The sequence below is a fragment of the Schistocerca nitens genome, chromosome 9, assembly GCF_023898315.1.
Source record: "Schistocerca nitens isolate TAMUIC-IGC-003100 chromosome 9, iqSchNite1.1, whole genome shotgun sequence".
In the NCBI taxonomy this organism is placed as follows: Eukaryota; Metazoa; Arthropoda; class Insecta; order Orthoptera; family Acrididae; genus Schistocerca; species Schistocerca nitens.
The window spans coordinates 178,229,754-178,806,469 of NC_064622.1; the positions used below are offsets into that span (position 1 = coordinate 178,229,754).

The window sequence follows — 576,716 nt, forward strand, 5'->3', positions numbered from 1 at the left end:
GCAATGCAAAACGATGCGGCAGCCGCCGCTCCACCGCTCACGCAGCCACAACACGCAGTTGCACCACCTTTTCGTCCTTTTGATGCGGCACTGGAAAGCTGGACGGAGTGGTCACGCCAAAATTTGGATTCCATCTCGCCGCCTACAGAATTCAAGGTAATGAGCGGCAGCCTTATCACCTTTCGTCCGTCGGCGTCCACACATACCGTGTGATAGTCAAATTATTTCCCCGACGTGATGTGGCAACTCTGTCCTACGACGAAATTTTGTCTGCATCAGATGAATATTTCAAAGAATCAGTCAATGTAGTTGCCAAACGGTATACATTCTTTCGTACAAAACGTACGGCAGGTCAGACTAATCGGGAGTGGGTTGCAACCTTGCAAGGCCTTACTAGGGATTGTGCTTTTGAGTGTCAATGTGGACTCCCTTATTCAGATACTATGGTACGTGATGCAATTGCACAGAACATTTCTGATGTTCGTATAAGGGAACAGATTTTGAAACTAGTCAATCCCTCCCTTCAACAAGTGATGGACATATTGGATTGGCAGGACACACTTGACTTTGGTCAGGAATCATTTGAAACTTCGCCACCCGTGTGTCAGGTTAACCGGCCCGCCAGGCGAACTGCACGGAACAGTAAACAGTCCTTGCGCCCGGCCGCGCCAAAGCCGCCTGGCTCTCAGCCACGTGTACCGCGCCAGCAAGCAAGTGCAGTGAAATCATGCCCGCGGTGTGCTACTAGACATTTGCGTGAGAACTGCCCGTCACGCCAGGCTATTTACTTTTTCTGTCATAAAAAAGGACATGTTCAAAGTGTTTGCCAGAAAAAGCTCCGATCGGAAGCTCAAAACCATTCCCGGCCCTTTGCTTCGCGCCGAATTCGAACCAAGGATACTCAGGTTCGTGAAACTTCGCCCATGGAAATTCATATAGTTCACGCCACTCCTCCCAGTGCCACTCTCTCTAACAGTGACTGTGTTCGTCCCACAAATAGTGCGCGTCAACATCGACGGAAATCCCGTCATGTGATTTTGTACCAGTGTCAGTTCACGTTGCACGAGACAATCGCTCTTGTTGTCAGCAGGACAATAAACTTTTTGTAGACTTGGACATTAACGGCAAAGTGATACCATTCCAGCTCGATACCGGAGCTGCAGTTTCACTGATCAATCACGACACGTACAAACAGCTGGGCACACCTCCGTTGCGTGCCGCAAATGTTAAGTAGTTATTCAGGACAAGCGATCCCTGTGTTAGGACAGTGCAGCCTTCTTGCAACATACAAAGGACAAACAAAACTTGTGTCATTTTACGTCCTTCATGCTTCTGCTGCAGTGAACTTGTTTGGTTTCGATTTATTTCAGTTGTTTAACTTGTCTATAGTAAATCAGGTCCTCTCAGTGAACCAGACTGTGCCTTCAGCCAGTGTTTCTCGTCTATGTGAAGAATTTGCAGACATTTTTGCACTGGGCCTTGGTTGCGCTAAGAACTATAAAGCACATTTGAAAATGGAAGTAAACGTGCAACCCGAAATTTTTCAGAGCGCGCAATGTTCCCCACGCATTGCGTGATCAGGTCGCAAGAACATTAAACGATTTGGAATCACAAGGTGTAATTGAACGTATGCAGGCTTCTCTCTGGGCATCACCCTTAGTAATTTTGCCAAAACCTTCTGGAAAATTGGGACTTTGTGTGGACTTCAAGGCAACAGTGAATCCCCAACTAGTGACTGCAACTTTTCCTTTACCCCGCCCGGAAGATCTTTTTGACAAACTGTGCCCGGGTAAATATTTTTCGAAGTTGGACCTAGCAGATGCGTACTTGCAAATACCGGTGGACGAAGAATCCCAGCGCGTTTTGGTGGTTCACACGCATCTTGGTTTGTACCGATTCAAACGACTGCCATTCGGGTGTGCATCCGTCCCTGCATTGTTTCAGCAATATTTACAAACTGTTTGTGCGTCAGTCCCTACTGCAGCAAACTATTTGGACGATATAGTGACCTCCGGACAGACAGAAGAAGAACATTTAGCTAATCTCAGAACATTATTTCAGGTCTTGCGACAAAATGGGCGGAAGGACAAATGTGTGTTTTTTGCTCGTGACTTACCGTATCTGGGACATGTACTCAATGCCCAAGGCATACATCCCAGTCCAGAGCACCTCTGTGCCATACAAGACTTGCCTTCGCCGCAGAATTTGAAGCAGCTACAGAGTGTACTGGGAAAAATCAATTACTATCATAAATATGTGCCACATGCCTCTTCCATTTCAGCTCCGCTTCATCGCTTACGCCGTAAAGGTGTTCCGTTCGTCTGGGCGATGGAATGCGAACGTGCCTTTCGCCAGTTGAAATCGGCGTTGCTTTCCAATACTTGCCTTATGCCATTCGATCCCCAGAAACCCCTTTTGTTGATGGTAGATGCATCGGATTTCGGGATCGGTGCTGTGCTTGCGCACAAAGATGGTTCGCAGGATCGCCCTATTGCCTTTGCGTCCAAATTGCTCTAGTCTGCGCAAAGAAATTATTCACAGATCGAGAAAGAAGCATTGGCTCTCATATTTGGTGTTACAAAGTTTCATGATTTCTTGTATGGTCGTCACTTTACCATCATCACAGACCACAAACCTTTGACATCGCTTTTTCATCCGACCAAGCCTGTACTTCCACGTACAGTGCACAAATTCATTCGCTGGTCTATTTTCCTCTCGCAGTACTGCTATGATATCTTGTATCGGTCCACTGCTAAGCATGGAAACGCCGATGCGTTGTCCCGTTTGCCTGTTGCTGAGGATAGAGCATTTGATTCCTCCGGACTTGCTTGCATGTTCATTGATTCGGAAACCGATGACGTGGTCGAATTGTTTCTGATTGATTTTCGCCGTGTAGCTACAGCTACAGCTGCCAACCCTGTCCTTTCTACCGTTCTGTGTTTCGTTGCTACTCAATGGCCCTTGTCAAAGTCACGGATCGGGGATCCGTTGGTTCGCCGATATTTTGCTCACAAGGAAAGACTTTTTGTATGACGTGGTGTTTTGCTGTTGCATTCTGATAATGATCAGTCCAGGGTCGTGGTCCCACGTTTGTTACAGTCCTCTGTCTTACGGCTTCTCCACCAAGAACATTGGGGTATAGTGCGAACGAAACAACTTGCTCGACAGCACTGTACTTGGTTCGGAATCGATGCTGCGATTACGAATATGTGCTCTTCTTGCATGGCGTGTGCCGAACAACAATCCGCACCACCGCGGAAATTCTTTGCATGGCCAAAAGCCACTTCCCCCTGGCAACGCTTACACATCGATTTTGCTGGTCCATTCTGGAATGCTCGATGGTTGGTTGTGGTAGATTCATTCAGTAATTTTCCTTTTGTTGTCCGGTTGTCTTCCACGACGTCATCTGCCACCATCCAAGCGTTATCTGCTATCTTTTGCATTGAAGGTCTTCCACAGACTATTGTTTCCGACAATGGCCCACAATTCATGTCCGCAGAATTTCAGTCATTCTGCAAAGGCCAATGGTATTCAACATCTGACATCCACGCCGTTTTCGCCTCAGTCAAACGGTGCCGCTGAATGATTGGTCCGGACTTTCAAGTCACAGATGTTGAAGTTAAAAGAGTCGCATTCTCGGGAGGATGCGTTATTGCTCTTTTTGTCCTCGTATCGCTCTCAGCACCGAGATGGTCACTCGCCGGCTGAGTTGCTCCACGGTCGCCCTCATCGAACCTTGATGTCTTTGCTACATCCGCCTCATCAGGTTCCTGTGCAGCGGCAGACACCTGCTTTTGCTCCAGGCGACATTGTCTACTATCGCAACTATCGAGGTTCACGGCGTTGGCTCAAAGGGTGCATTCTTCGCTGCCTCGGCCGCGCTATGTATCTGGTTTTGGGGGCCTCTGGTGAGGTGCGTCGGCATCTCAATCAGCTGCGCCTCTGTCGTTGCACGGGTTCTGCCGCTCCCCGTCTGCTTTCAGCAACGGTGCCGTCCGGTCAGCGCCCTGGGGACCCATCTACTGGTTCGCATCAGCCCCAGGTGTTACCGACGATGCCTTCCATTTTGCCCCATGGCGACGCGCCGCCGCCTGTTCTCCCGCCGGCGCCGCCCGCAGTGGACGCGTCGCTACAACTGCCGGGCGCCTCCCTGGGTCACGCGCCGCCGATCGCTTCCCGTGACCAGTTGTCCTCCGCCAGGGAACTCTTGCCCGCTCCGGACCATATGTCGTCTTCGCCCGTCGGGTGCCCCGGCCTGATGGAGGTCGACCCTTCGGCCCCTCCTGTCTCTCTCCGGGCGCATACACCGCATGTTGGCGTGCACCCTGGAGCTGGTTTTCAGGCGTTTCCTAGCTCCCCTCGGTCCGAATGGCAGGGTGCGGGTGGCACAGCTTCGCCTGTTGTTAGGCTCCCCACCTCGTCGCATACGTCAACATGGGGTCCTCCCGACGGCGGGCGGAAGCCTTATGCCACAACCGTCCGCCGATTTGCGGGGGAGGAATGTGGTGTCACCGGCAGACACCACACTTGCTAGATGGTAGCCTTTAAATCGGCCGCGGTCCGTTAGTATACGTCGGACCCGAGCGTCGCCACTATCAGTGATTGCAGACCGAGTGCCACCAAACGGCAGGTCTAGAGACTTCCTAGCACTCGCCCCAGTTGTACAGCCGACTTTGCTAGCGATGGTTCACTGACAAATTACGCTCTCATTTGCCGAGACGATAGTTAGCATAGCCTTCAGCTACGTCATTTGCTACGACCTAGCAAGGTGCCATTACCAGTTACTATTGATACTGTAAAACATGTACCGTCAAGAGCGATGTTCACCCATTATGGATTAAAGTTAAGTATTCCAGAAGATACGTACGTTTTTTTGCTAGTCTCAATTCCTTGTCCTGCTCCAGACCTCACGCCTGCCTGCGTGAGCTTAAACGCGTGCCTTTCGGCTTCCTCCAAACTCCGTGGGTTGGCGGTCTTGCCAATCCACAACATATTCTACAACAGCTACGGTGGAACAATGTCAACATTGTTACAATGGAAATAATAATGCTGTTTTATTAAAAACTGACACTGCTGCAAAATCTTTAGTAAATTAGTGAATAACAGTTAAAGTATATAGAAGACTGTTGTATTGGATGAATTTTTCAATGTTTTGCAGTACTGCTTACGTCCATAGTATAGAAAATGGAATGTTTAAAAAACATTTTGACAAGTAATTACATTATTTAAATAATATGTAATATTTATCCACAATTAGTAGAATGCCATTGCACTAATGGCTGAAATATAATACAAATGAAGAGTACAATTTCTTTAAAAAATTTTACAGACAAAATACACTTTCCTGACTTACCATAATTTCTTGACAATGTAAAATGTTTGCATAAACATTTGATTTGTATAATAAAAATGGCCTATTTAGTTAGTGACAATATACTTAATAGGAAAGATTTATAATGTCTGTTATACTATATCAAATACTATTATACACAGCAGCAGCACGTATCTCAGCACACTCCTTTCTGATACCTAAGTGCCAATGAGTTAACTGGTGCAGGTGGCCTCACAACATGTACTGGTGGTCCTGAACCAATAGTTACTGGATCTGCAAAAACCCTTGATTTTGGAGGAAATGGACCTAAACGTTTACTGCCAGCGTTGGTAAGTGGTACAGTCACAGAAACTATGGACTTCTTTAATTTTGGTACTTGTGATTGCACTTTGTCCAACCTAACCATAGGACACTTCTGCTCTTTGTGAGAAGCACGCATACAATTTTTTTCAACTGGCCTGTTAAAAAATGATGCACATTCAGAACTAGTTTTACCAGCACTGACACTCCCCAACAGAGTTTTAAGAGATTTGTCACAGTCTCCAACACCTTTTGCAGATTTAGAATGGCTGGGCATCTTTTTACTCCTCGCAAAATTTACATCCACTTGTCCACTAGCAATATCCATGTCCATTCCACCACGAAGCCGAGACTCATTCCCCTGTCCTGCATTTTTTGTCTGTTCTGTCTCTTCCTTAGCACTATTTATTTTCTTTTCTCCCCCATATGCTTCACTATACAAGTTGCTTGGCGTGATGTAATCCACTTCCCCATAGTCTTTCTCACCTTCTTTGTCATTATTTTGGCGTGATGTAAAACCACAGCTATTACTTTCTGTAAATAGGACAGGTGATGTAATAATTGGTTTTTTATAACTGAAAAAGTCCTCTGCAGCTGGTGGTTGGGGTGGCTCTGATAGAAAGCATATTTCACATCTACTGTGACCTTCATGATCTTCTAGGACTGGCTTTGCTCTGTAGCGGCTGTTCACAACAAAGCGATGAACACCTGTATAAAAAGAAAATTATTTAGTGAACTGAAGAATTAAGTTCAATCATTATTTTAAAGAAAACATAACATTTTCTCTTACAAGGGGAGGCCGCCAATTGTGAAATTCAGATTCGATTCATACTGCGCATAATAAAAGCTCGTGGCCAGAGGTGTAATGTGGCAAAGCACTAACATGCACTTCTCAGCCGTTGTCGAGAAAATCTACAGTTAAAAGAAACTGTTGCGGTGAAATATTCTCTACGATTAATAATCTTGTACAGCGTCGTGGCGCAGCGGTAAGCAACTTTTTTTTTTTTTTTTTTTTAGTATTTGTTTTTTGTAATTCAAATGTGTATACACACACACACACACACACACACACACACAAAGATGATGTGACTTACCAAATGAAAGTGCTGGCAGGTCGATAGATACACAAACAAACACAAACACACACACAAAATTCAACCTTTTGCAACAAAATGTTGCCTCATCAGGAAAGAGGGGAAGGAGAGGGAAAGACGAAAGGATGTGGGTTTTAAGGGAGAGGGTCAGGAGTCATTCCAATCCCGGGAGCGGAAAGACTTACCTTAGGGGGAAAAAAGGACAGGTATACACTCGCGCACACACACACATATCCATCCACACATATACAGACACAAGCATTCCTACGTGGAATGTTTCCCTCTATTATAATCAAATTTTATATATATATATATATATATATATATATATATATATATATATATATATATATATATAAAGAAAGATGATGAGACTTACCAAACAAAAGCGCTGGCAGGTCGATAGACACACAAACAAACACAAATATACACACAAAATTCAAGCTTTCGCAACAAACTGTTGCCTCATCAGGAAAGAGGGGAAGGAGAGGGAAAGACGAAAGGATGTGGGTTTTAAGGGAGAGGATAAGGAGTCATTCCAATCCCTGGAGCGGAAAGACTTACCTTAGGGGGAAAAAAGGACGGGTATACACTCACACGCACACACACATCCATCCGCACATACACAGACACAAGCAGACCTTTGGATTACAAACCCGAGCGCTTACCGCTGTGCCACGACGCTGTCAAAAATAATTAATCGTAGAGAGTATTTCACGGCAACGGTTTCTTTTAACTGTCGATTTTCTTGACAACGGTTGAGAAGTGCATCTTGGTGCTTTGCCACATTACACCTCTGGCCATGAGCTTTTATTATGCGCAGTATGAATCGAATCTGAATTTCACAATTGGCGGCCTCCCCTTGCTAGTTCTTATACTCTCCTTAAGCAAACATGTTCTGTGCCAACATCAACAACATATTTTAAAGTATGTGATTAACACAGTCATCTTTTAAGAGATTTTGATTTCTGATTTAGAGAGGATCTCACTTGACAATCAAACTCAAAACTTTGATACAACAGACAAAACAGCTGCCTCAAGGACAAAGTAGCAGCAGCAGCATGGGAAAGCTATGTTACAGAGAAAAAAAAAAAAAAAAAAAATAATAATAATAATAATAATAATAATAATAATAATAAAAAGGTGAGTGCAAACAATAATAATAATAAACCCCATGGAGTCTTGGGAAAAGAATAGGCCTTCGGTATGTTCTGCCAGTCGTAAAAGGCGACAAAAAGAACAAACCACTAATAGGGCTAACCCCCCTTTTAGTCTGATTCATTGGTTCAGGACAGAACTAATGAAGCCTCGGACAAGCGCTGTCATGGTCGGGGACGACACTTGAACCCTATGCCCGTCCACAATGGTAACGACACTGCTAGCCACACGGAAAATGATTTAAATCCAAATAGAGGTGTTTTGCAGGATATGCTTCCTGCAACCACCCTAGAAGGAAAACAAAGACAGAGGATGAGATGGTCAGATGAAGTTAAACGGCACCTTATGTTCTGTTATTATGAAGCAACAAACTTAGAAACCAACACAACAGGATACAGATCACAAGTATACACAACATTTATTACCAGATACCCAGAATTAAAATTTTTAACAGAACGACGACTAGCTGATCAGATCCGTGTAATAATAAAAAATAACAGGATACCCCAGTCAGAATTATAAAACATCAAACAACAAGTACAACAAATACTGGAACAAAATAATGTGCAATCAGAAGAAGAAGAAAATACAGTAATGGACTCAAACATCCCAGAGCAAACAAACAAAAAACAACACACATCAATTAAACAATCAGAGGAAAACGAAATCTTAAGACAGCCACCAGAACAAGCACAAATAGAACACGAAGTGACACACATGTTAGATATAGAAAAAAAAAAAATTCAGCTGAGATATATAGAATACAAAGACACAAATACAGACATTAGACCATTCTTGCATAGACCACCAAATAACCCACAAGTCGAAACAACAATAACAACTGTCAACACAATCATCCACAACAAAATAAATGAAAATACAACTATAGAAGAGTAACAACTACTGATTTATATAGGAGCACTCACTACACTAAATATACACACTAGGCAGAGATCAGAACCAACACACACACAGAAGAAACCCACAAAACCAGCATGGCAACACAGGCTACAGATCAGAATAGAAAAACTGAGAAAAGACATCGGACAGCTAACACAATTTATAAGAAATGAAATATCAGACAAAAAACGAAAAAGGTTAGGTAAAATCTCACAACAAGAAGCGATAGAGCAATTAGATGAAAAGAAACAGAAATTACAAGCATTGGCCAAACGACTTAGAAGATACAAAAAAAGTGAAAATAGAAGGAAACAAAACCAAACATACAACACAAACCAAAAGAAATTTTACCAGACAATAGATAACACACACATTAAAACAGACAATCCACCAAAGATAACAGACATGGAACACTTCTGGAGCAACATATGGTCAAACCCGGTACACCATAACAGAAATGCACGGTGGATACAAGCAGAAACAGACACATACAAGATGATACCACCTATGCCTGAAGTGATAATTTTGCAACATGAAGTCACCCGAGCAATTAATTCTACGCACAATTGGAAAGCCCCTGGAAATGATAAAATAGCAAATTTCTGGCTAAAGAAGTTCACCTCAACACATTCACATCTAACTAAATTATTTAACAGTTACATTGCAGACCCATACACAGTCCCTGATACACTTACAGAAGGAATAACTTAACTGAAACCTAAAGATCAAGCAGACACAGAAAACCCAGCAAAATATCGCCCCATAACGTGCCTACCAACAATATACAAAATATTAACTTCAGTCATTACACAGAAATTAATGACACATGCAACACAGAACAAAATTATAAATGCAGAACAAAAAGGCTGCTGCAAAGGAGCACAAGGATGTAAAGAGCAACTGATAATAGATGCAGAAGTGAATAATCAAGCTAAAACTAAACAAAGGTCGCTACACTACGCATACATTGATTACCAAAAAGCTTTTGATAGTGTACCCCACTCATGGTTACTACAGATATTGGAAATATACAAAGTAGATCCTAAAGTGATACAGTTCCTAAACATAGTAACGAAAAATTGGAAAACCACACTTAATATCCAAACAACTTCAAATAATATCACATCACAGGCAATATGGATTAAGCGTGGAATATACCAAGGAGACTCATTAAGTCCTTTCTGGTTCTGCCTTGCTCTGAACCCACTATCCAACATGCTAAATAATACAAATTATGGATATAATATTACTGGAACATACCAACACAAAATCACACATTTGCTATACATGGACGATCTAAAACTACTGGCAGCAACAAATCAAAAACTCAGCCAATTACTAAAGATAACAGAAGTATTCGGCAATGATATAAATATGGCTTTTGGAACAGACAAATGTATGAAAAATAGCACAGTCAAGGGAAAACACACTAAACAAGAAGATTACTTATTGGATAACCACAGCGACTGCATAGAAACGATGGAAAAAACAGATGCCTATAAATATCTAGGATACCGACAAAAAATTGGAACAGATAAAACAAATATTATAGAAGAACTAAAAGAAAAATATAGACAAAGACTAACAAAAATACTGAAAACAGAATTGACAGCAAGAAACAAGACAAAAGCTATAAATACCTATGCTATACCAATATTGACCTACTCATTTGGAGTAGTGAAATGGAGTAACACAGATCTAGAAGCACTCAATACACTCACATGATCACAATGCCACAAATATAGAATACATCACATACATTCAGCAACAGAAAGATTCACATTAAGCAGAAAGGAAGGAGGAAGGGGATTTATCGACATAAAAACCTACATTATGGACAGGCAGACAATTTAAGAAAATTCTTTATAGAACGAGCAGAAACTAGCAAAATACACAAAACAATCACTCATATAAATACATCGGCTACACCATTGCAATTTCATAACCACTTCTACAACCCTTTGGATCACATAACATCAACAGATACAAAGAAAGTAAATTGGAAAAAGAAAGCACTACATGGCAAGCACCCGTATCATCTAACACAGCCACACATCGATCAAGACGCATACAACACATGGCTGAGAAAAGGCAATATATACAGTGAGATGGAAGGATTCATGATTGCAATACAGGATCAAACATTAAACACCAGATATTACAGCAAGCATATTATTAAAGATCCCAATACCACAACAGATAAATGCAAACTTTGCAAACAACAAATAGAAACAGTAGATCACATCACAAGCGGATGTACAATACTAGAAAATACAGAATACACCAGAAGACATGACAATGTAGCAAAAATAATACATCATCAACTTGCCATACAACATAAACTAATAAAACAACACGTTCCCACATACAAGTATGCACCACAAAATGTACTGGAGAATGATGAATACAAATTATACTGGAACAGAACCATTATAACAGATAAAACAACACCACATAACAAACCTGACATCATACTCACCAATAAAAAGAAGAAATTAACACAACTAATCGAAATATCCATACCCAATACAACAAATATACGGAAGAAAACAGAAGAAAAAATTGAAAAATACATCCAACTGGCTGAGGAAGTCAAGGACATGTGGCATCAGGATAAAGTTGACATTATACCAATTATACTATCAACTACAGAGTCATACCACACAATATCCACCAGTACATCAAAGCAATACAGCTACATCCAAATGTATATATACAATTACAGAAATCTGTAATTATTGATACGTTTCACTATCCGAAAGTTCCTAAATGCAATGTAACTTATACCGTACAGTTAAAAGGAAGTCACGCTTGATCAAGGTCTGCATCACTTTCCATTTTTAACCAGACATAACGTCTGAGAAAGGAAAGAAATAATAATACTTTGATAAATGAATAAAGTGCTGTTCAGGAAAATATGATTACAATCTGACAGTGATCAGAAAGACACACGTAAGAACTTTTAATAAAAGCTCTGTTTACCATACAATGAAAGCTATGTTTACTTTATCAGTGGGGTCCATATACAAGCCTGTAACATAATGTCAAGTAGCCAAGCACAATTTACGTAACAAAATTAAAAATATCATATACAAATGGTGTCACAACAATAGTTGTTTTTGCATTAGCTATACGAGTTCTCGTGCTCCAGGTTAATGAGTACAACTTAGATTCACATATGTAACTTAGCAAATTGCAAAATTTAAGAAGTAGCTTGTACTGAGCATCTGTATAATATACAAGCTGCAGCACTACACAGCTAATTTTAATCAGAATATATATAATTTTATTTAGTGAGCACAGGCATTGCCTTGCACGAGGAACAGAAACTGCTGAAAATTAAAACTGTAGAGCAGCCTTAAGTCACATGTAACTTTCCTTTATTTTGACATGTTCCACTTGATTAACACAAGTATTTTCAGATCTATGGAAATACTATATCTTATACCATGTTAAAATGAAATAAAATCACAGATTCAACTTACATTAAGCAGCCAAGAGCCACAAGTTAAAAACGTTGCGCTGGTATAGCATCGTCATATAATATACCATAAAATGGAGTAAGTTGGTTGTGTACAGTTAACACAAACTCTCTGGTCAGGTACATTTTATGACTAAACAGAAAAACATATCAATCTTGTTCAGCAAGTCTGAGCCCTATTGATGCATGTTTCGGTGGAAACTACCTCAAAAAGCCTAATGCAATACAAAAAATGATAACAACATTAAACGGTGGCAAATATCCGTCACTTTTATGGGTGTTATCATACAAGTCTAAAATTCATAACCAATATTAAAATTACCCTATATTGTAAATAAGTGTGGATTAAACAGACCACTCAGCATAACGACACGATTCCTCTTATGTTTACAATTCATTAGAGTACAATATATGGAAAGGAAGATATGCTGTGGCTTACCAAATGAGAAAGCGCTGGTAGATAGACACAATAAAAAACACACAAACACACACATAAATTTCAAGCTTTTGCAACCCACGGTTGCTTCATCAGGAAAGAGGGAAGGAGAGGGAAAGACGATAGGATGTGGGTTTTAAGGGAGAGGCTAAGTAGTCATTCCAATCCCGGGAATGGAAAGACTTACCTTAGGGGGAAAAAGGGACAGGTATACACTCGTACAAACACACATATCCATCCGCACATATACAGACACAGGCAGACATATGTAAAGGCCTTGCCCTTACATATGTCCACCTGTGTCTGCACATGTGCAGATGGACACACGTGCGTGTGCGAGCGTTTACCCATCCCTCCCTCTCCCCATGGCAAGTCCCCCCGCCCCTGGGACTGGAACGACTCCCCACCCCCTCCCCATGGCAAGTCCCCCCGCCCCTGGGACTGGAACGACTCCCCACCCCCTCCCCAAAAAATCCACATCCCTTCGCCCCCCCCCCCCCCATGAAGCAACCGTGGGCCGACGTGTGTGTGTGTGGGTGGGTGGGTGGGTGGGTGGGTGGGTGGGTGGGTGGGTGGGTGGGTGGGTGGGTGGGCGCGCGCACGCGCGCGCGTGCCGCCACCCAATTGTGTCCATCTGCCAGCGCCCGCCCGCCTGGCAAGCCACAGAATCTTTTTATTTTTTTATATATCCTTTCGCCTTTGCCTCTCCTTCCCTCTTTCCTGATGAAGCAACCGTGGGTTGCGAAAGCTTGAAATTTGTGTGTGTGTGTGTGTGTGTGTGTGTGTGTGTGTGTGTTTTATTGTGTCTATCTACCAGCGATTTCTCGTTTGGTAAGTCACAGCATCTTCGTTTTTTAATATATTTTTCCCATGTGGAATGTTTCTTTCTATATATGAACATAATACATTTCAAATTGCAAACAACTTTCATATTTAAACAAGATGCAAATAGTAAGAACATTCATGTTGGCACTGCTAATGTACATGTAGTGAAGAATCACCTCATTTTACTGTCTGTAGAGAGAGAGTATCTCCTGTTCCCAGTCAATCTACTTCATAAACATAACTCTCTCTCATGCTGGTATGACTAATTGCTGCATCTTGTGTCAGTGTCTATGCAGTAAGTGCAAAAATTTTCTTTTTTCTAGCTATGTTACTGCAAGCTGATGTTCAAATTGAGCATGAGCCTGGATTGCAGTTGGGAAAGTAGAGGCAATTCCAATGCTGCCCAGTAGGTGAAGGACCATCCTGTGTGCCCACCATGTTTTGTTGGCAGGTTATGCTTGTCCACAATAATGTGACAATTTTACAAGAGCTACCAGAAGTGGAGAAAATCAGCACTAGCTGATAGATATCTATCTCACAGCGCTGCCAACATTAATCTGCACCTAGATGCAAAGTATTACTGTACACAATGTTAAGGATAATGGCACCAGCAGTGCAGGAAGCAGCCAATGTTGCTTTCACTTCACCTCTCCTCCCTCAGCAGTCCTAATCACACCTCCTGCCATTCCCGACAGCCACGATGCAAAATGTCAACTTGACATGGATGAACAATATGCTACCTGCCCTACTGCATGCATTCTGTGCATGAGGAAGCTGCTAAGCCAACCCTGCTCACATGTGCTCTGCCAGTGCAGTACAATCACGTGCGTTCTGCCAGTGCAGTACAATCACGTATGCTATGGACCGGCTGTAGGACTGCCTGTGCATCAGCTGTTAGCCCATCCTTGCCCACCTGATGGTGGGCTGTCACTCAAGTTGAAATACCCTGACGTAGCTCATCGCCTTCATGTAGGATCCAATTCCTTTACTCTTATCATGGAGACATCTTTGCCAACACTAGTCAGTAATTTTAAAGCCGTCAAAAGCCCTCCTAGTTTCTTGACAGTGTATTAGGAAGTTTTTGGATAACATTCAAATTCTTCAAAAGACTGAAGTAATTCACTACAGCATTGTGCAGGACGATGGCAGCTTGTAGCCTGCAAACATAGATCTGTATGTGTTGACTTGCAGCAGACACTGTGTTCCAAGGTTCCATCTGCTTTCCTTCGTACCAAAACATCAAGAAAAGTTGATGTACCAGCTTTTTCCACTTCCACTGTGAAGTTTATATTCAGACGGGGTGAATTGAAATGCTGAAGAAATGTAGGTAGAGTATCAAGTCCATGTAGCCACATCACAAATGTATCATCCACATACCACAGAAAACGAGAGAGTCAGAGTGGCTGATGGTCGTGCTTTTTCTTTGAAGTCCTCCATAAAATAATTGGCCACCACAGGAGACAGATGGCTTCCCATAGTGATTCTGTCCACTTGTTCAAAATATTAGTCGTGAAATAACCAGTAAGTATGTTGAAGTAAGCATGTGTTTAAATAATGCCACCATGTCCTCCACAAACTTGTTGCTAATGAGCTATAAAGAGCCCTACAAGGAGAGAGGGAGAGAGGGGGGGGGGGGGGGGAGAGAGAGAGAGAGAGAGAGAGAGAGAGAGAGAGAGAGAGAGAGAGAGAGAGAGATCATCAAAACTTACTAAGAGATCCCACAATTGCTAAGAGTTTTCAGGCGACCTATGAAATCTTCAGAGTTTCAAATATGATGGTCACATTTGCCCATGAGAGGTCTCAATAGTCATGTCAGATATTTGGCAACAAAATAAGTAAGTTATCCTATGTTATTTACAATGGGACATAGAGGCACCCCATTCTTAAGGATCTTGGGTAGGCCAATATTCTAGGATGAACTGCAGCCTATTGACACAAACGGTCAGTGATTTGCACTGGAATCGAGCTCTTCCTAATGAGTTCCAAAGTCTCTCTCTGGATCCTACCCTTCAGATCACTTTTTAACTTACTGTACGCTGGATCATCGAGCAGTTTGTATAGCTTGCTAATATATTTTGTGCATGAGAGAAGCACAGTACCATTTCCTAATCCAATTCCCTCAGCATTGCCTGATTTAATTCAACTGCTTATGATTACATAGTTTTAACTTTTTTGATATTCATCTTAGAACCTCCATTCTGCTCAATGGTTCTACGAAGTTGTTTGCTATCTCTGACAGAATTACAATGCCACCACCACCAAACCTTAAAGTGTTTTTTTTTCCCCCACTCACTGAATTTTGATTATTTTTGCAAATTTGTACTTGGTTTTTTTTACAGCTTATTCAATGTACAGACTAAAATAAATGCTGTATTACTCAATTTAATGCCCTTCGTACGCTAGAGCTGCATTCTGGTTTCTGTTTAAGTTGTTTATTTCTTTGCAGTGCCTTTTTTATGAACATTCCTAAGAACTTCAGGATTTCAAAAAGAGTATTCCAGTCAACATCGGCATATGTTTTCTTTATGTTTATAAATGTAGGTTTGCCTTTTTCAAATTAGCTTTTAAGTCTTAGTATCAATATTGCCTTGCACATTCTACACTTCTCCCGAACCCAAACTGATCTTCCCCAAGGATGGCTTCTACAACTCCTTCCATTAGTATTTTGCAACCATGACTTATCAACGTGATGAAGGTGGTAAATACCACTTTTGTGTATTTTAGCAGTACTGGTATTGGAATTTCAACACAAGTGCGACACTTGTCTTTAAATAATTTACTTGTTTACTGTTAATAGGTATGTAATACTGAACTGTCACAACTCTGTGCACCAAAAAGCTAAATTCCGGATCTCGGTCCAGACAATCTGCTAAAATAATTCTCAAGACTGAGTGATGCAAATTATTTTAAAGAAGAAAAATCTCAGCCGACTATGAAACATCTTAGTTAACAATGAAAACTCCCGGATTGCATAATAAGTAAAATAAAGGAAAGGAAAGGTAACTACTCGCCTATAGCTGTCTGATGTGTGATTCTTAGAAACACGCAATAGCAACTCACTTTCATAGTTCAGAGAAACTTGTGCTGGAAAGGAGTATCCTAATAGCATGTGTAGTGAAGCAGTTGTTGAAATCATTCGTGTTGTGGTGCACACCATGTTTTGCTAACTGGACACTGAAGACTGTAGCTTGCCACAGTTGACAGTGGTCATTCATGTGAACAGACAGTTAGTTATTTGTCATGCACATAGAATGCTGCTCATTAATTAAACCTTACAACCATGATCCCATCCCAGAAGTCTAACAGAAGCTGCTGAACTGGACCTCCAGCAGCACCTCAAGGACTTAGGTCAACACCACAAACCCAACCCTACAGCTCATCCCCCTTCTGGCTGGGTACAATACCCCCACAGAATGAACCACTGCCTTTGTTGAGCAACACCTCCAAAACTATTGCCCGTTACCTGTCATCCAACATTCAAGACACTGCTCACTTCCTTCACTGCCTTTCCACAGTTCCTGTTCCTTTACCACCACACTCCTTGTTGGTCATCATGGATGCATTCTCATACATCACACACCCCTTGCCTGACTGACTGCACAAGTGGTCCCACAATCACAATTCAATTAGTCAGAGTGCAGTGCAGACAAGTCTGAGGGTACAACCTCCCATACCATGTCCAAACTGCCGAGTCTTTGTGCAGGCAGAAAGTGTTCTTAACTCATTTGCTACGTTAGCATTAAGGTGTGGCTTGTACATTGAAGAAACTATCATTGTGCTTGGTGTCAATCCTTATCAGATCAGGACAGTCTAGTGGTATTACCTCAGAAACTGTTTTCTGTTGTACTTGCTTAAGGTACCATGTAATAAAGTCCTACTTTTTTTGGGGGGGGGGGGGGGGGGTGGGGGTGGGGGGGGATACCTGGGCACATTTATTCATTGTAGCGTGCACATCCCACAATGGGACTGAACACTATTCTATATGTTTGAGTTGTGATGAAGATTCACTTAAGTGATATTGATAGGCCATAAACTTTTTAGACACAATAACAACAACGATCAGTATTGTTACTGCAGCATTGTTGTGGACACTACAGTCATTCCTGTAATTCAATCAGGTACACAATAATCGGGTTATCTTACTTCTAGGCAATTTATAATCTTGAACATCAGTTACAATGAAAGTGTTTTGTTGTTCTCATTAATATAAATTTGTGTAGAAGCTGAGACTATTTGCCAATATCAGTGACCTATCATGATGTAATCTGTGACACATTTTGCAACATTTTAGCACACACAATTATGCAGTTTCTGCACAGCTGCAATTCTTGCAGAGCTACATATTACACAACATTATTATGGTGCGTGGGTCACCAGTCTCAAAAGGAAGAGTCATGTTTGTTGATTTCACTAGCTCTAATCCTGACTGAGGAGACCTAAAAGCTGAATCTTTAATTCTGAATATTATTGTTTGTTTGGTACCATGTTTGAAGTGAAAGTGTTAGTATTTAAACTTAAACCCAAACTCTTGCTGATGTACTCAACATGTAGTTTCAGAGTCAGCCAACTGTCAGAACTATCATAATGAAAGAGATGCAAAGCTGCATTCGCTGATAAACCAAAACATTATGACCTCTGCCCACTGTGACCCTTGATGCTGCTTGGTGGCACTGCGGGCATGTGATGCAGTAACAAAAGTATATAAATGGGGCAGAAACGGACATGGGATCACCCTAGCAAAGATACGGGCTGCAAACAGGAAAATCCACCGAGATAAGTGACTTTGACAAAGGGCAGATTATTATTATGCAGAGACTGTGAATGAGTATTTCAAAACTGCATCTATGAAAAGAGGTAGAAGTACTGTGAAACTACCACTAGGCACTAAACTGCGGGGCGTCCAGGACTTTTCACAGAATGTGGGGTTTGGAGGCTTGTCTGCTCTGTAAAGTAGGACAGATGGTGATCTGTGGCCTCTATGCTGGTGCATGCGCAAATGTTTTGGAGCACACCATTCATCGTACATTGTTGATTATGGAGCTCCGCAGCAGACCACCTCTACATGTTCACTCAATGACACTGTCAATTACGATTGCAGTGGGCATGGGACCATCGGAATTCTACTGTCAATCAGTGGAAATATGTTGGCTCTTCAGGTGAATCACATTTTTTTTTTTTTTTTTAATACTAGGCCACTGTTCCTCTCCACAAATGCCGTCATCGAAGTAAATGGCGACTAAAAACGTGCAGCGCATCATGGACACAGGCTGGTGGGAGCAGTATTATCCTGTGGGAGACATTATCCTGTGCTTGCATGGGACTGGTGGTAGTATTCGAAGACACGCTGACAGCTGTGAACCACCTGGATCCCTTCATGCTTTATATGTCTTCCCTGATGGTGATGTCATCTTTCAGCAGTATAATTGTCTGTGTTTCAGAGCCAGAATCATGCTACACTGTTTTGAGAAGCATTATCGTGAACTCTTGTTGATGTCTCAGTGACCTAATTCGCCTGATGCGAATCCTATGAAATCTATTTGGGTCAGTATCGGATGCCATTGCTGCATACGCACATAAGCTGCCCATCATTTACATGAATTACATGACCTGTGCATAGACATCTAATTCCACACACCTCCACAAACCTACCAACAAACTATCGGATCCCTGATATGCACAATCAGTGATGTATTTCATTTCAACAATTGACACACAAGCTATTAAGCAGATAGTCATAATGTTTCGGCTCATTAGCGTACATTTATAGTAATGTGGGGAATAACAAAAAGAACTATCACCCATAAAACATGAAAAGTTACAAAATCAAATATTATAAACTATGGTGATTAATTGCTGTTGTATTGTAGTGAAAGTTGGATACATAAAAAAACGATGACGACAGTAAAATACAAGCAGAAGAGAAGAGATTCTTGAGGAGAGCGAAGAGTGACTTAAGAAAAGTTTTTAATTAAGAATTAAAAACAAAATATTGATAATTATGAACAAGCTGCATTGTGGTCTTCAATATGATGCCATTCTCTATACTAGTCTCTCCTGTGCAAATATCTTCATCTCTGCATAACTACTGCAACCTACATCCACTTAAATCTGCCTGATTCGCCTGCAAAAATTTTATCAGCCATCTCACACTTCTCTCCATAGCTAAATTAACTATTCTTGCTGCCTCAGAATGTGTCCTATCAGCCTTCTATCTATCCGTTCTTCTAGTCAAATTGTCCCACAAATCTCTTTTCTCTCCAATCTGATCCAATATCTCTTACTCTATCTACCCAGTTAATCTTAAGCGGCATTAATTTTCAGAAACTTCTTTTCTCTTCTTATCAGTATTGTTTATCCTTGGTGTTTCACTACCAAGTAAAGCTATATCCCAGACAAATACTTTCATAAATGGCTTCCTAACACTTCAGTTTCTATTAGAAGTCAAAATATTTCTCTTTTTCAGCAAAGTTTTTCTTGCTTATACCAGTCTAAATTTTATGTCCTCTTTACTTCAGCCATTCTTAATTTTCTGCTCTCAAATAGCAAAACTCATCAACTAACTTTAGTGTCTCACTGCCAGATTCCTTCACAGCACCTGATTTAATTTGCCTACACTCACCATTATTCTTATCTTATCTTTGTTGATGTTCATCTTATACTCTGTTTTTCAGACACTATCATTTTATTCAAATTGATCCTGTGTCTTACAATTTCAGAGACAATTACAATGTCACTGGCAAATTTCAAGATGTCAAAGCTTTTTTTCTTCTCCCTGAATTTTTATTTCTTTACCAGACTTCTCTTGGTTGCCTTTACTGTTTCCTCAGTGTACAGTAAATAGAGATAGAGATCTACTGCTGCATTTCACTTCCTTTTCAATTACTGCTTTACTTTCATGTCCTGTATTTTGTCACTGATAACTTTGCAATACCAAAGAGTGTATTCCAGTCATTATTCTCAACTGTTTCTTTCTAAATCTACAAATGCTGATGTGGATTTGTCTGTTTTCTAAGATAAGTATTGCTTTCCTTATCCCTATATTTCTGCAGAAACTAAAATGCCCTTCCCTCAGGTCATCGTCTATCAATCATTTCATCCTTTTGTAATTAATCAGTATCAGTACTTTGCAATCACGAATTTTTAAACTGATGGTTCAGTAGTTACACTTGTATTCTTTGTTACTGAGTTTATTACATGGTTCTTGAAGTATGACTTTTCACATGCTTCGTATATCCACATTCGATGTGGAACAGTTTTGTCAAAGTTCTCCCAAGGATTTCAATAATTTTAAATGTGGTCACAACACCAGGTGCCTTTTATTTTACTTAGCTGCAGTATTAACACACGTATTTGAAGGGTTAGAAATAGCTGTGCAGGTAAAAACAATCTTATTATGCTCTTCTTATAACAGTAGCACATCCCATCTTATCTTCTTCAACTTTCTCTTCCCTTTTCATAATAATGTCAAATTTTATTTCCTTTACATAGCCATTCTACATTTTATTTCCACTTTTCTGTCTTTCTCTCCTTAATCAGTACTGGTTTTCCACCAGAACTGTTTATGTTCAAACACCTCCTCCCCTTTTTTTCCAATTTTTTTTTTCTATAGGTGGCATTTACATTCCCAAAGTCAAGCAGCTTTACATTTGTCTCATTTTAAAATTTTTAACACACTTTGGTTGTTTCAGCTTGGCCTATTACTATGTCCTTAATTTTCTATTTGCCTGTCCATTGCCACCGTCCCCGAACATTTACATTTATATCTACATCTCCATCTACATCTACATGATTACTCTGCAATTCACAATTAATGGCTGACACAGGGTTCAGTGAACCACCACCAAGTTATTTCTCTACTGTTTCACTCTCAAATGATGCACAGGGAAAAAAAAAAAAAAAAAAAAAAAAAAAAAAAAAAAAAAAAAAAAAAAAAAAAAAAAACCAAGCTCTTCAATCTTTCCGTGAGACGTCTAATTTCTCTTATTTTATCATGATGATCATGTCTCCCTTTATATGTGGGCGTCTACAGAATATTTTCACAATCAGAAAAAGTTAGCGGTTAAAATTTCAAGAGAAGATCCTGCCACAACAAAAAATGCCTTTGTTCTAATGACTGCCACCCCAATTCATGTATGATGCCTTGGCACACACTCCCCTATTTCGCAATAATACAAAACGAGCTGGCCCTCTTTGAACTTTTTCGTTGACTTCCATCAGTTCCACATGATGCGGATCCCACACTGCACAGCAAAACTCCAGAAGAGGACAGACAAGCATGGTGTAAACAGTCTCTCTAGTAGACATGTTGCACTTTCTAAGTGTTCTGCCAATAAATCACAGTATTTGGTTTGCCTTCCCCAAAAGAGTATCTATGTGATCATTCCAGCTTAAGTTATTCAAAATAATTGCTAAGTATTCAGTATAATTCACAGCTTTTAGATTTATGTGGTTTACCTAGTAACCGAAACCTAGTGGATTTCTTTTAGTACCCACATGGATGACATCACACTTTTTATTATTTAGAGTCAACTGTCACTTTGCACACTATACGAATATCTTTTCTAAATCATCTGATGACTTTACCAGATGGTAAATGACAGCATCATCTGCAAACAATACAATAGGGCTGCTCAGATTACCTCCTAAATCATTTATGTAGATCAGGAACAGCAGAGGCCATAAAACACTTCCTTGGGGAACACCTGATATTACTTCTGCTTCACTCGACAACTTTACACAAATTATTAAAAACTGAGACCTTCCTGACAGGAACTCATAATCCGGTCACACATGCAATTTGATTCGTAGTAAATCATGAGGAACAGTGTTGGAAGCTTTCTGGATATTTAAAAATATGGAATCAATCTGACACCCCCTCTTGATAGCACTCATTACTTCATGAGAATAAAGAGCTAGTTGTGTTTCACAAGAATGATATTTTCTGTATCCGTGCTAACTATTTGTCAATAAATCATTTTCTTTGAGGTAATTCATAATGTTTGAACACATTATATATTTCAAAATCCTACTACAAACTGGCGTTATTGATATGGGTCTGTAATTCACTGGATTAAGCCTATTTCCTTTCTTGGGTATTGGCATGACTTGTGAAACTTTCCAGTCTTTAGGTATAGATCTTTTGACGAGAGAGCAGTTTATATGATTGCTAAGTATGGAGCTATTGTATCAGCATAGTCTGAAAGGAACCTGACTGGTATAAAATCTAAAACAGAGGCCTTGTTTTATTGAGTGATTTAAGCTGCTTCGTTACACTCAGGATATCTACTTCTAAGTTACTCATGTTGACAGTTGGTCTAGGTTCGCAGTCTCGAATATTTACTTTGTCTTCTTTGTAGGACTAGTTTTAGAAAACATTGTTTAGTAACTTTGCTATAGTGGCAATGTAGTCAGTGACATCACCATTGTTCCCTCACAGTGAAGCTACTGATGTACGAGGTCTGTTCAAAAGATTCTGGAACATTCGTAATTTCATGCCAGTGGTGTGTTGGAGCAAAATGCTGCTGGCATCCCTGCGCATCCTGTGCTTAATGAGTGACTACTGGAAATTTCATTGTTGTATGTCATTTAGTTACTGTACAGTGCTGTATTGAGTAGAACGTTGTTTCACACAGTTTGCAAATTTTGAGATGGCAGAATTAGAGGAGCAACGCATCTGCATTAAATTTTGCATGAAGCTCAAGAAAACCTTTACAGAGACAAACAAAATGATGCAGGAAGCCTAGGGTGGTAAGTGCTTAAGCCATACTCTGAGTTATGAATGGTTCACACAGTTTAAAAATGGCCGGACGGAAGTTAAAGATGACCCACATTCAGTATACCCTTCGACGTCTACCAATGGTGCTCATGTCAGGAACATCAACACAATTGTATGTGCCATTCGAAGACTGACTATCTGAGAGACTACCGAAGAATGTAACATTTCAGTTGGATCATGTCATGAAACCCTGACACAGCAACTTTGAGTGCATCGTGTTGCTGCAAAGTTCGTCCCACGGCTCATGAGTCAAGACCAGAAAGACTTTCACCTTGCAATCTGTGAAGAGCTGTTGGATCGCACAATTGAGAACAACATGTTCCTTAAGAGATTCATAACTGGTGATGAATGGGACATGGATCTATGGTTATGATGCTGAGACCAAGGATCAATCTTCACAGTGGGTCGGGAAAAGTTCTCCAAGACCAAAGAAGCTCGTCAGATTGCAACCTCCTCTAGGATGATTTACCACTTTGTAACATCCCCTCTGCAGAATGACAAACCCAAACTTATAACTTACGGGCCCCTTAAACTGTCTGGTACGGTAAGTGGTAGATTTACAGGGGTGCGTGGCAGGTCCTCTTTGTGCCTTACCTGTGCGGCAGCAGCGTAGTCAGCCTCCGCATTTTCTTAACCTGTAATCTTACCTTCCCTTACCTGCAGTTCAGCTGCTCGTACGTCATTCGGCACCCTGTGGATTGTGGGCTTAGCAAATATGTAGAACTAAGGTTTTGGAGAGGAATTTGGGTGCTACTAAATAATGCAACACAGATCTTATAAAAGCAATTACATTCTAGAGACATGTTGGCCTCAAAATCCTTTGATACGATTTATTACAAACAAATTGCAAAATCGTAGTTTACACATCAGAATCCTGCCACATATCGGTCAGACAGATATGCCCCTCTAAGTGGGTTCGAGACCACTGTTGGAAACCGATTGCATTTGGTTGCTGTCTCAATCAATTTAATCCCAATTGTGATCATATTAATATAATTAACTCAGCTGCCATGAGGGTCTTTTAATGCATCAGGCCAGGATCTTGTATTACTGGATGCCACGAAACTCAGTCTTTACTTACGCTTGATACCCCACATAAAAATAACCAGAATCATAACCATTGGCAGAAAAGAAAAACACAATTGCAATAGCAGGAGCGAGCACAGCAGCTGACTTACCGTGTTCAATGACTATCATGTAGTTGAATGCAATAAGCTTTGCTCAATTAACTATTTGCGTCTATGCCTCAGTAATTGTCACATATTAAGATAAACATTCATTCACGGTCTAAATAACTTCACCACCCATGCGAACATTACTTCGCCACTGTCCTATTCAGATTTAGCCAAAAAGCAAAGCTTAGTTTGTAATCCTGCGTGAGTGCAGCTGCTGACAATCTGTGCTGCTCCCCAGTCGAACAGCTAGTCCCCAACAGTGGCGTGCTGTGCACCCTTCTCCCCCACTAAACCACTTGTGACATCAGCCACCATCTTTTCCCTTAAAATAGACACATTTTAACTTATACTTCCCCTGTTGCTTTCTGCGCATATGCACTTTTGATTTACACTCTTCTGCAAATTCTACTCGCTGCTCTGCTCTAATTTAAAGTTTTTTTTTCAAATGAACTACTTTTTTACCCTTCAGCAGCCTCTGGTCAGACCAGGCCACCTTCTCCATCCCCAAGGGGTGTTCGCCTGTGGATACTGCGTCATATTTCTAAGCTACTCCTAGCTTTTCTGTGACCTTCTGCCTTCATGTTCTCACAATTCACTGTGCTGGCCTACCACGCCCGACTCGGCTCTTATCATAACCCTCCGGAATGCTAGCGCCACTCTGGCCATCCGCCTCTCTGCTATACCGCTGCAGTCTAAGCAGCACTCACTTAATTAAAAAGGCTACACCTTTAGTTTCATTGCCCATACAACAACCGGGTTTCTTTCTGAAGCCACCTCATATTCTTAGCTATCGAATGAAGTTCTTAAAATTATTGCTTATCTTAAGCGTGGTCATTCGTGCACAGCACCTTGCCACATTTCAAGGTCAGGTCAAATGTCAAAGAGATGTTGATAGTTTTTTTTTTACTTTGAAGGAATTTTTCTTAATGAATTTGTGCCACAGGGGCAAATTGTTAATCAGTGGTACTATCAGGATGTGTTGTGATGCCTGCAAGAAAATATGAGAAGAAAATGGCCTGAAATGTGGGGAGACAATTCATCACTCTCGAATCACAATAACTTGTCCCTGTTGTGCTTGAGTAATGCAAATAAAAAAAAAAGTAATTACTGTGCTGCCTCATCTTCCATACTTTCCAGACCTGGCCCATTGAAAGGACAAAGATTTGCAATGATAGATGAGATAAAAGACAATCCACAGATGGCACTTCGTACCATCCAGCAAGAGGCATACCAAGACAGCTTCCGGAAGTGGAATCTGCATTGGGAGCGATTTATCAGTTGTGGAGGAGAATATTTCTGTTCTGGCATAATAGTCAAGTGCAGGCATGATGGTCAGGAATGGTAGAGCAGAGAGGGCTGTGAAGAAGACGTCAACCAATAGTACACTGACCAACCCTTCTCTAGGACAACACCAACACAGAAGCGGCCTCTAGGTGAAAAGAACATAAGCACTGCGCCGCCTGGATGTGGCACAGTTGAAGACTAGCTGTTCTACGAGCTCTATAGCAGTGACTTAGGAACTGTATTGTTTCGCTTGTATTAGAAGTTGTGTAAACGGAAGAGATTTTCTTATTTTGTCTGTCGCCTATTGTCATTATCTTTCTGTAATAAAAATTCATCAATACGAATTGCTTGAATTGTTGTCTAGCAACCTGAGAAAGGTTTCCTAGGCACCCCATATTCTGCAAGTAGGGAGAACACAATAATCTCGAAGGAGATCATGCACAATAAGTAAATGGAATACACAGAATAATTTTATGGACAAAGTTCCGGAATTTTTTGAACAGACCATGTACTTTATATATGACCAGAATCTGTCTGGATTTTCTGCCAGATAATAAGACAGAGTTCTGTTGTGGAATATATTAAAAGCATCTCGCACTTGAGATCAGGCTAAATTTTGAGCTTCTGTAAAACTTCGCCAGTCTTGGGGATTTTGCATTCTCTTAAATTTGGCATGCTTTTTCCATTGCTTCTGCAACAGTTTTCTAATCTGTTTTGTGCACAACGGGGGATCAGTATCATCACTTATTAATTTATATGGTGCATATCTCTCAACTGCCACTGATATACTTTTTTGAATTCAAACCACATCTCGTTTACGCTTACACAGTTAAATAGGAAGGAGTGGAGATCACCTTTTAGGAAAGCATAAAGCAAATTTATATCTTCTTTTTTAAACAGATGTAGTTTGCATTTATATTTGTTGGATTTTAATGTTATAGTATTCGGTCTCTACAACAACCCTGTGGTCACTAGTCCACGTATTCATCATGATGCTCCCAATTTCTTAAGGACTATTTGTATAGTTTTGCAACTGTTTACACTTCAAGTGGGCTCTTGAAATAAATGTTCAAAACAATTTTCTGAGAAAGCATTCAGTACAATTTTGAGTGACTTTTGTGCCTACTACTGGCCTTTAACACACATTTTTCCCAACATGTCGAATGTAGATTGAAGTTTTCACCAACTATAATTGTAGTGGGGTACGTATTTGAAATAAGACTCAAGTTTTCTTTAACTGCTCAACAAATGTACCATCTGAGTCAGGGGTTTTGTGAAATAAAACATTACTTATTCCAGTTGTCAACTATAACTTCTACCAATGCTAACTCACAGGGATTACCTACTTCAATTTAAGTAAGAGGTAAACTACTTCCGACAGCAATAAACACTCCACTAACAACTGTATTTAATGTATCGTTTCTGAAAAGAGTTTTGGCTGAATTTATTTCCAGCTTTAACCAGCTTTCCGTGCTGATGACAATTTGAGCTTCAGTGTTTTCTATTAACACTTGGAATTCTGGTTCTTTCCCAACACAGCTACGACAATTTACAAATACACTCCTGGAAATTGAAATAAGAACACCGTGAATTCATTGTCCCCGGAAGGGGAAACTTTATTGACACATTCCTGGGGTCAGATACATCACATGATCACACTGACAGAACCACAGGCACATAGACACAGGGAACAGAGCATGCACAATGTCGGCACTAGTACAGTGTATATCCACCTTTCGCAGCAATGCAGGCTGCTATTCTCCCATGGAGACGATCGTAGAGATGCTGGATGTAGTCCTGTGGAACGGCTTGCCATGCCATTTCCACCTGGCGCCTCAGTTGGACCAGCGTTCGTGCTGGACGTGCAGACCGCATGAGACGACGCTTCATCCAGTCCCAAACATGCTCAATGGGGGACAGATCCGGAGATCTTGCTGGCCAGGGTAGTTGACTTACACCTTCTAGAGCACGTTGGGTGGCACGGGATACATGCGGACGTGCATTGTCCTGTTGGAACAGCAAGTTCCCTTGACGGTCTAGGAATGGTAGAACGATGGGTTCGATGACGGTTTGGATGTACCGTGCACTATTCAGTGTCCCCTCGACGATCACCAGTGGTGTACGGCCAGTGTAGGAGATCGCTCCCCACACCATGATGCCGGGTGTTGGCCCTGTGTGCCTCGGTCGTATGCAGTCCTGATTGTGGCGCTCACCTGCACGGCGCCAAACACGCATACGACCATCATTGGCACCAAGGCAGAAGCGACTCTCATCGCTGAAGACGACACGTCTTCATTCGTCCCTCCATTCACGCCTGTCGCGACACCACTGGAGGCGGGCTGCACGATGTTGGGGCGTGAGCGGAAGACGGCCTAACGGTGTGCGGGACCGTAGCCCAGCTTCATGGAGACGGTTGCGAATGGTCCTCGCCGATACCCCAGGAGCAACAGTGTCCCTAATTTGCTGGGAAGTGGCGGTGCGGTCCCCTACGGCACTGCGTAGGATCCTACGGTCTTGGCGTGCATCCGTGCGTCGCTGCGGTCCGGTCCCAGGTCGACGGGCACGTGCACCTTCCGCCGACCACTGGCGACAACATCGATGTACTGTGGAGACCTCACGCCCCACGTGTTGAGCAATTCGGCGGTACGTCCACCCGGCCTCCCGCATGCCCACTATACGCCCTCGCTCAAAGTCCGTCAACTGCACATACGGTTCACGTCCACGCTGTCGCGGCATGCTACCAGTGTTAAAGACTGCGATGGAGCTCCGTATGCCACGGCAAACTGGTTGACACTGACGGCGGCGGTGCACAAATGCTGCGCAGCTAGCGCCATTCGACGGCCAACACCGCGGTTCCTGGTGTGTCCGCTGTGCCGTGCGTGTGATCATTGCTTGTACAGCCCTCTCGCAGTGTCCGGAGCAAGTATGGTGGGTCTGACACACCGGTGTCAATGTGTTCTTTTTTCCATTTCCAGGAGTGTACAATACAAATTGTTTCTAGATCTACCTTCATGTGTGTGTCCTGTGCACTTTTAGACTGTAGTTTCCCCAAGACCCTCTAAACCAAAGAAGCACCCAACCCCTTCGCACAGCTCCTGCTATCTGTCTAGTCACATTCTGTATGTAGTGCACCCCTGACCTTTTAAGCAATAAACACAAAACTGTTCATTCCAGACTTATGAGAGTTTGCTCAACACTGTAGAAAGTCACACCTACCTTTCATAAGATCACCCAGGCAATGAAACAATATGCTGTCTTCTACACATTTGACAAATACATCAGCACATCCACCTTGATTGTCTTCAAATCTACACTCCAGAGGCACAGGAGTTTACCTTCTCTCATTATCACCACCTTATACTTTGTGCAGCATTCTTCTCCTCACTAAGAAATCTGCAGCTTATCAAGAGGTCATTTCAGAACCCCTTCAATGCTGCAACTGCTCAATTCTTATGCAGATGAACAGAATGAAGGTGTTGGTCATTTGATCCAGATATGCTGACAGAGCAGCTGGTGCACGACTGGCATGTGGACAGGATCAGGTCATGTCCTCTCAGCATTTCTCAGCCTGTACCACAGAAACATCCTTTGGACTGTATTTATATTGCTTTAGCCATGGAAGTAGCACTATTTGTCACTAAAGGAGCATTTTACAACATTATGCAAAACAACACTTCTCAGTTCAAAGAAGACTCATTTACCTCTTAATGCAAGTGCAGTACACACATCCATCTGATTACTATTCCATTTCATCCTGTAGAAAATTGAGCAGTATATTAGACACTAATAATCTTTTTAAGCCTCAGATACACAAATTCCACAATGTGCAACATTAGAAGAAGCCTGATTAGTGTGTTACTGGACACTGTCTGTTCCAGGTTGCAGCTCCGATGAGCTCAGATGTTTTAGATCACTGACATTACACACTCCTTGACTTGCTGCAGGCACATCCACGGGATCTGCCACTGCAGCAGCCTCTCTTTCGCAAGAGCAACCTAGTCTCACTGCATACCTTCTTCACGTGCAAGATGGACTGTAGGCACTGAACACTTGTCGGCAGCGACATGTTTGCCGTCATGGCTGTATTACTCAAGGTAAAAAATAGCTGCAGTCTTGCTACCCTAAGATGACCGTCTGGTACCGTAGCTCCTCTGCCTCCCCATTTTTCTCTATGCAACTGCCGCTGCCAGAAACTCAACAGCAGCAGTAGGAGCTTTGTCCTTAATCAGCCCAATCACAGCCATTGGAAGGGCTAAACAGATGATTCAATAGCGGTGGACCCTGATGAGAAAATTGAAGGTAGATTAAACTCTAATGTACTATTGAATTATGTGGTCAGTAGAGACAGGGCACTAACTCAGATTAGAGGAAGATGAGGAAGGAAATAACTCATATCCTTCTCAAAGGAACAATCCTGGTATTTGCTTTAAGTGATTTAGGGAAACCACTGAAAACTCAAAACTGACTGGCTGGATGGGGATTTGAACTGCAACACTCCCAAATGTGAGGCCAGTTCCTTACCACTGCAGTACACCACCTCGATTAGGGACTTTGATGGACATTGACACTCATTTCCACCTTGCCTCTAGTCCATCTCTAGAGCTGCCACCACTGAACTCACCTAGCACATGACTGTCATGAACATCAAGCAGTTGGCATTGCTGCAACATCTGACAAATGGTCTGATTGTAACCCAGTCCGTTAGTAGGAACACTCTTGCATAACTCCCTCAGAGTGCTCATGTTGTGGCATTGCCTTGGGGGTTTTTGACTTTACAACTGAGGGCTCTACTGTTTCTTCTAGCCATTAATAAAAAGTCTGCTGAGGAGTTGACTGTTGTAGTGTCGGTGGCATCCGTGGAGGGTGCCATGCACACCATCGAGAATTACCACTAGCCTATTAACACACGAACCTCACTTTTAGTTGACAATTAACTCTGTGTGTGTCAGGGGGACACCCATTCCCTTGTTTACTACTTAAATTAGAGGCAACTTAGTATAAGCATTGATAAGTAACAACAGTAACTGAATTAATTTACATTTGGCTGGGTCTTCGGGATTCAGGGTGTGGTTAATACTTAACAGACATGAATTACAATGATCTGAAGCTTTTTTTATTTTCTTCAACCAAGGAGGCAGAGAAGGAGAAAAGGAAGGAAATTAGGCCCTATTGCTGCCGAAGTCATTAGAGATGAAGCACGAGCTCAGGGTGGGGAAGGATGGGGGAAGATGACATGACTGTGCCCTTTCCAAGAAAAATGGAGGAAGATTGGGTTTAATGTCCTGTCAACATTGAGGTCATTAGAGACAAGCACAAGCTCAGGTAGTGTCAAGGATGCGGAAGGAAATCGGACATGCCCTTTCACAGGCACCATTCTCACATTTGCCTGGAGCAATTTAGGGAAATCATGGGAAACCTAAACCTGGATGGTCAGACGTGGTTTGAATTGTCATTCTCCTGAACACGAGTTCAGTGTGCTAACCACTGCACCACCTTGCTCAGTGCCCTTTAAAATGAACCATCCCACCATCTGCCATTAACTGATTTAGGAAAATCTTAATTTGGCTTTTGATGCTGCGGTTATCTGTTCCTCCCACAGAAACCAGTTCTTCTTCTGTAGTCCAGTCCACACATCTGCCCTGTTAGAACCCAATGTTTCTCTGCTAGAGAGCTGCAGTAGAACCAGTACATTACACGTATCTACAGGTTGCCTTGAAGGTTTTGGTTTTAGTTTGAGTGCTATATTAGAGGTTGGATAGTGTGCGATTGAAAAATCAATATTGTTACTTTCTTGATACAAAAAAACCATCAAGCCCGTGTTAATCTTAAGTTACAGTTTGCGCGCACACATGCGCGCACGCGCGCACGCACGCGAACGCAATAAGACTCACTCAACAGCCAGATTATGGTATTTAATCGAGCCTTTTACAAAAAAAGATTCTAAAATGGTTTGTCTGTGGTAGAATGCCTTCTCTAATATTGTCCTAATCAATTTCTTAAAACATTCAGTTCTTCATTACATGCCACGTGGATTTTAGTTGATACAGGAGTCACAATTTACATATAAAATCCAAAATTTCCCATGTTCATCTTTAGCACTCACTCATTCACGTTCACTTTCTGGCACTCCACAGTAAAGTGTAACTCATAATTCCACAAAATTATCACATATATCTCCCATTTCATCTTCATCTACATCCTCTTCCATTTCCATAATATTGTCCTCAAGAACATCGCCCTTGTATAGTCCCTCTATATACTCCTTCCACCTTTCTGTTTTCCCTTCTTTGCTTTGATAGAGCACTGAAAGACCTAAGTCGAAACACGGCCCCGGGAGAAGACAACATTCCATTAGAACTACTGACAGCCTTGAGAGAGCCAGTCCTGACAAAACGCTACCATCTGGTGAGCAAAATGTATGAGACAGGCGAAATACCCTCAGACTTCAAGAATATAATAATTCCAATCCCAAAGAAATCAGGCGTTGACAGATGTGAAAATTACCGAACTGTCAGTTTAATAAGTCACGGCTGCATTATACTAACGCAAATTCTGTACAGACGAATGGAAAAACTGGTAGAAGCCGACCTCGGGGAAGATCAGTTTGGATTCCGTAGAAATATGGGAACACGTCAGGCAATACTGACCCTACGACTTATCTTAGAAGCTAGATTAAGAAAAGGCAAACCTACGTTTCTAGCATTTGTAGACTTGGAGAAAGCTTTTGACAATGTTGACTGGAATACTCTCTTTCAAATTCTGAAGGTGACAGGGGTAAAATACAGGGAGCGAAAGGCTATTCACAATTTGTACAGAAACCAGATGGCAGTTATAAGAGTCGAGGGGCATGAAAGGGAAGCAGTGGTTGGGAAGGGAGTGAGACAGGGTTGTAGCCTCTCCCCGATGTTATTCAATCTGTATATTGAGCAAGCAGTAAAGGAAACAAAAGAAAAATTCTGAGTAGGTATTAAAATCCATGGAGAAGAAATAAAAACTTTAAGGTTCGCTGATGACATTGTAATTCTGTCAGAGACAGTAAAGGACTTGGAAGAGCAGTTGAACGGAATGGACAGTGTCTTGAAGGGAGTGTGCTACACAATAAGCAGCACTGCGAACAACACACTCTGTGACCTGCACCACAGCATCTGTGGGTGTGGGTGTCGGTTTTTTGAGTCTCTTCCTAAATTCTTACTGGTTGTTGGTTGTCGATGCTTCCTCAACATTTCTGTACGTTATCCATTGTCCTTCCACATCAATTGTGTTTACAATTCAGGCCCTCTCCAAAAAGAGAGAAATTTTTATTTAATTTAACGATTTTCTTACATGATTGTGGCAGATTAATGTCCACAGTTTGTCTCTCAGACCCTCCATGATTTCTGTGCACATCAAGACATTTGTTACACGACTGCTGCTCCACTCCCAATCTAATGGCAAGGCGGATCAGGTTGTCTGCAAGTTCAAGGTTCAAATGAAGAAGCAAGTTGTGGACTCTTCTACGGATGACGCCTTGATGCGCCTCTCAAGTCTCTAAAGGTTTACACCAGTGTTTTCATTGGTTAAGATGTAATGCCTTAAAGGACTGTCAGGAAATGAAAAAAAATATTTTGAGGGAAAATGTGGAAATACTGTATTACAATGCTGTGGAAAATAACAGTTCTTATTTTTAAAAAAAACACTAGTTCTTATTTTAAAAAAATGCATAATTACCACACTCACAATTATGATTGAAGGCCAATCGTGGATTTCGTGCATAAAAATCAGGGGTTTCTGCATGGCAGTCAAACCAATGCATCCGGCGATACTTGCCAAGATCTGTAATGCGTAGCTGGTCCCCATAATTGTGAACTTTTGTCCTTTTACAAACAATATCTGGATGCTCCTGCAAACATTATTTGAATGAAAAAATTAATTTTAATTCCTTGGACATATAGCTGTATCATTTACCTGTTATAGTCAAATGACTCACTAACTTCTATGGAAACTACTGAAATATAAAATATTTGCAAATCACTTACCTTTCTTAAGGGTGTTTCTAATCCATAACCAGCACTCAATTGTTCAGATTTATTCCTGCACTTGCATTTCTTTAGTTTAACATCTTGTTTAATTATATTCTCTTGAGAACTACTTCCATCCTCATCTGAAGTTTCTGCACTGTGTACAATACCACCTTTCTTTGTTTGGGTTGCAGTGTCTTTAAACAGCACATTTCTAATAGATTGTGATTGACGCCGCAGCCTACGTAGGAAAACTGATTGAGGAGAATAATTTATCATATCTCTAGCATTTAACAATGACTGAAGATCTTTATCTGCAACTGATTTGCCTTTTTGGACTCTTCTCCCATAGGATTTCTTGGGGTGGTTCATTCCAACATTCTTTGCCTCTAATTTACTGGAATGTGGTATTTTACATCGACAGCTTTTAGAACATTTATGAGTAAAAATATTTCTGATGTAACAGTTATGGTTTTCAGAATCACTCTCATCTGACAGAACTATCCCTGGACAGTAACACTCAGGACAAGGTTTAAACACTCTTTTCTTGGCACTACCTGACTGTTTCTTGTGTTTTTTGGGGCTTCGCCCATGTGCCTGACATAATTTCTTTTTCTTATATGATGAGACAATAAGCACAGGTCGCCTAATTTTCTTAGCTGATGGTGGTGTTGCATATTTGGTGACATGTGACTTGTTTGCTCCCTGCTTTCTTACATGAGTAAAATCTTCATCGGAACTTCCTTCAGTATGTTGCTCTCTGGACATACCAAGGACACAAGCAATATTTTTTGAGTTATTTCTAGCTTTCCATGCATCATATTTCCGCCTATTGGGAGATGCACTTGATAAATGTTTTACCCTCTCCAATGGTCTAGGTGTTCTGTAAGTTGATAAGAAATAATTTAAGAATAATAATAGGAAAACTAAGCATTACATATGAAAATAAATATGAGTGACTATACTTTTCTGGGAGTACTGGAAGAACTATTTTTTTAATATAGGCATAACATTACAATACACAAATTATTTATACTATTTCTCTTTAAAATGTATTATTCAGTTGTTCCTTGGTTTAGTTTCCACATTAAATTGTATGTTTCCTGATAAATGGTTGGGAATGCAAGCATCACCCCTCCCCCTTCCCTGCCCCTCCCCACATACCAAGCAAAGCAAGCAACCAGTTTCCAAAGAAACTTAAAAAACACTCTTATTCGCAAACAAAGAAATCTTATTTTCATTTTTAACAATAATTTCAATTGCTACTGAACCATAGGTTTAATGTCACTTGCACTGTTGCCATATACGAGGGCTATCCACAAAGTACATTATGTTTTGGAATTAAAAATAATAAAGTATTGGAATTTTTTTTTATTATATACAGATGAAAGCCACACTTAAATACTACTTTTCTACATAGTTGCCATTTAAATTAAGGCACTTATCGTAGCGATGGACGAGCTTGGAAATTCCTTTGTCGTAAAATTGTGCTGCATAGTATTCTACGATAACAGTACAGTCAGAATGGATGTTGCCATCTTCGAGGAAACTGGAAATACTGTTGTTAGCTGGTGACAACAGATAATATTGGTCCACATCCGTGAAAAATAGGTATGGCTCTTTATGATAGCAGCATACCTTTCCCAAACTCCTTACTTTTGGTGGGTCATAAGGCAGTGAGCCACGTGTACAGCCTTTTAAAGGTAAAGAAGTTTTCCCACTGACGACGATTCTCATGATGGAGCACCCAACTTTGATGTTTGTTTGTCTAAGCAATTTCATGTTTCCATCATCTAAATAGTTTCCAATGAGATGTTCCCGAGAAAAGGGGAATTACCTAGTCTGTGCTTTTAATACTGAAGTAGCTGTGTCCTGTGTCCTATATCCTGTATTAAGTCTGTGATATCCCCTTGTAGAGCAGCTTTGGATGACAGGGTGGCATTGAAAATATGCCCATCAGCTCTCTCGAAGACCCATTACTGATGGTGTTTGGTTGGGCATCAATGTGGGAGAGTTACAGCAAATGAGAATGATTGCAGATCGTACTGTTTCCACCATTTGATTGAGGAGAGGCAGCTGGGGGTACAAATCAAGAGAACGGTGGCTGTGTATGTTCCATGTACCACACCAAAATGAGATGGGGTGTCATTGTTTAGCAAACATAGGTCAAGGTCTTTGATTAATTGTTCAATTAGGACACCTCAGTTTAGTGTCGTATCACTCTTTCTCACAATGGGTTGTGGGCCTTGAAACCACTCACGAGGAGAAAAAGTAAAGGTAGCTGATGGATCAGGTTAGTTATCTCTGCTGTCGGCTCCCTGTCCAGAGGGAGATAGGCGTCACAGATAGTAAAATCCATAGTTGTATATACAGGGTGACAATTATTGAACTGTATGAAGTAAAATTGTCATAATTTCTGCGTTAGGATGTTCAAACTGCACGGTTGCCCATGTGGCATGATGGGAATTAGTATGCGCAGTACAGTTTTGTTTCACGACAAATCCCATTTTCATTTGGATGGGCTCATCATAAACAAAACTGGTGCATTTGAGGGACTAAGAATATGCATTTTGTGATTGAGAAGTCTCTCAAGGGGTGACTGTGTGGTGTGAAACGTCCAGTCACAGAATAATTGGTGCGATATTCCTTGATGGTACAGTGACTACTGAATGGTACATGAAGGTTTTGGAGGATGATTTCACCCCTATTATCCAAAGTGACCCTGATTTTGACAAGATGTGGTTCATGCAAGATGGAGCTCAACACCATCGAAACAGGAGAGTGTTTGATGTCCTGGAAGAGCTCTTTGGGGACCACATTCTGGCTCTGGGGTACCAAGAGGCCACTGGCATGGACCTCAATTGACCACCATGTTCTCTGGATCTGAACATATGCAATTCCTTTTTGTGGGGCTATATTAAAGACAAGGTGTACAGCAATAACCCTAAAATCATTGCTGAGCTGGAAACAGCCATTCAGGAGGTCATCGACAGCATCGACGTTCCAACACTTCAACACGTCACACAGAATTTCGCTATTTGCCTGCACCACATCATCGCCAATGATGGCAGGCACATTGAACATATCATAACCAAAATCTGAATATCTGTAGTGACATTTGCATGTTGAATGAAGTGTGTAGATGCCATGGTTTGTAACTATTGTATTCGTTGTTTTTTTTTTTCTTTTTTTTTTTCATATAGTTCAATAGTTGTCAGCCTGTATGTGAACAGATACAGCCTGCAGCACTATACTGAGCAGAACTTGACCAATAAAGGTGTCCACAAGCACCAATGTGAAGACACCACCTGAAGCTCATTCAGAGCCAACTGTATTTTTGAAGTAGGCACTGAGATTACATAAGGTAAAGCTATATGTTGTAAATAATCAAGCTTCCTTGAGGGCTATAGATATTGTTGGTTAAAAGTAAAGAAGGTGTCAGAGTTCTGATTGGTTGTGAAAATGACCATTACAGTTCCACTGGATGATGGTGTTAGGGGTACCTAGGTATGGCAGTAAGGGTACTAAAAGGTGGGGAATTTTTAGCCTCTGCCTGCACCACCTGTTAAGTAGGAACGGTGTCAACATGCATAATTTCAACATTTAAGTGTGAGTTGGCAGGCTGGTTGAGCACTGAGGGATTAAACAGCAATGTCATCACTGAATAAGCAGCTCATCTGAAGTTAGTGACATCTGCCATAAATTTGATCGTATTATGAAATTATGTAGGAGTGGTAAAACTGAGACACTGAAAGCAATATTGATGGCAGAGTTGAAAAATTATTTAAGGAGAAGTACAGGTAAATGTGTTGTCAGCTAGTCTCTAGATCACAGCTGATGAGCGGTCTCCCACAACTAGTGTCTGGCTATCTGGTCCCCCCTCCCACAAATCCAATTATGTGACAGAGTAAGCTATGTCTTCTAGTCAGGATTCATAATAGGGTAATTTCACAGAAAGTGAAGTTTTAATTGCCTGTAACAGTCCCTACACCTTTGTTTGGCAACAAATCAACACCGCTGGCATCATCAAATCTTTCCTGTATATCGTTCATTTCACCTATCTGGTTCCCCCCCCCCCCCCCCCCCCCTCCCTTCCACATTAAATCAAACAATGGAAAATCCAGGATGAAATGTCACAATATTATGAAAAGGATATTTGTTCACCATATAGCGCGTGTGCTGAGATGCAGATAGGCACAACAAAAAGACTATTGGAAAGTGAGCTTTTGACCAACAAGGACTGTCGAAAATAGACATCCACATTCCTCCCAAACCACAACACCTTCTCCCCCATTCACTTTACCTCGTCCTACTCAACCCAACAAGCCACCCTTCCTCAATGCTGACCTCCACCTTAAAGATGGCTACATCAGTACCTCTGTCCATATCAAATCTACCAACCTCTAGCAATACTTCCACTTCGAAAGTCGCCACTCATTCCATACTTAGAAGTCCCTTCCATACATCCTAGCCACCCGTGGCCATCACCTCTGTAGTGACAAGTAGTCCCTCTCTAAATGTACTAAATCCTCCCACAGTGGTATTCCACCACCCACCGAACCTACACAATATCCTTGTCCATCCCCACAAAAATCCCTTTCCCAACTCCTTGCCTCATGGCTCATATCCATGTAAAATGAAATGATCGTATGGCATTTATTGGCCGGGATATTCCCTTCGGGATTCGGCCGCCTGTAATAGACCCAGATGCAAGATCTGTTCCATACATCATCCCAACACCACCTACTGCAGTCCGTCACTAACATCACCTATCCCATCAAAGGCAGAGCTACCTGTGAAACCAGTATGTGATCTGCAAGCTACGCTGTAACCACTGTGCTGCATTCAGTGTGGGCATGATAACCAACAAGCCATCTGCCCACATGAATAGCCGCCGGCCCCATTGCTGAGCATGCCGTCCAACACAACATTCTTCATTTCAATAAGTGCTTCACAGCCTGTGCCATCTGGATCCTTCCCACCAACATTAGCTTTCCAGATTTGTGAGGTGGAAACTCTCCCTGCAATATATCCTATGTTCACGTAACACTCCTGGTCTCAAGCTTTATTAGTCATTGTCCTTACCCATCTAGTCCCTTTCCTGTTCCCATTCCAGAACTACACAGCCCTCTATTTCACCAACACACCCTCAGCCTTTTTCCTTTTCTCCTTTTCCGCTAACCTCCTCCCCCCCCCCCTTCCCCTCCCCTCCGTCAAATCTCCCATGTGCAACTAGTTGCCCTACCTTCTCTCCACCTCACCCCTGTACACTCCCACAAGCAGCAGTTTACCACCCCACCCCTTCCCTGTTATCCCACCCCCTCCCTGCCCCAGCCTCCTCCTTACCCCCATCACCCGGCTGCCTCTTCCATCATGTGCTGCTGCTTGCAGTCTGGCTTCAGCTGCCAGACATTGCAGTCATGTATGTGTGAATTCTGCTTTCACACACACGTGTGTGTGTGTGTGTGTGTGTGTGTGTGTGTGTGTGTGTGTGTGTGCGTGTGGTGTGCGCACGCGCGCGTGTGCGAGAGAGAGAGAGAGAGAGAGAGAGAGAGAAAACAGGGACATGGAGAAAGGGCTAAAAGAGACACCATACAGAAATGGAGGTCAAAAACCAAAATATTAAATGGCCTTTGCCATATTGGTTTGGCGGATAAAAAGTAAAATGCGGTCAACAGCCCGCGTTTCATTTGCTAAAATGGCCGGTAACTCAGACGGCAAACCCAAGCGGGAACGTAAACGGTTAAAAAAATGGACATTCCGTCAGGAAGTGGTGGACAGTTAAGACTTGGGCGCAATGTGTACAAAGTGGTGTGGTAGTGCCACTCATCAAGTGATGATGGCTAAAAAGGCAGTGCCCAATACGCAGCCCAGTTAAAATGACCTCCTCCCGCCAGGGCTGAGAGGAGGTCGTCCAAGCCACTGGGAGAGGCTTAATAAGCCAGAGCTTATTCCCTTGAACGAAGGACCATTGGTGATGTCAAAGGGACACCTCTTGACAGACAGAAACACAGAGATCATCAGAGGGAATATAAGAACTAGTGGGCTGAGGTACGAGGACTGCAGTCTTGGTAGCAGTGTCAGCAGCCTTGTTTCCTGGCAGACCAACATGATCAGGAACCCAGATAAACATCACAGTGGCTCCACCAAGACTGAGCAAGTGACAGATTGCCTGGAGCAGCTGCACTAAGAGATGGGCGGTGTACAGTGCACATAGACTTTGAAGGGTGCTGAGAGTGTCCAAGCAGAGGACACAACTGAAAAATCTGTGTTGCAGAATGCACTCCGTGGCTTGATACAGGGCGAAGAGATCGGCTGTAAATTCTGAGCAGTGTGCTGGAAGCTGATATCAAAAAACACAATGATGAAGGCACACCCAACCCCACGGTCAGTCCAAGAGCCATCAGTGTACACAAAGGTACTATTGCGAAGTTCCATGCGAATGTCGTGAAACTAAATGTGATAGAGCGAAGCTGGAGTAGTGTCCTTAGGAAGCAAATGAAGGTGAAGGTTAACATGGGTTGCTTCAGGACGCCAAGGTGGTGAACAATTCACACCCATTGGGAAAGTTGCAGGTAGTGTGAAGTTAAGCCGCCATAGCAAGTGCCAAAAGCGGACTCCAGGAGGTAACAGAGAAGAGGGAAGCACCCCATATTGGCAATCAAGGGAATCATCAATGAAGGAGGCATAGGATAGGTGGCCATGCATGGCAGACAAATGGCATGCATACCTGCTGAGGAGAAAGTCATGGCAGTAGGACAGTGGTAGTTCAGCAGCTTCAGCAACAGACTCTCAACTGGACTAGTGTAAAAGGCACCAGTGGCAAACGGATGCTAAGATGGTGGATAATGTTGAGACAGCATAAGAGGGATGCATAAACAAAGCACCCATAGTTGAGTTTCGAGTGGACAAGGGACCGGTACAAATGGAGGAGGGTGGTTCGATCAGCACCCCAGGACGTACCATTGACGACATGTAGGACACTGAGGAACCGCGTACAGCGGGGTGCCAAGTAAGACACGTGGGAGGACCAAGAGTGTTTCCTATCAAGCATGAGCCCCAGGAATTTTGTAGTTTCAATGAACGGTAGGGCAACAGGCCCAAGATGAATAGAAGGTGGGAGAAACCATTTGCACTGCGAGAAATTCATACAGACAGTTTTGTCAGTGGAAAAACGAAAGCCACTGTCGACGCTCCAAGAGTAAAGACAATCAAGACAACGCTAAAGATGCAGCTCAGTGAGACAGGTCCGTGGAGAACTGCAATAGGTGACAAAATCATCATCAAAAAGGGAGCTGGAAATGCCCAGCAGGAGACAGGCCATTATAGGGTTAATGGCGACAGCAAAGAGAATGACGCTCAGGATGGAACCCTGAGACACATCGTATTCCTGGATAAAGGTGTCCAACAAGGCAGCACCTACATGCACCTTGAAAACTCTGTCCTTTAACAATTCCTCAAGAAAACAGGGTAGGTGGCCACGGAAGCCACACGTGTAGAGAGCATGAAGGATACCAGTCCTCCAGCAGTTGTCGTAGGCCTTCTACAAATCGAAAAACATGACCACAATCTGGGATTTCCACAGAAAACCATTCATGACATGGGTGGACAAAGTAATGAGGTGGTCAACTGCTGAACGCCGTGCTCGGAATCCACACTGTGCATTCGTTAGTAAATTGCGTCACTCGAGCCACCATACCAGCCGGGAATGAATCATACATTTTATCACCTTGCAAATGCAGTTCGTGAGAGAGATGGGGCCGTAGCTAGAAGGAAGGTTTGTATCCTTACCAGGCTTAGTTATGGGTATGATGGTGATTTCACACCAAAGTCTGGGAAATGTGCCCTCTGCCCTGATGCAGTTGTACATGTTAATCAGAAAGTGCTTGCCTGCAAGAGAAAGGTGCTGGAACATCTGAATGTGGACTGCGTCTGGCCCTGGGGTGAAGGATCGGGATGAACTGAGAGCATGATCTGCTCCCTCATAGTAAAGGCAGCACTGTAGCACTCACAATTCTGAGAAGATAATATTATCACCTGAGCCTCCTCCACTTGTTTCTGATGGAGGAAGGTAGGGTGATAGTGGAAAGTTCTCGAAACTTCCACAAAATGGGAGCCCAAGGTGTTGGAAATAGCAATAGGGTCCACGATAAAATCATCTGCTACTCTCAGGCCGGAAATTGGCAAATGGATCTTGGTCCCAGAGAGCCATCAGAAGCTGGCCCACATGAAAGAGGAAGAGGTGGAACTGTTAAAAGAACTAGTGCATGAAATCCAGCTAGCTTTTTTGCTATCCCATGTGTTAAAACAATGACAGTGTTTGTTCAATACATACCGCAATATTCTGCAGGACTTGTGAACTGTGTGGTTAGGTTTTTACTGCTCGTGTAGATGTTCAATAGTTAACTAGTGTAGCAGTATGTGGATGTTCACCGGCAAACTATTAACGAGGCTTATCAAAAGTTAAACAATAGTGCACGGGCCATATTAAATGTGTATATGGAGGCTTGTGAACAGTTAAAGTAAACAACAGCGCAATGCAAATGTGCACCTGTCGGCTACATCTTTTAAAGTAGTCCGTGTTCGACTTTCATCCCCCATTTTTCAGCTAGTATAGCAATGCAGTACGTCTACACTGAGGACAACAAACAAAGAAATAGAGCAGGCGAACGTCACATATCAACAAGACGTTCTAGTGTGGTTGAAATGATGACACTTGTAGCATCGCATCGGGTTCGGAATGTACGGCTGGACTGTGATAATTTCATTGCCTGCTTTGATCTTGGACGGAAGCACCACTCTATCAAAGGTGTGAAAAAGAGTGCGGGTGGGCACTAAGGAGGAATCTACCTTTTTCATTACCCAGTGGACGGCAATGACACCCTGATCAGAGAGGTAATACTGGATTTCAGCCTTGGTTACACAGTCGAGCAGTTTGTGTAAATAACGCCATGGCAAGAATTCAGAGTTCTATGGGCCTCGACATGAACAGGGTAGCCATTGACAAGCAGTAGTTGTGCTTGAGAATCAGAAGTAGTCCTCCAAAAGCAGAGTGCCATTCTGTAAACGAGAGCAGGATTTCACAGGGCCAGCAATTGCATCAACACCTTTCTGAATAATAAATAGATTTACTGTGGCGAAGGAATGACCGTCTTCAGTGCGTGAGACCACGAGGAACTGTGGTGCAGCAGGAAGGGTCTTTGAATCATTGGTCTTATTACATTTACATTTCGTAGACACTGATTGTGAAGATGATTGACTCATTGCGAGAGAGTCCCCCATGATTGCCAGTGTCTCTGATAGCACACTTCTTCCAATTGGGGGCCCCTTTCACAAGGGGGCGCACCTGACTTAGGTGATTGTTCACATCTCCTAAACACCTGACAGAGGGACCAATCGGCAATATGGGAATATTGCAGCTCAGGCAATTGCCCCTCCCTGGGCTTGGCCTGTAACAGGGTACATGCGAACCCTACCTGTCGACCCGGGGCTGGGTTACGCAGTCACCTGTTACACGTCAGACGTGTAGGCTGGCCTTCAGGAGTGCAAAGGGAGGAAAAAGAAGAGAAAGAGGAACCTCAAATGCCAAAGCGGAGGAACGAGAGGGGAAGAGAAATAAAGAAAGGAAAAGGGAGCGAAAAACAATGGTGATAGTGTTATTACATCATAGACAGACAATGCATTCCCAATAACACCCCAGACATGTTCCCCAATGGAGAGGAAAAAGAATAGCAAAAGACTAGGAGAGACATGCAGCACAGAAGGGAAAAATGCTTCAAAGGCTGGGGCCCTTTGGCAGCCAAGCACGAACCCACCAAAGAGTCGCGAGCCCTCTCTCTCTCTCTCTCTCTCTCTGTGTGTGTGTGTCTGTGTGTGTGTGTGTGTGTGTGTGTGTGTGTGTCTACGGCACACTTTGTCCATTTTCGAAAACGGCTTTGTTGGCCGAAAGCTCACTTCCTGACAGGCTTTTTGTTCTTCCTATCTGCGACTCACCATCTCCACTATATCATGAGTAGCAATATCCTTTTCATAATATTGTTATTTTCATGTTAATACTTTGATGTACCGTACACACGTTATGTACCTAATCATGGAATGAGTCAATAGTGAAAGTGAGAAGGCAGATGGATTAACAATAAGAAAACAAAGTGAGGGAAATAATCAGTGGGTGGGGCCACACAAGTATCCCCTGGGTCTCTACATGCAACAGGGGCCATCCCTCCCATAGTCATCCTATCCTTTATCTGTTATAGTCAATGCAGTAAGGAGGGGAACAGCCTCCTCTAGTCAGTGAATTGTAACCCCTAAAAAAGAAGTCTTGGTATGGCAGAGAAAGAGGCTAACCACATGTAAAAGCAATTGAAAGGAAAGGATTACTGAGGCAGCCAAGCAAAGAGGTAGGGTTGAGAGCCACTAGATCCAACATGTGGCGGGAGATGTCCCTGCCCCTGCCCCTGCCCCTGCACCTGCCCCTGCCCCTGCCCCTGCCCCTGCCCCTGCCCTGAAAGTAGTTTAGGATGTTGTACCTGAGAACAAAAACCACAGAGAAAATGGAGAACCATCTCAACAGCATGTGTGCTGTCCACCATTATTAGAGACAAAGAATGTGGAAGACCATACTTACAAGGAGAGCAAGATGAAGGGAGTATTCCACCAGCATGTGAACTACTGTCTCTGTAACCACATTGTGGAGTTGGCTGGTTACATAAAGTGGAACTATTAATTAATCTGGTAGGACTGATGTGACGGCAACATAAGACAATAGAGTCCTTCCAGGAGGAACAGGAGGAGGACTGTTATGCAGCCGTAGTCTCTTTGACAGTGCAGAGTTTGTTAGAGAGGCAACAGTCTCTCAGGTTTTTTCTTGGAGTGAAGAGAGGTTGTATTTGCACCCAGAAATCTGGACCTAGGATTATTTAAGCCAATACTGGACTAGTAACAACTTCACTAGCCAAATGATTAGCCAGTTCATTCCCTTGGATACCCACATGACTTGGGACACAGAGGAAAACAACTGAGCAGGCAGTATAACAGGTCATGAATAGCAGATATCACACGGTGACCAGAGTAACAGCAATCATTAGCCTTGAGACTGCTCGTGGAGTCACTGGAAGGAGAAAGGTGGTTGAGAAAAGTCTGTTTTATTAAACACAGTGTTCTGTAAATGGATATCAGCTTCTCCATTAAAACACTACATAATCTCAACAACAAATGGCACTCCTGACTCAGGTGAAATGTAAACATAGATGCTGTCCTATTCACAATTGTAAAGCCATCAGTGTAAGTGACTGTAGCATCCTGATGCTCCTGAAAACAAAACAGAAAAAAAACAGCTGCCAGAAAGTCTTGGGGGAAACAAACTTTTAAAATTGTTGAGCTTTAAACGCTGGCTCCCCTTCACAAGGTCATGTACTGGCAAATGAGTAGTCTGAAGATGCAGCCAAATCAAACTTTGCAGCTGTGTCCAATCGGGATGATACGAGGTGCATTCAAGTTCTAAGGCCTCCGATTTTTTTTCTAATTAACTACTCACCCGAAATCGATGAAACTGGTGTTACTTTTCGACGTAATCGCCCTGCAGACGTACACATTTTTCACAACGCTGATGCCATGATTCCATGGCAGCGGCGAAGGCTTCTTTACGAGTCTGTTTTGACCACTGGAAAATCACTGAGGCAATAGCAGCACGGCTGGTGAATGTGTGGCCACGGATAGTGTCTTTCAATGTTGGAAAAAGCCGAAAGTCACTAGGAGCCAGGTCAGGTGAGTAGGGAGCATGAGGAATCACTTCAAAGTTGTAATCACGAAGAAACTATTGCGTAACATTAGCTCGAGGTGCGGGTGCGTTGTCTTGGTGAAACAGCACACGCGCAGCCCTTCCCGGATGTTTTTGTTGCAGTGCAGGAAGGAATTTGTTGTTCAAAACATTTTTGTAGGATGCACCTGTTACCGTAGTGCCCTTTGGAATGCAATGGGTAAGGATTACGCCCTCGCTGTCCCAGAACATGGACACCATCATTTTTTCAGCACTGGCGGTTAACCGAAATTTTGTTGGTGGCGGTGAATCTGTGTGCTTCCATTGAGCTGACTGGCGCTTTGTTTCTGGATTGAAAAATGGCATCCACGTTTCATCCATTGTCACAACCGATGAAAAGAAAGTCCCATTCATGCTGTCGTTGCGCGTCAACATTGCTTGGCAACATGCCACACAGGCAGCCATGTGGTCGTCCGTCAGCATTCGTGGCACCCACCTGGATGACACTTTTCGCATTTTCAGGTCGTCATGCAGGATTGTGTGCACAGAACCCACAGAAATGCCAGCTCTGGAGGCGATCTGTTCAACAGTCATTCAGCGATCCCCCAAAACAATTCACTCCATTTTCTCGATCATGTCGTCAGACCAGCTTGTGCGATACCGAGGTTGTTTCGGTTTGTTGTCACACGATGTTCTGCCTTCATTAAACTGTTGCACCCACGACAGCACTTTCGACACATCCATAACTCCATCACCACATGTCTCCTTCAACTATCGATGAATTTCAATTGGTTTCACACCACGCAAATTCAGAAAACGAATGATTGCATGCTGTTCAAGTAAGGAAAACGTCGCCAATTTAAGTATTTAAAACAGTTTTCATTCTCGCCGCTGGTGGTAAAATTCCATCTGTTGTACGGTGCTGCCATCTCTGGGACGTATTGACAATTAACGTGGCCTCATTTTAAAACAATGCACATGTTTCTATCTCCTTCCAGTCCGGAGAAAAAAAAAATCGGAGGCCTTAGAACTTGAATGCACCTCATACTACGTCCCAGTAAATATAGAGGGGAGCAGTGTGATCCCCATCCCAAGAGGAGTGTGTAAGGAAGCAGAGAGGATAAAACTTGTGCATGCAGCTACTCTTTAGCCATGTCAGCTTCTTATCAAAGAAGAGTCCCAAAAATCGGAACTGTGCAACAACGTTCAGAGTGCTTGTCAACAAGTACAGTTCTGGGTCCGGATGCACTGTGGTGTGATGATAGAAAAGTACGACTTGGGTTTTCAGAGGAGGGAACTGGAAACCACACGAAAATGTCCAAGCAGTGGCCCTTTGGATGGAGCCTTGGAGGTGGTGTTTTGGCCAAGGGTACAGATTGGGACGTATACAAAATGCACAAGTCTTCAATATACTATGCGTGGTTGATCATGTCACTAGCCTACTGACAGTGCTAGAGCCCTGTGGAATGCTGTTCTCTTGGACCAGTGGGGAGACGAGTGATGTACCACTCTAACCCAGAACACCTGGAGGGCAGGTGTACATCAAGTGCTGCCAGCCTGTGGTAGTTCCCCTCAGCCAGGCTGAACTGCGTAGCATGAGTAGGTTCATTTCAGCTTGGCCTATCAGGTCCCAATTTACCAATGCTAGCCTGCCAGGAAGCCAACATTTCGCATGTCGTGGCACAGGTTGAACTCATTGATTGACTTGATAGCCTATGGAGCCAATGTTACCCATCATTTTGAGATGGAGTTTAAGCTGGCTCACAGTGTGACTGTCTTGGACAATATTAAGAAGAAATCCAAATTACTGATCATCAAAAATTAGCCATTTTCTTTGGTTTTCTTATAATAAACTGTTATCACATGTTTGTTTGGCATTCTGTATCAGAAATAAATTGTGATGATCCAATGAATATTTCATTTTATCTATTGTCTCTATGTGAAGCACTTGCATGTAGCACAATATGTGACTGTCTGTGAAACACACACATCAAACAAAGTTTTGCATCACCTCAGTTCCGGAACCTGTACAGAAAATTGCAATAGAAAAGAACATAATCATCATTTCCGCCCTTTTGATTGCTCATGAAAACCATACACTGCATGTTGTACCACCATACAGCGAGACCTTCAGAGGTGGAGGTCCAGATTGCTGTACACACCGGTACCTCAAATACCCAATAGCACGTCCTCCTGCATTGATGCATGCCCGTGTTTGTCGTGGCATACTATCCACAAGTTCATCAAGGCACTGTTGGTCCACTTTATCCCACACCTCAACGGTGATTCGGCGTAGATCCCTCAGAGTGGTTGGTGGGTCACGTCGTCCATAAACAGCCCTTTTCAATCAATCCCTGGCGTATTAACATGATTCACGTTGTCCGTCGCACTTCACATAGTGTAGACCGCCCGATGTAAAACTGACTGGGCACGCCCCGTGCTGCCCGAGTTGTTGTTGTTCCGCCGGCAGAGTGCGCGGCTGAATTCTCGCGTGCCCTCTGGTGGACGGGACTGACTTGCGGCAACTACTGTCCGTGACGCGCCGTGCCGATGTGCGCCTCCCGCGATATTTCTGGTGGCTACTGCACCAGGCATATTCGATAGGGTGCATGCATGGAGAACATGCTGCTTACTCTAGCTAAGCATTATTATGAAGGAAGTCATTCACAAGATGTGTATGATGGGGGTGCAAACTGTCGTCCATGAAGACAAATGCCTCGCCAATATGCTGCCGATATGGTTGCACTATCAGTTTGAGGATGGCATTCCTGTATCATATAACCATTACGGCGCCTTCCATGACCACCAGTGGCATACGTCGGCCCCACATAATGCCACCCCAAAACAGGAGGGAACCTCCACCTTGCTGCACTCACTGGACAGTGTGTCTAAGGCATTCAGCCGGACTGGGTTGCAACTACTGTCCGTGACGCGCCGTGCCGATGTGCGCCTCCCGCGATATTTCTGGTGGCTACTGCACCAGGCATATTCGATAGGGTGCATGCATGGAGAACATGCTGCTTACTCTAGCTAAGCATTATTATGAAGGAAGTCATTCACAAGATGTGTATGATGGGGGTGCAAACTGTCGTCCATGAAGACAAATGCCTCGCCAATATGCTGCCGATATGGTTGCACTATCAGTTTGAGGATGGCATTCCTGTATCATATAACCATTACGGCGCCTTCCATGACCACCAGTGGCATACGTCGGCCCCACATAATGCCACCCCAAAACAGGAGGGAACCTCCACCTTGCTGCACTCACTGGACAGTGTGTCTAAGGCATTCAGCCGGACTGGGTTGCCTCCAAACAAGTCTCCAACGATTGTCTGGTTGAAGGCATATGTGACACTCACTGGTGAAGAGAATGTGATGCCAGTCCTGAGTGGTCCATTTGGCATGTTATTAGGCCCATCTGCACCACGCTGCATGGTGTCATGGTTGCAAAGCTGGACCTCGCCATGGTTGTTGGGAGTGAAGTTGCGCATCATACAGCCTGTTTCGCACAGGTTTGAGTCTTAACACGATGACCTGTGGCTGCACGAAAAGCATTAGTCATCATGGTGGCATTGCTGTCGGGGTTCCTCCGAGCCATTCTCACGTAGGTAGCAGTCATCCATTGCAGTAGTAGCCCTTGGGCGGCCTGAGCGAGGCAAGTCATCGACTGTTCCTGTCTCTCTGTATCTCCTCCATGTGCACTCCAAGACGCCTGGTCACTTCCCTTGTTGAGAGCCCTTCCTGGCACAAAGTAACAATGCGGACGCAATCAAACTGCGGTATTGACAGTCTAGGCATGGTTGAACTACAGACAACATGAGCATGAGGAGTGTACCTCCTTCCCGATGGAATGACTGGAACTGATCGGCTGTCGGACCCCCTCCGTCTAATCGGTACTGGTCATGTGTGGCTGTTTACATCTTTGGGAGGATTTAGTGACATCTCTGAACAGTCAAAGGGTCTGTGTCTGTGATACAATACCAATAGTCAATGTCTATCTTTAGGATTTCTGGGAACCAGGGTGATGCAAAACTTTTTTTTGATGCGTGTATAACTGTTAAAGTTATCCAAATTAACCGTTCGGAAAATACACTAATAACTGTCATGAGCATATTTTGCATGGTGTGAGAGATGGTGCAGTTTTGGGTGAAGGAAATAGGAAGCAGGACATCTCGAACTTATCAGCTGGAGCTGTGTAGCTTGGTCCAATATGATAGCAGAGTCCTCCATTGACGAGCCTACAAAGTTGATGGAAATGGTATGCTTCAAGTTATACAGAAACAGTACACCCACAGAGTTTTTATCCATGTCAGATAAAGAATCTTGTTGATAAAGTGACAACTATCGTTACAGTTGTGTATGTAATACCACTAAACAAACAGAACCAACATTCATAGTGTTCTTTCGGTTGGTATTGTTTCAGCTGGTCTGGTTTAATGTGGACACAATCTAACAGGAGCTACAGCAGTCACTGAATGGTAATGTATGAACACTGTTAACATGCTTGTAACTCAAAATACCGAAGGGCTAACAAGTCTTAACCCTTAACTACATTTGTGGGGTAATTTATTACCTGATGCATTACACTTTTGTTTACAATTCCATTCGTACTGAAACGTTACTGTTATGCCAGAGCCAAGGTAGCCCCCGAGGGCCAGCAACCCATATTACACCACAGAGGATGAGGTTGTCTATGTCTAAGGCATACCAAAAGCACCATGGTAAACACTGGCTATTTACATACAAGATAATGGAAACAGACATTCCGAGCACTACTTCCTGCATGGGGAGCTCGAGCCACGGCCTGCAGGAAGTATCACTGGGCCAAAACCTGATTGGCTGGAGACATCTATTTAGGGGCTAGAACCAGCCCCGAAGTTCAGCTCACTCCGAATGTTGACCTTGTGTACTTCGACTGCTGAAGATTACATCTTCGTCTCTCAATTGGACTCTATAGAGTGAGTGTGTGAGAGTGTGTGTGTGTGTGTGTGTGTGTGTGTGTGTGTGTGTGTGTGTGTGTGTGTTATCACGAACCTTTGTAAAAAATCAGAAGTTAACTTTTGTTTGCCTCACTTAGGAGGCTTTTCCCCCCATGAACCATGGACCTTGCCGTTGGTGGGGAGGCTTGCGTGCCTCAGCGATACAGATGGCCGTACCGTAGGTGCAACCACAACGGAGGGGTATCTGTTGAGAGGCCAGACAAACATGTGGTTCCTGAAGAGGGGCAGCAGCCTTTTCAGTAGTTGCAGGGGCAACAGTCTGGATGATTGACTGATCTGGCCTTGTAACATTAACCAAAACGGCCTTGCTGTGCTGGTACTGCAAACGGCTGAAAGCAAGGGGAAACTACAGCCGTAATTTTTCCCGAGGACATGCAGCTCTACTGTATGATTAAATGATGATGGCGTCCTCTTGGGTAAAATATTCCGGAGGTAAAATAGTCCCCCATTCGGATCTCCGGGCGGGGACTACTCAAGAGGACGTCGTTATCAGGAGAAAGAAAACTGGCGTTCTACGGATCGGAGCGTGGAATGTCAGATCACTTAATCGGGCAGGCAGGTTAGAAAATTTAAAAAGGGAAATGGATAGGTTAAAGTTAGATATAGTGGGAATTAGTGAAGTTCGGTGGCAGGAGGAACAAGACTTTTGGTCAGGTGATTACAGGGTTATAAATACAAAATCAAATAGGGGTAATGCAGGAGTGGGTTTAATAATGAATAAAAAAATAGGAGTGCGGGTTAGCTACTACAAACAGCATAGTGAACGCATTATTGTGGCCAAGATAGACACAAAGCCCATGCCTACTACAGTAGTACAAGTTTATATGCCAACTAGCTCTGCAGATGATGAAGAAATAGATGAAATGTATGACGAGATAAAAGAAATTATTCAGGTAGTGAAGGGAGACGAAAATTTAATAGTCATGGGTGACTGGAATTCGTCAGTAGGAAAAGGGAGAGAAGGAAACATAGTAGGTGAATATGGATTGGGGGGAAGGAATGAAAGAGGAAGCCGCCTTGTAGAATTTTGCTCAGAGCATAACTTAATCATAGCTAACACTTGGTTCAAGAATCATGAAAGGAGGCTGTATACATGGAAGAAGCCAGGAGATACTGACAGGTTTCAGATAGATTATATAATGGTAAGACAGAGATTTAGGAACCAGGTTTTAAATTGTAAGACATTTCCTGGGGCAGATGTGGATTCTGACCACAATCTATTGGTTATGAACTGCAGATTGAAACTGAAGAAACTGCAAAAAGGTGGGAATTTAAGGAGATGGGACCTGGATAAACTGAAAGAACCAGAGGTTGTACAGAGTTTCAGGGAGAGCATAAGGGAACAATTGACAGGAATGGGGGAAAGAAATACAGTAGAAGAAGAATGGGTAGCTCTGAGGGATGAAGTGGTGAAGGCAGCAGACGATCAAGTAGGTAAAAAGACGAGGGCTAATAGAAATCCTTGGGTAACAGAAGAAATATTGAATTTAATTGATGAAAGGAGAAAATATAAAAATGCAGTAAATGAAGCAGGCAAAAGGGAATACAAACGTCTCAAAAATGAGATCGACAGGAAGTGCAAAATGGCTAAGCAGGGATGGCTAGAGGACAAATGTAAGGATGTAGAGGCTTGTCTCACTAGGGGTAAGATAGATACTGCCTACAGGAAAATTAAAGAGACCTTTGGAGAGAAGAGAACCACTTGTATGAATATCAAGAGCTCAGATGGAAACCCAGTTCTAAGCAAAGAAGGGAAGGTAGAAAGGTGGAAGGAGTATATAGAGGGTTTATACAAGGGAGATGTACTTGAGGACTATATTATGGAAATGGAAGAGGATGTAGATGAAGACGAAATGGGAGATAAGATACTGCGTGAAGAGTTTGACAGAGCATTGAAAGACCTGAGTCGAAACAAGGCCCCGGGAGTAGACAACATTCCACTAGAACTACTGATGGCCTCGGGAGAGCCAGTCATGACAAAACTCTACCATCTGGTGAGCACGATGTATGAGACAGGCGAAATACCCTCAGATTTCAAGAAGAATATAATAATTCCAATCCCAAAGAAAGCAGGTGTTGACAGATGTGAAAATTACCGAACTATCAGTTTAATAAGTCACAGCTGCAAAATACTAACGCGAATTCTTTACAGACGAATGGAAAAACTGGTAGAAGCTGACCTCGGGGAAGATCAGTTTGGATTCCGTATGAATGTTGGAACACGTGAGGCAATACTGACCTTACGACTTATCTTGGAAGAAAGATTAAGAAAAGGCAAACCTACGTTTCTAGCATTTGTAGACTTAGAGAAAGCTTTTGACAATGTTGACTGGAATACTCTCTTTCAAATTCTGAAGGTGGCAGGGGTAAAATACAGGGAGCGAAAGGCTATTTACAATTTGTACAGAAACCAGATGGCAGTTATAAGAGTCGAGGGGCATGAAAGGGAAGCAGTGGTTGGGAAAGGAGTGAGACAGGGTTGTAGCCTCTCCCCGATGTTATTCAATCTGTATATTGAGCAAGCAGTAAAGGAAACGAAAGAAAAATTCGGAGTAGGTATTAAAATTCATGGAGAAGAAGTAAAAACTTTGAGGTTCGCCGATGACATTGTAATTCTGTCAGAGACAGCAAAGGACTTGGAAGAGCAGTTGAACGGAATGGACAGTGTCTTGAAAGGAGGATATAAGATGAACATCAACAAAAGCAAAACGAGGATAATGGAATGTAGTCAAATTAAGTCGGGTGATGCTGAGGGAATTAGATTAGGAAATGAGACACTTAAAGTAGTAAAGGAGTTTTGCTATTTAGGGAGTAAAATAACCGATGATGGTCGAAGTAGAGAGGATATAAAATGTAGACTGGCAATGGCAAGGAAAGCGTTTCTCAAGAAGAGAAATTTGTTAACATCGAGTATAGATTTAAGTGTCAGGAAGTCATTTCTGAAAGTATTTGTATGGAGTGTAGCCATGTATGGAAGTGAGACATGGACGATAACTAGTTTGGACAAGAAGAGAATAGAAGCTTTCGAAATGTGGTGCTACAGAAGAATGCTGAAGATAAGGTGGGTAGATCACGTAACTAATGAGGAGGTATTGAATAGGATTGGAGAGAAGAGAAGTTTGTGGCACAACTTGACTAGAAGAAGGGGTCGGTTGGTAGGACATGTTTTGAGGCATCAAGGGATCACAAATTTAGCATTGGAGGGCAGCGTGGAGGGTAAAAATCGTAGAGGGAGACCAAGAGATCAATACACTAAGCAGATTCAGAAGGATGTAGGTTGCAGTAGGTACTGGGAGATGAAGAAGCTTGCACAGGATAGAGTAGCATGGAGAGCTGCATCAAACCAGTCTCAGGACTGAAGACCACAACAACAGGAGGCTTTTACTGGCATTGTTATTGTTACCTTTCGTTTGTTGTTCAGTCATCAACCTTTTAACTTACATCAATAAAAGTTGTGTTTGTGAAAAATTGTGAATTGTCAGTCACAACAGTTACCACTCTGCTTCTATGCAATATTAATACCAGCTGAGCTTTTGCACTGCACAGGTGCATGCTAACAAGTGACTACATAGACACGTGCCAGATGACATTGAAATCTACGCCAAAAAGTTATAAACATTACTTTTCTTATATGTCATCACAAATTGCTTTAGACGAATGGAGTGAAGTTTGAATGATAAGTTTTGGAGTTATTACTAGTGAGTGAAGACTGCTGACTTATTGGATACATCAGATTATTTTCAAGATGCGGCCAAGATTAGTGACAAGGCGATGAAACAGAAATAACTGATCATGAATTTGACAGTAAAATAGAGTATGATGAAGAGCCAGAAGAAGAGAATGTTCATGGAGAAAACCAACAAACAGTAAGACTATCTGACTTTTTTTATGGAAAAAACAGTTATTTATAAAAATAGAAGATGGTGCATCATGAGATGTTATAAAACAACTTGACCAAAGCAAATATCAAAAACAGAAAAATCAATCGCATAAATTTTTCTTGGGACTTGCAGACTGCAATGGACACAGTTCTTTGCAAAAATTTTGCAAATGACAGCAGAGTCAACATATCTGTAGAAGTCCAAGTGGGACCAAGTCAGCCAAAGTTGTCACAGATGACACAATGACACATGTGTCAACATCTTAAAGATGCAAGAAGTACCATAAACATATTCTAAATGACAAAAATATGCGCGCAAAATACATTCCGCTGAGAAAAAAGGTTATGCCTTGATTGAGATGAGTGAAAATAAGTGCTTAGCTGATACATTCATTTATCTACTGTTTATTATTATTATTATTTTCCCCCCAGAACAGTGCAAGTAATATTTTAAACCTTAATTCGCTACACATTGTGCAGTTGTAGGCTTTTACAGGAGTCACATTCTTTCAAAAGATTCCTTGTGATAATAATCTTATCATTAAACAGACAGACAAATGGTCATAGAAAAAAATATTGAAAATGGATGTATTTATTTTTAGCTACTTTGACCTCCAACTGGTGTGTCTATAGTTTTCAGCTAAGAGAAACATATCAGCGACTGGCATATTTTTCTAAGTCTTTACACATGCTTTACATGAGCAAGTGAATGTGCCTTCCATTATCTGCTGTTATCAGTTTAATATTCGCTCTTCAACTGCAGTAGGCCTATTCAACTGTTACCCTAAAAAGAAAGGGAGATTGGTAGCTCCTTGGCAGTGTGTCAGCATATTCTACTGGCAGCTGTAGTATGTGACTGGTGAAATCTCACCACAGCCTTTTTTTATCACACTGCAACTGTTTCATGCTTTATTTACTTTATTGTATTTTCTTTTTATTTACTTTTTTCAGTATTCTCATCAGTGAGTAACTGATTATGGTTTGCGAATTTGATGTCTAAAAAGATCTTCCTTGGAAGGTAATATTTATCCGACCTCCCATAACAATAAAAATAATCATCCTTTAAGGGTGATATTCACTTGACCTCTCATAAAAATAAAAATCATCCTTGGAGAATGATATTCATATGTCCTCTCATAAAAATACAAATAATACACTAGTAAGTAGATTTGTACTTTGAAATTAATACTCTTGACCTCATAACTATGTAGGTCTTTTAGAGAAAAATGAAATAAAGTAAAATGAGGGGTAGGCAACTTATAACTTCCGTATTTTGTCCACATGCCATTGGCATCAAGAACAGCTTAAATGCTTCAAGGCATAGAACTGACATGTCTATGGAAAAAGTCCTCATACATGATATTTCTCTCCCATGAAGGATGGACCAAATCCCATAGGGCTTTCACAGTACCCGGAGGAGGGTTTGCCCAGTTGTCCCGCAGAGTCTTTTTAACATGAGATGGGATTGAGATCAGGTGAATTTGGAGGCCACAGAAGGCATTGAATAATATTCTCCCTCGTTCGAAACCAGCTCTGAATCCTTACGTTGATGTGTAGATGGATGATTATCATGTAGCTAAGCAAGACATCCTTCGTGATACCAAAGTCGAGCTCAAAGGATCTAGATCTACATCTACATCTATACTCCGCGAGCCACCTTACGGTGTGTGGCGGAGGGTACTTATTGTACCACTATCTGATCCCCCCTTCCCTGTTCCATTCACGAATTGTGCGTGGGAAGAACGACTGCTTGTAAGTCTCCGTATTTGCTCTAATTTCTCGGATCTTTTCGTTGTGATCATTACGCGAGATATATGTGGGCGGTAGTAATATGTTGCCCATCTCTTCCCGGAATGTGCTCTCTCGTAATTTCGATAATAAACCTCTCCGTATTGCGTAACGCCTTTCTTGAAGTGTCCGCCACTGGAGCTTGTTCAGCATCTCCGTAACGCTCTCGCGCTGACTAAATGTCCCCATGACGAATCGCGCTGCTTTTCGCTGGATCATGTCTATCTCTTCTATTAATCCAACCTGGTAAGGGTCCCATACTGATGAGCAATACTCAAGAATCGGACGAACAAGCGTTTTGTAAGCTACTTCTTTCGTCGATGAGTCACATTTTCTTAGAATTCTTCCTATGAATCTCAACCTGGCGCCTGCTTTTCCCACTATTTGTTTTATGTGATCATTCCACTTCAGATCGCTCCGGATAGTAACTCCTAAGTATTTTACGGTCGTTACCGCTTCCAATGATTTACCACCTATGGCATAATCGTACTGGAATGGATTTCTGCCCCTATGTATGCGCATTATATTAAATTTATCTACGTTTAGGGAAAGCTGCCAGCTGTCGCACCATTCATTAATCCTCTGCAGGTCTTCCTGGAGTACGTACGAGTCTTCTGATGTTGCTACTTTCTTGTAGCCAACCGTGTCATCTGCAAATAGCCTCACGGAGCTACCGATGTTGTCAACTAAGTCATTTATGTATCTTGTAAACAATAAAGGTCCTATCACGCTTCCTTGCGGTACTCCCGAAATTACCTCTACATCTGCAGATTTTGAACCGTTAAGAATGACATGTTGTGTTCTTTCTTCTAGGAAATCCTGAATCCAATCACAAACCTGGTCCGATATTCCGTAAGCTTGTATTTTTTTCACTAAACGTAAGTGCGGAACCGTATCAAATGCCTTCCTGAAGTCCAGGAATACGGCATCAATCTGCTCGCCAGTGTCTACGGCACTGTGAATTTCTTGGACAAATAGGGCGAGCTGAGTTTCACATGATCTCTATTTGCGGAATCCATGTTGGTTATGATGAAGGAGATTTGTATTATCTAAGAACGTCATAATACGAGAACATAAAACATGTTCCATTATTCTACAACAGATTGACGTAAGCGAAATAGGCCTATAATTATTCGCATCTGATTTATGACCCTTCTTGAAAATGGGAACGACCTGCGCTTTCTTCCAGTCGCTAGGTACTTTACGTTCTTCCAGAGATCTACGATAAATTGCTGATAGAAAGGGGGCAAGTTCTTTAGCATAATCACTGTAGAATCTTACGGGTATCTCGTCTGGTCCGGATGCTTTTCCGCTACTAAGTGATAGCAGTTGTTTTTCAATTCCGATATCGTTTATTTCAATATTTTCCATTTTGGCGTCCGTGCGACGGCTGAAGTCAGGGACCGTGTTACGATTTTCCGCAGTGAAACAGTTTCGGAACACTGAATTCAGTATTTCTGCCTTTCTTCGGTCGTCCTCTGTTTCGGTGCCATCGTGGTCAACGAGTGACTGAATAGGGGATTTAGATCCGCTTACCGATTTTACATATGACCAAAACTTTTTAGGGTTCTTGTTTAGATTGTTTGCCAATGTTTTATGTTCGAATTCGTTGAATGCTTCTCTCATTGCTCTCTTTACGCTCTTTTTCGCTTCGTTCAGCTTTTCCTTATCAGCTATGATTCGACTACTCTTAAACCTATGATGAAGCTTTCTTTGTTTCCGTAGTACCTTTCGTACATGATTGTTATACCACGGTGGATCTTTTCACAGGGTTGATTACATTTTCAAGGATTTGTTCATAGAACGCTGAACTGAACTCACCCTGGATATATTCCAGAGTTCCTGCACCCATGTAAGACATACAGCCTCAACATTTCACACTTATGCATCCGCCTCTGGCGCTGTGGCCATGAAGTGCATGTCATATCGTTGCCCATCTGTGCGGTAAACAGGAGTGGGACTTCTGCTCATGGATTCAATTGTGCACTTTTTGGAGAAAATAACTTTCCTCCAATCGACATCTTCTCAGGAACTCACAATTGCTAGTCTATCCATAGTGTGTTTGTCAGATAACAGTTCTTTGATAAGATCATGACTGGACTTGATTCCCTGGTCCTTTAATCTCCTGAGAGCAGTTCTTGACAAGCCCAGCAAATGTGAAACTCTCCTTAGTTTCCGGATGAATGACAAAGGCGCACTCTGGACCACCCTGCCAATTCTTCTTCTTGTCTCCGTGTAGAGATTCGTGGTCTTCCAGGCTATTGGATGTCTCACTACCTCACCATTATCTCCAAACTGTCTAATCCATCTCCTTGCTGTGGAAACATCAAGACCATAATGACATCCTGCCTCAGATGCACTAACACCATCTTCAAAGAGAGCAATTATTCGCTCACAAATATTCACATTAGCCATTTTGGTCGGACTGGTTGGATTAAAAGAGGGGGAAAGGGACCAAACTACGAGGTCATCAGTCCCTTGTTCCGAATAAAACAATGCCACAAGGGTGAGAATAAAACAAATGAGACTGACAACTCAAAACAGAATGAAAGGAAAAATCAGAAGAATGATGAAGGGCAACATACATGTAAATGGAAAAAAAGGGACAAGAAAACCACAGAAACGCAAGAAACAGGATGAAGAGATTAAAACAACAAAACAGATTACAATGGCTGGCTGACCGTGAGAATAAAAAGGAGAAGCCAGCCACTCTGCAACACATTAAAATCTCCACCTTAAAAGCACTAGGGTGGAGGACACAGAGGGACGAAGGACATGAATTGAACTTACATCAAATGATAAAACCCACCCTCATGAATAAAACGTAAAATTAAATCAGCCGATGAGGTTGGTTGGTTGGTTGGTTGGTTGGTTGGTTTGGGGGATCAAAGGGACCAGACTGCTACGGTCATCGGTCCCTTTTTCCAAAGACAAAGAACACCCACAGAGAAGAAAAACGAGGAACAGAATAGAACACAGACTATACACAACAAGAGAAACTGAGCCAAAGACAAGACAAAACGAACTAAAACCACACAGAGTGTGACGGTGGTTGGCCGACCATAGAAACAAAAAAAAGGAAAAGCCAACCACTTAGAAACACGTTAAAAAATCAGTTTAAAAGCATAGGCCAAAGGCCAGAGTCAACACAAAACAAGAACAGAAAATAGAAACACTCAGATTAAATGATAAAAGCCCCCTGCCCGAATAAAACGTAAAACTAAGTCAGCCATTGCGGAGTCGTCTGTTAAAAGGGCAGGGAGCGTATCAGGCAGCCGAAATGTCTGCCTGACCACAGCTAAAAGGGGGCAGGCCATCAAAATGTGGGCCACCGTCAAAGCCGCCCCACAGCGACATAGAGGAGGGTCTTCCCGGCGCAGTAAGTAACCGTGTGTCAGCCGGGAGTGGCCAATGCGAAGCCGGCAAAGAACTACTGAGTCCCTGCGAGTGGCTCGCAGGGATGACCGCCACACAGCCGTCGTCTCCTTCACAGCACGGAGTTTATTGCGCGTCGTCAGTTCGCGCCATTCATCGGCCCATAGCGCCAAAATTTTGCGGCGGAAGACTGCCCGCAAATCAGTCTCTGGGAGGCCAACATCAAGAGATGACGTCCTCGTGGCCTCTTTCGCCAGACGGTCAACATTCTCATTCCCAGGGATCCCAACATGGCCTGGGGTCCACACGGAGACCGCAGAGCGGCCGCAACGCGCAAGAGTATGCAGGGACTCATGGATAGCCATCACCAGACGGGAACGAGGAAAACACTGGTCGAGAGCTCGTAAACTGCTCAGGGAATCGCTACAGATAACGAAGGACTCACCTGAGCAGGAGCGGATATACTCTAGGGCTCGAAAGATGGCGACCAGCTCCGCAGTGTAAACGCTGCAGCCAGCCGGCAAGGAACATTGTTCGGAATGGTCCCCTAGAGTGAGCGCATAACCGACTCGACCAGCAACCATCGAGCCGTCGGTGTAAACAATGCCAGAGCCCTGATACGTGGCCAGGATGGAATGAAAGCAGCGGCGGAAGGCCTCTGGAGGGACTGAGTCCTTCGGGCACTGTGCCAAGTCGAGCCGAAGGCAAGGGCGACGAACACACCATGGGGGTGTATGCAAAGTAGCCCGGAAAGGAGGTGGAACAGTGAAAACCTGAAGCCCAGAGAGAAGCTCTTTGACGCGGACCGCTATTGTACAACCAGAGCGGGGCCGACGTTCTGGCAGACGGACGACCGATCGTGGGAACAGGAGACGATAGTTAGGATGCCCGGGCGAGCTTAGAACATGGGCAGCATAAGCGGCCAGCAAACGTTGGCGTCGGAACCGCAGTGGAGGTACACCTGCCTCCACTAGTACGCTGTTCACAGGGCTGGTGCGGAAAGCACCAGTGGCAAGGCGTATCCCGCTGTGGAGAATTGGGTCCAGCACCCGTAACGCAGATGGGGATGCTGAGCCATAAGCCAGGCTCCCATAATCCAGGCGGGACTGGATTAACGCCTGGTAGAGCCGCAACAGGGTAGAGCGGTCGGCGCCCCAGCGGGTGTGGCTCAAACATCGCAGAGCATTGAGATGCCGCCAACACGCCTGTTTGAGCTGCCGAATATGAGGCAGCCAAGTCAACCGGGCATCGAAAACCACCCCCAAAAACCTGTGGGTCTCCACCACAGCAAGCAGTTCGTCGGCAAGATAAAGCCGCGGCTCAGGATGGACTGTTCGGCGCCGGCAGAAATGCATTACGCGGGTCTTGGCTGCCGAAAACTGAAACCCATGCGCTACAGCCCAAGACTGCGCCTTGCGGATAGCGCCCTGTAGCTGACGTTCAACAGCTGCAATGCCAGTAGAGCTGTAGTAAAGACAAAAGTCGTCAGCATATAGGGAAGCGGAGACAGAATTTCCCACGGCCGCAGCAAGCCCGTTAATGGCTATTAAAAACAGACAGACACTTAAAACAGAACCCTGTGGCACACCGTTCTCCTGGACGTGGGAGGAACTATACGAGGCCGCGACGTGCACGCGGAAGGTACGACACGACAGAAAATTGCGGATAAAAATCGGCAGAGGACCCCGAAGACCCCATCCATGAAGCGTAGAAAGGATGTGATGACGCCATGTCGTATCGTACGCCTTCCGCATGTCGAAAAAGACAGCGACCATGTGCTGACGGCGGGCAAAGGCAGTACGGATGGCCGACTCCAGGCTCACCAGATTGTCGGTGGCGGAGCGGCCGTTACGGAACCCACCCTGAGACGGAGCCAGAAGACCCCGAGACTCCAGGACCCAATGCAAGCGCCGGCTCACCATCCGTTCAAGCAACTTGCAAAGAACGTTGGTGAGGCTAATGGGACGGTAGCTGTCCACCTCCAGAGGGTTCTTTCCAGGTTTCAAAACGGGGATGACAACGCCTTCCCGCCATTGCGACGGAAACTCCCCCTCGACCCAAAGACGGTTGTAAAGATCGAGAAGGCGCCGCTGGCAGTCCACTGAAAGGTGTTTCAGCATCTGACAGTGGATGCCATCTGGCCCAGGAGCGGTATCAGGGCAAGCAGCTAGGGCACTGCGAAATTCCCACTCACTAAATGGAGCATTGTAAGATTCTAGGTGGTTGGTGCGAAACGAAAGGCTCCGACGTTCCATCCGCTCTTTAATGGAGCGGAAGGCCTGGGGGTAATTCGCAGAAGCGGAACTCATAGCAAAATGCTCTGCTAAGCGATTTGCAATGACGTCGGAGTCAGTACAAACTGCTCCATTCAGTGAGAGCGCAGGGACGCTGGCAGGGGTCCGATGGCCGTAGACGCGTCGAATCTTGGCCCAGACCTGCGATGGAGTGACATGGAGGCCAATGGTGGATACATACCGCTCCCAGCACTCCTTCTTGCCTTGGCGGATAAGGAGGCGGGCCCGCGCACGCAGCCGTTTGAAGGCGATAAGGTGGTCGATGGAGGGATGTCGCTTGTGACGCTGGAGCGCCCGCCGGCGATCTTTAATCGCTTCAGCAATCGCAGGCGACCACCAAGGCACAGTCCGCCGCCGAGGGGATCCAGAGGAACGGGGAATGGCTGATTCGGCGGCAGTAACGATGCCGGTGGTGACCGATTGAACCACCGCATCAATGTCATCAGTAGAGAGAGGCTCAAAAGCGGCAGTGGAGGAGAACAAGTCCCAGTCAGCCTTATTCATAGCCCATCTGCTAGGGCGCCCAGAAGAGTGACGCTGTGGTAGTGACAAAAAGATCGGAAAGTGGTCACTACCACACAGGTCGTCATGCACACTCCATTGGACAGACGGTAAGAGGCTATGGCTACAGATGGAAAGGTCAATGGCGGAGTATGTGCCATGCGCCACACTGAAGTGTGTGAAGGCACCATCATTTAACAGCGAGAGATCGAGCTGCGACAAGAAATGTTCAACGATGGCGCCTCGACCTGTTGCCACTGACCCACCCCACAGAGGGTTATGGGCGTTGAAGTCGCCCAAGAGCAAGAAAGGTGGCGGCAATTGGGCGACCAGTGCAGCCAGGACATGCTGCGAGACATCACCATCCGGTGGAAGGTAAAGACTGCAGACGGTAACAGCCTGTGGCGTCCACACGCGTACAGCGACAGCCTCTAAAGGCGTCTGGAGAGGGACAGACTCGCTGTGCAGAGTGTGAAGGACATATATGCAGACGCCACCGGACACCCTTTCATAAGCTGCTCGGTTCTTATAATAACCCCGATAGCCACGGAGGGCGGGGGTTCGCATTGCTGGAAACCAAGTTTCCTGGAGAGCAATGCAGAAGAAAGGGTGAAGGCTGATAAGTTGGCGGAGCTCAGCTAGATGGTGGAAGAAACCGCTGCAGTTCCACTGGAGGATGGTGTTGTCCATGGCTGGGAAAGGCGTGACGGGACTGGGAAGGCAGATTACGCCGCTGGGTCACCTGCCGCATCCGATGGAGCACCCGTGCAAGTGCTATCCATTGCGTCTGAGGGATCGGTGAGATCGAGGTCCTCAGCAGACGCAAGGATCTCCACCTCATCCTCAGATGCAGAGCTTTTATGTAGCGGTGGAGCAGGTGCCACCGCAGGTGTCTTGGACTTACGGGTCTTCAAAATCGTTTTCTCTCGCTGTTCCTTTGGTTGCCGTTGGTGAGAGGGCTTATTGGAGTCAGTCTCTGGGACCGAAGTTGAACGCGAAGCCCGTCGACCAGCGACCTGTGGCTGCTTCAGCCACTGGCTGGTGTCTGCTGTGCCGCTGGTAGGAACCTGGGAAGGGAGTGACCCAAGGGATCCCTTCCGAGCGAGAGAAGCCGAAGAAGACTTACGCTTCTCCGGCTGAGAAGGGGGGACTGGTGTCCCCGATGGTTTAGTGGGTGCTGCTCCCGAGGTAGATGGTGTGGGAGCAACAGCAAGAGAAGGGGCCCCCATTGTCAAGGGGGCAGGTGAGGTCCTCTGATTCTGAGAGCTGACTGTAGATCTTGCAGCTGAAGGAGCTGGAGCAGGAGTGACAGTGGAGGCATAAGATGAAATCATGCGCACGGGATGTAGCCGTTCAAATTTCCGCTTAGCCTCGGTGTAAGTCAGTCGGTCCAGGGTCTTATATTCCATGATTTTGCGTTCCTTCTGTAAGACACTACAGTCCGGCGAGCAAGGGGAATGAGGCTCTCCACAGTTGACACAGACGGGAGGCGGAGCACATGGAGTATCGGGATGAGATGGGCGTCCACAATCTCGACATGTGAGGCTAGAAGTACAGCGAGAGGACATGTGACCGAACTTCCAGCACTTAAAGCACCGCATCGGGGGAGGGATATAGGGTCTGACGTCACACCGGTAGACCATCACCTTGACCTTCTCTGGTAAGATATCACCTTCGAAGGCCAAGATGAAGGCACCGGTAGCTACCTGATTGTCCCTCGGACCCCGATGAACACGCCGGACGAAATGTACACCTCGTCGCTCTAAGTTGGCGCGCAGCTCGTCATCGGACTGTAAAAGGAGATCCCTGTGGAAGATAATGCCCTGGACCATGTTCAGACTTATGGGGCGTGATAGTGACGGAGACATCCCCCAGCTTAGTACAAGCGAGCAAGGCCCGCGACTGGGCGGAGGATGCCGTTTTTATCAACACCGATCCGGACCGCATCTTTGACAAGCCCTCCACCTCCCCAAACTTGTCCTCTAAATGCTCGACAAAGAACTGAGGCTTCATGGATATAAAAGATTCCCCATCAGCTCTGGTACAGACAAGATATCTGGGCGAATACGTTTCACTTTCATTCAACGCCTTTCGTTCCTCCCATGGTGTGGCCAGGGATGGGAACGATTTGGGGTCAGAAACATTACCCTTAAAATGAGCCCTCGAACGCTTAAGAGACTGCTGACGGCTGGCCGCCAGCGAGAGATGATGTACCACGCTTCATTACGGGTCATCCGCCCTGATGCCACCCACTCCGACCAAGGGCCCTCCCCACGGGCGCCACCCAGCCGCAGCAATAGCCACCTGGCAGGACGGCCATTGCCGGGAGTCCTGATGCCCCAAGGAGATGGGCATCTACTCCTTGGCATACGTGGGGAGTTAACGGCGCAGGCATCAGTAGAGCGATCCCTGTGTTGTCAGGGGGCTACAACCAAGAGGGTACATGGCGGCCCCACCACAACGGACTGGCTACCGTGCTGGATCTTAGGTGCAAAACTGACCAAGGTCGTCGTCGCAGATAAAAGAAACACTGCAGAGTGCAGCGTGGTAATCGCCCAAGAGATCGAAAAGGGACACCATTGCAACGACGAGAAAGCCGGCTAAAGGTCTAATTGCACGACGGATACAGTGCACCATGTAAGGCGCCCTTCCCCAATTGGCTCGCTCTTCGGAATAATTTAGAAAGATGGAGGTCAAACCCGAGGGGGGACCATCACATAAGGCCGAAACATTTTAGACTCCTTTTAGTCGCCTCTTACGACAGGCAGGAATACCGCGGGCCTATTCTAACCCCCGAACCCGCAGGGGGGAGCCGATGAGGCATTGTAAGATAAAATTAGCAGCAATGAGTCTGGTAACCCAAGATTTCGTCACTGGGCAGTCAAAGTGGGACAGTGCACCAGAATATGGGCAACTGTCAACCAAACGCTGCACCAGCATTCAGGTGGGTCTTCATTGCGCAGGAGGTCACCATGGGTCACCCAAACGTGGCCAATGTGGAGTCGGCAGAGGGCAACTGATTCCCTGCGAGATGCCCGCATGGAAGACTTCCACACATTCATAGTCTCCTTAACACGTAGTTTGCTGTGTGTACTGTTACGCCATTCCGTCTCCCTAAGTTGAAAAACCCTATGGCGTAAGTCAGAACGCAGGTCAGGTTCATAGATGCCCATCTCCAGAAGCGGTTTCCGCGTAGCCCGTTTGGCCGGCCTGTTGGCAAGTTCGTTACCTGGGATGCCGACCTGTTCTGGGGTCCACACAAACACCACTGAACGACGGGACCGGTTTAGGGCATAGATGGCCTCCTGGATGGATGCTACCAAAGGATGGCGAGGGTAGCACTGGTCAATAGCTTGTAGGCTGTTCAAGGAGTCAGTACACAGAAAAAACGATTCCCCGGGGCAGGAACGGATATACTGAAGTGCATGAGAGATGGCCACCAGCTCTGCTGTAATACACTGCAGCCATTGGGCAAGGAATGGCATTCAAAATGGCCTCTGCAGATGTAGGCGAAGCCAGCATGGCCATCAGCCATCGAGCCATCAGTGTAAAACACTTCAGAGCCCTGGAACACATTAAGAATTTAGAGGAAGTGACAGCAGAGGGTGGCAGGAGTAACTGAGTCCTTAGGGTCTGCAGCCTAGGTGTACACAATGGAGGTGTATGTGGACGGACCTGGATGGGAGGTGGTAAAGGGAAGAACTCCAGTTCAGACAGAAGGGATCACATGCGAACCGCAATCGTTAGCCCTGACCCGGGCCGCCGATGCCGGAATGAACTGTCGCATGTGGAAAAAGGAGATGATAATTCAGATGCTCAGAACTACGAATGTGTGCAACGTAAATGGTGAGCAGTTCTGCACATTGGATCTGCAATAGAGGGACTCCAGCCTCAATCAGGACACTGGTAACCAGACTCCATCTAAAAGCTCTCATCGCTAGGCAAACGCTGCAGTGGTGAACTGGATCGAGTACATGCAATGCTGAGGGCGCCGCCGAACCATAAACCAGACTCCCATAGTCAAGGCAGGATTGAACAAGGGCATTGTAGAGCTGCAGCAGTTTAGAGCAATCTGCACCCCAGTTAGTGTTGCTCAGGCAGCAGAGGGCAGTGAGGTGCTGCCAGCACTTCCACTTAAACTGGCGAAGGTGCGGAAGCCAAGCCAATTGGGCGTCGAAAACCAGTCCTAAGAATTGATATGTCTCCACTACAGTGAGTGGATCATCATGACGGTAAAGTTCTGGTTCTGGATGAACAGTACGACGCCGACAGAAGTGCATGACACACGACTTAGTGGCTGAAAACTGGAAGCCACTCAGTAACACCAGTACTGGCGGAGCGGTACAAAATGCAGAAGTCGTTTGCATACAGAGACGTACAGCCCTACAGCTGTTGCTAGACCGTTAACGGCCACTAAAAACATTGATACACTCAATACAGAGCCCTGCGGGACCCTCTTCTCCTGAATATGGGTGGGAACTATGGGAGTCACCAACTTGGACACACAAAGTACGGAGGAAATAGGAAATTCTGAATAAAAATAGAGAACAGGCTTCCGAGACCCCACCTGTATAATGTGGCAAGGATTTGATATTGCCAGGTAGTATCATATGCTTTGCGTGGATCAAAAAAGATGGCAACAAGGTGTTGGCATCTGGAAAAGGCTGTTCGGAGGCAGACTCAAGGGACACAAAATTATCAGTGGTAGAGCGCCCCTGGTGGAATCCGCCCTGACATGGAGCCAGTAGGCCACGTGACTCCAGGACCCAACCCAACTGCCGACACACCACACGTTCCTGCAGCTTATAAAAAACGTTGATGAGGCTGATGGGCCGATAGCTATCCACATGAAGCAGGTTTTAACCCGGTTTGAGCATCAGAACAATGGTGCTCTCCCGCCACTGCGATGAAAATATGCCATTGCACCAGATCTGGTTGAAGATGACGAGGAGATGGCGCTTGTATCCAGATGAAAGATGTTTAATCATCTGACCGTGGATCCAATACGGTCCAGGAGCAATGTCGGGGCAATGTGCAAGTGCACCGAGGAGCTCCCACTCCATAAGCGGAGCATGTAGTGAACGAGAGAGGACTTTCCTTTCCATCCACCGTTTGAGGGTGCGAAAGGCTGGGGGTAGTTTTCCGATGCAGAGGCTCGAGCATAGTGCTCAGCAAAGTGCTAGACAATCGCGTTTGCGTTGGTACTTAGCACACCATTGAGGTAACACCAGGGACACCTGCTGGGGTCTGGTACCCAAAAAGATGTCTGATCTTCGTCCAGACTTGGGAAGGTGACGATGGCACCCAATGGTCGAATATACCTCACCCAACACTCCTCTTTTGTCATTTTATAAGCTGGTGTACAAGGGCACAGAGCCGCTTAAAGGCTATCAGATGCTCTAGGGAAGGGTGCTGCTTATGTTGCTGCAGAGCTCACTGACGCTCTGCAATTGCCTCAGCGACTTCCGGCGACCACCAAGGGACTGCCTTTTGCCGGGGGCACCCTAAAGAGTGAGGGACTGCATTTTCTGCTGCAGAAATGATTGTGGTAGTCACCTGCTCAACCAGCACATTGATGTTACCATGTGGGGGAGAGTCAATGGTGACAGCAAAGGTGAAAGTTTACCAGTCCACCTTGTTTAAAGCCCATCTGGGCAAGCATCCGCAGGCCTAACAACAGGGCACTGACAGGAAGATGGGGAAGTGATCACTACCACACAGGCCATTATGTGCTCTCCGGTGGATAGATGGGAGAAGTCCTGGGCTGCAAATTGATAAATCAATGGTCGAGTAAGTACCTCGAGCCACACTGAAATGTGTGGCAGACCCAGCATTTAAGAGGCAGAGGTCAAACTGAGACAGTAAAGTTTCGACATCTCTGCCTCGTCCGGTAAGCACTGTTTCACCCCACAAGGGGTTATGGGCATTAAAATCTCCCGAAAGTAGGAAAGTGCAATCAGTGCAGCTAACACATTCAGGGGTACTGCACCATCTGGAGGAAGATATACATTGCAGACAGTTATTTCCTGCATCGTACTTATTCTGACACCCACAGCTTCAAGAGGGGTTTGAAGGGGCACAGTTTCACTACAGACTGAGTTTAGGACATAAATGCAAACTCCGACAGACACTTGATTATAGCTGTGGAGGGCAGGGGCTGCATTGCCGGGAACCAGGTTTCCTGGAGGGCAATGCAGAAAGCAGGTGTAAAGCTTAACAGTTGCCGTAGCTCAGCCAGGCGGTGGAAAAAATGCCGCAATTCCACTGAAGGATGACATCATTGTGAGACTGGGAAGGCATGGAACATTCAATGAAGCAGTTTACGCCTCAGAGTCACCTGCTGCCACCAACTTATTGCCTGAGCAGTCTATATCCATTGTGTCCGAGGGTCCGGCAAGATCCAGGTCCTCAGCGGATGTCAGAATCACCACCCCATCTTCAGACGCAGAGCTTGTAGGTAGTGGTGGTGTGGATGCCACCACAAGTTCCTTGTTCTTGAGGGTCTTCTTTTTTTATTTTTCGTGCTGTTCCTTGGGTTTCCCTGGCTGGGAGGGCTTCACTGAATCAGTCTCTGGGACTCAGGATGGGTGTGAAGCCCTATGACCTGCTGCTTTTGGGCTCTTCAGCCACTGGCGGGTGTCATCTTTCCCACTAGCAGAAACCTGGGAAGGGAGTGACCCAAGGGACCCCTTCCTAGTGAGAGGAGCTGAAGAAGACTTATGCTTCTCTGGCTCAGAAATCCCTGATGGTTGGTGGAGTGTTGCTCCCGAAGTAGGTGGTGTGGGAGCAACAGGGAGGGAAGTATCCCCCCTCCCCCCCCCCCCCCCACCATCAAGGGGTCAGGTGTAGTCTCATGGTTCTGAGAGGCGACATGGGGCAACAACTATTCTCACAGTGGCACTGTATGAGGTGGTCTTAGCCACAGGATGTAGGTGCTCAAATTTCCTCTTAGCTTCAGTGTAGGTCATTCAGTCCAGGGTCTTATATTCCATGATTTTCCTCTCTTTCTGTAAAATCCTGCAGTTGACATAGATGGAAGACGGGGCGCATGGAGTATTGGGATGCGATGGACGTCCGCTATCTCGACAGTTGGGGCTGGAAGTACAGTGGGAAGACATATGGCTGAACTCCCAGCACTTAAAGCATCACATTGGGGGGAGGGATATATGGCTCGCCATCACAGTGGTAAACCATCACCTTGACCTTCTCGGGCAATGTGTCACCCTCGAAAGCAAAGATGAAGGTACCGGTGGCAACCTGATTATCCCTTGAACCCCGATGGATGCACCGGACAAAATGAACACCTCACCACTCTAAATTTGACACGCAGATGGTTGTCAGACTGCAATGGAAGGTCCCTGTGCAATATAATACCCTGGACCATATTTAAGCTCTTATGGGGTGTGATGGTAACAGAAACATCCCCAAATTTGCCACAAGTGAGTAATGCCTGTAACTGTGCAGAGGATGCTGTTTTTATCAAAACTGACCCAGAGCACATTTTGGACAAGCCTTCCACCTCCCCAAACTTGTTTTCTAAATGCTCTACAAAAAACTGAGGCTTCATTGACACAAAGGAGTCCCCATTAGCTCTCGTACATATGAGGTACCGGGGCGAATAAGGTACACTGCCATCCTTGGCCTGGCATTCCTCCCATGGTGTTGGAGGGCAATGATTTAGGGTCGTACTTCCTTGAATTGTAGTGAGACTTGGAACCATTAGTGACGCTGGTGTTTGATCACCAGCAAGTGATGACGTGGTACGCTTCATTGCGTGTCATCTGCCCTGATCCCACCCACTCCGACCAGGGGCCCTCCCCACGGGCGCCATCCAGCCGCAGCAAAGGCCAATTGGCAGGCCAATGCCCCATGGTGATGGGCATCTACTCCTTGCCATATATGGGGAGTTAATGGTGCAGGCATCGGCAGAGCGATCCCTGTGTGGTCAGGAGGCTACAACCAAGTGGTTAAATGGTGGCCCCAGACTGGCTACCACGCTGGATATGAGGTGTGAAGAAGTCCATTCTCACTGACGGCGCAGAAAACAACACTGCATAGTGGATGGAGAGAACCCAGGAAGGTGCCCTCACCTAAGAGATGGAAGATGATGAGTGGGATTGCAATGCCACGACGAGAAAGTGGTCTTAAGATCTCAATGCATGATTGACATAATGCACCATGCAAGGCGCCCTTCCCCAATTGGCTCGCCCTTAGGAAAAATCTGGAAGAATGGAGGTCAAACCCGACAGGAGACCATCACATTAAGGCCGGAACATGTGAGACTCCTTTTAGTCGCCTCTTACAACAGGCAGGAATACCTCGGGCCTATTCTAACCCCCAGACCCACAGGGGAGCAGCCATTTTGAAGCAGACCTATGACATGGCGCCGATAGGAAAGTGTAGTGACGCTTCTCTCTCGTTAAAAAGGCAAAAAATGAACAGTTCTTCGTGTAGAGAATGTAAAAAGCGTGTGATGAAGGGTATTCTGTGTATCAAATGCAACTTTTGGTTACACGAAAAGTGCGCGAAACTAAATCTCAAGTTCGTCAGCGATGATTTTCCGTGGACATGTCACGGTTTTTACATGACGAAACGGCCGATCTTGTAAGTGCAGTTGATACAAAAAACGAAATTATAAAGTTACTACGAAGTGACATTGAGGCATTAAAAACCGAACTTTCAACCATCAAGAAAGAAAACGATACATTAATACAAGAAAAGAAGTCCTGTGTGTGTAAAAGCCATCAAACGGAAAAGCAAGAAGATCGCGAAAATACAAATGACCGATCGTACTTTAAAAACAACATTTCAAGTGTTCCCGTTGATGTCTCGGTAAACTCAGTAAGCCAAAAACTGGAAGATAAATATAAATGGAAGGTGGTGACATACAGCAAAAGGAAAAACAAGGCGACAGATACGCAACAAAAGGAAAATGACTTTTTAATAATTGGCGATTCGCTGCTGAAGAATATCGCTGTCCCCAGTTGCAAGATCGACGTACGACCTGGTATTAGAACGCATCAACTCGGTAAACATTTTAAAAATATGGTAAATGCAAGACAAGATACTACAGAACCAGATTCTGAAACCAGACATAACTATAATGGGGTGTTTATACATGTTGGGACGAATTCGTTAAGGAGCAGCAGTGAGGAAGAAATGGCAAGCGAAACAAGAAACATGATTCGTTCTGCAAGAAATATGTATGCAGGATCTCATCTGATACTTAGCGGAATCATAAACAGAAGGTCGGTGAGTGAAAAATATATCACCAAAATAAACTGTGCTCTTAAAGAACAATGTGATCATCTTGGGGCAATTTTTGTAGACCCAAACAAATTCCTATGTGAAAACTCACTAGCGAAGGATGGCTTGCATTTAAATAGACTGGGGTCTGTAACGTTCAGCAGAATGTTTGCAGATGTCTGTAACATCATTAGATGCAAGGGAAACTAATATGGCCTGAAGGGGATGAAAAATCATACACTCCAGCTGGAAAAGAAAAATATAAGCACCATACAAAAAAAGACGATACTAAAGAATTTGCCCCAGAATACAGCTCACAACATGTAAACCAACAAAAGAAAAATTACATAAAAGTACTTCATCAAAATATTCAATACTTTGGTAACAAAAAATTAGAAGCAGAAGTACTCCTGAGTGAAGTAAGACCAGACATATTATGCATAAGTGAACATGGACTAACTGAAAGTAAAATACATAATGTGGCAATAAAGGACTACAAACTAGCTAGTTACTTCTGCAGATCTAAATATAAGGGTGGTGGCATTTGTATATATATTAAAACAGGTACTCTATCAAAGAATGTAAACAGTGAAGCTGCTACATTTCCCATAGCTAGAGAAAAAGACTTTTAAGTTACTGGTATAGTGGCAGAGGATTTTAGAGTGTTTTGTGTGTACAGGTCACCATGTGGCAATATTAGCATCTTTCTAAATAAAGTTGATAGCTTATTGAGAATGAATATGAAGAGAAATCTTATTATATGTGGAGACTTCAACATTGACATGGGAAAAAGACACAAAAATAAGACAGGATTTTGAAGAATTGTTAATACAGCATAACATGAAAGTGACAATAACTGCACCAACAAGAGTGACTTCACAAAGTGAGACAATTATTGACAACATAATTACTAATATGTGTAACTATGAGTCACATGTAGTTCAGACAGAAATATCTGATAATCATGGACAACTAATCAGCTTTTGCAGAAGTAATGACAAAGTATCAGAACCAAAACAAACAACCAAAGAAATTAGGACCATCAGTGAACAAAATATCAACATCTTTAGAACAATGTTAAGTAAGGAAACCTGGAATGAAACCCTACAGGCCCAGAGTGTAAATGAAAAATATGATGCGTTTATTTCAACAATTAAGTACCATTTTAATGTAGCATTTCCCAAAGTAAAGCGACAAGAAAGGCATCAAGATCAAGCACAGTGGATTACGAGTGAAATACTAGAACAGCGAAGGAAGCTTCAAGACGTGAGACGGATGGGCGAAGCTGAAAACTATAAAATGTTAAAAAAGAAGTATAGAAAAACAATAAGAGAAGTGAAAGCAAGAGGAATTGACACCACTATAGCGAACTCAAAAAACAAGGCAAAGGCAGCTTGGAATGCAATCAATGCTGAAAGAAAGGAAAAAGATGGATCAAACAAAGAAGAAGGTATTAGGTCAATTAAAGTAGACAACACAGTGGTCACAGATGGTATGGAAATAGCAAGCATACTGAATAATAACTATATCAGTGTAGTAGAAAACCTAAAATTGGAAAGAAATAGTCAAAAACAGAAGGGTATTAAGGTACCAAAAAGATCATGCAGTACTATGTTCTTAAGACCAGTCACGGAAGATGAATTGCAGAAACTGTACAGAAACTGAAGTCCAAGAAATCAGCTGGTGATGATGAAATATCAAATCATGTAATAAAGCTGGTATGTGAGGAGATAATAACACCACTGCTGAACATAGCAAACTGTTCTTTCAGAGATGCAATTTTTCCAGAAAATCTGAAGATAACTAAGGTAGTGCCAGTGTACAAGAAAGGGTGTAAGGATGATCCCAACAACTACAGACCAGTTTAACTGATATCAGGTTTCTCAAAAATCCTAGAAATGCTTATATATACCAGATTAGTTAACTATTTGGACAAACATAACATTCTCATGACCTCACAACATGGTTTCAGAAAGGGTAAATCTACAGAATCAGCAATTGTCAGTCTAACAGAATACATTTTACAGTCCTTAGATGAGAAAAAGGTTGTCTCTGCAATGTTTCTGGATCTTTCAAAGGCATTTGACACCATTGACCATGAAATGCTGATACAAAAATTAAGCAACTATGGCATTCGGGGGCAACCAGGTGAATGGATAAAATCATACTTGTGCAACCGCAAGCAGTATGTATCATTAGGAAACTCGTACCAATCAGAAACCAAATCCATCAAATATGGAGTGCCGCAGGGTTCAGTAATGGGGCCATTGTTACTTAATGTATTTGTTAATGATATAGGTGTTGAGGAGGAAGGAAAGAAAATATTGTATGCTGATGACATGACAATACTAAATAGTGACCAAAATATGGAACAGCTTGAGAGAAGAGCATACACATCTGCAAATGTCACAGCTCAATGGCTGTTGGAAAATGAACTGGTCATAAATCTAAAAAAAAGACTATGTATGCAGTGTTTAAAAACAAGGAAAAGGCTGTAGACATGGATTTAGAGGTTGGTGGAACAAGGCTGGAAGAAGTAGATTCTGCTAGATTCTTAGGTATTCTTGTGGATAGTGAACTGAAATGGACAAACATATTAATAATGTCTGTAAGAAACTGAGCTCTGTCATATTCTTAATGATGCAGCTATCACAGTATTCAGACAAGAACCTTCTGTGTACAGTGTATCATAGACTTTTCGAACCATACTTACAGTATGGAGTGACTGTGTGGGGAAACTCAAACAAACAAGAGACAAAACGAGTGTTCACATTACAAAAAAAAAAAAGCAATTAGGACCATTTTAAGAAGAAAGACCTCTGAAACATGCAGAAACTGTTTCAAGAATTTAGTATCTTAACTTTTTCATCATTGTATATACACAAAACAATAATGTACATCACAAAAGGTAGTGAGGACTGGATTACAAATGCTAGTGTACACACCCACAATACAAGAAAGAAGAATGAAGTACAGAGCATACCCCACCGACTGGCAATGCTAGAAAAAGGACCCCAGTACTCTGGTATCAGACTACTAAGAAGTCTGCCCAAAACCCTGCAAGATAGTGTACTTCACAATGACTTTGCAAAGAAACTTAAAGACTATCTCATTGAAAAAGAGTTTTACAATGTTGCAGAATACTTATGCCATTAAATTTGTATATATTGTTACTCATTATCAGTGATGTAAAAATGTAAGCTAAAGGTGTAGAAAAATAAGTGATAAAGAATTTTAATACTTTGACATGTCCTATATTACATGTACATTTACTGTACACAATGTAATCTTACAGGATCAAATAAAATTCAATTCAATTCAATATCCCAATCAGCTGATACACTTCTCTTAGCTGAAAACTATACACACACCAGGAGGTGGTCGAAGTAATTACAAATAAATACATCCATTTTCAATATTTTTACTATGAGCATCTGTCTGTTTCTTTAAAGATTATGTTATTATAAAATGGAATCTTTTGAAAGAATATGGAAACTATAAAAGCCTACAACAGCAAGATTTGCAGCGAATAAAAATTTAAAATATTATCTTCATGGATCTAAAAGACAATTGACTCCAGTTAGATTTGAAGGCTCGTCCTTTACCATCAGCCTATCCACTCATCCACTGAAACAGATGTGAAATGCTCTTCATAATAATTCTACCGATGTGAAGTTCTAATACTTCATATGTTTCCACGTACACAAATAATGATTTTCAAAGAAATGATACAATGAGGGCTGCAATAAATCTTGACATATACTGTATCCTAACTGTTATATTGCTTCTATTTGGTGATGTACACACCAAGCTGAAGCTCCACAGACCACTAGAGTTGTGAACACTGGCAGTTCTGAACTTTGCTATGTGTAATGTTTTGTCTTGGACTTTAAATTATGTGGGCTGGACAATCTTTTTGCCTCTCATTGTACCTAACCAACAAGGAAACCAGACAGTGATGGCTGAAATATGTTGCTTTCCTGAGTCCACAAAAAGTGTAAACGATAGTGATAACATACTAGACCTCTTAATGATGAATAATCCTGAGCAAATAGGGAGCATCTTGATGGATAAAGGAATTACTGACCACACGTGGTTTCAGCGATGTTGATTAGATTAGATTAATACTAGTTCCATGGATCATGAATACGATATTTTGTAATGATGTGGAACGAGTCGAATTTTCCAATGCATGACATACCATCCAAATCCACCACAAATAAACTATATCTATTTTAAAAAGCAGATAAAAATTGTCTTGACATCTTACTAAGAGGAAGTCTCCATTCCTTCCATACCAACTATGTAAGTAATGACCAGAAGTGGCTTAAATTCAAAGAAATAATGTTGGCAGTAATTGAGAGCTTTACATCACGTAAATTAGTAAGAGTCAAAATAAATCATCCACAGTACACAAAATGAACCAGGAACTGTTGCACAAGCAACCGGAGGGAGGGGGGGTGGGGGGGATTTTTCCGAATTTTGGACATGCCTGTGAGCACTGTGCATAAAGGTGTAAGAAACATCATGCACTTCTATCCATACAGAAATAGCCATGTTCTGGAGTTGCTTCATGCTGACCTGCCAGTAAGACAAATGTTTGCTCTAGAATTTCATGCTTGCAAGGAATTGGACTGTGCAATACATTCTGAATGTGACCCCTGAGGCACTTTGATCTGCTGTGGAACATGCTATTTCTTGATTTCAATTTGTTGCAGAAAATGGTGGATAGCATACTGAACATGTCTTGTACCAATCTCATTGATTTCATTGTTGCTTTTCATGCAGCTTTTGGCCTCAGGACAATTAAAAATCGACTTCATTGTTGTCTTTTTTTACAGTTTTTGGCCTCAGAACAATTAAAATCTGATATCACTGTTGCTTTTTATGCGGTTTTCAGCCTCAGGACAATTAAAAACCAGTTTCCCCATCTGTTGTGGTACAACTTTGCTGTTGTGGGCGGGCTTACCTAACTAACAGTGCCCCAACAGTTGAGTGCCAAACTTGTGTGGTCATGCACAATGCAAAGTACTGTTTTGTTTCATGTGCAACTCACACCACAGCCATCATATTGTGATTCTTCTGTCATTTGTAGCCAAATCCATTTACATTACAACACTTACAGCATCACCCTGTAGGAAAATTTTTATTAAATTCTTTTTTATCCACAATATTTCCCCTCCTTAAGTAATATTCTGTTCAAATACGACATCACTTGGAGCAGTGGTTCTTTTTTACAGCATTTTGAAACTGGAACGTCAATTATAATCACCCTGCATATATCAAATTCCTGGTTTTCATAAGCCCAGGCACTTTCACATTTCCCAGTAATCACTCCATGAAGTGTGAAAAAACAACGGTTCTCGCACAGAAACCCAGATACTGGGGCAATGTTATGATAGAGTCAATAGAGGTAAAGGAGGTGGAAAACTGCAAATTGTGACACTGGGTACCAATTCAGAAGACTGGGACCTCTATTGCTGCTGCTGAAAACAAAGTTGGCAGTAGCAGAATCCAACAAAAAGAAGAACTGAGAATGTAGACAGGGGAACAAACCCCAGACACAGCACCAGGTGCGCTGTTCCAAGAATGGAACCCCAATTCGCTGTCATGTGCACCGGACCAAAAACTGAACATCAGCTTTTGACCAGGAGCAGCAAACCAAAGATGAAATGTCTCAGGACACTTCTAGTTGGAACAGACCACAGACAGAACATCCAGAACCAACACTGGATGGGGGAAGGCAGTTGTTGTAGATACTGAGTATGTTCCACTCAACTAGCAGTCACAGGTAGCACCTGAAGATAGTGAATCATGTTCTTGAAATATTGTGGACGGATGGCACTGATATCCAACACCTCAAGATGTCTACAATATTCCTGTTAAGCAAGTCAAATAATCATTCTAGAAGTAATCTGTGAACAGGTGGAAAGTGTAACTGTTGGAGAATTCCAGGAGGCAGACTATGGAGAGATGATGGCAAGTATATTAGATCAGTGCATGAGATGCTAGAAGTGCCCCTCAAGACTCACTACCCCCAATGCACTCTGGCAGAAGATTTAGACAGAGATTCAGTCCTCGTGAGGCACAGTTAACCAATGGGGGACCTTGGAATCTGTCATGGATTGTGTGGATTTTAAGAAAATTCAGTGGGTGATGGAAAAGTTTCAATCGTTCAAATCACCAGGTCCAGATGGCATCTTTTTGGCTCTGCTGCAACAAGCAGAACAACGATTAATCGGACTCCAATTTCACTGCAGGAGTCATTCCTAATGAGTGGACAGTGAAAGTGGTTTTCATTCCAAAGCCAGGGAGAATTGATCATGCTGTGGCTAAGGATATAAGGCCAATCAGTCCATTTCTTTCAAAGACATTTCAATGAGTGGTCAACGTGCATGTTAGGGAAAGGAGGTTAAATGATTTTCCTCTACACAAAAACCAACACGAAACTCAATCAGGCAAATCATGCGAAACAGCACTTTACTGACTTCTTGGGAAGGTAGAAAAAACACTTAACTTTCAGGAAATCATGCTCAGCTCTTCAACATTTACATCTACATACATACTTTGCGAGTCACCATACGAGGTGTGTTCAAAAAGAAACCGAACTTTCGAAATAGTGTGCCAGTCAGCAGAGAGAGCGCACTGTGACTGCTGAGCACACCTAGTGGCAGGTTTAGACAACAAACTCCCATTTGCCTCATGTCACTTAGAAAATTAGCAAGCAAACCACAGCCGCTGAAGTAAGCATATGTACAGCCTGCTCATCGGATTAGTACAATGAAGGAGCTTGAAGAACAATGTGTGTGTGTGTGTGTGTGTGTGTGTGTGTGTGTGTGTGTGTGTGTGTGTGTTTAATTCTGCTACAAACTTGGCAAAAATTTCACAGAGACATTTCAAATGCTTAGCCAAGCATACGGGGAGGACTGTATGAGTCGCACATAGTGCTACAAGTGGTTTACACGTTTCCAACAGGGTAGAACGTTGGTCTGTGACAATTCCCAGTCTGGACAGCCTTCAACATCAACAGATGATGGCCATGTGCATGTGTCCGTGCTTCGATTCACGAAAATCGCCGTTCAACTGTCCGGGCAAATTTTGAGTGAAAAACGTGAGATGCACTGTACCAGTGCAAAATTCATACCACGTTTTTCGACTGAAGATAAAAAAACAGATTGTGTTGAAATGTATGAGGAGCTGCTTCCTGCGAATGACAGTGAAAACTTCCTTAAAAACATCATAACCAGCGATGAGACATGGGTACACGGCTATGATGCTGAAACGAAGATGCAGTCATCACAATGGATGAGCAAAGTGGTCACTTCATCCAAAAAAAGCAAGCATGATTCGGTCAAAGATCAAGGTGGTGGTGATTGTGTTTTTTGACTGCAAAAAATCCATCACAAATTTGTGAAACGTGGTCAGATGGTAATCCTAGTGCACATGAGGAATGCTGTGTGCAGGAAGAGGCCTGAAGTGTGGGAAAACCAGACTTGGATGTTGCATCATGGCAATGCGCCAGCATACGCGCCACATTCTCATTGTGCCAGATCCACTGTGTTCTCCGGACCTACCACCAGCAGCCTTTTTCCTGTTTCCCAAACTGAAAAAATATGTTGAAAAGACATTGTTTCCAAACCATAGATTATTATTACTGTCTTCTTTCCTTTCTTAGACGTTATGTCTGGTTAAAAATGGAAAGTAACGTGGACCTTGATCAAGCGTGACTTCCTTTTAACTGTACGGTATATGTTACATTGCATTCAGGAACTTTCGGGTAATTGAACATGTATCAATAATTACAGATTTCTGTAGTTGTATATATACGTTTGGATGTAGCTGTATTGCTTTGGTGTACTGGTGGATATTGTAAGGTATGACTCCTGTAGTTGATAGTAAATTGGTATAATGTCAACTTTATCCTGATGCCACATGTCCTTGACTTCCTCAGCCAGCTAGATGTATTTTTCAATTTTTTCTCCTGTTTTCTTCTGTATATTTGTTGTATTGGATATGGATATTTCGATTAGTTGTGTTAATTTCTTCTTTTTATTGGTGAGTATGATGTCAGGTTTGTTGTGGTGTTGTTTTACCTGTTATAATAGTTCTGTTCCAGTGTAATTTGTATTCTTCCTTCTCCAGTACATTTTGTGGTGCATACTTGTATGTGGGAACGTGTTGTTTCATTAGTTTATGTTGTATGGCAAGTTGTTGATTTATTATTTTTGCTACATTGTCATGTCTTCTAGTATTGTACATCCGCTTGTGATGTGATCTACTGTTTCTATTTGCTGTTTGCAAAGTCTGCATTTATCTGTTGAGGTATTGGGATCTTTAATAATATGCTTGCTGTAATATCTGGTGTTTATTGTTTGATCCTGTATTGCAATCATGAATCCTTCCGTCTCACTGTATATATTGCCTTTTCTTAGCCATGTGTTGTATGCGTCTTGATCAATGTGTGGCTGTGTTAGATGATACGGGTGCTTGCCATGTAGTGCTTTCTTTTTCCAATTTACTTTCTTTGTATCTGTTGATGTTATGTGATCTAAAGGGTTGTAGAAGTGGTTATGAAATTGCAATGGTGTAGCCGATGTATTTATATGAGTGATTGCTTTGTGTATTTTGCTTGTTTCTGCTCGTTCCATAAAGAATTTTCTTAAATTGTCTACCTGTTCATAATGTAGGTTTTTTATGTCAAAAAATACCCTTCCTCCTTCCTTTCTGCTTAATGTGAATCTTCCTGTTGCTGAATGTATGTGATATATTCTATATTTGTGGCATTGTGATCGTGAGTGTATCGAGTGCTTCTAGGTCTGTGTTACTCCATTCCACTACTCCAAATGAGTAGGTCAATATTGGTATAGCATAGGTATTTATAGCTTTTGTCTTGTTTCTTGCTGTCAATTCTGTTTTCAGTATTTTTGTTAGTCTTTGTCTATATTTTTCTTTTAGTTCTTCTATAATATTTGTTTTATCTGTTCCAATTTTTTGTCGGTATCCTAGATATTTATAGGCATCTGTTTTTTCCATCGCTTCTATGCAGTTGCTATTGTTTTTCCAATATGTAATCTTCTTGTTTAGTGTGTTTTCCCTTGACTATGCTATTTTTCTTACATTTGTCTGTTCCAAAAGCCATATTTATATCATTGCTGAATACTTCTGTTATCTTTAGTAATTGGTCGAGTTGTTGATTTGTTGCTGCCAGTAGTTTTAGATCATCCACGTATAGCAAATGTGTGATTTTGTGTTGGTATGTTCCAGTAATATTATATCCATAATTTGTATTATTTAGCATGTTGGATAGTGGGTTCAGAACACGGCAGAACCAGAAAGGACTTAATGAGTCTCCTTGGTATATTCCACGCTTAATCTATATTGGCTGTGATGTGATATTATTTGAATTTGTTTGGATATTAAGTGTGGTTTTCCAATTTTTCATTACTATGTTTAGGAACTGTATCAATTTAGGATCTACTTTGTATATTTCCAATATTTGTAGTGACCATGAGTGGGGTACACTATCAAAAGCTTTTTGGTAATCAATGTATGCCTAGTGTAGCGACCTTTGTTTAGTTTTAGCTTGATATGTCACATCTGCATCTATTATTAGTTGCTCTTTACATCCTCGTGCTCCTTTGCAGCAGCCTTTTTGTTCTTCGTTTATAATTTTATTCTGTGTTGTATGTGTCAATTTCTGTGTAATGACTGAAGTTAATATTTTGTATATTGTTGGTAGGCATGTTATGGGGCGATATTTTGCTGGGTTTGCTGTGTCTGCTTGATCTTTAGGTTTCAGATAAGTTATTCCTTCGATAAGTGTGGTCTAATGTCTGTATTTGTGTCTTTGTATTCTATATATCTCAGCTGAAATTTTTTTTTTCTGTATCTAACATATGTGTCACTTTGTGTTCTATTTGTGCTTGTTCTGGCGGCTGTCTTAAGATTTCGTTTTCCTCTGATTGTTTAATTGATGTGTGTTGTTCTTTGTTTGTTTGCTCTGAGATGTTTGAGTCCATTACGGTATTTTCTTCTTCTTCTGATTGCACATTATTTTGTTCCAGTATTTGTTGTACTTGTTTGATGCTTTCTAATTCTGACTGGGGTATCCTGTTATTTTTGATTATTACACGGATCTGATCAGCTAGTCGTCGTTCTGTTAAAAATTTTTAATTCTGGGTATCTGGTAATAAATGTTGTGTATACTTGTGATCTGTATCCAGTTGTGTTGGTTCCTAAGTTTGTTGCTTGGTAATAACAGAACATGAGGTGTCGGTTAACTTCATCTGACCATCTCATCCTCTGTCTTTGTTTTCCTTCTAGGGTGGTTCCAGGAAGCATATCCTGCAAAACACCTCTATTTGGATTTAAATAATTTTCCGTGTGGCTAGCAGTGTCGTTACCATTGTGGACGGGCATAGGGTTCAAGCGTCGTCCCCGACCATGACAGCGCTTGCCCGAGGCTTCATTAGTTCTGTCCTGAACCAACTAATCACACTGAAAGGGGGTTAGCCCTATTAATGGTTTGTTCTTTTCGTCGCCTTTTACGACTGGCAGAACATACCGGAGGCCTATTCTTTTCCCGGGCCTTATTATTATTATTATTATTATTATTATTATTCTTTACTTTCTCAGACGTTAAGTCTGGTTAAAAATGAAAAGTGACGCGGACCTCGATCAGGCGTCACTTCCTTTTAACTGTATGGTATGTGTTATATTGTATTTAGGAACTTTCGGGTAATTGAACATGTATCAATAATTACGGATTTCTGTAGTTGTATATATACGTTTGGATGTAGCTCTATTGCATTGATGTACTGGTGGATATTGTGTGGTATGACTCCTGTAGTTGATAGTATAATTGGTATGATGTCAACTTTATCCTGATGCCACATGTCTGACTTCCTCAGCCAGTTGGATGTATTTTTCAATTTTTTCTCCTGTTTTCTTTTGTATATTTGTTGTATTGGGTATGGATATTTCGATTAGTTGTGTTAATTTCTTCTTTTTATTGGTGAGTATGATGTCAGGTTTGTTATGTGCCGTTGTTTTATCTGTTATAATGGTTCTGTTCCAGTATAATTTGTATTCATCATTCTCCAGTACATTTTGTGGTGCATACTTGTATGTAGGAACGTGTTGTTTTATAAGTTTATGTTGTAAGGCAAGCTGTTGATGTATTATTTTTGCGACATTGTCATGTCTTCTGGGGTATTCTGTATTTGCTAGTATTGTACATCCGCTTGTGATGTGATCTACTGTTTCTATTTGTTGTTTACAAAGTCTGCATTTATCTGTTGTGGTATTGGGATCTTTAATAATATGCTTGCTGTAATACCTGGTGTTTATTGTTTGATCCTGTATTGCAATCATGAATCCTTCTGTCTCACTGTATATATTGCCTTTCCTTAGCCATGTGTTGGATGCGTCTTGATCGATGTGTGGCTGTGTTAGATGATACGGGTGCTTGCCATGAAGTGTTTTCTTTTTCCAATTTACTTTCTTCGTATCTGTTGATGTTATGTGATCTAAAGGGTTGTAGAAGTGGTTATGAAATTGCAGTGGTGTAGCCGATGTATTTATATGAGTAATTGCTTTGTGTATTTTGCTAGTTTCTGCGCGTTCTAGAAAGAATTTTCTTAAATTGTCTACCTGTCCATAATGTAGGTTTTTTATATCGATGAATCCCCTTCCTCCTTCCCTTCTGCTTAATGTGAATCTTTCTGTTGCTGAATGTATGTGATGTATTCTATATTTGTGGCATTGTGAACGTGTAAGTGTATTTAGTGCTTCTAGGTCTGTGTTACTCCATTTCACTACTCCAAATGAGTAGGTCAATATTGGTATAGCATAAGTATTTATAGCTTTTGTCTTGTTTCTTGCTGTCAAATCTGTTTTCGGTATTTTTGTTAGGCTTTGTCTATATTTTTCTTTTAGTTCTTCCCTAATATTTGTATTATCTATTCCTATTTTTTGTCTGTATCCTAGGTATTTATAGGCATCTGTCTTTTCCATCGCTTCTATGCAGTCGCTGTGGTTATCCAATATGTAATCTTCTTGTTTAGTGTGTTTTCCCTTGACTATGCTATTTTTCTTACATTTCTCTGTTCCAAAAGCCATATTTATATCATTGCTGAATACTTCTGTTATCTTTAATAATTGGTTGAGTTGTTGATTGGTTGCTACCAGTAGTTTTATATCATCCATGTATAGCAAATGTGTGATTTTGTGTGGGTATGTTCCAGTAATATTATATCCATAATTTGAATTATTTAGCATGTTTGATAGTGGGTTCAGAGCAAGACAGAACCAGAAAGGACTTAATGAGTCTCCTTGGTATATTCCACGCTTAATCTGTATTGGCTGTGATGTGATATTATCTGAATTTGTTTGGATATTAAGTGTGGTTTTCCAGTTTTTCATTACTATGTTTAGGAACTGTATCAATTTAGGATCTACTTTGTATATTTCCAATATTTGTAGTAACCATGAGTGGGGTACACTATCAAAAGCTTTTTGGTAATCAATGTATGCGTAGTGTAGAGACCTTTGTTTAGTTTTAGCTTGATATGTCACCTCTGCATCTATTATCAGTTGCTCTTTACATCCTCGCGCTCCTTTGCAGCAGCCTTTTTGTTCTTCATTTATAATTTTGTTCTGTGTTGTATGTGTCATTAATTTCTGTTTAATGACTGAAGTTAATATTTTGTAGATTGTTGGTAGGCACGTTATGGGGCGATATTTAGCTGGGTTTGCTGTGTCTGCTTGATCTTTAGGTTTCAGATAAGTTATTCCATGTGTATTATTATTATTATTATTATTATTATTTGAGGTGAGGGGCACTCGACATCAAGGTCATCAGTGCCCTGACGAAAAGTCAGCAAGTTAATCTCATGGGTGAGGACATAGGCTGTCCCCACATGCAGAGCCTTTTACAATGTATTGAAGTCTGCCTTCCTTTTCCACCAATTTAGGAATGAGGCCGGACAGTTCACAAAATTTCATCACTCTTGTAACACTGGAGTCGGTTGTAGTGTTTCGGAATATTTGTAAACATTCCAACACGCCACTGAAAAGCCATCGACAAGAGATGCTTGTGAATAAATTGAATAAAGACAAATGTAGTGGGAAAGGGAAACTGTGTGTTTTCCTTTCTTGTATGCAGTGAATGTGGAGCAGTGGAAGAGCTGGCGAGAAGGAGACCAGTAAAAATGGTATTACAACCCAGTTATATAGGCCAGGGACGCAACTTCCCACTAGCGCTGGTATAAGACCCAACACAAACCCTACAAAATATACATCAGCAGGAGAAGAGGGAAAAATATACGCCATGCGGTGATCCTGGAAAACACAAACAGAGAATGCACCAGCAAGTAAGTGCAGAAAATTGATTCGAGTCAGAATTATGACTCCAAAGAATAGAAGACAGAGAATTTGCCCTTGGCAACCAGCAAACAACAACAGTGCTTTATAATGCATGTAACAAGAAATCAAAAATAATTCAGAGCTTCTTTTGAACGAATTGTCTGAGAAAGATTAGTAAACACATAATGAATGGAAACTATAATTTACTGTTGGATATCTGAAACAGAAAAAAAGAAGACAGTGGCAGCAGAAAGTGCACCAGTATTACAAGCAGTGAGTGCACGGAATTAGTTCAAAACTTAACAAAATCCTTTCGATGGGATAACGCATATGGCAGATGTCGATTCAGTGGGAATTATCAACGCAGAGTGGCGAGAAGTTATGCGAGTACGGGGTGCTGTATTGTCCAGTCAGCAGCAACGCGCAGCATGAGAGCAGACGTCAGCTTCAACTTCAGTGCTGGCTTCGACTGTTCTACAACCAGCAGCAGTTCACAGTTCCCCAGAAGGGCGAGCCGTGAACATTTAAAAAAGTAGACATTTCTGTGAGTATAGGGTTCAATATTAATATTGTCAATTGGTAATAAATAGTGTATACCGATCATAGGACAGATGGCAATGCAAAACGAGGAGTTAAGATCGATACTAAAAGGTATAATTACAGAACAAGCAGAGAAGGATAAGGCGATACTAGAAGGTATAATTGGAGAACAAGCAGAGAAGGATAGGGAAGGACGGAGAGTGGAACAGTTGAGTCCATTAAGGAACAAGTTACTGAATCAGTCGATGACATACTCAATCATTAAATACAAGAGGTTGAAGCTAACTTAGAATCTAACTTTAACACACAAATTAATGATCAAAACATTAAAATAATGGAAATAAATTCTAGAGTTAATGAATTATGAGAATCAGTGCCAATAGAGGTGCAACAAGTAGCTAAACAAGTGTTAACAGATCATTTACAGGAAAGTGTACATCGATTAACAACCCAGTGGTGGACAGGCTATGTAGGTAATGTGAATTCCCAATTCCAAGCGATATGGGCTAGTATTTCAGACACAAATAAGCATATCACATCCAGAGGAAAATGCTGTAACAGGAACACCTGATGCTATAAAAAATTTACAATTATTTGCAGAAAAAGTAGTAAAAGACAAAACAGAAATAAATAATGACAAAATCACTTCTAGGGAAGGTACAATTAACAGTAAACAATAACTTGATAGAATATGGAAAGCAATAGACGATAATCTTTACCTAAAAATTTGGATGACTTAAAGAAAATATATTTCACATTAGGATCTTTAATGAGAGACATGGCAGAATGGGGAAATACTCATGCAGAAGAATTCGTGTCTTGGAAAGACTTTGAGGAAAGCTTTAAGGGGAAGTACTGGTCTTCAAGTACTAAGGAAAAATTAATCTTGAAGTTATTCGACCCTACTCCATACAATGATTCATGGGGCACATATAAGAAGTACATAGAATGGCATTTGACAAAATCAAAGAACTTAGATGATTCAATAGATGAATTGCACTTAGTAAAAGCACTCAGACGTTTACCATACCACACTCGAGAAGGAATTTTGTGTAGAGGGTGGAAAACCGTGAGTGAGTTATTAACGTTTATTGAAGGTTTACACACACTGAATAATGAAAGAAATGAAAATTATTCAGTGAATGACCGAAATACAGGAAGCAGGAATAACAAATCATTTCCTAATTCCTTACCACGGATGAAGGAATCCAATTATTGTAGAGTAAGCAGCAATGAAACTGTTCACAGCAGGGATCATGGTCTAAATCACAATAACCCTAGAGGGGGAAGAATTCAGACTGATAACGCAACTCTCAGGTGTTTACACCTCAAAAGCAACAAATAAATATACAACGAAATAATGACACAGGGGCAAATCAGCATACTGTTGAAGTAAGTTCCAACCTGTATCCAGTCTTAGTGACAGAAAACGAGAACAATCCTGGGTCAAGGGCCAGAATCCAGGATGTCACAGAACAATACTCGGCCCACATATAAGTAAAATGATCGCTTATAGTAAAATATCACCTATTAACGATTGGTTATCAGCGGAAGAAGAAAATCCAGAAAAAGTTCAAGGCAGACCAATTGTAATCGGAAGAGTAGGAAATAAAGGAGTGCAAATTTACATTGATTCAGGAAGCATAGTAACAATAATTTTAGAGGAATGGCTATTCAGTGGAAGAATAAAGGAATTTCCTAAAAAACCTGTTACGGGAGTACATGTTGTAGGTATTACAGGTACTAAGAGCAATGTAGTGAAATGGGAAACAAGGATTACATTTGAAATAGATCAACTGGTGTTTGAACAAACCATGTTAATTGTCTCTAAAACAAATATGCAAGTATTACTAGGAGTAGATTGGTTAATGAAATATGCAGTGGTAATAGACTTTCAGAGTGGTTCTTTTATGTGCAATCTAGACAACTATAATAAAGAGATCTTGTTTAAGACAAATCGATGTCAAGGACTAAATGGGACTAATAATTTACGGTTAATAACGAATATGAGTTCAATGGAGATGGATGTAAATAATCTACGACAAACTGCAAATAAAGCTGATTTGTACACAAAGGCTTACGAATCTGAACTGTTAACCCTTACTCAAAAGGAAGAGCTATATGGAATATTATGCACATATTCAGATGTATTTTGAGACAAACCAGGGAATATAGGAGATTGTGTGCGTAGTTTTAAGATCAAAAGCAAGGAACCTTTTCTTCTATAGACCTTACCCTGTAACTATCAACGTAAAAAAGGAAGAAACAGATAAAACGTTAGATAATAATGTTATAGAAAGAAGTACAAGCTATACAACAATCCAGTGTTAGTTGTCAGAATGGCAACAGGAGGTGTGCACCTAGTACTAAACGCGAGAACCTTGAATCGTCCCATATGCATAGCCGAACCACTTGCTGATTTTGCAAAAGCAAATTTTTTTTTTCCATGGATCTGACAGATGGGTACTGGCAGGTGAAATTAGCTAAAGAATCTAGACCTTATACTGCATTCCTATATGACACAAAGTCATACCAGTTGAAGTTTTGTCATTTGGGTTAAACATATCAGTATCAGTGTTTACAAGAGCATTAGATCAAACATTAGGGAGAAAGTCGTTACAAGATGTATTGATTTGTGTAGATGATATACCGATTGTCTCAGAAACCTGGGAGGAACATTGTGATTTACTTGCAAGAGCACTAGAGAAATTCTATACCAATGAAATAACTATTAAGCATGCTAAATCAAAATTTGGGCAAGAGGAACTGAAATTCTTTGGACATCTCATAGGAATAAGAGGAATTAAGCCAGATCTATAACACATTAGAGCGATTAAAGGCTGTCCACATCCACAGAATGTGAAACAGTTATGTTCCTTTGTAGGATTAGTGGGATTTTATAGACGGTATATACAAGAACAAGTCATGAATAATAAACATCTACAATTGCTATTAAAGCAAAAGGTGAAATGGATATGGGATGAAAATGCAGAAAAGGCATTCCAGGAAGTAAAGGATACCCTAGTCAGTGCTCCTATTTTAAACCATCCGAGTCTCCATGAACCAGTTGGCATCGCAACAGATGCATCAGAATATGGCATAGCAGCAGAAGTATTTCAAGGAAAATGGGACCCAGATGAGGGAGAACATAAAACCATTGCTTTCACTAGTCGCAGCCTAGGCATACATGAGCTGAATTATACAGCAACGGAGAAAGAATTACTTGCTGTGGTATGGAGCTTAAAGAAATTTGAAACACTGATTTGGGGTTAACATATAATTATTTATAAAGATCACCAAGCATTGACATTCTTAATGGAAAGTCGTTTATTACATAGGAGGCTCATGAGGTGGATATTGTTTTTACAACAGTTTCAGATACAAATAGTATCCATCAAGGAAACATTAAATTGCATACCAGATGCTTTATCACAATTGCCATTGGGAATGAGTAATTATCAGAGAACTACTGGACCAGGAATGAGTTTTAACATAAATTTTATGAAAATAAGCTATACGAAAGGCAAAGTACATGTGTTAGCTAATAAAATCAGGGATGAAAGACGAAGAAGAGTTAAATCTTAAAATGTTAAAGTATGAGAAAAATGAGTTACTGCCACAGAAGACAAACTTTGGACAGTGATCAAGTGTTGTTTTGGAGAGAGAATACAAATACATCATACTGGAAATTGTGTATACCTGAGTGTGCACAAAATGATTTAATTTGGTTTATACATAAAGGTTATGGGCATTTTGGAATAAGGACATGTATAAAACATATGATAAAGTTTTACCATTTTAAACACCTAGGTAATAAATGTAAATAAAGCGAAAGTTATTAGAACTAGCCGAAATGGTTGTTTAAAAGGTGAAAGGAACTGTTTGTGAACTAGAAATGGTGGATTTTATAGCGGCGGTAGTGTTGAAAGCGGTAAAAAAAATTTTTTTGGTTTTGGTTTGGAAGTGGGTTACGTACACTCCTGGAAATTGAAATAAGAACACCGTGAATTCATTGTCCCAGGAAGGGGAAACTTTATTGACACATTCCTGGGGTCAGATACATCACATGATCACACTGACAGAACCACAGGCACATAGACACAGGCAACAGAGCATGCACAATGTCGGCACTAGTACAGTGTATATCCACCTTTCGCAGCAATGCAGGCTGCTATTCTCCCATGGAGACGATCATAGAGATGCTGGATGTAGTCCTGTGGAACGGCTTGCCATGCCATTTCCACCTGGCGCCTCAGTTGGACCAGCGTTCGTGCTGGACATGCAGACCGCGTGAGACGACGCTTCATCCAGTCCTAAACATGCTCAATGGGGGACAGATCCGGAGATCTTGCTGGCCAGGGTAGTTGACTTACACCTTCTAGAGCACGTTGGGTGGCACGGGATACATGCGGACGTGCATTGTCCTGTTGGAACAGCAAGTTCCCTTGCCGGTCTAGGAATGGTAGAACGATGGGTTCGATGACGGTTTGGATGTACCGTGCACTATTCAGTGTCCCCTCGACGATCATCAGTGGTGTACGGCCAGTGTAGGAGATCGCTCCCCACACCATGATGCCGGGTGTTGGCCCTGTGTGCCTCGGTCGTATGCAGTCCTGATTGTGGCGCTCACCTGCACGGCGCCAAACACGCATACGACCATCATTGGCACCAAGGCAGAAGCGACTCTCATCGCTGAAGACGACACGTCTCCATTCGTCCCTCCAGTCACGCCTGTCGCGACACCACTGGAGGCGGGCTGCACGATGTTGGGGCGTGAGCGGAAGACGGCCTAACGGTGTGTGGGATTGTAGCCCAGCTTCATGGAGACAGTTGCGAATGGTCCTCGCCGATACCCCAGGAGCAACAGTGTCCCTAATTTGCTGGGAAGTGGCGGTGCGGTCCCCTACGGCACTGCGTAGGATCCTACAGTCTTGGCGTGCATCCGTGCGTCACTGCGGTCCGGTCCCAGGTCGACGGGCACGTGCACCTTCCGCCGACCACTGGCGACAACATCGATGTACTGTGGAGACCTCACGCCCCACGTGTTGAGCAATTCGGCGGTACGTCCACCCGGCCTCCCGCATGCCCACTATACGCCCTCGCTCAAAGTCCGTCAACTGCACATACGGTTCACGTCCACGCTGTCGCGGCATGCTACCAGTGTTAAAGACTGCGATGGAGCTCCGTATGCCACGGCAAACTGGCTGACACTGACGGCGGCGGTGCACAAATGCTGTGCAGCTAGCGTCATTCGACGGCCAACACCGCGGTTCCTGGTGTGTCCGCTGTGCCGTGCGTGTGATCATTGCTTGTACAGCCCTCTCGCAGTGTCCGGAGCAAGTATGGTGGGTCTGACACACCGGTGTCAATGTGTTCTTTTTTCCATTTCCAGGAGTGTATTATTAAGTATATATAGGCGGGATAAAATTGTATAGCAGATTACGGTAAAAAGGAGAAGGTGAATACAAAGTGAAACTACTGGCAAAAACAGAAAGAGAAAATAAGACGACAGAAAAGATTTCGAAATGCAACAGTGACAATAACAAACGTAATTGTTGGGTTCAAATTACTGATATCAATATAATAGAGGGAAACATTCCACGTGGGAAAAATATATCTAAAAACATAGATGATGTGACTTACTGAACGAAAGCGCTGGCAGGTCGATACACACACAAACAAACACAAACACACACACAAAATTCAAGCTTTCGCAACAAACTGTTGCCTCATCAGGAAAGAGGGAAGGAGAGGGAAAGATGAAAGGATGTGGGTTTTAAGGGAGAGGGTAAGGAGTCATCCTCAATCTCCACTAATTTCAAGTTGCCGCCACTCATACCTTTCATTCAACAACATCTTTGCCTCTGCACTTGCGCCTCGACTGACACCTCTGCCCAAACTCTTTGTCTTTAAATATGTCTGCTTGTGTCTGTATATGTGTGGATGGATATGTGTGTGTGTGCGCGAGTGTATACCCGTCCTTTTTTCCCCCTAAGGTAAGTCTTTCCGCTCCCAGGATTGGAATGACTCCTTACCCTCTCCCTTAAAACCCACATCCTTTCGTCTTTCCCTCTCCTTCCCTCTTTCCTGATGAGGCAACAGTTTGTTGCGAAAGCTTGAATTTTGTGTGTATGTTTGTGTGTCTGTCGACCTGCCAGCACTTTCATTTGGTAAGTCACATCATCTTTGTTTTTAGATATATTTTTCCTACGTGGAATGTTTCCCTCTAATATATATATATATATATATATCTGTGTGTGTGAGGAGGGGAGAGAAGACAGGCAACCAAGTACCAAACAGTATTTGATGTGACTATAATAATAGGATGACAAATAGAATAATAGGGTTCAGGCACATAAAATGGATTAATAGAAGATGGCAGTAGAAACAGTAATTTTTTAAATTGGTAATCTAGCTGGAGCTTGGGTTTTAAGAAAACAGACGGCAAAAGTAAGAATAGAGTGCAATTAACACTTTGCCGTCAGCACTTCGCGTACAAATTTATTCGCTTGGCACCGCCAGCGCTAAGTCGGATTACTATTTTTTCATCAATATCCCGTTCCTGCTCTCCCAGCACCAAGGAAAGGAAAGGGGTTTGATACTTCTAGTACTCGGAATGACCCAGTGGCAGGAGGCTCCTCAAATAATGCGCCTAAATAGTTCGATAGTCGTGTGCGGTACAATGGGTGCGGAACGCCTCATGAGTCGTCGTCAGGTGGACCCACAAGTCCAGAGCGTTTTCGGGAGTGGCTTGCAAATGTAATACAGCACTATGTCCTTCAGCCAGTTGACGGCGTTCGTTCTTGTAGTTGGAAAGTAAGTGGTATGTGGGTGTAGGAGTTTGTCCAGCATGACAGATTTTGGCTGTCATCGCAATAGGAGCACCAGCACGTGTACAAGATCCCAGCATCTACCTATCAAAGCACATGTCAGGTGGTGCGCATTCGAATCGACGACAGCACAGTGCAGACACAAAGGGTCTTGGCTTGTCACCGGATGCTTGTCACCTTTCCGTTGATGACAAGCTTCAGACACATTGACTTTTGCGCGCTTTAATTTTTCTGGAAATCATCTATTTTGCCATATCATTCCACAAACTCTAATTTCCTCTTCAAGTAAACTCTCTGCAAGTTTTACACTGTTATAATAACTACCCATGTAGAGGTGATGCCACTTTCCAAAAGAAGGTGTCAATAGTTCCATCACTGTTTTTGCTAAAGGTTGTTGAGTGCTGGAATATATCTTGAATGAAGAAATGTATCCTGTACTCTAATCACACAGCATCTGAATGAGTATGCCGTATTTCGTAATTTTTGACAGATTGTAAACTATAAAATTTAACATTCCACATCATGGTATCATTCCTTCATCAACTGCGATGTTTTGACTTAGATTAAACATTTCTTTAAACATTTTGGAAAAATAATCAATTTACGAATTGCACTTTGAAAAGGCGGTCGGCAATATCCAGTTTATTGTAATTGTCAGAAAAATGTAAAAATTATATTTGTCTGAATCGGTTGCGGGACTTCATTTTGCGAAATATCGGTGTGTCTATCAATGGATTTGCTGACCAGTAATCATTGATCCTCGCTTTTTTTTTACAATTCCCATAAGGATAGCAAGTCCAAACCATTTCCTAAGTTCAGGTCCCGTAATGTTGACAAATTTGGCATTTTTTTAATCCAGTTTCCTTCTATTGCAATTTCAACTGTAATACTTGTTGATTTTGTTGCCGATATATTCAAATAGATTGTTTCCATTATATAATTCTACGATATCCACGACGCTCTGTGTATCTTTGGGAAATGTGTGTGGACCCGGAGATCCTCCAAATTTATTATTGGTCCTCAGGAAACCATAGTCTGTCTTCTTTGTCTGATTCATCTGAATTAGTTGGCAACCGTAGTGCTTGCTGGATTCTTCTTGGACGTATTTCACTATCTTCCGACGATTCTGCTTCACTTTCATTTTTTTTATATCCAATGTCTTCTTCCCAATCAGCCAAGTTGTCCGGAACACCAGACAAGGCGTCTGCGCATTCATCGTAAGTAATTGTATCATCTCTTTTGTCTGCCATGATGGAAGTGCACAAGTACTTATAAAAACAAAAAACTTGTTGACATGTGTAACTTATTGTTACCTAAACAAAACACCAACAGAATGAAAAAGATACTAAAATGCTGTCACCGGCCACTGCGCGATACTATGTTTATGACACCACTGTGGTGTCGCCGGCCATTGACCACTATTTCGCACACGACACCACTGTGGTGTCGCCGGATGGCAAAGTGTTAAGAATACTTAGGCATGTAGTGTTGTCAACAGATGAGTTAAGATATGGAGAAGGTAGTAAGCAAAAGACTTAACACTTGAAATAGAGTGCAGACATGGAAATCAAAAGGGAACTTCAGAATAATATGGGATAAAGTAGAAGAAAAAGTAATGAAAGATATAAATGTATCTGAAATGTGGAGTGTACACTCTAATTAGGAATGACAAATAAAAGGCAGTTAGATGGACCTAAGAAAGGCTGGCCTATACTATGGAGGCGGGGGCACCAAGAAGGGGATTGACCTGTACCATAATAGAATAGGAATTAATATGGGGCACTACCACACTGAATAAAATAGATCTATTTTACTGTACTAAGACACAAAAGTGGTCTTTGGTGGAAGGGGCAATAAGTTTTGTTAAAAGGATAATCCATAGATTATTCTTAAAATTGGTAATGAATAATAAGAGGTTTTTCCAAATGGTTTATAGTAAAGAGGTGAAAAGAACTGAGTGCAGTGGTGGGGACAATTTACACCTCCACATTATTGCACACAAAGGCTTTGCAATACAAGTCCATACTCTTGGAAGGTGGGATATTAAAGAAGTTAAGTTCTCTAAAAAGAGAAGACTTAGATGTCAATACAATGGAAACTCAGAAAGTTTACAATAAGTAAAATAACAAAAGATGAGCAATATATACAAAGAAGGTTAATATTTCTTTACCTATTTAAAGACGAATAATATTATGATGTCTAAGTGTATCAGAATAAATGCCTCACAAGTATCCAGTAGATAGATTGTAAAATTGTCTTAAATCAAAAATGAAAATGGTTAAATGGTTATGAGGTCAAGAGGATCACAAATTAAAAGGAACTTAAGAACAAAATTAATGACAAGTAATATGTTTGTATTACTATGCACGTTCCTGATACTTCGGGTGATCTAGAAAAGCTAGCCCTATAGTATTAAAGAAAGTAATAAGATATGAGAAATAATATTACAAGTATCAAGAAAATGTATGAATCTGCCAAACAGGAACAAAGTAGTTAAGTAATTAAGTGGACATAGTCATGAGTGATAATTAATGATTATAAAAAGTTATGTTGGAGAGATTATGTAAAGGCAGCTTTAAGATTTAAGAGTTGGATGACAATAATAATAATAATAATAATAACAGAACTGTTAATAAAAATGTATATTTAACTAGAGACTTAAGCACGAGATCTCTTGTCTCAGTGGTGGGGTATGTAGTGTTTCGGGATATTTGTAAAAATCCCAACGGCGGTACAATCCGACCGTTACGGCCGCTCCCGCACGGTGTGTAAACAGAGTTCCGGCCGCCGGCCCCTGTTACCGTCCTGTGCGTCGTGCTATATACATCATGATCTCAGAGTGTCCCCAGCGTTGGGCCGTTTGTCGCAAATGTAATAAAAAAAGGACACATTGCTAAAGTTTGCCGCTCAGCCTCAAAAGAATCGAAGGAAGCAGGTACAGAGGACATGGACGTTGACATTCAGGAAGTTTCATCACGCCAGGCTCCCGACGCATTGGCACACAAACTCTTTATCGAGGTGTTGGTTCAGTCGTGCCAATTAATACTGCAAGTAGATACGGGCACAGCAGTTTCTTTGTTGAATGCACAAACTTACTCCGACCGTGGGTCGCCCCCGTTGGCGCCAGTGTACCGGCGTCTACGCGGTTATGGTAAACAGTTAATTCCCCTACTGGGTCAATTCACTACCGACGTGACTTACAAATCAGTCACTCGGCCTATTACTTTTATTGTCGTCAGTGATGCGAGATCCGCTAACCTTTTTGACTTGGATGCCTTTCAAACTTTTGGTTTTTCTATCGCTGACACCATACAGTTGGTCTCCGAAGACGTTCCCTATCAATTATTGGAATCTTTTATCTCTGACTTTCCGGATATCTTTGAGGAGGGCCTGGGGCGTGTTTCAGACTTTGACGCTCACTTGACGTTGAAGGCGTCGGCTCGCCCACGTTTTCTACACGCGAGGCAGATCCCCTCAGGTAAAAGAAGAGCTCTACCGGCTGACAGCCCTTGGGGTCGTTCTTCCCATTTCTTCTAGTGAGTGGGCTTCGCCCCTCATTACTGTCAGGAAACCCTCAGGAAAATTACGTCTTTGTGGTGATTTCAAGGCCACCATTAATTCCCAATTGGTGGCAGACACCTATCCTTTGCCTCGTGTTGATGAATTTTTCTCCGCCATGGCGGGAGGCCAATATTTTTCGAAAATCGATCTTTCAGAGGCTTATCATCAGATACTACTTGATGAGGACTCCAAATGGCTGGTGGTCGTCAACACCCCGTTTGGCCTTTACCAATACCAGCGATTGGCCTTCGGAATATCCAGTGCCCCGGCGATATTCCAGCGTTATCTTGAGCACGTCACGTCGTCAATCCCTCATTGTATTAATTACCTGGACGACATAATTGTCACAGGCCGCAGCACGAAGGAACACTTGCACAACCTTCACACCCTCTTTCTCAAATACAGGTCCGTGGGCTTGTGTTGCAACCTGCGTAAGTCAAACTTCTTCCAACTGTCCATTGAGTATGTGGTCTACACCATCTCTCGGCACGGCGTCCGGCCGCTTGGAAGTTTGGTCCAAGGTATCGTCGACCTTCCGCGGCCCACTTCGCTGAAGGAGTTACAAGCTTTTTTAGGCAAGATTGCTTATTACCACCGGTTCATTCCCAGGGCTTCCACCATAGCCCGCCCCCTGTACTGCCTTCTACGCAAGGGTGTTCCTTTTGATTGGTCGCCTGCAAGCAAGCGAGCGTTCACCTCATTGAAGGGCCTCCTTGCCTCAGCGCCTTGTTTGGTTACTTTTGACCCCCATAAGCCGTTGGTCCTGGCTACAGATGCTTCACAGTATAGGGTGGGGTGGGGGCGGTCCTGGCCCATCGCAACGTGGTTGGTTCCAAGCAGCCACTGGCATTTGCGTCAAAAACTCTTAGCCCCGCACAGGCCCATTACTCCCAGGTGGAAAAAGAGGCTTTGGCCATTGTCTACGCTGTTACCAAGTTTCACCCTATCTTGTATGGCGCGAAGTTTCAGTTAATCACTGACCATAAGTCGTTAATATCGTTATTTGGCCCCGCCTCTCAGATTCCGGATAGGGCGGCCCACAGACTACAGCACTGGGCCTTGTTCCTCTCTAAGTACCAGTATGACATTCAGTTTTGCCCTACCGGACAGCATGCCAACGCAGATGCTCTTTCCCGTCTTCCGGTGGGCCCAGATCCTAAGTTCGATTGAGAGGAGATTATGTGTTTTCATTTGGATGTGGCGTCCCGCCAAGCGGTTGATGGCTTCCTGATCACTAGTTCTAGAGTCGCCAGGGAAACGGCAGCTGACCTGGTTCTCCAGCAAGTAGTTCGCCTCATTCAACAGGGGTGGTCATCCCGACCTCCAGGCCGGGCCTCGAACCCTCTTCGTAATTATTTTGTTCTACGAGAGCGCCTCTCCATCTTGGAAGGAGTTCTCCTTCTGGCTACCGATGATACAGCTCCACGCGTGGTTGTTCCTGCAAGTTTGCGAAGGGAAGTCCTCACGTTATTACATGCGGGGCACTGGGGTGTTTCCCGTACTAAAACCTTGGCTCACAGACATGTGTACTGGCCCGGTATTGACCGAGAAATTGAGCACTTGGTGGCCGCCTGTTCCCAGTGTGCGAGCCAACAGGCATCTCCCAGGTCAGCATTCTCTTCATGGCCGCCTGCAACCCAGGCATGGGAACGTGTTCACATCAATTTTGCAGGCCCGTTTCTCAATGGCTTTTGGCTCATTGTCATTGATGCTTATTCCCGATTCCCATACGTGGTTCACTGCTCCTCAACCACTTCAGAAGTTGCAATCCAGGCACTAGCAAAAATTTTTTCTGTGGAAGGTCTGCCAGTCACCCTGGTCTGGGACAATGGACCTCAGTTTATTTCGCAGACCTTCCAGGATTTTTGTAGGCACTTCGGTATTCGGCACATTTGCTCTCCCCCCTTTCATCCACAATCGAATGGGGAAGCCATGCGCATGATGTGCACATCGTAAGACGCAGATGAAAAGGTATGTGTACGAATTTCCTGCGCAGGAGGAGTTGACGTTTTTCCTGACGGCATACCGGACCACACCAATGGAAGAACGCAGCCCCGCAGAGCTCCTCCACGGGTGCTAACCTAGGACTCTGCTGCACCTCCTCCGGCCTGGTCCTCGCCAGTCTTTGCAAAACGGAGTACCAGGCTTTCCACCGGGTATATCGGTCTGGGCATTTGGGTTTGGTTGCAATCCACGTTAGATACTGGCGGTGGTCCGGGAGGTACGTCGTCACCAAAATCAGCTACGTCCACGTTTGGGCACCCACCCCCCGACCCCTCAGGCACCGGCTTCCCCATTACCGGCACCCGTGTTGGTTTCTCAGGGGACGCTACCTCCCCTCCCCCCTGTGACTCCGCCGCACTGTGATGATTCTCAGCCTTGGCAGCCTCCAGTAGTTCCAGCATCGGCATCGCCATTGTTAGAGATGCCCCAGCGAGAGCCGGCCTCCCTCGCAGGCCCGGTTTCTCAGGAGGCTGGTTCACCTGTGGTCGTCCCTTCCCCATTGTCCCCGCCACTGGGTCTTGCCCCTCTCGAGATGGACCAGGATCCGGAGTTCGACGGCTGTCTCCCGTTCTGTCCCGGGCTCCGTTGGTGGGACGACGGGGGCCTCTTTGTGTGGGTCACTTCCAGCCATGTTCGAAGGTTCCGGCTCGAGGGTTGGCGGATCCCCTCAACTCCAGCCTTCCGATGGATGTGGAGGTCGTCGCTCCTGCATGACACTCCACCATCCGACACAGTGGATCACAGTGGCTTCACCCCCCAAAGGATGAGTGCAGTAGCCACCAGAAAGATTGCGGGAGGCGCATGTCGGCACGGCGCGTCACGGACGGTAGTTGCCGCAAGTAGAGTCCTGTCCACCAGAGGGCACACGAGAATTCGGCCGCGACCTCTGCCGGCAGAAGAACAACAACAACAACAACAACTCAGGCAGCATGGGCCGTGCCCAGGCAGTTCACATCGGGCAGGCCTAGGGGACAGTTCCCGGTCTACGCTATGTGAAGTGCGACGGAAAATGTGAACCGTGTTACTACATAAACTACACACCAACAAGTGTGTAATGAACAATTGAACAGCAGTAGTTTTTTTATCTGGGTTGCTCTCTCAGGTCCTAAAGTATGCATGTATGGACGTTTTTGAATGTACTCAAGAGTGGTATTTCCGTAGCAATAGTTTATTGTGTTGTTAAAAGAAATAGTGAAAATGTTGGGCAAAATATACACCTGTTTGTGACAAGTGTGGCTATTTATTTAATAGTGCAGCAGAGAGAACTTGTGGAAGCATTCCAGGAATCTTCACTGCACTTGGATCGACAGGGAGGTGGCACGGAAGGATCCAGACCACCAAACAGCTACTCTGAGAAGAGAGGATAAAGGTAATACTACTTTCATCTGGTGATGTGTTAGGGTCGGCAAAATATTGCCCAGTTATACTGGCCAGGGGTGCAACTTCCTGCTAGTGCTGGTATAAGGCCAACCACAAACCCTAAAAAATATACATCAGCAGGAGAAGAGGGAAAAATACACCCCACGGTATCTGCGAGGATGGTGGGCAGATCTCCAGCGAGACTGAGTGCTGCCCTAATATCAGTATATAGGACATATGTTGCCACAATATGCTGAACTGAAAGTGGCACAGCACAAACTTCACAGAGTGGTGGATCCTCCCACCGGAGGAGGAAGGTATGTGTTAAAGGGCTATGTCCACTGTGCTGTTTGGTAAGCAGAACCTCCTTCCAAAGCACGGAGGAGATACAGGACAATGTGACGTGAATCCTGAACACCGTCCCACAAAATGTGTTCCAGAAGGCGTTCCAATACGGGATGAAATGCTGGGAACGGTGTACTGCCAGTAGAGGGGACTATTTTAAAGGGGACAATGCTTAAAATGTTGTACAATAAGCAATAAAGCTGATTCAGCAGAAGTTTGGTTTCTTTTTGAACACACCTCATATAGTACATGGCAGAGGGTTCCTTGCACCACTACTAGTCATTCCCTTTCCTGTTCACTCTCAAACAGAGTGCAGGGAACGTAACTGTCTATATGCCACCATAATTTCTCTGATCTTGTCTTTATGGTCCTTAACAGAAATGTACATAGGTGGTTGCAGAATCATTCTGTAGTCAGCTTCAAATGCTGGTTATCTAAATTGGCTCAACAGTGTTCCTATAAAGGAATGTCCTCCCTCGATGGGGTTCCAATTTCAGTTCCTGAATATCTCTGCAACATTATGCCTAGATATTTAAGTGATGTACAATAAGTGCTTAAAAAGTGAATGACATTCTACTTATGCACTATTTCCATCCGAATAGGTGTCTGAAGCAGGCTCAGTGGTAGTGACCGACTGGCATATCATCCTCAGCCAACAGACGTCACTGGATTGCAGATATAGAGGGGCATGTAATCAGCACACTGCTCTCCAGGCCATTGTCAGTTTTAGTGGTCACAATTATTTGGTACGGCTCTCACCAAAAATTTAAGTACAGGATGAATAAATATTATTTATTTTTATTTCTGTATTTGAATTTTCAGTCTGAATCTGATATAGAGAGCTTACAACAAACAAAAGCTTCCTGCTTCTTAAGACTGTTACCTATATGATGTATTCTGTGATAGCTGTGTTTTCAATTGATTTATTTTTTTATTTTAAATCATTAAATCTCTCATATGAAAATATGAGAATACAAGTACTTCTTACACTATAGCAAAATGGCTCTTGCAACTTTAGCTTATCCTAGACGTTTGGGTAGGTTACATGAAACTTTTCTGACACTTCAATATACAATGAGATGAGTGCTGCTCTGCAGTTGCAAACATGGCTCACGGGGCTGAATGTTGCGGACCGTATCTGGTCAAGGCCAGCAAGCTACAGGGTGGCCGGGCCAGCCCTGTGTCACAATGGGCTGACGGACTGCAGTGGGTTTGCAGGCTAGCCCACTCATGGCAGGCTGCAGTGGGCTAGTAGTCAGCAGGGGGTGGATCTACTGGTGGAATGAAAACTGACAAAAATCCATAGGGAGCCTCAAAAGTTCCAGTCATGGAGAGGAAGTAAAATGTTATGACAACAAGTGGTGAAGTGTGCCTTATATATATATATATATATATATATATATATATATATATATATATATATATATATATATATATATATATATATATATATACAGGGTGATTCAAAAAGAATATCACAACTTTAGGAATTTAAAACTCTGCAACGACAAAAGGCAGAGCTAAGCACTATCTGTCGGCGAATTAAGGGAGCTATAAAGTTTCATTTAGTTGTACATTTGTTCGCTTGAGGCGCTGTTGACTAGGCGTCAGCGTCAGTTGATGCTAAGATGGCGACCGCTCAACAGAAAGCTTTTTGTGTTATTGAGTATGGCAGAAGTGAATCGACGACAGTTGTTCAACGTGCATTTCGAACGAAGTATGGTGTTAAACCTCCTGATAGGTGGTGTATTAAACGTTGATATAAACAGTTTACAGAGAATGGGTGTTTGTGCAAAGGGAAAAGTTCTGGACGGCCGAGAATGAGTGATGAAAATGTAGCACGCATCCAGCAAGCATTTGTTCGTAGCCCAGGAGATGTTAGAGAATTGGCTGTTCCCTCAGCTCGAACAAGAAGCACAACAATTCATATTTCAGCATGATGGAGCGCCACCACATCGGCACTTATCTGTCCGTAACTACCTGAACGTCAACTACCCGAGGCGATGGATCGGCCGCCAGGCAGCCCGTGACAGAGCACTTCATCACTGGCCTCCAAGAAGCCCTGATCTTACCCCCTGCGATTTTTTCTTATGGGGGTATGTTAAGGATATGGTGTTTCGGCCACCTCTCCCAGCCACCATTAATGATTTGAAACGAGAAATAACAGCAGCTATCCAAACTGTTACGCCTGATATGCTACAGAGAGTGTGGAACGAGTTGGAGTATCGGGTTGATATTGCTCGTGTGTCTGGAGGGGGCCATATTGAACATCTCTGAACTTGTTTTTGAGTGAAAGAAAAAACCTTTTTAAATACTCTTTGTAATGATGATAACAGAAGGTTATATTATGTTTCTTTCATTAAATACACATTTTTAAAGTTGTGGTATTCTTTTTGAATCACCCTGTATTTTTAAATATGTCTGCTTGTGTCTGTATATGTGTGTGTGTGTGTGTGTGTGTGTGTGTGTGTGTGTGTGTGTGCGCGCGCGCGCGCGCGCGCGCGCGCGCGCGCGCGCGCGAGAGTGTATACCCATCCTTTTTTCCCCCCTGAGGTAAGTCTTTCCGCTCCCGGGATTGGAATGACTCCTTACCCTCTCCCTTAAAACCCACTTCCTTTCGTCTTTCCCTCTCCTTCCCTCTTTCCTGACGAAGCAACCGTTTGTTGCGAAAGCTAGAATTTTGTGTGTATGTTTGTGTTAGTTTGTGTGTCTGTCGACCTGCCAGCGCTTCGTTTGGTAAGTCACAGTATCTTTGTTTTTAGATATATATATAAGATTGCAATGCTGTGCTGGTGTTTAAGGAGCCTATAGGGTTGCTGTTTCCAATAACTGGTAGCTGTCAATAGTCACTGGGTTTGTGTGGCTAAGGATTGAGACAATGACACTATCCCCTAACTGTAAACGGAAAACACCTCCTACCCAAATGTGGCTGAAGACCCTGAAGATTTTTTTGTTTGTTTGTTTGGGGTTTAAGGGCACTCAACTACTGAGGTCATTAGCGCCCAGTCACAATTGTTAGAGCAAATAGAATCTAGTAAAACTCAAGGCGGGGGGAGGGGGGGCGGGACCAGAAAGTTCTTACAAAGATGCAGATAAAATAAGTGAAGGAGTTAGAGGTCTTTGGACAATCCAGTCAAAGTAATGAAACGAAGAACACGAGCAGCTGCTCGAGCATCATCCGCTAAAATATCCTGTAAAGTAGATGGCAGAGACAGGACAACACGAGATTGACTAAAACGGGGACACAACAATAAAACATGGCGCACTGTTAATGCATGACCACAAGGGCACTGCGGGGCTGGGTCACCGGAGAGCAGGTAGTGGTGGCTAAACTGGCAATGCCCAATCCGCAACCTGGTCAGAAGGACCTCTTCTCGCCGAGATGGTCGGGAGGAGGTTGTCCAAGCAGTTGGGAACGGTTTTACTGCCCGGAGCTTGTTTCCTTGAAGTGAGGACCAAGTATCCCACCACAAGGACACAAGCTTCTTACAAACAACCCCACTAACGTCAGATGACAGGACACAATGGGAGGCTGGCCGAGGCAGGAGGACTGCAGCCTTGGCTGCAGCATCAGCAGCCTCATTCCCAGGCACTCCTACATGGCCGGGAACCCACAGAAAGCTGACAGGAGAGCCACCCTCAGCGAAAGAATGGAGGGACTGCTGGATCCGTTGCACCAAGGGATGGACCGGATATGGAGCTCCAAGGCTCTGAAGAGCACTGAGTGAATCAGAGCAGAGTACATACGATGAATGGTGGTGGCGGCGGGCATACTGAACGGCCTGATGGAGAGCAAAAAGCTCGGCCGTAAAGCTGGAACACTGGTCGAGGAGCCGATATTTAAAGGTGACGGCCCCGATGACAAAGGCACAGCCGACACCATCGTCAGTTTTGGAGCCACCAGTGTAAATAAAGGTGTGACTGGCAAGTCGCGCATGAAGTTCGACAAACCGTGAGCAATACACTGCAGCCGGAGTACCCTCCTTCGGGAGCGAGCTGAGGTCGAGATAAACATGAACCGGAGCCTGGAGCCAAGGTGGTGTCGGGCTCTCACCCTCTCTGAAGGTGGTAGGGAGGGCAAAATCCAATTGTCGAAGCAGGCGACGAAAGTGGACTCCAGGGGGCAGCAGGGCAGACACATACAACCCATACTGACGGTCGAGAGAAACGGCGAAGAAGGACTGATAAGAAGGGTGGTCGGGCATTGACAACAGCCAGCAGGCATACCAACAAAGCAGTACGTCGCGCTGGTAGGTCAATGGTAATTCGGTAGCTTCAGCATAAAGACTCTCGACCGGATTAGTGTAGAAAGCTCCGGTCGCGAGACGTAACCCCCTATGGTGGATGGAGTTGAGACGGCGTAAGAGGGATGGCCGAGCAGACGAGTAGACGAGGCTCCCATAATCCAGCTTTGATCGGACTATGGACCGATACAAGCGAAGCAGGACAGTGCGATCCGCTCCCCAAGATGAACCACTAAGAACTCTGAGGACATTAAGGGAACGTGTACAACGGGCAGCCAAATAAGAGACATGCGGAGACCAACAAAGTTTCCTGTCCAATGTGAGACCTAGAAACTTAGTTGTTTCCACGAATGGGAGAACAACGGGACCGAGATGTAAGGATGGCGGAAGGAACGCTTTATATGGCCAAAAGTTGATGCAAACCGTCTTCTCTTCAGAGAACCGGAAGCCATTTGCCACACTCCATGAGTATAGGCTGTCTAGACAACGCTGAAGGCAGCGCTCCAGGAGGCATGTTTGCTGGGCACTGCAGTAGATCGCGAAGTCATCGACAAAAAGAGAGCCTGAGACATTAGGTGGAATGCAATCCATAATTGGATTGATCGCGACGGCAAAAAGGGCTACGCTCAAGACGGAGCCCTGAGGCACTCCGTTCTCCTGGACGAAGACGTCGGACAATACGGAACACACACGTACCCTAAACTGTCGATCTGTTAAAAATGAATCAATAAAAAAGGGGCAGGCAACCATGTAGACCCCACTTGTGCATAGTGCGGAGGATACCTCCTCTCCAACAGGTATCATAAGCCTTCTCCAAATCGAAGAACATGGCTACCGTTTGGCACTTTCGCAAAAAGTTGTTCATGATGAATGTCGACAAGGTCACAACGTGGTCAACAGCGGAGCGGCGGCGACGAAAGCCGCATTGAACATTGGTAAGTAGCCGTCGAGATTCAAGAATCCAAACTAACCGAGCGTTAACCATGCACTCCATCACCTTGCAGACACAGCTTGTAAGAGAAATGGGGCGGTAACTAGAAGGAAGGTGTCTATCCTTCCCGGGTTTGGGTATAGGAACGACGACGGCGTCACGCCAACGCATGGGGACATGACCTTCGGTCCAGACGCGATTGTAGGTACGTAGAAGGAAGCTTTTGCCTGCCGGAGAAAGGTGTGCCAGCATCTGAACATGAATGGCATCTGGCCCCGGAGCAGAGGACCGGGACAGTGCAAGTGCACGTTCGAGTTCCCGCATAGTAAAGGGGGCATTATAATTTTCCAGATTCAGCGAGTGGAAGGAAGGTCGCCGAGCCTCTTCTGCCTCTTTCCTGGGAAGGAAGGCAGGGTGGTAATGGGCGGAGCTTGAAACCTCCGCAAAAAAGCGGCCGAAGGCGTTGGAGATATCCACAGGATCAACAAGGACCTCATCACCTGAAGTCAGGCCAGGTACCGAGGAGTGGGCCTTAATGCCCGATAGCTGGCGCAGGCCACCCCAGACGACAGAAGAGGGAGTAAAACTGTTAAAGGAGCTGGTGAAAGAGGCCCAACAAGCTTTTTTGCTGTCTTTGATGACTCTACGGCATTGCGCTCGGAGTCGTTTGTATCCAATACAATTCGCCAACGTAGGATGGCGGCGAAAGGTGCGTAAAGCACGTCATCGAGCACGGATAGCGTCTCGACAAGCCTCATTCCACCAGGGGACGGAAACGTGACGTGAAGAAGAGGCAGTACGAGGAATGGAACGTTCGGCAGCATTGATGATAACAGCCGTGAGGTATTCGACCTGACTTCACAACTGAGAAAATCGTGGTCCGGAAAGGTCGCCAGGGAGGAGTAAAGTCCCCAGTCAGCTTTTGGTATGTTCCAGCTCGAAGGACGTGGGGATGGGGTGTGGTGCAGGAGACGAACGACACAGGGGAAGTGGTCGCTCAAATAGGTGTCAGAAAGGACATACCACTTGAACCGACGGGCAAGAGTGGTAGAACAGATCGAGAGGGAAGACCCTGAAGAGATGCAGTCTTTGAGTAGCAGTCAGACATTGAATCATCTGATTATGAACCAAATCCGAGCCTGAGGCCGAATCGTGATGAATCAAGAGCCTGAAGGAGTTTCCTGTTCATAGAAGGTTCATTATATAATTTGGCATAGCAGGGATTGAAGGATATGGAGATGTCTTTGTCATTTATGCAGTTGAAAGATAGCAAGATAAGAAGAGGACACTAACAAAAGTTGGAAGGTGTTCCACAAGAACTGACAATTTGGTACAAACACAACTCTGAACGAAGGTGTCCAGAACAGTTTTGATCTTTGGTGACTCATAAGGTTATGGAGCTTATCCAACACTTGAGATGACGAGGCGTATGTTTTCAAGGAGCAGCCTTAACACTTCCAGAATTCCTTCTCACTGTGTGTAATTAGATTGCGAGCCTTAGAGTGAAGCCATTTAGAAGTGATGAGGGTGGTACAAGAAGGATTGTACTTGAGACATTGCAGGGGCCTTCAACAATCCTAAATAGCTGTTGCAATATCTTTGGGTCCACTATGGCATCAGCCGGCAGCAGTGGATGCCCATACAAAAGAGAACTACAGTATCAGTGATGGGTCTCCCACACCTTTCCCCACAGATGCCATCTGAAAGAGAGGGGGTGAAGTTGACAATAGAGGTATATAACCAGCATCGGGTCTGTGAAGAGCCCAAAGCGTTAACTGGTCTGTCAGGCAGTGAAATGGAAGTGACAGGATCTCCTGAAAGTGAGAGATCATTGTGTAGTACTATAGTTGTGAAACCATAAGATAGGGGAAGCAACTGTAAAGCTGATAGCACAGTGGTTGTAATTTAAACTGATGGGAAAAAAACTCAGTAAAACCCAATTACATTTAATGATAAAAATTTAATTAATATTGTGTTTTAACTTTTATTACAATATAATAAAGACAGTTAAATGACATTTAACATCCACAAAAAAAGCTTTAACTTAATGTACGCTCTTACTGACTGTAAACTACAATTTTGACCTTTTTGGAAGCAAATAGAAATTTATAGATCTACACTATCTAGTCTGCTCCCTCAGTTGATGCAGTACTGGCAGGGCAAGAAATGAGGCTTTCCACAAAAGTAATAAATCCTGCTGGATAAGTTTCCTTTTTTGTTATTTTCAGCTCCATTAACTTTCACCATGTGTGTGGATATAACTGCATTACAATCGCATCAGAAAATATAGCGGCAGGAAAATAACCAGAATCAACAATCCTAAAAGACAAAAAGCTTGCAGTCCACTCTGTATGAGCCAGTTTTTTGCACTTTCTTCTTTTCCAGCAGTTAATCTTCTCCCTCTGAATCTTCAGTCTAACATTAGTAAGGTAGTGAAAGGGTTCTAATGATTGTCCCTTTTGTGTTTTTATTATGTTCTTGTAGGTATCATATCAGGATTTCTACAACATAATTCCATAGTTTGACAACTTATGCAATATTTGTGCTGTCTGTCTGAAGGAGGTCAAGGACTCTACAAAATTCTGATCACTGTCAGAGCAGATGAGTGGCATCATAAATTATAGTTTTATGAACGGTTTTGTTAACATTAGCCAGGCTTTCTTCAAAATGCTCTGTTGCAATTTCTACATATTTAGAATCAAGTAATTAAATGCAAGAACTGAGAAGCATTATGAATAATTTAATCATATAAATTTAAATCCAACTACTTAACTGTCACACTGAAAAAATTACAAAAACCATAAAACCCATAAAAACACAATTTAACCCATAGGGGTGGGTTTTTAAGAATTACCCAGGTTTTTTCAACCATGGTGGATAGCTGAGAAAGTGTCACGGGTGGCACTGAGCTGGGTAGCAGTTCTGTCATTGGAGAGAGACATATCAAGATTTGAAAGAAGCTGGTAAATCAGAAAGCCTGTGGCAGACAAATTGGTGCTTCTCGAAAAGGAGTTTGCACTTTGAAATTCTCAAGTAGGTGAAAAGCGGAAAAGGTGTTGAGTCAAGATGGTCATGCAAGGCAATAAATACCCTGCCTATAGGCAAATAAATATTACAAATTGTGATCGCTGATGATATTTTGCACTCACATGCTTCCAATGTGGTATGGAGGGGAATAAACTCGCTGATGCCATCTGCGTGAACCGATGTACAGGCACCCCCACATGCTCTCTCAGGCCAGTACAATTCAGACAGATCATGCAGTAACCTTGAATGGCTGGCAGTGAAGTGTGTTTTTGGAAAGCAAGACAAATTATAAAACAAGACAAAATTAGTTGTTGTTCCAGCAGGTGACAGTAATATCTATTGCAGTTTCATTGGATTATCATGCTGAGGGTGTCCTGGTTAGGTGTGGAGGGATCAGGACAGGTCATGCCCCAGGATCAATGTCAGTCACTGGTGGGATGGAAATGCATCAATGAAAATTGGTTCCAAGACTGACAATGTGGAGATATCTGTAACCTCCATATAAGCCTTCTCTGGAGATTTCTTCTTCTCTTTCACAATCTTTTGCAGTCAAGATCCCTGTGAGGGCTGTAGGAATGGAAGAAGAGTTGGTAGCTCTGAGTCTCATAGCCCACTGCTCCTTCAACCACTGGCTGATGCTGGGCTCTGATTTGCGCATTTCCTGGGAGAGAGTTCCCAAGAGGGAGCTTTATCATTGGTATACATCAGATGAGGAAGCTGCTTGCCTGTCTGGGGAAGGGAAGTGGTTCCCAAAGATTGTGCCACCGGAGCGAGAGGGGAGGGCCTATCACCCCCATGAATGAGTTTATCTGTGCGACTACCAGATGTTGATATTGGAAGGGGGCGGGGGGAGAGGGAAATCGTATCATTATCACTGTTTACAAATGATCATATTTTTCCAAGTTTCAAAATATGGGAAAATATCTGTGACCTTCAATTCCTGGATTTTGCTTTGCTTGAGTAGTTTAGCACATTTTGGGAATCAGGAAGGGTGTCTGTTCCTGAAATTTACAAAGAGAGGTGGTAGTGTACATCATTAATTTTCATGAAGTGGCTGACCACAATCTCTAAAAATCAGATTGTACGTACACCAGGATTGCATAGAACCAAAACACTGCCATTTAAAACACAGCATCAGGGATGGGAAATACTGCTTCACACTGCAGCAGCAATACGGTACATAATTCTGACCTTATCCATAAGTGAATCCCTCTCAAAAGTGAGGATGAATGTGCCAGTGTCTACCTTGTTATCTGGTTGCCTCAATATACATGCGTGAAGTGGATCCCTTGCCTTTCATCTGTTTGCAATACTAGGTCCCAGTGAAAAATTAATCCCTGTACCAGTCAGGCTTCAGCTCTCGGTCGATATATGAATATGAGCACAACTACAGAGCAGCAAGTTGAGTTTTTATCTTTTTCAGTGTTCTCCTCATAGTATATTTATTAAATGTTATGCGTGTTTTTCTGTTCAAGGAGTTTAATATTGTGTTTTTATAAGTGTAAATTCATTCAGTCCGTAGTGCAATAGTTACTGAACTGCCAGGTATGTTGCTCATTAATGCATCAGCATCCACTGGTGACAAATCAGGAGAGCAGCAAGTTGCTTATCTGGAATTGTCTGCTTTCATAGTTCACTTCTGCAGTTACTCTTGTTAGGATGGCTAGAATGTGTGCATGCTGTGTACATAAGCAGGAGACGCTGGCCACAATTCGCAAACAGCTGAAGGCACTTTTGGCTATCGTCAGTCACCCTCAGGCTGCTGCCTCGGGGTGCAGCAGTGGCGAAGAATCTGGCGCTTCACATGGGATGCCTCAGATATTATTTGTTTTGCACACGGCCTCTGCTTCCGAGGCACCTCCTAGTGAACCTGATGCGGTGTATCTGCCCTCACAGCAGGTTGTGTAGCACTTGAGGCAGAGGGCCAATGTGGAGACTGGCCACCTGGCCTCACCCATTCACCATTCACCTGTAAGTGGACAGGTGGCTGCTCCTTCAGCAGTGTCCAAGCAGGCACACAGGGGAGGGGTTTACGAGTGACATGGAGCTGGGAACTCCAATGTTAGACATGTTCTGAAGGCCCTTAGGGGGATAGTGTTCAGGCCTCGACAGAAAGCCAACATCCACTCAGTAGGTCTGCCAGAGGGCCTCATCCAAGATGTGGAGGCGGCCTTGCCTGTCATTATTGGGCATGCAGGGTACAGTCATCTGCATGTTGTCGTGCATGTTGGCACCAGCGAAGCCTTTCACATTGGTTCTGAGGTGATTATCAGTTTGTATAGGCAACTGGCAGAGGTGGTAAAGACTGCTGGCCTTGTGCGAGGCATGCTTGCAATTTGTACCATCGTTTCCAGAGTTGATCACAGTCCTTTTGTTTGGAGCCAAGTGGAGAGTCTCAAACAAAAGCTTTGTCAACTCTGTGACAGTCTTGGCTGCAGATTTCTAGACATGCGTTATTGTGTGGTGATTTGTAGGATTCCCCCAGATAGATAACCATGTGCACTACACAAAAGAAGCAGCTATTCAGGTAGCAGAGTACCTGTGGAGTGCACATGAAGGTTTTTGAGGCTAAGCAGTAGTTTGAGGTGCTCTGATGAACACTCACCAGTGGATATGCAGCAGAGTAAGACAAACAGTGATCAGAATAAAGAGACTTGGACTGTCACAATTTTATCAGTAAACTGTTGAAGTATTCATAATAAAGTTCCTGAATTTAATGCCCTCCTGGAAAGTTCTCACACTCAATTTATCCTTGGAACCAAGAGATAGCTGAAACCGAAAGTGGAAAGCTCTGAGATATTTAACAAGTAATGGAACGTATATTGGAAAGACATTAGAGGCCATATGGGGGGGAGTGTTTATTGCAGTTGGCAAAAATATTGTCTCTATTGAGGTTGAAGCTGAGTGAAGCCATATGGTCACGTATGACAGGTGTAGCCGAAACCAAATTAATTGTTAAATGTTTTTACTGGCCAGCCGATTCTGCTGTGACAGCTCTAAAGTCATTCAAAGAAAGTCTACAGTCAGTAGCACTTAAATACCAAGGTCATGAAATATTAGTTGGAGGCGACTTTAACTTGCCAAGTACAGTCTGGAATGTCTATAGATTCATCACAGGGGTACTGACAGACAGATGTGCAAAATACTTTCAAACACATTTTCTGGACATTGTCTTGAGCAGCTAGTGCAGCAGCCCACACACAATGGAAATATGTTAGACCATGTAGCTACATATAGTCTGGACCTTATCGACAATGTTAGTATAGAAACAGATTAGTGATCATGATGCTGGTATGGCAACTATGATTGTTGAAGTTAATAAATTAGTCAAGAAGGCTAGAATAGAGTGTCTGCTACATACAGCAGATAAGCAGTTATTAGCATTAGATTAGATTAGATTAATACTAGTTCCATGGATCATGAATACGATATTTCGTAATGATGTGGAACGAGTCGAATTTTCCAATACATGACATAATTAGGTTAATTTAACAACATACTTAAGTTAATATAACAACTTTATTTTATTGTGTTTTTTTGTTTTTCTTTATTTTTATTTTTTTTAATTTTTTTTAAATATTTTTTTGTTTTTTTTTTCTTAATTTATATCTAAAAATTCCTCTATGGAGTAGAAGGAGTTGTCATTCAGAAATTATTTTAATTTCTTCTTAAATAATTGTTGGTTATCTGTCAGACTTTTGATACTATTTGGTAAGTGACCAAAGACTTTAGTGCCAGTATAATTCACCCCTTTCTGTGCCAAAGTTAGATTTAATCTTGAATAGTGAAGATCATCCTTTCTCCTAGTATTGTAGTTATGCACACTGCTATTACTTTTGAATTGGGTTTGGTTGTTAATAACAAATTTCATAAGAGAGTATATATACTGAGAAGCTACTGTGAATATCCCTAGATCCTTAAATAAATGTCTGCAGGATGATCTTGGGTGGACTCCAGCTATTATTCTGATTACACGCTTTTGTGCAATAAATACTTTATTCCTCAGTGATGAATTACCCCAAAATATGATGCCATATGAAAGCAATGAGTGAAAATAGGCGTAGTAAGCTAATTTACTAAGATGTTTATCACCAAAATTTGCAATGACCCTTATTGCATAAGTAGCTGAACCCAAACGTTTCAGCAGATCATCAATGTGTTTCTTCCAATTTAATCTCTCATCAATGGACACACCTAAAAATTTGCAATATTCTACCTTAGCTATATGCTTCTGATTAAGGTCTATATTTATTAATGGCGTCATACCATTCACTGTACGGAACTGTATGTACTGTGTCTTATCAAAATTCAGTGAGAGTCCGTTTACAAGGAACCACTTAGTAATTTTCTGAAAGACAGTACTGAAAATTTCATCAGTTAATTCTTGTTTGTCAGGTGTGATTACTATACTTGTATCGTCAGCAAAGAGAACTAACTTTGCCTCTTCATGAATATAGAATGGCAAGTCATTAATATATAATAAGAACAACAAAGGACCCAAGACTGACCCTTGTGGAACCCCATTCTTGATAGTTCCCCAGTTTTAGGAATGTGCTGATCTTTGCATGTTACGAGAACTACTTATTTCTACTTTCTGCACTCTTCCAGTTAGGTACGAATTAAACCATTTGTGCACTGTCCCACTCATGCCACAATACTTGAGCTTGTCTAGCAGAATTTCATGATTTACACAATCAAAAGCCTTTGAGAGATCACAAAAAATCCCAATGGGTGGTGTTCGGTTATTCAGATCATTCAAAATTTGACTGGTGAAAGCATATATGGCATTTTCTGTTGAAAAACCTTTCTGGAAACCAAATTGACATTTTGTTAGTACTTCATTTTTACAGATATGTGAAGCTACTCTTGAATACATTACTTTCTCAAAAATTTTGGATAAAGCTGTTAGAAGGGAGATTGGACGGTAATTGTTGACATCAGATCTATCCCCCTTTTTATGCAAAGGTATAACAATAGCATATTTCAGTCTATCAGGGAAAATGCCCTGTTCCAGAGAGCTATTACACAGGTGGCTGAGAATCTTACTTATCTGTTGAGAACAAGCTTTTAGTATTTTGCTGGAAATGCCATCAATTCCATGTGAGTTTTTGCTTTTAAGCAAGTTTATTATTTTCCTAATTTCAGAGGGAGAAGTGGGTGAGATTTCAATTGTAACTGGCACCACTTAGTTACAGTAAGATGGATGAAGAGGAACTATGGGCAAAGTTTAAGCAAATTGTAAATTATGGTCTGGAGAGTTATGTAAGCACATAAAGGATGGAAAAGACCCATCATGGTTTAGTAATGAAATTTGGCAGATGCTGAAGAAACAGAGGCTGTTGCGAACACACAAATGACAAAAAGTGAAGGTTACTAGAGATTATCTGTCTGTGTAAAGACCTATGCACGAGTGTACAAAAACTACCACCGTCACATCTTAGCAAAAGATCTGGCAAAGAACCCAAGAAAACTCTGGTCTTACGTAAAATCACTAAGCAGGTCAGGCTTCAGTCCCTTGTTGACCAGTATGATGTGGGAGTTGAAGATATTAAAACAAAAGCCAAACGTTTTAAATTCGACAGTCAAGAAATCATTCACACAGGAGAATTGTACAAACATACCATCATTTGACAATCGGACAGACGCCCGTAACGGACGACATACTAATAGGCATACCTGGTACAGAGAAATAGCTGAAAGATTTGAAAGCAAATAAATCACCAGGTCCGGATGGAATCCCAGTTCAATTTAACAAAAAGTACTCTATGGCATGGCCCTTGCCTAGCTTGCATTTAAAGTGAATCTCCACCAGAATAAAGTCCTGAGCAAATGGAAAAAAGGGCATGTAACTCCAATATGCCAGAAAAGTAAACGAACAGAACCACAAAATTACAGATCAGTGTCCCTAAATTCTGTTTGCTGCAGAATCTTTGAACATATGCTCAGTTTGAATATAATAAACTTTATTGAGACTGAAACAAATACTAACAAAGAGATAGAGGGGCTGGCCAGTACTTACCTCAGCTCAGTACAGCCGATAGATACAGAAAAAACAGAACCGAAAATTTATGTTCCTAGCTTTTGGAACAAATGTTCCTTCATCAGGGAGGAGAGAGGGGAAAGAAAGGGAAGAAGGGAAAGTGGATTCAGTTACTCATAACCCAGGTCATGAAGCAACAGGGAAAGGAAAACAGGGAGGGTAGCCGTTGCTTCATGACCTGGGTTATGAGTAACTGAATCCACTTTCCCTTCTTCCCTTTATTTCCCCTCTCTCCTCCCTGATGAAGGAACATTTGTTCCGAAAGCTAGGAACGTAAATTTTCGGTTCTGTTTTTTGCGTATCTATCGGCTGTACTGAGCTTAGGTAAGTACTGGCCAGCCCCTATATCTCTTTGTTAGTATTTGTTTCACATCTTTATATGAGATTTTCTTGAGACTGAGAAGCTTATGCCCATGAATCAGCATGGTTTTAGAAGGTATCAGTCATGCAAAACTCAGCTTGCCCTTTTCTTACAGGACATAGTGAGAACTATGGATGGATGGCAACAGGGAGATTCCATATTTCTAGATTTCCAGAAAGCACTTGACACGATGTCCAATTGCAGGTTGTTAACGACGGTATGAGCATATGGAACAAGTTCACAGATATGTGGGTGGCTCGAAGACTTCTTAGGTGATAGAACCCAGTACGCTGGCCTCAACAGCAAGAGTTCATCAGAGACAAGGGAACCATCAGGAGTGCCCCACGGAAGGTGGTGTTCTCTATACACAAAAATGATTTGGTGAACAGAGTGGGCAGCAATCTGTGGTTATTTGCTGGTGATGCTGTGGTGTGTGGTAAGGTGTCAAGGTTGAGTGACTGTAGGAAGATACAAGACGACTTAGACAAAATTTCCAGTTGGTGTGATGAATGGCAGCTAGCCCTAAATGTGGAAAAATGTAAATTAATGTGGATGAGTAGGAAGAACATATCTATAATGTTCGGATACAGGATTACTAGTGTCCTGCTTGAAAAAGTCAAGTCATTTAAATATCTGAACATAACATTGCAAAGTGATATGGGGTGGAACGGGCATGTGAGAACTTTGATAGGGAAGGTGAATGGTTAACTTCAGTTTATTATGAGAAACTTAAGAAAGAGTGGTTCATCTATCAAGGTGACCACATACAGGACGCTGGTGCGATCAGTTCTTGAGTACCGCTCAAGTGTTTGGGAAGAGATCAAAGGAATTCAGAGGCAGGCTGCTAGACTTGTTACCAGTAGGTTTGAACAACATGTAAGTGTAATGGAGATGCTTCGGGAGCTCAAATGAGAATCCCTGGGTGGAAGATGACGTTCTTTTCCAGAAACACTACTGAGAAAATGTAGAGAATGGAGTTTTCAAGTTGACAACCAAGTGATTCTACTGCCATCAACATGTATTGTGCATAAGGATCACAAAGATATGAGAAATTAGGGCTCATATGGATGCATATAGGCAGTCTTTCATCGCTGTACCATCCACCATGAACCGTATGGTGGCTTGCGGAGTATCTATGTACATATAGATGTAGATGTTGAGATTCTTATGGAGTTTAGTAGTAGCTGGTGCATCACTAAACTCTACAGAAGAGTAATGCCCCAGACTGGATAGGATTTGCCATCTTAACTAAAATGGAAGCATGTGTAATAATACCACCACTCTGCAGTACGTAACACCAATTAGAACCCTAGATGAGGGGGAAAAGTATAAACTGTCAGCATTTTGACAATATGTGCACCTCCAGTATTTAAATGAGGCCAAAACCAGTTTCTAGTACAGACTGTTAGCTCAAGGTTAAGATTTGGTTGGAAGATATAAGTGCGATCCTACAGCTGGCCAAGAGTGGTACACATCCCCACTGAAAATCTTTGTTATGATTTTCAAATGTTCCTGTACAAAGAAAATCCTAGGAGAACTGCCCTGATGGAATCCCTGTCATATTCTATACTGAATTTGTGACTGAGTTATCTCCTCTTCTCACTATAATCTATCATAGATCCCTCCAATAAAAACCCATGCCCAGTTCTTGGAAAAAGGAACAGATCACAACTGATCCACAAAACTACTGTCCAATATCCTTGACATTGTAGAATATTAGAACATAATTCTGAGCTCAAATATCTTTAACAGAATGATCTCCTAAATGCCAAACTGCATGGTTTTCGTAAACATCGATCATGTGAAACCCAACTTGCACTCTTTTCACATGACATACTGAAAACTTTGGATCAAGACAACCAGGTAGATGTGGTGTTTCTTGATTTCCAAAAAGCACTTGACGCAGTATCTCACCAACGCTTATTGTCGTAAGTACAATCATATGGTGTATGTAATGAAATTTGTGAAAGCAACTCCTGTTGGCTCTTAAGTAAAATTATACTGCTACTTTTCAAAATTCCATCGCCGAAAGTACATGGCGCTATTGAAAAGGACGATAAGATCTCAAGTTAATCGTGAAGAAAGTATACTCCTCTTCTACTGGATTCACAAAGCGTTTTCTGGGAGTGCTTTTAAAAGTAGTTGGCCAAGAGAAAAATAAGTGTTTTTTTAAAAAAAAAACGATACAATAACAACGGCATAGACATTACACAGATCAAAATTATTATAAATCGTTGATCAAAGTTAATGACACAATTACAGTAAAACAGAAAAACTAACAACTATCTTTCCCGAACCTTGCTTCCTGGCGAAGAGCTTTTAATCGTTTTTCTAGCAATTCCGAATTTGTTTCTAATTGCTGCAGTAAGTACCGATTCTTCCTTCGCAAATGCTCCATGCGTGGGCTAATGTTATACTTCATAACTTTACAATTCATTCACAGTTCCTGGTGGCTGTCCAATTCGGTTTTTAAAATCTCGGAACGCACACAGATTAGGTAACATGCAGCCACTGAGCATACATCACACAAACAAGTTACAAGTGAAACTTCTCTATTGAAATAAACATAGCTCACAGTAAATTATGCAGAAAATATTTATTGAAATACAAACTGACTGTATATTTAATCGACAGTGTATATTTTCTAGAAAGAATTTTTGAAGACGAATTTTACATGAGATCCTATTGGTAACCGTGGATAATCCGCCATTGCAACAAGAAACAATACGCTATCGGAAATGCTGTGTTTATTGTGGAAAGTGTTTACAAACTTGCGAAGTGTGTGAGTTATTCTTAGAAGATCCAGTACAGAGGTTCTACTTTCACCAGCATTAGAAGCGGACTCATACCTATATTTTTCAATAAATATTATCGAAATGAATGTTAAGCTTAAAGATACATATATTCGAGAACTGGATCAGTCTTTGTTCTTGAATGTATAGCAAACGAAAAAAGATCACATTAGAAGCTCTAACAGAAAACATAAGCTTTCTCAAGACTAATGTGAACCGGTGTACGAGTTTCCCATCTTCAAAAAATTTATTAACATTAACGTTTTTGCGCATTCTATTTCTTGTGACCAACTAACAAATTCTACGATTTTTAACCATCATCTATTCCACACATTTCGAAATGAGTATTTCAAATTTTACTACACAGCCTGTGATACAGCAGCAACCCAAACTCGAGACTGAACAGCTCCACTGCAATGCAGCCATGCACGTCTCCAACCCTCAAGTTGAGCCTGTTTTTATTCATCCTACAAACGGATCAAGTTTGTCATATGGAGGGAGTTCTAGTACACCAGTTGAGTCAATGCCTGCAGGTGCAGCGAACATTCAGCAACCACCAGGAATGTGTTCTGAGTCCAACCACTCAGAGCATCTGTTGCCATCACAGAAATACAGCAACGGTGGTACTGCACTTGTGAATATGGGGGACATCCCGACTGTAATGCAGCAACAACTGGGTGATAGAGGAGCTCTTACAGGAATCAACATTCCATACCCAGCGGCAGTAACAAGTGGGGCACCAACAACACTTTTGACATTTCAACCTGCAGGGCGAACATTTGTGGCAGCTCCAGCGACTGGAGTTTGGCCAGTCAAGATCATGCAGAATGCCTCAACAATGACAGAGGAGTCAGAGCTACAAGCAATGCCGAAAATAGGACCAGTTCATGTTCCAGGTGAGTAATTACTGTTCAAGGTCTATATGAATTGCTACAAAACTCCTTTGGTGAAAGTCTGCTTGGTTGGGGCGATACAAATAGATTTTACCCCCACATGTTGATTGAAACTGTTGGTAACAAATCTAGCTGTACACCTCTGAACTGCTTCAATGTCTGCCTTTAATCCTACCTGGTGGGGATCCCAAACACTCAAGAAGTACCTAAGAGTGGGTTGCATAAGTGTTGTAACTTATATATGATATCATTTGTAGGTGAGCTACACCATTCTAAATCAATCCTAATAAACTGAAGCCTTCCCTACAATCATCCTTACATGCTCATTCCATTTCATATCGCTTTGCTGTGTTGCACCTAGATATTTAGTCGACATGATTGTTTAAGCAGCACACCATTACAGGATTGCTTTTCCCACCAATCTGCAAATAACTTTCATTTTTCTGCACTCAACACATCAAATAGAAATTGCATCTAAGTTATTAGTAAACTGCTACTCACACTATCCATCAGATTGTTATTTCCTACACACTTCCTTGGGGACTCCTAACAGCATCCTTGTCCCTGATGAACACAAGCTGTGGAGGACAAAATATTGGGTTCTGTTACTAAAGAAGTCTTTGAGCGACTCACATATCTGGGAAGCAATTGCATTTGCATGGATCTTCATTAAAAGCCTGCAGTGGGGCATAATGTCAAACACTTTCCTTTTATCTAGGAATATAGAGTTTAACTATTGCCCTTCATTCATGATTTGCAGGATGTCATGAGAAAAGGGAAGCTGAGTTCGGCGTGAGTGATACTTTCTAAATGTGTGCCGATTTGTGCACAGAAGCCTTACTGTGTTGAGCAAAGTTATTGTATTCAGACTTAGACAATGTTCAAGAATACTGCAGCATGTGGATGTTAAGGATATGGGTCTGTAATTTTGCAGGGCCATTCTTTTACCTTTCTTATATCCAGGAGTTAGCTGCACTTTTTTTTCAGTCTCTGGGAATTTGTGCTGTGTGAGAGATCTGCGATAAATTCAAGCTAAGTCAGGGCCAATGCTGTAGAGTACTGTCTGTAAAACCGAATTGTGATTCCATCTGAACATGGTGACTTATTGGTTTTTAACCCTTTTAGTTGCTTGCCTATGCCAGTGATGCCCATTTTTATGTTCTCCATATGGGAGTCTGTGCAATGGTCAAATGGTGGTAGGCTTTGTCTGTGTGATCATCTTGCATGAATGACTTTTAAACATGAAAATTAAAACTTCAGCTTTCAGTTAACTAGGGCCTATCTTCTATTGCTACACCAGACAGGGCAGCAAGTGACTGGATAGATGCTGTTCACCTGCAGGTGGGAGGCAGGGAAGTATACAATATCTGTCTGCAAATAATGTAATTCTAACAGTGTGTATATTTTGTTTCTGAGCTGGAGAAAGAGAAGCACTTCATCATGTGCTTACATTCCTAAAACTCGCACTTACACTGGCCAGTGCAGTAGAACAATAGACCATTACTATGGGTGACACAGGTCTACATGGACGTGCTGTAATATGACATTGAATCTTATAATTTACAGTGTCATGTAAGCCGGAATTGTAATAGCACAGTGAAAACAGTTACAAATGAAAACAGAAAATGTAATCAATTAAAGAACATTAGTCCTTCATCCTTCCAAGTCTTAGCCTCGTTTCCCTTGAACGTCAAGACAATACTAAAGAAACAGAGATGAGTTGGGAGATATGATACTGTGAGAAGATCTAAGTTGGAACAAGGCTGCTAGAGTACAGCACGTTCCCTCAAAATTACTGAGGTCCTTGGGAGAGCCAACTGTGACAAAATTACTGAAATTGACTGTAGTAAAGCAAAAGCAGTAATGCTGAACTCTATTTTAAAATTTTCATTTACAAATGAAAATCCAGGTCTGTTGCCCAGATTTAATTCTCTCACCAATGTGAAATTGATTGATATAAATATTAGTGTCAGTGGTTTTGAGAAGCAGCTGAAATTACTAAAACTCAACAAAATTCCAGGGTGCAATGGAATCCCTGTTGGATTCTATACGGAACTTGTGGCTGAGTTGGCCTCTCTTTTAACCACAATCTACAGTTGATCCCCCAAACAGAAAATCATGGCCAATAGTTGAAAGGAAAAACAGATCACACCCATCTACAGGAAGAGATTACACCTCAATAATTATTTCAGTTGGGGGAGTGCCTGTCATAGAACTGCTGAGGCTCCTAAACAATTCTGTATTTGCAATACCACTGATGTCGGATGTGGGAGGTATGAATATAAAAAGACTTGCATACTTTTCTTACTTTCATTCTATTGTGTCATATGGGATCATATTTTGGGATAACTCGTCAAACTGAGCAAAAGTTTTTATAGTGCAAAGACAAGGAATTTGGAATTCTAACCATGGCTTCTCAGTATATTTATTCCTTAATGAAATTTGTTGCAAATAATATGTCTCTGTTTCCAACTAATAGCTCAATACATAGTATCAATACGAGGAATAAGATCAATGTACATAAAGACCTGAAGTCATTTACCTGGTCCGAAAAGGGGTCCAGTACTCGGGAACACACATTTTCAATAAATTGCCAGCAACCATTAAAAACTTGGTTTCAGATAAAGCACAGTTTAGTCAGAATTTCAAAGACTTTTTGGTAGACAACTCCTTCTACTCTCTAGATGGATCTTAACAGGGAATGTTATAACAGCTTAAGTAAAAATGTCTGTTAGTTTTCAGTTTTGACAGCACTTGGTCACAACAGTCAAGATTACATACCTTGTGTATGATAAAGTTATTAAAAGTGCATAACTATGTTTCATTCTGACAGTGCATTAATTTTGTAAATAGGCTAGTAGAAGTTCCATTTTACTGTAATGCATTCACATATCTTGACAGTCTCCTTCTGGACAGTCTCATAAGAAATAACCAGGGAAGTGAGTATTACATTCAAACATTCTATGTTTTTATGTTATGCTTTCTGACATGTTCCACAGCCATGAGAATCATCTGATTCTTGGGTCTATGGAACAAAAACTAAATCTAATCTAAACTAATCAAAATGGTAGCAGACAACTATTTGTCATATAATCTTGGAACTTATTCAGATCTCAGACATTATAAGGTATGTCTAACAGAATGGCCTCCTCCATGCCAAACAGCATGGATTCCAGTAACATTGATCTCTTGAAACCCATCTCATATGTATCACCCATGGCATTCTGAAACCTTTCGAGCAAGATGAAGAGGTAGATGCAGCAAGTCTCAATTTCCAAAAAAGCATTTGACTCAGTATCACATCTTCGCTTATTATCAAAAGTACAGTTGTATGGCATATCAACTGGTATTTGTGTCTGGATTCAGGACTTTTCGGTATGTAGAACAAAGCATGTTATCTACACTACTGGCCATTAAAATTGCTACACCAAGAAGAAATGCAGATGATAAACGGGTATTCATTGGACAAATATACACTCCTGGAAATTGAAATAAGAACACCGTGAATTCATTGTCCCAGGAAGGGGAAACTTTATTGACACATTCCTGGGGTCAGATACATCACATGATCACACTGACAGAACCACAGGCACATAGACACAGGCAACAGAGCATGCACAATGTCGGCACTAGTACAGTGTATATCCACCTTTCGCAGCAATGCAGGCTGCTATTCTCCCATGGAGACGATCGTAGAGATGCTGCATGTAGTCCTGTGGAACGGCTTGCCATGCCATTTCCACCTGGCGCCTCAGTTGGACCAGCGTTCGTGCTGGACGTGCAGACCGCATGAGACGACGCTTCATCCAGTCCCAAACATGCTCAATGGGGGACAGATCCGGAGATCTTGCTGGCCAGGGTAGTTGACTTACACCTTCTAGAGCACGTTGGGTGGCACAGGATACATGCGGACGTGCATTGTCCTGTTGGAACAGCAAGTTCCCTTGCCGGTCTAGGAATGGTAGAACGATGGGTTCGATGACGGTTTGGATGTACCGTGCACTATTCAGTGTCCCCTCGACGATCACCAGTGGTGTACGGCCAGTGTAGGAGATCGCTCCCCACACCATGATGCCCGGTGTTGGCCCTGTGTGCCTCGGTCGTATGCAGTCCTGATTGTGGCGCTCACCTACACGGCGCCAAACACGCATACGACCATCATTGGCACCAAGGCAGAAGCGACTCTCATCGCTGAAGACGACACGTCTCCATTCGTCCCTCCATTCACGCCTGTCGCGACACCACTGGAGGCGGGCTGCACGATGTTGGGGCGTGAGCGGAAGACGGCCTAACGGTGTGCGGGACCGTAGCCCAGCTTCATGGAGACGGTTGCGAATGGTCCTCGCCGATACCCCAGGAGCAACAGTGTCCCTAATTTGCTGGGAAGTGGCGGTGCGGTCCCCTACGGCACTGCGTAGGATCCTACGGTCTTGGCGTGCATCCGTGCGTCGCTGCGGTCCGGTCCCAGGTCGACGGGCACGTGCACCTTCCGCCGACCACTGGCGACAACATCGATGTACTGTGGAGAGCAATTCTGCGGTACGTCCACCCGGCCTCCCGCACGCCCACTATACGCCCTCGCTCAAAGTCCGTCAACTGCACATACGGTTCACGTCCACGCTGCCGCGGCATGCTACCAGTGTTAAAGACTGCGATGGAGCTCCGTATGCCACGGCAAACTGGCTGACACTGACGGCGGCGGTGCACAAATGCTGCGCAGCTAGCGCCATTCGACGGCCAACACCGCGGTTCCTGGTGTGTCCGTTGTGCCTTGCGTGTGATCATTGCTTGTACAGCCCTCTCGCAGTGTCCGGAGCAAGTATGGTGGGTCTGACACACCGGTGTCAATGTGTTCTTTTTTCCATTTCCAGGAGTGTATTATACTAGAACTGACATGTGATTACATTTTCACGCGATTTGGGTGCATAGATCGTGAGAAATCAGTACCTAGAACAACCACCTCTGGCCATAATAATGGCCTTGATACGCCTGGGCATTGAGTCAAACAGAGCTTGGATGGCGTGTACAGGTACAGCTGCCCATGCAACTTCAACACGATACCACAGATCATCAAGAGTAGTGACTGGTGTATTGTGACGAGCCAGTTGCTCGGCCACTATTGACCATACGTTTTCAATTGGTGAGAGATCTGGAGAATGTGCTGGACAGGGCAGCAATCGAACATTTTCTGTATCCAGAAAGGTACGTACAGGACCTGCAACATGCGGTCATGCATTATCCTGCTGAAATTTAGGGTTTTACAGGGAACGAATGAAGGGTAGAGCCACGGGTCGTAACACATCTGAAATGTATCGTCCACTGTTCAAAGTGCTGTCCATGGGAACAAGAGGTGACCGAGATGTGTAACTAGTGGCACCCCATACCATCATGCCGGGTGATACGCCAGTATGGCGATGACGAATGTCACCAAACACAGATGCGACCATCATGATGCTGTAAACAGAACCTGGATTCATCCACAAAAAATGACGTTTTGCCATTCATGCACCCAGGTTCATCGTAGAGTACACCATCACAGGCACTCCTGTCTGTGATGCAGCGGCAAGGGTAACTGCAGACATGGTCTCCGAGCTGATAGTCCATGCTGCTCCAAACGCCGTCGAACTGTTCGTGCAGATGGTTGTTGTCTCGCAAATGTCCCCATCTGTTGACTTAAGGATCGAGACGTGGCTGCACGATCCGTTACAGCGATGCGGATAAGATGCCTGTCATCTCAACTGCTAGTGATACGAGGTCATTGGGATCCAGCACGGCATTCCATATTACCCTCCTGAACCCACCAATTCCATATTCTGCTAACAGTCAATGGATCTCGACCTAACGAGAGTAGCAATGTCGCGATACGATAAACTGCAATCGCGATAGGCTACAATCCAACCTTTATCAAAGTTGGAAACGTGATGGTACCCATTTCTCCTCTTTACACGAGGCATCACAACAACGTTTCAGCAGGCAATGCCGGTCAACTGCTGTTTGTGTATGAGAAATTGGTTGGAAACTTTCCTCATGTCAGCACGTTGTAGGTGTTGCCACCAATGCCAACTTTGTGTGAATGCTCTGAAAAGCTAATCATTTGCATATCACGGCATCTTCTTCCTGTTGGTTAAATTTCGCATCTGTAGCACGTCATCTTCGTGGTGTAGCAATTTTAATGGCCAGTAGTGTAGCATGAAGAGTCAGTAACAGACGTAGAAGTAAGTTTGGGTGTGCTCCAGGGATGTTAGGTGGGACCCTTGCTGTTCATGTTGTATAATAATGATCATGACTTGGCAGACAAAATTAACGGCAACCTTAAACATTAGTCAGAGATGTAGTTATCTGTAATGACTTATTGTGAGAAAAGCTACATAAATATTTAATCAGATCTGAACAAGATTTAAAAGTGGGACAAAGATTGCAAACCGTATGTTCAAAAATGTAAAATTGTACACTTCCTAAAATGAAAAAAAAAGATAGCAAACATACCCTGTATGTTAAAAAATGTAAAATTGCATACTTCATAAAATGGAAAAAAAAGTTTTATCTTCTGACTGCAGTATCAGTGAGTCACAGCTGGAAACAGTCAACTCGTTCATATACCTTTATGTAACAGTTTGTATGATTGTGAAATGGAACTATCACATAGGCTCTGACATGGGTAAAGCAGGTGGCAGACTTCAGTTTGATGATAGAATATTAGGGAATTGCAGCCATTCTACATAAGAGATTGCTTACAAGTGACTCGTGCCACCCATCTTAGAACATTGCTCAAGTAGATGAGTCCCTTACCAAGTAGGACTAAAAGACAATATTGAACCTATACACTGAAGTGCAGTACAAATAGTCACAGGTTATACAAATACATAGTTTCACAGTGATATATAATGATAAAATTCACTTGGGCTTTGAACCGCATCAAATGGTTTGAAATCCACAAGCGTTTGGCCGAGCACTCCTCGGCCACTGTGAAGTGGTGACTGTTGAACAGTTGCTGATGTCACCCTTATACAGCCACGCTACCTTCAGTGACATCACTAGTGTTTGCTCCAAAGCTATAAATGGTAATGTTGTTTCACACGTGCCACCCCCACTTCTACCTTCTGATGGCCATGTTCCAAGCTGTGCTTAGCTGCAGGCCACCATCTTTATTAATGATGTTATCAGGAATTTTTATCTCAGTCACTTTTTTTATGATGCTGTCTGTGTATTAACAGATGTCTCGGCAAATGCAATACAATGCCTATTTTCTTCAGCATGTTCCACTACTACTGATGTCTCAGGATACCATGAGCAAAAACATCTCTTGTTTTCTAGATGGCATTGTTCAGTAGTAAGTATAGTCTGTCCAACATATAATTATCCACACAAAATCTTCTAAAAACACCAGGAGTGTATAAGATACTGTGTTTGTGTGGACAGTTTTATGTCAGACAGACTGTATGTACTATTGAACTGTGCCATGTAGAACATGAGAGGTGTTTTTGCCTCAGGTATCCTGAGAAATGAGCACTAGCGGAAGATATTCTAGAAAACATACTCAGTATTGCATTTGCTAAGACATCTGATATTTTGTAGACTAATAGTTTTTGGCAGAACATCATAAAAGAAGTGACTGAGATAAAAGTTTCTGAAAACATCCTCAATACAGATGGGGGCCTCCAGTTAAGCACTACTTGGAACCTGGCCATTTGAAGGCTGAACTGAGCACTGCAAATGTGTGATAAAAATATTGTTACATTCCATTCTGGATTTTCCATTGTTTGGTTCATGAAAACTTTACCATATGTGGCACTGGATCAAGCACCTGTGATGTCACTGAAGGTAGTGCGACCATACAAGGATGGCAACAGCAATCCTTCGGCTGTCACCTCTTGACAGTGGCTAAGGAATGCTCAGCCAAAAGCTCGTTGATTTTGAACCACGTAATGTGGTTGGAAGCCCGAGAGAATTTTGTTGGTCACAAGTTTGTTTAACCATGGGAGAGTGTCACAAGCTGAAGAAACGTGCCATGTGCTTCACAGAGAGTTGCTGAACATTCATGTAGATGTAGAACCATTCCAACAGGTGTATAAGATATACGAGATCAACAAAATACCCTCAAACATTAAAAACATTGTAGTAATCTAATTTCTGAAGAAGATAGAAAGTACAAGATGACTTAGACAAAATTTCCAATTGGTGTGATGAATGGTAGCTAGCTGTAAATGTGGAAAAATATAAGTTAATGCGGATGAGGAGGAAGAACAGACCTGCAATGCTCTGATACAGTATTACGAGTGTCTTACTTGACACAGTCAAGTTGTTTAAATATCTCGGCATAACATTGCAAAGCAGTATTAGGTGGAATGAGCATGTGAAAACTGGTAGAGAAGGCAAATGGTCAACTTTGGTTTATTGGAAGAATTTTAGAAAAGAGTGGTTCACCTGCAAATAATTACGTATATAGGACACTAGTGTGATCTATTCTTGAGTAATGCTTGAGTGTTTCGAGTCTGTACCAGGTCAGATTGAAGGAAGACATCGCAGCTGTTCAGAGGTGGGATGCCAGATTTGTTACCGGTAGGTTCGAACAACATGTAAGTGTTACAGAGATGCTTTGGGAACCCCTGGTGAGAGGGCGGCATCTTTTTGAGAAACACTATTGAGAAAATTCAGAGAAGCTGACCACTGAATGATTCTATTGCCACCAACATACATCGCATGCAAGGACCCTGAAGACAAGATATGAGAAATTGGGCTCATACTGAGGCGTACAGACTGTTGTTTTTCCCTCAGTCTGTTTGCACCCTTCACCATGCACCATGCACCGGCTTGCAGAGTGTCTGTGTAGATATACAGGGTGTTACAAAAAGGTACGGCCAAACTTTCAGGAAACATTCCTCACTCACGAAGAAAGAAAATATGTTATGTGGACATGTGTCCGGAAACGCTTACTTTCCATTTTAGAGCTCATTTTATTGCTTCTCTTCAAATCACATTAATTGTGGAATGGAAACACACAGCAACAGAATGTACCAGCATGACTTCAAACACTTTGTTACAGGAAATGTTCAAAATGTCCTCCGTTAGCGAGGATACATGCATCCACCCTCCGTCGCATGGAATCCCTGATGCGCTGATGCAGCCCTGGAGAATGGCATATTGTATTACAGCCGTCCACAATATGAGCACGAAGAGTCTCTACATTTGGTACCGGGGTTGGGTAGACAAGAGCTTTCAAATGCCCCCATACATGAAAGTCAAGAGGGTTGAGGTCAGGAGACTGTGGAGGCCATGGAATTGGTCCGCCTCTACCAATCCATCGGTCACCGAATCTGTTGTTGAGAAGCGTACGAACACTTCGACTGAAATGTGCAGGAGCTCCATTGTGCATGGACCACATGTTGTGTCGTACTTGTAAAGGCACATGTTCTAGCAGCACAGGTAGAGTATCCCATATGAAATCATGATAATGTGCTCCTCACACACGAAGAAAGAAAATATGTTATGTGGACATGTGTCCGGAAACGCTTACTTTCCATTTTAGAGCTCATTTTATTACTTCTCTTCAAATCACATTAATTGTGGAATGGAAACACACAGCAACAGAATGTACCAGCATGACTTCAAACACTTTGTTACAGGAAATGTTCAAAATGTCCTCCGTTAGCGAGGATACATGCATCCACCCTCCGTCGCATGGAATCCCTGATGCGCTGATGCAGCCCTGGAGAATGGCGTATTGTATTACAGCCGTCCACAATATGAGCACGAAGAGTCTCTACATTTGGTACCGGGGTTGGGTAGACAAGAGCTTTCAAATGCCCCCATACATGAAAGTCAAGAGGGTTGAGGTCAGGAGACCGTGGAGGCCATGGAATTGGTCCGCCTCTACCAATCCATCGGTCACCGAATCTGTTGTTGAGAAGCGTACGAACACTTCGACTGAAATGTGCAGGAGCTCCATTGTGCATGGACCACATGTTGTGTCGTACTTGTAAAGGCACATGTTCTAGCAGCACAGGTAGAGTATCCCATATGAAATCATGATAACGTGCTCCATTGAGCGTAGGTGGAAGAACATGGGGCCCAGTCAAGACATCACCAACAATGCCTGCCCAAACGTTCACAGAAAATCTGTGTTGATGACGTGATTGCACAATTGCGTGCGGATTCTCGTCAGCCCACACATGTTGATTGTGAAAATTTACAATTTGATCACGTTGGAATGAAGCCTCATCCATAAAGAGAACATTTGCACTGAAATGAGGATTGACACATTGTTGGATGAACCATTCGCAGAAGTGTACCCGTGGAGGCCAATCAGCTGCTGATAGTGCCTGCACACGCTGTACATGGTACGGAAACAACTGGTTCTCCCGTAGCACTCTCCATACAGTGATGTGGTCAACAATACGTTGTACAGCAGCAACTTCTCTGACGCTGACATTAGGGTTATCATCAACTGCACGAAGAATTGCCTCGTCCATTGCAGGTGTCCTCGTCGTTCTAGGTCTTCCCCAGTCGCGAGTCATAGGCTGGAATGTTCCGTGCTCCCTAAGACGCCGATCAATTGCTTCGAACATCTTCCTGTCGGGACACCATCGTTCTGGAAATCTGTCTCGATACAAACGTACTATGCCACGGCTATTGCCCCGTGCTAATCCATACATCAAATGGGCATCTGCCAACTGTGCATTTGTAAACATTGCACTGACTGCAAAACCACATTCGTGATGCACATTAACCTGTTGATGCTATGTACTGATGTGTTTGATGCTAGTACTTTAGAGCAATGAGTCGCAGTGAATCGAGGAAGTACAGTACGTACTGACAAAACTAAAATGAGCTCTAACATGGAAATTAAGCGTTTCCAGACACATGTCCACATAACATCTTTTCTTTATTTGTGTGTGAGGAATGTTTCCTGAAAGTTTGGCCGTACCTTTTTGTAACACCCTGTAGATGTAGATGTAGATGTAGATGTAGACAGTTGCTGAAAGGTGTGAATATTTTTGAACGATCAGTTAAATAACTCATACTTGCAAAATACTGAAAATTTTTTTAGAGAAGAATAGAACAACTGAAAATGACTTTGGAGAATATCAGTTTGGGTTCCGGAAATTTACTTAAGAGAATGCTGTGGTTCATACAGTCAAAGGCTTTTGACAGGTCACAGAAAATGCCAGTAGCCTCTAATTTATTACGTAACAAATTAAGCACGTACTCACTGTAAGTGTAAATAGTTTTCTCTATATCAGAACCCTTAAGAAACCCAAACTGTGCCTTGAATAATATTTTATTTGCAGTTAGACTTGAACAATATATTATTTGCAGTCAGATGATTAAGGAGACGCTTGAATTGAACATTTTCAGATATTTTTGAAAAAGCCGGCAAAAGTGAAATTGGTCTATAGTTTGATGGTATGTCTTTATCCCCCTTCTTGTAAAGGTGCTTTAGCCAGTCTGGAAATGTTCTGCTGATAAGAGATTGATTACAAAAATAACTTAAGACAGAACTCAACTAGCATGAGCACTCTTTGATTAACTTCATTGATATGTTATCATACCCACTAGAATACTTAGATTTTAAGGATTTTATTATTGATGCTACTTCTTTGGGAGACATGAGTGTCATTTCCATTTTACTGAAGGTATTTTTAAAGACTAGTCTCAGATATTCCATTGCACTGTTCAGTGAACCTGATAACCTCAAGCTGTAAGCAACAGAAATGAGGTATTTGTTCAAGAGGTTTTCAAAGCTAAGTGCACTTGTTAACAATGTCTCATTTGATAAGAGACAGCAAAGGGCTTGGAAGAGTAGTTGAATGGGGAAATACGGAAGCGTCCGATCCCACCCGTCTGCTTTGACCCATGACGTCACAAATATGGGGGAAACAAAAACAAACACACACACTTTCCACAAGAAGCCTAATGACACTAACGGGACAAGCGCGGGAAATGGGGTGTTTTGGGTGGTGGGCAAACTAAATATAAACAAATTTAGACGCCTTGCGTAGCTACAACGTGTAAGTGAAGACAGCCATGCATGAATACCCACCCACCTCCCCAGGGGTCGCAACCCCTGCAACCCATAGAAGATGAAGATGCTTCAGTAGCTGATTAGTGTTTTTTGTCTTTTAAAAAAAAAATCTCACGGGATAGAACGAACAGATCAGAAAGATAAAGATAATAAACTAAAACAGAAATTGGAGGAAACAGATAATTAAAATATGTAATAAGTGTTTTTAAATTTAAAAAAAAAAATCTCACGAGATAGAACGAACAGATCAGAAAAGTAAATAAAATAAAACAGAACTGGAGACAGCCACACTCAAACCAAACTCCGCGCCATCATGACGTCACACACGACAACACCCTTACGTCACGGGTCAAAGCCGACGCGTGGGATCGGACGCTTCTGTTGACCCTTGAATGGAATAGATAGTAAAATTTTAATAAAGCACAACCCAGCCTACAACAGGTGATGTATTCTTTTATTAAACATTTAGAGGCTGTGGATTCCCAGTGAAGCTAAATCGGAATGGATAGTGTCGTAAAAGAAAAAATCTGATTTGGGGAACATCTGCAACTGAGGATCTTATTAACTGAATTAAAAATCTGCTTCATTTGTAAATAATATGTCTTCATTGTACAACTAGTCCAGAGTTACATGACAAACACAGGTAAAGCTGTGATTAATGGCACTACTCACGTAATTTGTTAAGTCGTGGATATCTGGTGGGTGGACCAGTCAATAACGTGGGATCAAAATCATGTCTATGCGACACATGGGAGTGTAACAGAAATGCTAAGGTATGGGGAGGGACACAAATAAAATACAACATAGAAGATAAATAAGACGAGCATGCACATTTATGCATAAGTACAACAGACAAGAAACTAAATGGTGCAGCCCCATGGCTTACGAGCTGAGCATAGCAGACCTATGTAAGAACTAAATACATGAGAAAATAAGGAAAACTTTGTATTGACTGTGTAGCCAAAAAGATACACATCTGGTGGAGAGTGGCAAAACATCTGAAGCCTGTGTTCAGCAGATAAAACACAATGTGAATAAAAATTATAGATATCACCCTTGCAGGATCATAAAATAAGCACAAAACAGAAAAGTGCATGAGCAGGTGGCAAATAAATAAAACAGGGAAGAAACTAAGACAACCGATATTAGATACAAATAGAGACCTAATAAAAAAAATTTCTTTTACATATTGCATGATAAAATAAGATTCCGGTACATTAGAGATGTTAGAACTTCTAGTTTAACAAGTATATTTAGGAACGACACGACAACACATATATGTCACAGAGTAAGTTAACATGTGTACACGTTAGCGTTCAGATAAGCACTGAGTCTCAGTCTGGCGGCCGCTGCTCGGCTGGCCGCTTAGGTGGCGCCGCTGCTGCATGGCTGGCAGGCAGACAGTGCCGCACGTAGAGGACGTGCGTAATTGCGCGGCGGCACTTTAAATGATCGGTGAGTCACAACACTTTTCCCCCCTTTGAAATTGTTGCACTGGTCTTGATGGATGTGTCCTGGAGATGGCTGAAGTCTCGAGGAGGAGGCTTCCCGTACGGACGGAAGTGTCCCCGATGATAACGGGTCGAGATGACAGGAGACGTAGGGGTCGAATCTACTGGGGCCCCACGCACCAATCTGCCCGTTGCGGCCAGTCCAGTTGATATGACAGGAGACATGGGCGATGCGTCAGCGTCTGTTGGAGGAGGCGGCGAGCAGATGTACTCTGACACTGGTTGGTCCTCCGGTTCCCGCATGGGCACGTCGTCTGGTGGCATCCGTTCTGGTGCTGGCATCGCGATGACGGGTAGAGGGCGGCGTTGTGAGTATGGAGATGTGCCAAGATCCCGAGCATCAGGGAGAGTCAAGGGTGGTGTGGCGGCATTCGGAACAGGTGTGGTTGGCACCCGAGGCCGAAGCTGGTCCGAATGACGCACTGCAACACCTGTGTCCATCTGGATTTCATACAGGCGTCTGCCACGGTGTCTTAAGATGCGGCCCGGGCTCCATTTTGGCCGCCTGCCATATCCCCGTACCCAGACGAGGTCGTCGGCGGTGAACCGGCCAAGTGACGGCACCCGCGGCCGGGAGGTGGGAGGCCGCAGAAGATGAAGTAGAGTGCGGGGCTGTCGGCCATGTAAGAGCTCAGCCGGGCTGTGATCGCCCATGGGGGTGAAACGGTAAGACGCCAGGAACTGGAGAAGCGCCTCATCAGCAGCAGAAGAAGTCAGAAGTTTCCGCATTTGAGCCTTAAACGTGCGGACCAGTCGTTCAGCCTCACCGTTGGATTGTGGATGGAACGGCGGGGCCGTGACATGCGTAACACCGTGACGAGCACAAAAATCCGCAAAGTCAGAAGAGGCAAATTGCGGACCATTATCAGTAACAAGAGTAGAGGGGAGGCCTTCCAAAGAAAAAATGCGGGCGAGAGCACTGGTGGTTGCCGCGGTGGTAGGTGATGTGCAACGGACAATGAAAGGAAAGTTAGAGTAGGCGTCAATTACGAGGAGCCAATAAGTACCTAAAAAGGGTCCCGCAAAATCAGCATGAATGCGCTCCCAGGGCTTCTCAGGCGAAGGCCACGGTGACAAAGATGACTTCGGGGCAGCGGCCTGTGACGCACAAGAGCCGCAGGCAGCGACCATGTGTACGATTTCAGAGTCGATGCCAGGCCAGTACACATGACGGCGTGCCAGAGATTTGGTGCGCGACACACCCCAGTGCCCCTGGTGAAGGAGGCGCAAGACCGAAGCACGCAAAGACGCGGGGACCACAACACGCGGCGAAACATTGTCAGTGGAGAGGAGGATAACACCATCCCTAGCCGTGAGGCGGTAGCGCAAAGGGTAGTAGTTCCGCAACGGATCAGAAGTCTTAGCGGATGGGCGATAGGGCCAACCCGTCTGAATACAGCGTAAAACCCGGGAGAGGGTAGGGTCAGAACCCGTAGCAGCCGCCAGCCTGTCCCCAGTGATGGGGAACCCGTCCACAACCCGCTGCTCGGCAACATCCAGGTGGAAACACAAAAGTTCGTCCCTATCGAATGCCTGATCAGGGCCCATGGGGAGGCGAGACAAAGCATCAGCATTCGCATGTTGAGCCGTTGGCCGGAAATGAATCTCATAGTTGAAACGGGACAAGTAAAGAGCCCAACGCTGGAGGCGGTGTGCAGCCTTGTCGGGAAGTGACGTTGAGGGGTGAAACAAGGAAACAAGTGGTTTATGATCCGTAACAAGATGAAATTTTGTGCCATAGAGAAAAACACCAAACTTATGAAGAGCATAAATGATGGCCAAAGCTTCTTTCTCAATCTGAGAATACTTTTGTTGGGCATCCGTGAGCGTTTTGGAGGCATAAGCAATGGGTTGTTCCGAACCGTCAGAAAAACGGTGCGCAAGGACTGCCCCAACCCCGTATTGAGAGGCGTCTGTTGCAAGGACAAGATGTTGGCCAGGTTGATAAGTAGCTAGGCACGGGGCCTGTATCAGCATAGTCTTCAATTTCTGGAAAGCCGCGTCACATGACGCGGACCAGTGAAAAGGCACGTTTTTATGCAACAGGCGATGCAACGGCTGAGCCACCGACGCTGCAGACAGTGAAAACTTGTGATAGTATGCTATTTTCCCCAAGAAGGCCTGCAGTTCCTTAACAGACGTAGGGCGAGGAAGGGCATCGATCGCAGCGACAGTTTGTTGAAGCGGACGAATACCATCCCGAGAGAGTTGAAACCCCAAGTACGTGATAGATGCCTGAAAAAATTGTGATTTCTGAAGGTTACACTTAAGACCTGCAGTCTGTAAGACAGTAAAAAGTGTGTGGAGATTTTGAAGATGTTCGTCAGTGGTGGAGCCCGTGACAACAATGTCGTCCATGTAATTGATACACCCAGGGACAGGGAGCAATAATTGTTCCAAGAATCGCTGAAAGAGAGCAGGGGCGCTAGCAACCCCGAATGGCAGGCGTTGGTATTGATAGAGGCCAAAAGGCGTGTTAAGGACCAGAAACTGCCGGGAAGCAGCGTCGAGAGGAAGTTGATGATAAGCTTCTGACAGGTCAATTTTAGAAAAATACTGCCCTCCAGCGAGTTTAGTGAACAGTTCTTCAGGACGGGGCATAGGGTAAGTGTCGATGAGGCATTGAGCATTTACCGTGGCTTTGAAATCGCCACAGAGACGAATAGCACCATTGGGCTTGGCAACTACAACGACAGGAGAGGACCACTCACTGGAAGTGACAGGAAGCAAGACCCCTGAAGTAGTGAGACGATCCAACTCCTGTTTGACCCGATCACGAAGGGCCACAGGAATGGGCCGAGCCCGAAAAAACTTAGGCCGAGCAGTGGGTTTGAGCGTGATATGACCTTCAAAGTCGTGTGCACGGCCTAACCCAGGAGAAAAAATGGACGAAAAGGTCGTCGACAAAGAATCCAGTTTAGCATAAGGAATAGCGTCAGAGACAATATTGACAGAGTCATCTATGGAGAACCCAAAAATGCGGAAGGCATCGAAACCAAAAAGATTTTCTGCGTTGCCCTGGTCGACCACAAATATGGGAACAGTGCGAACGACGGATTTGTAAGATACCTCAGCATTAAACTGTCCCAAGAGAGAAATCTTCTGTTTATTGTATGTCCGTAATTGCCGAGTGACAGGGGACAGGAGTGGAGAACCCAGCTGAAGATACGTCTGAGAATTAATTATAGTGGCGGCAGAACCGGTATCCACTTGCATGCGAACATCTCGAACAAGGATTTGGACAGTGAGGAATAACTTCCCGGAAAGGGAAGAAGTGCAATTGACAGACAACACAGAATCAGAATCAGCGTCATGTTCATGGACGTCATTTATGCGGTCGGATTTACAAACGGAAGACACGTGACCTTTCTTTTTGCAATTGTGACACACAGCCCAACGTTGTGGACAATCCTCGCGTGAATGTTTCGTAAAACACCTTGGACAGGAAGGAAGTTGCCGGGGATTTTGCTGCAGTTTCTTAGGGGTTTGTTTACGGCTTGGCCGAGGCTGCGCGTGGGAGCGCACTGCGGCCACGTCGGCCGGCGGGGACGCGCCGCGCGCGTCGTCAACAGCGCACAGAGGTTGTATTTCCCCGACGTCACCCCACACTTCTATTTGTGCCCCAGCGGCGCGAGAAATTTCAAAAGACTGCGCAATGGAGAGAACCTCATCTAAAGTCGGATTCGCCAACTGAAGGGCACGTTGCCGAACTTCTTTGTCGGGCGCCGACCGGATAATAGCATCCCGTACCATGGAATCGGCATAGGATTCTTTGTGAACATCAGTAACAAAGTGACACTTTCGACTGAGGCCGTGAAGTTCAGCAGCCCAAGCGCGATAAGATTGATTGGGTTGTTTGTGACAACGATAAAAGGCAACACGAGAGGCTACCACATGCGTTTGCTTTTGAAAATAGACCGACAGAAGGGAACACATTTCAGCAAAGGACAAAGACGCAGGATCCTTCAAAGGGGCCAATTGCGACAATAACCGATACATTTGAGGCGAAATCCAGGAAAGGAACAGAGACTTACATGCTTGTTCGTCCGAGACATAAAATGCCAAGAAGTGCTGTCGAAGACGTTTTTCATAATCCGACCAGTCTTCTGCCGTCTCGTCGTAAGGAGGAAAAGGAGGTACAGCCAACGACGAGAACCGGCTCGCATTTGACGCCGCGACGAAATCGCGAATCGCCGCCGTTAGAAGCGTTTGCTGTTCAAGGAGATTTTGCAAGAGTTGCTCGACAGTAGCCATGGAACCCTGTGAGTCAACGGTGAAAAGGAAAAATCCACTACCTCGTCACCAATTGTTAGAACTTCTAGTTTAACAAGTATATTTAGGAACGACACGACAACACATATATGTCACAGAGTAAGTTAACATGTGTACACGTTAGCGTTCAGATAAGCACTGAGTCTCAGTCTGGCGGCCGCTGCTCGGCTGGCCGCTTAGGTGGCGCCGCTGCTGCATGGCTGGCAGGCAGACAGCGCCGCACGTAGAGGACGTGCGTAATTGCACGGCGGCACTTTAAATGATCGGTGAGTCACAACAAGAGATAACAGAGGAACAAGAGGCATTGGGTTAAAATATAAATGTGTAAAGAGTGGAAGTATCATTGTCGTAACTACTTCTATAATACTGGAGATTATGGAAGCTTGAAAGACATAGGCATGAGTGCATCATTATGTTGCTTAAGTAGGCCTAACTCATAATTACTTAGAATAGATGTATGTTTGAGTGTGGTTTACTCATTTAATGTAGAGTCAGGATTATGATTAAGACTGTAAGGGATATCGCTTTCTTCTAGAAGGTTGAGGGTATGTCCTTTAGGTTGTAGGTGGAGGATGCCAAGGGTTTTATTGGTATCAGTTAATTGTTATCCTATATATGCAATATCTATTTTATTCTTCACTCCTTTATTTTTGTTCCATTACTTTTTATCTCATGGATGCATGCTTCAGATGTTAATTGATAACCAAGCTGGTTTCTGTTTTTGCCAGAGTATACTAGATGTGTATCTTTTTGTCTGTGCAATCCCCACAGACAGTGTGTTATACATTTTTCCATACCCTGTGTTACTGCCTTGTATGTCTCTTATTAATTTTGCATTAAACTTTTGTATATTTGTCCACTTTGTGCTGATGTAGAAGGCTGAACAGTGCTCGCATACTACCAGTGTTTACATACTACCACCAAATTATCAGTTAGGATGAATGGGCATAGGAAGAAGGTGTATACTGGCAACTCGCAATATCCTGTTGCAGAGCATGCTTTACAGCATGACATTCGTGACCTCGCACCTGTTTCACCACATGCACCATCTGGATTCTTCCACCAGACACCAGTTTCTCAGAACTCCGCAGTTGGGAACTAGCACTGCAAGAACCAGAGGTTGTAGAGAGCTTCAGGGAGAGCATTAGAGAACGATTGTCAAGAATGGGGGAAAGAAATACAGTAGAAGAAACCATTTTTACATGTATAATTTTCCGGCACTTATTCCCATTTTATTTACCTATGGCTTCATTTGCCAGGACATTGGATATTTCCGGTTGCCAGTATACATCTCTGCCTATTCCCATTCATCCTGATTGATAATTCGCTGATAATTGTGCTGATGTAGAAGGCCGAACAGTGCTTGCATACTACCAGTGTTTACATACTACCACCAAATTATCAGTTATGATGAATGGGCATAGGAAGAGGGTGTATACTGGCAACTCGCAATATCCTGTTGCAAAGCATGCTTTACAACGTGACAAACGTGACCTCGCAACTGTTTCACCACATGCACCATCTGCATTCTTCCCCCAGACACCAGTTTCTCAGAACTCCACAGGTGAGAACTAGCACTACAACATTTCCTTTGTTCTCGCCACCCACCTGGCCTTAATTTACATTAATTTCTTAGGTCTCAACATTTCTTCACTGTAACTACTCCTTTCTTCACTCCGTTTTAGTTTTCTACATGTTTCATTGCCTTTCCCGTCTATTTTCCACCGCCCTCTCCCACCTCTGTTACATACAATTCAATTAGCTTTTCACTCTTATTAACTCATGCCGTTTAAAAAGTAATCTAGTCTGCATATTACCCTGCCTTCCACCTTTAAGCTCTCAGGTTTTCAAATCTCGTCCGATGCAGTCCCCAACAATCAATCTTTCCTTCTCATCCCCTACGATAAGTCTCGCCTGACTTGCAGTTCTGGGCGACTTCCCTGAAATCTGCTCATTTTCCTAGACATCTCCAGTCCTTTTCCTTCACCCTTCTTCCTTCCACTGCAACCCTTCTACATGAAGGAGTCACTGACTCCGAAAGCTTGCCAATTACAACTCTCTTTTGTGTGTGTGTTCTGCCACCACTTGGTCAGTAGGTTTTTTGTCTATCCAATTAAATAGTTTACATAATGTGTATCACAGCTACAGATTCCACAGCCTACCACAGTAGTACAAGTTTATATGCCAACTAGCTCCGCAGATGATGAAATTGTTGATGAAATGTATGATGAGATAAAAGAAATTATTCAGATAGTGAAGGGAGACGAAAATTTAATAGCCACGGGTGACTGGAATTCAACAGTAGGAAAAGGAAGAGAAAGAAACATAGTAGGTTAATATGGATTGGGGCTAAGAAATGAAAGAGGAAGCCGCCTGGTAGAATTTTGCACAGAGCATAACTTACTCATAGCTAACACTTGGTTCAAGAATCATAAAAGAAGGTTGTACGCATGGAAGAAGCCTGGAGATACTGGAAGGGCTCAGATAGATTATATAATTGTAAGACAGAGATTTAGGAAGCAGGTTTTAAATTGTAGGACATTTCCAGGGGCAGATGTGGACTCTGACCACAATCTATTGGTTATGAACTGTAGATGAAAACTGAAGAAACTGCAAAAAGGTGGGAATTTAAGGAGATGGGACCTGGATAAACTGAAAGAACCAGAGGTTGTACAGTGTTTCAGGGAGAGCATAAGGGAACAATTGGCAGGAATGGGGGAAAGAAATACAGTAGAAGAAAAATGGGTAGCTTTGAGAGATGAAATAGTGAAGGTAGCAGAGGATCAAGTAGGTAAAAAGACAAGGGCTAGTAGGAATCCTTGGGTAATGGAAGAGATATTGAATTTAATTGATGAAAGGAGAAAATATAAAAATGCAGTAAATGAAGCAGGCATAAAGGAATACAAACGTCTCAAAAATGAGATCGACAGGAAGTGCAAAATGGCTAAGCAGGGATGGCTAGAGGACAAATGTAAGGATGTAGAGATGCATATTGCTAGGGGCAAGATAGATACTGCCTACAGGATAATCAAAGAGACCTTTGGAGAAAAGAGAACCACTTGCATGAATATCAAGAGCTCAGATGGAAAATCAGTTCTAAGCAAAGAAGGGAAAGCAGAAAGGTGGAAAGAGTATATAGAGGGTTTATACAGGGGCGATGTTCTTGAAGACAATATTATGAAAATGGAAGAGGATGTAGATGAAGATGAAATGGGAGATATTATACTGTGTGAAGAGTTTGACAGAGCACTGAAAGACCTGAGTCGAAACAAGGCCCCTGGAGTTGACAACATTCCATTAGAGGTACTGATAGCCTTGGGAGAGCCAGTCCTGACAAAACTCTACCATCTGGTGAGCAAGGTGTGTGAGGCAGGCGAAATTCCCTCATACTTCAAGAAGAATATAATCATTCCAATCCCAAAGAAAGCAGGTATTGACAGATAAGAAAATTACCGAACTATCAGTTTAATAAGTCACAGCTGCAAAATACTAACATGAATTCTTTACAGACGAATGGAAAAACTGGTAGAAGCCGACCTCGGGGAAGATCAGTTTGGATTCCATAGAAATGTTGGAACATGTGAAGCAGTACTGACCGTATGACTTATCTTAGAAAATAGATTAAGGAAAGGCAAATTCTAAAGGTGGCAGGGGTAAAATACAGGGAGCGAAAGGCTATTTACAATTTGTACAGAAACCAGATGGCAGTTATACGAGTCGAGTGGCATGAAAGGGAAGCAGTGGTTGGGAAGGGAGTGAGACTGGGTTGTAGCCTCTCCCCGATGTTATTCAATCTGTATATTGAGCAAGCAGTAAAGGAAACAAAAGAAAAATTTGGAGTAGGAATTAAAATCCATGGAGAAGAAATAAAAACTTTGAGGTTCGCCGATGACATTGTACTTCTGTCAGAGACAGCAAAGGACTTGGAAGAGCAGCTGAACGCAATGGACAGTGTCTTGAAAGCACGATATAAGATGAACATCAACAAAAGCAAAACGAGGATAATGGAATGTAGTTGAATTAAATTGAGTGATGCTGCGGGAATTAGATTAGGAAATGAGATGCTTAAAGTAATAAATGAGTATTGCTATTTGGGGAGCAAAATAACTGATGATGGTCGAAGTAGAGGGGCTATAAAATGTAGACGCAATGGCAAGGAAAACATTTTTGAAGTAGAGAAATTTGTTAACATTGAGTATTGATTTAAGTGTCAGGAAGTCGTTTCTGAAAGTATTTGTATAGGGTGTAGCCATGTATGGAAGTGAAACATGGACGATAAGTAGTTTAGACAAGAAGAGAATAGAAGCTTTCAAAATGTGGTGCTACAGAAGAATGCTGAAGATTAAATGGGTAGATCACATAACTAAGGAGGAGGTATTGAATAGAATTGGGGAAAAGAGAAGTTTGTGGCACAACTTGACTAGAAGAAGTGATCAGTTGGTAGGACATGTTCTGAGGCATCAAGGAAACACCAATTTAGCATTGGAGGGCAGCATGGAAGGTAAAAATCATAGAGGGAGACCAAGAGATGAATACATTAAACAGATTCAGAAGGATGTAGGTTGCAGTAGGTACTGGGAGATGAAGAAGCTTGCACAGGATAGTGTAGCGTGGAGAGCTGCATCAAACCAGTCTCAGGACTGAAGACCACAATGACAACAATATAACATGTATCGTAATGTGACAGGATGTTGTAGTTGACCCCGTTTGCTATTAACTGCTTTTCCAAGTTCATAAGTAATCTTTAACTTTTAATACGCGTCACTAATGAAGTATGTTTTAGCCACCTTCTCGAATAGATGTAATGTATAAATGTTTCTCATCTGCTTGTTGTTGTTGTTGTTGTTGTTGTTGTTGTGGTTGATGTGGTCTTCAGTCCTGAGACTGGTTTGATGCAGCTCTCCATGCTACTCTATCCTGTGCAAGCTTCTTCATCTCCCAGTACCTACTGCAACCTACATCCTTCCGAATCTGCTTAGTGTATTCATCTCTTGGTCTCCCTCTATGATTTTTACCCTCCACGCTGCCCTCCAGTACTAAATTGGTCTTCCCTTGATGCCTCAGAACATGTCCTACCAACCGATCCCTTCTTCTAGTGAAGTTGTGCCACAAACTCCTCTTTTCCTCAATTCTATTCAATACCTCCTGTTATCTGATCTACCCATCTAATATTCAGCATTCTTCTGTAGCACCACATTTCAAAAGCTTCTATTCTCTTCTTGTCCAAACTGGTTATCGTCCATGTTTCACTTCCATACATGACTACACTCCATACAAATACTTTCAGAAACGACTTCCTGAAACTTAAATCAATACTTGATGTTAACAAATTTCTCTTCTTCAGAAACACTTTCCTTGCCATTGCCAGTCTACATTTTATACCCTCTCTACTTCAACCATCATCAGTTATTTTGCTGCCCAAATAGCAAAACTCCTTTACTACTTTAAGTGTCTCATTTCCTAATCTAATTCCCTCAGCATCACCCAACTTAATTCGACTACATTCCATTATCCTCGTTTTGCTTTTGTTGATGTTCATCTTATATCGTGCTTTCAAGACACTGTCCATTGCGTTCAGCTGCTCTTCCAAGTCCTTTGCTGTCTCTGACAGAATTACAATGTCATCGGCGAACCTCAAAGTTTGTATTTCTTCTCCATGGATTTTAATACCTACTCAGAACTTTTCTTTTGTTTCCTTTACTGCTTGTTCAATATACGGATTGAATAGCGTCAGGGAGAGGCTACAACGCTGTCTCACTCCCTTCCCAACCACTGCTTCACTTTCATGTCCCTTGACTCTTATAACTGCCATCTGCTTTCTGTACAAATTGTAAATAGCTTTTCGCTCCCTGTATTTTACCCCTGCCACCTTCAGAATTTGAAAGAGAGTATTCCAGTCAACGTTGTCAAAAGCTTTCTCTAAGTCTACAAATGCTAGAAACATAGGTTTGCCCTTCCTTAATCTTTCTTCTAAGATAAGTCATCGGGTCATTATTGCCAAACGTGTTCCAACATTTCTACGGAATCCAAACTTATCTTCCCCGAGGTCGACTTCTACCAATTTATCCATTTGTTTGTAAAGAATTCGCGTTAGTATTTTGCAGCTGTGACTTATTAAACTGATAGTTCGGTAATTTTCTTATCTGTCAATACCTGCTTTCTTTGGGATTGGAATTATTATATTCTTCTTGAAGTCTGAGGGAATTTCGCCTGCCTCACACACTTTGCTCACCAGATGGTAGAGTTTTGTCAGGACTGGCTCTCCCAAGGCTGTCAGTAGCTCTAATGGAATGTGGTCTACTCCCAGGGCCTTGTGTCGACTCAGGTCTTTCAGTGCTCTGTCAAACTCTTCACGCAGTATCTTATCTCCCATTTCATCTTCGTCTACATCCTCTTCCATTTCCATTATATTGTCCTCAAATACATCGCCCTTGTATAAACACTCTGTATATTCCTTCCACCTTTCTGCCTTCCCTTCTTTGCTTAGAACTGGGTTTCCATCTGAGCTCTTGATATTCATGCAAGTGGTTCTCTTTTCTCCAAAGGTATCTTTAATTTTCCTGTAGGCAGTATCTATCTTGCCCCTAGCAATATGCATCTCTACATCCTTACATTTGTCCTCTAGCCATCCCTGCTTAGCCATTTTGCACTTCCTGTCGATCTCATTTTTGAGACGTTTGTATTCCTTTATGCCTGCTTCATTTACTGCATTTTTATATTTTCTCCTTTCATCAATTAAATTCAATATCTCTTCCATTACCCAAGGATTCCTACTAGCCCTTGTCTTTTTACCTACTTGATCCTCTGCTACCTTCACTATTTCATCTCTCAAAGCTACCCATTTTTCTTCTACTGTATTTCTTTCCCCCATTCCTGCCAATTGTTCCCTTATGCTCTCCCTGAAACACTGTACAACCTCTGGTTCTTTCAGTTTATCCAGGTCCCATCTCCTTAAATTCCCACCTTTTTGCAGTTTCTTCAGTTTTCATCTACAGTTCATAACCAATAGATTGTGGTCAGAGTCCACATCTGCCCCTGGAAATGTCCTACAATTTAAAACCTGCTTCCTAAATCTCTGTCTTACAATTATATAATCTATCTGAGCCCTTCCAGTATCTCCAGGCTTCTTCCATGCGTACAACCTTCTTTTATGATTCTTGAACCAAGTGTTAGCTATGAGTAAGTTATGCTCTGTGCAAAATTCTACCAGGCGGCTTCCTCTTTCATTTCTTAGCCCCAATCCATATTAACCTACTATGTTTCTTTCTCTTCCTTTTCCTACTGTTGAATTCCAGTCACCCGTGGCTATTAAATTTTCGTCTCCCTTCTCTACCTGAATAATTTCCTTTATCTCATCATACATTTCATCAATAATTTCATCATCTGCAGAGCTAGTTGGCATATAAACTTGTACTACTGTGGTAGGCATGGGCTTCGTGTCTATCTTGGCCACAATAATGCGTTCACTATGCTGTTTGTAGTAGCTTACCCACATTCCTATTTTTTAGTCATTATTAAATCTACTCCTGCATTACCCCTATTTGATTTTGTATTTATAACCCTGTATTCACCTGACCAAAAGTCTTGTTCCTCCTGCCACCGAACTTCACTAATTCCCACTATATATAACTTTAACCTATCCATTTCCCTTTTTAAATTTTCTAACCTACCTGCCCGATTAAGGGATCTGACATTCCACGCTCCAATCCGTAGAATGCCAGTTTTCTTTCTCCTGATAACGATGTCTCCTGAGTAGTCCCCGCCCGGAGATCCGAATGGGGGACTATTTTACCTCTGGAATATTTTACCCAAGAGGACGCTATCATCTAAAATCATACAGTAAAGCTGCATGCCCTCGGGTAAAATTACGGCTGTAGTTTCCCCTTGCTTTCAGCCGTTCGCAGTACCAGCACGGCAAGGCCATTTTGGTTAATGTTACAAGGCCAGATCAGTCAATCATCCAGACTGTTGCCCCTGCAACTACTGAAAAGGCTGCTGCCCCTCTTCAGGAACCACATGTTTGTCTGGCCTCTCAACAGATACCCCTCCATTGTGGTTGCACCTACGGTACGGCCATCTGTATCGCTGAGGCACGCATGCCTCCCCACCAATGGCAAGGTCCATGGTTCATGGGGGGGAGGAACTTATTATACCATTTTATTTCCTTATAGGAAATGCTGTTTCAAGTTCTTTTGTTTGTTTTTCCAAGGTAAATGTAAGTCCTAACTCTCTTTTGTTTCTGATTATGCATATAACTATAAGGAAGGTACTTACTAATGATTCCCCTGATACACAAGACATTTGGTAGAGTTAATCGCTTGTTGTAGTAAGGATATTCAATTTTTTAAATAGTTATTTACAATGAATCAAGTTACTACTTTTAGTTATTATCCTTACAGCCCTTTTCCACAGTTTGGAAACTGTGTCCATGTGTTGTGCTTTTGATCCCTAGAAAAGACTCCCATAGGTCATAGGTTCATTCATAGCTAAAACAGACTTAAGTTAATTTTTAGAATACTAGGGGAATGCAATCAGTCTGCAAAGAAGATTGCTTACAAAACACGTGGGCCACTGTGCGTGGAGTATCGTTCAAGTGTGTGGGACCCTTGTCATACAGGACTTCTGGGAATTATTGAATGCATAGAAAGAACAGCAGCATGAATATTCACAGGTGTATGATCCATGGTAGAATGACATGGAAATTCTGAAGAAACTGAAATGACAAAAGCTTGAAGATAAACCCAAACTATCCCAAGAAAGCCTATTTACAAAATTTCCATTACCAGTTTCAAGCAATGTACAGCTCCTGTAGGGATCATGAGGACAAGATTAGACTAATTATGGTGCGCACAGAGACCATTAAGCAATCATTCTTCTTGTACTCCAAATGTAAATGGACCAAAAAGAAGCCATAATAACTGTTATAAAGGAAATACCCCCTGCCATGTTCTTAACTGTGATTTGTGGGTTATGTATGTAGATGTAGACATTTAATTGAACATATGTAGGAATAGTATAGTTAGCACAAGAAATAACTCTTATGAACCGATTATAGAATCGTAACAGTATAACATGCTCCCATTCTTTCTACTAGTATCTTTGTGTGTTCATTTTATGTTAACTGACAGTCAGCGTTCATCTCTAAAAACTTTGTGTTTGTTACATTATTTATAGGTTTATCATCTATACTTAATGTGATGACTGATTTTTTTTCCCTGCTGAAGTGCATGCTATATTTTTTCTTTATGTTCCCTGTTAATGTATTACATTCTGCACAATTGTAATCATACATGAATGTTTAATTTTCCTCCTGTTTTAGGAGTTCTGGTGTACTATCAGTGACTCAGTTTCACTTTCCTGACAGTATTTGACATGAAGTAAAAGTTCTGGTGACAGCAACATGCTGTCACCAGAACTTTTACTTCATGTCAAATACTGTCAGGAAAGTGAAACTATGGAAAATCTAGGATGGAATAATGACAATATTATGAAAGGGATAGAAAGCTACTCATCATATAGTGGAGATGTTGAGTTGCAGATAGGCACAACAAAAAGACTGTTAAACAAGTAAGCTTCCAGACAACATGCATGAATATTATGAAAAGGATAGAATGCTACTCATCATATAGTGGAGATGTTGAGTTGCAGATAGGCACAACAAAAAGTCTGTTAAACAAGTAAGCTTCCAGACAACATGCATGAATATAAGTGTGTGTGTGTGTGTGTGTGTGTGTGTGTGTGTGTGTGTGTGTGTGTGTGTGTTTAACAATCTTTTTGTTGTGCCTATCTGCATCTCAACATCTCCAGCACGTGGTGAGTAGCAATCTATACTTTTATGATACTGGTAGGAAAGTCAATGATATGCATTGGGAACAGATTTGTACCCGATATACTACCCGAAGGAATGACTATGTTTGTATGTTTCTGTCTGACAATTGTTTTACTATAAATTTATGATCAGCAGACTTTTGAACTATCTCTGATTTTTGACACCATATTCTAGGTACGATAGGAACCACTATTTTTCCTATTTGCCTTACAGCTACTGCTTCTGGGTATTTAACAGAATAAAAATTATGTTTTTGCGAAAAGACAGACTCTCATTAATTCATTATTATTTTCTACAAGTATGAGAACAGAGCTTAAAATTCCATTATGCTAGTGCTTCTAGTTTGTTTAGTTTTATTTTAGTATTATTTTATGGTCAGCAGCATCAAAAGCTTGGGACAAGTCTAAGAATATATCTGTGACACAGTCGTCCTTGTCAATAGCTTTAAGCACCACTTTTGCAAACACTGTATTTGCCAATATTGTACTTCTCCTACTTCAAATACCAAATTTTACATGGCTAAGAGCATTGTACCTTTCTTTCATTTGTGATGAACAAAAGGACTCAGTTATTATGTTTGTTAATGGGTTTGTATGCTGTCTGTGCACACTTCGAGAACAGAGACTGCTGCATCTATGCCCGCCTGGCTTCTTATTTTTTAATTTCTGTATTGTCCTCCTTTGTTCAAACTCTGTTGTGGGAGACATCATTATTGTGTTTGCTTTGTAATGCAATTTACATTCTCTTAAAGGGCATGATGATTGTCAGTTACTGTGATATTTACATATTCTGATGTGAGGGTAGCAGTGATACTAGTGGGAAGAATAGCCTGAACTCAACTAATTTTTGTTCAATTTGGTTTTTTTTTCCAAGTTTGAATTCTTTGCAGATTAAATTTGTCTGCCACAAACTGCCATTGAAAATACAGGGCAATTCGAAGGAATATAGCAGTTTCAAATGGATAAAACTTGTAATGCGGTGTGATACTTCAATAAGAATCACAGAGAAAGTACAAGAAAGTTTTTTAAAAATTCTGCAGTTTTAAGTTTCCAGTACGACTCTTCATGGTCAGATAGACAATTTTTAAGCTTTACTTCATTTCACTCCATATATTTTGAAGTACATGCAAACTCTTTGATGCCAGTCCATTTAGAAATGTGCATTTTGAGTTATGGAATTGTTTTCAGCAAGAGAGGTACATACATAAAGTCTTTTATACAACTCTATAAAAAGAAACTGATGGGTGTCAAGAGATCTAACTGGCTGAGATCAGTACACAGCATCATCATGTCCAGTATGACCGATCCAACTGTTTGGAAGAATATGGGTGTGCCCCATCTTGTTGACAGATGTAATCTGTGGAATCCATATCAAGCTGTGGCAGGCAGCATGTCCAGGTAACTGATATTTGAAACCCTTAGCTCAAAGAAGAAAAATGGATCACACAATTTTTGTGCTGATGTCACACAGATTATATTACCTTCCAGTGAGTCATCTAGACATTGAGTTATAGGCAAAGATTTTTCTTTGCCATATTTTCGAATTTCATGCTTGTTAACCTTGCTACTTGGTGTATTGTTGCCTCATTGCTAAAAATTAAGCATGCAACAGATATTTCTTTCTCCATGGCTTTCACCATTGCTATAGCATAATCAGTATATTTGACATAGTAAAATTTGAATTGTGTGTGCAAGGGTGCCCATATGATAGTTTCTGGGCGGGGGGATGGTGCGCTAGGCCTGGGAGTATGGTGTAGCTTTAATATTGTGGAAGACGAATGGTGACTTACAAGTAGCTATAATTACTTTTTTTTTTTTTTTTCAGATCTTACCATGTTAGAACTACGTGATACTGACTTTTAAATTGTTTTCTTGAAAGAAAAACACCTTAATATAATATATTTTTTCCTTTCCCTGAGAACTAAGCGGGGGGGGGGGGGGGGGGTGGCGTTCCCTTAACCATAGGTATGGGCGCCATTGTCTGCATGGTTTCATTTTCAGCATCATTTTGAGGACACACTAAATCACTGTGGCACATCTAGCCCAATACTGTCTTTGTACATTGATTTCGTTGGACTATGTTCAGACAAAATATGGATTCTTTCAACTTTTTATGCTGATGCATATGGCCAGCTGGCACTGTTTCCTTTGAATGAATATCTTATTTCTTCAAACTGCCAATACCATCTCTGAATTTGGATGTGCTTAATATTTGATTTTAGTCTCTAGCGTTTAATTACTGGTGGTCAAGTCATGGTGAGACAGTCACAGGAAGGCTGAATGTGGTGCACTGCAGCCGAATTGTCCAGGGATACCTCACACAGTTCTACATTTTGTATTTATTCTAACCTTGTGGCACAATGCCTAGCCAGTCAGTACAGTTGTCAGCTAGGGGAGGGAACTATTTTCTGAGTCAAGGTTAGATACCAGCCTAGAATCTGTCAAAACTAGTGTGGGAAACTGTCTAAAATCTGCACTAAGGCTAGATTGTGTATCATGCCAATGGTTGCTAATCTTCAGTTCGAATTCAATCCGGGTCTGTCTTTCTTCTTGTCTTGCAAGATAGCTTGTTGTGCATCAAGCTATATAAACAGGCTCTGTAGATGTTAAAGATATTGGTAACAGATAATTCCAGTGGAAATAGAATATGGAAGACAGCTTTCCAAAATGAAGAACTGTTCTAAGGTAGTTGTACATGATATCCCAGACATTAGCACGGTATTTTAAATGATAGTTGGGAGACCAGCCTGAGTCTTTGGATGTCACTAAAGCTAATGCTGTTCATAGGAAATTAAATATGTGCCAGAAGATGGATCTTGAGTAATTATTACTGTTTACGATACAGGTAGTTGGGTCTTTTATCAGCAGACAAAACTGGTAATGAAGGAATGAAGTATCAAATTAGATTTCCTTGTTTGCAAAATAATATAATGGTGGAAACAAGATGATGTAACATTAGAAATTGCTGGGAGACTTTGCAGAGGCAGAGGCAATTGGATGTGACAGGAACATGTGAAGATGTTGGGAAATGTATTGGGTGAGGTATCGTTATAATTTCATTTGTGCGAAGAATAGCAAACCAAGTTCGATGTGACTTTATACCTATTCCATTATCTATAAAGCACAACCCATATTGCCCCTTTACATGTATTAGCACTTTTTAGGACTCAATGCCTAGCTCAAAGTCCAATTATAATATTAAATTTGATTTTCAAGATAAAGTTACAGTACTCTCTGACATTTTGCTGTCACAAAAATGCAGGCTGTTTATTTACTTTTTCAGACAAGTCGAAGGAACTTGGCAATCAGACATGTGCTGAACCCCAAAATGGACAAATAAAAGGTACAACAGTAGAATCAGTAAAAGGAAATAGACATCAAATTAATGGTGGTGTTGACGATGATGTTGATGAAGATGAAGAAGATGATGATGAAGAAGAAGAAGACAGTGGTGACACCGATGATAGCAAATCTGATTTACACAAAGAAATGTTAGCAGAATGCCAGCAAATGCACCTGGAACAACAGGTTAGTATCCTACTGCATAGAATGGAGTGACTAACGTATTGATAGGTCAGTATAACTATTTTTTGCCATTTTAAAGAGTTCTCAAAACTGTTTTGACATTGATTGAACTCTAGTAATTTAGAAAATTTCTTATAAGTTGGTTTTATGACTAATTTTACATTAATTAATTCACCTGTTTTCTTTATAATGTTGGCTATCATGAGAGCATTAACAATAGTTGGCCCTAGAAATTTGTCATAGATGTCACATTTACAAGTTCCTATGTGGGTATTCATCAAGTATGGGAATCTTAGTGCATGTAGAAGCAATTGGGCTGTATTTTCCCATGTTTTGTCTGTTGGGAATATATGAGTTTACATTGGAAATATGTAAGAGCATACATTAGAAACAAAAGAGATGTTTCACTTTAGGAACTAGCCCAGTGACTACATTTGTATACCTATACCTTTCCTTCTAGAATTGTGAGCACAAATTAATGTAGTATCATTATTGTTGCAACTTTGGTTAAATGGTAAAGCCTTTGAGTGAACTTGCCTGCTAAAAATTTCCATTATATTTATAGTTGTTGTGAAACACCTTGGACTGTTTTTATTTTTTATCCCCCAGTGAAAGCTCCATAATTTGCAATAAATGTGGGATTGTCATTGTAGATAGAAAGAAAGAGTGCACTCATTAAATCTAGTCAAGCTTACAAGTGATGCAGTATTTAAAGTTTTCACCACAAAAATCCTTCAATTGCAAGGGAATGGGGAAAGAATGACTGTTTAGTCAGATTACTTATCAAGAGAAGTGCACCACGTGAAGGATGGAAAGCAAGTTTAAACAAACAGAAGGCTGTATCAGAGAAGTTGCTCAAGAGAGCAAAAAGTCTAAGTTGCACTGATAGATTTACACTTCATATGAAACTAATTAATCACAGAGACATAAATCGTGGATTCGAATAAATTTATCAGTGATTAATGTGTAGGACTAGATGGACTGCATCTAAACAGGCTAGGGTCGGCAACATTGTGCAATATGTATAGTGGTATCTGTAAGATCATACTTAATAAGGAAAACTAGTATGCTGAGATGGGAGTGTAAAAAGTGATAAAAAAGTTGAAACGAAAATACACAAACAGCATTTCAAAACAGATGCCATTAGGAATGTTCAAAAAAGTAACAACACGTTCGTAATGCAATTGAACATAAATGGGTTAAGTTCAAACTACACAAATGGCAGAGAAACAAAACTTAATGACTTGAAAATCATTTTGTCAGAAATATCAAATATCAAGGTTGTATGCTTGAATGAACACTGGCTTACAAAGAATAGTATCAAAATCTTAAATAACATTGATAATTTTTATGTTGCCAGCAGCTTTTGTAGGAATAATTTAACTTGAGGAGGATCGTGCATACTTGTGGAAAGATCAGTGGAATATAGAGCAAGACTCAATTTCAGTTCCCTTAATGAAGAATGTATATTTGAAAGCTGCTGCTTGGAGTTAGGGCAAAATATTGTAATCTTATCTGTGTATAGAATTCCAGGCACAGAAATAATAAAACATTTTTGTTGAAATTCCACTGTCCGTTGCAAAAACTTCAACAAGAAACCAAGAAAAGAGTAATAATAACTACTGCTTTCAACAAAGATCTAGCAACTGAAGCCAATAACTCAACAAAATTCATTGATATGATTCAAATATCGGGTTTCAGCACAAATTTCACTGATTTTACTCGAGTAAACGAAATGTCTGCAACATGTATAGATAATATTTTAACCAATTACACTTATAATAATTCGGAGGAAGGCAATGGCAAACCACCTCCGCTAGGACCTTGCCTAGTACGGCGGTGCGGGTCTTGCACATTGTCCCCTACCTGCGTCAAGGAGTATGGGACCTCGTCATCATCACACTTATAATGAGGCAAATAAGTTTTGTTTAAATTTAGAACTTTCTGATCATTGTGCTCTGTTTATGGAGTTGCCAAAAACAATAGAACCTTGCTCGAAAAAAACCTACACCAAACGCCAGTTCAGCAAAGAAAATATGAACTTATTCTATCATAGATTAAACAAGGTGGAGTGGGCTATAGATCATAGTATTTCATGCTCTGAAAATTGTGCTACTTTATTGGCCTACACGTTTTTAATGTAACTTTTCCCCTTACTGTACATCATAAAAATGTAGGAAATAAAGTAAAGTGGATTACTAAAGGAATAAAAATTTCAAGTGCAAGAAAAAGACAGCTACATAGGGAACTAAAACATAGCAAATGTCCTGATTTTGTTGTCCATGTAAAAGATTACAAAAATATGTTTAAAAATGTTGTAAAGGCAGCTAAAGAACGGGCAAATAATAGATTTATATTGGATAGTGAAAACAAATGACAAGCATTATGGTCAGTGATCAAAGCTGAAACAGGTGCTACAGATAGAGGCCTTGATATTTCTGAAATCAATATAGAGGATAAAACTATTGTAAAACCTGCTCAAATTTTTGAATTATTTAATGAATTTTTTATAAATTTAAACAAATCTAATGTCAATGTAGCAGAGTACCCAGACAAGGTAAATTTCTTCAACAGTGAGCAATTTGATGGTGAATTTTTCAGTACTTTTCCAAAACTACTGTAAAAGATATAGAAAATGTGATCCTATCACTAAAAAGTAAGCCGGCCGCGGTGGTCTCGCGGAACCGTGCGACTGCTACGGTCGCAGGTTCGAATCCTGCCTCGGGCATGGATGTGTGTGATGTCCTTAGGTTAGTTAGGTTTAAGTAGTTCTAAGTTCTAGGGGACTGATGACCACAGCAGTTGAGTCCCATAGTGCTCAGAGCCATTTGAACCATTTGAACTAAAAAGTAAAACATCAGCAGGATGGGATGGGATACCAACAAAAGCGTTAAAAACAGTCCCTAAAATAATTGCACAGCCACTAGCTACAACAGTTAACCAGTCCCTTCAAGAAGGTTATTTTCCAAACACACTGAAGTACGCAGTAGTTAAGCCACTATTCAAGAAAGGCACAAAAGAACATATGGGAAACTATCGCCCAGTCTCTCTTCTTCCGTCACTATCAAAAATATTTGAAAAGGTAGTCACCATGTTGTTTTTGTTGTTGTTGTTGTTGTTGTGGTCTTCAGTCCAGAGACTGGTTTGATGCAGCTCTCCATGCTACTCTATCCTGTGCAAGCTTCTTCATCTCCCAGTACCTATTGCGACCTACATCCTTCTGAATCTGCTTAGTGTATTCATCTCTTGGTCTCCCTCTACGATTTTTACCCTCCACGGTGCCCTCCAATGCTAAATTTGTGATCCCTTGATGCCTCAAAACATGTCCTACCAACTGATCCCTTCTTCTAGTCAAGTTGTGCCACAAACTTCTCTTCTCCCCAATCCTATTCAATACCTCCTCATTAGTTACGTGATCTACCCACCTTATCTTCAGCATTCTTCTGTAGCACCACATTTCGAAAGCTTCTATTCTCTTCTTGTCCAAACTGGTTATCGTCCATGTTTCACTTCCATACATGGCTACACTCCATACAAATACTTTCAGAAACGACTTCCTGACACTTAAATCTATACTCGATGTTAACAAATTTCTCTTCTTCAGAAACGATTTCCTTGCCATTGCCAGTCTACATTTTATATCCTCTCTACTTTGACCATCATCTGTTATTTTACTACCTAAATAGCAAAACTCCTTTACTACTTTAAGTGTCTCATTTCCTAATCTAATCCCCTCAGCATCACCCGATTTAATTTGACTACATTCCATTATCCTCGTTTTGCTTTTGTTGATGTTCATCTTATATCCTCCTTTCAAGACACTGTCCATTCCGTTCAACTGCTCTTCCAAGTCCTTTGCTGTCTCTGACAGAATTACAATGTCATCGGCAAACCTCAAAGTTTTTACTTCTTCTCCATGAATTTTAATACCTACTCTGAATTTCTCTTTTGTTTCCTTTACTGCTTGCTCAATATACAGATTGAATAACATCGGGGATAGGCTACAACCCTGTCTCTCTCCTTTCCCAACCACTGCTTCCCTTTCATGCCCCTCGACTCTTATAACTGCCATCTGGTTTCTGTACAAATTGTAAATAGCCTTTCGCTCCCTGTATTTTACCCCTGCCACCTTCAGAATTTGAAAGGGAGTATTCCAGTCAACGTTGTCAAAAGCTTTCTCTAAGTCTACAAATGCTAGAAACATAGGTTTGCCTTTTCTTAATCTTTCTTCTAAGATAAGTCGTAAGGTTAGTATTGCCTCACGTGTTCCAACATTTCTACGGAATCCAAACTGATCTTCCCCGAGGTCCGCTTCTACTAGTTTTTCCATTCGTCTGTAAAGAATTCGCGTTAGTATTTTGCAGCTGTGACTTATTAAACTGATAGTTCGGTAATTTTCACATCTGTCAACACCTGCTTTCTTTGGGATTGGAATTATTATATTCTTCTTGAAGTCTGTGGGTATTTCGCCTGTCTCATACATTTTGCTCACCAGGTGGTAGAGTTTTGTCATGACTGGCTCTCCCAAGGCTATCAGTGGTTCTAATGGAATGTTGTCTACTCCCGGGGCCTTGTTTCGACTCAGGTCTTTCAGTGCTCTGTCAAACTCTTCACGCAGTATCTTATCTCCCATTTCGTCTTCATCTACATCCTCTTCCATTTCCATAATATTGTCCTCAAGTACATCGCCCTTGTATAAACCCTCTATATACTCCTTCCACCTTTCTGCCTTCCCTTCTTTGCTTAGAACTGGGTTGCCATCTGAGCTCTTGATATTCATACAAGTGGCTGTCTTCTCTCCAAAGGTATCTTTAATTTTCCTGTAGGCAGTATCTATCTTACCCCTAGTGAGACAAGCCTCTACATCCTTACATTTGTCCTCTAGCCATCCCTGCTTAGCCATTTTGCACTTCCTGTCGATCTCATTTTTGAGACGTTTGTATTCCTTTTTGCCTGCTTCATTTACTGAGTTTTTATATTTTCTCCTTTCACCAATTAAATTCAATATTTCTTCTGTTACCCAAGGATTTCTATTAGCCCTCGTCTTTTTACCTACTTGATCGTCTGCTGCCTTCACTACTTCATCCCTCAGAGCTACCCATTCTTCTTCTACTGTATTTCTTTCCCCCATTCCTGTCAATTGTTCCCTTATGCTCTCCCTGAAACTTTCTACAACCTCTGGTTCTTTCAGTTTATCCAGGTCGCATCTCCTTAAATTCCCACCTTTTTGCAGTTTCTTCAGTTTCAATCTGCAGTTCATAACCAATAGATTGTGATCAGAGTCCACATCTGCCCCTGGAAATGTCTTACAATTTAAAACCTGGTTCCTAAATCTCTGTCTCACCATTATATAATCTATCTGATACCTTTTAGTATCTCCAGGATTCTTCCAGGTATACAACCTTGCTTTATGATTCTTGAACCAAGTGTTAGCTATGAGTAAGTTATGCTCTGTGCAAAATTCTACAAGGCGGCTTCCTCTTTCATTTCTTAGCCCCAATCCATATTCACCTACTATGTTTCCTTCTCTTCCTTTTCCTACTTACGAATTCCAGTCACCCATGACTATTAAATTTTCGTCTCCCTTCACTACCTGAATAATTTCTTTTATCTCGCCATACATTTCATTAATTTCTTCATCATCTGCAGAGCTAGTTGGCATATAAACTTGTACTACTGTAGTAGGCGTGGGCTTTGTGTCTATCTTGGCCACAATAATGCGTTCACTATGCTGTTTGTAGTAGCTAACCCGCACTCCTATTTTTTTACTCATTATTAAACCTACTCCTGCATTACCCCTATTTGATTTTGTATTTATAACCCTGTAATCACCTGACGAAAAGTCTTGTTCCTCCTGCCATCGAATTCCCACTATATCTAACTTTAACCTATCCATTTCCCTTTTTAAATTTTCTAACCTACCTGCCCGATTAAGGGATCTGACATTGCACGCTCCGATCCGTAGAACGCCAGTTTTCTTTCTCCTGATAACGACGTCCTCTTGAGTAGTCCCCGCCCGGAGATCCGAATGGGGGACTATTTTACCTCCGGAATATTTTACCCAAGAGGACGCCATCATCATTTAATCATACAGTAAAGCTGCATGTCCTCGGAAAAAATTACGGCCGTAGTTTCCCCTTGCTTTCAGCCGTTCGCAGTACCAGCACAGCAAGGCCGTTTTGGTTAATGTTACAAGGCCAGATCAGTCAATCATCCAGACTGTTGCCCCTGCAACTACTGAAAAGGCTGCGACCCCTCATCAGGAACCACATGTTTGTCTGGCCTCTCAACAGATACCCCTCCATTGTGGTTGCACCTATGGTACGGCCATCTGTATCGATGAGGCACGCGAGCCTCCCCACCAACGGCAAGGTCCATGGTTCATGGGGGGGTTCACCATACAAATTCAAAATTTCGTAGAAAAATTTAAAATAATCTCAAAAAATCAGTATGGATTTCAAACAGGCAAAACCACAGTATCTGCTGTAAATAATTTTGTTGATAAAATTAGCTCATCTCGAGACAACTCACTGCATGCCACAGGAATTTTTTGTGTCCTATAAAAAGTCTTTGGTAGTGTGAATCACTCCCTGCTACACTGTAAACTGGAAAAGTATGGGACCGAGCGAGGTGGCGCAGTGGTAAGACACTGGACTCGTATTCGGGAGGACGACGGTTCAATCCCGCGTCCGGCCATCCTGATTTAGGTTTTCCGTGATTTCCCTAAATCACTCCAGGCAAATGCCGGGATGGTTCCTCTGAAAGGGCACGGCCGACTTCCTTCCCCATCCTTCCCTAATCCGCTGAGACCGATGACCACGCTGTCTGGTCTCCTTCCCCAAAACCAACCAACCAAAAGTATGGAATTAGGGGCACAGTATTAGAATGGTTTAAGTCCTATCTAACCAACTGAAGACAAAGAGTGGTTATAACATGAGAGAGAGGAACTTATACTTCGAAATGGAAAACCATTTCACATGGAGTACTCCAAGGTTCTGTCTTGGGTCCCATACTGTTTTCGTTTCACATAAATTATCTGCCACTTAATATTGGGTGTCACACAGTTTTATTTGCAAGTGACACATCTTTAATCATTGAAAGTAACAGTACTGATCAAATTCCATAAACTACTCTAAATGCTTTAGAAAAATTAGATACCTGGTTTGATTTAAATGGGTTAAAGTTAAACATGGAAAAGACCCAGTTAATGCAGTTTAAAACAAAACAAGCGAAATTAAATTATATTCAGGTCAGACACAGAAACCAGGATTTGCAGGAAGCATTCCTAGGAATGCAACTAGGTAAAAATCTATCATGGGGATTACGTATACAGTACCTTCCAAATAAATTAAATTTTGAAATTCCTAGGAATGCAACTAGGTAAAAATCTATCATGGGGATCACGTATACAGTACCTTCCAAATAAATTAAATAGCCTAGTAGTCGCAATGAGAATATTGTACAATGCTACGAATATGGGCATAAGAAAAGTAGTATATTACAGCTACTTTGAGTCAGTAATAAGGGATGTAATTGTATTTTGGGGTAACTCGAACCATATGTGTTGAATACTAAAACTTAAGAAAACCATCATTAGAAATATGCACAATGTAGGGTGAAGAAAATCATGTCGCCCACTCCTGTTGATATTAAGTGTTCCCTCACTATACATATATGAGCTGATTATCTTTGTAATCAGTAACCCTGATTTATTTGTAGCAAATCATTTTCAACATGATTACAATAACAGAAAGCAAAATAATTTTATGCTGGCCACCCACCGTTTGAAACTTTATGCTCAATTTCCACATTATATGGGTATGAAAATTTATAACAAAGTGAGAGAAAGAGAATTGCTCAGCATAAATTTAGAAACACTGAATAAATCCTTATATGGGAAACTAGTGCAGAAAAGTTACTATTCAGTAGAAGAATTCATAAACGACAACCTGAAAATTTGAGCAGGAGAGAGCAAGCACTTAGCACTGTTAATGTTAAAAGTCTGTTACTTTTTAAGGAAAATTATTAACTGCTTAGTTAGGTAATTATTCAGAACTGTATATTATATTACTGGTATTATAAGGAAAATTGTAAACCAGTTTTTGGTGTTTTGATGAGTCTTCTGTACCTCAAGTCAATGGCTTGAAATTATATGTTATGAGACAAACTTCTACTTCCACTTCTGGACAGATTACAAAGAACTTGATGAGGGAACTTTGAGAATTTATGGAAACATGGTAATACCAGTGAAGATTATTGAAATTTCTATAATTAAGGCCTAATGGAAATGCATAGGTTTTTGTTAGGAGAAACTGTGTTAACAAAGGGGTCAAAACGAGGAAGCAGAGACATTATAGGTCAGATGAGAAGGCTGAATGGAGGAGGAGGACAATGGTGTTTTTTTGAGGGTGGGGGTGGGGTTGAGGAACAAGACATTACACAAAATATGACAAGAAAGAACAAAGGGGGCAGATTTAAGGAAAAGGAGGAGAAACTATTTGTGTATTTAAAATAGAACTAGAGTGGGCCTGTGGCGATGAGATGGACTGAAAGTTCAAGATGTATAAGGAGTAAGAGAAAAAATAATGAAGCATAGATAACATATTTTGTCAGGAAAAGGAGAGGAGGAGCAAAGAAGTAGGGGGATATGCATGGAAAGAGTAGAGAAACAGCATAAACCTCCTGATGGTAGGCTAAAACAATGGTTATAGGAGACTGAGATGGAAGATGGGCACTTGGAAGACAGGTATGGTATGAAATGATAGCATACATTTTGAGAGAAGTCTTTATTTTTAAATGTAGTGATGTCGCTGTAGATTGGAGGGTCCAGATGACACAGGAGAAATAACACTTTCAACCTTTGTTCCATGTTTCAGTACATAATGCCACACAGTCAGCTGATTCCTCAAACTGGGGGGCTATCAAGTACGGGGTCCCACAGGGTTCGGTCTTAGGTCCTTTACTGTTCTTGATATACTTTAATGACTTACCATTCCACATTGATGAAGATGCAAAGTTAGTTCTTTTTGCTGATATAGTAATAACATCCAAAAACCCAGAACTAAGTGACATAATTGTAAATGATGTTTTTCACAAAATTATTAAGTGGTTCTCAGGAAACGGACTCTCTTTAAATTTTGATAAAACACAGTATATACAGTTCCGTACAGTAAATGGCACAACTCCAGTAATAAATATAGACTTTAAACAGAAGTCTGTAGCTAAGATAGAATTTTCAAAATTTTTAGGTGTCTCCATTGATGAGAGGCTAAACTGGAAGCAACACATTGATGGTCTGCTGAAACGTCTGAGTTCAGCTACATATGCTATTAGGGTTATTGCAAATTTTGGTGATAAGAATCTCAGTAAATTAGCTTGCTATGCCTACTTTCATTCACTGCTTTTGTATGGCATCATATTCTGGGGTAATTCATCGTTGAGTAGAAAAGTATTCATTGCTCAAAAACGTGTAATCAGAATAATTACTGGAGCCCACCCACAGTCATCCTTCAGACATCTATTTAAGGATCTAGGGATCCTCACAGTAACATCACAGTATATATATTCACTTATGAAATTTGTTGTTAATAATCCAACCCAGTTCAAAAGTAATAGCAGTGTGCATAGCTATAACACCAGGAGAAAGGATGATCTTCACTATGCAGGGTTAAATCTGACTTTGGCACAGAAAGGGGTAAATTATGCTGCCACAAAAGTCTTTGGTCACCTACCAAACAGCATCAAAAGCCTGACAGATAGCCAACTAACATTTAAAAATAAATTAAAAGAATTTCTAACTGACAACTCCTTCTACTCATTGGCAGAATTAAGGGGGGGGGGGGGCGGGGGGGGGGGGAGCAACAACAACTTAAACATTAGTGTCATGCAATATTTTGTGTAATGTAATATCTTGTACAGACATCTTTTATTAACCTGACACGTTCCACATCATTACGAAGTGTCGTATTCATGATCTATGGAACAACTATTAATCTAATCTAATCGAATCTTAAACGTCTTGATACACTGATGAAAGTCTATCCATAACCTCTGTTACCACTCCTCATCATAACTCATATCATTTATGTCCCAAGTTCTGAATTTCTCAGTTAAACATGTAGGTAAATCAGATAATGAGGTAACTTGGTTATATGTTAATATGTTATTGAGTACATGGAAAAATATTTTGGAATATCAGAACTGGCTCATTTTGGACATAGTTTCCTCTTCACTCACATTTGAGGAGGAGCTGTTTACATCTTCCAGAAGAATACCTCTTGATCTTGGTCATTACACAGACCTTAAGTAAACCTCCATAAAGTTAATCGCTGTCTTTTTGACATATGTGGTTCCCCTAGCATCAACATTTCCACTTTCTGTAGGTAATGCTTAATTGACAAAAAAATTCCTCAGACATTGAATATCTTAACCAATGCACCAATAACTGTACAAATGCTTTAATAGCCTATTAACCTTGCCCATAGACCCATTTCCAGTTCATTTTTACCTCCCTTCATCACACATTTACTACATAGGTATCTTAGCAATTATCCATTCAATACTTGGGTCTACACTGATTCACTGGTTATACAACTGTAGGTATAATTTACTGAAATTCTGTTTCAAAATGAGAGCCTTATAATTCTTGACTTTGTTCATAAAGCAAAGGTTATCTGTAGTTTCATAAAGTACACCACATCATCTGGAGATGACTGTGTTTGCTGTGATTGTTAAAAGATTTGTATTTATGGACACAGTCAAAACTATGTACCCACCTCTGTTGCAATGTCGCTAATGCATTCTTGTGTGGTGGTGCTTGACCCAAGGGTGAGCCGGTTCAAATTCTGGTAATGGAAAAAATTGTCAATGCCAGTATTTTGCCAGCAAAAGGGAGAAGAGATGGTAACGTAAAGTTCCTGATCACCAGACTCTGTGCCAGGGTCCTGATTTAAATATCAAACCTCTCCTCAGTGTCTCATGAAGTGATGGCATGTGACACTGTTGATGGTGATCTGTCTCTCAGATGGGAAAGTTAAGATTGTCAGCCTCCTTGGTGCTGTTCGTGAGGAGTAGGCTATGTGTCAGCATCAGTTTTCACCCACACTCTTTCCTCACGATCACTGTCACCAACTTAGAAGATGTTTTGCTGCACTTATGTACTTAATTAGTGAGCAAGTATATAGAGTTGAATATGGAATGAAAAACTGGTGAGATACCTACACAGTAAATATGTGATGAGAAGAGAGGTAAAATAAAAACCATTCATAAGCATTGAAAGGTAATGAAAATCATGGTGAAAACAAGTTATGTAATGTGTGCTAAACTGCTTTGTTAAAATGAGGAACATAAAAAATTAACCTTCGTCTGTCATCCTTTCCACATAACTGTTATATCCTAATACCAACAGACTAGCAGACCTTGTCTTTAGCACCCATTTGAAAGGAATAATTCAGTTTCTGAACTCTGCCGGTTATTAAAGGGACCATTTTGTCTGCATTTTTATGGGCTCAGTTTCTTAACTTAATATACAGTATAATGAGTCCTAATTGCACTTTTAATTAAATGTTCTTTATTTTATTTTTGCCATTTTCAGCCTCATGCTAGCATCATCATGAGATGCTATCCAAAATTATCGTAATCAGTGACAATATATACCACACTACCAATAAAATCACACATTATGTAAGTTGGTAATCACAGTTCGGTGACTTCAGTAGTTGCATAACTGTAAAGTGGAAATATGTTATAAGTGAACAATAACACTTTCATTGCTGTATAAGAAGGGAAGGAAAAAATTAATGACGCAATAAAACCTTAATGAAGTTGTTTTAGATGCTTTGTAAATACACTTGATCACAAAGTACTGCCTCGAAGAGCATTGTCTAAGTTGTGTACAAAAACACGGTAGTAGATATGAAACTTTTCTATATATGTGTTCATTTACCTCATATTCTGTCTGTCATTACGTCTAGAGAGATATAGATGATTTATCTACATCTTCCTAGAACTAATGGCAGTCAGAATAGCTGATTTAGCTACGTCTCCGTAGATGTAATGGCAACCAGAATATGAAATAAATGACCAGATACTTCTTGTGCTTTACTGTGTTACAAGCCACCATCTCTAAATTAAGTCTCAGGAAGAGAAGGTGAAGTAGTAAAAGAAAAAGTGCAGACTACTTTAAAAAATGTAGGATATGAACACATTGGTGAAACTAAATAACTTTTAATTATTAAATGTAGTGCACCTCAAAAACACCTCCAACTTCAAAGCAAGTAGCTGCTTTTCACCATGCACACAGAAGTTCTCATAAGTTAAGGGGATGTTTTTCGCACTATACAAACATTTCATGAAAACACACACACATATTTAGGAGACATTGTGTGTCAACTTATTTCACTGTTTCACAGCTGTAGCTGGGAGCCAACCTTCAATTCATTTATATATTAAAGCACAAAAATGTGAATATTCTGCAATCATTTCTACGAGAAAGAAATATTTATTCAGCAGTGAAATGTATGCTACAATGAACTGTTTTGACAGGGTAAAATGTTATGCCCAGCCAGGAGAGACAGAGATCTTAATGTCTGCCCTAGTGTGGCACTCTGATTTAATCTGTTAGAAAGCTTTGAGCTCTGTATTCTGTACAATACAATTTTTACCTTTATGTGGTTTTCATTTATAAGTTTCTGTTCAATAGGCCTGCCTCTCCCAATTTTGCTATTAAGAGCTGAAGGCAATAGCAAGAAAGTGGGAATTTTTCATACTTGCAATACATCTCAGTGGCACCATATTAAGCTTAGTGCAGTAACAGAAAGATAAGAAATTCCCGTTCCTGTGTTCATCCAGGTGCATTTGTATGGTCATTATTGGCAGTTTCTGTATATTTAGTGTGTACTTGGTTTTAAAAGAAAGGATCACGTATAACAAGTCTGTTAAGGAGACATCTAGGCTAACACAAATATTCATGCTTGCTTGCCTCCTGAATAGTGAACGTGTGCAGTAAACTGGAGCTGTCGTGCATCATTATGTAGTGCAGGGGAAGTGCAAAATGTGCAGTGTCTTCGGAGGAATGACCATGTGTTAAATTCACTGTCTTAGGCACATGCTTATATGTTTAACGGCCCCTGTGCTTAAAAGTGGAGAGTAGCTCTTTTTAATTCAATGAGAGGCAGCATTACGACTGTGTTAGGAACTTCAAAGCATAAGTCAGACACACCAACATCAATTTAAAAGACATCAGTGCAGAATCCCTAGCTACAGTTGGCAATTATAAACATACAGTGTGACAGTTGGTTGCATGGTGCTGAATTTCATAATAAAGTAAGTCTTGTAAACTCGTATAAAAATATTCCTCAACATAAATTTCCATGACTTCACAAATATGCAGCTATGATTACATTGATGTTTAGACCTACATACTTGTGCAAGCAGTTTTTTGCCTGCAGTGAAGAGAATGAAATCTACAGAAGCTAACTCACAGACTGCAACTTAAAATCTTATCTTGAGATTAGCAGTGCTCAGAAACTGGCACCAGACATCACTGTTTTAATGAAAAGTAAAATAAGTAATATTAATTGACATCCTGTGTTTATATGTTTATTTAATGTGTAAATAAAATAGTCACAAAATACAAGTTGTCAATTTAAACTTCACCCAAAAATGACGCTCATCATGTGGCTGCATAAGTCATAAGAAATACCACGTTCATACTTAGAGGCCCCATATTTTTTGTCTCATCAATAAAATGAAATATAAGTTTAATTTTATTGTCATTTTGTATCAATGTAATCTTCATAGAGCTAACATAAGCTGCTGTAGGATAGACTCATTGGCAATAGTTTTTCTTGATGAGCTTTTTGTTCGATTCCTACTCCCTTACCCACCTTTCCACAACTGTTACTTACGATGAGCCAGACAGTTGCTGACTACTGACATGTGAGTACGAACCAGCTCTCACAAGCAGATCGGTGAACAGGCCTGGTGTATAATATGCATTGACAGGGCAGAGAAATTATGATTTATATATATGTGGTTGCACTAGTTTTATTTGTGGCTTGATCCAACAGAATTTTTGCTGAGTTTGTAGATACGAGTTCTTATAATTCTTAAAGATGATTAAGTTCCTTTAAAGAATTTTATTTGAGCAAATAACGCAGCACTGTTATAAGAATTACATAAACAATTGCACTACTTCTACTAACTTCAGAGAGTATTAAATCGTACTACTTGTAAAGAGTTTTTATCAAAGCAAGGAGTAATTTTTTTAAAATTAGAAAGCCAGTATGACTCTAACACTTTCCTTTATTTATTTAAAGTGAAATTAAATAGTTCATTTAACTAAGTCCAATTTTACCACTTAAAAATAACTCTTGGTCTTGTGTAAATACTTTAGGAGTAAATGAGACCATTCACTGTATAGCAGAAGTGTTGAGTCATTGAGAGGCACTTGTAAAATAGAAAGAAAACTTGCTAGCTTTTGGAATAAATCTCTTGTGGAGCTACAGTATGAGTTACACACAAAACACACACATGCACAGGCACATCTGTGGCCCTACATTGTGTCAGCTGGACACACAGTTGGCGAATTGGAGCTGGCACAATGTAGGGCACAGGTAGGTGTGTGTTTATGTGTGTGTGTGTGTGGGGGGGGGGGGGGGGTGTACTTACATTCTACTTTACTTTACTACTATATTTACACTCTTGGTTAGTCTTGTCAGATATTGTGTCATGATGGCCAGTAATTGATCCTGTGTTGAAATTTATTGAACTTTCAGTGCCCTTTTCTTCGGGTTTAGATATACTTAGCCATGAAATAGTGCCACCAATATGTGCAGTGACAATTCCTGGTGTTGAGTGGCCAGTCATTGTACACCAAAGTTCGGGACGGAATAGCGGCATTCCAGTAATTCTCCCCTGACCTGGAGTTCTGGGTGACTTTTCCAAACTCTACCACTTTTTCTAAACCACTGCAGTCCTTTTCCTTCACCCCTAATCCTTCCCCTTCAACCATACTGCCAGAAGAGGAGCCACTGGCTCCGAAAACTTGCATACGTAAAACATTTTTTATATGTGTGTTCACCTGCTGCCACTTGGTGAGTAGACTTTTTATTCATCCAAGTTACATTATATTATCAAGAGGTATAGTTTGCTACTCACCAGGGACCAATGACCTCAGCAGTTTGGTCCCATAGGAACTTACCACCTACTAACCACATAGAGGAGATGTTTAGTCACTGACAGGCCCAATGGAAAGACTGCTAAACATTTAAGATTCATGTTTTCAAAGACGTATTTTTTTTGTCCAAAAGCTAAATGTACAGCAGTCTATTCAATTCTACCTGTCTTTGACCCAATGCCTCCACAATGTGGTGAGCATTAGTCTATTTTTTTCGTAATATGTTTTCGTAATATAGTTGTCATCTGCTTACTATAGCACATTAATATTTTACTGCTAGTATTTGGACCATTAATTATTCTTCAGACTCATGCAATCTTGAAAAATTACACTACAGGCAAAATTAGTCTTGTTCCAGTCATCAGATATATCTTAGCTCCTACTTCATGGTGATAAGGGGGATCACTTTTATCTGTTCCAATGACTTTTTTTTTTTCAAAATCTGGTTCTTTTAACATATATGACACAACAAGTTTGCATTCCTCAAGACTTCCATTTCAGTAAATTTATTGCATATGCTTTCTGACTTATTTTTATTGCACCATCCTCAAAAAGTTGAGTTTCAAAACTGGAATAGTATGATGCTGTCTTTGAAATTGTCTCAAAATTAACTTTTTTATCATCTTGTTGATCTATAGATAACTAGTCCATCATCAACATAAGAGTAACAATAAGCTTTCTCTTATAAATGTTATTAATGTGCAAGAATGGTTCTGATTCACATGCTGTAAATACTGTTGATAACAGAAAAACATCAAATGCTTGTTGCAATGTTTTGGAGCTTGTTTGGACAAACTCTGTTTGAGACTGCAGACAAAGTAACAGTATTATGAAAAGAATAGTTGCTACACACCATATAGCGGAGACACTGAGTCGCAGAAAGGCACAACAAAAAGGCTGTCAGAAACTTAGCTTTCGGCCAACAAGGCCTTTGTCAAAAATCTGGTTCCAGCTGTCTGGATGTGGTCATGTGTGTGTGAATTACCTTTGTGCGTGTGTGTTGTCTATTTTTGACAGAGGCCTTGTTGGCTGAAAGCTAATTTTCTGACACTCTTTTTGTTGTGTGTTTCTGTGACTCAGTGTTTCTTGTAGTATCCTGTACAGAAATGCAGTAGATACACCAGACTGCATGCACATTTTCTCAGCTGCACCAGCACTGAACACTGAGTGAAAAGTGCATTAATTAGCTGCTACACTAAATGTCTTGTGTATTCAGTGCCATGACACTGAGTACGTCCTTTAATGACAAGAGATGCCTTATACTTCCCAGCACTACCGCTTAATTTAAAATTTGTTCAAAAACACTCATTCACAAGGTGTGGCTTTTGCTCCATTTGGTAAACCAATCAACTCTCAAGTCTGGTTTTCTTTCAGTGACTTCATTTCAATGTCCACAGGCTTTTTCCAGTTGATACTGAATTTGTGTTAGTGTTCAGAACCCTCTGTTTAACTGACATTTTTAGCAGTATGGTAAAATCATTTAGCTGTAATGGTTTCTTTAATCTTGAGAATCTCTTAGTTGCGCATAAAGTGGTTTAAGAAAAGTCTTCAGAAGTTTCTTCCTCTCCCTATTTTGAAAATGTTCTCAGATTTTTATGCTTGGCATCATATAGTGGCAATCCCACGTAATCATCATATTTACCTTGTTTCCTAAAAGGTTACATCTCTGCAAAGAATGATTTTACTTTCTTCCTTTATTCATATTTTATAGTTTTCATCTCCATTGTACTCTACTAAATATCCTTTGACTGTCTTTTTCTCCATTTTACTTCACCTTTTAACTGGAATATAACTAAGGTATATCACATAGATACTGTAATATATGTCTTATTCTTGTTCTTGTTCCTTGCCTATAAAGTTAATTTGGACTAACATTTTCAACAGACAATTTGTCAGTTTGATTCACTATATACTGAAACTACTACCAGTTTTGCCCACATTGCTTCTGAGAAATTGACTTCTTTATTTGAATATTTGAAATTTCTAGGCATTGTAATTATTTTACACATTTCACATGCCCACTGCTGCCTTTCTGTCAAAGTGTGAATTTTCAGTCTGTGGATTATTCTACCTTTGTTTTGTTTCTCCCCCTGTACCAACATCCCCCATGTACATGGTCTGTGTGCTACTGGACATTTCCTCAGTCAATGCCCACCTGATTCCAAACCTATGACATCCTTCTTGCTCACCTTAATCAACTTTATACTTCCCAACAATTACTTCCCTTTTGAGAGGCAGACATACAAACAGATCAGGGGTACAGCCATGGGAACCAGGATGGCTCCTTCCTGTTCCAACATTTTCATGGGTTGCTTGGAGGGGCTTTACTGGGATCCAAAAGCCTTCAGCCCGTGGTTTGGTTTAGCTACATCTTTGCCGTATAGACTCATGGTGAGGCTGACCTGTTAAAATTCCTGGAATTACTAAATACCTTCTCTCAATTAAATTTCATATGGTCCTATTCCGAATCCCATGCAACTTTCCTTGATGTTGATCTCATCTTCACTGAAGGCCAGCCACACACTTCCGTCCACATCAAACATCTCTGACAAACAACATTACTTACATTTTGACAGTTGCCATCCCTTTGATGTCAAACATTCCCTCTCATGCAGCCTTGTCAGTTGAAGCAAATGTATTTGTTCAGATGCAGACTCTTTATAGCAATACACCACACTCTCACTTCACCTGTCACTGGACATAATTATCCCAACAACCTAGTTCAAAAGCAGATTTCCCGGGCCATCACATCCAATCCCGGTACTTCTGATCCCTCCAAAAAACAACTTCAGTCCACACCACTTGTCACCCAGTATTATCCTGGTCTTGAATGTATTAGTCAGCTACTTCGTTAGTGCCATGACTTTCTAAAATCATCCCCTAAAATGAGATCCATTCTGTCTGAGATTTTGCCCACCACACCTACACTACTGGACATTAAAATTGCTACAACAAGAAGAAATTCAGATGATAAACGGGTATTCATTGGACAAACATATTATACTAGAACTGACATATGATTACATTTTCATGCAATTTGGGTGGATAGATCCTGAGAAGTCAGTACCCAGAACAACCAACTCTGGCCGTAATAATGGCCTTGATATGCCTGGGCATTGAGTCAAACAGAGCTTGGATGGCGTGTACAGGTACAGCTGCCCATGCAGCTTCAACACGATACCACAATTCATCACGAGTAGTGACTGGCCTATTGTGACGAGCCAGTTGCTCAGCCACCATTGACCAGACATTTTCAATTGGTGAGAGATCTGGAGAATGTGCTGGCCAGGGCAGCAGTCGAGCATTTTCTGTATCCAGAAAGGTCTGTACAGGACCTGCAACATGCGGTCATGCATTACCCTGCTGAAATGTAGGATTTCGCAGGGACCGAATGAGGGGTAGAGCCACAGGTCGTAACACATCTGAAATGTAATGTCCACTGTTCAAAGTGCTGTAAATGCGAACAAGAGGTGACCGAGACGTGTAACCAGGGGCACCCCATACCATCACACCGGGTGATACGCCAGTATGGCAATGACGAATACACGCTTCCAATGTGTGTTCACCGCGATGTCGTCAAACATGGATGTGAGCATCATGATGCTGTAAACAGAACCTGTATTCATCCGAAAAAATGACGTTTTGCCATTCGTGTACCCAGGTTCGTCATTGAGTACACCTTCGCAGGGGCTCCTGTCTGTGATGCAGAGTCAAGTGTAACCACAGCCATGGTCTCCGAGCTGATAGTCCATGGTGCTGCAAATGTCATAGAACTGTTCATGCAAATGGTTGTTGCCTTGCAAACGTCCCCATCTGTTGACTCAGGGATCGAGACGTGGCTGCATGCTCCATTACAGCCATGTGGATAAGATGCGTGTCATCTCGACTGCTAGTGATACGAGGCCATTGGGATCCAGCACGGCGTTCCATATTACCCTCCTGAACCCACCAATTCCATATTCTGCTAAAAGTCAATGGATCTTGACCAACGCAAGCAGCAATGTCACAATACGATAAACCGCAATCGCGATAGGCTACAATCCACCTTTATCAAAGTCGGAAACGTGATGGTACGCATTTCTCCTCCTTACACGAGGCATCACATCAACGTTTCACCAGGCAACGCCGGTCAACTGCTGTTTGTGTATGAGAAATCGGTTGAAAACTTTCCTCATGTCAGCATGTTGTAGGTGTCGCCACCGGTGCCAACCTTGTGTGAATGCTCTGAAAAGCTAATCATTTGCATAGCACAGCATCTTCTTCCTGTCGGTTAAATTTCACGTCTGTAGTACGTCATCTTCATGGTGTAGCAATTTTAATGGCCAGTAGTGTAGAATAGTTTTTTGGTCACCCTCCCAGTTACCACAATATCCTTGTCAGACCCTATCTGTGCTCCTTCTGCACCCATCTCCCTGTCGTGTTACCAACCCCACTGCAAGACTTGCCCCGCGCACTCTTCTACCACCACCTATTCCAGCCCAGTAACTGGCAAAACATATTTATCAAAGAAAGAGCCACCTGTGAAATGATACGTCATATACCAGCTGTTATGTAAACACTGTTCGGCCTTTTACATTGGCATGTCTACCAGTCAGAATGAGTGGACATAGGCAGAGAATGTATACAGGCAACACACAATATCTTGTTGCAGAGCATGCTGTACAACATGACAATCTTGACCTCAGTGCCTGTTTCACCACACATGCCATCTGGGTTCTTCCCTCAGACACCAGTTTCTCAGAACTCCACGGGTGGGAATTAGCACTACAACATGTCCTTGCATCTCACCACTCACCTGCCCTTAATTTATGTTAATTTTTTCCCTCTCAGCATTTCTTCACAGTAACTACCATTTTCCACTCCATATTCCACTCCATACAGGGAGCGAAAGGCTATTTACAATTTGTACAGAAAGCAGGTGGCAGTTATAAGTGTCGAGGGACATGAAAGGGAAGCAGTGGTTGGGAAGGGAGTGAGACAGGGTTGTAGCCTCTACCCGATGCTATTCAATCTGTATATTGAGCAAGCAGTAAAGGAAACAAAAGAAAAGTTCGGGGTAGGTATTAAAATCCATGGAGAAGTAATAAAAACTTTGAGGTTTGCCGGTGACATTGTAATTCTGTCAGAAACAGCAAAGGACTTGGAAGAGCAGTTGAATGGAATGGACAGTGTCTTGAAAGGAGGATATAAGATGAACATCAACAAAAGCAAAACAAGGATAATGGAATGTAATCGAATTAAGTCGGGTGATGCTGAGGGAATTAGATTAGGAAATGAGACACTTAAAGTAGTAAAGGAGTTTTGCTATTTGGGGAGCAAAATAACTGATGATGGTCGAAGTAGAGAGGATATAAAATGTAGACTGGCGATGGCAAGGAAAGTGTTTCTGAAGAAGAAAAATTTGCTAACATCGAGTATTGATTTAAATGTTAGGAAGTCGTTTCTGAAAGTATTTGTATGGAGTGTAGCCATGTATGGAAGTGAAACGTGGACGATAAATAGTTTAGGCGAGAAGAGAATAGAAGCTTTTGAAATGTGGTGCTACAGAAGAATGCTGAAGATTAGATGGGTAGATCACATAACTAATGAGGAAGTATTGAATAGGATTGGGGAGAAGAGAAGTTTGTGGCACAACTTGACCAGAAGAAGGGATCGGTTGATAGGACATGTTCTGAGGCATGAAGGGATCACCAGTTTAGTATTGGAGGGCAGCGTGGAGGGTAAAAATCGTAGAGGGAGACCAAGAGATGAATACACTAAGCAGATTCAGAAGGATGTAAGTTGTTGTAGGTACTGGGAGATGAAGAAGCTTGCACAGGATAGAGTAGCATGGAGAGCTGCATCAAACCAGTCTCGTGACTGAAGATCACAAAAACAACAATTAGTTTTCTGCATCTTTCATTTTCTGACCTGTCTATTTTTCACCATTCCCCCTCCCACCTCTGTTACATACATTGCACTTAGCTTTTTCCTTTTATTAACTTGTGCATGATGTTTTAGTAGCAATCTCTGTCTTGCATATTACCCTGTCTTCCAACTTTAAGCTCATGTTTTCAAATCTCGTCTGGTGCAGCCCCCAACAATCAGTCTTTCCTGCTTATCTCATCCTCTAAGTCTCCCCTGACTCAGGATTCTGTGTGACTTTTCTGAACTGTACCCCTTTTCCTAAACCTCCCCAGTCCTTTTCCTTCACCCCTCTATGTTCCCTATCAACTCTCGTGCAGAAGAAAAAGCCACTGGCTTCGAAAGCTTGTGAAAGCTAAACCCTTATGTGTGTGTGCATTCCTCTGCCACCGCTTGGTGAGTAGTTTTTTTATCTAGCCATTTACATTATATGAATGTAATAGAAACAAACATTCCACATGGGAAAAATATATTAAAAAAAGATGCTGTGACTTACCAAACGGGAATGCGCTGATAGACAGACACAATAAAAAACACACAAACACACACACAAATATCAAGCTTTCGCAACCTGCTGTTGCTTCATCTGGAAAGAGGGAAGGAGAGGGAAAGACGAAAGGATGTGGATTTTACGGGAGAGGGTAAGGAGTCATTCCAATCCCGGGAGCAGAAAGACTTACCTTAGGGGGAAAAGCTGACAGGTATACTCTCGCACACACACACACACACACACACACACACACACACACACACACATATATACAGACACAGGCAGATGTATGTAAATGCAATGAGGTTGGGCAGAGATGTCAGTCGAGGTGGAAGTACAGAGGCAAAGATGTTGTTGAATGACAGGTGAGGTACGAGCGGCGGCAACTTGAAATTAGCGGAGGTTGAGGCCTGGTGGGTAACGGGAAGAGAGAATATATTGAAGGGCAAGTTCCCATCTCCGGAGTTCTGATAGGTTGGTGTCAGTGGGAAGTATCCAGATAACCCGGACGGTGTAACACTGTGCCAAGATGTGCTGGCCGTGCACCAAAGCATGTTTAGCTACAGGGTGATCCTCATTACCAACAAACACTGTCTGCCTGTGTCCATTCATGCGAATGGACAGTTTGTTGATGGTCATTCCCACACAGAAAGCGTCACAGTGTAGGCAGGTCAGTTGGTAAATCACGTGGGTGCTTTCACACGTGGCTCTGCCTTTGATCGTGTACACCTTCCGGGTTACAGGACTGGAGTAGGTGGTGGTGGGAGGATGCATGGGACAGGTTTTACACCGGGGGCGGTTACAAGGGTAAGAGCCAGAGGGTAGGGAAGGTGGTTTGGGGATTTCATAGGGATGAACCAAGAGGTTACGAAGGTTAGGTGGACGGCGGAAAGACACTCTTGGTGGAGTGGGGAGGATTTCATGAAGGATGGATCTCATTTCAGGGCAGGATTTGAGGAAGTCGTATCCCTGATGGAGAGCCACATTCAGAGTCTGATCCAGTCCCGGAAAGTATCCTGTCATAAGTGGGGCACTTTTGGGGTTCTTCTGTGAGAGGTTCTGGGTTTGAGGGGATGAGGCAGTGGCTCTAGCTATTTGCTTTTGTACCAGGTCGGGATATGTGTGTGTGTGTGTGTGTGTGTGTGTGTGTGTGTGTGTGTGTATACCTGTCAGCTTTTTCCCCCTAAGGTAAGTCTTTCTGCTCTCGGGATTGGAATGACTCCTTACCCTCTCCCTTAAAACCCACATCCTTTCGTCTTTCCCTCTCCGTCCCTCTTTCCTGATGAAGCAACCGTGGGTAACGAAAGCTTGATATTTGTGTGTGTGTTTGTGTGTTTTTTATTGTGTCTGTCTACCAGCACTTTCCCGTTTGGTAAATCACAGCATCCTTTTTTAATACATTTACATTATATTGTCAATAATTGATCATGTTTGGTGTTATATATTTCTTTGTTTAGTATTTCGTAACCCTCTTCATTGTCAAATTTATTACTATTGTCACTGAGCATTTCTTTAGTTGTATGTCTAAACTATATGGGTAGATCACGTAACTAATGAGGGGGTACTGAATAGAAATGGGGAGAAGAGGAATTTGTGTCACAACTTGACTAGAAGAAGGGATCGGTTAGTAGGACAAGTTCTGCGGCATCAAGGGATCACCAATTTAGTGATGGAGGGAAGCGTGGAGGATAAAAATCGTAGAGGGAGATCAAGAGATGAATACACTTAGCAGATTCAGAAGGATGTATGTTGCAGTTGTTATTCGGAGATGAAGAAGCTTGCACAGGATGGAGTAGCATTGAGAGCTGCATCAAACCAGTCTCTGGACTGAAGACCACAACAACATGTATAAATGCTTCTGAATGTTAAAGAACTTTTTTCAACATAACTTTATCTTTTGACTTTTCCCTCGTGAGATAACAGTAATGGAATTTCATGAAACTGTCTTTAAAGGCAAGTAACTGTACTTTCTTCTAAAAGGATTTATCAGAAATTCCACAAACATCAGTTGGCATCTATTCACATGGATTTGTCGCTCTTTCTCTATGCTTTTCCGTAAATAAGGGCCTCACATATTTCATTTTTTCGAAAGAGCTTGCACACTTAATTAATTTTACAGTTATCTTGTTTCTTGTGATACAGATGTAGTAATGAGGGAGTATCACTGACATTTATGTCAATGATTCCATTTGATGGAATTGGTTCAAGGTTTGCTCTCTACAGTGTTCCACATGTTCCATGTAGTGTTATTTCATTATTGATTCTAAGCTACTACACTTTTACTGATTTCTTGAAATAACTATTGTAATTCCTATCTTGAGTGTTCAGCACTGAAAACAAATTTCTACATTCTAGTGGAACATGCCAAATGTCCACTGATCTTATTTCTTTGCCAGTTATTGATGACAGTATTCAAATAAAGCCTTTTCTAATGCCATTAAGGGTTCCTGTTTTGTGTTCCTGGCAAAGTTTCTGTCAAGCATACGTAGTTGAACATATAACAACAACAGAAATTCTTGGATGGAATAATAAATAAAATAAAGGAAAGGCAACCACTCACCTATAGCTGACTAATGTGTAGTTCATAGAAACACTCAACAGAATACAATACATCTTTACACTAGTGTTTGAGTTGTTGCTCAAGCAAAAGTACACACATTCACATGCACATGCATGCATGCAAACAAACAGACACACATATGCTAGCACCTGTACGGGTGAGTGTTGGGTGTCTGTGTAGTTGTGTGTGAGTGTGTGGACTTCTGCTAGAGAAAGAGTAAGAGCTTGAAGGCTTGCGTAAAAGCTGTATTCTGTTCATTGTTTCTGTGTTTCACACAGCAGTCGGCTATAGTTCAATAGTTAATTCATGAAATGTATTACTGTCATTTTTAGTAAATAACCCCATCTAGACTGTAAAGTTTCAAATATACTTTGCAAAATATGTTACACTTTGCAAATTAGTATAAGCTGGGGGAAAGAATTTTCATTCCTGCTTTTTTTCCCCCTCTCTCTCTTGATTTGCTGGCAACCCATCACAACTTCTTCTCTTGTGCCGACCTCTTCATTTCAAAGTAGCACTTAACCCAGCAGCCTCAATTATTTGTTGAATATATTTCAAACTTTGTCTTCCCATACATTTTTTTATCGCTCTATCTACTACCATGGAAAGGATTTCCTGATGTCTTAACACATGTCCTATCATCTTGTCCCTTCTTTATGTCATTGTTCTCCGTATGTTCCTTTCCTCACGGATTCTGCAGAGAACCTCCTCTTTTCTTATAAGTCTACCTAATTTACAACATAGCACCACATCTCTAATGCTTCAATTCTCTTCTTTTCCAGTTTTCCCACACTTCATGATTCACTTTCGTACAACAGTCTGAGAAATTGTGACTTGTTTGATACTGGTAGACTTATTTTGTCCAGGAATGCCCTTTTTGCCTGTGTTAGTCAGCTTTTTATGTCCTCACTTAGTCCATCATATTTTGTTTTGCTTCCAAGGCAGCAGAATTCTTGACTTCATCTACTTCATGGCCACCAATTTTGAATTTAAATTTATCACTAACCCCATTTCTGATACTCCTCATTACTTTTATCTTTCTTTAGTTTATCCTCAGTCAGTATTTAATTCAACAGGTTCTGTAATTCTGCTCCACTTTTGCTGAGGATAGCTGTGTCATCAACAAATCTTATCATTATTATCCTTTCACCATGAATTTTAATCCCACTCCTGAACCCTTCCTTTCTTTCTGTCATTGCTTCTTTGATGTATATTTTGAACAGTAAGGGTGAAAGACTGCCCTGTCTTATACCTTTTTTTAATGTGAGCAGTTTGTTCATGATCTTTAATTCATATTGCTGCTATTTGGTTCATGTGTATATTACGTATTACCTCTCTTTTCCTTTAGCGTACATGTGTTTTTATGAGAATTATGAACATTTTGCACTATTTCACGTTGTCAGACAGTTTTTTGGGTTGACAAGTCCTATGAACATGTCTTATTTGCCAAAGATTTGATTCCATTATCAATTAAAATGTCAAAACTACTTTTCTAGCACCTTTACTGACTGTCGCATAGCAGATCATCAACTTTATTTTTCATTTTTGTATGTATCACACTTATCAGCAAATTTGATGCCTGAATTGTTAAGCTGATTGTAAGATAGTTTTCGCTCTTATTTGTCCTTGCTATCTTTGCGATTGTAGGGATGATATTTTTGCAAAAGTCTGGTTGTGTATCACCAGTCCCACGGATTGCAAACCAACTTTAATATTGAAGGACTGTTATCTGTGTCTTTTACATCATTTGATCTCCCGTCTTCCCTTTTTCTATCACATTATTGGACAGTTCCTTCCCCTTGTAGAGGCCTTTAGTGTACTCTTTCCACCTATCCACTCTTTCCTCTGCATTTGTCAGTGAATTTCCTCTTGCACTCTTAATCTTGACTCCTTTGCTTGTAATTTCACTGAGGGCTGATTTGACTTTTCTATATGCTGAGTTTTCCCTTCCAAAGACCCTTTGTATTTATTTTTTCAACATTTATCCTGCAACCATTTCAATTTAGCTTTTCTGCACTTCCTATTTATTTAACTCTTGAGTGACTAGTAGTTACATATTCCTGTCTTTGTCTGAAAATTTTTGTACTTCCTTCCATTGATCAATTGAAGCATGGCTGCCCATACCCAGGTGCCTGGGGACCACACCACCCATCTCCCACTTCCCACCAGCTCTCAGCAAAAGGAAGTAACACAGTGTAATCAGGTGGTTGATTTAAAGTCGGTATTATGCAGGTTTTTAACAGGGTTAGAACTGGAACTTTTTTATGACTACTTGCAAGTCACAATTTGTCTTCCAAAATGTTAATAGTACTCCGTACCCCCAGGTCTAGACACCCCTCCAAAGTCAATGAGTGCCTTTGTATTGAAGTATTTCTTCTGTTACCCAAGTTTCTTTGCAGTTACGTTCCTTGTTTCTATATCTGTCTGTCCAACTTCTGTAATTGCCCATTTCAGGGTGGGGCCCCCGGCAGTGCTGTCAACTTTTTGAAACCATTTTTACCATGATGTAGGCTAACATCCCAGGCATCATGCCCTGCTGCCATTCACCCTGGTGGCCTCTGACAAAAAAAAAGAGAATTTTGTGTGATGGTCTAACATTTTCAGAAAGGAATGTTACATGGACTGTTTGCATAGTGTAATGGTTGAAGTACAGACCTCGCATGCAAAAGGCTGTGGGTTTGAAATTGGCCAGCTGCTCTGAAATTTTGTATTTTTAAATTTTTATTGAAATGACTTTGATCATGATTTTTATTCAGTTAACTGCTTTAAATCTAATATTTTTTATCATGTCATTTTAATCTTTATATTAACTTTTCATTTGCTCTCATTATTCTTCCTATAAATCTTTTCCCACTTGGATTCTTTGTTCATGTGATTTTAATTATCTTTATGTATTAACTTTAATTTCTTCCATTTTATCATCCTATATTTTCATCCATGATATTGCATTCATTAGTTCTGTTCCTCATTTTGCTTGAATTATGTTTCACCTATAATTCCTTCTTTTGTTTAAATCTTCTCCTGCAGGATTGTGTCCATAGTGCAATTACAACTTATGTTTTAAATGGTTGTATGATGATTAACATCCAAACAATGTATGTCTTGTAATGAAAAATACAGTCTTGACACCATTGCACAGTCAGTATAATGAAATTTCATCTTTTGCTTTTCAACATTTCCAGATATTTGAACATAATGATAACAACAATTTTAGGAAAAGGATAGACTTGCTGAGTTGCAGACAGGCACAACAAAAATACTGTTACCATTATAGCTTTTGGCCAATGTCTTCTTCAGCAAAGAAAACACACACACACACACACACATTCACACAATAAGTGCACCTCATGCACATGAACAAGCTCCAGTGGCGGACACTTCAAGAAAGGCGTTACGCAATACGGAGAGGTTTATTATCGAAATTACGAGAGAGCACATTCCGGGAAGAGATGGGCAACATATTACTACCGCCCACATATATCTCGCGTAATGATCACAACGAAAAGATCCGAGAAATTAGAGCAAATACGGAGACTTACAAGCAGTCGTTCTTCCCACGCACAATTCGTGAATGGAACAGGGAAGGGGGGATCAGATAGTGGTACAATAAGTACCCTCCGCCACACACCGTAAGGTGGCTCGCGGAGTATAGATGTAGATGTAGATGTAGATGACCACTTCCACTGGGAGCTCTGACCAGAATGCGATAATGGTAGATGTTGTTGTTGTGGTCTTCAGTCCTGAGACTGGTTTGATGCAGCTCTCCATGCTACTCTATCCTGTGCAAGCTTCTTCATCTCCCAGTACCTACTGCAACCTACATCCTTCTGAATCTGCTTAGTGTATTCATCTCTTGGTCTCCCTCTACGATTTTTACCCTCCACGCTGCCCTCCAATGCTAAATTTGTGATCCCTTGATCCCTCAAAACATGTCCTACCAACCGATCCCTTCTTCTAGTCAAGTTGTGCCACAAACTTCTCTTCTCCCCAATCCTATTCAATACCTCCTCATTAGTTACGTGATCTACCCACCTTATCTTCAGCATTCTTCTGCAGCACCACATTTCGAAAGCTTCTATTCTCTTCTTGTCCAAACTGGTTATCGTCCATGTTTCACTTCCATACATGGCTACACTCCATACAAATACTTTCAGAAACGACTTCCTGACACATAAATCTATACTCGATGTTAATAAATTTCTCTTCTTGAGAAACGCTTTCCTTGCCATTGCCAGTCTACATTTTATATCCTCTCTACTTCGACCATCATCGGTTATTTTACTCCCTAAATAGCAAAACTCCTTTACTACTTTAAGTGTTTCATTTCCTAATCTAATTCCCTCAGCATCACCCGACTTAATTCGACCACATTCCATTATCCTTGTTTTGCTTTTGTTGATGTTCATCTTATATCCTCCTTTCAAGACACTGTCCATTCCGTTCAACTGCTCTTCCAAGTCCTTTGCTGTCTCTGACAGAATTACAATGTCATCGGCGAACCTCAAAGTTTTTACTTCTTCTCCATGAATTTTAATACCTACTCCGAATTTTTCTTTTGTTTCCTTTACTGCTTGCTCAATATACAGATTGAATAACATCGGGGAGAGGCTACAACCCTGTCTCACTCCTTTCCCAACCACTGCTTCCCTTTCATGCCCCTCGACTCTTATAACTGCTATCTGGTTTCTGTACAAATTGTAAATAGCCTTTCGCTCCCTGTATTTTACCCCTGCCACCTTCAGAATTTGAAAGAGAGTATTCCAGTCAACATTGTCAAAAGCTTTCTCTAAGTCTACAAATGCTAGAAACGTAGGTTTGCCTTTTCTTAATCTTTCTTCCAAGATAAGTCGTAAGGTCAGTATTGCCTCACGTGTTCCAACATTTCTACGGAATCCAAACTGATCTTCCCCTAGGTCGGCTTCTACCAGTTTTTCCATTCGTCTGTAAAGAATTCGCGTTAGTATTTTGCAGCTGTGACTTATTAAACTGATAGTTCGGTAATTTTCACATCTGTCAACACCTGCTTTCTTTGGGATTGGAATTATTATATTCTTCTTGAAGTCTGAGGGTATTTCGCCTGTCTCATACATCGTGCTCACCAGATGGTAGAGTTTTGTCATGACTGGCTCTCCCGAGGCTATCAGTAGTTCTAATGGAATGTTGTCTACTCCCGGGGCCTTGTTTCGACTCAGGTCTTTCAGTGCTCTGTCAAACTCTTCACGCAGTATCTTATCTCCCATTTCGTCTTCATCTACATCCTCTTCCATTTCCATAATATTGTCCTCAAGTACATCGCCCTTGTATAAACCCTCTATATACTCCTTCCACCTTTCTGCCTTCCCTTCTTTGCTTAGAACTGGGTTGCCATCTGAGCTCTTGATATTCATACAAGTGGTTCTCTTCTCTCCAAAGGTCTCTTTAATTTTCCTGTAGGCAGTATCTATCTTACCCCTAGTGAGACAAGCCTCTACATCCTTACATTTGTCCTCTAGCCATCCCTGCTTAGCCATTTTGCACTTCCTGTCGATTTCATTTTTGAGACGTTTGTATTCCTTTTTGCCTGCTTCATTTACTGCATTTTTATATTTTCTCCTTTCATCAATTAAATTCAATATTTCTTCTGTTACCCAAGGATTTCTATTAGCCCTCGTCTTTTTACCTACTTGATCGTCTGCTGCCTTCACCACTTCATCCCTCAGAGCTACCCATTCTTCTTCTACTGTATTTCTTTCCCCCATTCCTGTAAATTGTTCCCTTATGCTCTCCCTGAAACTCTCTACAACCTCTGGTTCTTTCAGTTTATCCAGGTCCCATCTCCTTAAATTCCCACCTTTTTGCAGTTTCTTCAGTTTCAGTCTGCGGTTCATAACCAATAGATTGTGGTCGGAATCCACATCTGCCCCAGGAAATGTCTTACAATTTAAAACCTGGTTCCTAAATCTCTGTCTTACCATTATATAATCTATCTGAAACCTGTCCGTATCTCCAGGCTTCTTCCATGTATACAGCCTCCTTTCATGATTCTTGAACCAAGTGTTAGCTATGATTAAGCTATGCTCTGTGCAAAATTCTACAAGGCGGCTTCCTCTTTCATTCCTTCCCCCCAATCCATATTCACCTACTATGTTTCCTTCTCTCCCTTTTCCTACTGATGAATTCCAGTCTCCCATGACTATTAAATTTTCGTCTCCCTTCACTACCTGAATAATTTCTTTTATCTCGTCATACATTTCATCTATTTCTTCATCATCTGCAGAGCTAGTTGGCATATAAACTTGTACTACTGTAGTAGGCATGGGCTTTGTGTCTATCTTGGCCACAATAATGCGTTCACTATGCTGTTTGTAGTAGCTAACCTGCACTCCTATTTTTTTATTCATTATTAAACCTACTCCTGCATTACCCCTATTTGATTTTGTATTTATAACCCTGTAATCACCTGACCAAAAGTCTTGTTCCTCCTGCCACCGAACTTCACTAATTCCCACTATATCTAACTTTAACCTATCCATTTCCCTTTTCAAATTTTCTAACCTACCTGCCCGATTAAGTGATCTGACATTCCACGCTCCGATCCGTAGAACGATAGTTTTCTTTCTCCTGACAACGACGTCCTCTTGAGTGGTCCCCGCCCGGAGATCCGAATGGGGGACTATTTTACCTCCGGAATATTTTACCCAAGAGGACGCCATCATCATTTAATCATACAGTAGAGCTGCATGTCCTCGGGAAAAATTACGGCTGTAGTTTCCCCTTGCTTTCAGCCGTTCGCAGTACCAGCACAGCAAGGCCGTTTTGGTTAATGTTACAAGGCCAGATCAGTCAATCATCCAGACTGTTGCCCCTGCAACTACTGAAAAGGCTGCTGCCCCTCTTCAGGAACCACATGTTTGTCTGGCCTCTCAACAGATACCCCTCCGTTGTGGTTGCACCTACGGTACGGCCATCTGTATCGCTGAGGCACGCAAGCCTCCCCACCAACGGCAAGGTCCATGGTTCATGGGGGGGAATGGTAGATAAACAAATAAATTCACATTCACAAAGATTCCAAGTGTAAAAAGAATGATATGGAGAAAAAGAGAGCAGTTGAAAAAATTAATGCGGTGATTAAAGTGATGTGGCAAAGAAATACAAATAGAAAAAATCACATTTCAACCAATTACAAGAATAAAACTAAAAATCTAAGTCATTTCAATAAGGGTTTAAAAATGACTTCGAATTCACACCTTTTGCATGTGAAAATCATACTGTAACCATTAGGCTACATGACCAGTTTGTGTAACATTACTATTTTAAAGCCTAGAGCATGACATGATATTCAGGAACATTTTTTTTTCTTTCATTCAATTACTCACAAATGGCTGCAGGGTGTGATACATGCTATCTTAACCTATATCATTGTACCGGGTGATCAAAAAGTCAGTATAAATTTGAAAACTTAATAAACCACGGAATAATGTAGATAGAGGTAAAAATTGACACACATGCTTGGAATGACATGGGGTTTTATTAGAACAAAAAAAAAAGTATTGCTAGATGCGTGAAAGATCTCTTGCACGCGTCGTATGGTGATGATTGTGTGCTCAGCCACCACTTTAATCATGCTTGGCCTCCCAAGGTCCCCAGACCTCAGTCCGTGCGATTATTGGCTTTGGGGTTACCTGAAGTCGCAAGTGTATCGTGATCGACCGACATCTCTAGGGATGCTGAAAGACAACATCCGACGCCAATGCCTCACCATAACTCCGGACATGCTTTACAGTGCTGTTCACAATATTACTCCTCGACTACAGCTATTGTTGAGGAATGATGGTGGACATATTGAGCAGTTCCTGTAAAGAACATCATCTTTGCTTTGTCTTACTTTGTTATGCTAATTATTGCTATTCTGATCAGATGAAGCGCCATCCGTCGGACATTTTTTGAACGTTTGTATTTTTTTGGTTCTAATAAAACCCCATATCATTCCAAGCATGTGTGTCAATTTGTACCTCTCTATCTACATTATTCCTTGATTTATTCAGTTTTCAAATTTATACTGACATTTTGATCACCCGGTATATATGGTTTCAAAAAGTCAACCCACACCTGGGGACTTTTCCGTGAGACACATGTCCATTCATCTTCAATTGAACTACTGTGGTTTTCAGTAGTGTAGTATCTACAGCCTTAAAGAGCTTTAAACACACATCACCATTACTCTGTACCTCGGTATCCCACTTATTTCCATTTCACCTCACTGACCTCCATTATATCTAAGCTGAGGATTTGCATTTCCTTTTTCATATTTTCCCACTTCCCTACCACATCCTGACTTCTGATATTCCACATATGAGTCATAGGATGTTTTCTCATTGTCACCTTTCCCTTGGCAGTTCCCTTCCAGAGATCCAAACCAGGGAGTAATTTGGAATCTTTTGTCAATGGAAGGATAGTCATGCCTCTTTTTTTCCCCTGGTTACAGGCCACACGTATCTGCATCCACATGTCACTGATCATCGCTGATTTGCTTTTTCTTGGGATCAGTTTCCATCCTTAGGGGCAATGTGGTGCTCCCAGACCTCTGTCCATTCCTTTGCCATCTTTAACAAGGCCATTTATGGATTGAGGGTGACGCCGTACACTGGAACTCTTTGGCCACCATTACTGATGATTTTTGTTCAACATATAAGCAGTATTGAGAATCAAACCCAAACCCCCGGTCATTTTGATTACTAGCCAAAGAAGCTATATCAACATGACATCTTAATTCCTGGATAGAAGGCCATTATTTAACTCATTCCGCAAACTTTCCAGTCTTGCTATACAAGTTGTATCAGTGAAAATCTTAAACAACTGGTCTCTTTAACTGGATTCAAACTCTCTGCTTTAAATTCTGCGTCACTAACTGTTGCCTTACCATTATTTTGTTGTAAACAGCACCAGTAATAACATTTGTTATCATGGACTTCATGAAGTTGTTAGCCTTAAGCTAAAAACCAGACTTTTCATTTTGCTGCCTGGTTTCTTCTTCCATAAGCCCTTCAACCATGTTGGTTTTAATAACCTCCTGTCTATGAACCAACAAGTTGACTATTTTTCTTATACATATTAGCCATTCTGCTTCTCCTGTTAAAGGTTTTATGTTCTTAAACATCCTTCTCTTGCTCCTATTCACTGCTCCTTAAATTTTACATCACTTTATCCATAATTTGTTCAAGTTTCTTAAACTCTTATGTCTCAAAAAAGTACATAGCACTGACTGTGATATTCTTACTGATTAGAATGTAGCACTTGTAAAGAGTTTGTTTACTCATTTTCCAAATCAAGGAATAACTTTTAAGTAGAAAGCATTTCTAGCTGTAACAAAAGAGCAGGATTTGTGTACATAGCTACATACATATGCTCTTGCTTTTTAAAATATCGTTCACATTTCAGGGTACTGCAATGGCGGATTATTTGTCAAGGTTGCAACCATTGCAGCCTTTAGCAATGCCATTTCAGCACTTCCTGAGTTACCAAACTGATGAAGTCATGGAAAATGGGACATCACCCAGTGCTGTTAATAATGGAAACAGTAAGCGGTCTAGAGGGCGCCTAGGAGAAGTACGGCTTATCACAGCTGCAGATGGATCGACACTCTACTCTTGCCCAGAATGCCAGACTGTCCTACCTGATCGGAACCAACTTGATGTTCATATGCAGGTAAAGTAATGGATATTAAGAATTCCATTATGCTCGTGTGATTTCTTGTTCCTTCATGAGGCAAGAATGTAAGTTTTATATGTAAATGCCCATGTTTCTATTAGTTAAGAATGTTATAAAGTTGGAAACCATAATCAGTAGGGCTTATGTTCAAAACTGAAGTTAGTAGACTTATAAGTTCTGATTTAATTCTCACTCTCCTCATTGTTGAAAAATTTTACTCATGTATCAGGAACAAAAACTGTGGAAGAATGTTGATATTTGGATTTACATCTTTGAAGTTCACCACTTAGAGATCTGGGTTATTCACAGCTTGTGTGGTACAGAATCCTGGGCCCTTTTAGTACATATTTCTCATTCTGATATCTGAAAAAATCTAAATGGACTTTTAACAAAGAAATGATCATCTTTATATTTTTGCAATATATAAACATTACTTTATATATATAAACATTACTTTAACAAATTACAACTTCCATGTTAAAAAGTTGTACAGTGATGTTATTTATTAAATTTCATTTTTGTATGAGGTTGTCTCAAATAAAACTTCTGGTTTTGACAACCATAGCTTTTTAAACTTTTCTTATGGTTCGCAGCTTTCACATCTTAGTTTCATTACAAAACTAAGTTGATTGATGTGCAAGAAAGTAATTATTGGAATGAGAATATCATGATCATAACTTTGTTAAATGTTTCTTTGTAGAAAATATAGTGGCATACTTCCACTATTGCTACTTGCATAAGCATCCACCTGTGTAATGAAGATAAAAGTAGTCCTGCATTCTCAATACCTTTCAGAAGAGCACGCATTGTCTCCAGCAATGAATGGGACGTAGTTGCTTGTGTACACATTCAGTTTGTCATTATGTCTTAAGAGTCGTTCTGAGCTTACACCAAGTACGCATTGTCACTTTATGATAAAGAAGATTGCCAGCATGGGAACTTTCCCTCTGAACTGTTGTACACCTCAGCGACGTCTTTTGAACATTTGGCTGCTGTTATGAGATTTTTTGAAAACCTACCTTGTAGTTGTTGCTTGTGGTCAACAACTCCAACCAGTGTCTGCATTTCATTTGGGAGGTAACAAAGGGACTACTGTTGACAAAGACAGTGTGAATCTCTCTTTACATAATCAATTTGACACCTAGACATCAATTACAAACAACAGTACAAATCCTTTAGCACAATTGTGTGCAAAGCAGTTTGGCAAGGAGCCCCTGAAATGGATCCTTGATTAATGGTGTCAGGTCCTCTTCACCAGTGAGTGCAGGATTTGTCTGAAACCTGATGATCATCATAGAATAATATGGAGACATTCACTTACAAGTGCATGTCTCTGTCATGTAGTTTCACATGTTTAACTTAAAGGTTGGTCAGCCATTTTTTGGGCTGGATGTTCGTTGCTTCTGATTGCTATTGTTGGTAATTTGAGGGCTATGCAGCTTCATGACAGAATCCTCTATCCCAATACTCAGCTTTAAAGGCAATAGAAGATGGACTGGTTGCAGCAACACTGCTCATTCGTTCAACCACACACACTTTGGAGTTCAATACCCCCACAAGAAAGAGCATTAGTGAAGTAGAGAAACAAATCATGACTTACTTGAACAAATGAAACAGCTTTTATAAATCAGTATTCCATACAACAGTAACTGCAGTTAGTATTGACGATAGACCTTAATCAGTAAAGCAGGAAAAAGCATAGATGTTGGTTTGAACACTACAACACTTTCTTAGGTGAGAGTGAGATTTTCAGATCTTGGAGTATGTGGTCACCACATGTACTCATCTATTTACCTATGTTGTCACACATTCTCATGACTGTTTTCAGTTCAAACCAGAATTTATGCTGTAGGGAAACTATCTTTATTCTGCAGGTAGTGTGGTAGTCACAGCTCAGAACACGTGCACTCAGGAATACTGTCAGAAATGTGTTAGCAGTATGTAAACCCCCCAGAATCTGTTCTTATATTTATTCTATTAATAGCAGGTAGCTCAATTTTTAGCAGCAATTGAATTAGGGAAAGGAGGTGATGTTTACATCAAATACCTAGGTGGCTGTTGAATTTTACTGTGTGCGTAAACTGACATATGTGCAGCTGCTGTGCATGTAGGGATCCATGCGTAACAACAGTTCTAGAATGATAAAAGTAACTCTTATTTTAACACAGCTTCTTTATCGTTGAAAAAAAAAAAAGTATGTGGTCTCTAGTCCTCACATCACCCATTTTGTCTAGCTGCAATGGAAATATTCACTGTATAATTTACATTCAGATAGATTTAACTGTTCCTGTACTGCCTCAGTGTTATATCACTTATATCCAATTTCGTTGATGCTCATCTTTCCAGTATTCAAGTTTCCATGCAGCATCAATGACTGTCACTCAAGTATTACTCTATTCTCCTCTTTTAGTACTTATAACTTTCGATGCTTGACTTATATATTCATAAAACTGCATCCACATGTACATAAATACGTCCTATATTCACAATAATTTCAGTCAAACTAGTATTCCCCCAATGATACTAATTTTTTTTACCACACCTTGCTCCTCACCTTTGGCCACTCATAACCCACTGAACTGCCTCTCCAGTATCTCCCAAGTGCACACAGTCTAATAGGATACTCACTGACCATTGTCTCAAAACTGCCCATCTGGAGTCTTCTAGAAAGCCAAATATATAGTAGTCACCAGAGGTAGATCATTATTATCAGTTATTAGTACGGCCATCAATAATGATACCCTTTCACCCCAAACTTCTTTTTTTCACAAAATTGTAAATTTTTGACAAAATAATAAAACTTAAATCATCAGAAAATCCATCCCCTCAACCTAAAATTTCTGGCTAAACCCTTACTCATGGCTTTAAACTATCACAATCTTTTCAGCAACAGTGCACTCCAACTCTTTCATACTCCAGTATTTTATATAAATATTAAATAGTTTGGCTTGAATTACTGTTTTTAGAAGCAAACAATAAGCCATCAAAACACAATGCCAGTCAAATTTAAGCACGGTACTGATTTAAGTATGTCTAGTTAGGTACTTTCTATACTCAAGCAAAAACAGGTTCATTCATCAAAAGGTTCACATGTAAATCACTAAGATGTTAAAACATGAAATGTCCATGAATGCAGAGGCGATTCTAGAAGTCGGTCAAGGTGTGGGCTAATGGGGGGGGGGGGAGGGGGGGGGGGAATGGAATATCACTTAGCGAAAGGAGAGTTGGGGTCCTCCATCAACAAATTGGTAAAATTTGGTGTTGCTTTAAGTAGTTTGTGGTAACTGGTTTGGAGTTCAGGGTAAAAAATGTGTATTAATAAATAATAAGACACCCATTTTAAGTTAAATGATATTTATTAGGTTAGATTGTAAGTTATTTGCCACTCTTATTCTTTTGTTAAAATGTGTTTGAAATACATTGCAACCTATATTACTACATAATTATAAAAAAAAGATTGAATCTGTTGGAGTAATATATTTGTTGATTTCTAAAGTAATTTTATCCAGTGTAATACAATACTCCAATTGGGGGGGGGGGGAGGGGCTATAGCCCACATAGCCACCGCGCTCCCCCCCTCCCCCCCCCCTCCTCTCCTTGCAATCGCCCCTGTATGAATGTTACAAAATTCTAGTTACATTCCACAAAATGTAGATATACAAAACACTTGTATTAATATTGACAAGATACACAAGACACAAGTAGACAAATATGACATTTAAAAATTTTAAGTAAGTTCCCCCTTAAGTGAAAATCCTTTTTCAGAACCTTTGAATTAGCAATTTGAATAATAATGAAAACGTATCCCTCTAAGAACCCCTTTTTCGAATCAGACATCAAGTAAACTATACTAATTCGGTAGAACCTCAGCATTTATATACAGGGTGATTATAATTAAACTTTTGCTACATGAGCCGGTGTAGACAGAAAACTAGTTACTCTATGAGTACCAAGCTTTGTAGGAATGATGTTCAGATTGTGCACTACAGGATTTGCGTTAGAGAGGTCCCTTTTCTGCACTGTGTTTGAAGAACTTGATTCAGAAGTTTGAATTAACTGGCGATTTGGAAACTGCTCCTGTGAAAGGCTGATGGCCAGTTGCACCACAAATTTTTGAAGGCATTGTTGTTGTAGTGACTGAGAATGCTGTTGTATACAATGTGTGATCTTCAAGCTGTGAACAAGCTGTGTCATGAAAGCTGAACAATCTATTGTCCACTGTTCAAAAAGTGCTGCAAATGATTGTGAAATGGAATCTCTAGTGGGATTCCAGGCTGTTGTGGATGCAAGTTGTCACCACATTGAGCAATGTTTGTAACCTGGAATGTAAACATGGTGTTCATTTAACAAATGTACACTCTCATTGGGAATTAAAATGTGTTTCTTTCAATGGTTTGTTTATTATTTCTTTTCAGCATGTCCTTACAAATACTTCCACAAAATTTCATTGCCATACAGTCACTCATTTTTCATGGCGGCCCTCTCAAATAGCAAAAATTTAATTACAACCACCCTGTACGAAACAAAATGTATGAAATTTATTCTTTATAGTAACCATTTCTTTTGTTGGCTAGTCTCTAAACTGTTTGATAATGAAGTAATAATCCAAAAAAGGACATCATAATTGCAGGAGAAAAAAATTTATTCGATACAGCAATTTTTTCAGTGTTCGCTGAAAGGAAACACACGTCTGCATATAAGTGACTCTATGAACTCTAACTTAATACGGTATTTTGTCTTTTAGTCTCTTAAATGAGCTTTTAAAAGCACAGCACAAACACTTTTGCTAATTGTTGCATCAAACCTGAGTATCTCTCCTGCAAATGCTCGGCTGTTGTCTCACCAGCTGGCTCCCTCAGTGCAATGACGTTGTTCCCAACTGGTCATTGGTCTCATACACTTCGCAGCACGTGCACCATAGCCATTGCAGCTCTGGTCAACTACTCTCATAAATGAAGTCATTTGTCACCATACATGCAACAATTTGGTCTGGCCTCAGCATTGATTCTCACCATACAGCTCACTCAGGGGAAAGTTAGTCAGACAAAAGTGTTACGCCCATTATTGTTATCAGCCACTATTAGGCATAAAGCTATTTTTTTTGACACTTGGCCTAGGTATTGCTACTTAAAACTAAACACAATAATTTTAGAGTGTGATATCGTTGTGGTTAGCATTCATAAATCAGTTCACTACAAAACAAACATTAATCATTGTCAATGAACGTAAATTTTCGGTTCTGTTTTTTGTGTATCTATCGGCTGTACTGAGTTGAGGTAAGTACTGGCCAGCCCCTCTATCTCTTTGTTAGTATTAATCATTGTCACTGTTTTTGTCACAGCTACTGCACTGATTGTCCATTCTATTATACCTACAGACAACATCTCCTGCTGTTCCTTTTCTACAGCTTTCTTTACTTGTGGTGTAGGGTATGGACAACAATAGAAAGAAGGTTTATGTGATCTGATCTTTATCCTATATGGTGGTCCTTTAATATTGCCCAGTGACATTGAAAAACAGATTTTCATATTTGAACAGCATATTGCATAATTTATCTTTTACATCATCTCCTACTGTTTTTGTTAACAATTTATTGTCTTATTTAACAAAACATCATCTGTCTTGTCAGTAATTTCCAGCTCATCTATCCTTACTTCACATATTGTGGCAAAATTACTCATCTTTCTATTAAACAGGATTGTCTCTTTAGTAGCTTCATTATTTATTTTCATGGCTTCACTACCAATATTCAAACTTACTACATGCTCTGACATCAAATTGGCGGCTATAATACTCACAAAGCTGCAGATTCGCTTTCACATTAACATTATATGTAGACTCTCCAACTTCAGCTTCCAGTAATATTTTCTTCTCGAGAGGCTTACTTTGCCCTTCTGTAGCTCCCACAGTCTTGACTCCACCGTCTGGTAAGTCAGGAATGTCTGCGTCTTTCTTCAAAGATTTATCATAGAAATTCTTTCAAACTGTTATCACTTGACTTCTATAATCCAAAGAGTACAAGTGTCTTTTCCACACACATTTTCTTCAACAATATGAGTAATGGCTTCCTGCTTAACTGTTCTTCCTTCTTCATAAAGTAATTCTTCCTTTTCATCACTTATAGCTTCTGCTTTAATCACAGTGACTCATTTCTGTTGTTGTCCCCAGTCCCTGTTGAATAATTTGCAGTGTTGTTGTAGCTGTTTGAAAACAATGACCCTTTTTGCAAAGTTCTGAACAGAGTCCTATTGCAAACTACAGCTCATTTTCTGACACGTCATGTATTACTTGTTTCTGTTGGTTTGGTGGCCTTCGTTCATCAAATAGTTCGTGCTCCAAATTTGATAAGTTATTTTCTCTCCACTGCAAAAATAAAAAAAAATAAAAATAAAAATATCATACTGACTGTCATTGAATCTTCTTCCTTGAAATAGTGGTTGATGATTCCATTGCAGTCTCTGTGTCTTCCTTTACATCATTCTGTTGTTATCTCTATGCCAATTTCGTTCTGGCTCACTATTATTGTTAACTTGCCACAGTGAATCTCTAAAAGTTCTGTAGTTTTTTCTTCTATGTTCATTCTCTGTCTCTCTGCAAATTTGTCTTCTGATCAGCTGTTTTGATAAAATTTTCTGCTACGTGCTATTGTATCTCAGAAAGAAGATGCCTTACAACCTAATTTATGACATCCTACTCTTCATGGGGTTTATCTAAGTGCCAGTTCGTACCTACTTCCTTTCCCAAGAATTCTGTTAGTGTTCCATCAGCTTCTTGTGACCATATTTTATTGTACAACCCATCTATAATGAAAGCCTGTGTGCTTCAACCAGTACTTTGTGAAAAAGCTTTCTTCAGATTCAGCACGCATCATTTTTCTTTTATCTTGTTGCATTCCCCTGTCATACGCATCTCCATTCAAGTGTTTAACAACATAAGAGATATTCTCAGCTTTGGTGCATGCTGGTGGCAAGACACCTCTAAAAGTTGTAATGAATGTTGCAGGATACATCTCCTTAGGTTTGAATCTGTTTAACAGCATGCTATGAGGAAAACACATCTACATTTGCCCACCATTGCTTATGTCACAGCTGCACACCCACGGCGGGCTGATACAGGTTGCATCTAAGTTGACTAGTCTGGCTCAGCGTGCTGCTTTTGCTGAAGGTCACACCTCAGCTGCTTTTCTCATCAGCTCAGTAATTTCGGTCACCAGCATCAAAAGCTTTCCTCATTTCAGGGCCACTTTCCTGCCCGTTCAAATCAAGAATTGGGATGTCCACCTCGGCAGCTGGGTGGTCATCATGGAAAATTGCTAACCACAGAGGCCTAATTTAATTCCCAGATGGGTCTGAGATTTTTTATTTTGTGTGTGTGTGTGTGTGTGTGTGTGTTCAGGGGCTGGGTGTTGTGTTGTCCTTTGGTTTACATCATCAGAAATGGCATTAAGTCCCATAGTGCTCAGAGCCATCAGAAATGGCATTCTGCTGTTGAGATGGCTGTTTGGGAACAATGCTTTCAACATTATGAACGTATTCCCGCAATTCCTTTCTTCATTAATTTACCTCTGCAGATAACTGAGTGTATTTGTTACTTTGTTTATCACTAAAATCTGTAAGATCCTGCTTAACTTCGTCAGCAGCAAGATTTTGACTTTCAGCATCTCTTTTCTCAATTTATTAACTACACCTTCATAATGTTGAGTAAGAACTTGCCTTTCCCCTTTGATCTGCTAAATTATTTTATTCTGCATTTCCTTTAACTGTCCATCTGTACTATTTTTACTTTCTTTGAGTCTAACAACAAAATCTTCTTGATATTTTTAGATTTATTAGCATGATTATCTTGACTCTTCTCTGTTGTTGTTGTTGTTGTTGTTGTTGTTGTCTTCAGTCCTGAGACTGGTTTGATGCAGCTCTCCATGCTACCCTATCCTGTGCAAGCTTCTTCATCTCTGAGTGCCTACTGCAACCTACATCCTTCTGAATCTGCTTAGTGTATTCATCTCTTGGTCTCCCTCTACGATTTTTACCCTCCACGCTGCCCTCCAATGCTAAATTTGTGATCCCGTGATGCCTCAGAACCTGCCCTACCAACCGGTCCCTTCTTCTTGTCGAGTTGTGCCACAAACTCCTCTTCTCCCCTATTCTATTCAATACCTCCTCATTAGTTACGTGATCTACCCACCTAATCTTCAGCATTCTTCTGTAGCACCACATTTCGAAAGCTTCTATTCTCTTCTTGTCCAAACTATTTATCGTCCATGTTTCACTTCCATACATGGCTACACTCCATACAAATACTTTCAGAAACAACATCCTGACACTTAAATCTATACTCGATGTTAACAAATTTCTCTTCTTCAGAAGCGATTTCCTTGCCATTGCCAGTCTACATTTTATATCCTCTCTACTTCGAACATCATCAGTTATTTTGCTCCCCAAATAGCAAAACTCCTTTACTACATTGAGTGTCTCATTTCCTAATCTAATTCCCTCAGCATCACCCGACTTAATTCGACTACATTCCATTATTCTCGTTTTGCTTTTGTTGATGTTCATCTTATATCCTCCTTTCAAGACTCTGTCCCTTCCGTTCAACTGCTCTTCCAAGTCCTTTGCTGTCTCTGACAGAATTACAATGTCATCGGCGAACCTCAAAGTTTTTATTTCTTCTCCATGAATTTTAATACCTACTCCGAATTTTTCTTTTGTTTCCTTTACTGCTTGCTCAATATACAGATTGAATAACATCGGGTAGAGGCTACAACCCTGTCTCACTCCCTTCCCAACCACTGCTTCCCTTTCATGCCCCTCAACTCTTATAACTGCCATCTGGTTTCTCTACAAATTGTAAATAGCCTTTCGCTCCCTTTATTTTACCCATGCCACCTTTAGAATTTGAAACAGAGTATTCCAGTCAACATTGTCAAAAGCTTTCTCTAAGTCTACAAATGCTAGAAACGTAGGTTTGCTTTTCCTTAATCTTTCTTCTAAGATAACTCGTAGGGTTAGTATTGCCTCACGTGTTCCAACATTTCTACAGAATCCAAACTGATCTTCCCCGAGGTCAGCTTCTACCAGTTTTTCCATTCGTCTGTAAAGAATTCGCGTTAGTAATTTGCAGCTGTGACTTATTAAACTGATAGTTCGGTAATTTTCACATCTGTCAACACCTGCTTTCTTTGTGATTGGAATTATTAAATTCTTTTTGAAGTCTGATGGTATTTCGCCTGTCTCGTACATCTTGCTCACCAGATGGTAGAGTTTTGTCATGACTGGCTCTCCCAAGGCCGTCAGTAGTTGTAATGGAATGTTGTCTACTCCCGGGGCCTTGTTTCGACTCAGGTCTTTCAGTGCTCTGTCAAACTCTTCACGCAGTATCTTATCTCCCATTTCACCTTCGTCTACATCCTCTTCCATTTCCATTATATTGTCCTCAAATACATCGCCCTTGTATAAACACTCTGTAGACTGCTTCCACCTTTCTACCTTCCCTTCTTTGCTTAGAACTGGGTTTCCATCTGAGCTCTTGATATTCATACAAGTGGCTCTATTTTCTCCAAAGGTCTCTTTAATTTTCCTGTAGGCTGTATCTATCTTGCCCCTAGTGAGATAAGACTCTACATCCTCTAGCCATGCCTGCTTAGCCATTTTTCACTTCCTGTCGATCTCATTTTTGAGACGTTTGTATTCCTTTTTGCCTGCTTCATTTACTGCATTTTTATATTTTCTCCTTTCATCAATTAAATTCAATATTTCTTCTGTTACCCAAGGATTTCTACTATCCATCGTCTTTTTACCTACTTGATCCTCTGCTACCTTCACTACTTCATCCCTCAGAGCTACCCATTCGTCTTCTACTGTATTCCTTTCCCCCATTCCTGTCAATTGTTCCCTTATGCTCTCCCTGAAACTCTCTACAACCTCTGGTTTTGTCAATTTATCCAGGTCGCATCTCCTTAAATTCCCACCTTTTTGCAATTTCTTCAGTTTTAATATACAGTTCATAACCAATAGATTGTGGTCAGAGTCCACATCTGCCCCTGGAAATGTCCTACAATTTAAAACCTGGTTCCTAAATCTCTGTCTTACCATTATATAATCTATCTGATACCTTCTAGTATCTCCAGGATTCTTCCATGTATACAACCTTCTTTTAAGATTCTTGAACCAAGTGTTAGCTATGAGTAAGTTATGCTCTGTGCAAAATTCTACCAGGCGGCTTCCTCTTTCATTTCTTAGCCCCAATCCATATTCACCTACTATGTTTCCTTCTCTCCCTTTTCCTACTGTCGAATTCCAGTCACCCATGACTATTAAATTTTCATCTCCCTTCACTACCTGAATAATTTCTTTTATCTCATCATACATTTCTTCAATTTCTTCTTCATCTGCAGAGCTAGTTGGCATATGAACTTGTACTACTGTAGTAGGCGTGGGCTTCGTGTCTATCTTGGCCACAATAATGTGTTCACTATGCTGTTTGTAGTAGCTTACCCGCACTCCTACATTTTTATTCATTATTAAACCTACTCCTGCATTACCCCTTTTTGATTTTGTATTTATAACCCTGTATTCACCTGACCAAAAGTCTTGTTCCTCCTGCCATCGAATTCCCACTATATCTAACTTTAACCTATCCATTTCCCTTTTTAAATTTTCTAATCTACCTGCCCGATTAAGGGATCTGACATTCCACGCTCCGATCCGTAGAACACCAGTTTTCTTTCTCCTGATAACGATGTCCTCCTGAGTAGTTTCCGCCCGGAGATCTGAATGGGGGACTATTTTACCTCCGGAATATTTTACCCAAGAGGACGCCATCATCATTTTACCATACAATAAAGCTGTATGCCCTCGGGAAAAATTACGGCTGTAGTTTCCCCTTGCTTTCAGCCGTTCGCAGTACCACAACAACAAGGCCATTTTGGTTAGTTTTACAAGGCCAGATCAGTCAATCATCCAGACTGTTGCCCCTGCAACTACTGAAAAGGCTGCTGCCCCTCTTCAGGAACCATACGTTTGTCTGCCTCTCAACAGATACTCCTCCGTTGTGGTTGCACCTACGGTACAGCTATCTGTATCGTTGAGGCACGCAAGCCTCCCCACCAACGGCAAGGTCCATGGTTCATGGGGGGGATATTTGTATTATGAATCAAGAAACCTTGCTGCAAACTATATGTTCCAGACACATTTCACCTTCTTCAGTGGATATAATAGTATTTCATTTCTCCGATCATAATCTGCATTTCCTTCAATCTGGTCACAGATTAGAAGTCAGTCACCTCACTTATACCTATAAAAACATCGACATATTTTTGTGTCACAGTCTCTTTATTTTGTATTTTCATATTTTGTAAGCAGCCACTGTGAAACATCACTACTGGTTTGACAATAACTGCAGATTTATCTTATGAGAACTATCAGTGATTTCTGTTTCAACTCTATTCACTTGGTATCACTTGGTATCCCACAACCCCCCTTTCCCTTAAATCTTGCGTGATCGACTCCAAATAAGCTGTAAACCAAAAATCCAATTGTCTGAATGCCTAGAACTCTTTAGTCACTCCCTAACAGCTATTAATATTAATTTTGTAACAAGTTTCCTGAATTAGGGACGCAACCATCGAATGGAGTGCAGAGAGAGTGATAACACAGAATGGAAATAAAATATGGGACAAACAAAGGCTGTATAGAGAATGGGGAAGACTAGTGTATGAGCTTGCTTCAGAAGTAAGAAAAGAAATTATCTCATAAGATGTTTGTCTTGGATAAAGCAGAAGTATATTGTTCATTGTGGCCAACAAAAATATTGTCTCTATTGAGATTGCAATTGAGTGTAGTGGTGAAGCTATCCGGTCACAATTAACTGGCTTAGGTGAACTTAAGTCAATCATTGAATATTTTTACCAGCCACCTAATTCCTCTGTAACAGTTATAGAATCATACAAAGAAAGCCTAACTTCTTAGTGAAGAAACATCCTAGCCATGCACAATATTAGTTGGTGGTAACTTCAAACTGTCTAAGCATAGACTGGGACATCTATCGATTCTTTGTAGGTGACATGGACAGAAGAGTCTTGTGAAGCAGTTCTGAACCTGTTTTCCGAAAATTGTCTTGAGTAGCTATTTCAACAACCCACATGAAATGGAAATATGTTAGACCGTGTATCTAAAGACAGAATTGCCCTTGTTGACAGGATCAGTATAGAGACAGGGTTTAGTGATTGTGACATCATCATACTGATGTTGGTTATTTTTACAGTTAATAAATTCATCAAGAAGGCTAGTAGTGTATTTATACTGGAAAGAACAGATAAACAGTTGTTCGCATCCTACTTAGACAGTGAAGGAACATCATTTACTTCCAGTATGATGAACATAGGGGAATTACGGGCAAAGGTTAAAGTGATTGTAAATCATACACTGGAGAAATAACATTCTCGGTAAATGGATTAAGGTGGAAAAAATCTACCATGGTTGATCAACAGAATTCAGAAAATGTTGAGGAAGCAGAGATTTTTGCTGTCATGGGTCAAAAAAGAACATTGAAATGTCGAGAAGGGAAAGTTAGTAGAAATTCATGTGTCTGTAAAAAGATCAATTTGTAAGCCATACATTAATGTAGTAAAGGATCTTACTGAGAACCTAACAAAATTCTGGTCCTACATAAAACCACTTAGCAAGCTGAAGACTTCTGTCCAGTTAGCCGTTGACCAGTTTGGTGCAGCAATAGAAAACAGCAAAAGGAAAGCTGAGGTTTTAAACTTCATGTTTAAAAATTATTCTTGTAGAGGGTCATACAGACATATCATTGTTTGACTGTCACACAGACTCCCGTATGGAAGAAGCAACTTAATGAGTTGAAACAAATAAATCCCCAGGTTCCAATTCGGTTTTATAAGGAGCACTCTACAGCATTGGTCCTTTAGTTAGCTTGCATTTATTGTGAATCTTTCATCCAGTGCAAATTCCCAAGCAACTGGAAAAGGTGGTTCCTGCATATAAGAGAAGAGTAAAAGAAAGGACCTGCAAAATTTCAGACCAATATCTGTAACATCAGTATGCTGTAGAATTCTTGGAGATATTAAGTTTGAATATAATAAAGCAGAAAAGATTCAGCACACAAATCAGCACAGATTTAGGAAATATTGCTCATGCCACTCAGCTTGTCCTTTTCTCACACAATACCCTGCGAATCATGAATGAAGGGCGAGAGGCAGATTCCATATTCCTAAGTTTCCAGAAAGCATTTGACACAGGGTCTCACTGCACTGTTAATGAAAGTACAAGCATACGAAATAGGTTCCCAGATATGAAAGTGCCTCGGACTTCTTAAATAATAAAACCTAGTGTGTTGTCCTGATGGCAAGTGCTCATCAGAGACGAGGTTATTGTCAGTAGCGCCCCAGGGAAGTATGATAGGACCACTCTTCTTCTCGGTATACATCAGTGATCTGATGTATCAGGTGAGCAGCAATTTGCAACTATTAACTGATGACAGTGTAATGTACGAGGAAGTGTTATTGTTGAGTGACTGTAGAAATGACTTAGACAGAATTTATACTTGGTGTGACGAGTGGCAGCTTGCTGTTAATGTATAAAAATTTAAGTTAATGCAGGTAGGTAGGAAAAACAATCCTATGATGCTTGATATAGTCATGTCAATTAAATATCAAGGGGTAATGTTGCAATGCGGTATGGAATGGAATCAGCATGTAAGGAAGGTAGTAGTAAGACAAATGTGTGTGTGTTTGTGATGTATCTGTTATGACAGTGTGACGAAATTTGGCATTAATGGGCCACGGCGGCAGTCGTCCATCGCAAGTGCTAACAGCACGACATCGACTGCAGAGCCTGTCCTAGGCTTGTGACCATATCAGTTGGATGCTAGACGACTGAAAAACTGTGGCCTGGTCTGATGAGTCATGAGTTGGTAAGAGCTGATGGTAGGGTTTGAGTGTGGCACAGATCCCATGAAGCCATGGACCCAAGTTGTCAACAAGACATTCTGCAAGCTGGCGGTGGCTCCATAATGGTGCAGGCTGTGTTTACATGGAATGGCCTGGGTCCTCTGGTCCAACTGAACCAATCTTATATTTGGCTACTTGGAGACCATTTGCACCCACTCATGGACTTCATGTTCGCAAGCAATGATGGAATTTTTATGGATGCCACCAGGCCACAGTTGTTCATGTTAGGAGTGATGAACATTGTGGACAATTTGAGTGAATGATTTGGCCTCCAGATCGCTCAACATGAATCCCATTGAACATTTATGGGACATAATCGAGAGATCAGTTTGTGCACAAAATCCTGTATCAGCAACACTTTTGCAGTTATGGGCAGCTATAAAAGCAGCATGGCTCAATATTTCTGCAGTGGACTTTAACATCTTGTTGGGTCAATGCCACATGATTTGCTGCACTACACCAGGCAAAAGGAAGTCCGACACAATGTTAGCAGGTATCCCATTGGTGTGTGTGTGTGTGTGTGTGTGTGTGTGTGTGTGTGTGTGTGTGTGTGTTTGACCTAATGAAAACATTGGAAGTTCCAAGTTCCCTGATGCTCTTCATGGATGATGCTGTCTTATACAGAGAAGTCACAATGCTAGAAAATTGTAATAAAATGCAGAAAGAGATGTAGATGATCGACACTCAGTGCAGCGAGTGGAAATTGACCTTCAACATAAAAAAATGTAATTTATTGCAAATAAATAGATAGTAAAAACCTTCATTGTATGATTATACATTTGCAGAGAAATCACCGGAAGCAGTTACATCCATAAAATATCTTGGGAGTTCACATACTCAGTGATTTAAAGTTGAATGACCACATAAAATTAATCTGAGGTCAGGTATATGCCATAGTGTGAGATTCATTGGAAGCATCCTCAGTAAATGTAGTCCACCAACAAAGGCAGTAGCTTACAAAACACTTGTTCAATCAACGCTTGAGTGTGCTCGTCAGTTTGCGGTCCTCATGAGACAGGATTAAGAGAGGAAATAGTGAAGATTCAAAGAAGAGCAGCACATTTCATTAAAGGTTGATTCAGTAAGTATGAAAGCATCATGCAGATGCTATAAGAGAGGCATTCTGCATCACAGTAGGTTTACTGCTAAAATTCCAAGAGTGTACAGTCCCGGAAGAGTCAACCAGTATATGCTTCATTCTATGTATATCTCACAAAAAGACCATGAGGATAAAGTTAGAGTGTTTCCAAGTCCACACAGGGACTTATCGGCAATAGTTCACCCCACAAACTAACACTCTTAAGATGAAAAAATTATGCACAATGAAGGAATTATCCAGGTGGGATAGAAATCAGTAGGTGTGATGTACTTGTAGAGAGAAACAAAATGGTTATGATTCCAGAAAAATTTGAGGATTTGCTTAAGAGCAAGTCTGTAACACATTGATGCACCTCTAGCCCTTATCCCTGCAATTATTTGGCTTGGCATTGATTGATACAGCTGTTGGATGACCTCCTGAAGAGTAGCTGGTTGTAGCGGCCTGCCCATAATGCTCCAGATGTTGTCAATTGGGGAGAGATCTCCACACATCTTTGGCCTGGAATCTTATTGACTCTTTGAAAAATCTGTAAATTTTACCCCAAGTTTTCCTTTCATTAATTACACAAACCAGTTTCTTGGCTGTTGTAGCTTCAGATCTAAAAGAGAACTTGCAATACTTGTTGCATAAGAAATTTTTAAATTGAAATAGTATCAACACATTGAGTTGCAGATAGGCACAATGAAACGACTGTTACATATAAGCTTTTGGCCAAAGGCTTCAGAAAAGAGAAACATACACTGCATTAGAGGTGTGCTTGCTTGTGTGAATGTTTGTGCGTTTCTCTTTTCTGAAGAGGGATTTGATGGAAAGCTTATATGTAACAGTCTCTCCATCATATCTGTCTGCAACCCAGTGTGCCATCTTTATGGTGAACAGCAATCTGTTCTTTTCATTATATTATTTAGTGCTCAGATAAACATTGCACCATTAAGAATGAAGCCCCACTGTGATTGCTGTTCCCGGGCGCAGTATTAGTTTGTTGCTGTTTGTAAGCAGCTGGGAGTTACTCTGATGACTTTCAAGCGATTTGGAAGCTGCTTTGAAAGGGCATGTTGGGGGAAATACCAAGAGATTTGCGCCAGAGATACTGAAGGTAACTCAAGTACCACCATTTCCAATGGATACTGTCTCATCTGCAGGAAGTACAGGATCTATCACCACCAGTCCACTTGACTGTGAATAGCATGTCATTGGTATGTCTAGAGATCCTGTACAGAGGAGGCAGGGACCAAGGAGAACTCGGTGACACCTAAGGATTGAGGATGCATGGTGGTTGATTGGTACCATCGGGCCTTCAGGGCCTGTTCAAATGTTGAAGACACCCATCCTCCTAACCAATGAGTCCGATGTGCTGTTCTCCACTGAAACTGAACCTGAGCCTATGAGACACAATTCATCTGTTGAGAAATCTGCTGTGTCACATATGAAGGGGAAGCAAATGCAAAAGATAGGAGTCTGTCAATCATCGGCAGTTCATAGTGTGCACTCTGCATGGGTGCATTGAGATCCCATTCGACATGTTGAACAGGCTATTCTGACAGCCACTGAGGGAACAAAGTACAATTTATTTTAAGTTAGATGACTCTCCATCCATTCCAATTAATGATAGCTGCAAGAGATGCTGAAATATTAGCATAGAATTCAAAGATGGTACCCACTGTTGAAATGATTAAAATCTTAGTGTTCACAACAAACTCCAGGTGTTTGCATCAGTCCTAAAAATCAGTGGAGTTCATATCATACTAGCTGGTTAAAACTTGAAAAAAAAAAAAGAGATGTTCATGTAGAATTACTGGCCAGGAGATTCATTCTGGGGTTGTTCGGATGCCTAATGCACATATTTTTGATGCAACTTAAGCAACTTGCACATTGAAGCTAAAACTTGAAATTGACAGGCTGTCAATCTAAGTGACCTCAGTAAGATAGGCTAATGGGGAATGCAGGTTCTGAAGCCATCAAGGAAGAAGTTGACACTCTGTTTCTGCAACCACAGTCTCACAGTTCTCTCAGCGTCTTCATCAGAAGCATAATGATGTTCTCGCAGATCGTCTTTCATTATCAGGAACAGCTGGAAGTCAGATGGTACTAAATCTGGACTGTATGGAGGATGCCATGTGATGGTGAGATTCAGTCTCTGAAGTTCTGCTGTGGTGCCACGTGAAGTGTGTGGTTTGGCAATGTCATGCTGCAGGAAATTTCCCTTTTCCTTTTGGACCCTTGTTAGCCATTGTTCCAGAGTTCGCAGCGTTGTGATGTAACACTCTGAATTTATTGTTGTTCCACGATCAAGGAAATCAACATGTATAACACCATCTGTGTCCCAGAACACTGTGGCCATGATTTTTCCAGCTGAGGGCTGCGTCTTGAATTTCTTTTTCTGAGGCGAGTCTTTTTGTCGATATTCCATAGACTAACATTTCATCACCGGATTGTAATGGTGTACCTACGTTTCATCTCCTGTCACAATTGAATGGAGAAAGGTGTTACCTTCATTCTTGTAACACAAGAGGAGTTCCTGGCAAATTTCAAGTCTGCAAGCTTTCATTTCAGGAGTCAGCATCTGGGGTACCCATCGTACACAGATCTTCCAATGGCCAAGCAAAGCAATAATCTGACCCACATGTTCTTGTGATATGTTGATTGTTCTTGCAATTTCTCTCTAAGTGATACGACGATCGTCCTGAATCAATCTATCAACATTTTGCTTGTGAAACTTGGTGGTTGCTGTCACAGGACGTCCAACTCTTTTTTTTCTGGGTCAGATGTTTCCGCCTCAACATCTTTAAACTTACTCACCCAATGAAGTACAGTACTCACATCAACACAATCACCATAAACTGCTTTCATTCTCTGATGAATCTCCTTTGGGATGACACCTTCTGCTGTCAAGAATTCAGTGTCTGCACGCTGCTTAAATTGCATTGACTGAATGTCTGCGCAGGGTTCCATATGTTACACAGTAACAACACAACCATTCAAAGCTAAGGCTTCCCACCAACTGAAGCTGTAGAGAAGAGGCTACGGAACAAGCCAGTACATGCCTCGTACCAATGCTGCCATCTGTTGAAGAGTTACGAAGGTGGAGGCATTATTTTCAGTCAGTCCTCGTATACTTGTTGCAGTATACAGGAAACTCAAATTCATCAAAATAGAAATTGAAGTTTCATCCAAAATAATTTGGGCAAGACTCAGTATCGAGGGTGAGCATAAATTTGTAATTGCAATATCCACCAGGGTTTTGACTATCTCTTGTTGTGCCCTGAAATGAGGAATGTCATACTCACTGTCCTTCCCACCCCTCTCACAGTGGTATCCCATTGCCTGCTGAACCCACACAATATCCTCGTCCATCCCTGCTCCATCTCTGCTCCTAACCCCTTGCCTCATGGGTCATATTCCTGTAACAGACTTAGATGCAAGATCTGTCCCACACACCCTCCCACCACCACCTACTCCAGTCCAGTCACAAGCATCACCCATCTCATCATAGGGCTACCTATGAAACCAGTCATGTGATCTACAAGCTTAGCTGAAACCATTGTGCTGCATTCTATGTGGACATGAAGACCAACAATTTGTCTGTCGACATGAATGCCCAACCAACAAACTGTGGCCAAGTAATAGCTGGACCACACAGTTGCTGAGTGCATTGCCCAACAAAATGTTCTTCACTTCAGTGACTTTTTCACTGACAGTGCCATCTGGATCCTTCCTACCAACAGCAGCTTTTCTAAATTGTGAAGGTAGGATCTCTCCCTGAAATATATCCTATGCTCCCTTAAACCACCTGGCCTCAACCTTATGTTAGTCACTGTCCTTGACCCACCTATCCCCTCCCCTGTTCCCACTCCAGCATTACAGAGCCTTCTGTTCCACCAATACACTCACAGTCTTTTTTATGTCTTTCCTTTTCCACTCCCCTCCCCGTGTGTGTGTGTGTGTGTGTGTGTGTGTGTGTGTGTGTGTGTGTGTGTGTGTGTGTTATCTGCTTCAGATGAAGGCCTTCTGGCCTAAAACTTACTTGTTTAGCAGTCTTTTTGTTGTGTCTGTCTGTGGTGCAACATCTCCACTATATGGTGATTAGGATTGTATCCTTTTCATAATATTGTCATTAAACTTACAATTAAACTTTCCTGTTGACTACCAGACTCACCCCTGGATACAAAGAAAAACTTCAGAGAAAACCTCAGTTCTCTTGTAAGTATTTTCCCCTGTCATACTGTCATTATAGGAAGAGACATTAATCATCCAACAATCATTTGGGAAAATTAAAGCTATTAAGTGGTTGGTGTGACAGGACATCTTGTGAAACATTATGAAATGCATTCCCTGAAAACTACCGAGAACCGGTAGTTCGGAAGCCAACTCATGATGGAGATATATTAGACCTAATGGCAACAACTAGATCTAAACTCTTTGAGAATGCCTACATTGAAACTGGCATCAGTGGTTGTAAAGCAGTTTTAATAAGTATGATTAAATAAAGTACAGAGGGCTGCTATGACAAGTAAAAAGATTTAAATGTTGAGTAAACTAGATAAAAAGGCAGTCATGATACATCTCAGAGAGGATGTCAAAATATTTACCTCAATGCAGGAGCATGTTGAAGAACTGTGGCTCAAGTTTAAAAAAATATTTGACCATACACTGGATAGATCTTTACTTAACAGAACAGTTCATGATCAGAGATACTCTCCGTGGTATATAGCCACTGTAAAGAAACTTTGAAAGAAATTGTGACTTCTGCATAATAGATGTAAAACAAAGCGTAGAGCCATAGATAGAGAGATGCTGAATGAAAAATATTTGGTTGTCGAGATGGCAACGTGTAAAGCTTCCAATGTCTGCTGTAGCAGAACTTGTGGAAAATCTCTCACAAAACCCAAAGAAATTCTGCTCACATGTAAAAGCTATCAGTAGCATGAAAGTTAGTGTCCAGGCACTCACAGAAGTGAAATTGAGAATGAAAAGCAAAAGCAGATATACTGAACTCCTATTTCAAATGTTCCTGTACTGACAAAGATACAGAAGTACAATATACTTTTTGCAACGTTACAAAGATGAGTGATACAAATTACAGTGTCAATGGCATTGCAAAACAGCTAAATTTAAACGAGGCTCTAGGGCCTGAGAATTTGCAGCTGAACAAAAAGCTGCGCCCAGTGACTAGAAAAAAACTTAAGTCTCTCTATTCTGTATTTAAAAGGGTGACTGAAGAGATCCACTAACTCATCACCCTAACTCATTGGCATAGAATTCTACAACATATTCTAAGCTCAAACATTATGTTGTATCTCAAATGGAATGAACTCCTCCGAACCAACCAGTATGGATTCCGAAAACACTGATCGGGTGTCCCCCAACTTGCACTTTCCTCGCATGACGTCCTGAATGCTATGTATCAAATAAATAGAGTAGAGACAGTATTTCTTGATTTCTGAAAAGCATTTTACTAAGTACCAAACCTTTTCCTCCTGTTGAATTCCACGCTCCATGACCATTAAATTTTCATCTCTCTTAACTATCTGAATAATTTTTTTATCTCATATACATTTCTTCAATCTCTTAATCATATGCAAAGCTAGTTGGCGTGTAAATATGTGCTATTGTGGTGGGTGTGGGCTTTGTGTCTATCTTGGCTACACTAATCTGTTCACTATGCTGTTCAAAGTAGCTTATCTGTGGTCTTATTTTCTTATTCATTATTGAACCTACTCCCGCATTACCCCTATTTGATTTTGTTTGTCTAACCCTGTATTCAGCTGACCATAAGTCTTGTTCCTCCTGCCACCGTACTATATCTAATTTTAACCTATCCATTTTCCTTATTAAATTTTCTAACCTACATGCCCAGGTAAGGGATCTGACATTCCACACTCCGAACCATAGAACCCGAGTTTTGTTTCTCCGGATAACGACATTCATAGTCCCCGCCCAAATATCTGAATGGGGGTCTATTTTACCTCTGGAATATTTTATCCAAGGGGGTGCCATCATTATGTAACCATACAGTAGACCTCCATGACTTTGGGAAAAATTACAACTGTAGTTTCCCTTGCTTTCAGCCATTCATAGTACCAGCACAGCAAGGCTGTTTTGGTTGATGTTACAGGGCCAGATCAGTCAATCAACCAGACTGTTGCCTCTGCAACTACTCAAAAGGCTGCTGCCCCTCTTCAGGAACCACATGTTTGTCTGGCCTCTTAACAGATATGCCTCCATTGTGGTTGCATCTATGGTATGGCTATTTGTGTCACTGAGGCACGCAAGCCTCCCCACCAACGGCAAGGTCTCATGAAGAAACTGCATGCTGTCCTGTTTCTTGTGCCTTTGTATTAATCCTTGTTTTAGTTGCTCAAAACTTTCTGTCTTATCTAGTGCTTCATGCATCACACAAAGGATTTTGCTTCTCCTGAAAGGTGCAGTCTCATTACCTGCAACAACCACTCACCCAATAAACCCCCTCTCTCAGCAAATGACAATATATATTCTCGGATGCCCTACCATAAAAAGGAATAACAAGGTTTGCAGCAGCTGAATTTAATTCTAAACTCGTGTGATCTTAATAATCCCAACTCCTCGTTCCTCACTGTAAACTCATTATTTGCAAACTTATTTTGTGCTCTAAATTGTGCTACTTCATTAACTGGCAATTGTACAGCTTCCACACCAGATTCCCCCATTGCACTACCTCTACTCAGATTTTATAAACCCAAGGAAAACAACAAAAGAATCTGTAATCAACAACACTACAGTACTTATATCTTATGTCTATTCATGAGCCACTTGGACTCCCTGCACTGTCTCACCATATGGCCATAACTATCACACATAAAACAGACAACTGCCACAGACTCAGCACAAGGGGCAGAATGCCCAAGAAAATTATTTACATAGTGCTCATACCACACGTTCTAACCACTGACCCCTACAATTACCCCTGAATTGAGAAACATCCACAAGTTCTTCTGGCCACACAAAAATAACATTGAAGTTACGATGACCCTCAATTCTCGATCCCACACGTCATAAAACACAAACAACAGTTTTGTTCACCCCACAATGGAAGTACTGTAGACTGCAGCATGGACATCTTGTTGCGGGGCTTGGAACACCTTCTGATGTCTGTTGGCCACTATGTCAGTTCTCCTGACACCACTCTGTCGGGGGATGCACCACTCTGTAGTACCTGGCTGTTCAAGGCTGAGCCTGAATGGTGGACCAGTAGATCCACTGACAGACGGGTGGTTGAGAAAACAATTTATTACTTTTAATTACAACATTTCTCTGTTGTCTGTAAGAGGCAGATATACCCCACTCCAGCATGGCAGGTTGGCAATGGTCAGCGGCAGTTGGTCTCCGAACCAGCAGGGCGATACTTGCGTCAGCTGCTGGTGATGCAGACATCAGTCCTTGGCAGCAAGTGGGTGGCCCGTCAGTAGGTGAAGGCTCTGACATCAGTGGCACACTCCTTCTTCTTGCTATGTTGGCTCTCTGGTGTCAGACGCCCGTGCCCAGGCGACCCAGGTGTGGCTCACATCTTCCGTGGTGACAAATGGTGACAAGGAGTCTTTCCCTCTGTAGTAGTGTGTACAATGTTTTGTAGTAGAGTGTACAATGTTTTGAAACATACTTGCAAATGAAAACATGATATTGTCACGTAGAAGAAGGTGTAACTAGATGAATGACGAACACTTAACTTCACTTAACAAAGGTTTATTCACCACTTGCACATACAAGAGTGCAGAGCAAACTGCCTCCGGCCAGGGCACATACAGTATGTATACAGCTACAGAACATTCCAGTACACTGATTCTTGACATTTTTGGATACTTGTAGAATGTACTCGAACTGAATATAGAAATTAAAATCATACAGTGCAGGTGAGTTTTGAACTCATGACCCTCCATGCAACAGTTTAGTATCATAACTACTACACCACTGTGTTACTCAGCTTTTTCTGCGACATTGCTCTCTCCTTAAGAGAACAGCATCTCGGTGTTACATCCTCCTAGTCCGGAAATGAGTCATCGGTCCTGCATACTTCAACTCCTGATGACTGATGCTCGCGCTGGCGGTGATCTTCTTAGAACTTCTTTTGCCACTACGCCCTTCGTCGCCTTTCCGGTTGTTGTCTGTCGCTGGAGCTTCGAATTTACCCTGGGTTGCAGGATCCTTACAGGGATTCATTCAAAGGACGTGGACCGTATCTCTGTATCTCTGATGTTTCATCATGTTGTTTCGGGGTCGAAATCTTCAGCTTCATAAGAAATCTTCAGCTTCATAAGTAGCATCAAACAACTGTCTTACAACCTTATAAGGTCCAAAGTAGCTCCTGAGGAGCTTTTCAGAGAGACGAACCTTCCAAGCAGGAGTGAAGATTCAGACAAGGTCACTAGGCTGGTAGACAACAGGGCGGTGGCTCGCATCGTACCTTCAGTGATCATTTACTTGAGTCTGCAGCATGCGGAGTTGAGCTAACTGCCAAGCTTCCTCAGTTCTGGTTAACACCTGGCTGATGTAGTCATCGTCCACATCATCAGGATGTAACTAAACACAGTGTCCATCGTCATAGTCACCTCACGCCCATGCACCAGGAAAAATGGCATAAATCCTGTGGTGTCTTGTTTGGCGGTGTTGTAGGCAAACGTCACGAAAGGTGACCCAGTTACTCTACTCAAAGTTAACGAACATTGATAGCATGTCAGCCAAGGTGTTATTAAGGCACTCAGTAAGCCCGTTAGTTTGCGGATGGTAGGCACTCGTCATGTGATAGGTAATGTTGCACCGATGGTTTATCTCTGTCACAAAATTTGATTGAAAAACTTTCCCTCGATCCATAATTAACAACCTCGGGTCACCGTGTTTTAATACAGTGTCTTCCACGATGAATTTGGCTACCTCGAATGCTTTGGCTGTTTTCACGGCTTTTGTAGTGGCATATCGTTTCAGATAATCAGTGCAAACAATAATCCATCCATTGCCACTAGCAGACGTTGAAAATCGTCCGAGGAAGTCGATCACAACATTCTGGAAAGGCATTTTGGCTGGTGGAATTGGTATGAGTTGGCCAGGTGGTTTTTGAGGAACTACCTTTCTCCTCTGGCACTCTCGACAGTGCGACACATAGTGACGGACACTCCTAAATAAACCTGGCCAGAAAAATCTCTTGCAGATTCTATTGTATGTCTTAATAAATCCTAAATGTCTGACCTCAGGTGTGTCATGGAATTTCTGTAGAACATCTAAGCGCATGTGTTTAGGAATCACTGGTAGCCACCTCTTTCCAAATGGATCAAAGTTTTTCTTGCAAAGTAATCCATTAACTACCTTAAATTGTCCTTTCACATCCTCTGACCGATTTAAGGCACGCATAATTTGAGATATCTTGGCATCCTTCTTCTGCTCAGCAGAGAGATCCTAGAGTGCAGCGAGACAGTCACTACCTTCATCAAAGTCTTGATGGTCTTGCACAGGGTTTCTTGAGAGACAGTCGGCACCTTAGTGTTTTCTTCCACTTTTGTATACTATGGTAATGTCATACTATTGAACATGTAGTGCCCACCTGGCAAGTCGTCCTGTTGGATCCTTAAGACCTGTCAACCAACAAAGTGAATGATGGTCTGTAACAACTGTGAATGGCCTTCCATAGAGATTCTATCGAAATTTGCACATGGCTGAGATCACAGCAAGACATTCTGTTTCTATAGTTGATTAGTTTCTCTCGGCTTTTGTAAGTGTCCAAAAGCATGGCTTTAACCTTCTTGTTTCCATCTGAAATTTGCATCAGAACAGCACTGATCCCATGCCCATTGGCATCTGTGTGTAGTTCTGTAGGTGCTCTCTCATCTTAAAGTCCAAGTCAGGGTCAGTCATCAGAGCTTTTCACAGCACATCAGAAGAATATTGTTGAGCACCACCCCAGATAAATTTAGCATCGGCCTTTAACAACTTCTGGAGTGGCCTGGCTTTGATACAAAAGTATTTGATAAAAAGACGGTAATAAGAACATAATCCGAGGAAGATTCTCACATTTCTAATACTTTTAGGAGTAGGAAATTCCGTTGTAGGTCTCACCTTTTCTGGGTATGGCCGCACACCGTTTTTTGACACAAGGTGTCCAAGTATTTTGATTTCTTTTGCTCCAAAGAGACACTTTCTTGGATTAAGTTTCAGTCCGCCTTGTTGAAGACACTTAAGAATGGCCCTCAGTCTTTTTATATGTTCATCAAACATCTCTGAGAACACTATAATGTCGTCTAAATAACAAAGACACATTCCCCACTTCAGGTGACGTAGAAAATTATCCATCATCCATTCAAAAGTTGCTGGTACATTACACAAAACCAACGGCATTACCTTAAACTCATGCAGGCCCTCAGGGGTGATGAATGCAGTTTTCTCACGATCAGCCTCATCTACTTCGATTTGCCAGTATCCCGAGTACATGTCCATGGTTGAGAAAAACTTAGCCCCCTTCAGACAATCTAGTGTATTGTCAATTTGTGGAAGGGGGTAAATGTCCTTTTTAATTATCTTATTAAGCTTCCTGTAATCAACACAAAAGTGCCAACTGCCATCCTTCTTCCTGATGAGGACCACTGGTGACGACCATGGGCTCTGCGAAGGCTGAGTGATGTCATTCTTCATCATTTTCTCTACCTTGTCGCGTATTACTCGACGTTCCGTTGCTGACACACGGTATGCTCTCTGGCTTATTGGTTGATGGTCTCCAGTGCTAATCCGGTGCTTCACCGTCAATTTGTCTAATTTGCTCTTTACCTGTGGATTGAAGCATTCAGAAAACTCTTGAAGAATGGCAAGTAGCTTCTTCTCTTGTTCCTTCGTGAGGTCTGGTGATAGTTGAGCTAGAAGATGTTGTCTTGTAGTGGTAGCGCTAATTTCACCCACAGACTCAGTATGGGAGGTTTCTATGGTGCTCAGCTGTTCTTCAATTAACGGCTCAGCGTTAGCTAGACACCTGCGCCCTGGAAGGACCTGAGGTTCTCGCTGACAGTTAACTATCCACAGTTCACGGAATCTGTTCTCAAACGAGATGACAGAGACCGGGATGACCAAATTATTCTTCAGTGGTATGCTTCTCTTACATTCCACTACAAGATCCATGGATTGATGCTGGGATGACCCGTGACAGTCATCTTTCTAGTGCTGACAGCAGGAATGATCACTTCATCCAGCACACATAGTCTCCACACACTCGGATGCGCATCTTCCTGTTCACAGTATCTCATCTCATCTAGCATAATCTTCAAGTGACCACAATCTGTAATTGCCTGAGAAGCTTTCAAAAAGTCCCATCCGAGAATGACGTCATGACTACACTCTTGTAAGATGATGAATTCTAAGGGCTGTGTATGGCACATATACGCACATGAATGGTACATCTTCCTGTAGGTTTTACATATTTCCCATTAGCCACCTTCAGCAGAGATGTTTTGTTGTCGACAAATACGGTTTTCTGCAACTGGCGATGGTACTTCTCTGAAATGACTGAATATGATGGTCCAGGGTCCAAAAGAGCTTGGGCTGGTCAGCCATCCATGAGGATATTGACATAGTTTCCTATCATTTTTGTAGTGATTGACGGCGGAGGATTTTTCTCTTCGGCGGCGTCACCTCCAAGGAAGGCCGCACTCTTTAGTTTTCTAGGTTGCGGCAGCTAGGTGATCAGCTGGAGCTTCTAAACAGCAATGGAGACCTTGATTGGTGTGTTGGGGAGTGTCCTCTCCAGTGGCTAGCTTGCGGCGATGGTGACCTACGTCGTTCTGCACCCACATCTTCTTGTTCATCTTTGTCATCCTGGAGTTGGCAGGCGTCATCAAATATCCACTGCCTTTCTCAACAATAGCGCACCACATGTCCCAGTCGTCCACTGTGGAAACATACTGGTTGGTTATCCTGGGTCCTTCATATGTCAGTCTTCCTTGATGCCCATACAGGTTCCTCATGTGGCATTGTAGGAACGTAACTCCGCCTGGGTCTCGACTTTTTCACCTTTCTAAAGGGAAATGAAGGCCGAGAGATTGGGTTCAATGTCTGTTCCACTTGCCGCCGTATGACCTCTTGGAGCGTCTCGGTTTTTTGCACACCATGCAGTCCAAGTGCCTTCTGAACTTCCTCTCTCACTATCTGATGAAGAACACTTGTGAAATCAGTTTCTTCCTCCATCACAGACATCAATATGACGTTTGGAAGCCGTTCAAACTTCTTGCGTGTAATTCTTTTTTGATGCATTATCTCGACATACTGGCACCATTTTATGAAGTCGTCTGCTGTTGAAACCTCCTTCAGGAGTAGGGCTTGATACATATCCTCAGCAGCACCCTTCATGAGATGTGCAACTTTATCTTCCTCCTTCATTCTAGGATCCACTATTTTACACAGCTCCAAGACATCTTGAATGTAGGATACTGTATTTTCTCCTGGACGCTGTGCCCTGCACTTTAATTTATCTTCAGCCTTGCACTTGTGTTGTGTGTCGCCATAATACTTGCGCAGTTCCATCTGGAATACTTCCCGGCTTGTGAACTTCTCCTCGTTGTTCGCATACTATTGCTTGGCAGTGCTCTCCAAGTAGAAAAATATATTAGCCAAACACACGGTGTCATCCCATTTGTTAAATTTGGCTATACACTTGTATACCTTCAGGCACTTGTTTGGATCATGGCCATCGTAACCAGAGAACCCAGAAGGATGTCTCATGTGGTGGCACACCGTTGCTGTCATCGTAATGGCCTCTTCCTCTTCTGTCTCCTATAGATTGCTATCTGTTGAATATGGCTCAAACTCGGTCTTCTCGCCACGTAAATGTCAGCTCTGTCTTGGTCTGATGGGAGCCACGGTGTCATTGATAATGTGCGCTATCACAAATTCCAATACCCGGTGCCTCCACCAGAATAATGTCACTTAGAAGGAGGTGTAACTAGATGGATGACAAATACTAACTTCACTTAAACAAAGGTTTATTCAGCACTTGAACATACAAGAGCGCAGAGCAAACTGCCTCCGACCAGAACACATACAGTATAGATACAGCTATAGAACATCCCAGCACAATGATTCTTGACATTTTTGAATACTTCTAGAATGGACTCGAACCGAATATAGAAATTAAAATTGTACAGTCCAGGTGAGTTTTGAACTCATGACCTTCCATGCAACAGTTTAGTATCAGAACCACTATACCACTGTGTTACTCAGCTTCTTCTGCGACAATATGATAAACCATTAGTAACCCTTTTCACAGAGCAGTTATCCGTTAATGAAACATCAATGATAATGGTAGTTTATACAAATGTGGCTTCTGGTTTATGACAAGGAAATTATGCATGAAAGGAATGGACCAGAAAAAAAGTGGAGATTTAGAAATTAGAGGGCCAGAATAGGGCTTACATTTAAAGAGAACTACATCAGATACAAGTGAAATATGTGTTGACCTACATTTTTAATTAACAAGGACGATCTTAAGGCTCAGTAGATAAAAGAAATTAGCAGAATTATCTATTTACTTTAGACAATTTGTGCTAAACTTTGAAAAAAATTTGTTTATAATTAAGGTTGTCTTTATACATAAAATTATTTAAACTTTTATATGCAAGAAGTTATATTGTTTCTTTTGAGTTTGATTAAATAATGATGTAAAATTATTTTAACCTGTTTGAGCAGTATTTTAATTTTTGATGAAATAAGAACTGTGAAAGAATATTTGTCATGGCAGTCATGCTAATGTGTATCTTTCTAATACAGGGTCACCGTGCTGAGCGACGCTTTGTTTGCAATGTGTGTGGAGCATGCCTAAAACGCAAAGAACACTTGGACCAGCATAAAAGAGGTCACAGTGATGAGCGACCATTTGTATGTAGCATTTGTCTTAAAGGCTTCAAGAGAAATGAGCATCTCACACGACATATTGTCATTCATTCTGGGGACAAAGAGCATGCGTGTTCTGAATGTGGAAAGCGTTTCAGTCGTAAGGATCACCTACATAAACATGCACAAACACATATTGCTCGTCGTATGCGAAATCATTCGACCAGTGGAAGTGGTGTTGTAGAAGCAGTGGGTCCTGTTCCACATTAATGTGTTTGTTTTTTTGCACATTTATTTGTCACCATCTAATCATTTTAACTGACATCATCTCTGTTGGTGAGACTCTCATTGTTTCCTCAACCCAACAGTAATTTATAGCATATAAAAGACACACACTGATGTTTTACATTTTCTACTTTACAGAGAAGGGGATGTTTATTGTCATTCCTTATTAGGTAGTCATTTAGTGGATTGTAATTTTAAACCGAATTAGCCTTTTATTATTTTTTTAATTTGAAAATATGAGCACAGAAGATGCAGTATCATTGTGATTTCTTGATCTGTGGCCAAATATGGCGCTTTCCATATGACAAAAACAGGTTGTATGCACCACATTATTTTTATTTGTAATTTGCAGAAAATGTGTTTTAAATCACATTTCATACGCTACAACATTTCTGTAAAACATAATTGAGAAACCTGTAAATAACAGTTTCAGAGCTAAATGCAATTAGCTTGAATGCTTTTAGTCATCAGTAGTAAAAATTGTAATCTACTACACAGAAGTATGTATTCCTATGCCCTGAAAACTTGATTTTGGACCTAATATTAGCTGTTTGGGATGTATGGTGAACTGGTTGAATGTGAAGAGCTTTAGAAGTTGTTAGTGAGAAAAGTATGTCTTAAGACACTTTCCTTTACAGGAGATAGAATCAAACATGACAGATGATGTAATAGGCACTAAATAATAATTGGAGTAGATATGATAACTTGACCAGAAAGTAGCTTTTGTTAGTTAACCACCAAGAAGGACCAAGCTGGAATCACTTATAAGTGTATAAAGAAGTAGGATAGAACGAGAGATTATATAGGAGGCAGAATTTGAGTGGGAGGTATATGCAGGAAATTAAATGAATTAAAATAGCATGCCACAGTAGGAAAAATTTGGTTAGGGATACCTGTTAGGTTTTGTGACGGTGGACGGAGGTGTATGGCAAATGAACTATGACATGGGTAGAATGATTGTCAAAAGCATACAAATAAAATATGGGGGATGGGGTATAGGAATATTGGAGAGAAAGTTACCATTCAGAGTTGGAAGTTGTAACTTTTCAAAGAGAAGCTATCTAATTTATACAAGATGCAGGTAACTAATAAGACAGTGTGCATACTTTTTCTTGGTTGATTTTAGGTGATAGAAGCCCTGCTTGGTGATACAGAGGATCAGACTGCTGTGAGGAAAGAAATAGTTTGAGAGGAAACAAACATCCCCGACCCACACTCCTGGTATTGTTGAATGTAATGGCATGTTTATTAATTGTACTCAGTGCTTGGTTTGTTAAAAAAAAACTGTTACTGCGACCTTCTGGGGGAGGGGAGTTTTTGTTTAATTTAAACATTTTAAAATGTTATTTTAATGCCACTTTTTCATTGGAGGTATTGGTATGGCATACCGGCACGTACAATCACAAATCAAGTAGTGATTATACTTATTGCCACTAATTACTTATCAACTTAATAAAACACAGTATTCAAAAGTGGTTACTACAGTGGATCATACACAGTATTATTTGATCTCTAAAGTTGGCACTGACATAAAAATAGATACTAAATTTTTCCCATTTGTACCAGTTCAGAATTAGAGAGCACAAGCATCAAGGAAAACTGCACACAATGTTAGCACATTGCTGCAGTTATGTTCTAGACCCGATTTTATGGCTGTATATTGTTACAACCAACCAATATGGGCCATTTTTCTTTACCTTTATATATCAAAAGTTTCATATTGGTAGTTTTTAACGTGAGTGTTTCTCTATTTATTTGATACTTACAGGGCAAAATTCCTCAATGATGGGTTTGGAAATCCCCAGGGAGCAAAAGTACAAAAAATATGGTAGTGCACACCTAATGTCAGGTTGGATTTAAGTGTATTGTAGTACATTGAAGAATCTGATAATTAATGCTGATTATTTCTTTTAAATTGTATTATTAACTGTTTGTCATTACTTGCCCATAGTTTATCTTTTATACCTTTAGCCTTTCTTAAAATTTGTATTAGATTTCATTGTTAGATCACGCTTTGAATCAACAAGCAGCAGATGTGTTAGAATGGTAGACTTGACATATTCTGGTGTGTAAGAATAAATTTAGGTATGAGGGAGCCGTAGTGCCACTACAGCGATGGAAATAACTGACATAATTAAAAGGCAGCAGGGAGATTATTTGTTTTGATAATGTATTGGTTCTAACATAATTTTTTGTGTAACTTAATGAAATGTTTAAGAAAACATAAATCTTGTACAATTATTACCAAGTTAGAAAGGAGAAAACCATAGCCATGTGCTGCATATCAACTAATAATATAATGGCACAAAGCTGACTCAGAATAAAATGTTCGCTGATTTGCTCTCTTGAGAATCAAAATGAGAAAATTATTTTTATAGGCAGAAATTATATTCAAACAGTATGTCCTGCAACTTACAAATAGTACTGTGTGTAATATGCAGCCATTTTATATTTGAAAGAATATATATAGTATTTATGCTAATATGAGATTTGAGTCTATGTATGTGCAGAATGACACACTAGTTGTATTCATTGTAGGCTGGACCATTGTTTTAGATATTTTAGTATTTGTGAAATGTTTATGATTAAAATATTTGCAGTAAGCTGCTGCACGTACATAAAGCCTCTAAAGCTTTTGCATAATCTAAAATGACATTTTTAGTAGTATCATGTAATATAAGTGTGTGTTCATCTGGCGGTAATATAGGATAATCATGATGAGAATTATGTCCAGCAGAGCAGGTGGGTGTGCAGAGAAACAATTGATGTAATATAAAGAGGCAGATGACAATGTATAGGACAATTTAGGGAAAATCATTACTAATCAGGAAGATTATATTAGTCATGGTCCTAAGCATGAACGGTAGTACAAACATTTCATTCCTATCATTACTGTCATTGTAGTTGTAAGATGTGCATCCCATGTGAACAAAAGTTATTATAAGTTGAAGATTATCGAAAGTGTACATCCTGCGATGGTATGTTGACGTCCTAATTGTATTTTGGATCGAACAATTTTTTCCACTGTGCAGATATTAGTACAATAAACTTCTGTCTTCATTTTGATTTATATCCATGAAGGTAGAACATAAGTTCTAGCAAATTATGCTGTTTAGGAATATGGTTATTAGATGTGACATTACAGGAGTGATGAAGTGGTGATTCACTAAGCTGCATACACATGTCCCCACCCTTCCATGTTTTACTTTTGTCTCATTAGCATTTTTTGTCATATCAGTAGTTAAGTCCTTATAAGCATTGCACTCGTTCAGTTTTGGCATGTACTGAAATACAAATTTCCTTATCTTCATTCAGAAAATTATAGCCTCCCCCTACTCTTCCAGTTAGTTAGGACTTAAATGAAACATGTACCTAAAGTTCCCTGTTGTGCAGGAAAGGCATCTACTCAAAAGAATAAACGAAATGTAGGTGCAATTATAACTGAATTGCCAATGCTCAGTACTCCCAACAATGGCAACAAGAAAGTAAAACTCGGTTAAAGTAAATGAGTATAAAACTGGGCTGAATGGAATTAAATTTTGAAAATATTATAAATTTAATTAATGAATCAGTGACAATTAATGGTTGCCAGCTCACTATGTTGCTAAAATTAGTTTTTCTAAAAAAAGTATTGTTTGTTAATACTTAGAAGCTTACATAAGAATACTGGTTTTGTCGCAAGGCGAAAATAGCACAAAATTGATAAGTATTGCTCTAGCGTGATTTCAAATCAATATGTCACAGTGAACAATTACCTTTCAGTTAATTAGCAACTCATGTAAATGAATTTTTCCCCCCCACTGCCTTACAGCAGGTCTTATCATGGGGGAAGCCTCGTCAGAGAGGTCCACCGCATGAGCGTCTAGGAAAGTGATTCCGGTGGTGGTTTCCCATTGCCTTCTACTGATGATGATGATGAAATGATAATGAGGACAACACAAAACCCAGTCCCTGAGCGGAGAAAATATCCGACCCAACCAGGAATCAAACCTGGGCTCCTTGGCGTGACAGACTACCAGGTTGACCACTCAGCTATCGAGGCAGACATAAATTAGTTAGTAATAATCAAAGAACAACAGAATCCCATCAGTAAAAAATGGTTACGTAAATGCGAAAAATTTGTGACGTCACTCACTGTATTGCTTACTGTCTAATTTTACTCAAACATTATTTATGTTTATTCATTACTGAATGCTGTTATTTAACTTGAAAATTATTGTTATGATATAATGTCATTCAATAATCACTTACCTGTGAGTTACCGTTACATAATTTGCAAAGTCAGAATTTCAGTTTTAAAAGAATGGCTAAGTTTGTGATATGATTTAACTGACCTATTGGTTTCATGCAACTCTTACTTTTATTACTATTACTATTCATTAACAATTATTGCTAATCTTTTGTGCAATTACTACTATTATTTGCTCAAGACTTCCACAAGCATTCCTGTCTAATTGCAGTTGCATAAGACAGAAAACTTATTTATCCATGAAAAATACACAAAAAATGTCTTTTACTGAATCTTGCTCTGTTAAGTACTGTCTTTAAAATTACTGTTTACTGGACCTGAGCGCTTCAGTTTATTGTAGTTTTTGCAAATAACTGAAATTTTAATTGCTATTATTTCTTTCATAAAACACTGCGGTAGTCATCAGGACTCTCGGATCATCAACAATGGATAGGATGGATCCTGCTTATGTATTTTGTCTTAGTTAAAATTGAAGGTCAACACTTTAGTATAATTCAGTATTATTCAAACACAAAATGAACTTTGATGCTGGCTAGCCATATACAAGTCCGACCAAGTAATTATCTGGATCTCATTTCAGGTTAAGATGTTGTCAGTGCAATGTAAGTCATGGTTTGTTGACAACGTGTGACACAGGCTCTTCATCTTGTAACTCCTTAACAAATGAAATTGGGCCCACAATACTCTTCATGTTAACTTGCATCCTCTTGCAGCAATTATACTGCGCCCATTTAATGTCATATACTTCACCTAACCATTACATACTTCGGCACCACTGTGTTACAACCATTTCTCAACAGAAGAGCCTCTGTTGACTCAACTGTCTCTCTCAAGACTCTGCTTTCTCCTCTGCACTGTACTCAACTGCTGGCACACTTGCACTTCCAGATAATGCAGTTGCCAGTTCACTGCACTCTCTGACAATATTGTATTGCCCTGACTAAGCCAACTTCACTACTCCAATGAGGAAATATTTCATTTCACCATACAAACATTAGCATACTTATTTACAAACGTGGATTCATAGGAAAGTACATCGAAAAGTAAAACTGCAGGAAAAATTTTAGTAGCCCATAAGAGTTGTGTTACAAAATCGTTTAGCAATTTCCTTCAAGTGATTTTTAGAGATTTGGATATGAAAGACCTGGGGGGAATAATGATGAATGTCACATTTTAATATTAGTGAGATATTTGAATTTTTAAGTTTGAAATGCTTTGTTACCCATGATCGACATAATAAGAAGGCAGTATTAGCAGTAAGCAAACCTCAGGGTTCTAACAATGTTGTGAAAAAGTTTCAGGAATGTCTGACCCATAACAATGTAGAAAATGTGACAGTGTGATGTCAGTGGCCAACCAAAGCAGGAAGAATGATGAATCTACTCCCAATTTATTTACACGTAACTTTCATTTTACACCAGTTAACACCACTGAACTCATACGTCTTTAAAACACAGGTACCTCAATTTAACACTGACTCATAACACCACAATTTAAGTCTCTCATTCACCTATAGTGCTGAAACTTCTTATAAAGGACTTGATTCTTCTTTTGTTAGAAGTGCGGACAGTTCCTGAAATCCAGTACAAAGAAAGGTTGTAGAGTTTACCGTTGCATTAGTAGTAGTAGTAGTAGTAGTTACTAAAAGTCTATAAAATATTCATTAGACATACCTGCAAATCTTTCCATTTTAGGAGCAGAATGGGCAAGTCCATCAAGTGGACTGTTCCCGGTAGTGAGAACTTTGTTCTGAGAGACTTGATGAACTCTTCTTATGCACCTTTATGATTACCAATGTATCTCACAAACTGTTTCAGACCTCAGTGACATAATGCATGGCTGATTAGCCTCTACCTTTACTTCCTTAAGTGGTCTCGAAGGTACAGGTGATCTCCTTTTGTACAATCTGTTAAATAAAAAGAATGATGTCCTCTGTAGAAACAGTGACTGATCGCATTCCACAACTTGAAATGGATGTGGTTTTAAGCAACTGTGATGTATGATGTCACACCTGTCTTATAGTATCTCCATGTAAGCAGTTTTTGATGTGAACCCCATATTTTTGTCACACTCTAGGTAGGAGTGCCCTCTTTCTGGAAATATCATCATAACTTTTTCAAGGCACTGGCAAACTGTCACAATGTAATGAATGTGTCTGAAAACAGGAAAGTTCTTATTTTGTCCAGCACATGAATCACAGAATATGTACAGTTGTTTTACATCAGGTGAAAGAATGTGAAATATAAAATGGTGAAGTATCGATACAACTTCATCTGCACCTTTCTTTGCTACAGTCTCATCATAACAATAAAATGTTGACTCCCCGATGCTAAAACGTGGATGTTAAACAAATGTACCATCAGCTGATGTTTGTTGTATACCATGTTACTTGCTATATTTGGGACTGGCACATTCCTTTGAAAATCCATTGCAATAGCATCTTCTTCTTTGCGTTTAGCACATTGTCGCCTGTGGAGACATTTCTTATCATTAAACATGTGGGCTGTCCTTAAATGAAGTTCCTTGTCTGCTTTCAGCCTTTTCAATTTCTTAGTCAGTTATTCTTTAAATATGGGATCATTCATATTTTTTCTAAACAAGCCAGTCGTCCTTGTATTTGAACCCCTTATGCATTCATGGTATCACACTAACTGACTGGGGATACCCAAATGAAATATTTTATTGCACATTAAAAATTCACAAATATGTGTCATAAGACACCTGATTGTTGGGGTATTTATCCATGCACATATGATTGGAGCTTCTTTCTATTGAGATCTTCTGGAAGGTAAGTTTCAAAGAATAGTACAACTGCAGCCTTGGAGTGACTGAATGTGCTCATCAGTTGTATTTCTGATGTCATTGCTCAAAGCAAGAGGCCGATTTTTGTGCTTGCCCTTCCGTATGATACAACTCTGAAACATTCTTTTAACTTTTCGTGGATAGTCTACAAAATTCTAGGCAATATCCCATGAAGTGCCAGGAAAGCTTTATAACAAACAGGAATTTCCCTCATAGTATTATCTTTCTTCATTCTTCCTTTGTGTGTGTATGTATGATCATGAAGAAGAGCTTTGCTAGGACTTTTTCAAGGATGCCTTCTCTATATAAGTTTCATGTCAACAAAACCACTTAAATATATCCTCTGTGCATCACATTCAGGTGAGGCATTGGACTCTATAGTCCTCACCTGTTTCATGTGTTTGTACCATAATTCTTTTTTTTTTTTTTATGACCAATAATCTACTGTGCTTTTGCTTCTTCTTAGCATTCTGAGTCAGTTGTGGACTTGTATCTTAATCCATTTTTACAGCAATCTTCACACATTGTGACTACAGACGTTAGTAACACAGCTTCACTAACAATTATCAAATCAACAGACCTTTCATTGAATTCAATAATGAAACAAAGGAAAATCACCAACCAGTCACACAATCCATAGCTAAAAGATTCTATTCTAAGAAAAGAAAGAAGAATGGACCATCATCATTTTCTCATCAAAACCAAGGACTCTTATTGGTTTTCCATCTTCCCAGGTATTTTTATTTGCGACTAGTTAACAATACCAGCTTTGCCCTAATATTTATTTATTCCAGTCTTCTATTAGTCCATCTCCTCCCTCCTCTTTATGTTCTATTCCCCCCTCTCTCTAGCCCATGTCTCCGTCCATCTCCTCTTCCCCCCCCCTCCCCTTCCCTCTACCTCCTCCTCTCCCTCTGTCTCGCTTCATCTTTTCTTCCCCGCTTCTTCTTTCCCTCCCTCTCTCTATCGATCTCCAACTCACCTTCCCTGTCCATCGCACCATTGTCACCTCCACTTCCACCTCCACACCAGTGGGAGGTTGGTAGTTTTTATCCATATAGTATTTCTTTCCACATAATAAAAAATATGGGTGCTGAAGACATTGCCGTCATGTGCCCACACAAACCTCTTCATCCCATCCTAATAGTAGACTTTCTAATCATATGTCTGTCTTCAAGAGTCTCTCAGTTCAGTTTCTTCAACATTACCACGACACTCTCCCATGGATCAAACAAACCTGTGGCCAATCATGCTGTCCTTCTGTGTATACATTCAGTATTCCCTGTTAATCATATTTGGTACAGGTCCCAAACACGTGAGCAATAGTCTAGAATGGGTCACATGAGTGATTTGTAAGCAATCTCCTTTGTGAACTGCTTGCATGTCCCCCAATATTCTACCAATAAACTAAAGTCTGCCACATCCTTCACACACAACTGAGCCTATGTGATCATCCCTACAAAATCTTGCACCCAGGTATTTGTATGAGCTGGCCAAATCCAGCAGTGGCTCATTGATATTATAGTCATAGGATACCACATTTTTTCGTTTTGTGAATTGCACAGTTTTACATTTCTAGACATTTAAATGTAGCTATGAAAGGAAGTATTGATAAACTCAGGACTGAATTACATTTTTTATTATATATTTCAGACTTGATTCATACAATCAGTATTATTGCCTCTTTTGACTTATTATCAAGTCATCAGATGATATGTTTAGAAGTGCCATTTGCATAAACTTCAAGAGCTTGAAATTTTTACTAATTTTATAAAAAGTACCCACATCACTTATTTAATGAACGGAACTATTACTGTAACAAAGCCTTTTTCGAAGTATTTTCTTATGTGTCGATGATGCCTCTTCTCCCTGTTTTCTGCCAGCTCACACTTGTCTAATAGTAGCTTGTTTTATCAGTTCTTTCATACCAGTTGTTTATCATGCACTTGCAGCTGCCAGATACTAGTTTGCTAATTGCACCCACAGGCGAGAATGTGTGTCTGGTTTATGTAACACATTAGTTAAGTAATTTTTTTACAAGTTTTCATTTCAAGTGGTCTTTATCACACATTGTATTTTACAGTGTAAGTATTCTTAATCTTATGTTGGCAGTGCAAGAGTTACCAGCTCTATATTCTTCCACAGCCAACTTCAACATTGAGTTACAACAATTGGAGAGAAGGTATATTTACGTAGAGAGCGCTTTTCCAGACCTTTTCAGTGGGCAAGTTACTGTACAGCGTATTACAATACGTGTTTTTATACCTAGGGATTTGCAGCTTATGATCCATAGTACGTTACTACCCCCCTTTTCCTTCCTTTTAAACAAATCCTCTAATGAAGACTTGATATTAATGCAAGCATGATAGTGGTATCACTTATGTGACCTGAGTTTGAAATGTATAATGAAAAAAAATTTACGAGACAGTCATAGTGTGCTTAAGGTAGTATTCCTAGTCTGTATGAACTGTGTCTACATATACTTCTACACCTGTGCTCCACAATCCGTCTTCTGGTGTGCAGTAGATGATACAAAGTATCACTATCCTTCTCTCTTTCATTTTCCAGTCGCAAATGGTTCCACTGAAAGGACAATTTTTAGTAACTCTCTGCGTGAGCTCAAATCCCCAAAATTTTACCTTTATGGTCTTTTCATAAGATACTTGTAGGACGAAGCAATGTATTGGTTGACTCTTCCAGGAATGTACGATCACAGGATGTTAACATCAAACTACACCATGATGCACAATGCCTCTCTTGGAGTTGCCCGAGCATCTCAGTGATGCTTTTCTGCTTACTAAACAACCCTGTAACTAAACTCTTTACTTGATCTTCTTTACTTTCTTTTCCAGTCCTATCCAGTACAGATCTCTGACTGATGAGAGGTGTTAAAGTTCCTTCGGATGAGGGCTTTGTGAGCTTCCTCCTTTATAGGTGCTCGACTACATGTCCAGATGAGTCTTCCAGTGAATCTCAATCTAGCAATCTGCCTTACTTGCAATCAGTTTTATGTGGTCACCCCACTTTTAAGTCACTCTGTATACATACTCCTAGATATTTTATCAATGTGACTGCTTTCAGTAATTGTTCTGCATAAAATGATAGGCCTCTCTGCATATTTATGCACAATACGTTACACTTGTTTGTATTGGAGTCAACTGCCAATACCTGCACCAAGTGTTGATCCTCTGCAGGTCTTCCTATATTTTTTGACAGTTTTCTAGCACTGTGACTTTTTTTTTGTATAAAACAGCACTATTCATAAAAAGTCTCATAGAATTTTATCCATTAGGTACTATGAAAATTAATGATCCTGTAACTTTCCGATGTCATATACCCAAAACTATGTTTAATTCAAAGATTTCTCTCCTTCAAGAATGGCACACTGTTTTCTGTTTGCTAGGAACTCATCAGTCCAGTCACACAGCTCATCTGATATTCTGTAAACTTGTATTTTTTTCCCTTTGGCAAAAGTACAGAACTGTGTCAAAAGCCTTCTGGAACCAGGCATTAACCTGGGTGCCAGTCTGACTTTAACCCAGACAATTTTTAAGAATTCTGAGCGTGATATGGATAACAGTTAACTTTTGTATATTTTTAAAATCATTGCGCACATCTTGGACAAATTGGCGATGGGAGCCAATATGCTAACCAATTATCAACATCACTAAAAGTGAGGTCAGAATAGGCTGGCTCGTCAAAGCTCTTTCATGTACATTACCTAACCTAAATAAAACCAAAATGAATTACATTTATTTTTGCACAGAAACTGTATCAGAAACTTATTGTAGCTTCATCTGCACATTGGATACTTCAACATTTTCAGTCTATACATCTTAGTGACAATGTACTGCTGGGCAAAAATAAGCAGTATAATTTTTAAAAAATTAACCAAACATCTTACTCTAGATAATATTTTTGAAACTTAAAATATTTGTACATACAAGTAATTCTTTATTTATATGTATTTATGGGTGTGTGAGGTTCAGCATTGTTTCTGCTTTTCATGTATCCACTCATAATTTGCAATGGCTGCTTTGTCTAAATAAAAACTCAAAATTATGTTTTTATTCATATGAATGCAGGAATTTTGTCTGTGATATTGCATGTACCAAAACGTAACTGTCCATTGGTTATTGCTAGAGTACTAGTCCAAAGTGAAGTGTGATGCTGTTGTAGCAGCATAAATTTATGTACCTTTCTTTGATTTTTGCTCCTTTGACAGTCCTATTATTTCATTGTTGATTTCGGACAAACAGCTGTCAAAACGAAGCTTGAAAGAATCCTATGATTCATATAATGCATAAGTATGTATTTATGTGCATATATGTAAGAACATACACACATACAGGTGTGTGTGTGTGTGTGTGTGTGTGTGTGTGTGTGTGTGTGTGTGAACAGTTTTTTGTATTTTGGTGCAGATGTGGCTCTACTTTCCTAACTATTGTTTACATCTTAAGTCCTATGCAGGCCTCTGCAGAATGTCGTGCCTTTATGGAAATGTGTACTTGAATTAGAAAAAATAATGTACTGAAACTATTTATTTTTATGCATTGTGTGAAAGCTATATTTTAAAATATGATTAGTAGTAGTGATATTAAGAATTGTATGTATGTATTGTCCTTGTGGACCACCAAAATTCGTTTCAGGGCAATACACAAGAAATGAATTATGGAAGGTGAAAAATATGACTAATATATGAATATTATTTAAGTCTTTGTAGCCATTGCATTAATGCTGCAAATAAATGAGATTGCATTAGTTTTAAAACCTGTGTTTTTCTCAAATAATTCTTACAAAGTTGAATTTTACTTTGTATAAAAACAGCACAACAGCCATAACTTGCATTAAATATTATTCAGAAACACTATCCAGAAGACAGTATTTTTTGGCTGTCATGTGAACAGCCAGAACATTGACAGAACTTTCAGAGTCATGGGGTAGAACACACAAGAGACCAATCTCATACATTTCACAAACCATTAACTGATGTCAACATATGCTTCTAAAACCAAATTTTTCTCACAATACAGTTCTATGGCTCAGAACACCACCTACTTCAATACTGTCAACAATATTGACACACACACATATATATTATATGCCTGATGACAGCAGTATGAGCACAACAAACTACATGCTGAACCCAAGCTAAATAACATCACTGTGCCACTAGAAGCTTTAGTTGCACCTGGCTCTCTGGAAAAAATACTGTGACTGGTGATACACAGGCCACTACGCGAGTCAGAGGTGATGCACAAAGTATTCCATGCCACAATCCATATTTTTGGCAACATACCCTATTCATTATATGGTTACGACACTTCTGCATTGATAAGGCTAACTAAGCATAGTAAAAAGCAAAACAAAGCCTGGTCTAAATAAATGTGAATAAGTTATAGCACAATGTTGTAGCCATGCACCTCAATCCCACTCACATAGAAAACCGTTCTTGAGCATACACCGAGGTGGTGAAAGTCATAGGATACCACCTAGTATCATGTCAGACGATCTTTTACCCAGCATAGTGCAGTAACTCAACGTGGTATGGACTCAAGTCGTTGGAAGTCCCCTGCAGAAATACTGAGCTATGCTGCCTCTACAGCCATTCCATAATTGCGAAAGTGTTGCCGATGCAGGATTTTGTGCATGAACTGACCTCTTGGTTATGTCTCATAAATGCTCTTGGGGATTCATGTCAGGCAGTCTCGATAGCCAAACCATTTGCTCGAATTGTCCAAAATGTTCTTTGAACCAATCATGAACAATTGTGGTCCAGTAACATACACATTATGATTCATAAAAATTCCATCACTGTTTGGGAAAATGAAGTCCAACGAATAGCTGCAAATGGTCTCCAAGTAGCTGAACATAACCATTTCCAGTCAACAATCAATTCAGTTGGACCAGAGGACCCATTCTGTTGGACCAGAGGACCCAGTCCATTCGATGTAAACACAGCCCACACCATTATGGAGTTACCAATAGCTTGCACAGTGCCTCATTGACTACTTGGGTCCATATCTTCTTGAGGTCTGCGACACACTCTAGCCCTATCATCAGCTCTTACCAACTGCAACTGGGACTCATCTGACCAAGTCACGGTTTTCCAGTCGTCTAGGGTCCGACCAATGTGGTCATGAGCTCAGGAGAGGCGATGTTGTGCTGTAAGAAGTTGTGAGATGTAATGCATGAAATTTGGTATTCTCAGCAGACTCTTGACACAGTGAATCTTGGAATACTGAATTCCCTAACAATTTCTGAAATGGAGTGTCCCATGCGTCTAGCTCCAACTGCATTCAAAGTCTGTTAATTCCCATCATGTGGCCATGTCATTTGGACTCAGGTGATTTATGTGAAATAGATAGCTGAGTACAAATGACAGTTCCGCCAATGCACTGCCCTTTTAACACCTTGTGCACATAGTACTACTGATAGATATACAGACACAAGCATGATATGTCTGCTTGTGTCTGTATATGTGGGGATGGATATGTTTGTGTGTGCGAGTGTATACCTGTCCTTTTTTCCCCCTAAGGTAAGTCTTTCCGCTCCCGGGATTGGAATGACTCCTTACCCTCTCCCTTAAAACCCACATCCTTTTGTCTTTCCCTCTCCTTCCCTCTTTCCTGATGAAGCAACCGTGGGTTGCGAAAGCTTGAATTTTGTGTGTGTGTTTGTGTTTGTTTGTGTGTCTATCAACATAACAACGCTTTCGTTTGGTAAGTTACATCATCTTTGTTTTTAGATATATTTTTCCCACATGGAATGTTTCCTTCTATACCATGACTTTTGTCTACCTCAGCGTACACTATATAAGATCAAACTATAAGAAACACCCATAACACGAAAAGATAAAAACAACAGCAATACAATTAACAGAGCAATAAGTATGCAATGTTATATACAACTTCTACTATGTGCCAAAGGAATATAATTTGGGGGAGGGGGGAAGCACTAAATCCAACAAGAATGTGTGTTGCCCAGAAAAGAACTGATTTTAATAAAGTCTGTTTCTTGTTGTGAAACAGCACCTACCATGTAATAAAAGACATAAATGTATATATTGGTTGCTGTAGCCATGAAATAGCAAATTACATCCTATGTCCTTGGTCTGGGACAGAGCTATTTGAAAACTGTGAATATATTGAGTTCTGTGTATTTCACTTTAAACAGAAATCTATTCAGAATTGTTCTAATTAACACTGAAATACAGTTTGAAACACTTAGCACATTAGAGGTAGGATCGTCATAGTAATTCTTATTTTCAGTACAGCCGATAGATATTTCTCTTCCACTGGCACTGTCTCCTTCACTCTTTCTTAGCACTGTTTTGACACTGTGAACTACGTTTCACTGCCCCTGTGTTCCTCTCTTTCTCTCACACTGCCATTGTTGGCCTCCTTTTCTTTATTTCTCTTCCACTGGCACTGTCTCCTTCACTATTTCTTAGCACTGTTTTGACACTGTGAACTACGTTTCACTGCCGCTGTGTTCCTCTCTTTCTCTCACACTGCAATTGTCCCTCCACAACTGTGGTACTTGACCGTGTGGAGTTGTGGCAGAAGGACTGCGTCAACTCTCCGACATAAAATCCTCAACCTACAAAGCTGTTACCCAGGATCCCATTCCCTCCATCCAGACTGAGCTGCAGAAAATCCTAAAAATCCAAGGTCCCTCACAAGGCCTCACAACGGCTTCCATAGACTTACTCACTCCACCAGAGCCACGTACCCCTACCTTCTACCTATTACCCAAAATCCACAAAGAGAACCATCCTGGCCGTCCCATTGTAGCAGGCTTCAAAGCCCCAACAGAACGTACCTCAGCTCTGGTAGACCAACACCTCCAACCTATCACCCGCAGACTCCCATCCTACATCAAAGACACAAACCACTTCCTAGAACGCCTAAAATCCATTCCCACTCCTCTCCCACCTGAAACCTTTCTTTTCACCAAAGATGCTACATCCCTTTACACAAACATCCCACATACCCATGGTCTCTCTGCCCTTGAGCACTACCTCTCCCAACGCCCACCCGAAGATCTTCCAAAAACCTCGTTCCTTATCACACTTACCAACTTCATCCTCACCCATAATTACTTCACTTTTGAAGGCCAGGGGAACGGCCATGGGAACCAGGATGGCTCCGTCCTATGCCAACCTCTTCATGGGCCGCATGGAGGAGGCTTTCCTGAAGACCCAACAGCTGCTTCCCCTGGCCTGGTATAGGTTTATAGATGACATCTTTGTGGTCTGGACTCATGGTGAAGAAACACTCCTTAATTTCCTCCATAACCTCAACTCATTTTCGAATCTGGATTTCACCTGGTCCTTCTCCAAAACCCAAGCCACCTTCCTGGATGTTGACCTTCATCTTGTTGAAGCTCACATCCACACCTCTGTCCATATCAAACCCACAAACAAACAACAGTACCTTCACTTTGATAGCTGCCATCCATTCCACATCAAACGCTCCCTTCCCTACAGCCTAGGTATTTGTGGCAAACGTATCTGCTCCAGTGACGAATCCCTCAACAATTACACCAATAACCTGACCAGTGCTTTCCTCTCCCGCAACTATCCTGCAGACCTTGTCCACAAACAGATCTCCCGAGCAATACATTCCTCCCCGTCCAACAACAATGTTCCTACCCCCAGACCACACAGAAGCATCCCCCTTGTCACCCAATATTATCCTGGCCTCGAATACATCAACAAATTACTCCGCCAGGGATATGACTTTCTCAAGTCAACCCCTGAAATGAGATCATCCCTTGACAAAATTCTCCCCACACCACCCAGAGTTGCCTTTTGTCGCCCTCCTAACCTCCGTAACATCCTTGTTAAACCCTACAATATTCCCAGACTACCTTCTCTACCCAGCGGTTCCTACCCCTGTAACTGACCCCACTGCAAAACCTGCCCCATGCATCCCCCCACAACCACCTACTCCAGCCCCACTACTGGTAAAACATACACAATTCAAGGCAGGGCCACGTGTGAAACTACACGTCATTTATCAACTGACATGCCTGCACTGCACAGCCTTTTACATCGGTATGACAACAACTAAACTGGCTGAGCGCATGAACGGATACAGACGAACTGTCCGCCTAGGAGATGTCCAATACCCAGTAGCGGAGCATGCCCTCCAGCATAATTCTAGGGACCTAGGAACCTGCTACACCATATGTGCCATTTGGCTTCTCCCACCCAACACCAGTCCCTCTGAACTGCGGAGATGGGAACTTGCACTCCAACACATCCTTTCATCCCGCCATCCCCCTGGACTGAACCTACGTTAAACAACCTCACTCCCATTTACTCTTCAGTCTTCTCCTCTTTCCCTTCCCTCTTTAGCCATTCACGCATCTTTTCATCCTACATAGTTGTGTTTATCTTTATACTATATACCTCTTTACTTCTGTATGCATCCTCTTTGGTTTGAAGCTGGCACAGTACTTACAGTAGAATATCTTTGGCTTCCCTCTGACAACCATGCCTCCATCCTTGCCACCCTCCCTGTTTTCCTTTCCCTGTTGCTTCATAACCTGGGTTGTGAGTAACTAAATCCACTTTCCCTTCTTCCCTTTTTTCCCCCTCTCTCCTCCCTGATGAAGGAACATTTATTCCGAAAGCTAGGAACGTAAATTTTCAGTTCTGTTTTTTGTGTATCTATCGGCTGAGGTAAGTACTGGCCAGCCCCTCTATCTCTTTGTTAGTATTTGTTTCACATCTTTATATGAGATTTTCCATTAATCATTTAATTCTTATTTTCATGAGCTAAAATTCTCGTCGCATCTTGTGCAGAAATGTTAGTCACACTTAGAAGAAATCGACAGTTCATCTTTTTGCTTTCGTCATTTCTGCAGTAGTTCTATGCAGATGATGTAGTTTGTAGCCTAAACATAAAAAATATATATTTTTTAACAATGTAGATCACAGAACAGGCTTCAATGCTCTCTGTAATTATGATAGTAATTTTTTCCTCAGTCAGCATTTGAGTAAATCATATAGTTAGTTTTGTTTTTCTGTACATGTTAAAAATAAATTAGAGTTTCCTTGTTTGGTCATGTCAGTGTTTCCAAATTAATGTGACTAATTGGAAATAGTTTTGCTAGTCTCTAACACATTGTCTGCCATGTGGCCAGCAGCGGTGCAGCAGAGCCACATAGGAGTCAACATGCTAAATAGTTTTGTCTGTCTCTAGATTTAAAAAAAAAAAAAAATTTAAAAAAGTGCAAATTGCGTAATAATTTTATGTTAATGATACCTGTAATCAAACTTTAGTCTATTCCCACAATGAATGAATATTTTGTCATTTGTAAATGGAATGTACCTTTTCTATAATGAAATAATCGGAAATCCAGGATGGAATAATGACAGAGATGGAGAGAGAGAGAGAGACGCAACTACAGTTCACACACGACCACTGTCTGGCCTTGCCAGTCAGAGAGAGAGAGAGATAGAGTGTGTGTGTGTGTGTTTTATGTTGCTAACTTGGAGGAGGCCTTTTGGTCAAAAGCTTACTTATTTGATGGTCTTTTTGATGTGCCCGCCTGCAACTCAAATTCTCTATAATGAACTTCTTAGTCACACAGAACTGCAGTTAATTGGATAACTGGTCTTTTCAAATCAAATCAAGCAATAATGTTGAAATGTTAGTTATTATATGTTTTTAAGTGAATAAACAACAGTGGCCATTGAAAAAAAAAAAAAGAGTAGACGATTCTTATGTTCAGGTCACAGAGGAAGTTATTGCAAACATTTCCTTGCTCTTCCAATATCTCTTTTGCCATTCAGTCTATGATAAAACTTTTTGTGGTCTTCCTTCATTCAGTTGTTGAGAGCCATCTTCCCCCCCCCCCCCCCCCCCCTTTTTTGACTCTATCTGTAGTTTCAAAAATATTAGGTTTTCTCCACATATTGCCATTTTTAAGTCCATCCCACCTTGTTCAGCTTTTCACTGATCTCAGGCCCTCATTTATGATATCTACATCATATTGATAAGTTAAGCACTCGTCCCCCATGTCTCCGAGCTGTAAAACGAAGATAGCAAACACATCACTTTATAAAATCTCTTGGTTTTTTTTTCCTGGTTTTCGTAGATAACAACGTCTATAGACTGTTGCACAAATGGCCTGGTGCTTATTCAGTTTTTCACCAAGTTCGACATGAATGTCATATATTATGTCACAGTCAAGATATTGCAAGTGAGGTACTTGCTCAATACATCTATTTTCTAGGTTTAATCAAACGAGGGAAGTCCAGGATGGAATAACAACAATAATATGAAAAGGATAAATTGCTATTCACCATATACAGGAAAAAAGTCACGGACAGCACAAAAAAGGCTACTACATATTTAAGCTTTCGGCAAAATGGCCCTCTTCGTGAATTGAGTACACACACATTCACAACTCACATAAGCATGATCACTGTATTCGGCCACTGTGGGCATCAATCTATTATGGGTGGCGGGGGCAATGAGGAGGAATGGGGTGGGGAGGGGGTGAGATAGCACAGCAAGAGTGGGGGAGTGTGTAGTGCTGCTAATGGGTGCATGCAGGGATGTGTCAGGAACAGGGCAGGCCCGCTAGGTGAAGTAAGGAAGAGGAGTCAAAGGGGAAAATACTAGTGGCCACATTGGCAGAATAGAAGGATGTGTAGTGCTAGAGTGGGAGCAGGGAAGCGGATAGGTTAGTGGAGGGCAGTGAGTAGCGAAGGTTGAGACCAAAAGGGTTATGGGAATGTAGGATACAATGCTGGGAGAGTTCTTACCTGTCCAATTCAGAAAAGCTGATGTTGGTAGGAAGAATCCAGATGGTGCAGGCTGTGAAGCACATAGTGTCGGTCAGCATGTTCAGCAACTGAGTGGACCAGCTGTCTCTTGTCACATTTTATTGGCAGCCATTTATACAGACAGGTAGTTTGTTAGTTTTCATGCCCATGTAGAAAGCAGCACAGTGGTTAAGGTGAATTTTGGGTCACATGGCTGCTTTCACAGGTAGCCCTGCCTTTGATGGGATACGAGATGCCTGTGACTGGACTGGAGTAGGTGTTGGTAGGAGGATGTATGGGACAGGTCTTGCATCAATGTCTATTGCACAGATATAGCAATGAGGCAAGGGTTTGGAAGCAGGGGTGGAGTAGGGAGGACAAGAATAATGTGTAGCTTCGGTAGGTGGTGGAATACCACTGTAGGAAGGGTGAGGAGGACAGTGGATAGAATATTCCTCATACCAGGACAAGAGGAGGGGCTGTCAAAACCCTGGTGCAGAATGTGATCAGCAGCTTCAGTCATGGGTGGTACAGAGTCATGAGGGGAATGTTCCTTTCCGGCTGGATGGTGAGAATGTGGGAGGTGGTGGGGGACTGGAGAGACAAAGCACAGGAAATCTGTTTCTGTACAAAGTTGGGAGGGTAATTTCGGAGAGGGACTGTTCACCAATACATATGCAACAGCCATGTGTGGCAAGGCTGTATGGAAGGGACTTTTTGTATGGAATTGGTGGCAGCCATCGAAGTGGAGGTAATTGCTGGTGGTTGGTAGGTTTGATGTGGACAGAGGTAGTGATGTGGCCATCTTCGAGATGAAGAACAACGTCGAGGAAAGTGGCTTTTTGGGTTGAGGATGACCAGGTTAAGCAAATGGAGGAGAAGATGTCAAGGTTCTGGAGAAATGTAGACAAGGTACCCTCTCCCTCAGTCCAGATCATGAAGATGTCATCAACGAATTTGAACCAGTTGAGGTGTTTAGCACTCTGGGTGGTTAGGTAGGATTCCTCTAGGTAGCACATGAATAGGGTGGTGTCATGCAGGTGCCCATTGCTGTACCACAAATTTGTTTGTAGGTGATGCCTCCAATGGTGAAGTAATTGTGGGTGATTACATAGTTGATCATGGTGATCAGGAAGGAAGTTGTAGGTTTTGGGAAAGGTAGTGTTCAACAGTGACAAGGCCATGTGTGTTAAAGATGTTAGCATGGAGGGAGGTGGCATCAGTAGTGACAAGCAGGGCACCATGTGGGAAAGGAACAGGAACTATGGATAGTCTGTGAACGAAATTAGGTTTATGGGTTTTAGGAAGAATGTAGAAGGGAAGATTGCAGGGAGTGCTAAGGGTGGGGGGGGGGGGGAGGGGGGGGGAGAGAGAGAGGTTCTGCGATGGACCTAAGGAGAGACTGGAGATCCTGTTGGATTTCTGGAATGGGGTCACTGTGGCATGACTCGTAGGCGGACAAATCTGAAAGCTGGCCGAGTCCCTCAGCCAGGTAATCACTTTGGTTCGAAACCACAGCAGTGGAGTCTGTGGGCAGGTAGGCCTTATAAGGTCAGGATTATTTTAAATGGTGGCGGTTCTTTCTGCATATGTAAGGTTAGTTTCCATTTTGAGGAATTTGGGAAATGATGATGAAGCAAGGTCTGAGGTTAGGACCCATGGAATGTTACCATAGGGTGATTTTGTGGCAGTGGGGATGGATCACAGTTGGATGGAGGAATGAACTGCAACAGGCAGGGTACAATATTAGTTTTGTGTTGAGTCTGATTGATAGCGTTGGTGGCAAAAAAGTGTTTCCACTGTAGGGACCTGGAGAAGGAGAGAAGATTGTTAACAACTCCAGCATGATTGAATTTGGGAGTGGGACAGAACGTAAGGCCTTTGGAAAGGAATGATACGTCTATGGGACTAAGGCTTTTGGAGGAAAGGTTCACAACAATGTTTTGGGTCTCTTTGGGCTCGGGAATCTGTACATTAGTGGGAAGGAGTTCTCGGATATGCGACAAATGTAGTAGTCTGTGAGCCAAGATTTTTTGGCTATGAGGAGATGTGGAATATGGAGGCTGTTGTAGAGGTGATGAACAGTGATAGTCAAAGGTGAGAGTAGGAGCTTAACAGTCTGGGATTTTTTGAGGTGGCATTGTGTGTGCTGCTCTAGTTCCTGGATGGTAAGTGTTTTAGCATGAGAAATGGGATGCAGAAATTTTGGATTGCAGAGCAGGAGAATTATACGGATAGAGAAGAGGTATTGCAGGAAGGTTTGGGCCTGATTTATGTGGTGGTTTAGGGCTAGGTTGGTGAGGGCTATGGACTGGTGGAATTTGAACAAATAGAGGCCATTGTGGAAAGAGGGGTTGTGCCAAAGATGGGTAATTGGATGGCAAGGCCATTTGGGGGAATTCTACGAGCTAGGCAACAATGCAGGAACAGTATGTGGGACTGGATTGTGGCAAGGGATAAGGCAGCTCTTCTGTATTGGTGCAGACTGAAGGAGCAAGGATACATGGTGGTTGATAAAAACATGTAAAAATGCATAAATTACATAAAAATACATGCAAAACAAATTCATAAAATACACGAGAAAAATCAGTCTTCGGTATTATATGTATTTCACCTGGGCCAAAATAGGAAAACTAAAATGGGATATTTGTGATGATCGTCAGTATATGAAATACTACAGGACCAATTTATGCTCAGCAAATTCTTTGAAGTTTTTCTCTGTAAGATTTGTAGTGACTTCCTTCACAAATTGACCTTTCCAATGGCTGTTTACTACATTTTCATTTCAATGATGAAAGAATTTTTTATGGCTGTTTACCACCTTTTCATTTCAATGATGAAAGAATTTTTTTATAAAGATTAAAAAAGCTAAAGATATAAGAAATATGTCACTTCTGTTTGGATTACTGTCAATGAAATTGTTAATATACTTTTTCTGTTGATTCTTTTATACATTGTTAACATTACTTTCTGTGTCTAAGGAAAGTAGGACCAGAAACTTACACTCCTGTACTCAAATACATTCCTTAACTTTTCATGGGCAAAGCTTTTACAACTGAGCTTTCTGAGCCTAACCCATAAGCAGTCTCCCCACTACAATCACATCAGCATCTCTTCTCTTCTTTCCTAATCCTACAGAAGATATGCATACCTTGCTATACTAGCACTCCTAAGAAAAAGGAAATTATGGAAAATAGCTCTGCCACAGCCAGGCATTAGTTTCCGGAATGAACCTTTCACTGTGCTGTAAAGTGAAAGATTCATTCAGGAAAGATTAACCTGTTGCTTCATTAGTCTTATCACCTGATGCCAGTCACCTAAATTTCGTTCTGTACTTTGGTGGGTAAAGTGTTATGTACAGTAATCTACTTAACATCAAATAGATTCTAATCAGAATTATGTTATTTTAACAAATTTCACATGAAACTTGAGTATTTCAAAGTTTCCAACAATCACTACTAAAACAGTGTAATGAATGTAAGCAAGTTCAAGGTTCTCATTTTGAATAATGTCTGACACCTGTCCTCGAGGTCATTTTAAGAAGAATAGATAATACCCGCATTTTATTTCATTATGTAATTTAAGGCCTGACTGTTCTCCAATGTAATTTTGCTTGTTAAAGAATACATCAATCAATGTGAATAACATGACAAAAAATATCCTCAGTTCCAAATTTTAAGCATGAACTGATATACAGGGTGTACATAAAGTCTGGGAACACTTTCAATTATTTATTGCACAAGAACCAAACATTGTTCAGATATCATACATGTGTCATTTTGAAGAAAAACCTGAAAGTTTTTTTCATGTATACTGCCACAGAGTAGTCTGGTAATTTGCCGATAGTCAGTGCTAGTCGCAAACACAGTGAGTTCAGGTGTGGAGCGAGCTTTCTGTGTATTGGAGTTAGACAGAAACAAGTGTGCTACAGCTGTTCAATGGATGTTTAAAACCCAGTACTTTAAGAAGCCACCAACAAGCAAGGCCATTTACCACTGGCACAACAAATTCGTTATACCACTGGCACAACAAATTCGTTACGATGGGTTGCTTGTGCAGGGCAAAGAGAAATGGACATCCCAGTGTGAGTGAAGTTAACGTGGAGTACATACAAGAGACATTCATAAGGAGTGCAAAGAAATCGGTGTGTCGTGCATCCTATGAACTCAAAATGACCCCAGTGACAGCGTGGAAAGTCCTGCGACAGAAGCTGTCGATGAAGCCATTCAAATTGGAGCTAGTGCAGAAGCTCAATGACAATGACAAAGACAAGCATTTTTAGTTTTGTTCACAGTTGCAACAATTGAATGAGGATGGGGATGGCATTGTTGATTGCTTAATTTTTAGCGACGAAGCCACTTTTCATACTATTGGGAAAGTGAACAGGCTTAATTGTCGAATCTGGGGTACAAAGCATCCATACGAATGCAATGAATTTGAGTGTGATTCCCCAATGGTAAATGTTTTTTGTGCTTTGTCACGTTGAAAACTGTTCGGGCCATTCTTCTTCGCCGAGAACACTGTCACTGGATATTCCTACTTGGACATGTTGCAGCAATGGCTGATGCCTCAAATGCAATTGGACTCCCCATTCATCTTTCAGCAGGATGGGGCTCCACCCGATTTTGATATAGAAGTTTGTGGGTACCTGAACACAGAGCTGCTGCATTGATGGATCATCTGTGCTACAGAGGTGGACAGCTGTTTCATGAAATGGCCTCCCCAATCACTAGATCTCACTCCGTGTGATTTTTTTCTGTGGGGACACTTTAAAGATCTGGTGTATGTACTGCCTCTACCACGTGATGTAGCAGAGCTTGGGGAGAGAATATGGGAAGCGACTGCCACAGTCGATGATGCCATGCTGGGACGGGTATGGCAAGAATTCGATTACCATATTGACGTCTGCCAGGTCACTCATGGTTTGTATATCGAATGTTTGCAAAAAAGCCTTTCAGAGTTTCTCTTCAAAATGCAATATGTATACCATCTGTACAATGTTTAGTTCTTGTGCAATAAATAATTGAAAGTGTTTCCGGACTTCATGTACATCCTGTATAGTGCACTAGCTATTTCTAACCTACTATAGCCTAATTAAATGTGGACAGTGTGATTCAGTTTGGGTCATAATACTACTACACAGTGTTTCACAATACATGTGCCCATGACAGAAAACGACAATTCTTTACAAAGCATATTGTTTCTCCGAGTTTGTCACTAATCCTGTAAATAAATGTGTTCAGACTATATATTGGTCAAAAAATCAGTAATATTTATAGTACTTGTTGCTGTGCTTGGTTGCAAGTGTTGAAAATTTGTGAATGAGGACACTTGTAAAGAATTAAACAAGCACTTGTCTGCAAGTGTTGAAAATTTATGAATGGGGGCACTTGTAAAGAATTAAACTACAATTATGAACTACTGTCAAATGAAACATATATTGTTTATCTGTTTCTTGGTTAAATAACTGTTATATACGGGATGAAAGAAGCAGAGGGTGGATGGGAATGTGTTTTCTCTGGAACTGAGGTTTAATACATAGAACAGATAATTTTGATACATGTCAGTGGCCAAATAACTCAATATTTCGGAAATATCACCTTCTTTAATGGTGGTATCAATTTTTTTCTGCTAAACAATAGGATATGCTACATTTATACCTATTACTTATGGAAATTGGCATAGATTATATCAAGCTCTGTGGCATGGCAGTTGTGAAGTGTCAGTTTTTTCAGTAGCTATATGTCACACAGGACTGAGTGTCTTGAACGCCAGTAACTAGCCAATAGCAATTTCTTTGAAAGAATAGACTTGGGGAATGCAAGTAAGTGATATCTGACTGATAGCTCTAAACCCAGAAGGAGTGGTGGGGGTTGGTCACACCAAGCGGAAGGCTCTCAGGTGTTGTGCCAGATGGTGGTGTTAGAAACTGCACAATGTTTCTACAGAGAGGCTGTTTCTCATCTTAAGGTGTGACTGTGGCTAGTTGTTTTGGCTCACCAATTTATAAGTTGGTTTGCTTGAAAACCCAAGTGCCAAGATACAAGGCTATAATGTCATTGTAGGGGACATTGATATCCAGTGTCACATGCTGAAGAAACATTCCACAGACTCTACATGCACATCACAGGAAAACCCACTGCAAGCCTCAGACCCCAGTTTATGCAAATGGACAAAGTGTTGGAGCCCAGCTTTGTCGTCCTGGCGTCAATATCCCATTGGTGTGATCTAGTTGAATTTGTTTGTCTGTGTTCGCCAATACTTTAGTGCTGCCAAAGTGACTCCAGTAAGTAGATTTGCCAAGCATTTCGACTAGCAGACATTAAACCTCAATACTAGCCAGGAGACAGGGAGAACTCCACTAGCATGATTTTCCCACCTTATTATAAATCTCCTTGAGACATAAGTAGAAAGCATGGCATATGCGAAATTCATCTTGCCCTTTTCTCATGATAACCTACAAACCATAGACGAAGGACAACAGGCAGATTCCAAATTCCTAGATTTCTGAAAAACATGTGACATGTTGCCCCACTGCAGACTGATAATGAAGGGATGAGCATACGGAATAGGTTCCCAGATATGTGAGTGGCTTGAATACTTCTCAGGTAATGAAACCCTGTATATTGTCTTTGATGGTGAGTGTTCATCAGAGATAAGTTTATTGTCAGAAGTGCCCCAGGAAAGTGTGACAGGACTGTTATGCTTTATATACATAAGCGATCCGACAGAGTGAGCAGCAACCTGCAGCTGTTTGCTGATGACACTGTAGTTCTCAAGAAGGTGTCATTGTTGAGCGACTAGGAGAATACAAGATGACTTAGACAAAATTTCTAGCAGCTTGCTCTAACTGCAGAAAAATTCATGTTAATGCCGGTGGGTAGGAAAAACGACTTCATAATGCTTGAATACAGCATTAGTAGCACACTGCTCAAGATAGTCACGTCAATTAAATAGAAAGTTGCAAAGCAATATGAAATGGAACAAGCTGTTCAAGATGGTAGTAGGGAAGGTGAATGGTTGACTTCAGTTTATAGGGAGAATTTTAGGAACGTGTGGTGGTTCTGTGACGGAGACCATGTATAGAACACTAGTGTGTCCCATTCTTGGTTACTGCTTGAGTGTTAGGGAACCCCTTGAGGTCAGATTAAAGGAAGACATTGAAGCAATTCAGAAGCACTGCGCTACATTTTTTTATCAGTGGCTTCAGTCAATATGCAAGTATTACGAAGGTGCTTCATGAACTCAAATAGGAACCCTTGGAGGGAAGGTGACATTCTTCTTGTGGAACACTATTAAGAAAATTTAGAGAACTGGCATTAGCTGACTGCAGAATGATTCTACCACCACCAATGTAAATTTCACATAAGGACAACTAAGATAGGAGAATTTAGGACTCGCACAGAGAGTCACTTTTCCCTCGCTCTATTTGCGAGTGTAAAAGGAAAGTTGTTGTTGTTGTGGTCTTTAGTCCTGAGACTGGTTTGATGCAGCTCTCCATGCTACTCTATCCTGTGCAAGCTTCTTCATCTCCCAGTACCTACAACAACTTACATCCTTCTGAATCTGCTTAGTGTATTCATCTCTTGGTCTCCCTCTACGATTTTTACCCTCCACGCTGCCCTCCAATACTAAACTGGTGATCCCTTCATGCCTCAGAACATGTCCTATCAACCGATCCCTTCTTCTGGTCAAGTTGTGCCACAAACTTCTCTTCTCCCCAATCCTATTCAATACTTCCTCATTAGTTATGTGATCTACCCATCTAATCTTCAGCATTCTTCTGTAGCACCACATTTCAAAAGCTTCTATTCTCTTATTGTCCAAACTATTTATCGTCCATGTTTCACTTCCATACATGGCTACACTCCATACAAATACTTTCAGAAATGACTTCCTGACACTTAAATCTATACTCGATATTAACAAATTTCTCTTCTTCAGAAACGCTTTCCTCGCCATTGCCAGTCTACATTTTATATCCTCTCTACTTCGATCATCATCAGTTACTTTGCTCCCCAAATAGCAAAACTCCTTTACTACTTTAAGTGTCTCATTTCCTAATCTAATTCCCTCAGCATCACCCGACTTAATTCGACTACATTCCATTATCCTCGTTTTGCTTTTGTTGATGTTCATCTTATATCCTCCTTTCAAGACGCTATCCATTCCATTCAACTGCTCTTCCAAGTCCTTTGCTGTCTCTGACAGAATTACAATGTCATCAGCGAACCTCAAAGTTTTTATTTCTTCTCCATGGATTTTAATACCTACTCTGAATTTTTCTTTTGTTTCCTTTACTGCTTGCTCAATATAGAGATTGAATAACATCGGGGAGAGGCTACAACCCTGTCTTACTCCCTTCCCCACCACTGCTTCCCTTTCATGCCCCTCGACTCTTATAACTGCCATCTGGTTTCTGTACAAATTGTAAATAGCCTTTCGCTCCCTGTGTTTTACCCCTGCCACCTTTAGAATTTGAAAGAGAGTATTCCAGTCAACATTGTCAAAAGCTTTCTCTAAGTCTACAAATGCTAGAAACGTAGGTTTGCCTTTCCTTATTCTTTCTTCTAAGATAAGTCGTAAGGTCAGTATTGCCTCACGTGTTCCAGTATTTCTACGGAATCCAAACTGATCTTCCCCGAGGTCGGCTTCTACTAGTTTTTCCATTCGTCTGTAAAGAATTCGTGTTAGTATTTTGCAGCTGTGGCTTATTAAACTGATAGTTCGGTAATTTTGACATCTGTCAACACCTGCTTTCTTTGGGATTGGAATTATTATGTTCTTCTTGAAGTCTGAGGGTATTTTGCCTGTTTCATACATCTTGCTCACCAGATGGTAGAGTTTTGTCAGGACTGGCTCTCCCAAGGCCGTCAGTAGTTCCAATGGAATGTTGTCTACTCCGGGGGCCTTGTTTCAACTCAGGTCAGGAAAGTAAATGACTAGTAATGGCACATGGTATCCTCCACCATGCACCACATGGTGGCTTGCAGAGTATTTGTGTAGATTTAGATTTTGGCAGAGTATATTTCAAGATTAGCTGGCTCTTCAAAAAATACTGAATACAATGTGTCTCCCATCCTCTGTCAAGAATGTAAATTATGTTAAGTTCTGTAAAGGATAATCTAGGTCTAAGAAGACCAGTACTACCTGTATATACAAGGTTCTGTTGTATATACAAGGTTCTGTTACCGAGAACGAAAGTGCGGCGGGACCGAACAGGAGCGGCCCGCGATTAAACAAAATGTACAACGGGAAAGGATGGACACGAACAACGACTGACGACCGAGCAAGACCCTACGAACAATAACACGCAAGAAACAACAGGGTCACAAGCGAAAAACCTTACGAATCAACAACATCCACTCGTACACGGAAACAAGCAAAGTAAATGCAATGTCTGTAGGCAAGATGTCAATAGATTCATGCGAATAAATACATGATAGGGTACGTCGCTATTGGCCGCTAGGACCACGTGCTCCATTGTGGCGCCCTCACATTATACGTGGGCCTGCAGCGTGCGCAACCATGGCTTATGGCGTGTTGGCTGCAGAGACCTCTAGTGGTAATCAAGGTCCATGCCGTCTGGCACAGATTCGAAACCCGCAGCACTTGGTACCAGAGTTTCCATGTCAGTGTGGGAAATAACACAGTTTGTCCATCATGGTACTGCCAGTAGCAGAGAAATTCGACATTAGTTGAAAGATATTCATCTCTGAGCATTGGCAATATTACTGTACAGTAATATTGAGTAATATTATTGACTGCTCAATAAAAATGTGAAATATTAAGTCTGATTAGAATTTTGAATGATCAAGATTCTGATGCCATGGGAATTCATATATTTTCTTTCTTGTAGAAGGAAAACAGATGAACGGAAAAGTGGTATAATGAGCATCAAAAATTCACTCACAAAATGCATTGAGAAAATTGAGGTAGAATGAGATTAATATTTATTTGTTTTTGGTGAGCAGCAGAATCATCTTACTTTTCCAGTTTTTAAATTCACCTGTACTAACATCCCACAATGTTAATAATGATTTTTGTGTATTTCACTGCATTCTAATATCCATGATCTTTCTTTTTTTTTTTTAATTCATTTTTGTAGATAAAAGTAACTGCGAATGCAGAGAAGCCAAGAGGGTGTGCTTTAATGAAGGACGTGAGCAACTGGCCAGCATATTCTCAATATATTTCATTAAATTCATTGATTGTAATGGATAACCTACTTCCATTTTTCATTGTTTTCAATAAATGAATAACGCATAATTTATAGGTAAAATTATCTTCCTTGAATATGTCAACAAACAAAGTGATTTCCTTTCTGATACACATATCATTTAAGCAGACAGTATTTCCAAGTTTGTCACCCTCACTTTTGTATCAGCACAAAATATGGCTACAATGCCAGTACTGTGGGGAAGAGAGAATGCTTACCTCCCCTCACTGCTTTTCTCTTCTTAGCAGTCCTAATACGGGGCTACCTCATGGCTATTTCTGACAGAATGTGGTGATTCTTTTTATGTATTGGTATTTATATGTTATGAGAAGTTGGAGTCAGTGTTATTCTGGCTGCTTCACAACTGGAAAATTATTCACGTCAGTGACTCAGTTGTGTTACTTCTCGCAGTTAGTTGGCCAACATGATGTTTTCATTTTAAAAGGCGCCACCAACACACAAAATTCGAAATATATGGCTGTGTTTTTAGTTTGTTACAGAAATTAGCCTTTGATAATCATATAATTACTTTTATAAAAATGCAGCGCTAAGGAGATTTTTGCAATTTCGTTAAGCAGGGATCAAAAAAATTTACTTATAGTCACTTTACTCAATTATGATTCAATATCGGAAAAACTGATTACTTTCACTGTTTCAAAGGAAGAACCACTAATCAAGAGTAATCTCCTACATTTACATTTATTTGTATTTGTCAACAATAGTGAATACTTACATGTTTAGTACAACTCTGGGCCATCATCATTTAGAAAAATGGCGCTGACCTTTGCACCAATGTTCCCCTATAAAATTTGCATAAAGCATTTAAGTCATTCACTTCATTAATGTAGGATCTGTTACAGTAAAACATTAGCAATACTTTTAAGTAATATTTTATTATATTTAAGCTAAATATTACACGAAACTTACATGTCACAAAATGGCTTCTTATACTAGGCAGAAACAAAAGGGAAGAGAGAATGATCCTTTTGTAAAAGGAACAGAGATTGCAATTACATTTGCAGATCATATTAATTGATTACAGTCTTTGTTATTTTTCTGCGATAATATTTATTTCGTTACAATGTCAGTTTTGTTACATTTGGGAAGTTATCAAAATCATTTTTATCAGTTAAGTAGTGTACTGCCACAAGCACTGCACAAAGGGTAAACTCACTGAGGTCAAACTGTACACTGTCCAGATGTGTCACACTGTGCAAGGCTGATACAATGAACATAGATGTCACATTAGTGTGGTCAGCCAGCTGCTACTGACTGATGTCTTGATACAGGACAAAGCATTAACCCATGAGCACGCGTGCTGTGAGCATTTTGCTCACAGAAATTTTAAAACAGTTGGCATTTTGTCAACAATGCCTACATGGTTCTTGTTCACTCAGTAGCTTGTATTATACGTCACCTCACGAGCCAGTCATCGTGACAGTGGGCGGGGCTACAGCTACCATCTTGATGCCATAATGTTTCTATATACTGTACACAGTGGTTGCAGCATGTGGTCTGTGTCTCTGCTACTTTGCTTTCTGTGATGTGTTAAAACGTGATATGCAACAGAAAATCCCACCACTTGTGAAGCGTATTCTGCGATTAAGTTTTTGTTGGCAGAAAAGTGGTATGTATCAGAAAGGAATAACGAATTAATGACGAGTGAGGCAATGGTGCATTGATTTTAAAAATTGCTGTGCAAAAATTTTCACAATGAGGACTGGAGTGGTAGACTTAGCCTTGTAACTGAAAAACTGGTGATGAAAATCAATGACAAAATTCATGAAAATCGTCATTTCATGGTAATGGAACTCTCACAGTATTTTCCCCAGATTTAATGGAGTTTGGTGTATAAGATTGTGGTGGAGAAGCTTGGTTATCACAAATTTTGTGATAGATGGGTTCCCAAAATGCTAAAGGAAGACCACAAAAAACAGAGACAGGCTGCAGCACTGACCTTCCTTGAAGCTCATGAGGAAAATGGCAACAAAGTTATCAATCATATCATAACTGGGTATGAGACTTGGGGGGAAGCATGGAAGTTGTGAACAAAAGGGCAGTCGATGGAATGGGGACATACAAATTCTCCCCAGAAACCAAGAAAGAGATTGCAAACACTGGCTACTATGTTAAGGGCTAGGAGTGATTCTCATTGATTTGGAAGTGATTCTCATTGATTTCCTTGAACATGGCACAACAGTTGACTTAAAGAGGTATTGTTAAACATTGACAAAGTTAAGGTAGGCAACATAAAACAAATGCTGAGGAAAAATTAGCTCAAAAGTTTTGTTTTTCCACGAAAATGTCTGTCCAATTGTACCCAACAGCACCTATGGTGTTTTGAATGGCAGGTGTTTGATCACCCACCAAACAGCCCAGATTTGGTGTTGAGCAACTACCATCTCTTCACAGCAATGAAGGCATGGCTTGCTACACAACACTTTGATATTGACACTAAACTGCATGCCAGTATAACCAGCATTTGCAACTGCAGGCAGCAAATTTCTACAGAGATGGTATTGAGAAATTTGTGCTGCAGTATGATAAGTGCTTCAGATTCAATGACTGTTATTTAGGAAAATAGCTTAGGAGTGTGCCTTGAAAATGTATAAAACAAAATTTGATTTTTCCATATTGTTAATTTTTTATTTCAAAATGTCTGTTACTTTCTGGATAGCTCTCATAGCTCATCGCACAGGTGTCGAACTAAGTAAATATGTCGCAAGTCATTTTTTTAAATGTCATTTTGTGTGTACTGCTCTTGGTTTTTTGTGGTTTTTTAATTATTTATGATGGCTAAGTCAATTTAATAAGTCACAATTGCAAAATACTAACACAAATTCTTTACAGATAAATAGAAAAGCTGGTAGAAGCTGACCTTGGAGAAGATCAGCTTGGATTCCACAGAAATGTAGGAATATGCGAGACATTACTGATACTATGACTTATCTTAGAAGATAGGTTAAGGAAAGGCAAACTACATTTACAGCATTTGTAGACTTAGAGAAAGCTTTTGACAATGTTGACTGGAATACTCTCTCTCTAATTCTGGAGGTGGCAAGGGTAAAATACATGAAGCGGAAGGCTATTTACAATTTTTACAGAAACTAGATGGCAGTTATGAGTAATGGGACACAAAAGTTCAAATGGTTCAAATGGCCCTGAGCACTATGGGACTTAACTTCTAAGTATCGGGTTTCCATTTTTGTGTATTTTTGGCTGTGCTCTTAGGTGTGGTGCTTTTGGATTCATACATGTAAGGTATTTCTTTTCAGTTTCTGTCAACAGGAAATGTGTGTTCTTTAATTGTTCCTTAATTTTACTTTGGAATTGTTTGGTTGGGTCTTTTTCAATGTGCTGAATGTTATTAGCAGCAAAAAATTCATTTGTTTTGTCTATGTATTCTTTTTCTTTCATCACAACTAATGTATTACTTTTGTCTGACTTTACAACTATGGATTGGTTGTTTTTCAGTTTATTATTTATAGATTTTAAAGTTTTTGAATCATTTATTGTATATTTAGATCTAAACTTATCTTTATTCATTTCTTTCTCAAGAAGCTTGCTTACTTTGTGACCTATTGCTGCTTTTGTATTTGAATTTAATTTTGCAGCATCTGCAATATGAAATATGTTCTAGCAGCAACATAGCAAAACTTATAGAACACAAAGCAGAAAACCTCTGGCTGAAAACCGAAATAAGGCATTTACATAAGAAAAAGGACTTACTAAACAGAAAGCTACTCAACATGCAGATAGAAGCAGCAAACAACATGGAACCTACAGTTTATGACAGAATTTGCAGGCATATCCAGGACATAGTCGACAAGGAGTACTTGACCATTTGCAACACACATAACAAGAAACTACAGACCTTGACATCCAAACAAGACAAGAGATCCAACCTTGAGATAACGTCCCGTGGTCAACTCTATAAACAGCCCCGCATACAAACTGTCACAAAAACTAAATAACATACTGGTGAAAAATTATACATATGAAACAACATATTCCATAAAAAACAGCATGATTCTAGCCAAAGAACTAAGAACCAGAAAGCTCCCCCAAGATGCACAGTTTATATCACTTGACATCACCAACCTTTATTCAAACATACCCATACAAGAAGCTCTAACAGTAATACAAAAGAACCTTATGCAACACAAGAAACTTTCATACACAGAGATTGTCGAATTTATGGAACTCCTTCAGCTAACCCTAAGTTACAACTACTTTACCTTTAATGACAACATTTATAAGCAACCAGATGGCCTAGCAATGGGATCACGTATATCCGGTACCATAGGTGACATATACATAAATCACTTAGAACAAAAATTATTTGACAGCCAAGAACCTTGCCTAAAGAAAATAGAATTTTATAGGAGATATGTAGATGACACACAACTGTTAGTGAAAGGAGATACCAAAGACATCACAGACATTCTTAATCATCAATAATCTAAATGAGAAAATCAAATTTACAGTGGAACATGAGCAAAATAAAAGTATCAACTTTCTGGACCTAAATATTACAAGACACAACAACACATGCACATTCAAAATTTATAGGAAAAACACAGTGACTGACACCACAATCCCTGCAACCTCATGTCACCCAAATATCCATAAACAGGCAGCACACAGGTCAATGCTGCATAGGGCAACAAAAATACCATTGAACCAGGAAAATATGCAACAAGAAATAAACACAGTGAAGAAGATTGCAGTTGCCAATGGTTACAATGCTTCCATGGTTGACACAATCTTAGACAAAGTGAAGAGAAACCCAGGTACAAACTGCACCACAGAAGAAAAAGAGAAAAACAAATATATATCTAGCATTCCATACATAGGCAATATATCACAGAAGATTGCAAAAATTTTCAAAAATCACAGAGTAAAAATTGGGTTTTCTACACCCAATAAACTACACCAAAAACTAATACATAATATAAAGTGTAATCATGATCCATATTCAGACTCTGGAATATACAAGGTAACATGCCAGGAATGCTCCAAGTTCTACGTATGACAAACAGGCTGAAATATTAACACCAGGTACACAGAGCACATTAGAGCATACACACACAACAAACACACTACATCAGCAATAGCAACACATATACGTAATACAGGACACCCATTTGGAAAAATAGAGCAAAATGTCAAAGTACTCCACTGACTAAATAAAGGACATAAAATGGATTTGCTTGAAGAACTGGAGATATATTCACATTACAGAAAATATGAAGATAAAATATTAAATGAAAAACTTGAAAGTGAATCAGTGAATTTCTTCAGATGTTTCGATAATATACTTAAATAAAAATAGTAAAACATATAAATAAGCACAATTGTAAAAACAAACTGTTAAGATAAATAACCTCTGTACAAAAGCATATCATAATCTGTGGAAGACCTATAATGTTATCTCTGTGAACTACCTGTAAGAAGATCTTTGTAACTGTTTTGTTTATATAAGATATTTTCGATGTGTGAAGTGTACAAGTTGTGTGTGATGTTAAGTGTGTGTGAGACTTTACACAAATGGACCATTAGAAAACTGTAAGTACAAATTGTTCTCAAACTTTAGCCACTAACCTCACAGAAAGAATTGATACCCAACTAAAAATCGCGTTTCTTATGTATTACAGTAAAAGTCAACAAAATGAAGCAGACTCACACACACTGACATCATCAAAAGAAATGGCTTAACACACATCAAAAAAACGCACTTGAAAATGGGAATTATTTCTCAAAACGCGTCGTGCGAATAGTAAAATAAAGAAAAATTGTGACTGGTAGCAGAAGATTTATTTATTTATAAACAAACCTATTGACTTAAATCAGGTGACGCTGAGGGAATTAGATTAGGAAATGAGACACAAAGTAGTAGATGAGGTTTGCTACTTGGATAGTAAAGTAACTGATGATGGTTGAAGTAGACAAGATATAAAATGTAGACCGGCAATGATAAGAAAAGCATTTCTAAAGAAGAGAAATTTGTTAACAATGGGTACAGATTTAAGTGTCATGAAGTATTTTCTGAAAGTATTTTTATGGAGTGTAGCCATGTATGGAAGTGAAACATGGACAATAAACAGTTTAGACAAGAAGATAATAGAAGCTTTTGAAATGTGTTGCTACAGAAGAATGCAGAAGATTACATGGGTAGATCACATGGTACTGAACAGAATTGGAGAAAAAAGAATTTTGTGGCACATCCTGACTAGGAGGAGGAGTTGGTTGGTAGGACACGTTCTGAGGCATCAACGGATCACAAACGTGGGGGATAAAAATCGTAGAGGGAGACCAAGAGATGAAGACACTAAGCAGATTCAGAAATAGTTGCTCGGAGATGATGAGGCATGGAGAGCTGCATTAGACGAGTCTTTGGACTGAAGACCACAACAACAACTACAACAACAACAACAAGTACATATGAAATGAGTAAACTACGAGGAATATCCACAAAGTACATTACATTTTGGAATTAAAAATAAATAAAGTATTGGAAAATTTTTGAATTATATAGATGAAAGCCACACTTAAATACTACTTTTCTACATAGTTACCACTTAAATTAAGGCACTTATCGTAGCGATGGACGAGCTTGGAAATTCCTTCGTCATAAAATTCGGCCACCTGCGCCTTCAACCACGTAATGACTGTCTTTTGGGACAGAAAAGGTGTGATTTTTGTGGATCTCCTGGAAAGAGGCACTACAATAAACTCTAAAAGGTATTGCCAAACTCTGCACAACCTCAGAAGAGCAATACAAAACAAACACAGGGGAAAGTTGGGCTCAAAGATCTTGCTGCTTCACGACAACGCCCGGGCCCACACAGCAAATGCCACTCATGAAGTTCTCGATTCTTTTAAGTGGGGGTTGTTTCCTCATCCGCCGCACAGTCCCGACCTGGCACCGAGCGATTTCCACTTATTCCCAGCAATGAAGAAGTGGTTGGCTATGCAGCGTTTTGACGATGACGCACAGCTTCAAGAAGAGGTAACCACGTGGTTGAAGGCGCAGGCGGCCAAATTTTACGACGAAGGAATTTCCAAGCTCGTCCATCGCTACGATAAGTGCCTTAATTTAAATGGCAACTATGCAGAAAAGTAGTATTTAAGTGTGGCTTTCATCTGTATATAATAAAAAAAATTTCCAATACTTTATTTATTTTTAATTCCAAAACGTAATGTACTTTGTGGATAGCCCTCGTGTTTTTATAGATGGATGGACAAGAAGAAATAATTTTGGTTTGGCTGGATGAAGATGACTAGAATATGTTGAAGTAGCATCTGTTAGAGCCAATAATATTGAAAGTTACACAGACAGTTAACATTGCGGCCACAACCAAAATGGAACAGTAATCAGAAGAAACCAAATGGCTCATACAAATCCGATACCACTGCATCTGTTGTCATCAATCATTTGTCTCAAGATCTATTGTGTACTGGTAGAAATATAAAGACTGATAATTATTTAACCCCAGTCCACTGGTTGACGAAGTGAGGAACAAACGAACAACTTTATTTTTTACTCTCAGCAAGAATAAAAAAGAAATCCCTTCATTGTTCCTAGATATTAAAAAAAGACCAAAACCCAATAGTCTCTTTCGTTTTCATGTGGACAAGGTTCTGGTTTTCTATATATCACAGAAAGAAAAGAAAGAAAGTTATGCTTTTAATTAGTATGCTCCATGACAATGACCAGATTTGTCCAGCTACTGGGGAACATTCAAAACCTGAAATCATCACATATTAACAAAACGAGGTGTTGATGTGGTGCGTCGTCTGAAAGAAGAATATTCTACGGCGTGAGTAGAATACAGTTGGCCACTGAGATTATTTTTTTTAATTTTAAATATTACTGGCATAAATTGTCAAATAATATCAAAAGTAAATACAAATGTGATTATTATTAGGAGACAATACCTGAAAATGCTAGCCCTGAAGCTAATAAGATCACAAATTGTGTGTAGGAGTACAATGCAAAATCTGCTTCATCCTCAACAGCAAGTTATAACTATTTACCAATGAAACTGAAGTTTCAGAGACTGAAGAACCCAGTGGAATATGTCAAGTCTGTCCAAGACAAAAAAGTCATGCATTCATTGGAAAAAAAAAAATTTGTCTGATGGACATCCTGTAACATTATATTACATTTACAAAGCTCAGAAATATGACGAAAATTAAGTCACAGAAGTTAAACAATGTGTCTTAGAACACTGGCGATTTTAATTGTTCTAAGATCACCACCAACAATATAGATACACTAATGAAAATAATCAGTTATTGATAATATAATGTAAATGGACAGATAAAAAAGATCTACTCACCAAGTGGCAGCAGGGGAATAAACACACAAAATGATTTAACTTTCACAAGTTTTTGCAGCCTGTGGCTCCTTCTGGTGGAAGAGTTGAAAGGGAAGGAAGAGGGTTGAAGGAAAAGGACTGAAGAGGTTTAGGGAAAGGGGTACAGTTTAGAAAAGTCACCCCGGGTTAGATGATGAGAAGGGAAGACATTGGTGAGAAGGAAAGACATTGATGGGGACTGCGCCAGACAAGATTTGAAAACCTGGGAGCTTACCGGAGTTCTGAGAAACTGGTGTCTGGGGGAGGAATCCAGATGGCAAGTGTGGTGAAACAGGCAACGAGGTCATGACTGTCATGTTGTATAGCATGTTCTGCAACAGAATATTGTGTGTTGTCTGTATACACACTCTGCCTATGCCCATTCATCCTGAGTGATAAATGGGTGGTAGTCATGCGAATGTAAAAGGCTGAACAGTGTTTACATAACAGCTGGTATACAACATGTCGTTTCACAAGTGGCTCTCCCTCTGATAGTGTTTTGCCAGTTACAGGGCTAGAACAGGTGGTGGTAGGAGGGTGCATAGTGCAAGTCTTGCATGGGGGACAGTCACAGGGTTAGGAGCCATAGGATTTGACAAAGATATTGCAGAGATTGGGAGGGTGACAAAGGGTTATTCTAGATATGGTGGGCAAAATCTCAGACAGAATGGATCATATTTCAGGGCAGGATTTTAAGAAATCGTGGCCTTGTCAAAGTAGCTGATTGATACATTCAAGACCAGGATAATACTGGGTGACAAGTGGTGTTCTCTGAAGTTGTTTTTTTGAGGGATCATCAGTACCAGGATTGGATATGATGGCCTGGGAAATCTACTTTTGGACTAGGCTGTTGGAATAATTGCATCTAGTGAAGGGTGAAGTGAGACTGGCAGTGTATTGCTGTAAAGAGTCTGCATCCAAAAAAATACATTTGCTTCAAATGCCAAGGCTGTATGGGAGGGAACATTTGACATGGAGGGGTGGCAACTTTCAAAATGTAAGTACTGTTGTTTGTTAGTGGATCTGATGTGGATGGAAATGTATAGCTGGCTTTCGGTGAGGTTGTGATCAACAGCAAGGGAAAGCACCATGTGACATTTAATTTGGAGAAGGTATTTAGAGATTCCATGAATTTTAACAGATCAGCCTCACCATGAGTCCATACAGCAATATATCTAAATGAAACCAAGGGCTGAAGTCTTATGGATCCCAGGAAAGCCCCCCTCCAAGTGACCCATGAAAAGATTGGTAAAGGAAGGAGCCATCCTGGTTCCCATGGCCGTACCCCTGATCTATTTGTAAGACTACCCCTCAAAGGGGGCAATCTCTTACACTTACCCGACTAATCTGTGACCTATATGCCTCATCTGCCAATTTCTACCCCACCGGACTCCTCTCCTGCTACAAGATCCTGCAGATTATCTGCCTCTCATATTTCCCTGGATGATATCACAAGCCAACCTCTGACAACAACAATATGTCAGACTTCACCTCAAAAAGCTATCCCACCTTTTCCTAAACTACTTCAACAGTGATGTTTCTCTTCCTGTAGCTCTACAGCTCCTCAAATAACCACCTTATAAACCACCACTCCTCTCCTACAAACTGAGCTTCACCAACCTCCTTAACATCCCTCAGCCTGCACCACTTCCTCCCAGACCAGTAATAACTCATAATCACAAGAACCAGTCACAACAGTACAGTGTTCTCAACCTCTCGCCCAAAGCAATCTCCTCCCTGAATTATCAGTGTTATCCAAGGGTCTCACTTTTAGCCCTAAACTTGCATTTAACTGTGGTTTGGTGAAGGAACTACTTTCCTTTACACGTAATGTGTAACGCCGGAAATGCATATCCTCCTATTTCCATCTATTGTACTGTAAGTTTTTTTCCTTAATTTGTTACCTGAATATATGACATTTCTGTGCCTTTATATATTGTAATTGGTTTACTATATATATATATATATATATATATATATATATATATATATATATATATATATATATATATATATGTCGATGTATAATTGGTTTGTTTCGTAAATATTATTTGTATTTTTACGCTGGGTCTTGCCTAGGGAAAACTGCTATCGAACGAATACATCGATAGGTCGTGTGAAGAATCAAAGTGTGTAGGATCTTTGGTAGGGTTAACTCTGCCGCGTGGAGCGCGGGCAGAGCAGTCGGGGTCTGGCTGGAGTAGCGAGTGGAGCAGGTGTGTTGTGTGACGCTCCCGCGAGTTGCCGCGCTTTCGGGGTTTGGCAGCATGTAATTGCGCTCGACTCGCGATGATAGTTTCTGACATGGTGTCGCGGACGGGAAGCATTAGCTGGCGCACATCAAGAGCCCGTTTCGCCTGGTGACCGTGTCGAGAAGAAGGCCCGCCAACATCCAGCTTCTGCAACAGCGACGGCCGACAATGAGTGACTGTCTCCACCTCCTCGATCGACGGCTTCAAACCTTCAATCAACCAACAAGGAAGACTAAAAGCACGTAAAGTTTCAGAACTGTATGGCAGACCTCAGCTTTTCAAATTGTTCCATTTGCCTCGCAAAATTACAGCAACTCAGCATGAACCTTTGTTGCTCATTGTCCCAATTGCATTACCAAGCAGGGTCCCTTCCTTTTCCGAAATGAAACCGAGTGTCGTTGAAATTCAGACGCCAGCATTAAAGTACTATCATTGCATTTCATTACTTTAGTTTCCAAGTGCAGTTAAAGCATAGCTGGCTACAATAGTTAGATTACACAAGCACAAATTAAGAGTGCGAGTTTTGTTAGCATATTTTAGCTTACCTGTGACTGCAGCTCAGCTTGGTACGTACTAAATTTTATTATTGTTAATTATTCAGAATCATTTAATTCAAGTTTAAAGTAAAATCTCTTGTTTCTAAATTGCGTAGAGTCAAGTTGCTTTTGAAATGATTGTTGAGGTAGTCCAAGACTAACCGTATTCTGCTGGATTTCGATGTGCTTCAGAAAGAAAGCTCACTATTAACTTCAGTCACTAAATTAACTTTCGATTTTCCGGTTTTATTAATTCTTTTGCTAAATTAAGTCAGAGTGTAGCGAAATTTATTACTTCTGACAAACTTTCAGTTTTCACACTACACGTGTCAACCTTCAGTTGCCACGCTTCTAGTGCTAATTATATGTGTAATAACCTTTCTTTTTCAGTTACTATAGTAATTGTCCTTAGGACTGGCGACCGTGATTTCCCCCAAATCTCAAATATCTAATTACCGCTAGTTAATTGTTGACGTAACGGCCGCACATTTACTTTCTTTATTAACTTTACCCCTTTTCAAAATTAATTTCCACCAGTTTCATTTGCATTTTTCCTTTCATTTAGATGTAACCCTTTCCTCCCTCTTTACCGACAGATTAACTTCGGTGACGATTGCTTTTCCAAAATTCCCATTAGGTACACGCGGTTTAATTTTTCACTGTCATTAAGGTCGATAAGTGAGGGGGAGGTTACACGTGGCGACCTGGTGACAGGACAATCTTCAAATTTGAGGTTGTTCTGGACACGAATTTTGCATTGTGCAAATCTCGTAACAAAGTACTGGTTACGAAATGGTCGATACGTCAGCGAGAATATTAGTCTGAGGAATCCTAATTAGATTTGAGATTTGTTATTTATATTGAAAATTATTAAAATGAGTGAAGGCAACAATTACCAAAATTTGGTAGACTTGGGTACGGAACAATCGGTCGAACAGTGGGAAACACGCACCGCGGTACCCATTGTTCAGGGGCAGGCGGCTAGCATGAAAGACGCGACCGCCGAGACGCAACAAAGAGCAGAAATGGAATTCCAAACATTAGAAAATGTTTCGGAATCGGAAGTGAAAATCAAATCGGAATCCCTTGATGACGAATACGGGGGGACAATTAAAGAGGAAGCCGCTACGGAAGTAAAACCGGTAGTTTCCGGGAATTTAACTGATTTATTGAATGTTTTGATTAACGAAATCAAGGCTCAGTCTAGCAAGATAGAAACTCAATCGGCAGAAATTAAAGCTCAGTCTGAAAAAATTGACAGGAAGCTAGACAATCAGAACAAAGCTATTAATGTTGTTAACAACAATGTTGGAATTGTTAACACGAAAGTTGATAAAATCAAAGAAGATATTGTTGTGATTAATACCGAAATCGGTAATCTTAAACAGGAAATGATAGGCGTTCAGGCGGAAATTGCGAGCATAAATACGCGTTTTAATTCCGAAATTAGCAGAATCGAGAAAAGTGTAGGAGACGCAGTTGCTCCGATCATCGAGAATAAGGTGACGGAACAAATTCAATTAGTGAGAAAAGACGATCAACAGAAGGTGGAAACTTTAAAGGTTTTAGTATCCGAAGTAGATACCAAAGTGAGGAAGCAGGCTAATACCTGCGAAGAGAAAAAGAGGGAAGTGGAAACGCTTGCGACAACCACTTGCCAAGTGATTACGAGAGTGTCGGAATTAGAAAAGAAACTTGAAGAAAAACAGAGGTATGTGCCAATCTGTGCACATAGTTCGGAATTGTTGACGAAAGAGGAGCGGTTCGACCCCTTGAAAAAAGGCGGTATACACGCGACGGATTTCATTAAAAACTGTGAAAGAGTTTTACCCAGATCATGGACTAATGAGAGAAAAATTAATGCGGTTATTGATGTGTTGGCTGGTGATGCCAAGCGTTGGGGCTTAAACCTCAACATTACGAACCTGACCTTTGACGAGTTTAAAAATTTGTTTCTGGCTGAATACTGGTCAGAGCAAAAACAGCAAAGTGTCTGGCGCGAATTTGTCGTATCGAGGCCTTTCGATGCGAATTCGCGCGGCTCGATGAAGGAGTTTTGTGAGGGCTGGATCCGCAAGTTGGAATATTTGCGTGATCGCCGAACGGAATCCGAAATAGTCTGGGAACTCTACAAAAAGCTTCCAGATGATACAAAACGCTACGTAGGAAGCAATTACAGGACAATCAATCATTTCCTGGAAAGAGTTGAGGACGAGGACAATTGGCGCAATAATCGCGATACTGGTAGAGGCCGTGGTAACAACAACGGGTACCACAGCAACCACAACAATCATAACTATGGGAATAATGCATACCGCAATCTTGGCAGCAATAACAATAGTGGTTCGGGCCGTAATGACAATCGATACACTGCAAATAATAACAGGAATGACGGAAACCAGTATCATACTAGCGTGATACGGGCTTCGCAGAATAGTAATAACGCCAGAGTGTGTGATCAGCCGCCTCAGCAGCAAATGGTTCAAATGGCTCTGAGCACTATGGGACTCAACTGCTGAGGTCATTAGTCCCCTAGAACTTAGAACTAGTTAAACCTAACTAACCTAAGGACATCACAAACATCCATGCCCGAGGCAGGATTCGAACCTGCGACCGTAGCGGTCTTGCGGTTCCAGACTGCAGCGCCTTTAACCGCACGGCCACTTCGGCCGGCCCTCAGCAGCATCCGGGGAGCGTATCTGCTGGGACGAGACAGGGAAACCATTAGCCGCGCCGGTGAGGGGCCGACCGGGCGTGGAGAAATTTTGGCGGCCCAATAACAGTAGAAAACCCAGGTGTCGTCGTTATGAAAATTCCGTGTGGAATAATCAACGGCGGGAGAGTGTGCCAGTGTTAGGAGAAAGGAGTGCGCCCACAGGTAGTAAATCAGCTGTATACACGGCAGTAGGAAGTACATTCACTATCAGTGAGAACAATTTAAGTAGTGTTCCGGAAATCGATTATAAAGTGGTAGCTGTAATACCCACAGCGGAACTGGAGATTGAGTTTAAGAATGATTCGCAAGTGTTGAGAGAAGATCAGATGTCGGATAAAACGTCCGTCATCGAGCGAGGGGATGCAGAGAGGGATGAGGTCTGGTTAAGGCAGTTCGGTCGCTTATACGACGAACTAAGAGATTATAGGGGTCTGTATGGGAGAAGCGTTTATGGGGAGCGCGGGCAGGATTTGCCGCGTTTCGTCCCACAGGAAGATAGTATTTGTGAAGTGATAGGAAGTTCTGGCCCTAACCGGCAGACTTTACTAGAAATAGTTGATGTTAATGGGGAGCACGAGCAAGATTCGTCGTGTTTCGTCCCGCAGGAGTTGGCTGTTGAAGTAGTAACGGAAAGTTCTGGCCCTAACCGGCAGACTATACCGAAAGTTACAGTGGTAGAAGTAGCCGACCCATCCGACGCAAAACTCCAGTTTAAACATTGCGAAAGTATTGAGGAGAAAGATTACGAAAATTTTAGTGATAGCCGGACACGATTGGTAGAAAAGCATGTGGATTACAGCGTGTATGAGGTTAGAGCTGACATTATACGGTCAGACGATAGCAGTGTGGGTTGCGCAGATCTAGCGGAAGTAATTGCAGAGACTACTGGGCACATTCCTCCAGGTAGATTGGCGGATGATATCAATCTGGCCAAAGTGGAATCAACGAAGGTGACAATTAGTGAATTGATAGCAAAGCAACACTCACTAGTTGACGAGTTACAGGAAAAGGTTTCGGTATTGGAGGCGAAGCTACAGACTAAGCCTCAGGACAAACGTGTTCAAATTAAAACTGTATGTGAACAGAGGCTGAAAAAGCCGCCAGATAAGCAGGATTTAGGATCAAAGCCGGATGGTTTTTTCTGGAATGACCTGGATATAGACGAGAAAGAAACAGTCGAGGATAAGTGTAGACAGATAGTAGTGTCTGTTAATATGCACGACCTACAACTAAACGTGTTGATTGACATCGGTGCAGAATTGAGTGCTGTATCTGGGAAAATATTTGAGTTACTGAAAGACAGACCTGGTATCGTAGTTATGCCAGTACCAGGAGTGAAAATTATCGGTGCTACTGGAAAGGCCAGTAAACCGGTCACAAAACAGATTTTTGTCAACTTCGAGATATGTGGGGCACGATTTGAACAAGAGTTTGTCGTCGTGCCAGACTTAACTACGGAAGTAATTATCGGATTGGATTGGCTATTAAAGTACCGTGCAGTGATTAATTGCGAAAGCAAAACTTTGACATGTACGTCACAAGATAAAGCAATAGTTGTTAGTTTTGACAAGGCAGGAGACGGTGTGCATAGGCAATACCAGCCTTTACACATTGTTAACTGGCCGGATGACATTGACGCAGAAATGAACTGCCGTAACGTGAGGAATCTCGGCATTGACAAAAGTGTAGAAAGTGAATTGGAAGAGATAATCAAATTCCCTCCACGGATTGACATTAGTATTAGTGTGATAAAAGATCGTTTGCGAGAAGTAATGAAGCTAAAAGCCGATGCTCGCATACGTCGTCATGACGCTAAAGCGCGTTTTGCTAAGTTTGCAATCGGAGACTTAATACTTGTAAAAGCTCATGAGAAATCGAACGAGATAGACAATGAAATCTCTAAATTTGTTTATAATGGACCATATAAAGTCATTGGTATACCTCACACAAATGCTTATTGCTTAGAGTATCCAAGCTCTGGAAAACGATTAGGTATACGGAATATTGTAGACTTGAAATTGTACCAACCTAGGATTGATTAATACCACAGAATGGGTAATTTGTACAGTATGTAATATAGAGTGTAAGATTTAAGGATGTGCCATGTTTCGATGCTTTTGCCTGACCTAGAGGTCATTAAAGAACTTGTAATTAACAAGTAATTAATTTTTGATTAGACGTTTTAACCAATTGAAAAATCCAAGCTGCTAGTTTAAGTTTTCAGCTGAGTCACAGTATATTAAGGAATGTAAATATGCTTTTGTAACTAGCTGTCAGATTTCATGAATGCATGAATGTGTGTTTTACTAGTCATTGTCGATGTACTTAGACGCTGTTTTAAGTTTCAGGCTAGTACATGCGTGTGATGATGGACAGTGTTGAGTTATCCACTGTGATAGTATTAAGGGACTCCTTGAGATTACTCGGGAGTGAGTTTTCCTAAAGAATTCAGTGAAACGGACGTTCTGGAAATGCCGCTACACAGGCGAGTGAGATCAAGCGTGCCGCACAGGCGGGCGCAACAATACTGGCAAGGTGGAGCCGCTGTCGGCTCTTGGGTCGCTGTCGGCTCTTGTGCCGCTGTCGGCATTCTTTGTACTTGCGAGTACGGAAGGCGGAGTTGTTTTTCTTCCCGGACAGCTGATGTGAAAGAATTCTGCTGTCAATATTTATGTTTTTGTCGATCTACTGTATATTATTTTCTTGTTTAGCGTTAAGTGGACTCTCATGACGAGAATATTAATTATGAAAAGTTTATATAAAATACGTATTCTATGTAATTAATTATTAATTTGCGTATTTTGATATACCTGTTTTCTATGACCATGTAATCTGATTAATTTTGTAAATAGTATTCCATTTCTTGATATTGCTAGGAATTTAGATTTTTAGAATAGCTAAACCATTTTCTATGCTTTCTATGAATTTTAATATGTCGTCAACCTGTTTTATTTTTTAGCAAGATGGCAGAGTGGAATAAGATTAGGACTGTCTCCACTCAAATTTTATGGTCTAAAAAATTGATTTATGCTTAATTAGACGAATGCTAAATTTTGATGATGTTTTGAGCATATGCATTTCTGCTGTTTATTTTTTGGGACATTTTCTGAGTCTGTTTAGGTTACACGAACATCCTCAGACAATGTGGGGCACGTGTAACGCCAGAAATGCATATCCTCGTATTTCCATCTATTGTACTGTAAGTTTTTTTCCTTAATTTGTTACCTGAATATATGACATTTCTGTGCCTTTATATATTGTAATTGGTTTACTATTTGTATATATATATATATATATATATATATATATATATATATATATATATATATATATATGCATTTATGTCGATGTATAATTGGTTTGTTTCGTAAATATTATTTGTATTTTTACGCTGGGTCTTGCCTAGGGAAAACTGCTATCGAACGATTACATCGATAGGTCGTGTGAAGAATCAAAGTGTGTAGGATCTTTGGTAGGGTTAACTCTGCCGCGTGGAGCGCGGGCAGAGCAGTCGGGGTCTGGCTGGAGTAGCGAGTGGAGTAGGTGTGTTGTGTGACGCTCCCGCGAGTTGCCGCGCTTTCGGGGTTTGGCAGCATGTAATTGCGCTCGACTCGCGATGATAGTTTCTGACATGGTGTCGCGGACGGGAAGCATTAGCTGGCGCACATCAAGAGCCCGTTTCGCCTGGTGACCGTGTCGAGAAGAAGGCCCGCCAACATCCAGCTTCTGCAACAGCGACGGCCGACAATGAGTGACTGTCTCCACCTCCTCGATCGACGGCTTCAAACCTTCAATCAACCAACAAGGAAGACTAAAAGCACGTAAAGTTTCAGAACTGTATGGCAGACCTCAGCTTTTCAAATTGTTCCATTTGCCTCGCAAAATTACAGCAACTCAGCATGAACCTTTGTTGCTCATTGTCCCAATTGCATTACCAAGCAGGGTCCCTTCCTTTTCCGGAATGAAACCGAGTGTCGTTGAAATTCAGACGCCAGCATTAAAGTACTATCATTGCATTTCATTACTTTAGTTTCCAAGTGCAGTTAAAGCATAGCTGGCTACAATAGTTAGATTACACAAGCACAAATTAAGAGTGCGAGTTTTGTTAGCATATTTTAGCTTACCTGTGACTGCAGCTCAGCTTGGTACGTACTAAATTTTATTATTGTTAATTATTCAGAATCATTTAATTCAAGTTTAAAGTAAAATCTCTTGTTTCTAAATTGCGTAGAGTCAAGTTGCTTTTGAAATGATTGTTGAGGTAGTCCAAGACTAACCGTATTCTGCTGGATTTCGATGTGCTTCAGAAAGAAAGCTCACTATTAACTTCAGTCACTAAATTAACTTTCGATTTTCCGGTTTTATTAATTCTTTTGCTAAATTAAGTCAGAGTGTAGCGAAATTTATTACTTCTGACAAACTTTCAGTTTTCACACTACACGTGTCAACCTTCAGTTGCCACGCTTCTAGTGCTAATTATATGTGTAATAACCTTTCTTTTTCAGTTACTATAGTAATTGTCCTTAGGACTGGCGACCGTGATTTCCCCCAAATCTCAAATATCTAATTACCGCTAGTTAATTGTTGACGTAACGGCCGCACATTTACTTTCTTTATTAACTTTACCCCTTTTCAAAATTAATTTCCACCAGTTTCATTTGCATTTTTCCTTTCATTTAGATGTAACCCTTTCCTCCCTCTTTACCGACAGATTAACTTCGGTGACGATTGCTTTTCCAAAATTCCCATTAGGTACACGCGGTTTAATTTTTCACTGTCATTAAGGTCGATAAGTGAGGGGGAGGTTAGAAATGTCAACTGGAAATATCACTTTGCAACCCAATCCCAAAACCTTTCCAACAGCAAATCTGACATTGAACCTCCCTTGAACAGTTCTATGATCCCAACTCGATCCACTGCCACTACCTCAAAATCGTCCCTTAGAAGCCTTCCAAGAATTGCTTCACAGCCTTTCCTCACGTCCCTACAACATGACCCTAATCTGTCCTCTGCATAACTCCAGGCTCTATGTTCCCTAAAAGCTGATGATGCCATCATTATCCTCCCAGCAAACAAAGAATCTACCACTGTGGTACTTGACCACCAGGATTATGTTAGTGAAGGTCTACGCTAGCTGTTTGACAGCTCTACATATAGCATCTGCCACCAAACTGACCTGTAGTCCCTCCTAAAAGCCTCAGGCCCCTCACAAGGACTTACATCTCAATCCCCAGAATTTCTTACCCCGCCCAAACCAAGAACCTCCACCTTTTACCTTCTTCCTAAGATCTACAATCATCATGGTCGTTCTATAGTTGCTGGCTTCAAAGCATCCACTGAATGTATATCTGCCTTAGTTGATCAATAACTGCAACCCATAGTACAAAGACTTCCCTCGTGTATTAAAGATGCCTACCATTTCCTAGATCATTTGAAATCCATGCCCATCCCATTCTCACCACACGCCTTGCTTGTCACCATTGACAGCATCTACCTCTATACCAACATCCCCCACACACAGTACATTGTATATACAGTGCTGAGCATTTCCTCAGTTAATGCTCACCTGATTCCAAGTCTATGACATTCTTCTTGCTCACGTTAATCAACTTTATACTTACCTACAATTACTTCACCTTTGAGGGACAGACATACAAACAGGTCAGGGGTAAGGTCGTGGGAACCAGGATGGCTCCTTCCTATGCCAACCTTTTCATGGTCAATTGGAGAGGGCTTTCCTGGGATCCATGTCTTCGGCCCTTGGTTTGGTTTAGACAAATTTATGACTTTATCGAATCACAGTGAAGCTGACCTGTTAAAATTCGTGCAATATCTAAATATCTTCTCCCAATTAAATTTCACATGCTCCTATTCCGAATCCCATGCCAGTTCCCTTGATGTTGATCTCATCCTAATTGAAGGCCAATTACACACCTCCACCCACATCAAACCCACTAACAAACGACAGTACTTACTTTTTGACAGTTGCCATCCTTTCCATGTCAAATGTTCCCTCCCATACAGCCTTGGCATTCGAAGCAACATATTTGTTTGGATGCAGACTCTTTACAGCAATACACCACCAGTCTCACTTCACCCTTCACTGGATGCAGTTATCCCAACAGGCTACTTCAAAAGCAGATTTCCCAGTCCATCACATCCAATCCTCGTACTGCCAATGCCTTTTTCTTTTTTTTTTAAAAAAAAGACAACTTTGGAGCAAACCACTTGTTGCCCCGTATTATCTTGGTCTTGAGTATATCAATCAGCTGCTTCGACAAGGCCCCATGACTTCCTAAAATCATGCCCTGAAATGAGATCCATTCTGTCTGAGATTTTGGCCACCACCTAGAATAACTTTTTGTCGCCCTACCAATCTCCGAAATTTCCTTGTCAGACCCTATGCTCCTTCTGCATCCATCTCCCTGCCCTATGGTTCCTACTGCTGTGATCATCCCTGGTGCAAGACTTGTCCTATGCACCCTCCTACCACCATCTATTCCAGCCCTGTAACTGGCAAAACATATACTAACAAAGGGAGAGCCACTTGTGAAATGGCATATATTGTTTACCAGCTTTTATGTAAACACTGTTCCACCTTTTACATTGGCGTGACTACTACTTAGTTATCACTCAGGATGAATGGGCATAGGCAGACGGTGTATGCAGGCAACACACAATATCCTGTTGCAGAACACACTATACAACAAGACAGTCAAGACCTCAGTGCCTGTTCCACCACATGCGCCATCTGAATTCTTCCCCCAGACACCAGTTTCTCACAACTCCGCAGGTGCGAAATAGCACTGCAACATGTCCTAGTTCTTACCACCCACCTGGCCTTAATTTATGTTAATTCCTTCCATTTCAGCATTTAATCACAGTAACTACTACTTTCTTCACTTCACTTCACCTCAGTTTTCTACATCTTTCACTTTCTGACTTGTCTACTTTTTACCGTCCCCCATCCCACCTCGTTGCATAAAGTGCACTTAGCTTTTCACTCTTATTAAATCTGCACCGCTAACAGTAGGGTGTTGAACTTGAGTGATTGTAGGAGGGTAAAAGATGACTTGGACAAAATTTCTAGTTGGTGTGATGAATAGCAGTTAGCTCTAAATGTAGAAAAATGTAAGTTAATGCAGCTGAGTGGGAAATACAAACCCGCAATGTTCGGATACAGGATTAGTAGTGTCCTGCTTCACAGTCATGTCGTTTGAATATCTGAGTGTAACATTGCAAAATTATATGAAATAGAACAAGCATGTGAGGATTGTGGTAGGAAAGGTGAATGATCGGCTTCGGTTTATTGGGAGAATTCTACCTGTACAGGAGACCACACGTAGCACGTTAGTGTGACCTGGTCTTGAGCACGGTTTGAGTGTTTGGTGTCCGTGTCAGGTCGGATTAAAGAAAAACATTTAAGCAATTCAGCGGGCTGCTAGATTTATAGGTTTAAACAACACACAACTGTTATGAAGATGATTTAGGAACTCAAATGGGAATCCCTGGAAGGAAAGCAACATTCTTTTGTAGGGAAACTACTGGGAAATTTTAGAGAACCATCATTTGAAGCTGACTGCAGAATCATTCTGCTGCCACTAATGTACATTGTGCGTAAAGACCACGAAGATAAAAGAAATCAGGGCTCATATCGAGGCATATAGACAGTTGTTTTTCCCTTCTTCTATTTGCAAGTGGAACTGGAAAGGAGATGACTAGTAGTGGTATGGGGTACCTTCCACCACACGCCACAGTGCAGATCGTGGAGTATCGATGTAGATGTGGATGTATTACAAATGGGTACTCTCTCACATAAACAGAGACTGCATTACGTAATAAATCATGAATCAATTGCTAGCCAGAAGGGGAAGGTTGAAAAGAGGGTAGGGCAGGTCATTCAAACCCCAGGTTGAGGAAGTTCCATCTGTCATGAGGATGAGGGTAGAACAATCCCAACCTCAGTACAGGTAAGTCTGTCTCATCCTGGAATCTGAATGACCTGCTCTTCCTTTTTAACCTAGATGTTTGCTAAGTGACCTGCTCTTCCTTTTTAACCTAGATGTTTGCTAATGACAATGTAATCCTCTCTGAGGTACCAAAGGACTTTTAAGAACAGATGAATATAATGCCTAGTGGGTCTAAAAAGATACTACATGATGAGCATGAACAAAAATAAAATAAGGGTAATGGAATGTAGGTGAATAAGGTGATGCTGAGAAATTAGCTTAGGAAATTTACACTAAAGGTAGTAAACAAGGTTTGCTATTTGAGGAGCAGACCAACAGAAGATAACACAAGTAAAGAGGATATAAAATGCAGAGCACTTTTCTTAAAGTATTTACAGGTTAACCTTTTAAGGAAGTGAAACATGGATGATAAATGATATGGACAAGAAGACTATAGACGCTTTTGAAATCTAGTGTTACAGAAGAATGCTGTTAAAAAAATAAGTATACAGGACAATCAATGAAGAAGTGCTGAACTGAGTTGGAGAGGAAAGATATTCAGGGTACAACTTGCTAAAAGGAGGTTTCAATTCATAAGACCATCCTGAGGCACCAAGGAACACTCAATTTGGTGATGGAGGAAAGCTTGTTGGGGAGAGGGGCAAAGATCGACTATAGTATGCAGGTTCATATTGATGTAGGTTGCAGTAGTTACGTAGAGGCTACGAGACTTGTCTACGACAACAACATGGAGAACTGCAACAAATCAGTATTCAGACAAGTCATAATGCAAATCTACGTGCAAGATTTGCACTACTGCTGGCCGTTAAGTCCATATATGTAGAGATTTCTCCATACCCTTTGATCATACATCATTCTTGGCAGGTTTACAGTAATACTAGTTAACCACTGCACTGAGTTGGAAGTCGCTTGTATGTTAAGTACTGGTAGGTCTTTTTCTGGTGATGTATTTTTCCTCTGCCCACATTTTCATATATAACCAACTGCATTCATACCATTAGGAAATGTATAGCATTTTGCTCTTTAAGAAGCTGTACCTGTGTAACAATTTTTATTGTTTCCATGGACAACTTTATTCCATATTTTCTACTGTCTGACTTTAGCTCTTAGCTCATCATGTAAGTACCAGTTTTATTCCAAGTACTTCTTTTCAGTGTTGTCAAATATTAATTGTTTTACACATTTATAAAATAAACATATAAAATATGTTTAAAGTAGGTGACTTTCCTTCTGAAGAAGATATCCTTAGTAGTATTGAAACATTGTCCAGGTTTTTTAAATTAAACTTATGCAAACAGTTGACTGTGTACTGAAAATCTATATACAATTGCTGCTGTCAGCCATATTAAAAATTTTGACATTTTGTCTAGGCCATTTTAAGTGCAGCAGTAATGGTAGGAAATTTTATCCTATCTGACAGTACTGTTTTCATCCTGCTATTATTCCCAAAAAGGCTTTCAATGCTGTTTGCCAAGAAATACCAATGACCCCTGCAACACAGCACTGAACCACCAGGATCTCCTGATTGTCAGAAGATAATATTCTCTTCTGTTCAACACTTACGGCACCATTTCTTGTGGCTGTTGTTCACTGAGGAAACTATCACTAAACCATTTCATGTGTTTTTATGTATCTATGCAATTTTTTATTACTTTTAGCGGAAAAATCTCTGCATAATTTGTAAAATTTTCTTGTTTGTGAAGGAAACACTATTTACCAACACTGCTTTAACATACAACTTACCATTCCCCTTTGGGACAAAATGAGGTAGCTCAAGAAACTGAGAATTCTCACTTCCACATGCCGTCATTTGTTTTATTAATACCAAAACAGGAATTGAAACCCAGGCAGTAGACGGAACTAGTTGCCACTGAAGTGACAGGTCATATGACACCTGAGACACATTTAATAGTTTCGAACTGGGCCACAAATCAGTTGCAGCTTTTATTGATAACTCCCCTAAAGTCACTGACTGACTGCCAAGATAGCTCAAAATGGGTTTGTGAAGTTATCAAATAAGTTAAATACTCTCTTAGGTAGCTTCATAAACACAAGAATTATAATTATTAAAAAAAAAAAAACAATCTTTATAATCCTTTGCTTGATACTTTGAAAAAACCTATGCCTGTGGTGCCTGCCTGAGAAGAGCCAGTGAATTTTAATCAAAACTGTTTATTTTTAATCCCTGTGCTTTCTATCAATGCTACAAACAGTTCACCGAAATTTGTACACAAAGCTCTCGTTATCATAGTTCTCTCAGCCAAATTCATGTAACTCCATCTCATTTTGTGTCATAGATTTTGTTTAATATTTAATAATATACAAGATTATTTTTGCTTGATTGTTTTCTGGTTTTAACTTTGTGTATATTATATGCATTTGATTCCTGGACTTACTAGTTACAGTTACAGTACTTATAACAACTTATCCCCTGAATGAAGCACATTTCTCTTTTCCTGCAACATTACATTTGATGTTAACAACTATTTCTTATCACTTTTGTTTGAATTATCAATCACTTGAATAAGGAAAACTGTCAAACTCCTGTAGGCATATATTTAACAGCAAAGTATTTTGTAAGATCACTATCTACCATGTGTCACTTCCCACAATTACTCCCATACATTTTCTATACTGTATTCTAAATGAATTTCATTACCTAATCTTCACTGAAGGGGATGGATGTTTCACAGTTATTGTATGACTGCTCTGTTAGGACACACCACTTGTTTAACAATTCAGACTGCCAGATCTAAAAATTGTCATTTGTAGTTGCTCTGTAATCTACCTTTGTAGTGGCCATTTGTTGTTGAAAATACAGGGTGATTATAATTAAACTTTCAAACTGCTATAGAAATAACACCACTGGTCAGAATGACATCAAATTGCAACAGAATATTATCGGAGAAGGGGGAAAATGTATAGCAGAAGAAAAATAAATAGTTACAAAATGTAGGAACAGATGGTGCTGTAAGCATCATAGTTTAATAGTGGTCGACTACAAATGACAAATGAATCATACAACAATGCCTAAGGCGTACGTTTGATGTTAAACTGTACTTCTGAGTGTGCATAGGTGTACAGGTGTTATACTGTTAGTTACATAAGCCCATCCACCATGGCAAAGTCATATCACATCAGATGGGAAAAATCAGTTTGTAATTGTCCTGAGGTCAAAAACCACATAAAAAGCATCATTCTCATCAGTTTTTAATTGTTGTGAGGCCAAAAACCGCATAAAAAGCACCAATCACATCAGTTTTTAACTCTCCTGGCGTCAAAAACCACATAAAAAGCATCAATAATGTCGGTTTTTAATTGTAATATCATTATCTACCATGTGACACTTCCCACAATTACTCCTATATATTTTCTGTACTGTATTCCAAATGAATTTCATTACCTAATCTTCATTGAAGAGGCGAAAAACCGCTTGAAAAGCATCAATCAAAATCAAGTCGGATTATTAATTTCCGTGTGACTGGTGCGAAACATGTTCAATATGCTGTCCACCGTTTTCTGCAAAAAGTTGAAATCAAGAAACCGCATGTTTCACAACTCATCGAAGTGTTTCCGGGGTCACATTCAGAATGTGTTGTGCAATGCGTGCCTTCAGTGCAGCTAAGTTTGCAATTGGGACACTGCACACAACATCTTCCAGATAGCCCCACAGCCAGAAGTCACACGGATTAAGATCAGGTGACTGGGATGACCAGGCTGTAGGGAAATGGTGGCTGATAATGCTAGCATTTCTGAAATAGCATTTCATTTCAGCAGCTGCTTATCTGGATTTGAAATGTGCAGAGGTGCGTCATCTTGCATAAAAATGATCCCATCCACACATCCATGCTGTTGGAGAGTTGGAATGACGTGGTTGTGCAAAAGACACTCATAGCACTTACCAGTGACGGTACAGGTAACAGGACTGGAAGCAACTGTTTCTTCGAAAAAACATGGCCCTATGATAAATGATGGCATAAACCCGCGCCACACACTGACCTTTTCAGGATGAAATGGTACTGGTTGATTTGCGTGTGGATTTTCCATTGCCCACATTCGACAATTCTGTGTACTGACATCCTGTTAGTGGATCTGAGCTTCGTCTGTCCACAAAATCTTTCACGGCCAATCATTGTCCACTTCCAAGCGAGCAAGAAATTCTAAAGCAAAGGTCTCTCTTGATGGCAGGCCAACAGGAAGCAAATTGTGCATATGGGTAATTTTGAATGGATAGCAAAGAAAGACGTTTTGTAGGATTTTACGCACCATGCTCACGGGTTATGTCCAATGTTTGGGCAATTATCTGTGCACTAAATGTTTGCACACAGCCACTCATCTTCTCCTGCATTGCTGTGGCCACTGCTTCCACTGACATCAAATCAATTCGATTCCTCCCTCTACCAGGTTGCACATCAAAAGAACCCATCTTTTTGAATATCTGAATCATTTTCTCCAGATCTATGGCAATCATCTAACCAATGCTTTTTTTTTTTTTTTCAAATCCTTCAGTGTCCAGAAAGTCTGCTGAGCGACATGCACACTGTCATCATTCTTGTAATACAACTTAACAAGCAGAGAAGGATCCTGCATTGAGACAGTCATGTCGAACGTCGCAGACGTGAAAGAAGGAAAAGCCGTATACCTAGCGTGTTTATGCCAATGTCAATGGGTCATGCGCATGACGTGTTTTCATTTACGTATTCTGACACATACAGTGTCATCTACTGATCAATTTTCACACTATCAATTTTCTTCTACCACACATTTTCCACTCTCTCCGATAATATTCCGTTGCAATTTGATGTCATTCTGACCAGTGGTGTTATTTCAAAAGCAATTTGAAAGTTTAACTTTAATTATAATCACCCTTTACATCACATTTGGACACCAGGAACTATATACTCATGCATTCAGTGCTGTCTGAAACAAAATTACCACTTACCTATGCACACAAATGAACTTTCCAGTTGTAATTATCTTTACATAATGTAACAACAAATGTAATAACCAGCCCCTTAAATACAGCCTTCAAAAAAATCTGTTGATACAGTCTATAAAGTAGGGATGATGTGCGCTTTTCAAACACAATTTAACACAGTGTTTAAAGAACTGCAATACAAGTTTTACTGGGTCTGTGAGGAGAGATTCTTCCCCAAATTTCAAAGACACTAGTATTAATTAAGGTGGTTGATAAGCTGATAACCTATTAAAGCTCCACCATAATACTGTCTTCTCGACCAATAAGGCATTTTCTTTATTACTGTTTTTGATGGATGAACCCAACTAGTTGTTGGACACTGTGTTCCACTGAGGAGTCGGGATTCTTTAACCACTGAAACACAATCTGACTGGCTTCATTTTTTTCTTGCCTACCTGTATCATCTTCGAACAGCTCTTTATCTATGCCAATCTACTCAGTAGTCATTGATGGAAAAATAACTGACTGATTCAAAAGCTTGAGTTCCGCTTGCTTTGTGATATAGCTGATTTGGACTTCATCTGTTCCCTCACCTCTTTCCACTTTCTGCACCTCATTCCCAGTTTTTATCTTTTGACACTCGATATCTGTAGTACAGTTTGTATTTAATTACATTAGATTGTAACATAACAAAAAAATGATTCTTCTTTGTTTATCAATTGTAGTACAGCAACAAAAATAAAAAACAAGCAATTTTCATTAAGATCTATGTTCTGTACATTTTCTTCATTAATTTGATATGTTACAAGACATACAATATAGATCACATTTTGTACTATTCTTTAGTTAAATCTTTCCACTGACTTGGCAGAATTTCTTTTGGCACAACTGCTTGCAACAATGCAGTGAGACAAAATACCGAAACAATACACAGATAAATGAAAGAACACACAACATGAAAACAGTGTTGTATAACTAAAAATATCAACAACTGACATTGAATATTAAGAAATACAAAAAGTAACATATTACAATGCAGTAGTGAAACCAGAAAGCCTAGAAATGAATTAGAGAAACTAGAAGTATTAAAGAAAAGAATGAGGAAAATTTTAGGTCCAGTAAAAAGCATGTAACAGTGTAAATTAAGAGGTAATGATGAAATATATCAAAATACAGTACAAAATAACAGAAGAGAAAGACAATGTATATTTTTTATACAGAATTAATTACAAGGTTTATACAAAAGATCTGTAAGTGTCTATGGAAAAAGAAACAAAGTCAGGTGTGAAAAGTTATGAAGTCAACATAAAAGTCAAGATCAGACATATTTTCTGAAGACACTTGTTAAAATTAGAATTCCAAGATAGAGGTAGCATGAAAGAACATGCTAAGTACTCTGGGGGTGGGACGACAGATAAAAAAAAACCACTACTGTAGGGAAAAAAATAGTAAATGAGAAGGAACTGAAATTGTCATGTTACCACTAGCTGTTTGTAATGGGAAAACTACTTTTTCCCTGTATTCACCAGCCAGTCGGTCATTTACAATGTTGTCTCTTAACAGTTATCAAGCACGCACAAAAATAGGAAACAAAACAAATTTCAAATCTGTGCATAGAAATATCTACAACAGCTGTAGCTCCATATGTTTTAAAACACAAAAGATTATCACCCAGCAAGCCTTGCTGCTTTCCTAGCATAGTATCGCTCCAATGCAGCTTCAAATAGGGGTCCAACTGTACGTTTTTCCCAAATGTTGCACTTTGGAACAGGCTCTGTAGTCTCTACAGTTTCTTCACCAACTTTCTTATCTCCTTGTTTGCTTGTGTCCAATTCCTTTGAGTCTTTTGCAACAGCCTCCATTTTATCAGCTTCACATTTTTCTTTGTTGTTGCTGACATTTTCTGAAATTTCTTCTGAATCACTCGAGTCATCACTCGAGCTATCACTAGGGGAACTCGAACTGTCCGATTCAAGAGTATTTTTATCACCATTGGAGGTTGGTACTGTTCTCTTTCTGGTGTGAGTATCTTCTCTATCAGAAGAAGAGGCACGACGTTTTCTGTATTGTCTTTCAGTAGGAACCATCATGCGCTTTGCATCACCTGTAACAGACATAGAAATTATGTAAAAATGTGGTTGAAAATTTCGTTCTCTAAAAGGTAATCTGATTAGTACAGGATTTTGCATATTTCCCATTTAAATAATGCCGGTCAACATTTTTGGAACTATTGATATGTGAACACATGATGTGCACCTTGAAATCCCACTCAGCTCTATGCAGCAGAGTTTTGGGGACATGGTTTCCTCAGAGTACCGCCCTTATGGGCATCCTGAAGGCTCTGGTGTTTAAGCCTAAGGATGTCCTACCAATCTGCAACAATTTTCACATTCCACTGCTTACATCAAAAGAGAATTAACTAAGTTGCTGAAACTTGGTTATCGAACACCTGTCCCTGTGAATCTCTATTATGCTTTGATGTGTCTTTAATCAACAGTTGGTATTACTGTTTTCATAGTGTTTTAGGCAGTTTCCTTGTTTCTACCATTGGCTATTCTGTCCAGCACTGAAATAAGTTTGCAAATTCAGTGCAGGATGCACTGATGCCACCAGTATCTTATCAACTATTGGTCCAGGAAATGAAAATATTTCAGCTGCTCCAAAAGCATTTACATGTTTAGATACTGTCTTGTGTTGATTTGAATCTCAAAATGAAAGTGACCAGTATCAGATATCTTTTTGGAAAAAATATGTGACTTAGCTGCTTGTGGGTGACTGGGCTTGCTTCGACAGGCCATACATTTCTACTGGACATGCCAAATGTATACATGTAACATATATTTCATTAAATAGGCTATATTACACAACTCCTATTGCACTTGTTTTTGTAATAACAAAAGAGATTCTTTTTTGTTATAAATATATGTACTTTTTGTTGGTAAATTGGTAAATACAAGTATACAGTTCGATTATGAGAATAAACTGGTGTTCCAAACACCCATGCCCTCAAATGGTTCAGATAATCAATGCTCTACTGTGAGATTTTCACTCTGCAGCGAAGTGTGCGCTGATATGAAACTTCCTGGCAGGTTAAAACTGTGTGCCGGACCGAGACTCGACTCATGCCCCGTCCTCACAGCTTTACTTCTGCCAATACCTCGTCTCCTACTTTCCAAACTTCACAGAAGCTCTCCTGCAAAACTTTCACTCCTTAAAACTGTTTTAATTGGCCAGGAACTTTCATACAGCACACACTCCACTGCAGAGTGAAAATCTCATTCTGGAAACATCCCCCAGGCTGTGGCTAAGCCATGTCTCTGCAATATCCATTCTTCCAGGAGTGCTAGTTCTGCAAGTTTCGCAGGAGAGCTTCTGTGAAGTTTGGAAAGTAGGAGACGAGGTACTGGTGGAAGTAAAGCTGTGAGGATGGGGTGTGAGTTGTGCTTGGGTAGCTCAGATGGTAGAGCACTTGCCCGCAAAAGGCAAAGGTCCTGAGTTTGAGTCTTGGTCCGGCATACAGTTTTAATCTGCCAGGAAGTTTCAATGATCTACTGTATTTGTTTATTGATTGTTTTGCTGTCCATATACCAGTTTTCAGAGTGTATTAACTGTACTTCTCAAACCAGTGAAAGATAAATGCACACATTGAGATAAAGAGTAAAGATCAGAAATTATTCTTTTTTGTTAAAAAACTTAATAGTTACATATGCTAAGGAGTCATTACAAACTAAAATCTCCTATTGAATAACAGCATTTTTTCATTAATACACACTACAGTTTCTTTCAAGATTACATAAAAAATTGTTCCTATTTTATGTTGACAATGGTCTGCAGCCTTTATATTACTTGTAATTAGCTGAAAGTTTTCTCTTCCCCATGTACTGTAATTACGTACGTTACTGTTCATTATATTATGTTTCGGACTTATTTTCACAAACATCGTTGCCTGCAGGATGTGTGTTGAATAGATGGGAAGTGTTTTATATTTCATGAAAATTTCTCTGCAAGTCGCCACCCCCCCCCCCCCTGCCCACCCCCTCTCATTTACTTAGCTACCACTCTCACTGCTTTTTCTGAAGTCTAAAATAGCCTCTCTGTATAGGCTGCTGGTGCTCCATCTCAAAACCATACTGTAGATTTGGATTTATCAAACCGATATGAATTTGCCTCAAGGTATCATGGTCGAGGAAGACTCTTTTCAGTAAGTACGTATTTGTACAGACTTCCTTACAAATATGATCCATATGCTCTTTCCATGACAGCCACAATAACACCCAGAAATTTGAGTTTATTTGTAGAGCTAACAAGGAACACCTCAAGTGCGAGGTTGCAAAAGGCCAATGTCGTTCACAGCACTCGAAGGCCTACACATTGCCTACTAAGAAATCACAATTTTGGCTACTAATGGCAACAGGAGGCGGGACTGTAGGTATCCAATGGTGAGCACAGCATGAGGCTACAGAGTATAGTTGAACTGCTTAGTCTACGAATAACTCACAACTGTGCTACAGTGCTAGTGGTGTTGATACAAAGCAGAGCAATGCCAATGATGCACAAAACAAACATTCCATTATATCAACAACAGTTGCCAAAGCTGGCATTTCATCAGAAAGGAACTCAAGGAATCTCTCAGAGTGAGGAAGAAGTGGCAGGTGAAATATTAGTATTTATGAAAGATGTGTCAGTGGAATGTGTGGTGCCATATACACCTGACAATGTTCATAAGGAGTACATCTACATCTACATGATTACTCTGCAATTCACATTTAAGTGCTTGGCAGAGGGTTCATCGAACCACAATCATACTATCTCTCTACCATTCCACTCCCGAACAGCGCGCGGGAAAAACGAACTACTAAACCTTTCTGTTCGAGCTCTGATTTCTATTATTTTATTTTGATGATCATTCTTACCTATGTAGGTTGGGCTCAACAAAATATTTTCGCATTCGGAAGAGAAAGTTGGTGACTGAAATTTCATAAATAGATCTCGCCGCGACAAAAAATGTCTTTGCTTTAATGACTTCCATCCCAACTCACGTATCATATCTGCCACACTCTCTCCTCTATTACGTGATAATACAAAAGGAGCTGCCCTTTTTTGCACCCTCTCAATGTCCTCCGTCAATCCCACCTGGTAAGGATCCCACACTGTGCAGCAATATTCTAACACATGATGAACGAGTGTCGTGTAAGCTATCTCTTTAGTGGACTTGTTGCATCTTCCAAGTGTCCTGCCAATGAAACGCAACCTTTGGCTTGTCTTCCCCACAATATTATCTATGTGGTCTTTGCAACTGAAGTTGTTCGTAATTTTAACACCCAGGTACGTAGTTGAATTGACAGCCTTGAGAATTGTACTATTTATCGAGTAATCGAATTCCAACGGATTTCTTTTGGAACTCATGTGGATCACCTCACACTTTTCGTTATTTAGCGTCAACTGCCACCTGCCACACCATACAGCAATCTTTTCTAAATCGCTTTGCAACTCATACTGGTCTTCGGATGACCTTACTAGACGGTAAATTACAGCATCATCTGCGAACAACCTAAGAGAACTGCTCAGATTGTCACCCAGGTCATTCATATAGATCAGGAACAGCAGAGGTCCCAGGACGCTTCCCTGGAGAACACCCGATATCACTTCAGTTTTACTCGATGATTTGCCATCTATTACTACAAACTGCGACCTTCCTGACAGGATATCACGAATCCAGTCGCACAACTGAGACGATACCCCATAGGCCCGCAGCTTGATTAGAAGTCACTTGTGAGGAATGTTTTCAAAAGCTTTCCGGAAATCTAGAAATACGGAATCAACTTGAGATCCCCTGTCGATAGCGGCCATTACTTCGTGCGAACAAAGAGCTAGCTGCGTTGCACAAGAACGATGTTTTCTGAAACCATGCTGATTACGTATCAATAGATTGTTCCCTTCGAGGTGATTCATAATGTTTGAATACAGTATATGCTCCAAAACCCTACTGCAAACCGACGTCAATGATATAGGTCTGTAGTTCGATGGATTACTCCAACTACCCTTCTTAAACACTGGTGCGACCTGCGCAATTTTCCAATCTGTAGGTACAGATCTATCGGTGAGCGAGCGGTTGTATATGATTGCTAAGTAGGGAGCTACTGTATCAGCGTAATCTGAAAGGAACCTAATCGGTATACAATCTGTACCTGAAGACTTGCCCGTATCAAGCGATTTGAGTTGCTTCGCAACCCCTAAGGTATCTACTTCTAAGAAACTCATGCTACCAGCTGTTCATGTTTCAAATTCTGGAATACTCGTTCAATAACTCCGCTTTAGCCGCACAGTCGTCAGTAACAGTACCATCGGCACTGCGCAGTGAAGGTATTGAAGACAATACATGCTTAACAAGCAAAAGTGGTTTGAAACATGTTATCAAGCCATATAGTTCATCATCTTTGCTGGATAGGGAGCTACCAATCCTGTCTCCAATGAAGGACAATCCTTGTCCAAGGAACGGGTACTAAATATAATTACGTACATGGAAGATCATCTGCAACTGGGGCAGCTTCTGAGGTAGCGCCACTGTGCCATGGCACCACTTGTGTGAAAAAGAGAGAGAGAAATCTATGTGAATTGCACATAAAACATTGTTTTGCCATGCCTGCTCTCATGTTAGTTTTCTGAACCTTGGAGTCAACTGCAGATTGGCACTGTCTGCCCTCACAAGCACTGTGTGAAAGGCTCGGTCATCAGTTTCTACATGCTTCTTATGGCAGAGGTGGAGTCACAGCTGCTTTGACTTAGAGCTTTGTATTCCTCCTGCCAGAGAGCAGTTAAGTGCAGAAGCTACAGAAGCATGATCTTTTACCGTATCTAACGACCATGTTGGAAGACATTGGGGCTCAAACTTCTTGTAATCCAATGTTACAATCTTTCTGCAAATTAATGCCAATGCATTTGTAAATGCAAATTAATGCTTAATTAAATCAAATACAGAAATAATACACTTAAAGATAATTATAAATAACTACTTATAATTTGAATACAATTATGCCCTTAGATTCTGAAACTAAGAGGCATTATTTCACAACAGCAAGGCTATTGGTACAGAAAAAAAAAAAAAAAACTAATGTATTTACCATCTATTGAGAATATATTTTCCAAACAACAGTGTAGTATTTCTGTTTATACTCACTGTGTTCGTTTAATACAGTTCTGTATGAACACATTGTAGTTATTGTGATGTCTGGTAACTGAAACAGTATGGTTGTGTGTATATTGTTATCTGTAAGTGAAAATTCAGTTAACTGTGAAAGTAGCAAAATGAACAAAATAAGTGAGTTATTAAAAATGCCATTTAGCGACAGGACCCTATATCTACCCTAGCAAACAAAAAAATTGATGCTGTACATTCAATTTGGAAATTTACCAAAAGAGCAAATGGAAGAGAACAATACAGTTTTTTTGTTTTCCTTGTGTGTTATTTTGGGGAAATGTTTAGTGGTGTACGACCAAAACATCTGACATTGGGTATATATGGTCTACAATGAAAGTACATGAAATGTCAAAGAGACACATAAATAATGCACTTAGTCTTTCATTTCTAGGCAAAACCAATATTCAGCAAAATTAAATTCACAATATAGACAAACAATTGACAGCCACAACAAACGTGTAGAAAAGGATTTATACTTTATTTAATTGTAAACTGTATTTGGTTCTGTGGCGCTTTGCAACTGGCTCTCAGGGGCCACGATGAATCTGATGCCTTTCAAAATAAGGGTCTTTTTTGTGAGCTAATTCAGTTCAGTGCAGAACTGAACATTTACCTTCAAGTCCATCTCTGTCGAGTATCAGTGTTCAAAGGCATTTCTAAAACGGTTCAGAACGAACTGCTGCAATGCATGTTCGACGAAGTGTACCATGAAAGAAAATGTGAGAATTATGTTGCAATAATCGTGATTGAAGAAACACGTGTGACTTTCAAATTTTAATTGGTTATTGTTTTATGTTATTTTGTCGAGGGAGCTTTGTTAATCCAGAAAGTCAGAATGCTCACACTATATCTGAGAGAATTATGAGTGAATCTGAATCATTAATTGATGATGACTGAGCAAAACTAGTAGACAAGTGGCAAATCGAATTGGGTTCAGAAATTAATGAAAGACAAATACCCTAATGCAAACTACATCCATTGTTATGAGCACCAGTTCAACGTACTTATGTCTATGGCAGCCTGTGTTAATCGCAAAGGCCACATCTTTTTTGTACATCTTTCATGTATTTCTTCTTTCTTTTCTAACTCGCCACTGAGATCAAAAGTGTTGCACGGCATTACTCAAAAAACCTTTTCCCATAATCGCAAAGGCCACATCTTTTTTGTACATCTTTCATGTATTTCTTCTTTCTTTTCTAACTCGCCACTGAGATCAAAAGTGTTGCACGGCATTACTCAAAAAACCTTTTCCCATAAGAGTGTGTCACAAGATAGAATTACCACTCGCGAGTAGTAAAACATGTTTATGAAAACAAGGAAGATCTTATTACTGCTATGGAAGTCACTGAAAAAAGTGAGAGCACAAAATTATCTTCTACCATTGAGGAAGCTGGTTCATACAAACAAAGACTGCAAGCAAACAAATTCATTTTCTGGCTATCACATTTCTATAAGATAACGCCTCATGCAGACATACTTTTTAATCAGTTTCAGAAGAAGATAACTGAACTGACCAAAGCAAAACAAGGCATCCAGAACTTTGAAGCAGTGATGGCACGGAATCCATCATTAACAAGTTAATTTTGAAAATGATGAAGCCACGGAATCTTAATATGTCTGGGGGGGGAAAAAAAAAAATGAGATGCTTTGGAAGTGTGCGATGCCATCCTTTCTGTAATAAAATTGCGTTTTATGTTTACTGGACACCTCACTGTAGCCAACTTATTTGATGTAAACCAATCTGACAAATATGTCACATATTTTCCAGACAAGTACCTTGAAATTACAGACACTTATACATTTCTGGAAAAAAGAAAGTTGAAGGGTGAGCTTCAAGTCTTCTATGCTAGGCCTGAGTTGAGGGCAGTTTCTGGCACAAGTTCTGTTTCTTTTACTGATTTTAGAGAATGAGCTCCGTAATAATTTTGAGGAGACAAAGTTTTGAAACTGCTAATCACAATGTCTATCTCGACATCAGAAGCTGAGTGGTGCTTTCCAATGCTCAAGAGAATAAGACGTTTCAACAAAACACCATGAAAGAAGAATGACTTGAGTGCTTTAGGGATGCAATCCTGTAAAAAGTCATTTGTGTGTAAGACTGAATATTTCACTTCAAGAGTAATACGAGGGTCGGTCAAAAAGTAATGCCTCCCATTTTTTTTCTACTTAAAGAAATTAAGTTAAGTGAAAAATTTGAATTTGGCGCCATTCCTCAAACCTTCTTCTGCAATCCACTGCAGTAGTAACTTTCTGTGTCAACAGGTGGCAGCACAGCAGAAGTTTGTAAGATGGCCGACATCGATGTTCGTTTGAGACAGCGTTGTGTGATTGAATTCTTGAATGCAGAAGGTGAAACGCCCATACGCATTCATGAAAGACTGAAGAAGGTGTATGGTGTTGTGACAGTGGATGTCAGCACTGTTAGACGATGGGTTCGTCGTTGTAAGGAAGCTGAAGGGCAAACACCGTTGACTGACGAAAAGCGGAGCGGCAGGCCGGTGAGTGCAGTGACTCCACACAACATTCAGCAAGTTGATGACATCATTCGTGGTGACCGTCGGGTGACTGCAGATGAAGTGTGTCGCATTATTTCTCTTAGTAAAGGCAGTGTGATCACGATTATTAAACAATTGGGGTACTCAAAAGTTTGTGCACGGTGGGTTCCAAGAATGTTAACCGATCAGAATAAAGAGGCAAGGAAAACAATAGCCTCCCAACACTTGCAGCGCTTCCGTTTGGAGGGAGATGAGTTTCTGAAAAAAATTGTGACCGGGGACGAAACATGGGTGCATTTTTTTGAACCCGAATCAAAGAGGCAGTCAATGGAGTGGCGTCACACAAGCTCGCCGAGGAAGAAAAAATTCAAAACTGTGCGATCGGCAGGGAAAGTTATGGCAACAGTTTTCTGGGATACAGAGGGTGTGATTCTGGTTGATTTTTTGGAGCAGGGATGCACAATAAATTCTGTTCAATACGTCACAACCCTCAAAAAACTTAAAGCACGTCTTCAGCGAGTTCGCCCAACAAAATCAATGGCAGATGTTCTTCTTTTGCATGACAATGCAAGACCACACACCAGTCGTCACACCTCTGACGAGATTGTCAAAATTGGATGGGAAGTTTTGCCTCATCCCCCATACAGCCCTGACCTGGCACCATCAGACTTCCATCTGTTCGGGCCACTAAAAGAAGCTCATCGTGGGATTCATTTTGAAGATGAGGAGGCCGTCAAAACATCCGTGCGTCAATGGCTTAGGAAGCAGAGCTGTGATTTTTACCGTGCTGGGATACATGCCCTTGTTCAAAGATGGACCAAAACTGTAGAGATGGGCGGAGATTACATTGAAAAATGACAAAATGATCCTCAATGTTGTGGTTTTCAACCTATGTAATTGCATTTAAATTTCCTGACAATTAAACGTAGAAAAAAAAATAGGAGGCATTACTTTTTGACTGACCCTCGTAGATTTGTCAACAAGAGGAAGTGACAAATAGATTTCCAATACCATTCCTACTAATTATTTTGAAGCTGTCTTCCCAAAGTCATGGAGTTGCTGCTTTTAGTGAGTACGATGCTTTTAGTTTTAAATGTTGGTAATTTGATTAATTTGCTTCCCGAAGTCCAGATTACAAGTTCAAATAATTTATGTACACTCTATTATTTCTCATACTGGCAATCATCTTGATTGGACACTTTTCTGGCAGTCGGCTAAGAACTTAAACAAACAAGGAGTTCTGGCTGTCCAGGGTAGAAGAGCAGTGTGGGGGGACAAGCCTCACCTACCTCCCACACGGCTGGCAGCCTACGTCTGTGTTCTGTGCTCCTGGGAAGGCAGAACTGACATAATAATGGACATACGGATCGCTGATTCTATCTGGTGTTGTGAGAGTCGAATTCGAACCCTGTGACAGAGCAAGACTGCTCTCTGCACTCATTTCAAAATAAGGAAAGGAAAACCAACAAGCACAACTCAGAGCAAAGAGGAGTACACAAATCATTCAGTAACGGCTAGAGCACAATTGTTAGCTGAGCTGGCATTGTCGTTAGCATGGTAGTTCAGGCCCGACCTCCACCGGTATTCTTATGCAACCATACATCAAAACACCCCTAACTTACAACTGTCACGTAAAAGCGTCCGCACATACCCTTCCCTATATGTCTTGTTTGATATAATATCTTATTAAATATATGAATTATTGACAAAATTTCATAATACATTCAATACCACCAAACGAAGTTTTTTTGGCCCTGCCAATGGACTGCCTCAGTGGCTGCCACTAATAAAAAAAACTGAATAAATCCGCAGCAATGACTGTGTAGTGCATATGAAAACTATGGATTTTCAAGGGATACACTTGTTACAAAAACTGATGTTTGCACATTTCAAGGTTGCCTGATTCAATTTACAGCATGTGCATGATAGTGACCTACTATGTTATGCACATGAAATTGGGCACAACATAAATTACAGAGATTTCAAGGGAAGCAGTAGATAACAAAGATAAAAAAAACTTCGAACAAAGCGTTGATTTGACAATGCACAACGAACTGCAGAATAGGCCCATAAATTTGTAGATGAGATAAACAAACTTACCTCATCATTAAGTAAGGAATTTGTTTTCAACTCCAACTAATCGGGATTTGAAGAGCAAACAAATATGAAAGGAACTATGGAAATCTGAGATACCAAGAGAGCTGCATCAAGATAAACTAACATCAATGTCTCAATGCAATCATATATAATTATGCCGACCATTACTCTGGATGGTAAATTGGTTGAAAAGTTATTTATTGTGCTGCAAGAAGTTGGAGGTGCTCTGCCCCTATGATTCCTTCTTGCAACGCCAGTAGGGAATATTTACGTCACAACAAGTAAGATGGGAAAATAGGCATAAGAGAACTACAACTATTGTGTGAGCACTACTTTTGGCTCATAGCTGGTCAAACTAATTGCTTTTGCCTGGCTCCTGCTCTGCTTATAAATATCATACTCCTTTAGCACAAACTATTCCTCCCGAAAAGCGACACTGCAATTCATACCACCTGGAACCACTGGACAAATTCAGCCTTTGGACTTTTTTTCAATACCTACGAAACATATTATCATACTATCTGTCGTTACACCTCAAAGGATAGGCAATTTCATGCTAACAACGAAAACAATCAATTCCAGACACCAGTTTCTCAGAACCCCACAGGTGGGAACTAGCACTGCATGTCCTTGGCTCTCACCACCCATCTGGCCTTAATTTACATTAATTTCTTCTGTCTCAGCTTTTCTTCACTGTAACTACTATTCGCTTCACTCCATTTTAGTTTTCTACATCTTTCATTTGTTTCCCATCTATTTTTAACTGCCCTCTTCCCACCTCTGTTACTTACAATGCACTTAGCTTTCCACTCTTATTAACTTGTTGCACGATGTTTTAGTAGTAATCTCTGTCTTGCGTATTGACCTGTCTTCCACCTTTAAGCTCTCAGTTCTCATCAACCCATTACACCAGCATGATTCTACATGCATTCTCATAAGAGTGGATACCTAGCTGAAAATCCTGCATGGTTTGTAATTCTCAAGGAGTTCACCTTTGATCTTGATGGAGTGAACCTTTGTGATCAGTGGCGTGCCATTTTTCATTCAGTGTTCATGCAAGATAATTGTTTGTTTAGAACATTTCTTGAATGTCAGCAAATGTCCATTTGTGAAGTTTGGTTTAAGGGTTGGGATGATGACAGTATCTCTCTACTGCAAAGGGAAAATGTCTTCTAGCCAAATATGAGTTGAGATCTTGAGTATGTTGGCCCACTGACTATGAATCCAATCAAGGCAAGGGTCTGCATAATGAGGCACGTCTAAAGTCTGAAGCAGTTACCAATCAGAAAAACTCAGGGTTACAGGAAGGGGGAAGCTATCCCGTCTTTTGTATGTCTGAAAGGTAGCCAATCAAGATAAGGGCAATGACACTGTGACACAGTGAGTAATCACGTGTTTAGCCAGAATCAATGCATGGAGAGAAGTATCACCATGAAACAGAATAGTTTTTGAACTCTGGTGGCCAAGTAGACTATGGAGCTTAGCCCACACCTAGAATGAAGACGCATGCACCACCTACGATGAGATGTTGTGTCCCCAGCATTCTTTCTTCCTGCATTTAATTACGTAGTGAGCCATTGTACAGAGCCGCCTAAAAGTAATGCAGAAGGTCTATGAATGATATCACTTGAGACATTTCTGGGCTTTTTGATGGTCCTGAATAGGTAAACAGCTGTCACAATGCATTTGGTCAACAATGCTACCACCAGTGGACAGGGTCCGCAAAAAGGGGAATAACAGTTCCAGCAGCATGGGTTATTTCATCATAGATGTCTCCAACATCTCATTGATACAATACTATGACGTGAAGACACAGGTGATGGCAAAGACATACAGCTGACAGTTGGCCTTTCAGAGAGCCCAATGAGGCAATGGACCTATTGAGCAGTGACAAAGAGGTGGCAGGATCACTGAAAAATGATCACTGTCACGAAGATGGTCTTATAGTGATGATTGTAGTGAAGCCACAAGACTGGGAGAAGAGGTCCTACGGTCAAATGCTGAAAAGATGCCATTGGCAGCACTTAAATGGGTAGGATATCATTACTGAGAAGAAACAGATTAAAATCAGAAAGAAATTGGCCAATCAGGAAGCTCCTACCAGATGACACAGTACTCCCCCACAAGGAATGGTGTGCACTGAAATCTCCAAGGAGCAGAAAGGGGGGAGGGGGTTGTTGGAGTAAGGTGGCAATCTTATCAAGCAGGCAACCCTAGGACACACTCTCTGAATCACCATTACCCATTGTCTGTTTTTGGGTCTATAGATTCCCAAGGAGAGGTTTCCCTAAAGGGAGCCCTGTTACTGGTAGATGCCTGATGTGAATGTTACTTCTCCAGCCACGTGCAGGGATCCTACATCCCTGAAAATGGTGCTGTAGAAAACTCAAGGGGGGTGGGAATATCTCTCTTATGGGATAATTTTCTTTTGCATCTACCAGTAGGCAGCTTTGTGGGGATGGAGGTATGCATGATTTCCTGGCCACAGTATTGGCAAAATTCAATACCAGTAATAAGGGATATAAGCTTTTCTGGGCTTCAAGACATGAGAGGTGATCAACGGTCTTGAGTCGCTACAATTAATACTCCTCAATTAAGGTAGCATACTTAGAAGATGGAGAGGATGACCATAAAAACAGAAAAAATATGGTGGTTACTTACATGAGTTTTCATGAAGTGGCTCATCAGTTGCCACAAATTTGGTTGTTGTGTAACAGGAAGACATATACCCGAAATATTGGAAATATGGTATATATATGTTAACACCTGAGGTTGAATACTAATGATGAATGGAGAAAAAGCCACATGATGCGAACATCTACAAGTGTTTACTTATGTATGCTCCTTCTTTATTAATTAATATCAAATTTTGACATGTAATTAGTTCCTAGATTGGAATGCGGAGGATGAATAGAGTTGGTAACAAATCCAAATAGTCATGACAAATGATTCAGTGGGATAGTGCAGTTATTTTGTCTCTGGTCTAGTCCCAATGAGCTGGCTAAAACAAACTACAAGAAACATGGTACATCCATTATCATGCTCTTATTCCCATGGACTAAACAGTATAATCAATTTCACCCCAAAACAAATGTAACATTGATATTTTATTTTTCTCTTGTGCTCAATTAATATAAGTTATTTCATGGATTTTCCATAGTGCCAGTAAGCACTGCATTCCACATGCAAATTTTATACTAGCAATAAACACAGTGTCTTGAAAACTTATCTAAAGAGCCATTAAAAGCTTACAGTGAATTACAGAAATAATTTATGGAAAAACATCTGAAACTGTTTCTTCCAGTTCATAAATGAGACGCTTTACCTTTGTGCAGGGTGATTCAAAAAGAATACCACAACTTTGAAAATCTGTATTTAATCAAAGAAAGATGAGTGTGTGGTGTCACCGCCAGACACCACAATTGCTAGGTGGTAGCCTTTAAATCGGCAGCGGCCCGTTAGTATACGTTGGACCCGCGTGTCGCCACCATCAGTGATTGCAGACAGAGCGCCGCCACCCGGCAGGTCTAGTCTAGAGAGACTCACTAGCACTCGCCCCAGTTGTACAGCCGACTTTGCTAGCGATGGTTCACTAACTACATATGCTCTCATTTGCAGAGATGACAGTTTAGCGTAGCCTTCAGCTACAGCATTTGCTACGACCTAGCAAGGCGCCATATTAATGTTGTAGTTGGCAGAAGAGCCAACACCATGTTAGGAATGGAGGCCGAAATGCACGCGTTCTAGCTCACGCAGGCTGGCATGAGGAGGGAAGAACTATACTGACGTGAGGTCTGGAACATGCAAAGGAATTAGAATTCAGAAATCGGACGTAATTAGTTTCATACTTAACTTTAATCCATTAATGATGAATGTCGCTTTCGACAGTACATGATTCACAATATTATCTGTTCAGAATAGTAACTGAATATGGTGCCTTGCTAGGTCGTAGCAAATGCCATAGCTGAAGGCTACGCTAAACTGTCGTCTCTGCAAATGAGAGCGTATGTAGTCAGTGAACCATCACTGGCAAAGTCAGCTGTACAACTGGGGCGAGTGCTAGTGAGTCTCTCTAGACTAGACCTGCCGTGTGGCGGCGCTCGGTCTGCAATCACTGATAGTGGCGACACGCGGGTACGACGTAGACTACCGGACTGCGACCGATTTAAAGGCTACCACCTAGCAAGTGTGGTGTCTGGCGGTGACACCACAGAGGGAATCTTGGATAATTAACCAGTGGTGAGAGTATTTACTAAAGATCTTTTTCAGTAGAAAATGAGTTCGTAAATGTTCACTATGACCTCCTGCAGACACTTGAGCGACTTCAACCCGATACTTGAACTTGTTCCACACTCTCTATAGCATCTCCAGGATAACAGTCCAGATAGCTCCAGTTATTCCTTCTTTTAGTTCCACAGTGTTAGCTGGCAGAGGTGGTCGAAACATCATATCTTTAACATAACCCACAGAAAAATAATTCACAGCGGCTGAAATCAGAGGTTTTTGGAGGCCAGTTATGAAGTGCTCTGTCACAAGCTGCCTGGTGGATGATCTATTGCTGTGGGTACCTTTCATTCAAATAGGCATATACAGGTAAGTGCCAATGGGGTGGTGCACCATCTTTCTGGAATATGAATTTATCTGCTTGTTCTTCGAGTTGAGAGAACAGCCAATTCTGCAACATTTCCAGATAGGTTTGCCCGGTTACAATTGTACCTTCAAAGATAAAAGGACAAAAAATTTCACTGGCTGAAATGGCACAGAAAATAGACGATAAGGTTTCAATACTAACCTTTTCCTTAGGAGTCTCAAAATGGTCGACTTTGAGCAAATGCTTCCTGAATGCAGCCAACATTTTCTTCATTCGTGCATGACCGTCCGGAACTTTTCCCGTTGCACAAACACCATTTCTTTGTGAACTGTTTATACCAATGTACAATACAGCACCTATCCAGGAGGCTGAACATTATATTTGATTTGAAATGCACACTGAACAACTGCCGTCGCTTCCCTTCTGCCATACTCAATAACACAAAAAGGTTCTTGTTGAGCCATCTTTGTACTGACAAAAGAAATAAGGTTATGTGACCAACAGCACTCCTAGTGACCAAATGAGCACCCAAATGAAACTTCAGAGCTTCCTTCAATCAATGACAGAAAGAGAGTAGCTCTCCTTTTCTTCTTTGTAGAGTTCTCGATTTTAAAAGTTGTGGTGTTCTTTTTGAATCACACTGTACAACAAAGTATTTAATAATTTAAAGAAGATATAAATTGATGCCACCAGAAGATAAGGGTGTAATCTTTAACTGTGATGTACAGTTGTGGTGGAATACATTACTCATCTAGAAATACACGTTTCACATCTTCTTCACAATCAGATAAAATATGATCATGCATACAATGTTATATACAGGGTGTACATAAAGTCTGGGAACACTTTCAATTATTTATGGCACAAGAACTAAACCGTGTACAGATGTCATACATATTGCATTTTGAAGAGAAACTCTGAAAGTTTTTTTCCAAACATTCAATATGCGAACCATGAGTGACGTCAATACAATAATCGAATTTTTGCCATACCCATCCCAGCATGGCATCATCAACTGTGGCAGTCACTTTCCATATTCTCTCCCGGAGCTCTGCTACATCACGTGGTACAGGCGGTACATACACCAGATTTTTATGTGTCCCCACAAAAAAAAAGTCATACGGAATGAGATCTGGTGATCGGGGAGGCCATTTCACGAAACAGCTGTCCCCTTCTGTAGCACAGCCGATCCATCGATGCAGCAGATACCTCTTCAGGTACCCATGAACTTCACAATGAAAAGGGGGTGGAGCCTCATCCTGCTGAAAGATGAACAGAGAGTCTGACTGCATTTGAGGCATCAACCATTGCTGCAATATGTCCAAGTGGGAATATCCAGTGACAGCGCTCTTGGCGAAGAAGAATGGCCTCTACAGTTTTTGATGTGATAAGGCACAATAAACGTTATTGTTAGGGAATCACGCTCAAATTCAATGCATTCATGTGGATGCTTTGTACCTCAGATTCGACAATTATGCCTGTTCACTTTCCCATTAGTGTGAAAAGTGGCTTCATCACTAAAAATTAAGCAATCCACAATGCCATCCTCATCCTCATTCAATTGTTGCAACTGTGAACAAAACTCAAAACGCTTGTCTTTGTCGTTGTCATTGAGCTTCTGCACTAGCTCCAATTTGAATGGTTTCATAGACAGCTTCTGTCTCAGGCCTTTCCACACAGTCATTGGAGCCATTTTGAGTTCACAGGATGCACGACACACCAATTTCTTTGGACTCCTTATGGATGTCACTCGTACACACTCCACATTCACTCCACTCACACTGGGATGTCCACTTCTGTTTGCCGGGCACAATGCAACCCGTCATAACGAGTTTGTTGTGCCCGTGGTAAATGGCCTTCCTTGTTGGTGGTTTCTCACTGTACTTTGTTCAAAACATCTGTTCAACAGCTGTAGCACACTTGTTTTTGTCGAACTCGAACACACAGAAAGCTTGCTCCACACCTGAACTTGCTTTGTTTGTGACTAGCGCTGACTATCGGCAAATTACCAATCTGCTCTGTGGCTGTATACATAAAAAAAACTTTCAGGGTTTCTCTTCAAAATGACATATGTATGATATCTGTACGATGTTTGGTACTTGAGCAATAAATATTTGAAAGTGTTCCCAGGCTTTATGTACATCCTGTACTTGGTTCTTCCAACAGTGCATGAGTTGGTTTGATGATTGTACAGCGTTGAAACAAAACATGTGAACACAGAACATCACCAAGGAGCGACAGCGATTGTGTCCACCTGTTGTGAAGTGGTTGCCTTTGCTTTGGCATCATGGCTTGGCGGTGTTTTGAAAGGCAGGGAACAAGAGGTGCTGCCTACAATGATAACGCCCAGAAACAGCTGAAAGAAGCTGAAGAGAAATGTCATTACTTTCTCTTCTGGTCTGTAGTGGGATTCACCTCAGGGATGCTAGCCTGGTAAGATATCTGTGCACCCAATGTTGTAAGGTTATTCAAAAAGCATTTATGTCATTTTGTAGCGAGATGGCATAGATGTGAGCTCTCTTATGGCCCCTGATCCTCTGCAGATGGAAAAGAAGTCACATGGTACAAGGACAGGCATTGCAGAGTACATCGACAACTTCAAGAAACTATGAGAAGATGACTGTAACGAAAAATGCAGGTAAACATGATCACGAAAAGCATTAGTGCGACATACTGTTAGTGAAGTTGTTGACACAGTTACAACTCTTAAATGAGCCATAACATTTCACAGCATGATTAAAATCATTTATGTATAGTCCTGGATGTCACTGTTTTCTAAAATCTGTAATTGAGTGCATAGTGAACTGAATCTTCCTGTCATTTGCAACTCGAACCTGATCAATTCTAGTGTGAAAAAACTGTTCGAGACATTGAAATACATTGATGAGCCAAAATATTATGAGCGTACCTACATTAATACTCTACAAGCCACATGATGGCTCCTTTTACTGACCTCCCGACTCAGCAGCATTAGTGGCAGAACAACTGAGAGAAAATTTGGAATACATTTCACATAAATTTTCTCAGCATGTTATAGTCTTAGGTGGAGATTTCAATTTACCAGATATAGACTGGGACACTCAGATGTTTAGGACGGGTGGTAGGGACAGAGCATCGAGTGACATTATACTGAGTGCACTATCCGAAAATTACCTCGAGCAATTAAACAGAGAACCGACTCGTGGAGATAACATCTTGGACCTACTGATAATAAACAGACCCGAACTTTTCGAATCTTTAAGTGCAGAACAGGGAATCAGTGATCATAAGGCCGTTGCAGCATCCCTGAATATGGAAGTTAATAGGAATATAAAAAAAGGGAGGAAGGTTTATCTGTTTAGCAAGAGTAATAGAAGGCAGATTTCAGACTACCTAACAGATCAAAACGAAAATTTCTGTTCCGACACTGACAATGTTGAGTGTTTATGGAAAAAGTTCAAGGCAATCGTAAAATGCGTTTTAGACAGGTATGTGCTGAGTAAAACTGTGAGGGACGGGAAAAACCCACCGTGGTACAACAACAAAGTTAGGAAGCTACTGCGAAAGCAAAGAGAGCTTCACTCCAAGTTTAAACGCAGCCAAAACCTCTCAGACAAACAGAAGCTAAACGATGTCAAAGTTAGTGTAAGGAGGGCTATGCGTGAAGCGTTCAGTGAATTCGAAAGTAAAATTCTATGTACCGACTTGACAGAAAATCCTAGGAAGTTCTGGTCTTACATTAAATCAGTAAGTGGCTTGAAACAGCATATCCAGACACTCCGGGATGATTATGGCATTGAAACAGAGGATGACATGCGTAAAGCTGAAATACTAAACACCTTTTTCCAAAGCTGTTTCACAGAGGAAGACCGCACTGCAGTTCCTTCTCTAAATCCTCGCACAAACGAAAAAATGGCTGACATCGAAATAAGTGTCCAAGGAATAGAAAAGCAACTGGAATCACTCAACAGAGGAAAGTCCACTGGACCTGACAGGATACCAATTCGATTCTACACAGAGTACGCGAAAGAACTTGCCCCCCTTCTAACAGCCGTGTACTGCAAGTCTCTAGAGGAACGGAGGGTTCCAAATGATTGGAAAAGAGCACAGGTAGTCCCTGTCTTCAAGAAGGGTCGTCGAGCAGATGCGCAAAACTATACACCTATATCTCTGACGTCGATCTGTTGTAGAATTTTAGGACATGCTTTTTGCAAACCCAGAATCTACTCTGTAGGAATCAACATGGTTTCCGGAAACAGCGATCGTGTGAGACCCAACTCGCTTTATTTGTTCATGAGACCCAGAAAATATTAGATACAGGCTCCCAGGTAGATGCTATTTTTCTTGACTTCCGGAAGGCGTTCGATACAGTTCCGCACTGTCGCCTGATAAACAAAGTAAGAGCCTATGGAATATCAGACCAGCTGTGTGGCTGGATTGGAGAGTTTTTAGCAAACAGAACACAGCATGTTGTTATCAATGGAGAGACGTCTACAGACGTTAAAGTAACCTCTGGCGTGCCACAGGGGAGTGTTATGGGACCATTGCTTTTCACAATATATATAAATGACCTAGTAGATAGTGTCGGAAGTTCCATGCGGCTTTTCGCGGATGCTGCTGTAGTATACAGAGAAGTTGCAGCATTAGAAAATTGTAGCGAAATGCAGGAAGATCTGCAGTGGATAGGCACTTGGTGCAGGGAGTGGCAACTGTCCCTTAACATAGACAAATGTAATGTATTGCGAATACATAGAAAGAAGGATCCTTTATTGTATGATTATATGATAGCAGAACAAACACTGGTAGCAGTTACTTCTGTAAAATATCTGGGAGTACGCGTGTGGAACGATTTGAAGTGGAATGATCATATAAAATTAATTGTTGGTAAGGCGGGTACCAGGTTGAGATTCATTGGGAGAGTGCTTAGAAAATGTAGTCCATCAACAAAGGAGGTGGCTTACAAAACACTCGTTCGACCTATACTTGAGTATTGCTCATCAGTGTGGGATCCGTACCAGATCGGGTTGACGGAGGAGATAGAGAAGATCCAAAGAAGAGCGGCGCGTTTCGTCACAGGGTTATTTGGTAACCGTGATAGCGTTACGGAGATGTTTAATAAACTCAAGTGGCAGACTCTGCAAGAGAGGCGCTCTGCATCGCGGTGTAGCTTGCTCGCCAGGTTTCGAGAGGGTGCGTTTCTGGATGAGGTATCGAATATATTGCTTCCCCCTACTTATACCTCCCGAGGAGATCACGAATGTAAAATTAGAGAGATTAGAGCGCGCACGGAGGCTTTCAGACAGTCGTTCTTCCCGCGAACCATAAGCGACTGGAACAGGAAAGGGAGGCAATGACAGTGGCACGTAAAGTGCCCTCCGCCACACACTGTTGGGTGGCTTGCGGAGTATAAATGTAGATGTAAATGTAGATGTAGATGGCATGTGGCAGCTCTAATTTTCTCATTGTGGCCATTTCGTAAAATATATGTAGTAGGAAGTAATATGTTGTCCAACTCTTCTTGGAATGTACTCTCTCAGAATTCAACAGTAAACGACTACACAACGCACAATGCCTCTGTGGTAACCTCTGCTGCTCGAGTTTGTTGAGCTTCAATGGATCACTCTCGCTCTTTCTACATGCCCCTGTGATGAAACACTTTGCCCTTTGTTGGATCTTCTCTATCTCTTCTATTACTTCTACCTGTTCAGGGTCCCAGAGTGATGAGCAATACTCAAGAATCGGTTGAACAAACATTTTGTAAGCCATTTCTTTTGTGGATGAGTTACATTGCCTTGGTATTCTTTCTATGAATCTCAGTCTAGCATATGCTTTTTCTACTTTTCCTACTACTTTTTTTATTTGGTCATTCCATTTAACATTTCTCTGGATGGTTACTCCTAGGTTCAATGTTAGGTTCAAAACACAAATTCACTGAGATTTTACAAAATTCCTGAAATTCTTTGAGATTTCCCCAATTTTTCCACGTGAAATTTAATTCCCCAACAATTCCAGAAGAATCGCCACCCCACTATTACATTTTCTTGGGGTACCCCTGAAATTACCTTCACATCTGTCAATTTTGTTCCACCTGCTCAGTAGCACGTATTGGGATGCAATACAGCAGCAATTCTGCATGGTATGGATTTGGCAAGATTTCTGAAGGTACAATATTACTTGAGATCTACACACAGGTCACGAAAATCCTTTAAATTACAAACTGGTGGTTTGTGAGCGTGGAGATTATGACCAATAGCATCCTACGGGTGTTCTGTCAGGATCATCTCAGACAAATTTGATGCTGAAGACATCAACACGAGTTCACTATAGTGCTCATCAAACCAATGTAACATGATTCCGTGCTAGTGACATGGACAATTATCTATCACCAATGGGAAAGATATCAAGTGTGAAGAGATGCAGATGGTCCAGAATAATGTTCACATAGTCTGCAGCTGTCACAGTGCTTTCAGTTACTACTACATGTCCCATAGAAGACCAGGTGAATGCCCCCCATATCATAATACTGTCCCCACTGGCCTGCATCTATAGCCCAGTACTTGTTTTGTGCAGCTGTTCACTGGGATGACAACGCATCTGGACACAATTATCAACCATTTGTAACAAAGAATGTGATCCATCAGACCAGGTGACATTTCCACTTGTCTACAGTCCAATCTTGATGATCTCGTGACTGCAATCATAACTGAGTATGTCATCGGGTGAGCATGACAATACGTACAGGGTGCCTGTTGGGGTGTCCATGTTCCACAATGTGCACTGAACCGTGTGTTCAGAAACATTTGTGCCTGCAGCAACATTTTACTCTGTCATCAGGTCCACCATATACCACCACTTGTCCTGCTTTACAGAGAGGGCAAACTCCTCGTTCCTCATTCTGTGAGGAGACATAGGTGGCCAATACCTTGCTGCCTACTCTACATCACATGTACCGTATTTACTCGAATCTAAGCCGCACTTTTTTTCCGGTTTTTGTAATCCAAGAAACCGCCTGCGGCTTAGAATCCCAAGTGCAAAGTAAGCGGAAGTTCTGAAAAATGTTGGTAGGTGCCGCCACAACTAACTTCTGTCGTCGAATACATGTAGCGCTACGCAGGCACAAAGACAAATACTGGCACCAAAACCTCTGCGTCAGTAAATAAATAAAAAAAAGGTGGAAGACGAGTTTTTTTTTCTCCGCCCCGAGTTTCGACCACTGCATTTTCATATCTTATCGAACGAAGTAAATACAAATTCCGTATTGTTCCTCTTCGAACGTAGCAGCATTTCAATGTACTACGAAAATCCGACTGGCAAGACTGTTTGGGATATTTGTCAATATGGCCAACTCTACTTTCTGAATTTTTTCCTAACTGTGAGAAGAAATGGTTGCTAATAGGAACTTTTATGAATTGTGAATCACATGCAGTATTCTCTTCACCATAAGAATAATACGAATATAAACATTTTGCCATGTATTCTTTCGTGTTTGCTGCTATCTCATTTAAATCCTGTCCGCCTAATCAACTACGAAACTAGAGTGAGACAACAGCAGACGCGGAAGAATATACATACCATGTTATGTTTATATCCGTATTATTCTTATGCCTAATAGTGATACAGTCAGAAATGAAGCACGGCAATTGACTAGATTTTTAAATCTGAGATGACTCTAATTTCTTTGCATAATGTAATGTACTAAAGAGGCATCTGCAAAGATTTTCAAATGGAAAAAATTTTCACTAAATTCTCGTTCAGAACATCTTCTATCATACGCAGTCTATTATTTGGTTCTTGTTGATCATTATCAAAGAAAGCAGCAGTATAAGTAGCAACAAATAGCTGTCTTTTGCCATTGTTTCGCTAATGAGACGATTCCTCTCTTTGTTTTTTTTAATTGTATGCGGCGATAGCGTGCACAAAAGCAAGCCATGCCGCGAGCGGTGACAGGCCATAAACTCTCATTTTCAGAATGTGACAAACAGTGCATGACACAGCACAGTAATGCATTTTCAGCTTTGAGTGACGGAAACACCTATAACAAAGAGAACTGCACTTGTCAGATCCAAGAAAAATAAGCAATCAATTCAAACCAGATGAAGCACGTGAAAAAGGAAGGGTACCCGTATAAATACGGACGGAGCGCCTGACGCATAACAACGGCTACCTGGTAAAGCTTAACTGCTAAGCTTACGACTCGAACCAAACTACTACAGCTGTATCATCATTCGTTCAACCTAAATTGTGTCTCATATTACAATGGACCAACTTTGTTTCGATTTGGAAGTGCGGCTTAAAACTTTTCTCTCCCCTTGAATTTCGAGTCTCAGATTTCAGGTGCGGCTTAGATTCGGGAAATTTTTTTTTCCTCGATTTCGAGTCTCATTTTTCAGGTGCGGCTTAGATTTGAGTGTGGCTTAAATTCGAGTAAATACTCTGCAAACCACCATGAAGTGCATGGCGTAGGATGTGTCCCATTGTACCAGTTATTAGGGTTTCTTCCCATACCATTCACGTATGAAGCATGGGAAGAACGATTGTCTGGATGCCGCCGTGCTTGCCATAATTATTCTAATCTTGTCCTCATGATCCCTATGTGAGCGATTTATAGGGGGCTGCAGCAGATTCCTAGAGTCATTATTTAAAGCCGGTTCTTGAAACTTCTTGTAGAATTTCTTGGGATAGAGTACATCTGAGGCTGTCAGTTCAGTGTCTTCAATATCTCTCAGACACTCTCCGACAGATCAAACAAACCTGTGACTATTCGTGCTGCCCTTCCCTGTAGACATTCAATCCCATTACCATATTTACTCGAATCTAAGCCGCACTTTTTTTCCGGTTTTTGTAATCCAAAAAACCGTCCGCTGCTTAGAATCGAGTGCAAAGTAAGCGGAAGTTCTGAAAAATGTTGGTAGGTGCCGCCACAACTAACTTCTGCCATCAAATATATGTAGCACTACACAGGTATGGTTTGCAGGCACAAAGATAAATACTGGCACCAAAACCTATGCGTCAGTAAATAAATTAAAAGAAAGGTAGAAGAATGTAAACATTATACCATGTATTCTTTCGTGTTTGCTGCTATCTCATTTAAATCCTGTCTGCCTAATAAACTACGAAACTAGAGTGAGACAACAGCAAACGCGGAAGAATATACATATCGTGTCATGTTTATATTCGTATTATTCTTATGCTGAATACTGATATAGTCAGAAATGAAGCACGGCAACTGACTAGATTTTTAAATCTAAGATGACTCTAATTTCTTTGCAGAATGTAATGTACTAAAGAGGCGTCTGCCAAGATTTTCAAACTGAGAAAATTTTTCGCTAAAGTCTCGTTCAGAACATCTTCTATCATACGCAGCCTATTATTTGGTTCTTGTTGATCATTATCAAAGAAGGCAGCAGTGTAAGTAACAGCAAATATCAGTCTCTTGCCATTGTTTCGCTTATGAGACAATTCCTCTGTTTTTTAAGCCGCGGTAGCACGCAGCAAAGCAAACCATGCCGCGAGCGGCGACATGTCGTAAACACTCATTATCGGAATGTGACGAACAATGCATGGCACAGTACAATAATGCATTTTCAGCTTAGAGTGACGTAAACCCCTATGACAAAGAGAATGGCACTTATCAGGTCAAAGCAAAATAAACAATCGATTCAAACCAGACGAAGCACGCAAAAAAGGAAGGGTACCCGTATAAATACGGACGGAGCACCTGACACATAGCAATGGCTGTAGCTGTATCTTCATCCATTCGACCTCAATTGTGTTTCACGTTACAAGGGACCAACTTTGTTTTGATTTGGAGGGGCGGTCTAAAACTTTTCTCTCCCCTTGAACTTCGAGTCTCAAATTTCAGGAGCGGCTGAGATTCGGGAAATTTTTTTTCCTTGATTTCGAGTCTCATTTTTCTGGTGCGGCTTAGATTCGAGTAAATACGGTACTCCTACATGGTAAGGGTCACACACAGTTGAGCAATATTCTAGAACTGGCCACACAAGTGATCTGTAAGCAATCCCCTTTGTAGACTGACTGCACTTCCCCAGTATTCTACAACTAACCGAAGTCTACCACCTTCTTTACCCACTACTGAGCCTATGTGATCATTACATTTCACATACGTACAGAGTGTTACACCCAGATACTCATGGTTTTTCTGTCTATCAACAACTTTTCAGAGGAGCTACCAACAACAGCAGGCAAACAACCACCCACCTTCACTATTTGCATCCTCAAGTGCTGGGCAGTAACAATCTGCTCTTTGTCAAATTTGCTTATGTCAGTGGATTCCCCAACCATCCCCACATCTTACATAGAATGATTCTCCATTCGTCTATGTGCTGCTCATGTACTTCCCCTAGTGTATCACACACTGGCAGCATCAAGAGGTGGCATTCAGTCTTGCTTAGGGCTGTGGTGTTTTGGATTATCAGAGTATGTGGACAGAAGTAGCATTTGATTTAGCTGTCATGTCCACAAAGAAGTTACTACTGCTACATGCACAGCATGGCTCTCCATATGGTATGATATGAAAACATTAAGTTGAAACACAGCATTAGGCAGAGTAAAACTGTCTTTGGCTGTACAAACATAGAATAACCAGGCTGGAAATCGACAAGACTTGTGGCATATCTGTATTTTCTGTCTTACTGAAATTAAAGTAAAACCTGAAATGTTTGAAATAGCAAAGTACAGCATTGCACTGCAAAAGAAAAAGTAGCCAGTTTATATGTAAATGTGTATCTACACATATTTGCAGTGTACATGCACACGATTCCCCCATCTCAAAACAGATCCAATCCCAAAATGCCACAGTTGGCAAACAACACACACAATTTTAACTGTCTCAGCAGCCAACACATTTTTGACAGCACAAATTACAATGTAATTTGTCTGAAATTGGTTTTAGGCAAAGGCAATGTGAAACATGAAATAACTGAAATTATACTTTTAGCTGACACTTTGAAAGAAATTTTTCATACCTTCTGCAATGGCCTTATTACTGTTCTCCTTTGCCTTTACGTCACCTTCCTCATTGTATGAAGAGGGAGAAGGATCTGGTGGTTCTTCTTTAACTTTTACTACATTTGAATTGGATGCTGGAGACTCACCAGTTGCCTGACGATATAAATGCCTGTAAAATCCACTGAGATCCTTCTGCTTGGAAACATCCATTATTGCTGTATAAAAAAAAAAAAAAAAAGCACATATAAATATTTCCGCTGATGGAAACTGAAATTAAATAAACAAAGTTATATCACGGGCATATTCTGCATGATTTCTTAAACAGAAATGAAATTAAAGTACAAATTTCCGTTTCAAAATAGGAGAACATTCTTTTATATCAGCACAACGCAAATTCAGAGAGAATAGACAAAAATGGCATAGCAATACCAATATCAGAAACTTAATAATCACAGCAGGATTTCTGATGAAAGGAGAGTCATCTGTATCTTAAAAATAAATTAGTATGAGCACAAAGTATTCACTCTTTGGTTACTCTACTGTTTATCATGCACACTCTGACCAAAATTTTATTTCTTGCAGTTTTATTCCTTTGAATATATCACCAAATTATTTTTCAAATCATGTATCAAGATTATTCAGAAAGTTTTAAGAAAGAAATGGACTCTGTCGTAATAAAAACTTAAACAACCATCATCTCAATACACAGGTGATTTTCTAATAGTATGAGTTGGCGTATACTCTCAAATTATTTAGTGGAAGTTCAACATTGTTGGTAATTGTATCCACAGGTGCTTCCTAGATCTGCCTTTCTTGAAACTGTCCACGAATGACATATTTTTGTAACAGAAGGAAATGGCACTGGGCCAGGTCTGAGCAAGGAGGTGTATTAAAAAGTTTATGGGTTCTGAAAGGCGCAGCTCATGCTTTCCATACTGGGTAAGGCTGCAAGATTTACTGATCTGTACTATGGTGTCAGGGATCTCTAAAAAGTTTACAAACTGTTATCTCCTTTCCTTTTCATAAACAAATGCTAAATAGCACCAAAAGTTAATTCCAATATAAAGTCTTAAGGTACCATTTTTTGACACTGACGTCACATTTCCTGACACTTTATCACAACAAGCATTACTAAAATGAAGCATTTTGTAGAGATCTTGAATGTGGTATATGTTAGCATTGTTGCGGGCTGACTATTTCTCATGTTTCAAACCATGAACTTAAGATATTTAATGTTTTTCATGTGTGTTCAGTCCATCCCATTTATGAGTTCACACAATGAAATGGTACTGTTACAGGACATCACAGGTGCTATGCTATGATTGGCTGACAGATGCAAAGAAACAGCCCCATCTTGATTTTTAAGTATTTGCAAGTAAACATACCATTGTACAATGCTCTGTTGAAATTACCAATATGCCTTTGCCTGGATTTACACAGATTTTGTTCTTGATTAGTGTTTTGATGCAGTAAGTTCCATCATTTACACCATAAGCTCATGTTCCAAATTTTTGCTAATAAACTGCATAATGAATTGATATTGTGCTACAGTCAGACTAGTAGTGTGCAACAGTTATTCACAAGAAAATAAGACACACACTAACTGAGGTGCAATATACTCACAAAAAGAGACTTGCTAACAAAACACTACCTCCCAAATGCTGTCAGCAAGCAAGGAAATTCTTAGTAACTAAAGGTAATGGGACATGTTTCACGTGCTTATTTTTTCCTTGTTCATAAACCCTTGCTTAAGTGGTGCCACATATGTTATGGTATTCTAATGCATTCTATGAGACATTTACAAAATTAAAACACCTATCTTCAAAACTATCAAAATGCATCAAAGCATAATAGAAATATACATAGAGAGGGTGATTCAATAGCAAAGGTGCAGCTGCTCTGCTGATTCCCTTTTACTGCGCAGGCATCAGAATAGGAAAATCATATTGAAGTTGATTGGACAGCCTTAGAACTGAACAATGAGCTTACAATAGCCCATAAGAGCAGTATTGTGCAGAAACCAGGTCCCCCTATGTCTCCTACATGGAGCTAACCAGCATTTCAAGTCACAGCCTTATTACTGACTACCACCTCAATATCAACAGTTCCAAAAAAGTTCAAGTGTTCTTATGTGAATCCATGTGGGGAATAACTGAAAAGCATCCTGATAATTTAAATTCTGTAGGCTTAATCCATTATTGTGAAATATATTTTAATATACCTTCTGAGGCTGCTCCATTTCAGAGCATTAAACTATAAACAGTACCTGGATTTGGGATACATTAGGTACCCTGGTAGGTGAATATGGATTGGGGCTAAGAAATGAAAGACGAAGCCGCCTGGTAGAATTATGCACAGAGCACAACTTAAACATAGCTAACACTTGGTTCAAGAATCATAAAAGAAGGCTGTATACATCGAAGAAGCCTGGAGATACTGACAGGTTTCAGATAGATTATATAATGGTAAGACAGAGATTTAGGAACCAGGTTTTAAATTGTAAGACATTTCCAGGGGCAGATGTGGACTCTGACCACAATCTATTGGTTATGACCTGTAGATTAAAACTGAAGAAACTGCAAAAAGGTGGGAATTTAAGGAGATAGGACCTGGATAAACTGACTAAACCAGAGGTTGTACAGAGTTTCAGGGAGAGCATAATGGAACAATTGACAGGAATGGGGGAAAGAAATACAGTAGAAGAAGAATGGGTAGCTTTGAGGGATGAAGTAGTGAAGGCAGCAGAGGATCAAGTAGGTAAAAAGACGAGGCCTAGTAGAAATCCTTGGGTAACAGAAGAAATATTGAATTTAATTGATGAAAGCAAAAAATATAAAAATGCAGTAAATGAAGCAGGTAAAAAGGAATACAAACGTCTCAAAAATGATATTGACAGGAAGTGCAAAATGGCTAGGGGACAAATGTAAGGATGTAGAGGCTTATCTCACTAGCGGTAAGATAGATACTGCCTACAGGAAAATTAAAGAGACCTTTGGAGATAAGAGAACCACTTGCATGAATATCAAGAGCTCAGATGAAAACCCAGTTCTAAGCAAAGAAGGGAAAGAAGAAAGGTGGAAGGAGTATATAGATGGTCTATACAGGGGCGATGTTCTTGAGGACAATATTATGGAAGTGGAAGAGGATGTAGATGAAATGGGAGATACGATACTGCGTGATGAGTTTGACAGAGCACAGAAAGACCTGAGTCGAAACAAGGCCCCCGGAGTAGACAACATTCCATTGGAACTACTGATGGACTTGGGAGAGCCAGTCCTGACAAAACTCTACCATCTGGTGAGCAAGATGTACGAGACAGGCGAAACACCCTCAGACTTCAAGAAGAATTTAATAATTCCAATCCCAAAGAAAGCAGGTGTTGACAGATGTGAAAATTACCGAACAATCAGTTTAATAAGTCACAGCTGCAAAAAACTAACGCGGATTCTTTACAGACGAATGGAAAAACTAGTAGAAGCCGAGCTCGGGGAAGATCAGTTTGGATTCCGTAAAAATGTTGGAACACGTGAGGCAATACTGACCCTACGACTTATCTTAGAAGCTAGATTAAGGAAGGGCAAACCTACATTTCTAGCATTTGTAGACTTACAGAAAGCTTTTGACAATGTTGACTGGAATACTCTCTTTCAAATTCTGAAGGTGGCAGGGGTAAAATAGAGGGAGCGAAAGGCTATTTACAATTTGTACAGAAACCAGATGGCAGTTATAAGAGTCGAGGGAAATGAAAGGGAAGCAGTGGTTGGGAAGGGAGTGAGACAGGGTTGTAGTCTCTCCCCGATGTTATTCAATCTCTATATTGAGCAAGCAGTGAAGGAAACAAAAGAAAAGTTCGGAGTAGGTATTAAAATCCATGGAGAAGAAATAAAAACTTTGAGGTTCGCCGATGACATTGTAATTCTGTCAGAGACGGCAAAGGACTTGGAAGAGCAGTTGAACAGAATGGATAGTGTCTTGAAAGGAGGATATAAGATGAACATCAACATAAGGAAAACGAGGATAATGGAATGTAGTCGAATTAAGTCAAGTGATGCTGAGGGGATTAGATTAGAAAATGAGACACTTGAAGTAGTAAAGGAGTTTTGCTATTTGGGGAGCAAAATAACTGATGATGGTCGAAGTAGAGAGGATATAAAATGTAGACTGGCAATGGCAAGGAAATCGTTTCTGAAGAAGAGAAATTTGCTAACATCGAGTATAGATTTAAGTGTCAGGAAGTCATTTCTGAAAGTATTTGTATGGAGAGTAGCCATGTATGGAAGTGAAACATGGATGATAAATAGTTTGGACAAGAAGAGAATAGAAGCTTTTGAAATGTGGTGCTACAGAAGAATGCTGACGATCAGATGGGTAGATCACATAACTAATGAGGAAGTATTGAGTAGGATTGGGGAGAAGAGAAGTTTGTGGCACAACTTGACTAGAAGGGATCGGCTGGTAGGACATGTTCTGAGGCATAAAGGGATCACCAATTTAGTATTGGAGGGCAGCGTGGAGGGTAAAAATCGTAGAGGGAGACCAAGAGATGAATACACTAAGCAGATTCAGAAGGATGTAGGTTGCAATAGGTACTGGGGGATGAAGAAGCTTGCACAGGATAGAGTAGCATGGAGAGCTGCATCAAACCAGTCTCAGGACTGAAGACCACAACAACAACAACAGCAACAACAACAACAGGTACCCTGTAAGCACGTGCATGCACACTTGGCTGCACCTTCACGTTTTTGTGGAGTGTGATTGTAGTGTTGGCAGAAGAGCCAACACTGTGTTGCTAGAGGAGGCCAAATGTACGCGTTTAATTACACGCAGACTGGCGTGAGGTCTGGAACAAGGTAAAGTAATTATCCTATAGAGAAAAGAACGTAGTTCTTGGAATACTTAACTTTAATCCACAATTGGTGAACATCTCTCGTTACGGTACATGCTTCACAATATTAATTATCAAATGCTATGGCGCCTTGCTAGGTCGTAGCAAATGACGTTGCTGAAGGCTATGCTAACTATCGTCTCGGCAAATGAGAGCGTAATTGTCAGTGATCCATCTCTGGCAAAGTCGGCTGTACAACTGGGGCGAGTGCCAGGACGTCTCTCTAGACCTGCCGTGTGGTGGCGCTCGGTCTGCTATCACTGACAGTGGCGACACGCGGGTCCGACGTATACTAATGGACCACGGCCGATTTAAAGGCTACCACCTAGCAAGTGTGGTGTCTGGCGGTGACACCACAGTGATTACTTACAGTGAAGAAACTGCACAAAATTCTTTTGTTTACACTCCTCGTTCTCTTTATTTTTGTTGTTCACAAAAATTTTGTGTACATTTGCAGCATCCTGTGTTGATTTTGATCCAATAATGGAATACACCACATGAAGGATAGCAGATGTACTGATAATGTTTTCAGCATTGTCCGCAGACACATAGGATAGTAGCAAAGCTACCACAAGCACCATTTTGTCTACCCTTTAATAGGGAACGTTCACAGCCATTACGCTCAGTGTGGTGCAAACATGTGAAGCAAGCACACAACCATGCCACAGAGATGCACTCATGCTACCTACAACCAATCCTTTCAGAAAACCGCCGCACAAGTTGGAAGTGCTGTTTCAGTTGTGTAACAATGCTGGTATCAGTGGTCACATGAACATTTTCACTCCCGTAGACAATGTTCTGGACATCCATGCAGCACAGACGCTAGCTGGGTTCATAATACTGTTAAGGGCAGCAGTGGCAGGTCATATAGTTGCCACAGCACAGATAAGAGGGCTTGTGAGCCCAGACAAGTCAACACGAATTGTCGAGAAGCTATTATTGGCAGTGGGACTACAGGCAAGCAATCTCCACCCCTTCTTCTGCTCCCACCACAGCACTGACATGCATGGCTCGACAGCCCTGTCGTGGTCTTCAGGAATGAAAGTACATTCTGCCAGCATGCATGTGATGGTCATACGCGCATAAGACACAGACCTGGTCAGCACTGTCTCACAGAGTGCATTCACATAAGATACCCTGCCACGCCACAGGTGTTATGGTCTGGGCTGCTATAAGCTACAACTCTTGTTCACCTTTGGTGTTTCTGGAGGGTATGTGTTGTGAATGTTGTTAGATCAGTCCTTTTGACATATTTGCAGCAGGATGGTGATGTGTTGTTCTAATAGGATAATGCTCGCCTACACACTGCTCATGAAACTTGATGTGCTTTGCAGGATGTGCAGCAACTTCCCTGGTCAGCATGTTCTCTGGACTTGTCTTCAATTGACCACATGTGGGACATGGTGGGTGAGAAGTGACTTGTGCAACTTGTCAACCAACAACTCTCAGAGAACTACAAGAACAGGTCCAGAAGGCATGGAATAACACATCCAAGGACATATTTGCCATCTGTATAATCGACTGGATGCCAGAGTCAGTGCACGCACTGCTGTCCATGGAGGTTACACCACATATTAATGTGGGTATTCCAGCACGAGTTGATGCCTGGTACATCAGAACTGCTTGCACTATTGTTCTGTAAGTGTAATCATTTTATGGACTCCATATTTACTGCTGCAAAAATAAATCTTGAGTGAATTGAAAACCTCCTAAAGGGTGTATTAATTTTTCTCTCTGGTAGTGTATTTCAACCTGCATCCACCTGAACCTGTTTACTGCAGTCAAGGACGGCCTCTCTCTTGAATTTTTAACCCCCACACTTTCCTCCATTACCAACTGGCAATTCCTTGATGCCTCAGGGCATGTACCATCAACGAATCCTTTCTTTCAGTCAAGTTGAACCATAAATTTATTTTTTGCCTCAATGTAATTCAGTACCTCATTAGTTACACAATCTACCCATTTAATCTTTACCTTTCTTCCGTAGCATCACATTTCAAAAGCTTCTATTCTTCCTTGTCTGATCTATTTATCTTGCATTTTCATACCTCGTTTCACTTCTGTACAAAATTGCACTTGAGACAATTGACAAATATTTCAGGCAAGGTTACTAACCCTTAAACATTTTATAAGAAAACTCAAATTTTTGTTTGTTCTCTCTGAACTTCAATTCCACCACTACTTCCTCAACTATATGCTCACTGTACACATTTAGTAACATTGGGGAGAGGTTACAGCTCTGACTGACACTCTCTTCTCAACCACTACTACCCTCCATGTCTTTTGACTACAGTCTGGTTTCTACACATGATGCCAATAACCTTTCACTCCCTGTATCCTGTCCCTGCTATCTTCAGAACTTCAAAGAATGCAGTCTAGTCAACACTGTAAAAAGTTTTCTCTAAATTTACAAATGCTAAAAATATATATTTGTTTTCTTCAGTCTATCTAATAAGGTAAGCCACAGGGTCAATATTGCCTAGTGTGTTTCTACATTTCTCTGGAAACTGCACTGATCGACACCAATGATGGCTTTGCTTGCACCATCATTCTGTAATTGATTCAGTGTTTTGCAGCGACAACTTATTATACCGATAGAAATATCCACACCAGTCAACACTTGCTTTCTTTGGAAATTGAATTATTACATCTTCTTAAACTGAGATTAACAGGAAGTCAACTTTTCACACAAGGTTCTTATTCCTGTTAAATGGAGCAAGTGGGAGGAGGAAAATCATGTTCATAAGCATAAGAAAACCTGTTGTATTCCATTAGTTATGAAAACTAGATTTTGAAAATAAAATCTAGAATGACCCTAGGAAAATAAAGGTGTTTCTGTAAGTTACAACAATTGCCTCAGATTCAGAGTCATCATAGATTCAAGACCAAAACAGTCTGCAGTGAACGTTAATTATAGCAACAGCTTTTGACATACACATGACAGCAACTAGACTTGCCTTCCAAATGTTCCATATGTTTTTCCTGTTCATCCATTTTGCGAAATTCCTCAAGCTTTGCTCGATAAGCAGCAGTGACAAATGACTCTTTATCTTTGAACTGTTCTCCTTCTGCCTCTCGTTCTCGCTGTACTTCACGTTCATATCGACGTTCTTGTTCTTTCTTGCGACGCTCGGCTTGCTTCAAGAGAGACTGAATGTATTTTGGCTGAAATAGGAGAACAACAATTTATGTTAGTAATTATGGGATAGTTTCATTAGTAAGTACTAGAAAGGCGAATCATAATTTGAATTCCAAAACTGCCTTTCCACTGACATCTCAACACACACACACACACACACACAAAATATGCAAATTATAATTTTTGTGTTACATCTAGCACACCTGATTTACACAATCACATTTTACATGTCTTTAGCCATTAGCAAGCACAGAGTCTTGATATCCAGTTTTATATGAATGCATCATCAATGAGGGACAAATAATAATCAACACACCATAGGGCTCTGTCCCATCACTCACATTATGAAGAGGAAACAGTTGTCCTTCTGATGACATAAACCACAATAAAAGGAATGAAAACAAAAGGAATGAAACATGAAATTTCCACTAAAATATTTTTCTAGTTTCCTGTGAATTCACTGTTGCTTAACTGAAACAGTTTTGTATGAGGCAAGATAAATCATTTACTGATAATGGCACACAAGAAAAAATCATGAGGTAAAGACAAATACTTAATTATTTGTTCGTGGATAACGATAAAATCTTTATTTTGTAAACTTTTTGTTGACTGTAAAGAGTACAGGATGAAGGGAATGGAAGAAGCCCACTCCATTAGGCACGAGGACTTCTCTGTGAAAAGGAGTGATGCAGAAGGCAAGCAAGTCATATCTTTCTTATGTAGTACTCATGACACGTACAATGTAATGACTAACACAACACTGCACAGCAAATAGACCACTAAAATTAACAATTGCTAGATGTACAACATTAGTGGTCTGAAGCCTTCCGACTTCTATCAATTCAGGGCAAGAGAGTTCAGCACCCACAAAACAGGTTTATACATAGTAAATAAATGCAACATATTGTAGATTTTCTTAAACTACTAACCTCAAAGTTTTTTTTTTCTGAATGTGTGATGGAAGACCTTTTTGTGAAAATATAGATAACTAGCAAACCCAACAATGTTTCGCAACTGCTAAATATGTATGGGAATTGGAATACATTCTCATTTGCCTCTTCCTGATCTCTCTGTCCATATCCTCTCCTCTATCATTGTTTATCTTCTTCTCCTCTTCCTCCACTTAGGAGATGTAGCATATGTCTGTCCTAATGTTTATTACCACATTGAGAAAAAATATGAAATAAATTGGTGAAGAACTTTCCAAGATTTTTGTTCACTATATGTTAATATTAAAAAATATGTAGCCTATGTCTATCCAAACATTTACTACTCACCAAGCGGTGGCAGAACATACAAATAAAAGACGGTTGTCATTCGCAAGCTTTCGGAGCCAGTGGCTCCTTCTTCAGGCAAAAGGGTTGAAGGGGAAGGAAAAGGGGTGAAGGGAAAGGACTGGAGAGGTCTAGGAAAAGGGGTAGTTTTTGGGAAAGTCACCCAGAACCACGGGTCAGGGTGACTTTCTCGAAAACCACCCCTTTTCCTAGACCTCTCCAGTCCTTTCCCTTCCCCGACAACCCTTCTACCTGAAGCAGGGGCCACTGGCTCTGAAAGCTTCCCAATTACAACCGTCTTTTATGTGTGTGTTTTGCCGTCACTTGGTGAGTAGATTTTTTATCTATTCAATTAAATAATTTTGTCAATAACTGGTTTCAAACATTTATTACAAAATATATAGCCTATGTCTATATTTCTTGACTAACTTTTAAAGAGCATAGCCTAAGTTCATCCCAATGTTTATTAGGAGATTGAGTAAAAATTTGAATTAAATCAATCAAGAACTTTTCGAAATGTATGCTAACAATGTTTCCCTTTTAAATGTTACCAGCTTAGTGTCCACTGCTTTACATGCATAGACTGTATGGCCTGAACAGAAATTTTTGTTTTCATTTAATTGATGTTTATGTTATTCACAAATCAGATCATCATGTAAACTTTTGGCACTGATGAAGGCCGCAGACGTGTGTAGCCTTTTTCGAATGTACTTCTGACCAAAAAGAGATTCTAGTAGTTGGAGACCAAAGTTTTTGTTCATCATGGCTTTTTCATTCTTCTTGAGATATTTCTATAGAAACTTTCATCTCCTAACACATATTTCTTTACGTCTAATTGAGAAGTAAAATACCAATTTTCATAGATTTAGCTTCAATTTTTTTAAAATGTAAATAAATATTTTCTTAAAAATTTTCATCCCCTATTTCATTCCCTTAGTAGCAAAAAACATATTTTTTACTTCTAACAGAGAAGCCAAATACAAATTTTCATCTATTTAGCTTTTAAAGTGCTTCAAAAATGAAATAATTTCACAGAACTTTTCATTCCTTGTTTCGCACCCTTAGGAGATTGAATTTCCAAAATCACTTAAACATATATTTTTTAGTTCAAACCAAGAAATCATATACCAAATTTTATAGCTGTAGCTTTAAAAATGTTTTGTAGTTTTTTTTAATGATTTACTTTAAAAAAAAACTTTCACCCACAATTTTATCCCTTTAGTGGTTGAATTTCCAAAATTGCTGTAACAAGTAGTTCTTCATTTCTGACTGACAAACTAAATACCACTTTTCATAGGTCTAGCCTCAAAATTCTCTTAACAGCAACATATTTTCAAAAATCTTTCAGCCCCTATTTAACCCCCTTAGGAGAGAAATTATGAACAATCCCTTCTTAAATGATGTCTACAGTATAAGATGAATCCCCCTTTTCAAATTTCAAGTTTCTGTCATTAGTGGTCTCGGCTAGGGTCAGTCAGTTGGGACACTGCCTTTTATAAATTTTATATAGAGATTAGCTTAATTTGTATTTTTATATCCAATGTTATACAGACAGGATGAGTGCATGGGTCATACCAGGCTGCTACTACTGCCCAAAAGAGCAGATGCTGCCAAAAACACTCGAGTGTAAACATACTACGTAGTATATATATATATATATATATATATATTGGTGTCTGTATGTGTGGATGGATATGTGTGTGTGTGCGAGTGTATACCTGTCCTTTTTTCCCCCTAAGGTAAGTCTTTCCGCTCCCGGGATTGGAATGACTCCTTACCCTCTCCCTTAAAACCCACATCCTTTCGTCTTTCCCTCTCCTTCCCTCTTTCCTGATGAGGCAACAGTTTGTTGCGAAAGCTTGAATTTTGTGTGTATATTTGTGTTTGTTTGTGTGCCTATCGACCTGCCAGCGCTTTTGTTTGGTAAGTCTCATCATCTTTCTTATATATATATATATATATATATATATATATATATATATATATATATATATATGGTTCGTCTTTCCCTCTCCTTCCCTCTTTCCTGATGAGGCAACAGTTTGTTGCGAAAGCTTGAATTTTGTGTGTATATTTGTGTTTGTTTGTGAGTCTATCGACCTGCCAGCGCTTTTGTTTGGTAAGTCTCATCATCTTTCTTTTTAGATATATTTTTTCCACGTGGAATGTTTCCCTCTGTTATATATATATATATATATATATATATATATATATATATATATATAGAGAGAGAGAGAGAGAGAGAGAGAGAGAGAGAGAGAGAGAGAGATCATAGTGTAGGTCTTTTCCTAGTGCAACAGCATTTTCAATGAGGTTGTGGAAACATATTATTCACAGAACTTTATGAACCACAGTAAAGTGTGGGAACTGCATTAACATAGTGGCAGAGTCCCAACCATCAACCATTGGCAGTCATGAACTGGCAGAATTGGGTGTAACAGTTATATATACCACCTTGGCAATTTTTTGAATGCAAAACAGCTAAGGTCATAACCACCCAGATATTGATTTAAAATGGGCCATTTTCTAAGAAACGTACTCTATGGCTCTTTCAGTTAGTCGGCATAATTGTGGCATGGCATTCCTTACAGTGGCTCACATAGTGTCCAACAGATTGGTGGAGACCTATTCAGTGATACGTACATCTGATTCTGTCTAGTCTTCATGAATCCCTGGTTATAAGATAATGGAGCATTGTAGAAACGTTTCAGGATAGTTGGTCATTGATGAACTGGGATGACGAGGATCCATTTTTGTCCCACAGATCATGGTTCCTCGTAACTGGAATCCTCCTTTGGCAGGCTTCTCATTTTTTCAAGACTTCTATGGTTTTCAGCGACAATGGCTCCTTACTCTGTACAGCAGCAATATAATTTAATGCACCAATGACTGAGATTTCATTCACATTGCTGTGTTCCGACAAAGGAGTCCCTGAAAGGCAGTCAGTGTCCTTGTGTTTGCACCATTTTTGTATTATACTGTTGTGACTCCTGAAACCTCAGAGCCCATCTTGCCATCTGACCAGACAGACCCTTCATGCTAGCTGGCCAGCATAGGGAATGGTGATCCATAACAATGGTGAATATGTTGCCAAATAAATATGTTCAGAACTTGCTGATGACCTAACAAATGCAAGGCACTCCTTATTGATTCTAGAGCAATTCTTCTTGGACTTGGGAAGTACTCTGGAAGCATAATTTATCACCTTTTCAGCATATATCTGAAATTGTGCCAGAATTGTCCCTATCCCAAAACCGCTAATGTCAGCATGAAATTCTATCTTGGCATTCTTGTCTCACAATGCTAGAACTGGAATGGATATTAGCACCACCTAAAGGACAAGGAAAGATATTTCTTGCTCCTTGTTCCAGGAAAATATAGCATCTGCCTGCATAAGTTCTGCAGTGGCTTGGTACAGAAGTCCTTTATGAATCACTGGTAGTATAGCACCTTCTGGAAATCTTTTCACATCATGAATGTGCTGAGTAATTGGAAAATCTGTGAAAGCTCTTATTTTCTCTGGATCGGGAAGAGCTCCATCATAGCACACTAGATAGAGGGTCCAAGATTTTTACATCTTAGGCCATGAAGAAACACTTTTCAGTCTCAGGCTGATAGCTGCAGTCTGAACAAACTTCAAGATCTGGTGTGAAGCAGGTTGTCCATCATATGTTTGAAAGTGGCTACAGCGTTACATAATCCAAATGGCATAGCTTTGAGTTCACAGATGCCATTAGGAATTATGAAGGCAGACTCTCTCCAGGTAGCATTGTCAACCACGTATTTTCCAGTAGCCTATCTGCATGTCCATATTGAGAAGTACTTTGCTTCTTTCAACAACTCCAGAGTGTCGTTAATGCGCGGCAATGGACAGACACCTTTCTTCATGATTTTGTTCAGTTGGTGGTAGACAACACAGAACTCCAATGTGCCATCCTTCTTCAAAAGGGTCACCGGAGAAGACCGAGCAATCTCTGATGGTTCAATGATGTCATCTTCTCCACTTCCTCACAGATTACCCATCGTTCAGGCAGTGATACCCTATATGATTGCTGGCTAATTGGTGGACATTCCCCAGTTCTGAAACAGTGTATTATCTGGACCAGTTCGTCTTTCCTTTCTCCACTACAGATATGACAGCATAAAAAAATTGGCGCAGAATGGCTAACACTCTTCGACATTGTTCCTTGGCCAGGCTGAATCCTACTGATAGTTCGATAATAGCTTCTCCCCTGCATTGTGTAGTGACAGCGGAGCACGAATCTTTGTTGATGACACTAAGCTGCCCTACTAGGACTCATTTAGACATCCCTATGTCCATCTTTAGGAATGAGTTGGGGCTGCCCATGACGATCAGCAATCCAACATTCTCCTTTATCACCTGCAATACTTACAATCAACAATGAAATGCATATTTCTTTTGTGAGCCTGAGTAGCTTTTTGCAATCAACAAAAGCTTTACAGTTTAACTGTGTATCTTGGTTTATTACTTAAACTTGTCTCATTGATGGTGCTGGGAAAACAACACCTTCAACAGCAAACAGCCACCGAGAGCAATCGTTGTTGTGTGCTAGTTGGAACAGACTTAGAGAAAGCTTTTGACAATGTTGACTGGAATACTCTCTTTCAAATTCTGAAGGTGGCAGGGGTAAAATACAGGGAGCGAAAGGCTATTTACAATTTGTACAGAAACCAGATGGCAGTTATAAGAGTCGAGGGACATGAAAGGGAAGCAGTGGTTGGGAAGGGAGTGAGAAAGGGTTGCAGCCTCTCCCCGTTGCCATTCAATCTGTATATTGAGCAAGCAGTAAAGGAAACGAAAGAAAAGTTCGGAGTAGGTATTAAAATCCATGGAGAACAAATAAAAACTTTGAGGTTCGCTGATGACATTGTAATTCTGTCAGAGACAGCAAAGGACTTGCAAGAGCAGTTGAATGGAATGGACAGTGTCTTGAAAGGAGGATATAAGATGAACATCAACAAAAGCAAAACAAGGATAATAAACTGTAGTCGAATTAAGTCTGGTGATGCTGAGGCAATTAGATTAGGAAATGAGACACTTAAAGTAGTAAAGGAGTTTTGCTATTTGGGGAGCAAAATAACTGATGATGGTCGAAGTAGGGAGGATATAAAATGTAGACTGGCAATGGCAAGGAAATCGTTTCTGAAGAAGAGAAATTTGTTAACATCGAGTATAGATTTAAGTGTCAGGAAGTCATTTCTGAAAGTATTTGTATGGAGAGTAGCCATGTATGGAAGTGAAACATGGATGATAAATAGTTTGGACAAGAAGAGAATAGAAGCTTTTGAAATGTGGTGCTACAGAAGAATGCTGACGATCAGATGGGTAGATCACATAACTAATGAGGAAGTATTGAGTAGGATTGGGGAGAAGAGAAGTTTGTGGCACAACTGGACTAGAAGGGATCGGTTGGTAGGACATGTTCTGAGGCATAAAGGGATCACCAATTTAGTATTGGAGGGCAGCGTGGAGGGTAAAAATCGTAGAGGGAGACCAAGAGATGAATACACTAAGCAGATACAGAAGGATGTAGGCTGCAGTAGGTACTGGGGGATGAAGAGGCTTGCACAGGATAGAGTAGCAAACCAGTCTCAGGACTGAAGACCACAACAACAACAACAACAACAACAACACTGAGCGAGGTAGCGCAGTGGTTAGACACTGGACTCGCATTCGGGAGGACGATGGTTCAATCCCGCGTCCGGCCATCCTGATTTAGGTTTTCCGTGATTTCCCTAAACCGCTCCAGGCAAATGCCGGGATGGTTCCTTTCAAAGGGCACGGCCGACTTCCTTCCCAGTCTTTCCCTAATCTGATGAGACCGATGACCTCGCTGTCTGGTCTCCTTCCCCAAAACAACCCAACAACAACAACAGTTGGAACAGCATCTTCAATCTACAGCTCAGATCTTCCACAGTCTGTGATTGCTTGTGATGCATGCACAAAGTCACATCCGAGAATAAAATCATGACTACATTCTGTTACAGTGACAAGTTCAAAGTCTGTATTCTGTTGCTGATAGTTATTCTTGCAATGCATGTTACAGTTGGCTGGACATATTTCCCATTAGCAATTTACAATAGAATCGCTTTTGCATCACAGAACATAGTCTTCTATAATGGGTGACAATATGCCCACATTTACTAGCACCTGGACTGGTTAGACATCGATAACAAAGTCACTGAGATTTCCAGTCATCTTGGTAACTTATCTGTGGAGGATTTTCATCTGTGGCAGCCTCACCTCCATAGATGGTCATCTTACTCAGTCTTCCTGAATTCTGTGGCTATGCAAGCGGCTGGTACATCTGTATGGTCTCGAACGGCTATGGTGAGTTGAGGAGTGTCCCCATCCAAGGTATGTCAAAACGAGTGTGCTGCAATGCTTACATAATCAGGTAGCAGATTTTTACAATGGTAGCATTCACAAGCTGGCTGTATGTTACAATAAGTGCCTTAATATTGGTGGGAATTTTGTAGGAAAGTAGATTAAAATACAGACTTTCATTAAAAAATAAAACTGTCAAGAAAAGTATACTTGTTTTATTTTTATATCAAAATAGTATGTATTTAAAAAAACAGCCACTATATCTTGTGTACTCAGTCCACCAGTTATGATAGCCATAAAATGTTGTATCTCTTCCCTTACAACCTGGCATATGAAAGAAGCGTAGCCATTGTGGTCTTCCACAATTGCCATATGGGCTACATTCGAGGAATCATTAGCACCAGGATTTCATCCAGAACATATCCCGCCCATTCGCACTCCTCTACAGAAAGGGACAAGTACCGGAACAAGTCCGACCCTTTCACCCCCTCCACAGCGACTAATTGCACCCAAATATGTTCTTTGGGATCTTCCCATAGAATGCGTATTCTTTGGTCTTCATCACAGGTTTTCAGTAGACCCACGTGGTTTACTGCATTTGTTCGCACATAACAGTAGCGATCAGTGTTTTACTGCTTTGCGATATTTGTATTTTCAACGCATTTCATTGGACGTTTAGCAGTGCTTTATTGCTTCTACTTGTGCATTGTAGCAGTATTTGTGTTTCCTTTGTGACTTTTACAGTGTTTGCTGCTTTATGTAATACTGTTTTACCGCTTCTCATTCTACGTTGCAACAGTGTTTTGGAATATGTGCTTTTAAATGTGAAGCTTGAGGAAACGAGTACAATTACACAGACCTCTGAAGTGGGATATTTCCACAGCGAACCTATAGAAGCTGAGTGAAATAATGCCTCCTGTCACAGATAATGAACGTTCATCTCCTTACTAGTGCTACTTAAGTGATAAGGATTTTACTTAAGGTAGTTTACGATACCAGCAATAAAATATTTGTAGGGAGAGGCAACAGACTTATGTGATAAGGATTTTACTTAAGGTAGTTTATGATACAAGCAATAAAATATTTGTAGGGAGAGGCAACAGACAAGTTTGAAATGTACATTGTGTGCATTTGAAACTGATTATGAAATGTGCTGGATGGATCCTTTCCAGTCCCACATGAATTATGTGTGAAATCAGACCTAGAATTCTCCAGTGAAGACGAATTTTTAAGTTGGAAAGAGAAATGGAATGTGCTACACATTCCATTCATTGCTTAAACCCCACTAATCTCACTGAATTTTTGGAAAGTGTACCAATCATGATAGTTGGCTCCCTGAAACAACAGTAATCTTTATATTGGGGTTATAACTTATTTCAAAACATTCAAGGAAGATTTAAATTTTGTATGATGCTGGGACACATGTTTTCGTCTCCTTGAGATAGAGTTTGTTTCACTATAGTAAACACTGAAGGTCTTTTAATCATTTATAATACAGTTAGCAGAATGAACTCACCCATAACCACTGAACTTTATCATTACCGTTGAGCATATCAAACTTCCAAAGCCAACTGACAATCTGACCTACCAGCTATCCACCTGTATGTCACCTACAACTTTTTCCCAAATTTGTTTCATTCTGGTGTGGTAAGTAGTTACAAGAATTTTACTGAGTCAATAAAAGTAGGTCATTATAGAATTTGTTATATTTATTATCTTGCTCATTTCACATACTTGCAAATGAGTCACTGTGCTGGAGATTTGAGGTGGAGCTATTGAAATTTCAAATGAATTTTGTGTTGATAAAGTAAAAGCAGTCTATCTTTTCTTTTTCAAGGGGACTCTGTCAACACTTAACTATTATGTAGGGAGCACATTGTGCTAATGTGGGAGTGATCTAGATGCTTGTAAAACAAATCTTAGTTACCAGTTTATTGTTTTACTAACTACTGGCTTATTATTCTCTTGGTAAACTTTTCATATGAACTGTAATGTTATGAATTCTCATATAAGATTACACAAATTCAGATATGCTTTATTATACCAGGTAACAGCTTTGTGATTTTGTTCTGCATAAAAAGACAGTAGTGTCTGAAGACACTGTTATTTTGGTAAGTACTGTCATTCTGGGCAAAAAAAAAAAAAAGATCTCATAACCATTTCTTTCCGTCAGTCAGTGTCATATGATTAGCATGATACAATGTGCAGTAAAATAATAATAAACGGATGTTAAAGCTTTTGTTCATGTACTCATGAATTATGAGATGTGTTTGTATTCTTGCACCGGAAGTATACTGCTCACCAGAAGTATACTGCTATAAAGAATTAAAAATTTTCTTTCCAAATACTTATCCACATGGTAGTCTCACTGGCTACATAGAAATGGGGGTGCTACACAAGACCCCATTTTTTATGATCTAGGTGGTGCTTGATGTAATCTGGATGACTAAAGATTTAGATATTCGTGAAATCTTTTACTAACCGCAAATGTACTAAATCTACTACAATATACAGATCTTACACTTTAGCACTAACAAGCAACACTGTTTTGGCACTTGGAACATCATGAAAAAGCCGAAGGGAAATGGCAATATTTGTGATGTTTGTGTCTGTTAGTTACAGTAAATTTCAGATAAATTATGAAATATATAATCCTGACAATCATGTGATTCACATAGACTTCCCACCCATATTCAAATTCCAGGCTGGTGTTTATATTGTGTCAGAATAAACTTCCAGTACACGTAAATATTAGAATTTTGAACCCATATACATTTAAAACAGGCCTAATGTCATAAATTGGTAGCCACCCTACAAAGTTATCGGTCTGTAGAGAACACTGTTAACCCCCAGTTGCAATGTACATGTCAGAGGAAGAGTATATTCCCATTGTATGTATTAACTTGTGTATTTACTGGTGTATGTATATCACTATAGAGCACCTTCCAATAATTCATTAATACCTGAAAGTCAGCAGCTGTTCCAAAAGTGGTAGCTTATTGAAGAGCAACTGTTGATACAACTTATTTAACTTCCAGAGGATTATTTTAGATCAGATGTGTTGGAAGTGGGTATTTGGTCAATGTAATGAACACACACATTATTAATGGTTCATTCTGTATAAACAACAAAAAAGGTATGCATTTTCAATTAAAACATTTGATTTCTTTCACATTTGCTACATTCAGTGACGTAGTTAGAGATGAAAAACTGAAAGTCTGTAGAGGTATATGACAACTTTGTGGAAAGTTACAAGTCTGCAAAGTTTGGAAACAAATTAACACATCTCAGGATAAATGACTATTATTATTCCAATCCATGCACAGCAATGGAATTCTTATTATAGAAAAATAAATTTGCATGGTTTTTTACATGGCATTACTTCCTCCAGTTTACTCTCTCTTTCCCTCCCAACCCCACACCATTAGCAGCCAACAATCAAGATGGTCAGGAATGCAGTGGAACCTCTGTTAATTTCAGTTTGTTGTGCCCTGGTTTCCTTTAATAGAATAACACGTAAGAGTATATGATATCTTTCACTTCCATTTTCATTAGTACAATAAGTAACTGTCTTTTCATCAATTATTTTTCTTAAATACATAATGGATATAGCTATTGATTTGTGTGGTTTCAATGTTAATTTACACATGCAATTCCATGAAAAGTAAAATCAGAATGCTGAATTTTGAAATGCAATAGATTTTATCTTTCTGTATATCAATTCGAAAGTCATAATGTCCAATTTCTGAAGCTGGACAATATGTCATTCCATAATGATATATAATTTATATTTTTACTGAAAATGGACTGATAAAAATGTACTAAAAGTTGATAAAAAATCATGACTTTTGGTACATTGTATTTGGTATGAAATGTTACCTCCAAAAAGTTTCATACAATATTTGGAAACACCTCTTTCTATTTTAGAAACAAAAGAACAAAATAGTTCAATTACCTCATTTACTCCTATAGTTTTACATTTAACATGGTGACTGCCAACAGCCACAGCAGAGCCTGAAGCTGTTTGCCCACCAGTGTGGTAGTGAAAACGCATCATTGAATCTGTTGTGAAAGAAAGTAATATTTCCTTTCCAGATTAATTTCACTGAGATTTTTATTGATCAACAGAATGAAACAAGGAGTGAGAACAAATCACTATTTACATAGCAGTGGTTTACACAGTTACCACTCCAGTTTCAGTACCAGAGTATCTAATTAACTGCAACATGGTGAACTAGGTGTTCATGCTTTTAATCAGAAAAAATCATAAAGTGGTGGAAATATTATCTGAAGGAACGAAAGCATCATGTCTGGCAGTACGTGAAAGCTAGACAAACCCTGATTACTGATGGCACATCTTTTCTACAATGTACAAAATCCCTAATTAAACGTTATTGTAACAGAAGTTTCAGTGGAGGAAGTGACAAAGCCATGCTGGCCAGGTACAGATGCACTGGAGTAACATCAGATCTCCTCAAACATTCAAGTGCACAATGTCCACACGATCACGAGATATACAGTTTAAACGAGATTGTTGTCTGGAAATGGCACACAATTCCAGTTCATACCTAATGCAAACCAGTGTGTTCAAGAAAAAATACTCATAGAGTCTTTGATTGGCTCTTCCAGTAGTGAAAACTTTTCATCATTTAATGTGCAGTGTGTTATTGCTAGACTAGATTCTGAATGCGGACATTTAAACTAATTTATTGTACAAGTTGCCCGGAAACAATGTGAAAAATTTAGTTAAATTGCTTGACAGCAAAGGGAATAAATTTGTATGGCCAGAAAGGGACGATACAAGTAAAGTTGGCAAGAACCCATCACAGAAACTTGCGAAAGCCTAATTTTTTCTATACTGAAATTAAATGTTTCACACTGTTATCTTAATGCTCTTTATACGTTCATAAATTCGACACTGCACAATTATTTTAAAATTTTTAAGTACAGTCCGTTACGGTAAGATAGTGGAAGTGTTATGTCTGTGACATTAAAATTTACATTTGTAACATTTAACACATTGACTGCCACGATGCCACAGCTGAGCCAGCAGTAAGAGTTAAATGTCTTATTTTATATTAACACTAACTTTTAATTTCTTTAATAGAAAATGAACATGGACTGCATCATCAAATATTGATTGTATGTTGTTCATATGAAGCTCTATCTATACAAAAATTAATAGCTCTCAGATTTTATTTTCGTGTTAATTCTTCAACTTCAATTGTACAAATGTTATGTCCATAAGAGTGGAAATGTGTATAGATGTTGTAGAAATTTTAAATTATACCACCTAAATGCCCTCACACCTTGTCATCAGCACTTGGTCAGTGAAACTAATTTTATACTTAAGTTGTGAATATCCAATGGCAGAGCACACAGTGGCAGCAGCTAACATATCACAACAAACAATAAAATAAGGAAAATGCTTCTTTAGTTACACTGCAGTGAAGTACCGTATTTACTCGAATCTAAGCCGCACTCGAATATAAGCTGCACCTGATAAATGAGACTCGAAATAAAGGAAAAAAAAAAATTTCCCGAATCTAAGCCGCACCAGAAATTTGCGACACGAAATTCAAGGGGAGAGTAAAGTTTTAGGCCGCACCTCCAAATCGAAACAAAGTTGGTCCATTGTAATATGAGACACAATTTAGGTCGAATGAAAGACGATACAGTAGTTTGGTTCGAGTCGTAATGTTAGCAGTTAAGCTTTACCAGGCAGCCATTGCTATGCGTCAGGCGCTCCGTCCGTATTTATACGGGTAGCCTTCCTTTTTCACGTGCTTCATCTGGTTTGAATTGATTGCTTACTTTGCTTTGATCTGATAAGTGCCGTTTTCTTTGTTATTGGTGTTTACGTCACTCTAAGCTGAAAATGCATTACTGTACTGCGTCATGCATTGTTTGTCGCAGTCTGATAGTGCGTGTTTACTGCGTGTCGCCGCTCGCTGCTTGGCTTGCTTTTGTGCTACCAGCGCTTACAAAAAAAGAGAGAAGAAGAAGAAGAAGAATCATCTCATTAGCGAAACAATGGCAAGAGACTGCTACTTGTTGTTACTTACACTGCTGCTTTCTTTGATAATGATCAACTAGAACCAAATAATAGACTGTGTATGATAGAACATGTTGTGAACGAGAGTTAGGCGAAAATTTTTCTCCGTTTGAAAATCTTTGCGGCCACTTCTTTAGTACATCAAATTCTGCACAGAAATTAGTCATCTTAGATTTAAAAATCTAGTCAGTTGTCGTGCTTCATTTAAGACTGTATCACTATTAGGCATAAGAATAATACGAATATAAACATGACATGATACGTATATTCTTCCGCGTTTGCTGTTGTCTCACCCAAGTTTCGTAGTTTATTAGGCAGACAGGATTTAAATGAGATAGCAGTAAACACGTAAGAATACATGGCAAAATGTTTATATTCGTATTATTCTTATGGAGAAGATAATACTGCATGTGATTCACATTTCATCAGGTTCCTATTAGCAACCATCTCTTCTCACAGGTAGGAAAAAATTCTGAACGTAGAGTTGGCCATATTGACAAACATCCCTAACAGTCTTGCCAGTTGGATTTTCGTAGTACATTGAAATTCTGCTACATTTGAAGATGAACAATACGGAATTTGTATTTACTTCGTTGGATAATGTATGAAAATGCAGTGGTCGAAACTCGGGGCGGAGAAAAAAAAGCTCTTCCACCATTTCTTTTTTAAATTTATTTACTGACGCAGAGGTTTTGGCGCCAGTATTTATCTCTGTGCCTACAAAGCATGCCTGTGTAGTGCTACATATATTCGACGGCAGAAGTTAGTTGTGGCGGCACCTACCAACATTTTTCAGAACTTCCGCTTTTTTGCACTCGATTCTCAGCCGCAGGCGGTTTTTTGGATTACAAAAACCGGAAAAAAAGTGCGGCTTAGATTCAAGTAAATACGGTATACACGTACAGTTCAGTACTTTTTCAATTTATAAAAAATTGGTTTTAGGCTATACTTTTGAAATTACAATATATTTCAAAGTTATTCAAGTGTGCAGTGGAATTTTAATACTTTTGGGAGTGAATGTTAAATAAGTATCTTACTAGGTGATAAATTTTGCTATTAAATCACAAGACACATCACTAAGCACCTGCTGAAATGGTCCAGCTGTGCCAGGTACTTCTAAGGCAAACGCAGGTGAAGACAGCTTAGCACTGAATTCCTTACTCAGTGTTTAGGTGAATATCATATAAAGAAACAGACTTCAGTGCGAGAAAAGTCATCCAATTCTAAAATCAAAAAACATACCCTCAAACATTAATTTGAACTTAGAGAAAGTAGAGCCACAGCATAGTTGAAAGTTAAGTTAAGAATTCAGACAGTATGTGTGAAGCAAACCAATTTTGACTGTAAATCGAAAAGGCAGCCAGATTACTTTGGTCTTGCTAGATCGATACAAGCTGTTTTTGTATGTTATTCATTGAGCAGTTCTGGTGAAGATTTTTAAGAGTGGGGTGAAGTGGAGGGAAAAAAAAAGAATCCTTCGAGGAAGTGTCTTTGAGTGACATATCTGTGACACTAAGAATTCAGATGTAACTTCCAGTGGGTGGAATTGGTGGCTAGTCGGGGTGGGGCTTAAACTATGGATATGCAAGGAGGAGGTTAAAGGGCAGGACTTGTTCCAGGTGAAATCCTAGTGCTAACGGCTTGTCTACATTCCAGGGTCGATCGCAGCTCTTTCATCAGATTCTTTTACTCTTGCACTTCCTCAAAGCCCTGGCACAACTTGATGAATTCCTCAGTTGTTGTCCTTTTACCAGAAGAGCTTGGTACAAAAGCTCCTTTCATCAAATGTGAGATTTTGTCAATGTCTGTCATACTAGAATCACAATGTTGTAAAGGGCAAAAATTTCTGTATGACAGCCATTTTCTCTTGATGCTGGGTCCTGTTCTACACTTTTTTTTTTTTTTTTTTTTTTTTTTTTTTTTTTTTGCTAAGCGGACTTAACATCGATTGTCACCAATTCATTTTGGCATTGAATATGTCCCAGCTACTGAGCTTCTCACTGTTGTTATCATGTGCTGCTGTGTGCTGCCCTAGTAAAAGCACAGATTTGCCAAACAAATCATATCATTCCTTCTGTTGTATTTGGTAACCCAGTTGAATCCTTTTCGACATTTTGTTAGGGCTTGAACAATTTCTCCCACAAGCACTGATGAATGCCTGATGTGTCATTGATTTACTGCTGTTTTGGAATCTGTATGACTACCGAATATTGGAATCTGTATGCCTACTGAATATACGGATCTCAGGAATGATTGACTACTTGTACTCAAGTTCTTCATCTCTTCATCTACATCCATACTCTGCAATCCACAGTGAAGCGCATGGCACAGCATGCATCCTACTGTACCAGTTATTATGGTTTCTTCCCATTCATGTATGAAGCATAGGAACAATGATAGTATGAATGCCTCTGAGCTTGTTGGAGTTATTCTAATCTTTTCCTCACAATCCATATGTAAGTGATACATAGAGGGTTGTAGTAGTATGTTTGCAGAATCATCATTTAAAGCTGGTTCTTGAAACTTTGTTAGTAGATTTTCTCAGTATAGTTTGCGTCTACCTTCAAGAGTCTGCCAGTTCAGTTTCTTCGGCATCACTGTAACACTTTCCCATGGGTCAAACAAACCTGTGACCATTCATTCTATTCTTCTCTATATGTGTTCAATAATCACTGTTAGTCCTATTCAAGTAGCATGGAGAGCTGCATCAAACCAGTCTCAGGACTGAAGACCACAACAACAACAGTCCTGTTCAGTATGGGCCCCATGCGCTTGACCAATATTCTAGAATCAATCACCCGAGTGATCTGTCAGCAATCTTCTTTGTAGATTGATTGCATTTTCCCAATATTCTCTCAATAAACCAAAGCCTACTACTTCCTTTACCCACAACTGAGCCTATGTGATCATTCTATTTCATTTCAAGTCCTTACAAAGTGCTACAGGTAGGTATTTGTATGAGTTGGCCGATTCCAACAGTGACTTATTCATATTACAATCATAGGATATTACATTTTTTCAATTTTTTAAATGCACAGTTTTACATTTCTGAACATTTAAAGCAAGTTGCCAATCTGTGCACCACTTCGAAATTTTTCAAGATCTGACTGAATACTTATGCAGCCTTGTTTCAGATAGTACTTCGTTATAAATAACTGCATCATCTGCAAAAAGCCTGATCTTACTATTAATATTGACAGCAATGTCATTAATAAACAGTATGAACATCAAGGGTCCTGACACACTTCCCTGGGGCACACCCCAAGTTACTTCTATATCTGCTGATGACTTCCATCCAAGATAACATGATGTGTCCTCTCTACCAGCAAGTCTTCAATCCAGTCACGAGTTTTACTTGATACTCCATATGATCGAACTTTTGAACATATGCACAGGTGTGGTACAGAGTCAAATGCTTTTCGGAAATCAAGAAATACTGCATCTACCTGAATGGGTGGAGAGTGCAGCTATTTATACAAACATCAAATATTCCAGATGCTGGTATTTACACAAACATAGAATATTCCAGAATATATAGATATAAGATATTTTAAGAAACTTGCAGGAATCATAAACATTACATGCACATTCCACAGCCAGCGGCAATATAACTGCAGCACCATGGTGTGGCAAAAGCAGATAATGAACACTGTTTGTTAAGTTGTTTATAACATGTTTGTTTGTACTTTCCTATGAAAACTAAGTGTTGTTCCCTGAAATTAGAGGTTGTTCGCACTCTGGCACCTAATACGTTAAAGCCGTTGTTACATTAAATACATAATATTTTCTTGCAATCACAACAAAAACATTGTTTCATGACTGGCAATACAGTCAGCCTTTCTGCTTCCGTAACATCCCATGACCGTTTATGCAGGGCATTACCAACACATAGTTCAACGTTAGAGTGTGGACGGCCCCCATATAAAGTTTTACTACAAGCTGTGATGGAAAATAAATTTCTGTATTTACTGTGGCAGTGTGGGCAGTATTGATGTTAATATCCACCACACAGCTTCAATTTTTTGTAATCTGTAATTACACTCAAACAATAAACAGTAATGTGTTCTATAATGCTCACAAAAAAAAGATGACATTGTTGTGGTCTTCAGTCTGAAGACTGGTCTGATGCAGCTCTCCATGCTAACCTTAGAGTACAGTTGCATGCCATCAGGAAAAATTAAAGCTGTATTTCACCCCTTGCTTTCAGCCATTCACAGTTAAAAGCCCAGCAAGGTCGTTTTGGTTGCTGTTACAAGGCCAGATCAGTCAATCATCCAGACCGTTGCCCCTGCAACTTCTGAAAGGGCTGCTGCCCCTTTTCAGGAACCACACATTTATCCGGCCTCTCAACATATGACCCTCCATTGTGGTTGCACCTATGATACAGCTATTTGTATCGCTGAGGCACACAAGCAACCCCACTGACAGGATGGTCCGTGGTTCAAGGGGGAGGGGGGATAAAAGATAAGGTTAACTAACTTTATTTCTTCTCGTACTCTTCAGAGGTATTTCTTCGTTTGTCATTCTGTCAGTCCATTTCACTTCAAGCACTCCTCCAAAATCACATTTCAAAACCATCCAAAAACTTTCTTTTTCCACCTTTTGGAATCATTTCGCCCTTAGATATTCTCCTCATTTGCCCCACACGGATTCAATTTTTTACTACCAAAATTCATAAGTACCTACAAGATTTTATTTGATGTCTTTCCTTCCAATGATACTTTGACGAAATCTTCACATTTGCTGATTCTGATCACTTCTATCTGGTCTACATTCTTTCTCATTCCATATTCTTTTCCCACTTCTATGATCCTCTCCAGTATAAATCGAACTTCATTCTCTGATTCAATCTGAACTGCTTTATCATCCACCATCCTAACTGTCTTTATGATTTATCACCTTTTTTATCAATCCTGCAACATGAAAATCCAAAAACTTTCAAACTGACTGAACAGTGCAAGCACAAAAGGTCTAGTGCTTCAACTGTTAGTAGTTCACTGCTCATTCTAAATGTTGTTGCACACTTGAATTTAACAATATTTGGGGTGAGTTGTTGTGATTTTAGTGATCCAAATGTCAAGAAATTAGTTTAATTTGTATAGCTTACAGTCTCTTGTCTATGCCATGCGGAAAAATATTTTGCATAAATTCTACAATGATGTCTGGTACAAAAACAAAGTTACATACATTTTTAAGTGTCCTGTACAGAAACCTGCTGAAGCAACTTGTGGGTAAACCATGGTGCCAGTATCACCAGCTTGATTTGATCAATGATGTCATACCAAGTCCCTAGATGCAACACAAACATGGTCTCAAGACGATGACCAACAACCTTAAGAGTTTCTGTAGTGTGAAAATATGCACATCATGTACAGTGTATTACAAGTTCTTAATAATAAATATTGAAGCTAACAGACTACCACAGGAAAGTGGCGCTTAAAGCAGGATCAAAATAAAATCCAACATAATGGCAAATCACATTAATATTAAAACATAGAAAATGCAATAAAGAATAAGACAAAACAACAGTTTCAAAAAAGTAAAAAAATGTACAATAAAGGGAAACAAATTGTAACTGGTATTGAAAACATCATTTGAGCTCAACTTGAAACACCAACAGCACTACAAAAACACTAAAACATGTAGTACTGAACAAAGCCAAAAAGCAAAGCCAAAACACACAGCAAAAATTTGTAAAAACTAAAGAAAAGTGGTTTTGACAATAGTTATTGACCTACACATCAACTCAGAAGACCAACCCCCATAAAAAAATCCTAAAACAAATTGCAATAAAATGGCCAATAGACATGTGACAGAAAGCAAAAAATCATGAACATTAACAAAACGCAGTATCGACAACATCAGTCAACCTCTCCACAGTGCCACAAAACCCAAAACTTGCTCATATAACTACCATCAAAAACCTAACCTCACCAATATAGGCAGAACAAACTTCACGATACCGATCACTTACAATCCAAGATAATTTCTAACAACATTCTCTCTCTCTCTCTCATACACACACACACACACACACACACACACACACAACTGTACTGACCCCAATTTTGATTTCGATACATGAGACACACACAATTATGCACATAAACACGCATACCATACTTACTTGAATAATAAAAAAATAAAACAATAAGTACATACATACCAACAGTCGGCCGACATAATTATAAATCTATCAATTTTGTGAGTGCAAAAGTAATGCCATATCAACAGGTCAACGTAAGTGTCCGATTCCACCCATCTGTTATGACCCTGTGATGTAGTGGTGGTTTCGTGTGTGACATCACTATGGCGTGGAGTTTGAGTTGATTGTGGTTGTAGATGTCATATTGCTGTATTTGATGGTGCCCTCTGGTGATGGATGTGGATGTGCTGACTTTAATGTGTGGTTGGTTTAATGGAGGGGGGGAAGGGACCAAACTGCAAGGTCATTGGTCCCTTGTTTCGGAGAGCAGATGAGCGTGGCTGGTCGACCACGAGAATAAAAAGGAAAAGCCAGCCACTCTGCGACACATTAAAACATACCGCCTAAAATCATTAGAGTGGAGAACACAAATGGACAAAGTACAAGTGTGAAAACTTATATAGAATGATAAAACCCACCGTCATGTATAAAATGTAAAACTAAATTACCTGATGAGGCGTTGTCAGCTAAAATTAATGGCAATGAGTCCGGTAACTGAAGAGTCCATCACAGGGCAGCCAAAGGACAGCACACCAAGATATGGGCCACTGTCAGCATGGCGCCGCACCGACACTGATGTGGGTCATCACGGCGTAGCAGGTAGCTGTGAGTCACCCAAGCATGGCCAATGCAGAGCTGACAGTGAACCACAGAGTCCCTGTGAGAGGCCCGCGTGGAGGTCTTCCACACATTCGTAGTCTCCTTAATGGCACGCAGTTTGTTGTGCGTACTGTGGTTATGCAATTCTGTCTACCAAAGCCGCGAAACCTTGTGGCGTAGTACTGAACGCAGGTCAGCTGCAGAGAAGCCAATCACCATAAGCGGTTTCCATTTATCCTGTTTGGCCAGCCTGTCCGCAAGTTCGCTGCCTCGGATTCCGACATGACCTGGGGTCCAGACAAACAACACTGAATGAGTGGACCGTTACAGGGCATAGATGAACTCCTGGATGGTCGCTACCAAAGGATGACGAGGGTAGCACTGGTCAATAGCTTGTAGGCTGCTCAAGGAGTCACAAGATTATCAGTGTTAGAGCGACCCTGGCGGAAGCTGCCCTGGCATGGAGCCAGTAGGCAACGTGACTCCAGGACCCAACCCAACACCATACGTTCCAGCAGCTTACAAAGAACATTGGTGAGGCTGATGGAACGATAGCTATCCACATCAAGCAGGTTTTTACCGGGTTTGAGCACCAGAATGATGGTGCTCTCCTGTCATTGCGTTGGAAAGACGCCATCGCACCAGATCTGGTTGAAGATGGCGAGGAGATGTTTAATCATCTGATTGTGGACCCGATCTGGCCCAGAAGCAGTGTCGGGGCAATGTGCAAGGGCACTGAAGAGCTCTGGCCCAGAAGCAGTGTCGGGGCAATGTGCAAGGGCACTGAAGAGCTCCCACTCTGTAAATGGGGCGTTATAGGATTTACTGTGGTGTGCAGTGAATGAGAGGACTTTCCCTTCCAGCCACCGTTTGTGAGTGTGAAAGGCTGTGGGGTAATTCTCTGATGCAGAGGCTCGAGCATAGAGCTCAGCAAAGTGCTCAGCAATTGGTAGATAACATGCCATTTATGTTAACACTGGGAACATCTGTTGGGGTCTGGTGTCCAAAAAAATGTTTGGTCCTTGCCCAGACTTGGGAAGGTGACATATGGCACCCAATGGTAAACATGTCTCTCTCCCAAATCTCCCACTTCCATCGTTTGATATGTAGGCGTACGCAGGCACAGAGCCATTTAAAGGCTATGAGGTGCTCCAGGGAAGGGTGCTGCTTATGCTGCTGTACAGCTCATCGACGCTCCTTAATTGCTTTAGCGACTTTCGGCGACCACCAAGCGACCACCTTTCACCGGGGGCACCCTAAAGAGCGAGAGATCATGATTTCTGCCACAGAAAGGATTGTTGTAGACACATGCTCAACCATCACATCAATGTTCCCGTATGGGGGAGATTCAATGGTGACATCAAAGGTGGAAGTTTCCCAGTCCCCCTTGTTTAAAGCTCATCAGGGCACGCATCCGTGGGCCTGACGCCGGGACAGTGACAGGAAGATGGGGAAGTGATCACTACCACACAGGTCGTCATGTGCTCTCCAGTGGATGATGGGGGAAGTCCTGGACTGCAAATTGATAAATCAATGGCCGAGTAACTACCATGAGCCACACTGAAATGTGTGGCGGCCCCAGTCTTTAAGAGGCAGAGGACAAACTGACACAGTGAAGTTTCGACATCTCTGCCTCGGCCAGTAAGCACAGTGCCACCCCACAATGGATTATGGGCTTTAAAATCTCCTAAAAGTAGGAAACGTTTAGGGAGTTGATCAATCAGTGCAGCTAATACATTCAGGGATACTGCACCATCTGGAGGAAGATATACATTGCAGACTGTTATTTCCTGCATTGTCCTTATTCTGACAGCCACAGCTTCCGAGGGGTTTGAAGGGGCACAGTTTCAATACAGACTGAGCTTAGGACATAAACGCAAACTCCACCTGACACTCAAGTATAGTCGCTACAGTTCCTGTAATATCACTTACAGCCGCAAAGGGCAGTGGTCCACATTGCCGGGAACCAGGTTTCCTGGAGAGCAATGCAGACAACAGGTGTAAAGCTTAACAATTGCCGTAGCTCAGCCAGGTGGTGGAAAAAACCGTCTCAATCCCATTGGAGGATGATGTCATCGTGAGACTGGAAAGGCATGGAACATTCAATGAGGCAGTTTACGCCTCAGGATAACCTGCTGCCACAGACTTATTGCCTGAGCAGTCTATATCCATTGTGTCCGAGGGTCTGGCGATATCTCGGTCCTCAGCGGACGCCAGAATCTCCACCTCATCTGCAGACACAGAGCTTGTATGTGGCAGTGGTGTGGGTGCCACTGCAATTCCCTTGGTCTTGAGGATCTTCTTTTTTTATTTCTCTCACTGCTCCTTGGGTTTCTGTGGCTGGGAGGACTTCACTCATTCAGTCTCCGGGACTGAGGATGAGCGTGAAGCCCTACGACCAGCTGCTTTTGGGCTCTTCAGCCACTGGCAGGTGTCATCTTTCCCATTAGCAGAAACCTGGGAAGGGAGTGATTCAAGGGACCCCTTTCTGGCAAGAGGAGGCGAAGAAGACTTAAAATGCTCCGGGCGCGCAGAAGTGGGGACTGATGATATCCCTGATGGTTGGGGGGGGGGGGAGGGGGGGGGGAGGGGGAAGGGGGGGGGGCGGGCACAGGGGGTTATTGTGTGGTATACGGTTCATTTGAATTTTGGTTGTCATCATGCTAACGTGGTTTTGAGTTTAAGTAGTTAGTGTGGTAACAGATTGTGGAAGTGTTTTCACCGAGTTATTAAGGTTCTTTTTGTGTATTTGGCATTTTTGTTAAGCTTGATTAGTATTGTGTGTGTGTGTGTGTGTGTGTGTGTGTGTGTGTGTGTGTGTGTGTGTGTGAGGTTTATGGGCACTAAACAGCGTGGTCATCAGCGCCCAAACGCATAAAAACAGGAACAGATGCAGTGAAGGGAAGAAGACGGACAGCGAACAAGGAGAACGGCTAAAAGACACAGACCTGACGCAGTTCCAAATCCTCACATACAGAGGCAAAACAAGAGGAGAAGAAACGCACTAAAAAAGGAAAGGAAACATAAGGAAAAGAGAACAGAAACCGAAGGTAAACAAGGAGGTAATCGTGACTGGTGGACCTCTTACCTAAAACCTGGGTGAGCCAGTCACCCAGCAGCACATTAAAACCCTCTCCCTAAAATCCGAGGCAACAAATTAGACAGGACACAAAACCGTAAAACCTTAACCACAGTCGTTGCGTCATCTTGCAAAATAGAGGGCAAACCCGGTGGCAAAGAAACCACCGCCGTCTGGTCAGAGAATAAAAGACAGTCAAGTAAAATGTGGCGGACAATAATCTGGATGCCACAAGCACTGCAGATTGGGGATCCTCCCGCCAGAGTAAAAAACCATGCGTTAAGGGACTGTGCCCGATGCGGAGGCGAGTGAGGAGAACCTCATCCCACCTGCATGACTGGTAGGATGTACGCCATGGCCGCGTGGTGGCCTTGACCAGACGCAGCTTATTTTCACCGACTGCCAGCCACTCCTCTTCCCATTGACGCATAACACGAAAACGCAGGAGGGAGGTAACAGCATGGAGAAGGACGGCACATTCAACAACGTGAGGGAGGGAACATGCATCTTTGGCAGCCACATCCGCCAGTTCATTTCCCGTAATATCCACGTGCCCCGTCACCCAGCAGAAAGAAACCTCCTTCCCCTGCCGTTGCAGGTGGAGTAGGGCATCATGGATGTTCTGGACGACCGCATCCGCTGGGTACAAGTGTTGCATGGTCTGAAGGGCACTCAGGGAGTCAGAACAGATGAGAAACTTAAGACTGGGAACACATCTCATCTGCTCCAATGCCCGCAAGATCGCAAACAATTTGGCATCAAAGATGGTAAACGCCGCAGGAAGCCGTAACTTGACGACTCGATCAGGGAAAACAACAGCACAACCAACAGAGTCCCCCTGTTTAGAGCCATCCGTAAATACTGGTACATGGTCGGGATGCTGGTGCAAAATATCGGAAAATAAGGAGGTAAAAACAAACGCAGGAGTGCAGCTCCGCCGGTACTCCGACAAGTCTAAAAGGACGCTGGGCCTCTGGAGCAACCAGGGAGACAGGCGGGTAAAACCTTGGAGTTCGGGGGCCACACGCTCCACACCAAGGAACTCAAGCAAATGGTTGGCACGAATCCCAAATGGTCTCGGTGCCCTGGGAAGACTGGAAAAGAGACGTTCCATAGGTGGTCGGGCAATGGTAGGGTACGCAGGGGAGGTAGGACAGGCAAGGAATTGACACACCCGTCGAACCGTGAGGAGTTTCCGCCAGGTGGCGAGCGGCGGTTCCCCTGCCTCAGCACACAGGTTGGGGATGGGACTGGTACGGAAGGCACCAGTGGCCAGCCTGATACCCTCATGGTGTACTGCGTCAAGAATCTTCAGATCCGAAGGCCTCACTGACCCATACACGGTGCAACCATAGTCAAGACACGACCGGACGAAAGCCCTATAAAACTACAGCAGACGCGCCTGATCTGCTCCCCAGGACCGATGGCTCAGACACTTCAAAATATTCAGTGCCTTCAGGGCCCGCACCTTGAGGTCTTTAAGGTGAGGCAACGACGACAACTTGGAATCAAAAGTGAGGCCCAGGAACCTCATAGTGTCGCTAAAAGGAAGAATGGTGTCCCTCTGACGCAATTCAGGGGAGGTAAAAAGACGTTGAGAACGATTAAAATTAACACACACATTTATCTGCAGAAAAGGTAAACCCCGTCTTCGCAGTCCATGCCGCTAATCACTTTATCGTAAGCTGCAACTGCCGACTAGCAGTGACAAGACTGGAGGAAGAACAGAAAACAGCAAAATCGTCCACAAATAAGGAGCATTGGGCAGGACTCCGGATAGTGGACGTGATACTGCTAATGGCGACAGCAAAGAGGGTGACACTTAAAACGCTTCCCTGAGGAACACCATTCTCCTGCACGTACAAATCAGAAAGCACATTACCAACCCGATATCGAAAGAGGCGGTGGGAAAGAAAGGACCGAATGAAGATGGGGAGACGGCCACGAAAGCCCCACTGATGGAGTTGATTGAGGATAAGGCGGCGCCAAGTAGTGTCATACGCCTTATTAATATCAAAGAATACACCTAGACAATGCTGGTTACATAGGAAGGCCTGCTGGATGGCCGCCTCAAGCAGGGTCAAGTTGTCTATAGTTGAATGGCGTCTCCGAAAGCCACACTGAGAGGGGCTAAGAAGCTGCCTGGTCTTGAGCAGCCAAACCAGGCGACGGTTGACCATGCGTTCCAACGTCTTCCCGACACAGCTCGTCAAAGCAATACTTCGATAACTACTGGGATGCGTTCGGTCCTTCCCAGGTTTGAGGAGGGGAATCAAAATCGCCTCCCTCCACGAGTCAGGGTACGTGTCGGATAACCAAATCATATTAAAACAATTCAGGAGAACTTCCTTGGAAGGCAGCAACAAGTGCTGCAGCATGCTGTACCGGATTTGATCATAACCAGGTGCAGCATCATGAGCCACAGACAGTGCCGAATCCAGTTCCCACATTGTGAAGAGGCAGTTGTAGGGTTCAGAATTTGGAGACCGGTCCAAGTGACCCCTCTCGATGGCAGTGCGGTAGCGGCAGAAATCTGGATCACAGTTAATAGTGGCGGTAGATTCCACAAAATGCATGGACAGTGTCTGGGCAATGTCTCTCGCCGCCGTGAGGAGACATCCCTGATACAGCAATGCCGTGACAGGTAGCTGGCTGAGTTTCCCGGAAATCCTCCTGATGGCTTCCCATACTTTCATAGAACTAGTGGAGCGGGAGATGGAGTTCAAGAACGATTGCCATGACCGTCGTTTGCTCTCTTTAATCACTCGTCGCACTTTGGCCCTTGCCACCCGAAAGGTCGCAAGATTGTCAGCTGAGGTTGGTTGGTTGGTTGGTTTTGGGGAAGGAGACCAGACAGCGTGGTCATCGGTCTCATCGGATTAGGGAAGGATGGGGAAGGAAGTCGGCTGTGCCCTTTCAGAGGAACCATCCCGGGATTTGCCTGGAGTGATTTAGGGAAATCACGGAAAACGTAAATCAGGATGGCCGGACGCGGGATTGAACCGTCGTCCTCCCGAATGCGAGTCCAGTGTCTAACCACTGCGCCACCTCACTCGGTGTCAGCTGAGGGATGGCACTTGAAGCGGCGCAGAGCTGCACGGCGGGCTCGGATGGCTGAGCGGCACTCAGTGGTCCACCAAGGGACAGGACGCCTCTTGGGATGACCGGATGACCGTGGGATTGACAATTCAGCAGCATGGGAGATCACGGCTGTAACATGGTCTACCCATTCGTGGACGCTGGCACGGTGTTCCAAAACAGCCAGTTGGCTGAAAAGTGTCCAGTCAGCTCTGCAGAGGTGCCACCGGGGCGGCACTGGTAATGCCACAGCCTCATCCAGCAGGCGAATCCAAAGGGGGAAGTGGTCACTAGAATGGGGGTCAGCAGCAACCTCCCACAGAGCAGAATCCATGAGTGCTGGAGAGCAAAAGGAAAGGTCAGTAGCCGATGACGACCCAGAAGCAGTACAGAAATGAGTGGGAGCACCAGAGTTGAGGATGCACAGTTCTTCAGACATCATGAGGCTTTCCAGAATACAACCCCTGGGGCAAGTAGTCGAAGAGCCCCATAAGACATTATGAGCATTGAAGTCCCCCAGAAGAAGAAATGGGCGGGGCAGTTGGCTAATAAGGTCTGTGAGAGCCTCAGAGTCTATTGCATCCTGAGGCGGTAAATAAACTGAACAGACTGTGAGCCCCCGACTCACAAGAAGGTCAACTGCAACTGCTTGCAAGTCTGTAACGAGAGGGAGCTCAGATGAGTGGTGTATGTCACGGACAAAAACCACAATACCACCCTTTGCCATTTCCCCCGTCAGATCATCTTTTCGATATACGGTATAACCCCGTAAAGAAGGAGCATCAGTGGCCCGAAAATGTGTCACTTGGAGACATAAGCACAAAGGGCACTCTCGTACAAGGAGTTGTAATTCGGCCACATGCGTCCTGAACCCATTCAGGTTCCACTGTAATATGGGAGCCAGTGATCAGGGTGGCTGAACTTTCACCCTGCCTCTGTGCTTGGGAGGAGAGCCCGTACTGGCCGGAGATTTATTCCTGGGGCGAGAAGATCGCCCCCGGTCGACATCAATGACTATCAGCTCCGATGATGACCCGACAGACAGTACGAAGGCCTCGTCATCGGACCGACCCTGACTAGTCTCCTCAGGTGGCAAAACCTTCACCTTCGGCGTCTTTGTCTTGGGGGGCTTAGAATGCAGAGCCTTGTCAACAGTTGGAGCTTTACTCGCCTGGGCAGAAGGCGCCATATGGGGAGAGGCAGGAAGTACCCCAATGTCAGCAACCACGGCCTTGTCCGACATTGCGGGGAGAGCCGCAGGTTTCAAAACAACCGCAGCAGCACAAGTGCACTGGCAAACACAGGTATTAGTGCTAACATTAGCAACCTCCGTTTGCATAGCAATAATGGCCATTTGTACCGGTTTTTTCAGAGCGGAAGCGAAAGATGTTGTAAACACAGGAGGTTGCATGTCCTTAAAGAGCTTCTTTGCCTCACCATAGGGGATGCGCTTAGATGTTTTAATCTCCTGTATCTTCCGTTCTTCGAGATAGATGTGGCAGACCCGGCTCCAGACAGAGTGACTCCCAGAGCAATTCACGCACTTCACAGGCGATGAACAATCGGCTCCTTCATGGGCAGGCTGACCACATGTACCACAAGTGGCTATCCCATTGCACCCCAACGTAGTATGCCCAAAGTGCTGACATTTAAAACAGCGCATTGGGTTGGGGAAATATGGCCGTACTGGCAAACGTAAGAACCCCGCTTTAACATGCTCTGGGAGTCTCGGGCAACTGAACGTGAGAATAAACGAGTTGGATTTGACTAGGTCCCCATCGACTTGTTTCACAATACCTTCGTCAGCCCACTTAGATTTTAACTCGTCTGTGGGGGTACCCACCAAGTCCCTACATGTCACAACACCCTTACTATAGTTCAGAGTGGAGTGGAGCTCGATCTCAATAGTGTTGCTTCCGAAGGGAAGTGACTTGACGGGAACTAGAAGTCTCAACTAACAGAGTCCCATTGCGCAGTCGCTTCACAGATTTCAGTGTTCCTGCAATTCCCTCAAGACCCTTGTGGATGTAAAAGGGAGAAACCCTCTCAAAGCTACCCTCCTTCCGTTGAATAATGAAAAACACATTCTGATTATCAGCATGTGCTCTGTTACGACAGTCTGATAAATCTCTAGCAACACCAGGCGCTGGAGGACTCGCAGCACGAAGTCGCTTTTTCGAGGGGGTGTGTTTTCCTACCAGTGGCCCACCCAATCCACTGGTAGAGGGAAATGTAGAGGTCGAAGGGTCCATTGCGGTCCCACGAGCAGCTAGGGAACTAAAGGTCCGCACAGACAGAAGCCCGCGTGCCTGAGTAAGCCGTATACAACTGGGGTGCGGCAGGTGCCCCAGAGGTTGCCAGCTTGCGACTGTTCCACCCCAACAGCCATGCATCTCATAGGCGCGGAGCACACCGTAAGATTGAGGGGTTTTTATAGAGGTTGGCCTTCCTCGCAATCCAGGCGGTCAAGCCAAGATTACCATTCCCCGCAGCACACAACATTCCACCGCCGCACCATATGGTGGTCGCTGAAGCATGTCCGGGGGTTACGGTGACACGAGACTGGCGGCGCTGACCAGTCCCCAGCTCAGGACCCCGGGGTCGCCAAGCCTGTACTCAGCAAATGAATGCTGAGCCCCTGGGGGCAGTATGGTGTTTTTCAATTGGGTTTTTGTTAGGTATGGGTATGACAGTGAAGTTCACAAGTATATCATTGTGGGTGTTCTGAGATGGGTGATGTTATGATGTCTGTCAAACAGTTCTTGGAGATGTTTGGTCTTACTGCTGAATATGCTGGGTGTCACGTTCGTGGCAACAAACATGAGGTTGACGAGAGTTATGGCAGCTCGGTCCAGGGACATGTATATGTGGTGTAGTTGACACGATAATATCTGGCAACAAGATGTGGTACCCGGTTTGAGAAACGTGGGTTGGCCATGAGGGAGATTGCCTTGTTCACTTATTTTTGTTATTGGTCCCTTTTATCAAGAGGGTTGTTTGAGTATGTGAAGTACATGGGGAAGTTGGGTGGGCCAGGGGTGATTGTTGAAATTGATGAAACACAGTTTGGTAAGAGGAAGTACAGGAGGGGCAGTTCTCGGGTTAGTTTGTGGGGTTGTTATTTCAGAGGGAGGGGGCAGGACTGATTGCATTTTTAGGGTTTTCCAAGGTCATAGTAAGAGGGAACTAGCAGGTCTGATTGAGGAACATAGTGAGGAAAGTAGTACTATAATTTCTGATGCGTTTTTGTCTTGTAGGATGAGGGATTATAATAATTTAGCAGTTATTCACAGTACTGAGTTTAATGATTATGAAACTAGGGCTTTTACTAACACTGTAAAGTGATTTTGGGAGGCAATTAAATCAGTTATAGAGAAGGGGAAGAAGTGCTCTTCCAACCTGCACTCTCATTTACAGGAGCACTGCCAACAGAAGAGCATCCCAGAGCATTTTTGTATTTTTTGAGGGCTGTGGGCAGGATGCATAGGCCGAGGGTGGTGAGCTGAGGGTCTGTGTGTGTGTGTGTGTGACTGGGGGCTTTTGTTAGTAAATAATTTTTGTTTTGGTTTTATTTTATAGTAACAGTGATGTTTTGTGTGTTGTTCATTTATGAGTGAATATGGGGTATTAGAGTGTTTGAGTTGTTGGGGATTTTGGTTTCACTTTTTGGAGTTGTCTGAGTTGGTTTTTTGGTATCGACAGCTGCAGTTGAGATACCTAAGTAAAGGGAAATGTTCAATTCCTGCAGTTTTGTTGGTGTTGCCGCGGGTTGTAATTTATATTTTTTTATATTATTTGTTTTGGGATTGTGCAGTGGTTTTTTATTTTATATATTGTTCTATAGTTAGCTTGTCCCCACCCTAAAACCCAATTTTCTGTGGTTGGCCCGTTAGTTTCGTTTTATTTTTGGAGTGAGAAGTTAGTGTGTCATTTTTATTTTTGTTTGGGTTTGTCGTCGTGCGTATATAGTGATATCATGGGTCAAAATAGACAGATGGAATCAGATGCTTCTGTAATGGCAACATCATTACAACCTCTCAAATAGCAAGCCTAGGCTTCTCAAACCAGGAATCCCTCTAGATTGAATGTCATATGTTGTCCTGTCGACTAGCCACATATACTACTCCCCAGTCAGAGATGCAGCGACTTTGGTTGGTCTCATACCTTCTTCACAAACTTAACACCTAACCTAGTTGCCAATTAAACTGAATACCTACAGGAAATCAGTTATGCTCAACACATCATCCACCATTGTGAAATGCAGGGATCTACTTATGAACTCTAATGCTACATCTGTAACTAACATAAAACATTAAATCTCCAACCATAAACAACACACTGAACTAATAATTCAAAACCCAAAAAACTAATCTATTGCACAGGCTTTCCAACATTAAAATAACCCACTAATAAACCAGGATTGAAAAAAAAACAGTAAAAAAGTTCCTTTTTATTGCTTTTTGCATTTTTCTTTATTAACAATTAAGAAGTTCAATTTAAATTCCTATGATTAATTTATACAAGACAAATCCATTTATACAACTATTTCATTAGTGCCTCATTTCTTGCCCTGCCAGCGAAGCATCCACTGAGTGAACCTCCTTCACCTACAGGCTTGTTTGGTCAAAACTAAGAAATAATTAAAAAAGGAAAAGATCCAAGAATTAGTAGCTACCTACAAATTTCTGTATTTAAACTATATTGAACTTACAGTTATTACAATTTTACATAAGTTTGTTTTCTGGATGTGTAAATGTTATATAACTGCTTTTCTAGCATCAAAAAACAAATTACTGTAATAGTAAGTAGCTGCATTAGTTTAATAAGATGGCTCTTTTTGTGTAGGGGTAACTATGTAACATTCTGAATGTTATTTAATTAACAGATGGGTTTTATTGTTTTGTTTTCTTTTAATGTTTGTGTGTGATTTTTTTAAGGGGGGGGGGGGTGCTGCACCGAGGTTAAATTATAACCACCCTGTAACAAATTGCTACAAACTCTCCCAACATTATTTTCACCACAACTGTAGTCAAGAGTCTAATATCACTAACAAGATTCACAAACAATTTAGAAAGTCAAACAAACCACACTAAAGTGTACCATTTCATACTCCAGCACATCCTCTGCAAACAATACAAAATTAAATAAGCCACACCACCACTATGTCAAACAACACCACACAGTTATGTCACGGATCAAAGCAGACAAGTGATATTGAATGCGTGAACTGACCCCAACTTGGAATACTAACTGAAAACAACAGAATCATAAAGTCATGATTAAGTACAATTGCAATTTACAACTAGTCATAAATATAACATCAGGAATTTAATTGCATTGGTCTACTATTTAACCTGACATACAGAATCGGTAAAATGAAAATATTCAATCACTTTCATATTGACCTTAAGTGATTTTAAGTAATACGAATTCTAAAGAAACTTAAAACACTTTTAGGGCCTACTTGATTCGAGATCCCCCCCCCCCCCCCCTCTCTTTCTTTTTTTTAGGTAGTGCTTCAGTCAGTATATGCCCTTCACAAGATCTTTATATTTATTTTAAAAAGGACATTTTTACTATTGGCTACATTTAAGTTATTTTATAACTAATACATTAATGGAAGTTGTGATGTACAATGAAGGAACTAATAAAAATGTACCGAGTCTCTCGGGTGAACAGGCTACTACGGTAAGAAGAAGACTTAGCTGCATGTATTATCATGTAGAAACACACAATGATACAGGAATGATATCTGCACAGGGCCTATTTGGTCCTGAAACTCTTACCTTCTTGTCAGTTGATTTCAGTTTTTTTTCCTCTGCTTTCTTTTTCTCCATTTTATCGTATATCTCATCGTACTGATAAACTGTAGGATCCACGGCCAATGCTTTTTCCATTTCAAGTTTAGTTTGTTTCTTCTGTAAACTCTTCTGAGAATCTCGCTGTGAACAGTAAAATTACATGGAACGTATATTTAATTTATGATTCGGAAATAACAGCAACAAGGGATGCGAATGTGTATAAAATCGTATTCCCGCCCTCATATATATGCTATCTTGTTACCTTCAAGGCTCGTTTTACCCAGTCACCTCCTTCATCTCCAGAATCACTATTGTCATTAAATACCGAGAGTCGAGGTTGTAATCCAGACTGACCTGGCTTTTTTGGAACTATTAGGCCATACCTGTCAATTACAGATCGCGTTATATTACTTACAATGACAACTGTACAAGGTATTTATTTTGAATGGCACTCTTCAAGTTCACTATTTGTTTCTGTTTAAAGATATGGTGAAGAAGGTACAACCATAACTAAATTATAATTACAACTAGATGACACAAGTTGCTACTTTTTAATACTTACTGTTTGTTAGTAGTTGCTGACATACTGAAACTTATAGCACACTTCCTCTGTCACTGACGATTGCGTCTTTGTACGTAACAAAACACGGTGGTCAACAACAGACTCGTACAATGCTCAATAATACACATTGGTCAAAGAGAAAAAAATAATAATAATAATAATAATTCGATTCCAGAGATCAATGTGCAAGCAAAGATGAGCTCACTGCAGATCTCTAGTCTGGGAATCTGCACAGAAATTGTGGTTCTGTCATGGAATAGCCCTTTGCTGCTGTGTAATGAAAGCCTTCGGATGGTTTTCTTCGCGAAATGCAACACTAAAAATAAAATAAAATCGTAACCATTCGATATTATTGGTTATCATATAATCGAAGCAAAGAATATACACCTACCATGTGACGTCACTGTATCTTGAGCGGACGAATTGTGGTTCAGCGAGTTGAAGAAGCGTAATATTTGTGTTTTGGACGAATAAAAGGGCGTATTATGTCTTCGAAATATGAAGGTACATTACATATAAATTCCTTACGTAATTATTGTTAACCTGTGCGCAAGAATCTCTGTTTATTTTGAAGGACTATTCTCTTGGCGGTGTTAAAAATGGTTCCTGTGCGCGCTGTGCGTTGCTAGGACTCCATTTTGCCAGTTTCGTTCCAAATATGATTTTTATTTTGTTTTGAAAACATATTATCGACATGGGCAAGCTGCTGTCTTGCAAAGTAAAAGTTACTTTACAACCTGTGCAAATCGCTAGTGTTAGGTTTAACTGATAATTGCGGGAATAGCATATAAATTTTCACAAAATGGGTAGGAGGTTGGTTTTTGTTGTGTATTTGAATTTCATTGAACTATTTTGATTAGGAGGTAGTTATTTACATATATCCCGTATTCAGCAGAAGTGAAGAACCAATCACTGAAATTGCTTATGTGGTGAATGTCAAGCTGTGGGTGTTGCCTGCTGTAGCTTCTTATGTGAAGTGCGTAATTATTGCAATGCATTAAATGTTTTAAGGGCATTGTGCCCAGATGTCAATAGGACACCTTAACGATAACGTGAAATTCACCTGTGTTTGTTGTACACACAATTTGTCAGTTCTTATATCCATCCCTGGATGAGCAGATTTTCTGTTATGTCCAGTCTGTGTGTTACACCTTTGCCAGCCTACTTTTAATGGAATGGTGTGGATTATTCTACAACCACATATTCAGAGATATGTGGATCAGTGTAGAGGGTTTATAGGCCTTTAACTGGCCAGATGTGAGACACTATTATGCCCGAAGTCTGCGGACAATACACGCTGGACGTACTCTGTGTTGGTGTAATGAAGAATATGACAACCACCCTTCATCTTTTACTAATGACACTATCGACAAGCACTACATAACCACTGTCAGCTATGACAACACAAAGTTGTTCACATTTTGAATTTTATTTGATCCTGTAAGATTACATTTTATACAGTAAATGTATGTGTAATGTAGGACATGTCAAAGTAATAACATTCATTATCACTTATATTTCTACCCCTACAGGTTACATTTTTACATAATTGATAATGAATAACGATATATACAAATTTAATGTTGTAAGTATTCTGCAACACTTTAAAACTCTTTTTCAATGAGATAGTCTTTTAAGTTTTCTTTGGAAAGTCATTGTCAAGTACACTATCTTGCAGGTTTTTAGGCAGACTTCTTAGTAGTCTGATACCAGAGTACTAGGGTCCTTTTTCTAGCATTGCCAGTCAGTGGGGTATGCTCCGTACTTCTTGAGCCGTAACATTTGCAAATATGTATGCTCTACTTTCAAGCTGTTCCATATTTTGGTCACTATTTAGTGTTATATCATCAGCATACAGTATTTCCTTTTCTTCCTTCTCAAGATCTATATCATTAACAAACACATTAAATAACAATGGCCCCATTACCGAACCCTGGGGCACTCCATATTTGATGGGTTTGGTTTCTGATTGGTATGAGTTTCCTAATGATACATACTGCTTGCGGTTCCACAAGTATTATTTTATCCATTCACCTGGTTGCCCTTGAATGATATAGTTGCCTAATTTTTGTATCATCATTTCATGGTCAGTGGTGTCAAATGATTTTGAAAGATCCAGAAACATCGCAGAGGAAACCTTTTTTTCATCTAAGAACTTTAAAATGTATTCTGTTAGATTGGCAATTGTTGATTCTGTAGATTTACCCTTTCTGTAACAGTGTTGTGAGGGTATGAGAATGTTATGTTTGTCCAAATAATTAACCAATCTGGTATACATAAGCATTTCTAGGATTTTCGAGAAAACTGATATAAGTGAAACTGGTCTGAAGTTGTTGGGGTCATCCTTATCTCCTTCGTTGTACACTGGCACCACCTTCGTTATCTTCAGTTTTTCTGGAAAAATTCCATCTCTGAAACAACAGTTTGCTGTGTTCAGCAGTGGTGCTATTATCTGCTCACTTAGGCCTACCAGCTTTATTACATGATTTATTATTTCATCACCACCAGCTGATTTCTTGGACTTCAGTTTCTGTATAGTTTCCCATAGTTCATCTTCCGTGACTGGTCTTAAGAACATAGTACTGCATGACGCTCTTCTGTTTTTGACTATTTCTTTCCAATTTTAAGTTTTCTACTACACTGATATAGTTATTATTCTGTATGTTTGCTATTTCCATACCATCTGTGACCACTGTGTTGTCTGTTTTAATTGACCTAATACCTTCTTTGTTTGATCCATCTTTGTCCTTTCTTTCAGCATTAATTGCATTCTAAGCTGCCTTTGCCTTGTTTTTTGAGTTCGTTGTGGTGGTGTCTCTTGCTTTTGCTTCTCTTATTGTTTTTCTATTATTCTTTTTTAACATTTTGTAGTTTTCAGCTTCACCCATGCGTCTTAGATCCTGCAGCTTCCTTCGCTTTTCTAGTATTTCACTGGTAATCCACTGTGTTTGATCTTGCAGCGTTTCTTGTCTCTTTACTTTGGGAAATGCTACGTTAAAATGGTATTTCATTGTTGAAATAAATGCATCATATTTGTCATTTACACTCTGGGTCTGTAGGGTTTCATTCCAGGTTTCCTTACTTAACATTGTTCTAAAGATGTTGATATTTTGTTCACTGATGATCCTAATTTTTTTGGTTGTTTGTTTTGGTTCTGATACTGTATCATTACTTCTGCAAAAGCTGATTAGTTGTCCATGATGATACGATATTTCTGTCTGAACTACATGTGACTCATGGTTACACATATGAGTAATTATGTTGTCAATAACTGTCTCACTTTGTGAAGTCGCTCTTGTTGGTGCAGTTATTGTTACTTTCATGTTATACTGTATTAACAATTCTTCAAAATCCTTTCTTATTTTTGTGTCTTTTTCCCATGTCAATGTTGGAGTCTCCACATATAATAAGGATTTTCTTTATATTCATTCTCAATAAGCTAGCTTCCCCCCCCCCCCCCCCCCCCCACCAGAAAGATACTAATATTGCCACATGGTGATCTGTACACACTAAAATCCTCTGTCACTTTCACCACCACCCCCCTTATATTTACATCTGCAGAAGTAACTAACTAGTTTGTAGTCCTTTATTACAACATTACATATTTTACTTCCAGTTAGTCCATGTTCATTGATGCATAATATGTCTAGTCTTACTTCACTCAGGAGTACTTCTGCTTCTAATTTTTTGTTACCAAAGTATTGTGTATTTTGATGAAGTACTTTTATTTAATTTTTCTTTTGTTGGTTTACATGTTGTGAGCTGTATTCTGAGGCAAATTCTTTAACATCATCTTTTTTTGTATGGTGCTTATATTTTTCTTTTCCAGCTAGAGTGTACAATGTTTCACCCCCTTCAGGCCATATTAGTTTCCTTTGCTTCTAATGATTTTGCAGACATCTGCAAACAGATGCTGAATGTTACAGACCCCAGTCTATTTAAATGCAAGCCATCCTTCGCTAGTGAGTTTTCACACAGGAATTTGTTTGAGTCTATAAAAACTGCCCCTAGATGATCACATTGTTCTTTAAGATCACAGTTTATTTTGGCGATATATTTTTCACTTACTGACCTTCTGTTTATGATTCCGCCAAGTATCAGCCGAGATCCTGCATACATATTTCTTGCAGCATGAATCGTGTTTCTTGTTTTGTTTGCCATTTCTTCCTCACTGGTGCTCCTTAACGAATTCATTCCAACATGTATAAACATCTCTTAATAATTATGTAAGGTTTCAGAATCTGGTTCTGTAGTAGCATGTCGTGCATTTACTATATTTTTAAAATATTTACCGAGTTGTTGCGTTCTAATTCCAGGTCATTCGCCGATCTTGCAATTGGAGACAGCGATATTCTTCAGCAGCGAATCACCAATTATTAAAAAGTCATTTTCCTTTTGTTGCGTATCAGTTGCCTTGTTTTCCTTTTGCTGTATGTCACCACCTTCCATTTATATTTATCTTCCAGTTTTTGGCTTACTGAGTTTACCGACACATCAGCGGGAACACTTGAAATGTTGTTGTTTTTAAAGTCTGATCGTTCACTCGTATTTTCGTGATCTTCTTGCTTTTCCGTTTGATGGTTTTTACACACACAGGACTTCTTTTCTTGTATTAATGTATCGTTTTCTTTCTTGATGGCCAAAAGTTCGGATTTTAATGCCTCAATGTCACTTGGTTGTAACTTTATAATTTCGTTTTTTGTATCAACTGTACTTACAGATCAGCCGTTTTGTCACGTAAACAGCCGTGACATGTCCACGGAAAATCATCGCTGACGAATTTTAGATTTACTTTCGCGCACTTTTCGTGTAACCAGTGTTTGCATTTGATACACGGTATACCCTTCATCACATGCTTTTCACATTTCTATCCACGAAGAACTGTTCAATTTTTACCTTTTTAACGAGAGAGAAGTGTCACTACACTTTCCTATCGGTGCCATCTTGATCAAATAGTTTAAATATGAAACTATTAAGATCCTCTTATTGTTAAAGAAATTTTGGACAAAAATGTACTTGGTCTTTGCTTCTTGAAACGCGTAAAGCCCGTAAATGGCACACTGCAGTGGAAAAATAATTTAAAATGGGAACATTAATATTATTACAGGTCACTGTAAAAAAAAATTATATTGCCATGACACAATCATTGGGTTTGCCAAGTTACAACTAAGCTATTCGACCTTCTTGTGACTTACCTAGACTTTGGGTTCCACTACAGATCAATCTATTGCCAATCATTTATTTCGATACAATTGTTCTGACTGAAGCCACTCGTCAAGCAGAACTGCAGTATCACAAACTTCACTACACTCCACTGTAAAAGCCTACATCATGGCCATTTGTGTACTTATTCTGTGCATCTCGTGCAGCAGTTCTGTCAGCTCTTGCTGTGAGGTGTAATGGGAAGGAAAAAGAATGTGTCAGCTGCTCGATCTATGCAGCCAGTGAGACAGCAGTGAACACACAATGACTTTCAAAGACATACTACCTACAAAATTGTAACACACTCAGAAGAAACCAGCAAATATTTGACATTAAAGATTATTGGCAATGGCAAAAACAACAACAACTGTTGATCTCAGAATCTGTTGTTTTATTACATTTCAATATACATAACAGCTGACATTGTTCCAAACTGTTACATAGTGAATAATATTGGTTGGTGTAGAGCATACAGTTAGACTCCTGTACGCTGTACACCTGCCAATGTTGTTTAATCGTGATACCTTTGGACAAATTTCACCTGTTGTTTTATGCACTGCAGATGAATGTCATAGTTGAAATCTAGATCTGCTGTAATAAAACAATGGATGTTTCAATCAATTGCTGTTCTTTTCCTGATTGTCTACGTTCAGTCCCTGCACACAATTTGATTAATAAAGATTATTAATTTAATTGAAGTGATGCTGTCAGATCCCAAGCTAACCAGTATAAAAACAAACCAGTATAAAAACAAATAAAGATTATTAATGTATTTTTTGCAAGTAAAACTATCATATCCCAACCTAACATAGGCCTTGGGTTCAATAAAGTTCAGCCGGTCATCGCAACCAGCTATTTTAGTTTTCACATCCATTGGCTTCACCAACTCATGACCAAACTGTCACATTCCAATCCAACCTTAACCTTGGGCTAAGCCACAGATTAATATATCACCATAACCAGTTTTTTTTACATTCATTGACTTTTTGTCAACTCATAACCAAACTGTCATGTTCCACCCTAACCACAATCTCTTAATTTGTGACATATTTGGAGAAAAATGGTCAAATGTTCATGATAACAGCGAAGAAGAGATTGGTTTCTATTTTGGTGCTAGACACTTTCTCGCCTGTCATTGAGTACGCAAAGCTGATGAATTGTCAACCTGTGAGCGGTAGAGAAGCACGGCCTTGGCTGCCACAGGCCCTGTTCTAGACTTAAGCGCCCCCCCCCCCTTCCCCCCCCCCCCCTCCGCTGTGTGGTATCAGGTTATTCATCCAAGTATAATAATGGCAGGCATAATGTATCAGTGTAATTTCAGTAACAGCCTACAATGAGAATTGAATTTGAAGAGGCTCAAAAGTTTTCATTCAAAGATTGGACTTTCATATCCACATCCATTGTTACTGAGATGTGAAGATGTTCATGTAGTACAAAACCAAATATACTATAGAAACCAGTTGTCAGTCATCTGTATCTGCTATTGTATAAGCTTGTTCTTAAAACAAAGATTGTGTTTGTATTTTGGTCATACTGCTGTGTGGAACCACTTATCAGAACATGCGCAGTATCACTTAGAATGATGCAAATAGTACTGCCATTTATCCATGGAGCAGTAGAAAGTGGTTTTGCTGCACAATTCTTCTGAGCACTTTGACCTGAACCCCATCTAAAATTTTTGGCATCAGCTATCCTTATGTTATCTTTGAGAACAATTTGTAATGATAATCCAGCACATTCATTCCTTTTAAAATGTGTCAGGGTGCAGATAACCTTGCTGTTGAGTGCCCATATGGTCAAAAAACCTTGCACAAAAATTGAGTCACAGTTCATCAAGCTTGAAGAACAAGTACACAAATTCTGCATTACAGTTATCTGAATATAGTGCGAAGTCTTCTTGATATTATTACTTGCTGTTTGAGGAACGGCTATGTTGTCATATGTCATTCTTTTTTTTAAGGCTGTATTCTTTCTTAAATTTAAGAAGAAAATTTTCAGAGGCAAAGGCATGCATGATTATTAATAGTATATGACAAAATAAAAGCACTTATTGCTGCTGCTACAAACAGTTTGTGAAAGTTTCTTCCATTATTCTGTTTGCTTTATGAAGGAGTAAAGGGAGAAAAATATCGTGCAGTCTATTTGCATTGTCAAATTAATTTTATTCTGTGTTCTTTGCCAAGAATTTAAATAATTTTAGAAAATCTAACAACAGTGTCTTGCTCATGGAAGCTGTGTGATCTGAAGTCCAACATTGTCACTAGAAGATAAACAATTGTACAGTATGTGCTGTGACTAATGAAGATGAATTTTAGAGACTGGTATGGAGTGTTGTTCTTCTTTTAACAGTTTCACAGATACAATCTACAGAGGTATGGTTAATTGAAACATCTCTCATATTGATGGTTGTAGCCTAGCAAAGTGTTGATTTTTCATTCATATTTTATTTCTGATTTCTACTTGTCATTTTTTGCGGATTTGGCATCTCCCCTCCCCCCATTTCATGTAGAACCGATGGTTTTTATTAAATGTTCTCATCTTTTTTTCATATCTATTTTACAAACATCTTGTTGCTCAAACTTATTCTCACAGATTTTCTTTTATCATACAAGAAGCAAAGCCTTGGAGATGGTTCATATTTGAATTGTGTCTTGTTGAAATAATGATGAATAAGAGATAAAGGTTAGTGTTAAATGTTAAAATTACAATTACGGACAATGCTGTTACTTAAATGTTTCATGTAGCAGTGTTGCAAGCTCTTGCTATAAAGTGTGTTGGGAAAGAAAGGGAGTTTTGAGTAACCAGTGAGGAAATAATCAATGGACAACACATTTGGTTGCAGTGAATTCTTATAATCTCTCATGTCCTGATTGAAATTTAGGAAATCGGAGACGTGTGACAGTTATTTTAGGATGGTTATACATCTGCTGTGATGGTTACCATCAACTTAACCACTACCTCAGGTTGTGAATTGAATTTGAAAAATCTGTGGTAGGCAACCTGCAGAAATTAGCATGTTAACTTTGGTGGCAACAGCTTAAACTGAGGTATTGTCTCTCAATGTATTTCCAGTCTTGCTGGGTACTATATATTTCAAAAAATGATAGATGATGTGGAATAAACTGCGGACACCATTGAAAGGAATAGTGGTGTTATTTGCATGCTTGAGCAGATCAGCGTCACAGTACTCACTACGAGGAGTGACTGGATTGAAACTGTATGTGTCAACTACTGCTTGCAAGGGAGGAATGAGAGAGCAACAGACAGGCAGTGTGTTTAACAGCAACGAGTTGAAGGTAGTGTCCTAAATCACGATGTGATGATAACCATGAGATAACGGTGTATTTGGAAGAAAAAAAGGTGGTTGCAATTCTGCAAGTTTGCAAGGTATTTGCCAGAACAATAGAAATAAATATGTGAAACACAGTATATAGCTGAAATCCTTACTTGGAACTGTTTATTTACTGTTGCTGAGCTGTATCTCACAATATAAAATTTGTGCTTCTCCATCTCATGAAATGGGTTAATGAAACCTTCGAACATTGGCGTTGTCCCAAAATGTAATGTGTTGTGTGGCATATTATGTGCACAAACAGAGAGAGACCAGATCACTGAAAAATGAACATGAATATGAAATCTTAATTGTCTGAAAGTACTGTACTATAGCATGATGCCTGGGTTAGGATGAAAGATGACGGTTTGGTTTTGAGTTGGTAAAACTGTAGATTGAAAGTTTCAGTTCATTCCATCAGATTGTCACTGACTGACTGAATTTAGAAGTATATCATCAGTCATCAAAACATCCTTTCAAAAAAAAAAAATCTATATCAATACTCTGCAAATCACAGTGAAGTGCAGGGCAGAGGGTATGTACCATTGTACCATTTATTAGGATTTCAGGTCAACTGAAGCGTCCGATTCCACCCGTCGGCTGTTGTGTTGTGTGACGTCACGACGGCACGGAGTTTAGTTTGTGAGAGTGGCATGTTTGTAGGTGTCGTTTTGATGTGATCGGTGGTGCTCTCTGGTGGTGTGTCTACGTGCTGTGTGATGAGTGATGTTTTTGGTTTAGTTTGCTTGTGTGGCATGTTCATAGGTGGCGTATTGTTGCGGTCGGTGGTTCTCTCTAGTGGTGTGTTTATGGTTAGCGTGTTATATGGCGTATGGGGTTCACTTGCGTGCTAGCACTGTACATGTATGGTATCGGTGGTGACTGTGCTTTCAGCGGAATATTTTTCAGTGAGTTAACTATTTTGGTTTTGTTATTTCAACGTTATTGTAGTTTTTTTTCTGTTTGTCGTGAGTGAATTTTGGTAAACCTCTTTGTTCATGTCTTTGGTAGGTATAAATATGACTGACAAGGCCAACAGTTTTCGGTTGCCGGCGATGATGGGAGACAGTGCGTTGTCTCTAATAAAATTTCTTCAGCTATTTGGCCTGGTGGCTGAAGTCGTGAAATGTTCATTGTGTCATGAAGAAAAGAGGCTTGCTAAAGTTCTGGCGGCTCGGATTAGGGACGGCTATATGTAGAGATGTTGTAAGGATAACATGTCAAGGGAAGCGTTCGATTCCAATTTTGATATCGTAGGTGTTTTCTTTTGTGGTAGGATTTAGTGCGGTGGTGGTGAAAGTTTTGAGACTTATAGTGTGGCATCGGTAGACCTATATAGGTCAAGGGAAGTGTTCTATTCCAATTTTGTTGGTTTGTTGTGCTTTTTGAAGTAGTTACGATTGTAGACATAGTTGTAGTTTGGGTTTCTTGATATGGTATCGGTAGTTTCTGTTGGTCTATATAGGTCAAGGGAAGTGTTCAATTCCAGTGGATTGTATTTAGTTGATTTTGGGAATGTTCTGGTTGTTTTATTTTATCGTTTTTGTCATTTGGTTTAGTGGCGTGCGTTTATTTTTAGTTTGTCCCTACCCAAAAACTCCCAACTTCCCCTGCTTGTCCCATTAGTTTCATTATATTTTTGGAGGAATATGTGTTTGATGATTTTTCGATCTATTTTTGTGTTTGTTGTCATGTTTACGTAATGACGTCACAATTGCGATATGGGAGTTGTTGTGAGTGGTTGTTTCCGCCATATTAGTGATGTCATTGGTCAAAGCAGACGGGTGGAATCGGACGTTTCCGTTAACCCAGGATTTCTTCCTGTTCCATTCATGTATGGAGCACTCGATGAATGATTGTTTGAATACCTTTGTGTGTGCAGTAATTATTCTAATCTTATTCACACGATCCCTATGTGACTGATAGCTAGAGGATTGTAGTATATTCCCGAAGTCACCATTTGAATGTTTGTTAATAGAATTTCTCGGGATAGTTTATGTCTATCTTCAGTGTCTTCCAATACAATTCTGTGAGTACCTTTGTGACACTCTTCCATGGATTAAACAAACCAGTGACTATTTGTGCTGCCCTTCTCTGCATGTTAGTACCCCCAATTAGTCCTTTTTGGTATGGTTCCCACGCACTTGAGCAGTATTCTAGAATGGGTCATGCAAATGATTTGTAAGCAATCTCCTTTGTAGACTGATTGCACTTCCCCAGTATTCTACCAATAAACCAAAGTCTACCACCTGCTTTATCCAAGACTGAGCCAGATTGATCATTCCATTTCATATACCCACAGTGTTATACTCGGGTATTAGTATAAGCTAGCCAGTTCCAACCATGATTTATTGATATTGTAGTCATAGGATACCATGCTTTTCATTTTGTGACATGCACAGTTTTACAATTGTGAGCATTTAAAGCAAGTTGCCAATCTCTGCATCATTTCGAAATCTTATCAAGATTTGACTGAATATTTATGCACCTTGTTTCAGATAGTACTTAATTATAGATAACTGCATCATCTGCAGAAAGCCTGATGTTACTGTTAATGTTGTCTGCTATGCCATTAATAAACAGCATGAACATCAAGGGTTCTAATACACTTCCATGCGATACACCCGCACTTACATCTACATGTGACGATAACTCCCCAAATTTTACTTGATACCCTATATAATCGATCTTTTGACAATAGGTGTAGATTTGGGATTGAGTCAAATGCTTTTCAGAAATCAAGAAATACTGCATCTACCAGATTGCCTCGATCCACAGCTTTCAGTATGTCGCATGTGAAAAGTGCAAGTTGTGTTTCACATGACCAGTGTTCTCATAATCCACGCTGGTTGATATTGAGGAAGTCATTCTGTTCAAGATACCGCATTACATTTGAGATCAGAATATGTTGTAGGTTCTACAACAAATCAGTGTCAAGGATATTGGATGGTAGTTTTGTGGATCACTTCTACCACCCTTCTTGTAGACAGATGTTACCTGAGCTCTTTTCCAAGAACAGGGGACATTTCTTTTTCTTGTCTTTTTTTCCACTAGTGATCTACAATAGATTGTTGTTAGAAAATAGCCTAACTCAGCTGCAAATTCAGTATAGAATCTGACAGGGATTCCATCTGGCCCTGGAGCTTCGTTCAGTTTTACCAATTTCAGCTGTTTCTCAACACCACTGACACTAATACTGATTTCATTCATCTTTTCAGCAGTATGAGGATTATAATGGGGCAGTGCTCCTGGGGCAAGGGAATTAAGGGGAAAGCATTAAGGCCATCTTACACTACCTACTATGTGATGAGTAATTGAATGGTTTCAATCGTATGTGGTCTAAAGCTTCTTCTTGCAGGTCATTGGCCATCTGAAACTATCTTTCCATTTATTATACAAAGCAGATGCGTTGACAGTCTATGGACCATAGAGGAAAAGCCTGTTGTGCTGTCATTGGTTACCTGTGCGTTCCATTGGCTATGTACAACATGCATTGTCAACCTCAATGAAGTAGATAGAATGCATCATGGTTGCCCCTATTCATAACTGTAACTGAAAGAGTGTGAAAAGCTATAAAATATGTTTATCATTGCAGTACATAGGGTAACTGGACTACAGAGCCACTAGGGAAATAATAACAAATACAGTTGCACAATGTACTCCTGTAAACCAGACATGTATTGTCAGAGGGGTTTGTTTAACATACGAAAGGTAGCTATGCCAAAAGTCTTGTTTCACAAATGAATGTTGCGATTAAGATAGTTCATGTCCCAACCCTTATAGATTTATACTTTTGACATGGGAATCGGGTAATCAATTTTATGTTCAGTCGTCTATTTCAAAGAGCCCTTAAGACATTTTTTTAATTGACATCTAAATATTTCTTTTCCTATAGTTTTATGACAACACACATTTTAAATTTTGTACTTTAGCAGAATGATATCTGATGATGAAAGATTATAACAGAACTTACCTGTAATTATTTTTATCATCAATGTAGTTTCTGTATCTCTGTAATACCTTGATGCCCTTAGTGTAATATTTGGGTATTGTAACACAGGTGAGTACACAATAAAAATTAAGCAATTTGATGCAAAATTGCAATAAAAAAAAACAGATATGAGCGACATGTCTATGAAATATAGTAACTATCAGTCACGGCAAGAAAGTGTTTGAATGTATCAAATTTCTCAACTATACTCAGGTAGAAATTACAGATAGTATGTATTGTACTTTCTGGGTTCAAAACTTGTCAATCTTCTGTGATAGCTTTTGTGCCTATTTCTGAAGTACTTTCTGACAAATGCGCACTGTGCCTAAGTTAATAGAAATATTGCTTTTGCAGATCTACCATATATCAGTATCAAACAACAGGATTATTGAAATTGCCCATCTGTATATAAATAAGATGGAGTGGGTGTAAATATAATTTGACTGGAGCAGTGACATATTATGCAAGAAAATTCTCTGTCTTATTGGGAGTGCACTTTTACAACTCAGAAAAATGTTTTTGAATTTTGTGAAAAAATCTAGTACAGATTTATTAATAAAATGTATAAAGAAAGGACATCATACAAAAAAATTAAGATTTGGAAACACTTCTGTATGCCAAATTGGTACAAATTGAGGTACAAGAACAGAGATAAAGCTTTCAGAACCAAGAGCTAATGAATCCTGGAAAAAAAAGGAAATTGCCAGTGGAATTGAAACTGCCACATAATGAGGTGCCTTGGTTACCTGGAACTGAAATGATGTTTGCAATGTTATGGCAAGATCTAGATTATAATAATTTTGAACATAAAAATTATTCATCTACCAAAGATTGAGTTACCTATGTGACGTTTTTCTTGTAAATGCCTCAGTTTTGAAAATATCAATTTAGAATTATTGTAGAATCTTAGTGCTAGTTGTTATAAATACTATTACTATTAATTATTATTATTATTGTTTATTTTTTAATGACTTTATAGTTTCAGGCCAGACAATTCTCCTTTTGCAGCAGCTGTCCTGACATAATGTAGACTGACGTAGTTTTTATGCTCTGTTGAAATAAAATGCTATTAGGGTTTCTCATGGACCAGGAGCCATTGGAGTTCAGTCCATATCATGAATATGCAAACACAAGAAATGTCAAGCAATGAAACATTTTTGTGTACAGTCCACCAATGGTTCTGTGGTGCTGAGAAAATTGATGAAGTTTGTACAAAAATAGACTTCACAGTTTTTCTTCACTCTTCACCACCCTCCCCCTTCTGAAAAAAGTAAAAGAAAATAACAATGAAAGGTACTTTAAAAATTTTATATCAGATATCTGCGGTAAGACCAAAATAAATCAGAAGTTGTTTGCCGTGTTTCTTGTAAATATTTTTGGAGATTACTTATGGAACAAAATTCTGACCATTCTCAGCGTGACTCTACTTCTTCAACATGCAATACAACTATCAGTCAGTGGATGTAATGGTTCCAATTGTCAGAGTTTACATATTGAGACAAGTCATATTAGCAGCAATTTCACCACTTTTTAATGTTTGGTCTGGTGGCCAGGCACTAAAGCGCGTGCCTGGAAACCGAAAGTTTGTGGAATTGAATTGCAGTCACACCATAGATTTTTTCAGTCTGCGTTTAACCTAGCCTTCACCTCTCAGTGATGTGAATATTCCCCAGGGATTACATCTGGTCCTGATCCCATCTTCAACTTTAAAGACTCCTTCCTGTTACCCAGTGGGATTTCTGGGGTAGGTTTGTGGCACAAGTTGCCGAAGTAGTGTCCAAGAAAGACGTTGAGCTATACTAAATTCTTTTTAACACTTTTAAATTAAAGAAAATAATGTATGATTGAGGTTGCTTCACACAATAAACACTTCAGATTAGAATTATAGTTCAAGGAAGTACTCGGCATCATGTTCCCTTTTGGAAACTTCAATACAAACAAATATAACATAATGTACTCAAACAGAAGAAAATCTTCAATAGAGATTCACTGTTGTATCAGATGAAAGGTACTACAGTCATTAGTGTTATTCAAATTCATTTATCTGATTTTTCAAAGTTGTGCAAGGTGGAGTGGCCATATCAGTTCAGTTGTTACAAATGCCGAGGCATTGCTTAGTATGAGAAATACAAAACTGTGCAACTTTCATGTAAAATATGTGGCTTTCACAGTACTTGTGTAGCTCAACCTAAGAAAAGCTGCAGTGACTGAGGAAACTAAATAAGCAACCTGCTTCTAGCAAAAATGTGTAATTGTATAATTTATAGTACTTGCAGAAACTTGTATATTTTAGCTGAATATAAATGAAAAGGACAGTACAGAGGGAGAGAGTGCAACAAACAGTAGAAAAAAAATCATTGAAAGCATTCCATCTACACTCCATCTCAAAGTTGTAATATAGTAAGAGGTAACACTGATGTATATTTTTGAGAGTCTGTGAAGAAGATTTCTATAATCTTGTAAAAGCAGTTTTACATATACATCTATACTCTTCAAATCACCGTGAAGCGTTTGGCAGAGAATATGTCCCAGTGTACCAGTTATTAGGATTTCATCCCATTCCATTCATGTGTGGAGTGTGGTAAGAAAGATCGTTTGAATGTCTCTGTGCATGCAGTAATCATTGTAATCTTATCCTCACGATCTCTAGGTGAGCGATGCATAGGAGGTTGTAGCATATTCCTAGAGTCGTCATTTAAAGCCATTTCTTGAAACTTTGTTAATAGACTTTCTCAGGATAGCTTGCATCTATCTTAAAGAGTGTTCCAATTCAGTTTTTTCATTATCTCTGCTCCCACGTATCAAACAAACCTGTGACCATTTGTGCCGTCCTTCTCTGTATATGCTCAATATCCCCTGTAAGTCCTATTTGGTACAGATCCCACACACTTGAGCAATATTCTAGAACCTGTCACACTAGTGATTTGCAAGCAATCTTCTTTGTAGATTGCACTTCACCAATATTTTACCAACAAACCAAACTCTACAACCTGCTTTATCAATGACAGCCTTTGAGAATGTTTCCTTTCATATCCTGAAAAAGTGTTTTCGGGTATTTGTGTGAGTGGGTCTATTCCAACTGTGACTCATTGATATAATGGTCATACGATATTATGTTTTTTCATTTTGTGAAGTGCACAATTTTACAGTTGTGAACACTTAAAGCAAGTTGCCAATCTTTACAGTATTTCGTTATAAGTAACTGCATCACCTACAGAAAGTCTGAGGTTACTGTTAATATTGTCTGCAATGTCATTGATATACTACATGAGCAGCAAGCGAGGTGTGTACCTCCCTCGGGCACGCCTGAAGTTACTTTTACATCTGACAATGACTTTCCATCCAAGACAACATGCTACATCCTCCCTGCCAAACAGTCGTCATTCCAGTCGCATATGATCATACTTTTGACAATAAGCATAGGTGTGATACTGGTCAAATGCTGTTTGGAGACCAAGAAATATGGCATCTACCTGAATGCTTTGATCCAAAGCAAAATAGCTTGTCATGTGAGGAAAGTGTGAACTAGGTTTCAGCTTATCGAATCCCTGCTGATTGGCATTGAGGTGGTCATATTCTGTTCAAGATACCTCATTATTTTTGAGCTCAGAATTCTATAACAAAGTAATGTCAAGGATATTGGATGGTAGTGTTGTGGATCATTTCTACACCCTTTTTGTAGACAGATGTGACCTGTGCTTTTTTCAAAGAACTGGACATGGTTTGTTGTTCGAGGAGTCTACGATAATTATAGTTAAAAGAGGGACTAGCTCAATATAGAATCTGACAAGGGCCCCAGGACTTTGTTCAGTTTTAACACTTTTAGCCTCTTCTCAGTACCAGTGACACTGGTACTTATTTCATTCATCTTTTCAATGGTTCAAGTGAATTTCAAAATAATTTCTATAAGACCACTGTTCACTCCTACTCTGTTTGTGATTCAGTGAGATAGTGGTCCGTCTATACCATATTTATTGTTGACAGTGTATTGAATGCTGCATTAAAAACAGAAGGGATTCAGTCATGTAAACACTAGTTTAGCAGTCTGATTTCCTGGCATACAGTATTCTGTCAGACCAAGCATTTTTGTGACACTTAACTGACATTTACGTTTTACAAGATTGTATGTGAAAACTGCGTAGCCACGGTTTATTTCTGTTTCGTGTTAAACTTAGCTCCCACCCCCCTTCTACAAGTCATTAATGGATTAAGTAGTAAGAGTGGAGGTATGTAAGAATTGCAAAATCAAAATACTGTGGCACCCAAAACCATTTTGGGGTTAATGGCCGCTTTACATGTTTCGCTAGAGCACTTGTCGAAGGGAACTACTACAGTGCTTATTTTAAAAAAAAAAAATGATTCTGTTTCTGTGGGTGATGATTGCACGTATTGGGTTAAGTGAGCTACATTTATTTTTTAATAAAATATAATGTTTTCTGTTCTGTTTTTGGCAGAACACTTGCTGCGATGTATTTTTGGTTGTAAACAACTTTGATAGGTCTGGCACCCATATAATGAGCATGACAAGAGCATTATGTAGACCATGAGTTGGTACTAAGACTTCTCTTCTTCATGTTTATCAATTTCTTTACACTCTATTGTCTGTTTTCTCTAAGTATGAAATAGTTGATCCAAAGTACATTACATTACAAATATAATAAACACGCCTACCTGTCATTGTCAAAACAAATTAACTGAGTCTGGGCTAATATATGTTCAAATAAATTGAATGCTTAGTAAGTACAACAAAGTTTCAGTTTTGTTACCAGAATAAGGAAAAAATATTTTCAGTGTGGCAGCGAGAGAGGGGGAGAGAGACTTATACTTCAGCAGATGACAAGCAGACATTCTTTATTTATCTGTTGTGGTTTGTGATTACATTAAAATGGTAATTGAGATCTGTAACTATGTAAATACGTAAAGCTCAAGTTGGAATAATAACAATATGCAAAGAATAGATTGCTGTTCACCATATAGAGGTGATGTTGAGGTGCAGATAGGGCACAGTGAAAATAGAAAAAAAGTATTTTTTTCATCGAACACGTCTGTGGCTCAGTGGCCCCTTTGTATGATGATGAGTATCAATATATCCTTTTCATATGGTAGTTTAATGATGCATTGTACTTCATAGTCGAAAATCATTGCCTTATGAAATCTAGTGGCATATTTGATAAGTACAGTGTTTAATGAGAAATATGGAGTTATCTTTGTTAATTCTGTAAATTCTGCATTATAAGACACACAAAATTAGCTGAGTATCCCAGATGTGAGATCATAAACAAATATTTCCCAACAGTTATTAAAACAATGGCAAAAGTGCGAAATGAATACTGCAGTGAGTATTCTGCATCTCCCTTTGTTCTACAAAACAAAGCTGTTGTTCTAGATAGTGGAGTCACTAGATCTTTGGGGGGGGGGGGGGGGGGGGGAGGGTGAAACACTTAAGCAATATATTACTGTGTCTCAGGACAGAAACACTATGAATTTTTTTTTTTTTTTTTTTTTTTTTTTTTTTTTTTTTTTTTTTTTTTTTTTTGCAGAAGTCATTCATAATATATGAATCTACATTTACTATTTACGATTTTGCTTGTTTCCTGATCTCTGCATGTCTGTCATTGATATTTCACTAGAGATTTTTTTTGTCAATTAGCAACATGACTACCATAGTCAGTTTGTAGTGGGTACCATAAAAAAAGATGAAGGCAGCAATTCATGCCATTGTGTTGGTCCTCGCCACATGGCCTCTCATTATGAAGCACGATGGTATAGGAGTTATCTGCAGATTTTAAGTTGTATGTATTAAATTTGATATCGGCATTTTTCCTGTCTGTTCAGCAGATTGCATGAGTAATCTATGTCTATGAAATATTCTTTATTATTGGCTTTTAGTTTTTGTTGAGTGCACAGACATGAGAAACCATGAAATATTTTTATCGTAATTGCTGCAGGCAGAACAATATCAGTTCTGAACTATGACAGAAAACATTGTCAAATATGATACAGTACTGTTGTGCAACCATCATTTTTGGTTTTGTTTTAGTGATTCTTTGTTGTTGTTGTTCACAAATAACATAAAGGTAGTAATAGTATTTTGCAAATGATATTAGAAACAGTAATGTGATTTACAATTGTTATTTATAATTCTGTTTTTCTAATGTGTAAATATTTTATTTTATAATAAATGGTTACAGCAATGATGTTTGTAACATTTAGATATTTTCATAAGAAAGCTTAATTACTGTATAACATTTGAACAGACCCTTGGTGTGCAGTCATTTGGTAGTGTCTTTACATCTGTGTATTTAAGGTAAAACAAGATATACATCCAGAGTTCGTAAACCAAATTGTTTTTGCTCATCACAGGGAAGTGAAATAGTTTTACAGGTATTACTGCGAGAGTATGCTTCTTTTATTATGCAGAGTTTTGACTTCAGTAGCTCAATGCATCTTGCAGCATACAAAGTTGGCCTTCCTGTACATCATCACTGCCTCAACAGTTGGACCTCATGGGAACACACATGCTATGACTACTTATGCTATAAGCAAATGGTGACATTCTGCAAGAAGTCGCACATATGTGCTAGAAGCACTGGAACTTGTAATGGGTCAATTGCTAGCTAAAACAAGTGTGGACAGCGGTGAATGGAAGACTAATTTCTTGAAACCTCATTGAAGTTCTGTATTGTGATCTCTTAATTAATAACAGTACATGTGGAAAGACATGGATGTTTTAAATGGAAACAAGAGACAGTGAGAAAATAAAGAAACCTATGTTATGAATGCCTGTGCATAATCTGAGAGAAAGAGAAGTGGACCTTAAATTGAGTTACCAGTATCTATGGTGAAAGGGCAGGAAACTTATACAAGACATTCAATCCACAATTGGGTGCGCCAGCTTTCTGATTAAAGTGGACATTTGTTACATGCCAGTGCATTTCTTGGGTGTTTATGCAGTTTAATTTCATCCCTCTTGTTGTTGTTTTGGATATAAGGAGATTTGTTTCCCATTTTGAACTGAAACAAATAATAACTTTTTCGGTTGCAGTTAACCTTTTGGTGATACAGGGCTGACGTGAAAGAAACTCCTCAGTTTGTGCATATTGTTATGGGTAGCTTTGTGAAGATATTCTCACCTGGATACCCATAATTTATAAATTATTCAAGTAAATCTGGAAGGTAAGATGGATACCATTAGTAGAATTTAGGATGGTACAACTTTTTCAGATTTTGAATGGATGAAATTATGTAAAAAAATAATATTACAAATTGAAAACGTCCCAACCATGTGTACAGTGTGTGCAACTCCTGAAAATGTACAAACACATTACATAATATTTGTGCTAATGGATGCACTGCACAGTTTTCAGAAATGTGTTGGAAATAGTCTCATTCTTTATTTCCACTAAACAGGAAACTTGCCATATGGTAAGAATTGATCGATTTTAGTGTTGCATGGATCAACCTGCTTTCCTGTATAGAGTTGACAGACTTTGATCCCACACTTTCTGCACCCAGTTCTCTCTCCTTAGATGTTAATTTTATTGCTTATTTTAAGCCATTTTTCTTGGATACAGTAAAAGGCACCATCATTTATTATTAAGAGAGATAGGGAATAAGCTCAGATTGCAGGGTTGAAGTGCAAGGTGCATTCTTCTCATAAACCTTCACATGTGATTAATGTGTTATGTACAGTTGCCTTTAGTAGAAGAGGAAAATTACCCATGCAGCTGTATATTGCTGTCACTGACAGACAGTGTAGTGCTGCAAAGGTTTTTAAAATGCTGGTGCCCTGTTTCAAAATCATAAAAACAAAAGAACTGTAATGTCATCAGTGAATTGAAGTGAAGGCCCTTATCTCAGCATAAGCTAAATTTTTAAATTTGTATCCTTTCTTTAACTCAAAATGACTCTTAAATCAAATATTGGGCCAGTAGAGTTTCAGATAGCTAATTTTAACCATGACTGTTAACTTCAGTTGCAGTTTTAGTGGCTGGTGATGGTGGTGGTGTGTGATAACACTGACGATTTATCCTGTAGTCCATATTCTATACTGTATGCCGTTTGAGACAGATTTTCTACTGAGTCAGTTCTTATATATGTGAAGCTTTGTTTGCAATTATACTAGTGTTAACAATTAACATTCATACAGGATTGTTGCACCGCACATACTCAGCATAAATAATTTGACTGTCAGAGAACTTTGGACAGAAGACATTGTCACTACTGTTTCCAGTACGTAAGTAAAAAATGAAGTATTTATTGCTTTAGCTTCAGAACATTAGTAACATTTTAATATAGGTCCTTTTTGCAAGTCATGTAAGGAAATCACATAGTTACATACAACTTCAAAAAATTATCTTGTAATTGAGGATGTGTAGAAGGACAATAACAAATACAATTTTAAGCTGTTCTGAAATACTACACTGAAACTAGGGTTTCTGGAAAGTTGATGTCTAATAATAGTGTGCCGTATGGTTGACACAAGTTACTGTGAAAGTTGGGTATTCACAGATTTAACTGTGTAATTTATTTAGGTTTTTTTTAATTTAAACTTCTATATAAGCTTTTAATTTGCCTTTCCATGATGTCAGCATTTTATTTAATTATATTTTATTCCATTTTTTCCTTTTTCTTTTTTTGCGTGTGTTTGCTTTTATGAATAAAACATTGGTATCGTGTGCACATAATAGGGGGGGAAAATTAGATCAGTTTGATAAATTCCTGGTCAGGTCTATACTCTTGTCTGTGCATTCATATTTTATGCAACTCCAGTGTTACAGTGGTGGACTTTGTGTATGACAAGTTTCACTTTCATTATCAAGCCCAGCATATTCAGAAAAAGACTTCTAAGTTTTAAATGTATGCAGTTTATTAGTAAAACTGTTGAATGACTGCACTGAAATTTTGTAACAATGGTTCTGTATATTAGGCATATAGCCTTACAGAAAAAGCTTTTGTTTCCAGAGAGCATACAAGACTTGCTCATTTCATATGCTCATTATTTGGGTGCTAGAGAATTGCAACATAGTTCTGTTGCAAAGGAAAATTGCATATCGATTTTTTTCTACACTGAAATACAGGTAGCATAAAGTTTGCAACACAATACACTGGCATTTAAGTTGACACACACACACACGCACACACACACACAAGGAATGAAGATGTTCTAAAACTGGCGTAGGAAATTTGTGCAGGACATTGAATAGTAGACCTGGTTGAACTTTCTGTCTCATATGGAAGTCTCGTTTCTCAAGATCTTTCATACACATTTTTCCCAGAAATATCACGTACAGGAAGCTAATGAATCAGTAATGTGTTTGCCCATCACACCGCTGGCTCTTATTGGGTAACTTCTTCTTCTTTGTTTTTTTTTTTTTAAATTTATCAGATTGTTGTAGTAGTGTGACAGTTCTGTATACACTAAAATTTTCAGTGGAGGTAAACCTGCTTTGAGGAACATTAAAATTATTTTATGTTGTTTATTGGTAGCACTGTGCTCTTAATTAGCACATTGACAAGCAATACTTGTGTGAAATTGTGCGACATTTATTTTAAAATATGTTAAGAATAGTAAGTGTGATAACTACAGAAATATAAATAATTGAACTAGTATGTAATTCACATCCATCCACCTTTTCCTCATCTTTTTACTGCACGAAATACCTTTGTGAACATCATAACATCACAAAGGATTTGTCATAAAAGTATAAAATTTATGCCACTACAAAGTGCCACAAAGATACACAAAATCAGCCAATGGTCTGGTTCATGACATCTCAGATTTTTTGTGCAGTTGTGGTTGTAGTCGTTTGCATGAAAAATCCCAAATTAAATAATTTTTTGACCTTTCATTTTTGAGATATTAATTTTTGAATTTAGAAAATTGCGATTTCCCCCCTCTCCCCCCCCCCCCCCCCCCTTGTTTTGAAACTTTAAAATGGCCATATCTCAAAACCTGTATTTTGTGCCATTCTATTCAGTTTATATAAGCTTTGAAAATATTTATGACTTGAACAAATACATAAAATGCTAAATTTTCTGAAACCATTTTTTTTTTTAATTTTTAAAATATCAAAATCAGGTTTCTTTTTTTATGAGCAAAAATTATGTTAGTCATACACTATTTGCTAATGTATGTGCTAATAGCGTGGTGGTATTCCAGTGAGAACATATTAACATAAATTTTATTTTGCTAGTAAGCACGGCATCCTGCACTTAGTCCCTAGGATTTTGGCCTTAGCAATAAGTTGTAATGAAAACATTTAATTAAAAAAAAACACACATACGAATGTCAAATCATGGTTATTTTTATTTGGTGACAGTCAGTTTATAACATTATTAGAAATTATACATTTCAATTTGAATTCAGATTTGAATTCCTCCTGTTACCTGTGAAAATATTTTAATGTATACCATAACAACACATGCTCAATAAAAACCATGAATATATTACTTAAAGTTTGTACACTTCTCTCAGGTTCCCTAGAATTAATCCATTTTGAACAAGTCCAGGCGTGCACAGACCCTCTTTTTTTCCCATAGAAATGTAATCGTTTTTGCCAAGCATTTGTCTCATTATTACAGTAAGACTCATTTCATCACTAACAGAACTGTTTCTTGAAGACAAGTTCTGGCCACACTTAGGATCAGAAGTCAAGTGTGCGCCCTTTTCCTCCTCTGTTTTCTGTTTTGTTTTTCTTGCAGTGTAGTTGCTTACTCTAAATTCTTTTTCTATAATGGTACAAGGTTTCTTTTTATTACTATGGATTCCCTCTTGAAATCGGAGGCGTTCAGCAAACGCAAGCCATTTTAGACAAGCTTATCACTTGCTAAAACTTACTTTACTTTTCTATCAGATTCTTTGCTTTCATTTTTCAGCAGCCTGGTTACCTTTCTGTAGATAATTTTAGTTTACATAAAGTGCAGATATTCTTGCATTCTTTATTACATGGTTATGTCAATCTGAGAAGTTCCTTCCTAACATCCTCACTCCGTCAGTAAATGTTTATTTTTAAAGGATTGCAACAATATCCTGGCCACTTTTTATCCACATTTGTGGCAGCTATGTAAGTTTAGAGTCAAATTTTAGTTTTGACAGATTTTTTAGAAAGATTGCACTCTGAATGTTGAGACTCAGTCTCTGTTTTTTAACCAAATGATAGGTGTCACAGTTGTACGGTTGTGTGCACAGATGATTCACAACAATGGGAGTGCTTTGGCTGTTAAGTCATATTCCCTGACTGTATCTTCAGGATTCTTCATATGTATACTGTCTTTTCTGTAGAGCTCCACGCTATGCTGGAGGTATTGGAGTGGGTGAGGTGTCTTTAGGGGATACAGTTTCTCTTCTGCTCCAATTCCCCTAGTACAGTACAATTGTTGCAGCACGTTTACCCAGAAGAGATATTGGTCCAACTCATATATGACCATCTGTACTTCCCACAGTGGTGGGTAAAGGAGGTATCATTGTGCTGCGTACCAGAGCATGTGGGGATTTGGGGTATGAAAAAGCCAGCGAATCTGACAAGGAGGCGTTCAGGGAACATAATATATTACAGAATACGCCATTCCCCTGCAGGCTGTCATTTTACACACGAGTCGCAGATCCATTCTGTTATGGGAGGAGTGGCTGGCAATGATGGACAATAAGCTGCACTCAGTGACGTCAACTGCCCAGCTGTTGATATCATCAGGCCAGTCGCTGTGGCGAGAAGAGGTGACCCTGACCTAACATGCCTCAGAATTGGGCTCTGTCCCCTTTTTACTCCAGCGAGAAGACCTCCCTGTCTGTGGTACCTGTGGTGTGCAAGTCAGTGTATGCCACATTCTAACTGAGTGCATTTTATTTTGAGACAAGCCAGCAGAGGTGAATCTAGGTGAGGATCTATTTATTATATCTGATGATGAGACAAGTATGAATTTTGTAATACGTGTGGAGCCTGCCCTAAGCTTTTAGACTGTGGAGGTGTTATTGTGTTGCAGAGTGGCTTTCTCTTCCCCTTTAATTCCAGCGATCAGTCAATTGTAGGTTTCTGCTGTCTTCTTTTAATTCTTTACACAGGTTTTTCCTTTTACTGTGTTTTCGATCAGCCTTCATGATTTTCGTTCCTCTGTGTGTGTGTTTTTATTTGCAGTTCTCATTTCGGTGATTTTACAGTTTTCCTCTACACTTGTCTCATTATACTTCCGAGCAGGTGCTAAAGATCTTGCTGCTGTCGTACCCACAAAACTTTTCCGTCATCATCATCTCTACTGATTCAGTGAAAGTGAACATGAAGATTTTTTTTACATACTGGTAGCGCTTTAAACTTAAATGAAATGTTATATAAAATGAAAAATACGTAATATCCTGACCATTAATTAGACGTGTCATTGTTTGGCATGATTTACTACATTTTTAAGATGAGAATTCGAAGTGTGCTTAATTAGTGCACAATTATTTCATTTTAGCTGTGCTTTTATGATTCAGCTTGCAAGCCATTGGCAATTGCGGTACAGTTATCGTAGCAAATTGCAGTAAAATAAAATTAATTTCATTGGGTTTAGGAATACCATTATGAAATTTGGCACACGCGTTAATAAACAGTGTATGAAAAAAATAGATGTTTTTCAACATAAAAATTTCAGTTTTAAATTTTAAATATTTAAAAGATATTGGTTTGGAAAAACTTAGCATTTTTAGGACTGTGGTCAAGTAGTACATACTTTCAAAGCTGGTAAGAAATGAATAAAATTAAGCAAATTTGAAGTCTGTAAGTAAAATAGTTCACGAGAGATATGAACGTTCTAAGGTGTTAGAATGCAAAAAAAGTTGCACAGTTTTGGAAATTCTAAAAATTAATAACTCTCAAAGGCTCAAATCTTTAATTCTACCTTTTTTGGACACATAGAGTAAAATGACAAAATAATATAAAATTCTAAATAATCAAGAATACATCTGTGAGGAACAACATATGCCCCTGAGGTGTTGACACGCCAAGTGCTTCCAACAGACTCTACAGCTCTTTGATACCCATTGCTGCAGAAGTGAGTGATCATCACCAATAGTTCAGTCAACTTAATTTCTGAAGACAGACACCATTTCAATGTACTATGACAAACACCTTAACATCATGGACAGTCTGTGTTTTTACATTTTCTTCAAAAATTGATTTTTTTAATTTTTTTTAATTGCCTGCTTAATACACCGATGGAAAAGAGTTGGAGCACCAAAAAATAATCAGTCTAGAGTAATGAAATTTTGGGAATACAATTGTCTAAGTAACATATTTCACTGATAAACATTGCAAGATCACATGTTAATATACACGCAAGATAGCCATTGCAAATGTGAAATGCTGGTAAATTAAAAACTGGTGTAACCACCAAAATGTTGAATGCAAGCATGCAAACATGTATGCATTGCATTGTACAGGTGCCATTTGTCAATTTGTGGGATAGAGTTCCATGCCTGTTGCAGTCGGCCTGTCAATAAAGGGATGGTTAATGCTGTTTGTAACAGTCCATTGTGTCACTGTGGAGCCAACTGCTGCTCATATTGCTGCTGTACATGCAGTACGATGCACGGGAGCCATATGCTGAACATGATGGTCTTCCCTCTCGGTAGTGCCATGGAGTTTTTGTCCAGTGATTTCCCATATGTGCTCGATGGAAGATATATTTGAGAGGCCAAGGCAATATGTTAACACTATGTAGAGCATGTTGGGTTACAACAGCAGTAGGTGGGTGTTATTCTGTTGGAAAATAGCCCCAGGTATGTTGTTTATGAATGGCAGCACAACCATTCAAATCACCAGATTGATGAAGAAATTTACAGTCAGTGTCCATGGGATAACCATGAGAGTGCTCCTGCTGTCATATGATATTGCACCCCACACCATAATCCCAGGTCCAGTGTGTTTAGCTTACAGACTTGGTTACGGGCCCTCGACCAATACACGGCCATCACTGGCACCACTGCTGCTAGCAACCAAGTACAGTGACTACATTGCTGCCAAGTCTTTTTGCCATATCGCAGAAAGAACATCCAGCTTCTTGTAGCTATACTACATGATCTCGTTCAAACTCAGTGAGGTGTTCATAATGGAGTATTTGTCACCTTAAAGGCATTCATGACTAACATCAACTCAACATGAGCTTCTAGTGAAGGACGTGAAGTGATACATAAATTACTCAAGAATGGATGAGCATACATTTCAGTATTTGCTCAGTGAAGTGTGTCACAAATCACAAAGCCCAATACTCAATTAAGAACTGCTATATCTGCAGAAGACAGGCTCACAGTAACACATCGATTTCTTGCTGTAGGAGAGAGTTACACTAGCTTACAGTACAGCACTTGAATACCACAGTGTACATTAACTAAAATAATCCCTGAAATGTGTGAAGCAGTTTATAAGTCACTAAAAGACCAATATCTGAAAGTAAATAAATGTTCAATACATTTTATGTGCATTAAGAACTATTTTTATTACTTACCAAATGAAAGCGTTGGTATGTTGATAGAGACACTAACAAACACAAACACACACTCAAAATTCAAGAAATTTGTGTGTTGTGTTTGTTAGTGTCTCTATCAACATACCAACGCTTTTGTTTGGTAAGTTACATCATCTTTGTTTTTAGATATATCTAAAAACAAAGATGATGTGTCTTACCGAACGAAAGCGCTGGCAGGTCGATAGACACACAAACAAACACAAACACACACACAAAATTCAAGCTTTCGCAACAAACTGTTGCCTCATCAGGAAAGAGGGAAGGAGAGGGAAAGACGAAAGGATGTGGGTTTTAAGGGAGAGGGTAAGGAGTCATTCCAATCCCGGGTGCGGAAAGACTTACCTTAGGGGGGAAAAAAGGGACGGGTATACACTCGCGCGCACACACACACACACACACACACACACACACACACACACACACACACATATCCATCCACACATATACAGACACAAGCAGACATCTCACAAGCAGACATATTTAAAGACAAAGAGTTAGGGCAGAGATGTCAGTCGAGGCGGAAGTGAAGAGGCAAAGATGATGTTGAATGGCAGTTGAGGTATGAGTGGCGGCAACTTGAAATTAATGGAGATTGAGGCCTGGTGGGTAACGGGAAGAGAGGATATATTGAAGAGCAAGTTCCCATCTCCGGAGTTCGGATAGGTTGGTGTTGGTGGGAAGTATCCAGGTAACCCGGACGGTGTAACACTGTGCCAAGATGTGCTGGCCGTGCACCAAGGCATGTTTAGCCGCAGGGTGATCCTCATTACCAACAAACGCTGTCTGCCTGTGTCCATTCATGCGAATGGACAGTTTGTTGCTGGTCATTCCCACATAGAAAGCTTCACAGTGTAGGCATGTCAGTTGGTAAATCACGTGGGTACTTTCACATGTGGCTCTGCCTTTGATTGTGTACACCTTCCGGGTTACAGGACTGGACTGGAGTAGGTGGTGGTGGGAGCGTACATGGGACAGGTTTTACATCGGGGGCGGTTACAAGGATAGGAGCCAGAGGGTAGGGAAGGTGGTTTGGGGATTTCATAGGGATGAACTAACAGGTTACGAAGGTTAGGTAGACAGCGGAAAGACACTCTTGGTGGAGTGGGGAGGATTTCATGAAGGATGGATCTCATTTCAGGGCAGGATTTGAGGAAGTCGTGTCCCTGCTGGAGAGCCACATTCAGAGTCTGGTCCAGTCCCGGAAAGTATCCTGTCACAAGTGGGGAACTTCAGTGGTTCTTCTGTGGGGGATTCTGGGTTCGAGGGGATGAGGAGGTGGCCCTGGTTATTTGCTTCTGTACCAGGTCGGGAGGGTAGTTGCAAGATGCGAAAGCTGTTGTCAGGTTGTGGGTGTAATGGTTCAGGGATTCCGGACTGGAGCAGATTCGTTTGCCACGAAGACCTAGGCTGTAGGGAAGGGACCGTTTGTTGTGGAATGGGTGGCAGCTGTCATAATGGAGGTACTGTTGCTTGTTGGTGGGTTTGATGTGGACGGACGTGTGAAGCTGGCCATTGGACAGGTGGAGGTCAACGTCAAGGAAAGTGGCATGGGATTTGGAGTAGGACCAGGTGAATCTGATGGAACCAAGGAGTTGAGGTTGGAGAGGAAATTCTGGAATTCTTCTTCACTGTGAGTCCTTCATCAAAGACACCAACCACTTTCTCGAACGCCTGTAATCCTTACCCAATCTGTTACCCCCGGAAACCATCCTTGTAACCATTGATGCCACTTCCTTATAGACAAATATTCCGCACGTCCAGGGCCTCGCTGCGATAGAGCATTTCCTTTCACGCCGATCACCTGCCACCCTACCTAAAACCTCTTTCCTCATCACCTTAGCCAGCTTCATCCTGACCCACAACATCTTCACTTTTGAAGGCCAGACAAACCAACAATTAAAGGGAACAGCCATGGGTACCAGGATGGCCCCTTCGTACGCCAACCTATTTATGTGTCGCTTAGAGGAAGCCTTCTTGGTTACCCAGGCGTGCCAACCCAAAGTTTGTTACAGATTTATTGATGACATCTTCATGATCTGGACTCACAGTGAAGAAGAACTCCAGAATTTCCTCTCCAACCTCAACTCCTTTGGTTCCATCAGATTCACCTGGTCCTACTCCAAATCCCATGCCACTTTCCTTGACGTTGACCTCCACCTGTCCAATGGCCAGCTTCACACGTCCGTCCACATCAAACCCACCAACAAGCCACAGTACCTCCATTATGACAGCTGCCACCCATTCCACAACAAACGGTCCCTTCCCTACGGCCTAGGTCTTCGTGGCAAACGAATCTGCTCCAGTCCGGAATCCCTGAACCATTACACCCACAACCTGACAACAGCTTTCGCATCTTGCAACTACCCTCCCGACCTGGTACAGAAGCAAATAAACAGGGCCACCTCCTCATCCCCTCGAACCCAGAATCCCCCACAGAAGAACCACTAAAGTGCCCCACTTGTGACAGGATACTTTCCGGGACTGGACCAGACTCTGAATGTGGCTCTCCAGCAGGGACACGACTTCCTCAAATCCTGCCCTGAAATGAGATCCATCCTTCATGAAATCCTCCCCACTCCACCAAGAGTGTCTTTCCGCCATCCACCTAACCTTCGTAACCTGTTAGTTCATCCCTATGAAATCCCCAAACCACCTTCCCTACCCTCTGGCTCCTATCCTTGTAACTGCCCCCCGTGTAAAACCTGTCCCATGCACCCTCCCACCACCACCTACTCCAGTCCTGTAACCTGGAAGGTGTACACAATCAAAGGCAGAGCCACATGTGAAAGCACCCACGTGATTTACCAACTGACATGCCTACACTGTGATGCATTCTATGTGGGAATGACCAGCAACAAACTGTCCATTCGCATGAATGGACATAGGCAGACAGTGTTTGTTGGTAATGAGGATCACCCTGTGGCTAAACATGCCTTGGTGCACGGCCAGCACATCTTGGCACAGTGTTACACTGTCCGGGTTATCTGGATACTTCCCACCAACACCAACCTATCCGAACTCCGGAGATGGGAACTTGCTCTTCAATATATCCTCTCTTCCCATTACCCACCAGGCCTCAATCTCCATTAATTTCAAGTTGCCGCCACTCATACCTCACCTGCCATTCAACATCTTTGCCTCTTCACTTCCGCCTCGACTGACATCTCTGCCCAAACTCTTTGTCTTTAAAGATGTCTGCTTGTGAGATGTCTACTTGTGTGTGTATATGTGTGAATGGATATGTGTGTGTGTGTGTGCGCGAGTGTATACCCGTCCCTTTTTTCCCCCTAAGGTAAGTCTTTCCGCTCCCGGGATTGGAATGACTCCTTACCCTCTCCCTTAAAACCCACATCCTTTCGTCTTTCCCTCTCCTTCCCTCTTTCCTGACGAAGCAACCATTGGTTGCGAAACCTAGAATTTTGTGTGTATGAATGTGTTTGTTTGTGTTTCTATCGACCTGCCAGTGCTTTTGTATGGGAAGTCACATCATCTTTGTTTTTAAATATATTTTTATTTTTCCCATAATATATATATATATATATATATATATATATATATATATATATATATATATATATATAGACACACACACACACACACACACACACACACACACCCACACACACACACACACAAAGATGATGTATCTTACCAAACGAAAGCGTTGGTATGTTGATAGACACACAAACAAATAGAAACACACGCACAGAATTCAAGCTTTCGTAACCAACGGTTGCTTCATCGGGACTGGTCTGTGTATGTACGGATAGATATGTGTGTGTGTGTGTGTGTGTGTGTGTGTGTGTGTGTGTGCAAGTGTATACCTGTCCTTTTTTCCCCCAAGGTAAGTCTTTCCGCTCCCGGGATTGGAATGACTCCTTACCCTCTCCCTTAAAACCCACATCCTTTCATCTTTCCCTCTCGTTCTCTCTTTCCTGACGAAGCAACCATTGGTTGCGAAAGTTAGAATTTCGTGTGTATGTTTGTGTTTGTTTGTGTGTGTATCGACCTGCCAGATTTGACGGCACACACAAATTAACGCAGCCATGTTTACAAACACACTACTGGTGACAGAACGCTGCAACGATGCAAGCACTTCAAGTGGTAACATTTCACATTGCCGTGAACAGGAGACAAGTGACTTCTATGATCAAATCTACAGTGAGGCCCTAGATTTGATCACACTTATTTGACAACAGGTGAGATTTGACAAAGATCCCTATTACACCATCAAATTTATTTGACATAAATATTTGACACATCAGCTTTGACAAAGAAATATGATAATATAATACTGCCCTAACACACACTCGTGATTGTTACAGCGAGTATTTAAACGAAACCTGATTTGCATCCTCATAGTGATGCTGGTAATGCCACTCTTATGTGGGTGGAATGAAATTTGGTTAGAAGTCATCTTCCATATATACAAACACGCGTACTAACTTTTATTTGTATCACACAATTCCTTCTTGGTGTTGTGATTTTTTTCTCATTGATGTATTTAAAGTATTCATGAGATTAAAGAATTGTACTAGTCAGTTCCAAACATTATTGGACTTGTATTTAGCGGAACCTGATAGAAATTTGATTTAGTGTTGTTTGTCTAAATTACCGCACCTATGAAAAGTCAGTCCTTTTCTAAAGGATACTAATAATGACCAGAAAATGTGATGAACCTTGTCAGCAGTAGGCGTTAGATGGTAATTTTGTCATTGATTGACAAAAAAATCATGATACAATTATGTGATCATAATAGCACCAATTAGTATTGATTGATTTTTGTAGACTACACAATTTAATGCATTCTGGCTATAAAAGAATCAGCACACGATATTCATTCATATATCTGCATACTAAAAATGCTGTGAACTATTCAGGCTGCCTCAGTAGATAGCCTGCTTTAAATAAAACATATTGCTGATAGGCAGTGACTGCGCAATACTCCTTCCACGTTAAAATTTGCGCATAAGTTATACAAAAGTATTGATTAGTGTGATGATGGAACTGATTTAACATTAGTCGTAATATTATGTAAGAGAGCATGACATTCAATTTTCTCTCTTCTTCTGGTGTGAAAGTATGTAGAATTAACATGGTAAATTTAAAAAAAATGAAATACATAAATAAAAATAGGGATTCTAAAACACACAACATTAATTCTTACAAAATAGCAGGTGTTATTAAAAAACATGATGAATGAATTTTTTAGCAGCAGCTGCTGATGCTACAACCATTTAAGATAATGTCCAGTAGCTTGATCCACTGGGACAGGCAGCGTCAAGTTGAAACATGTTCTGACTTGTCAGTCAGCATCCAGAGACACTACACTGAGGTTGTGTTTACCATGTCTGTCATTCATCATGGATTTCGAAAATCACGTGAACATTAAATTCTGCTTCAAGTTGCAAAAAAGTGCCAAAAAACTCATGAAATATGGAAATAGGTGTATGACGATAATGGTGTAACTCCAAAGACTGTTTATAGCTGGTATGATCGATTTAAAAGCGGAAATGAATCGAAGGATTGCCTTCATTCAAATCAGGACTTCGTGTCCAAAATTGTAACTGGAGATGAAATTTGGGTCTATGGGTATGAATCTGAGATGAGATGAAAATTCAGTGTTCCCAATGGAAAACTAGTGCATCTTTTCATCCTGAAAAGGCATGTCAGTCAAAATCGATATCCAAGTCATGCCAGTTTCCCAATTTTGGAGGCATAGTGGAATCAGAGTTCATTACAAGGGGAACAACTGTAAATTCTGAATTTTACTAGTGCATACTGCAATGTTAGCGAAACTGTACAGAGAAAGAGACCAGAATAATGGGCCTATGGCTTCCTTCTCCATCATGACAATCCTCACTTTTGATTCCCAAGCTTTTGGCTGGAAAAAGTTTTTCAGTCTGTCCACATCTACATTACTCACCAGATTCAGCACAAAGCACTCCTTGCTCTTCCCAGAAATTAAACAGTGCTTAATGGAAAACATTTTCACACCATTCCTGATAGTGAGAGGACCAAGACAGGGCAGCTGAACGCCCATCCAGAAGAAGCGCTCCAGAAATGTTTTCCAGTCGTGGATTCAGTGTTAGGATAAGTGCATTGCTAGCCAAGGACAGTACTTTGAAGGACATAAAATCAAATTTCATGAAAGCATTTTCTTCTAATAGAATTATTCACTGCATTTTTTGATAACACGTCATGTGGCAAAGGTGCTAAACCTGGAAAATAGCTGTAACCTGACCACCTCAGATTTCTTTCAAATTTGGTGCAGTCAATGAACCAGATCACTATCAATTTGCAGACACATATGACAGTTGTAAAGAAAGTCACTGGGGCCATCTAAGTTTGGAAATTGTGTCAAACTGTTGAAACTCCAGGTTGGATATCAACAGTATTAGGAAAAGGATAGATTGCTACTCACTGTAAAGGAAAAATGTTGAGTCACAGACAGGCTCGATGAAAATACTGTCAGACATTTAGCTTTCGGCCGAGCTGCCAGAGAGGGCAATCGTGTACGCATGAGAAGAAGGGTGGGGGGGGGCGTGCGTGCGTGGGCCCGCGACCGTGCGTGCGTGCGTGAGTGCATGAGCAGCGCGCACGCGTGCATGAACGCGCGGGCGTTTTTGTTTCTGAAGTCATTGGCCGAAAGCTGAATGTGTAACAGACTTTCCTTTGTCCCTGTCTGTATCTCAACATGACAGCTTTACAGTGAGTAACGATCTAGCATTTTGGAAACTGTGTGATGACATTTATGTGAATCTGTCCCAACATAAATGACCACTATATCATTGAAAAGATAATGAGTGCACATGAAACACCATTGACTTGACCTTTTACCTTGAATATCTCAGAACAGTCCACCTTCGATTTTTTATGAAAAAAATGTTTTATTGCTCCAGTGTGTTGTAATCGTGGTAAATATCAAGATGGCAGACCAGTCATCATGCCCAAAAATTTATTTTGTCAGCATCAGTAAACTATGAAAATGCAGAAGATAGTGCATAAACGTGAAACAAAAATTATTAAAAACCACAATTCCTAAGTAAAATTGTACGAAAATGTAGTTCATATAGTTTTATCGGTATAACCAACCATTTACAGTGTAGCTTCAATGAGGGGAAAAAAAGCAAAAAAAAATAAGTTGTTGCAATGTGTCGTCCAAGTCTCCAATTAAATTGTTTGTCCTTCCACTTGTTGTAATTGGATCCAGTCTTACTAAAATGTCTCTCTATTGATGATGACACAAGTTTCTCGTTTGGCTGGAAACACTGATGACAGAGTGGGGTCGATGCAGAAGCAAGAAGCCGATCTGTACTTAATCCTTTTTTTTCCAAAAATTATTAATACATATGCATCCACCAAGAGCTGCTATACACACTGGCAACAAATCCACATACGTCTTTTAACAGCATTTTCTTCACCATAGCAATCACTGACTCCTTTCAGCTCGCTAAACAAGTGGAATCCCCCTCCCCTTCCCCAACCTCCCCCATCTCCGCCTCCCCAACCTCCCCCATCTCCGCCTCCCCAACCTCCCCCATCTCTCTCTCCCCCTCCCCATCTCTCTCTCTCCCCCTCCCCCATCTCTCTCTCTCCCCCTCCCCCGTCTCTCTCTCCCCCCTCCCCCATCTCTCTCTCTCCCCCTCCCCCATCTCTCTCTCTCCCCCTCCCCCATCTCTCTCTCTCCCCCTCCCCCATCTCTCTCTCTCCCCCTCCCCCATCTCTCTCTCTCCCCCTCCCCCATCTCTCTCTCTCCCCCTCCCCCATCTCTCTCTCTCCCCCTCCCCCATCTCTCTCTCTCCCCCTCCCCCATCTCTCTCTCTCCCCCTCCCCCATCTCTCTCTCTCCCCCTCCCCCATCTCTCTCTCTCCCCCTCCCCCATCTCTCTCTCCCCCCTCCCCCATCTCCCTCTCTCCCCCTCCCCCATCTCTCTCTCCCCCCTCCCCCATCTCTCTCTCCCCCTCCCCCATCTCTCTCTCTCCCCCTCCCCCATCTCTCTCTCTCCCCCTCCCCCATCTCTCTCTCCCCCTCCCCCATCTCTCTCTCTCCCCCTCCCCCATCTCTCTCTCTCCCCCTCCCCCAACTCTCTCTCCCCCCCTCCCCCAACTCTCTCTCCCCCCCTCCCCCATCTCTCTCTCCCCCCTCCCCCATCTCTCTCTCCCCCTCCCCCATCTCTCTCTCCCCCTCCCCCATCTCTCTCTCCCCCTCCCCCATCTCTCTCTTCCCCTCCCCCATCTCTCTCTCCCCCTCCCCCATCTCTCTCTTCCCCTCCCCCATCTCTCTCTCCCCCTCCCCCATCTCTCTCTCCCCCTCCCCCATCTCTCTCTCCCCCTCCCCCATCTCTCTCTCTCCCCCTCCCCCATCTCTCTCTCTCCCCCTCCCCCATCTCTCTCTCTCCCCCTCCCCCTTCTCTTTCTCTCTCTCTCCCCCTCCCCCTTCTCTTTCTCTCTCTCCCCCCTCCCACTTCTCTTTCTCTCTCTCTCCCCCTCCCCCATCTCTCTCTCTCCCCCTCCCCCTTCTCTTTCTCTCTCTCTCCCCCCTCCCCCTTCTCTTTCTCTCTCCCCCTCCCCCATCTCTCTCTCTCTCCCCCTCCCCCATATCTCTCTCCCCCCTTGTCCCTCTCCCTTGTCCCCCTCATCCCCCTCCCCCATGTCTCTCTCTCCCCCTCCCCCATATCTCTCCCCCCTTGTCCCTCTCCCTTGCCCCCCCTCATCTCTCTCCCCCCCTTTCCCCCTCCCTCCTCGCCCTCTCCTTCCCCTCCCTCCTCGCCCTCTCCTTCCCCTCCCTCCTCGCCCTCTCCTTCCCCTCCCTCCTCGCCCTCTCCTCCCCCTCCCTCCTCGCCCTCTCCTCCCCCTCCCTCCTCGCCCTCTCCTCCCCCTCCCTCCTCGCCCTCTCCTCCCCCTCCCTCCTCGCCCTCTCCTCCCCCTCCCTCCTCGCCCTCTCCTCCCCCTCCCTCCTCGCCCTCTCCTCCCCCTCCCTCCTCGCCCTCTCCTCCCCCTCCCTCCTCGCCCTCTCCTCCCCCTCCCTCCTCGCCCTCTCCTCCCCCTCCCTCCTCGCCCTCTCCTCCCCCTCCCTCCTCGCCCTCTCCTCCCCCTCCCTCCTCGCCCTCTCCTCCCCCTCCCTCCTCGCCCTCTCCTCCCCCTCCCTCCTCGCCCTCTCCTCCCCCTCCCTCCTCGTCCTCTCCTCCCCCTCCCTCCTCGTCCTCTCCTCCCCCTCCCTCCTCGCCCTCTCCTCCCCCTCCCTCCTCGCCCTCTCCTCCCCCTCCCTCCTCGCCCTCTCCTCCCCCTCCTCCTCCCCATCTCCCCCCCTGTCCAGTATACCTTTGTTAATAGGTACTAAACAGTGAAGCTCATGGGTACCTGGCAATGTCCTTGTATTCTTGAAACATTGTTTCAGGTTGACAATTTTTCTTTACCATGACGGGAAGCCGATCTACAGTGGGAAGCACATGAATGAATATTTTCTTTGCACCACTGAAACAACTGCCATAGTGTCAAAATATGGTTTTCGTGAGGTCACTTGAGGCTAGCAGATGTGGTTAATCTCTTGACAGTCTCCAAAACCCTATCACAAGATTACTTTATCATGTACTGTAGCAAAAAATAACATTTTGCTGTAACATTAAAATCTCATCCCTTTGTAATATAATAAATGTGCTTTGGACTTGGAAAGTAGCATTTTAAGAAATTGGTGAAATTATGCTGGGAAGAATACACACGTTGAAAGCAGCCAGATATTTCCACATACGACACAAGATGTATTTCATTAGTATCTGCATCTCTTTAGTAAGCTTCAGATGGGAGAATTGTGAGTTGTGGTATATTGCAGTGCATTCCAAGTACTTCACCCTGAATGGTGAAAGAGTAATTCTCTATAAAATCACAAATAACAAAATATTTATTTACTCTTGAGTTTTTCTTTATTGATTTTAAAGAACAATGACCGCTGCAGGGTGATAATGAGTGCTGTAGGGGGTATTGGTGTTGTACGAGCTGTTGTAAACTTGGTGCAAACACCTAAATGAAATTGTCTTTTGAGTTTTTTGTGGTCTCTATAAATACTATGCCTGTAGTTAAGAAATACTTGTAAGCAGTTTTGTCAGTACTGTTCATACCAGTCAGTCAGTTTTAATACTCTTGGGCATTTGGAACAGACACACACACACACACACACACACACACACACACACACACAAAGAGAGTTCTTTGATTGCAACTTACAAAATATTGAGAATTCAATGTTTATTTCTCTGCATGTATCTTTGAAATATGTATAAATTTCCTTAAAACTGTGCAACACTAGTTGCTTCAGCGTATATGCTCCAATTCCAGTTTCTTTAACTGATACATAGTATTTTCCTCCTGTCATCACCCAACTTGCATTTTGATCAAAGTAGAAATCTTGCACGCATTGTAACGGTTCTCTCACACAATGTTTTACCTGGTTTTGGACTTGATGATACTAATATATCATGTTCTGCTGCTTACCGTGTTGCTCTCCATAGCATGTATTTTTTCTTGTTTGTTCTTATATTCATGCTTTATGGAAGTAAAAGCAAAATTTATATTTCGCCACACACATTGTCTGAATTGCGAAACTTTAGTTTCAGCCGGGCAATGATTTCTTGGCCTCCACCTTTTCTCATTCACTTCCTTTTCCAGTTGTGCCCAGTCAGTATGTGCCAGTGCCGAGCCAGCATTTTTTCAGTTTTTGCTGTGGGTACTTTCTCTCTGGCTGAAGTCTCTTTTTAACACGTGCACTGCAGTTTGAGTAAACCAGCCACACCCATGAAACAAGCTAATGATAGGTTGAAATAAATGTCTCTCTGGCTGTTCACAGCGATAAATGTAATAATCAATAATAATAATAATAATAATAATAATAATAATTGGTAATAATAGATGTAATATTTGGTCGGAATAATAGTGACTGGTATTGGCTGCTGTTCAGGAAAAAACTGAACACACAGCCGCTTACTGTATTTTGTTATTGTACTGCTTCTGATGAAATAAATTTTTGGACATGACTCCTTCGGTCTGCCGTCTTGATGTTTACCATGTTTATAGTAACATACTGGGGCAGTACAATACGTTTCATTCAAAAAAAATTGAAGGTCGGGTGTTCTGAGATATTCAAGGTAAAAGCTTAAAGTCAGTGACCTTTCATGTCAAAATCCTTAGAAACCTGATGTTGCATATCAGTAGCTTTTGAATGATACAAGTTTCATTGCTGTATATGTATTAAAACCAGAATTATAGTCATTCACATAGCAACAGATGCATTTAAATTTCACAGAAAGTTCGAACTTTGTAGACCTGTAAATTTCTTCACAATTCCCATATACCTTTGCAAATTGATAGATTTCCATCTTTTACCAAATTTTAAAGAAATGTGAGTGGGTCAGGTTGAGTGGTGTGTTGAATTGGTATTGTTGCTGTCTCAAAGCCACTTGTGGAGTTTATATTATGGTTGTGGCAAAATATGCACTGTATGTCCACAGTGTACTCAATGTACACATTCTAGAGGACAGTTAAGCTTTAACTCTGACATGGCTGACTGCACTTTCTGTATTGCTACACCAATAAGTCTTCAGAGATTTCAAAATGAACTAAAAAGAAATGAAAATCTTTATTTATGGTAATAGGGGGCCACAACTCGTGCTAAATGAATTAAATGATTTTGGTTTCAACTGACATTTTGACATATTCTGAGAAGTATTGATGTAACAGTATAGGAAGTATGGCAGACCGTGTCCCGTAGGATGTGAGAATTGACTGCAAGCCCCATCATGTATGAGCACAAGACCCATGTCAGCATCCAGTGTTAGCAAAGAACCAAAAGATGATAATGATGCCAATGACCAACATTTCATTTTAATGTCAGTATTTTAATACCCTAATTATATGTTTTTATATTAAATCTTTTATAATCCCCATTTTTTTTAAAAAAAATTAATGTATATTATTTTTTCAGTGGAAGCGGAAGATAATTTAAATGTTATACTTTCTAATTGTATAATATTACAGCTTTTGTTAAAATGGTTCCATTCTCACTATAGCACAAACTAAATTTCATTATTTTTGTGTGTTGTGGCTAATGCCATGTTATTTATTTTAAGATGACTGGAGTATTGCACTAGCACTACTGTAATCAGAAAATTTGTTTTATATAGATAGGCTACATGAATAAACAGACAGCACTATTCCATGGTGTTTATTGGTATCTAGAAATATGCAGAGGTATTACATATTTATGTCTTTTTAACGTGACATGTTTTCTTTTTATATTTTTATACATAAGTAAAATTATATACTTTGTGAACAAAAAATCCTTGTTTATTTCTTTTGTATCTAACAGATTTTCAATGATGGCATGACCCAAAACCTATTAAATTGTGTGGTCTATGAAAATAAGTGATCATGTCAGTATAATATAGACGTTATATCATCTCTCTTACACCAGTACAATCCCAACACTTATGTCACATGTTTGCTGTTGTGCTCCTAATGCATGTTAGTTGATGCATGGAGCCCTCAATCCACAATGAGGGTTTTATCTGAAGAAATTGCATGTGGGTTGCTTACAGTTTATAGTTACAGGTGTGTCTCTGTTAATTTAATATTTAGTAACATTTTTAAACATCATATTAAATGAGTGACGTCAATGACAATGTGAAGTATAAATGTGTATTCTTAAATTGACAATTTACTGTATAGTGCAGATATTGAGTTGCAGACAGGTACAACTGAAAGACCACTAAACTAGTGAGCTTTCAGCCAAAAGGCCTTCTTCTACAGTAAACAAAACACACACACACACACACACACACACACACACACACAAACTAGCACATGCATGACCACTGTCTCTGGCTGCCCTCCATCCTGGATTTTCCATTGTTTTATTCTTAATTTGAGAAAAAAGGACACTCGTTAACAGTTATATGAGGGAGTTAGTGAAGCCAGAGTCATGCTCTTTCTTCCACCTCTTAGGCATCATGTTCCAAAAAGAGCCATATTACCTACATAATTTCAAATGTTCTTTGTACTATGGCCTGTCCATTGCTAGTCACTATGCTGTTTTAACGTGTTTGAGTTATAAGCACGTGGAACACAAGTGTCCTGTTTCCATAAGCACTTGAGAATTGTTAAATTCAGTGAGAGAGAGAGAGAGAGAGAGAGAGATAGAGCACATTCTAGCAAAGAACTTTATCAAGAAGTTCAACTGCAAATTTGCGTTTTGTAAATATCTGTCTCTGCTATTCAATATCTTGATTTTTGAGTGGTAGTTAATTCCTCTACTTGTATGTGGCATAAATTTAATGCTTGTGGTGATTTCTTCATAGTGCCACAACTTTCACAAGTACCAGATTACATTAGTATGGTATCCTGTGAGATATCTGCTATGTAATTCAAGTAATTGTGATTGTTACACCTACTCTTCAGCATTAATGTTATGAATTTATATTGCTTGTATCTGATGGCGTAGTAATATGATAAAATAATATAAAGAAGTTGTTATTTTCTTAGGTCACAGACTTTCACCTCACAGGGAGAAAGGAAACATAAATTTTACAGTGACCTATGCATAGTGTTTGCCTATACCTCATTGTGCAAACATTTACTCATTATGTTCCAAATTGAATCTAAATGTTATTAGGCTTAAAAACAAAACTTTGTCCATTATTTACTTTTAAGTGTTGTCCATTTATACGCTTCACTGTCTTGTGTGTCTCCAGTCTGACGCCAGCACTGCTGCAATTTAGGCATCAAGTTGGAGTGAGAGAGAGAGAGAGAGAGAGACAAATAAGTGAACCTCTCAGTTCTTGGATACACACAGAAAGATGTGGAGATCTAAAAGGTATGATTTTAAAGACTGCGGCATTCCATTGGCATCTAATGGTAAGGAAATAACCATTCAAAATCAATCCTAGAGGTAAATATATAATAAATGGACAATACTTGAAAGCAACTAGTTGGCTGGTTTTATTTCCAAGTCTAATAGTAACTACGGTTGGTACTGCAGTAACTAGTACTTAACAAATGTGCCACTGCATGCATTAAACGTCATCCTTGGAGGATGAAACCTTTTCATTGAATTATTCTCTACAGTTGCTCTTGTTGATAGGGATTTGTGATTAAATTGGAGAGTAACTTTTTTTTTTATTTTTATATGGTTAACATTGTAATAAGGGGTCTTGTGTGGAAATTGGGCACTAAACTGAAACACAAACTTTGATTCTTTTCTTCCAAAAGCAGCTCTCTGTCTGAGCTTGCAGCCCAGTTCAGAGTGCATTTTCAATCTTTCAGAAAGGTTTTCTTTAAAAAAAAATCTGGATATTGAGGAACATGATGGCGTGGTTCTAGTGTGCAATCATAATTCCTTGGCAACTTTTAGGAATTGTGCTTGGCATATGTAAGGTTTCATAAGTGTTCGCAGGACTGTAGGTGGTATTGAATAAATTGTTATGTTTGAAGTAATGTAGGGAAATGTTAATGAAAAATGCTTCCGAAATGGCATAAACTGAATGTCTTTATAGTAAGTATGTATCCTCAATTCAATATTTTACATAAAGGTGAAAGTGGAAAAATCACATGAAAACTTCACTTTCTTCTTATCCCTTCAGTTTTACTCTTTCCTCAGACCATTAAATAGAGAAAAAAATAGCCGTGTAAGGTCCTACAGGTGTCACCATCTACAGGACAAATGTATGTGTCATTCCTATCACAGTTCACTGCAGCTCAGAGCCTAGTTGCACCATTATCATGGACCTGACATTCAGTTACATTCACTTTTACTTTGTGCACATACATACATTTTAGAAGTGTAATGCATCTTGATTAAATTGTATCTCAGTCACTGCCTCTCCTGCAACAGGGTATCTGAAAATGATTGTTTGAAATTGAAGAAGACCGTTAGCAAATCAGGAAATGTTGAAGAGTTGGGTTTGTGTAAAAAAATTGACATAATTAAGGTTCATGCTTGGACCCCCAAGCTGACTTGTAATCTTCAACCAATTGATGATTCAGTTCATAAAATGCTGCTAATTTGTCTAAACTATACTCAATGAATTTAGGAGATTGTTGCAAAGAATATTTTTATTTGATTATTTGGGCAGAGTAACATACTGCAAGACACAGTTATAAGCAGAAAAGAGGGATCAAAATGCTGTAGTTACCTACAGATGGCAGACAGAGTCTGCGAACTTTCTGTGGCTAGTGCCATACAGTCGTTAATGATGAGATCTTTTGATTTTAAAAAAGAACAGTCTGCAGGCTACATTGACTCAAAAGACACACAGGTAACCTACTGCAGCAGCCCAATATATCTTTGGCTGTTGTAGTTGCATATTATGTAATTTTTCTAGCATAAAAAAATTTTGGAACCTGAATATGGAGCCACGTTTTGCATGGATAAAGCTTTGCTGGTAGTCATTGAAGCATGACAATAAAGCTACCTTAGATCACTCAAAAGACTTGCAGAGATTTTCACAGTTTTAAAATAGCTGTTATTTGGGTGTCCAGGTTTGTTTACTTAATAATTGCCAAGAAAAAAAGTCAGGCATTAAGATTGATCTCTTAGCTGGAATTTTTTGTTTTGCTAGTTGCATTGTTGAAAGTTTGAGCTATTTGAGGCATCTTAAAATGTGTAATTTATTGAAACAAGAAATATCAGTATCACAAGGATAAACTGAACAAAACTCTGCAATATTAAGTAAAGTAGCATGTGTGATGGTTTGATTTTAATGAACTGGAGTATACAGGCTCTTTTATCAGAAGAAGTAGGTGTGAAAGAACTTAATTTTGAGAAATGGTTTTCAAATGAAATTTGTTATTTGAAGTTACTCAGATTAGACTTTTTTTCTTTCTTAAAAATATTTTAAAATATCTTGCTTCTTGGAATTAACTATGATTTTATATCTCATACACATAAAAAGATTTCAGTTTCTGAACATTAATTTAGGAGACTTCAAGCATGATAGTGCTATTGTGAAAATTGACACAGGCAGAAGAAAATTTGAAGGGTTACCACTGTGACCATACTACCTGCGTACCACCTTGAGAATAATGTGCATTGTTGTCATATATGTTAATTTTTGCGTACTGCCCACAGGACACGTGCCAGCATGGACGGTTCAGGGTACGGCGGTGGTCGATCGAAACACCGTAACTCTGACTATGATGGTGAGGCGTGGCAGGAGGATTGGGGGGATGGGGATGGTTCTGATCATGAGGACTACAAACGTCAGGAAGAGCGTGACTGGGATCGCAGACGATCACGATATGGCGATGAGAATGGATACAAGAGTGGGGGAAAGCATCGAGGCAGCCCACCTGACTACAAGTCATCTCGCCGTGGTGGTGATTGGGATCGCCACTATTATGGTGGTGGAGGAGGAGGTTATGATCGGGATGATCCACCACCACCTCGTCGTGATTACCGAGACCGACGTTCATCTGGTGACCGTGACCGACGCAGTCGGTATGATCGCAGAGGGGTAGATTTTGATGAAGAAGGACGTTATCGACGTGATCATAGCCCAGAAAGCCTGGATTCATTTGATGATTACTATAGTGGGCGTGGCGGAGGTGGAAGCAGTGATGGATATGGAAGGTAAATGTTTATTATAATGTTTTAGTGTTTCTGTATGTGTTTGCAGTTTTTAGATCCAATCATTGACATGTAGTATCCATATGATAGTTACTGAATTTGTTGTTGTGTTAATTTTTCTTTCATCATAATGGATAAGACTGCATCATCCATACGGTGACAAGGATAGGTGAATTGATAAATGCAATTCAAAATATGGCAGAACTACATATCTGCACAACAGGTTTTATTTTAAGTGCTTAAGTAGATAGTTTGAGTTGCTAGAACAATCATTACTTTCTAACATGTTTGAAATTTACAAACAACTGTTTGTATGTAATTCCTTTTGATCATATGAAAACTGTAGAGAAGATAATAATGAATGGAAAACTCACAAAAACAACCAGTGAATTGCCCAGTGTCTGCTGATCTCAAATTCTAGACAAAAACAAGACCAATTTCTGTTTGTAGGGACATAAGAATATATCAGTGGAATATTCTGAACCTAGAAAAATATACTAAGATAAGAGGTCATGGATTAATTTATGTTCAAATAGAGTCGGTGACAGTTGGGTGACAAATAATCAGCAAGGACATCCTTCGATATTCCTACTATTTGTAGACTAATGTTAAAGGGATGATGGTCCTCAGCATGGTCACATTTCAAAATGAATGAAGAGCATTAATTTAGTTACAACTTACAGTATACAATTTGTTTATGGTAAGTTATTCAATTCATTTCCATTAATCATTCCAAGGCATCCTATTTGCTCTGCTTGCTGGCCTCTGGACAAATGTGGCTAGGCTCCCAACTGCCCCTGCTTGGTGGGAGGTGTAATCCCCTAACATTTTAATTTGTACTTGTAGATTTCTCATAGCCAGAATCCAAAAGTTTCATCTTGCTTCTTCCTACCATTTTGTGAACATAACTTTCTTACTATTTTTTACAGTGACTGAGAGGGCCTCCTTATCTGATGTGGAAGGTATGCCTCCAGCCCCATGAGAACTTCAGTGGGCCACTGGCTGTTTTTGTCCTGTATATATTCCCCCATCCTATAATATTTTACTCATCTTTTATAACTGGTTTTATTCTTTCCTTCTTCACACTCACAGTCAAACATACTAAAGTTGAAATAGCTGCCAGTCTCGTCTATCTTAATAGAATTTTGTGGGTCAGATACTCAGATTTGTTCTATAAGACTTGATGATTATAGTATCTCTCTTCCATATCCATGCCCTTCTGTTGTACCAGTTCCGTGTTTCATTTTTACTTATAATAATGGTAGCACACTTTTACTATGTGACATAAAAGCTTTGTGAAGCTTTCAAACTTCTCTCTCTTATCATTTAAAATTGTATAAGATTTGTGTCGAAAAATACAATATTCTGTTTAAGATAAGACAAAAATAGATTATTTCTGTTCATTTTCCTTTGAATGGAGAATAGTTGATGCTTCAGTTGTAGTGAAATACTAGACTTTGTTGATTAGAAGCAGACTGCCTTAGCAACTTACATGCCAAATTTTCTTAATAAGATAAGCAGTCTTAATAGTATTTTACTGTTTTTGTGTAAAGAAGATTACACAACCATTAGTCATGGTTGTTGCTACATTTGCAATAAAGTGGAGGTAGTGCAGAACATAGATGATGGGTAACACACACACACACACACACACACACACACACACACATTGTGGTCTTCAGCTATATGCGTGGGGTCCCAGTAAAGAAGTTCTTTGGCTCATCTATTACATTTTTTGTCCACATACATGTAATTTTCGTTTACAGCCATAATAAATTGTGCCTTCCTCTTCATTCAAAATTCTTGTATGAAGGAATTCCATGATCCATTTGATTGTTTTCCCATCTCTTCTGGTAATTCCCAATATGCATCTCTACATTGCTTGCTGAGCTTCCTTCAGTTACTGAATTATTTTTGCATTAAAATTCGTCTCTCACAGTCATACGTTAAAACTGGTAATACACTTTTATTGTGGAGTCCTTATAGACAAACTTGAGCTTAATTTTGAAAACCTGTTGAATAGCTGAAAAGTATACCATGCCATTTTTAATCTTCTGTTTATTTCTTTTACTGTCCATCAGGTTGTTCTTAATTGCCCTGAATACAAAAACTTATCAACTGGTTCCTTTTTAGTTTGTTCTATTGTCTTTTTCATGCACTCATTATACTTTGCGGTTTTCTTGTGTTCAGGCTTACTTTCTCTTGCTCTTAACTTATTTCCTTCATTGTTGAAGTTTATTTTCACTAGGGACAAACACTACATGTCATCAGCAAAACAATGGTGATTCAGATACATTCATTAACAATGCACGTCTTCTCTGCTTTACCAAGCTTAACAATTTGTATACTTCCTCTGGTACTTCTGAAAATAGTTTAGGTGAATTGGAATGTATGGTTTTTTTACATATAACAATTAGTTTGCAGATATTGTCGATTTTAGTTCACATGTACAAATGTTTCGTTAACATACATAAGTCCACACATTGATATAAATAGTTAAGGTCAAACGTATGGTTCCTGAAGAGGGGCAGCAGCTTTTTCAGTAGTTGCAGGGGCAACAGTCTGGATGATTGACTGATCTGGCCTTGTAACATTAACCAAAACAGCCTTGCTGTGCTGGTACTGCGAAGGGCTGAAAGCAAGGGGAAACTACGGCTGTAATTTTTCCCGAGGGCATGCAACCTTACTGTATGGATAAATGATGATGGCGTCCTCTTGGGTAAAATATTCCAGAGGTAAAATAGTCCCCCATTCGGATCGCCGGGTGGGGACTACTCAGGAGGACATCGTTATCAGGAGAAAGAAAACTGGTGTTCTACGGATCGGAGCGTGGAATGTCAGATCCCTTAATCGGGCAGGTAGATTAGAAAATTTAAAAAGGGAAATGGATAGGTTAAAGTTAGATATAGTGGGAATTCGATGGCAGGAGGAACAAGACTTTTGGTCAGGTGAATACAGGGTTATAAATACAAAATCAAATAGGGGTAATGCAGGAGTAGGTTTAATAATGAATAAAAAAATAGGAGTTCGGGTAAGCTACTACAAACAACATAGTGAACACATTAATGTGGCCAAGATAGACACGAAGCCCACGCCTACAACAGTAGTACAAGTTTATATGCCAACTAGCTCTGCAGATGATGAAGAAATTGATGAAATGTATGATGAGATAAAAGAAATTATTCAGGTAGTGAAGGGAGATGAAAATTTAACAGTCATGGGTGATTGGAATTCGAGAGTAGGAAAAGGAAGAGAAGGAAACATAGTAGGTGAATATGGATTGGGGCTAAGAAATGAAAGACGAAGCCGCCTGGTAGACTTCTGCGCAGAGCATAACTTAATCATAGCTAACACTTGGTTCAAGAATCATGAGAGAAGGTTGTATATATGGAAGAACGCTGGAGATACTAGAAGATATCAGATAGATTATGTAATGGTAAGACAGAGATTTAGGAACCAGGTTTTAAATTGTAAGACATTTCCAGGGGCAGATGTGGACTCTTACCACAATCTATTGGTTACGAACTGTAGATTAAAACTGAAGAAACTGCAAAAAGATGGAATTTGAGGAGATGGGACCTGGACAAACTGAAAGAACCAGTGGTTGTAGAGAGTTTCAGGAAGAGCATAAAGGAACAATTGACAAGAATGGGGGAAAGAAATACAGTAGAAGAAGAATGGATAGCTTTGAGGGATGAAGTAGTGAAGGAAGCAGAGGATCAAGTAGGTAAAAAGATGAGGGTTAGTAGAAATCCTTGGGTGACAGAAGATATACTGAATTTAATTGATGAAAGGGGAAAATACAAAAATGCAGTAAATGAAGCAGGCAAAAAGGAATACAAACGTCTCAAAAATGAGATTGACAGGAAGTGCAAAATGGCTAAGCAGGCATGGCTAGAGGACAAATGTAAGGATGTAGAGGCTTGTCTCACTAGGGGTAAGATAGATACTGCCTACAGGAAAATTAGAGAGACCTTTGGAGATAAGAGAACCACTTGTATGAATATCAAGGGCTCAGATGGAAACTCAGTTCTAAGCAAAGAAGGGAAAGCAGAAAGGTGGAAGGAGTATATAGAGGGACTATACAAGGGTGATGTTATTGAGGACAATATTATAGAAATGGAAGAGGATGTAGATGAAGATGAAATGGGAGGTATGATACTGCATGAAGAATTTGATAGAGCACTGAAAGACCTAAGTCGAAACAAGGCCCCGGGAGTAGACAACATTCCATTAGAACTACTGACAGCCTTGGGAGAGCCAGTCCTGACAAAACTCTACCATCTGGTGAGCAAGGTGTGTGAGGCAGGCGAAATTCCCTCAGACTTCAAGAAGAATATAATAATTCCAATCCCAAAGAAAGCAGGCGTTGACAGATATGAAAATTACCGAACTGTCAGTTTAATAAGTCACGGCTGCAAAATACTAACGCAAATTCTGTACAGACGAATGGAAAAACTGGTAGGAGCCGACCTCGGGGAAGATTAGTTTGGATTCCGTAGAAATATGGGAACACGTGAGGCAATACTGACCCTACAACTTATCTTAGAAGCTAGATTAAGAAAAGACAAACCTATGTTTCTAGCATTTGTAGACTTGGAGAAAGCTTTTGACAATGTTGACTGGAATAATGTCTTTCAAATTCTGAAGGTGGCAAGGTAAAATACGGGGAGCGAAAGACTATTTACAATTTGTACAGAAACCAGATGGCAGTTATAAGGGTCGGGGGACATGAAAAGGAAGCAGTGGTTGGGAAGGGAGTGAGACAGGGTTGTAGCCTCTCTCCGATGTTATTCAATCTGTATATTGAGCAAGCAGTAAAGGAAACAAAAGAAAAATTCTGAGTAGGTATTAAAATCCATGGAGAATAAATAAAAACTTTTAAGGTTCGCCGATGACATTGTAATTCTGTCAGAGACAGTAAAGGACTTGGAAGAGCAGTTGAACGGAATGGACAGTGTCTTGAAGGGAGGATATAAGATGAACATCAACAAAAGCAATACGAGGATAATGGAATGTTGTCGAATTAAGTCGGGCGATGCTGAGGGAATTAGATTAGGAAATGAGACACTTAAAGTAGTAAATGAGTTTTACTATTTGGGGAGCAAAGTAACTGATGATGGTCGAAGTAGAGAGGATATAAAATGTAGACTGGCAATGGCAAGGAAAGCGTTTCTCAAGAAGAGAAATTTGTTAACATCGAGTATAGATTTAAATGTCAGGAAGTCGTTTCTGAAAGTATTTGTATGGAGTGTAGCCATGTATGGAAGTGAAACATGGACGATAAATAGTGTGGACAAGAAGTGAATACTAGCCTTTGAAATGTGGTGCTACAGAAGAATGCTGAATATTAGATGGGTAGATCAGATAACTAATGAGGAGGTATTGAATAGGATTGGGGAGAAGAGGAGTTTGTGGCACAACTTGACAAGAAGAAGGGATTGGTTGGTAGGACATGTTCTGAGGCATCAAGGGATCACCAATTTAGTATTGGAGGGCAGCGTGGAGGGTAAAAATCGTAGAGGGAGACCAAGAGATGAATACACTAAACAGATTCGGAAGGATGTAGGTTGCAGCAGGTACTGGGAGATAAAGAAGCTTGCACAGGATAGAGTACCATGAAGAGCTGCATCAAACCAGTCTCAGGACTGAAGACCACAACAACAACAGTTAAGGTCAGAAATTATCATTTTTTGGTCGCAGTTTTTTTGTTGAAATACAAAACTTATGCTGTATATACTGTTTTACAAAGGGATATTACAACTTGAAATCTTACACTGAAAATCAGCTTTTCTCTATTAATAAATGCTTAAGTTTATTGTTTGTAGTGTGTAAATTAGCAGTCTTGAGGTCAGATGGAAGTCTTATAAAAGATGGTTCTTATTGTATGTGGACTACAGTCTGCAGCCTTCTTTTTACTTGTGGTTCTGTGAAACTTTTTCCTTCCCGTTGTATTATACCTATGTACATTACTGTTTGCTACATTATATTGTGAATTTTGTTTCACAATCATTATCACCTGCAGGATGTACATAGAGTGGATGGTTAGTATTTTATATTTTCCGAAGATTTCTCTAAAAGGCCCTCTCCTGTTTACCTTAGCTACCACTCTTACTGCCCCCCCTTTCTCAGGAGCCTGACTGTATAAACAGCTGGTGCCCCACCCCATAGCTCAATAATGTACTGAAGATGCGGAGATATCACTTCAGACTATATTTGTCTCAGGCTATCATGGTCTATGAAGTTTCAGTAGATATGCATTGGTAATGATTTTCTTACAAGTATGGTCTATGCGTTTTTTCCATGACAGGTGTCCATCAAAATTTGTGTTTGTTTTTGTAGCAAAGGGCCAATGGAGGTGTAAATAGAGTTCTATTTATGTTCTGATTGTAGCTAAGCATAAATTGCATTGTCACTGCATTATATTTATTTACAAGTAGCTTATTTGCAGAAAGATAACTAGACAGAAAATTATAATTCATTTCACTACTGTTTGTAGTGTCTTGCGTATATTGGCCAAGCCGAAAAAAGATGTGTCATCATCGTACCTTACAACTGAATTGTTAACGCAGCACATTGAAGTATCTTGTGGGTTGATTTGGTTGTTGTCAACTGTTTATTCTTTTATAAGTTAGCTTGACACACTGTTTCCTGTCTTTCAAATAGAAGGTAAGTACAGTAGTTGGAAATGCTGTCCCTCTCATCCCATATTATGCTTCTAATTTATGCAATAGAATTCTGTGATTCACGGGATCAGAAGCTTTACTCATATTCAGGAAGGTGCCTGTTACTTTTTCTTTCATCTAGCTTGTTTACTGATTACTGTATAAGAATTCCTACTGCTGTTACAGTAGATCTTCCTTTTCTAAAACTGTGTTGTAGATTGTTAAATAGATTATGTTTGGTGAAATATTCCTCAGAGTGATTTAATATTACCTTCTCTAATTATTTCCCAAACTCTGAAGTTAATGATATTGACTTATAGTCTGTACCAGTTTTTATTCCCTTCTTATACATTGGTAGGATTTCAGTGATTTCCAAAAGATCAGGGAATTCTCCATGGCAGAGGGAGATATTAATTAGATCTGTCAGAGGCTTTACTAATTCTCCTCTACATTCCTTTAGCAGTGCAGGTGAAATGTCATCCCAGCCTCAAGACATTTTAACTAGAAGTTTTGAAATGATTGCTGGAATGTCCCTCTCAGTAATGCCGTGGATGAGAAGAGATTGGCTAGTCTTTGTAACATTTAAGTTGGGCACCCAGTCATGTTCTTTTTGCCAGTTGTATTAAACATCTGTATGAATTTCTCACTCTTTTCTTTTGGATCATTTGTTATACCATCATTTTCTTTTAACATTATGCTGATACGTTCATGAGATTGTTGTTTCCCACATTCTTTTTGCAGTATTTTCCATGCTCATTAACTAACACAGGTTGAATTGCTTATTTGATAGGCACATTTATGACCTTTAAGGTTAGTCAAGGAATGTCTCTTTTTGTCCCGAGCAGTTTTTATTTTGTTAGTTAATATTGTAATTTAGTATCTCTTGAGAGTATATAACAGGCTTTCATATTCTCTCTCACTTTAAGGATTTCAGGTGGGAAATTCTCAGCTTTGTGTTAATAGATTTGTTTCCTTGTTTTACTAAAGGGCATGTTTCATTAAAATTTTTATTGAACAGTTAATAGAAATTTTCCAGTTGTCATTCACATTTGTTGCATTGTAAACTGGGTTCCATTTTTCATTGCCTAATGTCCTCTTCAGTTTCTTATAATTAAATTTTCTTTCATACATAAACATAATGTGCTACCTGACCCCTCTTTTTAGTTCAAAATTTCTCACTGTGTGGATCTAGTCCAATAAAATTTACACTAATGATATATGTTTTTTAGTATGCCAACGTATGTTGAATCAAAGCCATGTTTCTCAAGTTCTGTTTGTACATATTTTGTTGAAACTGAGTGAAAATCTTTCTCAGAAAGTATGTACCGTAGTCAGAGTGGCTATTCACATTCATTATTTTGTTGTTTGATTTCATTCACATCTTGAAAATAGTCCACTGTGACCTATCCACTTCTAAAATCATAGATAACTCATTGCTTTGCCTGTTTTGCATCTAATTTTTTCTGTGTGTGATGTGATAATTTTATGAGTGTACCAGTTGCCTTTTAATGAGTATCAGTTGCTTTGTAGTATATATTGTCCCCAATTTATTTCTGTTGAGTTCAGTTCATCTCTTTTATGTCTAGATTTGTCTACCAAAATACTCTAGTCATAAGGGAGGATCAAAAAGTTTTTGTTTGAGAGCATTGCTGCAATGTTGTGCGATTCCGATCCAACTATACATTTAGGCAAGGGATTGGTGTGGCATTTGTGTGTTTCTGACAGGTGCGTGCAGTAAATTTGGAGAGGTGGCCTATGGCAACATGACTACCAAATGTGTCCAAACAAGACCAATGTGATGATGTGATGTGATGTTCAGTTCTTGGCTATCAAAGGACAAACACTGGTAGACATCCATCTGAGAATAAAGAATGTGTATGGGTATAGTGGAATGGTGTGCCAAGAGGTGCTGCTTCTTCATTATCCTCTGCGTACACCCCCATGGTGTGTGGCCCCCCCCCCCCCCCCTCTTGTCTTCAGCTTGACTTGGCACAGGGCCCGAAGGACTCAGTCCCTCCGGAGGCCTTCTGCCGCCGCTTTTATTCCATCCTCGCCACGTATCAGGGCTCTGGCGTTGTTTACACTGACAGTTCGATGGCTGCTGGTCGTGTTGGTTATGCTCTAACTCTAGGGGACCATTCCGAACAACGTTCATTGCCAGCTGGCTGCAGTGTTTTCACTGCTGAGCTGGTCGCCATCTTTCGTGCCCAAGAGTATATCCGCTCCTGCTCAGGTTAGTCCTTCGTTACCTGTAGCGACTCCCTGGGCAGTTAACGAGCTATCAACCAGTGCTTCCCTCGCTCTCATCTGGTGATGGCTGTCCAGGAGTCCCTACATACTCTTGCCCGTTGCGGCCGATCTGTGGTCTTTATGTGGACCCCTGGCCATGTTGGGATACCTGGCAATGGAAATGTTGACCGCCTGGTGAAAGAGGCCACCAGTAAACCATCTCTGGAGATTGGCCTCCCGGCGACTGATTTGCGGGCAATCTTACGCCGCAAAATTTTCTATTTATGGGACACAGAATGGCGCAACCTGCCCGTGCCAAACAAACTCCGTCCTATCAAGGAGACAACGACTGCGTGGCGGTCATCCATGCGCGTCTCTCGCAAGGAGTCTGTTGTCCTCTGCCGGCTGTGCATTGGGCACACTTGGCTGACGCACGGCCACTTATTGCGCCATGAGGAACCCCCTCTATGTCACTGTGGTCCACATTTTGTTGTAGTGTCGCCTTTTAGCTGTGCTCAAGCAGACGTTAGCGCTGCCTGATACGCTCCCTGCCCTTTTAACAGATGACTCTGCCATGGCGGACTTAGTTTTGTGTTTTATTCGGGCAGGGGGCTTTTATCACATGATCTAAGTGTTTGTCTATATTTTGTGTCGAGTCTGGCCTTTGGCCTAAGGTTTTAGTCTGAATTTTTAATGTGTTCTCAGTAGTTGGCTTTTCCTTTTTTGTCTCTATGGTCGGCCAACCACTGTCACACTGTGAGATTTTAATTCGTTTTGTCATTTCTTTGTCTGAGTTTTTCTTGTCCTGTGTCGTCTGTTGTGTCCATTATCCGTTTTTTACTCTGTGTGGGTGTTTTTACGTTTTGGAACAAGGAACCAATGACTGTTGCAGTCCGGTCCCTTTAATCCCACAAACCAAACCAAACCTTCTTCATTGTAACACTTGTCACCATATCATAGGCACCCGCCTATAGTCCTAATCTTTCCCCATGTGACTGCCCAAAGTATATGTTAAGATAAATTCCTCAGTAACATAACACAATTGAAATTATCAGAATACATTTTTTTTATTTCTCATGTGGATTTAAGTAATGCCGATCAACATTTTTGGAACTGTTGATATATGATATCATGCCCCCCCCCCCCCCACCAACCCCCCCCCCCCCCAAAAAAAAGGTAGTAGCTAAGGTTGCACCTTGAAATGAAACTCTGCTCAGAGCTTTTGGGGCATGGCTTCCACAGAGTAAATCTCTTGTGGGCGTCCTGAAGGCTCTTATGTTTCAATCTAAGGATGTCCTATCAACCTGTACACAATTTTCATGTTCCAATGCTTACATCAAAAGAAAAATGAACAAAGTTGCTGAAACTTTGCTATCAAATCTATGTCTATGTATGTCTTCATTAGGCATTATTGTGTCATTAATCTACATTCAGTATTATTGTTTTGATAGTGTTTTAGACTATTTTTTTCTGCCATTGGTTATTCTGTCCACCGTTTGGATGAGTTTGCAAATGTTTCATCAGAGTGCACTACAGTATGGTAACATAAGTATCACCACCGAGTAAGAGTTTCACAAATGATTGGAGGAAAAAGCGCACAAAATGTACCCTGTGTGCAAAATATGTCCTGTTATTTTCGTTTCCTGGCTTGCTGACTGCTGGTAATGTGCTCTATTGCCAAGTTTCTTTTTGTGAGTATTTACGCATGAGTTTAGTGAGTTTTGCTCTCTTGCAGATAACAGCAGTATACCATAAGTTTGAAAACAACACAATATGAGTTCAGCATGCAATTTATAAGGTAAAATTTTGGGACATGTGGTTAGGATGAACATGAACTTAGTGCATCCAGACCAAATGTAAACATAATTTTTCCCCTTTTTTTTAATTAAAAAAGGCCCAGAGTAAATCCAAACAAAGGTATACACACGATTTTAACAGAATAATGAAGAATGGTGAGTAGGAATTGTGGTTTAAATTGGCATGGTGGTTACTTGGGTCACTCACGTCAGCCAGTCACAGCATAAAATCCATGACATCATGGAAACATCACATGACCTCGTAAACACCGCAGTGATCAGATCGTTCAGGTCAGCCAGTCACATCACAAGATCCTTATCATCATGGAAGCATCACTTCGTCACATGATATCATAAAAGCTGCAGTTAGAGCACACAAAACATTGCTTAATAAAGTTTAGAAACGAAAATACCAAAAACATTTGGCATGTAGCAAAGCTAACACACACTGCACTAAAGATCTCTCCAAAACACATCTCTAATACAATTTGTAGTGGTAAACTGTCAGGAAATACAATGTTGGGGGATAAATAAGCTGCCTCTAGATTTTATCTAGGAGTTAGCTTTTGATGTTATTTAGGAGTTTGTTGTTAAATGGAAAGAAGATAAAGTGCATAAATATTTTACTAGAGTGTGATATTACTGCCCCATCCCCCTCCCCTCGTGAAAAATCATGGTTGTGACAGACTGATCTGTAACGTAGCCCAAGTTCTAGGTTAGTTACAATCCTTAAATGTCCCAGTCTTCCCCAGGATCGAAACCACGAGCCGTGCTTGACATTATGTTAAGCAAGTATAGTATTAAACATTCATATTAGTGTGTCTCCCTGCGGTACTTGCATAGTTGAATATTATGTATATTTTGTGTTGAGTAATTACAGCACATAACAAGTAAATCTGCCTGTTTGCAGGGGAGGTGGAAGCAGTCGTGATTCGGACGCATACCGAAACCAAGCTCCCAACAACACTGTGATGATTAAGGGCCTGGCATACCATATAACTGAAAATGATATCCGGAAGGACATCCTTCAGTGCAATTTAATGCCAAGGGACATCCGTCTCATCCGTAAGAAAGACACTGGTCAGTCACGGGGATTTGCTTTTGTTGAATTTAATACAGTAGCTGAAGCAACCCAATGGATGCAACGAAAGGGTGGAACATTAGTTCTTCAAGACCAGTATCGAGCAGAAATGTACTACAGTATCCCAAAAGACCCACCTGGTTTTGGAGACAGAGGTGCTGTGCAATTAAAGGACTGGCACTGTGTGAAATGTGGTGCGAATAATTTCAAAAGACGAGATGCCTGCTTCAAATGTGGCGCATCCCGCAAGGAGAGTGAAGAGGGAGGTGAAGGTAGTGATGAGGTGAGTACAAAAAATATTTGCAATGATCTAGTGGCTATTTCAGTAATATTAGTGTAACAGGAGATGTTTTATGCCGTTAATTTTATTATTGTTGTTCACTGTTTTAGAACTTGTTTCACATATACATTTTAAGGTAAGATTGCTTGCTAGGCAATTTAATTCAGTGGCATACTTGTAATTCAAAAGTTTGTGTGTCAATTCTTTGGTGTTCCATCTACATCTACATACATACTGTGCAAGCCGCCATATTATGCATGGTGGATGGTACCTTGTACCACCAGGAGCCAATTCCTTTCCTGGTTCACTCATAAATGGAGGGAGGGAAAAACGACTGTCTATATGCCTTTGTAGGATCTTAATTTCTCTTATCTGTATGGTCCTTAGGTGAAATGTATCTTGTCAGTAGTAGAATCATCCACAGAAACTGCATATGCTGGTTCTCTAAATTTTCTCAACAGTGTTTCTTGAAAAGGAGGTCATCTTCACTCCAGGAATTTCCATTTGAGCATCTCCCTAATACTCGTGTATTGATCAAACCTACCAGTAACAAATCTACCAGCCTATCTCCAAATTGCTTTGATGCACTCCTTTAACCCAATCTGATGAGGATCCCAATGGTGCACTATACAAGGTGTCCTTAACAGATGAACCATATTTTCCTAAAATTCTCCCAGTAAACCGAAGTCGACAATTCGCCTTCCCTACTACTGTCCTTACATGCTCGTTCCTTTTCATATTATTTTGCAGTGTTACATGTGTTTAATCAATATGACTGTGTCGAACAACAAACAACTATTACTGAAGTCAGACATCATAGAATTGGTTCAATACTCATCACACTAATTAGAAATGTTGTCTATTCATCTTGTTCATTCCTGCATTCGCTCAATGACGACACCATTCGGTACACCACTGCATCAACATATTTCTGTTCACCCTGTCCATCAGGTCATTTATGTATATAGATAATAAAAGTCATCATATCACACTCTGATGAACATTTGCCATCAGGACAATGTACTGAGTTTCATTACTTCAGAAGTTTGGGCCACTCTCTTATCTGAGAACCTACTCCGTATGCTCATACCTTTGTAATCAGTGTGCAGTGGGACACCGTGTCAAATGATTTCCGGAAATCTAGGAATATGGAATCTGCCTATTACCCTTCACATGTGGTTCACAAATATTGTGTGAGAGAAGGGCAAGCCAAGTTTCACATGAGTGATGCTTTCTAAATTTGTGCTAGTTTGTTGTCAGAAGTTTTTCCGTCTCAAAGAAATTTATAATATTCAAACTGAGAATATGTTCAAAAATTCTCCAGCAAAACAGCATTGAGGGTGTTGGTCTGTAATTATGTGGGTCCATTCTTTTACTCTTGTTATAGACAAGAGTCACTTGTGCTTTTCCCAATTCTATGATTATCACTAGCACTCAACTTGAGCTTGTCAGCATTAAATATGTTGTTAACTTATTCCTAAGACATTAAATCTATGTGCCCCAGATTGGGTTACCATGACCTTTTGTCTTTGGTGATCCGCTTCGCAGCTTTAGTCTTCCAGTTTCTTTTTCGAACAGCAAAAGTTCTCATAGATGCCTAGCAGTCACGCACACATGGTAGAAAAAAATCTTTTCAAGTGCATGCAGCGTGGAATAGCTGTTAGCGTCATTGGCTAGTGCACTGTAGGTTCAAACACGACCACCAAGGTATTTGTTATTTGGTACATATTATTTTTGGAAGGTTCTCTGAATTTCTTACATTTGTAATGTTTATATATTCTAGAATATTCAGTGTTTATATAAAAAGCAGTGCACACTGTCCAGGAGTTCAGGCCTATCTGTTCTAGTGGTACATTGGTATTCATAAAACACATGCTTTTTCTGCTAAGTGTTGTATTCATTGACAACTCTAATTTCAGATTTAGATTTGATTCTGGTTTCGATGTGAAACTGTTTGGTGGAGATGTCAGTTACTTTCAAACCTCTACACCAGCGTGGCTCCAATTAGGCAGTGTGAAAGCCGTCACCTACATGGGCAGGAACCAGATTACAAGCAGTACATTGTTCTTGTGACCTGCATATTCAGTAGATCACTGGATTCCAAAACATCAGTAATTCAGCGGGACATCAGGCACCCATCAGTGTATTCGGGTGATGCTGGTCGAAATGGCTGAAAGGATTAGACTGAATCACCAAATACAGCTGGTGAGATGACATGATGTTTGGCAAATGTCTGTTTTTACTTGGGTGACACAGCCCCCACAGTGGTTAAAGAACAATGAAGAGCAGCCTGATAGCTGGAAAAAATTGTTGGTCAAAATGACGACAACCTTCGTCAGCTGTCAGTGCCAAGTTCGTTTAGGAGAAGAACAATCAAAGAACAGTCACAGGGAAGTGCCACAGTTTTATATACAGAAAGTTTTAGCTGTATGCCACATTTTGAATCCGAATATGACTTCAGCTGATAAAAACACACACTTTGATGAAAGGAATTGCAGAAGATGTGTAACTAACTCTTCTGGTAAAGGATGTCACAACAGTTGAGGAATTCAAGCAGGACCAGTACATTGAGGAAGTGTAACAGAAATGATTTGGACGGAAGAGGTGTGATCGACTCGTAAAAGTGATTTCTATAGCAATTGTGGAAGACCACCATGATGTTGCTTCTCGCATATGCCATGTAAGAGAAGTAGTACAGCATTTTATGGTAGCCAGAACAGTCGGACCAAGTAAGCAAGAGATAGCAGCCATTTATATTGATCTCGTACATCAGGTGGTTATAGAGGTACCCCATACATATAGCGGTATTATAGGATGTTGACAAAGAGGTGTATCAATCTTTCATAAGAATCTCTGCCACCATCAAATGTGCAAAGAAGAATGGACTCCACCAACACGGGCATGCACTGCAGCAATCACCCAAGCATTGTGGATACTCTGGACAAATTGTACACTACTGCAGAGAGAGAGAGATGATGATGATTTTCAGAACAACTATGCCACCAGATGTCTGCCATCACAACAGTTCTATTCATGCCTCTATGATAGAGAGTTACAGAGTGAAGCAGCGCAGCTGTTTTTAGAGCACGGACTTCATATTTGAGACAATGCAACTGCGCTGTCTGACCATACTGATTTGGGTTTTCCATGTTTTCTTAGATAGTTAAGGCAAATGCCAGGGCAGATCTGTAAATCAAGGCCACGTCGGACACCTGTCCTGTCTACATAGGCTCCTGTCCTATTCTATTAAAGCATGTTATTCGTGCTGTGTGTTACACACTGAAGAGCCAAATAAACTGATACACCGGCCTAATATCATGTAGGGCCTCCACGAGCACGTAGAAGTGCAGCAATGCGAAGTGGCATGGACTCAACTAATGTCTGAAGTAGTGCTGGAGGACATTGACACCATGTGAATAGTGCTATAAATCTGTAAGACTATGAGGGGGTTGAGAACTCTTCTGAACAGCAAGTTGCAGGGCATCCCAGATATGCTCAATAATGTTCATGTCTGGGGAGTTTGGTGGACAGTGGATGTTAACTCATAAGTGTGTTTCTGGAGCAGTTATGGACGTGTGGGGTGTTACATTATCTTGCTGGGCTTGTCCAAGTCTGTCGGAATACACAATGGACATGAATGGATGTAGGTGATCAGACAGGATGCTTGCTTATGTGTCAGCTGTCAGAGCTGTATCTAGACATCTCAGGGGTACCAAAATCACTCCAACTGTACATGCCCCACACTATTGCAGAGCCTCCACCAGTTTGAACAGTGCCCTACTGACATGCAGGGTCCATGGATTCACGAGGTTGTCTCAATACCCATACAAGTCCATCTGCTCAATACAATTTGAAACGAGATTCATCCAACTAGGCAACATGTTTCCAGTCATCAGCAGTCCAATGTCGGTGTTGATGGGCCCAGGGGAGGCTTAAAGCTTTGTGTCATGCAGTCATCAAGGGTACACAAGTGGGCCTTCGGCTCCGAAAGCCCATATCGATGATGTTTCATTGAATGGTTTCCACACTGACACTTGTTGATGGCCCAGCTTTGAAATCTGCAGCAATTTGCAGAATGGTTGCACTTCTGTCACATTGAACGATTCTCTTTGGTTGTTGCTGGTTCCGTTCTTGCAGGATCTTTTTCTAGCCTCAGTGAAGTCTGAGATTTGATGTTTTACTGGATTTCTGATATTCTCAGTACACTCGTGAAATGGTCATACGGGAAAATCTCCACTTCATCACTGCCTTGGAGATTGTGTCCCATCACTCATGCACTGACTATAATACCACATTCAAACTCACTCAAAATCTTGATAACCTGCCATTGTAGCAGCAGTAACTGATCTAACAGCTGCTCGGACGCTTGTTGTCTTACATAGATGTTGCCGACCACAGTGCTGTAGTGCTGTATTTGAATATACAAGCCTATACCAATTTCTTTGTGCACTTTGGTGTATTTTGGCTATTGGTGGGCATTGTATTACTTTTAGAAGTCCTATTTTATTATGAGACATTCCATGAATGAATAAATGTAAGTAAATACGAGGGCGGTTCAGAAAGTAACCTCCGATTGGTCACAGTGCGGGTTGTGGGGGGAGTAGCGACGCCATCTGTGCGTTCACGCACTCAACAGGTCAGTTGGCATCAAGCCGTGGTCGAGTGAACGTCGTACCTGCGCTAGTTTAGTTTTTGTGGCAGTTCGAAATGTGTGCTGCAATAGAAAACCCCGCCAAATGTGAAGTGCGTGCTGTCATAAGGTTTTTTACAGCCAAAGGATATTCTGCAGCAGTTATTCATCGTGAGCTTTGTGCCGTGTACGGACCAAGAGTTATGAGTGAAGGAGTTGTCCGTGAATGGGTACGTTTATTTAAAGTGGACGAGAAAACGTTCATGATGAAGAGAGGAGTGGTAGACCATCATTGGTGACTGACGAACTCGTTCAGACAGTTGATGCAAAAGTTCGTGAAAATCGACGTTTCTCAATGTCGGAGTTGTCTACTGGTTTTCCACAGATTTCTAAGGCTCTCTTGAGCGGTTTGATGACGACGAAGAGCTCAAAGATGCGGTCACAGGCTGGCTCCAGGCACAAGCGGGTGATTTTTATGCAGAAGGAATTTCAAAGCTTGTGAAGAGATACGGTAAGTGCCTCAATCGCTATGGAGACTATGTAGAAAAATAGTGCAAAGATGTAGTTGTAAGATGTATATATTAAAATATTTTTATTTAACTTGGTGTATTTTTTTAAATCAACCGGAGGTTACTTTCTGAACGGCCCTCGTAAAACTGCAGACGATTATAGTTGACCTGTGCACTAGGTCATTGGACAAGGCCAGTCCCCCTGCTGTATACTAGCTACTCACGTAGCCAACGAATTCAGGAAAACTAAGTATGGAGACCATCTGTGGAGGTGAGGTTGCTACAGATACTAATCCTTCACGGGCAACAGTCATTGTCGGGAAGTCACATTAACGTCATTATCGACGGACAGCCTATCCGGCCTTTAGTGGGCCCTGGGGGGGGGGGGGGGGCGGCTTTATTTTCTGTAATACTGAAATACTGAATGGTTATCACCACCAACTAAAGAAGACTGTTATGAAAGCGATTATGCTGAAAGTCACAAATGGAAAAGAAGTACAGCTGATAGGAACAGCTATCAATGATAGTGCATAGGCGCCCTTCAGATTCAACATTTTATTGTAATGTAGTCTGGTGAGGGGGTGGTTTGTCGTTGAAGATGTTGTTATCCCAGTGTCATCAACAAAAAGAGTTCCAGTCATTAATTGAGATGCTTATTTTACCTGTGAAGCTTTTGTGGATTGCAAAATGCTGCTCATTCTCGCAAAAGAAATCCGCTTGCCAGCAACAATTGTAAGTATTGTAGGTGACCGATGAAAACTTTGTATCACTGATTGTCATGTTTAGCCACAAATCATACCTTAAGGTACGTGCCTAGGGACTGCTGAAGCAGTCCAGGAATGGCAGCTTAGTATCATCAACAAAGAATTGTGCTCCACTGCCACTACAGACAACGTAGGGGAGGAAGTTACTGTCAGCCTGCCAGTAGGATTCGGCCTGACCAAGGAACAACATATGTAAGTGTTAGCAGTTCTGTGATAGCTTCAGATGCTGTCAGATCCAGACTGGAAAAAAGGAAGACCAAGTATCTCAAGGTCAAACACTGAATCAACACTGGGGAACTCCACCAGTTAGCAAGCACTTGTGTAGAGTATCACTGGTTAACGGCACACAATTTGGGAGGGAATAAAGATGCTGCTGCCAAGGTGTCATGGAACCTTCAAAGATTCCTTGGTACTCTCCTTTGGTCCTTTGAAGGAGGAGGATGGTACAAGGTTTTTGTGGTAAACTACCACTGACTGAACAAAATCACAAAAAAAGATGTTTACCCAATGCCACGCATTGATGATACCCTAGACTGCTTGAGAGGAGCAAAGCAACTATGGTCATGCAGACAGGCTACTGCTGAATCGAGATTCACAAGGCCTACTGCGAAAAGACTTTTCATAACTATTGATGGTCTCTCTGAGTTAAAAGTAATGCTCATGCACATTTGTGTGTGGGGAGAGGTTCTGACAACCATGTTAAAGTGTTCAGATTCCAGGCATGTGCCTGTTGTGACTCGCCGATCTTTCAAAGTGCTGCCGCGCAGTTACGCGTGTCCTCTACATGAGGCACTGTCTGCCAGCCATGCAGCAGCAGCAGCGCCACCTAAGCGGCCAGCCAGCCAGCGGCCGCTAGACTTGGACTCAGTTATGATTTGAACTGTCAAAGTGTATACACATCTTACTCTGTTTACTTGATCTGTGACTTTCATGTATTGCGTCTTCCTTGAAATATACTTGTTCAACTTGAAGTTATTACAATTGGCGACAAGGATGGGATTTTTCTTTTCCATCGTTGACCTACATGTTTCCATGGCTACTTTAGAGCAACTATTGCAAGGTCTCATAGAACAGCAGATGCTTCTCACAAATGCGATTCATGATTTCGTCGCAGCATCAAATGCGGGGCATCTCTCGTCGTTGTTTACCTACTTTTCCTCCTTACGACGAGATGGCGGAAGACTGGTCTGATTACGAAAAAGTCTTCGACAGCACTTCTTGGCATTTCGTGTCGCGGACGAACAAACATGTAAGTCTCTGTTCCTTTCATGGATTTCACCTCAAATGTATTGGTTGTTGTCGCAATTAGCTCCTTTGAAAGATCCTGTGTCTTTGTCCGTTGCTGAAATGTGCGCACTTCAGTCCGTCTATTGTCAAAAGCAAACGCATGTGGTAGCCTCTCGTGTTGCCTTTTATCATTGTCAGAAACAACTGAATCAATCCTTTTGCGCTTGGGCTGCTGAACTTCACGGCCTCAGTAGAAAGTGCCAATTTGTTACTGAAGTTCACTAAGAATCCTACGCCGATTCCATGGTACGGGATGCTATTACCCGATCGGCGCCCGACAAAGAAGTTACGCAACGTGCCCTTCAGTTGGTAAATCCGACTCTAGATGAAGTCCTATCCATCGCTCAGTCTTTTGAAATTTCTCACGCTGCTGGAGCGCAAATCGAGGCAAGGGGCGACGTCAGGGAAATACAACCTCTGTGCGATGTTGACGAAGCGTGTGGCGTGTCCCCGCCGGCTGACGTGGTCACCGTACGCTCCCAAGCGCAGCCATGGCCTGACCGTAAACAAACCTCTAAGAAACTGCAGCAAAACCACAGCAAAACCACAGCAACTTCCTTCACGTCTGCGGTGTTTTACGAAACATTCACGAGAAGATTGTCCACAACATTGGGCCGTGTGTCACAAATGCAAATAAAAGGGTCACATGTCATCTGTTTGCAAATCCAACCGCATACATGATGTTCATGAATGTGACACTGATTCTGATTCTGTGTTGTCTGTCAATTGTACTTCTTCCCTTTTAGGGAATTTATTCCTCACTGTCCAAATACTTGGTCAAGATGTTCACATGCAGTTGGATACTGGTTCTGCTGCCACTATCATCAATTCTCAGACGTATCTTCAGTTGGGTTCTCCAATCCTGTCACCTGTCACTAGACAATTACAGACTTACAATGAACAGCAGCTTTCTCTCTTGGGACAATTTGATGCTGAGGTATCTTACAAATCTGTCGTTTGCACTGTTCCCATATTTGTGGTCGACCATAGTAACGCGGAGAATCTTTTTGGTTTCGATGCCTTTCGCGTTTTTGGGTTCTCCATAGATGACTCTGTCAATATCGTCTCTGATGCTATTCCTTATGCTCAATTGGATCCCTTGTCGACGACATTTTCGTCCCTTTTTTCTCCTGGGTTAGGCCGTGCAAACGACTTTGAAGCTCATATCACGCTCAAACCCACTGCTCGGCCTAAGTTTTTTCGGGCTCAGCCCATTCCTGTGGCCCTTCGTGATCAGATCAAACGGGAGCTGGATCGTCTCACTACTTCAGGGGTCTTGCTTCCTGTCACTTCCAGTAAGTGGTCCTCTCCTGTCGTCGTTGGCTAAGCCAAATGGTGATATTCGTCTCTGTGGCGATTTCAAAGCCACTGTAAATGCTCAATGCCTTATCGACACTTACCGTATGTCTCAACCTGAAGAATTGTTCACTAAACCTGCTGGAGGCCAGTATTTTTCTAAACTTGACCTGTCAGAAGCTTATCATCAACTTCCTCTCGACGCTGCTTCCCGGCAGTTTCTGGTCCTTAACACGCCTTTCGGCCTCTATCAATTACCCAACGATTGCCATTCGGGGTTGCCAGCGCCCCTGCTCTCTTTCAGCGATTCTTGGAACATTTATTGCTCACTGTCCCTGGGTGTATAAATTACCAGGACGACATTGTTGTCACTGGCTCCGCCACTGACAAACATCTCCAAAATCTCCGCACACTTTTTCATGTCTTACAGACTGCCGGTCTTAAGTGTAATCTTCAGAAATCAAAATTTTTTCAGGCATCTATCACGTACTTTGGGTTTCAACTCTCTCGGGATGGTATTTGTCCGCTTCAGAACTGTCACTGTGATTGATGCCCTTCCTCGCCCTACATCTGTTAAGGAACTGCAGGCGTTCTTGGGGAAAATAGCATACTATCACAAGTTTTTACCGTCTGCTACTTCGGTGGCTCAGCTGTTGCATAAAAACGTGCCTTTTCACTGGTCCGCGTCATGCGATGTGGCTTTCCAGAAATTGAAGACTATGCTGAAACAGGCCCCATGCCTGGCTACTTATCAACCTGGCCAACATCTTGTTCTTGCCACGGACACGTCTCAATACGGGTTCGGTGCAGTCCTTGCGCATCGTTTTTCTGACGGTTCTGAACAACCCATTGCTTATGCCTCCAAAACGCTCACGGCTGACCAACAAAAATATTCTCAAATTGAAAAAGAAGCTTTGGCCATTATTTATGCTCTTCATAAGTTGGTGTTTTTCTCTATGGATCCAAATTTCATCTTGTTACGGATCACAAACCACTTGTTTCCTTGTTTCATCCATCGATGTCACTTCCTGACAAGGCTGCACACCGCCTCCAGCGTTTGGCTCTTCACTTGTCTCGTTTCACTTATGAGATTCATTTCCGGCTGACGACTCAACATGCAAATGCTGATGCACAGTCTCGCCTTCCCATGGGTCCTGATCTGGCATTCGATAGGGACGAACTTTTGTGTTTCCACCTGGATGTTGCCGAGCAGCGGGTTGTGGACGGGTTCCCAATCACTGGGGACCGGCTGGCAGCTGCTATGGGTTCTGACCCTACCCTCTCCCGGGTTTTTCGCTATATTTAGATGGTGTTATCCTCCTTTCCACCGACAATGTTTCGCCGCGTGTTGTGGTACCTGCATCTTTGCGTGCTTCGGTCTTGCGCCTCCTTCACCAAGGGCACTGGGGGTGTCTCTTGCACAAAATCTCTGGCGTGCTGTCATGTGTACTGGCCCGGCATCGACTCTGAAATCACACACATGGTCGCTGCTGGCAGCCCTTTTGCGTCACAGGCCGCCGCCCCGAAGTCATCTTTGTCACCGTGGCCTTCGCCTGAGAAGCCCTGGGAGCGTATTCATGCTGACTTTGCAGGACCTTTTTTCGGTACTTATTGGCTTCTCGTTATTGACGCCTACTCTAACTTTCCTTTCATTGTCCGTTGCACGTTGCCGACCACCGTGGCAACCACCAATGCTCTAGCTCGCATTTTCTATTTGGAAGGCTTTCCCGCTACTCTTGTTACTGATAATGGTCCGCAATTTGCCTCTTCCGATTTTGCGGATTTTTGTGCCCGCCACGGCGTCATGCATGTCATGGCCCCTCCGTTCCGTCCACAGTCAAACGGTGAGGCTGAACAACTGGTCCGCACATTTAAGGCTCAGATGAGGAAACTCCTGACTTCTGCTGATGATGCGCTTCTCCAATTTCTGGCTTCTTACCGTTTCACCCCCATGGGCGACCACAGACCGGCTGAACTCTTACATAGTCGACAGCCCCGCACACTACTTCATCTTCTGCGGCCTTCCACCTCACGGCCGTGGGTGCCTTCACTTGGCCGGTTCACCGCCAACGACCTTGTATGGGTAAGGGAATATGGCAGGTGGCCAAAATGGAGTCCTGGCCGCATCTTACGACACTGTGGCCAACGCCTGTATGAAATCCTGACGGACACACATGTTGCAGTGCATCATTCGGACCAGCTTCGGCCTCGTGTGCCGGCAACGCCTGTTCCAGATGCCTCTACACCACCTTCGGCACTACCTGACTCTCAGGATACTGGAACCTCTCATTACTCACAACGCAGTCCTCTCACCATCATATTGGTGCCAGCACAAGAACTGCCGCCACCAGGAGACCTGCCCATGCAGGAACCAGATGACCATCATCTGTTGGAGCAACTCGACTCGCCTGCTTCTCCTACGGACGTGGACACATTGCCCATGTCGCCTGTTATAACAACCGGACTTGCCGCAACGGGCAGATTGGTGCACAGGGCCCCAGCAGATTCGACCCCCACGTCTCCTTTCATCTCGACCCGTTATCATCAGGAACACTTCCATCCATAGGGGAAGCCGCCGCCTCGAGAATTTACGGCCAGTCAAACAACACCTATGGACGTTAGCAATCTACAGGCCACCTCCATCAAGACCTGTGCAAAAAATTCAAATGGGGGAAAAGTGTTGTGACTCGCCGATCTTTCAAAGTGCCGCCGCACAGTTACGCATGTCTACATGTGGCACTGTCTGCCAGCCATGCAGCAGCAGCGCCACCTAAGTGGCCAGCTAGCCAGCGGCCGCTAGACTTGGACTCAGTTATAATTTGACTGTTAAAGTGTACACACGTCTTACTCTGTTTACTTGATCTGTGACTTTCATGTATTGCGTCTTCCTTGAAATATATTTGTTCAACTTGAAATTATTACACTGCTGGAATCTGAAAAAGTGACTCTTTACTGCCCAAGACATAAGTATTGGTACACTAAGTAAATGGCGGTGGAGTCTGTCTCCCGATCCGAAGATGATAAGAGCAGTTACACATTTTCCTATTCAATGGCACGTTTGTAATGTGAGAAGTTTTCTTGTAATGTGCCCATACTACTAATGATTCTGTATTAAGGGCTGTCTCTTGCAAGAACTGCTGCAGGGAGGCACCAAATTTTCCTGGATTAAAATGCAAGAAAGATCTTCCCTTCTCGTTAAGACTTGACACAAATGCTGAGAGAATTTCACACTGATGCTAGCAGTTATGGAATAAGAACAGTTTGATCACAAATTCAGGAAGATTGTGAAAAGGTGGTAGCTTATGCTTCCAGAGCACTCTCAAAGTCTGAGGAGGAGTGTCTTGCAGTTGCTTGGGCCATCAGCAAATTCCAGCTGTATATGTTTGCTGAACAATTCACTGTTGTGACAGATCAGAATTCTCTTTCTGGTTGAAAAGCCTGAAGGACCTGTTGGGTCAGCTGGCAAGATAGTATACAAAAATGGAAGCAAACACAAGGATGCCAACTACCTTTTAAGTAATATTACAGCAGAACACAGTAGCTTGAATGAAGTTTAAGTTATTGCTGCATTAAATGATATTGGTACTGAAGGGAAGGAAGATCCATCATTGCTGAAAACTATAGAAGTTTTGAACAGAAAATGAACTGTTTGAGGCAGAATTCCAAATGTTGTGGCTGAGTTCACTTGTCACATTCTGCCACTGCCTAGGCCCTGAGGATGAGTTTAAACACAGCTTCTGGATTTTCCTTTAAGCTGTATAGATGTGTTTGCGCATCCCATTCTGCCAACCTCTCACTGCTGTAGACAAGCTACTTCCATATCTCATTGAATTAAAAGATTTGAGTATTTATCATAGAATATATGTGCCTTTTTGTATGCAATCATTTGCAAAAAACCTCATTTTGATATCTTCAACAATTTATGAAATACGATAATTGTTATGACCATGTGATTCCTGATGCTTGGGAATGGAAGTAGACACATCATGCGTGACCATCCAGGGCATATAAAAACCAAGTAACTAGAGAACTAAATGAAATATCGTTCTGCTCTCAGCTCTAAATAAAATTGCGATATCTTATCTACATTTCATACCCAAAAATGTATGAGCTAAAATCAACCGTACGCAAAGTTTATGCAGGTGTTTTTATGTCTGCAAACTCTTGAAAATATTGTGTATTGTTTTACTTAATTTGATGCAGCACAGTAACTATGACTAATAATGGAAAGAAATTCAATTCCAAGCGAAGATACCAGACTGAAAGATGTGCGAAAATCAAATTTTTTTCACTGAACAGTTTTCTTAAAATCGGATGATAAGTATTTCATAGTGGCCTGAACACCATCTCTCAACACTGGTAGCCTCGTTTGGTGAGCATTACATCGACAACAAAGCTGTGCTTACCACAGAATGCAGAAAACACATCTATAGCAATGAAAGTGTGAATAAACAGACTTATGATGTGATGGAGTGAGAGAAGTTGCTCTTCATCTCAGCTTGTCTACAACTATACTGAAGTATTTCTGCAATGCTCCAGCATCTAGGCACTGGGGATTCGTGTGAAGTCTCTTGATAGAATCAGACTCGAGTGTCACTGGTCAGGTTTCTATCTGTTAAATACTATGTGAGCACTGCAGGAAATGCTAATGGCGGAAATGCTTGCCACAGTTACCTCTGGGGCACCTTGTACTAATTCCACCTGCAGCATTCACCTCTTGGAGAGGTTCCCGTAGTCGACAAATGGGAATCAATAGAGTGTAGTCTGCACTGACTACCTTATCTGCTACACTGTCTCCAGACCTGTACCACTAATGAAGCTGTGGAAATTACAATGTTCTTTGTAGAAGTTACCATTTTGAAGCATGGAGCACCCTTTGTGATGATCTCTGATTGTGGAAAAGTTTACATGTCGAGACAAATGTCAAAGGTAACATCACACTGGCTTCATCCACAGGATGACAACTGCCTACCACCCACAGACAAATGATCTCACAGAACACTTTAATAACACATTTGCAGGTATGCTCTCGGTGTATGCTGATATCAGAGAGAGAGAGGATACAGTATTGCCCATCGTGACATTCACATTCAAGACAGCAAAGCTAGACAATACCGATTTCATACAGTTGTTTTTGCTCCATGGTTGTGAGACTGAATTGACAATGGATACACTGTTACTGTTTTAACTGGATGATAGACAGGATGACTATGTGAAACATTTCATCACAAGGATTGGTAAAGTCCCTAAAGTGATACTTTGGGCCATATCATTTCACTTGTCAGATGTCACATACGAAGTTGAGGATTATGACCCTTTATCAAGAAGACAAAAGTGCAGGCACATTATCTGTGTCTTCCAAATGTGTTTCTTGATGTAATAATGAGAAATTTTGGGATTATCAGAAGTTTGATCTGTGATTACAGTCCTGAGGCACAGATTGATTGTGGGGGCTTCTTGTTCAAGGAAATGATGAACGTGAAGCTTTGATAAGGGTGCTAGTTTCAATGCTTCTTAATAGTGAAGATGATGTGACAATCTGACCAGAATGTGAGGATCCTCTAGTGCTGCCATATACAGGGCTCATTGACAAGTTCTACATCCAGGGTGCTGTAGTTGGCTCCAATGAGAACTTCACAGAGGGAGCAGTGCTGCAAGCTGTACTGCATACAGTGAGGTATATTGGATAAAGTCATTGGTTGGTGTGCTGGAGGTTGCCAGTTCAAATCCTATCACTAGTAGTTATTTGTTATTTAATGCTTATCATTTTTGGAAGGTTCTTGAAATTGCATGTGTTTGTATATTCTGGAGTATTCACTGTATTTATAAATAACAGATCTCTCCCTCCAGGAGTCAGTTCTCTTCTGTTCTGGGTGTGCTGAGAATAGTACTTCAATTGACAACTCTGCCTTCTGTTTTGATCTAGATTCTGGTTACAGTGTGACAGTATCACAGAGAATGACCTGTCCACAGCCAGTGTGTTATTTTGAGATTGTGTCTTTTATTCTGTAGAGAAGAGTCTATTGCTATCTATTCTCCATGATATCATTCCTACTCCAATTGCTAAATCCATCATCACAGGACACATGAAAGCTAATTGGTACATGAAGCATATGTTTTTTTATGGCATAAAATTTTGGGATTACTGAAAGTTGCAATTGCAATGTCTGCTTTGATCCGTGATGTCATCAAGATACTGGACACCCCTATTTCAAGTGTATACAACATGGTAAATAAGAGTCACTCATTACACCTTTGGAGGGGGAGGGGGGGGGAATAGAATATTTAACCCCAGCAATAAAATTAAAGTAATGGGATATCCACATGGGTACTAGTGGCGTTTGGGCTGGGACAAAGTATGTATGTTACAATAAGAATAACAACACAATTCTAAAACAAACATGATATCAAAAATGAAGCACACACAATTCTAAACATCCAGCACATCCAAAAAATGCAAAAACAAAAACCATTGATATTATAAATTTCAGTAGATGTAGATTTGTTACCGGTAGGTTTGATCACCATGTAAGTATTATGGAGATGCTTTGTGGACTCAAAAGGGAATCCCTGGAGGGAAGACTACATTCTTTTCACAAAATGCTGCTGAGAAAGTTTAAAGATCCAACATTTAAAACTAACTGCAGAAGCTTCTACTGCCTCCAAATTTTCAAATAATTCTACGCCAAATTGTTGATTGATTGCTCATTAATTCCTACTTGACTTTCTTTGTTTTTGGCCTTATGCTGTCAAATGTGTGTTTCTTGCCATGTGGCAGACTTAGGAATGTATAATGTGTTACATCCTGTTCACAAGAAACTCTATTATATGAAGGTGTGGTGTCTGTACTTTCAGACATGTTTGAAAGAACAGACACCACACTGAATCCACAGCTGTGATATATACTATGTAAATTGTTGGTAGAGGGGGGGGGGGGGGGGGGTAAGGGAATGAACTGATGTCATCTGCATCAAGACTTTATGCTGAATCATTAGTGATGAGTGAAAATACATGCCAGACTGGGGTTCGAACTTGGAATCTGTTGCTTATTAGGCAGCTGCATTCACCGCTGCACCATCTGGACACAGTGTTAATTGCAAATGTTCAGACAGAATTTCACTCTGCAAGGGAGTGTGCACTGGTATGAAACTTCCTGGCAGATTAAAACTGTGTGCTGGACCGAGACTCACTTGTGACCTTTGCCTTTTGCGGGCAAGTGCCTTACCATCTGAGCTACCCAAGCATGACTCACAGCCTGTTCCCACAGCTTCAGGAGTGCTAGTTGTGCAAGGTTCACAGGAGAGCTTCTGTGAAGTTTGGAAGGTAGGAGACTACGTACTGGCAGAAATGAAGCTGTGGGGATGGGCCATCAGTCACGCTTGGGTAACTCAGATAGTAAAGCACTTGCCTTGTGAAAGGCAAAGGTCCTTAGTTCGAGTTTCAGTCCGGCACACAGTTTTAATGTGCCAGGAAGTTTCTTAATGCTCAGGCTATCTTGTCATGCTCCTCGGCTGACCCAAATTTCCACCTAGTGCCACCACTTATCCACAGCCCCCTCAGTGTCCTCCGTGCTCTCTAATTTTACATACCTGCTGGAGGTTGAAAATAAATGTGCATCACTCATTGTTGTGGATTCATATCCCATTGAGGCATATCAATTATATGAATGAGTGTCTGTTCTTTTGGACATCTCAATCGGCTATGAATCAACAACTGCCAGTGCAGATGCACATTTACATTCAACCTCCAGTGGGAATCTAAAATTAGTGAGCATGGAGGACACGGACAGGAACTGCAGGTATATGGTGGTGCTAGGTGGGAATATGGCTGAACTGAGGAACATACCAAGATAGTCTGCACATTTGCGATTAACACTGTGTCTGGGTTGGTGCAGTGGTTAATCATCTGCCCAGCACACATTTTTACTCATCACCACTGATACCACATGAAGTCCTGATGCAGCTTATATCATGAGTTCGTTCCCTTCCCTTCCCTTCCCTTCCCTTCCCTTCCCTTTCCTTTCCTTTATCCTCCTCTTGCTTTTAATTTACATAATTGGAAGTATATTATCTGATGTGACAACTTCCCCTGGGTCGTTCTAAGGATGTGTCCAAAGAATATGCTCCTTTTTTTCTTGATGGTGTCAGAGATTCTCTCTATGAGTATACAGTTCTTGGTCTTCTACACTGACCATCTCCTGTTCTTCAAAGTCCCAATATACTACTGAGAATCCTTCATTCCACACATTCTACCCTCAAATTTAATCCTGTTTTACAAGATACAGACTTTCTGCTGCATATGAGGATTCCATGTGGTTTACTGTCTGGTAAAATGTTAATTTTGCATTGATGGAAAGAGTGTTCCTGTCGTAGATGTTCATAGGTAGTTTGAATTTCTCCTCATTCTGAATTTACCTCCTCCTCTTGTTATCCATCGAGGAAGTATCTTGATGTTAGTCATATATTGTATCTTCTCGATGGAGAACTAGCGACCTGCTTTAACTGTCTGTCTCTGTGTTGTGTGGTTTGATCATCTAATGATTCTGACATTATCACAATATCGTCTGCAAATGCGAGACAATTTCCTCATATTCCTTTTTTCTTGCATCCCATTCGTGTTCCACTCCTTTCATTTCTGTCGCTTTTCCCTGGTCAACTTAATCAAGGATGCAGTTAAAAAGCATAGGGGACAGTCTGCTCCCATGTCTGACTCTGGTTTTGATCTTGAAGAAGTATGAAATCTTCCTTCGGGACGTGATCTTGGATGTGTTGCATAAGGTCTTTTTAATCAGTCCACTCAATTTTTTGTCAAACTCATCTCTTACAAAATTTGGAACAGTGTTGGTGTATGTCCAAAACCATAAGCTTTCTTGAAGTCTGTGAATGTTAGCATAAAATTCTTACTTCTCTATATTTGATATGCAGTTACCAGTTTCAGATTAGGTATTTGTTCTGCACGTGATCTTCAAGTTCTGAAGCTTCCTCCTTATTCACAAATTTGTGAAAGTAGTCGCTTCTCATCTCTGTTCAGTACTTCTTATGAGAATGTTGTATAGGTCACTGGCATTAACGATATTCTTCTGTGTTTCCCATGTTCCAGCTTCTCGGCTCCTTTTTTGCATGTAGTGCTAACATCCATACTTCTGGAAGCTGCTCGTCTTCCCAAATTTTATGTGTAATATGTGTCATTTCGATGATTTTATTCTCATTAGCATACTTAAGAGTTCTGCAATGATCCCAGCTTCACCAGGATATTTGTGAATGTCCTGTCCCGACCTCTTCTGCAGTTTGTTCTTTTCGATTTTAATTGACTGTCTCAGATGGCACTTCTCAGTTTAGGAGCTCTTCATAGTACTAGGTGATCAAAAAGTCAATATAAATTTGAAAACTGAATAAATCACGGAATAATGTAGATAGAGAAGTACAAATCGATACACATGCTTGGAATGACATGGGGTTTTATTAGAACCAAAAAAATACAAAAGTTCAAAAAATGTCCGACAGGTGGCGCTTCATCTGATCAGAATAGCAATAATTAGCATAACAAAGTAAGACAAAGCAAATATGATGTTCTTTACAGGAAATGCTCAATATGTCCACCATCATTCCTCGACAATAACTGTAGTCGAGGAATAATGTTGTGAACAGCACTGTAAAGCATATCTGGAGTTATGGTGAGGCATTGGCGTTGGATGTTGTATTTCAGCATCCCTAGAGATGTCAGTCCATCACGATACACTTGCGACGTCAGCTAACCCCAAAGCCAATATTCGCACGGCCTGAGGTCTGGGGACCTCGGAGGCCAAGCATGACGAAAGTGGCGGCTGAGCACACGATCATCACCAAACGACGCGCGCAAGAGATCTTTCACGCGTCTAGCAATATGGGGTGGAGCGCCATCCTGCATAAACATCGTACGTTCCAGCAGGTGTTTATCAGCCAGGCTGGGGATGATGCGATTCTGTAACATATCGGCGTACTGGTACCTCTCACCCGTCACGGTAACAGTTACAAAACCAGAATCACACATTTCCTCAAAGAAACAAGGCCTGATAATGGTAGATGTGGTAAATCCAACCCATACCGTGACTTTCTCGTCGTGCAATGGAGTTTCCACGACACTTCTAGGATTTTCGGGAGCCCAAATTCTGCAGTTGTGGGCGTTGACAGACCCTCGGAGCGTGAAATGAGCTTCGTTGGTCCACAACACGTTACTCAACCAATCGTAATCTTCCACCATCTTTTGAAACGCCCACACCGCAAATGCCCTCCGCTTCACTAAGTCGCCAGGTAACAGTTCATGATGCCGATGGATTTTGTACGGATAGCATCAGAGGGTACGCCTCAGTGCCAACCAAACAGTAGTGTATGGAATGCCCGTGCGACTGCACAAGCGCTGACTTGCCTGTGCGTAGACGAACCCGCTACAGTCGCCATTTCTTCCTGAACTGTCTCAGCAGCATTACGCCATGTGCTCAGTCGGCCACTATGGGGTCTATCGTCTAAATAACCCGTGGCTTCAAACTTCAAAATCATTCTCGCCACAGCTGCATTTGTCAACGGACCTTTACCCATTTGAATCCCCTTCCTATGGCGATAGGATCATAACGCTGAACTAGCACTTTCCCCGTTCTGATAATACAGCTTCACTAAAAGCGCCTTTTCAGGTAACGTCAACATGCTGCGACTGCTGGCGCATCTGGTTTTCTCTCTCATTATAGCTCCTTTTATACGTAATTGTCTCTGATGTTTTGCTGTCCGGCGCCATCCGCCGGACATTTTGTAAACTTTATTTTTCCCCCTCCTAATTAGACCCCATGTCATTCCAAGCATGTGTGTCTATTTTTTACCTCTCTATCTACATTATTCCGTGGTTTATTAAGTTTTCAAATTTATATTGACTTTTTGATCATCCAGTACTTGGCCAAGACCTGACAGTTTTCCATGTCACCATATACTATGTTCCTTCTTTGTTCTTAAAGCTAAGGTTTGGGGGATCATGTCTACTTAATTTAATATTAGATGTTGTGTTAAAGTTAGACATATTGTTATTTCAGAAATCCTTTTCTACTTAAGTTTTCCTTCTGGAAATTTAGAGAATGGAAACTCAGATTGGAATATAACCACTGTAGGAAAAGTTAGATTGCTACTTACCATAAAGAAGATATGTTAAGCTGCAGACAGGCACAATAAGACACTTAGGCTGTGGCCAAAAGCTTTGCATAAGTGCAGCAAAAGGGAAACATATGTTATTCATACACACAAGCAAGCACATCTCATGCGCACATGAGTCACGTGGGATGGAAGCAGCAGTCTGGAGGGGGCGGGGAAAGGGAAGGGATAGTAGTGCACAGGAGGGGGCGGGAGGGGGGGGGGCAGAGGAATGCTGTCAGGCAGAGTTTGCAAGTACTAGAATGCCAACAGGCGCAGTGTCAGGAGGTTGTGGGGCAGGGAGGTGGGGAAAAAAGGAGTGAAAAAAGAGGGGAGTGGGGAAGATAGGCAGGTGCGTTTGCAGAGAAACGAAGAGCATGGGAGACGAGAATAGGGAGCAGCTGATAGGACAGAGGAGGTGGAAACTGTTTGTGGATGGTGTGGGGACAGTATGTTAATGTAGGTTGAGCCCAGGATAATTATGGGAGCAGGAAATGTGTTGTAAGGATAACTCCCATCTGCACAGTTCAAAAAAGGTGGTGGTGGAGGGAGAGGATTCGTATGGTTCGAATAGTGAAGCAGCCACTGAAATTGAGCCATCTGGATCCTCCCCTCCCCTACCAGCTTTTCTGAACTGTGTATATTGGAGTTGTCCCGACAACATACTGTACCCACACCTGTCACCCAATAGTTTCCACTGCCTCAGTCCTATCATCTCCTCCCCATTCACATCTTCTACCCTCTTTGTTTGCCATTCTCTGCCAATGCACGTGCCCATCTTTCCCTGCTCCTCTCCTTTTTCACTCTTTTTCCCACCTCCCTGCCCCACGACCTCCTGGCACTGCGCCTATTGGCATTCTAGTTCCTACGCACTCCACTAGACAGTATTCTCCCCCCCCCCCCCCCTCCCCCGCCTCAACCTATGCACTATTAACACTTCCCCGACCCCTCCAGATTGCTGCCTCCATCCCACGTGAGTGTTGCATTTCTTCCCAAGTTTCCAGAGTTGGTGGTCATGTGTACGTGAGTTGTGCTTGCTTTTGTGTGTGATTGGTGATGTGTTTCTATTTTGGTGATGAAGGCTGTGGGTGCAAGATCTTGTGTGTGCTTGCTTTTGTGTATGAGCGGTGATGTGTTTCTATTTTGCTGATAAAGGCTGTGGCTAAAAGCTTTGTGTAAGTGTCTTTTAATTATGCCTGTCTGCAACTTCTTTAGGGTAAGTAGCAATCTTTCTTCCCCTACATTGCTGTAAGTGTTCCTTCTCGTATTTTATCAAGGGAAGGAGTTGACCCAAAGCACAACAGAATGTGTCCTGAGGAAAGAATAAACTGTAAAAAATTACCAACAATCCTAGAACAGAACAATTAGAAAGGTTAGGGCCCATCCTCATGTAATATTGTAACGGCAACAGAGAAGGCTGGAAGATACAAGGCAGGAGAGGACAGTAAAGTTGAGTGAAGGGCACTTGTCACCTGTGCAATTGAAAGGTGCTGTTCGGGGGGGGGGGGGGGGGGGTATGCCACAATAATTAAAATCTTGGAATGATGAGCTGCATGGCCCTCTCTGTCCTTGTTAATATTTATCCTATACTTTTCATTGTTGTAAGGGCATTACATCTTCAGTTTTCAGCTTATTTTTATGTAGTTACTAAGATATTGATCATTGAATTATGTTTCAAATGTGGAAAGTTTCATCATCTGTTGCTAGAAGGGTCTTTTAATCACAAGTAACATGCCTTTTTCCTCGGGAAATACTTTATATGTAACTTTTGAGAACATTTCTCGTGGAGAAACAGCAGTCTGGCTAAAACTACTTTAAAAATGCAGTTTCTGTCAGAATGTTACCATCTTTAGATCATTTCTACCTTGAGGGTAGACAGTGGCAGTGAATGGAGTAGGTGTTATGACTGCACAAACATCAACAAACACAGCAGTTGACATTTGTGGAGTATAATGCCTGCTCTGTTCACTGCTGCTGCGTACCATCATGGTAGAAATGGTCTGAAGACGTTTGCATTCTGACCGAAACAGGTAACAGTTGTAAATAAATGTTTTATTGTGGTTGAGACTGTTTTCAATCCATTTTTAAAATGAAATGTAATAATACTGCACCAACAGCTGTTGTTTTGATGTTGTTTTATTAGGCAACCAGTTTCAATGTTCCAATCACATAACCTTCAGGCCTGTGAAATTAATAACACCAAGTACCACTCGTGCATGTAGAAGACAAGGCACCAATATTTATATCTGGTTTCATAGGTATCTGAACTTCAAGTTTAATGTCAAACTGTAGCATCATTTACAACATGGCTGATGAAAAAGTTCAGTAGACAGTGGTCCAATACAGTGATTCCTGGTAAAACAGTATTGTGTTCAGAACACTCTTGTGAAATTTTTCTAAGTGTAATTGACAATGGGTTTTTGATATGATTCATAAACACATTTTTAGCAGTCTGCTTGGGCTGACAGTTCTCTTTGAGTTGGTAGCTGCTGAGTAAAGTTATTAACTACAGAAACCAATTGTTAACAGCCAGTAAGTATAAATTCTTTTATGAAATGAATTTTCAGGTTATATATATCATGACTTCAAAAACTTTTTGTTACAAAAATGATGTCAAATTTTACAGGTGAGCCCACATCCAACAAACACAGTGTTGTTACGAAATCTTGATGTTTTGTCAACTGAAGAAGCAGTTCTTGGTGCCATCAAAGGTCTGTCCTCAACAGCAATTCGGAGTATCCGGATGGGGCGTGATCCATTAACCAACACATCAAGAGGTGTATGCTACATTGAGCTGAACTCTGTCCTTGATTCTGTGCAACTTCATGGTGCTTTACAAGGTCGACTTACGGTATGTACTGTGTAATTCGACATAATTTTCTATCCAAAAAGACGTGTTGGAAAACCCATGAACACTTTTTATTTTAACTGTTTTTTCATTCTGAGGATCACAGTGTAAATTGTTTGTGTTAATGATGTCTGGCTTTTAGAATACCACCTTTGGGTCAGATTATGTCTTCCATTACGATCATATGTCTATTCATTAAGCATGATCTCATTAAAGGTGACCAGTAATACCATCATTTTATATTGTGATCCTGATGGTGATTAAATACTCTGTTCAAATTATCATTTACTTTTATTTATGAGAATCTTTTTTTCTAATCTGTATTCCATGTCTATTTTTTCCTCCTTGCATGAAGTGTGTAGACAGTATTCTCCAACATTATGCATAAAAAATAGTGAAACAAAAATTAAAGATCAATTTTTACTTGAACTTTTAAACATTTGTGATACAGTGAAACTGCATACTAGTGTGGTGTATGAGTTGAAGAGAGAGAGGTTTCGGTTGACTGAAACAGTGTGTTGCTCTGCCAAGTGTAACCAGATTGAAAAGTTGAAGGAGTTATTGTTCATGAAAGGCAGATGTCTTGATTCACATCCCAGCCCACCTCACAATTAAACTTTCAGGATGCTATTTACATCGTCACAAGTATATGATTTATTCATATAGCATAGTTTATTTACAAATAGTGATTAAGAGAGGGGGGGGGGGAGGGAGAGAGTTGAAGTCTTTGCAAATTGGGCCACATAATAATGGTACTATATTGAAAGCAGCCCTTTACTATACAAACCTTGAAACCCAGTCATGTTAACGTACTTCATGGATGTCTTTGCGATTTTACAGTGTTAATAGTCAATTGGGTTTATTTGTGTCCAGTCTGCCGTTAACTAATTCATATAATTGGTAATTGATAGATTCAAAAGTTGGATTTGTTGCTTCTTAGCGTGATTGTGAATATTTGTTGGTGCTCGAGCTGAAAAAGAAGTAAATTGTTACAATGCAAGATTAGCAATGTTTCCTAAAATTAACTGGCTGGTGGGGGTGGGGATGAGTTTAGGAATTGATCATGTGTAGAATAAGTGGTACATATTATTTTAGATGTTACTTAGATAGGCAAAATGTATTAAAAACAAGAGTGTAGAAAGATGCTATTGAGAAAATGATATTTCAGGATTTTAACTGTGAGGCAATACTGTTGCATTATTAGCATTGGCTAATTTATATACTCCTTATTGATCCACTTTTTTATTTGGGTCTTGGCCACATTTATTGACATTTCATGTACTGCTAAAAAGCAGTAGTATGCCAAGAGACATAGTGTGGTTGGTCCAGCCAAATAATGTGCACCTAGGTTGTCATGTCTGATTTCTCGACACTGGTCCTTCAGCGGCACATCTGACCAAGCAGTTCTGCGTAAATCATTAACATATGTTCACAACAATCACTCAGTGTACTACATACTGAATCTGATTTCAGTGTTGTAGAACAATGTGCATGTCATCCAAACAACAATATCTGTGACCTAAAGAGATTTATAGGTCACCATTTCATTGTGTTAAGCAAATGAATATGTCCACAGCTGACATTAATGGTGTGAGGGCAGTAGTATGTCATAAACTGGAGAGTGATCTGCTCACCTGTTTTGGAGATCCATGTACATTGTGCTAAAAAGTTTATTATAAGTTGTGAGAAGTAGTAGAAACTGTTCGTGGTATCACACACTTGTGTCCAGTCAGTTTGTTATTATTGTGACACATTTTATTTGGAAATTGTCAGAAAGTTAGAATCACTGTGTATTCTTTTCAGGGATGTGCTAATATTTATCCACTCTCCTTTAACGTCTAAACATACCAGATTGTTCAGCGACAGTATATATCTGACCTTCAATAGATCAGACTGAGAATTGTACTGGTTCCGTAATGGTTATCAAACAAAGGAGCCATGTTGTGAAATTCTCCCCATTGTTATCTCCAAGCAGTAGTTGTCTCATAGGAAGGGATCTACTGGTTGTTACTGGCATATTCGTAAATTTATCAGTCTGTGTGTGTTAAAATTTAGCATGTATTTGTGAGGTTGTTTTAAGCTGTTTGTGTGATGAATACCAGAGGTATTTTACAGCTTAAGTTAAAATAGCTTCAACATAAATAGATATACATTGGACACACTATTGAAAAGTAATGATCATAAAGTGAATGGCAGCAGATAAAAATTAACAGTCATACAAAGTAGAATGCTGCTGCTTAATGTTCAGTGAACAAATGAGAGGTATAGAAAAATGAATTTGTGCTTTCTATCTCTTGTTGAATGCTGTACCTTTTTCCCCTCCTTACTATACTGTTACATAATGTATTTTATTGTCTCTTATGTTGTGGGTTTCTACATGGTTTTTCTTTCTCTTTCAGCATCTTTTAATATTCTAATAGTCTTCCATTGATATGCATGTAATTGATTCTCTTGTTGTCCTTATGATTCTCTTAGTGTCCTTATGATTCTCTTATTGTCCTTAGGCATGTCATAAGTGAAAATATTTGCTGTTAAATGAGATAACTTTAACTAGGAAGGGTAGGTGGATAGCAATACTTAGTGCTCTGTGGCTTGTGCATTTCTGCTATGTCCTTGCCCAACACTCTGAACACTGAGGGGAATGGGCAGAGTGCTGAGGAGGAAAAGCAAGATTGTAGCTGGACACCACTAGAGAAGTCATTTGCCTTATCAGCATGTCAGCTAAACTGTCCAGCTTTATCATGTGCTCACCAGTATGGTCACGGTATTAACTGTCTTGCATAAGATTTATGTTCTGAATTAGTGGTGTATTGTGGTCTTTGGTCAAACAGGGGTTTGATGCAGCTATCCACAATAGTCTATCCTGAGCAAGACTCTTCCTCTCAGTATAACTGCTGCAACCTACTTCCATTTGAGTCTGATCGCCAAGTTAGCCTTGGTCTCCCTTAAGGTGTGTCCCATTACGCGATCCTCTACATGTTAAACTGTGCCATAAATTTCTTTTCTTCCCGCTTTGATTCGGTGCTACCTCATTAGTTATTTGCTCTACCCATCTAATCTTGAGCATTCTTCAGTAGCACCATATTTCAGAAGCTTCTTTCCTGTTCTTGTCTGAACTGTTTATCATCCAAATTTCACATCACATTCATAAAACACATTAATTTATATTCAGTGTTAACAAATTGATCATTTTCAGAAATTCCTTCCTTCCTTCCTATAGCCAGTCTGCATATTATATCCTCTATATTTTGGCTATCGTCAATTATTTTTGAAAGGATAGACAGCATTGGTCGTATATTTTTGTTTATTATGGCAAAATCGATTTTCGGTCACTTAGTGACCATCTTCAGTGGTGTAATATATAACTTAAATTAGTAAGCACTGGTGTCAATAAGCTTACTGCTTTCAATGATTATATAGAGTACAATCACCCACAATGCGACAATCTTCCAAAGAAGAAGGACCACTAGCATTCACCCATAAGTGAACGCTACAATCAGAATTTATCTTACAACGTCTACGACAAGACAAAGATAAACTCCAATGTGTCGATGGAGGTCTTCTTTTGTGCCGTTTCATCACTCTCCCTTACAAAACCCCAGCAGTAGTCACCTGTCATTGAAGGGTTCCAATGGCCTTGGTAATGGTGTTCCCTGGTAAAAATGTCTTGGTGAAAGCATTCACCATGCTCATCACTTACGGCTCCCAAAATTTTCAGGAAGAAATCAAGGTGAGAATGTAAAAAGTGAATTTTAAACGACGCTCTGCACCCCATGTTCTTATAGTTGTCCAACAGATCATTCACACATTTTTGTCTTTTCTGTTACCCAAAAAGCCTTTCAAAATTGCTTTAAAAGAAGACCAAGCAGCTAACTGGATATTGTGGTCCAACAAATATACCCTCTTTCAGCTTTGCCTCACTTAATTTGGGAAACTTTTCTTTTAAGTGATTGAAAGCCTCACATTCTTAATCCAGAGCTTTTACAAAGTTCTTGATAAGGCCCAACTTGATATGAAGGGGATGCAAAATGATTTTATCAGGCTCAACCAATGGGGTAATGTTCACATGTACATTTCCAGGAAAATATGACTTCCTTATAGGCCATTCCTTGACTGTATAGTGGTTCTTGGTGTCACAGCTGTCCCAAAATATTTGTAAGACAGAAGTAACAGTCTGAAAAATGGTCGTTAGGCTCACACCACACCATCAGAACAGTGAATGGCATGGCTCGGCATTTTCCTTTCAACCAGTTATGTGAGGTGCAAAAATTTTATCTTGATCACCAACAGGACAATCAGAACACAATTTATATGCCTTCTTAACCAAATCAGTGTCTGGTTTTCTTTGGGCTTTTGGAGTGAAGTTCCCACACATATAATAAAAGTTGTCGGGGTGTTTTAGACGGCAACGAGATTTACTAGTTACCATTTTCCTTAGTGTAAGTTTTAAACACAGGAAACACTCACTAAAGATCTCTTTCACACCACTGGATTACCACACCATCCATTATTGACGATTTGTAAATCTCCCACCTCTCCTCTGGAAATCAAAAACAAACAATTAAATATCAAAACAGAAGAACAGCAAAAAGCGAAATATTGAATACGAAAAATAAGAAACCTTTAAAAACTCAAAAATGGTACATGCTAGAACATTTTGAAAGGTTTTCGGATTCTACACACCAAAATACATACTAGTTGATGTATCACATCCCAGATGCAAAATGGCTGTTCACTAGTGTATTCACATCTTTCAGCACTCGGAAAGGAAATATGTTGCATACCAGGCAAGCAGTTTTGTGATGGCTGGTTCTCCAGACAGTAATTCTGAGGGAATGTGATCTACTCCTGAGGCCTTGTTTTGATTTACAAATTCCATTCATCAAATTCTTCTTACAGCATTGTATCTCCCATGTCATCTTCATTTACTCCCTCTTCTCCGTTTACCGTATGCAGGTCTTCTGCTTTTCAGCCTTGCCTTCTTTGCTTAGTGTGGGCTTACTACCATCTGAGCTCTTAATATTCATGCAAGTGCGTATACAAGGTGTCTCTTTTAAGAGTCACCAGGCACATATTCTGTGATGTTCCATTAGATATTTGCAGTTTTGTTTTTGCAATGTGTAGCTGGAGCCAACCCAAACAAAAATGGTTCATCAGGTCTTTCATGTGACACCCAATGTTGACAAAATGTTGGTTTGTTTCCTGACACAAGCAGAGAGATTTTATGCGAGCATTTGATAGAGTGGTCCAAAATTAGTCTATTGTGATATTTTTTTATTGATATATATATTTGCAGGAACAATAAAACACAGAGAATAACCCGTTCTTAGCAGTGGCAGTACCACCATGGCCTGTTGCTGACTGCTACCTATGCAGCAGTGCTGCTTGGTTGCTGCTGGATTGTTGGTTATTCTACTTGTTTTACTGTCCCTATTAATACTGTCATGATAAAACAGATATCGTGTAAGACTAATTTGGGTCCACTCTATCAATTGGGCATGTAAAATTCCACTTTAAAAATCGTCTATCTTGCAGTGGGAAAGAAACTGACACTTTCTGTCAACACTGAGAATTGCAAGAAAGACATGATGAGCTATAATTATTTGGCCCGACTCCATTTACACATTGCAGAGTAAATGCCTGTGGTAACTCTTAGGAGGAACATTCTGTATGCTGATGTATATGCAGTTTTTCAAAACGCTGACAATTGGAGAAGCCACATAATTCAGTCAGAACTGGGAGCTAGCTTACCTTTTCGTATCATTTGGAAATGACACAAAGGGCTTAAATTTTGACCACAGTCTTTTGGGTTGGGTTGGGAGGGAAGGAAATTACTTTTTGGAATGTCATTAGGGCAGCAGCTGCATAGGTAACCAGAAGCACTTGTCTGCTGATGAGATTGCAACATACCAAGAGATGAGGGAAAAAAGAAAACAAGTACCCCCAGTGAAATCTCAGTGGATTGTTCACCTCACTTTAGATCAACATTTATTGTTAGAATTCTTTAAACATCTCAATGCAGCAAGAGATATATTCGATCACTGGTATAGTGGAAGAGATTTATGATTTCAAACAAAAATTAAGCCTCTGCTAAAATTCGCTTCATAATCATGACACAAAGTAATTCCTGCTGGAACATACAAGGCTGTTTACATTTCACTAATTGAAATACTGCACAAAAAGATTTAAAAGATGTTCCAAGACTTCACATCAAGACATTTTAATTATCTTTTAGAATATTGGGGTACCCGCCAGGTCACATCATAAGTTCTCCACACTATTTCAGTGAACACATTTTTTACCATCTTCAAGTTGTTCCTGATGACTGCTGCTCTTCTTAGTTCCAGGAACCACCTGAATACGGCAGCTAGTATGTTTACTTTAATATTATTGAGAACTTACAATTTTACGAAAGTGGTCACATTAAAATTTCTGCAAGTTAGAAATATGCTGGGAAAACATCAGATCATATTTTGTCTAAGTTTTTCAGGCATATCTCAGTTTAACTGCTGATGTGTATCCCAACTTGAGCTAGTAGACCTGTCGCATAACAATAGAACCAACAGTCAGTTCTCTCTGTTTTAGAATTTATGACTTTTACAAAGCATTACCTCAAAAGCAATATCTCATGAGTCCACAGATAATGTCCTTAGGTTAATTCAGAGGTTGGATCCATGCATGTACAACCCAATCTTCTCCATACACAATTGGCTTTAATTGTGCCTAACCAAGGAATCTGAATGAAAATATGGCAAAACTGCTGGAGCTTTTTTTTTCCTTTTATTAATATGTCAAGATTTTGTTAGATTTAATGTTCAATTTTTCCAATAACCAATAATTGCCAATTAAAATCTTGCACTGAGAATATATGACCTTCATTTCTGTTATAATATTTTATAGAACCTCTCATTTTGTATTTGCATAAAATTTAGTAAGTTATAACAAACAGTCTGAGAGAGATTGTTTTTTGTAAGGTAGGTGGATGGTCGAAAAGCTCTTGTTTCGTACTGCAAACTGCCATCACAACAACATGAAGACAGGCGGCAGGCACAGGCTGCAGGTCTTGCGGCGTATGGACCTGAGGATATCCCCAGATTAGCTGAATACAGTGCCTCTATGTACGCTACTTCACCACAAGAGCACGCAGCTTACGTTGCATATTACACTCAGTATTATGAAGCGCAGGTAAGTAATGAATTAAAATTTTAATGTATTCAGTATAATAATTGCTTTGTTTAAAGGGAATAAGCGTCTGGCTTTATTTAAAATGTTACAAAGAGTTGAGATTATACAGCTCGTCCTACCTAATTAAATATTACGTATTATCTCCTCTTTTTTTTCCAAAGAAGATTTTATTCGACTGCAGTGTGTAGTGTGCACTCTGTGGTGGTGGGGAGGGGGGGATAATTATGCAGAATTGCGCATCCAGTACAGTGTAAGATTTCCTCTTGATATGGTGATACAGGTAGGCAAACTTTCGTCAATGTTTCTGTTATATGGCTTTCCTCCAAATTAACTTTGTAAGCCAAACTGTTTGTCTAAACAGGTAGCACATCTTCAGGGGACACATGATCTTTAACTTTACTTGGTGCTAAGAGAAATAAATTTGTGATGAATGAAAGTACATGTGTATCATGAGAGCTAAAGAAAGTTAAGAGAGAATAATTCATTCAATTTAAAAGCAAAATTTTCTTTTCTGAATTGTTAAATTTCCCAGGACAGTACGATCATATATCGATTAATTACAGAGTATGTGAACGAACTTGCCCCCCATCTTGCAGTGGTGTACCGTAGGTCTCTAGAAGAGCGTAGCGTACCAAAGGATTGGAAAAGGGCACAGGTCATCCCAGTTTTCAACAAGGGACGTCGAACAGATATGCAGAACTATAGACCTATATCTCTAACGTTGATCAGTTGTAGAATTTTGGAACACGTATTATGTTCGAGTATAATGACTTTTCTGGTGACTAGAAATCTACTCTGTAGGAATCAGCATGGGTTTCGAAAAAGACGATCTTGTGAAACCCAGCTCGCACTATTCATCCACGAGACTCAGAGGGCCATAGACACGGGTTCCCAGGTAGATGCCGTGTTTCTTGACTTCCTCAAGGCGTTCGATACAGTTTCCCACAGTCGTTTAATGAACAAAGTAAGAGCATATGGACTATCGGACCAACTGTATGATTGGATTGAAAAGTTCCTAGATAACAGAACACAGCATGTCATTCTCAATGGAGAGTAGGCTTCCAAAGTAAGACTGATTTCAGGGGCGCTGCAGGGGAGTGTCGTAGGACCGTTGCTATTCACAATATACATAAATGACCTTGTGGATAACATCGGAAGTTCACTGAGGCTTTTTACGGATGGTGCTGTAGTATATCGAGAGGTTATAACAATGGAAAATTGCACTGAAATGTAGGAGGATCTGCAACGAATTGACGCATGGTGCAGGGAATGACAATTGAATCTCAATGTAGACAACTGTAATGTGCTGCGAACACATAGAAATAAAGATCCTTTATCATTTAGCTACAATATAGCAGGGCAGCAACTGGAAGCAGTTAATTCCATAAATTATCTGGGAGTAGGCATTAGGAGTGATTTAAAATGGGATGATCATATAGAGTTGATCGTCAGTAAAGCAGATGCCAAACTGAGTTTCATTGGAAGAATCCTAAGGAAATGCAGTCTGAAAACAAAGGAAGTAGGTTACAGTACACTTGTTCGCCCACTGCTTGAATATTGCTCACCAGTGTGGGATCCGTACCAGATAGGGTTGATAGAAGAGATAGAAAAGATCCAACGGAGAGCAGCACGCTTCGTCACAGGATCATTTAATAATTGTGAAAGATGATGGATAAACTCCAGTGGAAGACCCTGCAGGAGAGACACTCAGTAGCTCAGTACGGGCTTTTGTTGAAGTTTCGAGAACATACCTTCACCAACGAGTCGAGCTGTATATTGCTCACTCCTACGTATATCTCGCGAAGAGGCCATGAGGATAAAATCAGAGAGATTAGAGCCCACACAGAGGCATACCGACAATCTTGCTTTCCACGAACAATACGAGACTGGAATAGAAGGGAGAACTGATAGAGGTACTCAAAGTACCCTCTGCCACACACTGTCAGGTGGCTTGTGGAGTATGGATGTAGAAGTAGATGTAGATACATGTGGCAAAATTACCTGTCTAGTCACTCACAAATCATACAAAGGTTGAGATAAAAACAAATAAAATACACTGATGAAGCATGCTGAACTTCTAGTTCACAGGTTCAGTCATGAAATGTAAGTAAATACGTTTGAGACACTTGAAAACATACATTATTATGGTGCTCACAGTTCACAAACAGGAATTTTTGTAACAAATGGATAAATATATTGATTTACAGAACTTAGCTTAGCAGACATTCAGCTGTTAGCTCATTTATATAGTTTCCAGATAGTCTCCTGAATTTTTGAGGACTTTTGCAAAAACCACACATTTTAGATAAAGGACAATTGGTTGAGGAATGTTGTCTAACACATTATCGTCTTCAGAATTTCATCAACAGTGTGATCCAAATTATTTGTACATTAATAAAATAAGTTATTTCTTACTCCAAAATAATAATGACACTTTTTGCATGGTTTCTACACTTGAAAGTGCTTCGTATACAGCCTTAAATTCATGCACTGTGTGATAGCCCTTCTTGGCTTTGGTTTGAGAAACGAATGCTGAACAACTGTTTGAAAGCAGTCAAAACGTAATTTAATATTCCCAGAGAAATACAACTTCTTCTTTTATCCATAATGTTCTCTTCAAATTGGTAAGGGAGTACACACAAATAAATAAGGCTTTCCAACATTCAAGATTTTTATTTCTTATAAGTATTGCAAAAATACTGAATATTGATAAAAAGCTCTGAACATACGAGGTGTGTTGAAAAAGTAAGATGACTTAATATTTTTATGAAAAAATATTTATTTGTTCATCAATATTCATGTTGTCCCCTTCAAAGTAACCGCCCTCATATACAATACACTTGTGCCAATGCTTCTTTCAATCCTCAAAGCACTTTTGGTGCAGTCTTTAGTACTTCCAGTGCAGTTTTGATTTCCTTTTTATTTTTATTTATTTATTTATTTATTGTTCCATGGGACCAAATTAAGGAGAAGTCTCCATGGTCATGGAACGAGTCAATACATGAAATTATAACACGATATTAGAAACAGATAAAATGAAATATAAAAAAACATATTCAGGTGACAAGTCGTAAGTTTAAATGAAGAAAATCAACAATGTAACACTGGAATTTGCTTAATTGTTTAGCTCTTCCAGGAGCTCCTCGACAGAATAGGAGGAGTGAGCCATGAGGAAACTCTTCAGTTTAGACTTAAAAGAGTTTGGGCTACTGCTAAGATTTTTGAGTTCTTGTGGTAGCTTATTGAAAATGGATGCAGCAGAATACTGCACTCCTTTCTGCACAAGATTCAAGGAAGTGCATTCTACATGCAGATTTGATTTCTGCCTAGTATTAACTGAGTGAAAGCTGCTAACTCTTGGGAATAGGCTAATATTGCTAACAACAAACGACATTAAAGAAAATATATAGTGTGAGAGCAATGTCAGAATTCCCAGATTTTTGAATAGGGTTCGACAAGAGGTTCTCGAACTTACACCACATATAGCTCGAACAGCCCGTTTTTGAGCCAAAAATACCCTTTTTGAGTCAGAAGTATTACCCCAAAAAATAATACCATACGACATAAGCGTATGAAAATATGCAAAGTAGACTACTTTTCATGTTGAAGTGTCACTTATTTCAGATACTGTTCTAATGGTAAATAAAGCAGCATTTAGCTTCTGAACAAGATCCTGGACATGGGCTTTCCACAACAGCTTACTATCTATCCGAACGCCTAGGAACTTGAACTGTTCCGTCTCGCTTATAATATGCCTATTCTGTCTGATCAAAATATCGGTTCTTGTTGAATTGTGAGTTAGAAACTGTAAAAACTGAGTGTTACTGTGATTTAGCATCAAATTATTTTCCACAAGCCACGAACTTATTTCATGAACTACATTATTTGTTACTGTTTCAATATTACACACAAGATCCTTCACTATCAAGCTGGTGTCATCAGCAAACAGAAATATTTTTGAATCGCCTGTAATACTAGAAGGCATATCATTTATATAAATAAGAAACAGCAGTGGCCCCAGCACTGACCCTTGGGGAACGCCCCACTTAACAGTGCCCCATTGGGACTGAACATCACTACCACTCTCAATATTGTGAAGAATTATCCTCTGCTTTCTGTTCTTAAAGTAAGAGGCGAACCAATTGTAAGCTACTCCCCTTACTCCATAATGGTCCAACTTCTGCAGTAATATTTTGTGGTCAACATAGTCAAAAGCCTTCGTTAAATCAAAGAAAACACCTAGCGTTCGGAACCTTCTATTTAATCCGTCCAAAACCTCACAGAGAAAAGAGAATATAGCATTTTCAGTTGTTAAACCATTTCTAAAACAAACTGAATATTTGACAGCAAATTATGTGAATTTAAATGCTCCAGTAACCTTGTATATACAACCGTCTTGATAACTTTAGCAAACACCGATGGCATAGAAATAGGTCTAAAATTGTCAACATTATCAGTGTCTCCCTTTTTATAAAGTGGCTTCACTACCGAGTACTTTAATCGGTCAGGAAACCAACCACTCCTAAAGGAAAAGTTACAGATATGGCTGAGAACTGGGCTAACATACATAGAACAATACTTCAGTATTCTGCTAGATACCCCGTCATATCCATGAGAGTTCTTGGTCTTTAGTGATTTAATTATTAACTCAATCTCCCTCTTGTCAGTATCATGGAGGAGCATTTCAGGTAACAGTCTCGGAAAACTTTTTTCTAAGAGCGCTATATGATTCCCTGTTGGGACTAGGTTTCTATTTAGTTCATCTGCTATATTCAGAAAATGATTATTAAATACTGTACATATATGCGACTTATCAGTAACACGGACATTCCCACTACGCACTGATTCTATATCCTCGACCTGTCTCTGCAGACCAGCAACTTCCTTTACGACTGACCATATGGTTTTAATTTTATCCTGAGACTTAGCTATTCTATCTGCATACCACATACTTTTTGCCTTCCTAAGCACCTTACAATACTGTTTGTAATGGGCTGCTGCATTTAGATTTTGACTGTTTCTAACGTTTTGATATAATTGCCACTTTGTTCTACAAGATATTCTTATCCCTCTAGTCAGCCACCCAGGCTGCCTGTTTGTGCTAGTACCCTGTTTTAAACATTCTAACGGAAAGCAACTTTCAAAGAGCATGAGAAAAGTCTTGAGAAAAGCATTATATTTATCGTCTACTGTATCAGCGCTATAAACATCTTGCCACTCTTCTTCCTTTATAACGTTTACAAAGGTCTCTACAGCAACTGGATCAGCTTTCCTGAACAGCTGATGACTATATTTAACACGTGTTGCAGCACAAAAATCTTTTAAAGTTAAAATTTGTGCATCATGATCCGAAAGGCCATTCACCTTCTTGCTAACAGAATGCCCTTCTAGTAATGAGGAATGAACAAAAATGTTTATGGTTGTTCTACTGTTCCCTTGCACTCTCGTTGGAAAGAATACGGTTTGCATAAGATTATATGAATTAAAGAGGTCTACCAGCATCCTCTTCCTTGCACAATCACTTATACAATTAATATTGAAGTCAATACATATAACTAACTTTTTGTATTTCCTATAAAGTGAACCAAGAACCTCCTGTAGCTTTAGCAAGAATGTTGTGAAATCGGAGTCTGGGGATCTATAAATAACAACAGTTAGAAGTTTAGCTCCGTTAAATTTAACCACACCTGCACAACATTCAAACACCCTTTCAGTGCAGTACTTTGAAACATCAGTTGACTCAAATGGGATGCCGTTTTTCACATACATGGCTACTCCCCCACACCGCAAAGAGCTCCTCGAAAAGCTGCCAGCCAACCTGTATCCTGGTAAAGGAAGCCTCTGAATTATCTCCTTATTTAAGAAGTGTTCAGATATACCAATAATTTCAGAGTCAACATCTATAAGCAGTTCACGAACTTTATCTCTAATACCTTGTATATTTTGATGAAATATACTAATTCCCTCGTTACTCGGGTACCTAAGCTTTGTCAAAAGTGATTCCCTTGTTAGAGAGACTTCCCTTAAGCAGGAATACGTATCAGCTGACTTCAATCTAAAAAAGGTGCAGCTGTAACACCCACTACTGCAGGAATTTTCCCATGAGTGATCCCACCAACCCCACCTATGCTGTCACCTATAAGCTTTGCCAACCTCCCCTTCCCATACCTGTTGAGGTGCAGGCCATGTCTAGTGAAACCCGTCCTGCTGATAGACTCCACCGACACCACTGAAATGTGACCCATGCTTTCTGTCATCAGCGCACCCCCAAGTCTCATGTTATTACGCCTGACGGCTGTATTAAGATGACGCCGATTGTGACGCTGAAACAATTCCACGAAATGCACATTCGTGTTGCCAGTCTGAGTGGCTATCTTTTCCAGGTCACCATTTACGTTATACTCCCCATCCCTATCAATACTATTACCAGCCCCACCCACAATCACTACCTGATCCTCTTTAGTAAAATCCCTACATAACCCCCCTATGTTAACAGTCACCTGAGCCAACCCTGCATTAGGCTTCACAGTGCTGGTGACCTGGTACTCACTCCCCAGCACTTCCTGCAACTGCTGGCCTACACCTCTGCCATGAGAACTATCTAACAGCAGAACCTTCTTCTTCCTCTTCGACTTTGCAACTGTTCTAGGCACAGTAACTACTGAGGTCTGCTGCATACTTCCTACATCTACAGCTACTAGAGATTCCTCTCCACTAGACTCTGACACTTTGTCATATCTATTGTAAACACCAATAGTAAAACTATCTGAAAATCTTCTTCTCCTAGCAGATCTCTTGCCAACAGCCAGCTCCCATTCGCCAACCCCCTTCTCCCTCCTCATTCTATCTAGCCCCTCCTGTGCAGTTTTTCAACTGCACCTGAAGGGCACAGATCTTACGCTCCTGCTCCTCTATCAATTTACTCTTGCTACATAACCTGCAGTTCCAGGAGAGAATCTCACCAGAATGCCCACTGGCTTCCCCACTGCATTCCCCCCACTGAAAATACTTCGAACAAGTCTCACACCGCAATCCACTACTCACGAGCCTACGGCAAAGCCCACACTTCTCACTCTTGGTAAAATTTTACTTTTTCTAAGTTCCGCTACTACAATAAGAAGATGTTAAAAACCTGACTGCAATAATCACAAACTTACTCTACAAGGGAAGTAACTACTATTATTAACAGTATTAATAAACAACAAATGTGAATATAACAAAAGACTAATACAGAAAGAGAATCAAACGTCTAATGACACAGAAACGAAGCTGAAAACAGTTCCCAAAAGGTTCTCCTGAAATTATTTCACCAGGAAACACCAAGAACACCGGTTGAATACTACTAAAGTTCCTAAATAAACCACTATACACAAACAATTAATTAGTACTTAGCTTTCGATGCGCCACTACAGCTGCAACTGGTCAGCGCGGAATGTAAACACAGGCAAGAGGTTAAGTTGCTCGATACAAAACACTCACAAATATCAGGTCACAACACAAGAAAGGCAGAGGTGAATGAAGAAACCACTAATACGTCACTTATATAGTAAATATTATCACAAAAACCGTTAAAATATGTATCTGAAACCTAAAAATATATGAAAACTTAGAGAGCGATCTCACACGCAGTCACTCGCTTATGACGTCACACCAAAGATCCTTCATCCTTTCATAGGTCTCTTCAGTTTTGGGAGCAGGAAAAAGTCGCAGGGGGCTAAATCCAGCGAATATGGTGGCTGAGGCATGATTGTTGTGTTGTTTTTTGCCAAAAGATCTCTCACAAGCAACGAAAAATGAGCAGGTGCATTGTCTTGATGCTAAAGACACGAATTGTTTTCCACAATTCCAGATGTTTTTTTGCATATTGCTTTTTGCAAACAGCGCATAATGTCAAGGTAATATTCCTTATTGACTGTGGGACCTTGAGGCAAAAATCCATGATGCACCACGCCACGGTGATTGGAAAAAACAGTGAGCAAAACTTTGGCATTTGATTGAACTTGGTGTGCCTTTTTCGTCTTGGCTCCCTGGGATGCACAATTGGGCTTTTGTTTCAACGTTGTAACTGTAAACCCTTGTTTTGTAACCAGTTATGATCCTTTTGAGCAAATCAGGATCATCATTGACGTCATTCAAGAGCTCCTGAGCGATGGCCATACGACGGTTCTTCTGTTTAAAATTGAGACGTTTTGGACCAAACTTCGCTGACACACGTCTCGTGCCCAAAACATCCGAAAAAATATGCCAACATCCTCAGCAACTTCTCTTAGCATAATGTGGCGATTTTCCAAAACAATTTTCTTCACCGCTTCGACATTATCATCTGTTTCTGACGTGCAGGGGTATCCAGATTGAGGTTCATCATTGGCATCTTCTTGGCCATCTTGGAAGGGGTTGCACCACTTTTAAACTTTTTTAGAGCAGACTCACCGCATGACACTGTCAACATTTCAAGCATTTTAGAGCACTTGCAAATCCTTTACTCCATTTTTATAATAATTGAAAATCACCGAGCACACTGAAACACATCTAACCTTCTTATCTGTCAAACAAACAAAGTATGCTGTACATTTGAACCTGTAAACATCTGTTTGGGGCATGTGTACCAACATAACAAGAAAAAAGATCGATAATTGAATGTACATTGGCTGCACAATTTGAAAAGTCACCTTACTTTTTGAACAGCCCTCTTATATTTGTTTGTCCATAATTTACATAAATTATGGGCTGCATTTGATAGTCATACAAGTCACAGACTGACTTCAACACATCATACAAAACTGGAGGAGAGTTAGGAAAGAGACCAACATATTGTCCTTGTATTTTGAGGAGTGCCATGCATATTTAATCGAATTTTGAAACTTAAGGAGAGGAAGACCGATACTTGTGATTGCAGCTTAAGGATATTGTCGTGGTGATGGAATGAAAACTGCCATGATCTATCCAAAATAAATTTCTCAGTTAATGATCTGTAAAATATTTTTCAATGACAGAAAAATTCTCTGTCTTAACAGTGGACATGAATCATTACAGATAGAATCTGACCTATCTGTATTTCTTAGCATGATTTCAGAAAGCCGCTGATTTTGAATGACCTGAGCATGACTCTTGAAGAAGAAAGGATTTGTGTCCACAAAACAGAAGAAAAGTATGACACATGGAAAACATATAACTATCCAATTTTTGAAAAATCTACTACTTGTTGTTCTGTGCTCAACATTGATCTTTTAACATACAATCCAGTTTCTGGTTGATTCTCGCAGGTAATGATGAACCATCCACAATGACGATGGTCATTAATGTGCAAATGTGTGAGGACAGACAGTGTCTTAGTATCCCCGTCCCTCCTCTGTGAGTGAAAACATCCTTTTAGTGCACATTTGTCTATAAAAATTAGATTGATATGCACTGTACGTGTAACAAAAGCTTCAAGCACTTGACAATTTGTGGTGCTGTTGGACATTGGCCTTTCCCAGCAGCAATTCCCAAATCAGCAGTTAATTCAAACTTCTGAATCTTGTTCTTCAACCCCAGTGCAGGAAGAAGATCTCTCTATATTCCTGTAATGCGCTGATACTTGCGAAGAGCAGCAACACTGTTGCTGTTGTTTTGATAAAACAGCTTTACAAGTAAAGCACTGCTCACATTGATGATTTCGGGCCTATGTCGCTGTGCCAGTACTGGTATCCAAATACGTGTCATGATACTAACTACGCAAATCATGCAGCACACGGCCTGAACATTATTCCTGTAAAGTTTGGTACCCATATGGCAAAGAGTTTTCCTCTACACTGGCTTAGGTAGTGAAAGTTTAATTACAACCGCCCTGTAAAGCAAAATCTCTTTTCAACAGTAGGCCTGTGGATACGTACATTTCTTCTCACTTTTGTCATCCAATACACCACCTTATTTTTGTCATCTGAGAAGTAAATTTCAGCTTCCAACATTTCTTTCAGATGCTGTTGTCAGGCAAATGTCACTATTACTGCCAGATTCTTCATGGGAACAACTATCTTCAGTTTCCATTCACTGTTTCGTGCATCACTTAATCTTCACATGTGTTCCTGTTTGTGGGTTCAGTTGGTGTGCATTGTCTCGCTGTGAGATTAAATGTACAGAACAAATTTTGGAGTGTGATTTATGGTCAGAATGGCATGTTTCTACATGTTTGCCATAAATTAAACGTTTTTCATTTTTTATTCAAAAGATGAATGTTATCTCACATTTTAACAAAAGAATGAAGCAAGATTTTTCTTGTATGAGCAATGCAATGATAAGACAGCCACATTCCCCAATCATTTGCTGTACACTTGCTGTAACAGTTGATAGCAAATCCAGGAGTATCCGTTTCTTATGTAATTTTATTGGATAACTCCCATTGTGCATCTGTAGCTGATATTAGGTCCATTGAAAAAATCACTACAGGTTTTGACAAATGTGACCATTCCCTTGTTAATTATATTTTTCCGCTCCAAATATTGTTTTTATTTTTTAATTCCCAATATCTAGCTGATGTCAATAAATATTCACATTTATACACATTGGTACTATACATTTATATTCACATGTCACTATAGGAAATAAAGTGAGCGTGTATGAACTGTTAGGCCATATTAAACAATGGAATTAAGAAAAATTTAGGTCACAAAATGCAGGACATTTTCCTGTATAGCAATAAACCAGAAGAAGCGAAATTCCAATGGCTATCAATAAGGAAGTATGATACATTAAAGATAGTGGCTTAGATGGTGTGTAATTATTTAATCAAACCATGTGTGTTTGGTTATTAGGCAAAACTGTCAAATTCTCACATTTTACTGCCCAAAAAACTAGAGCGTCTTTCTTCATTAGTTTCTCCCTTGTGAAAATTGTTTTTTGTGCAGCTGCATCTTATACATGGGAAAATGAATGAAAATATTTTATTTTCTTTGTGCTAGTTTTAAGAGTTCAGGGTTTAAGAGTTCGGGGTAGATGAGATTGAATTAGGTTTTTAAAAAGCTTAATGATGGGAAGTTAAATGTTACGTGTCAAAACTGACGATTTTGAAAAAAAAGTTTACCACGATTTAAAGACTTGGGGAAAATGTGATACTAAAGGGATGAAAACAGTGAAAGAGATGTGATACAGTGGAATCTCACTAGAACGTTTTTGAAGGGAGTGCAGATTATGAACATCATAAGTGGAAAAATGTACTACCGAAAAATACCTAATCGGTACGCATGTGGTAGTATGTGCTACCTAATATCAGTGCATAAAAACGGGATTGTTCCAGGGCTCCTACTTCGGTACTGTTGGTGATAGAAAAGTAAGCTCAAGTGTTTGGAGTCAAGTCTTTGGGATAGCTCTTGGGCTAGGGACCATTTGTATACCCAACAGAAGGATTGTCTTAGTGCCACTATCCTACACTACAGGGTCAAAATACGAATATTACATATCTCTCGCTTAGGCAAATGGAGTAAATCGGTTGGTTCTTCTTGCGTTCGATGTGGTCTACGGTTCGAATTGGGGGGGCGGGGGGTGTTCATGGAGCCATCATTAGTTCATGGACGGTTCCTTAGAAAAAACCCCAAAAAACGTTTTTTTACCATTTTTTTCTGCCAAAACCAAGTTGTGGAGTTCAAGACAGCTATACACAGCAAGTGGCTGAAAGTTTTAAGATGTGTTTCTAAGAGCCTGATCTCGAACAAGCTAGGAAATTTTCTTGTATCTTTATTTGTTTCAAAGATATAGCAGTTCAAAATTACCCTACTTGTGCATGTAAAATACACATGTAAAATCTGATGTGAGGTGAAACTGTAATTTGTAAAGTGATGTAGCATGGAGAAATAGGATGTAAATTGTGTCTGTTATCATCAGAATGGTTCTGGTAACCCCATATTGTAGTACTGAAGCATTTACAGAATTTTTATGCACGCAAATTTGGTCTGAGGGTAAAATGAGTTTTGTGTTATTTCAATTTCACGTAAATAAACTACCAGAATTTTACAGACCCATATAGTTCTTTCCATATGAACGACATCCCTGGTATGGCAGGAAAAAGAAGGGAACCAGTGGAAAAATGCCCCTATCAAAGAAAAAAAAAATAGATAATATGCTCCTGTTTTAAGACTCTTGACAGAAAAGTGGGGTACCAGCTGCTGCATTCTACCTTCTTCAACACCTTCAAAAATTTGGGCATGAGAACATATTCACTCTCTTTTATGATGAAGAGATGGAAAAGTAATAAATACTGAATGATAGTAGACAGTGGTTGTGGTATTAAAAGCACACAGGACACAATGGCATTGTGAGGAATAGGGACACAGTGGCAGAGGAATATTGTCGATAGTGACGTAACAGTGCTAGAAAAAAAGTGAAGAACACAGTGCCAGTGGAGGAGGAATGAAGAGAAAGTGGAAGTGAGTTAGAGTGAGTGATAATGAGAGACAGAGTCTATGACAATGACAGCGAGAAAGAGACAGTGAGAAGAGAGAGCGCAGCAGTGGGAAGAAATGAGTGAGATAGTAGCAGTAAGAGGGAGCGGACCATACAATTGAGGGGGGACAATGGTAGTAGGATAGAGTGGAGGAGACTGTGGCTGTGAGATAAGAGACTGTGACAGTTAGAGAGACACTGAGAGGTAATGACAATGAAAGACTTACAGTTCTGGACTAGTCTGTGTGAGCAAGTTATAGTCAGGTGAGAAGTGAGTTAGTTGCTTGTTAACAAGAATGTGAATATATATGCATGCCGAAATCTTCAAAGGTGCTGAGGAAGGAATGAGCAGGTAGTACCCCACTTTTCAGCTAGAGTCGTTTTAACATGAGTACATTCACCTCATTTGTGCTCCAATAACATTTTTCCACTGGTTTTGCAATGATTCACGTTTTTTGTTGGTGAAAATGCAGAATTAAGGGTACCATATTTAGGGTAATATTCAATCTCTTTAACATCACAGTTCCTAACATACTATCTCAATAAATTAGAATTCAAAATTCACATTTTTGAAAACAGAGATGTGTTAAATACGGCATCAACAATATGAACCTGACATGTGATGTAACCAACATAAAATTATGCTAAAATTGTAATTTTTATTACACTTCTAAGTACAAATAAAATGTCATTCATTTAGCAACTCCATTAGAGAATCACTGCTGGTAATAGAATAAGGATAGTGATTTCAACAAACTATCTTCGTCAAGTTCTAAACTTGGTACATAACACCTAACGGTGTCCATTGCTTCAAGAGATTGATGTTATAGGAGTTGTTCAGCTGCAATTCCTTCATTTTCTGGTTTGATGTCTTTTGTAAGTATCCAGTGGAAATCAGCCTTCTTGAAGCAATTTCAGATTGTGCTTTCTTGCACGAAAACCCAGGCACTTCTCACTCTAATATGAAGACAGGCCATCCTCTGTATAAGAGCCCTCTGTTATTTTTATTTCAGGCATCTTACAATACTTTGGTTGATAGGCCGAAGGTGGCTTGTACAGTTGGGAGGAAAAAACTAAATTTGTATTGTGTAGGTAGTATATATCTTGAGGATGCGCTGTACTCTGGTCGCAGGCAGATTTTCCTATTTCCAACACCATCCTTACATTAGACACTTGTTTATGTGGAAAAGTCCCCACATTTTTAAAGCTTCATGGACTTCTCACGTTCCCAATTATTGGCTTCTCCTTACTAAATTATCTGCCATGGTATTTCTCTCCCCTGAACTCTTAAATTTTGTTAGGCAGAAGCTGAAAAAATGAGCCCATTTCACCAGCATTAAAAACATTGTTTTGATTGCGCCTTTGTATCATTGTTAGATGAGTATTTTTCACTGACTTAACAGTGACAATGTACACACATCCGGTCTCACCTCAAACGCATTTCTACACTAAATTATATTTGTTCTTGAACCTTTTGAGCCGACTGTTGGATGTTTTGAAATCTGTGTGTCCGAGCTTTTGTGCCAAATGTATTAGCGCAAACCGCAGTAGCATCAATTGGAATATTCAGAGCACAAGTTTGTTCTATCCACTTCAGTAGCACAGTTTTCAGTTCTGGAAACTGATTGTTATGCACTCATTTTTGTTTGCCGTTTCCTCCTTTCAAACATGCTGACTCAATTATTTTTCATTAGTTCACTATTGTATTTATGTTGATGGAGGAATATTCAGTTTTTGTGCAGTATCAACTCGCTTCAGGTGTGAATTGTGTTATTCCCTTCCTAAAAAATGTTTCTCTTTGGGACTGTCTTTTTGTCCATGAAGTATCGGTACACTGTTAGGCACAAAAAATCGTGGTCTGAGTCAGTCACACTACAACATGAACAAAGAACACCAGTGACTGAGTTACACACTAATAAATATCCGGTTTGTTGTTTGATCGCTACAGAAGTTGAAAAATGCCAGATTAACCTATACAAGCTGCTTACACATATTATTGTACCATAGCAAACGATTTGTGTGGCATGCAGTGCTACACAGCACTGTCTCCCTGCATGTTTCCTCACCATGCACTCACAAATGCCCTATTTCCACCACTCTCAGAACTCTTGGCGACAAAAGATGCAATGGCTGAACAGTATCGATACTGCCCAATTTGAACATGCCACATGAGGAGGAAAAACAAATGAACAAATTGTTTTATTATGCATTTAATAAAATTGGGACTCGGTCTTTCAAGAATGGATGTTCTGTGCAAGAAAAGGAAGTAGTGAAGTGGTGTTCTAACAATGTTCCTCTGTTTTGAATTGGACAAGATTAGTTTGTCAAAAACTGCGTACAGAGTGAACCAGAGACTTTCATTTATAGCTATTTTACTGCTTTACGGTTATCCATCATCTGCAGTTTTAAAACCAAAAGTGTTCTGGAGGTTTGTTGCTGACATGTTTATCGTTTGGCCCCAAGGGGAGGACTAATTGCTGGAGTTTAGAGCATTTAAAGAGCATTCACCTTTACCACAGGAAGTGAATGGCTGTCTACCATTTGTTGATATGTTAGTTGGACATGAGGAAAATGGGTTTTTGGGATATTGTATGTACCGTAAGGCTATCCGTACCGATTTATACTTGCAGGCACCTAGCTGCCACCATCCTTTGGAAACTATGATCATACTGAAAATTTTATTACATAGAGCTCATGCAGTGTATGATGCTAACAGCCTACATGGTGACCTGTTACATTTGGAAGAGGTATTCATTTAAAAAGTCAAATTAAGAAAGCTCTGCAAACAAAAGCACCAGACCAACTAAGGGAAGAGCAAGAAGAACGAGGTGTTAGTCTAAGACCTTTCCACTGTGTTTGGGAAATGTTTCTTCAAAATTTGCCAGAACAATGAAGTATAAAGTGTTTGTGATCTTCCTTCCACCAACCAAGTTAACAGCTCTTCTGAGATCTATTAAAGGTGGTCCACTGTTATGAAAGGCTTGCATATATGAAATTCCTTGTCATTATGGTAAAAGATGAATGGGACAAAAAATACACACTGTACAAGAAAGGTACACTGAGTAATATTGTCACACCCACCTTCTACAGCCTATCGAATCTGCAGTGGCTGAACATTTTATTTCCACTGGCCATTCCATGGGTTATAGAAAAGTCAAGATACTACAATTAGCAGACAATTTGCTCAACTGAGGCAAGAGTTTTCAGCTCAGTGAATCATGGAAATCACTCAGTTTACATATGCACTCTCAGAGGAATTATTATTGTGTGTGTCCACTGCATGGCATATCAACACATACCACCTGTTTTAATAATCCACCATATAATTCATAAGTGCTGTGGATTTGCTGATGGCACTTCCATTGTTATACATGTAGACTGTTGTCTCTTGTTGCTCTTGTTGTCAGAAGTTTTATCTCTGACATACACAGATTTACTCCACAGTTTTGTGCCAAGGGTTTAAATTGTACCATTAACTCACCTTGAAGGTGGGTGTAAGGTTATCAGCCGAAATATCAGAGTAAGAAATGCAATCCGGAATGTTTGCCCAAAAGATGGTTGAACATGTTAGAAGGCAGTTATAAAGCCTGAAAAATTTTAAAAATCGGTCCTGATAAACGGGCAATGGCAATGTGATGGATGCAATCAACCTGTCTAGAGTCAACTGTTTTTTTTTCTAATTTTTGATGCGACTAACAAACAAAGTGGTGTGCATTTTCACTGAAAATAGTATCTTACAGTACACACCTAAGGGATTGTTTCCTTTTGTGTTCTTTTTATTAACATCCATGGTCACTGAGGAAAACCTTTTAAACGCCAGTCGATTCGACCGATTACTCAGTGTTAACTCTACCACCATATTAAAAGTACAGTTAAATGAACAAAAAAACACATATTCTGGTTGATAATTGGTGTCTCTGTTGGATTATTTTGTTTTTAATGGTATTTACTTCTTTATTAATTTTTAAAAGGAATTTTAAGACATACATTATGGAGGTTCATGTTCATGAATTAAATAGAAAATCTTTAATGAATTCCCAAGCATAAAATTATGTCAACCTACACAAAACAATATTGCACTCATTAATAAACTAACTAACACAATACTCCTGAGAAATATAGTAAATATGGTTTACACCTCTGAAAGTTTTCTAATTAGTATCATAGCCTGGAAATTTGCAGCAAATTTTAGAACTCTCATTTTCTCCATATAAACAGAAGCACTTCTTTCTATTCGATCACAGTCAGTGAGACTCACATCCTCTCTCGTGATATTTGAATTGGACTCTGCCACAATTTCTGATGGCATGAACTTTGAGCCCTTCTCCAGGAATCAGTTCCTCGATACAACAAACATAATTTTTAATTTTTTTGAAGAAAAGTTGGTAATGTCACTAAAAGCCATTTGCCTGGTTTTAGTGTTATCAAAATTGTCGTCATTGTTATCTGCCTCTTCAACCGATTCATCTGACAAATCTTTGTTGGAATACTTTCTGTCATCACTGTCACTGAAATCCTGGAATGCTTACTGTTTCCTTTACTTGTTCATTTTTGTGACTTCTCTTTTTATTTGTTTCTCAATTGACACAGGGTGAGAGAGTCCATTTGGGAGAGATGTTCTGCCTTCAGTGCTGGTATTGGCAACAGTCTTTCTTGGTTCACTTTCTATTTTTCCTTTTCATGCCATGGAGCAGTTTTTTGACTGCTTCTCCCACCAGTGCCAATATGGATTGAGATTTTGGAGACTCTGTCATACCAGATTGTGGTGAAGATGGTTTATTAAGGACTTCTGTGGCTCGAATTCCAAAGGCAAAGAACCCAGACGGCGTTGGCAGCTGCATTAGGATTGCTGGTTTCCATTAATTCGCTAGGAAGAGCAGGGAAAGTGTCCTTTGTAATTGAAGTCAGTCTTCTGTCTGCTTTCCTTCACCATTTTGTTAATACTGACCTCCAGTACATTTCAAGTGGTCTATAAAATACCACATCTAGAATTTATAGCAAATGTGTGGCAATCATAGGGAGACAGATGAATTTAAGTTTGTATCCCTTACATGTTCTCAGCACCTTTGGTGAAAAATTGTAAGACAGATTTTCACTCAGCACTGCTTTCACTACTCGTTGTTTTCTGGCCCAGGGTTTTACAATAATCTGGAAACAATCTTTGAAAATGGCTTCATCGAACCGTCCAGACTTCAGTATGTTTATCTGGTTCTTCGAGGCTCTCATTGTGTCTTAAATATATCACGTATGTTGGGATTTATAAACAACATATGCAGGCAGCAGTTCACCATTGGCTGTACCAGCAAACATCATATTGATTGCTGATTTAGAAGATTTCATTATTCTCTCCGGATGCTTGGTTCCTCATTTGAAAATACAAACTTTCCCACCAAAGTCATTAGGATGTTAGAAGGGCTGATGCTCTCTAGAGTCTTTTCACAGTTTGCAAAATAGTTCTTAGCTGTGTTTGCATCAATTTAAAACATAATTAATAAAAAAGTGATAATTTTGAACAGAGAAAATAAAAATTCCTTCTTAAACAGAAAACAACATAAAATCAGTTGCTGCTAACTATTCAAAACTATGGAACCTTTGCTTCCTTAGCAGTGAAGTTTCATGAAATTCACTTTGACAGCATGGCATTTCAACAAATGAAACCATCCACCCACTCTTCTACAGGGAAACTGTTTTTCAATGCCTTTGCATTCTGTACATTCTTGTCAATATTATGTTTTTCTGATACACAAATGTTGAATTTTGAAAATGGAAATACCTACCTTGAAACTGTAATCCAGCGTTCTGCAGTGGTGTTTTCTTCCTCTACATTAAACACAGTTTCCTTTCTGCACTTTCCTGTTTGTCTTCCCATTATATGGTCTTGCAATGTTGTTTGTGGAATTCCATACTGATTTGAAGCATTTGTAATGGCTAATCCATTTGATGTTATATCTTCAGTTGCTTTAGAAAAATCTGAATATTTCGAAGACATCTGTAACCTACTGCATTACAGAGAAAACTGGCAATGGAAGTATAGAAATCGCAGCAAGACAATAGTTTTGACTCAAATCTCTTTGCACAATTGGTACCATTTCGCACTGGGCGAATTGTGGTACACAAAATGCTTTCTGTGCTTGGTCTGCTGTTTTCAGCAAGTATAATCCTTGGTGCCTCTGTTGGCATTTTTCTGAACTAACTTGACAATACTGCTTTTTTTTTTTTTTTTTTTTTTTTTTTTTTTTTTTTTTTTTTTTTTTTTTTAAAGTAACTTTTAAGTCGTTCATGTACTGTTATGTTACCTTTAGCCATTTACCTATGACACTTGAAATTGGTTGCCCGTGCTTAGTTTTTGTTTATTGTTAGAAGGACATGTATAGTTTTTTCAGTTCTTAATAAGCTCAATCATAACAAGGTAGTCTCACACATTGTTCCAGGTTGGTGCAGCTTCACAGTCTGCAACTGTATCAGCACCACCCTCTTCAGTGGCAGGTGGTGCAACTCAGACACAGACTGATTCAGTAAATGCTGCAGCAGCTGTCGCTCTTTCTGCAATACAGCAAGTGCAGGCAGCACGTGAAATTAAAAAGCAGGTAGAAGGTCCTGCTGGCAAGGCCGAAGGTGGACGCAAAGGTAGTGCTACTGTAGCTAGCTTGGCTGCTGGTACACTACCAACCAGTATACAAGGGGCACCAGCAATGCCATATGTGGCTGCAGGTTCAACGACACTCCCACGTTATGCAGTCCCGGATGTGGCCACATATCGCTATGATGAGACTTCTGGTTATTATTATGACTCATCAACTGGGCTTTATTATGATGCTGGGTCACAGTACTACTATAACCCGCAAACTCAGCAGTTTTTGTACTGGGATGCAGAACGGCAGACATATGTACCGACTCCAGTGCAGGGTGCAGCAGCTTCAGGTGTTGCTGCAACAGCAGGTGCCACCACGACAGAGGAGTCTGGTGCTGGTGGCAAAGATGACCCTAACAAAAAGTCAAAGGACAACAAACAAGACAAGGTAAGCTTGATTTTGTGGTAAAGAACTGAAATCATTGGTATAACTTACTGTCAAATGTACTGCAACTGTGATTCAGAAAGCTATCTGTGGAGTATACTGAAGAGATAGATTGCTGCTTGCCATAAAGATGACACATTGTGTTGCAACCAGAAAGACACTTAGACATTAGCTTTTGGCTAAAACCTTTGTCAGTAAAGGAAACACGCATACCATTCATTCACACATGACAGTCATCTCCTGCAGCTCAGACCAGGGTGCAGCTATCATGTAGACTGGAAGCAGCAAACTGGAGGGGACAGGGAAGGGATAGCAGGGTACAGGTGAGGGGAGAGAAGAGAGGTATCTGACAGCGCATGAGGGCGCTAGACTGCCAAAATGTACAGCATTGGAAGGCTGTGGGACAGGGTGGGAGGGGGGGGGGGCTGGAGGACAGGAACCAAAGTAAGAGAAAAGGGGGAAAGACAGTCAGGTGCATTGGCAGAGGGTGGCACACAAAGAGAGAGAAGGTACAAGAATAGGGAAGAGGTAATAGGACAGAGGGGCTGGAAACGGTTGGGTGGAGTGTGTGGGGACAGTGGGTTACTGTAGGTTGAGGCCAGGATAATTTCCGGAGTGGATAATGTGTTATAACTCCCATCTCCGCAACTCAGGAAAGCTGGCTGTGGAGGGTAGTATCCAGATGGTTTGGATAGTGAAGCAGCCTTTGAAATCGAGCTTGTTATGTTCAGCTATATGTTGTGCCACAGTGTGGTCTACTCTGATCTTGGCCACAGTTTGGCAGTGGCTGTTCACCCTGGTGAACAACTGGTTGCTAGTTACACAGCAGGGTGGCCGCTGTTTTGGTAGTTGGTCAATGCATGCTCCACTTGTATTACGTATTTGCGGTGGAAACTGGAATCCACAAATGTTCGGGTTTAGTTAGCAAGTGCACGTAATGGCATCAGTTTCATTGTAAGTGACTGTAATCTGTGCGGACATTACTGTGATGATAAGAGTGTATTCGTCTACATGTAACAGTCATTGTCTGTGGCCCGGGCCACATCAGATTGTGAAGTGTCAGTATTCAGGCCAAGTGGAGCACAGCTTACATTGGTACCAATTGTCACACTGTTTTTGGCGGTGGTGGAGGCATGTGATGTTGGCGACTGTGGGGACAGCAGAGGTGTTGGCAATAGTGGAGTCTGTATGTATGTGCAAGTACCAACATAGCAAGGCCTAGGTATCCCACATACACATACGAAACATAGATGAGGCAAAAAGCGACACAGTGTGTGCAACACAGTCAGACAAACTGGAGTACATAATGCAATACATTGATGAGGAATTCCACACAACTACAAAGGATAGAGCCACAAAAGTACTGGAGTTAAAAGTGCAATCTCACTCATTGGGCAAAACCACATGTAAAACTGACTGGCCGTATAAAACAATTGGAAAAAGGAAATGCCAGGCTTAGAGAAGAAAACAAAAACAAGACAGTCCATTCGGTAGCTAATGTGCAGCCACTGCTCCACTTGTTCAGACAACTGCCACAAAATCAAGGATTGAGACCACACAAGCCAAGGAAGGTAGCACCCACTGTTCATCAAATCCAAGGACAAGAAAGACACAGAGGAAATATATACACATCTGACAGAGCTAATTGACCGAAATAAAGAAAAGGTGAGACCCAAGAAAATGAAGATAGCAGTGTAGTCATAATTGAAACAGAAACAGAGGAGGAAACCAGAAAGCTGAAACAAAATATGGAGCCAAATAAAGAAATGATTTGCGAGCCACCTATGAAGCGTAAGCTGAAAGTGGTGGCTTATGATGTCCAAGTTACCATGCCAGAAAGCAAATTAGTTGAGACACTGTATGAACAGAACTTGGAGGGAACAACAGATAGAAAGCAATGCTTAGAAGGTACAAAAGTCAGGTTCAGAACAGGCTCTCAGAAGAAGCTGATAGTGAATTATTTACTGGAGGTACATCCAAAAGTCAGGCACAGTTGATTACACAGAGAAGAACATACATTGTATTTCGATCAACCACTGTGAGGGACTACTTTGCTGCCACCAAATGCTATAACTGCCACAACTATGGGCACATTGAAGAGCACTGTAAGGAAAACAGCCAGACATACTCCCACTATGAAGTGTGTGGCCATCAAAAAATGAACTGTACATATACCAAGTGAGTTCCAGTGTGCATTTCATGTGCAGAAAGGATTACCTGTCATCTTTGTAAGAAAAAGAAATCTGGGTCGAAAAGAAAGTGAGCAGCAGAAAGAGCCAAAATATTCTGGTCCAGTGTGACGAGTAGAACAAGAAGGTACAGACAAGGGTGACAGCGAGATGGTTAATAAAAAGTCCAGTAATAATAATAATAATAATAATAATAATAATAATGGTAATTGAGAGAAGGGGTGGAGTTTCTGGAAGTGGCTTAAAAGAAAGGAAAACAAGGAACAGATGGCATGCCTATCTCTAGACAAGGAAGACTTAGAGGAGGACATACTGTCAAATTCAGAAAAAGTGGAAGGTTCAATAAATTCAAATTGTGGTAGCAAGCAACTCGTAGTAGCAGAGTGTGATAACATGCAACAGCTAATGGAGGAAGACCACAAAAAATACACTATCATAGAACTTTGTGGCATAGCAGAGTAACGGACGAAAGAGACTCTGCCTTCAGAACATTATACAAGAACATGACCTTCATGTCACAAATAGGCCACTCAACCCACCTACTTTACAAAATTGCACAGGTGTGGCAACAAACATAGGTCTCACCCTTGCGGACTCAGAAGTCAGTGACCATGTTGCCAACTGGAAGGTCTGTGATGGATTTACAAGAAGTGACCACAATCTCACTTACTTCACAATTACAAATCCACATAACGACGTAGACACTTAACATTCAGCCTGAGTGACTATACAATCTACACATAGTGGATTGGGAACTTTTAAAGGCAGAATTCAATATACATCCACTGCAAGCAAGCGAATACGATGTTGAAGCCAAAGCGGCCAAATAGGTGTGAGTACTGCAGATGACGCAAGACAAGGCGATCCCAACATTTGTCAGAAATTCAGAAGAGTTTAAAGTTCCCCAGAGTCGCGTCCTATAGTGCAATATCTAGTCAGAACTTTGTTTCCGGATGATACAACAATGGAAGACACAGAGTTCCATTAGCCTCATTGCTTGAATTGCTAGAGTAGCATATGAAATTTTAAACGTTTTTATTGGCCAAGATCCAGCAACCATACATTATTTAGTTACAGGATATATGTATGGCCACCTTGGTTGCACAAAATTATTAGGGGACTGATGACCATAGATGTTAAGTCCCATAGTGCTCAGAGCCACTTGAACCACAAAATTATTGTCAAATTGGCCATGGTTTCGAATGCATTAAGGCAGTCTTCATCAGAATAAAAAATTACATAGGATTACGTGTAATCACACCATGTGTGAAAAATGTCAGAGCAAAAATGCTCTCGTCAAATAGAAAAGTCACAAGAATAAAAACTAAAATGTAACATGTTTGTCAACTGTATAAAATATTCCATGGAAATATAGGGTGATTCAAAAAGAATACCACAACTTTAAAAATGTGTATTTAATGAAAGAAACATAATATAACCTTCTGTTATACATCATTACAAAGAGTATTTAAAAGGTTTTTTTTTTTTTTCCACTCAAAAACAAGTTCAGAGATGTTCAATATGGCCCCCTCCAGACACACGAGCAATATCAACCCGATACTCCAACTCGTTCCACACTCTTGTAGCATATCAGGCGTAACAGTTTGGATAGCTGCTGTTATTTCTCGTTTCAAATCATCAATGGTGGCTGGGAGTGGTGGCCGAAACACCATATCCTTAAAATACCCCCATAAGAAAAAATCTCAGGGGGTAAGATCAGGGCTTCTTGGAGGCCAGTGATGAAGTGCTCTGTCGCGGGCTGCCTGGCGGCCGATCCATCGCCTCGGGTAGTTGACGTTCAGGTTTCATAACTAACCTTTTTCGTAGGACTCTCCATACAGTTGATTGTGGAATTTGCAGCTCTCTGCTAGCTCTGCGAGTCGATTTTCCTGGGCTGCGAACAAATGCTTGCTGGATGCGTGCTACATTTTCATCACTCGTTCTCGGCCGTCCAGAACTTTTCCCTTTGCACAAACACCCATTCTCTGTAAACTGTTTATACCAACGTTTAATACACCACCTATCAGGAGGTTTAACACCATACTTCGTTCGAAATGCACGCTGAACAACTGTCGTCGATTCACTTCTGCCGTACTCAATAACACAAAAAGCTTTCTGTTGAGCGGTCTCCATCTTAGCATCAACTGACGCTGACGCCTAGTCAACAGCGCCTCAAGCGAACAAATGTACAACTAAATGAAACTTTATAGCTCCCTTAATTCGCCGACAGATAGTGCTTAGCTCTGCCTTTTGTCGTTGCAGAGTTTTAAATTCCTAAAGTTGTGGTATTCTTTTTGAATCACCCTGTATAATGGCAGTCATGAGGTCACTTAGGACCAAGAACTGCAGCAACACAGCTGCTACCGTCAGTCTGCCTGTCCACTCGTACCATGTTCTCCACTTGTACCATATTCTAAATACTCGTGGCGTAACGACTTTGGTGCATATACGCAGGCGTGATCATAGCTGCACACTGTATCTGTGGGAGTGTCCAACAGACACCTTCACCCTCTATCGTGACTCAAGCTGCTCTGCTTGCAGCGCGACGAGACTCTCCATACACATTTGTTGTTACTATCGATACATTAAAATGCAGTTCCCTTGCCCACTACCGAACAATTTACAGTATTTACATTATAATTACAATCAATTACATACATTCAGAAATAAATACACTATTATGTCCATTATGTATTAAATATAGATTCTGTAATGAAGCTTACAAATTCAGAACCAGAAGTACAGTACAAGTTGTCAGTGGATATTAAATGGCAAAAAATTTTGGATTGTGCAGAAGATATTTTACCTGCATTTTCAGTGTTACACCGTCCCCTCCAGTTTGTTGTTTCCATTCAACGTGACAGTTTCATTCTGGTCTGAGTTGCCGGAGAGTGCAGTCACATGTGTGAGATGTACTTGTTTGTGTGAATGAATATGTGTGTATGTGTTTCCTTTCCTGATGAATGCTTTGGCCAAAAGCTAATGTTTAAGTGTCCTTCCATTATGATTGTCTGTAGCTCAGCATGTCATCTTAACAGGTGATAGCAATCTATCTTTACCATATATTGTTGATATTTCTACCTGGAGTTTCCATTGTTTGAGTAAACTGAAGAGAAATTTCAGAAAAATGACAGGGTTCAGTGCTTACAGAATTTATTCCGGTTGTCACCAAACCTCTTGGGTCAAGAGTATATAGATGGTAGTTGGTCCTAAACTTTGTGCTCATGGTGACCAGAAATGTTGCAGCAGAATTCTAGGGAAGGAGGGGCACATCATAAGGATTGAGAATTGCATAGCAATACATGGCCACAAACATAGTCTTACACCACTAGATGGTGCTGTACAAGAGAGTACTGCCCCCACACTCATCAGATTTATTGAGCCCTGGTGCATTTCTATGGGGGACCATGAAATATCTCGTGTATCACTATCCTGTGGCATCTGAAATGGATCTCATCACAAGAATTGTCTGTGCAGCTCCTGCAGTAGAAGAAACTCTTGGTGTGTTGGAGTATGTGTGGCAGTCAGTGCTCTGACTTTGTTATGCAGGCTTGGTGTCTGATTCAAACTTCAAACATCTGTCGTAACATTAGAGCTAATTCATGTCATACACTATGTGTACTCATTATGTTCAATAAATGTTTCAAATGAATCACACTCTTGTTTCATTTCCGATTTGCTACCACTTATCCCTGACATTTGCGGCCATGGGTTACTGTGCAGTTCTGATCCTTATAATGTGCTCCACCTCCCGTGGAAGTTTGTCGCAACATTTCTGGGACACTGTGTATGGGGATGAGGAATCAGAAGTCTGAAATGAATGTTTCCTGAATGAACAATTGTGTATGAAGCTCTTGTTTGTGCATTGACTTCTACATTGACATTGGTGGTGCGACAGTGAGAAACAATATCCAGTATCCTATATATGCCAATTGTGCTTTTTTTCCCATGCGGTGTCATGAAATGCTTGGTGTATGAAATGTCCATATAAATTGAAGAGCATCCTAGCTGCTTGTCTCAATCATTGTTTGTGTGAGATTGCTATAGACTTATGTTGTTGTTACGAGGTTCAAGTTGTTTATATCAATAAAAAACTGTATATTCATTTCCAAACGTTAATTCCTTATCTCAGACTACTTAGTTTAAGATTCACTAACATCTGTATAGTTTTGAACCTAGTGGTTTAGGACACACACTGTAGGAATTGGGGTGGCAGGGAGATAAGCGATGTAGTTAGCTGTTAAGAATAACATGTAAAAGAGCTAACAACTAAGCTAGTATAAGAGGAAGGTGAAGTATACAGTTATAATTACAAATTTGCATAATTCGTTTGTTTAAGGTGAAAGTAGCAAAGAAAATAGCAAAAGACATGGAACGCTGGGCAAAAACCTTAAACCAAAAGAAGGACAATCCACAAGCAACTGCAGTGGCAACATCAGCTGTGGCTCTTGGGAAATCTGTTGGAGCAGCAGATGCTGGTTACGCCATCCTGGAACGCAAGGAGCGGTCATTAGATGCACAGGTACTAATATACGATGCAGAGAGAAAATTGTTTTATCTGTCTCGACTTCCTTTCCCCAAAGTTAAGTAGTTATTGTGTTCCTTAGTTCATAATTGAGATCTTTCACTATGATGTGGAACTATCCAGTTCTACAAGAAAATAGCACAACATGGTGGTAGTACATATTTTTACATGCATACAGTGATTATATTTAACTATGTTGAGTTTCTCCCTCTCTTAAAGACACGCACAAGTGTACTACTTCATATTGAGAAATTCTTCTGTGAACTAGGAGTTCTGTTGTCTGAACTAGGAGTTCTGTTGTCAACCATATATGATCTGCAGTTTGCATTTGTAGTTAATTGTATTACCCATGAAATGCTTTTACATTACTTGGTAGATGATCAAAGACTTTTATGGCTGGCTCTCTCACTCCTTTCTTGGTCACATTAAGGCTAAGTGATGGTTAGTGTAAAGCATTTCACCATTAAGTCCGATGTTCACTCGGTGCACTTGCCGTGGGGCTTTGTCCGGGATGTGGAAGATGCTCTTCCGGTGGCTATCGAGCGTGCGGGATGCAGCCAGCTGCAGATTGTTGCACAAGTCGACACCAACAATTCCTGTCATCGGGGTTCCGAGGAAATCCTTGGGTCCTTTCGACAGCTGGCTAAATTGGTGAAGGCGACCTCCATATCTCAAGGAGTGGAAGCCAAGCTGACAATCTGCAGCATCGTACCCAGGGTGGACTGGGGTCCTCTGGTTTGGAGTCGAGTGGAGAATCTAAACCAGAGGCTGCGTCAACTCTGTGATGAAAATGGTTGTAGATTCCTCGACCTATACTATGGGATGGAAGGTTGTAGGACGTCCCTCAATAGATCGGGGGTGCACTACACACAGGAAGCACCTACGTGGCTAGCACAGTACTGTGGCGTGCACATGGGGGTTTTTGAGATTAGGTTCCTCCCCACGGGAAACAAACCATTGGCCTGAAAAATTACCAGTTCGTGACACTGATGTGGGTGTGCCAACTGTAAAAATTGTTAGTTTGCCTAAACAGGTCATTCCAAAGGATTCAGATATGCTAAATCTCATGTAAGTAAATCGTTGAAGTGCCTGTAGCAAGATCCCAGAGTTACTCTCCGAAATAAACAGTAGGAATGCCAATATTGTATTAGCTACCGAAAGATGGTTGGAACCAGACATAAATGGCAATGAAATTTTGAACTTGAATTGCACAATGTTTAGGAAGGGTAGGACTGATACTTTTGGGAGGTGGTGTGTTCATTGCAGTTAAAAGCTGTTTAAACGCAGTTGAGATCGATACTGGGTTGGACTGTGAAATAGTCTGGATAAAGCTGTCAATCAGACAAGGATTGACCATTGTATTAGGGTGTTTTTATAGACCACCAGCATCCCCAACAAATGTCACAGAGCATTTCAGGGAAAGTCTTGAGTACATAGGAAGTAAATATCCAAATTATCCATTAGTTATAGGTGGAGACTTTAATCTGGCATCCATTGACTGGGAAAATTACACGTTATCACAGGGGGCAGAAGCAAAGATTTGTGTGAAGCTATTCTAGTAGCGCTCTCAACATACAACCTTGATCAATTGGGTAGAAAACCAACTCAAGATGGAAACATATTAGATATCTTGGTGACAAACAGACCTGATTGTTTTGAGGAAGTTAATCTAGAATGAGTTATTAGCGACCATAATGTCGTTGTGGTTTCTATATCAGTGGAAGTAAAAAAAAAGCGTAGAGTTTTCTTGTTGGGAAAGCAAATAAAAGTGTCATTAATAAATATCTTCAGTCAGCTCCAAGCATTCACAACGGGACACAAATATATTGAGCATCTTTGGTCAGAATTTAAAGGTATTGTCCACCATGTGTTACAGAAGTATGTGCCTAGCAAAAATATAGGTGAGGGAAAGGATCCACCTTCGTACAACAAACATATTAAGAAATTGCTGAGAAAGCAAAGAATTTTGCACAGTCATTTTAAACGTAGTCACTGCCCCACTGACAAACAGAAATTATGGGAAATAAAAGTAGCTGTCAAAAGGTCAATGAGAGATTCTTTCTCCGAATTTGAAAGCAATATTTTATCTGCAGATTCTAAAAGTAACCCCAAAAAAATTTTGGTCATACGTAAAATCTATGAACACTACAAATAATTCAATACCTTTTCTTGCTGATAGTACAGGTAATGTAACGGATGATGATAAATAGAAGACCGAAATTCTAAACCTAGCTTCTAAAAACTCATTTACGGTAGAGGACTGCAGCACCATTCCCCCTTTCAATTATCAAATGAAGACGAGGATGGCATACATAGTGTTTAGTTTATCTAGGATTGTAAAACAGTTAAGATCCTTATACGCCAGGAAGGCATCTGGCCCAGACGGTATCCCCGTAAGATTATATGTTGACTAATCCATCATCTATCAGAGATCATTGGAACAGCGGAAAGTTCCACAGGACTGGAAGAAGGCCCAGGTCATAGCAGTATATAAAAAGGGTAGAAAATCGGATGCACATAATTACCGGCCAATTTCACTGACATCGATTTGTTGTAGAATCATGGAAAATATTTTGTATTCAGACATAATGACCTTTCTAGACTCTGAGAACCTCACCTGCAGAAACCAGCATGGTTTTAGAAAACAGCAATCATGCGGGACACAGCTGGCCCTCTTCATGCATGATATACAACAGGCCCTAGATACCGGCTCCCAGGTTGATGCAATATTTCTCAACTTTCGAAAGGCGTTCGACTCAGTTCCGCACTGGCGCTTGCTCCAAAAAGTGTGTGCTTATGGTCTTTCGATGACATATGCGGTTGGATAGAAAGTTTTCTAACAGACAGGGAGCAGTGTGTCATCCTGTACGGGGTGACTTCAGCAGAAATAAGCGTAACTTCACGTATGCCACAGGGCAGCGTAATAGGTCCGCTGCTTTTTATGATTTACATAAAAGAGAAAAATTTTCGCTAAACTCTCGTTCAGAACATCTTCTATCATACGCAGTCTATTATTTGGTTCTTGTTGATCATTATCAAAGAAAGCAGCAGTGTAAGTAACAACAAATAGCAGTCTCTTGCCATTGTTTTGCTAATGAGACGATTCCTCCTCCCTTTTTTTTAATTTGTAAGTAGGTCGTAAACACTCATTACATCAGAATGCGACAAACAATGCATGACATATTACAGTAATGCATTTTCAGCTTTGAGTGACCTATAACAAAGAGAACGGCACTTATCAGATCAAAGAAAAATAAGCAATCAATTCAAACCAGATGAAGCACGTGAAAAAGGAAGGGTACCTGTATAAATACGGACGGAGCACCTGACGCATAGCAACGGCTACCTGGTAAAGCATAACTGCTAAGCTTACGACTCGAACCAAACTACTATAGCTGTATCGTCATTCATTCGACCTAAACTGTGTCTCATATTACAATGGAGCAACTTTGTTTCGATTTGGAGGTGCGGCCTGAAACTTTTCTCTCCCCTTGAATTTCGAGTCTCAGATTTCAGGTGCGGCTTAGATTTGGGAAAAAATTTTTTCCTCAATTTCGAGTCTCATTTATCAGGTGCGGCTTAGATTCGAGTGCGGCTTAGATTCGAGTGCGGCTTAGATTCGAGTGCGGCTTAGATTCGAGTGCGGCTTAGATTCGAGTGCGGCTTAGATTCGAGTGCGGCTTAGATTCGAGTGCGGCTTAGATTCGAGTGCGGCTTAGATTCGAGTGCGGCTTAGATTCGAGTGCGGCTTAGATTCGAGTGCGGCTTAGATTCGAGTGCGGCTTAAATTCGAGTAAATACGGTATGTGTGCGTGCAAACCCCCCACCACCACCACCACACACACGCACGCGCGCGCGCGCACGCACAAACACACACACTCACACACACACACACACACACACACACACACTTCACGTTGCACTGGCTGGATTGTGTGTCCAGCTGACTCACCGTAGGTGCACGGGTTTGTTTGAGTTTTACATTCAGTCAGAACTTTCCTTACTATGTTGATGGAAGATTTTTCACTGATATAAAACAAGAGAAAATTAGTCCCTATTCTTATGATACTGTTTTGTTGTGTACATTCCCTGAGTTTCATACTAAAACACATTGCATTCTTTTAGTTTCATAGAATGAAAACCCAGCAAGATCTGAAACCATAATATTTGAGCTTCCCTAAGAGAATACTGTGAACTGCACAATAAAATGCTTTTGACACGTCACAGAAAATACCAACTGACAATACTTTGTGATTCAGATTTTATAATAGCTAGGAACCTGAAAATGTAGCATCTATTTTTGGTGAAATTTGCTTCTTCTTCTTTTACTACTACTACTACTACTACTACTACTCTTCTGAATGATTAGGGTATGAATTTAAAAGGTGGTCACTCCATCTGCCTGAATCCAATGTCTTGATGTTTTGATATAAGTTTCTGGTAATTGGAGAGCCTTCTGGTGGGAGTGTTTGCTTTTTGAAAACTTCAAATGTGGTTCTTTTTCCAAAATGTTATCTGCTTGTTTTTTTGTTATTTCTTTCAACAAATGATCATTTCTTTTGAGAAGCAACGAAGTTTTTGTGATGTTGAACTGAGTGCTCTCCTTATAGAAGTAGAACCAAAAATAACTCCTATTTGCACATTAGTGGAAAAATTTCAGCAATGTCAAAATATGTTTGAAGGTTTTTGTTTTTCAGTTGTTATAGTGCAGAGTGCAGACAGTGTAAACTGGCAGTCAGCTGCTAAGGTAAACATGTGAGAATTAAGACTGCCAGAGGAGTGAGGACTAGTATGGGAAAACAAGCCACACCCCCCCCCCCCCCCCCTCACAGGGAAACATCCTGCACCCATGTTCTGATGTCCTGCAAAAGCGGAACTGACACATGATCGCAGGGATCTGCAATCCTTTCTGCTGTTGTGAGGGTCATAATCAAAAGCCATGGCAGTCCAGGATTAGTCTCTTCCCTTATTCCAAAATAAGAAAAGAAAACAATGAGCAACCCACAACATACAGCATTCGGTAACAGCTGCTGTGCAATTACTTGTTGAGGTTGGCAGTGCTGAAAATGAGGTAGTTCAGGCCGGACCTCTGTCTGTATTTGATGCATCCACAGTTCTAAACCCTAGCTCCCTAAAGCTGCCACATTAAATGTGTGTGCTTTATACCAATTTTTGAACTTAAATTAGTAATGTACACTTCTCTTTCTTGTTTATGATACTAGGTCCCTTGGGTGAAGTAGTATGTTGCATTCTGCAGCATGTATTTTATACAGACCATTCAACTGCCCACAATTGGCATGGCACCAAAGTGTCAAGCACACTGATACATAATTACATTCCTGCACTGTTTATGTGGCAGACACATTCGTAATGCACATTATCTTTGCAGACTGGGCTTTACCAGATAATGTGCTATACCACTAACTGGAAACTGGTTACCGTTTCAATATTTACGAGGGCCGTTCAGAAAGTAACCTCTGGTTGATTTAAAAAAATACACCAAGTTAAATAAAAATATTTTAATATATACATCTTACAACTACATCTTTGCACTATTTTTCTACATAGTCTCCATAGCGATTGAGGCACTTATCGTATCTCTTCACAAGCTTTGAAATTCCTTCTGCACAAAAATCACCCGCTTGTGCCTGGAGCCAGCCTGTGACCGCATCTTTGAGCTCTTCGTCGTCATCAAACTGCTGTGACCCGAGCCATTTCTTCAAATGCATGAAGAGGTGATAATCACTTGGCGCCAGGTCTGGGCTGTAAGGTGGATGGTTGATAACGTCCCACTTGAAGGACTCAAGAAGGGCCGTTGTTCTGCGAGCAGAGTGAGGACGGGCGTTATCGTGCAAAAAAACGATACCGGAAGTCGGCATACCACGGCGTTTGTTCTGTATATGGTTCTCCTTCGTCCTCATAACGTGACAGAACGAGTTCGTCAGTCACCAATGATGGTCTACCACTCCTCTCTTCATCATGAACGTTTTCTCGTCCACTTTTAAATAAACGTACCCATTCACGGACAACTCCTTCACTCATAACTCTTGGTCCGTACACGGCACAAAGCTCACGATGAATAGCTGCTGCAGAATATCCTTTGGCTGTAAAAAACCTTATGACAGCACGCACTTCACATTTGGCGGGGTTTTCTATTGCAGCACACATTTCAAACTGCCACAAAAACTAAACTAGCGCAGGTACGACGTTCACTCGACCACGGCTTGATGCCGACTGACGTGTTGAGTGCGTGAACGCACAGATGGCGTCGCTACACCCCCCACAACCCGCACTGTGACCAATCGGAGGTTACTTTCTGAACCGCCCTCGTATATGCTAAAAATAAAGCTATCTGGATAGAATTCTCTCTGAACAGCATCTGTTTAATAATGCCTTTTTTTCTCGTTTTGAGGCAGAATCTGAATCTTTATTCATATTTATCGCAAAATGTGAATTTTTCACATCTCAAGTAATATCTGAGTTGCGAATTGAAAAATAGTGTGTTCTGTGGAGAGACTCTTTTAAAATATTCTATTGTGAGAGGGGCATTTTATGGTTCTTGCATACTTAATACTCGAGTAACTTCAAGAACAGTGCTACTGGTTAGCATTACAAGGGCTGTTCTTAAAGTAACCTCCATTTTCTTGTAGTATGCTGCGTAGAGATAATGGCGCAGCTTTTGTGGTAGAATGCACCTGAAACCAGTACACTGTGAGCAACGGAGAATCAAGATCATGTCTTGGTTCCTTTCCAAGCCAAGTACTTTCATAACGTGTGCTGTACTCGCAAGACCTGCCAGTTGTGAGGTACATTCTGTAATAAGTTTAGTTGTGACAAAGAAACTGTAAAGCTAGTGAAATCCGTCGTGAATGTTGTGAAGTATGTAGGTCAAACATAATGAGTGAAGATGGTGTAAGACATTGGTGTCATACATTCAGAAACGGGTGAACCAAAGTAGTGATGAAGAGAAAAGGTGAATGCATATCTGATTCATTTGGTGAACAAAAGAGGTAGAGAAAACTGCAGAGTCACCATCTTGGAGCTGTGTGTTAATTTTCCACAGATTAGTTGTACTCTTCTGTACAAAAGAGTACAGAGTGACTATCGAAGATTTCAGCTGCGAGAAATTTAATGTTGGATGAGTACCTGAACTCTTTTTATGAAGAACAAAAGGCTCAATATATGGCAGTAGCACTGTCCTTTTTTGTGTGTTACAAGAAAGAAACTGAAGCTTTTCTTGACCAGATTGTGACTGGAGAAGGACATAGATGCAGTATGTGAATGTAGAAACAAAACTTCAGTCATTGCAGTGGGGCCGTCACCAGAAAAATGCACAAAGTATCGTCAAACACTTTCCAGCAGGAAACTCATGGCAAACGTCTTTTGGGTCACAAAAGGAATTTTGCTAGTGGAGTTCTTGGAGAGAAATGCAACAATCAACATTGAAAGTTATTGTAACACACTAATGAACTTGAGAAAGGCCTTTCAAACAAATGTTATTGCATTTTGAGTTATGTAGGATGACAGCACTCTCCACATACAGCACAACATACTACGACCAAACTGCGAGAGTTCAAATGGGAATGTATTAGATCACCCTCCCTACAGCTCTGATTTGATACACAGTGGTTATCATCTCTTCATGCATATGAAAAGGTGGCTTGGCTCAAAGCACTTTGGCAATGACAGAGTGTGGAAACCAATGTCAAAGATTGGCTTCAGTCGCAGGCAGCAGAATTTTATGACTGCGGAATTTCATGTGCTACAACAAATGATTCATTGTGACTAGAAACTAAGCGGAAAAATAAGGAGGGGAGGGAGGGGGGATGAAAGGTACCTTCTGAATAACCCTCGATTAATATCTGTATTACTTCTTTTCGTGTAGAGGGGGCTGAAGATAGCATGTTTCAGTCTGGTTAGAAATATCTCCTCTGATGGTGATGTGATGTCATCCGTGAGTGAAAAATTGCATATATGTGAAGAACAGAATTTTAGTACTTTAGTAGAGGTATTTGAGCTCTAAGAGTTTTTAGTTTTGAGGGAGTTAATTAAATTTGCAATTTCTTTAGTGGAACATGAAGTAATTGCCTGTGTTTGTGGCAGTACTTTTCACTTGTAGCCTATTGCTTTATCCCTTCAAGTATTCATGTTTATTTGCTGGCTGTTTCAAGGGAGTATTCATTAAATAGGTTAGCTAGCTGACTGCTACCATTTGTTATATGGCAGTACTGCCCATATTGCTTCAGTTTTATTATTTTAATTATTGCTTTGTCCGCCCCTGGTAGCTGAGTGGTCAGCGCGACAGACTGTCAATCCTAAGGGCCCAGGTTCGATTCCCGGCTGGGTCGGAGTTTTTCTCCGCTCAGGGACTAGGTGTTGTGTTGTCTTAATCATCATCATTTCATCCCCATCGACGCGCAAGTCGCTGAAGTGGCATCAAATCGAAAGACTTGCACCAGGCGAGCGGTCTACCCGACGAGAGGCCCTCGTCACACGCCATTATTATAATTATTGCTTTCAAACATTTTACATATATCTGTTGCCTTAAGACAGTGCAGTATTTCTTGTTTAATTTTTCTGTTTGCCCTGAGTATTTAAATCAATTTCCTTTTCCTTTCACATGATTTTTGGCTCCTTTTGTAATCTCTAATAAGCACTGAGAGCAGCTGCAAACCCCGCCCCTATAAAACCACATCACTAACAATTCCATAGTTAAAATGATTGTTAACTGACAATGTTGGTCGCAGATTGCATGCTACTTGATCAGTGCAGTTCTCCGAAAAACACACTGTAATGCAACTGTCAGTTCTTTGGATTATAATGAGCACTTGATACATTATTTCTTTTCCAAGTAGATTGATTGGCAACAGCTGTAGTCACATCTACCACTCACTACTGAACTATCAAAATCTTTACAGCACAGCATATATCACCTGCCGTTATCTTGAATTTCAGTATTTAAAACACATGGTCACTTGGCTGGTGATCCATTTTCTAGAAATCAGAATTGAAAAATTATGTACTTCAGTTGAAATAGCATAGCAGGAAATAAGCCAGACACAAAACATCACTCTGTGACTTGCAATCGAATGAAGGTGCTTTTGATCAGCTTGTGGTGTTGTCACAAAGTACCTTTTCTCCAGTAATGTGATGACATTATTCTTGAATTTGATTAATTTATTTGTGTGCACTGACCACATTCAGCATAAATTTCTGGCTGTGTTCAAGAAATTCTAATTTTTACGAAAATCAGATAATAAAAACATTACATCAAAACTGTGTAGTGACTTTTGCAGTGTCTTCCTTAGTATTCAGTATTGCAGCTCCTCATATTACCAGCTGTAAAAGTAAACTAACGTTAAGTGTGTGTTATTTCCTTTGTATTCTGTAGTGTTGGTAATTATCATTGACAGATTTGGTTACTTATTTAAGATGAGAGAGTACAAAATACACAAGAACATGTATATGGTAAAACATAAACCTGTGTGGACCACTGCCCAGTGAATGTCATGTGATTTGATTGTCAACTTTCATGTTGTGAATACTTCTGATTGAAGGCAGCTCTTTGTTTGTCCTCATTAGGATGAATAGACTGTGTGAGGGTATCTAAATTCAGGTAAACTTTGAGTGCACATCATAAATGAAGTACATCAGTACTGTTTTTGTTAATAATTATGCTGATGAAGAAATCAGTGAGACAATATGGTGATTGGTGTTGGAATTTTTACCAATTACAAATGTAATCCTCCTGTTTAAATGTCACCAAGTTGCCTATTTGGATTTCACATGAATCTGTTGGCCTGCCTGTCTTCAGTAGAGCATTCCCATTTGAATTTAACCTTGAATCAACATACATACGCTTAAGTCATTGGTGGTCCAGTCTACAGATGTTTGTCTTCAACATTACATTTAGTGTGCTTTTAAGTGGTAGCTAACACATATGTGTGCACCTGCCTGCCGCCGCCCCCCCTCCACCCCTCCCCACCCCCCACACACACAAAATATATTTAAAAAATAGTATGATAATAGTAGTTCACCTTCTGTGAAATTGCTCTGAAGTAGGTTCCAGCTCTAAGGTCTCCTATGTGAACTGACACACAAAAAGTTTGAAACTTCTTTCACCTTTCAGTATAATCTCTGTGCAGTTGTACACAACTTTTCACAATGTTGATGCTGTGACTCCATGACCGCTGCAGATGTTTCCTTAGGAGTCTATTTTGACCAGTGAAAAATAGCTGCGGCAATAGCAGCACTACTGGAAAATGTGTGGCTATGTGGAACATTGGTCAGATGAGCAAGTGCTTGAGCAACCTCATCAAAGGTGTTAACACAAAGAAACTCCTGTGTTACGGTTCACCCGATGCACTGCTGCACTGTCATAAGTGAAAGAGCACATGTGTAGATTTTTCGTGGCATTCTCCACACTATGCTGGCAAGTAAACTGTTCTTAAAAACATATTTTTAGTTTGTAACTCTCGCCATAGTGGCCATTGGAGCACAGTGTATAAGGATTTTGCCTTCACTGTCCAAAAATGTGGTGCAAAGAGTGAGTGTGAAAAGAAAGCCACACCGTGCCATCATCGTGTACCATCACTGCCTGGTAAAATTGTCATAGTTGAAACTTTGAGGTCATCAGTTAACATTTTTGGTATCCATCTGGAGGTTACTTCCCACATTTTCAAGTCATCATGCAGGATTGTGATCCCATGGAAATGCCAGCTATGGAGGCAATATCTTTCACATTAATCGGTGATATTGCAAAACAACTGACTCCATGCATCATCATGTTGCCAGACTTTCTGCTTCAAGACCAAGATTTTTTGGTTTCTAGTCACATTGATGATCAGCTTCTTTGAACAGTTGTACTCACAAGTGCACATTCTTCACAATTTTCACGTGATCACACACATCTAACTCATCTGGCAAAGAATTTAATGTGTGTCACTGGGCAAGTGGAGAAACTGAATGGTTATCTGCTGTTATTGTAATGAAGACAAGGCCATTTCTAGTGTCAAAATCATTCCTTGCTCTCACTGCACCCGCTAGAGTTCTGGCGGCCACACATGCTACCATGTGCCTTGCTGACACAGTGTATATCAGGTATGTTGAGCCAAACTTTGTGTTTCTGTCTACTCCCAGACCTGTGAAAGAAAAATTGAACACTTTTGAACTTTGAACGCATTGCAGAACTAGCGGAGATGTAGTTGATTTTAAAAATGATGGTATTCTGTTTTGCAGAGAACAAAAAATGCAGTTTGTAAAATGCTTGCATTATCCTCTCAAACATTTTTAAACTGCAGTATTTATTTGTTTGTTTTTAAAAAAGCTTTTTATCAAATGTTGTCAATTGAGGAATTGTTTGACATTGGTTGCATATTCTGTGGCACACTGCACATACATGTTTTAACCTTTTTTTTCATCCAACAGGTGTCTCAGTTTGTTGCACGCATGGGAGAAGAGGGTCCTGGACCCGCATCACCAGCTGCTACTGGAGGACCTGGAGGATTGGTGGCTGCATATGGTGGTGGCTCTGAGTCAGATGATGACATTGATGACGTACTTCAAGAGGAAAGATTGCATACAGATTGGACTAAACTTGCATGCTTACTTTGTAAAAGGCAATTCCCAAGCAAAGAAACCCTGCAACGCCATAACCAACTGTCTGATTTGCATAGGCAGAATTTGGAAGCTTGGTACAGGGTTCGTGGTCTTGATCAGAATGATCCCCAGCAACGTAATAGCCGTTACCGTGACCGCGCTAAAGAACGCCGTTCAAAGTTTGGCACTACAGATCCTACAGCTGCTGCACCTCATCCCAATCGACTGAAAGAGAAATTCCTCAAAGCACGTGAAGAAGCGGCTCGTTCAATGTATGAAGAACCAACACGTGCTGGCATTGGATCAGAAAATGTAGGAAACCGTCTACTTCAGAAAATGGGATGGCAAGAAGGTATGGGTCTGGGCAAAAGTAACCAGGGTCGCACTTCTATAGTGCAGACTGATGTTAGAAATCCAACAGCAGGACTTGGCTCACGTGAAGCTGCTGCTGTTCCTGTTTTACCTGGAGAAAAATACAAAGACCGTGTTAAGAAGATGATGTTTGCACGTTACCAGGAACTCACAGAGCAAGAACAAGCAGAACCCAGTTGAACATTGAATTACTTCACAGATTTATTGCCTACGGGTGAAAGTGTTTGTTACTGCCATTTGGCTACAAATATCCTGTACTTAATCAGTGGGCCAGTGTTCAATGTGTTTGTTCTTGTACAGGATCTTGTAGCTGATATTTCAGCCGATCTGACATGAAGAGGCATAGTGATGTTTGAGACATTGCACACTGAATGTGATAATGTTCAGATATCTTCTGTGTGTGAATAAATCCATTGTACAAAAGATGATGTTGACTGTTAGCTTGATTGTGGACTATTACTTAATAGGCTACTCAAATGTAGGAAATTTAAATATCATGACGGGCCCAGGAGCTTATAGACACATTGTTTTGTTCGTTTTATCGACGAGCAATCTTGACTGCACTGACAACAAATGGTAAGTACAAAAGTAACAGGGAACCACGAAATTCCCTTCTCCCATGACATAAGACATTCCAGGTTGTAATGTTGTGTTGTGCTGTTCCTTTGCAAAAATTGAATGCACTTTGTGCATGTGTTTTCCTTTTTGAATGTATGAGGTTCCTCCAAACAGTGTAGGCAGTGTTAGTTCCAGTGGATATAAGGCAGTGGCTGCACTTTGAATCAATGATGTGACTTTTTGAATTATTTTCTTGTGCTGTAATTACTACTTCACAGAAAAGTAATCAAAAAACCACTCAGTTGCCAGGATCTTTTACGAGTTTGTAGGCTGTCGTAGGTCTTACTTTTATCGTGGTCTCGATTGATTTTTAATTTTATTTTTGTTGACTCCTCAGCAGTTATGCATTGTTCTGGAGTAAGATGCAGTTTTCATTGTTCAGCTGTGCTGAAAGTAAAAAAAATAAATAAAATAAAATACAATTTACTGTCATCCTCTTCCATTCGTTTTGTGTTGGTCACAGAAGTGGTAAGATATTTACCTTGTATATACGTAAACCACTTTTAAAAAGTGATGTATATATTTCATTGTTGTAATTTTGGACATGGAAAGAATTAGTAAAATTTTATAAACTGTAATAAATTAGATGGTTCCGAATCATTTACTGGCTCCTTTGATTTTGTTCTCAGTATAGGTGCTAAACTTAATTATAAGTATTGTGTAGCATATAACTATCTGTTCAAGAAAAAGAGAGAGAGAGAGAGAGAGAGACTTTTATTACTGTGGAAATACTTTTGTAAATAAATCGGAATTTAATTTGATGCCTCATTCAAGCTTCTGTGGGAGGCACAGCTCTTAAGCTAGAAGGACCCATATAAGTAGGGTGTGCCAAACTATTACAAATTCTTTTGTAGCCGACACCTCAAATTTAGCAACAGTAGCAAAAATGGTTTTGTTCTTTTTGTATATATGTTAATTATTAAGCTGATTAACTGAATAAAGTAATTATGTCCTTACTTGTAACTGCACATTGAAATTTTTAATATTTAACCAACTTATACTTTGCAATTGCAGTCCACAGCCATTATTATGCAGTTATCAATTATTTGTTCCATTACAACTGAGCACTGGTCAGTGGATGGGGTTTCAGTCGAAAGTTGCATTAATTTTTCTGGAGAAAGTAGCCGAAACTACTACTGTTTCCATTTTTATTTTCTGCATTCGCAGAGGAAATTATTTCCATTTCAGTTACCATGCTGGAAATATGATCAAATATTGAATAAATCATGGAGTCTGTGCATCCTGCAAAATTGCTTATTTTGGAAGGAGGTAAATGGAAATAATAGTCAGCACGTTTGCTGAGTTTTTTGACTAATACAAGCCTAACGTTTTAATGTGAAACCACTCCATTTGATCATAGTAGTTTTAAGTTTAAAAAATGATATCTGGAGTATTGCTAAAAATGACATCTGGAGTAATGCTAATAGAATCACAAAGAGAAGAGATTAATCATGAGCATTGGCAACTCAAGACATTAGTAAGTTGTTGGGAGAGTAAAGTGAAGTGTATGAGAAGGACATGTTGAAATATTCCATTTCTGCTTCAGAATATCTTCTTGTTCTTTGTTCTTTGTGTAACTGTGAAGCTTTTGTATGAGTGATCTGTGCTGCAGTACTTGCACACTAAATTTGTGCCTTTCCCTTTGTCTCTGTTTTTGTTTTAAGTGATGAAATCATTCATTCCAAAAGCTTGAGATTGAAACTCCCTTTTTTTTTGTCAGAAATGGACAAGTTTCAATGTTGCTGATTGGCAGGTAAGTATGTTATGCCTTTGTATAGTATTGTTCACACTTTTTTTCATTGTATTTAGGCACAATTATCTGAATGTGGAAGACTTTGGACAAATTTTGAAACTGCGTTATGCGCCAACTTTTCAGATTCGATAATAGTTCAGTGCAATAAGAGCAATTGTGCCATTTACAAGCCACTACATTTTTCATGAGACACTGTTCCAGCCATTTCAGATCCTCTGCTGGATAAAGGCTGCCTCTACATTTTGCCATACATTACGCTCTTCAGTAATATACAGGGTGATTCAAAAAGAATACCACAACTTTAGGAATTTAAAACTCTGCAACGACCAAAGGCAGAGCTAAGCACTATCTGTCGGCGAATTAAGGGAGCTATAAAGTTTCATTTAGTTGTACATTTGTTCGCTTGAGGCGCTGTTGACTAGGCGTCAGCGTCAGTTGATGCTAAGATGGCGACCGCTCAACAGAATGCCTTTTGTGTTATTGAGTACGGCAGAAGTGAATCGACGACAGTTGTTCAGCGTGCATTTCGAACGAAGTATGGTGTTAAACCTCCTGATAGGTGGTGTATTAAACGTTGGTATTTCAGCCAATAAAGTTTTTGGTCCCTTTTTCTTTGAAGGTGCTACTGTAACTGGACTACAGTATCTGGAGATGTTAGAGAATTGGCTGTTCCCTCAGCTCGAACAAGAAGCACAACATCATATTTCAGCAGGATGGAGCGCCACCACATTGGCACTTATCTGTCCGTAACTACCTGAACGTCAACTACCCGAGGCGATGGATCGGCCGCCAGGCAGCCCACGACAGAGCACTTCATCACTGGCCTCCAAGAAGCCCTGATCTTACCCCCTGAGATTTTTTCTTATGGGGGTATGTTAAGGATATGGTGTTTCGGCCACCTCTCCCAGCCACCATTGATGATTTGAAACGAGAAATAACAGCAGCTATCCAAACTGTTACGCCTGATATGCTACAGAGGGTGTGGAACGAGTTGGAGTATCGGGTTGATATTGCTCGAGTGTCTGGAGGGGGCCATATTGAACATCTCTGAACTTGTTTTTGAGTGAAAAAAAACCTTTTTAAATACTCTTTGTAATGATGTATAACAGAAGGTTATATTATGTTTCTTTCATTAAATACACATTTTTAAAGTTGTGGTATTCTTTTTGAATCACCCTGTATATCCACATTGCTCCTGAGTGTTTTAGTCATCCACACACCTTCCTCTTGGTCATCAGCTCTGTCTTTTCTAAATTCTTCCAATCTAGCAAAGCACTTCTTTTATCCATTCCTCCAGACCTATTGAGAATATTTTTGTGATAATGGAATGTCATGCCATCACTCTTCCTTCAATTTTGAAATTCTCAGTATCTCCCTGCAGTCTAATGGAAGCTGTAACATTGACATGTATATTTTTCAAAATAGTGATGTAAATTGAATCGATTCCTTATTGCTCAAGGTGTGTTACTACTGATTTAGTTAAAACTGGATCAAAAGCAGTTGAAGACATACAGCCTGAGTAAGGGTCCATCATCCTTTTTTTTTTTTTTTTTTTAGTATAATGTCCCATCAAGACTGCAATTTTAATTTTCTTAATTACTACTTTTGTCTATAGCCATCATCCAGATTCTCTAAAACAACAATATGAAAACAAAACATTTGACATAAACTACATAACTTAAAAAAAAAACTTTTAGATATATACATTACAACCTCCACGTTTTTTCAGATACTTTGTATCCAGTCAGATGTACGTACCATATACAAGCACTGTGTGACAGGTAGCATACAAGTATTTTAAAAAGCAAGTAGCTGCCATTGGTGGTAAAATCACGATTGTCCTTAGCATATGAGCCATATACAAAAATATACAGCAATAGGCAAAGTACTGTTGGTGAATGCTCTTTCTGCAGGCTGCCAGCATTGTGCTATTGGCTTCTGATATTTCACAGAATGGAATTTTCATTCCCCAGTGGACTGTGCACTGATATGAAACTTCCTGGCAGATTAAAACCGTATGCCAAAACAAGGCCCGAAATCAGTACCTTTTCCTTTCATGGTCAATTGTTCTATCAGCTGAGCTATCCAAGCAACACTCACAGCCCGTCCTCGCAGCTCTACTTCCATCAGCACCTCATGTTGTACCTTTAGTAATATCATTTTCTTTTGTAACTGTCAGCTTTTGCCACTTTTGGAATAATAATTAGCTCTCTTCCAACTTTGTCTTCATCCAGAGGTTATTTCAACACTGTTAAATATTGCTCTGAAGTACGCCAATTTATGTTTTTAACAATGGCAAGGACTTCCGTTAATGATCATATCAGTAGTTGTTGGAGTCCTAAAATGTTTAACAGAATGCTGAAAAAAGTAATAAAAATGTAAAACAACATCAAACTAAATGGGAAAAGAAAATTATGTTAGTCGTAGCAGTAAGAAATAATGTACATTGCTATGTAATACTAAGACATGATATGTGACAAGATGGCACAGTGTTTTAAGAAAACTAAGGTAATTGTAGATTTTTCAAATTATATGTACCATTAGTTCAAGATTACAACATAAAATTGGCAGTAAATGAAATAAGGTCTTATGATCTGGTCAGACAGGAAATAATTTTGCAGTTTGCTTTAAGGATGAAATCCTAAACAGCTTCAAGATTTTACACAAGACATAAAAAGGATATTTGTTGTATCTCTTAGAGGAAATGAATATCTTTAATCATAGGAATACACAGTCAAATTTACAAATGGTTCAAATGGCTCTGAGCACTATGGGACTTAACTTCTGAGGTCATCAGTCCCCTAGAACTTAGAACTACTTAAACCTAACTAACCTAAAGATATCACACACATCCATGTCTGAGGCAGGATTCGAACCTGCGCCGTAGCGGTTGCGCGGTTCCAGACTGTAGCGCCTAGAACCACTCGGCCATCCCATCCGGCGGTCAAACTTACAGCTTGATGAACAAAGCAAATTAAATCATAGTGGTTATTTTAATATATTCAGAAACTTACTTGCGTAAGTGGGTGGTGAGGAACTGCTGCTGGACCCCGGCGCCAAGCACTAGAGCTGCAGGCGATGTCACAAATTCATGGTGCGGCTCTGGCAATGTCATAAGTAAACAGTCTTGAAGATAATAGCATGACATTGGAGCCCTCCAAGAAGAAGCAGTCACCAACAGCTAATTTCCATATTGATGTTTAACAGTTTTAGGCTTGCACTTTAATTTATTATTCTTATTATTATGAAATTTGGAGAAATTTATGATCTCTTTGAAATTAAGATGGGTCAGACGAGAAGATGGATTATCCTCAATCCTCTTCGACATCGTACTGGAGAAAATAGTTAAAACCTGGGAATAGGCTCTAAATTTGGAAGAATAATAGGAATACACCTCGGGAGGGAAAGACAGAACCTAGAAATCAAACTTTTAGCTTTTGCCAACGACCTTGCTATCTTAGCCAACAACTAAGAAAATACTCAGATGTTGATTGAGAGTCTTCATGAAATTGCAAAAAAACTGGTCTTCAAATCTCCCATGAAAAGAAAGTATATATGGAGTACAGGCACTGAAATGAGAGACATATGGAAGTAAATTGTGGGAAGATTAAAGAGGACAGAGAAGTTCAAATACCTGGGGTAGTGGACTGGATAGGGAGACAAAGGAAGAGCCAGAAAACTAGACCTGGCCTACAAGCTAACACAGAATAAGTACAACAATGGGCATTGTTCTCCAAGGCCAAACTTGGACACCGCAACTCGGTGTTACAAACTGAAGTACTGTATTCTTCAGACTGTCTTATTTTAAATAAAAAAGTGGACCTTCAGAACGAAAGATTCTGAGGAAAATACTCAGACCATAGAAGGCTACTGATGGGACTTTTTGTATCCCGCCTGGGAGGCAGCGCGTGGGTAGGAACGGGAAAAGGTAATACAAGTTGGTACAGCAAGAACATGGTTTACTGGTGCAAAAACAAGGTGATAAATGATTACATAACTTTGTACGTAGATGCGATGCTGAAGTGAAGTGTCCTGGCTGGCTGCATCTGAACAAATGGGCTGAAGCAGTCACGGAGCTCGTAGACCTCGACAGCATCGGCTAGAGGGTGCTGTCGTCGGTGTCTCTTGTAGTGCCAACCTAGCAGAGCGGACCTACATTGTGGCATCGTAGCTATCGATACCACAGGACTTTTAAGAAGAAGAAAGACAAGGAACTTTATAAGAACACTAAAAAGATCACACCTTGTGGCTTGTCACTGTGCAGCTGTAGCTTCTCCCACACACAAGTAGAGGTGCCCATTGTGAACACAGGTGTGAATGGAATCGACACACACACACACATGTTGAGGAAGAGCTATGCACCTATATGTGTGCCTCTACTTCTGTGCAGGGCAAGCACAGCTGTACGCCAACTAGCCACAAGGTGCACAGGTGTAAACATGCCTTATGGATGGATAAATGCAGACTCACCAAAAGGATCTCCAACTACAGTGTGGAGTTAAAGCCAGATCTGAGTGGTAGGTGAGGTGAAGAGTGATGCAACAGAAGTTTTAATTATGTCACAGATGGTCCACAATAGGAGAGTTCAGCAGCAGAATTAAGAGTATAAAGCCATTTCAAGAGAAACCACCAAACAGGAGGCCCAAACAGATCATTTCTGAGGAGAGGGAAAAAGTGAAAGAATGAAGAGGTTCTGGGAGGAGAAATCTTAAGTTCTTTGTGGTCATAGTTGGCCAGATTCAGAAGTAAACAAAGTTATAGCGAAATGGATGTATAACTTCATCTGCTTGCTTTACACTTTGCTGAATGTTTTTATTATCGGACACTCACTACTGTGCATGTATAAAGTGCAACAGATTATTTTAATATTCCTGTTATACATCATTAGATATCACAGCAACCACATACGTGTTTTAATCATACACAAAGGACAATTGTAATCTTAACCACCAGTGCCATCGAGGAGTGGCAGCTATTAGCTTTTTACGTTTCACTTCTGCTGCGTCTCACACAGCACTTGTGTATGCCACGTTCAAGAATGTGTAGTGGGACAGGAGGAGAACAACACTTCGAACATAACTGGCAAATTTATTGAAACGTAGATTGAAAACAAAGAAAAAATTTTGCCCTTACTTATCACATACATCCATTACTTGGTTTTTAATAGAACACCGTAGAGATGGTCGCCATCACATTCCATGCATTCCACCAGGTGGTGAATGAAAGTTTCTATCACCAAAATCAGCATGTTCAGTGTTCAATGGGATGTCCTACACAGCTGTATATATGGTTGCTTTGAGTTTATCTGTTGTGTGAGGACATACATTGTATACTTGATGCTTCAAGTATTCCCACAAAGTAGTCAGGGACAGTCAAATTGGGCTACCATACAGGTCAATGAATTTTTTCACATCTGGAAACCATTCAACTAGGAAAATGACATTCATGGGCTGCCAGGGGCCATATGATCAGTTGCTCCATCATGATGGAACCATATGTCGTTGTCCAGCCTTGGAAGGAGGGAGCCACTTAACACTTGGATATAGTGATTGCTAGGAATCATTCCTAGATTGCCATGAAGTTCCTTAAAAAGATATGAACTGGTTATACTGGATGAAGCATGTCATGTTTTCAGAGTGCATGGATTTATCACACAGCTGACGAGCATTACGTTTGTTACACGGCAATTCTGTTTATATATACCATCGTCTAGATGAAAATGGGCCATGGCCAACATTAATATGTTATTCTCATTTGAGGGTTGGTTACTAAAACTTTATCTTGTGTGTTTAGCTTCTTTATGACCTGTGATTTGTATGGGTGGAACTGCAGATTATCATGAACGTCATGTCACAGCGAACGATTTGACATTGTTGCCACTGAGGCAGGTGTTTCAGCAGTGGCAAGGACTTCAGATGAGAGCTTGACAGCCGTTCACTCGCTCCGGGGTCTGCTGTGCCCTTTGTCACTCTGGACTTTTCTTCTTTGCACAAGGTGCTGTAGCCTTGAACTGTTGTACCTACTGTACAATCACCTGATGATCCCAGACTTTGTCATATCATGGAACTGTGGTGGGAGACTCATTATTTTTTAAATATGCCTGGACGGTGAATAATCAGTGCTCTGAACTCCTCAAGGCAGTAGTTACAAATTGCCTTTTTTCCTCAATGCAAGGCACATGTACTTATTTCATACAAGTGCAGTGACAATGTCACCATACTACATGACTCAAATCCTATCATTCTGCTGAACCCTGTACACCTGACTGAATAAAGCACATCCAAAGAAACATATATAAAAGCGGTATGTTGTACTGTACATACCCAGTAGTTTTTCAAAAATGATGTACTTTGTTTCTAACAATCTGTTTTCAATTTATGTTTTAACAAACTTATGGAAATAGCCAGAACTAGTTTTCAGTGTCGTAATGCAAGGAGTCGAAAGCTATCTCAAAATCAATGCATTCTAGGCAAATATTAATTCCTACCGATTGTAGGCCAGCTTGTCACTTTGCTCAGTTACAATCTAAAATTTTATTTTTACACGATTGTGATAATTTTAGTAAATTTTTGGAAAAATTAAGATATTAATTGGCCTATATTTTTTGGTTTTGTCCTTTCTTGTGAAGCTGAGTAATTATAACATTGTTTCTGTTTTTGGGAATTATTTACTTTCACAAACATTCTGTAAATAATTTGCAAGTTCTTTTTGCATTACTCTTTTTCCAGATTTAATCAATTGTGTTGAAACATCTCCCAGCAAATTATGCACCTCATCTGGCATCGGTGCTGTAATGTTATGAGCTACACATGTTTCTGGTACATTTTATTTTTGTGACATGTGATATTAACATTGTAGCTGTGTGTATTTGTTAGTTTCCACTTAAATTACTTGCAATCTTTTTTGGGTGCTCTCCGTGATGTACAGAATATGAAGTCCCAGTTTTTTATGAGTACAACTTGTATGCCAGATAATGTTGCAGTAATTTTGTGTAGAGGTACCAGATTTGAAGGAAAGGACTGCTTCCACTTGGGCTACAATTGGAGGGACATGGATTTACCCATAAATTGTGTTTCAATTAATGTTGTTATGTCTTCCAGTGTAATAAAGCTGAAATTCTTGTCTGAATCTGTAGTTTTCTTCTTTCAATGTACTGGTACCAAAATATAAGTATGTATGATTTTGGTTAGCCATTACGGCTAAAAGATATAATACATCCTAGATTCTGAGAACATATCACTATCTTTCTGGATACTCACGTATCACAAATATTTCTGACGTAGTACCATGCCAAGTTAAACAAACAGTGTATCGGATCACCTATGTGATCAGAGATTAAAACAAACAGGAAGAACAAAATAATCTGATTGATTAGTCATGCTTACATCAAACACTTAGTTGGAATCCCAGGTAGAATGAAGCATAGTAAAGAGTTATTTGGAAGTAGTTTCATTGACTTCTGCCTACAACTGCGAATTGAATACGTTTATCATCAAGGACAGTTTGCAGTTGGTTTGAAGCAGGTTGTTGTTTGTGTGTCAGTTACATGTTGTTATTGCAGTGTTGTTAAATTACTTGATCCCAAAAAAAGAATGAAAACTAATAGTAAGGAAAGCACTTAGCTACCACAGTGTTAATTTGAAGACTAAAATACATCAGTAGATGTGTTCTTGATGCACTCCTAACTTAGAAGTGGTGTATTAATCTAAATTTCGAAAGGGGGCAGTCTAAAAATAAATGACATATACAATCAAACAATGGAAAATCCAGGATGGAATGTAACAATACGAGAGAAGGAAAATTGCTACTCACCATATAGCGGAGGTACCGAGTCGCGATAGGCACAATAAAAAGATTCACACAATCATAGCTTTTGGCCATTAAGGACTTTGTAAGCAGTACACACACACACACACACACTCACTCACTCACGCAAGCGCAACTTGCACACACATCTGCAGTCTCAGAGAGCTGAAACTACACTGCGAGCGGCAGCATCAATGCATGATGGGAGTGGCGACTGGGTGGGGGTAAGGAGGAGGCTGGGGCGGGGAGGGATAGTATGGTGGGAGTGGTGGACAGTGAAGTGTTGCAGTTTAGACAGGGGGAAGGTGCGGAGGGGGGAGGCAGTAAGTAGCGGAAAAGAGAGAAATAAAAATTAAAGAAATTAAAAGACTGGCTGTGGCGGTGAAATGATGGCTGTGCAGTGCTGGAATGGGAACAGGGAGGGGGCTGGATGGGTGAGGACAGTGACTAACGAAGGTTGAGGCCAGGAGGGTTACAGGAACGTAGGATGTATTGCAGGGAAAGTTCCCATCTGCGCAATTCAGAAAAGATGGTGTCAGTGGGAAGGATCCATATGGCACAAGCTATGAAGCAGTCATTGAGATGAGGGGTCTCATATTTGGCAGCATGTTCAGCTACAGTGTGGTCCACTTGTTTTTTGGCCACAGTTTGTTGGTGGCCGTTCATGCAGACAGACAGCTTGTTGGTTGTCATGCCTACATAGAATGCAGCACAGTGGTTGCAGCTGAGCTTGTATATCACATGACTGGTTTCACGGGTAGCCCTGCCTTTGATGGGATAGGTGATGTTAGTGACTGGACTGGAGTAGGTGGTGGTAGGAGGATTTATGGGACAAGTCTTGCATCTAGGTCTATTACAGGGGTATGAGCCATGAGCTAAGGGATAGGGAGCAGGGGTTGTATAAGGATGGATGAGTATATTGTGTAGGTTCGGTGGACAGTGGAATACCACAGTAGGAGGGGTGGGAAGGATAGTGGGTAGGACATTTCTCATTTCAGGGCACGACGAGAGGTAATCGAAACCCTGGCAGAGAATATAATTCAGTTGCTCCAGTCCCAGATGGTACTGAGTATTCAGGATGGAATAATGACAGTATTATGCAAAGGACAGATAGCTGTTCACCATATAGTGGAAATGTTGAGCCACACACAGGCACAACAAAAATACCGCTAAAAAAAGTAAGCTTCCTTGTTTAGCAGTCTTTTTGTGGTGCCTGACTGCAACTCGGCATTTACACTATATGATGAGTAGCAATCTATCCTTTTCATAATATTGTCAAACTGATATTGCACAGATAGAGATAAAACAAATGAATATGTGGCAATCATCCCGTGATCTTACAGCCCATTACACATTGTCATCTTTTACTTGTGATGGCATGGAATACTCCCGATAATCCATTTTCTCCTTGGACAAAGAACTGGTAAAAATGACACCATTAGGACAGTACTAACTCTCTAACTTTATTGACCTGTGTGTGTGTGTGTGCCTCTTAAACCTCCTGGATACTTTTCTTTAATCATATTTTTGTGATTACTGAATGTGAGAAACTTCTATTAAAATTTTTATGGCATTTATTGTTACTCCGTTGCTAATGTGTGGGATAGGAGATAGGGCATTTTGTCTTGTTGTTCTGTCTCGAAGCTGCCATTGTGTCCGTCAGTAACCACTTGGGTGTATAATATGGACTGATACAATTACCACTTCTTTTGTGCTAACAGTATCTGAGACCGCACCTGAGACTTTGTGTAATGGATTCAGTAGCCAGGTATTCAACTACTGTGTGTGTTACAGACCCTGCTTTGAGGATACTGTTTTAAAGTGGTTTGAAGACAGTTTATGAAGTAATGTTCTATCCTATGGTTACAACAAAATTGAAAGTGAACATAATTCAGAGTCGGAACAGTGTGAAAGTGAAGATGAATTTGTTTCCACTTGTGAATTCCTTGAATGAAATAAGTACTCAAAGTTATGAAGACGTGTAGAGACTGAATTGTTAGCTAAAGACTGTGCTAGAAATGTATTTGCTCGAAAAAAATATCACTGGCCATAGAAGCTTCCAAGCAGTTTCATATTTGGTAGCATAATATCATTCACATTTGACAATACCCCCTGCGGGTCCGGGGTAAGAATAGGCCCGAGGTATTCCTGCCTGTCGTAAGAGGCGACTAAAAGGAGTTTCAACCGTTTCGGACTTCCATGTGATGGTCCCACTTGGGGTTTGACCTCCATTTTTCAAAATTCTACAGAAGTACGAGCCTTTTGGGGAAGGATGCCTTACGTGGTGTACCACTGGTCCTCAGTGCACTAAGACCTTGGCACTCAGCATTGTACCGGCGTTGTAACCATACCCACTATTCCACAAATTGGGCCTCAACTCGTGATGGGTTGTACAAGTTACGCCCATAGTGCGTCCCCATCTGCACCTATGATCATGATGGACTTTCCATGGCACCAGAAATCCAGCACGGTAGCCAGCCCGTTGTGGTGGGGTCGTCATGTACCCTCTAGGTTGTAGCCCCCTGACAACACAGGGATCGTACTGCCGATACCTGAGCTGCACCCTCCCCACGTCGGCCAAGGAGTAGATGCCCGTCTCCTTGGGGCATCAGGACTCCCGGCAACGGTCATCCTGCCAGGTGGCCCTTTCTGAGGCTGGGTGGCGCCCGTGGGGAGAGCCCCTGGTCGGAGTGGGTGGTATCGGGGCGGACGTTTCGCAGATGAAACGTCAACACGTATCAGGTCGCTCTGCGGCCGAGTCTTTCAAACGGAAAGGTACTGTCTCTAGTTCTGGTTCTCCTGCCCTTTCCCTCTTGGTCACTCCTTGGGAGGAGGGACAGGCCCGCCGGCTTGGGGCGAAGTACTTCCCCTGCTATTTGGTCTGTTCTCGAACCGATGGGGGGGACGTTCGCCACTTCCAAGCCCATGTTCTTTGTTCAGCACATTGAGGACATCTTCGGGGAAATCGAGGCTCTCAGTAAGATGCGTTCGGGGTCCGTTCTTATAAAGACCACCTCCACCACACAGTTGGCAGCACTCCAGGCGTGTGACCGCCTAGGGGATATCCCAGTGTCCATTGTCCCGCATCTGGCACTAAATAGGATGCAGGGGGTTATTTTTCATCGGGACCTCCTGCTGCAATCTGATGAGGAGCTCAGGGCCAACCTGGAGTGCCGAGGCGTGCATTTCTTCCGGCGAGTCCAGCACGGCCCCAAAGACCGTCGCATCGACACCGGGGCCTTTATCCTCGCCTTCGAGGGGGATGTTCTCCCGGAGAAGGTAAAGGTGATGTGCTACCGGCGCAACGTGCGACCTTACGTCCCGCCTCCTATGCGCTGTTTTCGGTGTTTGCGCTTTGGGCACATGTCGTCACAGTGTGAGGCTGAGCCCCTTTGTGGCAATTGTGGACGTCCTCTTCGTGAGGAACATACATGCACCCCACCACCTCGGTGCGTTAATTGTCCTGGCATCCACTCGCCTCGATCCTCAGACTGCCCCGCATATCAGAAGGAGAAGAAGATACAAGAACTCAAAACTTTGGATCGTCTCTCTTATTCTGAGGCCAGGAAGAAGTATGACTGCCTCAATCCCGTGCCGTTGACCACTTCGTTTGCCTCAGTTGTGTCCCCTCCTTCCGCGGTATCCTCACCCCTATCCTGTCCCCCTCCGCCTCCTCCCCCCATCCGGGGTCTCTGCCTCCGCCTCCCAAATCCCTTCCTTCGAAATCCTCCTCCCCTGTGGCCCCCGCCCCCACTGCCTCAGGGGCCACCCTTCCTCCTCCTCCTCCTCCTCCTCCTCCTCCTCCTCCTCCTCCTCCTCCTCCTCCTCCCCCCCCCGCCACCTGAGAAGCGATCCTCTTCTCAGGCGTCCATCGGGGAAACGTTCCGGACCCCAGCTTCCGAGGTCTGGCGTTCCAAAACGGACCCCGCGCGTGAGGACCTTCTTCGGGTCCAGCCCACCATCCCTGTGCCTCCTCGGACTTCCAAGAAGGCCCCCAAGAAGAAGTCTCTATCCCCCTCTCCACCCCGGCGCGTTTCGTCTGATGCTCCATCCGTGAGTCACTGCTCCCGGCCGTCCTCAGTTTCGCCGGGACGCTCTGCTGCCAGGCGCTCAGCTGGCCTCTCGTCGGCAAATAATGCTGCCCCTCCTACACCACCAGGGACAGCGGCCGCAGCTGGCGACGATTCGATGGAACAGGATCTGCCTCCCGCCGGTTGTAGCGTTGTTCCCTCGAAACCTGGCCCTCCGCGGCCGTCAAGGTGACCAGCTCTTCCCCCATCTCGTTCCCCCTCTTTTTTGACTAGCGATGGCCTTGTTACATTGGAACATAAGAGGTATTCGACCTAATTGGGAGGAATTACAACTACTCCTCCGCCTGCACTGTCCGCTCGTCCTTGGTCTCCAGGAAACCAAGTTACGCCCGACTGACCGTATTGCCTTTACCCACTATACCTCGGAGCGGTATGACCTCACCCCTGTGGACGGTATCCCAGCTCATGGTGGGGTCATATTGCTCGTTCGGGACGATGTCTATTACCATCCCATCCCATTGACCACCCCACTCCAAGCAATAGCTGTCCGTATTACTCTTTCTGCTTTTACTTCTTCAGTTTGTACCATCTACACTCCATCGTCATCCGCTGTTAGTCGGGCTGACATGATGCACCTGATTGTTCAGCTTCCCCCACCGTTTTTATTGTTTGGCGACTTCAATGCCCATCATCCCCTTTGGGGCTCTCCTGCATCCTGTCAAAGAGGCTCACTCTTGGCGGATGTCTTCAACCATCTCAATCTTGTCTGCCTCAAAACTGGCGCCCCGACTTTCCTCTCGGAATCTACTCATACCTACTCCCACTTGGACCTCTAGATCTGTTCTACCACTCTTGCCCGTCGGTTCGAGTGGTATGTCCTTTCTGACACCTATTCGAGCGACCACTTCCCCTGTGTCGTTCGTCTCCTGCACCACACCCCATCCCCACGTCCTTCGAGCTGGAACATACCAAAAGCTGACTGGGGACTTTACTCCTCCCTGGCGACCTTTCCGGACCACGATTTTCTCAGTTGTGACAGTCAGGTCGAATACCTCACGGCTGTTATCAATGCTGCCGAACGTTCCATTCCTCGTACTACCTCTTCTTCACGTCGCGTTTCCGTCCCCTGGTGGAATGAGGCTTGTAGAGACGCTATCCGTGCTCGACGACGTGCTTTACGCACCTTTCGCCGCCATCCTACGTTGGCGAATTGTATTGGATACGAACGGCTCCGAGCGCAGTGCCGTAGAGTTATCAAAGACAGCAAAAAAGCTTGTTGGGCCTCTTTCACCAGCTCCTTTAACAGTTTTACTCCCTCTTCTGTCGTCTGGGGTGGCCTGCACCGGCTGTCGGGCATTAAGGCCCACTCCTCGGTACCTGGCCTGACCTCAGGTAATGAGGTCCTCGTTGATCCTGTGGCTGTCTCCAACACCTTCGGCCGGTTTGTCGCGGAGGTTTCAAGCTCCGCCCATTACCACCCTGCCTTCCTTCCCAGGAAAGAGGCAGAAGAGGCTCGGCGACCTTCCTTCCACTCGCTGAATCTGGAAACTTATAATGCCCCCTTTACTATGCGGGAACTCGAACGTGCGCTTGCACTGTCCCGGTCCTCTCCTCCGGGCCCAGATGCCATTCACGTTCAGATGCTGGCACACATTTCCCCGGCGGGCAAAAGCTTCCTTCTTCGTACCTACAATCGCGTCTGGACCGAAGGTCAGGTCCCCATGCATTGGTGTGACGCCGTCGTCGTTCCTATACCCAAACCCAGGAAGGATAGACACCTTTCTTCTAGTTACCGCCCCATTTCTCTTACAAGCTATGTCTGTAAGGTGATGTAGCGCATGGTTCATAACTCGGTTAGTTTGGATTCTTGAATCTCGACGGCTACTTATCAATGTCCAATGCGGCTTTCGTCGCCGCCGCTCCGCTGTTGACCACCTTGTGACGTTGTCGACATTCATCATGAACAACTTTGCGAAGGCGCCAAACGATAGCCGTGTTCTTCAATTTGGAGAAGGCTTATGATATCTGTTGGAGAGGAGGTATCCTCCGCACTATGCACAGGTGGGGCCTACGCGGTCGCCTGCCCCTTTTTATTGATTCCTTTTTAACGGATCGAAAGTTTAGGGTACGTGTGGGTGGGTTCCGTATTGTCCGACGTCTTCGTCCAGGAGAACGGAGTGCCTCAGGGCTCCGTCTTGAGCGTAGCCCTTTTTGCCATCGCGATCAATCCAATTGTGGATTGCATTCCACCTAATGTCTCAGGCTCTCTCTTTGTCGATGACTTCGCGATCTACTGCAGTGCCCAGAGAACATGCCTCCTGGAGCGCTGCCTTCAGCGTTGTCTAGACAGCCTATACTCATGGAGCGTGGCAAATGGCTTCCGGTTCTCTGAAGAGAAGACGGTTTGTATCAACTTTTGGCGATATAAAGCGTTCCTTCCGCCATCCTTACATCTCGGTCCCGTTGTTCTCCCATTCGTGGAAACAACTAAGTTTCTAGGGCTCACGTTGGATAGGAAACTGTGTTGGTCTCCGCATGTCTCTTATTTGGCAGCCCGTTGTACACGTTCCCTTAATGTCCTCAGAGTTCTTAGTGGTTCATCTTGGGGAGCGGATCGCACTGTCCTGCTTCGCTTGTATCGGTCCATAGTCCGATCGAAGCTGGATTATGGGAACTTCGTCTGCTCGGCCATCCCTCTTACGCCGTCTCAACTCCATCCACCATCGGGGGTTACGTCTTGCGACCGGAGCCTTCTACACTAGTCCTGTCGAGAGTCTTTATGCTGAAGCTGCCGAATTACCATTGACCTACCGGCGCGACGTACTACTGTGTTGGTATGCCTGCCGGCTGTTGTCTATGCCCGACCACCCCTCTTACCAGTCCTTCTTCGCCGATTCTCTCGACCATCAGTACGGGTTGTATGTGTCTACCCTACTGCCCCCCGAGTCCGCTTCCGTCGCCTGCTTCGACAATTGGATTTTGCCCTCCCTACCACCTTCAGAGAGGGTGAGAGCCCGACACCACCTTGGCTCCAGCCTCCAGTTCATATTTATCTCGACCTCAGCTCTCTCCCGAAGGAGGGTACTCCGGCTGCAGTGTATTGCTCACGGTTTGTCGAACTTCGTGCTCAACTTGCCGGTCACACCTTTGTTTACACCGATGGCTCCAAATGGTTCAAATGGCTCTGAGCACTATGGGACTTAACATCTATGGTCATCAGTCCCCTAGAACTTAGAACTACTTAAACCTAACTAACCTAAGGACAGCACACAACACCCAGCCATCACGAGGCAGAGAAAATCCCTGACCGCGCCAGGAATCGAACCCGGGCGTGGGAAGCAAGAACGCTACCGCACGACCACGAGATGCGGGCGATGGCTCCAAAACTGTCGATGGTGTCGGCTGTGCCTTTGTCGTCGGGGCCGCCACCTTTAAATACCGGCTCCTCGACCAATGTTCCAGCTTTACGGCCGAGCTTTTTGCTCTCCATCAGGCCGTTCAGTATGCCCGCCGCCACCGCCATTCATCGTATGTACTCTGCTCTGACTCACTCAGTGCTCTTCAGAGCCTTGGAGCTCCCTATCCGGTCCATCCCTTGGCTCAAGGGATACAGCAGTCCCTCCATTCTTTCGCTGATAATGGTTCTCCTGTCAGCTTTCTGTGGGTTCCCGGACATGTAGGAGTGCCTGGGAATGAGGCTGCGGATGCTGCAGTCAAGGCTGCAGTCCTCCTGCCTCAGCCAGGCTCCCATTGTGTCCCGTCATCTGACATTCGTGGGGATGTTTGTTAGAGGCTTGTGTCGTTGTGGTGGGATGCTTGGTCATCCCTCCAAGGAAACAAGCTCCGGGCAGTAAAACGGCTCGCAACTGCTTGGACAACCTCCTCCCGACCATCTCGGCGAGAGGAGGTCCTTCTGACCAGGTTGCGGATTGGGCATTGCCGGTTTAGCTACCACTACCTGCTCTCCGGTGACCCAGCCCCGCAGTGCCCTTGTGGTCAGGCATTAACAGTGCGCCATGTTTTATTGTCGTGTCCCCGCTTTAGTCAATCTCATGTTGTCCTGTCCCTGCCATCTACTTTACCGGATATTTTAGCTGATAACGCTCGAGCAGCTGCTCGTGTTCTGCGTTTTATAACTTTGACTGGCTTATCCAAAGACATCTAACCTTTTTACTTATTTTATCTACATCTTTGTTAGGTCTTTCTGGTGTCCCCCCCTCCCCTTGAGTTTTACTAGATTTCCTGTGCTCTAACAACAGTGACTGGGCGCTAATGACCTCAGTAGTTGAGCGCCCTTAAATCCCACAAAAAAAAAAAAATTGATAACAGCGCAGCTACCTATTCAAGTAGGTAGTAATCCAGATCCTCTTACTGTTTGGAATTTGTTCGTGGCTGACGATGTTTGAATATCAACTGAAATGGACTAGTGTACAAATAAACAAAGAAATGCCTTAGAATGATTCAGATGTTTAGTATGGATCTGATTTATGTGAACTGAAAATATTTTTTGTGCATCCATCCGCTGTGTTTTGTGTGTAGCGGAAGCAAGAGCAGAAGTCATTGCAAACTGATTAGAAAATGGAAAATATGTGACACAAAAAAAAAAAAAGAGGAGGAAGACACCGTATGTTTGCCATTGTTGCAAGATGCCAATCTGCTGCAAATACTCGAAAAAAATTTGTAGCGAGTGAAAAAAAAACTTTAAGAAGGAAGTCAAAAACCTAAAAAGCACTAGTGTAATTTTTATTTTTTGAATGTTTTATAGGAGTTTGTGGTTTTATTAATATTATTTTATTATTAATAGAGCAAAAAAATTAGATTTCAGAGTGTTTTGAGTTTTTATAGCCTTATCATATTAATGTTTATTTTATGCAGTTTTCTATTTAAATGCGCCTTATTTGTAAAAATAAACTTTAAAATTTATTTTTGTGTGGTATTAATGTAACCTTTTAAATAAAAAACTTTGTTGTTTCATTCAAATTGCTGAATTTAATTTTATGGCTATTTAAATACAGCAGTCTGTTACACTGTACCTAGAACAAAAGGGCGACAAAAAAAACCTGGATAAGCAAAGGGTTAGTGTGTGTAAGGACTTCCAAAGCTCCCCAAGAATTTTCTCGAAATTGAGATTTTGTAATTCAAATAGTTAATACACTTACATATTACTTAAGTAAAACTACAATTTTTTGGAAACACACAATTCTGTGCTATACTTTTTTTAAAAAAAAGAATTGCACTTTGAGATAAGAATATCGGGAACACACACATTTTGTATAAGTTTTGAAATGTCAACTTCTCAGAAAAAGTAAAACAATTTGTAGTGGGGTTGTGTTTTGACTTGCATGTGCTTTACAGGTATCATAAATTAGGAATATTCTGTAATGTGTTGACTAACAAAAGGCTGGCAGCTTATACCTGAAGGCATCAAAAAAAATGTGAAGTAGGAGGAAAGTTCTGTTACGTAGTAGCCATTAAGGCCCGTCCACACACAACCATCTGTCTGCACACATCACATCTGTGCAGACAGATCGTTGCGTGTGGACAGAAGGTTTGCACCAACCTGAGGTGTGTGCAAACATGGAAGTTGGAGTTGGAGGTTTGAGCGAAACCTCTCAAATCTGTGGGTTCAAACCACATCTGCGCAGATAAGTTGGAGCGTGTGGACAGGAGATCGCCGCAAATCTGACGCGAAACAGCTGTTTGCTCAGTCTAGTGTTTGTATTTGTGCGCATAGGGAATTAAAATGGCTGATGTCAGTGTTCTCGAGAGTTTGTAAGTGAATTCATTAAAATATATAGAAACCACCCATGTTTGTGGAAGATTAAAAGTAAAGAATATAGTGACCGAGACAAAAAGACAGCAGCATACAATGCTCTAATTGAAAAATTGCACGCACTTGACGCCTCGGCAAATAGAGAAACGGTAATTTAAAAAAAAATCGTTGCGAACTGGCGAAATTATTTGCGGATGGATGTCGAAATTTATAATTATCGCTTAAAGCTTGTAACCCCTCATATTATGAGAAAAAATACTTGCATGAGAAGGGCAATTTCTCCTCAAGAACGGCTGGCGGTAACATTAAGATTCCTAGCAACAGGAAGGAGCTACAAGGATTTGGAATTTTCAACTGCAATATCGAAACAAGCGTTGAGTAAAATAATACCCAGCACATGTGAAGCTATTTACGCTGTCCTGAAGGATGAGTACATGAAGGCAAGTCAAGTAAATTAAAGTCTGTCAGCGAACTGTTTACCGAAAAGAGTTATCCAAAGTTCAGAAATCTAGAAGATCTGGTGTCAGAGTAGATCAAGTATACCAGCCAACGTTATGGTATTTTGATCTTCTTGGCTTTCTTAGTGATCAAGAAACGCCAAGACCAAGCAGGAGTACAACTGAAGATGAAATTGGAGTGTCAATGTGGCAGGCAATGGAACACGAGGTAATGTAAAACAAAACAGGTTCGCCCTGCAACTCTCGCAGTAAATGTACGTGAGAAAACTGCTTTCGCTTTAGCAACCACTGTCTACACCATTTTGACCGCTTTCTCTGTTTCCTGCGGTTGGTCTGAATGTTTTTTGCAACACAAGTTGCGAACACAGTCCACAACAGAACTTCCTCCATTTCTATATTTCAGAATAACTGAGTTAAATTTTTGACGTTTACGGGGAGCGTTGTCGCTTGTCACTGATATTTCTTTTCTATACCGACAGATGGCGGGCGAGTAGTAGATTGGGGTTTGTGTCGTGTGAACACACCACGTTTGCAGCGATCTTTTGCATGTACAGACATCTGCGCCGATGCCTGCGCAGACAGATCGTTGCATGTGGACCGGGCTTTAGAAGAGGTGTGGGCCAGATCTTGCAGGAAAAATTACAGTGAAGTGCCAAAGAACCTGATACTCCTGCCTTTTTTAGCGTGTAGGGCTCCTACGAACGACGTGGTGTGGACTCAGTTAAAGTCTAAAGTAGTGTTGGTGGGAATTCAAACCATGAGTTCTGCAGTGCTGTCCATAAATCCGTAAGACTGTGAGTGGGTGGAGATCTCTTCTGAACAGCACGTCTAACGGTTTCGGACGACAAGAGACAGTGTGGTATTGGGTTGCAAGGCACACACGTCTCTCAATTCAGTTAACTTGCACGTTGTGTGTAGTCGATCCTCTTCTCTGGTTAATCAACTACGTCGATCTCCCACAAGCTGCTTCTCCAAAGACTATAGCTGGTTAAGGCAATTTATTAAAATACTTCTAAATCCTTGAAATAATTTTCGTACTCATAATACTTTTCGGTTCCGTCACTTTCTTTTTCAAATTTCACAGATAATCACTTCTGCAAGCTAACTTGTTCCTTATATGTTAGACTCTTTACACATACTCAAATACACTCCTGGAAATTGAAATAAGAACACCGTGAATTCATTGTCCCAGGAAGGGGAAACTTTATTGACACATTCCTGGGGTCAGATACATCACATGATCACACTGACAGAACCACAGGCACATAGACACAGGCAACAGAGCATGCACAATGTCGGCACTAGTACAGTGTATATCCACCTTTCGCAGCAATGCAGGCTGCTATTCTCCCATGGAGACGATCGTAGAGATGCTGGATGTAGTCCTGTGGAACGGCTTGCCATGCCATTTCCACCTGGCGCCTCAGTTGGACCAGCGTTCGTGCTGGACGTGCAGACCGCGTGAGACGACGCTTCATCCAGTCCCAAACATGCTCAATGGGGGACAGATCCGGAGATCTTGCTGGCCAGGGTAGTTGACTTACACCTTCTAGAGCACGTTGGGTGGCACGGGATACATGCGGACGTGCATTGTCCTGTTGGAACAGCAAGTTCCCTTGCCGGTCTAGGAATGGTAGAACGATGGGTTCGATGACGGTTTGGATGTACCGTGCACTATTCAGTGTCCCCTCGACGATCACCAGTGGTGTACGGCCAGTGTAGGAGATCGCTCCCCACACCATGATGCCGGGTGTTGGCCCTGTGTGCCTCGGTCGTATGCAGTCCTGATTGTGGCGCTCACCTGCACGGCGCCAAACACGCATACGACCATCATTGGCACCAAGGCAGAAGCGACTCTCATCGCTGAAGACGACACGTCTCCATTCGTCCCTCCATTCACGCCTGTCGCGACACCACTGGAGGCGGGCTGCACGATGTTGGGGCGTGAGCGGAAGACGGCCTAACGGTGTGCGGGACCGTAGCCCAGCTTCATGGAGACGGTTGCGAATGGTCCTCGCCGATACCCCAGGAGCAACAGTGTCCCTAATTTGCTGGGAAGTGGCGGTGCGGTCCCCTACGGCACTGCGTAGGATCCTACGGTCTTGGCGTGCATCCGTGCGTCGCTGTGGTCCGGTCCCAGGTCGACGGGCACGTGCACCTTCCGCCGACCACTGGCGACAACATCGATGTACTGTGGAGACCTCACGCCCCACGTGTTGAGCAATTCGGCGGTACGTCCACCCGGCCTCCCGCATGCCCACTATACGCCCTCGCTCAAAGTCCGTCAACTGCACATATGGTTCACGTCCACGCTGTCGCGGCATGCTACCAGTGTTAAAGACTGCGATGGAGCTCCGTATGCCACGGCAAACTGGCTGACACTGACGGCGGCGGTGCACAAATGCTGCGCAGCTAGCGCCATTCGACGGCCAACACCGCAGTTCCTGGTGTGTCCGCTGTGCCGTGCGTGTGATCATTGCTTGTACAGCCCTCTCGCAGTGTCCGGAGCAAGTATGGTGGGTCTGACACACCGGTGTCAATGTGTTCTTTTTTCCATTTCCAGGAGTGTAGCATACATGTGTGTTGTTTTGTTCGTAGCCAAGACATGGAATAATTTAAAAGTCTCAAGCGAGTCCAATACATGAATATGCATAGCACCCTATATTCAGCTGTTCAATAGTCTTTAAAAATTACGACAGTCACTAACATATCAAAGAATACGACATAATTATTCGTTGAGTTCTCCTCACGTCTTCTGTGGCGCTAACGGCAAACACTTGAGTGGTCTTATACCAGAATGAACTAAGTGACATTTAAAAAAAATTAGTTCTTCACCGTTTTAAAATGATAGTTCGTTTTGTCATAAGACAAAATGAAACCCTATCTGACAACTCGCCTCGTTTCGTTGTTGTAGCAAGGGATTTCTTTGGCGGTAGGTTGGCACTATTCAATTATTCCAAAGTGAACCATGGGGCATCACAAGATGGCTACCGCGGTATATATCTCAGGCGCACATTCCCGCGCAGTGGTACTTTAGTTTATAGAATAAACTCGTTAATTGGAGGTTATGTTGTGAACCTCACATGCCAGAATGAACCAGTCTAACACAACCAATAGTCAATGGCCTCTCAGACCATGACAAGCAAATCCTTCTGTTAAATGTTAATACTGAACAGGATATAAAATCTGTTAAATCTGAGCTCAAGAGGGTAATCAGTAAGCCAAAAATTGATTATTTTAGGACACTCCTCAGAGACATTCACTGGACTGATGTTTACAGTGCTCATGGCATGAATGAAAAATATAACATTTTTGCTAATAAAGTGCTTACCTTATTAGAACACTGCTTTCCCCCAAAACTTACCAAGGTTAGAGCAAAGTCTACAAAGAAGCCATGGATTACTCGAGGAATAGGGGTACCTTGTAAAACAAAAAGAAAACTGTATCTGTCAATCCGAAACATTTCCAATGTTGATGCTATAGCACATTATAAGAAATACTGCAAAATATTAAAGACTGTAATACGGATGTCAAAGCAAATATATTACAAGGAAAAGATAGTCATATCAGATAACAAAATAAAGACAATATGGTATGTAGTGAAGGAGGAGCCTGGTAGAACCAGACATGAAGAGGAACAAATAGAATTAAGAGTAAATGATACATTGGTGACCGATGTGTATAGTGTTGCAGAACTTTTTAACAAACATATTAAGCTATCTGTGTAACCAGTCGTTTATCAGTGGAATATTTCCTGAATGGCTGAAATATGCTGAAGTTAAGCCACTGTTTAAGAAGGGAGATAAAGAAATAGCATCAAATTTCACTGTTGCCAGCATTCTCAAAAATTTTCGAAGAAGTAATGTGTCTTTATAACCATCTTATCTCAAATAACATACTGTCAAAGTGACAGTTTGGATTTCTAAAAGGTTCTGATATTGAGAAGGCTATCTACACTTACAGTGAAAATGTGCTTAATTCATTAGACAAAAAATTGCAGGCAACTGGTATATTTTGTGATCTGTCAAAGGCATTTGACTGTGTAAATCACAATATCCTTTTAAGTAAACTAGAATATTATAGTGTAACAGGAAACGCTGCAAAATGGTTCAAATCTTATATCTCTGGCAGGAAACAAAGGGTGTTATTAGGAAAGAGACATGTATCAAGCTATCAGGCATCATCCAACTGGGAACTAATTACATGTGGGGTCCCACAAGGTTCCATTTTGGGGCCCTTACTTTTTCTTGTGTATATCAATGACCTTTCATCAGTAACATTACTAGATGCCAAGTTTGTTTTGTTTGCCGATGATACAAACATTTCAATAAATAGCAAATCAAGTGTAGTATTAGAAAGATCAGCCAATAAAATATTTGTGGACATTAATCACTGGTTCCTAGCCAATTCTTTGTCACTAAACTTTGAAAAAACACACTACATGCAGTTCAGAACTTGTAAGGGGTGTCCCAAGAGTATATGTCTAACATACGATGACAAGAAGATAGAAGAAGTGGACAGTGTTAAATTCTTGGGATTACAGCTTGATAATAAATTCAACTGGGAGGAGTACACCACAGAACTGCTGAAGCGTCTTAACAAATCTCTGTTTGCAATGCGAATTTTGTCAGACATAAGGGATATAAAAATGAAAAAGCGGGCATACTATGCTTACTTTCATTCCATAATGCCATATGGGATTATTTTTTGGGGTAATTCATCAAGCCAAGCTAAAGTTTTCTGGGCACAAAAACGTGCAGTAAGAATTATATGTGGTGTGAACTCAAGAACATCCTGCAGAAGCCTATTTAGGGAACTAGGGATACTAACTACTGCTTCCCAATATATTTATTCCTTAATGAAATTTGCCATTAAAATATATCACTTTTTCAAACCAACAGCTCAATTCATGGAATCAGTACTAGGAATAAGAATAATCTTCACAAGGATTTAAAGTCACTTAGTCTAGTACAAAAAGATATGCATTATTCAGGAACACACATTTTCAATAACTTGCCAGCAGCCATAAAAAGCTTAACAACCAATGAAATTCAGTTTAAGAGAAGCCTAAAGGATTTATTGGTGACTAACTCCTTCTACTCCATTGATGAATTTCTTAGTAAAACCAACTGATTTGTATATAAGTACAACATAACTTCTGCACCATTTCAGTGCAGTAATGTGTTCATTGTAAATAAGTATTACAGTAGTTGTATTACATGTTTATTGCCTTATAAATAAATAAAAAACTATTTTATTTTAAATTCAGTGCATTAGTATTTGTAAAATGACTCTTAGTGTTCATTAAAAAATGACGATCATTCCACTTGGGACCTGTGGAATGGTACATTAGCTTATTTGTTTTAGTTGTAAATATTTGTCATGTATTGTTGTTTTTCTGACATGTTCCACATCCTGGAGGACCTCCTCACTACGGATCAATTGGAATGAAAGTAAATCTAATCTAATCTAAACTTCGCCTCAATTTTGTTGCCAGCAGCGCCCCAAGCGGCCAGTAACTTAAACTGTGAGTTCAGCGCGTTCGTGAAAGCGAATAGTGGTTGTTTATTTTGATTTCTACAATGGTTTTTACAAGCGGGAGCGTTTGTAGCGCAATAAATTGAAGCAACAACAGGAAGAAGACACCACAGCTGTCGTTTTTAGGTTTCCTAAGGATCCTGAGGGTTATATACTATCATGTTACTAAACTGTATCGCCAGGATTCACTTGCAAACTACATGTGTATTAATGATCAATGTTTCGTTTTAGGAGCGGAAAATGGCTAGTTAATAGCAGACGAGAAGACCTTATGAAAAAAGATGCAGTTTACCTGTATAATAATATTAGGTTTTGTTCAATACATTTCGAACAAAACCAGTTCATGAACGCAGACAATAGTAAACAAATGTGGAATGCAGTACCCACACTGTTTGACATCCCAAATGAGCCACGTCAACCGACAATGAAGAGGAAACTGCCACAAAGATTCGACAATCCATCTAAACCTGTAAAACAGTCCTATGACACAGAAGCAGCCAGCTCAACTCTCCATGTATCAGTGCCAGATTCGTGTGAATCGTCAACACAGACCTGCTTTGACGATGAAGTGTTTAGATTAAGTGCAGTTATTCGTGTCTCACAAAAGCGTAATGTTTGGTATGTACTTCATTCACTTCTGTTGTCAGTTACTTAATTTTCCTTGCTTCTTTCATGTGACGACATTATTTTGTTAGCACCTTGTTCACTAACAGATTGTTTGAAAATTATTCAAATATTTGGTTTTGTGTGAAATGTAATGTAATCAGCTCATTATAATGTTTTCAACATATTTCTCCCACTATTTGGCAGTTGCTTGTCCCAATTAGAATAAGATAAAGATGAAGGTCGTACGTGTGGCAACAGTAGGCCTACAGAAAGATAAACGAGCTATCGATCGCTTTTGCGTGTAGAGGTACATGTCTGTGCTTCTTATGTGTGAATCTGTGTGTTTATATTCTGCAATTCCATCCAAAGTCACAAGTGTTTATTCACGAATGTGTTGTAGCTTGCCACACGATTCATGGTTTTTGTCCATACTTGCGCTTATTTTAGAATCATTCTTAGAAACATGTATGTCTTCTGATATTATACAAACACTTGGCGGCAAGAAAATAACTCAAATATTTTGTAAAATACTTAGGAAATTGATGCAAAACAAACATTATGCTTACGACGCGTCTGACGTTCACCTTACTCGCTGCTTGGAGCGTTAGTGTCGCTCCATGTGTCAAACGGTAACAACTTTTACAGCAGTGAATGTCGCGACTGATACGTTTGACTGTGTAACGAACTATGACCACAAGTAGTAAATCTAAGGTCACTGCACATTCGATTGTGAGTGTATGTCGATATTTCGGCCAGTGCTGCCATAAACAATGAGGGGAGAGAAAAATTGACCCCGTGAAAAGAAATACCTCTTTATTTAGGGCGGGAAATGCGATTTAATGTGGATATGGTTCACTCTGGCAGAAGAGTTCCTAAAAGAATTCTATTTCGCATATTCGTCAGCTACCAAAGTAATGAAATGGAATATCGTAACTTGGTCTCATGATTGGCATTCTTAATAAATCAGTTTTGAAATCGAATTTGTAGATCTAAGTAATTTGTTTTTCAGATAAACGTGAAATTTCGGGCAATAAAAGAAAAAACAGGAAACAGGGAACAATGGAAGAAAACCCTAAGGAAGAAGAAGTGAAATAGTGGGGAAACTTACGTTAACAGTAAAGGGACACTGTCCCAGGAAAGACATTTGTTGATTTTCATTGTTCATGTAGACAAAAATGCTGGCAAAAAATAAATTGTGAGGAGAAAAGAAAGTTTTTTGACATATTTTATGGAATGGGTCTTGGGATGTGCAGACATAAATAGTATATGGTTTAGTTAAAAATGCTCCCATCAAAAGGACGCGTTCTAAAACCGACAAGAAGAAGTTTTCTAGGAACCATTATATTCCTAGTGTGGATGGAAACGATGTGAAGACGTGCAAAGAAACTTATCTAAAGACACTACAGATTTCTGGCAGCAGGGTGCATCGAGCCATAGCCAAAGCAAAGACAAGCTCTTTATGTGACCAGCGTGGAGAACACGTACCTCATAATAAAAGTTCTGACTCGGTTATTATTCACATGCATAATCATATTAATAATTTTCTCAGTACATCGAGTCACTACTGTAGAAGAGATTCGTCAAAAAAGTACTTGGACAGAAGACGTAATCTTAGTTTGATGTACAGATTATTCATTGATAAGCTGAAAGAAGAAGATCCCAATGTTAAACCTCCCAGCCAGTCACTGTACGAAAAAGTATTTAGACAAGACCTCAGTCTCAGTTTCAAGCCTCCTCAAAAGGATACATGTCAAACATGTGACAGGCTAAACACGCTAATTACAGCAGAGGAGACACCTAGAGCTGGTGAGGCAGACACTGAGAAGCTACGAAGATTAAGAAAGGAGCAGGAATTGCAGCACAGGAAGGCTGAAGCTGCAAGAGATTGTCTGAAAAGGGATATGGAGAACTCCGAGACAGAAGATAATCTTACAGTTTTTTTCATTTGATTTGCAGAAAGCATTACTGCTGTCAAAATTGACAACGGGTGTTGTATACTATAGACGTCAACTCTCCTGATTTACTCTTGGAATTCATGACTTTAAAAGTGGAAAGGCAGAAATGCATTGCTGGAATGAAAGTATTGCTTCAAGGGGAGCTCAAGAGATAGGCTCTTGTGTATTGAAGTATGTCGAATCTCATGATATTGGTCCAAGGATGGTAGTATGATTGGATACGTGTGGTGGGCAAAACAGGAATTTTAAAATTATGACAATTTGGATGTATTTGGTTCACAATGACAAAACTAACATTGAGGAAATTACGTACAAATTTGCTGAACCTGGTCACTTGTATCTTCCGAATGACAGTAATTTTGGGAATATAGAGAGGAAACTACAGCATTAACCAGAAATATTTGCCCCAGAACAGCTTTATTGTATTATTGAGAATGCCAGAGTGAAGAAAGGTAAATTTGAAGTAGTAAAAATGGATTGTAGTGACTTCAAAAGTACTATGCTACTCGAAAAAGCAATGACTAACAGAAAAGTAAATCTTTCTGGTGAAAAGGTTGAGTGGCTTAGGATTAAGGAAATGAGATTTTCAAAAGAGAAGCCGGGGATAACGGAGTACAAATACAGCCACAATGACATGGAAGGATACTCTTCGGTGAATTTTAATAAATTACACTACCTACACTGTATCCATTAGGGCACACTCTACACCCTGAGAAACTGAAAGATATTCAGAGCCTTCTAATGTACGTATCCCCGATACACCATGAATTCTACAAGGATCTCATCAAAATGGCTGAAGTATCAGAAATGAAGAAGATGAGTAATGGGGAAGCATAATCATCACCTTAATTATATTCCAATGTTCTCTCCTAATTCCAAAAATTGCTTAATAATGCTGTATTACATAAATGCTGAAATTATATCTGTGTGTTTCAGTTGCCAAATAGATCTATACATGAATATAATACAAAAACAAGAAACCTTTACGTCATATTTTGTACTGAAGTGCATTACTGTGATGTGACAACAAAATAACCTGATGTACATGGATATTTTACATTGTTTCTCTGTAGTTATAAGTTTCAAACTGTTATTAAATAATGTGCTGCAAGGTTCAAAATGCTTGTAAAAGTTTTTCACACCCATTATGTACCAGACCACATGTATATTCATAAATATTTTTGAATAAATAAATTGCTGTAAACTCATAACTTCAGTCCTTTATTTCTCAAAACTAACTAAATGTCACTTAGTTCATTCTGGCAAAAGACCACTCATTTGTCGTCGTCAGTGACTCACCCCCCTTACAGACTTTTAATAGCAAACTTCCAACCTGCACATAGAAACAAATGGATTGGTAGAAACGTTCTCACTCTCCCGCACTCGTACCTAAAATATCGGGTGTTTGAGATGGTTGAAGGCCGAGTGTTTCTAGAATTTACACCGAAATTCTTGAGGCACTACATATCCCTCCCCTTAGCTCGAACACGAGATATTTTAAACATATTCCTTATGTACAATAATATTACACAAGACGATAATTCTTTATCTTTCAACAGTACCTCTCTTTTTTACTAATAACTGTGCATATTTTACCACAATAACAAAATGTGAACCTTTCAGTCCATGTTGCAAGTTAGCTCTTTTCAATCCTCAAAAAAAATATTTGTTTTCTGTTCCTCTTCCAATCGTAAATTCCAGGTGCACATAACTCATGAATACTCTACTGCTTTGTTCTTACTTGCCGTTCTATTTTTCCTAATAATGTACTTATCCATTACTTATTGTAATCTGGAGGATTTCTGGGTAGAATAAAGTGTTCCCTTCTTCTGACATTTGTAAATCTAAAACATAAAAATGCTAGTGCTGCATAGAATTCAAACTTACCAGACTCATCCCTTTAAACATGTGACTTCTGTCTCAATGCTGCCCTTTTTCCCTTTAGGAATAGTACCTATATCTGACATGGGTTGATCATAGGAGTACCCTTTCTCCTTCTGTTTTGGTAGGTACGCCTCTTTCTTATTCCTATCCTCCTATGGTACAGGTCAATCCCCTTCTTGGTGCCGCTGTCCATGCAGTATAGCTCAGCCTTTCATAGGTCTGCCTATCCACCCTCTTTCTCATCCAATAAATGTCGAGTGCGCCATCCGTATACTTCTTGAGTAGGCCTCCTGCTTCATTGCCCTAGCATACATCTTTATGAATACTATACTTAAATATTCTCTGGTAAAATTACAAATCTACTTGACACTTCTATTCCACTTTCTCATACTTTATCTAATACCCTAGAGTCCTCTTCCACTCCTCACTTTCACCATATAAACAGATATCATGTCCACACATAGTAGATGCTATGTCTACCTGATTTACCAACTCCCAGTAGATACTATGCCTTTTCTCAAAGGACTAGCATGGCACATGTAAACATATTTTTGAAAGCAATGCAGAACCATCACATATCAACAATGTAATATGTGCATCGACTCAGATGCATATATATATCATTATTCCCCAAATCCCTTGGCGGTTTTGACATCACTTCAGGTTTCTAATTCGTAATTCTCCTGTTTGTGTTTAAGTGTATCTTTGTGTGTATGTAGATGTATGTTTGTGTTTCCTGATTCTTCGGCCTACTTATATGAAATAAGTTGAAGGTTGTTGGAAACCATGGAAAATAAGGACTTCAGCGAGAAGTATATGCATATGGAAAGAGGGAAAGATAGACTGGTACTCAAATGAGAAGTAAGAAAGGAAAAAGTAGAACTGGTTGCTAAGATCGAAGAAGAGAAAGAAGATAGCCCCAAAGACAGGAAAACCCTTCCCACCCCACTTCCCCAGGATCCGTACTTCGCTGGTACTTGAGTGGGAAGCTGGAGGAGGTATGATGTTAAACATCTCCTACAGAACGGACATTCTCACCTTCACCTTTGAAGCCCCCAAAGAAAAATCTTTGCAACACCTATGGAATGGCAAATGGTGAAGAATCAGTTACACTTGTCTGCAAGGAGTGTCTGAAAGGTGGAGTGTGTGATTAGTGTTACTCATGCTTGTACTTGTACTACCCACCCCTTCCAAAAGTGATACAAGCCCTCCCATTTACATTGTATCTCACAAAGGGTAAAAATTATGTATCATGTTATCACAATTATGTAATAATTCATATAAACTTCCATTTTCTATTAATCTAATATTCCTCGATTACTTTCAAAGAACAACGTAGGCAAAATTAAGATGTAACCATACTCTAATGCTGGGATTCGAGACCACCACTGACTAGAGAGGAGCGTGCAGGCTACTTAAATACTTATGGCACTGTCAACCGAGTACTGAGAACACAGACTGTTGTAGTTGTAATTGCAGATATATCAAATCTGAATCCAACTGCTTCTAAGGAGCATATAATGAGAACAATAGTAGGTGTGTCAGTCCTGACTCAATATAACAACAAAATTTATCGAGTTGATGACATAGCATGGAACAGAAGCCTGTGTAACCCATCTGAGACCACCATTATTACAACAAACAGTATGGCCTTTCAGCAGCCATTGCTTGTCAGCCAAGTAAAGACAAGGATGCAGAAGCAATAGGATAATAGGATAGTATAAGAATTCAAGAATAGATTTCAGAATAGTTTAAGATTTGAAGGGAATTCAGCGCAGGAAATAATAGTACAGAAGAAACACCGAAAACAACTAGGGATCCGACGGTCATCACTCTGCCCGTTAACACAGAATGTTAACGTCCCTGGGAGACAGATGTGACTACGCCCAGATCCAATGGATCTGATATTAACCTCACTTGACCAAATGCAAACTGGTACTTTTTGTTAAATTTTGTGTGAAAGCCTACCCACAACGAAACAATCACCACTTTACTAGGTAAAACAACAATAGGTAAATTTATTTTAATTTCTACTCTGTCATGGAGAAGTTTGAATTCTTCGCACAAGTCGTCTATGACATTGCTATTATCATTAGGTTTGGAAAAAGCAACAGTGGAAACTTTTCGGGAGATTATACTCTCGGTAATTTCTCGATATATAATTATCTCAAAAGCTTCCGCCACACTACTTACATTTATAATGTCAAAATGACTAATTTATCCCTGACATTACGTCTTACATTATTTACTAGCGAACTAACAACGTGTGTAGTAACAACTCGTATACTGACACATGGAATTTTCGATTGAATAATCGATATTAATTCCTTAAGCTGGTCTGTACTCTCTCTCAAAGTATTCATTTCCTGTCTTACAGAATTAAATTTAATATTAAATACATTTTCACAAGATTTTAATGTTTCATTAAGATTGGGTTCTTTATTATTATATTTGACACCGCATTCAGTCTCCAAAGTAACTATGCCTCCGCATCATTTACTAGACTCTTTGCTTTGAGCTTCTGTTTTGACAGGCAACAAACCAATTCTTGTCATTTGAATATTTAAAGTTTCTTTCTGTCTCTGATTAAATTCAGTACATAGTTAATTAAAGTGAGTATTCAAAGAACTAGTGAGTTCACTCTTTCAATCTAACTTCAGATGTTCTACCTTATCATTTAGAGAGTCAAATTCAGTCTTTAATAGAGCTACATTCGCTGCTACTGTTCAAGGTTTCACTCTGAGCGTTTAAAATAAAATTTACTAACTTTATTTCTCTCCTTAGGACTTCATTCTCAGCATTTAATTTTTCATGTAGAGTGGCTGAATCAGCCTTCTGGTCATCCAACTTAGTACTTTGGTCATCTAATCTAGCATTTAGTTGAATATTTACTGAGTCTAACTTTGGACTTAGTCCTTTGATTAAATTTGCTACTTAAGTCCAGTCTGGCGTGTCTCTATTCACTGTCATGGCCATGATTAGTCCTGAAGTTTGTTGTTGTTCTTGATCCATAATTTTATTGATTTTAGACCTAGTAATCATCTAAAAGAAAATTCACCCTTTGAGTATAATAAATACACTAAAAGTTTATTATTCACTCGTCTCCTCAACTTTTATCAAAAAATTATTGTTTTTCGCTCACCCGGCGTAGAGTTCTAGGTACGTTGGTGAGCGAAAGTGTATTCAGCGCCGGAGGACAGCACTGGCGCCGGCGGCATCGGACGTTGGCTTCAGCGTCGTCGTCGGCGAGCGGCTGGTACAGTCGGTGTCGGTTACTACGCCGGCGTCGGAGCGATGTACGTGTCTGAAGACTGCTTACTCTCCACACTCGATCTTCTTATTCGAAAAGTTGAGGTCTTCTCTCCAGTTTTCTTTGCCATTACTTTCTCGTATCTTTTACAACGTTGCACTCGCAACTTTCTTCCATTTGTTTATTGGACTCAATACCATTTCTGGAAACAGTTCTTGTATCTTGTTAGGCCTGGTTGCTATGGCAATACGTAATATATTCTTTCCGTTTCTGTTTTTAAATCCCCGTTTTCTTCGGATCCTGTCACTTAGGCAACGTTTTCGTACAACAGAAAATAATATCTTCTTATTTATGTAATCTATAGATAACATATGTGAAATTTAGTGTCAACGTACTTATTTATTAACGATGTACTGTAACTGCTATGCAGAACAAAATTCTCTTCTTAGACATATACATATCTTCGTCGACTCACTTGTATATCGAGCTCTAGAAATAATTAAGTACATTGAGACATAAGAGTTGGTTTAAAAACCATATGAAAATATAAACATGCGTCTTGACTGCTCCGAGTGCAAGACATGAAATAATTTAAAAGCCTCTAATCTCAAGCGAGTCCAATACATGAATGTGCATAGCACTCTATATTCAACTGTTCAATAGTCTCTTTTACAATCACCACAGACACGACCACATCAAAGAATATGAAATAATTATTCTTCGAGTTCTCCTCACGTCTTCTGTACGCTGGCGGCAAACACTTGTCGTCATCAGTAACACACCCCTATTACAGTCTTCTACACTCCTGGAAATGGAAAAAAGAACACATTGACACCGGTGTGTCATACCCACCATACTTGCTCCGGACACTGCGAGAGGGCTGTACAAGCAATGATCACACGCACGGCACAGCGGACACACCAGGAACCGCGGTGTTGGCCGTCGAATGGCGCTAGCTGCGCAGCATTTGTGCACCGCCGCCGTCAGTGTCAGCCAGTTTGCCGTGGCATACGGAGCTCCATCGCAATCTTTAACACTGGTAGCATGCCGCGACAGCGTGGACGTGAACCATATGTGCAGTTGACGGACTTTGAGCGAGGGCGTATAGTGGGCATGCGGGAGGCCGGGTGGACGTACCGCCGAATTGTTCAACACGTGGGGCGTGAGGTCTCCACAGTACATCGATGTTGTCGCCAGTGGTCGGCGGAAGGTGCACGTGCCCGTCGACCTGGGACCGGACCACAGCGACGCACGGATGCACGCCAAGACCGTAGGATCCTACGCAGTGCCGTAGGGGACCGCACCGCCACTTCCCAGCAAATTAGGGACACTGTTGCTCCTGGGGTATCGGCGAGGACCATTCGCAACCGTCTCCATGAAGCTGGGCTACGGTCCCGCACACCGTTAGGCCGTCTTCCGCTCACGCCCCAACATCGTGCAGCCCGCCTCCAGTGGTGTCGCGACAGGCGTGAATGGAGGGACGAATGGAGACGTGTCGTCTTCAGCGATGAGAGTCGCTTCTGCCTTGGTGCCAATGATGGTCGTATGCGTGTTTGGCGCCGTGCAGGTGAGCGCCACAATCAGGACTGCATACGACCGAGGCACACAGGGCCAACACCCGGCATCATGGTGTGGGGAGCGATCTCCTACACTGGCCGTACACCACTGGTGATCGTCGAGGGGACACTGAATAGTGCACGGTACATCCAAACCGTCATCGAACCCATCGTTCTACCATTCCTAGACCGGCAAGGGAACTTGCTGTTCCAACAGGACAATGCACGTCCGCATGTATCCCGTGCCACCCAACGTGCTCTAGAAGGTGTAAGTCAACTACCCTGGCCAGCAAGATCTCCGGATCTGTCCCCCATTGAGCATGTTTGGGACTGGATGAAGCGTCGTCTCACGTGGTCTGCACGTCCAGCACGAACGCTGATCCAACTGAGGCGCCAGGTGGAAATGGCATGGCAAGCCGTTCCACAGGACTACATCCAGCATCTCTACGATCGTCTCCATGGGAGAATAGCAGCCTGCATTGCTGCGAAAGGTGGATATACACTGTACTAGTGCCGACATTGTGCATGCTCTGTTGCCTGTGTCTATGTGCCTGTGGTTCTGTCAGTGTGATCATGTGATGTATCTGACCCCAGGAATGTGTCAATAAAGTTTCCCCTTCCTGGGACAATGAATTCACGGTGTTCTTATTTCAATTTCCAGGAGTGTAATTTAACTTCCGACCTGCACATAAAAACAGGTGGATCGGTAGAAACGTTCTCACACTCCCGCACTCGTACCTAAAATATCGGGTGTTCGAGACGGTTGAAGGCCGAGTGTTTCTAGAATTTAGACCGAAATTCTTGATGCACTACACACATTGCAAGACATCCCATATACGCTCAATAACGTTGATGTCTGGGGAATATGGTGGCCAACGGAAGTGTTTAAACTCAGAAGAGTGTTCCTGGAGTCACTCTGTAGCAATTCTGGACGTGTGGGGTGTTGCATTGTCCTGCTGGAATTGCCCAAGTCCATCGGAATGCACAATGGAAATGAATGGTCGCAGGTGATCAGTTAGAATGCTTGCGTACGTGTAACCTGTCAAAATTGTATCTAGCTGTATTGGGGGTTACACGTCACTCCAACTGCACATGCCCCACACAATTACAGAGACTCCACCAGCTTGGACAGTCCCCTGCTGATACGCAGGGTTCATGGAATCATGAGGCTGTCTCCATACCCATAAACGTCCATCCACTAGATACAATTTGCAACGATATTCGTCCAACCAGACAACACGTTTCCAGCCATCAACAGTCTATGGTCGGCGCTGACAGACGTAGGCGAGGCATAAAGCTTTGTATCGTGCAGTCATCAAGGTTACATGAGTGGGCCTTCAGCTCCGAAAGCCCATATCGATGATGGTTCACACACTGACACTTGTGGTTGTCCCAGCATTGAAAAATCCAGTAATAATAATAATGTCGTGTGACCAGGGCCTCCGGTCGGGTAGACCGTTCGCCTGATGCAAGTCTCTCGATTTGACGCCACCTCGGCGACTTGCGCGTCGATGGGGATGAAATGATGATGATTAGGACGACACAACACCCAGTCCCTAAGCGGAGAAAATCTCCGACCCAGCCGGGAATCGAACCTGGGCTCTTAGGATTGACATTCTGTCGCGCTGTCCACTCAGCTACCGGGGGCGGACGAAAAATCCAGTGATTTGCAGAAAAATCGGACTTGTGTCAACATTGAACGATTCTTCCAGAATGAGATTTTCACTCTGCAGCGGAGTGTGCGCTGATATGAAACTTCCTGGCAGATCAAAACTGTGTGCCCGACCGAGACTCGAGCTCGGTACCTTTGCCTTTCGCAGGCAAGTGCTCTACCAACTGAGCTACCGAAGCACGACTCACGCCCGGTCTCACAGCTTTACTTCTGCCAGTATCTCGTCTCCTACCTTCCAAACTTCACAGAAGCTCTCCTGCGAACCTTGCAGAACCAGCACTCCTGAAAGAAAGGATACTGCGGAGACATGGCTTAGCCACAGCCTTGGGGATGTTTCCAGAATGAGAGTTTCACTCTGCAGCGGAGTGTGCGCTGATATGAAACTTCCTGGCAAACTTGACCGCGAAAGGCAAAGGTCCCGAGTTCGAGTCTCGGTCGGGCACACAGTTTTGATCTGCCAGGAAGTTTCATATCAGCGCACACTCTGCTGCAGAGTGAAAATCTCATTCTTGCTGGTACCATTCTTGCAAGATCTTTTCCTAGCTGCAGTGATCAGGAGATCTAATGTTTTACCGGATTGCTGATATTCACAGTACACTCATGAAATGGTCGCACGGAAAAACCCCCACTTTATCGCTACCTCCAAGATGCTGTGTCACGTGTCTCGTGCGCCGACTATAACACCACGTTCAAACTCACTTAAATCTTGATAACCTGCCATTGTAGCAGCAGTAACCGATCTAACAACTTCACCAGACACTTGTCTTATGAGGGTGAGTCAAATGAAAACCTTAAATTTGTAATAACAAATCGAAATTTCGCGTTGTTATCCTGTAAGTTGGTAAGCGTGCTACAAACAGCGTGCGGAATGGCCTGTTGGTGGCGGGATAGTGCAGATGCACACATACCGTCGCAGTATCAATATAAAGATGGCCACCCCACTTGCGACTTGCACCAGGGAAGAACAGCGTTCTGTTATTCGGTTTTTGCGTAGTGAAGCTGTGAAACCTATTGAAATTCATTGATGAATGAAGGTTCAGTACGGTGAGGCATGTTTGTCGCAGTAGCAAGTCTACGAATGGAGTAGGAAGTTTGCAAATGGTGTGACTTCAGTGGAAAATGCTCTTCGTCCAGGTCAGGCACAACGAGTTGTGACTCCACAGAACATTGCTGCAGTTGAAGCCATAGAGAAGGAAAACCACCGAGTGACACTGAATGACTTTTCAGCATTTTTACAGATTAGCCATGGGTCAGCACACCACATTGTGCATAATGTGCTCCAGCTTCACAAAGTGTCTGCAAGATGTGTGCCATGGCAGCTGACACCTGAAATGAGAGAACGACGTGTTGATGCTTATGCTTCTTCGGCGCTTTGAACGAGAAGCTGATGGCTTCCTTGCAACAGTTGTTACTGGAGACGAAGCCTGGGTTCACTTCCACCAAACGGAAACGAAGAGAACGAGCAAGGAATGGCGCCATTCCTCATCACCAAAACCAAAGAAGTTTCGAACAGAGCCATCAGCAGGGAAGGTTATGCTGGCTCTCTTTTGGGATGGAAAAGGCGTCATTTTGGAGCATTACATGCCTAGAGGGACCACTGTCACCAGTGCATCATACACAGATCTCCTAAAAAATCATCTGATCCTGCAATCAAATCAAAGCAACGTGGATTGCTGTCAGCAGGTGTCCTTTTGCAACATGACAATGCAAGGCCCCACACTGCCTGTACAACAGTTGCAACAAACACAGACCTGCATTTTGAGTGTCTTCCTCATCCACCATACTCACCAGACCTTGCCTCAAATTATTTTCATATGTATGGACCACTCAAAGACGCAATGGGAGGGAAGAAGTTCCATTCTGATGAAGAGGTACGCCACACTGTGCATGAGTGGTTGTGCGGACTACCAAAAGAATTTTTTTCTGTAGGAATTTGTGCACTTTGTAAGCACTGGAGGACGTGCATTGAGCGTGGGGGAGATTATGTTGAAAAGTGATACAGCTTTGTGCCACTTCTTCACAATAAATAATATTTAAAAATATTTAAGGTTTTCATTTGACTCACCCTCGTATATATGCGTTGCTGACTGCAGTGCCATATTATACCTATTTACATAACTCTGTATTTTTAATACGCTTGCCTACACCAGATTCTTTGGCGCTTCACTGTATGTGACAGGACCAAATCATAAGTTTTAACAAGCCCAGTGCACGTCAAATGATAGAGGCTGTAGGATCATTGTGCAAGAGTTTTACAAGGCAGGATCGGGTCTTGATAGTGGATGCAGCTGGAAATGGTACTGATAGGGATCAGGGGTACAATATTGGGTGTGACCTGGTAAAAATAGCATGTGCAGTGAACCATACAAATGTTGGCTTCATTCCTGCTTCCATGGAGTGTGATTGGCCCCAATTTAACAGCTCTGTCAGGATGGTCAACATGGAGTTAGATCAGTCACGTTGGGGGGGGGGGGGGGGGGAGGGCTGCTTCTTCAGGCATAGATTTGGTTTCTGTTGGTGCTGTTGGTAGGTGGGACTTCACAAGGCATGGCCAGCATCTCAATGGGAAAGGGAAAGGTAAACTGGCCAGGATGATGGCTAAATATTTAGTGGGGGAAGGGGGAGACTGAAACTTGTAAGAGTATCTGTTTTTTACGCTAAGATCAGTGTCCAATGATTAGAAATTGAATGAAATTGAGCTTAATGAGAAGCTCAGAGAGGCGGTACTAGAGATGTTAAAATATAGCAATATTCTCATTAAAGTACTGTAAAAAATAGTGGTAGTACATCACAAAATTATCATAAAAGTTTAGTGAGAAATAATGTTGGTATATTGCACCATAATATCAGAGGATTAAAAAACAAAGTAGAGGAGCTTCTTCTTTGTTTAGAAACTGAGGGTGGAATAGATGTACTGTGCCTCTCTGAACACCATATAGTCACAGATTGGAAAAGGTAAATGTAGGTGGATATAAGCTTTGAGCACATGAAAGTAGAGACTGTATAGAGCAGCATACAGAACCTGTGAGCTTAAACTAAATAATTATACTATTATAATTGTAGCTGCGTGTAGATCCACACTGGAAAATTTTCAGCTATTTCTGAGAAACTTGGATACTGTTTTGTGCTATCTGTCAGACAGAGGGAAGCAAATTGTTGGTGGGGATTTTTTGATAAAATCTGATAAAATGTGTGACCCTGAAGTATTACTTAGTTCTTTCAATTTATTTGATACCAGTTACTGATTTTCCTACTCAGGTAGTAGAGGAAAGCAGCACACTGATATATAATTTTTTATAGACCAAGATAAATATAATCAAAGTAAAACTTTAATTGTGAAGAATGGTCTTTCTGATCATATTGCACAGCTGCACTGAAGCCCCAAAGAAACTGGTGTAGGTATGTGCATTCAAATACAAAGATATGTAAACAGGCAGAATATGGTGCTGTGGTCGGCAATGCCTATATGAGACAAAAAGAGTCTCGTGCAGTTGTTAGGTTGGTTACTGCTATTACAATGGCAGGTTATCAAGATTTAAATGAGTCTGAACATGGTGTTATAGTCGGCACATGAGAGATGGCACACATCATCTCCGAGGTAGCGATGAAATGGGGATTTTGCCATGCGACCATTTCACGAATGTACCATGAATATCAGGAATCCGGTAAAACATCAAATCTTCGACATTGCTGTGGCTGGAAAAAGATCTTGCAAGAACGGAACCAATGACGACTAAAGAGAATCATTCAGTGTGACAGAAGTGCAAGCCATCTGCAAATTGCTGCAGAATTCAGTGCTGGGCCATCAGCAACTATCAGTGTGCAAACCATTCAACGAAACATCATCGATATGGGCTTTTGGAGCCGAAGGCCCACTCATGTACCCTTGATGACTGCACGACACAAAGCTTTACATTTCGCCTGTGCCTGTCAAGACCGACTTTGGACTGTTGATGACTGGAAACGTGTTGTCTGGTTGGACGAATCTCGTTGGAAATTGTATCTAGTGGATACACGTGTATGGGTATGGAGACATCCTCATGACTCCATGGACCCTGCATATCAGCAGGGGACTGTTCAAGCTGGTGGATGCTCTGTAATTGTGTGGGGCATGTGCAGTTGGAGTTATATGGTACCCCCGATACATCTAGATACTATTCTGACAGGTGACAAGTATCAAGCATTCTATCTGATCACCTGCATCCATTCATGTCTATTGTGCATTCCGATAGATTTGAGCAATTCCAGCAGGACAATGCAACATCCCACATGTCTAGAATTGCTACAGAGTGGCTCCAGGACCAATCTTCTGAGCTTAAACACTTCCACTGGCCACCAAACTCCCCAGACATGAACATATTGAGCATATCTGGGATACCTTGCAACTTGCTATTCAGAAGAGATCTTGACCCCCTTGTACTCTTACGGATTTATGGACAGCCCTGCATGATTCATGGTGTCAATTCCCTCCAGCTCTACTTCATACATTAGTTGAGTTCATGCCACATAGTTTTACAGCAGGTGTACCAGTTTCATTGGCACTTCAGTGTAGTTACAGTATGTGAATAGCTCCAGACAGCAATGCAAAACAGCAATTTTATGCAGAGTGTGCAACAGTTAAGTCTCAGATGAAGTGTACAGGGAACCTCATGCTAATTTAAAATTTAAACTCTTTCATGACACCTTTGTGATTATATTTGAAAACAGTTTCTCTAAGAAAACAGTGAAACATAAATGTAAGGCATCATCTAAAAAGCCATGGCTTTTTGTAAACAGAAATGGGAAATCTATCTTATAGCTAGAGGGAGTAATATTTCTGAACAAACATTATAAAAACTACTGCATTGTATTAAGAAAAGTTAATAGAAAGTCCAGAAATATGTGCATTATGTCTGAGGTTACCACCTTTGATGATAAAATTAAAATAATTTGGAATAGTATTAAAAGGGAAACAGGACAATTGAGAGTGCAGGGAGACCGTATTTCTACTGAACTCAATGAAAAGTTTGGTAACAAAAAGTCAGAGGTTGAAACTATTACTAGTAATAATTTTTGAAGTGTTGGAGAGAAAATACGATCCAGCTGTTCGTTAGAAAATGCAAGGCTGTGTATGAAAGAGGCAATAACTATGGAATCTGATTAAACTGAAATTCAACCCACCTCTCTTACTGAAATTAGGAGACTAATAAGTTCAGTCAGAATTAAAAGCTAGCATGGAATTGATGGCATTTCCAACAGAGTACTGATAGCGTGTTGGCAATGGATAATTAGGATTCTCAGCCATACAGGTAGTAGCTCAGTGAAACAGGACTTTTTCTGAATAGACTGAAATACGCTATTGTTAAACCATCGCTTAAAAAAGGGGATAGGCCTTATGCTAACAACTACCACCCAGTCTCACTTCTGACAGCTTTAGCCAAAATTCTTGAATAAGTAATGTATCAACAGTAGCTTTACGTATTTGTAAAAATGAAGTACTAACAAAATGTCAGTTTGGTTTTCAGAACAGATTTTCAACAGAAAATGCTATAAATACTATACTATACTATACATACTATACTATAAATGCTATACATGCTATACTGAACAAATAATAAATGCTCTGAATAACCAAACATACCCATTGGGATATTTTAATGATCTCTCATAGGCTTTTGGCTGTGTGAAAATGAAATTCTTCTAGATAAGCTTAAATATTGTGGTATGATTGGATCAGTGCACAAATGAAAGAATACAGTAGGTTGAAATTAACAGTACAGATAAAATGCAAAAATCAGCAAAGTCGTCTAAGTGGAGAGGTACCAAGAATGGTGTCCCACAGTGTTCACTCTTGGATCCCTTATTGTTCCTAATATAAATAAGTTATCTGAGGAAATTGTAAATAACGCCTTTCAGAAAATTAAGTGGTTCTCTGCAAATGGACTCTCACTAAAGTTAGCGAAAAGACAGTCTATACAGGCCTGTACAGTAAATGGCATAGCGCCATTGATAAATATAGACTTTGAACAGAAGTATGTTGCTAAGGCAGAGTGCTCAAAATTCTTGGTTGTATGCAGTGACGAAAAACTGATTTGGAAGAAACACATTGATGGCCTCCTGAAATTTTTAGGTTGAGCTGCTGTTAGGGTTATTGTAATATTTAGTGATAAACATAACAGTAAAAATGCCTATTTTTATTCACTGCTTTCATATGGCATCACATTTTGGGGTAATTCACCATTAAGAGAGAAAGTATTTAGTGTACAATAGTGTGTAATCATAATAATAGCTGGAGCCACCCAAGATCACCTTGCAGACAATTATTTAAGGAACTCGGGGTATTAATAGCACTTTCGTAATACATGTATTCACTTAGGAAATTTGTTGTTAAAAACCCAAGACAATTCAAAAATAACAGTAAAGTACTTAGCTACAACACAATAAGAGGTAATGATCTTCACTATTCCGAGTTAATTCTGAGTTTGGCACAGTAAGGGGTGAATTATGCTGCCAAAAAAATCTTTGCCCCCCTAACAAATAGCATTAAAAGTCTGACAGATAGCCAGTCAGCATTTAAAAACAAATTTAAATAGTTTCTGAATGACAACTCCTTCTACTCAGTAGATGAGTTTTAAGATATGAAGTAGCAACAGAAAAAAACAGGGGGAAAATTATATAGAATAAAGAAAACTTATGTTAAGCTGACACGTTCCACATCGTTACTAAATCTCGTGTTTATGATCTATGGAACAAGTATTAATGTAACGTAATGTTATCTGGTCTGTCTGCTAGTTGCCACAGCGGTCTTCACGCCTGACGTCATGGCCTGATGGTGTAACATGCTTGCGGCAGTCAGTGTGTCAAGTAAAATGTTCCCATATGAATTAAACATACTATTGTCAACAGCAACCAGCAAATTGTACTGCGAATAATACAGTTTATCTCGATACAGTGTGAATAGGAAACGGGCGTTCCTAAGTAAGTTCCGTTTTGAAATCTTGCCACTGGCTGCACCGCGGTTGGAATATGGCGCGTGCGCACTGTACTGGAAAGCAATAAATGCCACTACAGAATCATTCGAATTTCTGCCCATTTACGTTTGAGACTATTTGAAATACCTCCTCCGATTGAGAATCCTGCCGACTGAGAAATGCCCACTGTGAATCGTTTTCTTACAAGGGAATGGGCCAATCTGACATGTCGAACCCTACCCTGAAATTTTTCACTCAGGAAGAATACACTGAAAGAAATGCACTGTCTAAATTTGAGGTGCTAAGGCGTACTAAAAATATTTTTTTTTATATTTCTATTATTTTTGCCGCACGAAGAACCGCTTATAGCTGCGGTTTGTAAAGCCCTTCTTGCCCAGCAACGAAATCACCGAATAAGCAGACGCAGCTGTGACAAGAGAGCGTAGCGCGAAGTCGAAAGTATAACAGACACGAATTTTAAGCACTTAAACAACTCCAAAATTGTCTCAAATCATTAATGTTTTGAATAATTTGCTGCCTGTATGGTCAGCTAAACTGTTGCGGATGTAATTGTTACACAAGTGAGTTGCGGAGGAAAGAAAATAAAGGCGGCATATGATGTTACATTACATACGATTTACCTCAATTGGGACCTTAATTTGTTCACATTAAATTTTTTTATAACAATTCCGGTGGCACAGTTTTTATGATAATTTTTGAACAATGTATATTTTATTAACAATGAAGCTGTTCGTTATTTATTCCCTGAACTCGTCACAGAAATGAGAAATGACTATTGGATGACGAAAACCAACATTTTGGTTACACCAGACTAAAGAAAAATTAATGCGTTCAGGAACTTCGCACTAAATATTAGTTTTCCTCATATAGAATTGGGATGGAGTAAGAAATTGATAGTGGACTGGTTCTGCATACTGTGCTGTATAACAAGCAAAGTTGATCAAATTCATAAAACCTGGTGATGCAAACTGTAATGCACAAATGACTTCAAGTTCAACAATAAAACCGAAATGATACAAATCTATCGGAATTTATATCGTACGACAGTTTATTGAAAGATGCTTTTTACACTGTCGAAAAATTTGTCTAGAGACTGAAGCACACTATTAAGTTTCCAGTGGAGTGCGAATTATATTAACAATCTTTTCGCCGTCGTTCGAAAGAAAGAGGTTTCGTTAGGATCAAGCCAAGGGTCCAACAGAAGCAATGAACTAATTTTTTGCAACTGGTAAGAAGACGTTCCGGATGTAATATTGAAAACTATTTTACTACTTCGAATACAAGCTTTTTGGCACCGAATCTGACTTTTTTTCGCTCGAAAAGATAAAGTGCGGTTTGCTGATTTTATACACAGCAAGAAACTTGGTATTCACGTCAGCTACGAATTCCCCTAGGGTATTACCTATCAATGACATCTTCTCTGAATGTTTACTTGAAGTAAACTCTGTAATTTTGCGACTTCCTTTTCTGTATAATTTCCTGAACCTTGTAAGCTGGGTCGAAGAAGTCTGGAAGTCAGTGTCCATATCACTTGCAATTCAGAGAACTCAGTCGCAGTGCATTGACTCTCACGGGCAGTCTATATATTTCCAGTTCTGAATGTTTCAAATAGTTTTTCCTTCACGCTTTTGCGAGTTTCATTTTGGCGGTATTTCGTACATGGTGTAAATCTTTCTTCCATTTATACAACACACAGTCAGATTTTATGGAATGAAACTGGCTTTTCACACAGCCTAACTTTATGTGTTTTCTTCATCTAACCAAATAATTTACATCCCTTTCTTTGTCACTGAGAGCTGTTACTGTAAATGTTCTCTTTTGGTCTGGAAGGTATCGAATTATTGTTCTGGACTTTAATTAGCTCAACAGTCATTGGTCGAACCACAATCTATGGAATCTTCAGAGTTATTTCCAGTTACTTCTAATGATTTCACAATTTCTATGAAATGTTGACATCATTCGAATGAATGTCCAGGACACTAACTAGTACCGGTACATGAACTCATGTAGGTATTTAGAAGTAGATAATTTTTCGATTACATAGCGTGTTCTTCATATGTCATCTTTGAAAAGTTGGAAAAATTAATTGGGTTCCACATTACTATGAAACTCTGCACCCTGCACAGAGACTGTTACTATTAGCAAGAATATACGTAGGTACAAAAAAATATCAGCGTTATCTGCATTGTTAACTCTAAACGATGCCACAGAGGCAATTGCTAATTATTCTGGATATTAAATGAGTTGCAGACTCAAGCGAATAGTAAATGTGTCAGACAAATTATCAATGGAAACTGAAATTCGCTTTACAAATTACGATTGCGTTGTGCCGTATTATCTGCTCACCAATGTGTCGTCAACCAAGTATAAGTGTCTGCCATGTTGTGCATGTGTTGTCTGCTACAACTAGGTTAGGGATGTACATAGACTGATGAGGTAAAACATTATGACCTCCTGCTTCATAGCTTGTTTGTGCATCGTTGGAACGAAATATATCACCTATTCTGTATATCAGGATCCAACAGTTTGTTGGTTGGTTTATGGAGGTATGTGGCTGTAGATGTCTGTGCACAGGTCACGTAATTCGCATAAATAGCGGGCCGCTGATCTGCGTATGCAGCGATAGCACCTGATATAGATCCAATTGGGTTCCATAGGATTTACATCAGGCGAATTTGGTCGCCGAGACATCAACGTATCTTCACTACAATGCTCCTCAGACCACTGTAGCATGGTTCTGGCTCTGTGACATAGATAATTATACTGTTGGAAGATGATATCGCCATCAGGGAAGACAATGACGACCTAGTGTAGCAAAATATGATTCCCTCTAAGAGTTGACACATTTTTATTCATCCACGGTCAAATCTTGATGGTCCTGTTCCTACTGCAATTGTAACTCGTGATGTCATTGGGTGAACATGTCAACACGTAGGGGTGGTCTGCTGCAGAGCTCCATGTTCAACAATGTACGATGAACAGTGTGGTCCAAAATACTTGTGCATGCACCGGTATTGTGCTCTTTTCACAGAGATTCTATCCTACTTTACAGAGCAGACACGCCTCCAAACCCCACATTGTGTGAAGAGTCATGAACGTTAAGTCACTTAGCGCCTAGTGGTAGCTTCACAATCCTTTTACCGGTTTCTGTAGATGCTGAAGACAGTAGCGCATGAACATTCGACCAGCTCCACCATTTTAGAGATACCTGTTCACAGGCTCTACGTAATAGCAATCTGCCCTTTGTCATAGTGGCTTATCTTGAGGGATTTTTTTCATTTGCAGCCCACATCTTCGTTAGAGTGATCTCCCATCCGTGTCTGCTGCACTTGCATACTTGTGTTATTGCGTCACGTGCCCGCAATGCATACAACGTCGCAGCGGACAGTGGTCACAATGTTTTTGCTTATCAGTATATCGTCAGTCGCCTGACGAGCTACGACTTGGGCAAATTTCAGCATTCTTTTTAAAATACTTGAAGTGTGTCTTAGCAGTTAAAGTTTTCACATTTAGTTTCGTTCGGTGAATGCTTCCTATATAAAAAATCTCAGGGCCAATGCTGTCCTCTTGGACTGTATCGTTCGCTTGTTAGTGCTAGAGTCGTGAAAGCGGCTGAAACGCATCGTTAGATCAGTGAAAACATTATGAGCGATGGGATGGTGTGAAAGGGTAACACTCATCTCACAAGAATTCCTGCAAATGTGACATCACATGCAATGTCGACGATGCAAAGAGCTGTCTGTCGACTTTTGTGTTCGCATGTTTCACAATAGGTGAGGCGAATATGACGTTCAAAACAATAACATTTACCTCAGAGAGAGAAAAGTGGAGGTTACACTGTTTCTTTACTGTAGAGTAAGTTAACCTCAAAGCTATGTTGTTTGTAAATGTGAACATTTCTGCATTCATGTGGACTGGACTGTGGATGAGGGAGAGATTAGTGTTTGCAAGGATTAATTCTGGACATACTGAAAAAGTTGTATTATTTTTTTTCTAATATGTCTTCATCAACTCCCAATGTGAAACGACTTGTCAATTTACAAGCAAAAGCAGCAAGCTGAAACCAGCCAGCACTGAATCCATATCACTCTCATATTCAACATTGTTCGTTAAGGTGTCTCAACAACATAAGTTAATTTTTAGAAACTGAAAACTGGTTTCGGAGTTGGCCTGTATTTTTACAAAGGGTGGTCAGCCACCAGTGGCGGCTGGTTATTGTTTGCTAATGTGCTACAGCGTACTGTAAATATCGCATTAAAATTAAGCCCTTTCTCTTCGAATACGAGCTGGAAATCGCACTAGAATTATGCCACCTCCCTTTGAAAGCGAGCTGAAACCGCAATAAAATTATGCCTTTCTCTTCGAGTGTTTGCTGGTATGCAAAGAAAACGGACGAAAACGTATTTTGTAACACTCTCCCTTATAATTAGAAACCAGTGTCGAGTGCTGAAACGATGGTCAGCCATGCTATGATGAACTCAGAAAACGGACGCAGCTGTCTGTTTTGGACTGCTCGTGGTATGATGTGATTCATTCCTTCCCGCAGTACGAGTACTACAGTGCTCACAGCATCAGGTCAATATTTTTCTTTGAAACTGTATGTAACATACTGCGCAAGTGTAGAGTATGAGGCAAGAGCGGTCATACCTGAGTGTATGTAGTATTTTTAATGTTTTGGAAGACGAATGCTGACTTCTAACTAGCCAGAAAAAGTTTCAGGTCCGACTCTGTTAAAACCCTGTGCAATACTGATTTTTAAATCGTTTACTTGAAAGAAAGACACCGACAACACAATATTTTTTCCTTTCTTCGAGAGCTGGAGGGTGGCATTGGAGGGAGGGCAACTCATGTTCGGTCTCTGCTACCAATACATTTTTTAATTTTATTTTATTTCTGACAATGTTAAACAAATTGTTATAAAATTTGAATATATTCAAGAGTTCAGTTTATATGAGTAAAATTAACATATTCAATTTATTTACTGTTGCTATCCTTGCAAGTCAAAAAGTGTGAAAGTGTGTACTACAGCAATGAATTTATTAAAAGAAGTTGTCATTTTCTACTTTCTATGTAGTAATTTTATTTGTTCGCAACTACTTTCAGCCTTCTAGGCCATTCTCAAGCGATTTTGTGATTCTGCAATAGAAAACTATGACTTACAGATTGAAATGTCAGTGTCTTTAAATCTGTGTTTCCTATTCGTTTCGGTTCACTAATACTGTTTTGGTTAATACGTTTCTTTGGGTGGCCATCTTCCGCAGCAGCTGTAAAAATCTATTACTATAGGTTATCTGTCTTGAGCTGACTGCAATCTAATTAAAAAGAATGACACGTTTCGCATTTATTTCAAATCATCTTCCATGGTAATTCTGTATATTGGATACATACGTTTGTGCATTTTTGATTGTCTTAGGTTAAAATCAGCGTTTTCTTTATACAGTTGGTCTGAAAGTTCCCTATGGTGTTTCTTTACATATTCTGCTCCTTCCCTCCTTGCTACAGTGGTTGGTGTAGTAAGGCTTCATTTCACATTGGCACTTGGCAGTTTTTTGGCATTTTGCATTACTTCCTGCGCTGCATTATTTACACTTCACTTTCATAAACTATTTCTCATCCCACACTGCCACAGTGTTTAAGTCTGTTTGTGTTGCATGTGTGTGAGTGAGATTTAGTGAAATTTGTGAAATTCTGTTCCTGAACAAGCGGCAGTTCCGCATCTCTTTCGGCACCAAACCATCATTTCCCAGGACTTCCTGTACACAAGACGTCATTTTGACATCACTGTGGCCAACGATAAATTTCTGTGTAGTGTCAGCAATGTAGAGTCCACACACAACGATAAAACGTATCAAATTCCTTTGAGCAAATCTCTTACAGTGAAGTAGGGAAGCTATCAGCAAAGATCTTTAATAAAAGTTACAGTGAGGGCCTAACTTTGATGGGTCCTCAGTTCATACTACTGGTGGACCAAAAGGTTATTCTGGAGTAACCGTTATCATGGTTCCAGTTATTCTTTGATAGCAGTTATTTTTAACGGTTATCAATAACTATCAAGTTATTTTTCACTACCGAATACTCCGACGGGGTTACAGTTAAATAACGACATAAATGGAATCCATCAGTTTAGTTATCAGTATAACTGCGAGTAGTGCGAAATGGCAGGAATGTCGTATGATTCGTGTCATAACCTTAACAAATTAACTCCAGGTACATTTCAGCTGATGTTACAACGATTATTAGTGTTTCATACTATATGCGTGTAGGTTATCGGTCGCTGTTAGAAATATTATCCTCACAGCTGCAATAGAAAGTACGCGGAACTTCGCCACAGCACTGTTTAAGTAAAATCTTAACAACGTGTGTTTTTAAGTACGAAGTAATATGTAAACTGAATACTGTAGGTTAAATTCGAAGCTTAATTTCTTGTGCTGCTCACTTAATAGAATAAGTGAACAGCCTTGTAATACAACAAAAAAATATATGTAATGTGATAGATTCGTTTACTCCTGTCCTGTACAAGATAGGTCTACTGGGGAAAGTGTGAGTATGCTAGTCCAAGTTTTATGTGAGTTTTGGAAAACTCCTCGATTTCGTCAGCCACAGCTTGTGTATAACATATGAAGACATGCAGGTCAAAAAGATTGACAGTGCTACATTTCTGGGACAACAACTCGATAATAAATTCAGTTGGGAAGGGCATACCACAGAATTGATGAAGCGCCTAAACAAGTCTATATTTGCAGTGAGAATGTTGTCAGATGTAGGGGACATAAATATAAAAAAAAGCTTACATACTTTCATTCTTTATTTCATAAGGGATCATAATCTGGGGTAACTCATCAAACAGAGCAAAAGTTTTAGCCTGTAAAAGCGAGTAATAAAAATCGTTTGTGGTATAAATTCAAGAACATTATGTAGAAAACTGTTCGAGGAACTTTCTATACTAACCACTGCTTCCTAATATATTTATTCCTTAATGAAATTTGTTGAAATTATTTCCAATCAATAGGTCAATACATAATATCAATACTAGGAATAGGAACGGCAAACTACATAAAGACCTAAAATCATTTACCTTGGTCCAAAAAGGGGTCCAATATTCAGGAACAAGCATTTTCAATAAACTGACAGCAAGTCACCAACCATTAAAAACTTGTTTTCAAATGAAGCACGGTTTACAGAGTGTCTGAAAGACTTTTTGATACAGAAGTGTCCGATTCCATGGGTCTGCTTTGACCCATGACGTCCTCAATATGCCGGAAATGGTTATTTCAAGTGCCTCTATGACGTCACTACATACACACGGCAACAAGCACGAAGATACATATAAACAAGACAATAACATCTCCCTCAAAAAATACAATCAAACTAATGGGATAACTGTGGGAAGTTGGGTGTTTTAGGGCGAGGACAAGCTAAATACAATAGTAAAAAAAACGCACCACGATCCCAAAACACAAAATGATGAACAAAAAGAAAAAAAACTACAGCACTCCACTACACCAACAAAATCTGCAGGAATCAGACACTTCCCTTGAACTATATAGGTCAACCATAGGTGACAATACCAAAACACCAATACCTACAACTAGAACTATGAAAACTGAAAGCGGACATTTCCCTTGACGTATATAGGTGAACCACAGATGACAATACCAAAACACAAACACCTACAACTAAGAAAATGGGAATCGGTCATTTCCTGTGACCTATGTAGGCCCACCACTACTACTGATACCAAGAAAACCAACACTTACAACTGCAGAAAATAAAACCAAAACCATAACCTCAAAAATACACAAATCAAACATCCCTACATAAATTAAAACACATTCAATGCACTATAAATACACAAAACATGACAACTAGAAAAAAAAATGTTACGTACCACCAGAAAATTCCGGTGCTGAAACTAGATTGGTCAGTCCAACCCCCAACCCCCACCCCCCTTTTTCACATACACACACACATTAAACATCTTACCACACTACAAATAACAAACCAATAACACCAAACGAAAACGCCAAACACATAAACAAAAAAACTTGATAATTCATTGAAAAAACTTCCAAATCTTACGTTTGGAATTACAATCACTGCCGCCAAAGACTTCACACATCCAACACCAAGGCTCAAATAAACCCAATACAACACACACACACACACACACACACACACACACACACACACACACCGTGATGTAATGACATTCACACACCAAAACACCTTTATGTCAAAACAGACGGGTGGAATCGGACGCTTCCATTGACCCCTCCCCCTACTCTGTAGAAGAATCTCTTAACAGAGACTGTTATACCAGCTTAGGTAAAAATTATGCTATATTTCAGTTTTGACAGCACTTGTCACAACAATCAATATCAAGTATTCTGTGTGTGATAAATTTATTAAAAGTGCAGTTACTGTTATATATTCACATAATTTGACAATCGCCTGACAAATGATGAGGATAATAATTATTGTATTCATATGTTTTATGTTATACTTTCTGGCATGTTATTTGTCATTCGCGATGGCCAGGGGCATTTCCGAAACAGTACGAAAATATTTGTTCGCTCCAGTAACTATCTCCTCTGGAAATATAACCGAGTCAGGAACACAGACGCACAATTATTCCGTTACCATCTTCCAGGTTACCTGTAGTGATAGCCTGATAACTGCCAGAGAACGAGAACTGAGAGCCAATGACGATAACTGCCAGAGGAAAATACAGATCTCTGACAGCTATTTCCATAGTCGCTCGAATTCATTATGGTAACTATCATTGTACTACCCGTCCAAGCTAAATGGACATATAAGGCGGTGGCTCATGGGAATGGCCGTAATTGTTAATGCCTGTACTGCAGCTCCGATCAGCCACCCCTCTGATATTAACTTTATTTAATTGATTGTGCTAAAAGTAACGAAGGCGCACATAGTAGTACACAGTTCTTATCAACAGATGGCGCACAGCCTCACAGTTATTCTCATGACCTATAGAACGCCTTCCAAATGGTCTCTCCCTCACCTTGGTAGCCAGATCTCCGATGAGTTGACGCGAAAGCGTAGTACGATATTCGGTCAACAGATGGGGCGAGGCACTGTTGGCAGTTACTGTAATAACTGCAAGTATCAGATGGACGGTTATCACAGTAACCGTTACTTCTCAGTAACCGTTTATTTCTATCAGTTATGTTATTTTTTGCCACCCCCTACTTCATACCTGGGCCTGAGTGCAAGAGCGCTCAGCCTTGCTGCACATTTCCCACACCACCACACCATGCTGCCTGAGTGCTAGGAGGGGGACTCCATACAACTTGGTTTTATATTTCACATTTATCAACATACAGTTCATAAAAAGTACAAATTTTCATTATTATTTAATCATTTTTGGCGTGATGAAGACATAATGTAATTTTCATCTGGCAAAACTTGTGGAAAACGTACAGACACAACAATTTCACTTGGTAATCCTCCGAGCATGGTACTGTTGTTCATAGAGCATTTACAGGTTTTCAGTTGCCCAAAAGCATACATTTTGTTCGTTAAGCACATTGTCCAAATGAAAATGCACTTCGTCTGAAAATCAAACGTTGTTGAGAGTTTGTTCCCTATCTTTCGCCCAGTTGGCAAAGTGTCATCTCTACTGCTTGTGTTCCAGCTTGAACTTAAGATCTGATGACCACTTGTACGGCAGCATCTGGAGATCACTTTTAAGAATCCATTGAAGAGAGTGTCTGGATATGCTCAGTTCCTATACAGACTTCCTCAAAAATTTGTGGGGCTTCTCTGTAAAGAACTTGTACCATTTTAATATTTTGCAGCGAACAAACAGCCTTTGACTGAGATTTCCTTGCTTCAATATTGATTCTTCGCATACTCATTAATCACACATCCTTTGAATGTTTCACTTGCAAGGATCCCTTCATGGAAATGTACCACAGCTGCCCATCTCTGCTGCTTTGTTAGTCGTCCATTGTTGGCCATGTTGTGACCACTAGTCCCCAAGCGACAGTACCGTGAATTACTAGTCATTTCACAATTCATTTGTTTCTCCAAGCTCCACTACTACTGCTGCTGAGATGTTCAACAGGATGTGCAGTGCGAGTCATAAATTATATACGAATCAAATTAAACAAGCCGGCTGATGTGGCCAAGCGGTTCTAGGCGCTTCAGTCTGGAACCACGCTGCTGCTACTGTCGCAGGTTCGCATCCTGCCTCGGGCATGGATACGTGTGATGTCCTTAGGTTAGTTAGGTTTAAGTAGTTTTAACTCTAGGGGATTGATGACCTCAGATATTAAATCCTGTAGTGCTTAGAGGCATTTGATCAAATGAGACACATTTCATGCATCATCCTACAACACAATCAGAAATAACTGCAGCATCAGCTGCATTCGAAGTGGATGCACTGTGATTGACGTTGCGAAAAGCCAAGAGTGTTTGAAGTGAAATAAATGTATTCATTTGTACTCTAAAATATCTAACTTAACTTTAATGAATTCCTCCTTAGATAATCTATAGAATGGTTCACATGTTTCTGGAATAATATATACAATGGTACACTGTGGGATTCAAGTACTATATTGCAAGCTGGAATAGCTTTCGCCTGTTGATAAAAATCTTAACCACTCCTACATATGATGTTTAGCAGAAATAACATTCTTGATTTAAATAATGAAACACCTTACCAATTACCTACTTTTTCACGATTCGCACGATGCTTTGCTTTGCTGTCATGATTAAGTAAAAATGTTTACATAGGTATTTTACGTGATGTTTCGGAAAATAAGACAACTGAAATCTGTTCAGTTGCAGTAAACCATAAAAACACAACTGCAGGGCAAGAGACTCAGAACAACACACATACAAACACCACATAATATACCCATATACACATTCCTACTTGATAATGAGAATAAATTCGCGAGGCATGTCATACTATTCATGAAAAATGCGTAATAGCTAGTGCAGTGTTTAACTATTTAAATCGTGAATGACACAGTTAAAGGCTTTCCAAAAGCATCGATTATGATGAATGAAATAAAGAAATGGCATCTCTCAATTGAATATCACGTATGGATATATGATGGGGCCAGTTTCATGAAGGCAAATTGAAAAGTTTGTTCACACAGTACTAATAGTTTTCGTTGTTCTTCATCTCGTCACACCGTAGCTCATGAAGCAAATTCTGGTAAACACTTCAAGCTTCTCTTCTCGCAATCCACGGTTTCACCTGCAATCATTTTTATTTTTCTTTCTTTTCAGGCAATGCTCTCATCACCTACATATGCTGTTTTATAGGCAATTACCTGTTCGCCTTCCATTCCCGAACAACATATACAAAAAATTTTACGATAGTGTAATAGCTCCAGTGGAGTAGTTTGGTCAAAGAAGTTTGACGAAATCTTTGACAAAGATCTTTTACAGTGTAATACAGACCTCAGGCTTCATGTGTTTATGTCGGCTGGCAAGTAACACCACATTGCTGATGTCACACAGATGTGTGCTCAGGCCTGTATTTATCATTGGCCACAGGCATCACACACAATACTGACAACCATTGGAACTACTATCAACTTTCGTTAGTGATCGATGCGGGTCGTTCTCGTGTGGGTAACAGCTCAGAACACTTCGTCAAACATCACATCATTTTTACGCCACACACACTATCGAAAATTTATAAAAACAGGTCGTTCATGGTTCAGTTTTTTATGATTGTTACTAATAACGTCACATAATGACTTATCAACGGATAAAGCTTTTATGAGGATTAATCTACAGCACATAGTCTTATTGGGCTGAAGAGTCTATGAGTCTAAAATTTTGTAATGGAAGATTGTTGGTTAATTACTTGCTACCTCCAATTTCTATCTCGTTTCTAAAATATTCTGTGACTTCCTTACCAATTTAATAGAAGTATGTTCTGTAAAACTCGATGTTACACACAAGGAAGTTTGCTCTTCCAGTACAGATTTGTCAGCGTCAATAATTTAGAAACTGAGCATGATATACTTAAATGTGAGTAAATATTCAAAATACCTAGGTCATCTGGTAAAACAAACTACCACTCACAATAAAAAGTATAGTAAAGACTGATGCTTTTGCAAAAGAATTAGCAAGTAGCTCAGTCTGAGCCATTCATAAATTTTAAAAGAACATTTGTAAGCTAGTTATTTTAAGTCACTTCCTTGCCACACAAGAACTCCTACAATTAAGGTACATCTTTAAGCACCAATATGACGTTTTTCGTTATTTTTTTACAACAAATTGTATCAATACCGATACAGTTTCGAGAGATCCTCGATGGGCTGGTGTTTTAAAAAAGCAATCATTCACAGAATATAAGTTAAACGAGTTGCTGGTTTAAGTTGTCTACTAGAACAGTTATAAATGACATCTCATGCAAAATTTTACCATTGTGCTATGCAGGTGGTCTACAGCCTTTCGACTTGCAAAGGTAGTATTTGTAACAAAACTCAATATGTTAATTTTATGTGCACAAATTTAATTGTTTAAATATACAGGGTGTATAAAAAAGGATCATCTGATCTGGCATGTCCGTATTTCTGAAACTAATGAACATATACAATGAATTTTGTTTTTTGATGAATGTGGAACTCAAAAAAATTTTTTTCATACCTTTTCATAGGTCTTCAGTATGCCCCCCTTGAGAAGCACTGCATATATCAATGCAGTGTTCAAATTGTTCCACATTGCAATGAGCATGTCTTGACTTACAGCTTCCACAGCTTCTGTTATGTGATGTTTCAGTTCATTCATTGTTGTTGGTAATAGAGGTATGTAAACAGAGTCTTTTATAAACTCCTACAAGAAATGATTACATACAGTTTTGACCCACAACCTTGGAGGCCAGTAATGTAAAGCTGATTCATTTGGTACAGCAGTGCAACCAATCCATCCTTCAGTGATCCTTTGATTTAAGAATTCCTGCACTTCCAGGTGCCAGAATGGCGGTGCCCCATCCTGTTGATAACTGTAGTAATTCGAATGTCTCCAACTGTGGGAAAAAAAAGTTCTCAAGCATATCGAGATATGTGCTTTCTGCAACAGTTTTCTCAGTAAAGAAAATTGGACCATACACCATTTCTTGTGAAGTTGCACAAAACACATTAAATTTTGGAGAGTCCCTCTCATGTTGTACAACTTCATGTGGTTGTCCCGTACCCCATATTCTCACATTATGACGATTCACCTTCCCATTTAAATGGAATGTTGCCTCATCACTAAGCACTAAGTGTGGAAGAAAACTGTCACCCTCCATGTGGCCAAGAACGAAAATACAGAACTCTACACATTATTGTTTGTCAGCTTCATGAAGAGCTTGCAGTAGCTGAATTTTGTATGGTTTCATGTCTAAAAGTCGACGCAATACACGCCAGACGGACATCGGGGGCATGTTGAGTTGTCGAGCTGCATGGTGAACGGATTTCTGCAGACTCCTTGTCAAACTATGGCGGATGCGTTCGACGTCTGTGTCAGGCACTTGGGGACAGCCCGGCGATATGCTGTTATACAAACAACCTGTTTCGCGAAATTGTTCATGCCTTCATCTAATGCTCTGTGCAGAAGGAGGATCCACACTATACCTAGTTCGAAAGTCACGCTAAACAGTTATTACTGACCTGCACTGCACAAAACGATGAATACAAAACACTTTCTGTTGTCGCGACACCATTTTTACTAGAACTGAAGTGGGTGCACACTATTGCTAAAGGCCTGTCCACACGCAACGATCTGTCTGCGCAAATGATCGTTGCGTGTGGACAGAAGATTTGCACCAACCTGAGGTGTGTGCAAACCTGGAAGTTGGAGTTGGAGGTTTGAGCGAAACCTCTCAAATCTGTGGGTTCAAACCACATCTGCGCAGACAAGTTGGAGCGTATGGACAGGAGATCGCCGCAAATCTGGCGCGAAACAGCTGTTTGCTCAGTCTAGTGTTTGTATTTGTGCGCACAGGGCATTAAAATGGCTGATACTCGTCAGTGTTCTCGAGAGTTTGTAAGTGAATTCATTGAAATATATAGAAACCACCCACGTTTGTGGAAGATTAAAAGTAAAGAATATAGTGACCGAGACAAAAAGACAGCAGCATACAATGCTCTAATTGAAAAATTGCGGTCAGTTGACGCCTCGGCAAACAGAGAAACAGTAATAAAATAAAAAAAAAGAAATTCGTTGCGAACTGTTTACCGAAAAGAGTTATCCAAAGTTCACAAATCTAGAAGATCTGGTGTAGGAGTAGATCAAGTATACCAGCCAACGTTATGGTATTTTGATCTGCTTGGCTTTCTTAGTGATCAAGAAACGCCAAGCCCAAGCAGGAGTACAATTGAAGATGAAATTGGAGTGTCAATGTGCGAGTTAATGTAAAACAATATATTTCACATACGTTTACCAAAGTTTATTCAAAAGAATATATTTGTGTGCTAACATAATAGAAAATTACCTGCTATTATAAAAAGAAACATGAATATACTTGTCCATGTTTTAGGTTCGCCCTGCAACTCTCGCAGTAAATTTACGTGAGAAAGCTGCTTTCGCTTTAGCAGCCACTGTCGACACCATTTTGACCGTTTTCTCTGTTTCCTGCGGTTGGTCTGAATGTATTTTGCAACGCAAGTTGTAAACACAGACCATAACAAAACTTCCTCCATTTCTATAGTTGAAAATAACTGAATTAAATTTTTAACGTTTACGGGGAGCATAATCGCTTGCCATTGATATTTCTTTTCTACACCGGCAGATGGCGGGCGAGTAGTAGATTGGGATTTTTGTCGTGTGAACACACCACATTTGCAGCGATCTTTTGCATGTATAGACATCTGCGCCGATGTCTGCGCAGACAGATAGTTGCGTGTGGACAGGGCTTTACTAGTGTCAACCATGCAAAACACGAGTCAGTATTGCCAACTTAGGGGTTTTCCCCCCAAATTTAGGGGGAAGATAGATGGAAAGGGTTTTTTGTAGGGTCTTCATCTTTACAGGGGGACTTTTGTGGGGGCTCTTGAGAGCACGAACGACAGTGGGTGAGATCATGGAGACTAGAGCAAAGGAGTGAGCACAGCATGCTTCAGCAGTGGACATGTAATCCGTACCTCTTGTGGCGGCGCTGCGGTCGACAACATCTAAGACGTATATTTATATAGACGGGACTATGATGGGAATGGTTTACGTATCGTCCATGACAGTTCCTTCCTACGCCGTCCGTCATGTGGCTGTTTTACTCGTTCTACGGATTTTTATGCTCCAGCCGTACTTTACCTGGTGCCTTTAATGTAGTGTGTGGTTTTTTTGTGTAATATCTTTTTTAGATTTTTATCTCCGATTTACACTCACCGCTTTGTATGACTTCTTTGCTTCTGTCCCGCCTTTCTTGTTTCTATATTCCGCCATGTTATCTCCTTTATATTGTTTTTAAATGTCTTCCTGTCTATTTATGTCTCTTGGCCGAAGAGCAGCGCTTCTGCTGCTGCCAGCCCGCCTCTGATGGGGAATGGATATGCCAATAAAGGGGAAAAGAAGGGAATGATTTACTCTAGTCTCCAAGGCAATCGAAAAAATCTTCTTACCGCGAAGGTGCTGAACGCTGTTGTGCTGCTATTGGTGGATGTTGCTCATATTCACGCTGCTCGCGGCAGAACACAGAAATGTCGAAAGAACGGATTTCCGGTACGTTAGTACTACGTATTCACCTATCCTGTGCACACTTCTTCACTCTATTCACCATGGTTGAGATTCTAACGTAGCCAGGTACTAGATGGCCTGTGTAGGAGGGTATTCTACTCTTTAAAATTACAAAGTAAGTTATAATTGTCTTTATAAAGTACCATGGAATGAACAAGAACATCAATGAATAACTATTCGTGCTTATATTCATTCTACAATGCCAAAAGAAAACACGAAACGACATCAACAAAAATATGCGAAATGTTGGGAGACTGATCAAGAATGCAAAGGTTTGTAGCCAAGTTTTTTTTAATTGGTATAAAAATTGTACATAATATATCGCATTCTAGTCGAAATATTATAGTCTTTTAACCATACTCTGTCCGAGAAAAAGGATAACCGATTGTGATCACGGAAAATCTAATCTGAAAAGTAAAATGAGGTTACGGAAATAATGTAATTTCCACAGTCAGAATGTTTCCATCGGCCATTGTTTTGCAGCAATACATAATGAATAGTCATGTTAATGTTGCTTCTTTCGATAAATATTTATTGTGTAAGAATTTCTTCAATGATTCCAGACCGGAGACCAGCCAAGATTTTCGGAACATTTTCTTAAAAAACGTAAAATAGGTTAAGTAAATCAGTTGTCAGTGTGTTTCAGTTCAGTTCGTGGAATGCCTTTGAACAGGAGCTTGATTTGGCAGTGATTGACTATTACTTCCAGATGTCACACATTAATTTTGTTCAATTTTCATGTACTTGCTTGTTTGTTTTTCTACATGAGTTCGTTAATCTGTCTAGCCTACGAATGAATCATGGGGATATTTCTATCAGCACGGCATTTTGTATATTTTCATGCTTGCACTCATGACATTTGATATGGAGGTGGTGTAAAAGTTCTTTTATTCCATTCCCCAGGCATTTGAAGTGGTCTTTGCAACTCATTATAAAATCGTCTAAAACTTGTCTATCTTGTTTAATTTGCACTGATAAATACCGTTATATATTACTGAATATCGTATTATTTATATTACAGGCTGGATAGGACCTGAACCATCTGATTCATGCTCCACAACTTGCAAGTACTGTCGAATTACGTTAAAAGTGCACAAAAAGCATCTTGTGTGTCACGCAAAGACTGAAAAACATAAGAAAGCTGTAGCTTTCGACAAATCTGTAGAGTCATGCAAAACTTTGACTTCAAAGCTCAAACCAGTTTTGTCAGAAACAACCAACATCGCTGAATTGAAAATTGCTGCATTCATCGCAGAGCACAGTTCATCACAGCCTGTGGACCACATGATCGAGATACTACCACAGCTAGACCCCTCATCGCCTGCGAATTTGGATCTAAAACTCCACTGTACTAAAAGTTCGATGTTAGTTAAAAATGTGCTCGGTCCGTGCTTGCTTCAAGATTTGGTAGAATTGATGATGGTCTGTATTCGATCATAATCAATGATAGCACTGATCTATCGATGCAAAAAGTTTTGTATGTTATGCTGCGATTTTTCTGTGTGAAGAAAAAGGCACTGCTCTCAACTTTTTACAGATTGATAAAAATAATTGATGCTGATGCAAAAAGTATGTATGGTACCATTAAAGTTCAATTAGAAGAAGATGATTTTATGCTTGAAAATATGGTCGGGATTGGCGTCGATGGTGCGAGTGTCATGGTTGGGAAACACAATTCAGTCATCACTCTGTTTAAGAATGAAATAAGTGACATAATTGTAATGAGATGTGTTTGTCATTCACTCCATCTGTGCACTGAAAAGGCATCAAAGGCATTATTGCATCAGTGGGAATTCTTAGTACGGGAAGCACATAATCTGTTTTCCTAAAGCCCTAAACGATCAGAAAAGTATAAGATACTGTACGAAACTGAACGGTGTGGGAAAAACAAAAAAAGATTCAAGGCCTTAGTGGAACACGTGGCTTGCATGGTCTGGAAGAATTAACACAATATTAGATCAGTGGGAAGAACTACAACTGCTATTTTCAGTTGCTAAATCGGAAGATAAATACTTTATGGCTGAACAGCTTTACGATATTATGACAAGATTACTGTTCAAAGCTTTCCTGATCTCCTTAAAATTTGAACTGGAAAGTATAACGCAACTGAATTTACTTTTCCAAAGTGACCACATGGAACCTACAAAGTTGCTCGAAGATCTATTTTTGATGTTCAAAAGTTTACTGCAAAAACTTGTTGTGCCATCGAGCCAACAGAAAGTGAGTGACACTGAGTTAGCGGATTTTGATTTCGAGTCCCATCTAATGCATATATCCGCAATGTATTTTGGCTATGAGTTTCATTCCATTGCACAAAATATTGACGAAAAAGACTTAACAGATGTCAAAGAACGGTGCAAGAAATTTCTCTGTACTTTGAGACGAGAAATTCAAAAAAGATTGCCAGATAATTTGTCTATCCTGAAGACGATGGCCGATCTTCACCCTCAAGTTGCATTGTCTCAAATAAAACAGAGTGTGTCCGGCATTTTCACAAAAATTTACAGAACTCACTTATACGCAGACAAGAATGAAATAGAATCGGAATGGAATCAGTTGCAAAATAAGTCACGGTCGAATGTAACCAAGTCCGTGGAATTTTATACCGACGCATTTCAAGATTGTGATTCCGCTGGAGAAAAGCGTTTTGGAAATATAGCCAGATTTTCAATGGCGCTACTCACGCTACCAACATCAAATGCAAGTATAGATTCTAATTAAAAATAAATTACGCAAAAATCAGTCTCTTGAAGTACTTCAAAGTATCATAATGGTAAGATTTACATTGCAAAGAGACTGCGGTTCGTGTGTCAGATTCGCTCCATCCACTCGTATGCTCGAATTATTCAACGTCAATATCTATGATCAGAAATGCGCAGGCAATAGTAAAACACAACATAATACTCAAGCCTTTGACATAATATTCGATGTTCTGTAAGTCCAAATCGGAGTACATTTTTGTCATTCCCAAAATATTTTTGTTTCATGTTAAATTAGAAGAATTCGTACTTTGCGTTATTTTTTAAGTTTTTCAAATAATGAATCAAACATCCTTACACAAAAATGTCTATTTTTATATCAATTAACATCATCACAACGCTTAAGAATTAGTCGAAAAAATTCGCCAGTGTATGTTCATCATAATAAGGTATTTATATTGTAAGTTGCAATGTATAAAATACAACTATGTATATCTAACACAGATGCCTATTCGGAATTATAGGGGGTTCAAAGGAAAATTGAGAGGAATTTCGAATTGATCCTAGGGGAACGTTTTTTAGTTTTAGGAGTTGGCAACATTTTCGAGAGTTTGCTCTTTCCAACAGTCAGTGGCAGATTTATGTATAGGCACATTTGGCACGAGACTAGGGGCGGCACCTTAAAAGAGGGCGCCATTTTTTACTCTGTACTCATTTTAACATTTTTCGTTTTAAAATAACTGCGCTTAGAAACGACAATTTTTTTTTAATATTGTTAAACAACTTACTAGTTTAAATAAGCCTTAAGAACGACATTCGACAATACAAGCTTGGAAATATACATAGTTTACTTGGTCGCTAAATGGAAATTTAACATTGGGTTTCTGTCTGGTATCATCTTCATGATCGTTCAAAATATTTTGAAGTAAGCTGTCATGACGGCAATCTACAAATCAATGTTTGGAACATTTTTTCCGAGAATGTTGTCAGCTTCTACTTCACCCTACCATATCTTCCCTATGAAATTACTAGGACCCCTGAAGAGCTGTGATAAACTAATTAGCAGTTTCTTAAATACTGAAACAGGGAAGTATCAAGTCAACCCTCCATTACAATAATTAATGTGAAAGCTCTGTTGTCTTCAATATCTGAGCTTTGATTTAATGACACCCATTTAACAAAGCATGTTGGTACTGGGAATGTTTTACAGTTTTAAACACATGTTTATAGGAAAAGAACATAAGCAGAATATCTAATAATGTGTGAAATTCACTTCACAACAGTTTAAAAAATTTATTTAGGTGAAAAAAGAAGAAAAACCAACTTTCGTTTGTCTCATTTGTTGTGCTGCAGCCTACACAGTATTAAAGTTCTCGCTTTGTGCAATCGAATAGTACATGGCATTGCAAATTTTATATTAAACTTCTTAAGTAAGCTTTTTTTCTTCGAGGACTGGAACAAAAGGTGCATTTGCGTATAGACATAACAGCATTGTTCATACAAATGATAACACACCACATCAACTGCGAACAAGACTACATAAACTTTGTAGTCTGTCTTCCCTGCCCACAGAAACCGCTAAAATGTTATAAGAATAAGTGGGATAAGAGTCGATCCAGCACACCTCACTGCAAGAAATTGCAAAAATTATTTGCTTTTTAAATTAGAAAGACAGTATCAAGAATATTCAGAACATACCTGCGTCCCAGCTAAAATTCCGGCGACAAGGGAAACAGGAGTCAAAAAAGGGACTGTCCCGTTTTTTTCACGAGACGAATTACAGCCAGCAGGTGTGCTTCTACTATTCACTGACAACAGAGAACAGGCGACAATGAAATTAAATTATTCTGCAATGTTGTTCTTTCATAGCACAGTTACGTCTAGTAATCCGAGTTGGTCAGTTCATCGCTCTGTGTTTAAAGGAAGACCTTTGTGCTCGTATGCCATGTTCAAGTAAAAAAGCTTTGTGCTCATGTGCGGTGTAGTACGATTCTAACTGGATGCAGTCTTTCTTTCTTTCCTTTTACTTTTTTTTTTTTTGCTTTTGTTTTGGCTACTGGTTGACAATTTTGTAAGTGCCTTAACATGAATAACAGTGAAAAAAGCAAACGTACGATATTAAGTGGGGTGACATTTCGGAAATTATCGAAGGAAAGGCGAGAATGAGAAGCTAATGTTCTAAAAACGCTTGGCAGAGTAGATAAATTTTTCGCAAAATATGTTGCTGGTTAGACTTCGAGTTCAAGCAGTTCAGATGATATTTCTGGCACTGCAACTGTTGTAAAAGTAGTAAATGCAGACGAAACAAAAGTTAAAAATGAAGAAAAGCATATTCTTCCTGATTTCGACTTTCATGAAAAACTACGTGTCAAGTCAGATATTAGAAAAAGAAATAATCTCGTTGGTGATGATCCTGCAGAATGGTGTGTCAATGAATCAACAATCGACATTCTCTTACAACATGGTATTAAACAAAATTGTAACGGTGATTTTTCTAATTCAAGAAGATCAATAGGCGATAAAACCAGACACTTGAACAAAAATGTATTTTACCGTAAACCTTTAAGTGGTGAATCAACTTTGCGTGATTTTCTAGTATATTCCTGTAGCACCGGTGTTGTTTTTTGTGCACCATGCATAATGTTCGGAGGTAAGGCCGCGATTGCTACTAATGGTATTGCAGATTGGAAAAATATTTCTAATATTTTATCTCATCATGAGAATTAACTTGAACCCAAAAATTCTGAGTTATCACTCTTAACAAGAAAAAAGTCACTTGGAACAGTAGATAACCATTTTGAGTCATGTGCTGAGAGAGAAAAAATGTACTGGCGCAGTGTGTCGAAAAGGGTGTTTGCAGTAGTGAAGAAGCTAACAAGTCGTGGACTTCCCTACGTGGAAACATTGAAAGACTCCATTCATTACATAATGGTCATTTTATGTTGTCTCTTGAACTTATAGCCGAGTTTGATCCTTTTCTTGCAGAGCGCACTGAACGATATAGAAATGCAGGGCAGGAACATGCAAGTTGTCTCTTCTTCTGAAGGAATAAAAAGAATCATCATAAGAAATAAAAAAGGCCAAATATTTCTCTATGATAGTAGATTCTACTGTGAACATTTCACATATTGAACAATTATCTTTCATATTAAGATATGTGAACGAGAATCGTCAACCTGTTGAACGTTTTCTTCTGTTTTTATCAAACCCAGGACGCAAGTCCGAAAACTTATCTGAGGCCATACTAAAAGTCCTGTCTACAAATGCCATTGATATTACTGACTAGTAGAAGCCAGTCATATGACAATGTAAGCAATATGTCAGGAACCTACACTGGTTTGCAGGCATGCATTAAAGAACGAAATCAGAAAGCGCATTATGTGCCTTGTGCAGCACATTCTTTGAATTTAGTCGGTACTTACGCTGCAGACTGTTGTCGGGAAACATATTCATTTTTCGATGTAGTGCAAAACCTTTATAATTTTTTCTCTGCTTCTACACAATGCTGTAATTAACTTCTTTCTCTCACGACGCCAGGAAGCAAAACAGTAAAAAGTTCATCAAAAACACGTTGGTCAGCAAAAGAAGAAGTGTGTGGAAGTCTATATGAAAATGGGAAGGGCGTTATCAATGCCCCCACACATATTACCAATAATACATTGGAAAAACCACTTGTGCAAAATGAGGTTTCAGCTTTATTGAATCAACTCAGCAGACTAGAAACAGTATTCATGATGACAGTTTGGAAGGACATACTCCAGTGATTTAATAGTGTAAATCTGAAATTGCAAAATGTAAATATTGATACTAAAATAGTGCATGAATTATATAAATCACTTGTAGGATTTGTTGTATCTGTTTGTGGCATGTTCGATTATTATGAAAATAAATCCATGGAGATTGTGACTGATATAGACTATGAATGCACCTATAAAAGATCACGAAAACGCAAACTTCATGATGAAAAAGCGGACTCTGAATAAATTTTTCTGACTGGAAGGGAAAAATTTAGAGTTGAATCATTTCTCCTAGTGCCCGATAACTTGTACGCCGAATTAGAGAGGAGGAAGGAAAGCTATAGAACACTGTTGGACTCCTTCACAGTTTACAGTAACCTTAAGAACAGTTCACCTGACGATATTGCTGAACGTGCAGCAAAACTCCAAGCATCATATGACACAGATTTAGAGCCTTCCTTCCATAGTGAATATGTACATTTCAGGGAACTTTTGAAATCTTCTGAGATTAGTGATATACCAGTAGAAATGAGTAAATTTTTACGAAAAGAGAGGTTACAGTTCGTGTTTCCGAATGTTGACATTGCTCTTAGAACATTTCTATGTATATGACATTTACAAATTGTTCAGCAGAACGCTCGGTTTCGGCTCTTAAAAGACTGAAATTGTACCTACGTTCTACGTTGTCTGATCGGAGATTGAGCACCTTGTCCATTCTTCACACTGAAGCCGACCTCCTAACTGACAACCGTCTTAACTGAGAAGATGTGATCAACGAGTTTTCTGCCGTCAAAGGCAGAAGCAAACTTTGCTGACTTATGAGTCTGTTTATTTATTCATGTTGATGTTGTTGTGGTCTTCAGTCCTGAGACTGGTTTGATGCAGCTCTCCATGCTACTCTATCCTGTGCAAGCTTCTTCATCTCCCAGTACCTACTGCAACCTACATCCTTCTGAATCTGCTTAGTGTATTCATCTCTTGGTCTCCCTCTACGATTTTTACCCTCCACGCTGCCCTCCAATGCTAAATTTGTGATCCCTTGATGCCTCAAAACATGTCCTACCAACCGATCCCTTCTTCTAGTCAAGTTGTGCCAGAAACTTCTCTTCTCCCCAATCCTATTCAATACCTCCTCATTAGTTATGTGATCTACCCACCTTACCTTCAGCATTCTTCTGTAGCACCACATTTCGAAAGCTTCTATTCTTTTCTTGTCCAAACTATTTATCGTCCATGTTTCACTTCCATACATGGCTACACTCCATACAAATACTTTCAGAAACGACTTCCTGACACTTAAATCTATACTCGACGTTAACAAATGTCTCTTCTTCAGAAACGATTTCCTTGCCATTGCCAGTCTACATTTTATATCCTCTCTACTTTGACCATCATCAGTTATTTTACTCCCAAAATAGCAAAACTCCTTTACCACTTTAAGTGTCTCATTTCCTAATTTAATTCCCTCAGCATCACCTGATTTAATTTGACTACATTCCATTATCCTCATTTTGCTTTTCTTGATGTTCATCTTATATCCTCCTTTCAAGACACTGTCCATTCTGTTCAACTGCTCTTCCAAGTCCTTTGCTGTCTCTGACAGAATTACAATGTCATCGGCGAACCTCAAAGTTTTTACTTCTTCTCCATGAATTTTAATACCTACTCCGAATTTTTCTTTTGTTTCCTTTACTGCTTGCTCAATATAAAGATTGAATAACATCGGGGAGAGGCTACAACCCTGTCTCACTCCTTTCCCAACCACTGCTTCCCTTTCATGCCCCTCGACTCTTATAACTGCCACCTGGTTTCTGTACAAATTGTAAATAGCCTTTCGCTTCCTGTATTTTACCCCTGCCACCTTCAGAATTTGAAAGAGAGTATTCCAGTTAACATTGTCAAAAGCTTTCTCTAAGTCTACAAATGCTAGAAACGTAGGTGTGCCTTTTCTTAATCTTCCTTCTAAGATAAGTCGTAAGGTTAGTATTGCCTCACGTGTTCCAACATTTCTACGGAATCCAAACTGATCTTCCCCGAGGTCCGCTTCTACCAGTTTTTCCATTCGTCTGTAAAGAATTCGGGTTAGTATTTTGCAGCCATGACTTATTAAACTGATAGTTCGGTAATTTTCACATCTGTCAGCACCTGCTTTCTTTGGGATTGGAATTATTATATTCTTCTTGAGGTCTGAGGGTATTTCGCCTGTCTCATACATCTTGCTCACCAGATGGTAGAGTTTTGTCAGGACTGGCTCTCCCAAGGCTGTCAGTAATTCTAATGGAATGTTGTCTACTCCCAGGGCTTTGTTTCGACTCAGGTCTTTCAGTGCTCTGTCAAACTCTTCACGCAGTATCGTATCTCCCATTTAATCTTCATCTACATCCTCTTCCATTTCCATAATATTGTCCTCAAGTACATCACCCTTGTATAGACCCTCTATATACTCCTTCCACCTTTCTGCTTTCCCTTCTGTGCCTAGAACTGGGTTTCCATCTGAACTCTTGATATTCATACAAGTTGTTTTCTTTTCTCCAAAGGTCTCTTCAATTTTCCTGTAGGCAGTACCTATCTTACCCCTAGTGAGGTAAGCCTCTACATCCTTACATTTGTCCTCTAGCCATCCCTCTTAGCAATTTTGCACTTCCTGTCGATCTCATTTTTGAGACATTTATATTCCTTTTTGCTTGCTTCATTTACTGCATTTTTATATTTTCTCCTTTCATCAATTAAACTCAATATTTCTTCTGTTACCCAAGGATTTATATTAGCCCTCATCTTTTTACCTACTTCATCGTCTGCTGCCTTCACTACTTCATCCCTCAGAGCTACCCATTCTTCTTCTACTGTATTTCTTTCCCCCATTCCTGTCAATTGTTCCCTTATGCTCTCCCTGAAACTCTCTACAACCTCTGGTTCTTTCAGTTTATCCAGGTCCCATCTCCTTAAATTCCCACCTTTTTTGCAATTTCTTCAGTTTCAATCTGCAGTTCATAACCAATAGATTGTGGTCAGAGTCCACATCTGCCCCTGGAAATGTCTTACAATTTAAAACCTGGTTCCTAAATCTCTGTCTTACCATTATATAATCTATCTGATACCTTTTAGTATCTCCAGGATTCTTCCAGGTATACAACCTTGTTTTATGATTCTTGAACCAAGTGTTAGCTATGATTAAGTCATGCTCTGTGCAAAATTCTACAAGGCGGCTTCCTCTTTCATTTCTTCCCCCCAATCCATATTCACCTACTATGTTTCCTTCTCTCCCTTTTCCTACCGACGAATTCCACTCACCCATGACTATTAAATTTTCGTCTCCCTTCACTACCTGAATAATTTCTTTTATCTCGTCATACATTTCATCTATTTCTTCATCATCTGCAGAGCTAGTTGGCATATAAACTTGTACTACTGTAGTAGGCATGGGCTTTGTGTCTATCTTGGCCACAATAATGCATTCACTATGCTGTTTGTAGTAGCTAACCCGCACTCCTATTTTTTTATTCATTATTAAACCTACTCCTGCATTACCCCTATTTGATTTTGTATTTATAACTCTGTATTCACCTGAGCAGAAGTCTTGTTCCTCCTGCCACCGAACTTCACTAATTCCCACTATATCTAACTTTAACCTATCCATTTCCCTTTTTAAATTTTCTAAGCTACCTGCCCAATTAAGGGATCTGACATTCCACACTCCGATCCGTAGAACACCAGTTTTCTTTCTCCTGATAACGACATCCTCTTGAGTATTCCCCGCCCGGAGATCCGAATGGGGGACTATTTTACCTCCAGAATATTTTACCCAAGAGGACGCCATCATCATTTAATCATACAGTAAAGCTGCATGTCCTCAGGAAAAATTACGGCTGTAGTTTCCCCTTGCTTTCAGCTGTTCGCAGTACCAGCACAGCAAGGCCGTTTTGGTTAATGTTACAAGGCCAGATCAGTCAATCACCCAGACTCTTGCCCCTGCAACTACTGAAAAGGCTGCTGCCCCTCTTCAGGAACCACATGTTTGTCTGGCCTCTCAACAGATACCCCTCCGTTGTGGTTGCACCTACGGTACGGCCATCTGTATCGCTGAGGCACGCAAGCCTCCCCACCAACGGCAAGGTCCATGGTTCATATTAGTTTTAAAAATTTAAGATTATAATGTGATTTTTATTATAACTTAGAGCACATTCATTGGATTTACAAACTACATATTACCTGTTTATTTTACAATTGCTGATGGCAGAACGTGGAACTAAATCTCGTTTACGTGTAGACGTGACTGAAAGCGCCCGATGGTACTGAACAACACCCGAATAACCCAGGCCGCTCGACGCCGTACGGTCAAGTCATACTGATACTGTAGTATATTAAAATTGATGCGTATTCTTCGCGTTTGCTGTAATGTAAAATTATTGCGAAAATATACGTTATCAGAGAGTACACTCAGATGAAAAAGCGTTAATATAATGTAGTAAAGTTCTGTCGATAAATATGTAAAAGCTTTGATAATACCGTTAGAACGAGCTACAGCGAGAGCAGTAGCTGCAGTACAAAAGTGTTCAGCCCTTACATGGATTATAGGCATTGTGTACACTTATTATACAGCATCTAGCTACACAGACCCTAATGCCTTACACGTCAACTATTAGATTATAAAACAAAATGGTTCAAATGGCTCTGAGCACTATGCGACAACTTCTAAGGTCATCAGTCGCCTAGAACATAGAACTAATTAAACCTAACTAACCTAAGGACATCACACACATCCATGCTCGAGGCAGGATTCGAACCTGCGACCGTAGCGGTCGCTCGGCTCCAGGCTGTAGCGCCTAGAATCGCATGGCCACTCCGGCCAGCTATAAAACAAAGAACGAAGTCAATTAGTCTTTAAAATTATGTAATAGGAAATCCAGTTCTGTGTTTGTTCGTCTGTATTTAGTTATTAGTCCGTGCACCGAAATCTCTATTTGATTTTCATTTCGAACTCTTTCCTATAGATTCAGTATTAATACCGAGCGTGTTTTTTTTATCTGCTACACATTCAGGTTATTAGATCATAAAACGACAGTTTAATTTTAATTTTGAACGCATATCTGTGAAAATATGTATTAATTTCTAATGTATGACACATTCGCTTCAATTTTTAGATCGTAAGACAACTTTTTTATTTTCATTTTCAACGATTTCGTGTAAAAGAACATTTAAAGTGAATGTATAACAAACATAAAAGAAAATTTATTTTCCTTGTGTTTCGTTTCTGTTGTTTTTCGACAGAAGAATATGTTAACATAATGCAGTTTTAAGTAGAGTTAAGGAACCATATCACATTTAGATTGAGCGCAACTAGACTGCTGACGAGTCCTTCAGAACAACAAATAGTAGAGTATGGAAATAGCTCACAGCACTCCTACCCAAAACGGCGATTGTGAAGTGATCAGGTAATAGTTATTATTTAAAATATGTTTTTTTTGGGGGGGAGGCGCATATAATACGGTGTGTATAGGGGCGCAAAATTTTTAAATCCGCCACTGTCAACAGTACATTGCTCACAAATAACATAATAGTTATGATTTTTTAAATCGAATGATTCTTTTTTATACAACCTGTATTTTAATGTTATAATTAGTCGTTCAACATTGCAAGGAATAAAATAAATTGAAAGAAGAAGAAAATGACCAAACCAGCAGGAATCTACATCTACATCTACGTGGATACTCTACAAATTGCACTGAAGTTCGTGCCAGAGGGTTCTTCGAACCACCATCACAATTCTCCAACCTCGTATAGTGCGCGGAAAGAACGAACACCTATATCTAACTATTCTAATCGAACTCTGGCTGACGAACTGCGAGCCTGCAATCTTATCCACTCGGTTACAGCACCATTCCAACAACCCTCACTCGAAACTGTATCATACTGAACGCCAAAATCTTCAGAGAACGTTTTACCTTTGCCTGTGACCCACTCAGCCGAAATAGTCTAGGAACCTGCTTCTATTCACATAGTTTGAGTCAAATCAGTAAGCCTCATTCCACGCTCTGCTGTTGTTAGGTTTACATTTGGAATTTGGTTGCTAGTTAATCAATGTGTGTTTCAGGTTTCAGCTTTTCGCCAGAACTGTCGCCTGCAACATTCAAATAAATCAGCAGTAAAGGCCCAGTTTCACTTGCTCTGGACCCATTGAGAGGTGGCATGAGCCCCCTCTCATATTTCTATCTTACTCTGAGTAATTCGGTTTTCCTCTCTAATTGGATGCGGTAAAAAGTTGCTATTGCTTTACACGCGGACTTCCCACGCAGCGTCTCTCGTCACCCAGGTGGTCTGGTGACAGGCGGGTTCTGCTGAGCTTGAATGGGTTAAGCCGACTGGTGTGAGGGAGTCGAGTGGATGCTTTCCAGACGCCGACATTGTCATAAGAGTGGGAGCGACACGGCCACAGGGGCCTGAAGGAGCAGCTGGGCTAGAGATTCCGTTACTTCGAAGAAACTTAGTGAAAACACTTTCTGGCTTGCTACCAGCAAGGCATGGGAATGACTCGTATTCCCAGGCCGTCATGGCGGACAAATTCCCGCGTTTTCTGCAAAATCGTAACTGTGATTGGTTTGCTCAGGGTATAGCTCCGTGACGTAGCAAAATCAGCGCAGAAATTGGCGCCAAGAATCTCCATTGGTGGAATGGTAGTGCTTCGGCAATAGAGTGGAATATTCCGCCGGTTTTCGAGTTGCTGATTGGAACGTTTAACCACGGACACTGTCATGGGGACGGGAATGTTCGGTGTTCGGTTTGTATGGGTGCTCTTGAGGTAGTCGGCTCTCGCCTTTCGGTAGAGGTAGGTTACAAGACTGAGCTCTCACTGCTCTGGTCAGTCTGCCTTCCGTTGGCTGTCTAATATACTTTCATTTAGTTGTAACTGTTTGACGAAGTTGCTGAAATTTCTACTTCAACATAACTTTCCGTGAAACAGTTGGCAATTGAGCTTTCTGCGTACAAGCGGCCTATGTTGCCCATTTTGAGCAGTTTTGGTTAAAGTTGACTGTATCGGAGTTACTGTGTGACTGCGCTTGTTAAAATCAGTAACTGCACCGTCAGTGATTGTGTGGCGAGCCTTCTTCGTCTCCCTCAGAGGCGCATTTGTATTGTTGATAGAAAGTCTTTAGTCTGGAACCACCAGACCAGGACAATTTGTTTCCGGCTATATTCGCGACATTATCATCACCACGACGGGACATCGAAGCAACCAGCCATCGCTTCCGGTATGCGGATTCGTGTCCTTGCAGTTAAGAAAACAACTTGGTAATGTACGTCCGCAGCACTGGCAAATTAGGGAATTTGCTCTGTGATAGTCAGAGCTCAGCAGAGCGCGCCTGTTCCCGTCTTTTCTTACGTGGTTCTATCTTGGATGTTCATTGCCTGAGTTCTCACTACTGTAGCAGCAATTAATGTTGGGTTGGCTGAGTGTTTCTCTTAAGATTTGAGTTGCAAGGAATTGGCTCCACATACCACTTGGTCATAAATGTCACAATCTAGTTTATGGACAACCTCACCTTCACAGCATTTATTTGAGTATCCAATTTTGATGTATTGTAAATGTTTCATGTGTTTTGTTTACTATTTTGAGTTTAGTCATAATGAATCAAATTGTTATTTAGGACAGAACTTTCATTCTGTTAATCGGTAGAGCAACCCTTTCATTTCTCACTACATTAATGAAACTTTCCTTTATTCAATTAATTTCTATCAAACTAAATTATTGCAGGTGCCAAACTCTTTTCTACTCCACTTGCAGGGTCGATTACAGTCAGTTCGCATTTCTTCTTAATCGATGTGCAACAGCAAAAGTCGGAGTTAGAAAAGGGAAAGCTTAGAGCATCATTTACATTTGAAGATTCCAGAAGAATTTAGTGTTAAATACACTGCTAGCTCTGGCACCTCACACCATTATTGGAAAAACTGAATGATACTAGACAATTTTGCAAAATAAAAATCTGTAACTGACCACCCTAGTAGGGAGAAAGGTAAACCTTCGTAAATTTCAGATTGTTAAACTAACAAGACAGTATTTGTGAACCAAAACGAATAGAAAACACAGATTTATAGACGCTGAAATTTAAATATACAATGCATAGTCTTCTACTGGAGAGCCTTACCTTTGTAGATGTCAAGCTGTCAAACAAACAGACCAGTTTAGTTACTATACGTTATCTGTCGTGAGGTGACTGCAATCTAATTAAAAAGAGTTACACCAGACGTATTTCACTTTTATTTATAAAGCATTTTCCGTGGTAATTCCGTAAATTGTATATATACGTTTGTACAGTTTTTATTGTTTTAGGTTAAAAACAGTGTTTTCATTATAAAGCTGGTCTGCAAGTTACTTGCTCTGAAATGTAACAGACTAACTGAAACTAATTTAAACACGTAAATTTTAACCATAAACAGTCATTTCTGACATATAGGTGTATGGAAAAACTTACGAAGAAAATGATTATGGAATCTTAATCACACTAATGTGTAGAATTCTGTTAATTGGTAGGAACATTTTATATGATATGAATCTTCTGTAATTAGTAAATATGACAAGTGTATTGTTAACATTTGATACCTAAGCGTGTATACATGATACAATTAAAATAGAGATGAGAATTCACTCATGTGTTTAATATATAATAATCTAGTTAATCATTGAAATGTGTCATTTGTTTTGGGATGAAAATTTTAATTGTTAATTAATCAAATAATCATTTTAAACAATGCCAAGGATTGTTCAGGATTGTTAGGAAAGTATAAATAGTTACAGCCATGTTGGCAAAGGAAGTGAGTACTTTGATTTTGGACAGATAGCATGTAACTTGTGCATAATATATTTCATTATTGTAAGTATGTTTCAACTTATTTCAGATTTTGTCAAGATGCCTTTATTTTGAAACTGTAATAAATATTAAACGAAACACAATACCTGATTAAATATTGTTTTTACTTTATAGCAAAAACCTACAGGACATCTGCTGTGAGAGATTGCCAGATACCATTAGTAAAACAGCCCAGATAAGGTTATACCTCTCCTCAGTGCAGCACTCCATGAAGAATGTGCTGCCATTCTCCAAGAAAACTTCCAGCACCTGACGGAACGTATGCCTGCGGGAGTGGAAGCTGTCATCAAGGCTAAGGGTGGGCCAATATCATATTGAATTCCAGCATTACCGATGGAGGGCGCCTCGAACTTGTAAGTCATTTTCAGACAGATGTCTGGATACTTTTCATCATATAGTGTAAATGAAGTAGTTCGAATCAGTCTCCAACTTTGGGAAAAGAAATTCTCAAGGATATCGAGCTATGTGCTCTCTGTAAAAATGTTCTCAGTCAAGAAAAATAGACCATACACCTTCTCCTGTGAAATTGCACAAAACATATTAAATTTTGGAGAGTCCCTCTCATATTTTACAGGTTCCATTTAAATGGAATGTTACCCCGTCACTTAACACTAAGTGTGGAAGAAAACTGTCATCCTCCATCTGGCCAAGAACGAAATTACAGAATTCCACACGTTGTCGTTTGGCACCTTCATGAATAGCTTGCAGCAGCTGTATTTTGTATTGTTTCATGTGTAAACGTCGACGCAACACATGCCATACAGACATCGGAGGCATGCTGAGTTGTCGAGCTGCATGGTGAACGGATTTCTGCAGACTCCTTCTAAAACTATGGCGGATGCGTTCGACGTCTGTGTCAGACACTTGGGGTCGGCCCAGCGATTTGACTTCACACAAACAACTTGTTCCTTGGAATTGCTCATGCCATCGTCTAATGCTCTGAGCAGAAGGAGTATCCACGCCTTACCTAGTACGAAAGTCACGCTGAACAGTTATTGCTGACCCACACTGCGCAAAACTTAGATCAAAAAACACTTTCTGTTGTCCTGACACCATTTTTACTAGAACTGAAGTGGGCGCACACTACTGATACCTAGCGCGAACCTCTTAAAACTCTTCCCAACACTATATTATTCACGCACATATCTCAAATAACATGATAGTAACGATTTTTTAAATCGGACGATTCTTTTTGATACACCCAGTATTTAAATTTTATAATTAGTAGTTTAACATTGCAAGGAATAAAATAAACTGAAAGAAAAAGAAAACGACCAAAAGAGCAGGAATCGAGCCCTGGCAGTCGAATTGCGATCTTGCCATCCTATCCACTCGGTTAAGGCACCATTTCAACAGTGCTCCCTTGAAACTGTATCTTATTGTACGCCTAAATCCTCAGATAACGTTTTACCTTTTCCTGTGACCCACTCAGGCGAAATATTCTAGGAATTTGCTTCTATTCACATAGTTTGAGCCAAATCGGCGACCCTCATCCCACGCCCAGCTGTTGTTAGGTTTACGTTTGGAGATTTGGTTGCCGGTTAATCAATGTGTATTTCAGAATTCAGATTTGCGCCAGAACTGTCGCCTGAAACAATCAAATGAATCAGCAGTAAAGGCCCCGTTTCACTTAAACTGGACGCATTATTGGAAAAACTGGATGATACTAGACAAGTTCTGCAAAATAAAAAAAGTGAAACTGAACATCCTAGTAGAGAGAAAGGTAAACCTTTACAAATGTCAGACTGTCAAATAAACAAGACAGCATTTGTGAACCAAAACGAATAGAAAACACAGATTTATTGACACTGCAATTTAAATATGCAATGCATAGTCTTCTACTGCAAAGCCTTACCTTTGTAAATGTCAAGCTGTCAAACAAACAGAACAGTTTAGTTGCTATACGTTATCTATCTTGAGCTGACTGCAATCTGCTTTACCGAGCGAGGTGGCGCAGTGGTTAGCACACTGGACTCACATTCGGGAGGACGACGGTTCAATTTCCCTAAATCGTTTCAGGCAAATGCCGGGATGGTTCCTTTGAAAGGGTACGGCCGATTTCCTTCCCAATCCTTCCCTAACCCGAGCTTGCGCTCCGTCTCTAATGACCTCGTTGTCGACGGGACGTTAAACACTAACCATCACCACCACCACCACCACCGCAATCTGCTTAAAAAGTATCACACCAGACGCGTTTCATTTTTATTTATGAAGCATCTTCCGTGGTAGTTCTGTAAATTGGATCCATACGTTTGTACATTTTTGATTGTATCAGGTTAAAAACAGCGTTTTCTTTATAAAGCTGGTCGGCAAATTACTTATGGTGTTTCTTTTCATATTCTGCTCGTTCCCTCGTTGCTAGCGGTGGTTGGTGTCGAAAGGCTTCACTTCACATTTGCATTTAGCAGTTTTTCGCATTCTACAGTATTTCCTGCGCTGCATTATTTACACTTCACTTCCTTAAATTATTTCTCATTCAACACTGCCACAGTGTTTATGTCTGTTCGTTTGTTTTGCTTCATGCTGGAGTTCAAATGGCTCCGAGCACTATGCGAATTAACTTCTGAGGTCATTAGTCGCCTAGAACTTAGAACTAATTAAACCTAACTAACCTAAGGACATGACAATGAAACAGTAAAAAATTACAATGATCGACAGGTGAGATTCATTGTTCTGTACATCAAGAAGCATTTACTTCTAAATTTTCAGGCACACAGCCCATGCAGAAATGGACAGTATGAATAGTATAGGAATGAAGTTGCATGTTTTACTCCGCTGTCGTTTGCGACAGTTTTCGACGTAACTGAACGAAGAGTATGGGGCCTATGTATATTACTGCAAATAACGTTGGTTAAGTCAAAGTGCATACGCAGAACGATTTTTCTATTTAAACTCGCTGTTGTTGAATTTATGAAGGCAAAAGGTGTGTAGGAATGAAAATTAGAACATCCGGAATGGATTGCGGATCTCACATTTTAAGCAGACTTGACTGCACCCTGCCCACAGTAAGGCAATTCAGGGCAAGAAATAACTTCTTTCTGATTTGACAGAGATGCATCTAAAAAGAAAACCGCGTTATAGAGGGACACATTCTGACAAACGCAGTCCAGTTTCCTAAGCCGCAAAAAACAAAACAAAAAAAGCCCGAGGTTTCAAGAATTCATTGTGACTGAGGACACTCTCTATCTTAACTCTTTTCGGGATAATTTGCCATTTCGGTTGAGCAAGCAGATGTAACATAAGAAGGACCTTCAAGGTAATTCCTGTTTTAATGACAAATCTTTCTACGTTAAAACTGTCTAGGGCGTCTACATTGCTTTCCTCGGAATTCCCAAGTCTCCATAATGAGGTTGCATACAATATTTTGGTTGACATATTTTGTGAAAAACCTCCTTTCAATTATGAAATTAATTAAGTCACGATTTTAAGGTGACTTGGGTGCGAAACTGTGTGAAATTCCTGCGTCTGTCCGGTTCACCGGATAAAAATTACGTTATGCCTGAGCGCGCCAAAAATGACTAAATAATACTGAAAATTTGAATTTTTATGATCATATTTGTTGCGAAATGTGAAATATAAAACCATGCTGTATGCAGTGTAACTACCAGGGGCGGTGGCAAGGGGGGGCTATGGGGCTGTAGCCCCCACCCCCCCCCCTCCCCATGGAGTATCATATTACACTGGATAAAATGACTACAGATATCAGTGAATATATTACTGCAACAGATTCAATAATTTTTTAATAATTATTTAGCAATATAGGTTACAATGCATTTTAAACACATTTTAACAAAAGAATAAGAGTGGAAAACAGCTTATTACTTAAACCAATAAATATCATTTAACTTAAAATAGGAGTCTTATTATTTATTAAAACACATTTTGTACCCTGAACTCCAAAACAGTTACCAAAAACTACTTTAAGCAACACTAAATTTTACCAATTTGTCGGTAGAGGACCCAAACTCTCCTTTTGTTAAGCGATATTCCATTCCCCCTAAACCCCCTCCACCCCCATTAACCCCCCCCCCCCCCACACACACACACACACACTTGACCGACTTCTAGAATCGCCCCTGGTAACTACACTGCCATTTAAATGCAGCACGTTTGCAGCTTTCCCTTCCTCCCCGCCTGTCTCTCAGACAGCATGGTGTGGCGGTGGGGGAAATGTGTAGCAAGGCTGGGCGCTTTGGCACTCAGGCCCGGGCATAACCTGAGGGCCCCTCGGCCTAACTTTTATTAAAGATCTTTGCTAAAAGCTTCCCTACTTCACTGTAAGAAATTTGACCAAAGGGATTTGATAAGTATTCATCGTTGTGCACGAGCACTATATTGCTGACATCACATAGATGTTTATCACTGGCCACATTGACGTCAAAATGACGTCTCGTGTACGGGAAGTCTTGTGAAATGGCACACATGAGACTGATACGGAACTACCTCTTGTTCATGAACAGAACTGCTCATCATTGAAAATACTGAAAACTGTGATTTCAATGCATGAGTTGAAATGTCGAGTCAACTTTCATGTGTTAATTCTGTTGTTAGTTCCTAAGTGAAATCTATCAGGTCTTCATATCCTCGATTTTTACATTTCTACATATGTGGACTTGTTTAGCCTGTCAGGGTATATGACTTCACAGAACATGCACCACTGTGCATTGGAAAATCCCCATCAGTATTTTGAGGACTTAATTCCTTGGGCCTGCATGGGGGCATGGAACATCCATAAGAACTCGCCATACGTCTCTGTCTTTGCCCATTTTTTCTCAATTCCGCTCTAGTTTTGCTAAATCTCCTTACTTTCCTTTCCACTGACCCTTTGCATGTACCTCTAGGCCTGCGTCTCTTTCCTCTTCCTTGAGGATTCCTGTCCAATGCCTTCTTTCTCATGTGGCTTCCTCAGTGTATGCCCCAGCATTGCCAGTTTCTCTTACGCAACTGTTCTTCTATAGGTGTCTGTTTTTTTTTTTTTTTTTTTCTCCAGAGGTCCTCATTACTTATTTTTGTGACCAGACAGAGTCATTACACGTCAGAGACACCTATTTGTGAAGCTCTGTAAATGTGATGTTATCTTTTTATCTACCAGGTGGTCAAAATGTCAGTATAAATTTGAAAACTGAATAGATCACGGAATAATGTAGATAGAGAGGTACAAATTGACACACATCCTTGGAATGTCATGGGGTTTTACTAGAACAAAAAAAATACAAAAGTTCAAAAAATTTCCGACAGATGGCGCTTCATCTGATCAGAATAGCAATAATTAGCATAACAAAGTAAGACAAAGCAAAGATGTTCTTTACAGGAAATGCTCAATATGTCCACCATCATTCCTCAACAATAGCTGTAGTTGAGGAATAATGTTGTGAACAGCACTGTAAAGCATGTCCGGAGTTATGGTGAGGCATTGGCGTCGGATGTTGTCTTTCAGCATCCCTAGAGATGTCGGTCGATCACGATACACTTGCGTCTTCAGGTAAACCCAAATCCAATAATCGCACGGACTGAGGTCTGGGGACCTGGGAAGCCAAGCATGACGAAAGTGGTGGCTGAGCACACGATCATCACCAAACGACGCGCGCAAGAGATCTTTCACGCGTCTAGCAATATGGGGTTGGAGCGCCATCCTGCATAAACATCGTACGTTCCAGCAGGCGTTTATCAGCCAGGCTGGGGATGATGCGATTCTGTAACATATCGGCATACCTCTCACCCGTCACGGTAGCAGTTACAAAACCAGAATCATGCATTTCCTCGAAGAAAAACGGCCCGATAACGGTAGATGTGGTAAATCCAACCCATACTGTGACTTTCTCGTCGTGCAATGGAGTTTCCACGACAGTTCTAGGATTTTCGGTAGCCCAAATTCTACAGTTGTGGGCGTTGACAGACCCTCGGAGCGTGAAATGAGCGTCGTCGGTGCACAACACGTTACTCAACCAATCACCATCTTCCGCCATCTTTTGAAACGCCCACACCGCAAATGCCCTCCGCTTCACTAAATCGCCAGCTAACAGTTCATGTGTGTGTGTGTGTGGTTTGAGGTTTTCGGGCACTAAAGTAACAGTTCATGATGCCGATGTATTTTGTACGGATAGCATCGGAGGGTACGCCTCAGTGCCAACCAAACAGTAGTGTAGGGAATGCCGGTGCGACGTGCGACTGCACGAGCGCTGACTTCCCCGTGCATAGACGAACCCGCTACAGTCTCCATTTCTTCCTGAACTGTCTTAGCAGCATTATGCCTTGTGCTCGGTCGGCCACTACAGGGTCTATTGTCTAAACAACCCGTGGCTTCGAACTTCGAAATCATTCTCGTCACAGCTGCATTTGTCAACGGACCTTTACCCGTTCGAATCCCCTTCCTATGGCGTTAGGATCGTAACGCTGAACTAGCACATTCTCCATTCTGATAATACAGCTTCACTAAAAGCGCCTTTACAGGTAACGTCAACATGCTGTGACTGCTGCCGCATCTGATTCTCTCTCTCATTACAGCTCCTTTTATGCACGATTGTCATGCGCAGTCACTGACGTTTTGCTGTCCAGCGGCATCTGTCGGACATTTTTGAACTTTGTTTTTTTGGTTCTAATAAAACCCGATGTCATTCCAAGCATGTGTGTCAATTTTTACCTCTATATCTACATTATTCCGTGGTTTGTTAAGTTTTCAAATTTATACTGACTTTTTGATCACCCGGTACTTTACAACTTTCACTGACATAGAGGAGGATAGGTTTCACATTTATATTAAAAATACGAATTTTAGTTCTGTTTCTCCATATCGTATACAGTTGTATAAGCGCAGCATTTGCCTTCTTTATGTCGTTCTGCGAATCATCTTCAGCTCCACCATCTCTCTGCACACTACCCGAGATACAGGAATGAGTTGACAGTCTCCACTTGCTGCTGCCCTACTAACAGCAGCACTTCCATGTTCCCTGGATTTATTCTCATTTCCTTTGTTTTACCCATATTTATCTTGAGCCCAATAATTTGTATATTTCTTTTTTCAGTGAATTTAATTTAGCCTTCACATCTGTCAGCCTTTGAACTAATAAAACTATGTCATCTACGAAATCCAAATCTTTCAGATATTCTTGGATTCCACATTGGATTCCTTGTCTACTGTTCGCTGTGACTCCTCTCATATGAAGAGAATTGGTGACAAAACACAATCCTACCAGACTCCGGTTGTTACCTCTGTTGAAACTGTGAAATTTCCTTTGTGGATCACACAACATTTGTAACTATCATTCAAATCGTTGATGATGTTGACTCTACTGTGGTATACCATTGTATTGTATGGAACTGGGGACCCAGAACGAACAGAGAGGCTTCGTTCCCGCCGTAGCCCTCAGTGGTACACAACCCCATAACAGGCTACAGCAGTCCACTCACCCCACCGCCGCCCCACACCGAACCTAAGGTCCATCAGACGAGTGTAACCCCAATGTTTGCGTGGTAGAGTAATTATGGTGTACGCTTACGTGGAGACAGTGTTTGCACTGCAATCGCCGACGTAGTGTAACTGAGGCAGAATAAGGAAACCAGCTCGCATTCACCGAGGCAGATGGAAAACCGCCCTAAAATCCATCCACAGACTGGCGGGCACATTGGACCTCGACACCAATCCGCCGGGAGGATTCGTGCCGGGGACCAGCGTGCCTTCCCGCCTGGAAAGCAGTGCGTTACCTCAGCACATGATTTGTCACAGAATGGAAGGTCTCTCCAGAATCAATGAATGACAGGTACATGGTTGCCTGGAATTCTTTACTTTGCTGTAATATGATCCTAAGAGTATTAATAAGATCAACATAACTGCATGGTGCTTGCAAACAGGCCTCTTCTTTATGCAGTCGTTTTTCAACCGAATCTTTAATAGTATTTAAAATAACATAACTCTGTTGACGACCTTGCTGGGCACTGACAATAATGTAATACCACACCAGTTGTTACAATCTGACAAATTTCCTTTTTTGGGGTGATTTACCACCAAACTGCTTTTCACTCTTTTGCGGATTTCTCTTCGAGACAAATACGCTTCCGCAAGGGGTAGAGCATTTTAACAGTACTTTCGATATTGGCTTTTAACATCTCTGGTGCTATGTTGTCTAGGTCGGAAGTCTTTACATTTTTTAAGCTTCTCAAAGTACTCTCTGCTCCTAATTTCACCCATTGTGGGACATTGCATGTTTACATCTCGATCTGCTTCGACTTTCTCTGTAACGTACCTCACCTGTTCCTCTTGGTTGTCTTTACGATTTAACTGCACCTTGAAATCCTTCTCCTATCTCTCTAGCTATACCACTTGTAGATACTTAAGATAATTCTCATTTACTGTTCCATCACAGCTGCACACTTTTTTAAAAATTCGATTACATTTTTCTATCACTCTGGATCATTTTCAGATCTCAGCAACTGCATTAACAAACTATCGTGTCTACTCAGAACAACATACTAGAGTACTGAGTACTTTGATATCTTGTTTATAATAGACCAGACCAAGGTGTGGTCATTTCCAATTTTGTTCTAAAATTTGGAAGAAAGGTATGAGTGAAAAGTAACATGCAAACCTCCAAATGTCAGACAGTCATATCGGTACCAAACCGTGTATATTGGCAGAGTATCAACCAAAACTCCGATATAGTTTGTGCTATGTGCTGCCGTCTAGGAGTACATGCATAAACGGTAAGAAACAGCACAGGAAAAGCGTAACTGAGAGCGTCTGTCATGTAGAGCTCTGATGAGGTAGCTGGTAGAACATCTGTTTGTCGTACTGAAGAACTGAACGATTTCCTATTGTGTTTCACGACTGTTTCAAGCTGCGCGCTACCACCGCGATTGCCTTTTGTATTTCCTGCCCTCGTCTCTGCCCACATTCACCAAGAACAGTACTGTCACACCACATTTATTTCAGACATTTTGTGGGATGCAGTAAATTCAAGCAGAGGACGATACTTAGCAAGCGCTTGTGCAGAGGTGTTCCTAAGGGCTTAATTATGTCTTCGTTTTGAAACTGCGTAGCGGCTCATTATGTAAACGAACGTCCAGACTGAGCACTAAGACACAGAATAGAAAGTATACAGAATGGAAACTCAGCTGAAATCCATGCACCAAAATTTAGTGCACATGTACAAAGTCTGCCATACTGAAACTGAGAAAACGGCTATGTTTGAAGCCATAGGCGAACGGATAAATTTTATTTATTTTATTAAGTGTACATTTTAGTTACTGGGCCTACCTACAAGTAAACGATGGTCTGAGACACTGTGAAAGTAAGAAACATGTAATGAGCAGTAGTGAGAGAAAAGACCACACAGGAAAGTAACGAGCGATTCCCATGAAGCGGCTTATAGCAGTTCAGCAGAAAAATGAGTTTTCCAATTATCTTTCTGCAAAGAATAAAAGTTTATTAAACAGGAAGAAATACTGTATGTAAATGAAGCAAAGCTACACCAACTCCTGGAGTGTGTGTTTAGGTATAGATTCCCTTTTTCCTTTAAAAAATTGAAAACGCGTTTGTGTATCTACTTCGCTACTGTATGTTATTTGTCAACCTATTCTGAGGAAAAACTCAGCATATAAAATTGATTTCTTTTGTGTCTTATAGTTTCATATCACAGTTTGATGACGAAGTGACTATTTTTTTCGATAAGGTCATAGTTACTGTGATACGTAATTTCCAAGTACCCTGTAGCATAACATTTGAAGGTTTTTACAGTGAAAAATGTGGTCTCTGGCTACTTGGCATTTGATTCATTTTAGGTGGTACTTTGCTTTATACTAAATGTAGCTAACATGTCGTAATCGTTTTTAAAATTGGAAGGAAAGCGTCATCTCACTAAAGGGTGGAGAAAATAGAAGTTGCAGTATTTCAGTCGAGCACACTATGCTGAAGTAATCTACAGCTCACAAGGGGACCGCACCTGTTCATCATCACCGATTTCCTCCGAATTATTATATTTGCAGAGCCTGGTCAGAAATGAAAGTGACAGAATTGGGAGCTCTAACTGGACAGGGGTTTAAAAGAAAATAGTATTTTTGACGTGGCTTGGGCGATGCATGAGCCATTTATGGCAGTAAAGTTCATAAGCAGAGGGTGGAAGAGCTGAAAGGGTGTGGAATGATAAGCAGAGGCTCGAGCATTCGATTCCGTCTGTGAAGACTATTTTATCTTTTATATTTTCAATTTTCACATTACTTAAAATGCAAAGTAAACAGAAATAATGTTTACTACAGTGTATTAATTAATACCTTAATAAAAGCATAAAAAGGGAAGACACATAAATTTGAAATTAGATATAATTTTCCAGGAAGCGATTTAAGCTGTATACAAGAACTTCATACATAAAATTAGATGTTACATTATTTAAAGGTTGATGACTTACACTTGCTGGGGTGATATTTATCATAAAATCAAAGAAAGCAGTAATTTGCTTGGCATGTTGTACACATTATGAACGTCGCATTTTTACAACCATGTTTAATGGTTGCTATAAAATTTCTATAGACAAAGCAACTTGCGTGACATTCGTGAACGGTTCTCTCTCATCTTACAGTTTGACAGCAAACCACACATAATGCATTGTGTTGCCAAACACTGATGAAGGTGATGCATAGTAGAATGTATTTTGGTACAGTCTACTGGGGATGTGATTTCCTGTTTTCTGTCACTGAGATAAGAGCAGCTTAGAGGGTTCCTGATCAAATTGCTTACCTGCCAATAAAAAACAGACATCGCAGATTTGCAACTAACATAGTGCATTTGGGGAAATCACTTCGACACTGCACGATAGCAATCCTTCACTTTGAAAAATCGCTTCCTATAATACTATGTATTTGTTGGTCTTCCTCCCCCACGAATCACTTACAGAAGAAATTTGTTCCCCTGTATGTAGGCCTTCAACACATCAGTCAATTTTTTTTTTTGCGTAGGGCTGTTATAAGTTTCCCACATTTTGATGAAGTATAACAATATTCCTATATTTTGCCTTCGCCTTTCCTTTTCAAGCCTTTTATGAAAATACTGGTAAATAAAATAAATTCAGCATTACTTCAGTCTAATTTCAGTGTAAATAACGTAAAAATTGAAAACAATATATATATATATATATATATATATAAAATTTTTTCCATATAGCATACTGACCCTGTGACCCTACAATTATAGTTCTGCAGTCTTTCCACACCGCCAACTGCTGCCTAGAAACTGCACTAACATAAATGGCTTATGTCTCTCTCAACACACACCAAAGAGACTATTTTTTTTCTAAATTCTAGGCCATCTGGAGCTCCCCCTTCCGTCACCTCCATTTCTGGCCAAGCCTGGCATTTACCATACATTCAGTGGAAATTGATGATGATGAGAAGGCTCTGTCCCATTGTGAGTCGTGAACAATTGGAAGAAATGCATGTCTCTCAGATTAGTAATGGCGACTTACTGCGGTACTTTACAGCTGGAAGAAAATGATGATGAGGAAGACATTGTATATCAACAGTTATGTAAAGGAATAGTTGAACACATGTCATATTTAGGACAAAGTTTGACAGACGTTTCCTTGCAACACTTATCAATAATTATTTAAAAAACAAATATGATCATATCATGTGATATGTTAGAGTGAAATTATAGTTCTGGGCCTAAATCAAAACATTTGTGTAAAATAAATTTTAATCAGCCTATTGGATTCATTTCTAGTAATACCTAGTAGTAGGACAAAGACAGCACAAACACATTTTGTTAGTATGGGCTGCATACATTCAGGGACATACGCGACTGATTTATGACCACCTCACTCTCCCCTTAACCTACTGTTATGCTAATTGACTTATGATACCTGTGGGTTGATTTATGACCCCATATGGATAATCCATCCTTCTGAGAAACCCCCACTCCTCAGCCTCCCCTTTCTCCTCCCCCAACACTGTACTGGATCCCCAAGTCCCCTCCCCCTGACCAATACAAGCAAGCTTTTGACATCAATTTAATTGACTAATTAATGAAATCGATCAATGAATTACTCCCTTCCCCTCTGGGAAATACCCCAACCCTCACTTCCCAATCCCCTCCCTTTCTCCATCTGGAAACAGGTGGAAGAGACTCAGTCTGTGCAGAGTTGCTGGAGAGGAAGGTCATTGGGAGTTTATTTTCTTTATTTTGGGCGCTACCCCATTGGAAATTAGGGGGAAGGCTAACCCCTCCCCTCCACCCTCTGGAGAAATAGCGGAAAACGCTCAATCTGCGCTGATCTATTGGAGTGGAAAGTGGAAGTTTACGTTGTCCAGCAACTACATGCCCTAATAATGTAATTACACTGATGCAGATTGTAAGTGATGTCTTTTTGGAAAATTTTTGGAAGTGTGCTCACACACATGCAGGGACTGACCGAGCTAGTGCACAATACCAACATCAGAGGGCATCACACCCCCACTCCTCACCCCCTTCCTCCCCACCTCTCCCAGAAAAGATTGGTGAGAAAAATCAGAGTTGGTGGACTGGAAGGATGTCACGGCAGGAAATTCAACTAACTTGCAGAGTGTATAATAGTACAATGTTTATATACAAAATTCAATTTGCAGGGGTTGGATCTCTCTTTTATTTGGTAGAAAAAGCTCATTGTTCTCTGCTGTTTTCGAAGATGCAGGTCTTGTAAAAATCCTCAAAAAGAAGCAATTAAATATGTAAATAGATTGCTGTTTCTCCGATCGTGCAAGGAATATTGTCATGAAATCGACTTCAACATAACTCACCACACATAATTACATTGTCCACATTACGCTAAATGTATCTGGCGATCGCTGAGCTGCTCCATTCACTGCAGGAAGGAGTGGTGTGCAACAGCTGATAGTCCCCACATCATCTCGTGAAGGACCGCCAGCCATCATGTGGTATTAGCATACCTCAAGTCGCTACTTCTGGTTGCAAGCGACCATGGGGTGGAAGTCGGCCTCCTTTGATGTTTGATACCCAGGAAACAACTTCCGCTATCTCTCAAGTGGCTAATTCCTGTTTGTGCATGAACCAGTGTGTCCAATCAGACAGATGGAGGTTTTCATCTCTCTTCAGAATACTGTGTTCCTATTGGCTAATGCTGGGGACAAAGGGAGAGCCGATGCAGTTGTAAGACGTTGTGGTCTCCTGACCTTCATTGCTTACATATTCCGCCCTCACAATCATATTCCGCACATCAAGACGCTTCATTCGAACCCAAACTCGATAAGATAAAGTCAGTGTTGTATGAATTCATGTAAACGATATGCAATTAACAAGTAAGTGCACCGTGGTTGAAATACTTGAGGCTGGCGTAAACACATACATTCCAGACACGACAGTCACAGAAGCTTTTAGTTCGGGAGAGAAACCACACAATGGGACGCCGGTCCCTTCAGAGGACGACGCAGCCTATGTCGGCCGGTGACCGCCTGTGTAGCAGACAGCATGGGCCCGAGTGAAAAGGGGGAACAACCCCGTGTTTGGCTTAAAAGCAAATTCCGCTACATTGTGTGGGAGCAGCCAGCGTATGCATTCTTTACACATAGCAGGCAGTTTCAGAGATTTTCACAGGGAGACAGTAAACGCCAAACGCCAATGCTACAGGTTTCTGGATTGGTCGCCTTAAACGAAACGTCATTCCCCCGTTTTAGAAGAGCAATGTTGATTGGCAGACGATATTTCTGACGCCTTGAGCTGAAGGAATAATGGAAGAGACCAAAAGATATACCCCTTCATGTCTGGCATGGAGAGGCGCCGTTCCGTTGTCAGTCTTGGATCGAGAACACGTAACGAGAGCGTGCGCGCTCGTACATGTACTCGAAAGAGCGAGGAACAAGTCTCTTCTCAGTACTTCACTGGGAGAGCACCTCTGTTGAGAGTGAATCGAAGTGCTACTCTATATTGAGTCCTTGCTATTAAGCGTTGTTCACTGTGTTGGCCGACACACTTATTGTGCGGTGTGAATGGACAGAGTTATAGTTAAACGCCTGCGAGCGAATTTTGAGTGGCATCGCAGTGGACTGGTTATCTGACCAGTGTACCACGCCAATAGTTAGACTAGGGGCGAATAGGAATCCTTGACTTCATCAAGGCATAGGAAGAGTTTGAATGGCGAAGGTCAATCCAGATAGAACGAGAGTTATCTTATTTGTCAGCAGCAAGCGGCGCAGACAGCAGTCATCGCAGCTTACGGTATTGTGCGCTACAGCTATTGCGAGCCCCATATTTCCTCCACAACAGTACACTTCACTGCATTTCAAACGCGACAGCCTCGACCGTACCTAGCAACATTCTAAAGGATAATTATTGAAGTTGAGTAGGCGCGCCTCTCAGCCATTCTGCCAAGTCAACAACCATCTTAAACTTTGTATAGAAATTTCATTACCGAATCCTATCCTTGAGAGGTAACTTCACATTCTGAAAAGAACCAGGATGTAACTTGTTCAATTCATAACTAAAAGTGCCATTGTGATTTCTCAAAATTTTTGCAAAATAAATAATAACTTTCGTTAGTTTCATGTTCTTCTTACACTAACTAGCACTACTCCAGTACCGAAGTATCCCACCAGTCACGTAAGAAATTTTGTGAATTTTTGTGTATTTCCTTGCAGCGGACGACTCCAGAAGATATTTATTGCTGAAAGTTTTTCAGGCATTTCTCTTTAGAACGTTAGGAGCGTCCGTCTGACTTCTGTAGTAGTGTGGGGGTGGAAATTGCATCTTGCAGGAGCCACAGGGTAAAGGGTACATCTCAGATTAATACGTTGCGCAGAATAACAGAATAACAGATCAACCCCACACCTCAGACAGTTTTGATATAAAAAAATAGAGGGAAATACTCCATTTCCACTACCGTATTAAATCAATTGTTAGCGATTTACAGGAGTTAAATAGATCGCTTAAAACACCCACCACTATCGTGCAGTGACAATATAAAAATATTTTTAACGTTGTTAAATCACACACAAACATTTTGCAAATCAAATAATTAAATTTTCGCCAAAAATAGATCCTAGCGCTAAATATACTGGAAAATGGAAATTTGTGGTAAGGTCTTATGGGACCAAACTGCTGAGGTCATCCATCCCTAAGCTTACACGCTATTTAATCTAACTTAAACTAACTTACGTTAAGGACAACACACACACCCATGCCTGAGGGAGGACTCGAACCTGCGACGGGGGCAGCTGCCCGGAACGTGACAAGACACTCCAAGACCGCGCGGCTGCCCCGCGCAGCTCTAAATACTGGGTGATCAAAAAGTCAGTATAAATCTGAAAACTGAATAAATCACCGTATAATGTAGATAGAGAGGTACAAATTGACACACATGCTTGGAATGACATTGGGTTTTATTAGAACAGAAAAAATTTAAAAGTTCAAAAAATGTCTGACAGATTGCGCTTCATCTGATCAGAGTGGCAATACTTAGCATAAGAAAGTAAGACAAAGCAAAGATGATGTTCTTTACAGGAAATGCTCAATATGTCCACCATCATTCCTCAACAACAGCTGTAGTCGAGGAATAATGTTGTGAACAGCACTGTAAAGCATGTCTGGAGTTATGGTGAGGCATTAGTGTCGGATGTTGTCTTTCAGCATCCCTAGAGATGTCGGTCGATCACGATACACTTGCGGCTTCAGGTAACCCCAAAGCCAATAATCGCACGGACGGAGGTCTGGGGACCTGGGAGGCCAAGCACGACAAAAGTGACGGCTGAGCACACGATCATCACCAAACGATGCGAGCAAGAGATCTTTCACGCGTCTAGCAATATGGGGTGTTTTTTTTTTTTGCTATAATAAAACCCCATGCCATTCCAAGCATGTGTGTCAATTTGTACCTCTCTATCTACATTATTCCGTGGTTTATTAATTTTTGAAATTTATACTGACTTTTTGATCACCTGGTATATCCAAGGTCTTCGATGCACCGACATTTGACAACACAAGCACCCTGCTCCACCACAAAGTTTCCACCAAAACTAGCTGGTGAAAAAATGTTACTGATCACACACACTCACGATCACGAAGAGTGCACCGTCTGCTGACTGTCGGGAGCTGCGAACACGCTGAAAGCCGGGACATGGCATTATCACACGGGCGCCAGTCGAAAAAAACCCTCACACACATTGGCAGCTGCACACCCACTCCCGGCATCCACTCGCTGGCCCTACTGAAGGCTCAGAGGTCAGACACTGACACCAAGCAGTCATCCAATCAATTTACGTGGGGGGAATAATAGTCCAGCGCAAACGCCCTTCGTATTGAATCTTCTCACGCAACACACACGTCCCCTTCTGTCGCCACTCACAGAACATACTGGTCGCTTCGCTAGGCAATCATACAAGAGCGCTGCGTCAGGACTTGTCCTCGCCGCAGTGGGCAAGAGCGGACAGGCCAGAGCATTGTTTGTAACTAATCGCCCATACTGGCTAAGCTAATCCGCGACTTCTGGTCGACCAAAGTCTCTTGCCCACTTCTACCGCCGGCCGCGGCTCACTGCAGGACAAACAGGTGCAGCTTGGACACATAAACTACTGGCCATTAAAATTGCTACACAAAAAAAAAAAAAAAAAAAAAAAAAAAAAATGCAGATGATAAACGGGTATTCATTGGACTAATATATAATATTAGAACTGAAATGTGATAACATTTTCACGCAATTTGGGTGCATAGATTCTGAGAAATCAGTACCCAGAACCACCACCTCTGGCCGTAATACCGGGCTTGATACGCCTGGGCATTGAGTCAAACAGAGCTTGGATGGCGTGTACAGGTACAGCTGCCCATGCACCTTCAACAAGATACCACAGTTCATCAAGAGTCGTGACTGGCGTATTGTGACGAGCCAATTGCTCGGCCACCATTGACCAGTCGTTTCCAGTTGGTGAGAGATCTGGAGAATGTGCTGGCCAGGGCAGCAGTCGAACATTTTCTGTATCCAGAAAGCCCCATAGAGGACCTGCAACAAGCGGTCGTGCATTATCCTGCTGAAATGTAGGTTTTCGCAGGGATCGAATGAAGGGTAGAGCCACGGGTCGTAACACGTTTGAAATGTAGCGTCCACTGTTCAAAGTGCCGTCAATGCGAACAAGAGGTGACCGAGACGTGTACCCAGTGGCAGCCCATACCATCACGCTGGGTGATACGCCAGTAGGTCGATGACGAATACACGCTTCCATTGTGCGTTCACCGCGATGTCGCCAAACACGGATGCGACCATCATGATACTGTAAACAGAACCTGGATTCATCCGAAAAAATGACGTTTTGCCATTCGTGCACCCAGGTTAAAGGTAAAAAAGTCTGTTATAATCAGCTAAATATCTGTTCAAAAATGGTTCAAATGGCTCTGAGCACTATGGGACTCAACTGCTGAGGTCAGTAGTCCCCTAGAACTTAAAACTAGTTAAACCTAACTAACCTAAGGACATCACAAACATCCGTGCCCGAGGCAGGATTCGAACCTGCGACCGTAGCGGTCTTGCGGTTCCAGACTGCAGCGCCTTTAACCGCACGGCCACTTCGGCCGGCTAAATATCTGTTACGTCCTGCATCACCAGACTAGCATGTTAAACTCATTTTTGGTTCATGACAGAGTGCTAAGATCTATCTCTGTAACAGGATGCTTCCTCACTTTTGAACTCTCGCAAAGTTGAGTGCACCATCGCAGGCACTCCTGTCTGTGATGCAGCGTCAAGGGTAACCGCAGCCATGGTCTCCGAGCTGATAGTCCATGCTGCTGCAAACGTCGTCGAACTGTTCGTGCAGACGGTTGTTGTCTTGCAAACGTCCCCATCTGTTGACTCAGGGATCGAGACGTGGCTGCACGATCCGTTACAGCCATGCGGATAAGATGCCTGTCATTTCGACTGCTAGTGATACGAGGCCATTGGGATCCAGCACGGCGTTCCGTATTATCCTCCTGAACCCACCGATTCCATATTCTGCTAACAGTCATTGGATCTCGACCAACGCGCGCAGCAATGTCGCGATACGATAAACCGCAATCGCGATAGGCTACAATCCGACCTTTATCAAAGTCGGAAGCGTGATGGTACGCATTTCACCTCCTTACACGAGGCATCACAACAACGTTTCACCAGGCAACGCCGGTCAACTGCTGTTTGTGTATGAGAAATCGGTTGGAAACTTTCCTCATGTCAGCACGTTGTAGGTGTCGCCACCGGCGATAACCTTATGTGAATTCTCTGAAAAGCCAATCATTTGCATATCTTCTTCCTGTCGGTTAAATTTCTCGTCTGTAGCACGTCATCTTCGTGGTGCAGCATTTTTAATGGCCAGTAGTGTAGTTCTAACTGCAACTCCACCCTGACATAGACAGTCGCCATTTTAAAAAATCCATTTCACATAACGTGAAACAAGACGTTGTTGACCGTGTACGTCGAATTTCTCACTCTAAATGTAAATTTCTCCATTTTATTCGAGTTATTTCCGAAGACAGAAGGAATCGGGGTATACACACGTTTTCACATCGCTGAAGTATCGTTACTTGTTGTCAAAATCCTGTAACAGTATGGCATAGGCTATATTTCGTCTAAGTATTCTCTCATCAAGTAAAAAATCTTATCTAATCAGCTTGGTAGCTCTTACATCCTGAATCACAACACTAGAATATCAAACACATTTTCGACTCATTACAGAGTGTTAAGATTTACCTCTGTCACACAATGCCTGTCTCTTTCGAACTCTCTTAAAGGTAAAAAAGTCTGTTATAATCAGCTAAATATCTGTTACGTCCTGCATCACCAGACTAGCATGTTAAACTCATATTTGGTTCATGACAGAGTGCTAAGATCTATCTCTGCAGCAGGATGCTTCCTCACTTTTGAACTCTCGCAAAGTAACCAAAAGCTTCAAAACACACACACACACACACACACACACATATATATATATATATATATATATATATATATATATATATATATATATATATATATATATATACTCCTGGAAATTGAAAAAAGAACACCGTGAATTCATTGTCCCAGGAAGGGGAAACTTTATTGACACATTCCTGGGGTCAGATACATCACATGATCACACTGACAGAACCACAGGCACATAGACACAGGCAACAGAGCATGCACAATGTCGGCACTAGTACAGTGTATATCCACCTTTCGCAGCAATGCAGGCTGCTATTCTCCCATGGAGACGATCGTAGAGATGCTGGATGTAGTCCTGTGGAACGGCTTGCCATGCCATTTCCACCTGGCGCCTCAGTTGGACCAGCATTCGTGCTGGACGTGCAGACCGCGTGAGACGACGCTTCATCCAGTCCCAAACATGCTCAATGGGGGACAGATCCGGAGATCTTGCTGGCCAGGGTAGTTGACTTACACCTTCTAGAGCACATTGGGTGGCACGGGATACATGCGGACGTGCATTGTCCTGTTGGAACAGCAAGTTCCCTTGCCGGTCTAGGAATGGTAGAACGATGGGTTCAATGTCGATTTGGATGTACCGTGCACTATTCAGTGTCCCCTCGACGATCATCAGTGGTGTACGGCCAGTGTAGGAGATCGCTCCCCACACCATGATGCCGGGTGTTGGCCCTGTGTGCCTCGGTCGTATGCAGTCCTGATTGTGGCGCTCACCTGCACGGCGCCAAACACGCATACGACCATCATTGGCACCAAGGCAGAAGCGACTCTCATCGCTGAAGACGACACGTCTCCATTCGTCCCTCCATTCACGCCTGTCGCGACACCACTGGAGGCGGGCTGCACGATGTTGGGGCGTGAGCGGAAGACGGCCTAACGGTGTGCGGGACCGTAGCCCAGCTTCATGGAGACGGTTGCGAATGGTCCTCGCCGATACCCCAGGAGCAACAGTGTCCCTAATTTGCTGGGAAGTGGCGGTGCGGTCCCCTACGGCACTGCGTAGGATCCTATGGTCTTGGCGTGCATCCGTGCGTCGCTGCGGTCCGGTCCCAGGTCGACGGGCACGTGCACCTTCCGCCGACCACTGGCGACAACATCGATGTACTGTGGAGACCTCACGCCCCACGTGTTGAGCAATTCGGCGGTACGTCCACCCGGCCTCCCGCATGCCCACTATACGCCCTCGCTCAAAGTCCGTCAACTGCACATACGGTTCACGTCCACGCTGTCGCGGCATGCTACCAGTGTTAAAGACAGCGTTGGAGCTCCGTATGCCACGGCAAACTGGCTGACACTGACGGCGGCGGTGCACAAATGCTGCGCAGCTAGCGCCATTCGACGGCCAACACCGCGGTTCCTGGTGTGTCCGCTGTGCCGTGCGTGTGATCATTGCTTGTACAGCCCTCTCGCAGTGTCCAGAGCAAGTATGGTGGGTCTGACACACCGGTGTCAATGTGTTCTTTTTTCCATTTCCAGGAGTGTATATATATATATGTGTGTGAGTGTGTGTGGTGGTCCATTGATCGTGACTGGGCCAAGATCGTGACTGGACCAAACATCTCACGAAATAAGCGTCAAACGAGAAAAACTACAAAGAACGGAACTTGTCTAGCTTGAAGGGGGAAGCCATATGGCGCTATGGTTGGCCCGCTAGATGGCGCTGCCATAGGTCAGACGGATAGCAACTGCGTTTTTTAAAATAGGAACCCCCATTTTTTATTACATATTCGTGTAGTACGTAAAGAAATATGAATGTTTTAGTTGGACCACTTTTTTCGCTTTGTGATAGATGGCGCTGTGGTAGTCACAAACATATGGCTCACAATTTTAGACGAACAGGTTTTTAAATTAAAATACAGAACATAGGTGCGTTTGAACATTTTATTTCGGTTCTTCCAATGTGATACATGTACTTTTGTGAACTTATCACTTCTGAGAACGCATGCTGTTACAGCGTGATTACCTGTAAATACCATATTAATGCAATAAATGCTCAAAATTATGTCCGTCAACCTCAGTGCATTTGGCAATACGTGTAACGACATTCCTCTCAGCTGCGAGTAGTTCGCCTTCCGTAATGTTCGCACATGCACTGACAATGCGCTGACGCATGTTGTCAGGCGTTGTCGGTGGATCACGATGGCAAATAACCTTCAACTTTCCTCACAGAAAGAAATCCGGGGACGCCAGGTCCGGTGAACGTGAGGGCCATGGTATGGTGCTTCGACGACCAATCCACCTGTCATGAAATATGCTATTCAATACCGCCTCAACCACACGCGAGCTATGTACTGGACATCCATCAGGGTTGGAAGTACATCGCCATTCCGTCATGCAGTGAAACATCTTTTAGTGACATTGGTAGAACCTTACGTAGGAAATCAGCACACATTGCACCATTTAGACTGCCATCGACAAAATGGGGCCAATATCCTTCCTCCCATATTGTCGCACCATACATTAACCCACCAAGGTCGGTGATGTTCCACTTGTCGCCATCCATCGTGGGTTTTCCGTTGCCCAATAATGCATATTATGCCGGTTTACGTTACCGCTGTTGGTGAATGACGCTTCGTCGCTAAATAGAACGCGTGCAAAAAATCTGTCATCGTCCCGTAATTTCTCTTGTGCCCAGTGGCGGAACTGTATACTACGTTCAAAGTCATCGCCATGCAATTCCTGGTGCATAGAAATATGGTACGGGTGCAATCGATGTTGATGTAGCATTCTCAACACCGAAGGTTTTGAGATTCCCTATTCTCGAACAAATTGTCTGCTACTGATGTGCGGATTAGCCGCGACAGCAGCTAAAACACCTACTTGGGCATCATCATTTGTTGCAGGTCGTGGTTGACGTTTCACACGTGGCAGAACACATCCTGTTTCCTTAAATAACGACCGAGCGAGGTGGCGCAGTGGTTAGCACACGGACTCGCATTCGGGAGGACGACGGTTCAATCCCGTCTCCAGCCATCCTGATTTAGGTTTTCCGTGATTTCCCTAAATCGTTTCAGGCAAATGCCGGGATGGTTCCTTTGAAAGGGCACTGCCGATTTCCTTCCCCATCCTTCCCTAACCCGAGCTTGCACCCCATCTGTAATGACCTCGTTGTTGACGGGACGTTAAACACTAACCACCACCACCACCTTAAATAACGTAACTAACCGGTGAACGGTCCAGACACTTTGATCATGTTGTCCGGGATACCGAACAGCATACATAGCACACGCCCATTGGGCATTTTGATCACAATAGCCATACATCAACAAGTTATCGACCTTTTCCCAATTGGTAAACAGTCCATTTTAACACGGGTAATGTATCACGAAGCAAATACCGTCCGCACTGGCGGAATGTTACGTGATACCACGTACTTATACATTTGTGACTATTACAGCGCCATCTATCACAAAGCGAAAAAAGTGGTCCAACTAAATCATTCATATTTCTTTACGTACTACACAAATATGTAATATTGGGGGTTCCTATTTTAAAAACCGCAGTTGATATCCGTTTGACCTATGGCAGCGGCGTCTAGCGGGCCAACCATAGCGCCATCTGGTTTCCCCCTTCAAGCTAGACGAGTTTCGTTCTTTGTAGTTTTTTCGTTTGATGCTTATTTCGTGAGATATTTGGCCTGGTCACTTTCAATGGACCACCCTGTATATATTGGCTTAAGGCAACAGCATAGACAAGTTGTAAATATCAGGTTTATACTATCTATCACTTATTAAATTCGGTAATATAGCTGATTTTATTTCGATGGTCATCTCTCCCTGTGTAGATGGGAGATTGAAATTTCGTTAAAAGATATCACCGCAAGGAAAAAACGCCTGATTACCGCTCCAGCTCCCGAATCATATCTGTGGTACTCTAGTCCTCGCTCCCACTTCCCCGACCCCCCCCCCCCCCCCAATATCACGTTATTTATGTCAAATTGATAGGCTAATTAATTTAATTGATGATGAGAGTCACTTTGCATGGCGAGTAATTATTTCCCAGCTGTCGGATTATACTCCCCAAATAGCTCAAATGGGAATCCTTGGAGGGAGGAAGATATTCTTTTTGAGGAAAAGTGTTGAGATCCAACATTTGAAGTTGACCGCAACAGGATTCTACTGCCTTCAACGTACATTTTGCGTAAGGACCACGAAGATAAGATACCAGAAATTAGCGTTCATAAGGAGGCATATAGGTAGCCTTTTTCCTTCGATCTGTTTGTGAGTGTAGAAGAAAAGGGACTGACGCAGTGGTACAGAGTATCCTCCTCCAAACATTGTACGATGGCTTGTGAAGTAAGCATAAAGATGTAAATGTAAATTTAGTCTACCTATTAAGATGTCACTCCACCCATTTATAGCCATGCAAAACTCACATAAGAAAGCTGTTATTTATTGAGAAGACAAAAGACAGAACTTATGCTACTGACTGTCTTTCGGTAAAAATCTTCATATTAGCTCCTAATCTTCTCATTGCAGTTATTCCTCGAGACAAGTGTGAGAGGTTGTAATATGTTTGCCAACAACACTTAGAAGCAGAGGTACAGAGCTCACATCTCAAGTCCCCTTTCGTCATAGCATACAGCATTTGAATCCACATGATTTCGACGAGTAAGAGATGTCCCCTGCCAAATCACAGACCCCTGCTTATTCTCTCGTAACTCATCTCATTTCGACAGCTCTGTTCCATTAGTTAGAAGCTTTTCTAGTCCTCCACCCTTCACTGACTTGGTAGAGGGCTATCACAACGAGAAAAATAGAACGCTAACATACAAGAGGAAATTCACAACCATGTACAGTTCAAGCAGAGTGCACAACGAAATTCAGAAGCATAACACCTATAATTCACTGATATCGAGCGATGGTCTATAAATATCACACTCTACATGTCCTGGTTCGTTTATCGTATTCCTATGACTACTAAGTTAGAAATACAACAGGGTAATGTTGTCAGAGATTTTGTTGACAGCACAGTCACGCTCTCTCTCTCTCTTTTTCTCTCTCTCCTCGTTAATTTCATAACATCCCACAGAGTAAAACTTCAAACTATAACTTGTTAACATCACCTGGTAGAGAAGTCGATCACATATTACCATGTCTCTCTCTTCCGATATATCGAAAAAAATACCACCTGCATGTTGACATCGAGCATAGAAGATGATCCTGTTAAATATGCACTTATTGTTCCATTGCAGCACATGGCAGTAGTGGGAAAACAGGGCTTCTGAGACAATAAGTTAGTGCAGGTTGCATACATTCAGGAACAACCTTGATAGATTTATGACCCCTTCCCCTTTCCTTAACCTATTGTTCTGTTAAGTGATTAATGACCCCCTGAGGGTTGATTTATCACCCTCTGGGGATAATATTTCTTTCTGAGAACCCCCCCACAACCCTTCATCTTCTGCCCCCAGTCTCTGACGGAAACCTCCAAATGACTACTTCGTGCCCAGCGAGCATCTGTCATGTGCCACACTAACCTGCCTTTTGTCCTAAACAAAGTAGTGGATACCTACTAAATCACCAGCTGTGGATGTCTTGGAAATATTCCCTCACTCTATCAGATGGACTGATTAATTAATTAAATCGGTACTCTCTGTATGGGGCAGTTTTTCCTTGCATCCTATTAGTGTGTACTAGAAGTGGTATATTTGGAGGGATTTGAAAACACAAGTGCCTGGTTTCCAAATCCTTATGAATGTTTTTCACTTGTCTTCTATTTGTGTGATAGGAAGTCCCTTTCATTGGAGGTAGCTGAAAATTTCTAATTTCAGCTCAATTGCATGCTATGTCCTTAAACAATCCGCAGAGGGGTTGGATTGATGTGTGTGCTTGCAGTACCACTGCTGGAAACAATAAATTTACGAAACGGGAATTTGACATTGTGACTGGAAGTGATGATGTATAAAATCATAGTTGGAATTTCAGGTTTCGGAGTGAATTTATACTGTAACGGTTGTGGAATTCCCGACCACTACAAGTCTCCTAAGTGTATTTTACAAAGCACTATAGAATTCCTAAGTTTGTTCTCTCAGCTATACCAGGATGATGAATGAGAAGGGAAAGGTCTACCTGTGATAGAATAGTAACAACAACAAATACTACTACAAGACTTAGTGCACTGCAATGTACTGAGAAGAACTGAACAAAAATCCTAGTAGTTGTCATGGATAGATGCTTGAGAATACAGAAAACACTCTTACATACTGCCCACTCACCTCCCAGACATCCACGTGCAGCACTACTGTCCTCTCATATACTGCCAGCACCATCGCTCAGAGGCCCAAGAAAACTGCTGCAGTGACCTGAGCCACAGTCATAGAGCATGTGTGTCTGCCAGAGTGCACCACCCCTTGGCCATGGAGGGCATCCGGGATTGAATTGAGTGATAGGAAATTAGATGTTATCAATACGTCCAGTGCCAACCCTGATCGATATTGAATCACTCAATTTTCCACGGAGAATACATGCAACACATGCGATCACAGAGACAGCCAACGCAAACTGGGCATTAGTTTAATATTCAGCTATCCAGAGGGCGCCGCAAAGGCCACTGCCAGGACTTGTGCAAGAACCAATTATTCAGCCAACCACAATTTTTCTTTGTTGCTGCCATTTGGGAAAAGCCGGAACTGTCAATTCGTTCCAGTCACTGGCTATCTCTGCCACGCACTATGATGCCCAGTAGAGAGGTAATAGGAAACCAGCCACATATGTATCACTGTAATTACAATGAAATATTACGACCGCAGCCCAAATCTGGTGACATTTCACAATGATCGAAGTACTGGAAATCCCTACTCGTGATTGCTGTGGCTCTGTGACGAATCTCACATTGAAATATCAATATCTATATCCTCATAATGACTGATCATAATTTTCTGTGTAAAATCTTTCAACCCCTTTATGGCTACCGATACACTGAAATCGCAGTTTTCTGTGTCAAATCCTTATCTCCCTTACGACTGGACATAATCATTTTCTTTGCACACGTCAGAACACAGACCACAGTAACTTTACATCCCAACACATACTTTATAAGCCTCCTGATCACAGCAAATCTATCCCCTACTAAGTATAATGCTTCACCAATATCTGAATGCTGTGGTACCAGTGTGTCTTAGGAAGAACCAGCTATTAAAAACATGAACGCAATGACTATGTTACTGCCACCCTGCATAAAAAGCGGTTCTACATGCACGCACAAGTACCGAAAACGATATACAATTTAAAAACTAATCATACTTTGTAAATCGAGATATGGTACTGCTTATGAATGAAGAGGTCTTCTACATAAATACTGCGTCGTTGAATATATACGGTGATGACAGGGGTGTGCGAGAGTGCAGACGCACGTCGCCAGTTGTGTAAGCTCGTAATAATATCACCCTTCTCACTGAATTTAGTAAGGTATTCGGTTAAGGAACATGGTATCAAGCTGATATTTGCAACTCCCTCGTACCACTGATAGATATTTCCCACACTACTTGCAACGCATTCTATCTCGATGCATTGTGGACAGTGTAACAGAGGTTCTGCAATATATCCGTGGGGTTATAGGCGAGGAAAGATGATGGCTGTTTGAGAAAGATCACGGACAGTAGATGTTATAATCCATGAGGAGTCACTTTAAAAATGCAATGCTAGTTTAAGTCATAAGAAACATACAAAATCCTATGACTAATACACTGTCTTTTCAGATCAATAGCGTTACGCTTTCTGGTAGAAATTCTGTCTGTGATTTGGAATCAAGTCTCTCCATTTAACCTCACAATTGCATTGGATTCTGTGGAGATGTTTGTTAATGATTACAGCCACTGGCGAATCATATTTGTGGCTCTCTCATATCTCGAAACGAGTCACCTTTTTCGAAACTACCTGTTAAGGTCCCTATACAGCAAAACTCCAACATTCTTTTGACAATTACTATGCATCTTGTAACTGTTCGTCAAACTCTCCCCTGCTCTCCCTGCAGTTTTGTCCATGTGATGTTACCAATTTAAGTCGGAACTGAACAGAGTCAGAGAGAGCTATATGTACCACCTTCTCCATCTCGTGGAGAAACAGGGTGAGCTGAGTTAACGTGTCAGGATCGTGTTTTGACCACTCAGTGGAAGCATGTACAGAGTGTAAGGCGAGCGCCAAACGAAGCTTTCTCCTGACACACGAGGTGATAAGAAAAGGCAGTACAAGCAGTTACAGTGGTGTTTCTTATTGGCAAAATTAGAAAGACTTCGCATCATATGGTAAATGGAAAAAAAAGCACTCCGTCATCAGGCCACATGTGGCCCATCGGGACCATCCGACTGCCGTGTCATCCTCAGATGAGGATGCAGATAGGAGGGGCGTGTGGTCAGCACACTGCTCTCGCGGTCGTTGCGATGGTTTTCTTTGACCAGAGCCGCTACTATTCGGTCGAGTAGCTCCTCAATTAGCATCACGAGGCTGAGTGCACCCCGAAAAATGGCAACAGCACATGGCGGCCCGGATGGTCACCCATCCAAGTGCCGGTCACGCCCGACAGCGCTTAACTTCGGTGATCTGACGGGAACCGGCGTATCCACTGCGGCAAGGCCGTTGCCACGTCGTATATGGAAGAAGGATGAGAATTTTGCTACTGCATTGTGGTGCGTTTATAAACTACATACTGGTACTGCAGCCTGAAGGAGATCTGCATCTCTCAGGGTGCACTCACGTCTGTCACGTAAATGTTTGTGTCGGAAAGTAAACCGATTTTGTAACGTATTACAGGTTCCTAATCAGCGAAATATTTAGTCTCATCTTTGCACTTTTGTAGTTCAGTTTTTGAATCTGTGCCTGTTAACAGTCTTTGGTATGTATAGGGACTGTGATGGCTGCGTGTGGATGTGAGCCGAGTTGGTGACATTTCATGCTCTACTCCAGGCTGTGATAGCTTCAGTTACACAGCTTAAAGTTGCAGTGAGTGGGCATCACTCTTGTGGACTGTCCATGCAGATCCAACAGACATCCATCATGTCTGAGCCGGCTGATCGATCCGCACTGGTGCCCAGCCCAGTTACTGCTCACACTGAGGTTGACTACTCATCCATGGTCGAGTGGGAGGTCGTCTTGGAACGTGACAGGCTGTGAAAAACGTCCCAGGGGCCACATGTAAGGCATACCTGATTAGTCTAACAAACAAGTTCCAGGCACTGTCTGTGATTGACGCTGTCTCTCAGGGAGGAGACTCTCTCTCTGGGCCGGCCGGAGTGGCCGTGCGGTTCTAGGCACTACAGTCTGGAGCCGCGTGACCGCTACGTCGCAGGTTCGAATCCTGCATCGGGCATGGATGTGTGTGATGTCCTTAGGTAGTTAGGTTTAAGTAGTTCTAAGTTCTAGGAGACTGATGACCACAGATGTTAAGTCCCATAGTGCTCAGAGCCATTTGAAGCCATCTCTCTCTGGTTTCAAGCAGCTAACAGAAGTGGTAAAGGCTGCCAGTCTTGCTTGTGAGACGAAAGCAGAGCTCACCATTTGCATCATAGTCGAAAGGACCGGTTGCAGATCTTTGGTACAAGGCCGAAATTTGGAAATTTGTTTTTAAGATCTTATGGGTCCAAACTGCTCAGGTCAACAGTCCCGAAGCTTACACACTACTTAATCTAACTGAAACTCACTTACGCTAAGGACATCACACACACCCATGCCCAAGGGAGGACTCAAACCTCCAACAGGGGAGCCGCGCGGACCGTGACAAGGAGCCCCAAACCGCGCGGCTACCCCGCGCGGCTTACAGGGCCGAGTGGAGAGTCAGAATCAGGGGCTCAGATGGTTCTGCGACCGTGTAAGTTGCAGAATCCTTACTTGCGCCATAGTATGGTGGGGTTCCGTGTTTTACTGAATGGGTCAGGAGTCCACTACACGCAGGAGGCAGCCACACAGGTAGCAAGGGGTGTGTGGCGTTGATTGGGCGGTTTTTTATGTTAGAGGGTCTCGGGGAAACACAAAATGAGCTTTAGTCTGAAAGGATACAAGTCGAACATAGAAAGAACGTAGATACAGGAAACGTCGGTATAACAGTTGTAAATTGTTATAGCTGTGTTGGGAAAGTACCAGAGCTCCAAGCGCTAATAGAAAGCAATGTTGCTCAAATCGTTACAGGCACTGAAAGCTGGTTAAAGCCAGAGATAAGTTCGGCCAAAGATTTTGCGAAGAACTTAACGGTGTTCCGAAAGGAGAGACTAAACACAGTTGTCGGTGGTGTGTTTATTGCTATTAGAAGTAGCTTATCTTGTAGCGAAAATGCAGCAGATAATTCCTGTGAGTTAGTATGGGCAGATATCGTTCTTGACAACCGGACTAAAATAGCAATTGGATCCTTTTACCGACTTCCGAACTCAGATGACACAATTGCTGAAAGGTTCCAAGAATAATTAACCCTCAATATAATGGCGAAAATGCATGCTTAAATCCGGAGGTACGTATAAAACATCATCCGAATTTGTGCTAAAAGCATTCTCTGAGAACTATTTCGAGCAGTTAGTTCATGAGCCCTCGCTAATAGTAAATGGTTGTGAAAACACACTTGACCTCTTAACAACAAATAATCGTGAGCTAATAACGAGCATCAATAGGGACACAGGGATTAGTCGTAGCGAGATTGAATATTGTAACCCCCAAACCCTCCAAAAATAAACGAAATATATACCTATTCAAAACAGCAAATAAAAATTCACTAGACGCCTTCCTGAGAGACAATATCCACTCCTTCCAAATTAACAATGTAAGTGTAGACCAGATGTGGCTTTAATTCAAAGTAATAGTATCGACAGCAATTGAGACATTTATACCAAATAAATTAACAAACGGCGGAGCTGATCCCCCTTGATACACAAAACGGTTCGGAACACTCTAGCAGAAATAACGAAAACAGCATGCCAAATTTAAACGAACGCAGAATTTGTAAGATCCGCGATCTTTTACAGAAGCTCGAAATGTAGCGCGGACCATCATTGCGAGATGCTTATACTTGTTTTCACAAGGAAACTTTATCTCGAAACCTGACAGAAAACCCTAAGTGTTTCTGGTCGTACTTAAAGTATGCTATTGGCAAGACACAGTCAGCCTTCTCTGCGCGATAACAATGGAGATACTATCGACGACTGTGCTGCGAAAGCAGAATTACTAAATATAACCTTTCGAGATTCCTTCACAAAAGAAGACGAAGTAAATATTCCAGAATTCGAATCAAAAATAGCTGCCAGCATGAGTAACTTAGAAGTTGGTATCCTTGGAGTACTGAAGCAATAAGAGCAAGTCTTCAGGTCTAAACTCTATACCAATTAGGTTCCTTTCAGAGTATGCTGATGCAATAGTTCCATACTTAACAATCATATACAACCGTTTGCTCGACGAAAGATCCGTACCCTAAGACTGGAAATTTGCACAGGTCACACCAACATTCAAAAAAGATAGTAGGAGTAATCCACTAAATTGCAGGCCCTTATCATTAACGTCAATAGACAGCATGACTTTGGAGCGTATTTCATGTTCGACCATTATGAATTATTTCGAACAGAACGGTCTATTGACACACAGTCAACACGGAATTAGAAAATTGTTCTTGCCAAACACAACTAGCTCTTTACACACACGAAGTGTTGAGCGTTATTGACAAGGGATTTGAAATTGATCCTGTATTTCTAATTTTCCAAAAGGCTTTTGACACTACAAGCGCCTTGTAGTGAAGTTGTATGCGTATGGAATATCGTCTCAGTTATGTGACTGAACTCGTAATTTCCTGTCAGAGAGGTCACAATTTGTAGTAATTGGTGGAAAGTCATCAAATAAAACAGAAGTGACTTCTGCCTTTCCCAAAGGTAGTGTTATAGGCCTTCTGCTGTTCCTTATCTATGCAAGAAATTTAGGGGGGAACTGAGCAGCCTTCTTAGGTTGTTTGCAGATGATGCTGTCGTTTATTGTCTACTAAATTCATCAGAAGAGCAAAACAAATTGCAAAACGATTTAGAAAAGATAACTGAATGGTGCGAAAATTGGCAATTGACGCTAAATAATGAAAAATGTGACATCATCCATGTGGTTGCTAAAAGGTTACACGATAATGTGAAGGCTGTAAATTCTACTAAATACCTAGGAATTACAATTACAAACAACTTAAATTGGAAGGAACACATAGAAAATGTTGTGAGGAAGGCAAACCAAAGACTGTGTTTTATTGGCAGAACACTTAGAAAATGTAACAGACCTACTAAAGAAACTGCCTACACTATTCTTGTCCATCCTCTTTTGGAGTACTGCTGACTGGTCTGAGATCCTTACCAGATAGGATTAATTGAGTACATCGAGAAAGTTCAACAAGAGCAGCACGTTTTGTATTATCGCGAAGTAGGGGAGAGAGTCTCACAGACATGATTCAGGATATGGGATGGTCACCATTAAAACAAAGGCATTTTTCGCTGGAGCGGAATATTCTCACGAGGTTTTAATCATCAGCTTTCTCCTCCAAATACAAACATATTTTGTTGACACCAACCTATATAGGGAGGAAAAAAATGGTTCAAATGGCTCTGAGCACTATGGGACTTAAATTCTGAGGTCATCTGTCCCCTAGAACTTAAGAACTACTTAAACCTAACTAACCTAAGGACATCACACACATCCATGCCCGAGGCAGGATTCGAACCTGCGACGTAGCGGTCGCGCGGTTCCAGACTGTAGCGCCTAGAACCGCTCGGCCACCCCGGCGGGATAGGGAGAAAACACCATCACAAAAAAATTAGAGAAATCAGAGCTCGCACGGAGAGATACAGATGTTTATTTATCCGCACGCTGTTCGAGAGTGGAATAATAGATAATTATTGTGACGGTGGCTCGATGATCCGTCTGCCAGGCACTTGAGTGTGATTAGTAGAGTATCCATGCAGATGTAGATGTAGGTGTACAAGCAGGAGGGTACTATATCCGCTACATTCGATGTCTCGTGGAGGAACAGTGTGAGCCGAGTTCCAGATAATCAATACATTTCGATATTTTGCTTTTGCAAAGAGTATATAACACATGTTCCAGACTTGTACTGGCCGATGCTGGTAATATAGACTGATATTCTCGTTCCAATACTGTAACTGCCGTTCTGCAAAGACTGTTCTGTACCAGTCTTACTTACGTTACGTATCCAGTTACATACAATTTGTTTGTATGCAGAAGAGTTTAGCACTCTTTACTGGTGTATAGCAGAAACGAGCCTAATACATTTCAGAGTATTGTGGTGATATAACAGACGAATAATAATAAGAAGACATGTATGATTTACGCATAACGTAGCTCCAGAGTGATGGAGTTTGAAACATTTTACGCAAATCTCTTGTGCTATCAATTGTGTGTAATCGTTGTAGTGTTTGGATTCCATAACAAAAAGCTACTGGGAGGAGAGAAATGATGGTAGAACATAAACACACACCCCTAAGGCTACACAGTTCTACACTTAAACATGCTGTAATTTTTAAAGCATTGTGGTTTCGGATGTATTACTCGTTTAGAATGAAATGCTGTTAATCCTCCAATGCAGGAAATATATTTGCAACATATAACGCACGTTGACCCTGCAAGTGTTCTATCTCACTCACTAAGGTGAAACTTTAAGATGATAAAATTGCTACCTTGTACATCAAAGAAAAAGAAGCATAGATTCTTTGCGGCTCATGCACTATATAGTTTTCCAGAAGTGTCCAATTATGGTTCCGAAATTATGCTAACCTTGCGTCAGCAACGGAAAATGCACGAAACAACGACATGTTATGAGTAAATAGACAAACGCCCAGCAGCGGTGTTTGACGCGTGAAATTATACGCCGTGTGCTCTAACTCAGTAAACAGAACACAGTCTCTTCCACAGACGACATCTGTCAAGCAAATTACAGTACCTCACAAACCCCAGTCACTAAATTAGAATCACTACAGCTATGAAACTGAAGACTCGATTTATATCCGGTAAGTGGCAGGGGAATGGAGTACTTCGCATACACCATCGTTCGTCTAGAGGATGGTGTCAAAATAGGTTTTCCACCGGTTTGATAAACATGATTCACCACACTTGCTTTGGGAGTCCTGTGCTGACTGCGGTGTGGAGAGGTTTGCTGTTACCGAATGCAGGTAGATAGCGCTCTAAGTCACACACAGAACACGCAATTATATATGAGTCAAGCGCACGTTATACCACACAACTGATAAATCCCGAGAGAACAACGGGAAAAATGGTTAAATGTGAGATATACGACCTTCTGCATCTCCCTCTCCCTAAAATGCATCATCAGTTTACCATTAAATCATACCTCGTTACAATACCTCTCAAGCGATTACTCCATCCACTTTCTATCATCCTTTAATGCAGATCGATGTTAGTTTAAAGCCAAATGGTTCTCGTTTCCAGGAAAGCATGAAAGACAGCAGTCAGCGTGCATGTATCCCTATTACCTCAATAGACATAAAGCAGATTGTTGTGAAAAACCTTGCAACAATTGTTCTGTAAGGTATTTGTTAGCTGACACTGCATGGTTGTGATTGGTAAAGAGTTTAGAGAAGCACATTGTAGATACTGTTTGGGTTAAAAACATGTAAAGAGTCTTGCGCAGGGTCAAACTGCGATCTGTTCTGTACTTGTATATTGCAGCCCCTCTCTCCCCCCACAAGCTGATAATACAATGCTCTTTATGTAAGGAAACTTTATAAAAACCCATAATGTGGTCGCCGATAAGTTTCGGGTCACACCTGGGCTTGTGATCTGACGTATGTAAATACATTACTCTGCATTTGGTGGTCATTCACGTTGAACATTCTATTCCGGCCGTCCATGAAAAATGACAGTGTCCTTGGTTCCTGGTACTTCCATTTCAATTTTTTTTTCGTATTTCTCTTGTTGTCACATACTAGTTACTATGTACAAGAATTTCCCTCCACCAAGCAGACATACAAGTACTCTCTCATTCTCCCTCAACTTCCCTGTATTTTGGCTTATTTTTCCGCAATTTATACATATTTTCTGTCAATTTTTGAAGTTTTGGCAATTATCTCACTTTTGCACATGTAATCATGACATCACTTCTGGCCACATATTCTAAAATTGCTTGTAAATATAGTACATCTGCCAACACCTAGCACAACTGCTCTATTTTTCTGTGTGTTTGTGTGTGCCTGTATCAGTTTCACTCGGAAACTACCACCATTGAATCCACCTTGAGACACCGCCCCAGACATATAGAGATTGGATTCACCTTCAAACCGTATCCCAGCCATGATATGTGGTGGATCCACCTCCGAACCATGTGTCGTCCATAACACATGTTGTATCCACATTCGAACACCATCCCAGCTGTAACACGTGGTGGATCCATCCTTGACTGCTATCCTTGACGTAACGAGTGATGGATTCACCTAAGAGCTCTATCCTGAACCTATCCTTTGCCATGGTGGCCCCCACATGAAACCAATACAGGCACATAGTCACATACAGAAAAATGGTGCAGTTGCGCTAGATGTTGACAGCTGTACTACATTTACAAGCAATTTTAGAATACGTATCAAGAAGAGATGCCATGATCACATGAGTAGAAGAGAGATAAAATAGGTAAAATTACAAAAATTGAAGGAAAATACATATAAATTGAGGGAAAGCGCGTCAAAATCTGGAGAAATTGAGGGAGAATGAGGAAGTACTTACATGACTGATTAGTACTGGAAAATTCTTGTACGTGGAAACTAGTATGTGACAGCAAGAGGATTACGAGAACAAGTCGTCATGAAAGCACTGGGAGCCAGGGAAACTGTCATTTTTTATGGACGGTGATAAGACGGCCAGAATAGAGTGTTCAACGTGGATGTAGAGTAAAGAATTTTCGTATGTCAGATTACAAGTCCAGGTGTAGCCCCAAACTTATCGGCGGCCACCTTGTAGATTTTTATGAAGTATCCTTAGATATAGAACATTGTATCACGAGTTTGGGAGGCTGCAATATATAAGTACAGAACAGATCGCAGTTTGAACCTGTGCAAGACTCTTTACATGTTTTAAACCCAAACAAACTGTATCTACAGTGTGCTTCTCTATACTCTATACCAATCATAACCATGCAGTGTCAGCTAACAAATACCTCACAAAACAATTGCCGCAAGGTGTTTCATAATATTCTGCTTTATGTCTATTGAGGTAATAGGGATACATGCAAGTTGACTGCTGTCTTTCACGCTTTTCTGGAAAAGAGAACCATCTGCCTTTAAATTGGCATGGATCTGCGTTAAAGGATAACAGAAAGTGGATCGAGTAACCGGTTGAGAGCGGTTGTAACGAGGTACGATTTAATTGTAGACTGCTGTTGCATTTTAGGGAGTGGGAGTTGTGGCAGGTTATATATCTCACATTTAACCATTTTTGCCGTGATGTATCAGTTGTGTGGTATAACTTGTGTTTGACTGGTATAGAATTGCGTGTTATTAGAGCGCTATCTACCTGCAGTCGGTAATAGCAAACCTACCCACACCGCAGTCAGCACAGGACTTCCAACGCAAGAGTGAAGAATCATGTCTGTCGAACCGGTGGAAAACCTATTTTGACACCGTCCTCTAGACTATCTATGGTGTATGCGAAGTAATACATTCCCCTGCCACATTCTGGACATAAATCGAGTCTTCAGTTTCATAACTGTAGTGATTCTAAGTTAGTGACAAGGATTTGTGATGCACTGCAAAGTCTGTGTACACATTTACTTGACAGATGCCGTGTGTGGAAGAGACTGTGTTCTGTACACAGAGTTAGAGCACACCGCAAGCTTTGGATGTCCAAATTTATCCCACGAATGTCAGAATACTTCCCGACTCCATCCACAAAGCGGGAAACGGCAAATCGTAATGAAATCTTACCGATTTTACTAAGTGTTTTGGCTAAGGAAAACGTAGTTTTTGCACCTCCTCTCTGCTAACTGCTATTTCCTACACTAAGAAACACTATTTGTGTCATGTGATGTAGGCTGTGTAACACGGTTCGAAAAATATCCACATGTATATGACTCTCGCAAAGTGGTTTAGCAATGACACAGAAATTGAGAACCATGCTGCAATGTCATTGGCTGATAGCATCACATGGTCGATGCGATGCGCCGTTTTGTTGAACTCGTTAAGATTGGTGGTTTGGACCTTCTGTACTGCAATAAAATGCTTTGAAATTACGGAAGTACGTAAAACTGATGAAAATAAGAGAAAAATGTGGATCGATGTGGGTAGTTACATGCTCGCTTGGGTATACGAAAATCGTTCCATTCAATCACCAGTGGGATTGACAACTCATCATGCACACTATCTGTACTATATGGGCTTATGTCCTGCAGAATACCCCCTTCTTCCCCATTGATTATGAACTGTAAGTCATAAAAATGAAAGACGCAGTGTCCACAGATTTGAAGGTCAGGATGACTACCACCTAGTACACCGAAATAGCGATCATATACCTGGATGAAATATGCACTACCAATATGAGGAATCAGTGCTCAAAGTCTCTTCGAAGAACGGAACAGAGAGACACCTGCTACTCCGTCACTGTGGAGAATGAGGTTTCTGAAAGGCTCCAAAATGCTGTAAACTCTTCCAGTTTCCATATGTTGCGATGTCCTCCACATTTTTGCCAATACGAAACACCGCCTCTGTCTTTTATTCAAAACATCCTGTCTGTTGTGGGAGTTTCCTCTGAGATCCAATGGACTGAAAGGTGTTAATGCCAGTCTAGCACTTGACACAGATCTCAAAGTCGCAAAGTCATGGGAGAAAAAAAATGTGTGGCGGTGTACAAATATGTAGTCATACACTGTATGAATTTATTAAAGCAGAAAAACAATGTAACAAACTGCTTATGAAAGAATAACACACGAACCTTCTCTTGTGACTGATTGTCCTTGGGGCATGGTCGATCTATAGTAGAGGTGACAAAACTCTACACTGGTCTGCACAAGCGACTCCGATCACTAGCCTCCCGCTTCAATGGACCAATACGTGTATATTTCATAGGATCATCACATATGCTCGATGTCAACAGGCAGATGGTACTTTTTTCGATAAATCGGAAGAGAGAGACACAGTAATATCTGATCGACTTTTTTACCAGGTGATGTTAGCAAAGTTTGTATAGTTAATTGGTTTACTCCAATGGATGTTATAAAAAAGCGAGGAGGGGTAGAAAAAGAGAGAAAGAGACTGTGGTGTCAGAAAAGTCTCTGAGAACATTACGCTATCAACACAGTAGTCACAGGAATAGGCTGAACATGATATTTGCAGACTGCTATTCGATATCACTGAATTACAGGCGTTATGCTTCTGAATTTCATGTGACACTCCGCGTGTACTCTCCATGAATGTGAATTTCAATCTGTACTTTAGCATGCTATTTTTCTCGCTGTGTTCCCTCTACCTAGTCAGTGAAATGTGCAGCAATAGATAGCTTTCTAACTAAGGGGACAGTTATGTTTAAACGCGATGGGATTTCGAGAGAATTAGCAGGAGTCTGTGACTTGCTAGGGAACGTCTCTTAATCGTGGAAATCATGTGGATTCAAATGCTATATATCGAAGATGGAATATTCGTGAGAACATGGCAGGTAAGCAATATTCTGACGAAAGGGAAATTGAGATGTGAGCTCTATAACTCTTCTAAGTGTTGTGGGCAAATATATTACAACCTCTCACACCCGTCTCGCGAAGTGACTGTAATGAGAAAATTTGGAGCTAATATGAAGATTTTCACCGGAGAAAATCGGTAGCATAAGCTATGTCTTTTGTGTACTCAATAAATAAGAAACAGCTTTCTTCTGTGAGTTTTGTGTGCCTGTAAATGGATGGAGTGACATCTTAATAGGTAGAATAAATTTACATTTACATCTCTATGTTTACTGCTCCAGCCATTGTATGATGTGAGGCAGAGGATACCCTGTTCCACTACTGTTCATTCCCTTTCCTGTTCCAGAAGAAAACAGAGCGAGGGAAAAAGAATATCTGTATGCCTCTGTATGAGCGCTAATTTCACGTATCTTATCTCCGTGGCCCTTATGCGAAATGTTCAATTCTGCCGCGATCAGTTTCAAATGTCGGTTCTCAATATTGGTCCTCGAAAGGAACATCATCTTCACTCCAAGGATTCCAATTTGATCTACCTGGCGAGTATAATCCGACTACTGGAAAATAATTACTCGCCATGCATAGTGCCTCTTATGATCAATTACATTAATTACCCGATCAATTTGACGTTAATGACATGCCATGAGTGGAGGGAGAGCCACTGATATGATTCGGGAGCTGGATTGGTTATTAAGTTTTTTCATTGCGGTGATACCTTTTAACGAAATTTCGATCTCCCACCTACACAGGGAGAGGTGAGCTTCGTAATGAAATCAGCTGTGTTAGCGAATTTAACAAGTGATACGTAGTATAAACCTGATAATCACAACTTCTCTATGCTGTTGCTTTAAGACACTTTATGTATGACGAAGCAGTTGGGTACTTTAACGGTGTTCAAAAGTGAGGAAGCATTCTGTGCCAGGTAGTTCTTAGCACTCTATCATGAGCCAAAGATAGTTTAATATTCTAATCCTTTAATGCAGGATGTAACAGACACTAAACTGATTAGAACAGTTTTTTTTTTACCTGATGAGGGAATACTTAGAGGAAATGTAGCCTATGCCCTACTGTTACAGGATTTTCACATGTAACGATACTTGAGCGATGTGAAAACGTGTGTATGAACTAATTTCTTCTGTCTTCGAAAATAACTCGCATGAAAGGGAGAAATCTACATTTCGCTTGAGCATTTCGAGGTGTAAGGTCAACAACATCCCTGTCTCGGATCGGTAGAGTGGATTTTTTTAAACTGGGGAGAATCTATGTTGGGATGGAATTGCAATTAGAACTATATGACCAAGCCATGCCTGCTTGTCTCGCAGAGCACTGCAGCTGGCGGCGTTAGTGACATGACGCTTCGATCGATCAGAAGTCGTGGGTTAGGTTGGCCTGTGATGGGTGGTTAGTTACAAAGCATGCTCCTACCTGTTGGCTCTTCCCCATGGCCGTCCCTGCCGTGGATGACTGACTAGTGAAGTGACCAGTATGTTGGGTGCGAGGCAACAGAAGCGAACGTGAGTGTTGCATGGGAAGGTTTAATATGATGGGGGTGCGTACTGGATGATTGTTCCTCCCATGTAAACTGACCGGTTGACTGCTTGGTGCCAGCTCTCTGACCCAGAGCGTGAGCGTGGCCACAGCTCCCAACGGTCAGCAGATGGTGAGCTCTTCACGATTGCAAGTGTATGTGATCCCGCAGGATTTTTTCGCCAGCCGTGTGTAGTGGAAACATTATGGGTACCTGTATTGTCAAACATTGGTGCATAAAAGACCTCAGATATATTTAGTGCTATGATCTATTTTTGGCAGAAATTTAATTATTTGGTATTCAAAATGTTTGTGTGTGATTCTCAAACATTGAAAATACGTTTTTATTATGAATAAGTATCACCCATACTAAAAAACAGCAAATAAATAGTTCAGCAGGCAGTATCTCCAAATCTAATAACATTATACCTAACTATACTGCTAGGATTATGTTTCTTAACATACAGGGCTTATTAGATAAAACGGATGCATTGCATGTTCTGATCGAGGAAAAGCACTAGAAGTCCTTGGCTTAGCTGAACATTGGATGAACCCTGATGGCATCAACTTGACAGGCATTCCAGATTTTAAAGTAGCCTCTTACTTTTGCCGTAAAGATAAGAAACGAGGTGGCTGTGCCATTTCAATTAAGAACCATCTTTTTTTGAGCCACTACCTAGTGTAACAAATTTATCTGTGGAGGAAACTTTTGAAATATCTGCCTGTTACATTGTGACTTATGGAACAGCCTTTATCTGTATTTACAGAAACCTGGTATTGGAAAATAAGAGAGAATTTTTCGAAAGGTTGGACATCTTATGAAACACATTGTTTTTAATGAAAGTTAATGTAATTCTAATGGCTGATTTTAATATTAATTTCAACTCCAGTACTTCTGACAACTTGGAAATAAATAGCTTAGTTAAAAGCTATAGGATGAATATCATGCTGAAGAATGTAATCACCAGACCTGGTAGTGTAAACATGGGTACTTGTATAGACAATATTGTTACAACTTTTCATTCTTCAAAATACGATACAAATGTGATTGACACACTTCTTGCTGATCATCATGGAATTATTATTCATGTAAACATAGATGCAATGATTTTTAATGTCACCAAGCCTTCTGTGATTTATAAGACACAACGTACAATTACTGACTGTAATATATCTGTTTTTCTAAAATGTCTCAGAGAAATTAATTGGTTGTGTGTATATGGTAACACTGGAGCAGAAAACCAGTTCAACAACTTTCTTGAGTTATTCATGTGGGCAGTTAACATCGGCATGCCACTAAAGAACAAATGTGTTAAAATGAGGAGGGTATCGACTATCAATAAAAATAAGTGGTACACACAGGAACTATGAAAACTTAAAGATCAATGCAGAAATTTCTACTAGCTAGCAAAGAATTCATCTTGTCTGCATGCCAAGATAAGATATAAAGAATGCAAATATCAGTACAGAATGGGTATTAAGAAAGCTAAATTAGAATATAATTGCAAGCTGGTTGCACAAGCTATTAATAAACCAAAAGAAATGTGGAAAATCATTAATGAGAATCTAGCATCGGGTAGCAAAGAATTTGTATCTAGATCCAAAATTAGTGCTGATAGTTTTAATAATTATTTTGTAAACAGTGTAGATAGTGTAGTTACTAAGATACCTGATAGTAAACATGAACCTAGCTACTGTTTTGATGTTGCCTACAAAATCCAAAATGCTATGGAAAATGTGTTTTATTTTGAACACATTCGTGTAGAAGATGTACACTCTGTCATTCATTCTCTTAGCAAAAGTGATTCACTGGATATTTACAATATCAGCTCTAAAATACTGCAACTTAGTAGTCATAATATAGCAGAGGTTCTCTGTCACATCATAAATTACTGCTTTGATGAAAGTTGTTTCCCTGAAAAATTAAAAGTAGCTAAAGTAATCCCAGTCCACAGAAAAGGTGACAATAATTTGCCTAGCTATTATAGGCCAGTTTCTCTTGTACCACTTTTATCCAAGGTCATTGAGAAACTAGTGAGTATTCAAATAATCAATTTTCTATATTCTCATCAATTACTTTCAAATAGCCAGTTTGGGTTTAGGAAAAATCTGTCAACATGTGATGGTGTTATGAGCTACTTATGCAACTGTCTTGAAGCAAAAGAAGAAAAATTTATTGTAAGTAAAAAGTTTTTTGATTTATCAAAAGCATTTGACACTGTGTGCCACAACACTCTGCTGATGAAATTAAGAACTGTAGGTTTCTCAGTCTCTGCTGTTAACATTATTTGGTCATACTTATCTAATAGATGTCAAACTGTTTACTTCAATAACCAATATTCTAGTTTCTAATCTGTTAACCATGGTGTTCCTCAAGGGTCAATCTTGGGCCCTCTCTTGTTCATATTATATATGAATGACCTGCCTAGAAATGTAACAGATGATACTACAAACTGTTACTTGTATGCAGATGATATCAGTTTAAGTGTTACAGTGCCTACGAACAATAACATAAGTAACTCTACCTCGTCAAGGTAGATATAATTTCTGACTGGTGCAAAGCCAATAGCCTGTCTATGAACATAAATAAAACACACGAATTAAACATTTCTTATAGCAATAGAATCACCTTAGAGACAGTTCCTGTAAAGTTTCTTGGCATTGTTTTGCAAAATAATTTAGGCTGGCCGGCACATGTGAATTACTTAACACCAAAAATTTCTAAAGGAATATTTATGCTCAGAAAATTACAAGCAACAGTAGATGAGAAAATTTTGCTTTCTGTCTATTATAGATTTATTCACTCTCATTTGACATAAGGGACAACCTTGTGGGGAAATAATTGCTTCTCAAAATGCTTATTTACAGCCCAGAAAAAAGCTGTCAGACTGATATGTAAAGTACCACCTATAACTCACCATAGAGAATTATTTATTACACTTAGTATGATGACCTTGCCAAGTATATACATATTTCAGTGTCGCTTCTACATTAAAAAGAAAACTTGTCTAGTTTTGATCTGAATTCTGATGTACATACACTCCTGGAAATTGAAATAAGAACACCGTGAATTCATTGTCCC

General features: G+C 40.8%; 4 protein-coding genes and 1 pseudogene across 10 annotated transcripts; 2 read left to right on the plus strand and 3 right to left on the minus strand.

The window, feature by feature from the left end:
* Positions 1-5,252: 5,252 nt before the first annotated feature.
* LOC126202945 (uncharacterized) lies at positions 5,253-116,769 on the minus strand. The gene is made up of 4 exons (XM_049937047.1): positions 116,501-116,769; positions 33,776-34,640; positions 33,477-33,639; positions 5,253-6,340 (listed from the first exon to the last, which is right to left on the minus strand). The coding sequence occupies exons 1-4, from the start codon at positions 116,638-116,640 to the stop codon at positions 5,508-5,510; spliced, it is 2,001 nt and encodes a 666-aa protein (XP_049793004.1). The 5' UTR covers positions 116,641-116,769; the 3' UTR covers positions 5,253-5,507.
* A 500-nt stretch (positions 116,770-117,269) lies between these two features.
* Positions 117,270-244,044, plus strand: LOC126202946 (uncharacterized). Its single transcript, XM_049937048.1, has 4 exons — positions 117,270-117,891; positions 148,805-149,049; positions 182,596-182,862; positions 243,960-244,044. The coding sequence occupies exons 1-4, from the start codon at positions 117,336-117,338 to the stop codon at positions 243,984-243,986; spliced, it is 1,095 nt and encodes a 364-aa protein (XP_049793005.1). The 5' UTR covers positions 117,270-117,335; the 3' UTR covers positions 243,987-244,044.
* A 25,003-nt stretch (positions 244,045-269,047) lies between these two features.
* On the minus strand, positions 269,048-336,362 carry LOC126203805 (nuclear speckle splicing regulatory protein 1). Its single transcript, XM_049938172.1, has 6 exons — positions 336,220-336,362; positions 335,920-336,040; positions 335,643-335,798; positions 303,035-303,242; positions 295,210-295,407; positions 269,048-269,968 (listed from the first exon to the last, which is right to left on the minus strand). The coding sequence occupies exons 1-6, from the start codon at positions 336,240-336,242 to the stop codon at positions 269,532-269,534; spliced, it is 1,143 nt and encodes a 380-aa protein (XP_049794129.1). The 5' UTR covers positions 336,243-336,362; the 3' UTR covers positions 269,048-269,531.
* Positions 336,363-336,595: 233 nt separating this feature from the next.
* Positions 336,596-461,276, plus strand: LOC126203969 (RNA-binding protein 5-like). Of its 7 annotated transcripts, XM_049938384.1 has the most exons (11): positions 336,618-336,723; positions 355,789-355,919; positions 356,893-356,979; positions 376,984-377,105; positions 379,359-379,859; positions 391,457-391,910; positions 414,170-414,394; positions 421,370-421,576; positions 440,422-441,009; positions 447,535-447,717; positions 459,148-461,276. In XM_049938384.1, exons 4-11 carry the CDS (start codon positions 377,089-377,091, stop codon positions 459,868-459,870), a joined length of 2,898 nt encoding a protein of 965 aa, XP_049794341.1. In that variant the 5' UTR covers positions 336,618-336,723; positions 355,789-355,919; positions 356,893-356,979; positions 376,984-377,088; the 3' UTR covers positions 459,871-461,276. The 7 variants fall into 7 exon arrangements, with proteins under 7 accessions (XP_049794342.1, XP_049794341.1, XP_049794344.1 ...); XM_049938387.1 differs by lacking the exon at positions 376,984-377,105; XM_049938388.1 differs by lacking the exon at positions 376,984-377,105 and having other exon boundaries at positions 356,893-356,975.
* Positions 461,277-561,943: 100,667 nt separating this feature from the next.
* LOC126204618 (5S ribosomal RNA) lies at positions 561,944-562,061 on the minus strand (annotated as a pseudogene).
* Positions 562,062-576,716: the final 14,655 nt, after the last annotated feature.

What these genes read in the sequence shown, in the direction of transcription:
- LOC126202945 (XM_049937047.1), bottom strand. Translation starts at nt 116,640, where the DNA reads ATGAATTGTAAAGTTATGAAGTATAACATTAGCCCACGCATGGAGCAT. An exon ending in GCTCTTCGCCAGGAAGCAAG is followed by an intron (nt 34,641 to 116,500) that starts GTTCGGGAAAGA and finishes ATCAACTTACAG; the next exon opens with AACACCTAGACCATTGGAGA. An exon ending in TAGAAACACCCTTAAGAAAG is followed by an intron (nt 33,640 to 33,775) that starts GTAAGTGATTTG and finishes TAATGTTTGCAG; the next exon opens with GAGCATCCAGATATTGTTTG.
- LOC126202946 (XM_049937048.1), top strand. Translation starts at nt 117,336, where the DNA reads ATGAGTATTTCAAATTTTACTACACAGCCTGTGATACAGCAGCAACCC. An exon ending in AAATGCACCTGGAACAACAG is followed by an intron (nt 149,050 to 182,595) that starts GTTAGTATCCTA and finishes TTCACATTTCAG; the next exon opens with GGTACTGCAATGGCGGATTA. An exon ending in AACTTGATGTTCATATGCAG is followed by an intron (nt 182,863 to 243,959) that starts GTAAAGTAATGG and finishes AATTCTTTACAG; the next exon opens with ATAAATAGAAAAGCTGGTAG.
- LOC126203805 (XM_049938172.1), bottom strand. Translation starts at nt 336,242, where the DNA reads ATGTCAGCAACTACTAACAAACA. An exon ending in GGGTAAAACGAGCCTTGAAG is followed by an intron (nt 335,799 to 335,919) that starts GTAACAAGATAG and finishes TACTGTTCACAG; the next exon opens with CGAGATTCTCAGAAGAGTTT. An exon ending in ACATATGGAACATTTGGAAG is followed by an intron (nt 295,408 to 303,034) that starts GCAAGTCTAGTT and finishes TTTTTTATACAG; the next exon opens with CAATAATGGATGTTTCCAAG.
- LOC126203969 (XM_049938385.1), top strand. An exon ending in CTCAGTATTATGAAGCGCAG is followed by an intron (nt 421,577 to 440,421) that starts GTAAGTAATGAA and finishes ACATTGTTCCAG; the next exon opens with GTTGGTGCAGCTTCACAGTC. An exon ending in AGCGGTCATTAGATGCACAG is followed by an intron (nt 447,718 to 459,147) that starts GTACTAATATAC and finishes TTCATCCAACAG; the next exon opens with GTGTCTCAGTTTGTTGCACG.